Source organism: Bemisia tabaci, chromosome 5 (genome assembly GCF_918797505.1).
Source record: "Bemisia tabaci chromosome 5, PGI_BMITA_v3".
In the NCBI taxonomy this organism is placed as follows: domain Eukaryota; kingdom Metazoa; phylum Arthropoda; class Insecta; order Hemiptera; family Aleyrodidae; genus Bemisia; species Bemisia tabaci.
Genome location: NC_092797.1, coordinates 37,567,723 through 38,110,165, shown reverse-complemented (window position 1 = coordinate 38,110,165; position 542,443 = coordinate 37,567,723). Strand labels below are relative to the sequence as shown.

Genomic DNA, 542,443 nt, shown 5'->3' with positions numbered 1-542,443 from the left:
ACGGACCTGCCAAGGCGGAGAGAGAGAAAAAGAGGAAGAGGGAACGGCCGGAGGGAGGCGGGGGGTGGCTAATTTATGTTCGCCAAGTGTGTGTCTGAACTGGTGGGGCCATCCTTTCACACCGCCAATGATAATTCACTCTGATTTATGAACCGGGTTCGCATTAGAATTAATGCCCGCGCGACAGCTAAATCCCTCTCGACCCAAATAAACAACAAGAGTACAAGACTTTAACATCTACTTATGCCAACTGCTCCTAATGAGACGTACTCATGTCACATGATTTATTTGCATGCATTATATATAAAAATAACCAGATTGAAAACATTTTACGGCCGACTCGGGCGGCTCACGGCCCGTCTCCCGGGCCTCGTTCTCTCCGATTCCGTCTCGCGTTAAATTCGCCTCCTCTACATTTATGCTCACTTCCGATCCCCGACACCAACTTAACCGGGACCGTTCCCGCTAATTGTTTTGCCCACCGGAAATCTGCTTCGGATCACTGAATCCCCCCCGCCTCCGAGAATTTGGCACCGGTGAACGGTGCCTTCCCACAGTGAACAAGTTAATTTCGGGACTCAACACTTAACCCCTCGGTGATGAATGATGTGTAACGTGTTGAGACCGGGATTCGGAGAAAAAACGAGTCAGGAAACCGCTCAACGCGACGTTCTCTGATCGGCGGGCTGATTGTTGACATTGATGGACGAAGCTATAGACGAAGAAGTCAAAACGGTGAAATAAGTACATAGACTTCTGGATGACCAAAAAACCAAGATAAGTGCTGATATGAATCTGGGTCTCCCCTCTTCCAGAGGATCATATAAAGCTCTATTAAAATTGTGATCCATTCATAACATAGTAATAACACCTGCAAGTGCAGGTAAAGAAACTAATAATAAGAATACAGTTCCTATTGGTTTCCTACCGTTCCTGGTTCCTACAGCTTCCTATTCGTGAAAGCTGGCGCGGTTGCAATGGACAAAGCGGTAGGTAATAGACTGACTATACGGCAACTCACGAGTGACCCTACAGTTAGTACATCCATAACCCCCCTTAAGTCTACAAGAACCACCCATCTCAACCAAGAGGATCGCACTTTACTCCCTATGTCTCCTTTGTCTATCGCTGTGTCCATCAATGATTTCAACAATCCGTCAACAGAGCTGATTCTCGCAGATTAGCGACGGCGGATTTTGATCATTAAAATGTACGTGAAACAATCGTTTGTTTCTGACCTAGGTCGCAGGATCTCTTCGATGTCGTAAGGTGCGAAGTGCAACTCATTCCGGAAACGGACCTATGTGAGGGCATTTCCGGTTAATTTTGACATCTTGACCTTGAGATATTGCCATTAATATTGATAGAGCACTTTTCAGGAGAGAGTATGGACACTGCGTCTCATAGAGACCCCAAGGATGAATAAAGAGAGAGTAACAGGAAGCGAGTGAGAGGGTATTGGTGCCAATCTTTAACATTTATCACCTGCTGCAACTGTCACTAACGAGAGTACTTAGTAGTACTCTTAGAGTACAGGCTCAAGTTGAAGGACTTTTTTCACTTATAATGCACACAAATTGGTTTGGGGGCTGTTGGATCCACCATGGATGGGTATTTACTCGTAATTTTTTTTTTTTTTTTTTTTGTGCTTTTGTTGTTTTTCAATAGCCTGTTATCGAGGCGTAACATCCGGCAAAAAACCGTAAATTTGTCAAAAATCTGATCGAAAAAACGATCGAAGTTTGCGATGCTGAAAAACCAAGGGTGGACTTATCTTCCAAGCGCAGTAACTGCGGTGGATCGGGATAAAAATCAGTGCCTGGTGGAAAAAGAGAGTGTCGTCGTATTAGAACTTTAACGCAGATTGAAGATAACCGTCTCTGTCTCTTAACAGTGGTGCCAATTCTACCATGGAGAAATATTCGGTGAACTAGCACACTGAGACTTTTCAATGTATGCTCTCTCGTTTGAAGCAATGATAAAACTCTCAAAGAAAAATCTATGGTGAAATTGAGCAAGTTCAAATTCATTATAAAAAAGAAATGTGCAAGAGCAAATTATACCGAGACCCTCTTTGTGAGAGTTGCCTTCGCTCTGATCCATTTAAATTCAGAAACGGGAAGTTCCTAAAGCTTTACGTGGGTTCACGTGTGCATGATGACCCCAGCGTCAATTTTGAAGTCATCTCAACATTCTTCCCTCCGAAGGTTGAAACTTACTTTCATCGATCATTTTTTAACAGGCGTTGTGTTGAGAACTGAATCACGCGTGACGCGTGATCACTCTATCATTTAAACATTTTCAATTTACCAGTTTGATGAAAACTTGCTCCTCGATTGTTGAATCGTTATCGAATGACCTTGATCGATATATAGTATTGTTAAGATAGGGATTTATCGATCAGAAGCATTCGATAACGATTCAACAATCGACCCGCTGATCTACAAAAAATTGACTTTCGATCGTCACGCTCGAAATCAGTTTCAATGAAAAAAAAAAACCCGAGCACTACTTCGGTCCATTTAACACCAAAAAGCATGATATTCTACATTTTTATGTATCTGCAATGAATATTCTGAAAGATTTCTGCTCACATTCCAAAAAGAGTATGAATGCAAGAGGGAGCCAATATTTCTGACTCATCCATTAAGACATATATCTGCATGGGGAAATAATGGTACATACATCATTTCTAAAATAGGCCAGAAGTAGTGAGTCTACGTTGCAAAATGTAATCCAATTTATCTGCAGAACAAACCAATATTATTTTCCATAATTTTTGCTGTGGTTGGTCGATACTCTTCACGCAAGTCTCCAAAATTCCTCATTTTAATGATCGCCGGTTGAGAGAAATATTGAAAACTTCTAGCTCAATGTGGTTAACAAACTGGTGTAGTGGCTACGTAATTTTAAATATATATCTTCGTTAAATTGTACCGCTGTTAAAAATCGCAAAACCATTATTTTTTTTCTCGGTGAGACCATAAAAATACCAAATATCGAATGTCGTATAGTCGCTAGACCAGTCTGTTGCATCTTTATGGGTAAAGTGCAAAACCACTTATCTCCATTTCCAACATTGCAGACTTCGTGTTATACTTCATTTCTTTCTTTATAAAACTAGTGAACGAATTTTTTTTAGCATTTCCTCATTTTTCACTGGAAAAAAACACATTTGATCTAGAGTCCAGACTCTTAAAAACATCAACAAGAAAAAATACTCTTGATTCAATCAGATTTAAGCTGAAATCAAGAACCGAACCTCTTAATTTGAGCGGATTTCCTTTTGATTTAAGCTTAAATCTGCTTGAATCAAGAGTCCTTTTTCTTGTCAATGTTTTCAAGAGTCTGGACTCTAGATCCAATGTGTGTTTTTTTTCCAGTGTTCCTTCTGATATTAGCATAAAATTCTGTCTAAATCTCAAGCTGTAAATTTGGCTTGTCTCTCTGCAAAAAATGAAATTGGAGGGGGCATTTTGAAACCTCGCGATGGAAACACGTATGGTTTCGCACTTTGGTCATCAATATTGCAAGTTTCACTGCTATCTACCAATAGAGATAACTTCTCCGCTTTCCGCGGTCCGGGTTTCTTTACTTATTTTAAACGGTTCGGTGTGGCAAGAGTGCGCCACCCAAGCTGTCGCTAAATACGGCCGGCGGTGGCCTTTTAACCTGTCCTAAACAAACACAATTACTGCGTTTACCCAAGTAATCACTGTTGAGAGTAACAGAATTATAAATACTTGTAGACATGTTCGCCCGTCGTCGAGGGGGAAAAAAGCAGGTGAGAAGGGTACAAACTGTGCCGAGGAAAAAAAGGGAGTTCGGATGAAATCCTCCTGGCACATACGAGGAGGACAAAGGATGCATTTAGGGAATACCACGATGCCAGTTCTCCCCGTTATTCCCGCGCCCTTTTGGTGAGATTACAGGCGTTTCTCGCGCGTGTTGGCAAACGGGCAAAGGGGACAGAGGTGAGGGAGGGGGGGAGAGAAAACTCGTCGAGTCATACAAGTGCTCGGCATGAATTTTAATGATTTTCGGAGATACGCCGTGTTGACTTTGGCCTTTGAATAGGTTTCCACCGTCCGTAAAAGCCGGTGCTTGGAAACTGTTTGCAGGCCTTGATGAACCTCTTCTAGCGAAACCCTTCTCCCCCTCTCCTTCATTTTGTAATTAGTTTTCTAACTAGGAGTCGCAAAAAATTGGTTTTTATTCCTCTTTTTTTAACATGGTCAACTCTGTTTCTGAGCTGGATCTATCCTGCGTCACTGTGGAAGAGATACAAGTAGGTAGATCATTTCGTCATGAACTCTCTCGCAAAAGCTCGGAGTAGATAAATTCAACAACATTACCATGAACATTACTCCTTCTAAGCTTCAAGCTCAAAGATCTTCCATCCCATTCGGAATTTTATTGTTCATTATAGTTTAAATGAAATCTAAAACTTTTATACTGTGGATTGAAAAATTTGACATTAGAGGAATAATTCTGGTCGAAGAGAGTTCAATTGCCCAATGGCCTTTTAAGAGACAGGTGTATGTGGCGTTCGAGTGTCGCAGAGCAGCGGAGAACAGAGTAGAGGCAACTTCTCTTCATATTCTCTGGTCACGAATTGGATACTTTTGGAGGACAGCTTACTTTTTTGAGATTATTGATAGTCAAATTTAACTACCGTGTATTATCGTGTATTAAAATGCATTAAATGTAAATTTTTATCAAGAAATGATATGTAGGTATGAAATCGCGCTGCTAAAACTTACGAAAATATCACATGACAAAATTAGTAAAAAAAAAGTTAAAAAGGACAACAGAATTCTTTAGAATTTTCAATTATGATGAGCCATGATTTGCCAACAAAGTAAGGGTTTTAAAATCAAACGTTTGAATAAAGAGGAGAACTAGAAACCACGTAAATGAGTGCATAAGTCTCATTTATGGTCTTAAAATCCTGAAAATCCGTCCAATATTGTGGATTTTCACTGCCGAAAGTAAGGGATTTTTTTTGTTTTTGTTTTTGTTTTTTGTTTTTTGTTTTTTTTTTGAAATATTCATTTTTTCTCTTATTACCTATTCTCTTATTATCTGGTTCACAGCGTTTTCTCAGCGCGTACTCTTTTAGTTCCATTTGAATTTACAACACCGTAAGTATTGCTATGAGGTCGTATTAAATGCGCTACTGAATCACGCAATCCTTAACAACTTGAAAATATAACCAACAATATTTACAAAATGATGACAAATCTGTCAAGAAAAAATTACTCCGAGATACGTTCAATTACAGTTGAACAGCTCAGAATTTTTGTAGAAGAACATATTTGAAAATTTCTGAATAGGCGACATGGCGAGCAATCTTGACAAGATCACCTGCCCAGAATGGTAGTTCTGTGCACACTCTAAAGATGGTGATGGCCGGCACATTTTGAAAGTGGCTTATGTAAATGGGAATAGTAGGAATTTCAGACCTGTGGTGTTATCTATCATTCGAAAAGATGGGCAAAAATTAAGGTTTTGGAATTCAGCAAAAAATTGAGACGACATCCTCCTCGTTTGATAGAAAGACACCGCTACGTAGAAATGATTAAGATTTGCGTATTTTGAGTTCTTCTGCACGGATTAAAACGAGAAGGCGTAAAAATTGACTCGACGAAAGTGGATTCAAGCCAAATAGGAAAGAGACATCTTAAACAGTCACCGCCACAGTTTCGGCATTACTTCTAAAGGCACGCTTCAGACGGACATAATTAATAGTGACAAATAATTCAAAGAATTTACTTAGGAGGATAAAGTTACATTGAATATTGACAAGAATTTTGCAACGCTGCTTAAATTCTACCCGGACCCTAAAATTTTCAGTACATTTTTTATTCCGTTTTTCCTCGCATGAAAAATCGATTTCAAACAGATGCCGATCAACTCCGGCTGGAAAAAATATCACCCTTTTTTGTATATTTTCAATCTGCACATTTAAATGGAACTTTGGCTTAACCCTTATACTTCAAAAACTGTGAAAGTTCATCGGTGAACTTTCCTTTTTTGAACTTGACAGCATCGTTCAAGTATTTAGTTGCTTTGAGCAGAATTATAATGCGTTAGTTGAATGAATCATCTAAAAGTATGGCGAGACATCTCAGGCCAATAGTCGAAACAGGCGGCATTGTGCCTAAAGTTTAGGCAAATAATCCACTACACTGTCATAGTTTGGAATACTGCACGGAAAAAACTATATACGGCTGAGCATTAACTGTTTAGATCAAATGGAGCCAGCTAGTATGGCAATAGCGCTGAGCCCTAAAACTTTAGGGTCCAGCCCTACAGACTGTAGGTCTCAACAACACTGCCATATCAGCTGGCTCCAATTTATCTAAAAAGTTAGTACTCCTGCCCTATATCGTTTTTTTTCCGTGTGGTTCTTCCTGATTCTTAGACAGGAAAGTCTTCAATTATGTCGGAAGATTATAATGTAAAATTATGTTCAATTTCTTCATTATAGGTTCCAGAGTTTTTGACTCTGCGTGAACATTTGTCTCAAAATTGCTTGAAATGGAATACGTCATGGAATTTGTTGTTGTGGAATCATTTGTTGAAATGAACATGATTTTTTATTGTAAATATAATTAATTCCATATCATACAGCTATCAATGAAACAGCATTATATCCACCGTTTCCATAAAAACTTATGCAGGTGCTTGAACTCCGCCATATTTTGCCGTCAGAGAAGATGCAAGTCGATACAATACACATTTTCCGAATAGGCAACTGTTGCAGCACAGTAGGTGGTTTTTTGTCTACCTCTTGAAATGAAGGCGAAAAGTGCGCACATTTTTCACATTTTACTTCATTTATTTTAAGTTGCACGTCATAAAACGTCACCGATGATGGCGAGGGATGTAAGTGTAGATTGAAGTAAGTGTGTCACACATGATGAAAAGTCAACTACATGTGTGGTCACTACACACAGAGAGAAAACACAGCATGGAAGTTTGGTGAATACGGAACACAAAACAGCACAAAATAACCCAAGCTCTCGGTTGACTCTGGGGTTTCCCAGTCTCTTCGTCGTTTTCTGCGCTAACTCAACCGCAATCTGTCCCAGAATCAACAAACAATTTGGGTTGGTTTGTGTCTCACTTCCCTTATTACCCAAAAGTAACCAAAGAGCACAAATATTTTTATCAGTGTATGATTCAATTTTCTTACACAGCTCCTAGAAGTCCCGCTCCTGAAATATTTCCTTCGGAGGGATGCAAAAAGCATTTTACAGACGACAACGACGACGCGAATCAATGTCTAGTCGTCAAAGTCCATCTCACGAGGAGAAAAACAATTTTGCGAGGAGAAAAATGAAAGGCTCAAACAAATTAGAACGGAACTTATTTAATTTCAAGTCGGGGAGAAAAACACACCTAACACACGCGGACATGTCACACATCACTGACTGGTGTGCCGATGTGATTCCATTAATAATCTCTAGTCATAAATGCATATCATTTATCATCTCTATCATTGCGCTCCGTCGCATAAACAGTGTTCATTAATCTGCGTCATTCAAAATCTTGAATAGTGACGAGTGAGAAGGCGGCGGCAGGGGGATATAAATGTCGAGTACTGCGCAAAAAACACGGCTCTCCGTATATCTATCATTGATACCTATATTAATTTTTCGGTGGAATTTTTCATTAGATAAATTAGAATAAAAAAGCGGGAAGATATATCCCACCGGCAAAAAAGAGATTAGAGTGGAAGGGACGGCGAGCAATGTCGAGCGGACGGGGCTGTCGGGAGGGCGGGCAAGAGTGGAGAGATAATAATTACAATGCCGTGATACTGACGCGCGGTGTCAGCAAGAATTAATGACCGCTGAAACCAGGATATATTAATTTGACGCCAGTACATGTTTTTTGAATGGATCATACGCTCTAATCAACATGTGCTAGCTACCTGCTCGGTCCTCCGACCAGGCGCAGTGGCAAGGGTTGTCAACTTTTGACGTATCCTGACGGATCATGATATGAGGCCGACCCCGGCCGGACCTCCCCGTCACCCCCCCCCCCCCGCTTCTCCCAGACCCCACTCGTCACTTCAACGCAACGCGCTATACTGCCGTGCTAAGGAAGAACGCCGTATGGACATTCAAGAGTTGCCAAATTTCCTCTGAAGAAATGTTTATTTGTGGGGAAAGTTTTGAATAGTTTTCCCTGAAATTTCCAGAATATTTACGCCTTATTTTGAACAAAATTATCTGAGAAATTTGAAGACAGTTATTCACAAACTTTCCTGAAAATTAGTGATTTGTCACAGGAAGTTTGGCAACGCCCGAAGGCTCATACGATGTTCTTCTTTAACACGGTAGTATACAAGGACAAGGCTACCTATCAGTGTAGATTGCAACAACACAGTCCAACTCGGTGGAGGCATGGCCGTGCTCCCGAAAGTCCGTGCTCTGCACGTCTGCCACAGTCTTTGATAAGACCTTCCGTGGCTATCAGACGGCCGCTGACCTTGCGGGAATATAATTTGATACTCAATGTGTCAATAGTACGAAGATTGTTTAAGGAGTACGGTCCAACTCGGGGTGCACGACGCAGTTGCCAGTTGCCTTGGCCCTTGAGGGCGCCTCGCCGCCAGCCGGCCTTACTTACTTACTTACTTACTTACTTACAAGGACAAGGAAGAATCGTTGTCTTTAGTCTTCACGACGCTTTTAATGGGTTCCTGTCCTGCCTTCTTTTCTAGTTTACTGACGATGTCACTTTCGTGACGACAAATTGTCCGGTTTCGATGTTCAGTAACAATATTACGGTCACGCTGAGGATGTTTCAGAATGTTTGATACGGAAATGTTTACTGAAAAAAGTTCACCAGAAAAATTTGTAATATGGAGGAGAAAACCTCGGTAATTCGAACTGAATAGTTCAGTTGACACTTATTCACTTAATATGCAGATCTGAATTTCAGGTCGATAAACTGAGAGTTCATTACATAGATTGAAAAACTTTCGCTCTTATATGAAACATGTTCCATTTCCGTATGGCTCGAGGTGTTTCAAGTTCTGTGAACTGAAGCGGTCCGTTTACTCTACTAAAAGTCCAATCCTCTGAACTGTAAAACGCCTACTGAACAATCCAGTTCGTATAGTTGAAGTTTTTTCTTCGTATTGTTTTATCGTAATATTTCATACTTCGAGGAGCCCTTTTAGAGTATTTTTAATATTTAGGGTCTTATCTTCTTTGCCCTGTGGTCTACTACCTTCAGCTGTGTTGCTCACGTAACTCTTAAAGCACCACTAAAACAAAAGAGAAACGGAGCCAACACAACATGGGAATAGAGCAAGGGAAAAGGACGCGCAATGATGACGGCGCAGAGATACAACTATTCGTACTTGATGGATGTCCGTGTTGCATCTGCAGAATTGAAGGCGCGATGGCGCGAGACGTGAACTCGCAATGCGCCGCTCTATGCTGCCAATAACCTGTCGCGAAGATTAGGCATAAAAATTAAGAAATGAGGCCCGAATACATCTCTTCTATCTTTAACTGTGTCACGATACTTGATTATATTTCTTTTTTTCGATTTGATGCCCGATTCTCTTTTCAAAATGTATTTGTAGACCTAAAACTCGAAGACTTAAAGCATGCAGACCTTAAACTCGTATGTACCGGCATCATGGATCCCCTCGAAAAGATATTCCGGTCGATTTGACCCGGATTGGGGATTTCTGGGGTTTCTGGGGTTTAGGTGCCAAATTGGGGTTGCCAAATTTCCTCAGAGGAGATGATTATTTGTCGGGAAAGTTGTGAATAATTTTCCCTAAAATTTCCAGAATATTTAGGTCATATTCTAAACAAAATTATCTGAGAAATTTGGAGAGAAATATTCACAAACTTTCCTGAAAATTAGTGATTTGTCACAGGAAGTTTGGCAACGCCTGAAGGCTCATACGGCGTTCTTCCTTATATACGGTAGTACACACGAATACGGATTGAATTACGGATTGACTGGGGTTTCTGGGGTTTAAATCTGGTTATCATAGAAGTTCAGCAGCTTCTTCTCCTTGATATTTTCGGCTTTTGAGCAGGGTCGACGGGAGAGGCGTTTCACGATGCCTTTGTTTTGTTCGCGTGCATGTAGTATGAAAAGTGGAGAGTTCGGTTAAATTTCATTTCTCCGGTCAGCCGCAAAGGATGAAGGCCGGCGCGGTTGGCGAAACAATGCAATTTTAAAAACGGTGACCCCATTGCAGGTTCATGACGAGGGGCGGAGAGAAAAGGCCGTGCGAGGATCGTTATCTAAACTGCTAATAGACGCTCCATAGGTGTAAGCTTTCCAGCGTTGCCAGAAACAGATTTATACGAAGATATTTGTCAGTGTTCTGCCAAGGATCTAAAAGTTTGGTTAATTCGTAAAAATTTGATCATTATATCATTTGGACGTACCACTGTCAAACGGATTTGAGGGCATTAAGACATGAGCCCTGAGACCTATAAGAATATATGGACTACATTTTGCAATGCGGAAATACAATTTCGGGCTCAGTTTAGAAAAAACGCATGTACCATTAGCTTCCCCATGCACATAAGTTTCTTTACAGATGAGCTAGGAAGTGTAGTTCCAGATTGCAAAATGAGGTCCATAAGCATAACAGGGCTCTCGTCACCATGCTCATAGTTCCATTTGACATAAATACGTCCATTTGGGAAAATTATTTGATGTTATAAGAAGAACTGGATGGTATGTTTTTGGTACGAAAAGATTAGTAACTTAAATCAATGATCACAATACAAAACAAAATATTTTAATGAAAATTTTATGTCCTTTTTTACCTGTTCAAGAAACCATCTAAAAAAATTTCATGCGGCTGATCTTCGTCCACTAAGAAATATTCTCCAAAAATTTCGCACCTAAATTTCACGGAGAAAGGTAAATAACCTATTAAAGGAAATTTGAGACCACCATATTGGAGACACGAGGTTTTGTGCATTTACCATACATGTGCGTCAGTATTTTATTTCTAGTCGAGTCCCTCCTTATTGAGGTTTAATTTGACTCTGTCAGCCCACGTCAAAAATGAATTTCAAACAGGATGAGTCCGCCAAAATAAACTGAAGATTATGAAAAGAGGGACAAAAGTTCCAAAAATCACCATCAAGAATCTCTTTTTTATTTCAAAGAAAAATGTTTTAAATAAGAGATTTTTTCAATAAATCAAAAATGAAGATTTTTATAACTCACAGAGATGTAGCTTTGTCATTTAAGACACGTTTAAATCTCTTTAAATCAAAGCAAATAATTTAAATCAAAGCTATTTTTTGTACTTGAAAAATGTGTTTTAACCTTTTTTCAGTGTGTCCACTTCTTGTCCAGGTCGCGTCGCCCCAGAGGTGCAAGGAACGGGGCAATCTGGCTATGTGGGTTCGAGGGAAGGGTGCTAAAAGGAATTAAGGGAAGAGAGAGCCGAGTTAGCCGCTGTATTCTTGATGTTAGTTTATACGAGTAATTAAGTTCAAAATGAAATTCTAACATATTTAACGCTAATGGAAGGGGTCTGTGAAGCCTATTAAAAGTAAACTTGTAATTTACATAGAATAGCTAGGCACGGAGGATACTGCCTCCATGGTCCGTGATGTGAGCGCTCAACCATTAGTTGCTATGACTGAAGTCATTCACTCAGCGACCCCGGCTCCCGCGAGGGCCATGAGCCTGGATGGAAGTGATGTACCCACTACCCGAACGGAACGCATGTTCCAGAAAAGGATCATCTCGCTTCACTTTTTATTATCATTCTCCTTCACTCCTCCGAAACCGTCCGGTCCTTTGCGCTATCCGTATGTCTAAACAAATTCAATCCACTCTTATCGGAACGATCACGATCACCTCGGGACCCTCAGATGTAGGATTAGACACGCGGCCTCCTCGTGACAGTTTTTCATGGAGAGAGGTTTTGCCTCGTGGCTGAAATTAAATCTCACGGTGTCGTAAACCTTAAAATCGGAACTTCAATTATTTAGCACACGGAGATTAAAGGTCGATACAGATTGACGACCGCATTTTTTTTTTATTCAGATGAGTTGGACAGTTTTTCGGTCACAGGAACTGGAAATTGGTTCGGTTTATACCTAAATTTGGTTTCTAATACCTGAAACTTATCGGTAAAGAATTAAACACCGAACATTTTTGGTTTTCGATATAAACCTACGCTGTATCTCGTATCTCTGCAATCGAATTTTCTTAATGTATGTTAAAAATCTGATTTGGAGTCAAAAATTGTGCTTCAGTTTTCGAAACGCCTTCTTTTTGTTGGGTATGCAATTTACGCTCCGATAAGTTAAAATAGTAGCTCGTCCCAAATAGGTCATCCGCTATTCTTCAGCGGTAAAAACTTTCTCTCACTCTTGAGAAAGCTGTGTCAACATTTTAAGCGATGATAATCATTATTAATGATGTTATAAGCCTTTGAAATGAATCGTTCTTAAAGCTAGTAACATGGTTGAAAACTTCATCTGTATTTTTCTCAATTTCACGATTTATCGTTTTCTAACCAATATGTTCTCTTGAGGAATCAGCTCCTGGAATTTCTCCGTGCTCTTTATGCCAAATGATACGCAACTAACTTCTCAATCTGTGCTGCAGTTCAATCATTTGAATGAACGTTACAGTATTTTCAACGAAACCATAGATTTCACATCCAAAATATTTTCGAAAATTCGTTGCCCCTCTGCGTAAGGGCGTAACTCGATTTCTGCATGAGCCCCAGAAAGCATGGATTTATATGGAAAACAGGGCTCACGAAAAAGTCGAGATATGCGTTTCCGTCAGAGAAGCGACGAATTTTGACAATATTCAAGGAAAATTGTTCTTACCTTCGTGCATCAAACCCCCTTTCTCTTTGGACTACATACATATCAACGGTGTGAGTCGGCAATCACATAACTCGGTTTGCGACGTCGCAGACTTCCTGTCTTACTTTATTTTTTAAACGGAAAACTACTCAACGACGATTCTATACAACTGCCGTGATATTTCTTCTCTGTGCGGAGAAAATTCTGCAAAAACTTCGCAAGAAATGATGTCAATTTGTTTTGCTTTACAAAAACAACAAAGGGATGGAGATTTTCAGACATCCCAAACGAGATGGGTGATTGCCGACTTACACCGTCGATATCGAACTTACATGCATGGAAAAATACACAAGTTGATCGGAACGAGGCAAGTGTGAATCATAATAATTATCGCCGATGGAACATACGGATGCACTGATGAGAAAGTAAGCATGAGAAGTGAGAATTTAAAATAATGATGTGCGACTCAAAGGCTCTTTCCACGTGTAGAGTCATCCGTTGGAAAGGGTGTTCCTGCTTTCGCTCGTCGATGAAGAGCATTTTTTATTAAATGCGACTCGTAATTAGAGTTTAAAGGACGGTTCTTCTGACAGGAGGCGGGTGGAAAGCGCTTTCAACTCGCAAAGAGGAATAATTCAATTATTGACAAGCCACTTCAGATCTGTCGAGACAAAGTCAGTAAAAAGCTCAGAGGAACATGTGCTCCTACTACCTCTTTCTGCGCGCTGCTTGCAAAGCAACATTGACTCATACGGTTTCACATTTCTTACCGATCCCCCCCCCTCCTCCCACGAAGTTGCCAATTTTCGAAAAAAAACTGAGGTATTTATAAAAAAAAGACAGAGAATGTTATAACTTCGGTTGTTTAGATAGTGATATTAGTATCTAACGTTAATTTTTATTTTTAATTAATTTAATGTAGCAGCAGTCTCAGATAGTTAACTTTCCATGTGCCAAAAATTAAAAAATAAAGTAAAATAACTATCATGTGACAGTCAGAAATAAGAATATTCGTGTACATTGAAAATGATTGAAATTAATGTATATGAAAAAAAAAACATACACGTAAAAAAATGAAAAAAGTAGCAATGGCTGAAACTAAATCAATGCATGCTCAAATAATAGCTTTCTATACCTGAAGTAAAAAAAATGGATCTCTAACAGAACTTCTATCAACTACCCTTCTTTCTCCTTCTTATTTAAACGCCGATTGAAAAATTTCTACGAATCAATATTTAATCGTCATGTCGCATGACAGCGACACTGTGCAAGTGTAAGACAGTAAATATTTCAAAAAAATCCATCATCCAAAAATAATTGTTCAGACTTTTGTAGGTTCCCATAGCCGAACTTTTCCCCGCCTTTTAAATTATTTTAAAAACCAACTTTTCCACACCCGAGCACCCTCTTACCACGCGGGGTCTCTGTTGTCTCCACTTTTTACGCTGCATTATATTCAGCTCATGTATTATTACATCACTGCGGAATCCCTCCTTCGGAGTTAAATTGGCGATGAGTGCTTTTTTAACTCCATGATTGATTTAGACGTTTTTATTCAGAGGGGGAGGTGTATGTGCTGACAACGAACTGAATGCAGACTTTTCTTCAAGGAACGACCATCAGTATATAAAAAGAGGAAGTTTCAATTTAGGCAGTCTAAGCCCCCCCCTCCCGCCTCCTCTACTAAAAAAGAATTCTCATTTCCTTCCGTGAGCACGTGATCAAAAACCGAAAACCCACAACCCTACAGCGCTATCAGTCTCTTGCAGCAATATATTTTGAGATGAATCAGCTAAAAAATTTCCCCCTTTATTATTGTACATTTAAATCGTTCCCTACACAATCATAACTTCATATTACCATGCTGTGGGCTTTGATTTATTTATCATTTCCATTTTTTTATTTCCTTTAGTTTATTATTTAAATATCAATTTATTATCTCCCTGTCGACTTACTCTTTTGCAATAGGTTTTGTGTCCCCTCGATCTTTTTACTCACATATTTGTAAACCATCTTTTTGTTAGTGATAAATATGAGAGTCAAACCCCGCAAAGCTCAAATTTGTAATAATAATGTTTTCGGAGAAAAGACTCAGATAACGTAACCAAAAAGATTTGAAAAAATTGCTAAAAAGTAGAATGTTGTGGTGTTTGATTTTTAGGCTTCCTGAATTATTACATCCCCAGTTTTTTCTTGTTTGAGTTGCAATTTATCTGACTTGTTTCCCTTTTTATTTTATTTTTTTTCATTCTGTAAATTAATCGTGAGTCCATAAACAGTACAAAAAAAAAGTTACAAAAAATTCGATGGTTGACACTCCATAAAAACTGGATTTATTTACTAACAGTCATAAACAAACTTTATGAGGAATAATGGATGAATCATGATTTCAATTCGATTTAAGATTTTTTATGATGAGAAAAAAACTGAAGAAAAAACTCATGTTAGTTTTTAATACACCGAAAATATTACGGACTCTCCTTCCGAGGAAGATTGACTTCAATGACAGACTACGAATTATGGGTAGGATTTATGGTTGGTTCCGAGAAATATAGGATTTCACAAGCGCAAGTTTGAGACAAACGACATCATGTCAGGAGCTTTAGATGAAATCACCTGATACTGGATTATTGACACCTGGGCCCTTTATTTCAACGACGTTAGCCCGAGCTCTGCTACTTGCAGATGTTTAAAGTTTTTTTGGTGGATTGCCAAGAAGGAGGAAACATCAGTTGAGCGGGAAAAAAATCGTCGCTTGCCTGATAAAGGAGCGTAACTGCACATTGAGATGAGCCCGGAAAAGCATTGCAATTTATGGAAGACAGGGTTCATCGCAGAGTATAGTTACGCTCTTATATCAGGTAGGCGATGAAATGAGCAAAGACAGAGTTAGTCGAGGACGATTTCGGCGTTTATCGCCGTCGCCCAGTGCCCGATTTCGAGCACGAATTCGGAGACGCATCTGATCAATTTGGCAATTGAACAATATTTATGCGTGTTTATGTTTTCTGTTGGCGCTTATTTACTGCGCTGACACGTAGCTGAAAGCGATACTTGGCCGACACATGCATTGTTGTCTACACATTGAGCCTCGCTTGAAGAATGAGTCTAATTAACAGCGGAATTAATGTTCTCCATGTTGAGAAGACCCACATGAGTGATAAATCTTAGAAATAATTACCGAAGCAGGCTCTGAAGTGAGAGTCACCGTGGCTCAGAGATGGCAGGCCAAAGCTGTATCAAGAAGGTTACTATCGAATCAGTTGCCAATTTGCAGCGTGAAAATTGCTCACTTGCCTTCTCTGTTTGAAACTATTCAGTACTGATGGGAAAATTTTGATAGCCGACAAATCAAATTATGATTTAGGGCACACACTGCGGAAAAAAACACATTGGATCTAGAGTCCAGACTCTTGAAAACATTGACAAGAAAAAGGACTCTTGATTCAAGCAGATTTTTGCTTAGATCAAAAGGAAATCCGCTCAAATGAAGAGACTTGGTTCTTGATTCAAGCTAAAATCTGATTGAATCAAGAGTATTTTTTCTTGTCGATGTTTTTAAGAGTCTGGACTCTAGATCCAATGTGTTTTTTTTTTTTTTTTTTTTTCCAGTGCACAATTCATACGGAGCGCTACGCCCTTTAAATAGGTTTTACTTCATCACTGTCCGGTGAAAAAAAGTAACCAATATTTTGTGTTAATAGGAAGTAAAACACAAAGTAACTTAAATGTGCGGTAAATACAAATATTTTTTGTCAGTTTTTAATGTGCTAACCAATGGGTCAACTGATATTGATGCATACAGGTTGATGTGACTTTTGTGCAATCTATTCTTTCCCCAGCTCTAGCGCCTTGCAAGTTGCAACCTCTGAGTGACATGAAATAGGAGAAGAGTAAATTAGTTCAGCTGCGCATTTTTTTCTTTCCCATGTGTCTCAAAGTAACCAACGGTTTTGGTCGATTTATCTAAAAATGTGGTCGACCAAATGAGTCTTTTTGGTTGTTATGGCCAAAGAAAAGTAAATCAAAAGTAACACAAAAAACCATAAACACTAAAACTTATAACTGTGCATTGATCCAATGCTGCATGCACGCAATGCTTCTGGTGTCTCTTCCATATTCCTTTGTGGCAGGAAAACTCGATTTTTACTGGTCTTGGTATTGGTATTAGTAACCATATTTATTTATAAACTTTGCAGTTTATTTAAAACTCAATCAAATTCATGCGTTGCATGTACAAACTCTTCAATGATGGTTTTAAGTAGGTTTAATGATGTTGCAAAATTTATAAATTTGGATATGTTAAGCTGCTCTGATTTCCTTGCAGTGAGTACTGTTATCTCTTATGTGTAGCGCAGCAGTCATTTCTTCATATTTGTGAGGCATCGTGAGACTTCACTGTAAAGGGACGCTTCATCTGATTCAGTCATCAATTCAATATTCACCACGAAGATACCAATCGCATTGGGGATTTTTATTAACTCATCACTCAAATCACGTGTTTCAAGCACAAATTATCCAGTGCAAACAAATCATTGATTAGTGAGCAGTATTCTGAGGATGTGTACCTTTGGATAAGGCTGAATTGGCTTTCGGCTTGATACTTTCATTTTAACTCAGTCTTAGAGTCTTATTAAAAACAATTTCTCTATTCTAATCAAAGTTTTAAAAAATGCGCATAAAAAGCATTTAAAGCATAAAAATGCGTACAAATGAATAGTTCGAATTTTAAAGATCTCTCCTTCAAATTTTGAATCAAATGAACAGAAGTTTAAATGGTCTCACTATAACTTAACGGTGACAAAATCCTTAATCTGTAATGTTTTTGTGATCATAGTGTCTAACTTACGTGGTTAGGTGTACAAGCAATTTCACAGTCCGTTGAAATCACAGCGAGTGAATATTTTCATGCAGTTCAAGTTGAACTCTCTCCAAAGTCCAACCTAACTGATTTGTGAAGATGTGTTACGCCCGACTGTTTTTTCTCCATTTAAATCCAATGCTTACATCGATTATGTGAGGCCTCACCACAATCGATAGTTATACATTTATTTAAATAGAGGTAAGTTATTAATATCAACTTTACGGAGTTCACAACTCAATGCTAAAGTACTGTAGTAGCAGCTTTAAGTCACATACAAGAAAATGAGCATCCAAAATATCCAAGATTTTACTGAAACGTGGTTAAACGCTACCGTTTGAAAGTTGAGTTGCGATTCCATGGTATCAAAGGACGAAATCTGCTACTGAGTTACGTGCACACATGCATTGTCTGCGTCTTTTAGAAGCAATAATGATTGTCATCTACAAATATACATACGAAAGGAACTGATCCATAACGTTTAATGCCTGTAATACTGAGTAGTGCGACAGTGTATTTGTCAAAATGTATTGAAATTTCGTATTGAGAATCAGGAAAATACAGGTTGCTCGTCAACTCAAACGGTATCTTCTTTACACATCGAGTAAATGAGTCAAAACCGTTCTCCTGATTATTCCGCTATAAATTTTCAATAAATCTTCACAAATTTGATACCATCCTACTCAGTATTAATACTGCTACACTTGTTGGATCAATTCCTTACATAAATTCGTAGGTCATGATAAATATCGCGTCTCAGAGACAGAGATTTTGTACCAGCGTAATTTTGAGGAGGATATCGTCCCCAGATCACTTAAATTCGGCTTCAGAGCCGTATTAAATGGACGTATTTCTGTCAAACGGAACTATGTGTATTAAGATATGAGCCCTAAGACCCACAAGAATACATGCATAACAGGGCTCACGTGATAATGCACATAGTTCCGTTTGACAGAAATACGTCCAAATGTATTTTTTGGCGTTTATAGATCTGTCCAACGTTCTTTCTGGCAACGCGGGATTGCATGTTGACTGGTGACTGGTGAGTCTGTTGACTGTGGGCCGCGCGGAATGGTGGCACATTAAGGAGTGAAAAGGCCTGACGCAATAAATTAGGGGCTCTCAACGAGCGAGCCAGTGAGCCGCTCGCAATGACCAAATTCAGCCGCATGACATTCGCACAATCTCTGCCAAATTTCGCCGCAAAAACCGTTTGCAAGATCTTTTGAAAATTAATTTTCCCTTTGATTAGGTTCACACAGTTAACTTCTACCACATCAAAATGTCAAGAGACTGACCTTAGCGGAATTACCGTTATACTAAGTGCCGAGCGGAGAAGGGGAATAAACGGTACGTATTTCAAAGACTAACTAGTATCTGCTATCGCGAATGATTGCTATAATTGTCCCTAGATCTTTCCTCCAAATGTATCTATGCTATGGTTGTGACACTGTTAGTAAATCTTGTCATCTGTAGTGCCCCTTCAATTCCGCAGGATAGGCATCAGCATACCAAAAAGCACAAATAGCAGATTCGAATAATGGACCATCATCCCACTCTCTGACTAAACCAATACATGAAATGTCATATCAGTCTATTTATAGTTAATTTCGATGCTGAAAGCGGAATTTTCCGGAGCGCAAATTTGGTTTTAGTGGTAATTGACTGCATCATCAACCGAGCAATTTAGATTTACCGACTTTGACTGAAAATCTCCATTACAGGAGGATGAAATTTGAAGGGGCCTCATTACAGCCTAATGTAGACTTTTTTGACTCAGCTTTTTCGCCGCTGTTATTATGTGCATCTTGTTTGTACTCTATTTTCCTCATTTTCCTATCCCGTTCTTTCCTCTTTTAATTTCTTGCTCTACGTGTCCTTCTCTTTCCTCTTCTCCTCACCTCTTTTCCATTTTACTTTTTATTTTATTTTTCCTCTACATCCTTTACTTCCTTCTTCTCTCTTTTTTCTACCACTTCTTTCCCTTCTCTTTCTTTCCTACTTTTTCTTATTCCTCCTCTTTCTCCTCTTCTTCTACTAATTTTTCTTCCTACTCCATCTTTTCATTCTCTTCCCGTGTTTCTTCTTTCTTTCCTTCCTCGCCTCCTTCCTCCCCTTTCTTTTCTCCTCTTTTTCTTCTTCGTTTTTTCTGTTACTGTTTCCCACCTACTCCAATTCCATTTTTTCTCCCTTAGTTTCTTCTTTCTTATCTTCATCTTCCCTTCCTCCTCTTCCTCCTCCTCCTATTCTTCCAATTTATCTTTCCTCCTCCTTCCTCCCCTTCTTTTTCTCCTCTTTTTCTTCTTTTCTGGGTTTTTTTACTCTTTTCTTCCTACTCCATCTTCCCTCCTCTTTCCATGTTGTTTCTAATTCTTCTTTTTTTCCTCCTCCTCCTTTTATTTCTTCCACTTTCTCTTTATTTCTTCCTCTTTCTTTTCCCCTTTTTTTCCTTTTTCCTTCTTCTTCTTTTTCTTTGACCTTTCTACTCCATCTTCCCCCTCTCTTCTCAAGTGTCTTCTTTTTCTTCTCCTCCACCGCTTACTTCCTTTACTTTCTCTTTCCTCCTCCCTTTTCCCCTTTTTTCTCCTCCTACTTCTTCCTCTCTCTCTTCTCTCCTCCTTAATCTTCCTGTTTCCTTTTCCTCTCGTCATTCCTGTTCTCTATTCAATTTCCGAATTCTCATTCGATTTTCTGAAGCGTCCTCATCTGAGATAATACACTCGAGATCCTAAGGACCCGAATCTGTGAGGCGACTTGGAGGATGAAGGCGGCAACATGGGGTATGCGGCGTGGTCACGCGGTGCGGATGCCGAGCCTCGGCTGGCTCTTTTCAAAAGGAAACAAACCGCCGAATCCTGGCAAAATGTGAATTTATCATCGGCCGAGCAATAAATTTCAATAAAGCCCATTGCGGTATCAATCCCGTGCCCATCTCCGAGCCGACTCCACCCCGCGCTCTCCCGTCACCCGCTGACGGATTGCTAATTAGTCCCACCCCCCCCCCCCCCCGCCACGACTCCCCTCGACAGAGTCCCCAAAAAAATTGCCCCCCAACTCCGACTCGTGGCCGCCCAATTTTCCATGCGTCATCGCGGTATGACAAATATTTTTCAAAAAGGATCCAAATCTATCGAAGAGTGCTCACGAAAAAATTACATTACTGCGTTTGAAATTGTTGGATGAGCTGAGACTAAAGTATTTTGACACTTTTTCTCTGATGTAGAAAATTGAGAGTTTGCGCGGTAAAATTTTATTGCTGCTTATGAAATTGCCTCATGAACTGGGTTCACAATGTCTTTAAAATTTTTCTATGATTTGGGGAATGGAGAATTCGTCGCTTGGCTGACATAAGGGCGCGACTACACATTGAGATGAGCCCGGAAAAGCATTGAATTGTGTAGAGGACAAGGTCATTGCAGAGTGCACTTACACCCTTATATCAGCCAAGCGACGAATTATTGCACAAGAAGATTTTAATATATATTACGTATGAAATTGCTTAATGAACTAAGTTTACAGTATTTCTATAAAAAAAAATAAGAATTTAATTTGAGGAAAGGCTACAAAAGGGGGCAAATCAAAAGGAAAACCCGGATCCTCAAGATCCTTTTTCAAATATGTTTGTCAGATTGCGATGACGCATGGAAAATTGGGCGGACATGAATCGGTGTTGGAGGGAAAATTTTTGAGACTCGGTCAAGCGGAGTATTTCCAAAATTGGACTGCATTTACAGGGCCAGATTAAGGGGGTGGCCACATGGGCCGCGGCCCATGGCGGCAAATCTAGGGGGCGGCAAATTTTGCAATTTTTTTAAATGCGGTATAAAAAAATCGGATTTAGAAAAAAAAAATTACAAATGAGAAAAGGCTACAAAATCTTTCTTTTCCTGAGAGTATAGTAATTTCTAATTTTATCGTCCTTCAGTGATACAAGAGACAGCACCTTTAATTAGTCGAGTTAAGAGAGAAACCAAACACACATTTTGGCCTGGAACGGCGCAACTTAGGGAGAAATGATGACGAGGACTTGAGATGAAAAGGAAAAGCCCTCGGTGCGGCAATCGGCATGTAACACATTAGCGCCTACAAGACTGCACGAATACCTCACGCATTGCATCAAACCCAGTGCGATTATTATGGTCAGCGCGAAACTGATAGCGCCTACAAGAATACATGAATACTTCACGCATTGCGCCAAACACAGTGCGGTCAGCGTGAAACGCATAGCGCCTACAAGACTGCGAGAATACTTCACGCATTACGCCAAACACGGTGCGGTCGGCGGGGCGCGACGGCGGAAGTTAAAATCATTAAACCAAATTGTGTGTTTGTTCTTTCATAATTTTTTCGTTCATTTCTTATGAATGGAAGGCCTTTTCCATTAGAGAAAGGTTTACGAAACTTGAATTTCGCGCAAAGTTCCGTGACCTTTTGCTAGTTGTGTTGACAGGGCTTTCCCAAAAAATGTGTTCAACACGAGTAAACGCGTCCCCTCCCCCGCTGGCACGTTCACTTGATGGTTTTTATTGATGTTTCAAAACGAATGAGAAGGGGACGGCAAAATACAGGCTGCCCATGGGCGGCAAGTAGGAAAATCCGGCCACGTGCATTTAGCGATTAGAAACTACAATGTTTGGCTCATCCGTGAAAACACTGTTTCCGATTATTCTCTGATATGGGGAATTGAGAATATGGTTTCAATGCAAATAAACTTACTTGCTAACAGCATCATTGATTTTAACTAATCAAGTGTGTGTTTCTTGTCCGGGCGAAGTGAGAGTAACAAAACTTTTGAGCGTAACTATTCGTGTTCTTGAGCCGCTTATATTGCCATCGCGGTTATTGAAGGCAAACCCTACAGAATGAAAGACAGGCACTTACGCGAGGAACCAACGTGTATTCCTTACTGGGACGAAGTAGAGTGGAACATGGCGATTTCTAAGAGTTCAACGAATATACACGGAGCTCATGAGAAAACTATTCTGGCTCTGGTGTTGGTCATATTGCTGTCCGCCGGAATTGAAGGCGAGGCAGATACATAAGAGATCCGGTTTGGCTGTAGCTTCTGTCTCTTTGATAGAATGTGTACATACATGTTTTGAGGTAAACTATTCAAGCAAAAACGCAGGCCGAATCACCTATCCAGAAAAATGGTGGAACAATGCACACAGATGGTAACTAGATTATGCAATTCCGTCCTCTACTTCATGTCATATCAGCTACAACAAAAACACGATTTACGTGCTTCAAAATTGGTTCAAGAAGAATCGACCTGCATATTCGTGCATCCAATGTCTACTTTCATTGAAAGCCGAGAAAAATTTCATGAACAATTCACAGTTTTAATATCTATTTATCTTGAAAAAATTTTGGGAAATATGTATCGTCTTTTTGGTGCACTGGCCTGATATGACGTGGAGGTCTATCGCGTGCAATTAAGTATTACCGTTCACAAAACACGCGCCTCTGATTTTCGAGATGGGCTACTTCACCTGATTTTCTGGTTGAATGTTATCGCAGGAACATCTTTGCAAATTTTTTATCAAGGATGTGGAACCGGATCTCCTACTTATTTTTTCCCCTTCAATTCCGGCGGACAGCAATATAATCAGCACCAGAGCCCGAATAGTTATCTCATCAGCGCCGTCCATATTTTTTTCTGTTCTTCAGTGCATGGAATGTCAAATGGTGCCTATTGGCACCAAGGCTGGAAAAACAGTTGCTCCTATTCCAACTTTGAAGATTTCTTCTTATTATTACCTTTACTCAAGGAACGATCGTCTATGCGCGTGCAATTTTCTTTCTCCTCGCGTGTAAATCGCTAGTTACAGATGAGATCGAATCAACTTTAACTTTACTTTTGAGTCAAATTTGAGTCAAATTCAAACTTCCTCCATCAATATTTTCGTCAATATCTCAAGGTCACACAGTGGCTATATACGAGAAATTAACTAATGTGACGTCATTATATATTAACTGATGCTCTGAGATATTGACGAAAATATTGAAATTTTGACTGAGGCTTCCATTATGAATATGACGTCTGTTCACATCATTTTTTAATGACGCGTTTTTCTTACAGCTTACCTTTGACTCTGTCCATTAGTCGGTGACGCACTCGTACAATATGCATTAAAGTTAATGGTTTAAAACGATACCTGAATTATACGTCTCCTACACACAGCCTCCTTGATGGGTCCGGTGAGTAACGCATTCAGAATTCGCTCCGTGATCACATTTAAGTTCATTCTGATGGATTGACGTAGAACCACTCTGGTTTTGCTATAAATGAGGCTTTTTTACACAAAAAGAATAGATAAATAATTATGTTTTTCCTGGAAAAATTGCACGTATCAAAGTAAAATCCAGAGTGAGTACATCTAAAAATGTCTGATCATTGAAATATTTATGGCAACTTTCACCAGAAAGATGGTGAATTCTATTATAAAAAATGGCCCAAAACTGAATATGTAACAAGGTCGAAGAATGATGCTGGGTCCACACCATTTTAAGGGGAGATCAAAGCCGCGAGAAATTCCAAAAATTACAATAAGAGTAAAAAAAATTTAGCTCTAATGAGTACCTGTACATAACTGAGGGGGAGAGTGTTCAGCTCAGGCAGTTTGCATTGGAATATTAAGTTGAGGTTCCGCTGAGAGATTTGCTCCAAAGCAAGCAAGCAAATTCTCACACACTTAAATGTCGATTTAAGTCACAAATCCCTGATAACCTCTCTGAATACTGCAAAGTTGGAACCGCGTAGAAGAGTTTTTGTGATAAAAATCTGTCGAAATAAAAACGACAGGCAGATACTGATGCCTCAAAAAAAAATAAATAAATAATAAAAAGCTTTGGAAGATTCAAATTCATACTCGCAAAATTCTTTCATGTTGGCATTTGATGTCAAGACTGACACGATCGAATGATTTATGTCGGACGTAACATGACGTGACATGAATCAAATTTTTTTTAGCCCTCGAAACAGGATAGCGATGCTGCCCTGTTACATTTAAATCCGTTTTGTTCAGACCTAGTTCAGGTGTACCTTCTCAAAAATTTAGCGAGAAATTTGTCCGCAGAGGTAGAGAGGTGCCATTGCTTTATCGTGAGTCTTGTGATTACGTCACATATTAGAGTCCATCAGATTCGTATCTCAACTTTTTTCCTTCCTAGTAACACCAAAACAGATTTGAGTCTCTAAAAACTAAATGCAAAAATATAGTGTTGAAAAAAATGCCCTTAAATCTAAACCGAGTCATAGTCAATCACTCTTGGCTTTCACAGCCGTCTAGCTCAGGATTGAAGCTATCTCTTTTGCACTCATTTAAGTCCGTAAACCATACTGCCGTGCTAAGGAAAAACGCCGCATGAGCCTTCAGACGTTGCCAAATTTTCAGAGAAATTTGCGAATATTTACATAATTCGATTTTGGGATTTTTTTTTGGTAAATTGATTTAAAAGTTCTGAAAATTTCAAGGGAAAATATTAATAACTTCCTTCAAAAATAATTACTTTCTGGGAGGAAATTTGGCAACTCTCGAATGTACATACGGCGTTCTTCTATAGCGCGGCAGCATTAGCGTAGCTATTCAGGTTTTAGCCAGTGCTAGACAGCTTTCAATGTTAGATTCTAGTTTAATACATTCCACAGATAAGCTCCGCCAATCTATCGCCAATCGCCAATTTAAAATTATAGTAAATCGCCAATTTTAAATTATAGTAGTGCGAGGAGTATGCTTGATTTTTTTTTTTTTTTTTTTTTTTTTTTTTTTTTTTTTTTTTTTGCTAAAGCCTTGACAGTCATTCGAAACATTTTTTCTGATTCCACAGCTCACATTGAAGTATCATTGACAAAATATCCTATGCTATGCAGTTTAGTACACACATTTTGCGAACGAATTCACAGTTTCTCTCTCTCTTTTTCTCCCTTTAGTGGCTTATTTTTTTATTTTTTTCTATACTTAACACTGTTGATGACAACGATTTTAATAAAAGTTATGTGCAGATTCAATGTTCACATTTCGAATTTCAAGGTTTCAATGGATTCAATGTTTTTACTCATAAGACAAACACGGAGGTCAAGAAAAATTGAGGTGTATGAAGGACTCGACTATTAAATGGTGCTATGGTTTTTTTGCAGAAGCCCCCAGTAATTAATTTTTGAGTTGAATGTTGACTGCTTGATTATGGTGCATCTTTACAACACTGAAAAAAAAAATTCGGCTTGTTTTTGCCAAGAAAACGGTATAAATATTTCCAAAAGTTCCAGGTCGTATTTGATCCCGGTTTTTACGTCATACAATATGCTCAAACTTGGTTTAAAATGCCTCTTTCCTTACTCGTGGTATATTTGGTTTCGATTTTTCCCCAGATTAACCCCAACACATTACTATTCCACTATCCTGTCACTGATAGTATCCTTTGTCATTGCTTGAGTGTATACTTCCAAATCTAGATACGACTGTGCGTTTTTATTCCAGTCCCATCCTTCTATACCGATTTTCGCAAATAATGTGCGCACGATCATCCGCACTTACAGCCACGTGTCGTCAGAATTTCAATGAACCTTTCATGAAAATCAAAGAGATATTCACATTTACAATCGTAATCAAAGTATGACGTGGCCTTTTGACGATAGACAGAACCTGTTGATGAGCCCCCGAAAGGAATTGACTAGTCACAGAGCCAAACTTACAGGTAATATTGATTATTTATGAATCAGACGTGCTGATCAAGAATAATTACCCCAAAAAGTCTGATTAGATCCAGAAAACGGCCTCAGATAGTCACAACGACGCTTATCGCAACTTACAAGGCCTGTAAGGAGGTCATGAGGAGTGAGCTGATGCACCTCGGCAACGTATCCTTAGTCTCATTTTGATTTTAGCATTTTCCCCCTATTTTTCCCCTCTTTTTGCGGGGTTTCATCAGGCTAAAAATCGCGCATGACGATCGACTGACGTTAGCGACACGGAAGATAGGCAGGCACGAGGAAGACAGGCGAGCACTCCGGCACCAAGTGCGGGCTTCCATTCCGTCGAAAACTGGGGATCCGGGAGATAAAAATAATTCGAAACAGGGAATATTGATGTTGACAACTATTGTCAAACAGGATGTAATGGGTGTGAGTGACGTTTCGAGAAAAAAGTATCGAGTTGACAAGTTGGCAGAACGGATATGATTAGTGACTCTGCAGTCTGCACAGCTACCGACCTATCATCTGTCATTACGTCATTTTTCGTGAGTGCCAACGTCCCTCCGCGTAACATGGAAACGCTCCTAATACCTCGTTAGCGCGCCCCGCGCGCTCGGCGCGAGATGCAAGCTTATCTTGACGTAAACGGAGCACTTGTTTCGCTTTAATACTATGTTCAATCCTCCGAGGGAACATTTTTCCACTCCCGGCCGAGTTTTTATGTAGCCGTGAAAGGGACCATTTTAATATCACCCGATCCGAAAAAGGATTTCACTCTGAATGGAAAAACTTTTACTCTTATTGCTCCCCGCTTTAATTCCTCATGTCATTTATCTTAGTTACATTCCTCATTTGCATTGAGCCCCAAGAGCAGCACGCTTCTTTCATATTTGAGATGCTGAATTCTATAATAGCCCTATACTATAATGAGTGAATTAAAACCATCGCGCTGCTATAATAAATAAGCAGGAAGACGACGAATCAAGGATAGCCTTCGAACGCAAAGAATTTGAAACAGACTTTGCAAATGGTTCAGTTGCGCTGGTCACAGAATCAAGTTTGATGCTTAGTTCTTGTATCTCAGCTAAAAATTACAAGATCCATCCAAACAGCAGCTTTCTACGTTCAATATTTACAGAGATATCGCGCTTTGTAAAACTCGGTTCATGACGTCATCAAACAAGGAAGTGACACAATTGGTTTCTTTCAACTTGATTTCATCAATCAGTGTTACACAAATCTGTACTGGTTATTCAACGTTAAACTCAAATGAAAGCAAGGTGGAAGAAACCAAAGGTGTCACTACCGCGGTGGATGACGTCACGAACCGCATTTTTCAAGGTGCGGTATCTCGGTTGATACTGAACGTAGAAAGTTGTTGCTCGGATATAGATCTTATTACTTTCAGATAAACTACAGGAATCAAGCATCAAAATACTATCCTCCGACCAGTGCAACTGACCCATTGCGCGGTTAGGAGTGAACCTCTACTTATTTTGATTTGTTGGCTGTTTTACCGTGGAAAAACCTATCCATTTAACAAGGTGGAGAAATGCGGGTGCTGGGTCCACACCATTTCGCGGGGAAAACAAAGCCAAGAAGTTCATAAAATTATAATTAGAGTCAAAAATACATTTTTTTAACTCCGAAGAGTATCAGCACAGAACTGAGGGGTCAGAGAAAGGACTTCTTTGGGGACATCTTGGCTTTGTTTTCCCCGCAAAATGGTGTAGACCCAGCACCATTTCTCCACCTCGTTACATACAGTTCGTACCACTTCTTGGTTTCTCTCATCTATCCATTTATTTGCATCACCCATATGCAACAGATCCATTTTGATATTTTCGGCACTAAAACCCCCTTTTTCCTCCAGACGGCCATACATTTGATGTTTCTTCGGTGTAATGATCGAGTGGAAATGACTAAGAACAGGGGCCATGAACTCATATCTGGGAGAGAGATCACATCACCGAGGACCAATATCGAGGCAAAATATGAGTCGGGGCCGGGGCCGGCAAATAAATCGATTTCGGAGCGTAACGCTAAAACGCTCTATTGTTCCTGGGAGCGATGGCGACAATGACTGACATCGCACCGCAGGAGGTGATTTCAAAGCAGCCAAGGAATGGAAAAGGGTGTAAAGGGCACCTATTTAAACGTAAGTGCTTCGGAAAAACCGAGGATCGAACGCGAACGCGAACGCCGGCTTTTATCTTTCAGCTCCTCGGAAAACTTAGCTGGCTCGGCACTTGAGCATTTTCTCCTCTGCTCCGCACAATGGAGCGGGTCGATTGGAGAAGTCGGACAAAATTTGGAAACTTTAAACGCTTATAACTCCGTTCATACAAAACAATAAAAACACACTAAAATACAAAATACAAATGGGTATACAAGGCTGGAGGTAACATAAAACAAACCAGGACGTTTCGGCCCATTCTCAACTGGAACATCAGAAGCTAAAAAAAATGTAAAAATTCAAAAGAGAAAATGAGCATGCATTTAATTTTTACATTTTTTTAGATTCTGTTCTAGTTGAGAATGGGCTTGTCATTGGCCCGAAACGTCCTGGTTTGTTTTATGTCTCCTCTAGCCTTGTATACCTACCCATTTGTTTTTTTGTATTTTAGTGTGTTTTTATTGTTGTCGGCATTCGGGCTATTGTGTCTCTCTCTCTTTCATATAAAACTTTGGATATTTTAAAGTGCCTCCGTTGGTTTTCTCGTGAGATATTCTGTTAGAAACACCCCTTAAAATTCGAAATGAGATGAATAAAACGTCAAAATTTGCAGTTTTAGTTGAAAATTTCATGTCCGAGCATTTTGATTGATTCGACCAATGTGCGCCGCCCGGGATCGGGAATGTGTCGGCAACCTCCCCCGGCGGGCGCGCTTTCTCCATTTTTCATTTTCTCGCTCTCAAAGGAGCCCTTTCATGTGGAAAATGGAGATGGAAATGGGTGTTTCTGAAAAATGAATTTATAATTAGAAATAAAGGAGTGACAGAATAAGATGTGTCGCACGGAGCACCTCAAAGGATTCGGAGCGATCGTGATTGCTGAGAAAATTGCGTGTTTGCTATTGAAAGCGGGTCTTAACGTGAGCTGCGAAATAAAAAATTAAATTGACTTCGCAGACCGACTTGTCGTTGGTGTTGTCGCCGCGGCCCGTTGCCGACGATCCGGACGAAACCCTCGAAATTTCATACGATTTCTCCTCGGATCGTGATGGTGTCACAACCGTGTCGCGGGGTCCCTGTCATTCCCTGTACTCTAATCTCGTGAGTGACGACTGCATTACGGGCTTCGACATCATGAGCTCCCGCCCTGATCCCTGATTTGCTTTTGAAAATGTCCCTTTGTCTAAACTCCGAGCATATCCCTCCTTGCTCCTTTTTCTTTTTGAATCTGACAGAAATCGATACGCATGACCTATTTCTGATAGATTTTTGAAAATTTTGAGTCGAGAAACCGGATGTTGAAGCAGTATGACATTTTCACCCATACTGAAAAATAAGAAACATCAGAAGCATGATTAATATGCCTGATTCGATTTCATATTCCTTCAATCTTATAATTTCATATTCTGAACAATAACATTCAACTCTCGGATCACCATTGCATAGATCATCGTTTTTACTATAAAAGTGGTGAGGAAATTTTGTGTTTAATTTTTGACTGGGTACGTTGAACTTCCAGCAAGATTTAAAGTTGAACTTCTTTTTATCGGGCTGCATTATGTTGATGAAAGTACCTTTCTTCCGATCACTTTTTATCCGGTTTTCAGACGATAGCTATTTCGATGTCAATCATCATCATCAGGTCACTTCGACTTCGATTTGGTAAACACTAACAGTCACATCTCATATTGTTAAAATTTACTAAAATTTACTATAAAACACTTTTAAAATACTCGCGGGTGCACCCGTCGCGAACGCGTTCTTATCACCCAGCAAGATGTTCTCCGAATAATACAGATATTTTAAATTTAGCAAATGCCCAATGATCCTATACTTTATTTCAAATTTTGTGTATACATTTTCTTGGTCATGGCAACACTATATACAGAAAAAAACCATGAAATTAGAAAAGAGAGAAAAAAATCGTATGCGCAAGCGAAGACAATCGTCGGTCGTTCTTTGGTTAAAGGTAATTATAACAAGAAATCTGCAACGTTGGAATCGGAGCAACTGTTTTTCCAGCCCTGGTGCCGATGGGCACCATTTGACATTCCATGTACTGAAGAACAGAAAAAAATATGGACGGCGCTGATGAGATAACTATTCGGGCTCTGGTGTTGATTATATTGCTGTCCGCCGCAATTGAAGGGTAAAAAGTAAGTAGGAGATCCGGTTCAACTTCCTTGATAAAAAATATGCGAAGATGTTCCTGAGATAATCATTCAAAGAAAAAAGCTGGTGAAATAGCCCACCTTAAAAATCAGAGGCGCATTTTTCGTGAACGATAACACTTGATTTTACGAGATAGACCTCTACGTCATATCAGGCCAGTGCAACAAAAAGACGATATACATTCCCCGAAATTCTTTTTCAAGATAAATACACTGAAAAAAATGGTACGCTGTTTTAGCACCTAGAATGTCAAAAAAGTGTCTGATGATCCTAGGACGCACCCTGATTGCCCACGCAGTTGAATTTGCATTCATAGAATGTAAAGTGAACTGCGAGGGCAGTAAAAGCAGCATCTTGGGATCACCAGACAAATTTTTGGCATCCTATGTGCCAAAACAGCATATTATTTTTTTCATGGTTTATGTAGGGGCATAGGACATGCCCATTTTCTAGAAGTTACTCTTTGCGTTCATTCTACCGTTTTCTAAGTGTTTTTCACCCAGTGAACTCCTTTTTTAGAAGTTTCCTTTATGTTCATTCGCCCAGTGAGGCAACAATGCGCTATAAGCTTATATAAGATAAGCTTATATAAGATCTGGTTACGTGACTAGTTGCGTAACCACTATGCCTCGTTGCATAACACATTGACGGTTATGCAACCACTCCTATAAAAAACCCATGCGGTCAGTCAGACAAGCGCCAGTCTTTCCTCTTCACTCCTCTCGGCACGCTGGTGAAAGCTGTCATCTCCTGGTACGCTGGTCAAAGCTACCACTTTCCCTTCACTTTCTTGGTACGCTGGTTAAAGCTACCACTTTGTCTTCACTCTCTTGGTACGCTGGTTAAAGCTACCCACTTTGTCTCCATCTCTTGGTACGCTGGTCAAAGCTACCACTTTCTCTTCACTCTCTTGGTACGCTGGTTAAAGCTACCACTTTGTCTCCATCTCTTGGTACGCTGGTTAAAGCTACCACTTTCTCGTCACCCTCTCGGTACGCTGGTCAAAGCTGCCACCTCTCTGAACTGACCACAAGTATATTCTTTTATTTCCAGATGTCACTTTCATTTCCTTTTTGAGCACGGCCCGGTCAAGGCTGCACAGGGACCTGTTTTCTTTGCTTGATACATTCACAAACTTCATTGTTCACGTCTTTATTGTCCTGAAGATATTTTAAGTTATACGCCGGTCAAGGCTATTTATGCGTTTTATGTTACCGTTATATTTATTTTCCATGGGCGCTCGCTGATGAAATCCGCATCCGACTGTCATTGACGTCATCGTGGTTCTGAGAGCGCCCATCCATTTTTCCTGGTTAGACCCTGGTCCTCCGAAACTATAAGATACGCGACATGGTCCTCCGAGCCGGATCACCTTAGTTATCAGAGCCAGAATCTTGTAGGCTCTTACATAGCTACAAACCGTTATGCAGCGACGGTAATACAGTTCCCTCATTTTGACTTATCTACGATTCCACAATGGCGACTCTTGAAGCGGCTAAAGTCCAACAAGAAAAGCTATTCGATAGGTTACAACGACTCTATGACTTTACAAAGGATATAAGGGAAATCAAGCCGAAGACTTTCTGGTCCGAGCTGGAAAAATAGAAGAACATTCTGCAGATTTTGAGAATTATGCGTTGAAGTGCTGGGAACACTCGTTAGCCCAGGCCTCTACAGAAGCAGAGAAGAAGTTGTGCACCGATTCCTACAAGGAGAAGTGCAGGGCTTATGAAGAACTCTATCACGCCGTTGCATATATGGTACAAAAATGCAAGAAACTCGTCAAGACAGCAGAATCCGCGGAATCTGTTCGACATAACACTGAAGTCAAACTCCCCAAGATAGAATTGAAGACCTTCGATGGAACGCGCACCCAGTGGCCTGTGTTTTATGAAAACTTCAAGACACTAATACACGACAATAAGTTATTATCTTCGACTCAGAAGCTACAATACTTAAGTTCTTCGCTGAAAGGCAACGCCGAGAGCTACGTCAAGAATGTTCAGATCACAGAGGCCAATTATCCTATTGTATGGAAAGCATTGATAGACCACTATCAAGACGACCGAGCTTTAGGCTCAAGTCTGCTGGAAACGGTGCTCAGTCACCCTCCAATGCAAACAACAACAGCAACGACACTTACGAATTTAGTGCACACCCCTCTACGACGCAGTTGAAGCACTCAACGCCCTGAAATTCGAAAATTTGGACGACTTCATACTACTCAACATCGCCTTAAAAAAGTTACCTAACTATTTAAGGAAACTCTTCGAGAATCAACTCAAGGGAACAACTATTCCCACTTTCAAAATGCTGATGGATTTCCTTCGCAAACAAGCGAAGATAGCAGAAATCACTCAGACTCCAAGTCCTCAACCACATCAAACTAACAAGGAAGAGAAGACAAAAACTCAACCTACAAAATCCAAGGTTTACCTCAACCACACAAACCAAAAAAAATCAGAATGCCCTGTTTGTAAAGGACCACATTCTATCTACAAATGTGACACATTCAAGAGTCTCACTACCGCCGCAAGGGCAGAACAGGTTAAGGAGCTAAACAGATGCACACGTTGCCTGGGAGGCCACTCCAATGAATGCAAAAGCAAATTCAGTTGTAAGGAATGTAACATGAAGAATCATCACACTCTCCTCCACGTAAGCAAAACAGAGAAGATTAAACAGCCCACGTCTCAAAATTCGAGCAATATGGTAGCAAATTTGCTCGCACCTACAGCGAAAAATCATAGAACCTTACTGGGCACTGCAATAGTTGCCATTAAAGACTCTGATGGCGAATATCAACATATCCGCGCCATTTTGGATTCCGGGGCTATGTCATCATTCATAACAAAAGACTGCGCTCAGCGCCTCCGTTTGCCTGTTCTGACCGATCGCGCCAGCATAACGGGCCTGGCTGATAAACCAGTCAAATCTCTAGGAGCGGTAGAGTGCTTAATAAAACCCCGTCAGCGGGATAATCCAAAATTGCTTGTAAGAACCATTATAATTCCAGTCATCACAGACGGTCTACCCCTCAGTCAAAATATCGTCGGAAGTTAGAAACTTTTGGAGCACGCTAGACTTGGCAGACCCCGACTTTGATACGGTCAACGCCAAAGTTGACATGTTACTTGGCTCTGAAGTTTACTGCAGTATTTTATCCGACAAGAGAAGGATAACCAACAAACTAGGACACGGACTTCAAACCATCTTTGGTTGGGTGTTGATGGGAAAGGTCCCCACCATCAAATCTCCTAAAAATCAAGCAACGTTTATTTGTACTGAGGATCTACTCCTGAAGGAAATTCTAATAAAGTTTTGGCAGACTGAAGAACCCTGCCATAAGCCAGCCATAAGTCCCGAGGATGAAATCTGTGAAAACATGTTTCAAGCGCTCCACTACCGTGAGCCTTCTGGGCAATATGTGGTTCCAATTCTCTTAAAAACTGATAACCCTGTGCTAACAGGCTCGTATGAACTAGCAAAACGGCAATTAATTGCTATTCAGGCACGATTACGAAAATCACCTGCTGTTCAGATCAAATATTCAGAATTTATGGAGGAATATGCAAATCTAGGTCATATGCTACCATCTACAAGTCACGGTCTGGCCGCGTACTATATTCCACATCACTCAGTTATTAAAGAGTCTAGCCTAACTACAAAATTAAGGGTAGTATTTAACGCGTCAATGCCGACGCCTTCAGGCCTTAGCCTGAACCAAGTATTATATACCGGCCCGAAATTGCAAGCCGACATTGTACAGTTGATTATCCGCTTTCGGACGTATAGAATTGCTTTCAAGACAGATCTGTGCAAAATGTTCCGACAAATTCTTATCCGCCCTCAGGATCGAAAGTACCAACACATATTATGGGAGTCGAAAAACGGTGATCCCGTTGTAGACTACGAATTGCAGACGGTAACGTACGGCACCGCTTCTGCCCCATACTTAGCGAATAGAGTTTTGAAACAACTCATTATTGATGAAGGACATGACTTTCCAGACGATGTCCGTCGTGTTATCAATGAAGAAACTTACATCGACGACTCCTTATCGGGAGCAGACTCTATTGATGACGCCATCAAACTCAGAGATGGAATCTACCAAGCGCTTCATCGGGGCCATTTCGCCCCACGACAATGGGCCAGCAGTCATCAAGAGGTACTCGAAGGCTTGCCCACGGATGATATTGCTTTATCCTCCGATTCCGTGAACTTTGATCGGTTCCTTGAAAATTCACTTGGCGTATTGGGCCTGAGATGGGTACCCGTAACGGACTCCTTCTCTTACAATAAAATTGAATTCAAGTCAAAGTTCACAAAAAGAGCAATTTTATCCGACATTGCTCGGGTTTTTGACCCATTGGGTTGGGCAACCCCTTCCATAATCCTTGGAAAATTGATAATACAAGTCCTATGGAATCTAGGTATTGGCTGGGACGATCCAGTACCAACGGATATTGCAGATACTTGGAGCTGTTTGATCAGCCAGATTCACTTGTTAAATGATCTTACAATTCCAAGATTAATCACTAACCCTGACGCAAAAAGCATCACTCTAATTGGGTTCGCCGACGCATCACAAAAGGCCTATGCAGCAGCCATCTACGTAAGAGTGCCTGTAAACGAAGGGTTTGATTCGAACGTGCTAATGGCCAAATCAAAGGTAGGCCCCACTAAGCCTCACAGTATTCCAAGAATGGAACTATGCGGAGCCGAACTTCTTGCCAAAATTATACCCGTGGCAGTGACTTCTTTGGAGCCAACCCCTTATAAGATCGAGAAAATTGTTGCGCTCACGGATTCAACAACGGTACTCTCCTGGTTGACCACCCCTGCTTTCAGACTTAAAACATACGTGGCAAATCGCGTGGTGAACATTACAGACGCAATTCATACTGAATCGTGGTTCCACGTCTCATCCGCCGACAACGCTGCCGATATTCCTTCCAGAGGAATATTACCACAAAACTTGGTAAATAACACAATGTGGTGGAAAGGCCCAGCTTGGTTGACAAAACCACAGCAGGAGTGGCCTATTTCCAACATCACGGCGGTACGTAAATTGGATGTCCCAGAACTTAAGCCTGAGGTCAAAATTCTTGTAAGTACGGAAAAACTTCCAAACTTGTACGACACAATTAACAAAGTGTCCTCTTTAACCAGGCTCCAGAGAATAATTGCTTGGGCTCTTCGCTTCCCTACTAATGCCAGAAGCAAGGAAAAAGTTTCTGGACCCTTATCCGCTGAAGAACTGAAACAATCGCTACTAATCATCATTAAAGAGGTTCAAAGGCAACATTTCAGTGAGGAATTAGAGTTAATCAAAAAAAATAAGCACGTTCCGAAATTAGCGTCTCTAAACCCCTTTATCGACACCCGATGTGTCCTCAGGGTGGGGGGTAGGCTAACGCATTCTGACCTGCCTTATGAAGCAAAACACCCTTGCATTTTACCTAAATGCCATTTTACGGAAATCATTGTGCGTCATTTTCACGCCTTACATTTGCACGCAGGACCAAAATTACTACAGAGTATAATTTCTCAAGAATTCTGGATTATTGCTGCCAGAAATGTTATTCGTTCGCAGCTCCATAAATGTGTAAAATGCTTTCGAAACAAACCGCACAATTGTATTCCTATTATGGGAAATTTGCCCAAATCACGGGTTGTCCCAGCACGATGCTTTCTAAAGGTTAGCACAGACTTTGGCGGACCTTTTCACCTGAAAGAAAGCAAACGGCGCAACTCACGTGCGTATAAAGCGTACATTTGCCTATTCATCTGCATGAGCACTAAGGCAGTGCACATAGAACCCGTGACTGACTTAACCGCAGAGGGATTTATCGCGGCGCTGGACCGTTTTACCTCCCGCAGAGGGTTGTGCCGAGAAATCTATTCCGACAATGCCACTAATTACATAGGTGCTGAGAATCATTTTTCAGACCTTTACAAGTGTCTAACCGAAGGCGACGAAACTGAAAAACTCAAATCTCGTTTAGCCGATAGACAAATAACATGGCATCACAGCCCTCCATCCGGTCCTCACTTTAATGGACTAAGCGAGGCCGGAATTAAATCGGTCAAATTTCATCTACATCGAGTCATGGGCGACGAAAAATTAACAATGGACAGCTTTTCTACGCTCCTATGCAAAATAGAGGCAGTCCTAAACTCACGGCCGCTGTGCCCCATCACAGCAGATGTAGAGGAACTTACGGCGCTGACTCCTGCTCATTTCAGAATTGGAGCACCATTACTCAGCCTCCCCGAATATAACTGGGAAGATACTCCTAGCAATAGACTTTCAAAATGGCAACACATCCAAAAGATGTCCCAACAACTGTGGCAGAGATGGTCAAAGGAGTATTTATCAACATTGCAAACCCGACAACGCTGGACACAGGAATCACCGCCGCTTCAAGTCAATGATGTAGTTGTTGTAGCTGAAGACAACATGCCTCCTCTGCAATGGAGCCTCGCGCGGGTTACCGAGCTTCATCCCGGCGCTGATAAGGTGCCGCGCGTCGCGACGATTCGCGTGCGTGATAAGCTCCTGAAAAGACCCGTGGCCAAGCTTTGTCGGCTACCAACTGACTAAGTTCGTTAGCGGATTCAGTACCTCCCAGACTGCAGCGGGCTTCACGTGTCGGGCTCACTAAAATTTACCTGCAGTCGCTAGTAAACTATCGAAAGTTATTAAAGTTTAAGTTCATTTTCACTCGTTTGTTTGTCGTTTTGTGTCTCACTCAAATCCTTACGGTCAGTATATCCTTAACCCCCCTCCCCCTCTGATATCCGACTTACTGTCCCTTTGCTCACAATGGAGCTAGAATCGAACGCGGTCGCTAAATTGTTCAAGCCGTTCAGCGGCTTGGGTCAAGCCGCTTAACTATTCGATTCCGCTGTTTTACACTTATAAGTTACGTGCTTTCTTCAAAAATGCACACTGATTGTGCATTTTGGTGGGGGGTATGTAGGGGCATAGGACATGCCCATTTTCTAGAAGTTACTCTTTGCGTTCATTCTACCGTTTTCTAAGTGTTTTTCACCCAGTGAACTCCTTTTTTAGAAGTTTCCTTTATGTTCATTCGCCCAGTGAGGCAACAATGCGCTATAAGCTTATATAAGATAAGCTTATATAAGATCTGGTTACGTGACTAGTTGCGTAACCACTATGCCTCGTTGCATAACACATTGACGGTTATGCAACCACTCCTATAAAAACCCATGCGGTCAGTCAGACAAGCGCCAGTCTTCCTCTTCACTCCTCTCGGCACGCTGGTGAAAGCTGTCATCTCCTGGTACGCTGGTCAAAGCTACCACTTTCCCTTCACTTTCTTGGTACGCTGGTTAAAGCTACCACTTTGTCTTCACTCTCTTGGTACGCTGGTTAAAGCTACCACTTTGTCTCCATCTCTTGGTACGCTGGTCAAAGCTACCACTTTCTCTTCACTCTCTTGGTACGCTGGTTAAAGCTACCACTTTGTCTCCATCTCTTGGTACGCTGGTTAAAGCTACCACTTTCTCGTCACCCTCTCGGTACGCTGGTCAAAGCTGCCACCTCTCTGAACTGACCACAAGTATATTCTTTTATTTCCAGATGTCACTTTCATTTCCTTTTTGAGCACGCCGGTCAAGGCTGCACAGGGACCTGTTTTCTTTGCTTGATACATTCACAAACTTCATTGTTCACGTCTTTATTGTCCTGAAGATATTTTAAGTTATACGCCGGTCAAGGCTATTTATGCGTTTTATGTTACCGTTATATTTATTTTCCATGGGCGCTCGCTGATGAAATCCGCATCCGACTGTCATTGACGTCATCGTGGTTCTGAGAGCGCCCATCCATTTTCCTGGTTAGACCCTGGTCCTCCGAAACTATAAGATACGCGACAGTTTATATGTAATGTGCGTGAATCTAAAATGTACTTGAAATTTCTCTCGGCCCTGAATGAAAGTAGACATTGGACGCACAGATATGCAGGTCGATTCATCTTGAACCAATTTTGGAGCACGTAAATCGTGTTTTTGTTGTCGCTGATATAACATGAAGTAAAGGTCGGACTTGCGAAATATAGTTACCGTTTGTGTGCATTGCTCCTCCAAATGTTGGATAGATAATTTGGTCAGTATTATCGCTTGAATAATTATTTCACAACATCTATGTATAAATGTATAAATTCTATCAAAGAGGTAGGAACTGCCAAACCAGATCTCTCACGTATCTGTTTCGCCTTCAATTTCGGCGGACAGCAATATGATCAACACCAGAGCTCGAATAGTTATCTCATGAGCGCCGTACATATTTGTTGAAGTTTTAGAAGAAGACATGTCCCATGGTGTATATTGGTAGCAGGGCTGGGGGAAAAACATTTTTTCAGTTTCCAGCGTTGTAGATATCCGTTATAATTTGATTTTTCACGTAAAAAAGGAAGAAAATGAAGATGGCGTGGAAGAAAAAGAAGAACATGAAAAAAATGAATAGAAATTAAAAGGTTAATAACTCCTTAGTGTTTCCTAATCCTATTTTTTCTCTACTTCCTCTTATTTTTCTTCCTCCACTTATTCTTACCCTGGTAAAAATTGGCAGTAGAATCTGTGTTCCAAAATACCATAGATCTACAGCCGGCTGTAAGATTTCCAATAGATTCTATAGCCGAACACAATTTCTCATAGCTTTTCATAGCCGATGGCGACTAAGCAACAGCCTGGCGATAAAGTGTATGCTAAACGTTACTAATTACGGATGCTAGGACTTAGTGAGTTACGACTACCACTCTCTTTTTGGGCCGTAGTATCTTGATTTATTTTGAGAGGAAAGCTCCGTACTTTTGAAGGATGCCGATGCCTGCCATTCCTAATATGTTGGAGCGCCTGTGCAATACCTCCGGTGTGAAATAGTTGCCTCAAACGCCGCGGTACGCTGCGGCGCGGCGCGGCGGGCGGTCAGCCAGCGCGAAACGCGCATTGGCGCCTACAAACCTAACAGGGATACTTCAAGCATTGCGCGATGCGTGAAGTATCCCTGTTGGGTTTGTAGGCGCCAGTGCGCCGCCGCTCCGCTTTGTGTTAGGCTCTAATATTTAATCTCGTGGAGTCAGCGTTTTTCAACTCATGACTTTGAAATGTTTGCACACTCTATATAGATTATTCTCATTTTAATTGATGAAAGAAAATATGTAGTAAAGGAAAATATAATTTGCGTTTTGTAGATATTAAGGTGATTCCGTACAAACTTGAGGATTTACAAAGCACACGAATTTCTACACAATTTCCTATAGCCTTTTATAGCCGATGGCGGAAAAGCAACAGCCAGGTGATAAAGCGTAAAGCCCGGCGATAGGAACTATAGCCCGGCTGTATAATTTTTTTTTCGCTTCGTGTAGCCCGGCCGAATGATTTTTTCCACTTTCTACAGCCAGCTTTATGATTTTCTATCGCCTTATGCAGTCGGCTATAAGAACTCCTATGGCATTTTTAAACGCAGCTCCTATCGCCAATTTTTACCAGGGTACCCTATTTTCTCTCTACTTCCTCTTATTTTTCTTCTTCCACTTATTCCTATTCTATTTTCTCTCTACTTCCCCCTATTTTCCTTCCTCCACTTATTCTTATCATATTTTCTCTCTACTTCCTCTTATTTTTCCTCCTCCACTTATTCTTATCCTATTTTCTCTTTTCTTCCTCTTGTTTTTCCTCCTCCACTTATTTTTATCCTATTTTCTCTCCACTTCCTCTTATTTTTCTTCCTCCACATATTCTTCTTCAAATTCGTTGTCGTCTTTCTCATTCCCGTCTTCGTCATTCCCGTCTTGTTCATCCCCTTTTTCTGATTCGAAAGCCGAAGACTCAGATTCAAGAGCCCCGAGTCTATCAGACATGGAATAACCACAGAAGCCATTATGGGTAAGAGTGGCATCCCCGCTCGCCTAATAACCCGGCGGCGTCCCGAGGGCTCGAGAGTGGGCAACCCGCTGCGGCTGTCACCTGCCTGCTAGAGGGCGCCACCCGCTCGCCTTCCTCCTCGCCGCGGAGTGCGGCTGACGCTATAATAGCCCAAGATGAAAAGGCGTCCTAGGTGGAGTGAACTCATCTGAATGACATGTTTAATTTCGTCACCGGTCCATCGATGCTAATGACGGATATAAGTTCTTTGTAGCGTCGCGGGTCGCGGGTCTCGGAATTAATGAGAGCCGTGATGAATGACACGATAGTTAGTCGCCAGCTCAGAACAGGTTCTAAGCTGTCAGCACGCCATCGCCCCTCCAGCGACAATAACAACCCCACTTCAAGTTTGAGACATACCCTCCGTATGACCCTATACTCCCCAGGGCTCACACGAGATCGGGGTTACGTCTTTCAAGTCGGCGGAGCATCCCTCACAAACGGAAATATAGGATAATACAACAATTTTTTCCCCTTAGCCTCCTCCTCGTCTTGCGGCCCACCCCCCTCCCCGTTTTTTCGATGTGTATGTGTGCGTGTGTTTTTAACTGTCACTGCCTCGAACAAAACACACGAGAGAGCGAGCGATATTTTGACAGGTGATTTATCATAACTTTTAGAAGTCATCGCCGTAAGATGGCAGGGCTGTCGGGTCCTCGTCATTTGTCATCCCGACGACGCGCGCGCCACGCCAGCCCCCCCCCCCCCCCTTCCACCCCCGCGGCCCCGGCGGCGCAGTCGAGGCGGGAGCGCGAACTTAGCGCCAACGCAAAGCTCGTCTCGCGTTGCCACTTCGATGCGCGGGAAAAAATGATGCTTGATTTTCTCGGGTTGTCGCTTTCGGACGAGGGAAGTTGGTCATGGTTTAATTGGTTTGGGGTTTTCAGACGTGTGGGATAGCTGAGGACTCCTGTCGTTGATGTCAGTCGGGAACGCATCAGGAATCGGAGAACGAAACAGCAGGAAAAGGAGGAGAGGAGGAGGAAGAAAATGAAGGAGGAGGAGAAGAGTCGAAGAACGATGAGGATGGACAAGGAGCAGAAGTAGTTAAAGGGGAAAAGGATGGAAGAAAAGGACAGGAAGTTAGAGAAAAAGAAGGGAAATATGGATGAAGATAAATTTTTTTGTTCCTCTTCTTCTTCCTCTCCCTCTGCTCGTTGTTTCCGTATTATTTTTCCTCCTGACCCTCCTCATCTTCTTCATCTCCATTTTTTTCTTCCTCATTTTCTCTCTTTTTCCTCTTTTTCCTTTTTTCCCTCTTTTCCCTATTTTCCCTCTTTTTCCTCTTTTTCCGCTTCTTCTCTTCCACCTCTACGCCTTCTATCTCTTCTTTTCCTCCTTTTTCTTCTTATTTTGCTCCTTCCTCCAATTCTCGATGCTTTCTCAATCATCTTGCGATAGAAGGCCTGCGATCTGAGTCTGTCATCAAACTAGGGTTAGGAGCCAATTCATGAAGGAGGGCACACCTGGAGGTACTTGGTACCTAGCATATATAGGACAAAAATTACTTAGAAGAGGTTGATATGGGTGAGCAGAAGAGGCAGAAAAGCAAAAATCTGAAAAATCATGGTCATCAATACGGACGATCCTGTAGTCATCGTGCTTTCAACTCGGTATTAAACTGAGTATTTTCCGAGGATCGAGAATCACTCATTCGTGAACAATTTTCTTTCCAAGAGATATACAAATACATACTCTACTTAAAGCAAAACTATTGGAATTGAAATAAAAGAGCAGGCATTATTTTACGGATACGCTGTTGCAAACATATTTAGACTGGACTATGAAAGGAGGCGTCATGCTACACTTTTTTCCGAAGAGGGTTTTATCCATAAAAACGCACGTCCATACTGACGCACACAAGGACAAGGATAATGATGTATGGAAAATGTAAGTCACCAGGAGCTTAAGAAAGAATGCTCAATATCTTCAACTTCCTGAAGAAATCTTTGTGACGGCACATTCTAGCAATGTACTCATTTCCCAATGATGAACCGCTATTTCCGGCTCACCCATAAAATGTCCTATCTTCATAAGAACAATTTTGATACATCTTTGTATGTTGTCTCTAAAATGAACCGGAAAAGGTGTTTTCTTAGATCAAAGTGGTGTAGTTGAATTGTCAAACAGGAGATAGCAGACAGGCCAGGGCGTCGTTCTGTCACTTGAAACACGCATTGGCGCCTACAAACCTAAGTGGATACTTCAAGCATTGTGCAATGCGTGAAGTATCCACTTAGGTTTGTAGGCGCCGGTGAGCCTCTCACGCCGGAAGCACGCCGCTCCGACTTTTCAGCAGTAATTCTTGCAAGTTGGCGATGCCGTTTTTCTATCATTCAAACATATGTAATAAAATCTATTCTAGATTCGGCTTTAGATTAGATTCTAGATTATCTTCATCTAGAATGATCTGGATATTTACTATCTTTCCTGTTTTTCCAACCTCCTTGCTTTATAATTTTTATTTAAGTTTAAAGAAAAAAAGAAGCTGAAGAATTTGAAAACAATAACTAACTTTATTGGCGATAAACATTTTCAGATATGGTTAAAATTTAAGTATAAAAATATAAGTAATGAAATACAAACTCAGTATAAGAAGATTTAAAACTTTAAGGATAATAGACATCCATTTAATTTCGTCCGGTTGAAGATGGATAGCATGCAGGTTCGGGGACAGCTCCCATTGGCGGATCCAGCAAATTGGCAACACTGTTCTTCTCCATTTAAACCTATGTTAAATAATCGATTCTTGGAGGGGCCAGGTGCCCCTCCAAGAATCGATTATTTAACATAGGATTAAATGGAGGAAATCCATTGTTGCCGAATTGCTGGATCCGCCCCTGACAGCTCCTAATCTTGTAAATTGAAATCTATGGTTTTAATATCACTAAGACGGATCACCACCTGGTATTATGAATACAGTAAGTCATAATTCTCCTGGACGTGGTAGGAGAGACTACCCTAACAAAACATTTTTACATTCTAAAATGAAAATGGGAAAATACAATCGAATCGATAAGAGTCTGTTTATAAACGGGAAATCTGATTATCATTTCAGAATTACTTTACTGGCAAGAGAATATATAATTGTGGACGATTAAATTCTTACATAGTAAAATAAGTAAGATTAAGCATGTCCACCCCCCAAAAAACTCGAATCTATACGTGCTGCACTTTCTTTTTTGCCTTTCCTTCATCCATTTTCTCCTGTGCTTAAAATTGTATTAAGGTCTGCGTCATAAAGCAATATCGGCCTCTATCTCTCAGTTAACAATGACAACTTATGATATCAATAAGAAACGCCAATATAAGCATGCACTTTCAAAGTTAGTTCACGAGGTCAATATTACCCTAGGACATAAAGGTATATGATAATAACTGTATGAGCGAAGCATATCTGAAGCGCTTTTTTCTTAAATATTTAGTAGTGAATCGTTGATGTGTTCACAATACACATTTGAGATAATGACAGTTCTCACCTCTTACACTAATTTTTACTATAATGCACGAATCGGAGAGACTAGGAATTATATTCTGTTTTTTTAGGAATTATAAAAATATAAAATTCGTAGGATTTACTTTTGGGGAAAAAACCCACACTTCATACTTTTCAACAGCCATAGCAATTGACTACTTATGCGAAAACACTTAAACATATTTATAAATGTGACTTTCAAAGTAGGAAATAACTAAATTTAATATACTAATCGTTCAGAGCATTCACTTGTTAATGCCCTCTTACAAACAAGATACGTAATGACTAGAATCTTCCGTGGTTTGCAGAAAAATATGCAGGGATTTTCGGTGATACTTCCTGTGATTCGTCTGACGGATTAAGAAAATCCTTTTGAAAATTCTAGGAGCTTTGGACTGTGAGGAACTGATTATTATTTCAATCTATAAGAATTTACAAATACATGCTTTCACTGACTTAAACATTTAGGCTCTTTTTGTTTAGCAAACTTAAATTATCTTTGAATATGGATGAAAGGAAAAACAAAAGCGCCTTGCGGACGACTCGGGAATGTATTATTTTCAATATTTTACAAATTATATATTTAGTGTTATGGAAGTTTTGTGCGTTCATAGATTTATTTGATTTCAACCAGCCACCAATATTTAAACTTGAGTGGGAGCTTTTATAAAGTGCAAAAATTAGGATAGTAAGTCTCAAAACTCAGTGAATATGTAAAGTGCAAGATATACGTGTATAGTTTGAATAACGAACGGTGCATTCTCAGATAATGATTCTTAGGAAGAGAACGGAAAAACCGAGTGAAAAAGAAACAAAACAGATGGCTAGATACATAAACTTTGATACAATTCGACTTATTAGCAATGCCACGATGAAAAGGGACAGGGGCGTGCTCAATTTAAAAGGTGTTTTTTTTTATTTAAAACATTCAGACATTATTTGACTCGGTTATCACACTGCCTAAAAACCCACAGCGTGGCAATCGAATAATGTTTGAAGTTTTTACAAGTGTAGAAGTTCTATTGATTTCATTAGATTAAAGTTCATCTTGAAAATGTTTCTATGATCTGTGCATCAAATATTTCTCAGAACTTCGAAAAATCAGCTGAAGGATTTTCCTTGTTTTTCTTTTCAAAATATTTTACGCCAAGAAACATTCAGATGTAAACAACATAAATACATTTGTTTTCACAGTTTCGAGCTATGTTTTAATCCATGTAAACAACTGTAGTTTGAATATGTCTAAAATACCACTTTTTACTTGATTTTTAAGTTTAGCGTTATAAATGAATAGCTAAGTTGTATTACCATGTCCCTAAAGGACTTCAGACTCTCAATCGGATTTATCCGGTGATTTTTTTGAAAATTTCGAATTTTGATACTTCGAATGAGGGTTGTTTCAGAATATATCATTGGTGAGAGACTTAATGTCAAAACTCAAAATTTAGTCCTAAAATGCTTTCTTTTTGAATGCGCGAGATCCCATGAGATCCAATTGCTAAAATTACATTCCTCGAAATCCAGAAGATGTCACGGGCATGTTCATTCTTTGGACCTAACATTCATCTTCGTATGACATCTTTATAAATATAATGTTATGATTTATGTGAACCGTCAAACTTTTCAGTCTTAATCAACAACCAAGTAGTGTAAGTATACAAAAAATTAACCAATTGACTTAGATTACTCTCGTTACTATCAATACTCTCAATGAAATGCTATTTTGCGAATTCCAATCGGAGGGTTAGAACCCTTATAAAACTTTTTAGGCTTACAATAACGATAAATATAAATTAAACTTAGCAACATTAATAATAGTAGATCATGAAATTGAGTGGTTCTTTTAACAAATCTGAATCATAACAAAAACAATAAGCCATTAATTGACAAGTACAAATAATTGCAAATTTGGAAAAACTTAACAAAATTACATAGTCCAGTAACAGTTTTAGGAACTTCAACAACTAGGAAGTCCTCTTGGCACGAAGTGACTAAATTTTTAATTTAAGGAGATCTTGAGCTAAGGAATGCGGGGTCTACGGAGGCCACTTTTGCTGTCAAAAAAGCATGCATGCAGAACAGTAGCGCTTGGAGAGCAGAGCACTCGAATTCCTGCAAAAAATGAAAAAAAAAATTAAATAAATAAAATAAAAGCGTTTGCCTGTATTCATGTAAATGAGAAAATTCCTTCCCATGAAGGTGCGCAATGTCAAACATTGACAAATAAGAGTTTGTATGATTCATAACGCTTTAAGCATGCAGGCAAATGAAATGCTTTGATGATAAGAGCTTTTGAAACACTCTGATTTGACATTACGGCAGGTGTATGTCAACCTGGACACCGTTTTAAGTAAAAGAACCTACATTTTTGGCTCATTTTGAGCGACGTACTTACAACTGGTATTCCTGCATTGGTGGGTGTTTTTATGTGTGACGCAAATATATTTGGCTCCTGTTTGACACTCGCTGTTCAACTACCCCAGCAGATCATAAAAAGTCAACATGAAGGGCCTAATTCCCATTGGCAAAAATTACTGCAAATTGAAAAGCATTATCGACATAAGACGATCAAAAGTGTCATTTTATGCAAACAAAGAAACTGAAAATCTAAAAAAACTAGGGGAGGACGAGAGCATGGTGAAAGAAAGGAATAAATCAATATCAACTCACTGGTGCGATTTATTACGTATCACGTTGTCACTCACAAAGATACATTTCTGTAGAGCCGAGGGGTTGTAATAGAGCCATGACTAGTACCGTAGATTGTGACTAAAAGTAGCTTGTTATGGCCACAATACACGATTTAAGAATAATAACGCTATGTGAAATTTTCTAAGCTACAGTTAGACAGCAATCACAAGGGGTTACTACTAGTGCCACCTATGATACCAGCTCTTGAAACTTTTCTTTACCTTGTACCTTACGTTTCCATCTGTTCTCTGTGATCCTTCCGAAATATATTTTTCTGCGTGATTTTATCGTTTTATTTGAGCCTTAAAACTAAACCTACTTAATCGAACTTGCAAGTATCAGTTCTGAATTCTTTATATCCATTATTCCTACAATTTTACCGTTATTTTATAGTCCAGGCGCCTGGTAAGTCTACCTGGAATTTTGGGTACACAGCGATTTTTTTGGCCTACTTTATGTTTTTTGGGTCGCTGAATCCGAATCTGAAGTTTCCGCACGCGTATCTGGTGAGCATTTTCCGCTATTTTGAAAAAATGGCCTAAAAAGGCCTTTTTTTGCTGTTTTTTTGATATAGCGGCTACGGATGAGGAAAAGTCCCGGATTTAGCTAATGTTTTGAATAGCTGACATAATTTGGAAGAAAATGGTGTATACATATGTTAGGTTTGCTTAAAAATTGAGGAAGATACAGCATCGTGAACATCGCGCCTATTCACGTTTTCGCGGCGCACCCGTCAACGCGCGATCCGGCTCGCCGCGGTCAGCCAAGTTCCGAAGCGTTCTAAAGTTCCGAAATCCGAGGTTCCTCAATTTTTGAGCAAACCTAGCATATTCATATACCATTTTCTTCCAAATTTTGTCAGCTATTCAAAACATTAGCTAAATCCGGGACTTTTCCTCATCCGTAGCCGCTATATCAAAAAAACCGCAAAAAAAGGCCTTTTTAGGCCATTTTTTCAAAATAGCAGAAAATGCTCACCAGATACGCGTGCGGAAACTTCAGATTCGGATTCAGCGACCCAAAAAACATAAAGTAAGCCAAAAAAATCGCTGTGTACCCAAAATTCCAGGTAGCCTCATTTTTAGCTACCAGGCGCCTGGACTATTACAGATTAATGCCGAAAAGCAGACGAGAAGTACAGTTGTATGACGTTCCAATAAGAATACTAACGTTATCCCAGAAGGATCCAAATCAAAGTAAAGGAGCTCATTCATGAATTATTTTAACATCGATACTTCCTCGTTCCCATTCATATCAATTCGTCGCTTGGCTGACATAAGGGCGTGACTACACATTGAGATGAGCTCGGAAAAGAATTGAGTTGTTTGTAAGACAAGGATCATAGCAGAGTGTAGTTACCTACCGCCTGATGTCAGGAGACGGACGAATTCACCCATGAGCATCAGTTCTTTCCTTGCCGAATAATGTATGGATTTTATATTTAATGCTTAATATTATTCTGTGCATTGACGGATGTTTCAATATTAACGGAGGAAAAGTGGAAGAAATCAAAGGGCGCTTCTTTTGATTTAGGTGCTGGGATTTTCCTTTTTCAAAGCATGACAAAGATAACTTCTCGCCAAGATTGGGTTGTGTCCCTATAAATAGCACTTCTAATATTTTACCTATCTGCTCTATAAAAAAAAATGTTCTCTTTCCTTTCTCTTGTTACCATCGATCCATGTTATCATTTTACTGATTGCTCAATTTCAATCGGTATTAGAAGGTGTAGCTTAGGGGAAATATCTTCTTGGTTAGCAAAATACAAAAAATTAAAGCAAATTAAAAAGACTAGAAAGGTTTGGTTCTGTGGTCACTGAACTGATTTACACTGAAAAAAAAAATGTGCTTGGCTGAAGCATGCTGATTCTTGAATTTGCCGCCAAGAATTTTTTTATCTTAATTTTTTCTTGATACAAGAATGCTGAAATGCTTGCTGAATTTTTTTGATACAAGAAAAATGATGCTTGGGTTAAGCAAAAAAGTATTTTATATCAAGCAGCATAAAATACTTCTTGGCGGCAAATTTAAGGTTCTTCCTTTTTTCAGTGTATTTTTTAGAGAAGGGAAGGTCAGTTATCGTGTACGTGTAAAATATATTTAATTGAGCTTTCTTTATTGGTTATTTAGCAACTGTAAAAATACGTATAAAAGGAATAAAAACGTAAAAATTTTAACCTGGAGTGGTTAAACAGCCACATTTATTATTCCTCTTTTAAGTCTATCCTAATATTATCATCAACTTTTCTAACAGAATTCAGTGTGATTTTAAACAAGCGCTAAATCCAATAGCTAAAGTTTTGCGATGGACAATCTTCGTTGCTGGAACGGACCAACCCGTTAAATCAAAACGCTTACCTTTGTTTCGATAGCCCTGGTATCGTTGTCTTGAAAATGAAGCTTGAGTCGACTTTTGCCATCGTCGGAGGAGCCCCTCAGTTGAGAGAACTTATACTGCCAGGCGTATGCTCGGGCTTGCGTGTCATACAACGCGAATCCCATGTTCCAGTCCAGGGTTAGCCCCGCTGGCTTGATCCCCGAATTACTGTTCAATGTAACGTTGAATGTTTTACTCTGAAACACCAAAATTGATTCCTGTAAGAAGGAACTGAGCAAAAACAGGCTGAAAAGGGCCGTCTCTAGCTATCAAATCAATCTAGTCATATCAAGCGTATCAAGTCGTATCGACCGTGTCAGTCGGCAATCACATAACTCTTTAATTGCACTGTGTGCTTTTTAGATTTTGGACAATTGTCTGAAAGGATCCCTCCAGACCTCCCGCAACTCAACCGGGAAGGGGTATCTCTAGAGCCAGAGACATGAGACCCTCCCTTACCTTCTTGGCAACGGGTGGAAACTTTTTTTTTTTGTGAGTTTTGTGGCTTCTATTCCTTTATTCAGAAGTGAAACTTTTACTTTCGGGAATTTAAAACCTCCTAATGGACCATTATGAGGGAGCAACAGTCAGCATGCCTTTTAGGTAGATGAAGAGCTTCGGGTGACGTAATGAGCCGAATAAATTTGCCAAATTTCAGTATGTATGCGTGTGAGTTTTTACACATTCATCCAGTAGCTAGAACAACAGTTGAATCTTGAAGTCTCCATAGTAAAATCTTCCACCACTGCCAAGATACCAGAGGAGAGTCTCTTGTCTCTGTCTATAGAGCCCCCCATTTTTCCCTACTCTTTTTTATTCCTCGCGCCACCCCTGCCGGTGTATTTCACCTTCAGTTACATATGTCATCACTAAATTGGTTGGAGCTTCACTTAGGATTTAATTCGACTAACCCCTAATTTCATGACGGCCGCACACACAGAACAATGCCAGGCACTTTCGATTCGGAGCAAGTCTTGGCGGGTCTCGACGGAGAAATACCTCGACTCTTGACCACTCGTCTGGAGCAAGAAGCAGTGCTGTCTCTCGTCCACGTTTTCCGACTCCTTGATGATCCTCAACATGGATTGATACACCTTCAGCACCGTGTCACACGACAGCCAGTCTCCGATGTTCAGCTGTGGGAAGATTGATCATTCATTAGGCATCATTTGTCATGGAGAGTTAGTTACACTTACACGTGCCGCACACGGAGAAAAAAACTTCGGGCATGGGACCCAAAGTTTAGGTCATATGGATCTCTGAAGTTTTCGGATTGAGCTTCTGAACACTTAAAAGGTCTAGCTGCCGAAGTTCAGGTTAGACATCTGAAACTTTAGTTCTTACATCTGAAGTACTTCGGTTCTTACATCTAAAGTACTTCAGATGTGAGAACCGAAGTTTTTCGGATGTGAAAACCGAAGTACTTCAGATGTGTGATCCAAACCTCGACAGCTAGACCTTACGTGTTCAGATGCTCAATCTGAAAACTTCAGAGATCCTTATGACCTAAACTTCGGGTCCCACGCACGAGGTTTTTTTCTCCGTGTAGAGCCCTGTTTTAACTCAGCAGACTGATTTTTGAAATCGATAGACAAAACTGTACTCAAAGATGACGTAAATAGTATGGAGCGATCCTATCAGTTGAAACGGGTGGTTCTTACAGACTAAAGGGGGAAATGATGGACTATCTGTCGGGTCTCTTGTCGGTTGCCGTTCGTTAGTCTATTACTTACCTCCTTTGTCCATGCAAACCACCCGCTTCCACCAATAGGATCCCACCATATCTGTTCTGTCTTTTTTATCTATCGCTTTCTCTACCAATTTCAATAATCAGCCAGCTGGACGAGATTAGCGCTCAGGGGCTCGGGTTGCTGGCGGATATAAGGGCCTGCACATTGCGGGTTCTGTACTTCGTAAATTGAAAGCGGTTCACGTTTCCAAGAAAACAAAGTGTTCCAAATACTCCCTTTTTGGAGCCCAGAACCCCATGACCCCTTAAATCCTAGCTTCAGGACCTGGTCAATGCTCCGCCAAAATTCAAGACTTCAAGGACCCCCAAAGATTTGATCGGGCTACTATTGAGAAAAGGAGAATAATTGAAAACTGGTAGACAAAGAGAAAATGAAGGAATATATCCTATTGATTGAAACGGATGATTTCTATAGACTAAGGCAGAAAATGATGGACTAACTAAAAAGTCTCTTTGTAGTATGCAGTATGATAGTTTATCACTATTTTCCTTTGTTCCTTGCAACCACCCACTTTCACCAAGAAGATCGCTCAATTTTCCCTGGGTCTCCTTTGTCTACCGCTTTGTCTACCAGTTTCAGAAATGAATACAAATACAAGAATGGGAATGAGAGAGTAGACTACAATGAAAAATGTTCAAAACAAGTATTCGATTTATCGCCACTTTTAAATCATACGCTAACTGACATCACAGCAAACATCCCTATTGGTATGTATCGCGATAAAATCAACGCAATAAGTTTGTAGATTAAAAAAATGATGTGCTCAAACAATAAGTATTTATGTCTGTTTCACGGAAGCATTATCCGAATTCCAAGTTAGAAAGCTCTAAAACCACTCTTCAGCCATTTTTGCAGATGTCATATTTAAATTATTTCTCACTTCGATTGCTTGAAATCATTTTTGCACTTTCAGTTCCTCCGAAGGTTTGGATCGCTGTTTGCGTCTAAAAACATTATCCAAGTTAAAGAATGACATCTATGACTGGAAATTCGCAGCATCGCAAATGAGAATAAGATTTTCAGTAGTTGCATCATCGTAGTGGAACTTACAGGTGGAGTATCAAACAACAAGACGTCAGTTCCCTTCAATGTAAGGAAGCGGGGTCGATAATTTTGCCAAGGCTGATTGTTGTTCAGAGTGCCCTCGTTGACCCAACCCATGTACTCGATTCTTTCCGAGGCAGGAAAATTTCGATTGTACAACTTCATCTGCAGACAGAAAAACAATGTGTGTAATTAATGAACAGAGAGAAAAAGGGAATATGCTTAACTTAAACTATCTTGGGTGACAATAGATTTTCTATGATTGGCTGTGCTTATTCAGGTGAACTAATAGTGCGAGAGGAAGCAAACATCGAGATTTATCGAATATATTTTGCTAAAATACTGGTTTAAGTTTAATCTTTGAAAACGGACCCATCACGCAAGCATCAGATTTCACCTATTTGCTCCTCACGAAGCTCGATTATGAAACCTAAATCAAAACTGAACGTACCCAAACGTGAAGATTAACCGTTTGATTTGTGTACGCGAATGCAATATTTTGCGTTCGTTAACTTACAGCTTTGTCTAAAGAAATAAATTCTTAGGGTGGATTCAGGATTTGGCTGAGATAATCGTGCCTTTTGGCATGGTGAATACATTTATTTCTCAAAAATTAAACATGAAACCAGTGTTCAGCAAAATTTGCACGATATATCTCGATGTTTGAGTACACCTGCTATAAAATTACAATACTTGACAATACTCGGATGTGTTTTGCATCGAAGATTGTTCAAACATGTTTTTTTTTTGTTTTTTTTTTTTTGTTTTTTTTTTTTTATCATTACAATTACTTGTTTCACAAGCGGAATGAAGTATCCAAGTCATTCACGCTGGCGTCCTACTTAATTCGTTACGCTACTCGTAGCGCCTTCAAAATGATTCGATGCAACACATCTTACTGAACCGTTGCTTGTCCATTTTTTGAAGGCGCTTTAAATGTTCGATGAATTCTTCATCGGTACCGAGCCGGAGTTTACATACTGCGTCCGAAAAGTGCGAAATACAAGAAAACTAAAATCCAACACTAATTCAGCCACATGTTTTCTTGAACTGGAACTGCAGACCCAGAAACACGTACCACTACTTTATCACTTGATAGGTGCGGGAAGGTAAGTAACTATCGATGTTAGTGATCATTGATTTGTGTTTTGATTTTGTGTGGACATTGAAGGCTTTTTTTGGTTTATGTCGGCTCTTTTCCTGTACGAAGTCTTTTACCAAGCGTTACTTGATGGAGAACGCAATTTAGTGCCTCGATTCCTAATTCACTAAATTACTTGAAAAATCAATTGCAAACAAAATGCTATTCCAGATACAAATTTGAGGTATCAAAAATTACCGTGAGCGAAACGAAAAACTATTAGATACAAAAGAGTTAGTATTAAAAAAATCAATAAAACTGACGAGTTTACTTGGCATTAACAAATCATTCTTCAGTTACCATCGGTAAAAATTATGCGGTAAAATAAACGAGTCTAGTTTTCCTCATCGGTTGGTAACGAAACGAAGCGCCTCGCATGCGTACTGTCCTCTATATTTATGATCATTTAATTTTGACAAGATTTTATGTTTTTCCTAAGGAAATACGTGTATTTCTCATTAAAATTTGGGCTACGTTAGTACACAAATGCGTGATTATAATATGTTAGGTTGGTGTGCTGGTAAACACGTCCTCTCAACTTAAACGCATGACAATCTCTTTAGACAGACGACGACACGCATTAAATACAAGACAAATTATACGACCTCCAAGTATTCCTTGGGGCGATGCCTACACGGATTCAGTCAGAAATTTCTCATCGCGGCGTGGGAGCTGCGACTGTGATATAAATGTAAAGTGCATTAACATAAATACGTATGAAAAAAGGACTTGCACTGAAAAGGGTGGAATATACGCACTGCGCAATACCCAGAATACGTAGCGCTCCCTATCGCCAAAACGGTGAACTTGTCCTCTAAAGTGAGTAAAAGTCCCTCCAGTAGAGAGTGTCAGCAGCGCCATTGATAACTCGCAAGGGTTGAAATAGGGGTCATGAAGATTTCATCAAACCTAACAACCATTTTTCTATTTATCAAGATACATTTGTTTTTAATTAAAATCAAGCGCGGAAATTCATCAACCTAAAACTGAGCAGCCGCATTCATTGCTTATGAGATTCCATACAATGATGGCAGAATTAGGGAACATAACGGACAAATGAGGAGCATGGAGGACAAGGCGCATAAGTCCAGTTTTTGAAAAAATTGAGATATCAATGATTTCAAGAGCAATGATTTCAAGATTCAATGCATATTCTGTGAAAAAGTCTCCCAAATTCCAATTTTTAAGCATTAAAAAGTCAGTTTGAACTTTCTTTCCGCCATTCGGATATATGTAATTTCAAAATTTCTAACACGTATTTCTCGAAATAGCAAAAACTGCACTTCAAGATTTGATTACTTGATGATCGACGTGGTAGTTTATTTGTAAATATCGTCACCTTAGGTTCGTCTTTAATTTGGCCTTATTTATCAACAAGTCCACCGAAGAACGAGAATTTAGTCAAGAATAAAATACTCATCTCTCTTCATACTTTGAATGAATCGAAGCAGGATTTATGAACCTTTTAAAGTTATCGTCTACCTGTTATATGTTCACCCCAAATTTATCAAGGATAGACATCAAACCTGAGTACACTAAGAAACGAGAAAAGTTATACGCTCAGAAAGTACATGCGAAATCATCTTATAATGTGCTTTTCGCAATAATTGTGAGTATTTTATGAAGGTATCAAAACCAATCGATATCATACTGCAAATCCAGGAAAGTGAGTTTTAAATTAGTAAAAATAGATTGTATATTTTTATCGATCGAAAATGACGAGAGAAGTGGTTCATTTTCTGATAATTTCCTGCCGCTCTTCTTGTAAACTGGTGAATGGGATTACTTTCAAATGGTATCAGTTGGCTCTAAATTTAAAACCTCCTCCCCCTTCTTCTCGGAATTCCTATGCAGAGTCGCACCAAATATACCGTTCCCTGAATCCAGCTATGCCTTTAATTCTTTCGCCCACAAGCAGCATCGAGCGCAATAAGTCTATTTCAGAATTTCTTCTAATAGAAATAATATCAAAATCCGAGAAATCGTTATATTCTACCTCCCCACAAAAGATAGGAGTAACGTTTCATGCGATAATGCGCTCGGAACATGGGCGCACGGAGGCGGGTCCAGGGGAGGCCTGCCCCCCTCCCCCTAGAAATGAAAATAGTATTAGCTAGCCACTCCCCTCCAGAAATTCTGAATGGTAGGAAAAAACGTTCGTCGAGGAAGATATATCTCTTTTAATGTAGAGTCTTGAATGAAAACACCGTGTTCATTCAGTTAGTATGCTCTAAAATTTTCATAATGGAAGCCTCAGAATGCAACCAAATAGAGTTAAAATTCCAGATAAGTTAAATACAAATATTCGAAAGTATTTTGTGCTGAAAGTTTAAAAAAAAATCGTAATTTTTCTGCAAAAATTGATCGAAAATCTGCGTCGTGGAAGCCTCAAAATGCGTCCAAATTGATTTAAAATTTCAACAATTTTACGGGGGAGGCCGTCGGATCCACCAGAGTCCCTGGTGGTGGGGTGGGGAGGCCAGCCCCCCTCCCCAAAAAATTAATACCTGGACAAGATATGAGTGATTAATAATTTATATTTCTTGATTAGCAAAAGCACGAGTGACGTCACACTCATGTATAACTTCCATTTCATCTATATCAAAAATGCTTGCTAGTATCTGATTAAGGAGTTGGTTCTCGAACTTCTTGTTGTGTAATTTTTTATTGCGTAAAATTTTGAAGAGACAAGAAGTGATGTTTTGTTTCTAGTTCAGAACTTGTCTTGTGTGGCCCATTGTAGAACCCTCAAAACACGGTCGGCAGACGAAGGAGGCAAAGCTGAAATAAATTGTAATTGGCTGATGTAATATGTGTACTATATGGGAGTGGAGGTGTTTGAACCCTACAACTTAGACAGAACGCTAAAGAAAGTTATTTCCATATAACTTTCAAAAAACTGTTCTCAAAGCACTAGAACCCACTCCGTGGCATCTTTCGTCTCCGTTGGTTGGATTACGGTGTGTTTCACTGCCATACACTCACCGTGAGAGCTCCTCATTTGAGTCAAAGTTTCGCCTCGAACTCGTGCTTTCTTTTGTTGCGAAACTTTTTTAAGACGCCGGGTACGAGCAGAAGATTGCCACGCTCTATCAAAATTACCCTGATTTCACATTTACATGACGCTGATAAATAATCCTAGGGCTAAAGCTTGAACAATCTTTCAAACGGCGGTGCTTTAGTACCAACTCGGCAGCCGGCTTTCCACTTCCGAAGTTTCTGCATCCTCGGCTCAGGATCTCGCCTCGACATGCTGCGTAAACTAATAGCAAAGTGAATCACTAATTTTGAACTTTAAGAGCTTTCGCCCGCATATCATAACGAGTTACGCGAAACTACAAAAAAGTGGAATGTGAAATACGTTCGAGGGATGCCTTCACGATACCTGACATTAATTTTCCCTCATAGAATCTACAAGAGATCCGTGTATTGCGTCAGTTTTTGAGCTCTCTCTATAATTTTCATATAGACTTTCCTTTTGATGTGCTGGCTTTTAAACCAATTCCATAAATGACTAGATCTAATAAAAATTAGCCTAACTTCACGATAATTTGAGTATCTTCCTCTAAAGTGTTGGTTTTTTTTAATACAAACCTAAGCTACGTTTTAACTGGAAATTTGGTGAATTTTTCTCCTATAATTTGAGAAAAGTTCACAAAACGATGGTTAAGGGACAATGCCGCTTATCTGCATACTAACGATTTTACAGAACAAAGAAAAAACGTTTGTCATTTGTTTGTTTAATTTGTGTTTACCCCTATTGCCCCTAGTTTTTAGATAAGGAGCTATTTCTGGTTCATTTTAGAAACAACATATCGACGGTGAAACTACCAAACCACGTATCTCGGTTTGCGACGTCGCAGACTTCCTGTCATACTTTATTTTTTAAATGAAAAACTACTTAACATCCAGTCTTGAAAATTTCTGTGATTTTTCCTCTTTGTGCGGAGAAAATTCCGTGAAAATTTCAAGGAATGATAAAGATTTGGTCTACTTCAAAAAAATAAAATGTGAGCGTAGATTTTTAAACACCGCAAACGAGATACGTGGTTTGGTAGTTTCACCGTCGATATATGCTGTTGATATCCCTATGTAGAAAAATGCTTTTATGGAAGAGCGAGAGATAGTAAGTGTCTCCTTACTGCAAAATATTATCTAACTGTAATTAGGTCAATTCTGGTGAAATTCGTCCAAATCTAGATGAAACGTGTGCTTTTACAGTTTCTTGATTTTTCACCTGCGAGAATCAGGAAACCGGGGGAACTTTAAAATACAATATACCTGCAAATTCATAAGAGCGGCGATGTTATCTAAAATATGTTTGAGCCATTGCGAGAAGACAGCTGCCTCGTCACAGTGAACGATACCGGTGCTGACTCCATTGAGGCCTCTGACTTCGAAAGCGTTCGGCCTCAGTTTGTCTGTGCCAAATATGTAACGTGTCACGTATGCCATCATCAGCGGAACTACAAACAAATAAATCGAATGTACTTGGACTTAAAAATACAATTTTGAATTACACGTCAATTTCTATAAGCAGGTGCTTTTTTTTAATTCGGAAGAAACTAACAATGGCAGCCTAAGATCAGGAATAAACGAAGGTTGAAAACTGAGAAGAATACTCGGATGTAAAAAAAAAAATCGGATTTTTTCAAGCTTGGTGGACATATTTAAAAAAAATTATATACACGCGGCCTCCTGTCCTTGTTGGTCAAAATGTAAAGAGAAATTTTAAAAATTCCTCATCATACTGAAACATTTATTCTTCACATTCCAGTTGTGAATAATGTACCCTGTCACGTCAGAGTACCTATCCACGTTCGTGCTGGTTCCTCTCCTGCATTTGATTTTCTCTGATTTCACCAGTGCCAGACTTTTGAACATTCGAAATACAATCTTGTTCTTATTAGCAAGCTTTGATGATCATTTATATACTTTCAGGTTAGGTTTAATCGAGTAAAAAAAGAAACCTTAAAGCTGGCTGCTGGCTGCGGTTGTCATTCCTACTAAGAAAATACTGCTCGTTTTGAAACGCGCCGATCGAAAAAAAACTATTAAAGAAGAGGACACAAAACAAGTTTTAGCTCAGGATCCTAGCATTCTACGCTGTGTCCTAATCTCCCAATGTCAAGCAATATCAGTCAGCTCTTACGCGTTGATGCGCCTTCATTTGTATTTGATACTGTGCAACACCTCGGAGCCGCAATAGTTGCACGAAGCGCCGTGGCCGATTTCTGCTAGTTTTGATAGTTGCTCAAAAGTGTCTGGCATGAGTATGTGTAATACTGATATGAGCATATTTATGCTAAAAGGAACTATGTGCGTAGGGATTGCGTGTGACATAGTTCCTTTTAGCATAATTACGTCCATGTATATAGTTTCGGCTGGTGCTTATGGGAGCATACGCACGACTAACCAATAACCATAATGTACCACTGGACAAGGTAGGTATAAAGTGAAGCATTCTGATACATCCTAAATAAAATTTCAAGTAAAATACGATTTGCGCAGCGAAAATTACTGAAATTAACACCTAACAAAGATATATCATGTTTCTTGATGCGTGAATTCAAACCACCCGCTCATGAAAACTCAATGGTCTACGTGAGTCAAATGGCGCACTAAACGTTACCATGACAGTCTTTGCGATGTAAAAATATGGCAACCTCAATCTTGACGCTTTGGCTCAGAAATATACAGAGTTTTGTATAATCTGAACTGTACAGGGTGGGAAATGAAAAGTGTTCGATTAAGAAGCCTTTCGAAACCTTTGTGCATGGTACGCGATTCGACTCACGTAGAGTATTGAGTTTCTAGTGACCGGGCAATTCAAATTTCCCGCGACCAATGTAAAGTAAAAACATTGATATCTTAGTTAGGAGTTGATTGACAGTAATTTTTGATGCAAGAATCTCGTTCTACGTGAAAGTTTTGTCAATAGTCATGTATCAGAATGCTTCGATTCCTACCTTGTCTGGTGGTCCATTTATTGACAACTGCTCTTAAACAGAGAACTTATTTAACACCCTGTACTCCCTGTGAATAAATATCTGCTTATACGCTGTAACTATCAGTGTGCGGTGGTTTTGGATTCGTGTAAGCCTCTTAGAGACTGCAATGGGTAACCATTAATGCTGCATTCTCTGGCGTGTTGCGCAGCGTTGTTGTGTGCAACTAATTGCACCGTTAAGTAGGCTAACATCAAGCTGTTGCCTTTATTGTTCAAATATGCGCCGAAAATAATGTCATCATACCGGGTTATTCGAATATCGCGCCAATTTACTACGCTACCGTGCTAAGGAAAAACGCCGTATGAGCTTTCAGGCGTTGCCAAACTTCCGTTGACAAATCACGATTTTTTTTTATGTATTTTTAAATATTTTTCTTCCGATTTTTTAGAGAATTTAGCTCGTAATTCTAGCTAATTGGTCCGAAAATTTCAAGGAAAAATATTAATTATTTTCTTCAAGAATGAATATCTTCTGAGAGTAAAGGCAGCATTCGAATGCTCTTACGGCTTTTTTCCTTGGCACGGCAGTAGAGGTGTTTGGATCTTTAAGGTAATTTCCGATCATGAAAATCATTACCCCTCAAAACAATGAACTTAAGTTCTTTCTCAGAAGTCGGCTGTTTTTGCCTTTGATTCCGGGTAGTGTTGAATATAACGGTTTTGGCGAAATTCAGCCTGAATTTATTCCATGCTACCTCATTTTAGTTTCATTTTATTCAATTTTATTAAATTTAATGTAGCAACAAACTGCTTGTGAACTTCTGAATGATATTCTTTAACTTTTAAAAAAATGAATACCAAAATTCAAACCATAATAGTATTAAGTTTGAATGAGACCAAAGTGTTGATCGAAACGTTTTCTTGTTCACCATGTTAAGGTAAAATCTATGTAAATATACCTAACATCCTCTTGCACATTGTTTCATTTTATGAAAGCCTGGCCTGAGTCGCAATCACTGCTTATATCTGAAAAAGCGGCTAATACCTCAACTTTTGTTTTTATCATTGTGAGTACCCGAAAACCGAAAAACCTTGTTATCAAGTTTTCTATAAATAAAATACATAGAATACGAGAGTAAATTGGCGAACGTGCAATGCAATTAGATTTATTCTGATGAAGCCCCATGTTTAATATTGAGGATTATATTTTTCCCATAATAATAAGTTGCCTGGAAGGTTCATAGAATCAAGGGACACAGTAAGGACATTCGGCTAAAATACAATGAAATAAAGGCTTATCAGAACTCGAGAGGAGACAAGTAAAACCATTGATATAACAATCATGACATGCGTTAAAGCGTTTCTAATTATAGTTGATTCGGCGTTAAACGGGAGTTTGAATTGGGCGAACAATCAAACACCCGTAAAAGTATTTAATAACGCACAAACTTCCATCGAAGTCTCCGATCCCACGCTGAAGGGACTCGGAATTGAGAAAACTTTCACAATAAAATAAACTTTTCGGAGGGGCGGCAAAGAAATATTGTGCTTCAAGCACACGTTGAAGGATAATGATTACTCATTTGAACAAAATTACATCCTACTTCTTTCGGAGGGAATGGGAGTTTCTTTTTGGGAAAGCTTGTGAGCCAAAATCGTTTAACGACTTCCGTTTGTTTCACAGAGCAGATGTTTTAACTTGTAGCCTGCATACGTATCCACACGTACATATTGTATTGAAAAAATGAATAAGATTAAAATATCTATTCAAATACTCTAATGACATTTAATATTCATCTTTCATTTCTCTGATTTCCATATACATAATTTCATCAAGAGATCTGAAAAATAAGGATTAACATTTAATATGAATTGCTCTGAAACGAGTATCAATACCTGGGTATCTAACAAGGTAGAGAAATTGTGCTAGGCCCACACCATTTCGCGGGGAAAACAAAACCAAAAAATTTTCCAATCAGAGTCAAAATTTTCAAAACACTCTCCTCCCCTCAGTCTTGTACTGGTACTCATTAGTGCAGAAAAATTGTTGACTCTAATTGGACATTTCTTTTTAATTCATTGGCTTTGTTTTCCCCGCCAAATGGTGTGGGTCCAGCGCCATATCTCCACCTTGTTACGTACAGTTCGGGCCATTTTTTAGTGTTTTATTTCCTCGTTACCTGTGTATCTAAAAACTTAATTGCTATGAATTAAAATACCTTACGAACGAACTCATCTTGAAATCATGTCAAGGACTTTTCTTGAGAGAAATCTTTTCTAAATTTATGGGCTCCGAGATTCGAATAAAACTCTTACCGTACCTCTGCTCATGAATAAATGTTGTTCGAGATCATGCTTGTAATTTCGTATTCAGGGAAATTGAAGGCGTTTCTAGTCTGTTTGGCATATCCCGTGCAAGAGTATCATTGGGGTGTGGGTGTGAGCTCTTGCAGTATCTCAGTCCAGTATTTAAGTGGACATCGACAATAAACTGTGTTTATACTCCTCATACTAAGTGGCTTGTAAGAATTTAAAGAATGTTCTAGGTTTTAATTGCTCCCTAGTTTTATCTTCAATGTGATTAAATTATTTACCTGTAATGTAGTCAATCCACTTTACAACAGTCTTCACAGAATCTAAAGAATTACAGTACCCTGTTTTTTCATCGTAACTCCAGTCACCTCCATTTAATGTGTTCTCTAGGCCGTTTTCTTCGTCACTGCCTGAAAAGTAAAAACTCATTAAGTCAATGCTCAATTTTTAGCTTTAAATATAGCAATAGGCATGACTTACCTAGTGCGTATCTAAAAAATAGAAGAAAGTGCTTTCTTCCCTATTCAGTGTTTTTTTGTGATAGATTCCATCTGCCTGGCATATTAATATAAATAATTAAGTGTTGCTGCTACATTCGCCCACATGTGTTCAAAAAATTGGCAAGATTTTTTGATAGAGAACTATAATCTCTGACTCCTTTTAGAAACAAATTATGTGCCCTTACTTTCCGTAGTTGCAAAATGTAGTCCAAATGTTTATTTTTCACTTCTTGGCAATGTGAACTTCTGGAATCTGAAATGAATACATAATATAAGGGGCTTGGAAGACGAGGCGGATAAGTGAAGTTTTTGAAAAAATTGAGATGATATCAAATAAAACTAGTCTTAACGCAAATTATGTGAAAAATTCGCTCCTAAATTCCAATTTATAAGCATCAAAAATTCAGATTGAACATTTTTCCCATCAGAAGGATCCATGCAATTTCGAAACTTCAAACACGTATTTCTCGAAATAGCAAAAACTGCACTCATGCGCCTTGTCCTCCAAGCCCCTCATGTGTTTTTGTACCACATAGGGGTATTAAAAATATTTCGCTCGACCGATATTCCATCTTAAATAGGATACTTAGCAGATATTATAGCATTTGTTTTCAAAACAAGCACTTTTATCGACGCAGCGTTAAAATAAAACACGTCGAAAATCCAGTTATAATAATTAAAAACTCATAAACTTACTCGTCTTTTGCAAAAATGGTGTTGCCGCTCGATAATGTTTCACTGTGAGCATGACTAAGTCCCCAGCATTGCGAAGAATGTTAACAGCCTCATCGTGATAACAATGAGTTATGAGCTCTCCATTGACTGTGAGCAACATGGAAGAGGCAAACAACGAAAATGAAATTTCATTAAATTAAGTCGGATATAATCGCAATCCAATTAATTTCCCCGTCATTGTGTTGATCATTTGAACGTATCTCTGCCAAACGGAACCATGTGCATTAAGATAAAAGCCCTGAGACCCAGAAGGATACATGCTGAACTGGGCTCACGTCATAATGCACATAGTTCCGTTTGACAGAAATACGTCCATTTATGCGCGAGTTGGTAATATAGGTCGTAGTTGCGAGATCTTCATCCTCATTTTCTCTTAAACTTCATGGGTATTTCGTGGATAACAAATGTGAATGATGGGAAATCAGAAAAATGGTTTGGATCACTACGAAACAAATACACGGAAAAAATAGGATAGTCGTCATGGCCAGTGTATCTTATTTTTTCTGTCTAAAAACTTGATAGAAGCATTGTGTTTTATTTTTTTAAAAAGAAATGGAAGATACACAGGAAATGTGTCATTCAATAATTTTTCCAGTTTCACTAAGCGCTTCCAAATTTCCCCCACATTTTTCCTGTGCAGTTTTGTTGTTGGGCAAAATGTTTCTGCGGATCTGGATGTTTCCTTGGAACTTTTAAAACCACCTAATGCAACACACTTACACCAAAAAAAAGAAGAAGAAGAAGAAGAAGAAGGGGAAAAGAAGACCACATGCAAGCAAAATTCGCTCATGCTATTTTCCTTTATTTTTTGTTTTTCATTGTGTATTTGCTGGGAGAGTTGGCATTCTTTTCGATGATAATTTCATTCGATCATTGCTATGGACAACAGTGCGAGTGGTTATACAATTTGCATAGCTTTCTTTCGTTATTAAAAAATGTCAAGTTCTGAGAACAGTAAGAATGTAGATAGATATCAGAAATAAGTTCCACGGAGAGACTCAAAACAAGTTGCACGCGATTGCTTAGTTTTTTGTGTAACTTCTGATGTTATCGTGATACGAATGCATTTGTTAACCCAGTTTCGTTTAAAATTAGTAAAGCGACTTTTTCCCGACAAGAAAGTTCTGTTCAATATTTAAAGGATAAACCCTCACAAGATTATCAAAAGTATGAGAGGAATAGTTTATTTCATGGACCCTCTGATACCAAGGATGCGTGTTTTTACATGGAGTCATAGAAAAAATTGCACTTTGTCGATATTTTTCAAGTTTAATACGATTGAAGTCGATATAATGCAAAAAACGATTTTCAATATGAAAATGTATTCTTTTTCATTAGATTTGTCTCATCTATTTGAAAACATTAAAATCTGAATGGGCATCACAACAATTCGTCGCCTTCCTGACATAAGGGAGTAACTACAGTCTGCAATGAGCCGTGTCGTCCATGAAATTCAATGCTTCTCCCGGCTCATCTCAATGTGGAGTTACGCCCTTTTGTCAGCCGGGCGACAAATTGAAGCGCTAGGTGCAGAAAGGCCATTTCTTCCTCGCTCTGTCTCGGTTATAGGACATTGCGTCAACGATTTTTTGTCCGTGCACCTGTTTTTTCCAGCAATTTACGTCCATTCGTTTTTTCGGCACGGGAGTTTTGGTCCACGTGCCAGTTGAGACCCAAAGTTAATTGGCCCACATGTAAATACAAACAACAATTGCTCACGACGTTTTTGGATGGAAATGTATAATGTCTTGGAAGAATGAGGGTTTGCTTGTTTATTTGTTTTGTCTGTTTGGTCCAACGGAAAATAATTTATAGTTGAGAGTTTTGGTATAAATGGAGGAGCAACAATTCCATGAGACAAAATTCACTAAAACTCTCTACACCTCTATGGTGTAACAGGACTTAATTATCTTTCAAGAAATTTCCACCTTATTATACCTGAACCGGATAAACCTCTATATTTGCCTCAGCTAAAGGCTCTTAGATTTTTCCTGTGTACGATAAGTATCTTGATTTATTTTGCGAGGAAAGATCTGTACTTTTAAAGGATGCCTGTCATTCTTAATACGTTCAATTTCGTATAATACTGTGCAACACCTCTGTTGTGAAATAGTTGCTTCAGGCGCCACCGCACGGCGGGCGGGCGGTCAGCGCGAAACATTGGCGCCTACAAACCTAAGTGGATACTTCAAGCATTGTGCAATGCGTGAAGTATTCACTTAGGTTTGTAAGCGCCAGTGAGCCTCTCGCGCTGGCAGCACGCCGCTCCGCTCTGTTAGGCTTTAATATTTAACCTCGCATAGTCAGCGTTTCTTAACTCATGATTTTGAAATGTTTGCACACTCTGCATTGATTATTCTCATTTAAATTGATGGTAAAAATGTGTATCAATTCATCAAAGGAGAATAATAATATAACGTGTGTTTTTTAAATATTGGTGGTTCCGTGTCAAATTTAATGATTTCCAAAACGCTTTAATTTTTTCTTTTACATTTTTTGCTTTTATTGTGCTGCAGCGAGGTGTACCCGCAGCCAAACGCTCAAAATTTGACGTATTTGACTCTGAAAGATCGATGAACAAATGGGTTAAAACTAAAGATTGCGTGCGTCTTGGTTTTTTTCCCTCTTTTATTCATTTTTGCAGTTTCTGTCGGCACAACTGCGGCTCATTGAGATTAATGTCGCTGCGAAAAGGTTTTACAAATATTTGCCACATTTTAAAAATATAAATGTTTTCAAAATGAAGTAATAATTTTGTAAAGAAAAAATTAAAAAAATAAAAAAAGTACCTATACATGTATAAGGTATATTGTACATCGAATATTTCAAGGATAGAAATAAAACCAAATATTCACCAATGACATTTTAAAAAGATAATTCAAAAGGAGAAAGTAATAACGTTTCATTTCGAAAATGAGCAACTATAACAACACCTTCTTCTCTCTCAATTTCTCATTTCCATATTGTCAATATAATTTTACATACGGATTAAAATATAACGCTTGAACCAAGTTACTGTTGCTCATTTTACGTGTGGGCGTAAACTACTGGACAAAAAAGGTGTGCGGACAAAAAATCGTTGACAAAAATGTCCTGAAACCCCAGTCTCAGAATCTCCACTGACGTTTCGTCCGCCATAATTAAAACAAATACATGGAATTCGTTTAAACGTACACGAATTCCAAGACTTGAAGCCACCAAAATACGAGTGATACATAAGGGAAAAAAGGAGGTGTTTGCATCTTGAGGGTTGTTTACCCCATGGGGGTAGGTACGTAGGTCGGTACAACATGGCGTCGATATTCCAGCAAAATCCGAAACTCGAAGCATAAAAAACGGACCATAACGTACGATTTTTTTGCTTAAATCAACTCATGACATAATTTCAAACACTTCATATCGAATAACTTTTTTCTCTAAACTACACCGTTTCTATGAAAATCGATGATAGAATTCGTCCGTACCGACCCACGCCCAAAAAAAAAAATCCAAGATGCCCGAAATGCAAACATCTCTTTTTTTCTCTATGCGAGTGACAATTTTCTCGAAGCTTCAGTGTGCCTCGCTTAAAATGTTCATCAAACAATTTCTCGTAGAATCCACGGCTTTGCTGCCAATCATTCCCTTTCAGAGCCGCGGCAATATGAGGGCTGAAACTCAGCCATGGCTGACGGAGGCCTGAGCGAAGGTTGGAGGATGAGAGGATATTAAACATTGAATACCTTTGATAACAGCGTCTCCGACGAAAAGTTCTCCCGTTTGATCGGCGGCTTGACCCTTAAATATCCTGGATATCATTATCGGGAGGTTGTGCTCGGCGCCTCCTTTGATGCTCAAGCCTAGGCCGCCCACTTTCTGTCTCCGGAGTGGCACAATTCGAGCCTGTTGACGAAGCAGATATTACTTAAGAGCCGTGGAAAATTGCCTTTGCCTAGCACTCAATCATACACACTAAAAATGATCCTTGGAGTCATACGTATCACAGTTGGTAAAACAGAATCTGTGGGACGATTCTTAAAAGTCTACACCGAAAAATAAAGGGTGCTAATTTGACATTCTGGACCTTGAAAAGTATGCGACAACTGACAAAACGCTGAATTACTCTCTACAGCGCACTAAAAAAAAACACATTGGATCTAGAGTCCAGACTCTTGAAAACATTGACAAGAAAAAATACTCTTGATTCAATCGGATATCCGCTTCAAATCAAGAGGCTTGGTTCTTGATTTAAGCTAGATTCTGATTGAATCAAGAGTACTGAGACTAAGAGTCTGGACTCTAGATCAAATGTGTTTTTTTCTAGTGTAGCTCGGTGTTTTAATCTATAATCATGTTGTATACAGCTTAGCCAGCAAAATTTGGCAATAAAATGTATTTACTTATTTATATTACCCTTTTCCATTCGTGCGCTTACTAATTCGATTGGAATACGTGACTGTTAATTCTATCATGAATGATCGCTCGCTGTTTTGAGCTGAAAACCTGGAGTAAATCAATAACTCCACCCTCGCTCCACGCGTCGCCATTTATGAAGATTGATATTCCTCGGGGTTATGAAAAGCTTTTAACTTTTTAAAACATGCATAGCTTTTTTGTGAAAGTGGCTCTCCTTTGACATCACTTTTCTTCTCATGGCTCCTGAGAGGCGAGCTTCACTTAACATAATGCATGCTAACAAAGTACGTGGAAGCCAGGTAAACAAATCGCTTCTTAGATTTTAAATTCTTGCACGGGCGGCGCCCTCCGCCTTAATTCTTACGAGCGCCGCACGATGGAACAAGCCGATTAGAGGAGGTCGGAAAAAATGTGAAAACTTAAAAACTTAAAAAAGACTCCGTCAAAACAAAATTTTGATGCTTTAAGATGGACTTTCAGCTGTTGTACAATGCATTCTGAGCACGATCGATGTATTTCAAATTTTAATTTTTAGGTAAATTAGTTTGGGAAAATCGAAATTTCAGTCTGTGGAAAAATTATTGAGGAATGCTCGTGAGGAGAATCATCTTCAATATTAATATAAAATCTAAAGTACTGTTAAAAAAAAATACCATCGATATCGATACATCGAAATCAGTTGCAAAATGTAAACAGTGCTTCTGACTTTCTTTTAAGATTTTGGAGGATGATTTTCGGCATGAAAATTTCTTAATGATGAATCTATGGGCTGAAATTTCGATTTTCTTAAAACAATCCACCAAAAAAGTTAAAATTTGAAAAAAATCGATCGTACCTAGTATGACTTGCGCAAAAGTTCAAGATCCACCTTAAAAGTGATTACATTGGTTCGCTCGTAAGATTTTCTTTTGCGCCCCTTAAAATAAAAAATTTGACGTAACAAACATCAAAATTCAGCGTTTTATTAAAAGAATTCATGTCCAACCTCCACGGAAAAAACAACTTAGCGCTGAGGCCTAATATTTTAGGTAAAAAAGCGCCCACCAAAAGCAGTAGTGCTGAGCCCTAAATCTTCAGGGTTCAGTGGGGCTTAGCCTTGCTGCCTTCAGGTGGCGCTATTTTACTCAAAAAGTTAGGGCTCAGCGGTGAGTTGTTTTTTCCGTATCTCCTTTTGACTCGCTGTGCGCCGCGAATGCCTACCCCAGCGCTCGCACAAAAGCTCCTAATAGACGAATAAATAAAATGCACGTTGCACGCGGTGCAGGGGGTCGCAGCCGTCGACTTCCTAGGAAAGGGAAAAACTTAACTTATATAAATCGTCCCTCGGTAGACAAAAGGGCGTAACTTCTCCTTCAGGATACATTAAATCGCTCATACTATTCCACACTTTCCCAGGCTCGCCTCAATGTGCAGTTACGCCCTTTTACGAGCCGAGTGAGGAAATGGGAGCGCGGAGCCCTGGCTGGTGTCTTGCGAACGCACGAAGCTCCGAAACCGCAACGGCGAGGAAACGCAAAGAGGATTTGCTGCTTGAAACAGGAATAAAGTATTTAAAATTGAGAGTCTCCGGGGCAAAAAACCGGAGAAAGGGGCGAGAGGGGGGAGGGGTCTTAAGCGGATTAATTACCCGTGAATCGGTTGGAGACGCTTTTTGATTCACGTTGCGATTTACCGGAACTAGCTCCTCTTTCTGCAGCTTCAAACACTCGGTCGACAGTTGGAGCCTCATGGGAACGGGTTTGCTCTTCCCGTCGCTTACTTTCACCATGCCGCTCCGGACCTGGAAGAGGAGAATTCAGTTAGGTTCTTTCAATTCCATGTTGCATTTATTTAACTTGGTGTTCCTATTCCATGTCCGACAAAAGTTCCGGGATCCGGAACTTTTTTGTTCCGGTTTCTCCCTCTCCATGATCGTCGAAAGTTCCGGGATTCTTTTTATATTTTTCCAAAAATTACGAGAAAGTACCGGAAAATTCAAAAGATCCGGAACATTTCGAAATTACAAAAGTTCCGGGAAATACTCAGGAAAATCTTAAAAGTTCCGAAATTTGGCACTACAAATACTTTTTTCCCTCGATTTGAATATTAATATTTTCGATTATAGGTGAGACAGCCTAGAATATCTGGAATTGATTGTTTGACACATATGTATGAATGGAAGGAATTAATGTCACAAAATTGCGAAAATTGCTCTATTTGATAAGTAAAGGAAGACGAAAGAAAAGAAGAGGGGCGAACATTACCTTAAGTGACGCAAAAATTGGAGCAATTGCCGAATTTTTAAAAAATATTATATATTTCGTAAAAATGTTGTTGAGACATTCAATTTTTTACGCAATGAAGGGCTCCAGCTAGGATTGATGTAATTTTTCACAAAGAATCACAGAGCTTCGTGACGAGGTTTGCAGGGCGAAGAGGGCTAAACTCTACACAGCGTGACTTTATCCATGAAAGGCAATTCGCCCCAGATCTTCGATCTGATCCACGAGCCAAAATTGGCCACTTGACCTCGCAATGGAAACCAGCCCTGATGCCCAATCTCATAAAGCTTTCAGCGTTTCAGCCGACGAGCTGGGCATGGAAGGCCCCCCACCGCTAGGTCCATGAATATTTGAGGATGTTGCATCTGATTGAGGGATGCTCTTCTTTTGCATAGACAATACGTCTCACACCTCAGAACTCCACCCGAAACCTCACTCTATTCATCTTGAACATAGACCAATTGTCGTGATTTTCTCCGCAGCGTTTCCTGTCATTCATTAGACCCACCCCCCTTTTTCCATCCTGATTCATGCGACCCGCAATGCACAAACAGTGCCCTTTCAAAATGCAGCATACAATCCGCAATATACTAAAACTATTTCACATCACCATCTCAACATCCGACCCCCAATCATTTTTCCCCGTTTATGCCCCTATATTTCACGTGATTTTATTTTGTTTTCACAACCTTTTTTTTAGTAAAACAAATTTTGCACTTAATCGTAAGATCTGGCAGAAATAAAGATCTTGAATGACCCTTTGCACATTTACGATTTTTTTACCTTTTTTTATTTTCTGTTATGGGGCTTACAGAAATTAACTGTACTGATCTCCGTACTATCGACTTTTTGCAGGTAGTAATCTTAAGATATACCCGCTGTCTTAAATTTTTTAGAAATAATCACGGGTTTTTTTTTATATTTCTGGCCGCGAAGTGGCCCTCTGATACCATAAAGCAATTGCCAGGATTTGGGCTGCGTTGCATGGTTGAAAAAAAAGCCCTCGGCATAGAGAAATAGCTTCGCAGTCAATATAATCGCGTATTATAATTTAGTTTATAATATAATTCAGTATAACCGCGTCAAACACAGTAAGGCCGGCGCGAGGCTAGCGCGCACAGCGCGGAACACACTGTGGCGCCTTACAAGACCGAAGGATACTTCATGCATTGCGCGTACAGCGCAGCGCATAGTAGCGCCTTACAAGTCTGCAGAATACTTCATGCATTGCGCGTATACCACGGTGTGCTCTCAAGTCGTTGAAAAGTCTTATTTTTTGGTGTGGAGCCTGCCTCGGTGTACACCATTTCCGAACAGTGCACACCGCAAGCTTGCAGTCCTAGAATCACAGGATTGTAGAGATTTCGCATTCCTGTTTGTTTTCCAGTATAAATATAATTTACAAGTGGAAATGTTTCAAGTTGGATGCTGTTACATCCTATCGTCCGTAAAAAAACCGTACTTAGCTAAGTTCTAGGGAGAGGAAGTGGTCACCTTTTTGCATCACAAATGTGGTAAAACTTCCGGAAAGGTATTCTCGCACACAAAATCACATTCACACAAAAATGAACTCTGGCAATCTTACCTAACTTCGGCAATTTTTGCAAAATGACCTAAGTATACCTATGGCTAATATCGAAAAATTATGGGGGGAGGGGGCATAAGGGTATCCACCGCACCACCGCGATGGGCTGGTTTGTTAGCGATTTTCCGAGCCCCCTCGAGGAGCCAGTCCGTCTCTGCTCGGCTAACTCGCATATACAGTTTTAATGTTTTCCGTCGAGATGATATAAGAACAAACCTCGGCTTAGGTGTCTAAAATATTTGCTCACCTCACTAAGATTTAAATTTTCTTAGTAAATACCTTTATTATTATTTTCCGCACAGCGATTCCTGTGACTGAAAACTCCAGTCACCCGTACTAAAAACCTCTGATGTGATCGATTTTAAATGAAGTTCAGTCTGTATGTCACCGAAGTTCCTTCCTTTCCACCCCTCCCCCCTCTCACTGACATTTTACATGTTGAGCCTCCTGTACAAATTCAAATGTCTCCTGTCACAATTAAATAATCCTGTTTCCTCTCACTTTCTTGATAACAAACACATACATTTCCTGTGTGCGGAATACAAATTATTCGATTTAAATACAAGACAACCTCCGGGGTAGCTAATCTAATAATCTAACTTCTTGACTGCCTGACGAGCGATAAATCCCCGTTTTCGAGGGAACGGCTGGCGTCCATCACGGTCTGAAATTCAAACTGGATACACCTCTTGTCGCATTGTGTATCGCGAGCAAGCTTAATCCCTCCTCGGAGGAGCGGGCTTTGAATTTAGACTGGCGCAGGGACGGGAGCTCGCTAAGTGGTTAATTGGATTATGGGTTCATTATCGGCGGGATGCTTTCCCATGAATGGGATACTCCGTTATTACGTTAGACGTCAGTTGCCGGTGCGTTTAATGCTTTCGCAGCGTCCCGCGTCCCCGCCGGCGCCTCGGGGATCCGGGCCAACGTCAGGCGCCGTCACGTCCCCGTGCCACCCTCCGAAGTGGCACCCATCGGCACCGACGTCGCGTCTCTGACGTAAGGGCGTATCTCGATTTTTACATGAGCCGCAGAAAGCATGGATTCATATGTAAAATAGGGATCACGTAGAAATTGAGATATGACGTTAGGTCAGAGGTGACGGCCTCTACGCATAGAAAATCTAGGGTTGCGGATCCAGGGTTCGCCGCAAGCAAGGACATTGACGCCGCACTGGAAAAAAAACACATTGTATCTAGAGTCCAGACTCTTAAAAACATCGACAAGAAAAAATACTCTTGATTCTATCGGATTTTTGCTTAAATTAAGAACCAAGCCTCTTGATTTGAGCGGATTTCCTTTTGATTTAAGCTTAAATCTGATTGAATCAAGAGCATTTTTTCTTGTCAATGTTTTCAAGAGTCTAGACACGAGATCCGATGTGTTTTTTTTCCAGTGAGGGTTCGCCGCAAGCAAGGACACTGACGCCGCACTGGGAAAAAAAACACATTGAATCTAGAGTCCAGACTCTTAAAAACATCGACAAGAAAAAATACTCATGATTCTATCGGATTTTTGCTTAAATTAAGAACCAAGCCTCTTAATTTGAGCGGATTTTCTTTTGATTTAAGCTTAAATCTGATTGAATCAAGAGTATTTTTTCTTGTCAATGTTTTCAAGAGTCTAGACTCTAGATCCGATGTGTTTTTTTTCCAGTGAGGGTTCGCTTCGCTGCAAGCAAGGACATTGACGCCGAGCCGTTGCCAGCAGGGTAGGACATTTTGACGGTGAATGTGCAAAAATGCGTACGACCTCAGTTGCGTGTTTCGAAATCTACGATCCTATTTTTTTTCTTTTTTTTTTTTTTTTTTTTTTTTTTTTTTTTTTTTACAGAAGACCGAACCAATGTTATTGCTTGAAATATTCACAGAAGATTTAAGTATCAAGTGGAAGAGAAAAATCACCGGGTCATCAAGAGTTTTCAAGAAATAACGTTTGTTAGCTTTCGATGTAGAAAAGGAAGTAATACGGGAATTTTGCATTGCCACAAACCAAGATACGCATTTCTGCAGATTCATCATCGGTATGGAAACTGTCGTCGTTCCCCAAACGCAGAAAAAACTTTGATTCATGAGGAACGCTTTTATGAAACAGTTTTATAAAAATCCTAGTCAGATGACCAAATTTTTAAGTCAAGAGAACCAAAACGTAGTTCAAGTGACCGAGATTTTGTCAATTTATTTAAAATTCAATCCGGGAGCGATTCTTTCTAAAAAAAAATTCTGAGGGAAGCAAACCATATCTCGAACCCTCTTTCTTGATATTTCCAAATAGCCCCTTTAAGAAGCTGTCTTGGGCTTGCCACTGCCCGTGATGAAACTGTCCTAGCATTGTGGGAAGCTACAAGCTATTTAGGTACAGGAAACTCACCTTTGAGTTATTATCCACGTCCTCCTGGATGGGAGCGCCCGTGCCTTTTAAATTGATCCGCATGGCGCTGAGCACAGAAAAACAAGAGTTAGACAGATAGCATGGTCATCTCAGAGACTAAATTTTACAAGAATAGAGAATGCTTTCATCGACGAGAATGCTAAAAGTCAAAATCATCGTGTGGATTCAGTTTTGTTGAAGCAACCCTACCAGGATTTCCATGATTGAATTCTGCTGCTTGCTGGAGAAAGAGAGGAAAATGATCCTGCAAATTCTACAACATTAAATTCGTGCGGAGTGTAATTTCAATGAACTATTTGGCACTACATTTTGCAATTAGGAACTGTAATATCTGGCTCATCCGTAAAAACACGTATGTGCATAAGAAACAGATAGCACATACGTTGTTTTCTAACTGAGCCAGAAATAGTTCCTAAATGCCAAATTGTGTCCATTTATCGTCCTATAAGCTCAGTAATTCGTTGCACCAAAATATCTAATTTTGGATATCTTTTCAGGCGGAGCACTTAAACATGACCTACATTGTGCAACAAGGAACTATGACTTCAGACTCACTTTGGAAACAACGTTTGTATCGTGTGTTTCTTTGTGCAGATAGATTCTCTTATGGATGAGCCAGAGATGTTAGTTCCGTATTGCAAAGCGTAGTCCAATTATAAAAAATGTGTACTAAATATTATATAAATATAAATATACTTATATAATATTATGTAGGTATAAATATAGTTAGTTAGTTAGTTAGTTAGTTAATATATTATAAGACATTCAGCGTCACAGGCTATTAACGTTTTTACAGAGAATTTTGAAAATGGGTATATATACCTTATATAATATTTATTATAATGATACATAAAATATATCAGAGCCCTTTTTTGTCGATAACGAGTCTTTGCGTACTTTATATGCGCTTATAGTCATAATACAAGCATTTTATTGAAATGGCATATTATGCCAGGCGTGTGCTATTATGACAGCGTTTATTCGAATACGAGCCCAATGGCGCCATGCCTATAACAAGATTTATCTGAATCTAGCTGCATGGCTCGCGCGCAGACACTTGAAATCTCTTTCAAAAAAAGTGCCATTGAGTATTTGTTGATGTTTGTCAAGTTGTATGCACTTCTGAGTGAAGATCGAGTGCGTCAAACGGAGATGAAGTGGCAGATTCGATCGATGCTACAGAAAAATACAATGAAAACTAGGACTTTACTCCTACGCAACATATATACCGACGGCAGAACATTGACGCACAGAGCGGCAATCCTTGATGTTATTGTCATGTAACAGAGCAAAATTGCACACCTTTCAAACGACTTTGACAAAAAAATAAAACACTTAAAATTACCGTACCACGGTGACTGCGACAACTGACGTGAGATCTAAGTTGTTGGCTGTAAGTTCTCGAAAATTCGATTTCATTCGATTTGCAGGTTTTTTGCAAATTTGACCGACTCCAGTATCATTTCTTATCTATTCAAGTAGCGATGAGATCTTATATTTTTAATCCTAGGCTCTAGAAACATTAAATACTCGAGTCGCAATTAATCACAATTGCGTATATTCAAGGATCGTATCTCCGTGGCTAATTCTCATTTAAATGAACAAAATTTGAATTAAATCGTTTTTAACATCGATGGTTTTCCATTCAAAAATAACGAGGATTTTAAGTTTTTGAGATAAACGTTGATAAAATTATCGGTTGCAGCAGTGCATAGCAAATTATTGTAAAAACCTCGTCCATCCCATTACATGATGATGAAGAGAAATTTAAACTGGTTGTCCTTGCATCATTGATGATAACAAGGTGGAGGAAATCTTGGGTCGCAACTGTGGCCAACGTGATGATAAGCAGCAGAAAAACAATTTTTTTAATGAATGTAAAATGGAACAAGTGCCTGAAGATGCGTCCATTTTTCTCGACTTTCTTTTACGCCTTATGGCGAACTGCCAAATTTTTAGGCAGAATAGCCGGATTTCAGATGTTTGATCCTCATGACCAAGGCACATTCATGTTTCACACAAAATGCACGAACAGTGTACTAATACACTTCTTTTGATATTTTAAGGGAAAAGGATTAAGGTTGTGCCCTTCTCTCACTGCGAGACACAAATGCAATCTAATAAATAACAAAATACAAAAGGTAAGGTGTAATAAGAGCAACTTTCTGAGGACGCGGCTTCCTTATTTTAAATGCGGATACAGGTTCTCTTAGTGCAAAAAGTTGGCCTCCGGGACATTTTCGGAAGGTTTAACTCTCTTAAGTACATTTTAAAGCTACTTTTATGCAAAAATTTGACATGTGCAAAGTTGAAATGCTACCTCATCAACAATCCTCGAAAAATATCTCATACATTTTCCTTTTTCCTGAAGCATTAGCAAAACTATTTATTATCGAGGAACTTCAGGAAATTCTTAATTAGAAAGTCTTGACCAAGGAACCGGCTTTAGGGTAAATTAATGTTATGCAGATTGTCACTGATTCAAAACCTAAAAGAAGCCAGGCCTATCCTCGCTTCTCAAGAGCCGCGCCCATGGGATGCCATTCATTATTTAGGTAAGTGTTTTCACAGTTTTTCACTCACACAATGTGCTGCAATCCCTAAGTGTAATACTTACAATGAGTATCTACTTTGAGATTGAGCAACTTTAAAGACAAACATACGCCCTCCTCTTGATGAAAATTTTTTATCTCCTCTGATAGAAGGAGTGACAATCACTATTTGTAGTTTTCCGCAGAATGGATATTCCTAACTGCCATAAATAAAAAACCTGATGATCTCTCAGGTGCTTGTAAAATGTTCATCTATCGTTTCCAAATAACCTTAAAATTATTGAACAACAATATAAAATAATCATGATGATGATTATAATGATGATGAGGATGACATAAGCGGATCCAAGGGGAGGGGGGAGTAAGGGGCGCCGCCCCCCCCCCTAACTGCCCAAAAAGAAAGGAAAGATATAGAAGGAAAGAAAGAGGGAGCTGAGGAGTGAAAAGGGAAAACGCTCAAATGTGGTAATTATTCATGACAAAATTGACTCGAACCGCTTATTAGATGCTTTGAAATTCGAAAAAATTTTGGTATTAATCCCCCAGATCCACCTTCCGCTCCTTACGTTTAAAGTGTTTGGGACCGCCTATGGATGATGATCCCTGCACTGGAAAAAAAAACACATTGGATCTAGAGTCCAGACTCTTGAAACATCGACAAGAAAAAATACTCTTGATTCAATCAGATCTAAGCTTAAATCAAGAACCAAGCCTCTTAATTTGAGCGGATCTCCTTTTGATTTAAGCTTAAATTTGCTTGAATCAAGAGTCCTTTTTCTTGTCAATGTTTTCAGGAGTCTGGACTCTAGATCCAATGTGTTTTTTTTCCAGTGTAGTCTTCCATTCCCACTCGTTCTTTTGTCATTTAAAGCAATTTCAACAAATCAAACTTACTGACAAAAGTAAGCACACTACCCCTATCGGTGAAAGCCGATGACCTATCTAGTCTACTTAATTTTATTGGGAGCCTCACAAAAATATTTTACTCAGAGCCACGTTGATGCCTTCCATCCCCCGGGAATGGACCCAACGTTGCCACTAATGGTTCAATAAACCTCAATATTTGATAAAATTCTATGGTCAGGTTTGATGATTTTAAGACCATGCTTAAACCCTGAGTCACAAAATCACTCTTCACCCCATTCCTCGAAAAATTTCATTCTACTCGGATCAGGTTGATCGGATAATAGAAGCAGCAATCAACGTCGGTCAGCTCGCATTTCGTCGCTCCTCTGACATAAGGGCGTATCTCGATTTCAACATGAGCTCCGGAAAGCATACAGTTAAACGGAATTCAGGGCTCACGTTGAAATAGAGATACGCCCTTACGTCAAAGGAACGACGATTTACAGTATAATCTTTTTCATAGTTGATTGAAAGCTTTGCGGGTATTCATTGCTGAATCTTTTTCTCATTAGAGGTCTCTAAAAAGGAGATTGTGAATGTCAGCTGATTTATTTTGATCTACTTCCTTGCAGATGATAAAACTAAAATAAAATGATATTGTATTTTTACAATTTTTGGATGGAGAAAAGTATTTAAGGAGACTTTACAAACTTTTAAAGAACTAAGGGTAACATGAATGCAATATTTAGGATCTGACAAGATGTTGACTTATAAAATCATCGTAATGGCAGAGGTTTGGAGGCATATCGTTAGACCTTTTCTCTCTTTTTCCCCTGTCATTGCATCACTTTATTGGACGACGTGACGTGCAAATACTAGCTGCAACAGCTAAAGCACTTGCTTTAAACAAACATATTACAAAGTGTGAATCACAAATGCTACTCATCTTAAAAATGACTTATTGATGAGAAGAGTTGGAAAACATACACTTTACAACAACAATACACAACACAATACACTTTATGCAACTTTAGAAATCTATGATTTTCATTTAATTTTTAGAAGGAAAAACAAATGTCCGTCATTGACGACTTACTCACTCTTGTTTATTAACGAAAACACTACATTCAGGTGAGAAATTTGCCACTGGAACTGCCAAGAATTATAAATAACTTTCCACATGACATTGAATGTAACCAATTCTTTCATATGACCAAGCAACACACATTACAACCTTACAGAAGAACAACAATTATGTAATTGTAAAATACCTTAAATGAGCTTGTGTAATGTGTAAGGCATCATTCTCTCTTCGGGAAATTTTCTATGCCGATTTCATAAAGAGAAGCTAAATAAAAATTTGCTTTCAGTATCACCGGATAAAAAGTTTAATCGCACCATAGAACTTGCAGTCGAATCTGTTATACTCTGACAAGTGTCGTGTAGGTTGAACTCTCAACTGTCACTGAATAATGTATTTTGAACTCGAAAATGAGAATGTTGGGAGTGAAGTCTCATCAACGAATATAAACCTAATTAAATTTTCATAAGCATCACCGTCAATGTCAAACTTCAGCGTCACCGATCCTTGAAATAAATGAGCAGTTCACATAACAAGCATTTTCTTTCTTGTTTCATTATAGGCGGATCAAAACACCTACAATGGGGGGAGGCGTAAGGGAGGCCCGAGGGCCTTTCCCAGAAAATGTTCGAATTTTTAAAGTGTCTAATATGCAGTTTGAGTCAATTTCGTCATGAATAATTACCAAATGTAAAGTAATTACGGGGTATTGCCCTCTCCTTCGCTATGTTCCCCTTATTTCTTCCTTTTCTTTTTTTCTTCCTTTTTTTCGTGCAAACGGGGGGGGGGGGCGTGGGCCCCCCTGGATCTGCCTATGCGTTTCATGCAATACATTTCAAAAATCTGAATTCAAATTTTCAGATTGGAACAGGTTTAGGTGTCCACGGTTTTGATCATGCCAAAAATGGGTGTACAAAAGAGGCCAATATAAAGGGGAGATAATTTCGACTGAGGAAACAAACTCTGGACCTACAAACATACACACGCATGTTAAATTCACAAAAACCATGAATTTTTCCTAGTCCTCTTGTATACAGACACAAGAACACACTGTAGGATTGTTTATGACGCAAATTGATGGCTAAAGTAAAAAATGCGTATCCTGATTGCAACGTTTTAAAATCTCCGATTATTTCCTATGTTTTTTCATTGAAACTAACCAAAATATAATCTAAAATCCTTCCTGCAAATGCTCTAACGAGTGAAAAAATTCACAGTAAATTTCAGGAGGAATCGAGGGCTACTTTTATTTTTTTAAAAAACCAAACATAAACAAAAATCTGCAACGTGGCGATCCAAGATACGCGTTTTTTTTTTCTTTTTTTTCACTTTCGCCATTGAAATGTCAAAACTCGTTATTTATTTGCGCGACACTCGAAACGCTGATGAAATTAGCATGAAAAAGTCAAGACGAGCTGTGGAGAGGAAGAAAGAGCGTAAGTGGTGCGTAAATAGAAACAAGTACCTGGTTCCGGGAAACTAATGAAAACACTCGGCTGGCACTCGACTTAACCCGAGAGTCACTCCTCAGATCCTCGATGCTCGGCGCCTACGGGTGATTTTAATCGTCACGTGTAGCCTCCGCAAAAGTCGGATTTTGAAATTGTAGCACACCTTTTTCAAATACATACTGTGCATAGCGATAGCGACAACACCCCCGGTATAATGCGAATTGGCGTGGATCCTGGTCTATGTAACACTGGCGAATTTTTGAACTCGCGGAGGGAACTGATCTGGAGGGATGAAGCGCGGTGTGTCGGTGGCAAGGAGGCGTTTGCGAGTCTGTTTTCGGTGGAGATCGCCCCACGTCGAGACGGCACGGGGACTTGTGAGCCTCGCCGCGATCGATAGCCTACCCGCCGCACCGCACCGCCAGCCCGTCCCGTTCTCCGCCTTCGCCCTCGGTGCTTCCGCAGGAAATCAACAGATGGCGGCACTTCCGTCTCGAGCGCGCCAACTTTAAAAATTGATGCCGGCTCCGACCCTGGTTAGACTCGTTGATGGGGGATGTTGAATTTTTAACTCTGGTCTGACCGACTCGGTTTTTTCTTTTTATTTATTTTTTTTTTTTTTTACCTAACGCACACTGGAAAAAAGACATTGGATCTAGAGTCCAGACTCTTGAAAACAATGACAAGAAAAAATACTCTTGATTCAATCGGATTTTTACTTGAATCAGAAGGAAATCCGCTTAATTTAAGAGACTGGGTTCTTGATTTAAGCAAAAATCCGATTAAATCAAGAGTATTTTTTCTTGTCATTGTTTTCAAGAGTCTGGACTCTAGATCCAAGCGGTTTTTTTTCCAGTGCATTAAAAATTAGGAGAAAATAGGAGGAAGAGGAAGAAGAATATGAGAGAGAGGAGGAATTAAAAAGAAGGAGGGGAAGTAATTCTGAGGAAGGAAAAGGAGAAAGATCGAGGAAGAAAAAGACGAGTGGAAAAACAAATTTTCTTCTCCCAGATCTTCTTTTTCTTCTCTCTCGTCCTTTTCATATTTCCTCATTCGGATTCTTCTATCCATTCATTTAATTCATTTACATCTTATTTTCCTTCTCTTTCTTCCTCTGTTTCTGCTTCTGCTTTCTCTATTTCTTCGATTCATTCCTGAACTTATTCCTCATCTGCATAACCAACACTTAATTGAGAGGAGCGAACAAACGACGAAAAAAAAGAAGAAAAAGTAAGACAGCCAGATACGAACGAGAGATAAAAACGAAAAAAAGGGAAAGAGAGAGATTTAATTTTATAGTGTCACCGAGGGTGTGGCTCCCATTTCCCGATTTCAGTTAAATAAAAAGCGACCAGTATTGCGCTCTTGCAGTGTCAGGAATTTGAGATTCAAGTCTTGATTCCTGTGTAAAATTTTGTGAAAAATATTTTCTCTGAAAAAAACTCCAAAACTCAAGAATAACTCTCAAAGTTGAGACCGTAATAAGGGGGATATCTGTAGCTATCCTGAGAGTCCATCTGTACATCAAGTCAACCTCGCCATGCAAATGAGAGGGAGAAAATACTATAACAGGGTTGCCACTTTGTTTGGGGACTTCTAAACTGAAAACCTGGCAACCCTGCTAATGTATTTGCCCCCTATCATTTGCATGGAGAGTTTGACTTGATGGCCCCTCAGATCAGCTTGGGCTATTCTCTCCATCCCTGGTAAAAATTGGCAGTAGAATCTGTGTTACCAAATACCATAGACCTACAGCTGGCTGTAAGATTTCCAATAGCTTCTATAGCCGGCAACACAATTTCTTACAGCCTTTTATAGCCGATGGCGAGTAAGCAACAGCCTGGCGATATAGTGTATGCTAAACGTTAGTAATTACGGATGCCAGGACTTAGTGCATTTTTTGACTACCGCTCTCTTTTTGGGCCGTAGTATTTGATTTATTTTGCGAGTAAAGCTCCGTACTTTTGAAGGATGCCTGCCATTCCTAATATGTTGGAGCGCTTCAATTTCGTATGATACTGTACAATACCTCTGGTGTGAAATAGTTGCTACAAGCGCCGTGGTACGCGGCGGGCGGGCAGCCAGCGCAAAACGCGCACTGGCGCCTACAAACCTAACAGGGATACTTCACGCATTGCGTAACGCGTGAAGTATCCCTGTTAGGTTTGTAGGCGCCAGTGCGCCGCCGCTCTGCTTTGTGTTAGGCTCTTGGTAGTATTTAATCTCGTGGAGTCAGCGTTTTTCAACTCATAACTTTGAAATGTTTGCACACTCTGTATGGATTATTCTCATTTTAGTTGATGAAAAAAAAATATGTAGTAAAGGAAAATATAATGTGCGTTTTGTAAATATTTAGGTGATCCCGTACAAACTTAAGGATTTACAAAGCACACGAATTTCTACATAATTTCTTATAGCCTTTTATAGCCGATGGCGAAAAAGCAACAGCCAGGCGATAAAGTGTATAAAGCCCAGCAATGGGAACTATAGCCCGGCTGTATAATTTTGTATCGCTTCGTGTAGCCCGGCCGTATGATTTTTTTCCACTTTCTACAGCCAGCTATATGATTTTCTATCACCTTCTTCAGTCGGCTATGAGAACTCCTATGGTATTTTGAAACGCAGCTCCTATCGCCAATTTTTACCAGGGATTATAGGCCTCAACTTTGACAACTTTTTTTGAGTTTTGGAGTTCGTTTCAGAAAAAAACCATAGTCGCACCATCGTGTTCCTTGCGAAATTTCACGGGGAAAAAATACTTAAATCGCAAACTTCCCACACATACAAGAGCTCTATTTTCGCAATACCTGGTAGTTTTTATCAAATTTTGAATTTCCTCACTTCAAATGACCAAAAGAGTTCGTCAGAAACCTAGGCACTTATACATATGCTCAACAACAATAAAATTTTCTGGAATAAGCCCAGCTCTACGGTCACCGATAAAACAGGATGCTTACTTGCGGCAAGATCGTTGCAGAACGGGGTTAAGAGCCTGTTAGCTTTGGCTGCTTGGTTATAAGATTACCGGTTCATGTATGCAGAGAGGCTCCTGTTTAGGCTGCAACTTATGCTCTTGAGTATTGACCGCACTACCGCCCTCCAAGAGAACAATACTCGCGGTAGGAACTGGAGAAAAACGGAGATTAGAGCAGCGCACTGCTACACTAATGAAAAACGGCGTATGAACGCTCGATTGTTGCAAAATTTCCACTCATGAAATACTTTTCTGGAAAATTAGGAAATTTTTTTTAGATTATTTTGGACAACTTTTCTCGCAATAGAATGGAGTTTTTTTCTCCACTTATGGATGCATATAAATGCACATAATTAAGAAAGGTGAATCAGCCCGAAATTCATGATTAACGCATGAAAAAATAAGCCTCGAATCCGCTACCTGGCGCCAGAGGCGGATCCAGCAATTTGGCAACACCAGATTTCCTCCATTTAAACCTACGCTAAACAATCGATTTTTGTCGGAGCACCTAACCTCTCCAAGTGTCGATACATTTCCATAGGTTTAAATGGAGAAAATACGATGTTGCCAAGTTGCTGGATCCGCCAATGCCTGGCGCAAAATCTGCGTGGTTTGTAACACGCATTTCTGGAGTTACCGCGATCGCGGATACTTTCACCTAATTTCTTGATAATAAAGCGTGTCGAAACAGTTATACAAGCTTGTTTTTATATCTGTTTACGACAGGTTTTCCCACATCTCCTTCCTTGTGCAAATTTGTTTGGTGATGACGAAAAAAAGGTACCCGCGAAAATTTCAACGAATTTGTGGACAGAGACTGTCTGACTAGTATACAGGAGTTGATACCACTATTCGATCATATGGGCGCTTGTGATGCATACATTAAACATTGTAGGGAAACTGACATGCCGTTAAAAACGACACTTTCGGTTTGGTAGAATACTATTTTTTTAGTGTTTTCCAAGTGAGCACGCTATTTCAAAACGACACCACCACTCGACCCTTATTGAGAGCCCTTGTTTTCCACACTAAAAATTGAAGGAAAACTGGCATGACTTTAAAACAACACTTTCAGGTTGGTAAAAAGCTTTTTTTAGTGTGTCCCGAGTATGCGTGTCGTCCAATAGTGTTGTCACTGTTCGATCACACGGGAGCCTGTGTTGCTTAGGCAAAAAGTTGCAGGCAAACTGATTCACAGACTTTTCGAACGTGCAAATCTTGATTTTTGTGCATAATCACTCTAAATAGTCCATACATTTGTCTGTATGTCTTGCATACAATAGTCCCGTTAAATCTAACTCTTACGTGAAAATATCGACGAAAACTCTTTATGCACTCACTCCAAAAATGTTCAATTAGAGGAAGTTAGGCAATATTTGAAGGTTTATGAGGCGTTATCCCTCAGCACAGTATGGTGGTCCAGAGGCGAGGCATAAATGGTTGATTATCGATATTTCCTCATTTGAAGCTATAGTAAAGAATCGATTATTAAGGTGTTCGTTGCAAACACTTTGTTTCTCGATCCTTTTTCATGGGCTTTAATGGCAAATCGATCGTTATATCGCAAAGCACGCCACGCCACTGCAGGGCACAGATCGCCTGATATAGTTCGGTCTTGATCTTGAGCAGTGGCGTGGCGTGAATGGCGATGTATCGATTGTTATGCCATTTAAACCTATGGTAAAGAATCGATTATTAAGGTGTTCGCTGCGAACACCCTGTTTATCGATCCTTTTCCATAGGTTTGAATGGTATAACAATCGATATATCTCAAAGCACGCCACACCACTGATCTTGAGGGCTCTAGAGAGTGGAACCCGAGAGCTATTATCGTCGCTCCTCTTGTCGTTAAGACGCAACCTTAATCTCAGATGGGTTCTCTCGTACATACAACTCTATGCTTTTTGAAACTCCCGCGGTAATGAGGATAAGTTCTTACGTCTTAAGACTCAAATCTCTGAGTCTCCTATGAAAATTGGCTTGCTTGACACCGTATCTATGAATAAAAATTTTCATCAGCAGTCAATAGGCTGCTACACCAGTTTCATCCGAATAGTTTATCTGATGTAATCCTGCGCTGCCCTCGTGAAGAAAAGCACAGTGCTTGGATGCTGCGATGGCAAGGAAGAACAGTTAAATGTTGCAAAATATCTTCGTGTAAAAGATTTATTTTTGAAAAAACATCGTGATATTTCTCCTTGGAATTTTCACATACACCACATCATAAAATATCAATTGAAGAAAATAAAAATAAAAAAAAAACCATTGTATTCCAGACCTCTTGGCGCGCGCTAAGTGGGTGTATGAGATAGGCCCGCTTCTTCTGGATAGCCAAGCTAAGCAAAGACAATTCTTTTAAGTTGGCAACACTGTGTCTCCTCAATTTTAATGTATGTTAAACAACCGATTCTAGGCGTGACAGCCTGTCTCACCTGGAATCAATTTATAAAATGTATTTGAATAGAGCATTACCAGTGTTACCAACTTGTGGAAATCGCCTCAGAAAAACGACGTTGTTTTTGTGGATCAACACTATTTTTGCCTATAGTAATAATCGATGAGGTACTTGGTCAGGGGTTTTTTTTTTTATTTTACAATATGCTAATAATGCCAATTTTAGAGCAAATTGTGAAACATTTTGTCACATCAGGTTTTATTTGTTAATATTTCGCTCAACAAACCATCATAATGAAAAGATGCATCAGTATAAAACTGCGGGGTGGATGATGTGATGGTGGCCTGAGTGTGGTCAACCACTCGTTTTTCAGGAGCTCTAAACTTTAAGAAAGCTCAGAGTCACCTGAGTCTTCCTAAGCCCTTCTATTAGACATCCAACAGTGATCTTTGATTGCCACTCTCGAAATTTCAATTATATTTTGTGCTTAAAATTTCATTTAAATTCGCAAGTATATAGCTCTGACAATATATATTGTAAACTTCCATTTACAAGAATCAAGTGAGAATCAACGATAAAGATCAAAGAAGGATGGAATGCTGTCCTGCCAATGCACCAGTGTAAAGAGCCCGGAATGCATAAAATGCATTCTGAGCAATGTCCGTTTTCCACGAAATATTTTCATCCGTCTCTCCGTTTTTTTGTTTTTTCCCCCTTTATGTTTTTTATTTTCATGCATTGTTGTCAATGTCTAACCCTTAAATGTCCAAGACTTTTTTATACGGAAAATTCTAAGAAGGGTAAAATTGATCCGTATTTATAAATGAATTCATAAAGTTTTTAAAGTATTATCTATGTTATTTCTATATTTTAGAAGATAAGAATGACAATCATTTAGTTTTTCACCTTATTGGTAATATTCTGGTGCTCTCTCATCTTCTCCTCCTCATTCACCTTATGCAACTCCATCAGAGGAGATTTATCGCGTCAATTTGACCTGGCTTGGGAATCTTAGGGATAGTCATAAAAGAAGAGGTCCCTGACACAACACAACTCTCGCCAAAATACCAATACCAATTTTTTGACGTGCGCCCTTTAAGGCGCTTGAGAGACCTCTGAACATGTTTTTAATTTTTTTTTCTCTCTCTCTCTTTCTTAAATGGTTATCGATTTGGGCACATCGTAGTATATTTTGAGCAAACTTAACCTTAACCTTTCTCAAATGTCAGAAGTAGCATACATTTTGACGGCGTTGAGATACAACTATTCGTGCCTGGTGGATATCCGTCTTGCATCTGCAAAATTGAAGGCGCGACAGCGCATGGCGTAAAGTCGCAATGATTCACTTTATGCTGCCTATGGGGTGTCGAGAGATTCGGGAGAGAAGTTAAAAAACTGGTCCCGATTACGTTTTTCCTATCTTATGGGCTGGGCTCCTCACGTAGCCCTTGGAGCACCGCCACAAATAAAACAAACGGACCTAGCACAACATGGAAAAATAATAAGGGAGAAGCGACGTGCGTTAATGACGGCGCAAAAATACAACTATTCGTGCCTGATGGATGTCCGTGTTGCGTCTGCAAAATTGAAGGCGCGATGAAGCGAGGCGTGAACTCGTAATGCTCCGCGCTATGATGCCAATGAAGTGTCGCTCAGCTTCATCAGAAAAGTTAAAAAATTAGGTCCAAATACGTACCTCCTGACTTCGGGAGCGTTCACACTCAATGTTCTTTTTCTTTTAATTTGATATCTAATTCTTTGTTTTGGATGCATATTTGGACGTATATCTACGTAAAGCTCGTATGTACCGGCACCAGAAAGCCCCTGGAAGAGGAATTGGGTCAATTTGACCCGACCTGGGCATCTAAGAGTTAAAGGCTGTCTAAACTCTTGTCAGTGTTAGATACTTGACTATATGTAGCAATATAATATGTAATATACAAATTGGGATAAAAAAATATACAATTATAAAATAAATTATCTCCGTTAAAAATACAAATACATTGACTTTGGATCAGAAAAAGCATAGAAGGTCGAAAATAGGCGATTTAAATAGCAGAGCCGCTAGATAATTGGTCGATTAAAAATCAACTACTCGATGCAACGTTCTGTATTAGTTTTATTAGTCGTTATATAGTCCTAGTTATATAATAGAGAGGCGCTATTTCTCTGTCTTTCAATTTTATAATGATGAAATTTTTCATGTAATTTCCTTTAACTAAAGCCACTCTAGAACACGCTGAGCACTCTAAGAACAATAAACAAGCGTAATGCGAATGATGGAAGTTAATATATTTAATGTTCTAAATACAACGTATCTCAATTGCACCAACTCAAAATTTCCAATTATATTTCAATTTAAAATGACACAACTAAAATATACCCAAAAAGTGAATTCTTACAAAAAACAGAGGAAAATCCTCGAAAACTTTTCTTACATTAGTTTAGTTAATTAATTTCCTCAGTAAAAATTGTTTTGGTCAGTTGCTTTAAAACGAAAGGAGATTTGCAACGTTTCAATCGGAGGTACGCATTTTTCAACTTGAATCATGGATGCACTATTCTACCGTGCGAAGGAAGAACGCCGTATGAGCCTTTAGATGTTGCCAAATGTCCTTCAATAAAGGATGAGTTTTCAAGAAAGTTTGTGAATATTTTTCTTCGTATTTTCTAGAGAATTTTATTTCTTATAAGATTCTAAAATGCTTGAAAATTTCAAGAGAAAATATTCATGACTCTCCTTAAAAATTAAAATTTTAAGGGCAAAAATTTCGCAACTCTCGATAGTTCATACGGCATTTTCGGAGTATTGAAGATGAAAATCAATATGTTTGCTACTACTTCACTTCAGCCACAAAATATGCCCAGTGCGTGAGAAAACCGACTTTATTAAATAAATTGAAAATAATTATTGCTTTCAATTCGGCAAGTACGCAAAGCTAAATTTACGCTACTGAAATTTAGGCCAGCATGAAATGTTGACGAAGAAAATATCAGTGGAAAATCGCTCCGAATTCCCACTCGGAGGCCGGGAAAGCTCAGAGCCGGAGCCCTCAGCCCTCACTCCGCGAATTGAAATATTCAGCGCGTGAAAATCTACTCATTACATCACCTCACAGCTTCACTCGCAGCTTTTTTACGAGCTCTGTCTCGCGAGGTCTTGTTCCTGCTCTCCGAGAAAAGTCTGGAAGCTGAGTTGTATTGTCCCTAACGACTCTTTTATAACGCCAGCATTTGAGCTCGTAAAGCAAATCTGAAAAAGTAGGACAAATTTGTTTTCCTCTACCTCACGTTGAATATTAGAATAATCAAAACTGCCGGAAGTACTGTTTGCGTTTTCTTAATACACTATTGCTCCATTTTTTTTCCTTCTTCTTCTACCTCTTGTTCTTGTTCTTTTCCCTCTTATAACTTTTTCAGTTATTCAGAGAGTGCACGGTAAAAAGTTTTTTTTTTTTTTTTTTTTTTTTTTTTTTAATGTATATAAATGGACAAATAACCTATAGAATTTAGACATAGCACTAGCTTAAAAGTAATTTTGTATACGGTCTCTGCAGTATTCCAAATATATATCTTAAACAAGGTAGTAAAATAAAGCATGCAGGGTCCTCGCTAATTTGCGGGGAAAACAAGACCGAAAAATTTAAAAATTCCAATCAGAGTCAAAAATGTTGAGCTCTAAATGAGTACCTACCAGAACAAGAATGAAGTGGGCGAGTCTTGTACTGGTACTCATTAGAACTCAACGTTTTATACTGTAATTGAAATTTTTTAACATTTTGGCCTTGTTCTCCCCGCAAAATAGTGTGGACCCAGCACTGTTTTACCTCCTTGTTGTGTTTGAGCCACGTTTTTTGGTGGTTAATTTCTCTTATTTAACTTAAATATACACAACAACTATGTACGAAGAGAGAAAGTTACACAAAACTACAAAAAAATATTTTAAAAAAAAAACCAACAAACTTTAGATTCTTGTATAAAGTTTTGGCTTTTACCTTGTACAGGTCTGTTCAGTATTTATAGTTTCATTTTGCACAACTATAAATATTAAAATGAGGGAGTTATGTGAACCAATAAACGATGTGTAATTCTACGGGTAGATATCATTCTCTCGAAGTTCGTCTTCGATCCCAGCGCACAGGCAACAAATCTATGGAGAAGCGCCAATAAACCGAATAAATAGTTTGTTTAGAAACTTATAATTTGTTTCGGTCGATCAGCATTGATTCAACCGATAGACGATGTTATGAGCCCACTGCAGGTCGATACAGTCCATTCGAAGTTAGTGTTTCAGTTTTGCCGTATTAGCAAAAACCTGGCGGGAGGTATGAACCGTTCCCGGTATCTAGCTCCGCGAATTGAGATATTGCATGTGTGAGGGATTTGCCATTTGACCATTGATTCTCATGTAAAAGTTCGCGAGAAGCACGATGGTGCCACTGGTTTTCTCTGAAATCATCTCCTAAGCTCAAAAAAAGCTCTCAAGTTGAGGCCATAATGGAGGGGATATCCCACCCTACCCTGAGAGTCCACCTCTACATCAAAACAAACTCTCCATGCAAAGATAGGGAGCAAATACATTGACAGGGCTGCCACTTTATTTGGGGACTCTAAAACTGAAAACACGGCAACCTTGTCAATGTATTTGCTCCCTATCTTTGCATGGAGAGTTCGCCTTGATGTAGAGGTGGACTCTCAGGGTAGGGTGGGATATCCCCTCCATTTTAGCCTCGCTTTGAGAGCTTTTTTTGAGCTTGGGAGATGATTTCAGAGAAAACCAGTGGCACCATCGTGTTTCTCGCGAACTTTTACATAAGAATCAATGGTCAAATCGCAAATCCCACACACACATGCAACATCTCCATTTGGACAGAGCAAATTGATAATGAGTAAATCTATTAGTAAAAATTGCCCATTTGAAGTTTTCCTTCAATCTGCCACATAGGCATCAAATGATACAAGAAACAACTTAATCGGCCCGAAACACTGACGAGGAAACAACTTCAATCGGGAATCGGGACTAAGGCCGCAAATATTAAAAAGAACACATATAATAAAATAAAAAGCCCGGGATGTTTCGCAGGGATCACACCCGCATTTTCAACCGCCGGCAAAAATAAAGAAAATTAGAAAGAAGGCCACTATGAGCCTCACCGCTGTTATTGTGAGACTCCTGTTATTTTCATTTTATTTTATGTGTTCTTTTTATTCTTTGCGGCCTTAGTCCCAATTTAAGTTGTTTCTTTGTAGGCATCAAATATTCCTCGAAAGACGTATAGTTGTCTGGTTGGAAAACCCGCATTGATATTGATTTAACCTATTGATACATTTGTCAATTTGAAGTTCGCCTTCAGTTTCGACGCATATGCAACAATCACATCAATAAACACGAAAAACACATGTTCACTCTGTTTAAGGGGTAAGACAAAGGTTTCGAGGAAAACGAATTTTATGTTTAAACTTTATACGCTTCCTCCGACTCATTAATTTTAAACTGGAGCTAGATATTGAAATTGCAGAGAAAAAACGTCTGGCAAAGTTCACTGTGAAACAAGTTACATCAAAGGTCAACCATATCTCAAAAATCTTCCTCCCTTCAAAATTGATCGCTAGCCTTCTTCATTCGCTGAAGGCTTCAACTTTATTATTTTTCAGTTCCATTTATTAAAATATGAATTAAAATAATGAGGGGGGGGGGGTAGTAATATGTGAATTTGAGGAGGAGGGACTTACAAGTCACTGCTGATTCCCCTGTGAGACCCAAAGGGTTCCATCAATCCACATCCGCATCAGAGAATTCTCAGCAAGATACCTGTTCCAAATAATAACGGCTGAAATCTTATTCAAATCAAAATCTGCCCTAAAAAAATGGTATAAAATGCACTTGACTTCCACAACCATCTTGCATCTCGAAGGGACCACATCTCGTATTAATTTATTTTATTTTATTTTATTTCATTTTATTTTATTTTATTTTATTTTATTTTATTTTATTTTATTTTATTTTATTTTATTTTATTTTATTTTATTTTATTTTATTTTATTTTATTTTATTTATTTTATTTTATTTTATTTTATTTTATTTTATTTTATTTTATTTATTTTATTTTATTTTATTTTATTTTATTTTATTTTATTTTATTTTATTTTATTTTATTTTATTTTATTTTATTTTATTTTATTTTATTTTATTTTATTTATTTTATTTTATTTTATTTTATTTTATTTTATTTTTTTTGTCGTCAATTTTTAGGAGGAATTTTTAGGATTGGGCCGGGGTGGCTACCGCCACCTAGAATATCGGCCACGACATGAATGAAAACAAGCCGGTCATTTTGAGTTCACGAATGACGTTTCCAATGCTCATGCTGGGCATTGGATGTTCTCCCAGTAAAGTGTGAAGTCTCCAAATACGTACTTCACTTCAAATTATTTTTTTTAAATTATAAGGGTTCGAAAAAATGAATGATCATTTAGGTATTCCTTTGTAACCACCACAGTCCTTTTCTTTGATTATTGTCCCAGTTTGATTTTTGTTGCCATCTTGAAGTTTTGTGACGTCAGGCGGGTACCACTTTTGCCAGGCGACTACCGAATCTGTAGCGCGCATTTCAAATCTTCGCCTGCTCTCAACAAGATTAGAACAAGATGAGGACGAGAAGCATTGTTTGATAAGTGAGATGACGATGAGATATAAATTAGATATAAATGATCCGTCACATTCCTTCCTAGAAATGTGCCTGTTCCAGCTGAATTTAGTTTTTTATTTCTGAATGATGAAAGAATCTCAAAGGATCGAAATATGACTAATTACTAGCTCTGTAGCTTGCAAGATAACGCCCTTACCTGAGTTATGAATTTTTCCAGTATCGTTGAAATATAAGTAGAGTACCTAGTAGCGGCACCCAGTGTCACAGTATGTCATACCTATTTGATGTACCTAGGTAATTCTCATCCAAATAAGAGAAGAATAAATATTTACCTTCATTAACACCAAGTAGACGAAAGTTCCACTGTGAACTTAGTTGGCCAATAAAAATGCAAACAATGAAGCAATTATTTTTATTTCCTGACTCCAAATGGTAAGAATTATGGTAAGAACTCTAAGGCATAGTAAAAACTGTATTTATCATTCCTCAATAAATACAAGGTTGACTGTTTGCATGGAAATGATAGTACATTAGTTGGCGGCTTATCTATTATTCTAAACTTTAGATTAAGTTGATGAAGGTAGCAGGTTGTTGTCAGCAAGAGCTGTTGATATGAGTATGTAGTTTAGAATGGTCAATTTTTAATTCTGCCAGAGGAGCATCATTAGTATTTAATACAAAACTCTCAGGGGTCTCTGGATACTATGCCACCTCTTATCAAGAATGTTTATGCTAATTTTGTTGCTATGTGGTGATGGGAGAGATAATTTCAAGATTATTTTGGTAAAAGTCGGACAAATATGAGGATGCCAAGTTTATAAGAAAATCTCACAAACCAAAGTGAACATTGTTTCATGCCTCTGCAATTTTCAGCTTCGGGCTAGGTTCTCGCAAGAAGGTCAGCACAACGCGCTGATCAAACTTTTGTGGAATTTCTTGTTAATTTTAGAATGTGTGCCAAAGTCACAGTAAGTATTCCACAAAAATTGCAAATCTGACAAATCTAGAAAAATAACAAGTACCTCTCAGCCTCCGCGCAATTCGCACCCCTGCTAATAAATGTTGGAGAATAGAGAACATTTTACCCTCAAAACATTACTCGCACTGATTTTAAACTAATATGTAATTACTAGGGGGCTACGCCCCCTGGCCGCTACGCGGCCCAACCCCCTGAAGGCGCTCCGCGCCATCAATGGGCCGCTTCGCGGCCCTATTTTTACCCTCCTATCGGTGTTAGTTTTATTTTTCCCCTAAAAAATTACGATATAAGGTATACTTTACTTTTAGAATGAAATAATTTTTGGTTTTGATGAATAAAGAAACAAAATTATTTTTTTGAAGTCTAAAGGACGCGTTTTGGAATGACTACTTGATGAAATATTGCAGTAAAACAACGAACATTGATAATCAGGTAATAATTAAGAGTTTCGGGAGACGGGGATCGAACCCACACCATGTTCAAGGTGGACGCTTCCGACGTCTTTGACGACTCGGCCACCGCTCTACCTGAGGCAGACGGGGCGAATCTTGTGTAGATAAGTGTAGAGCTGATGCGCAGGCTACACAGCTACTGCGCAACCTCCTCGACCACTGCGCATCCTCCCGCGCATAGCGGTAGCAGTCTCGGAGCATTCTGAAAATTCACTCACTTTTATAACGTGATTGTAAAAAAACCTGGGTCCTATTTCCAAAATCTGAATAGAGCGGGCTCATCTAGGGCCAATTACCCGTCGATTACCGCAAAAAACTTAGAAATCGGCCCGGTAGAACGCTCAAACGAACTATGACAAAAAATATAAATTTACATTGTTTAAATGGGAGAATTCGCAACTTTACCACTTAATATAAAAAAACCTAGGCCATATTTTGAAAATCTGAAAAGAGTTGGCTTATCTAGAGACAATTGCCCGTCGATAGCCGCAAAAATCATAAAAATCGGCCCGGTAGAACGCTGGAACTAAGCGTTACCAGTTTCGCAAAATTAGGAGGCTTGAGAGCTTATAGTATAGATATGTATACGATGGTGGATCTGAGCTGTACTTACTTACCAAACTTTGTTGAGCGAAGTTGTTACTTAGGGGAAATTCATTAACTGCTGCCAAGGATTCACAAACTCTGACCTTGATAAATATTTCCGACATAGGTATACTTGAGATACAGTCAGATGTTTGGAATTCTGGACATTCAGTTATTGTTCACATACAAAAGAAATTGACTAACAAATACAACCGTTTTATATTTACATAACTGCTCAACAGAACATACCGACAGTTGTGATTAGTTTCTCGACAGCACTCTGATAGCGGTAGGATAGCTAAAGGATCCCTACCCTGCGGCAAAAATGGAGTTGATTGAAATCTTGATTCACATGGTGCTAATGCTGTCAAGACTCAAGACAAAATTACACTCCACGCACAGTCAAAGAGTATTTTGATAAGTAAGATTATCCATTAAGGAAGTTGCACAAATCACAAATCAAACCGAAGGACACCGACAAACCAAGGAGCCAGCCATAGCCAGCTCAGAAACTCGGCAATTCAGTTTCTCTCACTGCAAAAGGTGGAACCATCCAAAGTACCATCAATGTTAAGTTGAAGGGGTGAATTACTTATTTAAAGAGTGCTAAGTCATTTTGGGACTTTTTCGAAGAGATTTAAAGGAAAAAATTGGAAAATGCTCAACTATAAAATGAACGTAAACAATCCGCCATTATATCAAAGCTGACGCACAAATGAAACAAGCGCTAAACACAAGGGTAAAAAGTACATACGTAAATTGATTTTGTTTTATAAGGAAAATGGTGAAAAAGTTAGGAAATTCATATTGGAAATTGAAGCTTTAAGATATAAAGAACTTCAGATAATTAATACAGTTTATTTAGAAACGGAGTTAAAGAAGGCAAAGTTAAGGAAACCTAGAAGGAACAGGGTATTTTGTAGGAAAGGGTTGGTATGTCTAGAATTGAATCGACGTATCGACGTATCGAACAGCGACTATCGATAGTCTCGAAAAACCCCTGTAAAATACGCACTAATACGATAAGCGGTTACATCAGATCTTATGGGAGCGCACTCACACATACAAAAAATCGCTCTTTCAAGCGATTTTTTACAAGAGAACAGAGGAAAATCTCACTAGCGATCGAGATTTTACGAAATTTTACATTGATTAAACGGCCCAGGGTGAAAGGAAAGTTCTCTCCAGTTGATCACTGGGAGAACAATACGGTAGGATAGAGCGATGCAACAAGGGGTCGCGTTTTGTTGTGCTACCGCTCTCTTTCGTCAGACGAAGGAACTGTAACTTTACTGTTCAGTCGCAAGAGAGAGGCACTGTGTTATTCGCTGGTAATCAAGAGAAGGGCGCTAAACTATGCAAGTTTCTTCTCGTTACAACTTTTTGCAGATTATTACCTATTTTTTCGAGTAACTTTAAAGGGATAGTATAACTACTAGAGGATCCACTTTAGTCATAGCCATCAAGTCAGAGTTCTCAAAGTTTGCCGATTTGACGTGAAATGCGTCAGAGTGAAATTTTGATCATCATCCAGCGCTTGATTATCCACCCATGGTATTTGACGACATTATATGGACTACACTTTGTAATTAGGAACTAGCAACAAATACCTGGTAACAATACCTGGCTCAGCTCAGAGGCAACTTATGTTCCATTGGTTTTCCTATGCACGTATAAGTAATAAGTATATTTAAGGAAGGACCAGGAATTGTAGTTCCTAATTGTAAAATGTAGTCCATATGTCGAATATACACTGGTAAAAAAAACCTCTTGGTTCAAGAGTGCAGTTTCTTGTCGCCGGATTTATGAGTCTGGACTCTTGTTTCAATGCAAAATCCGCTTGAGTTAATGCAAAATCTGCTTGAAACAAGAGTTCAAGACTCTTAAATCCGGCGACAAGAAACTGCACTCTTAAGTCAATGCACCGCGGCATTGGTCCAAGAGGTTTTTTTTACCAGTGTACTGCCACTTCCATCGACGCTCGTGCCTTTCTTTAAAAAATGTTGGACCAAAGCTTTGGCATTTCGACAAATCTTTGGAGGGATCAAAGACTCTTCCAAAAAGGATCGAGATTTTCTTCATTTTTTTGGGATCTTGAGCAGGAGTTTGAGCAAAAGAAGATACGCAGTTCTCGAGTATTTGAATTTTGAAAGCGGACCGAATGTTGGATGGCGGGAAGGTTGAATACGAAAAAAAAAAGTGCAAAGTAACTTACCGACTTGGTTTCTGAGCCGCTCACACATCTCGTATGCACGTAGGTGCACATGGCAACAAAAAATAACTTTAAAAAGCGGAAAATGGCTTCCTTGGAATTGGTGAATGAAAAAATGTTTACCTTTCCGATTTGATTTTCCAGTTTTGGCCAAACAACGAAGATGACAAAAAATTGGAGAACAATAATTTGCACAATTGAATTGCACAACTTAAGAAATTGTCTTAGAAATATGCCTGGCAATTGTCAAAGCAATTCGCCGACTAAAGAATGCCTGACAATCCGCAAGACGATTGAAAATTTCCTAAGATTGCTTATTGCTTGCAACATTTATAATTCATTGCAAAACTGACTGCGCTTGGAAACCTTAAGTGTGAGGTGTTTTTATATGAAACATTCAGAGTAAAATAAGTTTCAACGATCTTTGGAAATTTTCAAAACAGTAATGATAATATTCATACTTATGATTTTGAGCATGTTTCCTTAAAATATCTGAAAGAATCAAACTAATTTTAGTATAGAGTCCACCTACGCATATTCAATACAAATAAAATTAGATCTTGTTTGTTTAATGCTACTATGCTGAAACCATTAATTGATAGTAAAACTGAAAATATACACTTCTTGATTAAGACGTTCAGAAATTTTTTTCTTTTCCATATCAATGTTTAAAGAGAATTTTGTAGAATATTTTTTAGAGAATTTGTTTTAAAAAGCAGAGGAAAATGGGAAAATGCAACAAAATTTCATCCAAAATGAAGCCACTAGAATTCAGTTTGTTTATCTGGGATGCAATTCTTCCCAATCTTGCACTGTTATGGAGGTGTGCACTGTGTGCATCAATGGTTTCCTTTCTTCATTTTAAATTGTTCTTTTCTTCAAAAAAGTATTTAAGGGATACAAATAATTTATAGCAACAAATTCACAAGCAAAAACTTTCTTGAGAGTTACTCAAGGATAGTATCCAAATATTTAACTTCTTTATTAATTCATGTTGATTCTGCAGAATTATCTTAAATATGAGTAACAAAATGAATTTTTAAATATCAAAAGCATCAGTCAAATTGTTGAAGGATCAATGAAATCAGAAGAAACATGTTTATCATAAAATAAGTTTTTAATTTGTTAAAACGACAAACAATGAAAAAATAAATTATAATTCATCAAAAATAAATAAACTATACTGAATGTACATAGAGGAAAACAAAAATTACAATTTAAAGACGTGACAGAGAAAATTAGGCACTGCCTGGTCTTAATTGTTCGAAAGTGGCTGTTTGTGGTAGACTCTCCGGAAACACCAGGATCAATATAACTACTTATATTTTTTGACTCCTTGGAACAACAGAAAAAATAAGTAATGTCTGGTGAGTAAATTACATTTTAAAAAATTCAGATCCATCGCAAGCGCTATTTATTTAATGTCTTGAGAATCTACCGTATTAAATTTATAGGAATGTGAATTTTCGGCACAGGTACTCAGCAGTTTATCTTTTAACACGAAAAAATGGAATGATTGAGCAAACATTTGTAACATTTTTGTAACACATCACAAAATTTATTCAAGCATGATATATATTTTTAACGTTATACTTTGGAACAGAGATGCACAATGGTAACTTCATTAAAACGATTAATTCAATTTGTGAGAATCATTGAAATTTATCGTATGAGACTGACTTCCAGCAAGAAACAAAGAATTTTCCCGATTCTTCAATAATATCAGCTCTTCACTACCAATTTAGGGTCTAGAGTTTCGAGATCACAACAAGATTAAATTAAATTTTGGAGGAAATAATTTCTGGATTCCTTAGCTATTTTTACGTGTGTCTCAGAATTCCCGATTTTATTTCTTCATCTGTGACTGTAATTGATAAGTACTTTCAGAGCAAGGATCGCTCCCTTTGCTTTCAGCAAGAATTTTGTAATACATGACGTCGTGATATGCACTCTTTTTACATGTTTTTATTGTGCTAAACTTTATTTTTCAACCGACTAATTGGTTGTTTCACCTATGGTTAAATTTAAGGACACACATTTTATTGGTTGTTTCAAATGATCTAACCTACCTATTTCTGTACATATATACAATACAGTTACAATGTTATTTTCTCGAGAACTCAAGATATTTTGTACACAATTTATTAATTCTAATGACTACCAAAGCACTCAAAATATTTTTGACTTAGTTCAAAGTTTTCTGATTTAGATTCATCTATTCGGGATTTCGCAATAAATTACACTTTTTGCGCATTAATGATGAAAGATTAGGTTAGCCTAAATTTCTGGACGAGGAATCTAGTATGCAACTTCAGCACCCCACGGTCTATACGGCTTCATTTGCGCACTCTGGGAGTGACTATAGTTCGACTGAGGCGTCGGTGGTAGGTTATGGTGGTAGTGGGGGTTCATGGAGGGGTTCTGATGGTGGTAACTATGGTGGTAGTTCCCGGCTGACGTCACCGTCGTCAAAGGCGTCAGCGTGGTGGGCGCCGATGAGTGGGGGTCAGACTTGACCATGGGGGGCGACGACTCACAGGACGTATTGGAGTTTGCGGAATTGTTAAAGGAGGAACTATTCATTGAGGAATTGGCTAGGGATGATCCGGACGAGTCAAGACTAGAGTTGTGGGTGTTGTGATGGTGGGGGATGGCGGAAGGGGGTAGGAGTTGGTGGGTGACGGGGGACATGGGTGTGGGGGTGGCGTAGAGGTTGCCCGGCGTGGGGGTCGCCGGGGGGTTGCCGGGGTACCAGCCCGTGGGCTGCTTGGTGGCGAGCTCGCGCTGAGCGGCGAAGCACTGGAGGTGGGACATGAGTCGGAGCCGTAGGGGATCCTGGATGTCGAGCCCTTCGACGGTGACTAGGTATCGGGCCACTTCGGCGGCGCACTCCCGGAAACCGATGTTGTGGTAGTCCATGGCGTAGCTGTTCTTCTTCGATGGGTCGTAGGCTAGGGCGTCCATACCTATAACAAAGAAAGAGACGCAATTTAGTATGGAATATTCGTTCTACTGCGTGGAATTAAGATTTGGTCAGAGACTCAAAGAGAAGAAGAATGACATGAAAGAACCATTATTAAAAGACGCATTGAGTGATCGGAACTCATTAAGTGCCCTCTCTGCAAAGAGTAAATGTCTCGTTTTCCTCGAGAATTATGCGGCCGAAAGTTCGTTCAGGTCTTTGATAATGAGAACAAATATACAAACATAAATAGACTAAGGAGAAGGAAAGTTGCAATTATTTCTATTGCCTTCTTTTTGAAGTTTGGAGTAATCAGATACCGTACGCAAACGACGCAAATAACTTAAAGCTTATTCCTTTGTAAGGATAACTATTCCTACACGTAGGATATTTTGTAGCATACCTTAAAAAATGAAGGCGCAGAGCTATCATTAGCCTTCTCGCTATTTTACCGGTTTTGTTGAGTCCTAAAAGTAGTATTTCGCAAATTTCTCACTATTTTTGTCAGAAAATGACACTGCCGATGATCTTACTGTAGAAGTTTCAAAAATGGTTTACTGAGATAACGTAGATACAAAACCAAAAGTCTTATCGAAAATGTATGTAAAAATATGTGTTGTAAATAATACATTTTTTTTTTTTTAAAGATTAATCCACGATAGATACATAGTTACAAACTGTCAGACCAAATTGTTCAACTCTAGTTTATTTCTTCTTTCTCTCTTTAGAAATCATACCAATTACCAAAAAGAATCCACAATATAAAGTCTATCAATAATTTATTGAACTCGACTCGAAGCGCGTGAAAATCGTCCATACTCGGTACAATCTTCGAAGCATTCATAAACCTCCCTTAATCGTAATTTAAACCATAGGGGATCCCCCTATCCAAGATCCGCTCGAGAAAAACACCATGAATACAACTCTCATATTAAATATGATCGCCAGTGTGGGAGCCCTTGTCTCTGCATGAATATATTGTCTCTGACATTCATGGAGCGGTGCGGTCTAGGGACACGGAGTGACCACTTTAATAATTAGCAAAAAAAATTAATTGAACCCCAGCATGCCGAGCTACGTGTAATCGTGGGAGTGGGGCGGGGACGGCAGGTGGGGGGAGGGGGAAAGGGCTGAAAAGACGGCATGTGAACCAACGCGATGGGCACCTGGCAACTTGTTGCTGCTGAATGGTCGCGCCGCGCCGCGCTTCGCGGCTGCACCTCGCGGGGAGGAAGATCCTCGCTCGGTCTGGTTCACTGGTTTCCCACGGGTGCTCCCCCCCCCCCCCCCCCCGCGGGTGGGCATCGCATCTTCGCGCCACAATCTAATGTACTTTGTCGGAATACAGTGAGCGCGGAGTTGTCTATGAGATGATGGAGCCAACAATAAAAATAATACTATTGGGCCCGCTACTCCTTTCATTCATCTATTTTCACCTCCGCGCCGCGCGTCGCTCTGTCTTCCTCGCTCGTTCGTTCGGACAGTCGGACCATCCGGATCCTTCCTCTGCACTCGGCAATCCGGCCCTCCCACCCCCTCACCCGCCTCGAAGCAGGGCGATGCGCGAACCCATTGCTCCGTGGTGTGTGTACTGGCGATAATCTTGGATAGACTTCGAATCTAATGGAGAAAAACCTAAAAGATGTTTCTTTAGAGTGGAGACACGCGCAAAGCCTGAATAATGGCTGAATTTTCCTAAATTTCCTGAAAAAGCAGATCTTATGATTTTTGTTTCTACGTTTGCATAAAGGAACTGAAATTTTGAAAGTTTGGATCTCCAAATGAACTTTTGAACTCCAGAGCTTTAAAACTTAGATTGACGTTAAAGCAACATAATTCTTATCCTGTCTGTTTGTGTCGCAATGTCAGCTGTAAATCCTGACACTTTCTCATAAATTTTTCCCTCTATTTTTTTCTTATTTTATGCATATTTTTCACTCTTTTCAATAAAGGACAAGTTTTCATCAGAGCTCATTTTTCTTAGATTCTTTTTAATATCATTAATTAATGTATTCGTCTTTTTTATTTATCGATTTACTATCACTTCAATGCTTGTGTTCAAAGTATGTGTCCATAGGGAAAGTGCAAAACACGGTTTAAGCATGAAAATTGGGCTTGAAGAAGTTATCTTTGACACTGCAGAAAAGATACAAGTACCCGTGCTGTACTTTTATTTTTTTTGTTTTTTTTTGAGGCATTACTTGATTTAGTAGCTCATAAATGAATTATAAAATTTTTCAGAAATTGGCCTCTTCATCAAAGTTTAAACGTAATTCAATAGAGTGAACTGCGATTTGTTGCAAAAACTCCTCATCTTAAGTCAATGTTCACCTTATGATAAACAATTATAGGTGGAAAAAAAACAGTGCAGGGAAAATAAAAATTAAAATCCCCGGCAATATTTTGTCAGAATATGACCACGATTCAAGGCAGCGAGGGCGTGTGCGTGGAGGGGGGTGGGAGAGTAATAGACACGCCGTGGCGCTGCGGCGAAGTCGTTATCCATCGGACACGAAACCGATGGATGCAGCGGCGGACAAGATGATTGTTGAGATCCGAACATCTAGCATGTCTAAAAATCCTAAGTGCTACAACTTGAGGAGATATCTTAATAACAGCTTCTGTTTTTTCCACGGCCGAGGCGGACCCACCGCGTTGATAAGCCCGGGCGGAGCGCGGGTCAGGATTGCATGAGAAATTTTTCACTTTTCCTCGGCCACCGGTCTTTGCGCACCCGGGATCGTTTCGACGATGCACCCGTTCTCGGGAGTCTTGAACGGCTCGTAATCAATACCTTTCGGATGGGAGGGCTCGGTGCTTAGAACTCATGATGTTGTGTGCCAAATGATCCTCTTGAGTTGAGGATTTCAGTAATAACACAGCGGACGACTGCACTGCCGTGCTGAAGAAAAACGCCATATAAACATTCGAGAGTTTACAAATTTCCTCTGATATATGTAAAATGTTGGTTTTTGAGAAGAGTTAAGGATATTTTTCCTATACATTTTCAGATACTGTGGATTAAACTGCGAATGGAATTCTGTGAAAATTGGGAGAAAAATATCCACTGGTTTTCCGAAAAATTCGTATATTATTGAAGAAAATTTGGCAACGGCTGGAGGCTCATGCGGTGTTTTTCCCTAGTGCGGCAGTGCAGCAGTTCATGATGTAAAACATGCCTCTCATAGAGTTATTTTTTCATTGCATATGTGCAATTAGAGGTGTTGAAAAGATCTCAGTTCTGTTATCTTCAACTGAAATGCTCATATTTTGTTACTGGGAAGTAGTTTCCGCGGAAAACTACAGGAAACCTCTCGAATTTTTGAAATTCAGCGGAAATTTAAGGCGTAACATTTTGACGAAAAAACATGAATCGTGATGCTTAAATTCGCACCTTGCCTAAAGGTGCATTGGACATCTGTAACAGGTAGCGCGCGCAATAGGTTTGGAGACTTAAACGCAAGGTAAAGAAAGTAAGCGAAATTTTGTAGCTAGTAAAAGATAACTTCCAGATTTGGGCTCATTGACCGTATGGTTTTACGTTGAGGGAGTCCTATTAATTTTCATTGATCCTTCAGTAAATCAGTCCACTTCCGTTCTAAGAGAAATAAGAACATACAACATTCTATACTCATTTTCATCAATGCCTTGCACTAATTTAAGTAGCTTGTTTTTGCAATCTCCGTGAGAATAAAGGCTGCAGCTAAAAGACGAAGTATGGAAGAGAATTCAAAAAAGTTATAAAAAAATTCAAACTTCGATAAAAATTGCAAAGCCATACCCGCTCGCAATTTCGCAAGGTGACAACACCGATTTTTTTTTCCAGTTACATCCATTAAAAACATCGATTTTTAGTGAGGTAAGCTGTCTCCCCGAGAATCGATTTTTTTCATATACATTTAAATGGAGGAAAATCAGTAATCCAACTTTAAAGAATCGTCACCAGCCGTACCCTGCTAAGATCACTCATTTTTAAAAAAAAAAAAAAAAACCCCAAAGTAGAATCAATGAAATGATCTCCTTTATAATGAGGATGAACATGACATGACAGTCCACTCTTTGGGTCTAACCCCGCGAATCGGCGTGCGTGTGTGTCGGACGCAGCGGAGCGTGTGAGTGTAAGTGAAATGCTACCACAACCGTGAGAGAGGTGACCAACGGGAAATGCTCGGGGGTGAAAAAAACGGAGGCGCATTTGTCACGTCGATGGGAAATCAGGAAGGGCGCGTAAAATGCGGGGATTAGGGGGGCATTTTTTCAGGCAGTGAGGCGACGCGCGGCGGCGGCGGCGAGGGGCAGACACCTGTTGGTACGTTGAAAGTGAAGATTAGTAGGTGACGGGGTGTCCCGGACTCCCGGTCTCAGGTCCCGGTGTCCCGAGTCCCGGTGGGGATGGCGGAAGAGCCGCTCACAAGTGTATGAACCGCGGCGAGCTTGCCCTGTTGCCGAAAGGGGCGAGAGTCAATTAACCCTTGCATGACGGGCTTGGGTTTTTTAGACCGGCAGCTTATTGTAATTCAATAAACTCGAGTAGTTGGATCGTGCAAACGGGGGAAGTTTTGAAAAAGGAACATTGGTATATCGATGGAGAAACTCCAAAACCGTGTATTTTCATGGCGGCGTTTCAAAATGTCGACTTCTATTTTATTTTTTCGAGGAGAAACAAGCCAACTTTACAGCTTGAAATCTATGCCGAATATTTCAAGAAAAATCATGGCGATCTCTAGGGAAGTTATGTAGACCAGTTTTTTGAAGAAAATATGAAGAATGATAGGAAGTCTGCAGCGTCACAAAGCAAATACGTAGTTTCATACTTTATTCATCTGCAATACGTGCTTGTAATAGCTTAGGACTCGTACTTTGTGATAGGCACGTAGGGGCACGATAGGAATTGGAAAAAAAGAAGGGGATGAAGAAGAAGAAGAAGAAGAAGAAGAAGAAGAAGAAGAAGAGGAGGAGGGGGGAGGAGGAGGATGAAAAGGAAGAAGTTAAGAATGAGGAGAAAGAGGACGAGGAAGAAGAGGAATAAGATGACTAAAGAAAACGATAAAAAAGAGGAGGAAGAGGATACAGAAAAAGCAGTAGACAAACAAACTCCTCTTATTCTTTCCTTCCTCTTCTTCTTCTTCCTCACCTTATTTTCCTCCCTTTTCCTCTTCATCTACTTATTCTCCTTCTTCCTCTTCAACTTTTTCGAAATTAAAAGAGTGGGTTCCGACCCATTTTCTATATTTGCTTGCATGTGTAAAACTCACCATTTCAAAGCTTGAAAAGTCGTTTAAACTACCCGCGCACTCAGGGTAAAAATTCGAATCAAAGTTTTGATGAAGTTATCAATTTACCTCATAATGGAGGAACATTAAAAGATAGCAGTATGCTGTCCAACTCGGCAACCATTCCAGTCGGTTAGGTTGTGACTTCCCACAGACCCCACTGACCCAGCGACCATCCGACATCCTGGCTTCCGGCCTCCATGTCCTGACTCCTGCCTCTGCCTACCACCGAAACCTCCCCTACACTGCAACCCACGACTACCATCATCAGCCGCTAGCCCATTAATCCTTGTTCTTCCTCCAAGTGTCCGAGCGCATCGCCCGTCACCCTCCATGATATCCTAATCACCTTTCAACCTCTTCACCCGAATTTGACTCTGCTATGGTTTCTTCAGCTAAAAGAAGCGGAGGTAGCATACAAATCGCAGAAAAGGGAACTTATAGTCGAAAAGTTCAAAATTTGTATTATTGGCACACTGCGTGGAGGATAAGGAAATCTAGAAATTTTGGCACAGATTTGACTCTCACAGCTCAAAAGTTGAAGGAGATATGACGTCCTGGAAATTTCAAGACAGAATTCGATTGTAAATAAACGTGGTTTCAGTCTTTACGTATGTTATATCCTTGCACACGTTGAAAGTGGGGGTCATCAGTGCATCACTCATTGATAAAGGTTTTTACAACATATTTCACGATCATCGATGAGTGATGCACCTATGATCCCCACTTTCAGCACAACACTTGCAACGTTTGCAAAGGGCATTAAGGAAAGTTTCATTCCAGAAGATGAGGTCCCTTTTCAACGCCAGGCATAAGTCCTAACAGATAACTATTTCTGCACGAAGGATAATTCTGGCCTACTTCGAAAACTGAAGGCGGAATAGTGCTGTGCATGACCTTTTGCCTTCGTTTCTATTTGGGTTCCTCTGGATTTTCCACCAAAAACGCTACCGAAAATTTTATTAGATGAGGAAAGTGTGCTTTGACTTGAATTCAAGGACCTGTGTTTTCCAGTAGCAAAACGAGGTGTCCCACTATGATGGGGCACAAGTGCGGGCGGCAGTGGCGTGGCGTGAATTGCGATGTATCGATTGTTATGCCATTTAAACCTATGGTAAAGAATCGATTATTAAGGTGTTCGCTGCGAACACCCTGTCTATCGATCTTTTTCCATAGGTTTAAATGGCATAACAATCGATACATCGCAAAGCACGCCACGCCACTGGCGGGCGGCTATCAGGGGCCGCGGCAGAACCAATCAGAATGACTATCGAGAATGCAAGAGTTTTTTACCGGACTGCACTGGGCGCAAGATTCCGCGTTCGGGTCACGATGACCATCCGATGGGAATTGGGCAGCGGACGGAGATGATCCGGCTCCGGCATGACTCAGGTGATCTCGCTTCACGACCACCGCCGCCAGATTATAATATGAGGATCGTACTTGGACCACATTTTGCAATAAGGAACCACTATTTCTTGCTCATTTTAGAAACAGCATATATGCCATTGGTTTCCCTATGCAGAAAGGTGATTTTATAGAGGAGCTAGAGATAGTGGTTCCTCATTGCAAAATGCAATCCACTTACAAGTGTGTCGATTCGAAAATGCCGAGCCCGGGCAAAAAGAGTGTAAAAATCGGGGGAAAATTTATGAAAGTCTGAAAGTATGAAAGATATTTAAGACTTTTTTTAATATTTTAACAACCACCGATAATATTACGTTGATTGAGATCTTCACTTCGAAAAATCCGCAATTCTGAAGATAAGGGTTAAAAGTCGGAAGAAACTGATTAAAGTCAATGATTCGAGCATTTTTTTTTACCGAAAGTTAATCGGTATCGGTAAGAATAAGGTAACATCAAAAAACGACAAAAAATCGTAGTTTTAGTGGATCATTGTACACGGCACACAAAGTCGAATTGTTTAGCATGTATTTCTGAAACTACTGTCTGCACCACGCGTACCCAGAGAGGGATGACAGTGATTCTTACGCGTTAGTAAGGACTTCTAATTATATTTTGCTTGTGTGTCTCACACCCATCACCGATTTTTCCTTTGCTTTTAAGGTGATTTTCCGCAGACCATTAAGATGCAATACAATAATAGGAGATCAAAGGCTAAGAACAGTCAGCCATCCAAAAGACCGCTAAAATTGTTCTTCGCCTTTGCTTTCGACCCATCACGACTAAAGTATACCTTTACAGCGAAAATAAGGACAATGGAGGATCTATTTTAAAGCTATTTTTTAAGCTAGCTCAGCTATCTTTGGCTTCATGGAACCCCTATGATGCAACAAATGAACGCAATTGCATCCAGAAGATTTCAGATGATAGAAAATGAAGATTTAATTGCTTGCATCGTATTTAACTTCACTCAAAGCACAAATTTGGGCTTATTCTCCAAGTTTTGAAAGCAACTTTGTGCATGACATTCGATCAAATCGTTTCAACCAAGTCTCATAGAGACGCCGTCATTTTTTTTGCTTTTATGGGTCTTCATGGGATCTGGAATCCATACTCTCTCTATGAAAATACACTGAAAAAAAATTCTCGGCGTTTTTACCTAGGTCCGTTGGCACCTTTACCATCTCACTTTTTTTACCAATTATTGGTAATTTTACCAAGACAGACTGGTAAGCTTACTTAAAAACCGGTATTTTTACTGCTTTTTTAAGGTAAGAATACCCTTTTATTGGTAATCAATTCCCAGTAACTTTGCCGTTTTATCTCGGTAATTCTACCACAGTCGATAAAAAATATTGGCGTTTTTACCAAGGTCCAGTAAAATTACCGAGAAAGTTCAATAATTTTACCGAGATTTCTCGGTAAAATTACTAATTCCATAAATGGTAATTTTACCAAGAAAAAACTGGGATCAAATAGAACTCTGAATTCTTGGTAATTTTACCCTTTTCTTAGTAAATACGCCGAGATTTTTTTTCAGTGTACTTTATCCAAAATGTGACTTTATTTTCTGTTAAATCTTGCATCCATGATTCTTGGTGATCGATGCCGGGCGGCAGCTCACCGACCATCGGTCAGCGCGCGCACCAAGCTCCAGCACCTACCGCTCCAGAGCGGCACCGCATCGAATCGCCCCCCAAAAGGGGCGGGGGAGGGGGGCTGATGTACCTCCAATCAGTCCGCTACAAACGCGTGCACTATCGTACTGCAGGAGCAATATTGTGCTCGCATTTTCATGCCTCCCCTCCCCCCACTCTCCTGTCGGGATTCTCAGTACTGCTCATTGCCGCACACGAGAGCGGAATTGGTTGAAAGCGAGACATTAATATCTGTGAAAAAACTGATTTTCATCCTAAATTACCAAAAGTTTCAATTTCCAATGCTTTACCTACGCTAATAAATCGACCGAATGATCAATTTCTTATTATTAACATAATTTCTAACCCTGGTCTAACGGTATCAGGTCTTACAAAAAATCGAGTATGTCATATAAGGGCGCATTAGACATCAGAAGAACGACAAAGAGAAGAGAAAGAAGGAAATAAAGAAGATGAGTAAGAAGAAAATTAAAATGAAGAAGAGAAAGAAGAAAAATTAAAGGAAGAGGAAGAAAAGAAGGCAACAGAAAAAAGACAAGACAAGGAATAAAAGGATAACAGAAAACGAAGAAGAGAAAAAAGGAGAGGAAAAAGGAGAGGAAAGGAGAAAAGAAGAAGTAAAGAAGGAAGAAAGAAGAAGAAGAGAAAAAAGAATATGGAGAGGAAGAAAAAGAGACGAGATTTTGAGTAAAAAAAGACCCGAATCATAAGACCAGGGTTAAAAATCAGCGGAGGTAGTTGAAGGTGGCCACTGGTCAGTTTCTTTTATCCATTTAATTAAGCGATGTAGAGTATCATAGGTCAAGGTTGACTTAAGTACATTGTGTTCTGCACTTCGAGTTATTTCGGAATAAGATAAATTCATTGACTGGTGTCACTCAGTGAATTGACTGGTCCATCGCATAAAATTGGTCGGTAAAATCGTCGAGGAGAAGGAGATTTTGGTTCTGTCGAGTAAAAATAATCTCAAAGTAAAACATATGATCAGTGAACAGCGGAACAATGGATTCAACCACCATTCTAGTTACCACTCTCACAAAGCAAGATTCAACGGTCTATTCGATTTTTTAAAAATATCAAAAATGTATAATTTTGAACATCCGTCTTGAATAAAACTGTCGCTAAGATTTTAATATCTGATCCAGAGAACTTGACACTTGAGACCACTGAGTGTAACTTATTCCCTATTTACCACGGGCCCCCATACATCTGATTGTATTTAGGCAGTGGGCTCGACTCCTGTTGCTCAACGCATTCCATTACCATGGCGAATGTGTCTCCGTTGGTCACCGCGCAGCAATGATGACCGACGAAAACACTTACGCGAGGAGCAGCAATCGACCAACAGAAATCCAACTGTATTCGGAAAAACATCTTGGAAAGGAACACAAGTTTGCCTATTTATTAGCTGTTAGCAGGAATTTTCAGTAATTGTGATACACCATGGATACATATAGTTGGCCAAAATTCGAAAACACGTATCTCCATTACATTGTTGCAAAATGTCCGCTCCCATTATATTTTCTCGAAGAGAAACACGTCGATTTTAAAGCTTGAATTTTTTACAGAATATTCTACTGATCCGAAGGAAAAGTCAATGAATCTTTTAAGAAATTACGACGACCAGTTTTTCAAAGTAAAAATAAAATATGATAGGAAGTCTACAACGTTGCAAACGGAGACACTTGTTTTCGCACTTAGGCCATAGATATATACTCATACATATTGACGGTAAAAGTAACAAACCACTTATATCGATTTGCGATTATTCAAATCTCCTGTTACGTTTCTTTTAATTAAAAAAGACCTGATCAGCGTTCTGATACAAAATTTGGTTCGATTTTTTCCGAGTTTTTCGGCAGTTTGCTCAACAAATTTCACGCAAAAGGATTGAGCAGTATTCTTGTGTAAAAATAAGATCAAATAAAATGTTCAAACACCGCATAGTCAAAATCCCTGGATTTGGTAGAATCATGTCACCTCACAATGTTAAGTTCAAAGCTATGGCAGTGAATCTATGACCAAAACCTAAAAGCACATACTAGATGTGACATGACGCGCATGTTCGATTGAGTCGGTTTCTTGCATAAGTGCGTAAGTCCATTGGAACGTTTCAAAATTGATACGGATGACTCATTATACAAGTACACCGAAAAAATATCCGAAAAAACATCGATCGTGAATAAATAACACGCCGTTTTGCCCACAAATAGTTAGTCGTCTGTCTTCAAAATTGAGCAGTTTTTGGTAATTTGAGACGTTGCGAGGCTTACTCTCACTACCCATCTCACCTTTTCCAACTCATGATGATAATTTTCCCTCGGTGGACTTTAACACAAAGATAAACGTTCTCAAGTTCTATTTAATTTTGCATATCTTGAAGAAGAAAGACGCAGAGAGAAATCCTTATAGGAACAATTTACAGTCATCAACAATTCTGTTTTGTGCGTCGAGCAGGCAGAATGTATACTCCAAACTTCACTTAAAATTAGGATGATGTATCATAGAAAGAGCTCTCACCTTTAGCATGGATCATTTTCAAATGGTCAACTGTCATTTGAAGTATTTCAGCTTTCTCCAGCTTGGCTGAACCTTGTTTTTCATAGGCTGAAGGCACCAGTCTCCTGAGTTCTGTGAGGCTTGAATTAATCCTATCTCGCCGTCTTTTTTCGATGATTCCTCTTCTTTTTTTCCTACTCAACATTTGACAACTATCGGCATCTCCGGGTGAGGAACAACTGTAAAAACAAGACAAAAGTTTTGTTAAACATAGTAAAATAAAAACTTAGCAAGATTTATCACAACATATTAAAGTAAAGCCTTTAAAGCGTTGAATGGCTTAATTTCCTTGAAAAGCGGGGCATATGTTTGAGCAAAAGTAAGAAAAAAGCTCAAACATATTAGGACGTAGAAATGCAAAAGTACATTGACTCATAGTTTCACTTGTATTTTACAGTGTTCAACTTATTAACCGATTATCATACACGTGAGTATAACAATGAGAGGTACTCAAATAAAAACTCAGAGGAAGTCGGGCGGAGGGGATGCGGGTGTTACTCTGAGGGCCAGGTGCGGTTTGACTTCGTTCCCACGTTCGGTATTTTAGGCGGGAAAGTTCAACTTTTAAACGTTTCACGTGTTTTCAGGTCGGACCAGACTGTTAAGAACTACCTCCTACCGTCTCGGTTATTGATGATGTTCAATTTACGTTTTTTGATTGTAAAAATAGCAACGCGCATCCAATTAAGTTGTTTCGATATAGTTGCAATTTGAGAAAGGATTATGAGGAAGCAAAAACATAAACAAAATCTCCAGACATTCTCAACAACCTGTACTTTCTGGACTGAACTTTACACCTTGTTTTTGTTTCCTTTATCAATTCACTGATATCAAAAATTATTTTGATGATTAACTTTATCGTTTGATTAACAATACAAGCAACCTATCTCTTATTGTTTGTGTTGACATGAGATTGATTCTTTGAATAAGAACACTTTAGCACTCGTTTCTGATTATTTAATTTCTGTAAGATGTTCTCAGCACAAACTGAAATAAGGAACGGAAAAATGAGATTGAAATTCTTTTAAAGAAGATGTTTTTAAAGTAAATATTAGTGGCGTAAACAATTTCAAACAGTAAAATAAATTCACCGACTAGAATAGGTACACGTTTGTGTACGGAAAACGGAGCCTGAAATAGTAGTTCATACTTTCAAAATATGGTCCCTATGCGATGGAGTCAGACATAAGGATCCTAGAGGTGGAAATATACATTTTTCAGAGCGGCAGAAACACTGGTTGCAAGTAAAATGAATCCGACTTCTGTCAGTGGTTTTCAATTTTATTAATAATTTGAGGAACGTGGGCTCAAATACATATACATTTGTAATGTTTTAGGGGTTTATTATGAATTTTGTCAAAAGCTTGCCACGGTGTTGACAAACATTAATCTTGTTTTTTCAATATTCACTATTCCCTAAGTTTGATGTGCTCTCAAAGGGTGTTTTTTGAAATTTTTGAGCATTTTTGCACCAATATTATGAGAAATCAACCACTCTGAGCTGTTCAAAAGTTATCACATGTTATTTTTCCTCCACCTTCAGAACTCTTTCCTCTGACGTTATCACGCACACTCACTGGAAAAAAACACATTAGATCTAGAGTCCAGACTCTTAAAAACATCGACAAGAAAAAGTACTCTTAATTCAATCAGAATCTAGCTTAAATCAAGAACCAAGCCTCTTAATTTAAGCGGATTTCGTTTTGACTCAAGCAAGAATCCGATTGAATCAAGAGTATTTTTTCTTGTCAATGTTTTCAAGAGTCTGGGCTCTAGATCCAATGTGTTTTTCTCCAGTGCTTACAACACTATCACAGCTTAATTTCAAGAAAAATTCGACTTACTGGTCTTTGGAATCTTCAGAAAAAGCATCATCACAGTCGTCGCTCTCAGAAATTGACCTCTTCATCGAGTGTGTACTCCTGGGTTGCGGGATGTTGGAGGCAGGGCCCCAGTGAGGGTAACTCCAATGAAAAGCGTTTTGCTCGGGATTCATGATTAAATCTGGGAACTCTGGTTCCCTCCTTGGAACTACTTTCCACAAAGCCACGATTCTTTTACACTAGAAACACACTTATCCACTTAAAACATCCATTTAGAACACACGTTAATTCAAAAGTTCGATCAGAAATGTTATCATGAATCACTTCATTCGCAAGGAAAAATCACTTGACGAAATTTACACCATCAATACACTGACAAACTCAAGTTTGTCGGTACGATTTATCGCAAATCGTAGGTATTGATAAGAATGTCACTTGCACTAATTAGATCCAATGGGTTTGATTACTCTTCTCAGCGAGACTTAAGGGTTGTTAACCGACTTAACAAAATGTCCACCACCTTTGTAAGTAAATCAACACTATGTGGGAAATCGGCGAAAATAAACAGAGTGATATAAAATTGGTAAAAATTCAAGTCGCACAGATAAGGTCCAATGGTTGTAAACACCAACGGTCAAATATTAAGGGTTATTATCAACTTAGAGAATGTTCACCACCGCGAGGGTTGAAAAATTAGCACTAAGTGTAGAATCTTAAAAATCGACAAAATGCGATTTTATCGCGGTCAAAGCTGTCGGTGATCCAATTAGAGGCGAAGACGCGTGGACGGGCGCGGGGGTGTGAAGATATTCGCGCGGACACTTGTTTGATAAGAGACGTCGGTGGCGTCGGCGTAGGCGGAAGACGTCGGTGCTGCGGACGGCGCGTCGGATCGTGCGGGCCGCGTGGACGAGCGAAGGAAAATGAAGAGAAACGTGTCGGTCGCGTTTCGGTGCGTGCCGCTCCGCCCGGCGCGGGGAGGGCGCGGGGTCGATGGGAGGAGCCAGCCACGCTCCCAACGTGGGAAAGTCTCCCGGTTCCGAGAGGGTGCCTCTGTGAGAAACTTTAACTGCTCAGTCCGAGGGGTAAACATGAATGAAAACCAATTCGCCAGCCCCTGCCCCGCGCATCGATTGTCTCGATGAACTTCATCGATTCACCCCTATCTTGGCAATGATATCTATCGATCGAGTTCGATTCGACAATCGATATACGCTCACCTCTTGAGCTACGCCGCTCGGGGACGGCAACCCCCTTGGCTCCGGCTCTTGGCTACGGCTCTTGACTTGCCTTTGCTCTTGCTCTTTAGCCCTACCGTCGCCGTCACCGATCTGCGCCTTTGGCCCTTTGAGTAATTATCTCGATACTCGCGGCTCCGGGCTCGTCTTATCTTTGATCGGACCGCAAAAAAATTGCTCACTCCTCTCGCATGCAATCGGTGCAATCGCATGCAGTGCCGGTTTCGATACGGATGCAGCATCGCGAAATGAAAAAAGAAGTCGCTTTGTTGATGTCGTTCATGAGTTAAGGGTTGTCATTGCGTACTGTTAAAAATTTTGGGGTGGAATCCAGGGTGCATCTCACGCTGAAAACCAGGATTGCACTAGGAAAATGAAAAATATAAAAGAAATTTCACAATATGGTTAAAAATGTGAAATATATTTTCAGGGGCTGGATAGTGGATATGCGACACGCGATAAAAATCACAAAAAAGCAAAAATCATATATCTTTCATGAAATTTTGCATTTAGTTTCAAAAAATATTTTTCAATGTCTTTCATATTTTTCTGGCTCTCTTTACTCTACTATCTTTCGTTTTTGCCTACCTCTTATTCTTCCTTCTCATTCTTTTTGCTTCATTTTTTCTCCTATTCCCTCTGCTCGCTGAAATCCAAAAGCAACTGAAAGTATGGGGGCGAAGGCCCAGTCGAGGCATCTATATTCAAATTACCCTTAGAGTAACTGCGGTCATAATAAAAAAAATCACAAGGGGTAAAAAGTACTGATAGAAGTGTAAACTGCAGAATGCAGTGATGGAGAAATTGCACGACCAAACTGTATTGCTTCATCTGAGAGTGCTTACTGAGCTGGTTCCACAGTATTTTTCCAAAAATAAAAAACGTCTGATAAGGGAAATCGTAGAAAGACAGATTTAAAAGTGAGAAAATCATCGATTTGGGACGTCATCAGGCGGCAATTCTCATTTCAACACACGTATATAAGCAGATTCGGTCCATTTCTCATTTTACCTCCTCTATTAATTGTTCAATTGAGAAACCAAGGATATTCTCGTCCTCAGTTCTCCTTGTAATTTCATCTCAGACATGAGATTCGCCAAATCTCAGACACCTGCCAATTATCCATTGAGAACACTATGGAAAAAAAACAAATTGAATCTAGAGTCCAGACTCTTAAAAACGTCGACAAGAAAAAATACTCTTGATTCAATCAGATTTTTGCTCGAATCAAAAGGAAATCCGCTCAAATTAAGAGGCTTGGTTCTTGATTTAAGCTTAAATCCGATTGAATCAAGAGTATTTTTTCTTGTCAATGTTTTCAAGGGTCTGGACTCTAGATCCAATGTGTTTTTTTTTCCAGTGCACCCTTACGTGAAGGAGCGACGATTTAACCAAACTTTCTCTCTTGATGCACGATTAAGTTGTTTATTCCACCCCACATTTTTTCCCGGAACGGATAACGGAACGAAAAGCCTCCATCGGACTTCCGCATCCCCGGAACTAGGATGTGCGTGGAGCGGATGACCCAGTGGGAAGCTGCGCGGCGCACTTGTTGCGGTCGGACGTCGGCCACACGAGGCGGCCGCCCGGGCGGCGCTCGCCGCGCGAGGCGACACACGCCGCCAGCACGACACCACTCATCAGGTTGTTGCCCGATGGAGATCGGCCGTCGCGCCGTCCCGGCCGTTTTCCGGTGCGGGCCTCCTCGATTTTTCGGCTCCATCTGGAAACCCGGGCCGTGGGCGCACGTCCGGCTGTAATTCAGCGTCGTCCGCGTTTTCATTTAGCCAATCGGCCGGCGTCGCGACGGCGACGCTGCGTACGCTCGGAATTCCGATGTCGATCGGCCTTGAACGACCTTGAACCGCGGGGTTGGACTCGCATAGTCCGCGGTCATTGGCCCCTGTTTTACTGACCTAATCGCTGAGACTGGGTCAGCTTTTCTTTTTGTGACCGTCAAAGATAATATAAACACTGGGGAAAAAAACACATTGGATCTGGAGTCCAGACTCTTAAAAACATCGACAAGAAAAAGTACTCTTGATTCAATCAGATTTAAGCTTAAATCAAGAACCCAGCCTCTTAATTTGAGCGGATTTTCTTTTGATTTAAGCTTAAATCTGATTGAATCAAGAGTATTTTTTCTTGTCACTGTTTTCAAGAGTCTGGACTCTAGATCCAATGTGGTTTTTTTTCCAGTGCTCGTTTTTCACCAATGAGCGACGGGTAAGTCTGTTTCAACTGAATTTACCAGTTCATTCACATGAGATAAATCGAATTTTTGAGACTCGATTTCAATTTCAATTTTTTTTTTTTTTTTTTTTTTTTTTTTCCAGTGAATCTTGGAGACCCTACACTGATTTTTTGTCTATGGTGTTTAAGTAATGTTCGGAAGACGGCGGAACGATTCCTCCGCAGATGACTTACTGAGCAAAGTAGCTTCGTGGCTACTTCATTCTTGGGATATTTATAGTATCAATTTTCCATGAGTCCAGCCAAAAAAAAAACAAAAAAAAAAAAAAAAAAAAAAAAAAAAAAAACAGAACATAAACTCATATCAATCAATAAACAATGACGCATGAAACACGAGAAATTACGACTGAAAAAAAACTCGCATGATTTTATGGTCAAAGAGCCAGACCATTTTTAGTAACTAACTCGTGACACGATGGACAAGGAAGCAATGTAGGGTCTCAAGTTTTGACAACTTAAATTGGACTACATTTTGCAATTTGGAACTATAAATTCTAGCCCGGTTTAAAAACAACGTATGTGCCAATAGTTTCCCTATGCACATAAGTGTTTTTCCACAAGAGCCAGAATTTATAGTTCCAAATTGCAAAATGCAGTCCAATTGACGGCCTTACACGCACTGATAATACGTTTGCCAAACCGTGCGTTGACCAAACCGTTCGAAGCTCAATTTAAAGAATATACTAGAGAATATTGTCTGATGACAGCTGTTTTCAATTTAAGTTGAGAGAAATTATTCTCCTGAACTTTTTCTTCCAAAAACTAAAAGTTTGGTTTCCATTAACAGTCGCAAACATTAAAATTGAGGAAGGCACTTATTTAATATGAGAAAACAAATTGACTTTCAAGAAGATAATTCTCGAAAAACTCCAGATTACACACTATGCTTATACGCAAATAAAGATTTGATGAAAGAATGATATTTATATCACAAGTTTTTGTCGGGCAAATCAGACTGATTGGTGCAGTAATTGGAACAAATGTCAGTCAGACTAATTTAATTAGTTCCCTTTGTTCTGAAGCAAGGGGGAGAACATTCGATCGCAAACTGGACACGGGACTTTTAATGCAAATTGGGTTTTTTTGGAGACTTGAACGCTGAGATAGAAAAGAAGGCCTCATTGAAAGGCGCACTGGAGTGATCTTTGTTTTGTACTTTTTGGATTCCTGAGGTCTAAACTCTACAATCTGTTCCTTTATATTTAAAAAAAATAGGGGGAGGGGGGGGTATAATAATTCTTACCCATACCGCAATGGCACCGAAGTTCCGGCCCTTAAAATACGATTTTTAGCAAAGCTCATTTTTACAGTAGTTATCCCCAAACCTTGGGCATGATGTGTTGCATGCAGTTGGATGAAAATTTGCGCTAATTCACATGTTTTCAAGGATACTTTTATGAAATAATCAGATTTTGGCTAAAAGTTGTACAAATGCATGTTTTACACCCTTAAAATCACGTTTTCCAGGTAGTCCAAGCACCCTGAATCAGGCTAATGCATAGCAAAGAAAAAATTGCGAGCTAGCAAATTTTTGTTTTTTTACGTTCAGTTGGGTCTTTAGATGTCCCTCCTCCTCTTCTAAAAAAAATCCGCAAGATTTGAAGGTGAGCTCTCCAATTTGGGGGCAAGGGGCCAACAATGGCCCCCAAAATAGATTTTTGCACAATATTTTAAACATCAAGCGGAATAGTGCATGATATCAAGACATCAATTTTTTCCTGAAAATTTTTCCTAAAAGAGTCGAACTTATGTTTCAGCATTAAAATCCCCCCCTCCCGGTTCTTCCTCAAAACAGGAATCTCCATATAAAAATTATACTGAATTGTCCCTTCACAGCGGTTTTTCGCGAGTAACTCGAGCGCAGTAAGATTCATTTAAAAAAAAGTGTGGTAACATTTTTCCTTGATAAATTTTTAATTGAGATGGTGTTTACAGTTTTTTTTTTTTTTTTTTTTTTTTTTCGTGGGAAACTTTGGAGCCCCTAAAAAACGGCCGCAAGCATGTGGTTTGCTAATACAGCTTGACCGGGCAGCACTTATTTATGGTGTTATTCTCGGTTTCCAACCCCTAAATTGAACTCCTCATGACCAATAATATCCAAAAATAACGTTAAATTGCACGAAAATAAACACAGCATGGCAAACATCGACAGTGGCGTAACGGACTTCCGCAGGGCCCCCCTGCAAAATTTTTTCTAGGCCCCCCCCCCCCCATGTCGATAAAATTCCAAAATCATCCCCCCTCCCGCCCCTCTACTTCCCTCACCCCTTCCCGTTTTTTGGCCCGAGAAATTTCAAATCACGGACTTGGACTTGGAATGCCTCTCCCCTCACTGTCCCGATCCCGTACCCGATTAAATGGGGCCCCTAAAGGATCAAGGATCTAAAGGGTGGCGGGGGCCCAGCCCAGGCCCAAGGATCCACAAAAGGGCCCATGCAGGCCCAAGCATCGAAGGGCCTCCAAGGGCCTTCTGGGCCCTTTAGATTCATGGGTCACCCAAAGCCCGAAATACCTACGAAAAGTGACAAAAAAGAGAAAAATTTAGTAATCACTGAGTGGACATTGGAAGGCAGGGGCCCTTCAGCAAAAAAAAAGTTAGGAACAGTCCAAAAGAAGTATGAAAAACCTGAGCTAACAATAAAAATCAGCGGAAGAAGCCCCATCTCGGTAAGTAAAGGCCTAAAGTTTGAAACCAAAGCTAAGCATCAAAGAGACAGAGAAAAAAAAAATTTCGGCGGTCGGAGGCCCGGAGGGCCCCCCAGGCGCTTGGGCCCCCCTGCATAGCAGGGTCTGCGGGGGCGCCCGTTACGCCACTGAACATCGAGAGGCTGAACGTTCACTTATTCTGCGCTTTTTAGTCGTCCGCGCCTGCTGAACTTGAAACTGCGCTCTTGGCCCTAATATTTGGGACAAAATTACCCTATTTAATGCACTGAGAAGGTAATTACTCTAAATATTAAATGAGGGGCTTGGAAGACAAGGCGCATTTGAGCAGTTTTATTTATTTATTTATTTATTTTTAAAAAATGAGATATTAATGATTCTCACTCAAACTAGTCTCAATGCATACTCTGTGAAAAATTTGCTCCCAAATTCCAATTTAAAGCATCAAATATTCAGATTAAACTTTCCTCCCGCTTTGGGGATCCATGTAATTTCAAAACTTCAAACACGTATTTCTCGAAATATCAAAAACTGCACTTAGGCACCTTGTCCTCAAAGCCCCTCAAATAAATATTAAAATAAAACTTCAAACCTTTTTTTCTAGGATCAATTTTGCGGTAACGTAGTTCCTTTCTGTTAAACTTGGTGTGTATGTTAGCAATATACTTACCTCAACTATTCCACGAATGTCTTTTTTTTAAAACTGTCAATGTATGAATGTTTCTTTCCTTTGAATGCGTCCAGGGTTAAGGAGAATCCACCTTTGATATTGATAGTAGGTTCAGTTAAAGAGGCTCAATGTAGCTGATAGTTGGATTCCACTTTGAAATGAAGAATTACTATTTGTGGCTCATCAAAAAAATCGTTCACTTGCAACTAACTTAACGCATTTCATTTTTTTTTAAAAATCATACAAAAGCCATAAATATAGCAAATCCTAGTAAACTGCAAAACGCGATCCAGTTGAGACGCCTATTTCTGTAACGTCTAGAACAAGAATATCGTAACTATATCGAAAAATTTTCTTATTATTCACGAAATTTTCTATTGAAAAAACTAACGAACATCTGTCCTTTTCGTTCGCAGAATGATCAGATCATTTCATACCACCGAGAGCTGACACTGGAAAAAATGAAAAATGATGGTGATTAGGTGCTCTAGGAATTGTGCGGAGAAAACGTTCAAAATTAATCTGTATAGTAAAGTCACAGCATTCTCGCTTCAAACGACAAATTCCTCGTATATTTAAACAACTGCAGCCGCGCGCGAGAAGCTAAAAATACAAATGACACCAAGTGTTTCGACTGAAAACACCACAGCTTCCTTCAGTTAGATATCTGGCTGAAAGTTAAGCATCAGGTTGGTTTCATCGATGTTCGGTTGCGGTGTTTTGTGTTGATATGTCATCAATTTTATTTCATGACAACATTCATTTCGTTTTGGAAAGGTACGCGACCGAGTACTACATTTTTAATTTGTTATATTTTTAGTGTTTTTTTATTCAACTGAAGAGGGACGCGGGCCGATCATTGAAAGTTAAAAATAGCCCGATAAGACATCGAAATGCGATGTATTGCATGTTTAAGATATGTCTTGTCTTGTCATGCTGACATACTTTCAATAATGGACCCTCTGCGATGTTTCCAACCGAAACGTCTTGGTGTCATTTGTGTTTTTAGCCTTGTTACCCACACTGGTAAAAAAAAACCTCTTGGTTCAAGAGTGCAGTTTCTTGTCGCCGGATTTAAGAGTCTGGACTCTTGTTTCAATGCAAAATCCGCTTGAATCAATGCAAAATTCGCTTGAAACAAGAGTTCAAGACTCTTAAATCCGGCGACAAGAAACTGCACTCTTAAGTCGATGCACCGCGGCATTGGTCCAAGAGGTTTTTTTTACCAGTGGCACTGCTGCAATTATTTACATGTACATCTTCTCACGGGCTGCGGAGCATCCAACATTTCTCAAGATTTACAGAACCGTCTCCAAAAAAACCCGAGGCTATTTGAAATTTCGGACACCTCACTCCATTCATAGACCACACGACGAGGAATAAGAAGGTAGGAGATGACGGGCGGTCTAGGGAGTCGCGTGGCCGGACAATCGCTCCCGAGTCGGAGTCGGCGGCGAAAAGGGCCCGGATTACGGAAGAATGAGAAAGCGTGGCGTCTGGAGGAGCCGTAAAATACCGAAAAACGGGAGCGGATCCCAACCGAGGTCGGCGCGTTCCCGCAACAGGTCACAAAAGACCTAGGTCAAGACGGCAGGTAGCGCGGCGCCACGCGCACCGTCGAGCCGAAGGAAGCGGGGTGCGTCTTCCCCGAAAGCGGGAGACATCGACACGCGAATCGCCATCGCGGGGTCGCGGGGTCTCGCGAGGGTAAGTGCCGGAGCGCGAAGGGCGGACTGTGTGAGACGCTTCCGCGGCCGATTCCCACGAACCGCGCTACGGAGGGGTGCTCTCTACCCTTCCCCGCGGTGGTGGCGTCCCTCCTACGATTATGCTATTATTTTACCTACGCCGCTTTTTCGGGCAGCTTTCCGCCTTTGTCGAGCACGGAGGTGTTTTCATTCGTGGGTCCTGTCTTCTCCGGGGCCCCGGTTAATTTCGCTAATCTTCCGATGTCGCTCTTCTTCGGCGCGGCCGTGTCGTCCCGTGCCATGTTGCCGTTTTTCAGCATGCCCTAATTTTTCGACAAAATGACTAATTTAAGTACAAATTTTCAATTTTAAATGTTTTACTTTATACATTTAACGTACCTTTTAATCTCAGGTCTAATATTCCTTTTCTAGATTACACAAAAATATAAATACTCTTATTTTTCTTTTGACTTCTATTTAACTTATTTTTTACTACATTTCAAGGGAGCAACATTTCTAGTCGCAAATTGTACTTTTACCTGAAAACCATCGGGCATATTCAACTGAAATTTTCAAGAACTTCCTCTAAATTGACGCGAAAAGCAATCAAATTTTGTCCAAAATTGCAGAAGGATATTTTTGGGGACAATTGAATTCTTCAAGTCAATTCTGCGACTCAGCATAGAATTACGTTCCTTTGTTTAGGAATTGACGATATCATAGTTCTTTTTCATTATTCATTGATTTTTACTTATATATCCTCCTCCATGGCACGCACAAATGTTAGACATTTTTGCTACAGAATGTAAGCTTTAATAAGTACCAGCGAGATTATCATGTATTAGTTTTGGACATTGATCATGAAATCCTTATTAAACACTTGCCTCTCAAAGTATTGAAAACGCTTCTATTTTATTTTGTTTTAAATGCAACATGATTCCACGTTAATTTTTACTCGAATCCGGAAATCCGTTTTCAACCTACACCAGACAAGCATTCTGATTTAAGGGCTCATTTTGTGTGATTTTTAATTAAACACTGCAAAAACTTGAACCTTAGAATCGTTGGTTATGTGAGTGTCCAATTTTCACATGAAAAAGAGGGAGGACAAAATTTACTTGAAAAATGGCTACATTGTTGTGTCGTCGCGTCGCGTTGTACCACCCTGCCTCAGCTCAACTCTTTCGGGGGTTTTGCTCTATACCACGCTGGGCATATTTACCTTGCTTTGGTCACGGGTCTAGGTTTTCAATTCACTCTCTTCTTCCTTCAAACCTGTGTGTTAGAAAGGACCAGAATAGGGGTCAAAGTTGCTGCGCAGACCCATCCTCTTTTCCTTTACAACCCGGTGTGCGTAAATAAGCAATGAAAAGGTGAGTGAGACGGGAAGAAAGGGGGTGAGGGAGAGGAAAATGTAGATCCCATGCACCACTCCCCGTTCGCGTAGCAGAATTCACCCCACGTTTAAATAAAAATGATACCTTTACTTCCATAGTCGAGAGTAAATTGAAACTGTTGTTATTTTTCCTTCTATTTGTGTGTGTCCTTGCGTGACATTGCATTAATGCGCGCAAAATTTGCTCTCTACGAAATGTCCAAAGAATAGCGTGCTATTAATTTATCATAATCAAGACACTTTCCAGTTTTTTGGGCCATTTCTGTGTTGTGAACAGATGTCCAATTATAGACTTATTGACCAAAAATTTGTAAGACCTATTTGCTTAAAGCCACCAATTAGATATTTCGGGTTATAAATGGAAAAGTATGTCATGAAGTTGAATGGTTCCAGCATAATTGAAGCATAAAATAGTCCAGTCGTTACTGAATAAATAAGTATCCAAAAAATATGGTAGATAATCAAACCCAGGATTTTTGAAGATTCTTTTAAATACCACCAATTATGAGTGTTATAATTAGATATTTTACAATACATAATTTACTGACAGAACTGAAATGGTGTACAAATAATATGATCATTTTTTAATTGTGATAACAATTCTGTTCTGTACCTAATAATCATATCAGTGATTACTGATTTCTGGGTGTACACTGGAAAAAAGTCTCTTGGATCCAGAGTGTGGACCCTTAAAAAATGTAACAAGAAAAATACTATTGATTCAATCTGATTCCTACTTGAATCAAAAGGACATCCGCCTAAATCAAGAGGCTCAAGGAAAAATCGGATTGAATCAAGAGTATTTTTTCTTGTCGATGTAATTTCGAGCTGGACTCTAGATCCAAGCGGCTTTTTTTTATTGTGTCATTTGTAGGTGACACTTTTTTATTTTTCTTTTCTCTTCGTTTTTTGAAGAAATCCTGCGTGAACTCTTAATACAGAATCACACCCTCGCAAAATTTGCGTGGTTTTGACCCCAACATCGCCATTTAAAGTTTCCATTTTTAATGCCCCTAATGACCTCGCCGTGCTCGATCAAGTGAGAGAACTCTTTTTCAAGAGGCCGTTGAAAAACCGCATCATTAGTCCTACATTCTGAAAAGAAACGCGGAGAAAGCGACGTGTGCATAGGGAGGCAGACGCACAAATTAGCGACAAATCGTATGCAAATCGTGGCGACCACCGAACAGCCGCCACTATGTTTCGCTGCACCCGTAACGTGTTGGCACTTTGCTGGCCACGCGCGGCGTAAACAATACCCGGGTCGCCCGTTGCAAAGGCAGCCGCAACTTGGGCCTCATTAACAATCCCCTCGCTAGACCGTTGACGTTGGGCGCTCGTTTTCCTGCAAAACCCGGCCTTTCGGATGCTCCCTCCTCGGTATTAACCCTTTTATCCGCGAGATCAAGTGCCAAACTTTTCTCGCGCAGATGTAGGCGAACCGAGTAGGTATTGAATCTACCCTCTAGGCGGTGCAGCTTTTTTAGCTTGGTCAATATTGGAAGTGGCATCCACCAGAGGCGCCAATGGTTGTCAAATAAATCGTCAGAATCATCGTTGTATCTGAAATAAATAGAGCACCCATATCCATTCCATTCCCTCCGAGAAGTCCAAGTCCAAATAAGACCTCCAAAAAATGCGTCCACTGGAAAAAAAAACACATTGGATCTAGACTCTTAAAAACATCGACAATAAAAAATACTCTTGATTCAATCAGATGTAAGCTTAAATCAAGAACCAAGTCTCTTAATTTGAGCGGATTTCATTTTGATTTAAGCCTAAATCTGATTGAATCAAGAGTCCTTTTTCTTGTCAATGTTTTCAAAAGTCTGGACTCTAGATCTAATGTGTTTTTTTTTCCAGTGTGGATAATAAGTCCATAAAAAACAAAAGTTTCACCATATTCAGTTTCCATGCAGGCTAAATCGTACCGCCCTCAAGACTATTTATTTGTAAAACATGCACTACAAATATAACGAGGCAGTAAAATAGTGCCAGGGTCTACACTATTATGAAGGGGAAACAAGGCCAAAAAAGTTCAAAAATGTAAATTATAGAGTCAAAAATTTTGAGCTCTAATTGAAACTTTTAAACTTGTTTGGCATTGTTCCGACCAGTAATAGTGTGGATTCGGCCAGCACTACTTTACAACCTTTTTACATACAGATCGGGCCACGTTTCTTGGTTTTTTTTTTTTTTTTTTTTTTTTTTTTTTTCTTCCATCAGGTAAGTTCGTGAGAATTTGATATTACCTCATAGTAAACTACTTTCAAAATTAGTTTCACTTCCTCCCTTCTTGATACTTGAAAAGAAAACCGAATTTGTTGTCTGAAAATCTACGAGTATCATTCTGTAAACTCAACACAGTAAGCACCATTCGTACCAGCTTCAGATGAATACAGTACTAATTCGAAAAACGTACAAAAAGAATTATATCATAAATTTCAAATTCATCATGGCTCGTGAGCATATTTTGTAAATTACAATTCCATATCCACAGTCACCGGGGCGCTGTCTTATACTTCAGTAATTATCTCAGCTCAGAAAAAATTATTCTTACTTTTTAATTCGCGGATAAGTGCAATATTTATTATTCCTCTCGCAATCTAGAGTAGATCGCACGTATTGCCGTAGTCTTTAAAGTGGCGTGAATCATAAAATAAGTCTTGGTCATAAACGAAAAAAATAGAACCTCTCGTAGAGTGCGTCATGATTCGCGGCACCGCATTTTTCGCCTTCACTTTTTCGAGCGCGCAACATGCCTACACCGAAACACGATTAGTTGCCTACCAGGAGATTTGACAAGTTCCGGAGGGAATGACCTGAGAGAGCTTGAGATAGTTTCTTTCAGAACTTGATTCGTCTGCAACGTACCTATGTCACGGCATTAGATCGTAACTGAGTATCATCTTACAAGGAAACAATTTCACACGGAAAGTTCCACATGCACTGGAAAAAAAAAAACTCATTGTATCTAGAGTCCAGACTTTTAAAAACATCGACAAGAAAGAATACTCTTGATTCAATCAGATTTAAGCTTAAATCAAGAACCAAACCTCTTAATTTGAGCGAATTTCCTTTTGATTTAAGCTTAAATCTGATTGAATCAAGAATATTTTTTCTTGTCGATGTTTTCAAGAGTCTAGACTCTAGATACAATGTGTTTCTTCTCCACTGTGGGTTAAACGTAATTGGTACTAATGGCAAGACTGTGAATTTTAATACTCTTAGAAGCGTTCACTCGTGCAAACCCTGTCTCTGTCATTTCAAATTCAATTGTGATATTACAACGTTTATTTTTTGCGAGAAAATTCGAAAAAAAGAAAAAAACTTAATGACCCCAAAATGCTCGCATTCGGTAGTTAATCTTAAACTCAAACGTGACAGTGTCACTGGAGAGAATAGCCCTCGATTTTAAAAGAGACTCAATTTCGACATTTTAGTCGTTACAGTCGTAACAGTCGTTTAGTCGCACATACAGTCGTGTATCACATCAGTATGGTTTTCTTAATTTCATTGATGATAGGCTTGCGGTTCGTGAGTCTACTCACATCTGGTGAACTCCGGACTTCGCTGGCTAAAGAATAAAATTTAATTTGAAGCAATGTTTAAACCAAAAAAAAATTAACCGATAAATGATGGATGAGTAAGCGGCGATGAAGCACAGATGATTTTCGTGAAAGACTAGATCAGGCACTTTCGACGGCGAAGTCTCACCAATCGCCAATCTGATCAATCATCAGATGGGATCGATGAGCGATTGCCGAAAGGGTGCATCCAAATTCCGAATTGTCGTTACCACACGCTGTTCAGTATCGGTCCTACTACTCTCTTTTACATTTTAAATTACATCCTGTTCGAGTATATTGTTACCGGGTGATCGACACTCAATCTCTCCTGATTAATTCATGTGTTGACTCAAAGGAGCCATATCGAAAGACGGAAATTAAGATAGTAGATTCCACATTATTATTTTTCGATTTTTTTTTCACGGTGTACGATGCCGAATTTAATTTTTATTCGGATTCAAAGAGTAAGTTCACATCTTTTGAATTCAAATTAAAATGAGTCTGTAGATACAACCAAATATGTGTACTCTATGAGTGTAAAATCACATGAAAATCACGTTGAGCATGCAAAAAAGTCTGAGATTCATTCTTTAGCGCGCAATTTGCTTAGTTTGTAACATGCTTTTAGTGTATTTTCCGAAAGAAATACACTATTTTCAAATTTCCCGCGTCTCTCCGGGCCAGCCTGACTGTTGGCATATATGGGAGACTGCCCGCAGCCGCAATGAATTTGAACAAGCCCGTTACAAATTACGTAGATTGCGTGCTAAAGAGTGGATTTCAGACTTTTTGGATGTGTTCAACGTGATTTTCGATAGAATTTATCCTTCGAAAATGTACTTAGTCGGCTGTATCTCTTGAGTGCAACAGACCTATTGCAAGATTTACATACTTTGTTCATAAGATTTAAATGACTTTATTACGGGGTTAAGCTACTTTAAGGTTTAAGTCACTTCATATTAAACCGATCATCATTCCTTTGTTTGAATTTGACATTTCTTGGCGTTTTTACTGCCAAAGTGTACTTCTTTTAAGCAATATCATGAACCCCTCGATCATATTTTTTTAGCACCCGGTTCTTCCTCCATCAGATTGCTACGAATCAGGAAAGATGAAATTAAAAAACTTAAAATCATTCCACTGTATCATAATATTTCCGGTGCACAACATAAACACGGGCTGCTCTATTGGTCAACTAATTCGAAACGGTTTCCAATAAGGGTCAGTCACTATCCCGAATTCCCTGTCCCGCGGGGAATTGGCCAAACGTGCGCGGATGAGGTCGTAAATACAAAACAGGATTAATCTAATCCACTCTACAAAACGCCCGACTTTTGAGGGACCAAACGTTTTTGACCATGGTTCGGAAAGAAATCCAAAGATTAAGCTGTCAAAGCGTCATTGCCTGCTTATTCACAAAATTCAGCTTTTCTCGCTGTATCAATTTAAATATTTTAGATTTCATTGTGTAGCGATCAAATAATGTTTTTTTCCTTTAATTTTTTAAGCAACGTAAGCTATTTAATGAAAGCACCTCTATTGAATATTTTATTGATAATTTAAAACATTCTCAAACCTACAATCATTATATTGGTTATACTAAAGTGAAAGTAAGCGTTTCAAAATATCGTATTTAATTTATTAAAATTTATTGAGGCAGGCTGACCGAGGCTACAGAGAAAATTGCCAAAATATCTCAACAAAAACTTATTATGAATATTGTTTAGAGTGGTAAAATTTATTTTAAAAAAATTCGAGAAAAATGACTGGCTAGTTTTCTTGAAAGACAAATCATTAACGAAAATTTTCAAAATTGAAATAAAAGATGAAATATGCATTTTTCAACCTCAGTCATCGATCCCTTTTCAGCTCAGGATAAAACGTGTTTGATTTTGGGAGAATTTTTTTTGAATCTGCCATCGAGAAGATTTTCTTTTAAATCAAGCATATGTAATTAATTGAATTAAGGAGGCGAGGTTTCTTTTTGATACAGGCATATTTTTTTCTAGCATCAAGAGGGCATCTTCCTGGCGCCAAATTCAAGAATATTTCTGCTTCGATCAAGTCACATTTTCCCACTGAAAATTGAATAAAATTTTCTGATTTTCCGATCGGCAACACAGGTCTGGAAACACACCGACCACCGCAATTTTGAGAGGATCCAATTGAATTCACAAAACTTGTCACTTGACTCGAATAAATCCCCCAAGCAATGACCCGGAACACGTTTTAAAGAGTCCCTCCTTCGCCATTTGTTTAAAGTCAATAGTGGACCAATGGTCAGTTGATTGAGATGATTGTATAATTGTTTATACAAGAGATTGGGGTTCATTGCGTCACTCCTCCCATCCGAGTGGACACAAGTGAAGTGGCCACCCCTCACCCCTCGCGCAAGGCCGCGGTCTGCCATCTGCTCGCCTAATTCGCAATTTGCAGATAATAAACTTATCCGCGGCCAACACAGGTCACCCAAGTGTCACAATTCTATCGGTCAGTCGATGATTTAAATCGGATATTGTTACGGCAATATTTCGCCCGAACCGCCTTTTTGATTAATGGTGGATTTCGTTTCATAAATTTTCCTCATTGTTCGGGCTTCCCCCACCCCTATCATGGATATTTCACTTTTACGGAAAATAAATTATTTTAATTCATGTTCTGCAGAGTTCAGGACTCACCCCCTCCGTCAGTGCACATTACAGTCGTGTAAACGACTCAACTCTAGACGCAATTTAGGTTCGGAAACCTTGATCTAATTTTAGGAGGAGTTGGAGATAACTTTTTCTTTTGCGTCCGAGCGAATTCAAGATCTGGGAGATTGTGACACTTAAATCAAAAATCAAACCTCGTGTTTGTTCACATGCAGCTTAAACTTGGACGACGTGGTTTTTTCTCTCAAGTGATACGCGGGGTTTCCAGATTTCTTCAAAAACCCGGAATTACACTTGAGGATTGCAAAAGGAATTTAAGATGAATCTGTATAAATGCGTTAATTCAATTGACGATAGTATTTGTGTAGGAGTCAATAAATTAATTTTGAAATGTTTACATTGATAAGACCATACTCATGAAGCTCATTCATGAACTTGTCTGCGTGATACTGGAACAATTTTTCAAGGGTCTGAAAGATATGTAAATTGACATTCCTCCAGTTTTACATACCTTCTATATTTTTCAGTGATGCCACTAACTTCAAAATTCTGCGTCTTTAAAACGTTGAAAAAAATAGTTCAAGCAATGTAAAAGCTTTAATTTTTGGAAGTACAACACAATTTGTCATTCTTACAAACTTAAAAAAAATAAATGTCGATCAAGTTATTTAGATAAAGAGTACACGAAGGATTAATCTCGTACATGTGTCAGTCACATCAAGTCTTTTTTGCAACTTGACACCAAATGCTGAGAAATTCAGTAATATTCATCAAACACACAAAAGGTATGTTCCCAAAATTTGATTATCTAAATGGGCATTTAAAAGAGGTGACAGCCCATGAGTGCAAATTTCCGAAATCGATAGCTCAAAAGCGCAAATGAGTATCGATGGGTCAGAAATGAGTTTCGATACATCGAACGTAGCGCAAATTAAAGAAGCTGAATTTAAAGTAGAAATGAAAAGAACGTCGGAATTAGTTTTCAATGATGAATTACCATAAGTGCAAATCGCCCCGTTCGCGCTTTCGGGCTATCGATTTCGGAAATTTAAGTTTGTGGGCTGTACCGTTGGAAAAAAAATGTCTAATTTGATTTGTAGCCTCAGTCATACATTAACATCTTGTCAAATTATTTTTCAAAATCCCTTTCATCCCCTAAATTCTGCCTATAGAGCTTCCTAGAACGGGGACAGGAGGTATTTTTCCCCGTTAGATGTAAAAAGAAAAATTACTTATTGTTTATCTCATTACTTTCTCCTTCCGGTCACCATCCGGTTTGAGCAATGCCGATTCGACAAACATAGTCAAATCATATTTACGGTCCCATATATTGATTACATTACTGAGTCAAGCTCTTGATTAGAAATTGGAGAAATTAAATGGAGAGTCAACATGTGCGCATGAGACACGAAGAGTTGCGGTTTGGTGTGTGTTTAACGCGACCGCCACTTCAGCGCGCGCTGACTGATGGCCCGTGACCGACCAATCACCATCCATCACGGCAGGTTGGGCGCCACCGGAAGTGCTCTCCCCACCGCTCATTGTTTCGCTCCATCTCCTCGCCTTTTCATCATTTCCGCAATTCGTTAGCATAAAAACTGATTTCTATATCCGTGTGGTTGGATGTATTAAAGTTCGTTGTCACAATAAGGCAAAGTTACGCTATATCAAAGTTGGTAGGCCTGCGAAGAAGCATCAAAATAATTGAAAACAAGGACAAAATTTCAAACCAAGGCGTCATTGAACTATAACTAAGATATCAAAATCTCAAGCCAAAAGGTTATTGAAATGTATTAAAACTAGGAGTCTACGTCCACTGACCGCTTCGCACCTCTTGTGTGCAGGTTTTCAATAGCACTTAGATTATGGGGTGTTCTCATCGTGTTTATAAAATGATATAAATACTTCAAAAAAGATAGGAAACAAACGAAATAAAAAGTACCTAGGATTTAAATAAAGTATATTTATAAAACGAACGAATGACAACATTAGTGCCAGTTGGATAAACGGGGTGAAGGACTGGCCAGGCGTTATGCGTCACACATAACTCTTATGATTTTATAGATACCAAAATTTTTGGGTGTTTTTTACGCTAAGCGATACATAATTAAACTCTTTGAGCCGCGGTACAGTCAACTTATCCCCATCTCCTCTCCTTTAAGTACACTTTTCCCTTCTGCGTCGAATAGTTATGCAGCTAAAAGATAATGCATTGATTTTCCCAATATTTTCAGGTGGAGGGAGGGAGCGGCCCAGAGTGTGAACATCGTTGTTTGATTCTCATTGAATTGGAAAAAAAATAACTTTGCACAAAAAAGCGTCTAATTAAAAAACGGGGTTGTTTGGTCCTCTCAGCACTGATCCATGGCCATGGTTAAACAGCTTGTGAATTTACATTAAAAACACATCTCGTGCAGAGACTTCAATTATAAAGGTTAATCCATCTTTTAAAACTTGACGGATTATGTAACGAACTAAGATGCTCGCCTGCTTTGAGATACGTGCACTTTACGTTAAAAAAAATTGTACAGTGCTTTGAAAAGGAGGTTAATGATTGCTCTATGGAAGATAAAAAAGATAGAAACCTGTAGCAAAAACGTGTGCGTGCCTCTACGATATAGAGACGAGGGACTTCAACGCACGCAAGTTTGTCACCTAGTTGCTTCATTTTCCGTGCGAATCCTGAGGCCTAACCTCTTTTCTTTTTTGACTTCAATCGAAAAAAAAGAGCGTCTAAGTTTATCTTGTCCTCTTATCAAACAATCGCAAATATTTACTTAGCTTGAAAGCTCTAGACAAGTCTGGAAGCCTGGCGGCCACTTATTCTTAAGATATTGCCCTAAAATAAGCAGTAAGCTTACCTTGTTTCAAACCTTTGAAAGATAATCTATCTTATTGCAAGCATGCAGTGACATGTGGGTATTTTTATAGACTTGGTCTACGTTGCATGAATTCTTCCGTTAAAGCTTGATTTTAATTGTTTCCTTTGTGTTAGTGGGGCCGTCAATGACTTCTCACCTTGTTCTCACCTTGGGACTTTAATCACAATCAATATGTGTCCCTCATCTACAAAAAATGCACGCTCGCTGGTGCTAAAGGAAATCGCTCACAAAATTATACGGCACAAGAGCGAAAATTAAGGCCGAGTTTACAGAACTGAAAAATTGCACTTCCGAATTTGCGTTTCCAATATTTCAAAAATCATTCCGATAAAGTCAATGAAAGTTCCAAAATGAAAGTACAACTTTGAATTGAAGGTAGATTTCATTCATGCCGGAGTATTTCCCACTTAATAAAAAAAAAAAAAAAAAAAAAAAAAAAGTGAGAGAGGGAGATTTGTGTTTATGAACAAAATTTTCAAAATTAACTTTGCAGAAAATTAACATCTGAAATTCCACTTTGAGTCCATACTTTGCACACATGGACTTTATTTGGCAATTAGGAATTACGATTTTTGGCTCATCCATAAAAAAAAACGTATGTACACAGGAAAACTAATGGTTCAAACGTTGTTTCTGAACTGAGCTAGAAATTGTGATTCCAAATTACAAAATGTAGTCCACATGAGTCATCGGACTTCCTATAATCTGAGTTAAAATTTGTTTTTCATACAATCACACAAGAAGTCTTAAATAGCTTTTTTAAGTCATCGGAGACCTCGAATACATTTGGTAATGATGTGAATTTACGAACTTTCTTGACTCACAATTAGCGTGCTATGTTAGAAGCATTCAACGGAGCAATCAAGGGTCGTATTATTCGCCGTTTTTTAAACATAAAAGCCTCCCTAGCCACTGTGATTCCTTTGGCTTAAGAAAGCCTTAAAGTTTGAGGAACGACTATGAATAGGGCCCTAGGCCTAAAGTAACGTTCACAGACGTAGGTAGGAGAATCCAAAGATCTCGAACCCAAAAAGGACCACGCCTAAACCATGCCCTCCAGTGGCGTGGCGTGAATTGCGATATATCGATTGTTATGCCATTTAAACCTATGGTAAAGAATCCATTACTAAGGTGTTCGCTGCGAACACCCTGTTTATCGATCCTTTTCCATAGGTTTATATGGCATAACAATCGATATATCGCAATTCACGCCACGCCACTGATGCCCTCCTGCTCACTCATACTTGTCAAAGTGGAACCCTATTTGAAACTTTCAAAGGCACAAGTTAGATTTTCAGAGTCACCACATCAATTTCAGCATTTTAAGTGAATTCCTCCCTTTTGGTTCCATGCTGCATCAATAAAACTGACAAACTAAGCTGCTCCAAAAAAGTCAACCTTGCCTTGTTTCCTGAAAAACGGGTTATGGACATAAATTTTTACGAGAAGCCCGAGACAATGGTAACAGGAGGAAAAAAGGAGGAAAAACGGAAGACAAGGCTAAAATACAACGATAAAATACCCGAGACGCTCCGACTCAAAACAGAGTCATTTACAGTTGCAAATAAATTAAAAATTAAAAAATATCGATGAGAAAACCTGAGACCAACGTGTTGGTGGCCGAGATCCGAGAAAAACCGTTTTTCTCGGATCTTAGCCAACATGTAGATCTCAGATGTCTTCATCGATATTTTTTTAATTTTTAATTTAATTGCCGATTAAAAACGGCGTGTTACCATCAATTGTTTCGTGACATCCAGTGCATTCTCACAATCAGTTTTTAAGAGGCTGTAGTCATATCATTTTTGTCCCAAAGTTAAGGGTAATAACTTTCTCTCTTGACACACGCTGCATGTTAAAAGTCACGTCCGGGTTTTCGCAAGTGTACTTGCAACTGTCCTTCGGAGAGCCGGCTGGATTAAGACTTTTTTAGGCTGTTAAGTTCATTCCCCCTTCCCCTTCATCCAAGTTTTCGTATCACAATTCAATTCAGGAGAGGTCCACGTGATGTCCATTTATGACCCCTGGTGTTACATGGCGCAAACTTCAATTACCACTAAAAATTTGAGGTATGCCGTGTCGCAACTCATGTCCAAGCTTTTCACTAATAAAAGGAAAATCTCATTCACGGTGAGTATGTTGAACAAGGAAAGTTCCAGAGCTTTTGCAGAAATATGCACGCGTGTGTAACATGTTCGAACCGAGGCAATCAACAAACACCATAATCTTAAGCAAATATTTTTGGAGCAGGAAAATTCTTTAAAAAAAATGATTATTGAGGGCTCAAAGTTTGTGGAGAACCTAATTCCTCCCACATTCAATCTAATAAATAGCATACATTTCTCTTCGTAAAAGCTGTAAAAAATATCAATTAATTTTCTGAGAAAATTTGAAGCTCCTTTTTTATTTTTGGCCCTATAAATCTAGGGCTAATACATTTTCGGGGAAAGCTTTGATTTGGCCATATAGTGTCAGTAAAATGATTCTTCTTGACCTACAAAAACATAATTTTACGAACAGTGTTTCTGATTCAGCTCTTTGGCTGGATCAAGAACAAGCACAAGGACAAACTTCTCGACAAGGAGGAAGAACTATAGATAGACGAACTTGCTGACAAAAGTAAGCTTAAATGTATTTTTGGTCTATTGACGCTAACAAACTGGTTGGTGTTTTTAACTTCGTACTATCATGTAACAAAACTGTGGTAAGAGAGCGAGGTATAAAAGATATAAAAACAAAGGGGACCTATCCCTAGGGACCACAAGCCACCTGAAAAAGCTTTTGGGACTGATGCTAGTATATTAAAGCAACTTTTGCAATCAGAATTTCTCAGAGGTTTCGATTTTTTGCAGTTTCTTATGTGAAATTTTTAAGAACTGGAATCCTTAGATCGTGAGTTTAGAATTGTGATTCAATATTGCGGTTCAGACACCAGTCGAAGAAAAAGACGGCTTTAAAACTGCCACTCCCTTGTCATCTTCATCTCCAGTGTCTTCGGAACTCCGAGATATTTAAAAAAAAGAGAATAAGAGGAAGCAGACATGAGTTAAAAATAACAAGACAATACTCCCTCAAAAACTTGAATGTATCAATTAAAGACGAACATTTATTAATCTTTGGTTTTTTCAAAAACCTCTCATCGCATAAAAGTCGCCGGTTAGATTCCTGCTGCTAGAGACAAGTTGGTGTTTTATTAGGTCGACGAAACTTGCGGACCTCTTGGTGAAGTATGCAACTTTATGAGAAGCGAGAGTTTGACATGAGGCAGTTGAAGGATCTTGCTGAGAGTCTAATGAAGTCATCAATATGAAACAATGTATCGGTGAAATGATCGGAAGATCATGATGAACACGTGATCAGCGGCTGATTACTTGGTTCTTGATAATCAGAATTGTCATCGAGTGCTTGCAACCTTGAACAAGGATAAAGAACTTTTTGTTTAAAAAATTGACAAATTACAAGGCGTAAATAAAACAGCGAGTGATTCGTCTAAAATTTAACGAATCGTGTGGTGAAGCTGGCATTCATACCTACTTTGCTGCAGAGAGAAAGTCCAATTGAACTATTAATTATTCTGTCAATCAACTTTGTTAATAATACATATTTTATCAAAAAGGTTAAAACCTCTACTACATTAAACATCTATTTTTAATATGAGTAATTTCATAAGTACGCCGTCCAGATATAGTAGATGCATATAATTTTATGAAATGTATTAAATTCTTAGAACTGACTTGGGAGGCCATAAAACACCTGCAAAATTTGGGGGGAAAAAATCATAAGTCGTATACTTATGGATATTTTTTGCGAATTGAATGTCGTGGACCAAAGTCGAGAAACGTGTATATTGTATCTCTGTCACGACATTTAAGAAACTCTCATCCTTTTTTAATACTAAAAGAAAACCAACCAAAATATCATTTTGAAATTTTGTGGAAATATTTTCGAATATGTGCAAAAAGTTGACAGTTATTTGATGAAAAACAGTTGGGTACTTTTATTTTAAGAAATAAAACATGAGCAGAGATGTGAAATGTGGCAATAGGAGATACGCTTTTTCTACTGTATCCGTCGATATTTAAACCGTCCATTCTATGACATTCTCACATCAATTGTAAGCCTCCTTTGCTTCTTGCCCCAAGACGAGATATGAGATTTCGTGGATGGTACAGTTAAATGGAATTCTTGTCATACGGAGAAAACGTCGTTTAAAGTTTAAAAACTGTATCGAAGTTTCAGACACAAATCAAATGCAAAGTCAAAATTTCAGGCAGAAAATAGAGCTTAAGTGGTGAAGTAAATCCTAAGACGAGATTCACTTTTAATAATTAATACCGCAAAAAAAATCCATACAATTCTTTCACGTCGTACCCTTCGATTTAAGTTCGGCCTTTACTTTGATCCCAAATTTTCCGGTTCGATGTAGGTTCTTCTGTTCATTCAATCTGTCAAGTAAGATGCATCCTGATATAATTACTGTTAAAAAAAGGGTCAATTTATAACCCTTTCCCCACTATTTTTCTCTCTCGCCATGCTCCTGAGGTTGATTTCTATTGTCTTTTCCTACACCCTTCGTTTATTTCATCTTTTCTCATTCAGCGATCAATTATTCAGAAATGGAATGCGGACAATTTGTTTTGCTTCTTTAATGGCTCGTGAATTTGAATGTTTCGTTTGAACAAAGCGAAAATTAAAAAATAGTGTATTTTCTTCGGAAATTACACTCAAAATGCTGGCATGATTTTGCTCGTTTTCACTTAAAATTTGCTGCATACGTATCAAATTTTTGGAGCTCTTTAAGTTTCGGGTAATTTTTTTCACGTCGTAAAAATAATATTTGCTTATTCCTTTCTTTAAAAAAAAAATAGGAAGTCGTGTTTCAAATTAAAACATCCAAGTGGAAAAATGACCCAATCGAGATGTGTGATTGTTTTACTGTTGTGCCGTCGATGCAAGAACAAGTGCCTCTTACACGAGTCCAAATAAAACTACAAACCACTTAAGCGGACACAAGGAGAATAGGCTGAATACTGTAACCAGGTTATAAAATTGCAACATTCGGAAGTAAAATTTAGATTATAATTTATATTTTGAGAATACTGACTTAAGTTTTAAGAGTAATGCAAGCAAAATGTGCGAGGAGAATTCGAACTCTTATTCGGGAGTCAACACTAATTTTACAGCCTAAATCAGTCATTATACGACTCATTTATGTCCTCATTCATAAATCTATTTGACAATTTTGTATGTTTGCATAGGAATCATATCATCAGACAACTCATTTGAATATTTAATCCGGTTAGTCACGAGATTAGGTATCTAAAGTAACGTAGGAGGCGTTAACCTTTAAACGACCCTTCAAGTATGAAAGCAAGCAAAAACGTGCTTACACAGCTGTCAGAATTTTCCGTGAAAGCTGCTTATTTTCTGAACTTTCATTCGTATATTCTTCTTTTAACAAGACTATGTAACATTACAAGCCGTCGGTAATTTGACCAGTGGTCGGGTTTGAATCGTGTATCCTCACATTGAATTTTAGGCAGTTTCCCAATATTGCACTTTCACTTTGAAATTTAGGCGTTAGGTGCAAAAAGGGCATTCCTTGGTTGCGGTTTTTCAGAATCTACACTGCTGATTCATATTTTAGAGAGAAAATTATTGGGCGAATTTTCTGAAATTTTTAGCTTTCAGCGCTGTAAAATCATGAGGAACATTTGTTTAAAATGTTAACGAATTCCATACATTTGCTTTAACTATAGTGAATGAAATTTTAACGGAGATCCTGCGACACTGCAATCAAGAAATGCCGTTTTTGCACCCGGCGCTTAAATTGAGCCACGAGCCATAAGGAACAAATTTTGTGTTAAATTTTACAATACTGCGGTCGCCCGACTTACAATTCACGTGAAACTTCTCATCATACTCTTAAATTTTCTAATGATTCAGATTAAACTCTTGTGTCTGTCCGTCTAGAACTATTTACATTGTAAAATTAGATCCAACCTCTGCGTCAAAAAACCTGCAGTTTTTTCTGCTGATAATGGAGCCTCAAAAAGCATTCGATTGGTTCAAAGTTCGTCATCATTCGTCCTATTTAGTACTGCGCTGAAAAAAATTGACTTCACAGATTAATCCACATTCCACATATACTTCAATTCCACTTGTGAAGAGGCTTTGAAAGCATCTTCTTCTGCTGATGCCCATCAACGAAAAACGATATCAAACGATCCGTAGCATCCTTTCGAAGAAAGTAAGTTGAATGACGTCATGTACAATCATTAGCAGCAATGATTCCTTTAGCCGGTAGTAAAATTCAAACATCGTGAGAAATGTTTTTCAGTGAAAATGATGCTCTGAAGGAACCCTCCAGCTTCGAAAGCATCATAACAGAAAATTCCATATTTGCGGGTTCAGAAACTGGAGCAGTTCAGTAATTTAATATTCATGGGCCGTAACTCCTAAAGTCTATTTCTTGTGATTGCCCAGCTTTCAAACCCGGGATAATTTTAACGTATGTTTTTTTATTACTACTAAATATCGATCAATGAGACCTTAAGTTACCTCTTTACTTTTCTAATGTGCCAGGTACGCAACATCCTTCAACATTGTGCGCTGAATTGACACTCTAATAATATAGCAATTTACAAAATTAACAGCGTGGCTCGGTACCTATACATAGTGTAGTTTAGCTCAGCGTTTCTCAGTAAAGTGTCGCCTAGTGTTTCTAGGTATGGTAAATACTTCCTCATCATAAAATAGACTCATAATTTATAGAAGCTCTTCATGTCCACATTCAGAGAAAGTCCACACTAATGTGGACATTTTTTATTCCTGAAGTGTGAAATCTATGCGCATGATGTCTGGTTAGGAAGCACAGTTCAACAAAAATATCATGCTACTTTACAATTCAAATTCTATGAGATGTTATCATTAAAGCAAGAAACAGTAGAAATATCAAGAAAAAGGTATCAAATCTTCTCTTGAGTCACTCAAGCAGGTGCTAATTCAAATCACGTTCTTATAAATTGAAAGATGTACTAATTTATCCATCATTTTTTTTTAAATCTCACAGTAAGCATCAGACTAGTTTCTGTGTTTGCTACGCTCACCAAACAGGGTTCAATTAATCAAAAATATCAGACTAAAAACAAAAAGTACTCGCACTATATTGTTGACAAGTCTAAAATAAACTATATGAATGACAATATCAGGAGCTCCTGGATAAAGTGAAATTTAGCTCAGATCTTGCAATCACCGGTGCACGTGCAAAACAAGTCACATTTGAGGGAGTCGAACCCGATACCATCTCAACAACTTGCCTGCACATTTTTTTAGTGCTTAAGTTGTCATTACTTATCTAAAATCATCCTTAACAGAGAGACAATTCAGAGACCTGTCAATAAAATTGTTTGCACAGTGCTATTTTGGCAGCAATATAATCCACCCACATTGTAAGCCAGCTTATCCGAGAACCAGAATTATCCATTGACTTTTTGATGAAAAAATGAGATAGGCAAGTGATGGACGGGAAACCTCTAGAGAGAAAGAAAGTCCTTTAGATAGAGTGCATGAAACTTGCAAATGCACGTGGCAAATTTTAAAATTGGGGAGATTGATACATGAAGATGATTAAAGACATTTTTGAAAAATACAGGTGCTTATTCACTATGTAGATATTATACACACACGCATTAGATTCTGGGACTCCTGCTCATAGACTCATGACCCACAGCATGCAGTCCTCGGTATACCTAATTCAACCAGACTTTTTCACCCACAGCATTTATACTCTCATGCACAGGAGAACTTGATTTCTAGCTCCAATTTCTAGTTATTCAGACGTGTCCGCGAGAGCAATGCTCAATTCTAACTTTTGTGACTTTTCTAAATGTCAACATCAAAATGTTTTTCGGTGGGGTAAAAGTCCGAGTAAAAGCTATTGGACTTTTCGCTTCGGTGGTTACGGAAAACACAAAGATAACAACGTAAGTCACTCGTCGCAACAACATGCCAAACCAAGATGCGTGCTACAACTATATTAACTCCTGAGTGGCAAATTGCATCCATCAAGTTGAAGGCAAACTTGATTTCGAACTCCAGTTTTCAGTTATGCAGGCATGACCACGAGAGCGGTGCTCAATTCTTACTTGTGCGACTTGCAATTTGATGAAAACTCTTGTAGGTAGACACATGTTGTTCTTGTAAGATGACACATGGAAACACGTTGAAAGAGTTGTGAGTGAATATCCGTGGGTTAACAAGTATTGGGTGAAAACATGTGGGTGAATTGTCCCTCAGGCGGAAAGACTGTGGGTGAGTAGTCCTGGCACAATTCATTATATGGATATTTTACCAAATCTCCAAAAGGGGAGTTTAAGGAGATTTTCCTAATCCTAAAATGGGGTCGGGGAAAAGTATCAAAAAGTGGAGCCGTCTTAAGAGTCTTTGAAAATTTTCTACCAAAAAATCACATGAAATGGGATTTCAGAGTTGGGAGGACAGTAAAGCGCTTGCGATTGTTCAGTAAAATCTCTCTCATTATTAGGAAGGGATCAATAATGAGAGCTACTCCCATCTCTTAATTCCGTTCATGTACCCACACTGGAAAAGTAGTGAATGTCACCGACATGAGTGCATGGCAAGCACGTAATTGTAATTATTTTAAGTGAGAAACATACATCCCTGAGAAAAATTGGCGATAGGAGCTGCGTTTCAAAATACCATAGGAGTTCTCATAGCCGACTAAAGAAGGCTATTGAAAATCATATCGCTGGCTGTAGAAAGCGGAGCAAATCATATAGCCGGGCTATACGAAGCTATAAAAAAGTATACAGTCAGGCTTTAGTTCCTACCGCCAATCTTTACACTTTATCGCCATTGGCTATGAAAGGCTATGAGAAATTGTGTAGAAATTCGTGTGCTTTGGAAATCATTAAGTTTGATACGGAAACACCTTAATATTTGCAAAACACACATTATATTTTCCTTTAAAACATATTTTTTTTTTTTCATCAATTAAAATGAGAATAGTCCATACAGAGTGTGCTAAAATTTGAAAATCATGAGTCGAAAAAGACTCCGCGATATTAAATATTAGAGCCTAACACAAAGCGGAGCGGCGACGCACTGGCGCCTACAAACCTTGCGCAATGCGTGAAGTATCCCTTTTAGGTTTGTAGGCGCCAATGGGCGTTTCGCACTCTCTGCCCGCCCGCCGCGCCGCAGCGTGCCACGGCGTCTGAGGCAACTATTTCACACCAGAGGTATTGCACAGTATCATAAGAAATTGAAGGCGCTCCAACATATTAAGAATGACAGGCATCCTTCAAAAGTACGGAGCTTTCCTCGCAAAATAAATCAAGATACTAAGGCACAAAAAGAGAGCGGTAGTCCAAAAACTAACTAAGTCCTGGTATCCGTAATTAGTAACGTTTAGTATAAACTTTATCGTCTGGCTGTTGCTTAATCGCCATCGGCTATAAAAGGATATAAGAAATTGTGCAGACGGCTACAGAAGCTATTGGAAATCTTACAGCCGGCTTTAGGTCTATGGTATTTTGGAACACAGATTCTACTGCCAATTTTTACCAGGGATGAGAGGATTGAATATTCAAGAAAATCGTTGCAATTTTCGTAAAATTGATCTATTGAGTGCGTCAATTAAATTTTTTCGCAACCTGGTGAGATTGCAACCCATAGTAGCTTCAATTTTTGGACTTATTTCGATACTTGACTCAAACAATAATGACACAGTTTAATTGATCCAGTATAGATTGAATTTGCATAACATCATGCCTGCATGTTTTATATATTGATGTGATAGATTAATTTCTTAACAAGGACGATTTCCTTTCACCATCCAGCCTAGATGTCAAACAAGTCTGTTTTGTAGATTTTGATTCGTGCCTGAATATATTTATCACTAGGAATCAACAATCTTTAAAAGAAAAAAGAAAAATAAGGTTTAAAGGATTCATCAGGATCATTTTTTTTTGCACTATCACTGGACCTACGCCCTTATTGTTGAACTAAAATGGATCAACAAGTTAATTTTTCATTATTTGAGCTCGATGAATATAAATAACTTTTCAGGAAAACTGGCGTTTTGCTTGTGATTTCAAAAATCAACCGTAGTCAGAAACAGTGGCTGTCAGGGACGGATTAAGGGCGGCCACATGGGCCGCGGCCCAAGGCGGCAAATCTAGGGGGCGGCAAATTTTGCAATTTTTTTAAATGTAGGTTTTAAAAAAAATTCGATTTAGAAAAAAAAATTACAAACGAGAAAAGGCTACAAAATCTCTCATTTCCTGAGAGTATAGGTAGTAATTTCTAATTTTGTCGTCTTTCAGTGATACAAGAGACAGCACCTTTAATTAGTCGAGTTAAGAGAGAAACCAAACACACAATTTGGCCTGGAACGGCGCGACTTAGGGAGAAATAATGACGAGGACTTGAGATGAAATAGAGAAGCCCTCAGCGCGGCAGTCGGCATGTAACACATATTAGCGCCTACAAGACTACACGAATACTTCACGCATTGCATCAAACACAGTGCGGTTATTGTGGTCAGCGTGAAACGCATAGCGCCTACAAGACTGCACGAATACTTCACGCATTGGGCCAAACACAGTGCAGTCAGCGTGAAACGCATAGCGCCTTCAAGACTGCGTGAATACTTCACGTATTGCGCCAAACACGGTGCGGTCGGCGCGGCGCGGCGGCGAAAGTTAAAATCATTAAATCAAATTTTGTGTTTGTTCTTTCATAATTTTTTCGTTCATTTCTTATGAATGGAAGGCCTTGTCCATTAGAGATAGGATTACGGAACTTGACTTTCGCGCAAAGTTCCGTGACCTTTTGCTAGTATAGTGTTAACAGGGCTTTCCCAAAAAATGTGTTCAACACGAGTAAACGCGTCTTTTGCACCCCTCCCCCGCTGGCATGTTCACTTGTTGGTTTTTATTGATGTTTCAAAACTAATGAGAAGGGGCGGCAAAATATAGGCGGCCCATGGGCGGCAAGTAGGAAAATCCGGCCCTGGTGCTGTGGCATTGAGCAGACTCCATCCGTCAATTTACATGAGGAGACTCATTCTTATTTTAACAGATACTTCAGATGCGACATACTATCGCACGAACACACCCCGAAATTTCTTTCAGAGATGAGATTTTTGCTTTCTCGTTTTTTCAAGTAGCCAGCAAGTTTTGAAGCTATTTTAAAACTTCCTTACGATATATCAAAAATTCTTGCGTTTGATTTACTCATTTTCTTATGAAACAGCTTCGCTTGCGTAAATTCAATCTGGTTCTCATCCTTTGTTTCTATAATTTTTATACGAATTAAAGTGTCAAGTGCCGTTGTGATGAGTTCACCATCTAAAAATAGTTAGAATAGAGGTTCTTGTAGAACTTTTTTACGCACAAATTTTGCTCACAAAGTAGAAAAAGAAAAAGAAAACATAAAACATTAACTCGGTACCTCAGATAAGGCATACCGTATCAGTGTCATTTTAGCTGAAGGATCCTCTGAAGCCTCTCAGGCCAATTTCAATATCTTGCACAATGTAACGACGATTTCAAATTAGGTAAACTTCGACATGGTGCTCAATTTTTTTTTCTTTTTTTCACCATTTTCTGTGTTTCTCCTTTTATATTAATTTAGACAATTATTTCAATTGAATTGTTACGTCACTTTCAAGATGAATTAAAAAGAGAGAGAGTGAGAAGAAAAAGAATGAGAAGGAGAGATTGACTGCGAAACACCTTTATCTCCACGTAAATATTTATGTGACGCCAGTCTGATGGCGTTACCTTAAGCCATGGATTTGATCGAGAGGTGAATTACATAATTTACCTACTGTGTATGTAGACACCTAGTACATACGCCGTTATATATTTGATAAGTGGTTTCTCGAGTTTATTCACCACTTGAGCATTTTTCTCGTTCATAGATTTAAGCGGTGTCGCACTTCTAATCACCATGCGGCATAGATAGATATTCGATGTTGCTTTTTTCTTTTTTCTTTGTGACAGCGGTGTTTCGACGCAAAAATCATCACCCTGCGTGTGATCTTAATATACTCTCTGTCATCGGCCACTCCGAAATAACAGTGTCAGGTGCCGAGAGATAAACTAGAACGCGTCGTGTTGTCAAACATAAGTCAATTTCAATGTTCCGCGAACAAACTGGAATAAGGTCAAGATTTGCAGATCTACAAGTAACATTGATCATATCCCATATCATCGGATATAATTTCAGCGTCGCTTCGTGAAGTTTTTTGAGCCTTGAGAGATCTAATGTATATGTTCGGAGCATTTAAGAGGGCATAAGAGCTATCAAAATGATGCAACTTGATCCTTGAAATGAATCAGGGTTAATTTTTCTGCAGTCACTAATTTTTTGGGCATTTATTCACCCCTGGAATTGCATTTTATCTCCATCGAGAACCGCATTGCCCAAATATAGAGGCATAAGAATACCATATCATATCGTCGTTTCATCACGGAAGAACGCGACTCAATTTCTATGTTGCGAAACCCCTCGCAACTTGCACATTAACCAAAAGAATCTCAGGAATTCTATTTGAACACCTCACTGATTATCCCCCAAATTGCATGCAAAAATTAGACAAATCTTGTATGAAAATTGCACAGGTACATCTTAGTAAGGTAAATTAATTGTTTGAGTCATTTTGGCAACCTCAGAATAGAGTTACGTTCTTTCGTCAGGAAGACGCCTTAATATGGACCGAGCTCGAGAGAATGAAACCAAGTTACATCTATATTATTTTCGATAAAATATCAATTAAAAACCAATAAGTTATTTATTTAGTGATATTTTAAAAAAGTCTGAGATTTTAATGCATTTTCAAAAAACAAATCGGCTAATACAGTTAACAAAAATCAAAATGTCAAACGAAAAGCTGAAACATCGCAAGCGAGTTCGGCAACTTTCAAAGTAATGCAAATGCCCTTGGCCACGTAGAATGCTTCATTTTTATTTGTTAGGGTGTTTACAAAAATGAGATGAAGACCTGGAAGTATTGTGTGCTTAATACTTCATATGGTTTCGCTTCCGTTGTAATGCAAGTAGAGGCGATAAGTTCCTTTTGATGACGGGACATAGAATACGTTGACAAGCACTGACAAGTGAGTCATCTTGGCGGCGTCATGACTGATGGCTTCATTGATCTGCGCTTTATCGTGCGGAAAAGACCTCAAAGATGAGCCACACGCAAACAAGAGGATTAAATAAAAAGCGGCTCGTGCCTGGATTACTTATCTGTGCACAGTGGCTTTTGACAAAACTGAAAAATTCCCGCCATGGAAAATGCAGAAAAATTTCCGTCCTATGAATGGGATTACAAGCCTTAACGAATTAGTCCAACAACTTTTGAGCCCGTGCTTTATCTTCTACAGCTTTGCGTATAAAATATTCCATAGGGATTCTGGAGCGATCGGTAAACACGCAGGTAAGTGGAACTTTCTTCCGTGTAAGACTACAACTTATTTACACAACTGTTTTTGAAAAAACTGAAAAATTCCCGAGGTGGAGAATGCAGAAAAATTTCCGTCCTATGAATGGCCTCAATGAATAAGTCCAATAACTTTTGAGCCCATGCTTTATCTGCTACAGCTTTGCATATAAAATATTCCATAGGGATTCTGAGTGATCGGTAAACACCAAGTAAGAGAGGAACTTTCTTCCTTGTGAAACAACAACTTTTTTACACAACTGTTTTTGAAAAAAACTGAAAAATGCTCGTGATGGAGAATGTAGAAAAATTTCCGACCCGCGAATGGGGTAAGTAGCCATGATGAATCAATCCAACAGCATTTGAGTCCGTATTTAATCTCCTTATGCTTCTCAATTAAAATATACCACAGGGAATGTGATAATTCGACAAATATACGGGTTTGAAGGAAAAGTTCTTATTTTTAACAAATAAAGTAAATAACAATTTAAGCGTGTCCATTATGATTTGCCCTTCAGGATTTTCCCCAAATTTAAAGAATAATTATTACTAATTCCCTCATGATAAAAAAAAGAGGAGGACTTAACACTTATAACTTTTCAAAAAGATCTGGTATTAATAATTATGACAGCTTCTATTGAATAGCAGCTATGAATGATAGTCTTGCAGCATTTGATTTCATGTATTTTATTTTTCCAAAATTCATGTCTGTGAAGTTAGCACCCCGACTTTTAAAATTTCAAAATTTCTCTTTTGCTCATCATTGCTCATCATTTGCTCACCTCGAAAATCGCTTTCATTTTTTTTGCTCAGGCATGTACCCCCCAAAAATCGAACTTGAACTTTCAGAGAGGTCATTGACCCTAGCACCCCCACTTTGTCCGTTTGACCTGAAAATGGTCTCAAACGACGCAGAATCATTTGCTCACCTTTGCTCAGCCCTTAGTTTTCGTTGCTCACCCCTCCATCCCCCCCAAAATGAAAGGCGGCATTTTGGAGGACATCAAAGGCAGCACCCCCACTTTGTCCGATTGAGCTGAAATTGGTGTCAAACGACGCAGGATCATTTGCTCACCTTTGCTCAGGCCTTAGTTTTCGTTCCTGGCCTCCCCCTTCCCCCTCAAAATGAAAGGCGGCATTTTGGGGGACATCAAAGGCAGCACCCCCACTTTGTCCGATTGAGCTGAAATTGGTGTCAAACGACGCAGGATCATTTGCTCACCTTTGCTCAGGCCTTAGTTTTCGTTGCTCACCCCTCCATCCCCCTCAAAATGAAAGGCGGCATTTTGGGGGACATCAAAGGCAGCACCCCCACTTTGTCCGATTGAGCTGAAATTGGTGTCAAACGACGCAGGATCATTTGCTCACCTTTGCTCAGGCCTTAGTTTTCGTTGCTCACCCCCCACTTCCCCTCCGAATCGAATGGCGGCATTTTGGCGCACATCAAAGGTAGCGCCCCGACTATGTTTAACCGCCATTCGTTTTCGGGAGGAGGTAGGATTCGGGCAACGGGAACGAAGGCCTGAGCAAAGGTGAGCAAATGATCCTGCGTCGTTTGACACCAATTTCAGCTCAATCGGACAAAGTGGGGGTGCTGCCTTTGATGTCCCCCAAAATGCCGCCTTTCATTTTGGGGGGGATGGAGGGGTGAGCAACGAAAACTAAGGCCTGAGCAAAGGTGAGCAAATGATCCTGCGTCGTTTGACACCAATTTCAGCGCAATCGGACAAAGTGGGGGTGCTGCCTTTGATGTCCCCCAAAATGCCGCCTTTCATTTTGAGGGGGAAGGGGGAGGTCAGGAACGAAAACTAAGGCCTGAGCAAAGGTGAGCAAATGATCCTGCGTCGTTTGACACGAATTTCAGCTCAATCGGACAAAGTGGGGGTGCAAGGGTCAATGACCTCTCTGAAAGTTCAAGTTCGATTTTTGGGGGGTACATGCCTGAGCAAAAAAAATGAAAGCGATTTTCGAGGTGAGCAAATGGTGAGCAGTGATGAGCAAAAGAGAAAATTTGAAATTTTAAAAGTCGGGGTGCTAACTTCACGGACATCAAAATTCTTGTACGAAATATTCCATACCTAAATATTTCTTTCAAACAACAAATACTGAATACAACGGGAAGAACAATGCACTACTCCCTGGTACTATCAATTCAATGACAATTTTAGTATAAAATAATGATGATCCTCAAGACTCCCTTTACATTGAATAAAATTACAGTATAGGTGTAAGAGACTCGTTTTATTGAGATGACTGTATTCTGCGACTGGGAACCACTGACGTCGCAATATGTTGCTAATATTGTGCAATTTCTACGTTTACGATAAATTGACTTATATTGGATCAATAAATGGAAAGTGCAGGGAAAACTGTTTATAAGGAAGTAGGAGTTGTTTAATTTTTAGAGGAGGATACGAGAATAGGAAAAATTGTAATATCTGAGTCGCTTCGCCATGGTATGTGGTTCTTTATTGCAAATGCTGTCCAAACAGTCTTAATTAGGTGTTATGATGTGCGATGGAAAAAATGATGTCACTTTACAACAACCACGAAGGGTTATTCTGCATTATTTAGCATGAAGAATACCCGAAAATTAATTAAATTGAATATTTACTAACAATGCAGGTCTTGAGGACGAAAAATGGGAATAATTTCGGGGGAAAATGCTATTAAATTATACATGCCGAACACAGCATTACACTTTACTTCGAAACAACTCAGTTTAAACGCGCATAATTAATTTCATCAATTATGCATATTATGACTGAAAACTTCATTCTGCTGAACGATTTGATTTTCCACTATAATGCGCATTTTGGCTGATTGCCCAACACCTAATTTTCTATCTGATTGTATATCCCATTTTCCGTCGGCGAAACGTCATCCTGGCAATTCGGGAACGCGTCCGCCACACGTCGCGACGCTGACCAGCAGACTGTGCGCCTTCATCTCTGTGTATATGCAATCGCGGCATCCGTAATGCACAATTAGTTGTGTTCAGCTATTGTCGTTGAGAGGCCCACCTTATATTGTTCCAGTCCTTTGGCAGTGAAGAAAATTCATTCCGAGCATAAATAATATCGAATGCGTAGCAATGTTGATACACAATATTGCATGCCTCTCATGGGAAAAATTTACACCAGGTATTAAACGCCATGGAGCAGAGGTTCTTCCTCTAATGAATAATATTGGCTTGTCATTGATGCTTGAAAAAAACAAATTATATACTCGAAACTGTGCAACTACCTCGCACACCTTTGTTATAAAAGCTGAGATTCTATATTTTGTTATGGTCCACTTACTGGACCTCTGGACTGTGACATTTTCTACTATGAACACCCTCTCGTTCCTCTCCTCTTGAAATCAAATTCAGCATTTCATTTCTTTGCACACGATGTTAAAGATCGTGCTACCATCATAGGTTTGATTTCAGCACCATGTTCCTACTTGAAGAAGGAGATACGTACAAATAAAGGAAAATTTGTGTTTTTATAATTGTATATTTATTCATTTTTTATAAACACGGAAGAAGAAAAAATCAAATACTTCTGTTGAAAACAGAAACGACTCATCCTTGTCAATATGCTCACAACTGTGGCACATATAGCAAACCTACGTAATACGTACAGAGTTTGGGCGTAATTTTGATTTTGTCGTAAACAAATGACGTTAGGGGAATTGAAGGATACTCTGTTTTTGCAGTTTTCCTGCAAAAGTATGATCTATATTTGGATCGAGTGGAGCGCCGATTTTGGAGAATACTTTTAAGAGCCGGCCTTAACCCCTTTCCAAAGTCAAAGAGTGTGCAAAAAGTATGATTGATTGAGTGCGTAAAAGCCATAAGTCAATCACCCTGAGTGCTATTACACAATACACGTAAGTATGATGTGTGATTCTTTTGACGCACATGCATCACGAAGTAATCCAAAGAACCATTAAGGCTCTGCATGCCCATCTCCGCAATCAAAATTCACGTGTTTTGACACTCTTTTTACGGGTTTTCAATAAAAATCAAAAAGAAAAATTCGCTCCGGTTACGTAATTCGTCTTAAAATCACTTTATCAGTCTAGACTTCAGGACATTCACAAAGATAAACTCGTAATCTGAAGTCGTTGAACTATCGTACGATATAATTTTGTAATTTATATATTATTTTTTTTACATCAAAAACTCTCCAAATTGAATATACCATTATAATACGCCTGAGGAAAAATTGATCCTGGAAAGGCAGAAAACTCATCGCACACTAAACCGTCCTTTAAAGTTAAATATGACTTAATGCCATGAACATTAATTTGAGGCCTCACTTTACTATCCTCAGTTACATTTTTCTTACGTGTATTAATCATATGAAATAATATTTATAACCATTATTAACATGAATCTGAAACAAATTATTTTCTCACGTTCTTCATAGTAGACCGCCTTCTCAGAGACAAGCAGCTAACTGAGAATAAAAGGTTTTGTCAAAGCGTTCGTTCGCAAGGAGGAAGTTTTTTCGCATAATTATTGTACCTACTTTTGCACTTACTACTAACTAATTTAGTTATTGATGTAGAAATCAGTGATTTTGGTGGCCTTCAAACTCTTGAACGAAAATCTACGGACTCTTTTCATTTTCGATCTCTTTCTTTTTAAATGTGTGTTATCATGGCCTTTGAATTTCTTATCCAACCTTATTTTCCTGTCGAAACGGATGCTGCTATAGAACTGAATAAAATTGAAGAATTCCATCAAAGAATATCAGCAAGGAGACGTTAAACTTTAACATTGGAACTCAACTTATTTTACCAAATACCTAAAAATTGAATAAATATTTTTGCGACATACTTGATCAAATTTTTACCTAAAAACACCCATCATTGAAGTAAAATTTTCAAAAAGTACCCTCAATCTTCTCCTATTCATATCATCATAATAATAATTTATTAATCACGAATATTATATTTCAACAATAAAGTCTTAATTTTGTACAATGCAAACCTTCCTTGATGATATTACAAAAGATACTCCTGAAGTATCGAAACGCTCTTCGCATTATTGAGCATGATTTTCGCTGCAAAATACACGAGTCGCTTGATATCCAGTTCCTCTCATGATCCGAAAAGTAAGCCAGAGCATCAGTCAGAGATCTGATATCGGTTTTTAACCAGGGATTAACAGACGATGTGATTGAAAAGCAGAGGGTGAGCCGGCGAAAGATACAAAAATTAAAATAAAGCCAGCTAATTAATTTATCCACGACGAGGGTCACAGAGGAGGAGAGAGGGGAGGGGGTGGTACTAGATGGGAAACGTATTAACGAAATGGTTAGAAACGAGCGCGCAGCGGAATAAATTGAATTAGCGGAGCTCGTCTTGTATTCAAATAGCCGCGTGGATAGTGTATTTGTACAAAAATAAATTTGTTTGAAGCAGTTTTGGGTTAATGCCGAAATATAAGAATATTTCATTCGGCGAGCCAAGGGGCACGTGCGACAGTGTGAGAACGCGTGCCGAGCCGCGGTTCCCACATGCGGGGCCTCGCGCCACCCCCATGCAACCCACCCCTGCACCCCTACACCCTCGCCCACCCTCCGCGGATTAGGATCCTGGAGGAATAATCCCCGGCTACCAGCTTGTCCCTTCGAGTGCCAATTCGTGGGAATTGACTCGCCGAGAGTAAACTCTCCGCTCCTCAATTACTCATCCGGGGGGTAGGTTTCGGGCCCGATGCTCGGCGCTGATTGGTCGAGCCGCTTTCATTCAGAGCTCCGCTGGGCGTGCTCGTAGTATTTCGACCTCGATTCACTCTCGCGGTTCATTCATCGACCGAGTCCCACGATCGCGCCACTCTGTTCGTCACCCCCGCGGCCGAGTTCTGGATCACGCGTGTGTAGCGATTTCTTTTTTGTTTATCTTTTTCTCGAAGAGGGCCTTTCGTTCATAGCCTCCTTCCACCGGACCGGTTTCAAGAGCACCCGACCTGATAAAACTTTTACTCACTTATCCGACACTTGAGCGAGCTTTATCTCTCCGTCGGCTTGAAAGTTCTCGCGCCTCGTTCAGCTCGCCAGTTGCTCTCTGAAAGCTCGCCTGAACGGTCGACTTTGAGGAATTAATGTGTGACAGTATCTGTGCTTACGATTCGTGAAACCATTTGCGCTTTTGGACCTATTCTATAGCTGCTTCTTCGCTCGCTCAAAGGAGGAAACATGAAAGTTACTCAGAAGAAACAATCGCCGTTTTGCAAGCTCATCTGCTCTGCTAAACAATGTGTTAAGGTAAGATTCGCAACATTATTCCATTTATAAATACCTAACTTTCAGCTTTCATACTGCGTTCAAAAACTAGCTTGAACTTTTTTAACGTCAAGTTTCCATGTTAACTTCATGTTTCCTAAAAACCGAGAACAATATAATCTCTAATTATCTCAACACCAAAGTTTGTGAGCAAAAGCTGTCATTCATACAATTTGATTTGAAAATTCTCCAATTTGAAACGACACGCCCTGAAAATTCTAATCCCCGGTAAAAGCGCAAAAGTGTATGTTTCTCTCTCAAAAAACAACGTATAATTTATAAGAGAATAAACAAATTAGAAGGTTTCATTGTTGAGATTAATCAATTGTGTTTACATCTAAAAGCGCATATCATCATTAGTGGACTGGTGATGTGTAGCATATCAGTCTCCTTCGATTTGTCTTTAAAGTACCCTCAATAACTGAGGAGAAAAGACAGCTCTTGCTTTGCAGCCATTCATGTTGGGGGGGGGGGGGGTGTGTGTCTTGTGGTACTACTGCTTCCAGTGATTTTATTCGAATCAAAAGCTAATTAGCACTCAACAGGTGCACGGGCATACAGTCAGTTTACCTCATAAAAACTAAAATATTCTCCAAAATTGCGCATCTAAAAGAAAGTGGCTTCTTTCGGAAGTAGGACTAAAGTTTAGTCATATGACTAAAAAACTTATTAACATAATTTCATCGTTATAGCTTTTTGCGACGTCATCTTCCCTAGAAGACCGATCATTTGGGAGTAATTAAATAATAACAAGAGAATCATCTACACACGTCGATCTCGTATGGAAAATCTTTATAATTAAGAATTATTTTATCAAGAATTATTCGATAACGCACAGGTATTATGCGGGCCGGTATTCAGTACAATGAAATTACTTTGTTGATTTTCATTTTTCTTTTAAGATTCTCAATATTAAGAAAACTTCGGTGGTTAATCTTGTAAAGTTCTTAAAATGTGAGCTTTTGGAAAGTGAACCATTCGGATATTGGTTTCAAGTTGAGATGGAATCAAACGGAAATAACTTCATTTTGACATGGGCCCTGTAATGCATGTTATCTCGTGGGCCTTAGCGGGCTGATTATTGAAATCTATAGACAAAGCTCTAGACAAAGAAAATTAAGGGAGAACGGGACGATCATCCTATCGGTGGAAGCGGGTGGTTGCCTTTGGTTTTTAACAAAGGATGCAAGTAAAAGACTAACTGCCGGCAACCTACGACTTACCCTTAACGACTTACGACTTACTGACCCTTAAGTCAGTCCACTATTTTCCTCTTAGTCTGTAACAACCACCCTTTTCAACCAATTGTATCGCTCCATTTTCCCTTTGTCCTTTTTGTTTATCGATTTGTCTATCAATTTTAATAATCATCCCGCAGAGCCCAGGTATCACAATACATTTAGTTCTTTTTGATTTAGAGATCCCAGTTTTAGTTTTTTAGGGAATTGGCGCGCAAAACATCAGCTTCTTTCTTCATCGCCGATCAATATGTAATAAGTATTTAAGTTTACCTCTGTCATACCTCATGTTTTATTCAGACCTCTATCCGAGAAAAGTTTTGCCGGTAGACGAGTCTCGTGAACTTTAGCTGTATCCTACCGATGCTTCAAACCTCATTGTAACGTTTATAAATACTGCAGTAGTAAACCAACGTCTCATCTCGGTCATTATTAAGGGCGAATCCTCAATCACAGAAATTGCTCCAAAATTGATTATCAAAAATCAACTGAGACGACATGTAAATGGACGCAGAACATTGACTAGAACTTCAAACATAAAAGCGTGATTTTCTCAGACATACGAGTCCTCAACTGACTGTCTTTCGTCATGACCGCGGATGTTGTAGGCGAACACTTTGAAGGGGTCCATCAACTTAAGCCCGCCCAGTAGGCGGGAAAAACGAAACTTGAGCTTGAAGGGCCAAAGCTCCTCCCTTGCCATTCCTCCCCTCGCGAAAAATATTGGCAAATACATTGCACAATACTGAGAGTGAGTCATTGGAAAATTTCAAAGGGTGAGCTCAGCTTATGGAGGCTGTTCCCATTGTCTAAAATGTTTCGTCATCGTAAGCGTTCAAAAAAGATTATTAAAAAAGTTCGTAGCCTACTTTCCCTACAGTTCTCTTCTAGATGGTTCACTTAGAAATTTGTGAGAATTTTTGTTTTGTGAGGCCAGATTTTTTTATTCTGCCGGGTTTCGGCGGGTGCTAACCTTCATATGAGCCCGATTGTTTAAAATTCTTAAAATATGGCCCGGAAAGCGGCCATTTGAGGGCGCAAAGCGTCTTCTGGGGGTTCTTTCTCGTAAATATGTGTTAGCAAGAAGATTCCAAGTAAACTCTGAATGCCGAAGGACATGAAGAAACGAAATTATGTACCTACAAGTTTAGGGACAACTGCAAAAATCTCTGTCTTTAAACATGAGAGAACTCGTCGCTTGGTTGTTTTTCTTCAAATTCATGTAAACCCAATCAAAAGTTTTAATGGGTACTGCCTTTGCAAAATCCAAAAACAACATTTATGTAAAAAGTAGATACCTACTTTTTAAAGTCTAAAAGTCTTTAAAGTTTTAAGTACTTTTTAAGTTAAAGTCTGAAAAAAGTTTTCAAACCACAAAACTCAATCATTGCTTCGTTATCTAACAATTGGCGCGCGGGAGTTTTTAATTTTTTCCTTTAAACTTTCTTGAGCCTTTTTTCAAATGTTAGGTAAACATCTACGATTTTTTATCCTACCTCTCATGACACAGAATAAAAGGAATGTCAGTCGTTATTAAATTCCTGGTTATATATTATTCTCAGGAAATGTAGTGACCAGTACTAGATTTCATTTGGAGATCATACATGTAACCAGGAATCTAATAATCACAGCATTCTTTTTTCCGTGTATACCAATTACATATAATTAGAGCGTACAAACAGTGTTACTTTTCGAGGGTGTCTCCAAACCACAAAACTCATTTTATTCAATTTTTTTCCTGCGAGTTATTGATGAGAGCCTTCAATTGTTATATAACTGATAGATTTTTAACTAATTGTTTTGAAGAGTAATTAAATGAAAATAAGCACTACATCGATAAATAAGAATCATCTCAAATTTTGTTTAATAATCCACGCGTCTTAGGTGTAATTCGGCTGCATTACGGGTAGCATAAGACAGATTCCAACTTTGAAAAATGTAAAATATTGAGCATTTTCACAAGTTAAAAAGTATATAGAGGAAATATCAATTCTAAATTAATTGGGATTCATACACTCAATTTGGTTGTTGAATGCCGCTTTAAATAGATAAAAAATAAAAAAAAGTTGAATAGGTCTTTTAAGTCACCATCCGTCGTCGCCTTAAAAAAAATGACAAAAAATGGTTTCACAAAAACAGGATGAATGAATTCTGGACGATTGGTTTTGTTTTCAATACCTTCAGCGGAATCAAAAATAGGGAAGCAAAGATAAAAAGCTTTAGTGCGAACTATAAACCCGAGATTGTTTCTTGCTCTCCTCTTTGCGCCTCTGAACGGCCTCTCAAAAGTGTTTCGTTTATCTATTTTTTTTTTTTTTTCATTTTTGAAAGTAAAAGCTTGGCCTACTGTAGAAATGCCGTCTGTGAATTTCCTTTATTTTCTTCAGTTTCCTCTTTTATTCAATTCACAATACGTTTTTCCACATCTCTTAAAAATCTTTGTAAAATCAATCCATGATGCAATAGATATCTACATCAATTTTACATGATGGATTTTTTCTAAAAAAACAAAATGAAGTAAACGCTGGCTCAGAAAAATTGACTAAGAACTCGCATAAATCGTGAGCTACGTTGATTATTGAGTTAAATTTAGTCATAATATAAAGATACCTCTGTCACGTGACTAATATGTATTCTAGTATAAAGAAAGACAAATCCCTTTTCTTAATTTTTACAGTTACATGTAAACCAAAGCCTCTACAGAACTTAAGAAGTGGAGGAAATACCATTAAACAATTTTTTATAACAGCTTTCTGCAAATTTTATTCCTCATAAATTTTATAATCGGTAAAAAAGTATAAATAATGAAAAGAATCACATTTCCGTCCTAATCATAAGTTGCGAACTTTCGATTTCCAAAACTTCCGCGATGTTTCTTTCATTTTTTTAAATCTTTTGTATTGATTTTTAATAATAACAAAAGAAACCTACTGTAGACTTTAGTACTGGTAATATTCGATTTCGAGCAAAAATTGATGACAACTATGAGAAAAATTTGAAATGCGTTGACTTATGTGATTGCTTTTGGAATTGATGATTTAAGCCTAATTCACATGGTTCAATTTTCCATCCGAAGTTTTCTCCAACTCTATTGAATTGACAAATTTTCCGATTTGAATTTAAAAATATTCATCGAATAAAGTTGGAATAAATGTTGAATGGAAAGTTGAGCCCTATCAATGGGTCAGTTGCGCCGGTCATATAATCATGCTTTGATGTTTACATCTCGTGGATCAGCTAAAAATAATAAGATCCGTCTATACGGTAACTCTCTACGTTTAACATTAACCGAGATATCGCACCTTGAAAAATTCGCTTAATGTCGTCATCCACCACGGTGGTGTCACCCTTGGTGTCTTCCACCCTGATTTCATTTGTCAGGGAAATACATATTTTCACTGCGGTTACTCAAAGTGAAACTCGGATGAGAGCAAGTTGGAAGAATCCAAGAATGTCACTACCGCGATGGGGTTAATATCAAATGTAGAAAGTTGCTGTCTCGGCAGATCTGCTTTTTAGCTGATCTACAAGAATCAAGCATCCAAACACAATTTCGTGACCAGCGCAACTGACCCGTTTAGACGAAATTCGTTGAGCTTCAGATTTAATACGCGGCGCTGCACGGTGGGATGCAACACGGTCGGCGACTCGGCGGGCGCGACGCAACGCGTCAAGTGCACTGCTCCGAGTGGGCGCCTTCAACTGGAGCGATAGGCAACATCCCTTACCGCACTTTCCTCTCTTTCGCTTCGTGCAGAATAATGTATTCAACAACCTTACTTGTTTGAATTTACCATAAATTATGCCTTAGCAACTATTCAGTATCCCCTGCGATGGCTCATCTTGTAGAGGAAAAGTCAATGGGATGAATCCTTGAAAATTTCTCAAATGATTTTTCATGTTAAAGTAAAAAAGTCAGGAGGTAAACGCATTGAAAAAATCCATTTTTTTCAGGAGAGAATAAAGATAGGGGGAAATTGATGAGGAAGATTTTAAAAATTGATAAGCATTTTCTGTGGCTTTTAATTCTTCGCGTCTTCCGATTTTCCGCGGCCTCCGATCATCCGCGATTATTTATGGTTTGTAATTTTCGGTTTCATTTGAGACTTTCCATAATCCACCTTTTCCGATTCTCCACGGTTTTCGATCATCCGTAACTTTGAATCATTATTCTTGATTTTCGAATTTCCACGATTCCCGATTATCCGCGGTTTTAATTATCCGCGATTTTCGATTATTCGCGATTTTCGATGATCCGCGGTTTATAATTATCCGCGATTCTCGATAATCAGTGATTTTCGATTATCCGCGGTTGTCGACTATCTACGGTTTTAGATAATCCGCGATTTTCGAGTTCCTCACAGTTTTCAACTACATACGCGGCTGCCTATTTCGCGCTCTACCTTCAGACTCACAGACCGCAAATGACCGAGACACTACATTCTGCTCAAGCTGCCCCCTTCTTTTTCTGTATAAGAGTGTAACTGCTGTTTTTCTTCTGTATAAGCGTGTACTGACTCCTTGGACTTATGTTTCTGTTTTGTTTACTATGTTACAGGCTATCAAGATGTTCGCAAAGCGGAGGCGCGTGGAAAGCGTGCGCGAGGAGGAGGTCGGCGACCACGTTCGTCGGATCGTCCAGAGTCTGTCTTTGGCCTCCGTCTACTCCAGCGACCGGCGACTCAGCTCGGCCACGACGGACACGTGGCTCGAGGAGATGGTCGACAACTTCGTCAACGAGAAGCTCGAACTCATGATCACGTAGCTCCCGGGAAGGCACTCCACCCGGCTCAATGACCAGGCCCGGCCCACCGCGCCAAAGTAAACAAACCGCCACGCCACTTGTCGAGTTTTCAACCACCACCGCTGCCGCCATTGTCTCCCGCCGGCGTGATTATGATATGCAAATGAGCTGAGGACCCCCACCACTCCCGTCTGTTTGCTCAAACTAAGCGCCGCCAGGAAAAAAACCTCTTCACGCCCGCGAAATTTACACTCGGAACCAATATTTTTGACTCGATGCAGAAACAACACATGTACTGGTGGTTAGTCTATGCAGGTAGGTGCTTCTATGCATAGGCTAGAAATCGTGGTACATTTTTCCAAAATCTCTTCACACTCGGAACCAATATTTTTGACATAATGCAGAAACAACACATGTGCTAGCGGTTAGCCTATGCAGATAGTTGATTCTATGCATAGGCTAGAAATCGTGGTACATTTTTCCAAAATCTCTTCACACTCGGAACCAATATTTTTGACTCGATGCAGAAACAACACATGTGGTAGCGGTTAGTCTATGCAGATAGGTGCTTCTATGCATAGGCCAGAAATCGTGGTACCTTTTTCCATTGAAAATGCTTGCGACAAACGGTGCGCGGCGTCGCTCTACAGATCGGCATCCCAGATGGCGCTTCCGACGATATTGGATGCTCCCCTTGAAAAATTATGCGAAAAACCTGAGGTTCTATTTTTTCTCAGTATAATATCGGGAAATTTTCGTTAGGTTCCAGTCTCCAATCGCGATGAATTCGATGACGCAATGAAGCAACCTGCAAGTGTCCCGCACAACTGGATTTTCCAAACCCAACATGAAATTTTCAGATGATTGAAAATGCTTTGACCCCTCGGTGGTATCGCATCACTTTGTGAAATCATCACCCGTTTTCAGTAAAGTAACTACCTTACATTGAATGTGAATTAAAGAAGGAGTGATAAATTTAAGGCATTACTTACGTTGAAATCTTTGAGATAAAGCAGTTTTGATTTTGTATAAAAATGGAAGCTCTCGACATTCTTTTTTCAATTTTTTTTTCTTTCTCTCTCTTTTTTTGCGCCGATCGTGATGTATCTAAACCATTCTGTTCGATAAAAACGGCATTGAGACCTCGCCGCTTTACTTTTAAGATCTTCAAGAGGTTGTAGTTCTCAAGAGGATGTGTAGCAGTAAAATATAGGCATGCGGAAAGCAACGTGACACTCGCTATCTTGCCATGCACTTTTAGAAAGAAAAAAAAATCATTTCGTTTCAGACAAAAAAAAGTAAAGTATAAAGTAAGGTAAAGTAAAGTTGGGCTTTGTACAATGCGATCATGCTCGAAAAGATATTCGGTACCAGGAGCCATCTATCACTAAATCTACTTCAGTTTGGACAGGTTTTGAAGCCTCTTACAATGTTAGTTGCATCACGATGGTGCGTGGTAGGATAAAAGAGATAAGAGCTACCCTTCAGATTTTAAGTTTGATTGCTCGAGGAGAAACTGTTGATTTAGAGAAATTGTTTTTAGTCAACTCAAAGTAACAAAATAAAAATTATTAAAATGTATTGAGAATTTAAGCACAAAAAAGTATCCTTACTCATGTAATTTTTTTTTTTTTTTTTTTTTTTTTTTTTTTTTTTTTTTTTTTTTTTTTTTTAATGACACAAATTTTTCATATTACTTCTATATACACTTAACGTGCTGAATCATAACTGTATTTTATTATGGGTAAAATTTAGATTGTTCAAGGGGATATTTTCGGGAAATTATGTTTCCAAAAAAGTTAAATGAAAAGGAAGGACTTTTTTAAATAATTTTTATCAGGGGACAGTTTTTCATATGTACATAGTGCAAATAATATTTTTATGCAAACTCTATCTTCTTACGGAGTGACACTTTTGGACATTACATTTTACACTAATATAAATGTTTGCTTTAACCCATCAATAGAAAAATGTTAAAAGGAAATACGTTTACAGGTTTTCTTTTTTTTATTTCTGCGGCTGAAAAGCAGATAAATATTTATTTGTGAAAATATGTCCAACTGACTTTGAATCGACACATCGAAGCTCTCTTCTGAGAGAGCTCCGCTACTCATTCATTGCTCCTGTGAGTTGAAGAGTCAGTGATCTGATTATCTGTTATCACCTATGTTTAATTTTCAACTTTCACGTCGATAGTTTGGCTAAAAGAACAAGAAACTGCAACTTGGCAACAGTTACGGAAAAAAAACAACCTCATTCTTAAAACATCTACCAGAGTAAAATGGAATATTTGTGGTATTAAAACTTCCACTTGAAACCAGTGAAAATATGAAACCACCTTACCTAGTGACGGATTCCTTCGAAGTTATCTACGTTGCAGGTGCTCATTCTTGCAGTCAGCTATCAATATATTGAAGCAGTTTGTAACGTGAAAGGATGATCTGATTAGTTATTACGTAAAAGGCGAACAACAAGCCATTCTTTGTGATTTCATCGGCTATGGTCACATAGCCCGTCAATATAAAACGGAAATGACATTACAGCCAGTCCATTAATACTTAGGAAGCCGCTAAATGTTGACGGAAATGGACTGGTCGTGAAGTCATTTCCGGTTTATATATACGATCATATTGATCCATGTAACCACTGCTATTGCTTTAAAAATGTTCAAACTTATTTGCATAATTTAAAAACAAAAATTAGGTAAATTTAAAAAACTGGAGGATTAATATCATTACGATTATTAAAAATTTCATCTTTGCGGCCTTTTTTCGGTTGACTCAAATTGAAGAAAACACCATTAAAGCCTCTCTAGTCTAATTTGAGTCAACTAAGTGAATCTCAACAACTATTCCATAGAAATAAATTGTAATACAAGATACAAATACGTATGAATGTTAACGAAAAAACGAGCCTTTCAACAGTAGAATATGATCACCACATTTTCATGGCCATTTCTGTCTCTTGTATGTCTGAGTATAACTAAGCCATTAGTTACGACACCTTTACTCCCATGACTATTTTTTGTTAGAAATTAATTTACGTAGAAGAGCCACACACATTTTATTCGTGTTCTTTCTATGAACAGTTTGAAAATTGACTAATGTTATCACCTTTAGAACGAAACACCTTAAATAAATCTAAATGAATACTATTCGATTTTTCTTTCAAACATGTGCGCCCTCTATAGACAATAACATTTCAAGTTCTATCTATGCCCTACGAGCATATTTGTCTTCCTTTCTTACATTTTTGACCGTATCTTCAGGCCAAAAAATTCTATATACAACAAAATTGATTTATTTTATGTTTCCAAGTACCCTATGTCATGCAAAAGAACTGTTAAAGTACATGAGTACACTTATCAAAATTTGAAATGTATTCTTTACTTGTTGTGAATAAATTTTTGGATCAGGAACCGTCATTTTTATTGTTATTATTTTTTTATACATTTAAATGTCCAGAATATTCCCGATCGATTTTTATGAGCTTAAATTTGTCAACTGAGTAATTTTCAAGTCCAAGATATATAAGCACAACAAATGGTCGTAAAAACTTGTAAAATAGACTAAAAAATGTGACATCGTACAGTATTTTTTACGATAAAACTACACGTGAGATCCATTTTCCTACCATAAGTTTTTCTATGCCTGTCATTCTCGAATGTGTAACAAAATTCTTAAAATGTAATTTTTTACGAGTGTCTTACGACTTGTTTGACGCACTTACAACTTTAAAAATTTCAAAAAAAAACTCGTTTCACAGTTGAAACTTTATGCGAGTTACTACTTCTGAGTGGGAGTGGGCGGGGAATGAATATCTTCTTACGCCACCTGGAGTTATTTTTTGAACAGAGTAGAATTTTTCGCAAGAAATATTCTAAAGAAGATCCTCTTGATTCGAATCAATCATTTTTCAGCATATGCTTTTCTACTTTATGAGTGCCAAGGGGCAGCGTTACCAAAAGGAGGACAAAATATCAAGGCACTTTCTTCTAAGAGTTTGGAAAACTCGATGAACATGAAGAAAGATTAATTTATTTCAAATGCTCAATGAAATATGAAGCCCAACTAAAATGTTTGTTTCACTGGACGTAAAGAGGTTGTTCCATCTACCATTGAAACTGGGCCCCGAATGAAATCTCCTCATCTTTTCAGGTATCAAAGGGCATGGTCAGGGACACCCAAAAATGGTTGAATTTTTTCCAAATTCCCCCCTGGGGAGGGGGGGCGGGGGGTTATATGAAAAACGGTTTTTTGGCTATAACTTTTGAACGGTTTGAGATATCGATTTGAACTTTTTTTTAAATGAAAGGTCGTTTAAAGAGCTTTCTTTTGGTATATTATGTTTAATAGTTAGGTCAAGTTTTGACCAATTTATGACCTGTCAAAAGTTTTCCATGAGTCCAAAAATCAGATTTCTGTAGTTTAGAGCAGCGACGATCGCATGCAGATGAACAGAAAACTGTTCAACTTATAGCCCTCTCTCTGACGGTTAAAATGAGCCCAAGATCATCTTGGGGAAACGATTTGTCTCCGAGTTATGCTTCTTCAAAGTTGGCGCGGCGGGGTCCGCTTCCGCGGGGCAGCGCTCCGGAGTACGATAGTTCACTCCCACCCCCCTCCCGTCATGCCACGCGACGCAAACCGAGGAAGACTACCTTTAATGATCATTTGAACAGATAAATGCACACAATATACGCTATTATGGTGTACAAGTATTATTAAAACTATATTGAAAACGCTCTATAAAACGAGAAGCAATATACCTGGATCCGGCAATTTGTTTGACGACTATCGCATAGTGTCCGCGATACATAATTTATATTTTCAACGCCTGCAAAGTGATGGTGACGACGCAAAAATTGCCATTCAAATGCTCCAAAAATTAAATGAGCCGAATATTGTGCAACAAATTGTTGAGGACGAGAAATGGCTCCGAAAAAAAGTAGTTTTTGAAAACCTGACGACAGATCATTTTGAACAATTAGAACAGTGGAGGAGCGAAGATCTTGACACCCTCTCGGGAAGTTATCAAATTGGACTTGCAGCAAGTCATATTGCAGACCATTTTGCTGATGGAAAATATTGCTTTCAAGTGACGAAGGATAACTTTTTGCCAGATTTTCAAAAATATGATATTTCCGTAAATTCGCCTCTTTTTCTTCGATCGCGGATCCTATCGAGGCATAAATCAAAAAAAGAATATCATATATTTATATTAATCGACACCAGTCAAAAATCCAGCGAGGCCATTAAAGCAAGTTACTGCACATGTAAGAACGGTGCGCGTACCATCAATCCTTGTGCTCGTATTTGTTTTACGGGCGCTATCACAAAAAACCAGCGCCTTCAGCCTTTTTGAACGAGTGCTTCCCTCTCAGAAAAGTCGATTTTGGCTTTTCAGACGACGAAGATGAGGATGAAAATGCGGATCACACTGCCGATGATCCTATGGATTGCGGTGATGATAAATTCGGTGAGATTCCACTCTTCTATTTAGTATATTAATATAATTTTAATAATACTTGTACACCATAATAGCGTATATTGTGTGCATTTATCTGTTCAAATGATCATTAAAGGTAGTCTTCCTCGGTTTGCGTCGCGTGGCATGACGGGAGGGGGGTGGGAGTGAACTATCGTACTCCGGAGCGCTGCCCCGCGGAAGCGGACCCCGCCGCGCCAACTTTGAAGAAGCATAACTCGGAGACAAATCGTTTCCCCAAGATGATCTTGGGCTCATTTTAACCGTCAGAGAGAGGGCTATAAGTTGAACAGTTTTCTGTTCATCTGCATGCGATCGTCGCTGCTCTAAACTACAGAAATCTGATTTTTGGACTCATGGAAAACTTTTGACAGGTCATAAATTGGTCAAAACTTGACCTAACTATTAAACATAATATACCAAAAGAAAGCTCTTTAAACGACCTTTCATTTAAAAAAAAGTTCAAATCGATATCTCAAACCGTTCAAAAGTTATAGCCAAAAAACCGTTTTTCATATAACCCCCCGCCCCCCCTCCCCAGGGGGGAATTTGGAAAAAATTCAACCATTTTTGGGTGTCCCTGACCATGCCCTTTGATACCTGAAAAGATGAGGAGATTTCATTCGGGGCCCAGTTTCAATGGTAGATGGAACAACCTCTTTCATTATTAGTTAATTTTCACAAATGAAAAAAACAATAAGTGGGTAATGGTGGTGGGTCCACACCATTTCGCGGGAAAAACAAAGCCAAGAAGTTCCAAAAGTTATAATTATCGTCAAATGTTTTTTATTTTTTTTTCTTTCTCCATTTACTCCTTTTATCCATTTGACTCATTAGAGATAAAAGTTTATTTTTGACTCTAATTATAAGTTTTGGAACTTCTTAGCTTTGTTTTCCCCGCGAAATGGTGTGGGCTCGGCACCATTTCTCCACCTTGTTAATTTCTACTGAAGGTAGATACGCATAAAATGCCACCGAGAATAATGAACAAAGCCAGTTCAGATGCGCCTAATCTGGCGACGAGCGTGCTTTAAAAGGACGTTAAATTCAACAGAAAGGTATACCTATTGAACGCATTTAAACCAAAAGGAACCATACCCATCCTAGAATGAACTCTGAGATCCATACAAGAGCACATACGTAATAGGGCTCATGTCAAAATGGGTGTAGTTGCTTATGATTTAAATACGTCAAATTTTTTTACATTACACTGGGAAAAAGTGCCTGCATTTAAACAGAAATATTCTTGAATTTGCCAACAAGACAAAACTCTCCTAATAAATTAAGAAAAATTGTCAATATAAGCTCGATTTCACACTGACTTGGCCGCTTTAACACGTTAACATCATTTAAGGGGTCAATTTTTAGGCTCTCCTTTTTTCACTCCTTGGATTGCTAGAAATATACCAGTGGCTGCTCAAGCAACAAAGCGAATCAGCTCCCATCACTCAAATTTTATGACATTTTCAAGACAAAAAAAAACGCAGAAAAAAGGGATGTATGTCATAAAAGTCAAATAAATGACCCTCACAGTAAAACTGGCATTGTTCAATAAATAAAAAAGATGTCAAGTATAAAATATCAATGGGCAGTTTTTAATTCTCACTTTTTCCAATGATTTTAAAAACCGTCGCTCAAAATTTCAAACCATACATTTTCGGTTACACTTCAAATACCCTCGAGGGAGTAATCCTGCGTGATTCAATTTTATCGCCATCCTAAACAACCAGCTCCGCGAAACCATTTTTATAACAATTAAATTTTTCATTTTCGGTCTGAAGACCAGGGCCGGATTTACCTACTTTCCGCCCATGGGCCGCCTGTATTTTGCCGCCCCCTGCTCATTCGTATTGAAACATCAATGAAAACCATCAAGTGAACGTGTCAGCGGGGGAGGGGTGCATAAGACGCGTTTACTCGTGTTGAACACATTTTTTGGGGATGCCCTGTCAACACTACTAGCAAAAGTTAAGTTTTGTAAACCTATTTCGACGGTGAAACTACCAAACCACGTATCTCGTTTGCGGTGTTTAAAAATCTACGCTCGCATTTTATTTTTTTGAAGTAGACCAAATCAATATCATTCCTTGAAATTTTCACAGAATATTCTCCGCACGAAGAGGAAAAATCACAGAAATTTTCAAGACTGGACGTTAAGTAGTTTTTCATTTAAAAAATAAAGAATGACAGGAAGTCTGCGACGTCGCAAACCGAGATACGTGGTTTGATAGTTTCACCGTCGATTTCTGTGTGGACAAGGCCTTCCATTCATAAGAAATGAACAAAAACGTTATGAAAGAACAAACATGAATGTGGTTTAATGATTTTAACTTCCGCCGCGCCGCGCAGACCGCACCGGGTTTGGCGCAATGCGTGAAGTATTCACGCAGTCTTGTAGGCGCCATGCGTTTCGCGCTGACCGCACTGTGTTCGGCGCGATGCGTGAAGTATTCATTGCTTCTTGTAGGCGCTATCCGTTTCACACTGACCGCAATGACCGCACTGTGTTTGATGCAATGCGTGAAGTATTCGTGCAGTCTTGTAGGCGCTAATATGTGTTACATGCCGATTGCCACGCCGAGAGCTTCTCCTTTTCATCTCAAGTCCTCGTCATCATTTCTCCCTGAGTCGCGCCGTTCCAGGCCAAATTGCGTGTTTGGTTTCTCTCTTAATTCGACTAATTAAAGGTGCTGTTCTCTTGTATCACTGAAAGACGACAAATTTAAAAATTACTACACTCTCGGGAAATGAGAGATTTTGTCGCCTTTTCTCCTTTGTAATTTTTTTTTTCTAAATCCGATATTTTTTTATACCTACATTTAAAAAAATTGCAAAATTTGCCGCCCTCTAGATTTGCCGCCATGGGCCGCGGCCCATGTGGCCACCCCCTTAATCCGGCCCTGCTAAAGACCATCCAACTCGGGTCGCCTGGCTAGGAATCGAACCCAGAACCTCCTGAACATAAAGCTGGCGCTACAACCACTCAACCACTACATGGCTAGACTTATAATCACTTCTTTACCACTATTGCTACTATAACTGGCACCATTAATACTGTTATTAATGTTTGAAATGAATAGTCTCCATAGCCGAAAACAGCGCCGGCGAACTTGATCTGTGGTTTTCTCAAATTCGCAAAATATCGTCCTCCAAGTTTGGAATTCTCTCAAAGGGTAGACTTTTAGAGTGTTTGGGCATTCTTTGTAAATGATGCAGAATTGACCGCATAAAGCTGTGATATAATTATCTTATTTTATTTTTCCTCCTTTTTAAGCACCCATCGCGGTCGGACTGATTTCACCACATGTGGAAAATTTACTACAAAGCCAAAAGCCAGAAATCAAATAAATTATAAAGAACTTCATGTATATCTAACTAAGATAAGAGAATTAAATAGTCAATGATTTAAGTATGAGTCCGATAGCGTTAGCTTAGCCGACATATTTTAGGAAAATTTTAAAAATATGAAATTTGTACCTACAAAAATACGATATTTTAAAATATGTTGCTCGTTTGGAAGGTAAAAGTATGGCAATTTGAGTGCCCCTTCTGGAATTGATAACCAACTCTCCACAATTAAACTAGGCAGACTTGCTGAGGCATCTTACATCCATTTTCGTGCATAGATCGAAGGGTTTTGGACCAAAAACGTTATTACAAAAAAAAATGTAATCCAAGACGTTCAATACAGTCCTTAATCGTTTTACTGATACTTCCGAATCATATTTGTGGACATCTATTGTTAAATAATTTTCCTCGTTATCAACACTTGAATGTACTTTTTAGTGACTACCGATGAGATTAATTTGAGGACTCTGGGCCCCTCAGAAAACCACCTGAAAATGAGTCTAAGGACTGGATAGCAATGCAACCACTCATAATTTATTTTATCAATACGGATTGGCTGACCGGTTACATCCAGAAGTTCCCACCGCACCGTTCAAGTGCAAGTGCACAAAAAATCCAAATCCGATTAAATCCGATTAATCCAATCCGATTTAATTAATATAAATGCAACTTTTTTCAGTGGTCCAAAAAAGTAGAATTATTGCCGGATCCTATTATTGATACAAAGAGGTGACCATTTTCTTCTCGATTTGTGCGTAACAATCACTTTTGCGGATGCATCCCCTACTGTCAGTGAAGTACTATTCGGAAAATTGACAATGTCGTAATAAAAATCAGTAATAGTTTTCTTCATCGGAACAATAGGCAACGCTGTAATCAAAAGAAGATTCAAGAGAAACAATCAAAGCTTCAGTTAGTGTCGCATGCGACGGACACTGATACTAGTCGAATTTCATCATGACGCCTGGATGCAACTATTCGGGCTCTATGGATGTCCATGTTGCATACGAGCGAAAATGAAGGCGTTTTGACTGTCCAGGTACTCACCATCTCACCTCGGCCCGCGGCGCGGCTCCAACGGGGACTTTCCCTTGAGGATCCACATTTGGACGTCATTTAGCAATTAGGAATTACCATTTGTGGCTCATTAGGAGCCAGAAATTGTAGTTCCAAATTACAAAATGCAGTCCATTAAATGTTTCCGAATTTTGTCCGACTCCTCTCATTGACTCGCTCCATTATTTGCCGTTAGCGAGCCATTTAGTATCTGAAGTCAAAACGCCTTCACTTTCGTGTGTATGCAACACGTGCAGTTGCATGTAGGCGTTACAATGAAAATCGAATAGTATCCGTTGAGCGCGAGAACGCGACACTAACTGAAGCTTTGATTATTTTCTCTTACATCTTAACTTAATTATAGCGCGCGGTTATCATTTGTGCCGATGAAGAGAACCATAATGATTTTTATCGTGACGTTGTCAGTTTCTCAAGAAATGATTTTTTTTAAATATGTTACAACGTTGCCGGCCCTTGAAGTCGTGAACAGTTAGGCGTTTGAGCATACGTAACGTTTCCTTTAGCGTATTTTAATAAGTCGTCCTGCTTTGATTGGATTTTTTTCCCGTGGGAAAACTAATTTTGGCATTTAAGTGCGAAATTTTTAAAGAGCAGTCCTAATGAAGGGCACGGAATTTAGAACAAAAACGATGACCATATTTTTTTCTTTCGAAAAAATGGGGAGCGACAGGAAATTTGTAACATCACAAGCCAAAATACGCATGTTTTCCTCGGTGCGATGGTGAGACTAGTAAAAATATATTAGAAAAAATCATATTATGTCCTGCTATTTCTCGTCATAAAATAAGGGCTGCGTCTAGTACGATGATAAAACTACATACGTCAGACACACGGTGAAAATTTGACTGACATTAGATTGCGAAAAAAGATACGAAACAAGCATGATAAATGTTACTTTATTGGTAAATCTTTTACTCTACAGCGGCATTGCAGCCACTCTCTCCTTGCACTTCAGGACCTTTTTCATGGTTTAATCTTCATCCAGTTTTATTTGAACCGTTTTGAAGAGTCGTTCCGGTTGAAACTGGCCAAAATATCAAGGGTCTTGAAAATATTGGAGTGCACAGACATGTGGACGAACATGTGCATTTAAGAAAGAGAACACAAAAATATTCCCTCAGATATAAAATGAAGGGCTCATAATCTTAGCAACTTGCAATTTTACTACCTATGCAATCTTGCGAGTACGAGAGCACATACACGCAAATAGCTTCAGTCGACATGGGTAGTATCAAGATCTTCCGTGATTGTTCGCTGCACCACCACACAATTGGACTATATTTATGCAAAAAGGAACTATGTCGTACGCAAAACCTATGCATATAGTTCCTTTAAGCATAAATACGTCCAATTTGATTACATCTTGAGCAAAAATTGTAGGGTTTGACCGATCGAAAGTTATATCCAAGTTTCCAAAACAATTTACAGCTAAGAGTCCGAGTAGTATAAAGGTAGCGCGACATTTTAGATATTCTTAACAAGATATTAGAGTTTTGTCACGTGATTGTCAAGTCTGGATGTCACGTTCTTACTACTTATCCTCTGCACAAAAGAGATACAGAGCCTAGAAAGTTCTGTTGATCGAAGTTTTAGAAATAGTGTGTAAAAATTCAGGACTGGGGCGCCTTCAAATCGAGTGATACTTCCAGCTTTGCCGGAAAGTTAGTTTAGTTGCGTGACCTAACTTGACCCAACCTGACTCTTGTTTCGAGCGGTTCCCGAGCCTTGTGACAGATCAGATTGATAAAACTCGGGCATATTTACTTATTACAGCACCGATTATATTTCTTCTAACGTTCTGGAGTTAATTTGTATGTGTTATTTTTCACAAGGAGACTCAGCATATTGTCTCTCTTGAAGTTCTCCGTGAACGTTTATCACTTTGTAGGTTCGGTAGGTACGTAATGCTATCTCGGTTTCTGTTCGATCGATTTTGGTGATACTCGATATCAGCAAGTATATTTAGATGGGATGCTCAAATGTTTAGTCAATGTTTCAAAATTCCAAAATCCCAGACGGCGGAAGTAGCCTATGATGCTATATTGTCTTTTCCAAAAGAATAATATCTTTCCAATCAAGCTATGTATATATTTTCTGTTCATTTTCAAAATCAATGTATCTAAATGCTAAATGTAGCTAATAAAGACCCTCATTTGGGCGAGCTCTTCAACACTGATGTGTTAAGAGTGCTTGTTTTTCAAAATGATTCCTGATTTGAGCACATCATAGCATATTTTGAGCATGCATAACTGTAACTTCTCTCAAAGTTCAAAAATAAATAGCACCTGAACACGCGTTGATAACAGTGCAGAGATACAACTAATCGTTATTGATGGATGTCCGCGTTGCATCTGCAAAATTGAAGGCGCATCGGCACGCGGCGTGAACTCGCAACGCTCTCCTCTAAGATGCCAATGAGGTGTCGCTCAGATTCGGGAATAAAAATAGGGAAATGAGGCTGGATTACGTCTCTCCTGTCTTTGGCTGTGTCGTTGACACTCGGTTTTTCCTTTTTTTTCAATTTGATGTCCGATTCTTTTTTAGAGTGTATTTGTAGACCTATATGTATAAGGTTCGTATATGCACCGGCCCGACAAATCCCCCCAAAAAAGTGGTTGGCTAGTTATACAATTTGACCCGGCTTGTCCGATTCCTTTTTTACGATGTATTCGTAGACCTATATTCTAGAGCTCGCACGTACAACTCGCGGGTTTTTAGTAAACCTCTGCTCAATTTGACCCCGCTTGGGCATCTAAGGGTTGCCATAACAGTTGATGCTTAAAAAGATCAGTAAGAATACCTACAAAGATTTGAAGAGAAAAAATGTGTTGATTATTGCCTGAAGAATTCTTCATTGGGAGGTAGATATTTAACTGAATGTTACTAACTTGAAAAAAAGTTAGATAAATTGAATTTCTCAAAAAATTCAATTGAATAGGTACATAGATTTCCTAATGCTTTTCCTCATTTTTTCTACCAATTTTCTACTTATCTGTCTCTTGTTTTTCAGGTGCTATCTTTAAAAACAATTGAATCACAAAGCTGATGTGTGTCAGGCCATATTTCCTCACAATCGTTGACATGTTCCAACCTGGAGGGGTATGACTAAAAGTTTTCAGTAAATGATAGGAAGATTTAAGGAAGTGATCAAAGCTTATGAGATAAAAAAAATACTAAAGTTTACTCATCATTATTATTGTGAGAGCACTTCAGGTGCCTGACAGCCATTAGATGCTTTGGAGCCAAATAGATACATGTTATATACTACTACTACTACTACTACAAAATATAAATGAAAAAAATTCAAACTTTTAAACAAATTAAAAAAATTAGTTTATTATATAAAGTCGTGTCACAAATCTTTTTATGACTAGATACAGAACGTTTAAATCTCTCACTCATGCAAAGCAAAAATGTTTGGAAAAGCAGTTCATTTCTTGAGTTCAGATTCTGCCTTCAACAACACATTAAACTTTTAAAAGTGACAATTCATGATCTGAAATAGTACAACATCAAATTACAAATATTTTTTGAAAAAAAAAACTGTATCTTGAAAATTTGAGACTTATGATGCCTACATGCGCAGGTTGGTTGAAGAATTAAAAAATCATATTACAAGGAATGTGAAACAGCGTAGATGAGGAAAGCATATGCATTCCTCTGATATCTAATTAGCGGTCATCGAATAAAAAATTACACAATACTGTAAGCTTCACCTGGTGCACTTGGTATTTGAAGGATCATCAATATTCAAAAGGATGTATGTAAGTTTAAATCTGTGCAAGGCTTAATGTTAAGTAAGAAACATTAAGCTACAATCAGTGGATATTATTTGCATTAAAAGGCAGCGAAAAGTCAGTGAAATATCCTGAAAAGAACACAAAATCGAAGCAAACTGACATTATCCAACAGTGCACATAACCGCTACTTGGAGTTATTCACATTTCTTTAGATAAACGTGACTTGACCCAGATGGTTGAAACTAACATATTCATCAAAGATAGATCCCTTAATTTTCACTTTTAACATTCATCTTACACAGAATTAACAAAGGAACAGGGCCTCTGATAAAGATTATCCTTGTAACTATCCAGTTTTCTGCCCAAAATAAAACCTGAGGCAATCTGTTAAGTGGAACATTATTACAGTTGCCCAATGAAATGTGTCAAAATGGAAGAATACTAGAACTATTATGAAAATCTTTTCATAATTCAGGATAAAAAAAATTCAATATTAGCTCAATTGAAACAAACATAACTCATGGAAACAATAATACACAAGCAAAGAAAATTACTACAAATGATATTAAAAAAAACTAAAAAAAAATCATGAGAGATTTAAAAAAAAAATAACAATAATAATAGGTAACAACAGTAGAAAAATGCTGATAAGTCTGATCCTTTAGCAAAACATTTCAAAGCTATGCAGAAGTTTTCGAGATCGGTACCAAATAAAGTAATAAGAAAAAAGAAAAACATTATGGGGGAGAGGGGAGGAGAGGTCCTGCCAAGAATATTTGGATACATAGTACTGTAGAGGAGGGGATACGTCAATTTTTTAAGTAAAAATTAGTCTTCAAGAAACCTTCCCAAAAAGTATGGGAAAAATTGGTGAATGGAAATTAAAAAATATCTTTAATTGATTCGTTCCCAAAACTTGATCCTATTTCAGAGGTCTCCAAGAAACAGCACCTTCCAGATATACTCAACAAAAGTTTTGTACTGCGAAAAGGAAACTTGAGCCTGAGAAATACCGGGAAAGATTTTTAATCTAAATATATAGATATTACCGAATAAGACAATGCTGCAGAAAAAATTAAAGGAACAGTCGCCTTCTGAGCATGAAACAAACGATCAGATAAAGACACCAAGGGGAGAGGTCTTTAAGGGGAAATGGATCTATGGGGCTGCAGCTAAAGGTGTTAAATTTGCTATTATTTAAAGGCAAAAATAATAATATTTAAAAAGAACCATCAATCACAGGATGAAATAACTTTCCTGAAAAAATGGACAGGACTTTCAACTGGAATGGTGAATTTGGCAAGATCTGCGGGTAGGAATTCACTGAATTGGCTCTGCACTTGATATACTATCAGTACATTTGTGACTAAGAAAATCTAAATTTACTTAAATCTCTCTCTGGAAAATATAGCCGATTCCTTTTTCACTGCAAGACTCCTACGCGTGTAGGTGCTTTGAGACTTGAATCAGAACCAGTCCGAACTGCTTATTTAAGTCTTGAATCACAGAATAACACTCATAAAAATTATCCGTAAAGAAAGAGAAAAAATTTTCTGAAAGACTGGAGTTAAGGACGCCATTTTTAAATGAATGAAGCCATGTCTGCACATTTGAAAATGTCAAACATTTATGATTTGTTTTCAATCGAGGCATTGCCTCAGTTGAAATATGAAATGAACTTGAATAATCTATAGTAAATGTCAGATTGTGGCCATGCAAAATTGTATTCAATTCGTGTAATTTACTATATGGTAAAGAATAATATACTTTGTATTTAAGGTGCTTCTTTGCTTTCTCTGACTCAGCCTTCATTATGATGCTCTCTAATAAATATGGAACTTCAGCTTTTTCAATGGAGCCAAGTTCGTACAAATGAAAATCTTTTGTTTTGACATACCTGCAACAAATAAACAAAATTATCAAAAAAACCTTATAAATTTCAAAGTTGAATGAGTTGAAGGTAGAAGCATTCGCAAGAGTAGGTAGGCCAAGATGCGCTAAGGCACACCCAAAAATTTTGAGCTCCATTCAAAATGGACCTGTCACAGATGCAAATTCATTTCAGAGAAACTAACATGTTTTATTTTTCCTCAGATCACTATTTCTCTGGACCAAAATTGTATGGTTTTGAACTTCAATAAATACACTTTCATTTACATCAAATATGTTTCGTATGTTATGTTGTCATTTATAGTTTTAAAAAATAATAAGAAAATTTAAAGGAAAAAAATGAATATAAACAATTAGAAAATTCCTTATGAAAAATGAATAAAGTGGTCAATAATCTGAGCAAAGTGTTTCCTTAAAAAAATGATCTTTGTTCGGGATTTTAAAGACTAAGATGAAATGTGTTCAAAACTTGCAGAGAAGGCCTCAGGGACTTCATTCACTACCGCAATGAGGTGAGGGGTGGTACTCATTAGAGCTCCTGGGCAAACTCAGGACTTTTCCGAGCAGACACACCCACAAAAAATGCTTTGCCCACACTTACGGTTGCGAGTGAGTGAAGGAGGCAAAATTGAAGAAGTAAGATTCTTTCCCCCTCATTATACAAAGAAAAAAAGAAGGCAAAAAATGAAGCTTGAAATACGATAAAAAAGACAGACGTCAATTTTAACAAAGTTGCAAGAGTTTACTCTTCCAAGTTAGGTTTTAGATAGCAACTAAGTATGAAACTGTGTACATACTGCAAACCAAGAGATGCTAAAAACATTTCAAGTACACGACTTTATCACTGATCAATGGTATGATGGTAATAATCACGAAGCATTCACAAGAACCTCTCAATTAGTTCCTTAACTCTTGATTTTCGACGACTAGGTGCTTCGAAAACGTATTTGTGGCAGGAAGATTAAATTGATAAAATGATGGATGCGAAACTATTACAGAGGCCTCAATTGCTTTTCTCAGAGTTTCATAGGGACCGTTGGACCACACTTCGCAATTGAGAGCTACTGTTTCCAGCAAATTTTAAGAACAGCTTTTGAGCCATTTGTTCCCTTCAATAGAAAGGTGTTTTTATGGATAAGCCCGAAAAAATACTTCATAATTGCAGACTATAGCTCAGATAATTCAAATTTTAATGATTTCCGAGATAAAACCAGAGTCCATAGGGGTGGACCTTTAAACTTTACGAACCTTTATGGGAAAAGGATCCACAATCCTCAAGGGTAAATTTTCAAAGGAACCATTTTTGTTTTAGACATTAAAGAAAAACCTTTCATCTTTACTTCTTTTTATTGACAGTGCTGCTTTAAAACCAATGCAAAGTACCTAAAAAGAACTAAGAAAGTTGAAGCAAAACAGCTTTTACAATTACATGTGTGTATTCCTATTCAGTAAGATTGTTTTCTTTTTGTCGTCTGATGGCTTACTGAAATTGATCAAATTTGAAAGTTTTTCAGCTGCCTAGATCCCTTATTTTTGAAAGGTTATTTGCCTCAGCTTTTTCAAAGAATATTTTTAGTAGGGTACTCGAGTTGTGGAAACAAAAATAGGATACATAATTGATAAGTAAAAATAATATCTAACTAATAGCCCCCTCCTGCCTAATAACATTTTTTATTTTTTATCGCAATCCAAGATTTTGCCTCAATTTCTCTATTCTCCGGGTGACAGGTGCTTCTCTCGTAAAATATGTCTCAAGTGGTGCTTAAATAGAGGATTTTGAGACAAAACACAAACGATCAAAGTTCAACTGCGCTTTCAAAGACGAAAGTGACAGCAACAAAGAGGTCATGCACAATTATCATGCAACCTGTTACATCATCTTACATCATAGTCACTTTAAGCTTCCTCTTCCACCCACACAACTATGCATAAGGATGAGAATGTCTCTTGTCTCTCTTCTCTCTTCTCTTCGACAGAGTCAACTCTCTAATACGATGAATCCTTCGCGAAAGAGTAGGGATTCTCAGAAACGAGAGGATCTTTCGTGGATGCGCCAGATGGTAAAAATCCAGGGTTTATCGGAACTCTCTTTGGTACTCTGGAGGATATGCTGTGAACGCGTTTAAAATAAATGAGAGTGGAAACGTCAATGTTTACAGCAGTAAAATTTTAAATTTAAGAAATATGACGTTTTTCATAAGTATTTTCCATGAATTTTTGGCGGAAGGAGCTCTGGTGGAATCGCTAGTAGTGGCAGTTGGGTGACGCAGAGGGCAAGGAAGCGCCATAGAAGCAGCGAGTTATTTAGTTAATTTTCATCAATAAATCAGGCTGATTTAGCACTCAAATTTGCGGATGTGCCATGGCATAGCCGGGCCTAATCTTGGAAACGAATATCACAATGAACGTTGCACCAAACCAAATTATGAGTGCCATAATTATAACATTGAAAAAGTAGATGCTGAGCCTCAGGGAAAGTATAATTTTAAAAAAAAATGCTGAGTTTCTGTAAAAAGCTTTTAAAAATTAGGATAATCTGTTAAGATCAAAAGAAAGTAAGGTCTCGATGAAATTCTGTGATACTAAACCGGCGATAGGACCGTTTTAAGCAGAAGGGAACCAAGCCAAATCAACTATTGACAAATTTGATGGGACAGTTTTATTTTCTATATGAAAACGGTTGTGTGGACTTTCTTGCAAAGTTCAGTAAATTTTCTGCAGAGTAAGAAGTAAACTCCTAAAAAATTTTAATAGAATCCGCAGCAACGTTCTCTTGTAAAAAATTAAATTACCCAGTTAAATTTGGCAATATCTGATGTGGCTGGGTTCCCTTCTGTTAAATGCTGTCTGATTGATTTCATTTGAAAAACGTCTAAAGTTACACTTAGAAATATTGACCCTTATTCCTAAAGCTCGATCAATTACATAATTTTTGCAAATGAAACATTTTTTACTGCATCATATTATGCAAAAAGTGTGAAAAAGCTTACAATTAGCCAGAGCTTACGTCGCCATTTAATTTGTTGCATAGCATGAACAGCTAACTTGATCCTAATCCCTTTAATCTTTTTTACGATTATCTTACTATTACTACATCACAGATAACCTCTTTAAAAAGTGTTCCAGCCTCAGTAAAAATTTTCTTCTTGAAGAAGCTGGTATATTCTGGAGCGTAGGTTGAATGACGACAATTTATCTCAATTTATGTTTATTCGGTTGCATAATCTTGTTTTGATTACCATCTTGAGTAAAAACAACAAAGGAGCAGCTACTGCGCAATATTTTGTTTACTCCACTATTGAGAGGCAGGCTGCATTCTCTCAGAAAAACACATCTGCCACAGCCAGATTCCATAATCCATCTTACTTTTTTTTCTTTTTTTTCTCTATTATGAATTTTCTTTGTTATGTAGGCAACTATCAACCATGCATGTTTCGTTTACTAAATTCAAGAGGGTACTTCAGTGATTTCCTTTATCTATACTTCCGTTTAGAATAAAAAGATGAGAAACATCATGTGATTAGATCACAAGACGAACGTTAAAGGGTAAAGTAAAGTCAAACTGCTTGGAGCCTAGAGCCCAGGACTGTGAATACTTTCACAGTGGAAATTTGTTGGACCGTTTTCATGAGACTCTCCTTGGAATAGCAAAGTCTGTGGGATCCCTGAAAAAACATCAGACACTAAAACCAAAAATTAACCTCCTTTTATTAATAATCAATTGTCATGGTCTGACTTTTTTCAGTATCATGGTTACTTCTAACTGAGAAACAGAGCTTGAAAGAAAGATAATAAAGTGTAAAGAAAATCCATTCATAGCTTGATTGACAAGGTAAATCTGACAATTAAGCAAAATAGACAACATGCATTTCCTACTGCTTTTTGATCATGAATGCAATTGAAAAATTATTTAATCCTCTGAGAATTGCATGCATATAAAAATTGGGAGTCACTAAAATTGCAATATGGATTCAATGTATATAAATCATAAAGCGGAGCTGAAATTTTGGGGATGAACTCCATACATCACACATGCTTTCAAAAACTTAAGCAAAATATTATTTCAATCCACAGAATCAGAAAATATTGATTCAGTATTGATCTAAATGAAAATAAGGGGAAAGTCAGCTCTAAAATGCTACAAGAATGCACTTAAAAGTGGAAAAAGGGGGATGAAATAGACTCAGCATCATTATGCGTTTGATACATTCGAATACTGCAATTCTTAATTGATCACTTTTGAATTAAAAACATCACACATTTGAAATCAATACAACTTGTACGAACCTTAGCTTGCTGTTCTCCAACTGATGGATCTTCTTTGAGCTTTCAATTTGAAGAAACGATACTGGCAATGAGTAAATATGACTGGTGACAAGATGAATGTGAGTGAGTCTTGGCTTTGATTTCACTTCCTTTGACAGATGATCTAGCAGAGGATAAATGCCTCCCTGATGAACGAACCCATAAAAGAGAATGAAGCATGCGTTGAAGAGGAACCATGACGCTCGGAACATCTGTCTGATATTCTTCTTCTCTTTGATATTTTTGAAACGCCGTAAGCGTCCACTTCCATCAGAGACGTATACGTTTCTCCTTTCTTGAATACAGAAAGAATACAAAAATACTATAGGAACTGTAACTGGAAGCAGAAACCTCGGTTCTTGGTGCGGAAAAATTGAGAGCAAGCCTACTGGAACCAAAATTGAAGCCAGCATCAAACCATAAACATTGTCTGTCCGGGGTAGATGGTGCCACTTCCTTGTCAAGATACTGCAACAAAAATCAAACTGCTTGATTACACTCCCTCAAAAAATGGTTAAAACAATAAATAATACCTTTAAAATAGTGCAAATTCTTAGGATGAAGTCTTACATCATTATTCTAAGACAGAGATGGCGGATTTAGAAATTATCATTATGGATTTCATTCCTGGATTTGATGTCAATTACCTTGAATTTATTGGAAGATGACAAGAATGCATGTTTGTTACCGCACTATTGAAACTCAACAATTTTATGAGATTTGACAGCAATAATATGGCTATAATTAGACATGAGATGTGCAACACAAAATCCGTTCATTCTTTGGTACAATTGAAAGACTGTTAAATATTTGAAACTATGGTCCAGCTTTAAAAATCATGAAAGAGTTGCTTCTGGCGAGATGGATTCTTTGATTTTCTTCAAAGGACATTCATTGTAAGAAAATGAAAAAAGAAGAAAAAAAAGGAGGGTAAAATTAAATTATACTAACGGATTCTTCAAACCTCAGCTCAGATTTAAGCTATAGTTTCTCTTTAGGGTGAGAAAGTGCTAGGGTAGACAATATTTTTTGCATCAAAAACTCAACTCTCACAAAAAGATTAAATTGCAAGCGAACTATAGTAATGGAAGAGACATTGAGCTATGCACAATGAATTGGCATGGCTTACCAAAAATTTTTAATTGTTTTCCTCTTAAAAACAGGTATGGCACTAATCTAAAGCTGATGCGACACTTTCTTTTTCTTTTTTTTCTTTCTTAAAGAAATAGTTTCACTCAAAATAATACCTTTTAAATATGTTGAGGAGAGAGAACAGAGTTGTTGCGCCCAAAATTCCATATAGAAGAGGAACATTGACAAGCAGATGAGTGAATCGGGGATGCAGTCCATGATTTGATAAATTGGATGAGTCTATGTTATACAGGATAAAATTAAATGGTGTCACGACAAACTGCCGCAACATGAGTCCATTTTTGACGAAGTCTAAGGTGTTCAACGTACCATAATAGATAGAATCAACAAAAATAAAAATTAATAAGGCTGGTAAACTTGAGATCACTAGTAAAAAGAGCCGCAAGTGGAAATGAGAAAATCCGAGTGAGTTAAGGCCTCTTTGAAGCCAGAAGAATATTGGTGGAAAAGCAAAACCAATGAATGTTGGACGGTTGAAAACTCCTATTACAGTGATAGTTGCAATAGTAAAGCAATGGGACAGTGAGTGAGAGGGCAGCCTTTTCCTACGACGACTGAGCTCTACTCTCAGTCTAATGTCTTTGGCAGTTGAATATTGCTTGTCAATTTCTTCTTGCTCTTTCAAAACCTGGAAAATAAAATAATACTTTCATAAAGAAAATGAAAAAACTAAAAATAATCAATTACTACAAAGCAAAAATCAGAGAATTTTTGGATATTAGCTAAATTCAGAAAGAAAAGGCGATTGAAGTAATACAGATTTTACAAACTCAAAAGGAAGCATTAGTAGACTTTCTTTTTCCTTGGGTAGGTAAATGAGGATCTCTAATATACAGAGGCATGGTATTAATTTTTAATGATGAATCTGAAACTAATGAGGGTTGACAAAAAATCAGTGCTAAAGGATTAAGATCTAAGATTTCAGCAAAAAAAAAACTGTAAACGTTTATGTAGAACTTTGTTACACATCTGAAAAACCAACTCATATGCACCTCATTCATACATATACTTGACACAGATCAAATGGAACAACGTTTTCAACATCTTTCTGTATTTCATTTTTCATTTTTCAGGAATTTTCAACATTTCACTGATGTCAATTATAGACACTTATATCTTCCCAAGAATTAGATTTCCAAATATCCTGTTGCGTAAATCATGCTTAACATGCAGTTTAGGAGAAATAACATGAATGGAGGATTTTAATTTGTACCTTGTCTAGTGACCCATTGTTGCTTGTGGGGTCCATTTTAAGAATTTCATTCGGATCACCAAAAACCTCTTAATTTTAGGAGGGAAAGCAAAAATACTTCTCTAGGAGTTATTAAATTCAAAGTACAGCTGTTGATTTTAAAGGATATCGACGGTGAAAGTCGGCAATCACATAACTCGGTTTGCGACGTCGCAGACTTCCTGTCATACTTTATTTTTAAACGGAGAACTACTCGACGGTAATTCTTTAAAACTGCCGTGATTTTTCTTCTATGTGCGAGGAAAATTCTGCAAAAATTTCAAGGAATCATGTCCATTTGTTCTCCTTTAAAGAAATAACATAGTTGCGGAGATTTTCAGACACCGCAAACGAGTTATGTGATTGCCGACTTGCACCGTCGATATTTACCTTGTTAGAGCAGATGATACAGTCAGAGACTACATACAGCATCAAAGACACAAGCGCCAATTCAAAAGCATTAGTAAATGTTCTTGTGGCATAGATAATTATAACATAGGAGCTAGCAAAGGCTAATAACCGAGTGCGATATTCCTCATCTTCAAGAAGGCATATCCTGGAAAAAATAAATGAATAAATATTATTTGGACTTATGATCGTGAAAGATGTCCGGCAAACGGCAGAAGTAAAGGATTTTTGCGATAAAATCACTTCAAAGGAAATAAAGATGTTATTTCTTTTCACTTTTTCACGATGAAACTTACTGAGGTACAGTTACCCTTTTTCCAGCTAAAGTATACACAAAAGACGTCACCATGAAAGCCTCATGAGAACCTCCAATAATAACAAGGACAAAAAATCATAGGAACATGTTTCACAAATGAGGCGTCTAGGATTAAAAACTGACTAAAAATTTGGCAATCATTTTAATTTATTTTAAAGAAAGCGGGTGAGTTTCCGTTTGCCTCAAGAATTTTCTACATGTTAGCAAGAAAATTATGACCGTATTTTACACAAAAAGTCTTATTGATATCTCCTCTTTAAAAATTATAACATCTGCCAAAATGTCATGATGGAGATCGCAGCTTTTGATCATCAGCAATTCAAATAAATAGATCTCGAGGGAGTTTCAGTTCATAAAACCAATTTTTAGCTTTGACTTAATTATTTTGAGGGTTTCCTTTTCTCGTGTGAATATAAAGAGGACTTCATATACCTACATAAAACAATATTTGGTTTTATCTCTGCTCCTCAAGAAATGAGACTAGAAATACATGCTCCTCACCTGTACAAAGAATAGTCATTAATAAATGATATTAGGCAGCAAACTAGACGTGGCAAAACAAGCAGTGTGTACGTGGAAATCGGTCTGATTAAATCTAGATTTTGGAGCAACTGCCAAAACCAGATCGGAGTGCCAACCACAAGATATGGGAGAACTACATTTCTGACAGGAAACGTTGAGTTGAATTCCCATGGAATCTGAGCTTCAATGCTGAGAATATCTCCTGAAAGAATAAAGGTAAGAGGATTAAATTTATTCCGGCTGACAAACTAAAAAGGATATGCTAACAGCATGCGCAACAAGATATATATCAGCTTCTTCAGAACATTAAGCATAGGGTAGAAATTTTAGGCATTCATATGCAAAAATAAATTCATCCATTGATTCCACCAAAGTCTAACGATCCTAAATGTTTGGTATCAGGTAGTCCTATTTCCAACCAGTCCCAAGCAGTTTATTTGGACAACATTCCTTTAATCAATTAACCCATTTGCCTCATATGACAAGTATACTTTTCAGCACGTGCCTAGGAGTTAACTTGCGCCATCTGTTGGCATTGCTACGCTTGAGACGCCATCTGTTGGAAAACAGAAAAAACATGACCAAAACAATCGCGTAGCAACGCTGACAGATGGCGTGTAATAACTCGTCAACTAAGCTATGTCCCAGGCGCGCGCTGACAAGTATACTCGTCAAATGAGGCGAATGGGTTGGTAAAATTCAAAGAAGGTTGGATCTATGTGATTCTAGATAAAGTTGGACCGATAATAATGTCATGTGATAACATTACTTTATCAATTTTTAATGTCTAAGTACAAGATGACATCGTCATTGGAGCATTTTTCATAGCTTTCCTCTTTAGAAAATGTTACTGAGGTTAATCTCAGAGGAAAGATTTTATTCTAAATCTCATACCTTTCAATCCAAAGTATGCTAAGTGCTAACTTGACAGAAAGTTGAGCGTGGTGACAGATTGATCTTTCAGTCAAAGTGCCTTTCAAGTATCCTCAAACCCTTGATTGAATGAGAACAGTAGAAAAGGTATGAAAGATGTTAATGAAAGATGAAACTTATTTCTTCATTCTCAACACCATAATATACGAAAGTTACCTGCAACCACTTCGGTAGTCTGAAAAAATTCATCAGGGTGGATGTAGCCTTTTTGCGGGATGAAAGTCAGTAGAATCCTGAAAAAAGCGAGAAACCAGTAAAGAGTCAAGCTCCTACTTTCACGAAAAAATACAGTCAGTTTTTGCGGAGGCTTGTGCTCTGAATCTGTAACGCATGACTTGCTACCTGAAAGACATATTGATTCATTATCTTTCTTCAGGGTTGAAACCATTTTTTGAAGAGATGATAGTTTCAGCAAAAATCGCCCATATTAATAGCTGGTGAGACTTTAAAAAATAGTAGTCGTTTCTCCGACAAGTGACTAGTAAACTCATTCACAGCTAATCGAAAACTTTTGGGCGGTAGTGTGGACTTCATTTTTACAGTAATGAAAAACGGTAAAAGACTGGAGATTTCACTTGATCCGTCACAAAATCCTAAAGCAGAAAAAACGTAAAAGAACTTGAAATTCACAGTCACAATCTACACTGATAACAGTGCAGCACATACATTATCATGCATAACCTAAAAAGTGAAGTACTAGGTAAACAAAAACAAAACTAGCCGCGCATGCGCCTCAGGCGAAGTAGCGCGAAAATTTAAATTTGCGCTTGCACCACGACAGGTGCGATGCCGCAATGAGAATTTCGAGTTGAGGTACTGTATTAGAGGATTGGCGAGGTAAAAGTTCAATAAATTAGCATTCATGTACCTTCAGCAAATATCACAAAATGAAAACTGTTCTAAAAAAAAAAATAATAATAAAAATGGAAAAAAAGGAGACAAAAGATTGCCTGATGGGAAAAATAAATGGGAAGCGTGAAATTTCATGAGACTTGTCACGGGAAAGTATTAATATGATAAACCCGTTTCTTTCTTTTTTTCTTTCCTTCTATAATGTTTTTTTTCCGTGCATTTATTTATTGATTTTTTACCATAATTTTGATACTGTCTGTGCAGTAATTGCAGTATAGAGATAACATAATTTTTCTCTCGTCAGTTCTCTTTTGAAAAATTGACTAAAAGTTCTACAATACAAGACTTTCACATCTCAATTGCTACTGCCGAGAAACTGAAAATTTCTACGAATTTTTCTCTCTCATTCAAAACTATTCATAGGAAATTTCCGGGAGTTATTGTTTCTAGTAAAAGTTTGAGTTGAGACAGACGTTGCAGAGGAGAACCATACATGACCAATTTCTAGCCACTAATAAACCCTACTTATCGTTTAGAAATAAATTAAAGAATGTTGAAGTTAACACCTCAGAAAGCCCTCCTCTAAAATAGGTGACTGACTCACGGCCTCGGCCTGCGCAGCGGTGGAGTGAAAAACAAAGAGTAGGCATGCTACGTAGGCGCACTTGATACGCACCAAAAGCCCCCACTTTCAGGTTGCTTTTTTTTCGTTTCCCCTCAAAATAAACTTTTTATTTTTTTTTTCGGACAAAGTGTTTATCGACGGTGTAAGTCGGCAATCACTTAACTCGGTTTGCGACGTCGCGTCGCAGACTTCCTGTCATACTTTATTTTTTAAACGAAAAACTATACTCATCAGCAACTCTTCAAAACTGCCATTATTTTCTTTCTCTCTGCAAAGAAAATTCTGCATAAACTTCAAGGAATAATGTCAATTAGTTCTCCTTTAAAAAAATAACACAGAGGCGGAGATTTTCAAACACCGCAAACGAGATATGTGATTGCGGACTTACACCGTCGTTATGCCCTGTTCCTCATAGGGTTACAGTCAAGTCGGGCATTTACAGTTAAGTTTCAGCTTGGCTCGCCTCCCTTAGTTTTCCTAATATTGTGCGCCGAAAAATGCCTCAAAATGCGTTCAACGGATCCGTTGAACGCATTTTGAGGCAATTTTAGCTCCGCGGAGCTAAAAATGTCAACATTTTCTCTGAGGAGAACCCTGCAAATCCCTCTCCATCCTCCGCGGCTGATATCGCTCTTGAAAGTTCACGTAATTTTTCCATTAAAGTTTCAACAAGTCTCCGAAATTTCATGAAAAGCAGCTGGAAATTTCAAATTATTAAAATTTCACGTGAAATTTCATCCTTTGAAGTTTCAAATTCTTATTGTTCATGAAATTTTCCGTCTCAACCAGGGACAGTTCACCACTAGATAACCTTCCTCGAGGAGGTGCACATGAAGTAGAACCACACCACTAACCAGGGCCGGATTAAGGGTGTGGCCACATAGGCCGCGGCTTATGGCGGGAAATTTAGGGGGTACTCTGCACCTCATCATCTGCCTCTCATCATATCTTCAAATTACTGCAAGTTTAAGTTTAAGTTAGCAATTAACTTTCAAATGAGGGGCCTTGAAGACAAGGCGCATAAGTGTATATTTTTAGAAATTCGAGACTAGAGATTAGAGCCCAGCTGCGTGCCATTGCTCGTTATGCTTGTAGATGTTTCAAAAGGTCAGATACAAGAAAACGACTAGACCTCACTAAAAGTGCAGTAGATAAAAACAGGAAGAGATTAGATAAGAGGCGAAAGAGAAACATAAATCCGCACCATTTTGTGTTTTTTCGTGTTGAAAAAGTAGGGATGAAAATAAAAATAAAATCGTGTGCTTAGAAGGCTGTCTGTGGTCAAAATTGAGTTGTGCGTGTTTTTTGGTAGTTGAAGGTAAGGTCCATCGGAATACCAAGCGATTATGTTTTGAATTCATTTGACGCGGAAAAAACAGCGAATGGGATAAGTGCATTTTTCGTTTAGAAGGGATGCGGGATAAGTGTGACCGCGACCCACCGTCACTTTAAGCCCAACTGCTATCCTCCATTTAGCTCAACATAGCTGAAAATTTCATTAGACGTTCATAAAGGCATAAGATAAACACTTGAAAATGTTGAAGGTATTCGAAGCACTTTGTAGGTCTGAGTAAAATGCAGAACTTTAAACTCTTTTTTTTCGAAAGAATAAAAACTGCACTTAGGCGCCATATATTCCAAGCCCCTCAAATCTATTCGTTCTTACCAATTTTTGAGCCCGAGACCAGAAGACCTCTTGGTCAATAGTCAATTTGAAACATAGAACACGTCGCTCGAGCCAATCGCAATGAGAATTGTTTTAATTTTTCAAGGTCACACTTTCCCTTGCTTGAAAAAAGCCTGCGGTTTTTTCCCCAAATTGAAGGAGGCTGCCTCACCATCCGCGACTCCAGCTGTTGGAGTCGCGGATCAATAAATTTAAGACTGGATGTAGATCAAAGTGAATATGTAGGTTTAACTGAAACGTGACCATTCAGTGTGCCTATTTTGGGACCCCGATTTACGAGAAGTGCAATTCTAGAGTGTGGACGGACTGACACGTTATTGGACTTGATTAAGGCCCTCGGCTACTCGTTGGATAACCGTATTTCTTTGACTTTAATTTAGATATCCGGAGTTAGAAACTCTCGCATGGTTGACAAATGGTGCTTTAATTTTTTCCCATTTTTTGGATTAGGCGAAGTCCTCAAGCTGGATATATCGAAGTAATTTATGAAGTAGGATTGGAGGAGGGGAAAAGGAATCAAAGTAATGTAAGTAAGTGGAGAAAAATATTAACTGGCAGGTACTAGGAACAACGGTGCATTCAAACTTCACAGCCGAACGGTAAAATATACTAATCATTAAGATGGAACTGTTTTTCCTCATAGACATCTAAAAATTCAAGTGGTTTAACAATCTTCAATTGAATTAAGTAGATGTATGGATGGAATTAATTTTAGTTAGTCCATCATGTGTAACAAATTAAAAAAAAAAAACCAAATACAAAAAAAACAGTTTAACAAATTAAAATGAGATTAAGTAAAAAAAAAAAATTAAATGAAATAAAAACAAACTCGGAGAAGCAGATATTTTACTGCGTGTCGAGTACAAGATCAGTCAAGTCCGTCCATCAGTTTCAGGATTTTATCCGGAGTCCTCACCTTTGAAGTTCTGAAATACGGAGACTGTTGTGACGCACTCAAACGCCTTCAAATATTGTTGCTGCAGTACGCTCTACGGAGCTATCAATAATATTCAAAATTAATAATCCATTCTTATAATTTACTGAAAAAGTTATCATTTGAAAATGTTAGATAGGTCTAAAACTGTACTCTGCTTGAAAGAAGCAAAACTCTTTAAAAGGTGAACTTATATGCTAACGTTTAAAACTTGTAATTTTATTCTGAATTAAAGGAATGAGTTTTTCTCAGGGTGGTTTTGAATTTGACATAGAGACCCCGCATATTGTAGGCACCGTGTGATCGTGTGACCATATTGCTAATTTCTATTTCACTCGGCACCCATGCTTTTTCTTGCCGACCATCTCAAAGGCTCATCTTAAGTTTCAGTAACACGTTGCCTTCCACGCCGATCTCTAACGCGGATTTTGATCGCCATGAAATTCGTGTTCTCAAAATCATTGAGCGACGTCTCTCACGCCTTTCTTTTTACACTTGGCACTTTCACCCAGTGAACTTTGTAATTTCGCCAGTACTTTTAAGCCCCAATTTTCATGTTTTATCGTAAAAGACTCATTGAATAGTGTGCTATTTTAATTTTTATTGAATCGATGTATGTGTTTTATCATTCATGTTTATTTAGAACACTCACATAGACATTACCACCCTTTAGTGACACAGCTCAGCGATGACTTAGAAATCGTGTGAATTATTTGTACGTCCGTCCGCAATTCTTCATTATTGAATTTTGTATTATTTTCTCGCGACTGCGTTGTTTTCTGAATCGAATGACATTCAAAAAATCATATTTTACCACCACTTTTCACTATATAAAAATCACTTAAAGAAGTATTGCTTGTCCTTGTCAACAAAATTTTGATTTTCATCAACTACAGTGTTGCATTGAGCAGTGCGACACTCAAAATCAGGTGTAGTGGTAAAAAATCATTTACATTATATTGTGTCCCCCTCTTTCAACATATCGACGATGAAACTACCAAACCACGTATCTCGTTTGCGGTGTTTAAAAATCTACGCTCACATTTTATTTTTTTGAAGTAGACCAAATCAATATCATTCCTTGAAATTTTCACAGAATTTTCTCCGCACGAAAAGGAAAAATCACAGAAATTTTCAAGACTGGACGTTAAGTAGTTTTTCATTTAAAAAATAAAGTATGACAGGAAGTCTGCGACGTCGCAAACCGAGATACGTGGTTTGGTAGTTTCACCGTCGATATGTGGCATGAACATAGAGTATAGCGTGGCATATTTTTAAAGATTCAATTATAGTAATAGCTAGATGTGGTCATGTAATGAACTACAAGTCCCTCATTTCCATTTTTCATTTCAAACCTTTATACTTAATATGTTCTAATTTTTTTCCATCTAATTTGTAAGTAAATCATTATATCTGCTGTGAAATTCTACAGCTAAGAATCAATTTCAAAAATTGTCATTATAATGAATTATCTATCGAGCTGAGTGAGATAGAAAATATTTTTATCGGGTAATACTCGTATTGACTCCAAATAAAGGTGAAATTTTTAGGGAGAAGCTCTGAAAGCAACGCCAAACAATGAGTGGGGTGAAATATTTGGATTGGTTTGACTGGTGCGTGTTCGGAGGGATGCTGCTACTGTCCTCGGCGATCGGGGTATATTTCGCCTTTTTCAGCAAGAAGAAACAAGACACAACCTCAGAATATTTGATGGGTGGGAGAACGATGCCAATTTTCCCAATCTCAATGTCTCTCATTGCCAGGTACACACCCTGCTTTTCTTTTTCAATATTGCGTAAAAGTGGCAACGCAAGATCAAAAGTCCTGAACATCCTTGAAAGCAAGAGCAAAGCCCTTGCACTCTTAAATGAAAATATTGAATTTTTGAAATATTATAAAATTAAATAACAATTTTCCCATAAAATTGTATCTTTGGACCTAGTTTAGTAGAAACGCTTCAAGTCGCGCATTTTAGAAGAAAAAGAGTTGGGAGTATCTTCACCTAGTTATAAGCTTTCTCTTGCAAAAATTTAAAGTCGAGAAAAAAAATTTAAACGTAAAACTAGACGTCAAACTTTACCTACGTCTCTCACATTGAGTTTTGTAGAGAGATAAAACTTTAAATCCCTTTTTGTCGGTTCAAACCGGTTCTTTTGTCGGTTGTTTTGCGACTTAGCACGTTAGTGTTAAACTCGGCCCTAGTAGGTGAGTGCCGATTTTCAACTAACAATAAAATGAATTCTAGTATTAAAAATAGGTACAATTTGAAAAACAAAAAATAATTGGAATCTGTTTCAATTTTATTATAAGAGATTCCAATCAGAGAGGCCCCTTCAAATAGCAAATAGGCAATACACATAACACTCCAAAGTCATAGCAACGATATTACCTTGTAGTCGCAATTCATTGCGACCTTTACTGCTTGGCATGGCTAGATGTAGTTAGGGCACACAAAAGAAACAAGGGAAAACACGTAAAAAAGCCCACAAACAGTAAATCTAATTTCTTGTGACTTTACAAAGTCAGTAAACGACAATAGTATTAGTGTTTTTGATTCATGGTTAGTTAATTTTAGTGTGCACGGAGAAAAGCAGATATTGAACTTCGGTCCGAGTTCGAACGCCGATCTTCCTTGGTTCAAGTAATCGGCCTCTGTGACTGAAAACTTCAGTTACTTATCGGGAAAGTTCAGTGTCCAACTTGAGCCGGCGTTAAGTATCTGTCATACTGAACTTTTTTTCTCAGTGTGTATTTGATTTAACTTGCAGTTATATTTCGGGAATCACGCTACTTGGCACACCGGCTGAGATCTACGTCTATGGGTCTCAAGCATACATGGGCGTTATTTCGGACATCCTCACAAATATCACAATCGTTATAGTTTACCTTCCAGTGTTCTTCAAGCTTCAAGTCACCTCTTCGTATGAGGTATGAATAAAAGTCAATTTTATATTTTATTTTCTTCCTCATTAAATGAAACATGGAGATATGTACATGAAAAATCCTTTTTAAGGAAAGAAAATGACATTGATAAATTGTTCATTTCCCTGTGCCTAAAAAAAAACGGAGCGAAGCAGCAAACATCGAAGCACTGAGCCGGGCACTATCTACACCTATTCTAAGAAAAAACAATGAGTTATCATTTTAGTGGTATTCCAAATAAACTCTTGATGAATGGAAGTCATAACCAAGAATGGTATTTGTACCACTACGTTTGTGACATCATCAACTAATGGTAAAAATACCACCATTGTTGGTTAAGACTGCAATTAATTTTTGTTCACGTGGAACACGTCTGAAATGGTAATTTTAGATAGTGTGAAAATACAGGAATAAAAATATACACATTTCTTTTGAAAAATGCACCAAGCAAAATCCATGAAATACAATCTTAAGAACACTATTTTGAGATCAATTGGGATGTTCCACCTGTAATCTACCATATTTCTGGAAATTTTGAGGTACATGTTATTGAAAAAAAGATCGTTAGTTGCAGTATATCTAAAACTTTTTTAAGATATATTTCTATTAATATATAAGTAATTACCATATCAATGCCGGAAATGCTGAAAAATGAGTGAGTCAATTTGTTGCTTAAGGGAGTACGCCCACTGAAACATTTCAAAATTGCCTTTTAGCGGTTTTTTTTTTTTTTTTTTGTATCTATTGAAACTGAGCAATTTTTTTAGAATAAAAAAGAGCAGCGTATCCTCATTACAATCAATCAAATTCTGTATAATTTTTAGATTGATTTTCTTATTTTTCACTGGAATTCTATCCTCTGTAAGCATATAACTCTTTTTATATCTACTGATTCATGATGTTTCCATTCAGTATTTGAATAGGAGATTCGGGCCTGCTGTTCGACTTTTTGGAACCTGCCTCTTCTTGATAAAAATGGTGAGCACATTCAAATCACCTTCCATTCCATAAATCACACGACAGCCATTTTTAACGTTTTCTTTGGTTTAAAATTTAATTAATTTTGGTCGAAGACAAAAAATTTTTTTTTTCATTTCTGAGAAAAAAATCCTTTAAAATTATTTTGCCAACAAAACCAACAAAAAAACCAAGAAAACCAATAAAATTTTGAATTTCGCACACATTTTTTACCGATTATAATTTAAGATAGTGCGCATTTTTATGTCTCATTCCCAGAATAAATTTTGTCTGCCACAGACTTTGACGAGGTGTTTATTGATTGTGAGAGAGAAAGCAAAAATATTATTACTGCATTTGAAATTTTACCTCGTGCATGCTTTCAGATGCTGTACATTCCGATTGTGGTCTATGTTCCCGCGTTGGCGTTCAGTCAAGGTAAGAAAAAAAGGTAATTATTTGATTTTAATCTAATGACGATTCGATCGGTATTCCAATACACGAATGCACTCAAATAGACTTCTAATAAGAAGCATATTTGAGAAGTTGTAGGAGAAAACTTCTTGAATTTTTATTTTTCAAGCCAGCATGAACATGAACCACCAGTATTATGAAGCCGCAAGCAACTGATTTTCTGGAAGTTTTTGCAGGTTCATGCTCATGTAATCTTCCCTCGGTGGCGAGGCGTGAATGATCGATTGTCGATATTACCCCCATTTGAAGCGTGGTAAAAAATCGATTATTATGGTGTTCGCTGCGAACACCCTGTCTATCGATCCTTTTTCATAGGTTTAAATGGTAGATCAATCGATTTATCGCAAAGCACGCCACGCCACTGTCTTCCTTGATTGTTGAAATGCGCATCCTTCGATTCCAGCTAAACTGATGTTACTGGATTGTGAGTAAGTGTCTACAAATGGTTCCACTAAACCTTCATTCAGTGATTCTTCAAATCAAATCGAAAAAATGGAGATGTTGCATATATGAGGAATTTGCGATTTGACTGTTGAATCACATGTAAAAATTCGCGAGAAACACGATGGTGCCACTGGTTCTCTCTGAAATCATCTCCCAAGTTGAGGCCAAAATGGAGGAGATATCCCACCCTGCCCTGAGAGTCCACCTCTACATCAAAACAAACTCTCCATGCAAAGATAAGGAGCAAATACATTGACAGGGTTGCCACTTTATATGGGGACTCCAAAACTGAAAACACGGCATCTCTGCTAATGTATTTGCTCTCAATCTTTTGCATGGAGAGTTTGTTTTGATGTAGGGGTGGACTCTCAGGGTAGGGTGGGATATCGCCTCCATTTTGGCCTCAACTTGAGAGCTTTTTTGAGCTTGGGAGATGATTTCAGAGAAAACCAGTGGTACCATCGTGTTTCTCGCGAACTTTTACATTCGAATCGATGGTCAAATCGCAAATCCATCCCACATGCAACATTTCCATTGGATCGCTTTTCGATTAGTAAAATTCCGTGTGGCCTTACTTCATTTGCCATCGATATCCTCTCGTCAAATCCTCCAACTCCTGATAAGCGAACGTCATGGGCTCAGAGGCTCAACCCACGCACGAGTCACGGCCCCAAGGGCCTCGCGCTAACGACAACGCCTTGCTCATGCAACTATTACTGCTCCATGGTTGTGTATGTTGCATACTCTACAATTGAAGGCGCTTTGGCTATCCTCAGGGTAGATACGCGTCGTACTACACCTGCACTGCCACGCAAAGTCGGAATCATACGCCACATTCATTTTAAGAAAAATGCGACTGAAAATGACGCGGAATGGCGATTTTTTGAGAGGAATACGTGGAGTAAGGTGTGAGTTAACATAACCTAATGTAATTTTTAAGATTTAAGTTTGAAGGTATACATTTAATATTCAACGCTGTCTGCATACACTTGACGACATGGAGGGGGGGGGGATAGCAAATCTTTTAAAAAAGTCCATTAGGGGCCATAAGTGCAAAACTCGAGGAAAAATCTACATATTTATTTGCTTATTAGTTAAATGTGTGTCTTCTTGTGATGTCTATCTTGACATTGGCAGAATTATTTTAGCCGATTAGGCTGGTAATTAATCGAACTGTTTTTTTTTTTTTTTTTTTTATTTTCAGTAACTGGCATTAATCTCCATCTTATTTCACCGATCGTTTGCTCCGTCTGCATTTTCTACACAAGTTTGGTAAGATTAATATTATTATCCTCACTATTTTTCGACATACTTTTACCAGACGATCGGTTCATCTGAAATCTCATTGTTTAGATGCTTAAAAAAATGCATCAATATTTAGACAATACGAAATGAACATAGTTTATGAAACAGGAATTCCTCAGTTTCGTAGTCGATGCCATAGTAAAAAATAAAAATTTCAAGCTGAAATCAAAGATAGTAGAAGCACCAGGAATAAAAGTGAATAAGAAAGAGAAGACACGTCCATGCCAACTAATAGCGACAGAAGTATGGTACAATCATTTACGATCACCCTACCTAGGATTTTAACTTGGCACAACATCTAAAGTGGTGATAGTTGCTTATCCGCTAAAATAATAAGAAAATTAATTTTTCCTATCAAATGCATGAATCAAAGATCAAGCTCCACTGAGTCTGCAGCCGAAAAGTTAACTTTTAGTAGTCAGACAGCAGAACCGCATGAGCTCGTTATGGATTAGCGCTTCTGATAGAATCATAAGTATTTGAAATCCTAGACATCAGTGGCGTGGCGTGCTTTGCGATATATCGATCAATCTGCCATTAAAACTTATGGGAAGAAATCGATAAACAGAGTGCTTGCAACGAACACCTTAATAATCGATTCTTTACCATAGCTTCAAATGGGGAAATATCAATAATCGATCATTTAAGCCTCGCCACTGCTACACGTCTAATAAAAAGTCACTCTATCTCCAAGAATGTGAAACAAATGATAATTTTGAGACAATTGCTATTGTTTATTTGCAGGGTGGATTGAAGGCGGTGGTTTGGGCAGATACTTTGCAGATGTTCCTCATGATGGGAGGGATCGTCGTAGTCTTGATCATTGGTATCGTCAAAGTGGGTGGATTAGGAATAGTTTACGACAGAGCAGTCGAAACTTCACGCGCTGAATTTTTCAAGTAAGACTCTGAACTAATGCTAATCAGTGGTAATTGCTTTTGCCAGCAAAATTAGTGCTTTTCCAGCATCTGAAATGTTAATGTAATTAAAATTTTGATGGAAAAGAACCCTTAAGGGAGTTATGTGTATCATATCTGTGCCCCGGAGTCAAAACGTACCTAACTCCATTTTAGTAATTTCGATATATCAGGGAAAACCCGCTCGTCGGCCCCAGGGCCGGATTAAGGAGGTGGCTACATGGGCCGCGGCTCATGGCGGCAAATTTAGGGGGCGGCAAATTTTGCAATTTTTTTAAATGCGGGTATAAAAAAATATCGGATTTAGACAAAAAAATTACAAACGAGAAAAGGCGACAAAATCTCTCATTTCCTGAGAGAATAGTAATTCCTAATTTTGTCGTCTTTCGGTGATACAAGGGACAGCACCTTTAATTAGTCGAGTTAAGAGAGAAACCAAACACGCAATTACGCCTGGAACGGCACGGCGCAGAGACCAATGATGACGAGGACTTGAGATGAAGAGGAGAAGCCCCCGACGCGGCGATCGGCATGTAACACATATTAGCGCCTACAAGACTGCACGAATACTTCATGCATTGCATCAAACACAGTGCGGTCATTGCGGTCAGCGTGAAACGGATAGCGCCTACAAGAATGCATAAATACTTCACACATTGCGCCAAACACAGTGCGAGAAGCGTGAAACGCATGACGCTGACAAGACTGCGTGAATACTTCACGCATTGCGCTAAACACGATGCGGTCTGCGCGGCGCGGCGCAGCGGTGGAAGTTAAAATCATTAAACCACATTCATGTTTGTTCTTTCATATTTTTTTCGTTCATTAATGGAAGGCCTTATCCACACAGAGACAGGTTTACGAAACTTAATTTTTGCTAGTAGTGTTGACAGGGCATTCCCAAAACATGTGTTCAACACGAATAAACGCGGTTTATGCGCATCCCTCCCCCGCTGGCACGTTCACTTGATGGTTTTTATTGATGTTTCAATACGAATGAGAAGAGGGTGGCAAAATACAGGCGGCCCATGGGCGGCAAGTAGGTAAATCCGGCCCTGGTCGGCCCCATTGATTCCAATGTAAATCGGAACGGAGTCGCTATTGGATATCTTCGGAACGCCACTAAGGCGCTTTTTTTTTAAAAATGTGAGTAAGGTACCTTCTGGCTCTACGATACTGATATGTAGTTACGATCAGATATGTCATACGATTTGTGGCACTGATCAAGGAATTAACAGCTCAGTCTAACTCATTTAGTTTTGATGAATAATGTACACATTTCACTAATCTCTCGCTTTGTTGAGCACGAATAAATAGATCGAGTAGTAGTTTTTACTTCTCGACAATCTCTTCCAAAAGAATTTCTTATGGAGTCTTCGCAGACTTAAATTACTTCGATTTAGACTGGATTTTACAATTTGGAACTACAATAACTGGTTCAGTTAAGAAACGACGTACATAACATTGCTTTCCCTATGCACACGAGTGTTTTAATGGATGGGCTAGACATTTTAGTTCCTAATTACAAAATGCAGTCCATTTAGTCCATGATGTTTACCTCACGTTATAGTTAGATTTAATTCACCCCCCTGCAAAAATTACTGTTACCCCCCTCTCAAATTAGCGTTTTGGGATGCATTTATGGATAAAAAGTTGCCACCTCATATCGGTTTTTCATCTTGAGATTTTCGAAAAATCAGCGCGCACCAGAGATTTGAGCGTTACGTAACACAAGCCTCGTAGATTCCCTTCCCTCTGTAATGCACTCACAACGCATGCTCAGACAGCTACTTCTCCCTTAGAGTGTAAAGTGGTTCATAAATGGTCTCTCATAGCAGCTAGGCATCTTGTTTATCAAAATCTGATCAATTTTTTTCTTTCCAGCACAGATTTAGACCCAACAGTTCGACACACATTGTGGAACATGTTACTCGGGAACTATGTTTATCACGTGGCCACAATGGCTGTCAATCAATGTATGGTTCAACGCTGTCTCTCTGTCTCCTCAATTCGCCACGCTAAATGGTAATTATCATAAAATGAGCGGTAACTTTCAAATTATTTGGTTTAAAAAACAAAATTGTATAATTTCGGCACCCTGAAATTTTGAAACTCTCAACGACTTGAAAAATAATTCTGAGTGTATGTAGTTGGCATTGTACACCGAAAATTTAGAAGAAGCCAAAGATCATTCTTCGTTTATCAATACTCGTTCACCCAAGAATTTAAGGCTTACAAGTTACAACATCTACAAATTTTGCCTGGTAGTGAAACATGTTGAAAATGACTTGACAGCACTGATACTGGCTGTTCACTCTATTTTATTCTTTGTTATATGTCATGAAAAAAATAGAAATTGAAGTAGTGATAATCCAATGTCAAATTTCTCTCCGGCAGTTGTACCTCTGCGGCTTTTTTGCAATAAGGAGCTTCAGCGATGACAAAGATCGCATCAACCTGCAGCACTAACGGTACTTAACAATATTATAAAAACGGACCTAGTGCAATAGAAATGCATTAGGTCGTATCAAGTTTGGAAAGCAAAAAAGAAATTTAGGTAAAGTTTTGAACCTCCGTAAGACTCGATGAACGACCATTTTCATTTTTCCCGTTCAAATTAATTCTCTTGATTTTGAATTTTCGACAGGAGAAAAAAGATGCATTAACTTTTAAACTACCTACTCTCAACTCACTTCTTGCCCACACTACGACTTGGTTCCCATCTACTCGGTTCAAATTAAATACTGTTTTTTCACTCTGATTTCGTTTCAAGTGAATCGAATGGTCCACAAGCTTTGCTTCTTTGACCAGGAGGATGAAGGGTGTTGGTTAAGTGGATACCTTATCTTGATGTCATTTCATTTTTCAGGGCAATGTTCATCCTGACAGCGGGCATTTTTTGTATCGTGACACTCTGCACTCTCACCGGATTCGTCATGCACGCGTATTTCTTTGATTGTGATCCAATAAAGTCCAAGGTGAGTCTTATTTTAGAATTACATCGGTTATGACAGTTTATGTCGCATCATAAAAATAAACCAGAGAAAATTGAAGAAAATCTGGATATTTGTCTCCAAATATTAAGTTTAAGTAGCCCTTCGTACAAAGTCTCTGCTCAGTGAAAAGCTTGAAAATTGAAAAAGCTACTCAGAGCCAGTTTAACCGGTTTTAAACAATTAAGATTTGAATCGGCTGTTCGAACTTTCAGTGATTCGAAATCTTATTGCCTAGCGCTCTAAAATGTTGAGTCATATTTTTTTAAAGTAGACACCCTCAATGCGATAGTCAAATGAAACGTAACACAACGTATCCAACATTTATTAGATTAATCGAATAAAATATGCAAGATATCGTATACATAATTAAAAAAAAAAAAAAAAAAATTATAAAATTAGAAATGCACTGAAGGATCATACAGATTCGTGGGTCGTACCCCACCGTGGTCGAAAATCAGATTATAACATGACAAAATATATAGAAAAATGCTTAATTAAAATTGCATAATTGCGCCTCGCATTAGAATTGGACAGAATATAAAACACGGTGAAAGAAAATCGTATCATACAAAACAGTTGTTGCAGTTATTCCTCCTTTTATTACCACTCATCATATTTAACCACTGATAAACTCCGGGTCAAAAATATCTTCAAGTACCTATTTTTTTGTGAGTTTTATGATTTTTTGTACATGAACTTGTGAAACAAAATTGTGTATTGTTCATTTAATTACTCTTGATTTGTTTAAGTCAATCTTTTAATGAGCAAGTAGACGTACATAATGCGAGTATACATTACACACAATCCACCCCAAACTCATCAAAAGAAAATAAAAACTGAGCTGGGACGGTAAATAAATATGACCATATATATAAATTTCTCATTTTATTTGTGTAATTTTATAGAAAATCAGTAAAGCTGACCAGCTGTTGCCGTATTTTGTCATGGAGACCTCAACGATAATGCCAGGACTGCCGGGAATATTCTTATCTGGAGTTTTTAGTGCAGCTTTAAGGTGAGTTGATTAAACCGGTTGACTGAACGGTTTAGAAAGAGAAAGTGTTGAGTATGAGTACGGTTACGCTTTTTCCAATTTAACAACAAGTTTTACATTCAAAAAGACGGCCTTACAATGGGTAACCCTTTATCTTCAATTTTATCCGAATTATTTATGAGTGACCTAGAGATGAACGTAAAGGAAAGTAGCTCGTTATTCAAACATTGGTCTCGAAAAGTTGACGACATATTCGCCGTTATAGACAGAGATAAAGTAGACGAGTGCTTACAATTACTGAATTCAATAGAAGATACCGTCAATTTCACAGTGGAAATAGAAAAAGAGGGGACTCTCCCATTTTTAGATTTGAAAGTAATCAGGGTAAATAATAGGCTTGAATTCGATATATATCGAAAACCCACACATGTTGACGTATACATCAATGAAAAAGCGTATAACCCACGTGAGCACAAATTAGCCGCATTTAGAAGTTTAATACAAAGAATGATCAAAGTCCCCTTGACACCAGAAAGACTGAATAGGGAAAGGACAAGAATTATTGAAATAGGGCAAAAAAATGGGTTTGAGGCATCAGAAATCAATAGGATAATTAACACAGCAAAATACAAACAACGAATCAGGAATATTACCACCCTTCAAAAGGATTGTGAAGAAAGAAAATGGGTTTCAGTAAACTATCATCCTGCAATCTATTCAGACCTGAAAAAAGTTTTTAAAAATTATGGTCTATGCGTAGCTCCCAAAAATAAATACAACCTTAGAAATATTGGAATGAGGAATTTAAAAGATGAGACACCCGTTTTAAAAAAATCGGGAATTTATAAAATAAATTGTTCTGGATGCGAGAAAGTGTACATCGGACAAACGAAAAGAGATATCGAAACAAGAGCTAAAGAGCACGCTAGGAACATAAAAAACGAAGAAACAACAAAATCAGCAGTGGCAAAGCATTTTTGGGAGGCAAAACACAGCATAGAATTAAAACCTGAATTACTCAAATCAGTCACCAAAGTCAGTCAACTAAACACAGCAGAGAAGTTATATATTTTTAAACACCGCGCGAACGTTTTAAATGAGGATTTGGACGGACTAGACAACATCCTGTTCCGAGCATTGGAGTCCAAAGTTCAGCCACATGCGTGCAATGCGACCACGAATTCCGAATCAGTCAACAACCACTGAAGATGGGAGATGGATGAAAGCTCCCGAAACTAGTCTGGTGGCAATTAGATACGTAAGCGAATTGAGTTTTTAAGTTGATTTTAGCCTTAGTTGATTTAATCGGTTCGCTGTTTTTTAGTTTCGTTCATTGTTTTAATGAGTACGGTTGTTCACAGTTAACCCTTGGATGCTCAAACTGGGTCAAATTGACCCGAGGCTTGCTAAAAGCACGTAAACCACGAGTTGCATGGGACCGGTACACACGCGAGCCTAAGATATAGGTCTACAAAAATATATCGTCGAAGAAAATAATCAGGCATCAAAATGAAAATAATAAAATCGAGTATCACCATAGGAAGAGATAGGGGAGATGCATTCAGGCCTCGTTTTTCAATTTCTCTCTCGAATTAGAGCGACACCTTATTGGCACTTGACACTTGGTAGCATACAGCGGGGAGTTTCGAGTGTACGCCTCGCGCCATCGCGCCTTCAATCTTGCAGATGCAATACGGACATCCATCAAGCACGAATAGTTGTATCTCCACGCCGTCATCAACGCGCGTCCTTTCTCCTGTTCTATTTCCATACCGATGGTAATACTCCACAACTCATGTTGACTGTTTGCGACGTTGCAGACTCCTTGACATACTTGATTTTTTAAATGGTAAAATACTCAAGAAAAACTTCCGTGACATTTCGATTTCTTGATATTTCTCGGGTCAGCTTGAACGGACTTAGGACTTTTCGAATAAAAAGATTATTAGGCATCTAAGGGATAATGTCCCCAAACAAATGAAGAAAGAGGGAAGAAACTTGCAAACAATCCACAGGCTGGACCAAGTCAACCCTCTTTCACAATGAAAATTTTTTAAAGAATCGGCTGTTGGCCTGGGAACTTAAACGCACGGTGAGGAAAGTAAGCAAACCTGCTTTAAAGAATACAGCAAAGTGCCGCTCAACTTAAAGGATAATTTTGACTACAACAATCAAACTGAACAATATGTTGAAACATTTCTTGATGAGAAAATTTATAATAGCATTTTTTTGAAAAATACTTTTTAATTTGAAATTGAATTGGTCCCGAAAATGCTCTAGTTGCTGGTGGGAGGTAAACAAGAATTTTGCACGTTACGTGACCACGGGTTGGGGCCAGTGACCTTAGATGTATGTAGGTTCTGGTAATCTGAGGGGGTGTAAAGGGGGCGGCGGTACATGACGACACGTCTGTCGTAAACAGGGTGATCCAATAGTCCCTTCCACCCCCTCTAACTTTTTACCTAAGTGTGATAAAGATTTGAAACTTGGAGGACGTTTCAATTTCAAAGAGAGCTACTTTTTGCCCCCCACCCCCTCTAAAATGTTCAAGATTGGCATCCTTTAAAGAGGTGAGGAACGGACCAAAACTTTTTTCAACTGGAAAAAACCTTCTTATGATACCTCGTCCGAAAGAACATAAACTTGAGAACGCACCCCAAGTTTCAAATCTCCGTTTCGATCAGGAAAAATTGGACGTATTACTGCCAAACGGAACTATGTGCATTATGACGTGAGCCCTGTTATGCATGCATTCTTATAGATCTCAGGGCTCATGTCTTAATGCACATAGTTCCGTTTGGCAGAAATACGTTCAATTTAGAGGGGGGGGGGGGGTGAAGGGACTTTCGGTAACCCTGAGCACGTGTATAAGATATTTTCTTTAGGCAGCTCTTTTATATTGTACGTTCCTTGTGCAGATGTATTTTTAGATTAATCTATTTTATGTATCTTAATTCATCTTTTGTCATATTTATTTCATGGACTCGATGTGACAACAGCACAATGTCTACAGGATTGAACAGTATGACAGGAGTAATATTCGAGGACATGATTGAACCGTGGACGGGGGGCCTATCTGAGCGAGCCACGGGTCGCGTCCTCAAATTAGTCGTTGTCCTCATCGGAATCCTGTGCGTCTCTATGGTCTTCGTCGTTGAGCAACTGGGAACTCTTTTCCAAATGACCAAAAGTCTCCTCGGAATCACGAATGGACCCCTTCTGGGTCTCTTCACTCTCGGAATGTTCTTCCCATCCGCAAACGCTTTTGTAAGTTACCTCCTATCAAGATCATTATGTGTTTTTACCTTTTTCAAATTCCAAACCACAAAGAGCGAACTCCTACGAAGCAAACTCAACTTATACATATCACTCAAGTGTTTTAATGTTATGAATGGACCTCTTCTGGGTCTCTTTACTCTCGGAATGTTCTTCCCATCCGCGAACGCTTTTGTAAGTTACCTTCCATCCAGATCATTACGTATTTTATACCTTTTTCAAATTCCAAACCACAGAGAGCGAGCTTCCACGAAGTGAATTTCTCAACTTATCCATGTCATTCGAGTGGTTTAGGGAGAAAATAGGCCTAGGAGTGAAATGCTTTCAGATTTCAGAGTGAAATCCCCGCCAAAAGTATGAGAGGTCAATAATGGGGGCAAAACCGCCCAAGAATCCTGTAAGAGGCAGGCATGCGCATACTTACTTAGGGTGGCATAAAACGTTAGAAATAAATAAAAAATTTGAAATTTCAGCGAAATATTTCATGAAATTTCACTAGGCTGTCAAATATTTCATATTTTTCAGGGGCTAGAGTATGCAACCCGCACTCAAACACACAAAAATACAGGAAAGTCACAATTTTTACATTTTGCAAAATATTTAAAGGAACCGGTATTTTTTAATATCTTTCATACATTTCTAAAATTTCACGTAATATTTCATGTAAAATTTCAAGATTTTATTTTCCATGAAATGTTGTCACCCTGCGCATGCTATAGATGTTCCAATGTTCCATGCTATGCTTGACTTCAAAAATATTAGACTTTAGATTACCACGATTCCATAAGGATAAAAAAAGGAGAACTTTTTTTAAAAAAACGTATGAAACATGATGACTTTTACAAATTACTTTATTTAATTCAACAAAATGGCCTCAACTGGATTTCTTATTTTCAAGGGTGCTCTGGTAGGTGGAATTACGGCGCTATGTACCATGGGTTGGATCTCACTTGGCGCTCAGTCGGTCATTTCCAAAGGTCTCATCAAGTTTCCAACAAAATCTGTGAACGTATCAGGTTGCAAGGAGCCTCTCGATCATCTGTTTACGCCCACAGCTCCTTCAATTTTGACGCTTGAGTAAGTATGCGGAATTAAAAGTAGCCAAAGTTTGTAAACTCGATGGGACATCTGAATGTTATAACAAAATTTTACTACGTTGCGGTATCCATTCGCCTTCTTATTGTAATAATTTTGGAACTTTCGATGATGGACTAAGTCTGAGCCTGAGCCCATGATGACTGAGCCAATCAGAAAATGGTTTCTCCATTTATGACCATAATCGTCTTATAACGGTACTTACATTGAGCGCCAAATATTTATTACGATATCCCTTTTTTTTACTGAACTCGTCTCCTAAAGATTAGGTAAAATCAATGGAATTTCTCATTTTCATACAGAGGTAAGTATACTTTCCGAACCATTCTGATGAAAAACAAAGAAAATAAATGAGGGATTAAATGGACCGCGTTAAACAGAAAGGAACCAAGCCACATCAGCCATTGCCAAATTTAATAGGGCAATTTAATTTTTTACATGAAAACGGTTCTGCGGATTTTCGTGCAAATTGCAGTGAAAATTCTTCATAGTTTGAAGCAAATTCCCTAGAAATTTCAAAGAAATCCGCACAAACGTTCTCTCGTAAAAAATCGTATTGCCCGTCTAAATTTAGCAATAGCTGATGTGGCTTGGTTCCTTTCTGTTAAACTCGGTCCAAATGCGCTGGAATTATTGTCAAGTGCGCATTATGGGACACAATCGAGTTCTGTGCAGAAACGAAACTAGGTAAATCCAACTGGGCATGCAATGGCTATTATATAAGAAGAATCCAGGTCCTCTCCTCCTGGTAATATTAGTGTCTTGAGCATTTGTGACGCTATTGTATAATCGATATATATCCAGGAAATTTTTGTTCAAAGAGCGATAAAGTTGCGTTTTTTTATATTTTCAGAAGCAACCTTGAGGTGGCAATGGAGCCATTGTACATGTTTAGGATTTCTTACATGTGGTACGGTTTGATAGGACTATTCATAACTATCAGCGTGGGTCTACTCGTCAGTAACTTGAGACCTGATTCGAAGAAAGTTGACAGGGATCTACTGTCACCTGTTATCTACAGGTTCCTCGCTGAAGACAAGTCTAGCTCTGGGATACAGAGCGTCATTAGTCCGGTAAGTTTGAAGTTGGTAGAAATGAAGTCCTGATGAGATATCATATATGTTAGCAGTTGAACTCTATGTGAACTTGAAATTATCTTCAAACAGTGATCATCAATGCAAACTTTTTGTTTGCATTTGAAAGAGTGCAAAAGAGATAGACGGCTATCATTATGACCTACAGGGCCCTTGGTTCCCTAAGTGTTGGTATTTTGAGGGAGATCTGGGGTAGTATCCAAAAAATGTAGGTGGAACTTGAATTCTTTCACTGTGCAATTATTCCGAGCAGAATCTGCTCAATAATTTTGGCAAATCAATGCTTCAGGGTGCCACAATACTCTAGTTTCTATACTCCTAGTTTTTGAAACATTGTTAAGGAAGAAATCCTGATTTTAATATTTAGATGTGATAGTTCCGAAAAAGTTTAAAACTTTATCCCATGCAAATTGTAATGTTTGACAATTATCGTGACTTCAATGAGTGTTGATCGATTCAAGATTAGAATCATATAATACTCGGATAGAAATGAGTTTAAAAATTCATACCTCATCATATCATACGCTGGTGTATATTAATTCACGATGTGAGGGGTACTCATATTAAAAGTATTCACACATATATGACAAAAAATCCTCAATACAATGGCCTTCCGACCAATCGTAAATTTTGCGATGAAATGGATGCCCCCCCCCCCCCCCCTAGCCATTGCGCTATTAAACTAACCTTGAAAATTTCTTACACTAGTGTTATCCTCTCCGAAATGTCAAGTTCTAAGGTAAAAATTGTGATTAAAATAACTTTATTTGTTTTACAGGAGGGCGTCGAACTGATAGCCGTCGATTCAAAATTGAAAAAAGGTGGCGAAAAATGCAGTTGATGGAGCATTTATGTAATCATTTCTCGACGATCTCACACAACTTAATGAAACGCAGTCAGAATAGTGTAAAATAAGAATGAACAATAAACTGAAATAACGAATACTCTGTAGTTTGAAATTGTTTTGTAATACACGTTCTTACATTATTACCTCATCATTCATTCTGATGTCTACTTCATGGCATTATTAGTCGGTTTGCTTACGAACAGAGCCACGATAAGGTGAGGTTGGGTAACTGGGCGGTGGGGTAACTGGGCAGTACCCTCTGTATTTCTACCAGATTAGTGCAAAAATTGTTTTCACTGTTGGCATACCTTCATTATGACGTAAACCATCTAGAACATGTAAACATAACTTCAAAAAAAAATTTTATGGTGAATGGTGAAGTGCCGAAAATTGGACAGCTTTTTTTTCAAAACAACGCCGGAGGTGGTCCCGAAAAGAGCCTCATATCTCACTCCCAGCAAGTATTTTATTCAACTTTGACAATTCTTCTTCATGTATGATGTATTTGTGTAATGCAAAGTAATTACAACGTAATTGGATGAAAATACTGGCTGCAAAGGGTTGATGCCCAGTTACCTTGAAAATTTTCCCTTTTTGGGGTAACTGGGCACCCATCCCAAGGTAACTGGGCAGGTGGCAGTGGTGGCACCTGCCCAGTTACCCATTGCAAGGTTGCTGTGCTTCGGTGTTTGTTTACTTCTGAAAATGTCAAAACTAATTGACTATTGTGGACTTTTAAGTGCCAAAGACCAATAATCAGGGTTCCCAGCACACTAAACTTCTAACTTAAGTCAATTATAGCATAACTTAAGCATTACTTAATTACATTTTTGCCGCTAACTGTTACGACATCACTTTTAACGACTTAAACATGGTTATATAAATTCAAATGAAATTCTCTGAAACCCTCATGAGAAGGACATTCTTTTCTGGCCAATGAGAATTACAAATAATGCCCCCCTTAAAAATTAAGGGAACTTTTTGGCGCCTGACTGTATCCCAGATCAGCCTTGCGGCTTAATTTTTTTTCATTTTTTAAAAATGTATCATGCTTAATTTCACTAAAAGTGGCCAAACAGTGTCCTGGTATACAATATACTTTATAAGTAGTAATACAGAAAGTTCTAAGCATTTATCTACAAGGAAACAATTTTTTTTTTTTACCGTTATTCAATTCTCAGATTTGAGGGTTTTTTTGCCGCTAACTGTTACGACATCATTCTTAACCACTTAAACATGTTTATATACATTCAAATGACATTTTCTTAAACCTTCATGAGCAGGACATTACCTTCTGGCCAATGAGAATTAAAAATAATGCCCCCCTCAAAAATTAAGGGGGGGTAGTCCAGTTACCCCACGACGTTGGGTAACTGGGTGAAAAAAACGGGAAATTTTTGAAAATTTGTGGGAAAAAATTGAAAGATGAAATTCGACTTTTGACTCTTCCTATATTTAGACAAGGTGTTGTACTTACTAAAAAAAAAATTTAAAAGTAGCCTCCACTGTCAATATAATGATGGGAAAAAAATCATGAAGTTGAAATTTTGACATTTTTCTCCGAACTCCTGCCCAATTACCCAACCTCACCTTAGATGGGGACAATATTTGTGTTCCTTTTATATGGACTACATTTTGCAATTTGGAACTATAAATTCTAACCCGGTTTAAAAACAACGTATGTTTCATTAGTTTCCCTTTGCTCATAAGTGTTTTTCTGGAAGAGCCAGAATTTATAATGGTTCCAAATTGCAAAATGCAGTCCATATGTAACTAGTGCTCCTCAGTACGTTTGTTGCCTATACGGCCCATTTGAAGGCGAACTTCAAATGGACAGTGGCTGTCAAAAGGTCTATACTTTTTCTGTTCATTCAAAATTGATCCATTAGAGTAGAAACACCGATGGTTTTTGCAAAACTTTCTCCACTGGAAAGTTTGAAAAATGCACATATCGACGGTGAAAGTCGGCAATCACATAACTCGGTTTGCGACGTCGCAGACTTCCTGTCATACTTTATTTTTTAAACGGAAAACTACTCAACGGTAATTCTTTAAAACTGCCGTGATTTTTCTTCTATGTGCGAGGAAAATTCTGCAAAAACTTCAAGGAATCATGTTCATTTATTCTCCTTTAAAAAAATAACATAGTTGCGGATATTTTCAGACACCGCAAACGAGTTATGTGATTGCCGACTTGCACCGTCGATATGCAGTTCGCTTTGGTAGAAGTGCGTCCAATATCAATGTAAAATGGCTCGAAAATAACGTTGAACACACTGGCAAACACTAAAACTCACTCTTATACTCACTAAACACCTTCCTCTTTTGCTTTTTTTTCATGAAAGAGCATACTGTCGTAGTATACTTTTGAAGCAGTGAAGAAACTTTAAACATTCAACTTAATGGGAGAATGAGTGATTTTAGAATTTCCAAATGTGCTCGACGTTATTTTTAACATCTCTATTAATGTGTGATTCACTTGTGGTGTGGTGCAGGTTTGCACCAAAAACTTCGCAAAAGTCGCGGGAATACCTACGCTTGAAATGACGGAATTTTTAGGGGGGGGGGGGCTGCAATGGAGGTGAGTTACACGTAGGGGACATGCAAAGGGGGAGGGACGGGTACGCAAAATCATCAGGCAGATTTATCGGCGTCTCTCCGCGGCGTTAGGACGCCGCAGACAGACGCGCCTAAGGTACCGTACCTTCAAAAGTCGAGAAAAATGGATGACGTAATTTATAAACGATCCTAAACAGGACTCGGGATTTTTCATTATTGTTCGTCTTAAGGAAGCGTAGCTGAAGTTGTGACCGAAAAAATATATTTAAAAAAATTGCAGGAAAGGAAAAAAAATTAAAGCACGAAAGAAAAAAACCATTGGGGGCCATCCATAAATTACGTAAGTCACTTTTTCCCATTTTTAGACCCCCCCCCCCCCCGCGAGGCACTGTAAGGCATCCCTTACCCCCGCTCTAAAAATTACGTAACGCTCAACTGACCCCCCCCCCCCCTTCTTTTTTCAATTATTATAGATCTATGCATTACTTTTTCTTTTAGAAAAACAATAACATTTTTAGGTCAAAATTTGTATTAGTAAAACTGAATTTTTGAAGTAAGTTCATAGGAAGTATTCATGATACAATTAGTTTCATAAACAAAAATACATGGCGCAAAATTGAAGATTTTTTTTTTGTCTTTGGAATAGTTAAAAATATTATGTTGACAAACGGATGAAGTCACTACTCATCATCCCACGGAGTGGAGAGGTGGGAATCAAGAGCAATGACAAGGAGTATGGTCCGATTGGCCAGCAATCGGTGATGTGCTGATTTCCTCTATTCCGTCTTGAATTTTATTATCAACCTGACGAAAATGGATTTTTGCATTTTCTTGAAATAAAGGCTGGAAAGCTTACGTAAGGATCAACCCCCCCCCCCTCGTAAGGCATCGCAAGGCTGTTGGAGACCCCCCCTCCCGTAAGAGCCTTTCGTTTTTTAGGCGGCCCCCTACTGCGTGATGAATTTTGTAACACCCCGTTATTTCTCCTGCATATTTTAATTAAAACGCATGCTATCCAAAATCTAAGCTCAGATTCGGATTCCTCGTTAAAAATTGATGGGAAATGATATATCATACATTACCGTAACATGGAGGTAAGTAACTAAACATAGGCAGGTATCTTATCAGTCCAACATGGGTATGTGGGTGCGGTCAGAAAGAGGAAGAAGGAATGTGTCTTCTTTCGGAAATTCTTCTGGGAAACCAACGAAACCTAAGCGCCAGGCGCCACATTCCGATCAGCTGACTGCGTTGAGATAAAAGGGTTGAGGGTATGAGCTGTGCCAGATGTCATAAATAATTTAATTTGATTTCAAGGGCTGAACTTTGGCTATGCAGCAGTGAGTCATGATTCGAGGATTCGATTCGACTGTTGCTGCGCTCACTGTAGGATTCATGCGCCAATTTGTAGCGGATGTTTCAAATTTTTAATTCCTTACCGTACACAATGAAATAATTTGCCTTTAAAACATATTTCTTAGTTTAAAAATAGATTTTAAAACTCAAATATTCATTATTTGTACAATTAAATGAATAAAATAAATCTATCAAATGATTAAAAATGCACTATTTTTTTACAAGGAGCGCGTAGGTAACTTTGTCCCTGGTCATGTGCCATCATACTGGCATCTGATTGGTTCAATAGACAGCGGCCGTGTCTCGTCACCAACTTTACTTTACCCTACCCATTCCGCATTTCGCGCTCTGTGTTTCGCGTGAGGTTGTGTCCTGGCTGCTAGGTCACACAACTCATGATTAATTATTATTTAGACTAATTTTTTTAAAAAAACATAAAAATACAAAAAAAAATTCAAAATATAATTAAAATAACAAAAAAATAGTGCGTGTAAGTTCGTTTAAGGGGAGTGAATATTCCAAGTTCGTGCGTGTGTTTCCGTTGTGCAACGTGGTCGGGGCATCCATTTTCCTTATATCGGAAGTGAAAATAGGCTTCTGATTCTCACCTATTGCCCTTTTCTTCTTTTAATCTTTAACGCCACTCACAAAAAAGCAAGATGAATTCCGGTCCTGGAGGTCCTAACTACCCGATGGCGTCGCTTTACGTCGGCGACCTTCATCAAGATGTCACAGAGGCCATGCTCTTTGAAAAATTCTCCACTGCAGGACCTGTCCTGTCAATTCGAGTCTGCAGAGACATGATCACCCGCCGATCCTTGGGTTATGCCTACGTCAACTTCCAGCAACCTGCTGATGGTATGCATTTATTTTATTCGGGTTCAAACACCATGCTGACGAGATGAATCTTGCCAACTCATCTCGTTTCCTATTGATTGCTGCGCCCGTTTTCTCCAGCTGTCAGTGCTGTTTATAAAGCACCATGTATTGTCCCTTAAACTACATTCCATTCGTATCTCCATCAGTCATTTTGTTAAGGCCTAAAGGAGTCTCATCCTTGTTTTGTTCTTTTTTAACTGGGGCCATGGGCGGTGAAGGAGAGAGACTTTACCAGGGCGTGCAACTTACCATGTGACGATGCCTCCATACATTTCCCCATGGCATGATCGAAAGCAAATTAACGCCCATTCAGAGAATAGGTTTTTCCTTGTTCTCTTGTGTGCTACTTTTATCAAGGCCCCGTCAAAATTTCATGTGATACCATTGCCTACGAGAATGGAGAGGCCGTAACTTTGTTTCTGTGACGTCCTGCTAGTAGATGTAACTCGGCCACGGTTTGACGTGCGTTCTTATGGGCGATGTGTGTTTCTCTCGTGCTGATATCTTCTCGAGGGTTGTACTGATGCTAAAATGTATAAAAACCTCTTCGGAAGAGGATGAAATTTCACTTTAGAAAACTACCTAACCGATAAGTGACACTGTCTAATCATCAAGGAAATGTAAGTGTACTACTGAAAATCCGTACTCCACTCAGATTCAAACTAAACGCTCGCGCAACTTCGGTGAATTGCGGGCCGTTCGTGCAACTTCAGCCGATTGTGGGCCACTCTGATTGGTCCATGCAGCGACTGCCTCACTCATCAATGCACCGATGACCCGGAGATGCTTGTTGTTTTCTGTTAATATCTACTAGATTGACATCACAAAACTGACTAGTTACAGCCCCTTCATTCTCGTAGGCAACGGTGATACCTAACATGGCTCTTAGCCCATGGTCAGATTATGTCACAATCGTAAGAATTTCATATCATCAAAACACACCATTAGTACAAGCACACCATTTACTGATTTACTGAAGTAAATAGGGGTCAACCTTTTTTTTTTTTTTTTTTTTTTTTTTTTTTTTTTTTTTTTTGGACATGAACCTGCCATCTCTCCTATTAGTAAGTATGTATAAAACTCCGATTCGCGGAGATGGTTAGGTGTGGCAGAATTCCATATTTTTTCTATCGCCCAAGTTGCAAAGTGGCCCCTCTTGGTGACTAAGGTGGATGGCTTTATATGCATCTACGAACATGTAAAATCAAGTTGCTGAAAATCACATCTGTACATGTAGAGAAATCTGTCTGGGAAAGTTAGTGGAGCAATTTTTCTAGGTCTAAGAGGATTTTCTAATGATTTTGTGAAAATAGTAGAAAGAATTGATAGCAAACTCAATACTCAGAGTGCTGTTTTTCATCCATGGGTTTGCAATGGATCTGGTTTATCTCAGTTATCAGCGTTTTCCAAACATTGCCTCAAGAGGTTAGGATCTTTTGCAACTCACCATGAAAGAGCTATCCTGAAGTACCTCTGGAATGTATAGAATGGGCTTGACTGCGCAGAAAAGTAAAGCTGTTCATAATCTTCTGTGGTTTGGATTTAAAAGTCCTAATTAGTCTGAGGTTACAGAGTCCCAGAGGCTCAAAATTCTGACAAGAGGGAGATCATGAAAAAATGTGAATCCTTCCATTCTATCAATCCAACTATTTACCATCTAGTAACTTCAATTAAATTTGTAGTCTGCCTTCAAGATAATCTTATTAATCCCATACTGTTAAACTGATCGCCAACTCGGCGAGACAGATATCTTTGGTTTCGATTAACTTTTTACAGTTCCTGATTTTGCGGATTTTTAAACCAAGTGGCAAGTTGTAATTTTCCCTCTTTTTCTTTCATCACAGCTGAACGAGCTCTTGACACAATGAACTTTGATGCCTTGAAAGGACGCCCTATTCGTATCATGTGGTCCCAACGTGATCCCTCTTTGAGGAAATCTGGTGTTGGAAACGTCTTCATTAAGAACCTTGACAAAAGTATTGACAACAAAGCCATGTATGACACATTCTCTGCCTTCGGTAACATTCTCAGTTGTAAGGTAAATATTTCCATCCTTTTTACACACCCCCTTTCTGTGTCAGATTTTTGTGCGAAAGTTTGACAAGTCATGCCTTGGTATCGTTTGATGAATTTTAGTTCTTGCGGAAGAAAAATTTTTCCATTTTTAATACAGTTAATTTTTAAGAACTGATCAAGAACATCTAACCAAGATGTAAAGAAATTAAGCAATAAGTTCTTGTGCTGAGGTGTTGTCAGGACTTTAAGCGAGTGAAGAAAGGCTCAATTCAGCCTTAGCCACTACATTGTAAGGTATCAGACCCCTTTAACTCTGATTGCGTTGAGTATACAATGATGTTTTTGCCTTAGGACACCTATGAACAGTTCATGATATTAACTTTTTGTCCCTGAGTATACTTATACGATCGTTACTTAGTAGGTATTCAACTACTCAATTATCTCTGCTTTCTTTCAAAAGTATTCAATGATTTTACCTATGTTCTTGTAAAGTTTGAATTAGAATTTAATTCTATCTAGTAGGAAAACAACTTCATTCCATTTTAGTTTCATCATTACTAACACCAAAACATCCTTTTGAATAGCCTTTGACACTGAGCATGTCTACTGTGATGTCTACACCTTAGTTCCATGAATGGTCAATGATTTAGAAACTTGGACCTGAGTATACATGCCTGAAGATACTCTTGAAGATTAACATCACAGTTCTAGTAGACCCTGCAATAATTTGCAAAAACCTTGATGTTTTGTGTCAGGGCATGTCTCATTGCTCCTCTTAATCCACCAACAGTCAACACTCCGAGTACTTACACTTGCTTAGAGATTTTCTATTCCTTGAATCTCAATCCTTGGTTTGTCTTGTATACTATGATGCACTTGCCTTAGGACACCTATGATTGTTCCGTGATATTCATCTATATCCTGAGTATACAAGCCTAGCAATTTTCTCATCATTCAATCACTTGTCATTTATCTGTTAACTATATGATGATGCTTGGCCTTGGAACAAGTCTAAATTTCTGAAGTATCCATTCACAATCTGAAAGCACTAGCTCAGCAATGCTTTCATCCTTGAATCTCAATCATAAGTTTGTCTCGTATACTATGATGCACTTGCCTTAGGACACCTATGATTGTTCCGTGATATTCATCTATATCCTGAGTATACGAGCCTAGCAATTTTCTCATCATTCAATCACTTGTCATTTAGTTAACTATATTATGATGCTTGGCCTTGGAACAAGTCTAAATTTCCAAAGTATCCATTCACAATCTGAAAGCACTAGCTCAGCAATGTTTTCATCCTTGAATCTCAATCCTTCATCTGTCTTGAATACTATGATGCTCTTTCCCGAATCTATGATTGCTCCATGATATTCACCCCCATCCTGAGTATTCGAGCCCTGCACTTTTCTCATCATCCCATTATAGTCCCCAATTGGTTAAATCTACCATGATGTATTGCCGTAGGATACCTTTAATTGATTTGTGACGTTAAACATTGTCTTGAGTGCACTGGCCCATTCAGGTCATTCAGTCATAATCCTTTATCTGCTAGTATACCATGATGTTTTTGCCTTAGGACACCTATGATTAATCCATGATATTAATCTTTATCTTATATTAAATCTGAGTATACTAGCTATTTTACTGACATCCGGAAGACTCCAACACTCGAAGGTATACCATGATGTTTTTGCCTTAGGACACCTATGATTGATCTATGATATTAATCTTTCTCCTGAGTGTACCAACCCATCAAGTCCTCAGATTCATCCGAGTTTTATTTTTTTCCTCTCTTACATCCCGTGTCTTCTAGTTGAAGAGAGGATTAGATCACTCCTGCTTAATGTTCGTTTTTTTTGATCAAAAAGCAGCAATAAAAGCTACTTTTGACGCTTATCTTTTTTGTTCTTTTTTCTAGGTTGCTCAAGATGACACTGGCGCTTCCAAAGGATATGGTTTTGTGCACTTTGAAACAGAAGAAGCAGCGAACAAGTCCATTGACAAAGTCAACGGCATGTTGTTGAACGGCAAAAAGGTGATTTTTCATTCGTACTTTTTGTGCCACTTAGCTCTTCAAAATCGGAAAATATAAATACCAGAATATACAAATAAATATCGGACATATGCCTGTGTGACACCATGATAAACAAGCGTCACCCTGATTTCCCCTCAATCAGGGAAAGCTGAGAAGTAAGACAGAAGGAAATTGTTTATTTTATTAAAAGAAGCATCCAAAATGAGTTCATTAAAATGATGATACAGAATTTATCCCTTCCCCTTTTGTATTTAAGTCTTCACCACCTTCTTGATAAGAGTAGCGTTTATACGTTGGTGACCAATCTTTAAGGCCATTTTTCTTTAAAAAAAAAAATAAAAAAAAACCCATCTCACAGTCACATAAAAAAACAATAACTTTTTTGCACATAGTTCACCATCAAATTAGTGATGGTTACGGTGAAACTTAAGTTCTTCAAATTTTCACTTAATTGGCAGGTACCTCAGAAACGTTGCATTTTAAAACATCAGGTACATGAAGAAACTTTGCATGTAAAAGTCAGAAAAAATAAAATTAAATTTCATTTAGATACATACAGTTTCTTCTTTTCTCAACTAAATTTATTTATTTTAAAATTTTTGTCCTCCAGGTATTTGTAGGCAGATTCATTCCTCACAAGGAACGTGAGAAGGAACTTGGCGAGAAGGCTAAACTCTTTACCAACGTATATGTCAAAAACTTCCCAGAAGATTTCACAGATGAGTTGTTGAAACAAATGTTTGAAAAGTACGGAAAAATAACAAGCCACAAAGTAAGTACTATTGCAAAACTGAATTTCACAAAACAGTCCATTTTTTTTACCATACAAAACTTGCAGGGGATAGATGTTGAACATAAATGAATATTCATGGACTCATTACAATTGGCACCTCTGTCATCAGCCACTCAAATTCTCATCATGAAATTCACTCTCTTTACTCCTAGATCACTGTCTGATCCAGATAATAGGACTTTTTCATCAGAGATTAGATGCAAACATTTTTCCTTGGATATTATGAGGGGTTTAGCATTGTCTGAAAGAATTCAATTCAGTGATACAACCAGAATGTAGATGGATTACCCTAAACTTTGAATCAAAATTTGATTTACTATGTTCCTCCAAGGCAAAGTAATGAAAATATTTGTTTTGTATTAATTAATTAATTAATATTTGTTTTCATAATTGATCACAAGATCTTCCAAATTTTTGAAATTTAAAGTTTTAGGTTGATAGGAATTCTACATTGTCAAATGCAGCCGAACAAAATCCAGTTTTTATTAGACACAGTTTTCAGCTATGATTTCATACCTAAGGTTTTTGATAGCTCAAATGCGGTGAAAAATACTCTCTTGGCTTGTTTGGTGTCATTGCTCTCTAAAATGTTTAGCTTCAGCTTTAGTTCTGCATATTCTAATCCCTAGAAATTTGAATCAGTCGATTGCATCTAATATTCGATTTGACTCCTCAGGTCATGTTCAAAGATGACGGCAAATCTCGTGGATTTGGTTTTGTTGCCTTTGATGAGCCTGGTGCTGCTGAACGAGCAGTCAAAGAGTTGAATGGCAAAGAAATGTTCGAAAATGGCAAGGTAAGCTAGCATTTACTCTCCAGCTTCTTATTGTTTTTCATTCGTTTGAGGTAATGTTTGATGTTATAAATCAGTTATATCGCTAACTTAGTATATTAGTATGATTGTAATCCACACAAACTAATCTCTAATCAGATATTAGCCATAGTTAAGGCCAGATCTGCCCCTTACCCGGTTTTTTTGTAGAAAGATGAAAAATTGCCTTGACTTGACTTTTAAATTATTTACTTACTCATTAGAGGAGTCCATGAACACAGTGGTCGATGTGACGAGCATTGTCATAATTTCTGCAGTCCTTTTGATGATTTATTTTGCTCCTGACTCCTCAAATGTGAATAAATGTAAAGCATAGCAAAAGGTGCCGTCAAACTGTTTCCCGCCATTGCTGCACTGCATGAGATACAACCCCTGACAGCGCTCGTATATGCACTGTCCTTTACAAAATAACAGTTTTCTGAAGTAACTAAAGTTTACATTAAACTTTTACTCTTGTGTGTAACAGTATCTGAAGGATCTGAAACCAATCATATCTTAATTTCAGTAAAGAACTGCTTGCAATAATTTTCCTGAAAGGAGACGAACTGTGTCTCCGATTAAAAAAAATAGTGCAAAGAATTCTCATAATCGAATCTACATCTTACATAGAGTTTAACCTCATAAAGTTGCAACTAGTCGAAAATTTATGGTGTTCCATCTCATTTCAACTTCATAGAGGATGAAGAAAAGAAAACTAACGAAGTATCTTTGTCAAGGAAGAATTTTCAGACTCTCCCTCATCAGGAAATATTCTCTAGTCTAATTAATCTTTCTCATTTTTTTTACTTCTTCCTCTTTCCGTAGCCATTATATGTAGGCCGTGCTCAGAAGAAAGCAGAGCGTCAACAGGAATTGAAACGCAAATTTGAACAACTCAAGATCGAACGATTGAGCAGGTACCAAGGAGTCAACTTATACGTCAAGAACCTTGATGACACCATTGATGATGAACGCTTGCGCAAAGAATTCAATATGTTTGGAACCATTACTAGCGCCAAGGTAGATTTCCTTTTATATTATCTCCTAACCAAGAGTCATTTCAAATTTTTCTTTTAGAGCTCAGCTTTCTCTCATTACAGTAAAATCATACAGCCACAATATCAGAAAGAAGTCATTTAATTGATAATTTTTCATAATCTTTGATGATGATGTTCCTTTCAAAGCAGGAAATTTCAGCCCAAAATTATTTGAATTGGAGGTTCAGCCACTTTCTTGCTAATAACAATGAATAATTCTGCACTGCAAAAGACAGGAAGATTAGATCATGTAAAAATATGATCGGAAAACCTTCATGCTCAGAAAATTTTCTTGACTGTTCATCCAAAATTTTCCATTTCGATTTTGGATGCCAATTGATAAATTCTAAGTTCTTCACATGAAGTTGAAAAAGTGGGCTGTTCAAAATTCTTCGGAAAGATAAAATGCATGTAAAATTGAAAGCGAAAAGTTTTTTCCCCTCATTATTCATAGTGAAGTGTTCTGACTTTTTCCTCATGGTGTTAATTTGCAGGTTATGATGGAAGAAGGCCGAAGCAAAGGATTTGGATTTGTCTGTTTCTCATCACCTGAAGAAGCAACCAAAGCCGTCACTGACATGAACGGAAGAATTGTTGGCACCAAACCTCTATATGTTGCTTTAGCCCAAAGAAAAGAAGATCGCAAAGCCCATCTTGCCTCACAGTACATGCAACGTATTGCTAACATGAGAATGCAACAAATTGGTCCGCTCTTCCAACCAAGCAGCAATGGTTACTTCGTACCCACCATGCAGCAGCCTCCTCGCTTCTACGGCCCAACCCAGATGACGCAGATTAGACCTCAGCCACGTTGGTCGGCACAGCCACAAGTTCGCCCCAATGCTCAATCTTCGCCAGGTTAGTCATAAAACACTATAAATGTAGCTCGAACTGGAAGTAACTCAATGATAAATTAGTGCAGGGTTCACACTATCCTGCAGGGAAAACCGGGCCGAAAAGTTATCATTGTCTAATTATTTTTTGGGGTTTTCCTGACACTAATATGTATCAATATAATCTCTCCTGTCAATACTTAGAAATAACAGATTTTATTTCAGTGCAACTTTGAGCTCAGGATATTTAAATCATTAACTTACAATTAAACTTTGAGAAGGATGAAAAGGCGTAAGAAAGAAAAAAAACTGGCCAAAACCAATAGTTCTCAATAATTCAAATATGTTTTGATGTTTTGTCAATCACCCAGAGACATATTTACAGGCAATGGTTCTTAAGTTTTCACCAGAGATGTAGACTCAAGTTCTCAGCCTCGACATTTTCAAGTTTGTCTTCCCATTGTAAAGACCTCCAATTTTCCAGGTTGATTTTCAGTCAAAGTTAGCTTTTTAGTGAAATATGAGAGATATGTATTTTCTGATCATTACATGTCCATTGCAAAGTAATTTTCAAGTAATGAACTCAATATTTCCAGAAAATGTGAGTTCCTCTGATTTGTTTAATGAATCTAACCTAAAGCACTAACAACGCCTTTATTTTTCTCTCTCAGGTTTTGCAAACATGCAAGCTCCATTCCGATCAGCAGCAGCTCGGCCAGCCACCGCTCAACCAGCCGCAATCCGTAATCCAATGGCAGCCCGACCGATCACAGGTCAGCAGACCACCATGGTCACTGCTCGTACTGGACCACCACCTGTCTCAGTGTCCGCCCAGGCTCGCACATCAGGATACAAATACACCTCAAACGTGCGCAATCCATCACAGCAAATGCCAGTTCAACAACAACAAGTGCAACAGGTAAATTCTTCATCATTATTCATCAAAATTTTACCAGGCCAAGGACGCGGTCTTCAAAACCGGTTGAAACTTGAAAAGGGGGTTCTCATTGGCTTCAAGTTATATGCTCAGTTACGTTTGGTGGCATTTACCATGAGAAAGAATCAGGACATCTAAATCTCCTATAAACGTGTATAAATTGCAAAATACTGCTGGTTTTTCCATGAGCAAGATTGAATACGTGGCCATATTCATATTTCCACTACCTCATTTTGTATGCTTATTGTCTGCATGATTTCAAAGGCAAGTTTGGAAAGCCGGATGTCACGAAAAAACGGATGGGCAGTTGAAGTGTGGAAAATAAATATGTAGTATTGAGGTCAGATTGTCCTTCCTATCGAGATTTCTTTTTTTCATACCTCATCTCAATTTGATTATTTTGATTATCAATACTGCCTGTCGCACATGCAGTAATTTCATTTTGTTAATTAAAGAGCGCATATCAGCTCTGAATTAGAGTGTTTGAATACTTAATTTTTACATGATTGATAAGACTTTCTGAAAATGTTCGTAATCCTTGTACATGTCTATAAATATTTATTTGTTTCTTTGATAAACTAACGATTATCTAATCAACTTTCATCTTTATTTTACAGGCTGTCCTCATCCAAGGTCAAGAGCCGCTCACATCATCCATGTTGGCGTCTGCCAATGATTCTGACCAGAAACAAATGTTGGGTGAAAGGTTGTTCCCTCTTATTCAGGTAGGAGCGATTTGTTACTTATTATACTCCTCTACCATCACTTTTCACATTTTATTAGCACAAGTTCAGATGTCAGCCAGAACACTGCAGAGTTTATGAATATCTAGTCCAACATCACCAAAATGAAGTTTGAATAATTGCTAGCAGAGTATCTAGCGAGTGGGAAAATCAGAGAGAATATACGCCTTGCTGAGAAAGTTGCAAACTCATGTGCAAGAACCAGAGCCTTTGCAAAACTAAGCGGCGCTGTAGTACAAAGCAATGCACCTCCTTATTCCTCACCCAGTTGGTAGCAAATTTTTCCTGTGGAAATTTCCTGACCTATACTTCGCTTTGAACAAGGTTTATTTTTGAGCTTCTTATGATTTGGAAGAAGAGATCAGGGAGCTGAAAAAGTGAAGAAAAAAGGAATTTTGCAACAAGAGAGTCGAAAAAAAATGTTTGCATCCGGGATTGTCTCTTAGAGATAGATTTTGTTTCAGTATTTGAAAAACTTCTCGGGAGATTTCCAAGTTGTTTTCCTCTCAGAAATTCCTCTATTCTCTCTCGCTTATATTGAAACCAAATCTCTCTCTATAGCTTCTGTACCACGTCACTTGAAAAATGCCTCAAAGCTGTCACAAAATTTGACTGAAACCACCAAAAATTTTTCAATACCATTTATTTATCACTTTGGAAGTGCAAATGATGACCCATGAGTATTTGATTTTTCAAAAAATATGTTTTTCCGCTTTGTTTCCACAGCGCATGTATCCTGAATTGGCTGGTAAGATCACTGGTATGTTGTTGGAAATTGAGAATGCTGAATTACTTCACATGTTGGTGGACAATGAATCTCTCAAATCCAAGGTAAGTTATCTTCAGGATGTCCTGTCATTTTTTCTTTCTCGTATTGAGTCGCATTGATTAGAAAAATGATTACTTTAATAAGTGTTCTCAAAATGAAGATGTGCAAAACAAGTATGCAACAAATTTCGCACTTTTTGAAAAATGAGTAGTCTCTGTCACAGCACTGGAGACGTACAAAAATATTTAATCTCTGGCCAGAACAAATTATGATCTGTAATAAATAATTCGAATTATTCTCTTCCTTTGCTAAGTAAGGAAATTTCCTACTAGTATAAAACTGGTGTCAGTGTTTAACACTTAGGCAAAAGTTTACCCCAAGAACTCAAATAGATTTCCTATGACAGATTGTTTCGCTGTCCTCAATCTCATTCTTGAGCACCTTCGGTGCAGTATGTACCTCAACTTGGAGATAAATTTTGTGTTTCCCAAGATGCCCTTTTATTTTTAACGTTTTATCCTGTACGAGGAGTGTGCGCCCTGTAAGGATGCAGGACGCAATTGTACAATGTTGAAAAGAACTGATTCCGTCGTACCACTTTCTTAACCTTTTCATCCACCTGGTACGTAGAAATTTGCGATTGTCTATATGGAGTCTTATGAAGATTTAAAGAAATTACTCAGGATCTCAACTAATCCTGAATGGTCTGAAATACTCACATTCGTTTTTACGAAGGGTTAAGCTCAATTCAATTGCCATTAATAATTTTTTTTCTCCACTATCAGCGTGTAAAACTAATTTATAATTTTTTTAATTATAGGTTGAAGAGGCAGTGGCTGTATTGCAAGCCCATCAAGCCAAGCAAGCAGCTCAAGTTAAGAAGGAGTAAGGTGGATTTTAACGTCAAACGAGCTCCTGAGCAACTCTTTCTCATCAGTTTACTGCTAGCTTGAGTTTGAAGAAAAAAAAATATAATGAAAAAGTAAGGAAAAAAATAGTAAAACAAAAACAAAATCCAAAAAAAGAGAAAAAAAAAATATTGAAGAAAGATTAATGATTGTCTTTGATAGGATTTATGCTTGAATATTCCTCCCTAACATCCAACGAAGGAGCTGTCAGTATATTCTTCAAATGCAGTTGTGGAAGGATGAAGTTTTATTATAATTATATTTTAATTATAGATTAACTTCGAGCAAATGTCCTTTCCATTGCTGTATCTTGAATTACTTAGCAGAGATTTTTTTTTTCTTTTTTTGTACTTAGGCATAATGAATACAATTAAACACAAAAAAAAAACTGATGAAAAAGTTTTAAAAAAAAATTTAAAAAATTATAAAGTAAGAAAAAAACAGAAAAATTTAAAATGAAAAAAAAAGGAAAAATGGACAAAAGATGAAGAAAAAAAAGAAACTTTATTTTTCCCCCTCTTACGAAGTTTACTCTGGGTTTTCCCCTCTATTTTCAGTTTCTTCTTACATCATAGCTTTGGTGTCACGATTATTCCTCCATTAGATTTTTCCCATAGTATTTTTATTGAAATATTCATTTTCTTCCTTTTTGCCTTTTCCAAAGTCTACGACTAATTCCGTTTTTTCTGTCACACTCCGTTATACGCTGTCCTATTTTTGTATCAGTTGATAGTGTCTAAAATTTCTAATCTATAAGATCTGCTCAGACCATTAAAATGAAATGGGAAAAAACCAGTAAACTAACAACGTGAAACTTTTTTTTAAAAAAAGTAAAACAAAAAACATCTCCTGAACCCAGGGAGATTTTGGGGATTCCAAAAATAAAAATTAAAAAAGAAAAAAAAATAGCAAATTTGTATAAGAAAAAAAAATGTCAAAACAGTAGGATGATGTGCATCTTTTTTTACCCTTTTAGTCTAAAGCTCCATGAATTTTAATTTGATTTTAGAAGAAGGAACCGTCTTTGTTACAAATTCCTGCATATCGAGTCTCAGCTTAACATTTTTTTTTCTTTTAAGTTTTGAAGTTAAAAGAAAAACATGAAGGGACTTATTATTTGTTTTTGAGAAGTCAAGTACCTATTTAAATTCTTATTTTTGGGGTATTCTAAACCCATCTTTCCTGCTCACCAAACCCTGTTTCCTTTTTGTTGCATTCGAAGACCTCAGAAATTTTGTACTTTGCTTAAGTTATTCTTTCGCTGTCTTCGTACCTGTCTGAATTCCATGAAAAGATTACTCTCAGTTCATTTATTTACGTGAGCATTTCGTATTATTCCTCTTTATTGTTTAATCACTTATTGATTTTTTTTTTCAAATTTGTCTTTTGTATTTTTAAACAGTTTTGTTTCTTATATAATGTTAATCCTTCTCTTAAATTTAATGCTGTTTCACAAGGAATAAAATCATTTGAGCATTAATATTTTCAGACTTGTTTCTAGCTACCAACACTATCCACAAAATAGTTTTTGTACAGTAGAAAAATCACTGCTGGTTTTGAGAGTTGACAATGACTAGTTCTGCATTTAAAGAATTGAGTAATACAGGAAGTCTGCAACCTTTTAAAACTGAGAAACGTGCTTTGGGAGTTTATCGTTTGATATGCCTTCTCTACTTATGAGAAGAAGCAAATACAACATATTGAGATCAATTTTTTATTCACAGGTAAAAATTTCTAGAAACAGTGGTTTTTTCAAAAAAGAAGAAAAAATTACAAAAAGTAAAAAATTAAAAACATCTAAAATACTCCATTCAAGTAGGAGGCACATGGTACATCACTAAGTTCCTTAAAATTATAAGTTGCCAATGTGTAAGCGAAAGATTGATAGCCAAGAAATTTCTCAAACAAAACTACTTAAAAGTGAACATGACAATTTTTAGAAATCATGATGTCTCACAGCACTAATAAAGAAAACAACTAAGTTAATAAAAAAAATTTTGTAAGATGATTGATCTTTCATAACACTTTTTCATGATTAAAACACTGAACAGAAGTAAGGCTGCTGGTTAAGTTAAACAAAAATGGTGCTAATATATCATGATACATGAGATGGGGCACTACTGGTACCATATTACATACAGGTCAGAAAAAGAGATGGAAAGAATTGCCCCCTTGACTGTCATTTAGGTATCATTTGAAGTAAGAAATGAATTGTTCGAATGAACTCGAAACATGGGGGTTAATTAATTGCAAGGAGGATATACATAGGTGGTTCCACTTCATTCACTTTGGACATGGCATCAGGTACATTCAAATAGCTCAGTGAAGCCCTTAATATTTGCGCATCACACTTCTCTAAAATGGGGGTTAAAATAGAAATCGTCCGGACCACCATTGTTTGTCCATTACGACTTAAGTGTAATTTTTGGGTCACAGACAGGACTCAACACGCCCTATTTAGAGATTTTTACATTTTTAAAGGCACAATTACAAAAATGCAACCTGAGTTACTAAATCAAAAAAAGGTACCCTAGTTAATTGTGAGTCCAAATACTTCTAAACTGAAAAACAGCCTTGAAGAGAAACATGGACTGAGCATTTGGACTTCTGTCTCACGCACTTCATTCTTGCATTCAATTAGGTATCTATGATGAATGACAGAATACCATTACATTTTCATTGCTCAAGTAGTAATATTGAACACCTATGTAGAACCTAATTATCTTCACAAGTTTCTGAGTTGAAGAGCTTAAAAATTTATTCCAAAGGTCAATGACTTGAAAGACTTTGGAAGAGGACTTAAAAACTCAGTGAATCACTGAAGTTGAAACAGTTAAAAAAAGATGCAACAGGAACCACAGCCTTAATTGTTTCAGAACATAAAATCTAACTATTTTTTTTGTCAAAATTTTCTCCGTTTGGTATTTCTAAGCTGAACACAAACATTCATCATCGCCCAGCTATTTTCCATGCAAGAAAACAGTGGTAATACAGAGATTTCAAAAATTTGATCAGCACATCAACCACAACATTGTTTTGAGCAGTACTCAACTTTTCTTTCAAGGGCCTTTCATCAAATACGCAACACGGAAGACCAGGTTTTTTGACTTCCCACAACGTAACTCAAGTCTACACACTGAAACATTACGAAATTTACACTTTAACCCCCCTTCCCTCTAATTGGCTTTTTGTGATGAATTCTGCATGAAAAATTGTCTCCTTGCATCCATTCTTTATTTAAAATTTCTGAAAAATTTAATGCACCCCTATCCTACTGTAATGCAAGATATGATAGGAAGAAGAGACAGAGAGAGGCCTTGGAAGTTCCTTTACTTGCTATAAAAGAGACAGATGAGTTTTCATAAAAATAAGTGAAGATACTTAAAAACTCTTTGTTCTGGTGTAAAATCATAATTGATGACCAAACGGTCAACAAAATCTTGCTGATTACTTAAAATCTATATTACATGAGGTTGAATGTGCTTACATGCTCAGAAAAATAGGGAATGAGATAATTAAAATTATGGTAGTGGGTACATAAAATCGCTGCGACTCTCAGCTACACTGAATGAATTTAAAAATATTCCAGTGATCAAAGAAAAAAGAGGTTCAACTTAGAGGGCTTAGAAGTTCCTTTACTTGCTATTTTTTTGGAAATAATTAGTAGCACTAACTTTAGGGATTCTTGACGAGTCATTCAAGCGTGGTAATCGAGTTGTTGGTTGTTTTTTTGGAAGGTCCGCAAAAAACTTGGGTTTTGGTATCCCACCAATACGAGATTTGTTTGAATTGGCAGAGCTATTAAAAGAAGCATCAGAGAGTGGGAGAGACGAATCACTGCTGTAAAAGGCAACAGACTTTTCCAAATCTTCTGATTTACGAGTGCTGTTAGGCAAATTTTCTTGATTGGGATGTGTGTTGGTTACGACTTTGGGGAAAAATTTAGGAATAGAGGCTGACGGTATTTTTGAGCGCACTGAAGTGTTGTTCCGCTCTGAAGAGAGTGTGTTACTTTTAGAAAGACCAAAAGTTTTTACAGTGTTGCTGCTACTAAAAGAGGCTTCAGAAAGAGGCAAAGATGAGTCACTACTGTAAGCAGCAACGGAGATCTCCAAATCCTCAGATTTGAGAGAGCAATTGGGTAAATTTTCTCGATAGGATGGCGTAATGTTCACATTTCTAGGGAAAAACCTGGGAATAGATGCTGCTGGTATCTTTGAGTGCACAGTAGAATTGTTGCGCTCAGAGGAAAGCGTGTCATTTTTAGCAAATCTGTGAGGCTTGAAAGTATTGCTGTTGCTGCTTGACTTTGGTGAGATGATCTTTGGTGTTTTGACTCTCACTGGTCCAGAGGATAAGTTAAGGGAGTGAGGTCCTGAGAAAAATTTTTTCTTTGGTTCTGAAACCACTTTTTCACAGGTTCCATTTTCTTCCACGATAGACTCAGAGAAAGATGGTGTCGACATGTGCACACTAGAGGGAGACAAGCGATCGAATTTCGGGTTGAAAGGACTAGTTTTTCCGAATGCTTGTTTGAGTTTGGAGTTTGAATACTTGATTGATGGAGGTGTTTTAAAAAACTTTTCTTTCTTTCCTGAAGTTGAGATGCTTTTTTGTGGTGTCTTTTCGCCACATGGTAAGCACTGGTTGAGCCCAGTCTTAGTATCAACAATAGATGGAATCTGAGTTCCAAGGTTTCTTAATACCTTGGGACTCGTAGAAGCTTTCGGGGAAGTTATATGGTTGGAAAAGTTATTTGTATTTTGCTGTTCTACAGATGCTTCTGGCACTGATATATTGACAATACTCTTCTTCTGAGGCAGTTTTAGTCCAAATCTAGGTAAATTGCTTCCTGCTAACTTCCTGCTAGGTACTTCAGAAGTTCTTTTCAATTTAGATAAAGTTGGAAGCTGGGTCTGATTGACAGACATGACAGAATCATCAAAAACAGAGAAATTTGGTGGAGATACATCTGATAAATCTGCCTCAGTAAATTGTGAAATATTAAATGGTTTCAAAGGAGAATCAGTTGCTTGAAATTTTAGAGAAGCAGGCGAATCTGATCCAGAGCTCATTTTCAAATCGCGACTTTTGGCAACTTTGGATAGACCATTCTCATTCAAAAGTTTTTCTTCTGCAGAGCAAGGAACACATTGACTATCTTCGGACTTAAATTTCTGTGGAGCAGTTCCCCCGCCTAAAATTAGCTCTTTCTTAGGACTGAGGCGATTCGCTTTATCAGAGCTATCTGACAAGTTGCAATCTGAAGTTATATTCTGAACACCATTCATTTGAGAGACCTTGTTGCCAGTTGTCAAAGATGCAGAGGAAGTAGACATTTTATCAATTTTTGATTCTATGATAGGAGTTGGAAGCACACCTTTCACTGGGACCAGTGAGTTTTTTGAGATAGAATCAATATCTTGAAGAATGTTCTCAGGTGAATTTTTCTCGGATGGTTGAAGGTTCAACTTTTCAGTGATACTCAACAATGGAGAGACAGAGGATTGTATGTGACTTCCAATTACATCAGGAATATTAATACTCCTGGCGTCATAACGTTTTGGATCGACTTTTTCAAAACTTTCTGACGCAACCTCTAGAGCAGGGGAGTCTGACTCATCAATAAAAGAGGATGCCACTGACGCAAAAGAAGAATCAAAATCATTACGAGACTGAGACGCCAACGATGGAGTCGTGTAAGTTGAGGAGCAGTTTTCTTTTATGGGAGACGAGATCGGTGTCGTACTGGAGGAGTTGAAGGTGCTCTCTTTATTATGCTGAGAGGTACCATTACCTGAAATATTGACTAATTTTTGTGGTGTAGAGGCAAAACAGGTCTCTTCCTCTGGCTGCGGATCACCGTGATTGGTGATGGTGTGACCATTGGATTGAGGGTGGTTCCTTTGTGTAGTCAAAAAAGTTGATTCATGCGACACTGGAGAGACACGATCATCTTCAAGCCTTTTTGGTAAAGAATACGATGTTCCATTATTTATGTCTGCATCGGTCTCTGAAATTCAGAAAGAACACGATTACTAAGAAGCAAGGAATGAATGCCCCCTTCAAAATGTTACATCATGGCACAATTAGAAATCAATACGAAGTGCTTAAGGAGGAGCAATGCGGCACCTTAAACGTCGCAATCAATGTAACATGGTCAAGCAGAGTTTTAACTGTCATTTTACAAAATAAGCAGCTAGACTACTAAAATTAGTAGCATTAGTTATAGCAAAACTAAATTCGCTCAAGTCATCAACCTTGGGCCTCCTTCCTTGCGATATTAGTTACAGATAACTACATATCGACGGTGCAAGTCGGCAATCACATAACTTGTTTGCGGTGTCTGAAAATCTCCGCAACTATGTTATTTTTTTAAAGGAGAACAAATGGACATTATTCCTTGAAGTTTTTGCAGAATTTTCCTCGCACATAGAAGAAAACTCACGGAAGTTTTAAAGAATTACCGTTGAGTAGATTTCCGTTTAAAAAATAAAGTATGACAGGAAGTCTGCGACGTCGCAAACCGAGTTATGTGATTGCCGACTTTCACCATCGATATGCATTTCAGAAATGAACTGTGGACATAATGTAACTCAGAAAACAAAGTTTCAAATTTAAATAATAAGAAAGAGCATTTAATAATAATCCTTTGAAAGGTAAAAAACATAATATGAAGCTAAAACGAACAGGCATAGTTTTTGAAGTTAGGTACTAAATGGATATTGTATGATTGCAATATTGCAGTTTACCCATAAGAATACCTTGTAAAGGCAGTTATACAAATTTTTAAGTCACTCTTGCACATCTCATTGATGTTGTCACAATCAAATATTTTAGACTTTTAGAATAAAGAGATTTTCCGATGAGATTATTTCTTTTTTGTATTATCGAGATTGTCTAATTAAAGAGATTCAAACCCAGGAGCATGCATTGTGATTGGTTTCGGAGTGATATGTGACTTTTATGTTGAATTCAATAATATTTTCTTTCAGTCATCGACAATGATAAACATTATACTGTGCTTTTTAACTTGTGATGTAATTTATTTTGAGACAAAGGTAAGAGTTGAAAAACAAAACTACACATTTACAACCAAATCTAGAATGATTTGAAATGTCTAGTTACTTTTCACTTCTGCAGACCGTCGGCGATTCAATTCTTCTAGCTCTTTCTTGAAAGTAAGTTTAATTTCTTTCATAGTCACTGGCCCCCAGAATACATCCTCCTCATCACTATCCATTTGACTAGCTGTTGCCATATCAATTTTTGGTGTTGTTAATCTGAAAAAGACGGGCACAATAAAGAGGTAAAAACACAGATTACCAAAATTTTGGTATAGGACCAATAGGACAAACAGTAAGCTTCCTGCACTTGTAAACCCTCACTAGGCACAGGTTGATTTAATCCAGCATTTACAATTGCCTGCGCACATGTCGAAAACAAGCACACGCCACTTATGCAAAGTATACGGAGGCTTGTGGGTGCGGAAACAAGCTGCAGAACTGTTCGAAAGTGAGCTAAATCGTCGCAGTGCACAATGAAACAAAAACCACAAACCTCGTATGCGAATGATTTTCCAGTAAGTGACATTAGCGCAGATGCAATAGATCTTATTTCAGGGTAACACCGTGCAAGAAGCACACATGTTGAGTTCTAAGTTTCTGTTAGTACATCACCATCACCAACACTTTTAATTATACTTTATGACGTATGACGTGTTGCATGAACCAACAGGCCTTTTAAAGAGAACGATAAAAGTAAAACGGTCGGATATTTAAAAAAGATTGGGTGCTACACTGAGAATTGAATGTGAAGGATGGTGGACTCATAGATTTTTGACTACTTGTTGATCTAATCTTGGGTGTAGGCTATGATAAGAAACAAATACTTACCGGTTCCAAGAACAGGCTGTGCCTTCAATCAGTTTAAAAGTGAGATAAAACTGATAACGGCGAAATAATAGAACGAAAGTTTGTACAAACTGAAAGGAAAAAGCTTTGTTATCAACGATTGAATCAAAATTTCAAAAACAAATAAACGACTCCGATCAGAATTTGAAATCGACCAATGAGAGGAGTTGATGAGACTCGGGTCTCAACAGTTAGCATGCGCATAGATCGTATTCGATACATCAAACGGCTGAGATTGTATCGATATCGATTGGTTCAAAACATAAACATAAAGGGACTCTAAACATAGCCTCAAAAGTAAATTCAGAAATCTGAGAGAACGGGTCTTTTGTAACAGATTTTTTATTCTTTTGCGTACCAAATGCCAATTTTAAGTGAAATTGTTAGGAATTTTCTCATTTTCAGCTTTTCCAACTTAAATCCTTACAGTTTGGTTTGAGGTTATGTGCTATTGTTTTGAACCAAACGCATAGAGTACATAGAGTCGTAATGTAATTGGGAGAGCTGGCGCCACTTTTAAGCATTTTCCATGTCCCGAATTCCGAGACTCCTGTGTGACGCCGGGTCACTTTTTCGATACATAATCGATTGTTTGCGATACACGGGTACCCGGCCATTCGATGACAACAACAACAACAACAACAAAGGAGATAGGAATCACCATGTATTCCACACCGCCATTTTGGATCGAAAATGTATCGAAAAAGTGACCCGAACTCGGCGCACACCGGGCTCGGAACTCGTCGAGCAGAACATGGCGCCAGCTCTCCCAATCATATTACGGCTCTATGTACTCTATGACCAAACGATACATCGAACCGTTAAGCGCGGTTCTTTTAAAATGTCGCACCGGAAATGACCGAGCGCACCTTTTCAACTTTCACCAGATCCAATGTAACTTACAAGTTTGCCAACCTTAAGGTAGGGATGTCGATACTCAGGGAAGTATCGATACTCGGTATCGATACTGGTATCGCCTCTAAGCATCGATACCGGTATCGAGCATCGAGCTGAAGTATCGATACTTATGAGGTATCGATACCATCGATACTATTTCTGAATTATGCCGTGATTCTGAGTGTGCGTAAGTATGTCTGTCGGCCGTTAAATTCCGCCAGATTTACGCCTCTCTCGAAAAAGCCCTGTTCGCGTCCTTAGTCAACTATTTTGAGCCTTTAACTACACTTATCGAACTGAGCTTTTAACATTTTTATTGAAGTATAATCATTTTGAGAAACTTGATTACTCCGTCGTTTGTCACAGTGCATCATGAAGGTGAAATAGTGGGGAGAGAATTTTTTAAAAAAGAAAAAGAGGCCTTCTTCATGGCCAAATCAGATTAAGTATCGATACCGTCGATACTGGGGTCTTGGCATCGATACTGCATGGTATCGATATCGTGGAGTATCGATGCCGAGTATCGTTAAGTATCGATCGAAAGTATCGATACTTTGCAAGTATCGGATAAGTATCGACATCCCTACCTTAAGGTATAGATGAGCCGCAGTGAATCTTTCTATCGAGTCGCCATTTTGATCCATGTTCACAAGCTAAAATGAAATTGCAGATCTTTCAAAAACTCGCGACTTTTTTGCGCTTTTTTTCTTCAAAACAGAGCGGAGCATATCATTCTGTGATGGTTTTTTTGCCGAGTGCAACAACTTTTTTTCAGCAACTTTGTCATGTCTTAATAACAAAATTGAACATACTCGTCGGTCATTATCGGTCCCCTCTTCCATATTTCCCCAACTTTACTCGGAATTTTAAATTTGAACGTCTCCCATATTTTACAAAATCGATTATTTTGAAAAGTGAAAAAGACAAAAAACAAATAGACAGAGATAAGAAGAGAGAGAAATGAGGTAGTAAGAAAAGACTGGACACTCACTAAGCCCATATACCTTTTTCAGTCCGGAGTGTACAGGCAAAAAAGAAAAAAACCGATTGCTCCCATATAATTCGTCGCTCCTCTGACGTAAGGGCGTTAACGTATCTCCGATTCTTCATGAGCCCCAGAGAGCATATAGTAATGCGGAGCACAGGTCTCACGTGGAAATAGAGGTACGCCCTTACGTCGGAGGAGCGACAAATTGTCTCTGTATCCTAGTGGCAAATACTGTTGAAAACCCCTTTTCAAAATCTCTTAAAAAATGTGCTGTATTTTCCTGAGTAAATACACTGAAGAAAACTAAAAATTTACGTGAGGTATTTTAGTAAGCACTGGAAAAAAAACACTTTGGATCTAGAGTCCAGACTCTTAAAAACATCGACAAGAAAAAATACTCTTGATTCAATCAGATTTAAGCTTAAATCAAGAACCAAGCCTCTTAATTTGAGCGGATTTCCTTTTGATTTAAGCTTAAATCTGGTTGAATCAAGCGTCTTTTTTCTTGTCAATGTTTTCAAGAGTCTGGACTCTAGATCCAAATGTGTTTTTCTTCCAGTGAAGAAAAGAGTTAAAAAAACTACCTCATTTTTCTAAGGATAAGCACAACTATCTTGAACAGTTTAAGCGTTAAAAAAGCACAGATCTCGTAAGAATTTTCGAATCCTATTCATCCTTAAATATTTCGTATCATAAATTTTACCGAAACAAAGTAGAAAAAAGGGTTTCTTTTGACTCAGCTTCTCCAAGACGTATATCTCATATTCAACAGTTGTTTCATTTTCGTCGCTACTCGGGATAGTCATTGTGTTATGTGGATTTCATTTTGCAAAAAGGAACTACTAGCATTGCAATGTTGCTAAGATTGTGCAACTTCTTTTGTCTTGGAGGAAAACCCCGATTATCCATTGATAGTTTCTATTTTACTCGCTAAAAACTGTAAATTTAAGACAAAAATTACCACCTAAATTTCATAGTTTTTCACGATTTCCGCAATTTTATGGCAAAAGATGAAGTTGCACAATCTTAGCATCATTGCAATGCTAGTGGTCCCTTTTTGCAAAATGCAATCCATGTATGTTTCTCGTCAAATTCATTTTTTTCTCCTTATTTTCCTCTTTTTTTTTTCCTTTTCATCGGAGTAAGGCTATGACTTCAGCGTGCAGGACCGTAACACCAATCGCTTAGGTTTCTGTGGGCAGAGGAAAAACCATAGCGCCTGCATTATTCTTAAACGCAACACGGGCATCTATTGAACACGAATAGTTGCATTCCTCAGGCGCGATGAGCACTGAGTTGTTGTTGCGCTCAATAACTAGACACAATACTATACCATAGAGCTGAAGAATGAAGACCTGTTCTGGTTATGTCCGTTGCTAATAGAATGCAATTAACTATATAGTCTGATGTGTCATTTCGGGTAGGGAAGGGTGTCCATACTGCGGATCAATAAATTGGTAGTCTCAATGTCATGCATTGTTTATTCAATTATATTTTTCCGAAGTTTCTCGGTACGTACATAATAGCACCATAATCGGGGCTGATAACATCTAAATAATACAAGAGAAATTAAAAAATTCAACAAATAGGTAATAAACATCAATAACAAGAAGTCTTACAGAGTAGAGAAGGAACATTTCTGTAGGTAAAGAAACTGAAGTTAGATGAGCTATGCGATTCGAATAATGAAAACCAAAGCAGAGGAATTAATTGAATCTAATCGATATATCGATTATAGCTGTCGTAATATAGCTGCCTCATCATATTTCTGTTCGTTTCAATCGAAGTAAACGCCTTCTGTACTAACAAAATGTAAAATGATTGAACATTGCTAAAAGTTAACATGCAGATAGCGGCATTTGAAGACCGTAAGGGACCGATCGCCCCATACCCTATACATACCAAGATTGACCTCTTTCAGGGAAACTTTTGGTGAAGTTAAATCAATTTTAGAGAATTTTTGGCGATGTGTAGCCCTCCTCTGACGCAAGATTTGCATTTCCGGACAGCCTTCACCCCCCCCCTCCCCCTCCCAATACATTTTGGGAGAAACGAAGCCTCTGTTAACATCTTTTTCATCGGTTTGACTATATCTCGCTGGCTAAAATGGGAAAACACTTCATTTGGATTTTTTTGTTCGGTTCTTTATTTTCGTTGGCTTTCGTTTGAAAAAAAGAAACATGATCGTGAATTTTTAAAAGTTGGAATGGAGGTTTCGATTTATTTCGACTTCCGACATGAGACGAATCGCACTCTGTAACTCATCGTTTCGCAAGTGGTACATACGACAACGTATAGGTACCCATATTTATTTGTTTATAATATAGTCAGTTTTTATTTGAGGTTTAACGATAAACGCCATCTCGAGTCAGAATTGCAGCCATGCGGTCATGCCACTGGATAGCATTTCCAAGAAACTTGGTATCAACTTTCCATCAAAATTGCAGATTAACAAATTTTTCAAACTCGCATCAAAATACCACTTGAAGCTTCCTGCAATCTTGCCCACATACAACCGAATATCAACCTTAGAGCAAGTTCATACATCAACATTGCAGCAAAACTTGATAGGCAACCTTAGTAAAATTATGGAATCAAGCAGTAAGCTCTCTGCAATATTTGATGAGATTGATTAGAAAATTTTGAAATTTTACCGGAGGCTTGTTCGAACGCTTGCAGCAAGCTTGCGGATTCGCCATAAAAATTGTGGAACAACAACCTTGCGGTGGGCTTGCGGCAAGGTTGCTGCATCATTATACATAATCTTGCACAAGCTAATATCAATCTTGCCGCAAGCTTGTATACTATGTTAGAAGCATTTAGGTGATATCTCATAAAAACTAATTTTACAAATCCGCGGAAAAGTTCCAATGCGAGTACACTTTGTGCGACTGTCATGAATGACTTCCATACTGTTCCTCCGATATTCTTTCCAAGTGACTGCATCGGCTTAAGGCAGCAGCTAGATCCTTCTGTAATTGACTGATGCGCTCGTCTTTCCTCGCAACCGTCTCTAAGACCCTGAAATTTCAAAATAATTTTCTCAAATATTGGCTATTTTTACCAAACTTTACTCAAGAATTCAAGAAAGGAAGCGTATTTTAAGGCCACGCATAATGTTTGTCAGTAAATTTTTCCAATGGTTTGTGTTACCTTATTGTGTATTAAATGTTCAGAATACTATAGAATTCTAAATATCTTAAATGAGCATCCAAGTAACACAAGTTGCAACAGACTGTCATTCCGTGGTTAAATTATCGCGACTGTATCGGAGTGCTGCGTGTTTCTTATCTACTAAATGAAGGGGCTCTTCCTGATGAAATTTATCACAATAAAATTGTAATATGTACGCACGGAAATCTACCCCTGAGCACGTTATTAACAAGTATTCTTCACACAGGTCAAACTAAGGTTACATATAATACTAATGAGGACTTTATTCTCTTTGAAAAAAAAAAAATAAGAATATTTACCTGTTGCAAACCTGTGTTGATTCCCATTCTTTCTCGCCCTTGAGAGCAGCAATTTCAGCCTCGTGGTTGAGTCGCATTTGCACCAGCTCTTTTTTCAGCTTAGATATGTGGTTTGAAAGCTCGTTCGAAGCTGAATTACGCACTTCAACCTGGTCCTTTGATAGACGATCGCAAAGCTGAAACGAAACGAAAATGCAATGTCATCTATTGAGTAACTTCTACGTAAATACACATAGTTCCTCAAGAGCTACTTGAAAATGAGAAAAGGAGTATCAAAAAATTATCGAGAAATTGAACTAGGAAAACTCCAAACAATTGCCGAAAAACTTATTTTATTGGGGGAGGGAAGGGGGTTATCTAGGGAGTAGGGACTAGATACACCACCACGTTACGCTACTATACAGTCTGTATCTTTGAGAGGTAATACTTATCCCAATCACTGATTGCATTATCGCGTAAACTGATCATAATGTGCAGGAGCATAACTAATGAATATCTGCGTCTTTGTGAGGAATTTCAGGTATAAGTAAATCAATACTTATTGAAAATTGGGGGAACGGATATCGCTCATTGTCATAGTGGATTAGAGCGAAATTAGCGTTGTGATCTCACTCTTACACACTGTCGATGATCGACGACCGAGCTCCTACGAGTTATCGAACGATCTCTTTAAAAAATTCGGCCATTATTGCTTCTAAAAACACTGTTTACTTCGCAAACCTAGTGGCGGATCTCGTCCCTCGATCATTACAGACAGGGACGGACTGGCCGGGGTGGCGATGGGGCGATCGCCCCACTTTCATCGGCCAAAAGGGGTCCCGGAGGGGCCCCTTTTGGCCGATTTGAAGGGCCGTATTTCGCCGTTTCGAAGAAGCGCCCGAGGGCTTTTTCGGTTCGTCCGCCCTCGGTTCGAGGGCCCCGAGACTCCTGAGAGGACAGGACACTTTATTGCCGATTCGGAGAGCACCCTGAAGAAGCTTTTTTATGCCGTATCTAAGGGCGTTGCATTTTGAGAGCCCTTTTTTCTGATTCGAATAAGTCCAAAGGGGTCTTTTTTGTCATTTCAGAAGAGCCCTGAAGGACTCATTTATTGCCGATTCGAAGAAGACTCGATGGAGCCTTTTTTGCCGCTTCTAAGAACCTTAAAAGAGCCCCTTTATCTGATTCGAAGGAGTCCTTTTTTGCCGTTTCCAAGGGACCATTTATTGCCGATTTGAAGAGGCCTTGATGCGGTTTTATACCGCCTCTAAGGACCTTCAAGGCACCGGGCTCTTTATCGCCGATTCGACAAAAGGGTCTTTTTTGCCGGGGGCCCTTTGGTACTGATTCAGAGAGGCCTCGAGGGCGCATTTCTATGCAATTTTGAACTTTGGAGGCCCCTAGTAGGGAACCTTTCCTACCTTCCTCAAGGGATTTCGTAGGGGCCTTCGGCGATTTTTCCCCCCTTTAGCGAAATCCATAATGGGGGCTGTCCATATAATACGTAACGCAGTTTTTTCCGATTTTTTTACCCCCATCCCCCCTCCGTAACGCATCGTGACGCAAGCTCGAACCATCCCCCCCCCTCAAAAAAAAAAAAAAATAAATACGTAACACAAGCCTCGCCCCTCCCCCCTATTTTGGTCAGTTTTTTAAATTAACAAGGAAAAAAAAGGTCTTGCGGCAAAAAAGAGTTACGTAACGTTGGGCTTGACCCCCCCTCCTCCCCCTTAATACGTTACGTATTGTATGGGCAGCCCCAATGACTTTTTTCTAATTCAAAAATTCCCGCGACATAAGGCCTCTTTTGACACATTTAAGACGCGCGTGCGAGTCGATTCCTTCAAATACCATAGGGCTACTTCACTCACTCACAAGGCTCGAGGCTTGTCTGGATCGCGAATGCCGCCGGCGCCACACAGTTGTCATTAGTGTATGGCTCGATATTACAAGACCGGTAAAGCGTGAAGAACCAATGGGAAAGTGAACAATCCGAGCTTCAAGACTTTTTCGTAAAACTGTGTTTCTATTTCCAGTTTAATTAACACAATAATTTTCAAAGTGTCAGATTTTTGTCAATTTTTTGTTTGTATTTTTATTTTCATTCTTATTTTTATTTCGATGGCTAAATTCTGAAAACACGTATCTCGGAATCCGCATCATTTACTCATGAACCCTGAGACTCATAAGGATACACGCAAAACATGAGCATCCTTATGAGTCTCAGGTTTCATGATGCGGATTCCGAGTTACGTGTTTTCAGAATTTAACCATCGATTTATTCATTCATTACGCGTCATTTAACTAGTAAACGGCACTGATTTTTCTATGAGCAGAGCAAAGAAAGGATCCAATAAAACGTTCGAAAAAAATTAAGACAGTTGTCAATTTTGGCGGCTAAAAAGTACATTTAAAAAAAACAAACGAACAAAAAAATCCGAACTGTGTTTTTCAGAATGTGTTCTTTTTAGACTGTCACTATTACTATTCTACTTGATTCTATGTATCTTCTGTATACTAATTTAGCTTTGGCACAATTTTTCGTTGGAAGAGGAAAATAAAAGTTGAATTCCAAGTATACAACGGATTCTCATTTTTTCATCCAGTTTAAGAAAATATACTAAGTTTTGCATTTCTGGTCTCTTTTTGGATAATGTTTCAAAAATAATATTAAAGAATAGGGTCTAAAATAGCGTAAAATGCATTCTAAAAGCGCCTAATTTTCAAAATTTTCCGGGGGAGGGCCCCCGGACCCCCCTTCTACTGGGGGGCCCCCCAGACCCCCCTACTACTGGGGAGCCCCCCAGACCCCCCTAGGGGCCCGCCCCATACTTAATTTAGGGCCAGTCCTCCCCTGATTACAGATTCACTTGAACAGAACAGACCTCTTTGAGCATATTGTTTTCCGATTCGACTCTAGAGAGTTGAGATTTGAGTTGGGAAAGTTGCTCCTCTTTATCACGAGTCTCATTCCGGGTCTCGGTGAGTTTTTTCCGCAAAGTATCGGTCGTTTGCTCGTGTTCTTCGCTCTCTCTTTCGAGTTGCTCCTTCAAACGTCTGAAACAGGAAAAAATAGGTTAACGAAACAAAATTATCTAAAATCTAACCCTTCCCCACCCCCTCCCATTGAAATGTTACAAATTTGGACGGTGAGCGAAAGTAGGAATGGATCACTAGCCGAGGTAAGAATTAAAGCATCATGAAGCTTATTTCCTCATTGAAAGTTCATGAGCAACTTGAACAGTTGAACCAGTGGCGTGGCGTGAATTGCGATATATCGATTGTTATGCCATTTAAACCTATGGTAAAGAATCGATTATTGAGGTGTTCGCTGCAAACACCCTGTTTATCGATCCTTTTCCATAGGTTTAAATGGCATAACAATCGATATATCGCAATTCACGCCACGCCACTGAGTTGAACATATCAGAAATTTCCGATTGCAGGATAGGACGACGATGGAATGAAACTCATCACTCATTATAATCAGAAATATACGAGAGATAAAAAAAGATTCAAGCTGGAATGTCTTTTGCGATGGTTTTGTTCCAACAAGATACCAGAACGACGAAATCTCTAAATTCAATGGACAAGGCAACTATATCAGCTCCTATGATTGTTTGCTGCCTATCGGGCCTTTTTGAAGGCGCTTTGAATTTCATTCGGATGAATGAGATAGGTAAACACGAGTTTTTTCATACCCACCTCAGCAATGACCCTCACCTCTCTCCTGCTTTCCCTCTCTCTCTCCCTCTTTCTCCTTCTCCTGCTTCTTCTTCTTCTACCCCTACTACTCCTCCTCAGTTTCTCTTACATATCTCCCAAAATTATGCTGAGCTAATATTAAAAAAACAATATGAAATAAAATATTTCCAACTTACTTTAATTTGTTTTCGATGGCTTGTTCTTTTTCGCTGGTTTCCCGCTCAAGTTTTTCGATCACTGATTCTATATGCCGGTCTCTTTCTCTCTTGCATTGCTCTCTCATTAGTTTCTCTTTTTCATTTAATTTAGCTAATTCAACCTCTCGCCACCTTTCTTTCTCTTCATCCGCAGCAGCCTTTATCCTCTTAATTTCGCACTAAAAAATTAACAAAAAATTGGTGCCACAAAAAAAAGGAACAACATCACGGGAAAATTCAAGGAATTGTCTCTTTCCGTCGCAATTAAACGTTTAATTTTTGCAAACGAAATTGAATACCTACGATGTTCAACTTCAACATGTTAAGTTGGAATAATATATTTTTAGGACAAGGAAAATGTCTTAACAGCTATGGGGTAAAGGTTGCTCAATTATCCTCCAGAGAAAATGAAGAAAATTGAAAATGAAAAAAATTTTAAATCGCTTTCTAAATGGGCAACTGATACAGAAATTCACAGCAAAGAAGAATTTCAGAATTCAATTTGAAAGAATTATACCGAGGTGAAACTCCCAAACTAAGTCTCTCGGTTTGCAACGTTGCAAACTGCCTGCTATACTTCATCTTTCAAATGGAAAATTACTTCTTCTTCAAAATTTCTTCTTTTTTTCATGCTGATAAAATTATGCGAAAACTTGATGAAATGGTGACGATTTTTTCTCCATCATGAAAATAAAGCGAGCTCGGAGATTTTAAAACTTAGCGAAGGAGATTTTAGGTTTCACCGTCGAAATCATGTTTATTTCTGTTCGTCTTTTTTATGGAAGTGCTTCAAGGGCTACGTGAGTGACACACTCGAAGATAGTGTTTAACTTTTCTCCCGAACCCAAGCGACACCTCAATGCCAGCATAGAGCGGAGCTTTACGATCTCACGCCTCGACGCCATCGCGCCTTCAATTTTTCAGATGCAACACAGACATCCATCAAGCACGAATAGTTGCATCTTTGCGCCTTCGTAAACATGCGTCTTTTCCTTTGCTATGTTTCCATATTGTGTTTGTTCCGTTTGTCTTTTTTTTTCCAGTAGTGCTTCAAGGGTTATGTGAGCATTGAGCAAGTGTTTTTTAACTTTTCTCTTGAAGCTAAAAGACATCTCACTGGCAACATCGATCGGAGTATTGCGAATTCTCGCCTCACGCCATCGCTCCTTCAATTTTGCAAAAGGCAATAAAGATATCCATCAGGAACGGATAGTTGTACCTCGGTCATCTACGCACGCTGAGGTGTCTCTTTTTTTGAAATTTGAGAAAATTTGTAGTTAAGTTTGCCCAAACTGTGCTATAATGTGTCAAAATAAAAAATAATTTTGAAAAAAAAATAAATAAATAAATAAATAAATAAAGATCTCTCGAGCGCCGCGGAGGGCTCATGTCTAAAATTTGGTATTTTTGGCGAGAGTTATGTCGTGTGAGGGAAATTTGTTGATAATCACCCTCAGGAATCCTTTTCGACTTTTTTTTCTGAGAGAGTTACATATGTCAGATGAGAGGAGAAGCTTCAGTATGTTACCAAAATGGTGAAAAGTTAAAAAAGGAATATCTAACCTTCAAAAACGTAGAAATAGCATTGAAAAAACTTCAAAATCTATCAAAATTGATGTATAAAATAACGGGTAAATTTGACCCCAACTTAGGACTTTACGTATAAAAAAAGTATTGAACATTTAAGGGTTAGTGTCACCAAACAAATGAAGAAAGAGGGAAGAAAACACACAATTTTTATCGTGTTTAAAAAAAAAAAAAAAAAAAAAAAAAAAAAAAAAAAAAAAAAAAAGTCGAGACTTGTGTAGCCCCCTGACGGTGTTCGTAGGATGAAACCAGCAAACAGTCTATAGGTTAGGCTGAACCCACCCTCTTTCACAATGGTAATTATTTTAAGAATCGGCTGCTGGACTGGGAACTCAAACGCGAGGTAAAGAAAGCAAGCAAACCTGCAAGAAAGAATACAGCGAGGTGTCGCTGTTATCTTCGCATCATGTCTTTAAGTTTTTAGGGAATATTTTAAACAACGTCTAAATCGATGGCCAAAGTTCGAAACCACGTATCTCCGTCTGCGACGCTGCAGATTTCCTGTCATACTTCATTGTTGCTCTGGGAAGGTGTAATTTCTTGGATTCTTTCTTAATTTTTCGTCTCTCTAAGCAGAATATTCTGTAAAAATTCATAGCTATGAAGATGACTTATTTCTCTTCAAAAAAATAAAATAGGAGCAGGAATTTTGAAATACCTTAATGGAGGGACGTGATTCCGCACTTTGGCCGTTGAGATGTTATTAGATCGATGTCTAAATTTCAGGATTATGAATGAAAAACATCGATCTCGTGTTTCCAGAAATTAGTTTTACTTCCATCTTTTCTGCGGGTTATAACTTTTCGGGATCGGCACTCTGATTTTGTTGCCTCTTACCTTATAATTTGCTTCGATAGCCGCTAGTTTTTCCGTGGCGAGTTTTTCTTTTTCAGTCCATGATTTCTCGAGCTCCTTCTCCCTTTGCGCGAACCTTCTTTCAAGTTCCCTTTCCCTCTCTAGGAGCATGGAGTCTTTTTCTCTTTCCATCGATTCTCGCTCAGCGTGCAAATCCGCGATCAACTTTTTCCGCTGATCTTGATATCTTCTCTCCAGTTCTTGCAGCTCATTCTCCAGCCTGCAACACCCGAAAAACAGAAATTTCGTTTTAAAAAACTAGAAACGATTATACTATTAGCAGACTTTTTAGCAATTAGCTCATTCATTTTACGTTCTAGCATTTTAATATACTACTCTACTACTACTCTACTATTCATCGTTTCCCTATACGAAAGAACGTAACTACATTTCGGTGTTGCCAAATTGGATAAATTACGTTCCTTTGTGCAGGGAACGACGTATTATCATAATGTTCTGATGATATTTTTAAGGGCAGATGCAATCTTGCTCAATATTTTTCTGAAGATATTCCAGAAATATTGAACTATATTATTTGGGAGAGAAAGATCTCGGAAAAACTTTCATTTTCATGCTAATTCATTTAGTATTAAAGTGTAAATAGAAAGTCTCGGCCAGTTTTGATTTCGTAGCCAAAAAATGACATTATAGCCCCTGCGGATAAGCTTAAAGAGTCATTCTCACCGAAAAAAATTGCAGATTTCGGACGGATTGAAGCAGCATTTTCCTGGGGCAAAAAACGTCGCATTCGACATGGAGATTGATTAAATCCAACAATTTTTTTTTTTTTTTTTGCAGTTTTCAATTGTTTCGTTGCAAATGACCGTTTAGACTTATGCGCAGGGCTGTCGTCGTTTTTTTTCTTTTTTCTTCTTTTTTTTTGTAAAAATGTCAAAATCTGCCAAGATTTATTCCTTAAGCGATGTGATACATCTAGGGGCGTCATTTCGATAGAAGGGCAGCGTTTGGATGTCAGGCCCATGGAAACCGCTCGGAATGACGGGGAGGAAAGGCGTGAAAATTCCGATGATTTCGGCCGAGTACGCGACCGCCGCTACTAACCACTCCACTAAAAGGCAAACAAAAAAAAACAAAAAAGAGAAAAACCTCCGTATTTTTTCCCGGCCCTGCAAAAACCTAAAATGGCGCCCCTGGATACATCACTTACGCCAGTGAACATGCGATATATCGGCACGCCCAAAAGCCAAGACGAATCACCTCAATATGTGCTGAGCGGCTAATAATTGGATCACATTTTGAAAGAAGGAACCACTATCTCTGGCTCTTCCATAAAAGCACCTTTCTACATAAGGAAACCAGTGGCATACATGTTATTTTTAAAATAAGCCAGAAATAGTAGTTCCTTTTTACTAGATGCGATCCAATTCATAAAACGGAACGATAAGTATGCAGTGCCTTACTTATTCCTAGCGGCTTCTTTCTCCAACGTCAGCGCGTTCTCCTTTTCAGTCTCCATCTTCTCTCTAAGAGCGTTCATCCTCCGATTGCACATCTCCTCTTGCTGCTCGAGCTGCTTCTGGTAGATCTTCTTCATCTCGGCCAGCTCCTCTTGATGCTGATTGGCCATCCTATTCAACTCCGGCTCGAGGCTCTTCACGGTTATATCCTTGATCCTCTGCGTCTTCGCGTCGATCCACTTATCCTTCCTCAGCTTCTCCGCCGCCAGATGCCGCTCCTCCTGCTTCTTCATCTCCACTTTGTACTTCCCCTCGAGGTTCTTCAACGTCACGTCGTATTGCTTCTCCATCTCGCCGATGATCTTCGTGCACTGGTTCGTCAGAGTCAGCTTCTCCTTCAAGAGCTGGTCGATGAACTTCTGGTGCCGCTTGATGGCCGCCTCGCTCTCCTCCTTCTGCTTCTTCAGCGACTGCTGCATGTCCTTCAGCCTCTTCGCCGAAGTCTCGAGGGTGACCTCCATGTCCTCGACCTGCAGCGACAACGTCATCACTTTCTGCGCCAGCTCCGCGTTACTCAGACTAATCAAGTCGTTCATTCGGGTCGGTCGCGGCTTGGTCCCCGCTTTCGGCGTCGAGTGGTCGACGGCCCCCTTGTCGAAAGTCTTCCCGTCGATCTCGTCTAACAGAGTCCAAATGTCGGAGGAACTTGATTTTTTGCTGGTGGTCGCGTTGTCGCCTCCACCATACTTGGAGGTCTCCTTTTCGTCCTCTTCTATGGCTTTTATCACATCCATCAGCTCCATGTACGGCAGACTTTTTTTGACGTCGTCTTGGCGTTTTAAAGAACCAACTCTAAAGTTGGAAGAACTAGATTGGTCTCGAGTTTTATCTTTCAGCTCCTCAGATTCGATTCTGGTCGGGGTCCACGTGTTGAAATCGGACACGCCGGAGGTCGCAGGTTTCTGCCGCGGACCATCCCCTTCAAATCGATGAGTAGGCAATTCGGAAGACATGCATACGTGGTGACTCTCCTCAGCCGAGTCGAACTTTTTCAAGGGGTCTATCTGCCGGTTGACAGAATAGAATATTTCGTTGCTATAATGGCCATCGATCACAAATTTTGTCACTTCCTCTATCTTCTCATTCGAAAGAATGTTTTGTATATTTGTACCAAGTTTGACTGAGTCGTTTGGGAAGGATGAGGATCTACTCTCTGGATTTTTATCACGATCGTCTGTTTCAAACCTCACCTTATGCTCCGGCTCAAAGGAAGCGCCGTTTTCTCTGAGTTCCTTGCTGGTGGTCCTGATCGGTCCTCCGTTTATCACAACCGTCGATAAAGTTTGAACTTTGGTGCTGTATTGGATAGGGTAAACGGTGGGGATATATTTATCCTCCGCACATTTACTTTCCGGAATTTTCCGTTCGGCTTCCCGTAAAGCTGCACTTCTAGCTTCTAAAACCCGATCTTGCTTGACTTGCGTCGTTCGAAAACTGGCCGATCGTTCCATTTGATCACTCTCCGTTTTTCCAGTCAAATCGAGCTCATTTTGGGTGCAATTTGGGACGGGCGAATCTGTTTTACTGTTGCTGGGTTGGGAGTACACATCGGACGACGTTTTACCCGTCGAATACCCGCTGCTCGACATCACCTTATCGGTTCCGCAAGAGCTGACATTCGAGCTTTGGCACGCGTCTTTGTCGAACTTATCCGCGACCTCGGGGAAGCTATCGAACCTCTTCGAGTTCGCCGCGTTGAACAAAAACGACGACGTCGAAGAAAAATGATTCTTCGGCGATTTATCCTCTTGACCGTTCCCAGTTTGAGGTCGAGATGAAGTGTTCTCCGTTTTACTCGCTTGCGGCGGCGAGTAGAAACCAATCTTATGCAGCGTGCCGTCGATCAACTCCGATACACTTTCATAATTCATCTTGTTCGGATACTTCGCCGCGACGGGGTTGAGGGGGCTGTAACTTCCGTAGCTTTCCCCGGACTGTTTCGCGTTATTGTTACTATCGTTTTTGCTCAGGGATGTATAAGGACTGCGCAGTCCGTTCTTCTGATTTTCAACGGGCTGGTTTTGTCGATCCTGAGTTCGGTTCTCCAAACCATTGTGATAACTTTCGGATTCTCGTATACTACTTATGGTCCTAGATTCTTGGCGGGAGGTACAGGATCTCTTGGCGATGTCGTGTTCTTGCGGGATGCGTTCTTTGGAGCTCTTGGGGCGGGGCGGCTCATCGTCCCGAAGAAGTTCCTCGTCGTCGATGTCGTTGAGGACGTTGACGACGGATTCGGTGTTGGAGTAGTTTCGGAGCTCGAACTTGCTGGCGTGGTAGACGGTGCCGTTGGAGTCGGTCGTGGTTTCTTTCCGTTCGAGGATCATGGAGGCCTTGTCGGTGCGGGAGCTCGGGAACCAGCGCTGGAACTTGAGAGCGACGATGTCGTCGAGGTTCTCCTCGTCGGAGATGTTGACGACGTCCATGGTGGGGTCCGGGCGGAGGCCGCGGTTGGGGTCGGTAGCCGTGTGGAGGCCCCGGTTGGAGAAGGAGGGGTTGTTGCGGGTGTCGCCGCCACCACTTGGGCCTGCCCCCCCGCACGGCTTCCGGCGATTGTAGGCCGACACCAGGTCGCTGTCGGAATCGCTTGAGAGGTGGTTCGAACCGGAGTACAGCCCGAAATCTGGAAAAGTGTTAAGTCACGTATTAAAGCTCCACTGAGACCATTGGCGGATCCAGAAAATTGGCAACATTGTCTTTTCTCCATTTAAACCTATGGAAATACATCGATTCTTGGAGAAGACAGGTGCTTAAAAAAGAATCGATTATTTAGCATAGGTTTAAATGGAGATAATGCAGGGTTGCCGAATTGCTGGATCCGCCTCTGACTGAGACATTGCATATCTGACTAATAATAAAGTTGATGACTTTAAATACGAGGGGAGACTGGAGTAGCCTATCAGGACTCTAGGACATATCTCGGTGGGTCCTGCGCCCTCAGGAGCAGAACCCCCAGAAAGCTCCCTCCGTGACGTCTTTCAAGCGTCTCTGAGGACCGTCTCGAAGAGCCGCCTCTGCTCAAGAATCAGGCACCACTATTTGGACCGCGTTAAGCAGAAAGGAACCAGGCCACATCAGCTGTTGCAAAATATAATTGGGGAATTTAATTGTTTAAATAGAAACGGTTGGGCAAATTTTTGAGCACATTTCAGTGAATTTTCTGCTTAGTGCGAAGGAAATTTCTTAAAATTTTCCAAGGAATCTGCACAAACGCTCTTATGTAAAAAATTAAATTGCTCAATTAAAGGAAATAGGTGATGGGCTTGGTTTCTTTCTGCTAAACGCGGTCCATTCTTGACTCATCTAAAAAGTGACATAATAGTAGCCATTAGATTTCCCTTGCAACTAGGTGCACTTATGTTCGTTGAATGGATGAACTGGATGTAGTGTAATTTTATGACAAAATTCAGTCTAAATGATGATAAAAAGAAAGAGAACAGATCTCTTTTCTCTCATTCAGCTCCTCCTTGGACAGTTCCTCCTTATTCTAAACGTGTGAAACACTATCAGGCGCAATAATACCACTATTCAAGCTCGAGGGAACTCGTGTTGCCTACACTACTTGATGAAGGCTAATCGATCGCCGCTTAGGAGTAGAACTCTTGGATGGATTCAGCTTGATGCATTTTTCGATGTCTTGTTGGGAAACGTTAATATATTTTTCTACCCACTTCAATCCCCTCCTCCCCCCCCTTCCCTTTCTCCGATTAGCGGTAACGACACTGTGTTTTCAGATGATGCTTTATGCACAGAGCGGATGTAGGTATGATTCATGTTTCTCAGCGCTCTTAACTTGTGCTTGTCTCTCCACTCTAACGGCTACCTAAACACAACCAAAAAAGTAAAAGAAACCATCAAAACGCTTACTACCATGCTCCCGTGCTGCGGAAAAACATCGTTTGAACCTTTAAGCGTCGCCAAATTTCCTTTGATAAGAAACGAATTTATTAGGAAATTTTTTTATGTTTTCCTTCCTTTTTTTCAGACAATTTTGTTTGCAATTTACTCTAAAATAGCTGAAAGTTTCAAGAACAAAAAAAAAGTGTATGACTTTTTTCCAATGTATATTTTTTATAGAGGGTAATTTCGGTAACATTCGAATGTTCATACGGCGTTTTTTCAAAGCACAGCACAATGCTAAACTTGGCGCTTGTGACTTTCCACCCAACCATGGCGCCTGTGACTCGCCTTTCCTAGCCTTGTTTTTTTTTTTTTTTTTTTTTTTTTTTTTTTTTTTTTTTTTTTTTTTTTTTTTTTTTTAAGCGCATCATACATATAATTCGACAAAAAACTAGAATTTTTGTTCGTTAAAATATCTGAGAATTGCAAAACGACCAATGACTGAATTCCAGCAAAATGGCGCTTGCGATACTTTTCCGGCGGATGACAATATATCAATGGTAAAACTGCAGAACTGTGTATCTCGGTTTACGGTGTTGCAGACTTCCTGTTATACTTCATTTTCTACAGGGTAAACTACTGAACGTCATTTTTTCAAAATTTCAGTGATTTTTTCTTTTCTCATAAAAAATATTCTGTGAAGACTTCAAGCTATGATATTGGCTCGATTTCCTTTTAAAAAGTAAAATAGGAGCGGGAATTTCAAAACACCGCAGCCCAGGGGCGGATCCAGCAATTTGGCAACAACGGATCCCATCCATTTAAATCTATGTTAAATAATCGTTTCTTGTCGAAGCACCTGGCCCCTCCAAGAATCGATACATTTCCATAGGTTTAAATGGAAAAAAACAGTGTTGCCAATTTGCTGGATCCGCCAATGCCGCAGCCGAGATACGCATTTTTGCAGTTTCACCGTCGATATCCTAAAAAGTTCCTGCGCTCATACTTGAAACTTGAAAAGTTGGAGCAGTCAAAGCTGCGCGTCATGACACTTGACAGGGCGGTGCTCACCGTGCTCGTCGAGACATGCGACACTTTGACGAAAGTTGGCGGCCAGTTTGCTGTTACGCCCAATCCCAATAGTTGAGGCCTCCGCGGATTGGGGTCGACTCCAGTTCACAAGTTTCCGCATCGTGTTTTGCTGTGGGCAAAAAATTGATGAGAGTTCAAAATCTCACGTCTTGTCAGAAATTTCGTGGTAAAAACCAGGGATAAAGAAAGCCCCATCATTAGTATCTTTACAACGGTGCCGTGAAAACTTTTACCTTTCAGACTCTGACTTGTAACCATGGGCGGAACTAAGGGTGGGTGGGGGAAGGGGTGAGCTCCCTCCCCCAGAAATCCACTGGATCCCTCCCAACAGATTTGAGAGATTCTTATAAGTAAAACAAATGTACTGTGTTTAACAGAAAGGAACCAAGCCACATCAGCTTTTGCCAACTTTAGCTGAGCAATTCAATTTTTTCCAAGAAAACGTTTGTGCGGATTTTCGTCGAACATTTTAAGGAATTTGCTTCGCACTAGGCAGAAGATTTCCTAAAATCTGCAACAAAAATCCGCTCAACCGTTCTCATGTAAAAAAATTGATTGCCCAATTACATTTGGCAATAGCTGATGTGGCTTTGTTCCTTTCTGCATGACGCGGTCCGAATGTGACATCTCTCAAGTTTTCAAAGTCTCAAGTTTGGTACTTGCTACAACATTTGGTTTCCATGTTGGCACTACAATGACGACTACATCCAAACTCTCAACCCACCTCGGGAGCCCTGGTAAAAATTGGCGATAAGAGCTGCGTTTCAAAATACCATAGGAATTCTTATAGCCGGCTAAAGAAGGCTACAGAAAATCATATAGCTGGCTGTGGAATGCGGAGAAAATCATACGGCCGGGCTATACGAAGCGATAAAAATTAAGCAGCCGGGCTATAGTTCCTATCGCCGGGCTTTACACTTTATCGTTTGGCTGTTGTTTTTTCGCCATCGATTATAAAAGGCTATAAGAAATTGTGTAGAAATTCGTGTGCTTTGGAAATCATTAAGTTTGATACGGAACCACCTTAATATTTACAAAACACACATTATATTTTCCTTTAATACACATTTTTTTTTCATCAATTAAAATGAGAATAATCCATACAGGATGTGCAAACATTTCAAAATCATGAGTTGAATAACGCTGACTCCGCCAGATTAAATATTAGAGCCTAACACAAAGCGGAGCGGCGACGCACTGGCGCCTACAAACCTAACAGGGATACTTCACGCATTGCGCAACGCGTGAAGTATCCCTGTTAGGTTTGTAGGCGCCAATGCGTGTTTCGCGCTGGCTGCCCGCCTGCCACGGCGCTTGAAGCAACTATTTCGCATCAGAGGTATTGCACAGTATCATACGAAACTGAAGGCGCTCTATTATATTAGCAATGGCAGGCATCCATCAAAAGTACGGAGCTTTCCTCGCAAAATAAACCAAGATACTACGGCCCAAAAAGAGAGCAGTGTTCCAAAAACTTACTAAGTCCTAGCATCCGTAATTAGTAACGTTTAGCATACACTTTATCGCCTGGCTGTTGCTTAATCGCCATCGGCTACACAAGGCTATAAGAAATTGTGTAGCCGGCTATAGAAGCTATTGGAAATCTTACAGCCGGCTGTGGGTCTATGGTATTTTGGAACACAGATTCTACTGCCGATTTTTACCGAGGAGGTAGGGTGAAAAGTGGATGGATGCAAACATTTTCAAAAATTTATCAAGCAACTGAGTCTAGTTCTGAAATTCAGCAAAGCGTTTTTCTCATTTGTTTGCAACCCAATTGATTTGGTTGAAAAAGCCGACCAAATCCACTTGCGGACACTTGCCTTTAGACTTCGATTACCATTTCCTGTCAGGGAATGTTACTTTTGCGATGGCACTATTGTTTTGGTCGGGGTTTCATTTTTATCGGAATTGTAATAATGACCATCCTAAAAATAACAATGTGACTCAAACTAGAGATTTCGGTCGGGTCTAAAATTAATTATGAGTGTTGCGAAAGAGCCACGGTTCCATTTTTCCAATCACTTTTACTCGAGAAGCACGAGAACTCGGAAAACCAGGACCGAAGGTATAAAAAAACCTACGTATTTTAAAGCTCATGGGACGGAGTGGAATCGTCAAAAATCGTGTTGAGCTCGTTCTAGAAAGCACTCTCATTTCGAATGACGTATAGAACAAGCCTGGTGACTGCACAGCGAAACAGTGGCGTGGCGTGAATTGCGATTTATCGATTGATATGTAATTTAAACCTATGGTAAAGAATCGATTATTAAGGTGTTCGCTACGAACAGCCTGTTTATCGATCCTTTTCCATGGGTTTAAATGCCAGATCATTCAATATATCGCAAAGCACGCCACGCCACTGCAGCGAAAATGGCTTTTCTGAACTATTTCAATCCACTTTGCGTGCCGCTTGCAAATTCACGCAGCAGCTTAAATTTTTGCGAACGATGAACCAGATATAGTATCTCTCAGAAACTTCGCATTTATCACTAAACACGTCTGCGCATCGCGTGATGTCACCCAGTTTTGCGTGTAATCAAGCAATGGCTATCAGGGCTGAGACTTCGTTTTTTCGCATCAGCTGATTTTACTCTATCTATCTATGGGAGACGGCTCCTTTCAATGAGAGCTTACTTACAAATCTTCCCTCAAAAGCAACTTCTTTACTTTTCAGTTTTGAGCAATTCGCAAAATATTACCACTGACTATTAGTTTAAAAATTCAGGTTTAAAGGCTCATTTAAAAGAAGATAGAAAAATCTTGTCACTTAAAAAAAATTCAAGAACAATAAAAAAACATGTTCCGAATGCGAGCTCTCAATTATCTTTTCGTGCATATCTATGGCTAAAGTGCGAATTAACCCACGTATCTCCATTGCGATATTTAAAAATTTTAAATTTTATAAATGTTTTTAAATTGTTTAAATTTTTCCAAATTTCAAATTTTTTTTCATTTTTTTTAAGAGGTAAGCCAAATTTATGGTTTGAAATTTACATAAAATATTGTGCTAAGATGGAGGGAAATCAAGGAAGTTTTCAGGAAATTACGTTGACTAGTTTGCCGACGAAAAACAAAGCATGACAGGAAGTCTGCAACGTCATAGATGGACATACGAGGTTTCGCACTTTGGCCGTCGTTCAAGAGTCAGGAGCCAGAACCTAGACCGATAAATAACTGCTCGTAGTGAAATCGTCACCTTCCGGCCAAAGTATCACAAGCGCCATGCGAGGTTTCAAAATTTCCGCCGCGATTTTATTTTTTTACAGATAAATTTTTGGTTGAATCTATTTGAAAATTTCACTGAATTTTATCGGCAGTGCAAAGAAAATTCCGTGAAATTTTAGGACAGCTTCGTTGAACGATTTCTCTGTAAAAAAATAAAATGACGGTGGAAATTTTAAAACGTCGCATGGCGCTTGTGATACTTTGACCGGAAGGTGACGAAATGAAGATTCCAAGTCCTCCCATGCATGGGAAAGAAAAGAGTCTTATTAAAAGTTAATGACGCGGCATCTCAGTTTTGCTCCTAGTTCTGGAAAAATTCCCCGCTGCACTATTAGCAATTCTTTATGAGGTTTACCAAATTAAAGAGAAGTTAACTTGCTTGGTTGAGAGGCTCAAGACATTTGGGATGAAATTGCCCCCCCCCCCCCCCAAAGATCAATGGAAAATTTCTGCGACGGCATGGCAACGTGAACCGGAGACATTTAAGGTAAAACTAGGTGCAAGTCACCGCGATCACTCAAAACGCCTTCATTTAATTGGGTATGCAATTTCGTCTCCGGGAAGTTCAAACAGTTGCTCGAGGCAAAAGCGAGTTTCCGAGGCAAGGAGCGACGCCTAATATAACTGTTATACTGCTACGATCTAAGCCTCAAATCATTGGATCAGCTCGAATTTTCTTTATCTCGTCAGATGTATCAATTTGAACCCTTCAGAGAGTCAAAAAAGTTGCTCGAAGTCAGTGATCGAATTTCATCGGACAGAGTATGCGACAAATGAACCTGAAAATAAGGGGTGTCGACCAAATAAGATGCCTAAAAAACTGGTGCGGCTTTGACTTCTTTGCATCCCTGCTTCTGAAGTTTGTTTATGGCTCGACAAAAAATGAAAAGTATCTCGGTAAAATCAGGCTCGCCGGTCAAAAAAAAAACCCCGGCAATTTTGGAAAGAAGTTAGAACACTGCTTTGTGAATAAATCTTGAATTTGCCATCTTCCACTTGCCTCAGATGTGGGCAAAAAATTGCATATTCTCTTGAGAGAGATCATCATCGGGATCATCTATGTCCTGTCAGTTGATATTAAATGAGAAATTCGTAAAAAAAAAAAAAAAAAAAAAAAAAAAAAAAAAAAAAAAAAAGTTCTTGTAGTACCAAGTACTTTCCTAACCATTCCAAAATAAATTAAGTTCATAGAATAAGTATCTACTCAAGAACAGTACCATTTACGCTCACTGTAGGATTGAGCATTCTGTGCAATGCAACATAACAAATACAGAATGTTCTGGCTACTTACAGCAAACGTGCGATTTCATACAAATATCAAACATATTCAGGAGTTGTGTGTGCCTTACGTAAGGCCATTTTCAAAAGCCAATTTGACTCTCATCGATTTGGAGAAATTTGAATTTACGTTGTTTTTAATGTTAACTACAGACATATTGTCAACCTCTGTTGTACGAGTCAGTTTTAGAAGTTTTCGATGTTTATTATCAACGTCTTCTGAGTGACGCGGAAATACGTGATGGACGTTTAATCTTTGTCCTGTTTAATGGTCTATTTGAGGCCGCATGCTTACCACAGAATGACGATTTTAAACCAGTGGCGTGGCGTGAATTGCGATATATCGATTTTCTGCCATTTAAACCTGTGGTAAAGAATCGATTATTAAGGTGTTTGCTACGAACACTCTGTCTATCGATCCTTTTCCATAGGTTTAAAGGATAGATCTATCGATACATCGCAAAGCACGCCACGCCACTGTTTTAAACGATTTGAAAAGCTGACTAAATTCAGTAAATTTAAATGCTGGCTGGCGGTTTGCGAGTACCTGATAATATCCGAGATGAGGTGTGGCTGAGACAGGACGCTTGAGATTATTCAACGAGCTTCGAGATGAATACCTGCTCAAAGCATGATTACTTCGCGGTCTTTCTTGTAAATTGATCTGTAGGTAGAGAGAGTATGAAATATACGTAAATTTGATCATCGGAACAAAAAAACGAAAAAAAAAGAGGAAAAAAATAATGAAAAAAACAGAAAATAGAAAAAATGAAATAAATTTTCTTAAAAAAAAATTAAATACACTTGGACCGCGTTAAACAGAAAGGAACCAAGCCACATCAGCTATTGCCAAATTGAATCGGGCAATTTAATTTTTTACATGAGAACTGCTGTTGTGCGGATTTTTGTGCGAATTTCTATGAATTTTCTCCATAATACAAAGCAAATTCCTTAACATTTTCAAAGGAATCCGCACAAACGTTCTCTCGTAAAAAATCAAATTCCCCTGTTAAATTTGGCAATAGCTGATGTGGCTTGGTTCCTTTCTGTTTAACGCGGTCCACTTACACATTGTTATGAACGGCACCAATTATTTTACAGAATAGAGTGACGATAACTGAGGCCATAAAATGCGTATCTCAAATTCCAACATTGGAAATATCAGCTCATGTTTGATTTTTTTTAATTAAAAAAGAATTCAATGGGTGTCTAGGTTTCAAATACGGCCCACAGTTTAAAAAAATTGGCGGCAAAGATTTGACTAAACTCAAAAATAATTAATTTTGTCAGGTTTCAGCTGTGAATCGTAATCTACGCGGACTTCTCAAATAGCGCAAAGTTGCAACGAATTGCAATTACATAGTGTAATTATTGCTGTTGTATCGGAGTGTCGTGTATGTTGTCTATTTCCCAACTCGAAGGGGCTCCGCTCATTGAAATTTATTGCAATAAAAGAAAAATTAGTTAAAATTTGTTTTGCATTGCAATATGCCCACTTTCTGACACTTGGAAGTCGATTTGGTGATTTTTCAAAATTTGAAATTTACCGATCAAATGATGTAAAAATGTTACAATTTCGTGGTGAAAAGAATTGTCATTTTATTGTATTGAATTGCAAAATTATTCCAATATTTTCGTTGTAATGTGCTACTTAGGTGATCGGAGCACTCTTTAAAAGCTATGTAATCAACACCTTTTAGAGTGAAAACTTTCTTGTGACACAAAAAGATCAATGTGGAAATATAGATTCATTATTTACAGGCAAAAATAAAAAGTCTTCCTTTAGTTCCTCTTGTTTTAAAACTCCCTCCCAACCTATTCACTTTTAAATTGATTAATCTTCGTAGGTGAAAAAATTTGAGCTACTCTCGATCTATATGCACGATTAATTTTCCTACATCCCATTCGCATGAAAAAATCTAGGTATTTCTAAAGTAATTTTGAATTTGAGGCTGGCAAGTCCATCTGATGAGAGATTCTTTACTTTTAACAAACTCATCAATTTCGTACAAAAAAAGTATAAAAAAGTTTCGAGAGCATGAATCCTAACCTTCATACTTTTTAGGGCATAGGTAAATAAAAGACAACGAAAGTACGTAGATACCTGAGATCCTGTCAACTTAAGCTCAAGCGGTGCGTCTCGGGTCTTGTCTACGGATCTCCTAGCTTTATCCACTTTGGCCATCCTGCACTTTGCAATAATGTTCGAACTTCTTCCACCCCAACTCACATTTTCGGAGGAAAAATTCAAAGGCTATGAAGGATGCAAAAATGTATTGATGCGACACATGTTCATGACGCCACTCTTTGTTTTTGATGCGGCTTGTTTTGAAATTGGCATTCTTAGAAACGGGGGTGGTTGCTATGCGTATCCATCTCAAACACGTGCCCGCCGCACAGCGGACCGAGTCAATAGGAGAGGTCGGACAAAATCTGGGAACATGACTTGATGCAAATAGTGTAAAAAATAAAAGTAAGTCATTTATAATCGGTTTTGGAAAAAATGTCAATTTGCATCAAGTCATGTGTACATAGTGCCGATAAAATTTTAAAAAAATAATGCGTTGTTACAACATAGTGAAAATCTGGAAACTTCAAACGCTTGTAACTCCGTTTATACAAAACTTTGACTTTAAGGGCGGTTCCAATGGTTTTCTTTTGAAATTTTCTTCTACGATCACCCCTTGAAATTTAAAATATGACGAAATAAACATTAAAATTTGCAATTTTAGTCAAGAATTTCAAGTCCGACCTCTCTCATTGACTCGATCCAGTGTGCGGCGCAGCGTAAGCGCCCAGTGCCGCCACCTACCTGCGTGTCAAGTCGGATCCTCTTTGCAAAGCGCTGTCGGTTCTTTTCCCGGATGATATTGTTTCGGCGGGGCAAGTTGGCGGCAATTACGAGGATATTTTATTGTCTCATGCACTCTCGAGTCGTATTGTCCCGATAAAATGGTGTAGGTAACGATTCAATCCACGAGCTCCACCTTGGAGATGTGTCGAAGCTATTTTTTTCATCAGTTTATTTCGGAATTTCCATCATGATTCCTTGCAATTTTTCATTCATACAAGATACGGCCCGTCCCTAAATTACGTGACGCTCTAGGGTGAGAGGAGGGGGGGTGTCGAGGAAAGCTTTACGCCATTCTGACTTTACGTGTTACAGGATAGGGATCTACGTCACAAAAGCGTTACAGGGGGGGGGGGGAGATAAAAAATGCCGGAAAAGTGCGTTACGTGTTTTGGGGATGGCTTCATATATGAAGCCATCCCCGTATACTTTCAAGCATATTATACGGAAGTAGCCCCTCTTTTAGAGATGTACTTGGCCCTCTCCAAAACAATCGAGGGAGTTTGCTGAATATGTGCGTGGCAAGTTATTAAAGTCGGAAAATGCATGTCTCTCTAGTAACGACGTTGCAAATTTCCGCGCATGTTTCATTTAAGTCATTTTTAAAAGGATAAATAATCAAAAAAAATGTTCAATATATTTTCTGGGAATTTTATGCACTCATCTATAAATATACGTAGAAAATTTATAGGAGATGTAATGGATGTGTATCGATGATGGATAGATTTCTTTCTAAATAATGGAACGCTAGCGGAGATTTTTAGACGATTCGGTGCGGAGGTCGCGTTACGAGGGCGTCATAATCAATGAAATGTCGTTCAGATTCGGGAGAAAAGTTAAAAAATAAAGCCTGATTACGTCACTCCTATCTTCGGCTGTGTTGCTCATGTAGCCTTTGAAGCACCGCTGTAAAAAAAAAAAAAACGGACCCAACTCAAAATGGAGATGGAGCAAGGGAAAGGCCGCGCGTTTTGACGGCGCAGAGATACAGCTATTCGTGCTTGATGGATGCCCGTGTTGCGTCTGCAAAATTGAAGGCGCGATAGCGCGAGACATGAACTCGCAACGCGTTGCTCTCTGTGCTGCTAATTAATTTTGCTCGGATTAAGGAGAAAAGTTAAAAAACAAAGCCTGAATACGTCTCCCATATCTTGGCTAGGTTGACACTCATTTTCCCCCTTTTTTTCAATTTGATGTCTGACTCTTTTTTTGAGATGTATATTCGTAAACCTACAACTAAAGCTCGTGTATGTGCCGGCACCATCGCTCCCCCAGAACAGAAAGTCGGGTTAATTTGACCCGACTTGAGATTTCATGGGGTCGCGTTGTCTAAAAAAGAATTCCCTGACACTCATTTTTTGATTTTGATGATTGATTCTTCTTTTGCAATGTATTTGTATAGCTAAAGCTCGTATGTATCAGCCTCATACAACCCGTTCACGTGTTTTTGGCAAGCCTCGCGCCTTGGGTCGAGTTGACCCAACTTCATATTATACAGCATGACAACGTTGAATGTCACCAAACACGTACGACACTTTCCGACGTGAGAAGTAGGTTTCATATCACCTGTTTTTTTTTCATAAATCAGCCAAGGAACATTACCCTTGTAATTTTTATTGATTTCCCCTCATCAGAAATAGAATTTTCTGTGAAAATATCAAATAATAGCATTCAATCATTTCTCATTAAAATTAAAAAATAACATCGGAGATTTTGAAACGCCGTGACAAATCGAGGTATGTATTTTGCGACTTACAGCATTCATAGAAGTATAATCATCTATGTGCATGAAGTATTCCTCACAGCTGGTAGCGTGCACCTAGACGGAAGCCTCAGGCAGCCTGCATTTACTTAGGAATTCGAGCAGGAAAGTTGAAAAAAAAAAAAAAAAAAACATCAAAGGTGATAATTGAAGTGATAATGAAAGTGGTAAATTGTGCAAATTCAATCATGCGATCGGCGTGTCGGTGTTACTATGTTGGTCTGTTCACACATGGTGCAATCCTCAATAATGAAATTCCGCGTTTTGTCTAATCTCCTACTTACGATTCAAATGGGCCGACGATTTTGCAATTGACTGATGTATGATCTCGATAGTAGAAGTCGAAATTTCCAGTCGCAACATTTCAAAATCTTGGATTATATTCAATTGTCCTTTAAAAAAAAAAAAAAAAACTAAACAAGTCGTTATCTTTAAATTTTCTGTAAATATATTTAGAAAAATGAAGAAAATTCTAATAATAATTCGAGAAAAACAATTAGTTGTTCCTCCTTTAAAGAAATGAACATCAAATTTGCAACGTTTCAACTGAGGCTACATAACGCATTTTCTGCATTCCAACTATCGCAGACGATTTTTATTTTAAAAAAATTAATACGTGAATTTTATTACTTATAAAAAAGGTTGAGTATATAGTATTTCTTCCTTTTTGGAACGGTCAAGGAGAAATCGATGACTAGCCAACTTTATTCACTTTCATATTTATTTAAAAGGAAGACAACTCGTTAGGAGTAGGCTGTTCCGTAAGAAGTTACACAGGTACTGCCCTTTTATTCCCCAATAGGGTAGAAGAAAGCAGATCAGGGAATATCCTCACATCCCAGTAATAATCCTACATTCCCAGTAATTACATATTAGACAAGACCCAATTGTGCTCCGTAACTTAAAATTTAAGTCTTGAGACATAGCATTTTGAAGGTGACGTGACAAGTTGACTCCTCCAGGATTTTTAGTATTTTTTTTTTTTTTTTTTTTTTTTACGAGAGAAAGAAAAAAGTTTAAGAATTAAATGGTTTTTCTCTAATTGATGCACGGATTATAAGGACACGAAATGAATGTTCTGGACGTATTGCCAAGGCGCAAAAAGCAACTATTACCACTCCGAAGCCGCTTAAATTGCTTCCTCTTTTTTTGAAGGCGAACTATGGTTGGGAAGCGAGCAATCGAATAGGGCGCTTGCACACGTCAGGGATTTGTACTTTAAGCCCGGTAACCTGTGAATAATTTCAGGATAAACAAGATAATGCCACTGGTTTCTTTGCAAAAAAAACTATAAAGCCTAAAGAGGCGAAGAATGAACCTCCAGGTTCACTAGGAGGCCGCGCTTGTGCCCTTCCTTGTCCAGGGGCGGACTGGCCATGGGGGCGGGGAGGCGATCGCCTCCTAACAATTTGCCGCGGAGGCCCCGAAGGGGCCCCCGCGGCGAATTTTTTTCGAGTCATCGTTTTTTTCCCGTAATGTTGTAATTTTCCTATCCTTCTCAGTTACTAAAAGGCCCCGAAATCCTTGAAAATTTGTCTCTAAGAGACATGAAAGGTCGCCTAAAGCTTATGTGATGAAGGGACCCCCGAAGAATCCTGAGAATAGGATATTTTGAAGTTCAAGCACTATGGAATCCAACTCCAATAATGCTTAAAATTGCGTTTAAAAAGTGTGAAATTTTCAAAATTTTTCGGGGGAGGGCCCCCGGACCTTCTTAGAGGGGCCCCCGAACGACAGGAGGGGCCCCCACATTTAGGTCGCCTCCTAACTTTTCGACTACCAGTCCGCCCCTGTCCTTGTCCCCTCCTCTCCCTACCATCCTGACCGGAAGGTCGCAAAAAGTTGCGCTATATCACGAAATTCTCCCAGTATTGCTTTTTCAGACACACATGCTTGCGGATTCGCTCATCGCCTAAATGTTTTCTTTTCTTTAATTTACTATGTATCAGGATAAACTTCATCCCTTGCAAAGAGTGAAGACCTGCCTCTCCCCCACCCCCTTCGTCATTCATGATTCCCATTTTTCCGGAGTATTCCACATCTACTATGTTGCAACGTTTCTGTTGAACGTATGCAAGCGTTCCATGTTTTGAATTTAATCCAAAACATTGCGGTGGTAGTTTGACAACATTGCACAAGCTTCAGAACAGAGATCGAAGGATCAAAGGGCAACAGTGCTGCCGTTTCCCGGAATTAATTCCGAATTTCGGAACTTTTGAAGTTTCTCGGAATTTTTCCCGGAATCTTTGTAATTCTCGGAATATCCCGGAATTTTTGCGTTTTTTCGGATTTTACCCGGAATTTTTGCCTTTTTTCGGATTTTTCCCGAAATTTTTGCCTTTTTTCGGATTTTTCCCGGAATTTAGGCCATTTTTGTAGGAATTTTTAATATTTTCATCGGAGGTATTGAGATTAATCTGGACATTTTCTCGCAATGATCATTCTGGAAATGGGGATTCTGTTTTCTAGAATTTTCTCGAGTGTCGTATCCATCTTCCCGCGGTTTTCTACCAAACCTATAACCTCAAGAAAGAAAATCAAAATATGAAAATAATGAAATGAACTGAACAACTGTTCACATCATGTTTTGGTGCTTGTTACTAAGTAGTTTTTTTAAGTAAATAGTTAACTATCAGTGATTTCTTGTCTATTTTTGTCCAAGCCGTACTTATTTTTCTCCTTGTCCTTTTTCTATATTTGTTTGTTATTTTCAAGTAAGAAAATAAATTATTAGAAAATTAAAGCCAATTTATGCATTAAAACCAAAAAATTCCTTTCCTAAACGGAAGTGTCAGTCGAGCTTCTATACAACACACTACACATGCATTGCAATGACTCTGAAGAAAACAAGTTCAAAGCTAAAAATTTCAAAAGTTGATGTAGCATAAATGAAAAAAAAAAAAGTGCTCTGAAAATTTATTAAGCAGCAAATATTTTTCTGCTGGGAAAACCTATATGTTCCTAAAAAAGAAAAGCTTCAAGTAAATGGGCTGATCCATTTAAATGTGTTATTTTTACATCTCTAATGTTTAGGTAATCTTCAATTTATATAAAAATAAAATAAGCAGAGTTTTCATTCCGGGGAGATGGTCAATTATATGTCAATTAATTAATTATTAATTACAATTAATTCCCATTCCTTAATGCGGGCTTTTCAAACGATTTAACTGTTTTATAGGACAGCCGCCCCTTAAAATCACTGTCAGGGCGTCATAATTACGTCCAAACCAGTTGAGAACTGTTTATTTAATATTCATGACGCCCTGACAGTGATTTTAAGGGGCGGCCGTCTTATAAAACGGGTAAACCATTTGAAAATCCCGCGTCAGGAATCGGAATTAATTCCTGGCCGATCTCGGAACTTTTTCCCGGAATATTTGAAAATAATCGGAATAAAATAGTTCCGAATCACGGAATCTTGGGCTGAGCGAGAACGGCAGCACTGAAGGGCAAATTTAGCAATGGTGGAGTTTGTAATCAGCCGTGTGTTGTAGAAATATAATCGAAGCGTAATGCTAGTAGTGGCCTTGTCTTGTGTGTCATTCTAATATTTCATTAATAATATCTATTTCCTTCCGATCAAAATGTTGTACTTAGTGAAGTGATTTTTTCGAGTGATAAAGTATAATGAATTCGTTGGTCTTGACGGGAAGGCTATTATCTCGTGCCTTGTGGAATGGAATCTCTAGTTATTCATCTGTAGCTGATCCCAACGTCAGTCGTAAGCGTGAGCCATGCATGTTATCAGCAGTTTGCGGATTTCCTAAAGATTTTGCTAAATCCGTTTCCTTAAGAGGAAAATTTGGTGACGACGCCTGGTTCACAGCGAAAAGTAGGACGGCCGATGTCCTAGGTAAGTTTCTTCCATCGGACCCACCCATGATTTGTTTTGATTCTCACCTCTCCTCTTATAAGTTTTACTCCCTAAATATCATTTAGCTCCCTAGCCACTTTAAATTTACTCTTAAGAAGTCACACTAAGTAAGAGCCAAAACATTTTCCTGCGACCCAAACCCGTTTCAACATCATACGCATGCTTCGACAAAGGCCTTTTACATTATTGGAGGTCAACTTCAATTATCTAAGTGTCATATCATTTTAAAAGCTTTATCCAATATCACTATAACAGGAAAGTTTAATTCTTTTACTTCGCCAGGCGCAAGGAGTTGTCATCAATCTCAACTGGTATCCATTCACTGGGACCTAACCTAACTTATGTCAAGGCGTCAATGCCATGGAGAATATTCAAGTATTCCCAGCAAATTTTCCATCTGTTTATGATTTTGAGCTATGTTTTTTCTTTGGGGGACAATTAGAGTATTGTTTCCAGCTTCCTGTTGTCAGTTAGCTGTTTCCCTGACTTCATCAAAAACTGACCCAAGTGACCTGCGGCGAAGAGACTGTTCCCATGTCACCCAAGTACAAACCTTTTACTCTTAAAACATTTTTCCATACAATATTTAGGCAAAAATGAACCTACAATGGATGTCGTCTTTCACTTTTTCTTATTTGTAGTAACTAAGCTGTTCTAATAGAATTCAAATTCTAATGCCTTGTTCAGGAGATCCAGACCTCTTGCGCTCAATTGTCTTGCTTATGGTTCATCAATGTCCAGCTTTGGGTCATCATATTACTGAATTTAATTCATAGCTGATTAAGTGAAAGGTGTGATCTAAAGTCTTGCAGTCAAGCTTATCTCTGTTTATTCAGTTTACTTATTCAATTTTCTTCTTTTTTTTTGTGATTTTTAGGAGTAGCAGACGGTGTTGGTGGGTGGCAAGAGTATGGTATAGATCCCGGTGAATTTTCGTTAGTTTTAATGAAAACTTGTGAACGTCTAGTTACGTGCGGCAGAGTTACTAATCTTGAACCTTGTAGTCTACTAGCAAGAAGTTATTATGAACTTCTTGAAAATAAACAGTCTATAGTGGGTGAGTTTGTTTGAATATTTCTCTGTTCCTTGTTTTATTACACCTAAATTATGAATTAAAAATTTTTAAAGCTCTTGGTCTCTGCAGAAGACCTGCACAACTTGCTTGAGCTCCTGATGCATCTAAACTAAATGCAAAGTTTGATTTTGGCTGCATTTAGTAATTGTACAGTCTACCTTACGTCGTATGTCTTGTAGAGCTCATGAGGAAATTTCATAATCGCCATAATTTGCCTCTAAGGCTACCAAAGTAACTTTTGGATTTGAGGTATCATTGACATGTAATCATCCTCTACATCCAGAAATAATTTTACAGGAAAAAATCGCTTTTGTACCTTTTCAAAATTACGAAGTAGCCCCATTTCTTGGAAGCAACTCAAGTATATGTCTTTAGGTCCATGTGTCACTAAAAACTGCTACATACTTACATGATGTGCCCCTCATTTGAAATAAAGGGGAAATTCTAGAATACCGCCTGCTCGTAGTAGTGTATCATCTTTCTGAGTAGTATCTTGTGTGCCCTTTAAGCAGGAGCAAAAATTCTCTTAAATGTTCTCTGCCCAGTCTCAAAGAACTAATGCCTCTTAAAATTTTTTCGGAAATTTTTCACCACTTCATCCCTCTATTTGATTTAATTTTGCTTTTACAGGTAGCAGCACAGCGTGTATTGTTGTTTTAAATAAAGAAACATGTACAGTTCAGACTGCAAATATTGGTGATAGTGGGTTTGTTGTCGTAAGGGCAGGCAAAGTAGTTCACAAGTCAGAGGAACAACAACATTATTTCAATACTCCTTTCCAGCTATCATTACCACCTCCCTCTCATGCAGAATCTGTCATCAGGGACAGGTAGGTTCATATCATTATTTTTTAGCTCATTTTCCAATAATGTTCTCCTTGTTTGTTACATTCAGTTAACTCATCATTCAGTAAAGTTCAGTAGCTTTGGACCCCCTAAAATAGATCTAAAACTCATCTATTTATATTAAAGCAGGAAACAGCTAAAACTTGTGCCACGTCGAAGAGAAGCTGTCCGAAATTTTTATCACATCTAAATCAGACTGTTCTAGGCTTAAGTGCAATTCAAATTAAGCACCATACATACCTTGGCTTTGTGTTGATTCTCAGTGCAAAAAAATTCCATTTTAGTTGAAGTAGGGTAATTTAGGTTGAAGGTGAAATGTACGCTGCCAAGCGAAAGGAGCTGTGCACAGGTTTCATTTAATGCTTATAATTTTATATTACAGTAAAAGGGAAGCTTTATTTGTCACTAATTTTTTATAGAAAGAGAAAAAAATATTTAACAAAACCTTCTTCTTCTTCCTTATGTACCAACTATTATAAATGACTATCAGGATCATTTCTGCCAAATTTTATCTAGTACATCCTGTGTGAACAATTTTTAATCCAAAGAGTGTAATTTTAAAGTAACCATCTCTCAGATTGAACAGATTTTGCTTCTATTTTAATTATCTTTCTGGCCTCATATATTGTTTCATTGATAAAACATTAATCCTCAAAAAATTAATTGCTGACTAAAAAGTTGAAAACACCCATCTGAATGCGTTGCAAATTTACAAAGATCACTCCTTCTGAGAGGACTTTACAATTACAGTTACTGCTTTTATTCTCAATTCAATAGATTTATTAACTGTCCTGAATCTTTAGCAAAAACCCAATGAGAATCAGAGCTAATCTCTAGTACCACAAATTGCGCCCCAGAAGAGGTTTTTTTTTAATTCAAAAGACTTAGCCCTCAAGCACCAGCACCTTTTTTTCTTCTTCCTATTTTTATACGTTTAATAAAACATACAATATTGTTATAGCGTATCATGGCATTCCTTAATATGATTGAGAGATTATCAATCAGTTGTTCTTGCTTTGAACTATTTCCTTCTTATCACTTCTGTCCTTGTTTCTTTTTTCCTCTGTAGGCCTGAGTCAGCTGACACTAGTAACTTTGCTGTCGAAGATGGAGATGTAATACTACTAGCAACTGATGGTGTTTTTGATAATGTTCCGGATTCCTTGCTAATTAGTGAATTATGTCGAGTTCAAGGGGAGCGTGATCTTGTCAAGATTCAAACAGTTGCCAATACAATAGCTCTAATGGCTAGGAAGCTTGCTTTTGATCAAAGGTTCATGTCACCGTTTGCCAAATCAGCTAGAGAAAATGGTATCTACACTGTTGGTGAGTACTAGTATATTTTTGCTCTAATTATCATTTATCAGAATGAGATATTTTTTTTCTTATACCGCTGGTTCCGTGAGACCTCTGACAAGCAGTGTTTGAAAACGTTTTCACACTCCAATCCATGTATCGATAATTAGCAACAAAGCCATGACAAATATAAACTATTCAATGTTTACGTACAAAGATTGCTTGCGAAAACACATTAGGGTATTATTAATTTTTAATTTTTTTTTTGGGAGCAGGGAAGGAGGGAGGAATGGAAGTTTACATGGATTCAGTTAATGTTCCCTCACCACGGGTTCTGTTTTTAACGTTTTGTAACGATAGAATTTTTTAATGTACAAAGCGTTTGGCAGTCTGTAATGACTTAGATAGACAAGAGAATCCACATTTACTGATTGGTTGAAGCCTAACTGAGGACATGGCCTACCTATCATCTTGGCTGTCGGCCTCTAAGTAGTTGGTCAGATTTTAGTTTAATAGACTTTTTGGTTTTTTCATGAAATTTTGCATTAGATGACTGTTTGATACGCTGCAGAGATGTTAAGCCAATGACCCATCATCAATATCGGTTGAACTTTCTTGGATCAGTTCTTTTGCTTTGCAATTTGCCAAGTGAGGCAGGAGGTTTGACTGCAACAGAGGTTCATTTCTATCTTTTGTGAACTTACTTATTTAATTGCTTCTATTCATTCCAATCAATTTAACAAGTATGTCTTTGTGTTTCAGGTGGTAAACCAGACGACATCACAGTGCTACTAGCCACTGTTGCCCTTTGAACCTCAATTACAACGTTGCATTTAGTGAATCTGTATACTTTTAAGTGAAATTTTTGTGCTAGTTTTCAGTAGTTTAGTTTTATTTTACGTCAAGTTCTGTATATTGTACATATTGTTTTCTCGTGTAAATATTTTTAGATCGTGTACAGGGTGTTTTTATCTTTTACCGACTACTTTAATTAAGCATATTTCATGCAGACTATTTACTTTGCGATTATGAAAGACCAGAAAGAAAAGAGAATCTTATCTGGCTTATAGAATTACATCTTCTGGTTTTCTTTTCTTCTTTTGAGACAGGTAGTTAACAAATTTCAAATAGTTCAAACTGCTCTAAAAATCAGCTTTCTGTGCAGTATCCGATTATCATCCGCAGTTTACTATGAATTTCATTTGTAAAAGAAAATATAAATATCTAATCCAGGAAAGAAATGAAATATTGGCTACAAGCAACTTCTACCTCATTGAAATAGTTTGTTTGATGGAGAGTTTTGCTTTTGAAGATGAAATGAAGAGAATTTTAATTTGTTACCTCTTGTCAGGGCTACTTTCAAATTTCATAATAATTTTGTTATTGATTTAAATTTTATGTTTGATAAATCAGAAAGATCACTCAAGTGCAATAACTTTCGCTCTGAAATGGAGTAAGTTCTGAAAACACAGAAAATTATTTATCTCTCTTAAGCAATGCTCTTTTTTATTACACTCATGTTTCTCATGTTAATATGTAGAATCAAAACTGTTGCTTGTCCAGTCCTGAACATTTCCTTCACTTTACTTTTATTCCTCCTTGAAACTTCGGTAGAAGAAATACCAAAAAGATTAAATGCTCATAAGAGCAATCTCCCTTCAATCCTTCACTTTTAAAGATGTTCATCACACCTCAATGGTCTTTCTCACAAATGCAGTCGTTGGAAACATTTATTTCTGTTCTGTAATTTGAATAAGGAAAACGTCTCCCTATTCCAGTAATGTAAAATCTAAGTGCTTAACTGGAAACTCTCAGACAATGTGACAAATTCAACGGAAACTTTGACGAAAAAATTGAAGACAAGTTAGAAAAAATTGTATTTTGAACTGTTGAAAAATTTTGTCTAGTCCTTTAAGAGGTGTCTTCATTTCATAAAAGTCATCAAAATTTTTTTAAAAAGAAGTCCCTCGTTCATGTTTGTACAGCTTTAACTTGAATCAGCCAATGTTCTCTTTTTAAAGTGCAAAAGTGGCTCTCATGTTTTATTCTTTCATAAGAAATCAAGCAACACCATACCCTGAAACTTTGTATGAAATTTCTCAGATTATGGGGAAGACTCTTACCGAATTTCAAGGTAGAGGCCTTGTTAGTTTTTTTAGAATAAAATGAAACATGAAAGGAAACTGCAATTTTGAAATGCAGTCAAACTGGTTTGAGTTAATTCTGTCAACTTTAACCAGTCTATTTTCTAGTCTTTAGAGAAAGTACCCACTTGCTTGATTTTCTACACTGATTTGATAAGGAGTGTATTGTAACACTTCTCTCAGCTCAATTTAGTTTACTGAAGTAGTTTCTTACACATCATAATTTTTTTTGCTGTAATACTTTACCGTGTAAGCAATCACCCCCTTCTTCTTACATGATATTTATAATCAACCGCCTCCCCTCCCTATCTCTGAGCATAGCTATATAAGTAGTCATACAAATTAATTTTATAAGACAATTAAAAATTATTCTGGATTTGAATTCATTGTTGACTAAGTTAAGAACGTCCATTCAATTCATAAGTTTCCCAGTGAGTTAATTCTCTCTCTTTTTAATCAGTTTTGGATTCTTTTAAGCATACTGTTCCTTTTCTTGAAGAGTATTCTGTTTGTAGATCAGTCTGAGCCTCAAATGAAGTATTTAATATCACTTTAATCAATAAAAAATGATTAAATCTGATGGTTGTACGAAATTAAACTTTTTCCAGTTCGATATCGGAAGCTGGTCTTTTTAGAAGTTGAGAAGTAGAATCGTTGCAAATCACGGATCAATTAAATAACATTTATAATTTCCCTGCCTGATTTCATTAAAGTTGTAAAACCTATTTGAAATCTTTAAAGGAAGTCGTTTTCTCCTGTTCACTTGTGGAGATTTGTGCTGCAACTGTACTGTAATTCTGTGTATTGAGCGAAACCTCCAGTTTAGATTACTTTCTCTTTCTTTCTAACGATTTGAAAATTCTGTCCTCTTAAGCCATGTTGTAATTTTTATTTGTTCAGAATCCAGGAAGTGGTGTTTTGCTGTGATGTTTAGTCCAGGATTTGGTACTGGTCCAAGTTTTGGAGCTTAGTAAGTTCTTGATTTTGCCAAGCCAATTTTCAAGAACTATAAAAAGTATGTTCAAACTGTGAACTATTAATGTTTAAATCATGGTCTACCTACGTTTTTAAGTCGAAATGATGTTAATATATCTTAAATTTAAATCTGTATAGTAAGGATTTATTGTAATTTGATTAATTAAACTATTTATTGTTTTCTTTTTTAAATTATTTTCTCTTCTTTCCTCCTTAGTATGATGAAGTGATGTCTGAGTCCCAAATTAAGTATATATGTAGTTTAATATTTTATTTTGATCTTTTGTGATATAAAATTGTTTTTCAGCATCACAAAATTGGTAAATACTGTATAGATGCGGGAAAAACGGTTTTTTTTTTTTCTATGAGTATTTTTTCTTTTGTAAATGGGGATATTTTATTAGTCATCACTGTATGATCCTGTAAAATGCGCTGCAATTCAAGTACACATCTGAAAGAGAAATTTCTAAGAAGAAATATGAATCACAAAGTAGAATTTACCAAATGCTTACAAGCAAGACTCATTGTTAGTAAGAAGTAATTAACTGCAATCTGTTGTATCTGTTCATACTGCGAAATGAAGGAACTTTAAAAAGCTGCTAGATCCAGGATAATAATGCTAGACTCGCAGAGAACCAATATGTAGCAAGGATTCTTGAAATGAGAATGAAGCATTTTCCCAAACTGTCAACTTGCATTATGAAAAAAAATCTAGAATCACAATTTCATGAATGACTTAAAGGTATTCTGACACCTCAGCAGTATTTTTCCCTCAAAAATATTGCTTTGGCAGGGGCAGGCAAGAATTTCTGAAGGAAGCTGTTGTCTCTCACGCTGAAACTATTGGAAAATTTCTGACTTCCCTTCGTAGAGCTGATGGGATTTTTTTGGCAAAAACTTCTTTACGCAAATCTTTTTTTTCTTTTCTGACTGAAAAACTGACTGTTCAAACGAATTTTAACCTTAGAAATGTAATTCTCTTTTTTTTTTTTTAAATTACGTAAAACAAGTTCTCTTCCCATGTTAAACTTTGGTGAGATAGCATCAATTTAAACTTCCCTCTTCTCAGCTCTTATCCTCCATCTCTCACTTGTGAGAGCGACGCTAGCGCTGTTACCGAGACCCCTCAGAATCTTTCTTCTCTCTTCAGCACGTGCTTTTTGCTATCGTCTGTCTCTTATTATCACATGAAACTTATGGTATCGCCCCTCGCCTGCGCAACGCAGCTGCGCGACCACTTTTGTTCCCACCTCTCAGTACGTTTTATCACTCTTTGAACGCGAGATCCTACATCGTCATCCTTCCGAACTTCCAACTTTCTCATTCGGTTCCGACATGTCGCCCTGAACGGGCGGCTGCCCGCTCAGCCATCCCATTTCATGATCATAACATCAACACAACCTATAAAAAATTCCAATTCTTATCAAAATCCCGCATTTCAAAGTTGACTTCCTTATCACTACTCTTTTTTTTATCAGCAATCGCTGTTTCACTGCAAGAAAATGCATTTCTCCTTTTTGTGCTGTGCTTTCCTAGTTTTGTGTCAATTTAACCATTCAGTGCAAAGCTGATAGTGTGCCTTCCCAGTCACTGGACATGCCCTCTTCGCTCTCACATCATTCCCATCGACATTAAGTGAGATTTTTGCTCTGTCATCGCATCATGATCGCATACTCAAGTATTATTTAGATTTTTTTTCCCATTTCATCCATTATCATGTCAACCGAGAACAAAGAACTTGTTCTATTGATCTCCAAAATAACGGGTCCAACAAATCCGAAGTTCAGCAAATACCTACCACATATTCTCAGGAGATTGAAAAATAATGACAGTGAAATCGATATTCTGTTGAAGCATCAAGATTTCTTTGAGATCCTCAAAGCTGCTCTGACCAAACCAGGCTGTGACACAACCATTCTCTTCTTATCTATACTGGACATCTGCTGCTGCAAAAGCTCATTTTGCAGTGAGGTAATGGCCTTTTCTTCATGTTACCTGATTATTATTATGTACTTATATTTAATGGTCATTCATGGATCCAAGTGAAATAACATTCAACTGCTGAGAATTTTTAATAGTTGGAAATATGCATCCTCCAGGACGCACCCTATTCGCATTGTCATGAAGCTTCGAAACTGTTACCCTGTCAAAGAATTGTTCACATGGCGAAATGGAACATTCATGTCTAAGACTGCAAATAGTAATACCAAAACATTTTATAGATTGGCTAACTTTTTAGTATTATTTCCCTCATTTCTGTATAATCAGATAATTTCTATTTTTACAATTGTGAGGCTGCTCTTTTAATTTTACTCTCAATTGTAGCCATATTATAGCGATTTAAACTTTTGTGAATTGTAAAGCACCATGACAGCACTGATACTACGGATGACCATACCAATTCTTGAATCTCATCTGTAAATAAAATCCGTATTACTGAAAGCAACAGCAGCATTGAAGGATTTGATTGCTTGAGGGTACGGCTAATCTATAATTAAGTGACAGTCAAGTAAGTTCAATCGGATCCTGCAAGTACCAGACTAGAAATAAAAGATGTCATTTGGTAATTTACCCACAATTCCACCTACGATGGAATTTCAGTAAAATCTCTCGCTCACCTGAATAACATCAGCAATTTTAATTGTCTCTAATTTGAATGTCACTTCTTTGTTTTCAGTTGTCAGGACATAATATTGTGCATCATTTAACTTTTATTTTACAAAATTTGAACGATCGCAAGCTTCTAAGTTACACATGCAAAGTGATTGGAAAGCTAGCGAAATCCAACACTCCGGATTTAGTAGGGGAGTTGAACAAGTCCAAAGCCTTATTATTCGTCACAAAGGTTTTAAATGATACCCGAAACGGCTGGAAAGATACACAAACCACAGCACTCTATGCTTTGGGGTAAGTGATTTTTTTCCTCTTCCAAGATTTCATCTAGTAGTTGAAACTAAGATCAGCATCTTCATTTTACATTTATTCTTAACACTTAAACAAATTGATTGATTGAGAAGGCAAAGAAATGTTGAGACAAAATGAAAGTAGTCGATATGACTAGTTGGTTTCATGAAAATTGAGAAGTGGATGTAAGTATTAAATCTTACTTTCAATAAATATTTTTTGTTTGAGAGAGCCACTTCAACGATCTCTCATTATACTCCCTCCAATATTTTACTTTTTATTTTTTTTACTTTCTTAGATTGTAGAATTTACCAAAAAAATTTGCTTACTCATCAAAGTAGATAAGAACAAAAAGCTTCAAAGCTACTTGCTTCAAACTATCTGTATGCCAGCTGTCAATTCTGTCTTTCGCACCCTTCTTATCAGTCTATCATTTGGTTTGAAGTAAAAAGATTGTTCCTTTTTTCCAGGTGGCTGTGGAATGTGTGTTTTATGGCAGACATTGTTAGGTCAAATTCAATCAAATACGTCATGACTCTTTTGCTGTCGGAGAATACATCAGTTTACAAACCTTGTTTGATCGCATTGAGTAGGCTAAAGTTGAATCAGAAACCTGCATCAATTAAATGTGCTTTGCAGGTAAGTCAATGCCTTGATTGAAATGTTTTTTTCTCTCCGAGAGGATGGTCACAATCAGGGAGACCCTGGAAATACCTAGTTTTGAAAAATGGGAAGACGATAAAGGGGAGAGGGTCTTAAGGAAGACTGACGCTTGTCAGTGTAAAAATCCTGGCATCTTGTCAAAGAAAGGCAGAAAAGAGACAGAGTTATGTGTTGCAGAGCATCAGAGAGTACTGTGACTCGTATTTATGGTAAAAAAAGAGGAGGGGAAAAAAATGGACTTTTATAAAAGGACAGTGAAGAACTTTCTGCGGTTATTCTTGAACTGAGTGAAAAAGTGTATTGGAGCCCCTGACAAGCATGTAAAGTGTCGGTCAAAGTTTTTAATGTACAATATTTGCAGGGATGTCAGGATCAAGAATGCTTTTTCATCATTATTTCTACAAAGCAAGATTCATGCATAAGCTAGAGTTGGACTTTTATACCTTAAAAAGTAGTTCTATACTCACTGCAAATCAGAGATCTTTTGAAAAATGATTATCGGATACTTTCTAGTTCTTAAATGTATTGAAGATCAATTCAACTGCATTTGGTATAAGACTATTTTGAGTTCAGTTTGCTCATTGAAAGAAATGATTGGTATTTAGGACTGCTTACTACTTATTTTGTGAAAGGACTCCTTTTATGCATGTGCCTTTAATTTCGTTTTTGAACATGTACCTAAAAGTGTTGTCTAAATTTTCCGCCATTTGATGTCTCTCCACTTTTTTACAGGTTAGTGAAAATAAAGGTTTTGCAAAAATTATATCACTGCTCCCAAAGTATCCAGATCTTGTTGGAACCGTCCTTTCAACTTTAATGGGAACTCGTGCATGTGAAGTCTACAAGCCTCTCAGTGAAAATAAAATGCTCTACACAGTCTTCGACCAGCTGAAAACACAACCAAATAATTGTAAGTATTCCCTTTCAGGCTCCTGCACAAGGTTTCTCTGAAAGTCTCTTTACTGTGAAGTAATTTTAAGTGTATGTGGTTCGATTTAAAACTAATGTGAGGTACCTAGGTATTTATGAAGAATCCAATCGTTTTCTAAAGTGAGAATATCCAATTTGGATAAGATTGATTTTGAAATTGAGTTCAAAAGATGACTCTAGCTATTTTTCCATGTTATTAGATTGAGAAGAGTCAAATAATGGACGAACAGATACGGTAAAAATATAAGCACATTAATACTGCATCAAAATTGTATGCAGAGTATGTATAGTGAATAAATTGGACTTTTTCAAATTCGACTCGTGAATGAGTACATGGGCGTTTTTTTGTTTGTTAATTCAAACCTCCTGCTTTCTGAAACACTCATTATTGCATCAAGTTTGAAGAAATAACATTTCATCCCTAACAACTAAAATCTCTTATCATCTGTTTCAGTTATCCTGCTCCGTACCTTTTGTTTAGCGTGTCTAGATAGCTCCTTACAAGTCAGTCTAAGGATATCCAACTCTCTTCCATTTTTTCTCTCTCTTTTTAAACAGTTCTCATATAAATCTAAAGAAATGGATTTATTAGTCAGTACTCTTGAAAAATTTGAAAAGAATACTGATTGTTTAAGGGTAAGTCTGTTATTATTTAGTTTTTATCTTCGTATTTTTTTTGGCTAACCAAGTTGTTCTTCATTTTATGTTCTTTTTAATATTGGGAAGAAGTTATTTTGTAAATGTAAGGGTGTCCAATAAGGATTGTCAGAAATGTAGAAAAAACAGCGTTAAAGAAAATTGAATCTGTAGTTTATTAATGTGGTCAATTTCAACTTTTTTACCTTTAGCTCAGTCAGCGTGGTCCAGAACATTTTTTCCAACGATTTTGCCACTTCTCAAACACTTGCTCAAAACTACTGTAAGAAAGTTATTGAAGGTCTAAAGTACCTCCAATGTGATTATCGGCCTGAGGATGTAGATCAAAGTCATTAGGAGTAAAACTTAGGCCAACAGATGGCCATTTCAACATATTTCATGGGGGGTGCACGTACGTACTGTGACCCAAGATCAGTACTGGAGAATGGTAGTCAGCAGTCGCTGAACCCACCGAGCACAAACATCAGTAGGGTTCAGTTGATCATGTAATTTTGTATAATCATCACTGAATCGTTCTTATTCCAATAAAAAGAAATCGGTTTTCTAGGTTTTACTGTGGGTTGAAGAAAATGACAGTGAAATAGTAGGATAAACTGTAAAATTGCAAGTTAGACATGAACCCTAACTCAACCTTTCTTTGTAAAGTAGAGTGTATTTTTCCAAAAGAAAAAGAAACTAATGCAAATTGCATCTCATTATCTACCTTGTTCAAAAAAATGTAATTTGTAGGTTTCCTATTTGACAATGCTACTACATGAACCGGAATCATTTTCTTGTCTGAAAATTTATCATGAAGATCCGATATAAAAAACAGTACATGCTGCGTTGAAAATCATCTTGTTGGTGGACGGGGAATAGAAACTGAAACTGAAGAATACAGTAAGACCTCGAATTATCGGATCGCGATTTGACGGATTCCGCGATTTCATGGATCGGTTGTCCGGTCCCTTCAGCAGGACTCTCCAGCGTGATTTAACGGATTCGGCCTCCGGTCCCGTGAAATCCGATAAATTGAGGTCTTACTGTAACTAAATAAGGATGAAAGTGAACCAGCTTACATTACTTTTTTATTCGCATGATTTCAGGAGATGGCTGAACATGGTCTCGTGGACATTTTGGCTTCCATTTTACACGACATTGTACAAAATGAAAAGTTGGATGATATAGCCCATGAAAAAACGTATCAGCCCCCTTCATGTTGCACACGATATTTGTCACTGGATCACTCTTTCTCAAAAAGCGGAGAATGCTCAGGATATGACGCAGATAATTCATGGCACTCTGTAAGTACCTTGATATTTTTCTGTCATCATTTTTCAAGGTTTATTCAAAGAATGTTTTGTTTGCTATTTGAATTACTAAGAGCCAAATATCAGTTGGAAGGCATCATCGAAATTATAATAGCTTGCTGTATAAGAAAGTGCTCTGATTCTTTGTTTTTTTTACTCAGTATGTGTGTATTTTATGCTCCATAGCCGATAGATTAGATGCGCAAGATACAGCTCAATTTTTCCGACTCTTAAATTCTGATTTTATGTTCAAGAGCAAGTAACTGCCAACAGTGAATTTGTACTATCAGTTCTTCATCAGTTCAGACTCTCTTTCGAAAAATGTTTTATGCTTGACCAAACAATGAACTCTCTCAATCAGGAAAAAGCAGGAACTCTCACTGTAAGCGTCTTTGTTGCTGTCTCCAAACTCTATGCTGAAGCGTCCCATGGTGGGAAAACTAAGACATTTTTGCATCAAATTCTCTAAAGTTTTGGATGTGCTTATCCCTTAAATTTTTAAGAGAAAGTTTTCGATCTTTTTGAGCGCTCTTCTGCAATCAAGTTCCATGGATTTATGTTCCTTGCTCTCCTTCTATCTCAGATTGTTATCTTGATTTCTTGGATCTTGTACATCATTGTCACCTTACTTTTTCTCACAGATAAACTCCATCCTAATAGTATTATTGGCTGTCACCCGTCTTGAGAATTTGAGTCAGAAAATCATTGTTGCTTTGACCTCAGAAGAAGTGTGGAACTCAGTTTTGAACTGCATTTGTTTTGTACCAGACACAATTAGCAAAAACGCTATCAACATATTGTCTTCATTGGGAAGGTAAGATGTCTCATGATTGTTGATGTTGTCAATATATTTGTGATATTGTTGGTGTTTAATAGGAAAATAATCACAGCCCTGCCTATTGACTCTGAAAGTTATGAAAATTGAAATTTTATCTTTTGTTGACAACGCTCTAAAATGGGCCCTTTGATCTAAATTTCTCTCCTTGTTGCGGAGTATCCAACTACTAAAATCTCAAATATAAAGCTTTAGATGAGCTCAAAAATTTATTAATTTCTAACAGCATCATCCTAAACTCTTATGGGAATTTAATTAAACAACTACTTTTTTCAACATACCTACCTAAAATTATCATGTCTACTTTTTTCATTTTCTTTCAGTTCTCCCAAACATTTTATGAGCATTTATAGAAATAAATTGGTCTTGAAGATCGAGAGAACACTCTTACGTGCAGCACATGATGATTGCTATCATTGTGCTTACTTGTACCTTGCCGGAAAGTATATTCTTCAGAAAATGTCAAAAGCTGCTGAATGTGGAATGGTGTATGGAGAGTTAATACATATACTTGCTCAAGATGAGCCCCAAGCCAAAAGAGAATTGGCTATTAGTGTAGCATTAGTCATCAGGTAATGAAAACATCTTAATTTCCTCCTTATTTTTCTTCCAGCTAATATACTTCAAAAATATGGTTCCCAAACCACTGTATTGTCTGCAATAGTATTCATAAAATTTTAGTGAAAATATGGAAAAGTGACAACTGACAAAAAGTTAAAGTAGAAAGGGGAAAATGGCAAAGATCTCTCTTTTGTTTGAACAGAATCAGATATTGTATTTTTACATTCTAAAATTCAGCCAAAAATTGAGAAAAAAATGGAGCCCCTTCCTCTGATGGAACACACTTGGAAAGTACTATTGCTGCCATTTTTTTAATTTATTTATTATTTTTCGGCATCTTTTATTGAGGGATTGTCATTGTTACTGCAGGAATAAAATACATGAATCAAGGAACATTACTTAAATATGATTACACGGAATAATTTATTATTGGTAGACAAGCATTACATCCTTAAAAATATTATATGATTTCAAAGTTAGGCTAAAGCTTTGTCAGAATTACATGTAGCAGGTATACCATGGACAACTTCCAGTTCATTGTGAATCGAAAAGAAAGAGTAGCTGACTTCTTGATTATCACTCTACCAACAAAGGCATCGACAGGGTCAGTTTTTTTTCTTTTTCTTTTTTTTTTGGGGGGGGGGGGGGTGTGAGAACAGAAGTTTTTGAGCACTGTTGATGCTTAAGGGGTAGAGAGAGGTTTCCAAAAATTAACATTGAAACCTGAAATTCCAACATGAAAAAAAGAAAAAATACTGAGCTCAAGTGTATTTGGGGCAAGACTGAAATTTTTGCCTCTCACTTAATATCTGAGTTTTGTGAGATGTGTGAGCCAGTAACTATTGCTATTGTTATGAAATTATAACTTTAAAAAAAGAAAATCGTAAAATGTTAAGGCTTCAAAAATAAAATGAACAGTAGATATTGCTCTATTTATAATGCGCTATAAGATTAAGGAATAAAGTACAAGTTTTCCCTCTTTCAATCAAGGAAACATGAAAAGTCAGAGATTTTTTCTCTTGAAGATGTTAAACATCATCAAACAGTATCAAGTAATTTTTATTTTTATCAATCATAATTAAATTAATTCTTCCCATTTTTCCTTTCAGGAATGGGCGTTCATTGTTAAGTTACTTATCTCATCACAAATGTTTGGATTACATCATCGAGGCTCTGGATGATCCTGTTCTGTATGAGGATGCAATAGTCAGCATATCTTTCATGTGTAAGATTCTTGGTTTAAATGAAAACGTAAATTTAAAATTAAACACTCATCCGCTTTTCGACTCGGAGAAAGAATGTTTTTCTAGTGAAACGAAAGACACTGTCATCAGGCATTCCTACAATGTAAATATTCTCAAGAGTGAAACGTTGATCCAACTTGAAGAAACCAAAAGTTCTGTTGATATGCAAATCAAGGAAGAATCTAATGACGCTAGTTCCTCTTTGTTGTCTTGTTCCAAAAAGTGCGTTACTCCTGTAAGTTATATTTCTGAAAACCCAAGTGTATTTAAATTCAACGACGGCAAGCGAGTCTCAGCCGATAAAAACCTTCTTATCAGCCGGTCTCCGATGTTTGAAGGAATGTTTCGCGAGTCCAACTTCAAAGAATCTCTGGATGAGGAGATTTTGTTGCAGAGTATCTCATCTCAGTGTTTTGAGCACCTAGTCAAATTACTGAAGCAATTTTGCGTTCACAATGTACCGAAAGACATCAACATCTTACTGGAGCTTATCATTGTTTCTGATAGGTATTTAATCAGCGATATGACTGAAAAATTATTGCTATATTTAATGCATGCGATCACGTTTGAGAATTCTGGCATTGCCTACAACTGGGCAATAGAACATGCTTTAATGATTTTCAATAACAGTGCAATTAGTGATTTTATTATTGTTTTTCTTTTGACAACAAATCAAACTTTTCAACATACATTTGAGAAATTTGTTGATTTTGAAAGACACAAAAAGGCTTTCCAGTACATGTTGAGCAGTCAGCAGCGTGTCCATTTCTTGTCAGATATCAAAGATATGATCTTTCAGGTACTCGAAAAATTAGTTGCAAAGCAATCTAGGTATTCTTTCTGACCCTGGGTACTTGAGTCACCATTTTCTAAAAATTAACTTCTCTCAGCGCTCCGTAAAGAATCTCTTTGTCCACAAATTTTCAAGGATCCGATAAATTTTCCTAGTCACATGTTATGTTTACCCAAAAATTTGCAGCAAAACGTAAGCTTTACGTAAACCAAAAAACAAGTAAATAATGCAAAATGATTACGGATCATCAAAAAGTCAAACACACTCAATTAGAATGTCAAACAAAAGTTACACCAAAAAGTAATTACGTGTCCATGAGAGTGAGGTGTTGAATTTTGAGTGGTCCTCATGCACCTAAAACAGTTTTTTAAAACAAATGATCGGAGAAACTGACTAATTTTTGTTTTTGCCAGTCAAAAAAGTATAAGTTGGAGATCTTACTCACCTGAAATCATTGATATAATGTGGAGAGTCCTTTTTCGTTAAAAAAGGAAAACATAATTGAAATGTTTTTGCAGTTTTTCATATCTTTCCGGTTCAAATATTGGAAAGTAATAATTCAAAGGATTTCTTGTCTGCAATCGACTGATTTGCTTAATTATTCCGTGTGTATGTTCTTTCCAATAATGAGTCCAATGTTTTAATTGGTAGTAATTTTAATTTGTTTTATTTTAATGTGATGAATCGCAATTGATGTTTGCATTTTCTAGTCGACAATTTCTTTATGTCCATTATTATTTTAAACATTTTACATCATAAAAAAATAATTTCAGAAATTCTCCAGGTCAATAATTTTAGAAGCCTTTTCTTTTTTTGAAAAGCCCAGTTTTATTATGACAGTATCTCCTTTTTGTATTTATTTTACAAGCATTTTGTGTTAATTTTTGTACATTTAGAGTTTTCAAGGATTATGAAGACAAATGTTTACAGAAAGAAGTCCCACTACGCACTGCATGACTCACAGAATAGGTCAGGCAATTTCTATGCAATTAGAACACACAGTGATAACAAAGCAAGAACGTTCAGAAAACATAACCTTGTGTTGCAATCGCAACCTGATACACAGCGGCCAATTCTTCTTGTGATGTTACAAAATCCGTGGGGCCTTTTTTTTCTTTTTGAAACGGGATTGCATTATTTGCGACTTTGAAAGTCCTGTTCTTAAATATAATTTGATTTGAATTTGAATTGATGAAACACAGAAAAATGCAGGCATTCTTATTTTTTAGGAACTTTTCAAACATTAATTTTAAAAACATTTGCCAGAGCTCCACTGATTCAGCAGGCTGTACTCGATCTGACCTTGTCGTCAAACTCTAATGAGAAAGTAAAGGCCAGGAAACACTAAGAGAAAGAAAAAAATGTAAGGAATTTATGTGATAATTTTCACTTGTATTTGCCGTTAAGCATTGAAACAGAAAGGAGCGATTTAATTAAAGGAAAAGAGTCAGGAACAGTTCTAGGGTTAAACCAGCCGCACATTTTCCTGGTCAAAAATTTAGGGTCAATAGAAAATATTTTGAATGTGACAATAGGCGTTTTCGTTCATCTCTTAGATTGAGTTATATGGAGGCACAAAACTTTGATCCTCTTTCTCTGGGTTCAATATTGATGCGAGTTTGGTTTCTCTTTTTTTCTTCTTCTTTTTGGTTAATTTTTTTTATGCTTCTTAATTTATTATGCCATTGCTGGGTCTTATGCTCCGTTACAGAATGCTTTAATTTTTGCGTTTTTTCAAAGAATTTTATTTGTTCAACAATGAGCATATCCTCTTGAGTAGTTAGTGCCAAAAACATCTCTTGATTTTTACAAACCAAACTCGGTAATCAATTTTTATGCTATGTTCATTTCAAGATCATAAAGTTACAACTTTTTGTTCCCCCTTAATGATTGTTTTTCCTATGCACTGGCCAAAATGTTAACAGGCCAACTATTCCACCCCCTGAATGATGAAAAAATTATGCATTTTATCATGATTCTCTCATTTCATGATCAGTTCACCCCATGAAGAATTTGTGCGTAAATAAGAGCGTAATTTGTGCTTACCTACTTTTGTGAAATGCTGAGAATGCTTTTCCATGCTAGATCATGTTTAATGACTGATCTCTGAGGATAAACATTTAAGACGCTTCTTGAAGATCCTTTGACTCAAACTTTCATCAAAAGTTTATGAAGCACAGGAATTCAAATACAGTAAGACCTCGATTTATCGGATTTCACAGGACTAGAGGCCGAATCCGTTAAATAGCGGAATCCGTTGTATCGCGGTAGTCGGTTCTGCTGAAGGGACCGAAGGATCGATCCGTTAAATCTCAGAATTTGTTAAATAGCGATCCGATAATTCGAGGTCTTACTGTAGACATGACAGGACAGACATTCTCAGGTCAGTTTCAAGGTAATTTTTAAACTCCGACTGCAATCTACTGCAATAAGAATAACCAACAATGTTTAACTAAGGTTAGGAAGCTTGACGTAACTTTTTCATTCCTTCATCTATGTCTGTTAATCACTGCCATGGCATTTTAATTCTGTTCTTGTGTCTAGTAAGGTTACAAGTAGGTTGGTCCAAAAAATTTTTATCAACATAATGTTTTCCATAACCCTGGACGAATCTTTTGAGACTTAATGGACCCATCAACAATTCTCTCCCTGATTTGCAGAAAAGAAGACTGTTTTCCGGAAAATAAAAAAATAAAATAAAAATTTAGTTGTTTAAGTAATTAAACAGACTGTTCTACTAATACATGTATTGTGTAGTCATGCTATTATAAAAAATGAAACTAATTTCCTCTTTTTTGTGATCGAAGACCTAAGCATTATAAAGAGTAACTGCACTCGTATTATAAACTTGTGCGAGTATACTTATAGGCAATGTAGAAGAAGTCCCTGTCCTTTTTTTAATTTTAATTTTTTTAAATTTGTATATTACTGTAATTAGTAAACCTCCTGTAATTAGCAAAAAAGATTGTTAAAAGCTTGTAAAAATAAATTGTTACAAACCAAAACTGAATTTTTTAGTAGCAGGTCCCCACCCCTGATCTGTTCAAAATATTCTCTGGCAGTTTCTCCCTATTTAATTCAGGAACAAAGGTTTTTTTTAGTTTCATCAATCTTTTTCGAGAACTGAATGGGAAAGTTTTTGGTTAAAATATAATATGTTAATATCCTCGACCGGATTTTTTTCCCGAGAATTGTTTTGCAGGATTGGTGGTGGTTTACTTTATCCATGACACTCGTGGTGTCAAGATTTTGACAACCTCAGCCAGCATCTGTAAACTGATTCTCTCATCCCATTGTAAAGAACCAAAGTATGCTTCCTTTTAAGAATGAACCAAATGAATGCATTAGAACAAAACAAAAATAGGTATGGAATTTCATGATAATTAAAGCATGCCTATAGTACTAGAGGTGCTATAGCCACATATTAAACTCTTTCAGGAGGTTTGTTGCATTCTGTTGGTGTCATTTTATAGCCTTCTATTTATGAAATTCTCAGGTTACCAGAAGAAGCTTCAAAAGCGGGGGTATGTTTCATTGTAAGACTAGACGATTGTATTGCTTTCCCATGTTTTTTTATTTATGACTGTTGATTTGAGATTGGAGAATTGACTCATGAAAAAACTGCAGATGTCCATTTTTCCAATTTTGATTTCATCAGGGTTTATGATAATTTCCAAGGTAAGAGATACAGCCATGAAAAGTATTGTCAACAGGAAGAATTTAAAGCATGAGGAATGGACAACAGCAGTTTTCGCACAAGCCAATTCAATTATGAAATTAAATGAAATAATGGAAAGGAGAGCCTTTTCTCATTAATTTCTTTAAAGAATTCTACTGGAGAAAATTGAATTCTTGAATCTTGAAAAAACAAAAGCCAAGATGGGAGGGTGGATTAATGTCTATTATCTAGAGAGTAACTAATTATTTTTTATTAAAAATTACTATCACAGCATTTAACTTACTAGGAATAAGTACAATCAACTCAGAAAATCCATTGAAAAATAGGACAAGACAGAAATGGTAGGAAGATACCACAACAAAAGGGATAGGCTGCTTAAGTGCTTACCTCTGTAGAATACAATTAAATGCATTTTCAGGCAAATTACAGGCAAATTAAAAATATCAAATGAACGCATTCGTGCTAAAAGGAACTATTACTCGTTATTAAGGGTTTTTATTTATTTATTTATTTAAGTATTTATTTTTTTTATTTGAACATCAGACATGGGTAAGGTATAGTTTGGTTCATTACTTACTGAGATGAAAAGGAGAAGCCCGCGGCGCGGCGGTCGGCATGTAACACATATCAGCGCCTACGAGACTGCATGAATACTTCACGCATTGCGCCAGACACAGCAGCAGTCGGCGTGAAACGCATAGCGCCTACAAGACTGCATGAATACTTCACGCATGGCGTCAAACACAGTGCGGTCAGCGTGAAACGCATAGCGCCTACAAGACTAAAGGAAGACTTCACGCGGTTAGCGCGGCGCGGCGCGGCGGCGGAATAACCATCTATGGCATATAGGTAGCGTTACCAATTTGTAATAACAACATATTTTCGGGGTTTTTAAAAATTGAATTTTTCCCCTGTGGCATGATTTTGCAAAATTTCATTAGTTTTTTCTTTCTTTGTAAAATTGATTCCCACAACTTTAAATTTTGAAAAAAAAAAATTGGTACTCTAATTTTTTTTTGCAATTAAGCTACAAAATAGATTAGTGTCCCCTTGAATCTGAGATCCAAAATTAATACATGCCATAGAGGGTTAAAATTATTAAACCGCATTTATGTTTTTTCTTTCATCATTTTTTCGTTCATTTCCTGTACTTAAATGGAAGTTCCGTGAACTTTTGTTCGTAGTGTTGACAGGGGCTTTAGCAAAAAAATGTGTTCAACACGAGTAAACGCGTCTTATGCATTCCTCCCCCTCCGGCACGTTCACTTGAGAGCTTTTATTGAAAAACCTCGAGTCAGCATTTGCTAAAATTTGCATCATGGAAGCTTCAAAATGCGGCCAAACAGAGCGGAAATTTCAAAAATTTTCCTGACCTGTTGAATCAAACAATTTGAAAGTATTTTGAGCCGAAAACTAAAGAACAGCAATATTTTTCCGAAGAAATACTTAGACGGAAAATCTGCGACACGGCAGCCTCAAAATGTGTCTAGATCTTCATGGAGTTAAAATCTAAACAAAAAAGTTGCTGTAAGAGGCCCCCCCGGACCCCGCTTTCGCCGGGGGGTATTCCTTCCTTACTTCCCCCCTCCCCCGACCTCCCGGTAGTAGGGAGGCCAGAGCAAAATAACTCAGCTATGCCAATGGGTTAGGCCAGCTTTTTCGATCTAATACCACAGTTTGCGCCGGTTTTAATCATTTAGAAATCAATTTTCTTAATAACTCTGAAGTTTTGAAGCTTTCACGGTAATTAAATCCATTTAATACATACCATTCGAAGCGTTTTCTTTCCCCCTGTTCGTTCCTTCTCATTGTTGGTGTGTTGGTCAACCTGGAAGGTGTGTTGTTTACGTGTTACGTCATGTGAGAGGAGAAAAATATTAGGAAATCGTGTTTATGTAACGAAACAAGTCGGTTTATTGTGTTTGCCCGAAGCTTTTTCAATTATTACACCCGCATTAGTTCACATACGTTCAGATAGTCGTTGCATTTGGTTTGAGAACTTCTTAAAGCTACCAGCGGCACTTTTACGTCAGTTTCTCGCGACTATTTCTTCTTATCAGTCCCAAGTCAACTCATCTCCTGTTGCTCACTTACTTATTCTACTCCAAACTGAAAATGGTAGCCGGAAGAGCGCTTCATTTCGTGTTCAAAGTGGCAGATCGGACATTGACTGCCAAATTTTACCGGGAAATTCTTGGAATGAAGGTACTCCACTTTCTAAAATATTCTCGCACCATGCTCACCTACTTGTAGATCCCTTGCTGGTTTAGAGACGATGGGCTTTTGTACAGTTTCCGGACCGTATTTAAAATCTCTCTCATAAAACATAACACCTCCTTCCTCTATATAATATTCCTCTCAAGTAGTCTCATGAATGATTTGCACTTCATGCAGACCAGGCATCAAAAGCACCAAAAAGTTTATCCTTCATGGCGTTACAAGACTGCTCTCAAGAGAACATAGGTAGCTGTCAAAAGAGCAGCAAGTTTGCTAATTGCCAATTTTCTGAAGCTAGTCAGACCTAGTCGATCCCATAAAGAACTATTATGCCTCTCTCTGTCCTCTACATGGACATATGAAGTCAATATCCGTTTTCCCCGACCAGAGGAAGCAATGAAATGTAGCTTATGTTCAATACATGCCTGCACGGAGGCCGTCAAGGTAAATTCGAAGGATCAATTCAGAAAAATTAAGAAAATTAATTATTTGTGGCATTACATAATTATCCCTGAACAAATCAAGTACATACATAATCTGTTCTGAAGAATAAATTGTTTTTAAGTCCGTTCATTCTCCGGAGCCTGAATCATTCTCGATATTTTTGGCAGGTCTGTTTGTCTCTCAACCAGGTTTTATTTCATATTTTCATTATCTTTATTCTTCTTCAAGGAATGCATTTATTAAATTTCCTTCAACTTTTTTCTTTCAGATCCTCAGACACGAAGAATTCAAGGAGGGTTGTGAAGCTGCTTGCAATGGGTAATGCTTTGATGAAATCTCTCCTCCTTTATACATGATAAAAGCCAAGTCATGCACAGTATTTAACTGACTTGCAATAATGAGGAACCAAGTGCATCGACATAACTGCAGGGTATCATGGCTAAAATAGTTGTGTTACATAATTTCAGTTTGGAAACAAAGGAACCTGCTGAAAATTGATACATATAATCTAAAATCTTAAGAAAAAATGAACCTTAACATGATGCCATTCGTAAGCAAAAAATAAGGTCCAGTAAATTTTCTTTTAATGTTTACCCCGAGACAAATTTAACTAAAATTGACCTCTCAGTATTCAAGGTTTTTAGCTTTTCATTCTTGTAAAAAATAAAATGTGTTTAGAGACTTTCAACTTCTAACAAAAAATAAGTATATTTCCAGGTATCTTCAATAGATGTCCTGACCTCTCAATAATACATTTTTCTTTTCCCTTTTTTTATTTTTTTCTTGGAGATGGTGAATAATAATGTTTGCTGTTCATTTGCAGCCCTTACGATGGACGTTGGAGTAAAACCATGGTAGGCTATGGTTCAGAGGACAATCACTTTGTGGTGGAGCTGACTTACAATTACAATGTGCCAAGCTATGACCTTGGCAATGATTACTTAGGAATCACAGTCCGATCGAAACAAGCGATAGAAAATGCCAAGAAAAACGGGTGGCCCCTGAAGGAAGAGAATGGGGTGAAAGTAGTGGAAGCCCCTGGTGGATACAAGTTTTTCTTGCTGAATGAAGAACAACCAACCAACAAAGGTATTAAAAAGAAATATTTCTTTCTTATTTCTTCACCTTCCAGCCCAAGTATCAGAAGCGCCTTGCGATGTTTTAAAATTTCCTATTTTTTTACAGAGAAATTTTTCAACGAAGCTGTAATTTCACTGAATTTTCTCTATGCTGCCGATAAAATTCAGTGAAATTTTCAAACAGATTCAACCAACAATTTCCCTATATAAACATTAAATAGCAGCAAAAATTTTGAAATGTCACTTGTCATACTTTAGCCGGGAGGTGACGCTATGTGCGATTCTGTAAACTCCACCTATTAAAATCTTGCCTGACTCTTGTAATGTTTGCAACAATATGGCTACCTTTTTAGCCAAAAACAATCAAGCTTTTCTCCAGATTTTTTCCGTGATTTTTCTCCATTATTTCAAAAGTTTCTGTCAAAATTTCAAGAAATGTCATGCATTGGTTGATCTTAATTATCAAAACAGAAATAAAAGATTGAAAGATTCCATGTCATGTTTAGAGGAGAAAAGCTGTTACTGATAATTACTGCTCATTAGTTCAATGATTTGCCTCAGCGCTGTATTTCTCCCTCTTTTACTGTTAACCTACTTCACAAGCTTCAAAGTAAATTGATTCCATTCTCCTTGAAGCTTCATGAATCAAGCTGTTCATTCTTTTTTCTCTTAATAGTCATCTGCAGGGTGACCATTGACACTGCATCATTTTTTGGCATTATAGTTTAACTGGCTAAATTTGTCAGAGAAATCAGATGAAATGAAAATCCAAATAGTATTGTTTGTTTGGCCTTGGTCTTTATTGTCTGTAGGTTCCAAATCTTTATGAAGTTCCTCTGTTTAGAGTCAATGATGCATTTATAATCTCAACTACCGTTTTATCAGAAATTTATCAGAATATCATGTCAGCATCTAATCTAAGATGCGATACCCCTCCTTTATTTTCTGACGTTCCATGGGTACTCTCTTTGTCATCATCAATTATTTTTGTTTCAGACCCAGTTGAAAAAGTTACATTGGCAAGTACTGACCTTAAGAAATCCATCGAATATTGGAATAAAACATTGGGATTGAAGCTGTACGAAAATGACTCGAGTCATGCTATAGTTGGATTCGCTGATGATCAAGCAAAATTGGAATTGAAAGCTATCGGTAAAGTTCTCTCCAATTTATTCATAAGATACGGTTTCGCAGTTAATATGCCACGTGGCCCATTATATTAACTGAGTATTTACTTAAGAGATTACAATTGGTATTGTGAACATGAAAAGCAAAGTTGGTGATTTTAATGGAACTCTAGACTAGGCATGATTTAAAGCACCGGGTGACATGTTTCAAAATTTTAAGCAGAAAATGAAACAAGAAACAGGAAATTCAGGAATCAACTCCTTAGCAAGGTACTGACATGCACACTAACACTGATTGACTAAAACTCAAATTATAGAAATGACATCATTAGTATCTTTTGTAAGAGTTGATTTCCGAATGCTCTTGCATGTGAATAAATTTCTACGTAAAATTCTGAGGAGACAACATGAACAGAGTGTTGTAGTTTGTATTTTGTTTAGTGCTTCATTATCTAAGAGGTGTGGGTGCTGATCCTCAATAATGGTTGGTTACTGTCAACTTTAAAGTATTCGTTTCCAGGGAATATCATGTTTATGTATCATGATCTGAGGAAAAAATCATTTTGCTTAATTTTCTTGGTTGGGAGTGGAGCGGGTTGTCGAGGTATTTACACTCCAAAGTGTCTCTGAATTGAATGGCATTCACTATGAAATTTTTTTTTTATAGGAATATAAATTTGTGGAATTAATGTAATAGGATGTCAGAGCATTTAAATTTCTAGCAATTTTTAAGCAGATGCTGATTGGAAAAAAGAGGAAAAACAATTTTTATGTCCTTCAGTGAAGAATAATCTAAAAAACATGCACTGTCACAAAATTGATTTAAGACAGCACCTGTAACTGTAGAGGTTTCTCTTAAAACGTTTCTTTTCAATTTCTTACACTTAAGTTTCAAATTTTAAATTCATGGATCAAGCAGGTTGCTTGACACAAGGCAATAATCATCCAGAAAAAAAGGACACTCCGTGCTTGCTGCTTAAATTGTAGAGTATTTTAGATAAATAAATTATTGAATCAAATTCTTATGTCATTGACGAATTCCATTCCAATTTTAGGTGAGCCCATCAACCACGCTACAGCATATGGAAGAATAGCGTTTTCTGTGCCGGTGAAGGAACTGCAAGATATTGATAAGATCATTAAGAGCACTAACAACAAAATTTTAACCCCTCTGGTGACTTTGCCCACTCCTGGAAAAGCTGATGTGACTGTCATCATTCTAGCAGATCCTGTAAGTTATTGATAATTCTTCATTACTGTGGTTTTAAGATAACTTGTGGCAGCAAAACTTAAGAAGATTTTTGTAAAAATTCAACTGAGAAATGCTGCTTAACCTGTTTTTAGCAAAGCATTTAAAGAAGGGTATTTACTATTCTCTCTGTCCAAATAAATCTAAGTGTCTATTTTAAATCTCCCTCTCAATCGTATGATCATGTCAAGGAGCTCTTTAGATAAGAGTCATTCTTGAACTCAAGTGAACAAGTCTACTTTTATCCTTGTTGTGCGGCAAATCACTTCAAGTGATGTACCTATTGAAATCATAGCAGAAACTGTTCAATCGTCAATTTTTTAAATTAATTTTCCTAAAATTACTGAGTTGAAAACAAGGCATAAATAACTAAGTGCACACAAATAACCCAGCTCTCTAAAAGTCAATCCTCTGTGATTTCAATATTCCATTCAGTATCAATGACCCATTGTAGCCGAATTCCCTTGTTGCATCATTTGAATGTCTAAAATGAACTGAGTTTGTAGTAAAGCGTACTTCATTCTTTACTAAGTTCAATATCTTCTTATTGCTATCTCATTTTCGCTTGTGGTCCCGTAATTGCGTGAAGGAGAAGCTTCTGCACTCCTCCTATAACTCTTAATGCGAAGAGAGCAAAAATGTCTCTTTCACACCTGATTTTCTCTTTTAAGGACTTTGTCTCCTCACGTTTTTCCCTATTAACAAAATTTCTCCTCTTCAATATTTTGCAGGATGGTCATGAGATTTGTTTTGTTGGAGATGAAAGCTACCGAGAACTTTCAAAGTTTGATCCTGAAGGAGAGAAATTGCTGGACAGATACATTAAGAAAGATGAGGAACGCAAAGCTAACTAAGTACCATTCATCTAACTTTTTTCACTCCATTTCAACGATATATGTACATCAAATTCAAGTTTAGCCTGTCTTTTCTAAAATTCTCACTTAACCGGCTGAATTGCCTTTGAATAACTGTTGATGCATGTATTCTTCTATTTTTACTCGAGCACTTTGTGATAATTGTAATTAAGGTAAGTATTTTGTATTTTTTTAACAAGGTCAATCGTATTATTGTTTTCAAAACCTTGCCTTTTTCTAAGATAAATTATCATTTCCTATAAGGCTGTATGATCAAAATTGACCCTTTTTTTAAAGTTCACACAAACAGGTATTACACAGCGTGAGCACAGAGAACAGTATTCTTTTAGTAAATTTGTCGATTATTTTCATGATGAATCTGCACAAATTGAAGTTTTATTATGCAGTAGCAACAGAAAAAAAGAAGACCTGATGAACTTTCTATATCCAATCAAATATACACCTTCTTTCTCTCTGCTTGGGTTTCTACGAAGGCTTAAGGTGGAGGTAAAAAAAAATCTCGTGTAAGTACCTGTTAAGTTTGAAGATAATTTTATCTCCTGTGCAATCAAGAATCGTTTATGTTATTTCTTTATTTTAAAAAAAAGAATAATAATAAAATACAGTGTGAATCCGCTGAAGTAGTGTTTTTCTTCTCTTTCTCAATTTGTATGTAGAGTAGTCGAGACCAGATGCTAGTTATGACATCTCCTTTAGAGATGCTAAGAATTTGAGATGTCAAAGAACAATCAAGGTGTAATCCTTGCCTGATTAAAAGCTTGTGTGACAATTTTTGCCAGATTCAAGCGTATTTTTCAACATCTTAAGAGGGCTAAGTAATTAAAACACTTGCCGAAAGTTTAGTACATTTTTATTTTTACAGCAATAAATCTATGATAAAAATTTTTACAACAATTAATAAACACTTATATTCACAAAACTTAAAATAAAGCAGTAAAAAATTAAAGGGGGTAAAAAAACAACAGTTTCTATTTTTCCTCCCATTTATGTTTGAAAAAAAAAGAAAAAAAAAGAAATTTTACAATAATGACTTTTGGCAACCAACCCTTTTCGGTATCTTCAAGCAATATTTTAGGAAATGACAGACATATGCTATCAGAACATGACTGGAAACTGTTATTCAATTTGTAATGCAACATCAGATTTGCTTAACAGAGACTTGTAGAATTTTTGAGCAAATACAAATGAAACCTGTCTATAAGATTCTTAAGCTTGACTTTTCGTGCAATTATTAAAATGTGTCATCGCCTTATAAGGCTCCTAAATATATTGTGGAGAATTTTGAAAATGTCCTTTCACACAATGATCGACAAAAGAAGTAAACGTTGCTGATATAATAGGAAATTACATTTTGAGTCGGGTTACTCTCAATTTTCATAAGCAAAATCGTGAAAACTTAGGAAAGGGGAAAAAAGTCATGGGTCAAAAATTATGAGTAAGATGCGTCCTTCTTGAGGACTTAGATTTTCAAAAACATGGGAGGTGATAAAATCAGATTAACTAAGGTAAGATGGTATATTTAAGCGTGCCAAAGTCAAAATTTTTTTATGAGGTTTTAAATAGTCTCAAATTTTCAGTTCTTGAATCAAAATTATAACCTTGTCCGTCAGTATTGCTTTATCTTCTGCCAGCCAGGGTAGAAAGCGTAACTGTGCTGCAATGTTGCTAGGGTTGCTTGACATTTTATCCACTTCAAAATAAGATAGATACACGCTACGCATTTTGTCTCGAAAGTCAAAAGGCGTTTAACTTAATTCTGAATAAATTTTGAAGTTGCGGAAAATTGCACAATCCTTGCAAGATTGAAATATACATGCAGCGTTCTTACTTAGTATGGTAGATTTCTAGGTTGATAATTCACTGAATTTTTTAATTTGCAGTTTAAGAAAAAAACACAAGAAAACAGATACTCATAGCCTTAAATTAGAGCTTAATCTACAATAGTCTACTTCATAGTACTGATTATGAAATAAATAAATTATTGATGGTTTAAAAATTAAAAACAATGCTATTCTACAAATATTACAAAATTTCTAAATGAGAGAAAATAAAATTAGTTAAAAGGTAAAGGATGACTAGATGCAAATGGCAAAGGGTCATGTCTTCTTGAACATGACGACAAATTAACAAAACATAATTAGACCTTTAAAACGATAAACAGTAAAAGATAGAGAGCAAAAAACTAACAAATACTTCATTACATTCCTGATGATTTTTTATGAGGTAAACACAGTGAATTTGAACGAGTAAAAATTACATTAAATTTCTTGAAGTGGCTGGAATTATGTTTGATATTGGTTTTTATCTTTTGTTTTTTTTTGCTGTTTTTCTCTCTCTCTTTAAAGTAACTGACGTGCATTATAAAGTAGAAGAAACGTTACAAAAACTGGAACAGTCAAACTTGTAAAAAAATAAATGCATACTTTAAAATTTAAAGAGCTTCAAAAATACATTTGAATGATCTACTCGGAGAATTCTTGCTCAAAAACGATCAGAACAAGAAAGAATAGTTTTTCTAATATCCAGTTAGTTTTTTTTCATATCTTTTGAAAATGATGGAAACAAATCTTCCTTACATTTATGGCAAGTTTATCGTTGGTAAATGATAGGAAATATCAAGTAGCATGGAACAGAACTAGCTTGGTCAATAAAAATTTCATACACTATAAAATGGATTTAGAATCCAGCTGATAATTATTTTGATATGAATTTTATCATGTACCATCATTAATCTACAAAGAACAGTTCTCTTTTTCCTAAACGGTCTACATACTTAGTAATTTACAAGGAAAATTCATGAAAAAAAAATGTCGGACAGTCAGAAAAAAGGAGCTCATTTTGCTAACAATATATGAAAATTAAAAATAAAACAAAAACAGAATTGCTGGATTCAGTGAATTTATTTTATACAAGTCAATAGTAGGAACTGTTGATTCTATAATAATTAAGTCATAAAATTTTAGTTGCGTTACAGAAATTTGTCGTCCAGGTCATCAAAGTGACTGAAACGTGAGAAAATCATGTCAAACTTGTTAGCTGCTCTTAAAATTTAGAAGAGACTGCAGCAAGAAATGTTGGATGGCTGGTAAGTAGTTTCACTAATTTTTGGTCCCCTTGAGAATATTCCTCAACTTTTTAGAACTGTGTCAACTCCATCGGGTGGCATTGACCGAGAGGCCGAGGGGAAGGTTATTTTGTTATCATTGATGCTCTAATTATTTTCTCATTTCTCACTTACAAAGGCCAAATTGAATTATGGAGTGTAAAATTAGCCTCCATTATTAAAAAATCTAGCATAGATGGTAACTTAATAGCTAATGCAACTTTTTTTTTAATAATATCCATTGAATAGCATGGAGGAAACAATACACTCATTAAGAATGAACCTATTTATGATGAAAAGGTCTTTCCCATGAAGATGATATCCACATAACATTACAAAAAGAATAAAAAATTAATGAGATCAGCGAAAAAAATTAAGATCCACAGGTAATACGCGATTTGACTTAAATAACTTACACTGACAAAGTATCCAGAGAAATTAGGTGGTATGGTATCATAGTAACTTCAAGACATAGATACATTAAAAAATAGTAACAATCAAAGTAAAGTAGTAAATAAAATACAGACAGATATTTTAAAAAGTCAAATTACACTTGAGTCGATTAAAATTGATACGTAAGGTTGATCAAGGATTGATCGTTACAAAGTCTTGTGAAAAACAAGAAGCACCGATGAGACAGAACAAAATGGAAATTTTCATGGGTGAAGTTAAGCATTTGACTCTTTTAAATTATCAAAATATTCCATGATCTGTTGATAGTCCATACCAAGATTTAGATCTTCTAATCCTATTAAGTCATCTTTATTTTTGTCTGATGCGGTGTCATTTAAGGAAAACATGGGATTTCCGACGATAGTTGCTCTTTTCACCTCTGATGGTGGACTAGAATATTCTACAAACTTTGCAGCTGCAACACTTGACTCTGTTTCAGCTGCTATTGTATCTTGTTTTTCACTGCTGTTTTGTTTCTTTACGTTTTTTAATTGATCTATATGGCGAGGATGACATGATTCATTTATGTTTCGATGTCGATGATGATGGTGATGATGATGATGATGAGATTTGTGCGATTTTTCTTTCGGTTGTTCAGTGACTGAGTCCACAGTTCGATGCTTCGAACTTCGAGTGTTTCGATGTGGAGGAACAGGAGGCCTGTATTCACAATCTTCTACTGAACCCTCAAGTGGAAGTGGGGGCAAAGGCGGTAAACTGTCAAACAAAAAAAAATGTTTGATTATTGACATGAAACAAAAGTACCTTCATTATTTCAGACAAATTGGGCATTGCCCAGTGAACATAGAATCTTTGCAAATACAGCGTGCACTTGTAAGAGCATAGGTGCAAATTTCTATTGTCGCTGAAACTAACAAAGATAGATGAAATCGGCAAAAAATTTCTCACTTCTTGTACTGCCAGCTCTCTGAAAAGTCCTCGTTTGTAGTGTATTTTCATACACTATTTTTAAATTTGGACCCTTGATATCATTTAAAAAGCTTCAGTTACATCAGCTGAAGAAAATCATTTTTGGCTCCCTAATGCTCTCGGAAATGAATCAACATTTACGAGAGAATATTACGTATTTTGATGAAAAAAAGGAAGTCATAGGATGAACTTACATTTTAGAGGAGGTTTGATGCTTCTTGTTTTTCTTGCAGTAGGTTTTTGAGTCAATTTGAAGAGGAGGAGCGATGTTTTGTTGCGAGGGAAGCTCTACATGATTTGGATTATCAAAACAGGTGCCCAGCTGCAAGTCAACATCTGGATTGGGCGCAGCGGCATATGTTGGATTGGAAGTGATCCTAATTTGCTTGTTGATATTGGATTTCAGTCTATTGGCACTGGCTGGAATCAACAGGCCAGACGCTCTTTCGAGGGTTGCACGCCCCAGCCAAACCCAGTCATGAACGTTCGTTGTGGGTTCCTCATGGTCCCTCTTCATGTTCATCAACCCATTGCCAGAAGTATGGTTGTTTCCCAAGACTGGTATTGTTTCCGGCAGGTGGTCAGGCATATCATTAGGGTGAGGCTTAAATTTAGAGGCGTAAACAACGCAGGAAACAACAAAAACTACGATGGCAAAGCAGAATGCAGCCAGTAAGACGTACATTCCAATTTCAAGTGGGGACAGGTGAACGTTTCCATGTCTGCGTGGATTCATGAAAGAGTTGTGGTGCTGCCTTGCTTGAACAGTAGGTTCGTGGTTGTTCTCATCCTTCAATGGTAAACCTGAAACAGCCCAAAAAAATGAAAAATGAGCAACATGAAATAATGATTACCTTTTTGCTTATTACTTTGTACTTCAAACAATTGTTGGCTTTTAATTAGCCAGATTTTGATAAGCTTTTTCTCCCCTAGAGGATGATACTTTTAACTTTCTAATGAGCTTCATGGTTTTTTGACAAACCTTTATAGAAAGTGACTATACTATGACTGCAAAAATTCCTTGCCACCGACTCATGGTCTCTAATATAATGAAAGTAAAAGTATTTCTGTCTAAGTTAATTTTTTCAGAAAACCTTAGATGTTTCGCATATTACTCCTGGTTAAATGCTAGAGAGGAGGAAAATGTAAAAAACTAAACTATTAATTATTGTGATTGCTATTCAAATACCAGAGAGCACTGATCATATTTTCAACAGTAGTCCCTCTCTTTCTACTCAAAATAATTTCAAAAAGAATGCTTCAATCTGATTCATGATTCAGGAGAAATTTAAAAGAAAGAGGTAAACATACTGCTCATTACTCACCGATCAAAATGTCATTAAGATCTTCCTTGTGCAGTTTTCTCTCTTTGACGCTGCTTAAAGAGCCACCATCATTTTGAACGAATTCAGGACGATCATTTGGGACGAAATCAACTTGAACAGATGCAGTGGCTGTTGCCAGGGGCGTACTCCTCTGTAACTGACAAACCTCTGCAGGTAGCAAAATGGTTTTGAGCAGCTGACCGCTTCCTGGTCCAACAGCAATGACTCGCGGATGAGAGGAAGTCACAAGAGGAGCAAAAGCAACAACCTCAGGTCGAAGACTTTCAACTTGCAAAGAAAAATCCGATAGAGAAATGTCTTGGAGAGGAGTTCGCATCCCATCACTAAACTCCAGATCAATATCTAGTAGTCCCTCCTGAAAAATTCAATGCAAAATATAAAGAAATTAGAGAGGATAATAGGCACCTGTAAACTGTTATAAATTAAGGAGTATCTATTTCGTTTTTCAATGAAAAAAAGAGTAGATTTTGCTCATCAAAGAACGAATTTTGAATGATAATGAAAGTCCTATCAGGACCTGAGAATAGTTAGGAGGAAAAGAGTGGTCAGATCAGCCCAAAACATTTCCTTTTACCAATTCCCAACCTCTCACTTTAAACTCACTTTTTGTTGGTTATGAAAATTCGGCATTTACTGGCCAAATTATGTAAAAATATTGCCATTCCATGGTAAAAAATTTTCAATTTTATGGCAATAAATCACGATTTCATTCCTAATACCAGGGGTTCCGTGCTGCCTGCAGCTACAGCTAGGGAGAAGAGGGCCCACGCTGGACCTGGTTTTTGAAGTAATTCAATGAAACCACAGTGCAATAAAAAGAGGATTTTGTTCTTCATCTCCTCTACAGATACCTACGTTTGATCGAATCTGAAATTAAGTCCGCTGGCATAAATTTACCTGATATTGAGCTGTTAGCTTCCTGGTCACAGACGTCTGAGCGATGAAGCCATTGTCTATGCTGGTATCAGGAGTAATGGATAACTGCAAGCCTGAGACAACATGAACTCGCATTCGAGTGAGACTGACTTTGTCACTTGTTACACTGATATCAGTTGAACCTAAAACTCTTCCTGTGATCGGTGACATCACCTACAAAAAAAAATAGAATGTACCATGAATATACAAATCTTTATTACTTAAAATAAAAAATGCTAGCAGAGCAATCAGGTAGGTAATGGTACCTATAGACTCTTTTAAGTTCTTGCCTTTTGTGGTTACAAAATGTGTAAAGAGGTTGAATCTGCATCCAGTTAAAGAATAAATGTGAAGTTTTTACCCTCGCATTTAACTTCATTCAAAAGTAGATACGAGACATTTTGACAATTTAAATAAAAAAAAAAAAAAAAAAAATTCGGACCATATTTTTAATATTTTTGGATAATACATACTGAATAAACTTTTTTTTGTTCATTCAAGAATGACAAGACTGCAGATATTGTTTGATAACATTTTGAACAAACTTAAAAAAGCAAAATAAAAATAAAATGAGAGACATTTTGAATAAAATACCTAAATTTCCTTATTTTGCAGAGATATTCTTACTCCACTTTTCCAAAACTAATATTTTCTTTAATAATATGTTAAAGCAGCTCGGTAAAAAAAACTGTCAAGAGAATTCCGGAGCTAATTACCTGGACTTTGGTTCTACCCACACTTCTTCCTTGTACAATTTTTCCTTGCAGGGTAGCTATTCTGGGATCTGATACTCTTAAAGATGGAATGACTAAATCAGTCACAGTAAGCCATGTTTGCCGTGATACAAAATAACTGACCCTCCCAGAATTATGGTCGGTTGCAAGAAATCTTGCGTAAACCTGAGAAATAAAAAACAAGAAGATGAATATGGTGTAGGGAAAATGAAGAGCATATCCTACTCACAAAATGAACATGATTGTAGAATTTTATTCTATATCCTACCACTGAAAAAAAAGAGGGAAATTATAAAGAAAAAACCTGGGGAAAAATCCGAAAAATGTTGGATGCTTGTTTAATTTTTTTGTTGTAAAAGTAATTTAGTTGAAAGTTTTTGATTTCTTGGAGCAGTCATTTGCAAAAGTTGCTCAAAACTAGTATGAGGGGTGGAGATACCAAGACATGCAAATTAATTATTCGATACATTAAGTATTGAAAGTAAAAAAAATTAAAAAAACATAAAATGGGGAAATTTTGCACTTAGGGTGTTTCTTTTTGCAATATAATTTTCATGGGTTCATTTTTGGTCTATAAAAATTAATTGCTTCATACACTCAAAAACCTTTCTGTCTCATTCTCAATACATTCAGAGCCAAGCATAATTTCATAATGATGGTGGAAAAGGTAAATGCAGGCATACTCCATTACCTCTACTGGACTTTGCTGGAACCGCAACCTACAGGGGCTGTTTGATTTTTCTGAGTCGATGGAGTTGCCGATATCTTCTGTTACCACAGTGTTGACATTTACTCCACCGATTGACGCCACATTGGTCCAACCACTGTGCTTTTTACTCTTGGCACTTGTCTCATCTGAAGACCGCTTCGATTTCATTGAACTGCAAATATTAAAAGGAGGAAACATGAATTCAAGAGCGTATTAAAACAATGAAAGACTGAAATAATTATGATTCCCCCCTCCTCCCATGGTTTCGGTAATTCCTGCTTAAAAATTGGCCATTAAAAAGTGTAAAATTAACTGAATTTACAGTTAGTTTATGGTTCCTCCTTACGGATACAGTTTTAGTTGTAGGCACGTAAGTAGATAACTGATCATTAGAGGCATACCTACGTAAAAAAAATCAGGGAAAAAATGCTCGGATAGTTTGCCGCAAATGATGCAACAATTCGACCTCTGAGGTCACGCACTCATGTGCTGTTTCCGAATATACCTCTTAGGAAGAAAAAGGCGCCAGAAAGATCGCCTTCTTGTTGAAAAAGTAACACCTAAAGGATGATTTTCTATCAAAAGAGGTTTCTGTTGCCCCCATATCGATGCCTTTACATCTTCGTCCCTATTTTCCTGCCCCTCTCTCCCCTCTTTCATCTCATTTCCTCCTCGTTTTCTTCCTCTTCTGTATCCTCCTACCTCGTTTTCCTCTTTTTCATTTTCTCCAATTTCCTTTTTTTCTTCCTTCCTCTCTCTCCCCTTTCTCAATCCTTTTGGCGCCTGGTTCCGTCTCTTCATAAACTTTCGCAAAGGCGCGGCATAGGATTTCCGATTTAAACGCGAAAGACGGATGCGTAGACATTTAAAACATAAGAACAATAAAAATAAATTTGTAAATTGAATGAAAGAGAACTTCATTTTTACCTTGTAGGATTGGACTCTGAAGGAACTTTCCAGCCTTTAATTTGGCTGAGTTTGAAATCGGCAACATTCAGATCGAGAGGAAACTCGGGCATCCATACGACGAATTTTGCTACCCCGATGTACGTGTCATACTTGACCAAAACCGACGCATTTGAAGATCCTCTCACCTCGGTTCCATCCACGTAGACTGAGCTGCAAGAGGACGATACCTGGAAATTCAAACAGAGGGGTTTAGATTGACCTTAAAATATGGGACTTATAAAATTGAAGCATAAAAAGCTACAAGCCCACATCAATGAATACGCACCCTAACCGAGTTTCTCAACAGTTTAAAAAAAAAATACAAAACCGAGAAGAAGGGATGGAATCTCCATGAATTTAAAGCATTGTTGTCAAAGCACCTGCTCATTTTACAAGTTTTGATGTCGACAAAATTATTGATCAAATGCATCAATTGGGAGCTGTTAGACAGAGGTGCAAGATGTTTTTTTAGCTAGCTGTTCAAACATGCTGCTTGAGTGGAATACCGAAGTATTAAGGTAATATATTTGGTTAAACATGTTGTGATACACGAGCACGAACACGGGTTGATCAGATGGACGAAAAAAGCTCGTAAATTGGAATAAAAAGTGTAACTACCGACAAAATGGGGTCGTTTCTCAAATGATCGAACCTCCCGGAAAGATACTCTCATTTTTATTTATTTCCCTTCTAGGTATATTATACATTTTTATGTCCGAAAGCGCGGGCAAATGTCAAAATCGGAGCCCCCATTTATGTATAGGTACGTCTGTTGCATCAAAAAATGAGGTTCCCTCACGGTGGAATGAATATTTTTTATCATCCAAAGCATGGCTGTTCGAAACTACTTACTTCTAGGGGGAAATACTTAACTTCCCCCTTTTTTAACATCGGGTATAATTTAACTGAGTGCGATTCTAGAAATACCGTCGAAGAGACGATCAATTACATTTCCAACGAGGAGGGGGAAGAATTAGGGAAGAAGTAATTTCGGGGAACGTACCACATTAAAAAACCACCATTAACTTCCAGCAGGAACATGTCAGGGGTGCAAAAATCAGCAATAGGTCGATGCTGTGACACAACTGAATCGAGTTTCATAGGCAGCTTTCTCCCAAATGTTTTGAACTTCAATAACTCAAGATACCTTGGACTCTCACACATAGAACTTTAGAGGAGTTCATATTGGTTTTTCTCTTTTTTTCATTCTTTCTTCTGGATGTGGAGAATAAAAGGTATAGGGACTTGAGAAGTTTGATTTTCATAGGACAAGAGTTGCTAAAATGCACTTTCTACGTGACGTGTCAAAAAAAACAAAATCCTAACATGTTAAGGCCACTTCGAAACTGATCAAGTTTCATTGTTTCACGTTTAGTAACTAAATTAAGAAACTAAGAAAAAAGAGTTCGATTAAATTCTTTTACTTGCAAACACTTCATTATCATTCCCTCCTTGAAAGTAAAACCGTCGATGGACGCTCAAACCGAGACTCGTCGTTTTCCAACCACTGTATTATGGAAGTCCTTCAATCAACGCTATCGGCAATCTTACCTACGCGAGAGTGCATTGTTTTGTATTTACCAGTTGCGCTGATCATATTTTCATTCATCTAACTCTAACACGTGTACAACCTTCAAAGAGGGTTTAGGTACCGTTGTACCTTAGTCTTGCTTGATTCAGTTAATGTAATTTACTAAAAAAAAAAAAAAAAAAAAAAAAAAAAAAAAAAAAAAAAAAAAACCGATCCAGTCAGAAAAAGTGACAGATAGTTACAAGAGAAAAACCTTATTGCATTCAGTGGGTATGAATAGAGCTTTCGTATTCTCGCTCCGTCGGGGTTTATTTCTCCGGGAGCACGCATGTTCTGCTCTTTCAGCGGCGCAAGATTAATTTCGGATAATCCCTCTGAAACTCGCCTGGAGGCGGCACGCTACGCCACGGTGCATAAAAGACGGCGTAAAAAAGGAGGAAAGGATACTTGAGAGACAGGACCGAGGGAAAGAGGGAATCTCGAAAAGGAATGAGCGCCGAATAATGAATGCTTTAAAATCATTAATTCAGGATGAAATTGGAGTTCTGCGCCCAATTCTATGCTCCCGCTCCCCCGCTCGCCCCGCACAAAAATAAACGAGAATTATTTGTCATTTTTATGCACCGAGGCGTTTACGAAAACGGACGGGGCGGAACGGGGGAGGGAGGAATAACAACTTTTTTCCTGGAAACCGGGATGGAGGAGTTTTTCAGCGTGTTCATTGCTTTCTGCCTCGAACTTCTTCATAAATTTGTGAGAATGCTTTATGCGTCGAGCAAAGGCGCTCGTCTTGAGATACTGCGAGGATCTCTCAGAGGTGCTATCTGCTAGGATCCTCGAGGCATCCTCCTGTCTTATTCTTCGTCGAGAACAATCTTGCGGCGAAATGACAAACTGCCACGAGATCCGGACGAGAGGTGAAATGGATCCAAGAGAAAATGAATACCTAGGAACATTCTGAGAGGGAAGAGAAATATATGTTCCTACGAACCGAACTGTTTTCCTGGGGAATCGTTTGAAATCAAAAAGAAGGACGCAGATTGGATTGTCGTCAAGCGTGACAGCGGTTTACAGCAGAAGGGTCGTGACAACATGTTTACCTTTTCGACATAACACGAAAAACTGCCCACTGGTCTCATTACTTTCCGTGTACTTCGCAAATTTTTGCGAAGATTAACCGACTGAAAAATCGTCATCTTGCAGGCAAATACTACTTTACGAATCAATGAACGCGCGGGGAATTGCGTACTTTTCAGGCTTTATTACAAAACACCCTTGGTATGAAGGAAAAAGTTCCGGACCTTCTTGCGGGATTTCCGCACTTTTTTACTAATTCCGGACCGACCTTAAAAAATCAGTACTATTTCCGGACTTGCCAGCAATTCTGTTCTAGTAGACACCCTGGTTTAGGGCCCGTTTTTCTAGTTTCATCACCTATATTATATTTGTACTTCGTCAGTTCTACCGGGAGGTTCACGCAACTACCTCCTCCAATACCAGCGGGCCGATTATTGAAATTGATAGACACAGCTACAGACAAAGAAGACACGAGGCGTATATAACGATCCAATTGGTTGAAATGTGTGGTTCTTACAGACTAAGGGGTTAAATGATGGACTAACTATCGGGTCTCTCGTGGGTTGCCGTTAGTTAGTGTATTACCTACGTCCTTTGTCCACTGCAACCACCCGCTTCCACCAATATGATCCCTCCATAACCATTTTGTCTTCTTTGTCTATCAATTTCAATAATCAGGCCACTGCGCGATGGGATGAAGCCTTCCGAGCTGATAAATCCGCCCTCCAAGAGACGAGCGGAGCGACGAGAATCCCTGAGCAGATAGAGTCGTCGAGTCAGGAGTTACGATAGATAAAAGCGGGTGTCCCGTCAAAGGACACCGACGACGCGGGGAGGCGAGACACGTCTGAGGATATTAAAAGTTCGGACAAGTTGGCAAAAGCTGGGTTAATTAAACTCAACAAGCACAAAAACTCCTCCATGAGTAAGTCTGGGGCTGGACCAGTCCGGCCGAGCCCCGCAATCCCGCATGTCTCCTTCAAGCCACGCTCCCACAGACGGCGCGCGATAAGGAGTTACGCGCCAAGTCAACTGCACGTGCACGATAATGCCGCATAGGGTAACTTTGTGGAGGGAGCCCCGAAAATAAGAGTGCAAAACCACATATCTCCGTTTGCGACGTTGCAAACTTCCGGTCATAATTTATTTTTTCTTTGGAAAACAGTCAACTTCATGAATATATAGATATGATTTATTTTTCTCGTTTCATTCTTACCTTGAAAGTAGCTTAATACATCGAAGAAATTTCAAGCTGTATAGTTGACTTCTTTCTCTTCGAAAAAATGAAATAGGAGAGAGATTTTGAAATACTGCAAAATAGATACGTGGTTCCAAACTTTAGCCATCGGGTTTTACGAATACCCTTAAAAAACACAACAAATGGAGACGACTTTGGGTGGGAGGGGGTTGTGGCCAACCTTCAAAAAATATCATCTTCTGGACTTTTTGCCAACCTTGCCATAGTAAAGACCTGGGTTGAAAATATATTTTCCAAAGTAATGCAAGATATCGATTTTAAAACTGAGCAGACACGTGGAAGTATGTAAAGTGAATAAAATTGACCTTGAAACAAACAAATAAAACCGATCACTTAGAATGATCTGCGAGGGACGTCTGCCGTTTTTTGGCGTTCCTGAGAGCCCGATAAGGCCTACTTTGGCTACGCCAATCAGGATTGAATCCTCCAGTAGCCATAATTAGTCGCTTTTGAGTTGCTTCAGTGCCACCGGACTGGATATGATGAGCTTTACCCGACGGATGGCGACGCGAATTGCCTTTTGAACGGCATTAAGCTTTAGCAAACTGACCTGGCCCAGCAAATTGCGTCGCGAGCCGCCTGTGGAAGCACGGCTCTAGAAATACCGGCGTGCCCGACTAAATACTGAGAGAGACAAATCTCTGAACCCTGTCGCCCGCGAAACGTCACCCATCGCTCCACGTTGAGGAGCTCAAGAAAAGGGACCAAGGAAAAGAGAAAGAAAGACGGAGAGGGGGAGCCAAAGTCACGAACTTAATTCCTCTACGTCGCCACCCCAGCCGCCCCTACGATAAAAAATACAGCGGGTGCAGTGCTGCCGTCTTAAGGAAAAACGCCCTATGGACGCACGAGGGCGGTCAAGTCTCTTCCGATAAAAACCGAATTTTCCTTTGATCGGGAGGTATTGGACTCTATTTTGCTCTGGATCGGTTTAAAAACAACGAATGTATCATGTGTCTCCCTGCTTTCATCAGCAAATAACTGGCAGACCATCAGCCAATTTGTACAAACAGTGTTAACAAAGAAAAAGGTGTTAAGGGCTCGTCCGTCGCAGTCGTCATCCCAATATACCGAAGAAATGCCTCAAGGCGATACCGGTGACATAATCTTAATCTTAAGTATAATTATAATTTTATATGATTAATCATCTCATGTATATTACTCTCATTTTAACTTTGATATCACTTCTCTTTCTGTTTTTTGCTCTTTCTTTCTATTAGATTGTACCACTTAGGCCTTCGTGCCAATATCTGTCAATGTTGGTTTCAACTTGTATGCTCTTTAATAAAATATTATGTCAAAAAAAAAAAAATCATTTGTCTCCCTGTGCACAAATTGGTTTTCACGGCTGAGCCAGACATTTTAGTTCCTGATTGAAAACTGAAGCAACTTCATCACTGTTTTGATCAACATGAATCGATCCGGGATATAGGTAAAACACGTACCCATCGACTCCGATTCGATCGACTGACCCGTGAATCGATCAAATTTTTGCTGGTCATCTAATTGGTGCGGATTGAGTCGCTGCCAATCGGTTTCGGTTATTATTTTTGAGTTAATCAAAACGGTCCCCCCCCCCTTTTTTTTTGAAATTTTCACAGAATATTCGTCATTTTTGCGAACAGGAACATAACTCTATTCCGATGTTGCAAAATTTACTTAAACAATTCACTTTTTCACAAAAATATTATTGTAAAATTTCTGTCCAAAATTTTGCGTTTCATCCGGGAAAAACCGGTTTTTACAGTCAGAAACACCTAACAGTTTTCTGGCAAAAATACAATTAGCGACAGAACAATTATCAACTTTGGAATGCAGGTGCGTTGTTCCGCCTGAAGGACAACGTACCCTTCACATGGTAATCTGATTTTTCCAAACATTCCGAAAAAGAAAATTTGTACATTTCCTTGAAAACACAGAAATTTGGCAACATTCGAATGCTTGTACGGCGTTTTTCCTGAGCGTGGCGGAGCGACGGTGGCCGCGCGTCGGCAAACAGAGCCGCGTCGCCATGACAACGGGGGCATTCGGACGAAAATCTTCCGCCCGCTATATCACTGCCCCCGTCGATATGTGTAAGTACACATATTATTTTCCGACTTTATTCGAATCAAATCCAGCCAATCTCGCGGCGTGAAAACTCATCCGCGGCGAGGACAAGCCCGGAATCCCAAGCTGGAGCGCGGTTATCGCCGCGAAGTCCTCCTGGTGGTGTCGCACCGATTTGAAGGGGCTTCCATTACGATCCCTAGGAAACTTAGGCTCCTGTTTTTAAACTCGAAATAAAACGAGGAAAATGATACTGTGATGTCAAATAGCTGATTGGTTACTGGTTGGTTTTCCTGAAAATCTTGATGATAAATGGATTGCATTTTTCAATTGGGAACTACTATCTCTGGCTCAGTTCAAAAACCACGTGCGTGACATTAGTTTCCCTCTGCACATAAGTGTTTTATGGGTGATCCAGAAATGATGGTAAGTGCCTCATTGCAAAATGTAGTCCAAATGTATTGCCATCTCTTTTGCAAAATGAATCAGGTGAAAAAATTTGGGAACCAACCTGCGTTCATGGAACGCTATAATCGGAGCATCTTTTGATCACAGGAGCTACATGTAACATGATTAAACCATGAGAAACCATGAAACACATAGCTGGATCTAGGGGGCGGCCCATGGCGGCAAATTTTGCAATTTTTTTAAAAGTAGGTATAAAAAAAATCGGATTCAGAAAAAAAAAATACAAACGAGAAAAGACGACTAAAGCTCTCATTTCCTAGGAGTATAGTAATTTCTAATTTTGTCGTCTTTCGGTGATACAAGAGACGACACCTTTAATTAGTCGAGTTTAAAGAGAAACCAAACACGCAATTTGGCTTGGAACGGCGCAGCGCAGAGAGCAATGATGACGAGAACTTGAGATGAAAAGGATAAGCCCTCGGCGCGGCGATCGGCATGCAATACAATATTAGCGCCTACAAGAATGCATGAATACTTCACGCATTGCGTCAAACACAGTGCGGTCAGCAGCGGTCGGCGCGAGACGCATAGCGCCTACAAGTCTGCATGAATACTTCACGCATTGCGTCGAACACAGTGCGGTCTGCGCGGCGCGGCGGCGGAAGTTAAAATTATTAAACCACATTTACGTTTGTTCTTTCATAATTTTTTCGTTTAATACGGAAGGCGTTGTCCAAATAGAAATAAGTTTACGAAACTTGACTTTCGCGCGAAGTCCCGTGAGCTTTTGCTGGCAGTGTTGACAGGGCTTTCGCAAAAAATTTGTCCAACGCGAGTAAGCGCATCTTATGCATCCCTCCCCCTCCGGCACGTTCACTTGATGGTTTTTATTGATGTTTCTAAACGAATGAGTAGGGGGCGGCAAAATACAGGCGGCCCATGGGCGGAAAGTAGGTAAATCCGGCCCCGATGAGACACTTAAATCGAATCCTATATGCATAAATCATTTTGATTTAAATAATGTGTGAAAAGTTCATTGTAGCATTAATACGTCCAATACATATGTAATATTTCGGTATGGGCAAAGTTCCCAAACTTCGCATTTAGGATCGTAAGGTAAAATGCATTTTTCCAATGATTACGCTCCAGTATCAGTGATGGGCGGAAGAGTTTTCAAAGAAATTCGATTGGTAGCAGAACGTTGTGCTTTTCAGCTTTTTCTCGATGCACATACACATTATTTTGAAATTGAAAGCGACTAAGAGTGGCTAAAATAATAAATTTAAGTGAAACCAGAGTTGTAAAAAAGTATTTCAACTTTTGGACACGACTTAAGTTTTGAAATTTGCATTGTGTGGTTTAAAATATGGCTGATTTCGTAACTGATTGCGACACATAGATTGAGACACTGACAGTAGATGATCAGGGGTGAAGGTTGTGTGAAAGTAAATTTTCCGGATGATTTATTTTTTTTTTCTTGCATATTACTACTATTAAAGCAATTAAATCCCCCACATTACTATAATATTGAGAATTCATCCTAGCCAACAGAAAAGTTGAATAATTTCGATCATCGATAGTGTCCGGGTCAAAAAATTGCGGAACCTACCTTTATGGGGGACTCATCAAATCATAACTGGATTTTCACCTTCTTTGTGAATACGTCAAGAACGGTGAATGGGTTGACAAGATTATTTGCGAGGTTTAGCTCGACAAAAAGCAGGGGTGGTGAGGCTGGAGACGAATACTGCCGTGCTAGGAAAAACGCCGTATAAAAATTCGAAAGTTGCCAAATTTCTTCCTACAAAATGTTCATTTCTGAGGAAAGTTATGAATATTTTTCCTCGAAATTTGCAGACTTTTCAGTTGAAATTACGGACGATATCCTGTGAAAAATCGCACGAGAGATATTAACACATTTTCCTGAAAATGCGTGATTTTTTTTAAAAGAAAATTTGGCAACGCCTGATGGCTCATAGGGCGTTCTTACTCAGCACGGCAGAATAAACCGAGCTGACAGCCCTCGTTCCCTCGGTTATTTTATAATTCGGTGAAGTCTCGGGGTGGATTCTTACGGGGTGGCGTTAAAGCGACACTGCTGAGGTAGAAGATTCGATTAGAGAGTAATTATGAAGGAAGCTTCATTAACCTTACCTTGAGAACGCTTTCGTCATCAGAATGACAGGTTGACTGGAGCGTCACGTCGGCAACTTTGCCCGCTTGGCTCACCGTGAAAACTTTCATCGCCTGGGAGACTTGTCGCCCCGTCAGGACGGCCGTGTTCACCACATTCCAGTTCTGAAACAGCAGAATTTCCCTCTCGTTAGCGAATCAGTTAAAAATCGAAGATAAGTATCGGAATCAGATTCGAATCACAAATGGACCGCATTTAGCAAAACGGAACCAAGAGCATTGCAATGTTGCTAAGATTCTGCAACTTCATCCGTTGCAATAGTACTGAAACCATGAAAAAATATGAAATTTACATGGTAATTATTGTCTTAAAGTTATAGTTTATGAGGTGTAAAACAGAAATTGTTAACAAATGATCAGGTTTTTCTTTCAAGACGAAATAAGTAGCAGAATTTTAGCAACATTGCAATGCTCTTGATTCCTTTTTGCAAAATGCAATCCAAATCATTCATTCACAAAATCTCGAATAAGAAAAATCGTGATTCATCATTGTTCATCCCAAAGGCATGACTGAATCGATGACAAGTCATTTAAAAACGGTTAATCCTTAAAAAGTTGATCTTAGGCGGTTGTTAAGCGTGCATTAATGTTTTCCTTACGGCTGAATAAAAAATACGAGGAGCTGTCAATCGCTAAAATACACTAGAAAAAAAACACATTGGATCTAGAGTCCAGACTCTTAAAAAACGACAAGAAAAAGTACTCTTGATTCAATCAGAATCTAGCTTAAATCAAGAACCGAGCCTCTTAATTTAAGCGGGTTTCGTTTTTGATTGAAGCAAAAATCCGATTGAATCAAGAGTATTTTTTCTAGCCAATGTTTTTAAGAGTCTGGACTCTAGATCCAATGTGTTTTTTTTTTTTTTTTTCCAGTGCGGTTAGGAAAAATCGTGATTCATCATAATTTATCCCAAGGACATGGCTGAATCTATGACAAGTCATTTAAAAACGGTTAATCCTTGAAAAGTTGATCTTTGGTGGTTGTTAAGCGTGTGATAATTTTTTCCTTACGGTTGAATAAAAAATACGAAGAGCTGCCAATCGCTAAAATATTCAACTGATAATGGATGAAAGAAAGAGCAGTTAACATTTACAGGTGACCATCTGTAAATACTGTCACGGACCATCCTTTTTCCTTCGGAATATTTAATTCTTTTTGTGAAATTGACAACTCACGAGCCCTCAATGTGATATTCAGGGTTGAGCCAATTTTTTCCTTACGGCTGAATAAAAAATACGAAGAGCTGTCAATCGCTAAAATATTCAACTAATAATGGATGAAAGAAAGAGCAGTTAACATTTACAGGTGACCGTCTGTAAATACTGTTACGGGCCATCTTTTTTTCTTCGGAATCGTTTATTCTTTTTGTAAAATTGACAACTCAGGAGCCCTCAATGTGATATTTAGGGTTGAGCCAAGGTAGTCTCTTCATTTGCATCTAAATCAGATCATGTATGTAAAAGAAACGGCTTACGCGTCACAGGCAGGGCGCAACCCCCTCTTGAGGGGATGATGATGGCGGGGGCGAAGAAATGAAGGGGGAGTAACGGGGAACAAAGAGCAAGGAGCAGAAGTTAGGCTTAGAGGTGAGCGTTGAGGAGAGGTCCTTGGAGGTAAAAGTAAGAGGAGAAATGATTTGTTTTGTGGACGTTCGCCGCGCCCGCCACCGTACCGCAAACCCCTGTTCGTAACCTTTGTGTAGAGGGTCGCTTTGCAAAATCTACCCTTTTGAAGTTTGCACCCTACATTCGGATAAAATACACGATCAAGGGGTATTTTTCACAATGGTGTATAGTAAAACGGGGTATTGGAAAGAAAAAAAAAAAATTAACCTCTTGCAATTGTATTTCAACGCATTTCGACCAAGTTGTTCAGTCAGGGACTGATTTTTATTTTCATCCTTTTTCGTTGCAACGCGTGCGAGCAGCCACCGTGACCGCCGCGTCGGCCAGCGCACTCCTTCCCTCCGCGCTCGACCGGCAAAAGGCTAGTACCGCGCTAATCCGCTAGATGGCGCGCGGGTCTTGTAAGCCATGCCGTCCTTTTTGATCCCGCCTTTCCAGGAAAAGGCTCGGGAAGGTTTTATTTTTACTTTTGTATCCTAAGGAGGATACCATACAGTTACTTTTAGTTCACTCAGATTTTCATTTTGTTTCGTAAGAAGTTCAGGTTTTAGTTTATTGTTTGATCTCGCGAATATCGAGCCGAAACAGCTCCAAGTAGGGTCCCCCGTGTGGCCGTCTAATCCTCGCCTACGTTTGCCGATCTTCTCCCACTGATATTCCAGTGGTGTTTCGGGTTTTCTTCGCTTCTCTTTCGCCATCTCACTGGTATCCAGTGGACGTTTAGATTTCCTACTGGAGTCCAGTAGTGTTTCTAATAGGTTTCTTGCTATCTTTTTTTTATTTTCGTTTGATAGGTTCCTGCTGGCATTCCAGCAGTGTGCCCTACTGGTATTCCAGTAGCGATTCAGATCCGCGTCTTAGTATTAAGTTTCTACAAAGCTCTTCAAGCTTTAAGGTAAATTGTAACGTAGTAAAGCTCTTCAAGCTAGATTTCTAAATTTCATCAGTGTTTTTCTCGGCAAATTTGTAACTCTTGATCTTTTCTTCTTTTTCAATAGCGTAAGTATCAATTTCTCCATGTTCATCTAAATTAGTTTAAATCTTCCGTTCATGAGTTTCTTTTTCGTTTACGTTTAAGATTCAAAATTCTCGCGTTTCCTTTTTTTCAAACCCAGACTCGCTCTGAAGCCGGCTCCGCGCAGCCTGGTATTCCAAATCGTCTCGTAAGACTCAATTAGGGAATCCAGACTTGTTCTGTAGCCGGCCCCGCGCGGCCTGGTAGCCTTTCGTACAATAAAACATACAGTCCACTTTCCAAAATTTACTCATTTCTTTCTCTCATTTATTTTTCTAATTTTATTTTGGGCCTCTGCCCAAACATTTGGTCCTGCTCGGCCCGGATCCGCTGATCCATTATCTTTGAAGTGTTTGAAATTTTAAATGAATATATTGGTGATCTGAGGGACCTCGGAACATTTGATAGTCCGACTTGGATCCTCTGATCTATCATATTTGTAATTTTTGCAGTTTTTCTTTGGTGTTTGTATTTGTTATTTGTTTGAATCTAAGGCAAAAGGTCTCTCCTGTCTTTGTTTGAATATTCTGATTATCAAAGAAGCAGCATGGCATCCGATGATAGTAATGCCTCCCAGGTAAAAGCAAAGAAAGTCACTGACTTAGAGATCGAGTTGATCTGTCTAAAAAATAAGCGGAAAATCTACGGTCGGCAATTAGAGGCTTGTTATGAAGTTGCCGAGCGCTGCCTGGCAGTGAAAAAATTGTCGCCTGAATTCATTTGCCGGCAGGAAGATTCAAGACAATCTCTAAAGAACCTTCAAGAAACGGTCATGTCCTGCTACGAAATAGAGTTACGGTTAAACCCAGAGGCAAGTTTTGATCAAAGCAGCGAGTTGATAGAGCATTTCACCGATGTGTATTTCAAAATTGCGGAGATTAAGAAAAGGCTGACTGATGCACTGGAGTCCACCGGTACAGCTGATAACTCTAATCCGCTGATGAACAACACTACCATCATTTCAAGCAATGCGCCGACACTGCCTCGAATTACATTGAAAACTTTCGACGGCACAATAAGCGCATGGCCGGAATATCGCGCGAATTTTGAGTCTCTGATCCATCACCATGAGTCCCTGACTCCGAGTGCCAAGCTGAACTATTTGAGGACCACTCTGTCTGGCCCTGCTTTAGCACTCGTAAAGGAGTTACCCATTACGGACGTGAATTATCCAATAGCGTGGGATGCTCTTATTGGGATGTACGAGAATAAGCGCATGATTGGTTCAAGCTTGCTGAACAAACTCCTAAGTTTTTCCGCCATTCAAAAAGAAAACAAGGATGATCTATCGAACTTCATGTCGACTTTTGGTGAGTGCGTTTCAGCGATTAAAACTCAGGAAATTGCTGACCTCGGGGACTTTATGACTCTACACATAGCTTTGAAATGCCTTCCTAAATCTCTTGTAAAAACTTTTGAGAGAAGGCAAACTAGAGAGACCATGCCCACGACCAAGGATCTATTGAAATTTGTCCAGAGACAAATTGAAATTTTAGACTTGACGGCGAGTGCACCCATGAGCAGTTCTTCGAGTGAAAGTTCCAAGAAGTATAGTCATGACTCCAGTCCAAAGAGATCTTTCACAGCCACTGCGCACTCACCTACCGAGAAAACTAGATCTCGGTGTCTATGTGATTGTGATCATTTTCTTTATAAATGTCCAAAGTTTATTGAAGCCAGCGTCGACGAACGCAGGGATTTTGTCGAGAAAAATCATTTGTGCACCATCTGTCTTCGCAGTGGAAATCATCAAGACCGATGTGATTCTGGTCTAACTTGCAGAGTGTGCAATGACGGACACAATACTTTGCTTCACTGTGACATGCCCAAAGAGGCCGACCCTCAGCTCTCCGACCGTAAGGAACGAGTCAAGCGCAAGAACTCCTCGAGCTCTGAATCTCAAGCGGAGCAAGAGACTGCAGACTCTTCAGGTGATGAATCTAAGAGAGTGCATCAAGCTCTCAAGTCCAATCCCACCGAGACAGTATTACTAGGTACTGCGGTCGTTCGAGTCAAGGGTGCCGACGGACGCTTCCATAAGGTCCGGGCTATGATTGACAGTGCCTCGATGACGACAATCATTCGAGATGACTGTGCCCGACGGCTAGGTTTACCCAGGGACGCTACCTCTGAGCGAATCATTGGATTAGCTGACCAATCGATCCCTGGCGTAAGTGCCTCTACTGTTTGTATTATTAAACCCAAAAAGTCTGGGAAACCAATATTCAGGAGTAATGCTGTAATTATGGAGAAAATTACCACGCAAATGCCGACCACGAGTGTGCCCGAGCCCGTTAGCTCCAAGTATAGGCACCTACAACTTGCGGATCCTCGATTCTTTGAGCCTCAGGATGTTCAACTCCTGATCGGTGCGGATATTTTCCCGTACATCTTCACTGGAAAACGTGAGACCACAACCCCAAATGAACCGGTTGCTCTGAGCAGCGTCTTTGGTTGGGTCATTGTGGGTCCATGTTCAAAAGGATCTGCAGCTCTTCCGAAATCTGAGTCCTTGTCAAAAAGATCACACCTGGTCGTCATCGAGCGACCCCAAGGTTCTAATTGCGAGGCTACCCCTCAAATGTCCTCAACCAATAAGGGGCCCCCAGATGAACAGGTGTCTGCGAAACCTGCATGTAAGAGACGACGCAAGCGCTCTCCTGCGAAAGGCGTGATGTCAATCAGACCACCCTCAAATAACCCCTTAAGAAGGAAGTCGACATCTCGCATTCTGAAATCTCTTGAGGCCTTACAACCCTCCAAAAGAGTTTTGGGTGTCAGTCTTGACTCTTTTACGAGGCCTTACAACCCTCAAGCAATTCTTTTTAGTTGCTCTTTACTTACTACAATACTCTTAACTTCATGAACCATATTAACCATGTTCTTAATCGAAGCTTCTTTAATTTCTTCCCTTTGTACCCCCTCCGACTTAAGGAAGTTTTTTGGTTTAGAAACCGGGTGGTTTCAACGGGGCGGGTATGTTCAGTCAGGGACTGATTTTTATTTTCATCCTTTTTCGTTGCAACGCGTGCGAGCAGCCACCGTGACCGCCGCGTCGGCCAGCGCACTCCTTCCCTCCGCGCTCGACCGGCAAAAGGCTAGTACCGCGCTAATCCGCTAGATGGCGCGCGGGTCTTGTAAGCCATGCCGTCCTTTTTGATCCCGCCTTTCCAGGAAAAGGCTCGGGAAGGTTTTATTTTTACTTTTGTATCCTAAGGAGGATACCATACAGTTACTTTTAGTTCACTCAGATTTTCATTTTGTTTCGTTAAGAAGTTCAGGTTTTAGTTTATTGTTTGATCTCGCGAATATCGAGCCGAAACAGCTCCAAGTAGGGTCCCCCGTGTGGCCGTCTAATCCTCGCCTACGTTTGCCGATCTTCTCCCACTGGTATTCCAGTGGTGTTTCGGGTTTTCTTCGCTTCTCTTTCGCCATCTCACTGGTATCCAGTGACGTTTAGATTTCCTACTGGAGTCCAGTAGTGTTTCTTATAGGTTTCTTGCTATCTTTTTTTTTATTTTCGTTTGATAGGTTCCTGCTGGCATTCCAGCAGTGTGCCCTACTGGTATTCCAGTAGCGATTCAGATCCGCGTCTTAGTATTAAGTTTCTACAAAGCTCTTCAAGCTTTAGGTAAATTGTAACGTAGTAAAGCTCTTCAAGCTAGATTTCTAAATTTCATCAGTGTTTTTCTCGGCAAATTTGTAACTCTTGATCTTTTCTTCTTTTTCAATAGCGTAAGTATCAATTTCTCCATGTTCATCTAAATTAGTTTAAATCTTCCGTTCATGAGTTTCTTTTTCGTTTACGTTTAAGATTCAAAATTCTCGCGTTTCCTTTTTTTCAAACCCAGACTCGCTCTGAAGCCGGCTCCGCGCAGCCTGGTATTCCAAATCGTCTCGTAAGACTCAATTAGGGAATCCAGACTTGTTCTGTAGCCGGCCCCGCGCGGCCTGGTAGCCTTTCGTACAATAAAACATACAGTCCACTTTCCAAAATTTACTCATTTCTTTCTCTCATTTATTTTTCTAATTTTATTTTGGGCCTCTGCCCAAACACAAGTAGAAAGGGTCAGTTGCCTTGGTCACAGTATCGTGTTTTGATACTCGACTCTTATAAATCACCTAAAAATGATAGGATCTGTCCAAACAGTAACTCTCAACGTTCTATAGTTGTATTTTATTCGGAGCCAACACTCGCAACATGTTGTGAAAACAAGCAACAATCGCATTTTGTTCGAAGTTGTTTTGTGTGGTGGGGGCGCGGCTTCTTTTCGCGCGCAAAACTTGAGAACCACTGAAGCAACATTGTTGTACAACAAATGCAACGTGCTCAGAGCAAGTCAATTTTATGTTTGTTGCCAAAGTCAACGGTGTATCCTAACCTAAAAGTCGAATTTGCTCTCTCACTGGTTGTTCAGAATCGCGTAAAATAAACATGAAAAAAAAACAGAGCAATTCGTTGTTTCGAACAAAACACGACTAATATTAACCGAGATATCACGCTTTGAACAATTCGGTTTATGACGTTATCCACCGCGGTAGCGACAGGTGACACCCTTGGTTTCTTCCACCTCCCCTTCACCTGAGTTTCACGTTGAGTAACCAAGAAACCAAGACTGTCACAACTGCTGACCGAATTATTCAAAGCGCGATATCTTGATTACTACTGAACGTAGAAAACTGCTGCTAGGACAGTTCTTATTATTTTTAAGCAATCTACAAAAATTGAGCACACTGGAAAAAAACACATTGGATATAGAGTCCAGACTCTTGAAAACATTGACAAGAACAAATACTCTTGATTCAATCAGATTTAAGCTTAAATCAAGAACCAAGCCTCTGAATTTAAGCGGATTTCGTTCTAATTCAAGCAAAATACCGATTGAATCAAGAGTATTTGTTCTTGTCAATGTTTTCAAGAGTCTGGACTCTAGATCCAATGCGTTTTTTTTCCCAATGTATGCTGTCGTGCTATTTGTTTTTTTTTTGTGTTTTTTTTTCCAGTGTACTAAAACACGATTTTCTCATCAGCGCAACTGACCCAATCTACAGTTTTTGCAGGTAGTTTTCTCAAAATAAGAGAAAACGACCTAAGAGGTTTTTACACGAGCAGATTTAGTTGCTTTTACCACTTATTTTCTTTCAGACAAGATAAGAAGGACCCCAACAGAATTTCCGGAGGAGTGAATGGATCGAAGAGAGGGTCTTAGTTTTCCGGACGGTTCTACTCGCGAGTTCTGACAGGGCAATTAGTCGGCTTGTCCTTGAGAGCATTTCGACGAGGGAAAGAATACGGAGGAGCGGGCCCCTGTTTTTTGAGCCGTCCCTCGCGTCAGACCCCGACAGGGCTCGTGATGGTGCGGTTGCCGACCCCGCGGATCCCTCGAGGAAAAATCGAAAGCGATTAAAAGATAAACGGAGCGTCCGAGGGATCCCTAACGAGCACCGTCGGGCCCCGACTCTGATTTCCACGGGCCAAACTCGTAAAATTCAATTATGTGCCCGCGTTGCATGACTTCAAGATCAAGAACCGCGGTCATTTCCTTGCTTCTCGGTCGAAAGGATGTATCGTTCCCACTCACATCGGGTCTGTGTTCATTTTCCGCTCGCGGAGTCATCAAAATCCTTCAATTAACACTATAGGCAATTTCACCTACGCAGGAGTGCACTGGAAAAAAAAAAACACATTGGATCTGGAGTCCAGACTCTTGAAAACATTAACAAGAAAAAGGACTCTTGATTCAAGCAGATTTAAGCTTAAATCAAAAGGAAATCCGCTCAAATTAAGAGGCTTGGTTCTTGAGTTAAGCTAGATTCTGATTAAATCAAGAGTAATTTTTCTTGTCGATGTTTATAAGAGTCTGGACTCTCCAATGTGTTTTTTTTCCAGCGTTGCCACATTTAACAGTGGAAACTGCGTAAGCTGATGTTTCCAATATTGCATGTAATATATAAAAAAATTGCAAACTTAGGCTTAGAATTACAAAAATGTCGAAGTTTCTTCTTCATCCTGTAAAATCGTCCGTTTGCGTTGTTACTCCAGCGATATTTAACTATCAATACGAAAGAAAAAAATCGAAAGGACTTACATGCGGGAATAAATACAAGTATTTCCGGCGAAAGGGTCCTAAGGAAGTGAGTGTTTCAAGAAAAGGCGCTTAGCGATCGAGTCTCGAGCTTTATTTAAGTACAGAGCTTCCGGACTCGCTGCCCTTTTTTAAGACCAACTGAAAACACCGCGATAGCGCTTCAGATTTGTCCACGTGCTTGCTACCCCTCGGCTAACGTTTTCCTCCACTCGCTTAACAGAGTCTTTTCTTACACTGATCAAAATTTATGGTCGACCGTAATGATCCGGCGACGGAAAAGCAAACTTCCCCTTACGATACATTTTGCCCGAGCTCGGGCTCTGAGAATTTTGGTTGCGAAGTGTGGACCGATCAAGAAATGCTGTTGCGTTTGTCGGCCCTTTCAAAATCAAATCTATTGGCACTTCATTTCATTTCTACTCATTGTTCATGAAAGCCTCTAAGACGCAAAATTAGGAACGTTCAAGACTTAGTTAGGGGCTCTAAATAGTAAAATCCGGGAGTTTCAACGTGCTCTCAAGACTTTCGGAAAATTTTTCAAGTACTTTCAAAGATGTGCAAACGGCATTTAACGGCATCTAAACATGTTTTAGAAATAGAAGTTCTCTCTTGTTGTACCTTTATATTCTCTCGCCAATAAATAAAGAAGCAAACGTATGACATAAGGGCAGAGCTCGCATTGCTACTTGACGCATTTGTGAAGAACAAGAGCAACGCAAAGTAGCAGAGAGTAGTGGTAGTGTCACTATAACTTTTCGATTAACATTCAAAATTCACGCCGAAAGAGCGACGCCAAGAATGGCACAATTTGGGCCAGAAGGGATTTTTCTGAAACCGGGCCCAAACGATACCTTATGATACCCTAAAACTCTGGTAAAAATTTTAGCTTGAGTATACGCACCGTTTTTGAGAAATGGGGGGGCAAAGTTGCCAAATCGCCATCATTCTGGACAGCATTTTTACAGCAAAAAGACGCGAAAAATGGACGAAAAAGTTACACTATTGATGGGTTCGGGCTGTAAATGTTCTTATTGAGCCCCCGTGCATGTAACTGTGTTCAGTTTCAAAAATTTTGGACGTACAATGGTCCAAAATGGGGAGAAATCGTGGACAGATAAGGATTCTTTGTCAAACTTTTTAAAAATGGAAGTAAAATTGTTGGTCTCCTGCAGAGATCATGTGAAACAATGTTCTTATCGGTCTTCAATGCATTCAATTGAGTTCAGTTTATCAAATTTTCATCGCACAATGGTCAAAAATGGGAAATCAGTGGACAAATTAAGATCTTCTGCCTAACTTTTTAAAAATGATGTACGACTATTGGTCCCCTGCAGAGATCATGGGGAACAATGTTCTTATCAATGCATTCAATTGGGTTCAGTTTATCAAATTTTCATCGCACAATGGTCCAAAATGGGAAATCAGTGGACAAATTAAGATCTTCTGTTGAAATCTAACCTAACCTAACCTAACCTAACCTAACCTTTCCTAAATCCTTAGAAAGGATTTATTTTAAAGTATTATTCTAACTACAATTATTCTCTGACAACTAACTAGGACAAAAACCACCCAGTTAGCCGATTTTAAGGATCCAAAAGCTAAGTTCCTCCTGAATTACCGTTTCCAGACCTCATTTGTTCAGTTCAAAACAGTGAACATGGATAGCTTTTATTGGCTACTAACTTATTTTGAATTTACACCTTTCGAATCTAGTGAAAAACCTCATAGTTTCATGTTATTTTTCAAAATTTCAACAGAAGATCTTAATTTGTCCACTGATTTCCCATTTTGGACCATTGTGCGATGAAAATTTGATAAACTGAACCCAATTGAATGCATTGATAAGAACATTGTTCCCCATGATCTCTGCAGGGGACCAATAGTCGTACATCATTTTTAAAAAGTTAGGCAGAAGATCTTAATTTGTCCACCGATTTCCCATTTTTGACCATTGTGCGATGAAAATTTGATAAACTGAACTCAATTGAATGCATTGAAGACCGATAAGAACATTGTTTCACATGATCTCTGCAGGAGACCAACAATTTTACTTCCTTTTTTAAAAAGTTTGACAAAGAATCCTTATCTGTCCACGATTTCTCCCCATTTTGGACCATTGTACGTCCAAAATTTTGAAACTGAACACAGTTACATGCACGGGGGCTCAATAAGAACATTTACAGCCCGAACCCATCAATAGTGTAACTTTTTCGTCCATTTTTCCCGTCTTTTTGCTGTAAAAATGCTGTCCAGAATGATGGCGATTTGGCAACTTTGCCCCCCATTTCTCAAAAACGGTGCGTATACTCAAGCTAAAATTTTTACCAGAGTTTTAGGGTATCATAAGGTATCGTTTGGGCCCGGTTTCAGAAAAATCCCTTCTGGCCCAAATTGTGCCAAAAAACGGTCGTTTTTGGCGTCGCTCTTTGGTCCTCTACACAAAGATCACACTGTCCTCGTACATTCACCTTAGATCTATACGAAGTAAAAACGTAATATCCGGTAAAAAACTTCATCGTGGATTTTCCGCAATAAATCACGATATAACACGAGAAAATGCCTCATGAATTTCATCTCATACGTCATAAAGTATGAAACAATACGTCCTAGTTGCATTTAGCTCACTTCCTTAAAACCTCTACTTGAAGACTTTTATGTAAATACTTTGAAGAATATCTAACAGAGGTTTTTTAAAACATGATTTTCAACAGTTGTTTTAAGAGTTTTTTAACTTACTTCATGACGAAGTCATCATTACAAAGTAAGCGGTATATCAGATATTTAAAAAATGAAAAAAAAGAACTGCACTATGGCCAAGTTAGGAATACGTCACGAAAATGTGACAAACAAACGTTAGAAGCGGGTAAATTGAATTCTCGAAGAGACTAGGTAGGTATTGTGAAACAAAAAGCCTTTATTCGAATTGTGTCTCATTCCTACTGCACTGCACGCTCCTCTTCGACGCAAGTTTAGGGTCGGCTGCTGCTAGCATCCTTAAAAATTACTCAGTTTGGTTCCTCGTTTTTTTCTTCTTTTTTCTTTTTTCAGAGGCTCGGAATTTTTAATTTTAGACATTAATTAAAGCAATACAATTAAGGCGTACTGACGATTACACTTGAACCGCGATGAATTTTGTTCCTGGAATAAAGAATTGTAATTCAGTTTTTCTTTGCGCACAGCGAGAACTCAAGTGGCGCTTGGATACGCCATATCAATGAAAAAAAAAAGCCTTGTGTTGCTCAGCCGTGAAGGTATGCAAACCGTGTTACAAAGGCTCCTCGGCTAGGTGATGGTGTAATTACCTTAACAGGGCTCACAAGAGGTCTTAAAAGAAAATGCCTCGTTTAAATGTCAAAGGGAAAACTTTTCTCGGACGTTTCGAATTAGTACGCTCTCCGCGTTGCCGTAGCGAAAATCCAACTCTTCCATCTACCGCAGAGGAAAACGACGGCAGCACTCTCATGATAATACTGCGGTGTCAATTTTGAAACACCTTGCGAATGTACTTTTATCAACTAAATTCACAAACTTCGTCTCACATGATAAATAAAGAGTAGAAGTGCAAAACCTAGCCAGCGTCATCCAGTGTACTTGAAATTTTGCAACTGTCATTCTCATTTATCGCACTGAAAAAAAAAGTAGCTTGGATCAAGCATGATAATTCCTGAATTTGCCGCCAAGAATTTTCTTTATCTTGCTTTAAGCTGAGTTTTTCTTGATTCAAGAAAAAATGCTTGAGTTAAGCAAAAAATTAGCTTATATTAACCAGCAAAATTCTTGATTTAAGAAGAAATACTTCTTGGCGGCAAATTTAAGATTCTTTTTTTTTTCCAGTGCGGCGATCTAGTGTTGCCTAAGAATGAATGTTTTTTATAGCCATAAAACCAAAATGTAGATACAATTTCCTGATGAAAGTCTCATTACGTGAAGGGATTTAGGTTTCCGAACATAATGTGAAACACCATTTACAATCTCACTAACACCAGATTTGAATATTTTCTTATCAAACGCTGACGAACAAGATATAGTGCCAAAAAATGATTAACAGGAAAAGTGATTTAAATCCATGTAGAGTGCGGACAACTTCGAGTAAGGTTACAAAAAGCCTGCGGAAGTAAAAGATCAAAGTTCGGTATGAGCAGAAAAAAGTCCATTTTGCGACAAGACTGGAAAGAGTAAAACTCCTTCAATTAGTGAGCCATGTTGATACGGAATTTCGGATGCAACTATTCCAGCTCTGTGGACGTTAATATTGCATACGCAATATATTGAAGGCGGACTAGCTTTCCACAGAGGACGCGGGCAATACGGGCATCATGCAATGCAACTGCCGCAACGCAAGAGGTGACTGCTGTGTCAAATCGTGACGTTATTTCATTTAAGACGCAGAAGTTTTTCAAACACCGAAATCCCGTCGTAAAATTATCACTTTACTTAGAAATTTTAACCGGTGCAACTATTGTCACTAACATGCGTTAAATAAGACAGCTTATGAAGGTGCAGCCAAGGTAGCCACCGAGGCGCGTTCTGAAAAATACCTACTTTCGTGGAAGCGTAAGTTTTTTAATTTAAAGTCTTCGAGTCAGAATCTTTTCTTTCTATAAAGAGCAAAGAACCATCATAAACCAGCGCATACGATCTGAATAACCTACAATTTTATCGCCTCAAGTTTAAGCTACATAATTTCCGTCCAGTTTTTTTCAGTCAAATATTTACGTGTGGTGGTTATAATGTAGTAATATTTTATTGCCAGAAAATTACTGCTCTTTTTTAATTCACTTTTTTTAAATTATTTTATATAGTTTTTTAATACATTCATACTATGAGCTTTGACTCGAGGCTCTCTTCATTTCAAGTTACAAATCTCAATATTACCTCGTACCTTTTCCCTCTTGCCGCCATCAACGTGCATTGCGTTATAACTACACTACAACGCACTAATGAATGTTCACCTCTTTCACTTATAAAGTCAATTGTTCATTTCCATGTTTTTCAACGCCTAATTATTATCGACGATCTACAGCAACGCTTCTTTGTCACAGTTAAAGTTTAACTAAGTTTTGGAGGACATGGATTCTATCGACATAGTAATTGAGCGAAAAATAAAAGCGTGAAGCGATCAACAGCTACTTGATCCACACCGACTCAATCGACAAAATTCGACTGATTCATGTAGGTAATGTTGTCGAACGACTTACGGATTTTGTCGATCGATTCACGTTTTTATTTTCCGATTGATTCATGTCGGTCGAATTGACAACGGTTTTCTAAATAATTATCGATCGAGTCAGTGTCGATCGGTCCATGTCGATCGAATCCATATCCTCCTTTTTTCTTCTTCTTCTTCGATCTCCTTCTGAATTTATTATTATTGAATATCTCTATCGACAGTATCTGCAAAATCTCGATTCCCAGACACCTAAATGCGAAGGCGGCACGATGAAGATATTCTGGGATAACCATAGGCTTCGGCGGAAATTCTGCTAATTCCCCCTCGGAGTTCCCGGGGGGGGGGGGGGGCTGAGGGGGCTGGGGGTGGGTGGTGGCGGGCGGCACGTCTCGTTCGCGGACTCCTGCAGGTAAAGGATGCCAGACGTTGATTAAGTTAGCTCATTTCATAATTTACACTCAGTCAGGAATGCAATGCTCCTCTCTTGTTTATTGAATTATTCATTCATTAATGTTCGGATACGGCCGCGACCCATTCGCAATGCGCTTTATGCCTTTGCTTTCTCTTAGCATCACTCCGTCCCCCTCGCTCAATACTCGCTCATCCTTGCACTTAACCCGCCCTTGTTGTGCCACCCCCATCCTCACCTGCCGTGCGTATTTTCCACCAAACTTGAACTGCAAAACAAGATGGCATGGCTCCCTTTAGAAAATAATCTGCAAAAATGGACTACCGAACTAGTTACGACTTAACCCTCAATGGCATGGGCTACTTTTTGGATCTCAAATTCTGGGATACACTGATCTATTTTATAGCTTGCGTAAACAACATATATTATCAAATTTTTACTCGAAGTTTAAAATTTTTGGAAATAAGTTATTCAAAAAAAGGAAAAATTAACGAAAATTTGCAAAATCATGTGGCAGAGGAAAGATTCAATTTTTAAAAACCTCAAAAATATGATATTACGAATTCGTGACGCAATGCCACAGAGGGTGAATCATTCTGAAGTACGTTTCCTCTTCTACATTTTGCGTACACCAACGAAAATTACGCCACAGTTCCCTGAGTTTTTAAGAAAGATGAACAGGGTGTCTAGTTTTTTTTCATTTTGGAAAATCCTGATTTTTCCTGATTTTTTGACTGCTAAATCCTGATTTCATATTTTTTCCAAATCCTGATTTTTTTCGGAAGGCGACTACACAAAAATAGCTCGATAAAAAATCCGATCGGACGGCCGACTTGTCTCGAATCCTGATTATACGACCGATTTTTCCTAAAATCCTGATGAAAACGAGATTAAATCCTGATTGACCTCAAATCCTGATAGAATCGGAAAAGTCCTGATGCTAGACAACCTGTTCATTTAAATTTACAAGTTCGGAAAGTTTTCACTTTTTATTTTATTTATGTGATTCGTCGCTAATAAGGAGCCATGCATCAGTTTTCGACTGGCGTTGAACACTATAGTAACACCGGAAATCTAAATTTTACCATTTTGGACGGAACCGGGTGGAAAGAATTGGGGCTGCATTTCGCTACACGATGAGGCGTTGCGTTGGCCGCTCTCCAAACGTAACGGGGTGCGCCACTGATATGATGGGAGGGTTGAAGAGAGAGGAGGGGAGAGGGTGGGAGCAGCCGCTCATTTTGCGCCCGCGCCAGGGCGTATGATTTTTTTATCTTTGACTGCAGTTTTATTCGATGCAAAATGCACCGCGTTTTGATTTACGCCCAGGGATCCCGGCTGCTTGGCTCGGCGACTTGAATATCTCATGAGATGTCGGCCAACGTCCACCTGCAAAAGGGCCGGTCCCGTTTCATCACCGCAGGGACTCCGTGATACCCTGCAATGATCGCCAACCCTCGCATACGTTACCCGTGTTTTTAATTCCCCTCAACTTCCATATGCGTCATATCGCGTATGAAATATTCCGCTTGGTATCGTCCCTCGCTTAGTAAGGATCAATGCTGTGAACAAGTGTTCGAAACTCACCTTTAAGTTTTAGGAGCCATGTGGCGCATCAAGCCCGATTTTTAGGCGCAATTGAAGATTTTTAAGGGGCCAAATAAACATTATGCCTATATATTACGGCGCATTTAGTGAAAAGTTAGACGCACGATGTTTTCGTAACAGAACTAGTAAGTAGCTGTTACATGGGGAAGATAAAAGCACAAATGCTGAAATCGTCAAGAATAGACAAAGCTTTCACTTGTGGTGCTGAAAATTTCGAATAATCACATAATATGAAAATTCAGATTTTTAGGGGCAATTTTTAGGAGCCAAGTTGGCGCAGAGGCCTCATTTTGTAGGCGCCATGGCCGATTGTTTAGGCGTATTTGGCGTGTTGGCGCCTGTGAGTTTCGAACCCTGGCTGTGAATGCGGGAAGGGAAATCGCATCGAAACCTCAAGGAAGGGTTTCCTTTACCCGGGTGTCTAGTTTTTTTCATTTTGTGAAATCCTGATTTTTGACTGCGAAATCCTGATTTCATAATTTTTCCAAATCCTCATCAAATCCTGATTTTTTGCAGAGAAACGTGACTTCAATAGCTCGGATGAAAAAATTCCGTTTGGACCGCTGAAGTCTCTCAAATCCTGATTTTACGGCCGATTTTTCCTGAAATCCTGATTGACCTGAAATCCTGATGCTAGACACTCTGCTTACTTTCTACTCGTCATGGAGCAATGTTTTACAAATATACGATATCACGAACTTGAATTTTTACTTTCTCGCTACCTTAGGGTAGAGGAAGTATTGTCATCCTCCAAAAGGAAGGGGGAAAAAAGTTGAAATTTCATCATTTCTAGCCGTTTTTTTCTTTTTCCCCCGATACGCAGACTTTATGATACAATGTTATGTTTCCTCTGATAAAATGAACGCATCCAAATCAAAATGAACTATATCCATTGTGACACAAGCCCTGCCATTGATATATATTCTTACGGATCTCGGAGCTCATATGAGAATGGATATAGTTCTTTTTAATTTAAATACGTTCAAAAAATCATAACAAAATAAATCATTTTGAGAATTGCCCGATGAAATGAAAGCACGATGCAATTGAAGGAAGAGTGACGATTTGTAAATCCAGAGGTTGACAACAAAATTGCGTGAAAATACGTTTCCTAATCATCCACGAAAGAAGGAAAGGAAAGAAAGAAAGATTTCTTCCACGAAAAGAAAGAAAGTCTGATGTAAGCGCCTAGAATCCCCCTTTCCTTTCAGAGCCGCGTCCAAAATATAAAGGCAATTGAAAACCAAACGACTAAACATTTCCTATTTTCCGAGCTTGGACTCCAGAGCGTCGGTCACAACTCGCGTTATTAAAAACATTTTTGACAGCACGAGACTACGTCAGTCCAAATTTCTTACTTCCTGACATTTTATATTTCAGCCTCCATCTTGAGGCTAGACGGGGTGGGGAAGGGGCTACAGGGGCGGTTGCGGCGTCATGCTTTCATTCCAGTCTCTAATCCCCCACGAACAGTTCAGTTCCTCCTATGTACTAGCCCGACCAAGTGGATGAGGATTACTGCCATGCTGATGGAAAACGCTGTATGAGCCTTCAGGCAATGCCAAATTTCCTTTGACAAATCACCAATTTTCAAGAAAATTTGTGAATATTTTTCTTCCCATTTCTCAGGTAATTTTGCTTACAATTTGATCTAAAAAGTCAGAAAATGTCATGGCAAAATATGGACAATCGGACGCATTTCTGTCAAACGGAACTACGTGCATTATGGCGTGAGCCCTGTTATGCATGTATTCTTATGGGTCTCAGGGCTTATGTCTTAATGCACACAGTTCCGTTGGTAGAAATACGTCCAATTTTCCTTAAAAATAAACATTTTATCGGTGAAAATTTGGCAACTCTCGAATTTTCATACGGTGTTTTTCCATAGCACGGCAGATTACTTCCCTTTTTGCGACTGTGGCATGAGACCCATGCCTCATGTCGGCGTCCCTCTAACGTAAGGTCGTACCTCGAGTCCCACGTGAGTCCTGTTTCCCATATAACTCAATGCTTTTCAGGGCTCACGTGAAAATAGAGATATGCTCTTACAGGGGCGTGGCGTGGATTGCGATGTATCGACTGTTATGCCATTTAAACCTATGGTAAAGAATCGATTGTTACGGTGTTCGCTGCGAACACCCTGTTTATCGATTCTTTCCCATAGGTTTAAATGGCATAACAATCGATATATCGCAAAGCGCGCCACACCACTGGGGACAACGATGTGTTCCCGCTGGTTTCTCCCCGAAAGTGTTAAAAAAAAAAAGCGTCCGTCAAAAGAACACGGTCGAGCACCTCTGCGACCCCGGAGCGAGCGTGAAGCCGCTTAGCGCCTTCCTGGCCACGGATCCGAGAAGGTGGCTCCGACGAGCTATTTTTCATTCACAACCCGGGACTGCCTGTTAGCCCGCGCCGATGATTTATCAAACTATCGTATTGGGATTTTCGGTCATTTATTAGTCTGGACACGGTAGCCCTCTCTCTCTCCGCTTTCCGCGCTGTCCGTTCTCCGTCCTCTTCTCCCGCGTGTCCGCCTTTGTCTTGCACCTATCCTGCCGTGCTAAGGAAGAACGCCGTAGGAACATTCCAGAGTTGCCAAAGTTCATTCGATAAAATGTCTAGTTTGGAGTTAAGATATGAATATTTTTCTTTGAAATTTTCAGGAACTTTAGGTGAAATTGCAAACAAGATTATTTGCAAAATTGGAAGAAAAATGGTCAAAAATTTACCAGGAAATTCGCGTGTTATCAAAGGAAATTTGGCAACGTCTGAAGGTTCATACGGCATTCTTCCTTAGCACGGCAGTATCCTACCATGATAGCGAGGACAACAGTAAGCGCATGCAAGGATGAACCTCGAGACACATAAAAGCATGTGCTGATCATGGCTCATACAGAAATCCACTTACTGCTCAGTGGCGTGGCGTGAATTGCGATATATCGATTGTTATGCCATTTAAACCTATGGTAAAGACTCGATTATTAAGGTATTCGCTGCGAACACCCTGATAATCGATCTTTTTTGGTAGGTTTAAATGGCATAACAATCGATATATCGCAAAGCAAGCCACGCCACTGTTACTGCTCTCTTCGCTATCACGGCAGTATTGGCAGAAACCGCGTACCTACACGGGGCTTAGTGTTGGGGTTGCGGGGTTTTGGCTTGGCGGGGCAGTGCTTCTCGTTCTCATAAAAATCGGCTCCGCTGCCGCCTCTAGATGCGCCGTCATCTCGGAGATAAGGAAACGCATTCGGGAACTGAATAAATCGATTTGGAGAGTGTTGCGCCTGATTTATGACCCGAGTAAATGTAGTTTTTTCCCTGACTCTTTCGGGTTCCCTTTGATTCCCCGCGATCTGCGATGCACGCGGGGCGGGCTTGCCGTTTGTCAGGTGGAATTCAATTCATTTAAATCGGTCAGGTGCGTGTGCTAAGAAATCTTATTTTACTCCAATTAATTCTTATTTTTATGTATTTGACACTTACAGATTAGTTAGAAATAATGAGATTGGCGAAACAAGGTGAAAAGAGTGTCAACAAGGCTGATGATAACATCAAAAATTTATAATTTGAACCTTTGTTGAAATGGTGGGCATAGTGTCAACACAACTTACTATTTCTCTTGAAGGTAACTTCCAACTTGTATATTTTTTCCATTTTTCTATTGTTATTTTTCATGTGTCGTTCATGAAGACAAAAATGCGTACCAGCGTAGGAGTGTTTCAAAATACCCGATTCTGTTTTAATTTATTTAGAGAAAAATAAGCAAAATATGTCCTTAACCCTTCTTTCAATATTTTTTAACAAATGACGATAACCCACAGTAAATTTCAACAGAACCCGTTGGTTTAGTTTTCTTTAAAAACATAAAGCATAAGCGGAGATTTGTAAGTATCGCAATGGGAGACAATTCGACTTTAAGTAAAGTTTGACACGTGTAACGGATCACTATGCCTCTCGGCAAAATTCGACGAATCTAAGTAAAAACGGCAACGACTATTGAGGGTGTGCGCCAGAGTTAAGCTCTGCACTCCTATAGATAAACTATGCCGCCCTCTCAACTTGACTGTTTGTATCTGTCACGTTTTGGGATAAAATTTCAGCGTGTGCGCTAGAAAACTACACCGGTCGGTGGATCAAAGTTCGAACGTCAAATTTACAGCGGCTTTAGCCGTGAGCTATCGGATCCTGTTTTAAAGTCACGGGCGCTTTAAAGATCTGTGTAAAAAACATTTTTCGTTCCTCTAATCATGGAGAGGCCGGATGGTTATCTTTAGGTAGTTTAATCTTAGTAAACTTTGCTTGTCTCAAGTCGGCGCCGTTCGCTGCCTCTACTGAGGACAACGGCTAAGAATAAACATTTCCCCCGGTTTTTTAAATTTTTATTTAAAGTGGCCAACCGCATGAGGTCGCTAGATTTTATCAAGATATGCTTCATACGCATCCTAACCGAAATGGAAGGAAAGAAAGAAGAAAAGAAAAAAAGAAGAAGAAAAAAAAACGAATAAATTATCACTAGATAATTTTTCATCGTCGCAATGATAAAAAAAAACGAATAGAGTTGGGAAAACAGGAGAGAAAGAGAAGTTTTGAGATTCATAAAATGGACTTTTACTACTTGTGAATAAGGGCGAGAATTACACGGTCGTGTGAAAAAAAATGTCGTGTAAACATACAAACATTCCTCACTGGGGAAAAAAAAACACATTGGATCTAGGGTCCAGACTTCTTAAAAACATGGACAAGAAAAAGTACTCTTGATTCAATCAGAATATAGCTTAAATCAAGAACCAAGCCTCTTAATTTAAGCGGATTTGGTTTTGATTCAAACAAAAATCCGATTGAATCAAGAGTATTTTTTCTTGTCAATGTTTTCAAGAGCCTGGACTCTAGATCCAATGTGTTTTTTTTTTTTTCCAGTGCTATAATAAAACATTTGGGTAGGGGCCCCCAGCACGGCATTGCACTGCATATATTTTAGGAAGTCAAATTAGATATGAATACTGATCACATATCTCAAATCGTTCAAGTAGACATAGAATCGTTAAAAGAATCCGATTTTGTTTTCCACACAGAATTCAATTTCTTGAAATTGTGGATTCGGTAGTAAAACATGATTTAACCCGATCGCAAAAGCTCGCAGAACTTATACTTGTATTTTTCACAACATTGAAATTGGGAAAGTCGGAAACTAATAAAAGTCGATGGATGAGAGGGATACTATTCTGAGCCCCGACTAAAACTTTCCTGTGAGGAATAAAAGATAACCGCTAAGCCGTAAACCAAAATATTTGTCGTAAGCCTTATCAGTTGACGCTTTTTCTATTTGCCATTTAACGTCCAGGGTCGTTTCTATGTTTCCTTATTCTTTCGAAAAAGCTGGAAGAATGCTGATAAATGTTTTCATCGATTTTATTCATCTTTTCCAGTCGTAGAGATACTTGTAGTTAAAAATGTACTTGATTACCTCTCGTGAGTTTCAGATCGTTGTTGGAAAGTCGAAAGATCGTCACAATTTGCGAGGTCAAAAATTTCTTTTTATACTTATTTTCTATTCCCCAGAAAAATCTATTTACATTACTTTTTGAGGCCTTATCCTTCAGCGACTTTTTGTTCCATTCTTTTAAAATCGTTCTCTTAACAGTTATTGTGATAATGCGTGCAAGTTTATTTTTAATGAAAAAAGATACCTATGCGTGGGAATTCGAGCATGTCGTGATCAAAATAAACGTTTTTGACTCAAGATCGATATATCTGTTCAAGTCAGGTTCCTTACACAGAGAATTATTGAAGAAACCGTATCAGCTCTGAAATTCGTTAACACACAAATCACTGATACCCGAAATTTTTGCACGGCAGTCTGATTAGAACGAACGATTATGTGAACAACGAGTTTAACACGCAAAAACTGGATATAATTCAAACCTCGGATGGTTCTAATCATGAATTGCAAACTACTCGTTTGATACTGACACTTCTAAAACTCGTCTTTCGTGGATTTTTTCTACAGTAGCTTGAATTCTCACCACTTTATTCGAGTAAAAAACGAGATTTCTTATCGGCGCAAGGAGACATCCAACTTGTGCAAGTCTAAAAATGTGATGAACGCGATACACTGTCATAAAATCATGGTGTATGATATGTTTGTGCAGCGACGTTCATGTCGCGGGAGGCAGTGCGCACTATTTATTTATGACCATTTATCAACTTGAATATTCGTTGTCACACGACTACTAATGAACGGCACTATTTTTATACAAAATCGGTATGCCCTTTGGGCAAGGACTCGCAATGATGATCGACTACGCTTTTGCTAGCGTTCAAATGAGAATAAATAATGTGCATGCATTTCGGGAATACTAATGCATATGCCTCCCTCTCGGTGGGAAAAATGTTTAAGCTCTAAAAGTTACAGGGAAAAATATCGGATTTTCCAAATAAATACTAACATAAATGAGGAACGATCCGTATATTTCGAAGGTTTATGCGCTGAAAATGAATGCATAAAACATATTACATTTTGCCGCTAATTTTGAAATTCACAAAATTTCATCTCTGAAGGCTACAATTTTCCAAAATTATCAGCCTGACTATCATAAAAACTTTCAAGACGAGGGTAAATTGCGCAAAAGAAAAGAGCACTTATCTTTGGCGAAATTCTCTAACATTCACCGAATTTCCCTTAATGTTGAGCGAAGCTTTTCCTAATATTCTAGATTTTCTAGCTTTATGAGTACCTGAGAAACGCCCTTTTTAAACGATTATTGTTACATTTGGGTCAAAGAAATAGTCTTTAAAATAGAGAAATTATAATTGAATATTTTTCATACCATCAGAAATTTAATGGTTGAATATGAACTTTTTACCATTTTTACGCGTTATGCATGAAAATGAGATGAATAAACATACCCTAAAATGCTCCAGTTCTTACCCAGGCTAATGACAACTAGCTATCGTCACAGACTAAACCGTATTATCAAGTGATTAAGGTCATGTGCTTTAATTGGTGCTAATCATCGAATAAGCCAATCACAGTCTTTGATGGGATGTGACCTCGTCCATTTAGCGGCTAGATTTGACGGGGTGACATTAGCTCATTGTGCTTACATACCTATACGGTACATGATGAGGACTCTGCTATTGTTCCCTGAGCAGCGCATTAGGAACCCATATGCAGCGTATTCGATACATCAAACATGCGTTCTATCGCTGACATTGTATCGATATCGATTGACACAACTTGTGAAAATAGCCTCTAATCGAATAATCTGTGGGAACGGGTTTTCGTGCACTGGAAAAAAAAACACAGTGGATCTAGAGCCCAGACTCTTGAAAACATTGACAAGAAAAATACTCTTGATTCTATCAGATTTTTGCTTAAATCAGGAGGAAATCCGCTCAAATTAAGAGGCTTGGTTCTTGATTTAAGTAAAAATCCGATTGAATCAAGAGTATTTTTTCTTGTCGATGTTTTAAGAGTCTGGAATCTAGATCCAATGTGTTTTTGTTTTCCAGTGTGATCGATTTTTGATTCTCATGAGTATTAAATCGCTATAAAAAGTGAACTTGTTGGGAATTTCCTCTTGTTTAGCTTCCCTTACTTTAGTCTTGAATTTATTTTGAGATTATGTTCTGTTGTTTTGAACCAAACGATACATCGAACCACTGACGAATGCGACCCATTACACATCGGACCAAGGGCGAGGCGTGAATGATCGATTATCGACATTTCCCCCTTAGAAGGTATGGTAGCGAATCGATCATCAAGATGTTCGTTGCGGACACCTTGTTCATCGATCCTTTTCCATGGCTTTAAACCGCAGATCAATCGATACATCGCAAAGCACGCCACGCCACTACATCGTACCGAAACCGAGCACCGACCCCACGGTAGAGTACCTGTATAGCGAGAGTATAGACAGATGTGAAACTCCGAAAATTCATCAGGCCTTCACCGATGCCTCCGCGAGTAAAGTTAGGGCCCAGAAATGCAGCCAACCTATGAATTTCAAATGTCCAGAGCGATTTACAAATACAATTGTTACGAACCGTCCTTTATAAAGCATGTGATTGGCTTACTTTTTGCTCAATTTTACTTATTTTTGCGAAAGAACGCTCATTTATGTACATTCTTGGCCATCTTGGTTAGAATTGAAATCTGTAGGCTGGCAGTGAAATTTCGTGTGTTAGAAGTTGCTCAGAAGGGTGGCTGCACTTTTGGGCCCTAAGCTCTCCATCAAGCGATCTGTCCATACTCTCGCTATAGAGGTGCTCTACCCCAAGGTGGAAAATTAGCGGGCTGAGATTTGACAATAGCGGACGGTCGGGTGTTGGTTGGCGGGCGACATTGGACTAATTTAATGTGTATCCTCTTGAAATTAATTGCAGGACGGAGGAGCGACAGCGCCAGTGGTGGTGAGCCGTTAAAATTCGGGGAGGGTTATTCCGGGGGCTCCGCAGGGCACCGGGGGCGGGTTGGCTGTAAGAAACACATTTTCATTGACGCCCGAGCCCCGGCTTGACTAAACCCCGTAACTACACTTTAGAATGAGCTCTAGAAAGCATTGAGTTAAATGGGAGACAGGGTTCATCGCGAAATTTAGTTACGTTCTTGTGTCGAGAGGGCGACGAATTGGAGTCGGAGTTGGAGAGGCGGCTGACAAAAAGACGTAACTAACTTAAGGATGAGCTCGGGAAAGCATTGGGTTGAACGAGCGACATGGCTCATCGCGAAATGTAGTTAGGTTCTTGTGTCGAGAGGGCGGCGAATTGGAGTCTGAGTTGGAGAGGCAGCGGGGAATCATTAGTGCACGAGAATCGAATCTGTAGTGTCTTAAACTTGATTAAAAGTTTTATCTATTCAGCTCCTCTCTCTCCGCGTTCTCTCGCTCTCTCTTTGGCCCCTCTTCGTCGCTACCGAGGCTGGGGCGCTTGATTTATTTCGATGATGATTTATGTTTACAAGTTATGTTTATAGTTGCCTCTGCTCCTGCCGCTCATTAAACGAAATAACGCTATCCGAGTATTGTCTTGAGCCGTCAAACGTGTGGAGGTTTTACGATATTGCGCGCATGGAAAAATTCGAATCTGCATCTCGATTGTAATACTTGATTCAAAATGTTCGTTCTTCCTAAAGGAGGGAAAGAAGCGTGAAAAAAAGGAAAATATTTTGCGATGCAAGAAATATTTAGGGAATAGTTTAGTTGCCTCGGCTTCTTCCGTTCATTAAACGAAATAACGCTATCTAAGTATTGTCTTGAGCCGTCAAACGCGTGGAGTTTTTACGATATTGCGCGCATGGAAAAATTCGAATCGATGGTGAACTTAGTGCATCTCGATTGTAATACTTGATTCAAAATGTTCTTTCTTCCTAAAGGAGGGAAAGAAGCGTGGAAAAAAGTAAAATATTTTGCGATGCAAGAAATATTTAGGGAATAGTTTAGTTGCCTCGGCTCCTGCCGCTCATTAAACGAAATAACGCTATCTGATTGTGAGTAAAAAGTAAAATATTTTGAAATGCAAGGAATATTTAGGGGATACTTTTAAAACAGTAGCAGTGCGAAATGGACCAATTTTCGTTGAGGCACGAGTAAAAATAATTTTAAACAAGTGGATTAACAAATTCCTTCAAGCTTATTCCATCGCTTAAGTTATGCTATATTATGTTCAGTTCTACGTCGTTTTGGGTATCAGCCGAAGACTTTAGACCCAAATCTCAGTTATCTGTGGTCCGAAGTATTGATTAAATTGATCGTGAGATTCATACAAAAAGACCGGTTTTTTGTCTCTGTGCGCCTTCCTTCGTTTGACCGTAACAAAAAATTCGCCTCATGCACTGATGGCTGCACGGAGAAACAAACTTCGTGCATGGGACCCGAAGTTGAGGTCTTATGGATCTCTAAAGTTTTCGGATCACGCATCCGAAAACTTGAGGTTCAGCTGCCGAAGTTCGGGTCAGGCATCTGAAGTACTTGCTGCTTGCTGAAGTACTTGTATGTACCGAAGGGTTCGGGTCACACATCTGAATAACTCGAGTGCATACAAAAGTACTCAGGTGTCTTACCCGAACTTCACAGCTGGACTTCTAGTTTTCGGGTGCGTATTCCGAAAACTTAAGAGATCCATATGACCTCAACTTCGGAACCCACGCACGAGGTTTCTTTCTCCGTGTGATCAGTTTAAAGTTAGCTATAGATCAAGCGGCATAGGGCATCATGAAAAAGAAGTTGAACATGATGAAAAAATCATTGCACACCTTTGTACTCGTATATAATTACCAACCAAGAAAAGGCGGCTTTCCCTAGTTCATTACTATTTTGTGGCCGATGAAGTATCGATCCATATAAGTGGCCGGAGTCGTTTGAAATAATTTAAACAATGACACGCACACTAAGTGCGGGCAGCGAAGTCTGCACGCAATACTTTTCATAAAATCACTTCTTTTCCCTTGGAGAGAAATAGAGGTTGGATCATGGTATGGAGTTCCCATGGAAAATGTTAAGAAATACAATTTAACTTGGGAACGGAGCGGAAAGAAGACGGTGGAAAGAGAGTGGTCAAGAGGATGATCGGTTTTGGAATGGAGGGTGGTGTTCTGAGCGGGTCCCGGCTAAACACGCGATCGGGCGAATATTGTTACAAGCGGTCGTTCGCCGCGCTTACCCATTGTCGTCATTCGCCATCAGCCATTCGCGACCGCAGTCATTCACCGTAACTTTCCGGTCCGCCAGCCGGACTGCGACTTCCCTTGGATATTTCGGATCATCGAATTGCGAATTAATTCGCAGCTTCGTCGTTCGATTCCCGCATTGATTGTCTTCTTAGTGGTCGGTGAAGCTTCCATAAAATGAACTTTGAATGTGTTGCCAAAGGACTGGCACAAAAGGGTTGCAACACGAGGGTGTAATAAAGGACAGTGGCGTGGCGTGCTTGGCGATTGATCGATTGATCTGCCATTTGAACCTATGGAAAAGGATTGATAAACAGGGTCTTTGCAACGAGCATCTTAATAATCGATTCTTTACCAAAGCTTCAAATGCGAAAATATCGTTAATCGATCAGTCACGCCTCGCCACTGATAAGGGAAACTTGCTGGACTACACTGCCGTGCTAAGGAAGAACGTCGTATGAGCCATCAGTCGTTGCCAAATTTCCTCCAAAAAACTAGGAAATTTCAGGGAAATTTGTGAATATTTCTCCTCCGATTTTTCGGAAAATTAAGTTGGAATTTGTATCTAAAAATTCTGAAAATTTCAAGGAAAAATATTCATAACTTTCTTCAAAAATAGATATTTTTTAGAGGAAATTTCGCAATATTTGAATGCTCATTACTCATACTGCGTTTCCCCTTAGTACGGCAGTGCAGGGCAGGACAGGGTGAAAAAAGTACTATACACATTTTGTCATCAAACGTTCATACGAAATACATTAAAAACTCGTGCGCCGATAGCAAAATTTGTGATACTTGCAATAGTTTGAACTCCAATGTAGCGCAAATTGCATATTTTTCGAGATGAAGGAAAACAGAGCCTCTCAGATTATTTGCTGTCAAAGCGGCATTCTGGACATCCCGTAAAAAAATATTTCGTTCGAGTGAAAGGAACTCGAGGATTCAACGACTGACAAACACTGGCGGGGCTAACAATCCGTTCACAGATTCGCAATTTAAAAAATGCGTTTGTGATTCATATTTCACGGCCGTGAGCCGGGAATCATTCACGATTCCTTTGAATAAATTAAAAGTATGACCTACATCCGGCGCTTTGTGGGGCACGAACGTTGGTTCGGAATTTCCATCCGAGTTCTTTTTTTCGTCGTGCTAAGCAGAAAAATCGGGAACCTCAGCAACCGTGCTCAGGAACAACACCGTATGAGCAACTGAATGTTGTCAGATTTCTATCGTAAAAAAGTCATTTTTAAGAAAATTTATGAATATTTTTTGTAGAATTTTTGTGGACGGTGTTTTGAATATTGTACGTTTAATTCTCTGAAAAAATAATTCATAAAGTTTCTGGGAAATTCATATTTTATCAGAGAAAATTTAGCAACGTATTGATATTCATAAGACGTTTTTCCTCGGTGTAGCAGAATGAAATCGACAACTCAGGAAAACTCACCATTTCCCCCTCTTTGACTCCTATTTTGTCGCCCTACAGAAAAACACCGTAAGAACCATTGGATGTTGTCAGCTTTTTCCACAAATATCACAAATTTTCTGGAAACCACAATATGTATTCGCTCTACATTTTGAGATTTTATTCACAAATTCCACGATTTCATTTTTTTGAAGGAAAAATATTCACAATTTTTTCCTCAGAAATGCATATTTTATTAGGAGAAATTTAATGACACCCTAAAGCTCTCCAAAGCAACGGCATTCGTTCTAAAATTTGAGGTGATTTTCTTCACCAATTAAACGATTTCATTTTGAAAATTTCAAGGAAAAATTTTCACAATTCTTCCCCTCAAAAATGCATATTTTATCGGGAGAAATTTGACAACATCCAAAAGCTCATACGGTGTTTTTCCTCGGGACGGCAGTGTTCCGGTGTGGTTCGCGTAATTCATTAGAGCGACGTGTGCGAGGGGAGGGCGAAGGGGGTTGGGGGTGGGGTGGGGGGGCGCGGTAGGGGGTCGTGTCGAGCAGCGCAATTACCGAGGGTTTTTACCCCCAATTACGAATCTGAGCTCGGTGAGCTTCCGTTGATTCCGCTTGATGATTGCTTTTCCGCCGACGTAATTGACGTAAATACCGTTGCATTCTTTCTGCCTCCCCGTAACCTCCACCCGCTCGACATGGCCCATCTGCTCCGCGAAATCTTACATTACGAATACCGACAGCCCCTCGAGGATCGCGCTTAGCAGTGCAATGTTAGGGATTCCTGTCCCTGCATTTTCAGGACGGAAAGTAAACGATGGCAACGATTGTTGAAATTAGCTGAATACTTCTCAAATGTGTTGAACGATCTGTTACTGACGTTTACACGTATAATTTGAGAAACAGAATTAGCAGAAAATGATCCAAACGAGAAGAATGAAACCTCGCGAGTCAAGCGAGGTGAGCGGACAATTTGCCGGGAATAATTCTATTTTTCGAGATTTTCGGGAATTTCTTGCCTTCGGCCCTCTCCACCATGAAATATTTCTAGCTGCGCTGGTAACCTCGGTTACACAAATCAATAAGTCCAGCAGACGCTTTTCGATTTAGAGGATCAATGCAACATCTGATAAAACGCCGTCATTACATTAAAACTGGACAATTTTCCCGAAAAAATCCATTTTTTGAGATTTGTTGAAGATTTGTGCCTTCGGCCCCTCCCCCATGCAATAGTTCTGACTGCGTTGGTAACCTCGGTTATACAAGTCAATGAGTTCAGCAGACGCATTTCTGTTTAAAGAATCCATGATACGACTAACAGATGACATCATTGATACCAGATGATACCATTTCATAATTACTCGTGGGAATGTTGCTCTACATGAACGCTAAAAAGTCCACAAACCTGGCTCAAACTTCAAAACGAAGTTTGTAATATTAAAAATTCCTCCTATGGGTTTTGTTGTGATTAATTTCAAATTAAAGTGTAGTCCAAGGATTTATCGACCCCCACGGTGGAGTGGGGGGGGGGGGGGGCAGTAATTTCATGCTGGAATTAGTGACAATGAAAGTCGCACAAATGGCTGCATAACATCTGGTTATCAGGGACGAGAATGCAGTTGCGGAAAGTCGGGAATTTCGCGAGTTTCGAAAATGAACGGGAGTCTCTGGAAAAAGGGTGGGGGCATCAGACAGGACAAGGGTGGGGGGGGGGGGCAGAAGACGCGGAGAATAAAGCAAACAAGCCGACAAAAGTGGCGAGTGGGTTATTAATTCTGTGGGTTCATGGTTCCACGCTGTTATTCTACACTAATAAGGGAGGGGTACACGGGCCCCGCCGCCGCCGCGGCTGCTGTACGGTGCGAGACAAAGGGCGCCTAAAAGTTTCCAATTAACTTCGTTTGCGCCCACCACGGTTTCGCCGTCCTGGAACTTGGCAGCTTTGACTAACTTTTAGTTTCCCACATTAACGTGCAGTTACACTTTTTGCGCAGCACCTGATGGCGCCGCGTCGCGGTTTCAATTTCTCCACGCGGAGCATCCTCTTCATGCGGGTATTCTGCATAAATCAAGGGGCTTTCCAATCCCCCACCCCCCCCCCCCCTCAAAAAAAAACACGGTCAGAGAACGTAAGGATAATATTTTTTTTTCAAAAATTAATAATAATTAAGAAAAAAAAAATATTATTGAAGATATCTCTAGGTTCCAGCACAGAGGCACTTATTTCAAATATGACCTTTTCACGCGGTGTTTTAATAGGTCACTAAACTATGAACGAATTTTGACTTGCGAATACACTTGTCTGAAGGTTAATGACGCGTAGAACACGATGCGCACATTGAAAACGCGAAAAATTAACTCAATAACTGAGAAATACGCAGTTCAAATCGCGCAACTTATCCGCAAATTTAAAACGCCCCGGTTTCGCGCCGAACCGAATGATGTCATTCGGCACCGATCAGAGGCGAGCACGGGTTTCTACGACTTCCGTCAAATGTCTATCTACTCTTCGTATGTGAGAACAAAACTAGTGTCGAACTTATATCTTTAGAATTAAAGAATCGAATCTCATTTATGTTATGTTTAGTGGACAAGCAATAATTTCACTAAGAAAGACGTTTTATTTTAACACACGTCAGTGGAAAATGAGAGAAGATTGCGATTTGACTACCGCAGTACATCACCACCGTTCGTTTCCCGCCATTCGGATGCGTTTGAAATGTCTTGCAGTTTTTTGAGTTTTCAGGAGCGGTTATCTCCGCGATTTCGGCTCCATAAAAATGCGAAAAACTCATCACATTATCTACTCATCTGGTACTTTCAGAATATTTAATAAAATAAACAAGGTTTAGTGACCCAAAACCAACTTTTGAGGCAGTCAACCGGCGTTAGCTGCTTGAAAAAACTCTAGAGGTATCGTTATGGTTCGCGGTTCCTGCCTTGGAATTAGTTTTTCGATTCCTTATCTGTTGAACGGGTTTCATATTTATCTTAAAGCAGTCATCACGCCAAATTAGTGAATTTCTATATCATATTCAATTCATCGTACAATTTAAAAAAAACGGTGTGCCCAAGTCCTGACGTTAAGTTTTTTCGAGACCAAGCTTCAAGAAATGTGTAAAATTCGATTAGAATACAACCGCACTTATTCCATCAGAGCCCCGAAACAAATTTCGATTACAACGATATCAGTGTGTTCAAATGTGCGTGATCATTGCTTGGAGCGCTAGAAAAAATCGATTCGTAAGACGAAGGAGGGGGAAAAAAGAAAACGATAGGGAGAAAACCGCACAATCAACTCTTACAAAAACTAGTTTCGATTCCCACTCGGAAATAAAAGTTTCAGCGAAGGAGAGGATAAATATTGAAAAGAAACTTGGAGAGGCTTCGCTGAGGAAAGTACTAAAGAGCGTATGTGAGGAGGGAGGCGGAACAGTTTATGATTATTAGTCTTAACTTTTCCGACCTTTTTTCAACCCCATTTTTTGCGATAAAAAATGTCTTTCTCTAAGTAGGTTCGCCCTACATTAATAAAATGCATATAAATATGAATAAAAAATGAAGGCGGTTTCGATTCGGGGGAAGAAAGTAAAGTTCCTCAAGAAACGAAGATACTTCGAGCATGGCCCAAAAAAATACGTACAAGGGTCTCGAGTAATTCGATGTCAAGAAAAATCGTGATTTTTACTCTCTTTGATAAGAATATTCTTTAAAAATTTCAGGCCACGATGTTAGTTCGATCTCTTTTTACAAAATAAAAAAGGAGTGGAGATTTTGAAACACTGCAACCGCGGTACGCATTTTTGTAGTTCATAAACGTAGATGTATTCAGTCAGTTAAGGTTGAAACTTGATTTTTATCTATTTGATTTCAAAGCAAATACTAATTAGAGAGGCAGATTACAAAAGACATTTTAATTCACTCAAAAGGCTACTGTAAGCAGCCGCTGTACATCAATTGAAAACCCTTGCTGAATTTTTTATCAATTTTTGTAAAAACAGAAAATTAAACTAATTACTAAGTAAAATAATCTTCGAGGAATTGAATACATTAGTTCATTGACAAACGAGTATCAAAAAATGAGCTCGAAAATGATGCAGAAGAAAAATTAGCTTGAACAAATCCTAAAAACTATTCTAACATCAGGGCTTCCTTTTGTAAATGGGTAACGCTTGGTTTTAAGCCTCCGTAATTTAGTATAATTAGTTTCAGCGTTTCAGCGTTTCAGCGTTTCAGCTTTTCATGGAGGGTACGAGGATGACAGAAGCTACAAAAAGCCAACAAGGCCGCAGAAAACGGGATGCGCATAATTTAAATGGAGCTTAATTCTGGTGGATTAGTTGACACAAAGCAGTCGTAAAAAGTTTACAGTCTTCCCTTCACTTCAAATTAAAAGGCATTGCATCGTCATAACAGTTTTCTCCCGAGGAAAGGAGACGGAGGAAAGGAAAATCACTGCGCATGTGACTTGTGCTTCACTTATTTTGAGTGACCACTTTTCTTTTTCATCTTTTGGCTTCTCTCTTGCGCTGGAGAATTCTCCGTGATGCAGAATAAGACACTGCGGTCCATAGAGACCTAATGCTCAGAGTGGTCTTGTGTATCCAGAAAAACGTAATGATAAACGTGACTTATTGTTAGTGTATACTGAAAACTGCATTAATAATAAAACAGGGTGACCCAAAATTTTGAACTATTTGGTAATATCTTTTATAAGTGACTAAGTTTATTGGAAATGATATTAATAGGAAAAAAAGTGGAAAACAGGAAGTGTAACTTGGGAAAATGTGATCAAATTAATTCAAGGGCTGAAACAGTGTAATCTTCCAATGTTAGGTGAATGAGTGCAAAAATGCATTTAAAAGCTTTAACATGTTTCGTTAATATGATTATATATATTTTTGTAGCCCTCTTGAAGGACTTTATCATTTTAATTTTGTTCAGAAAACTTGTAAAAGAAAATTAAGAGACGGAAAAACGCATGTAGCCTGTGACACGGTCACGAGAGAAACATTGATGGAAAAATAGCAACTACACGAGGTGAAATTACTGATCTCATTTAAAGAGATTATTTTCGATAGCCCAGGATCTTTTTGAGGTCAAAAGGAGTGGTGCGGGATGAAAAAAAAACATGGTGTATTTAGGTGTTTAAACACCTGCCATCATAATTTACTCTTCCGCATTTCTACATTATTAAATATGTTTTACTAAATTTTCCTTCGGAGTCGTCAAACCCGTCAATAATACAATACACAGGTGGCGGCGGAGATATTAGGAAAATGCGTTTGTTATTTCGCTCTCTACTCAGGAAACTTCAGAATTCTCAAGGTGGAATGTTCCGGTGAATGCTTGTCAAAGATGAAAGCATTGAAAGGGGAGCTTTCAAAAGTTCCCCGTTTCCTCAGAATATGTATTCAATGCAGCAACGTACTTCACCTTCATCACCAGAGAGCGATTTTAATTCTAAGTGTTCGATTTAGGAGAATTGGTCGATAAGTCCCAGACGGAGGAGAGGTTTTCTTGATTTCCTATCCTTTATTCGCACTCGTAATTTATTGCCTCTCATACCATCTAATTTACACACTTACGGCACTTACATACCTCAATTTTTCATGTTTTTTTTTTTCATTTTGAGTTTAATTTCAATCAGAGCTTTGACGATTTCAATGGTCTGGGAACCCTTTTCATTTAGTATGAGTAGTAATGTTTTTAAAAAGCGTTATGTATAACAGAAGTAGCTTTCGGCTTCGTGTGGAGTTGTGAAACTCGATCGAATAAGCGGTATTAAATTGTCTCTGAAGTGCAAGGGACTTTAAGTATTCAAGTTATATAGATCTCTAGCGTGTAAAGGTTATGCATTCGAAAACTGAGGATCCCGCTGCTAAAGTTCAGGTTACACATCTGAAGTGCTTCGATACTTCGGTTGAGACTTCCATGGAGTCAAGCGAAGGACCGAAGCACTTCAGATAAGTAACTCAAACTTCGGCAGGTGGACCTCAAGTTTTCAAATGAACTATCCTTAGGATCTGAACGTCAGGTTCCGTACATGCACGACGTTTTTCGAAGTTTTGATTACATTTTTTAAAGCAAGAAGTTAAAAATTGTGCGAATTTGTAACGCAGATTGTATATTTAGGAGTAAATTTCGGACATTCCCGATTGGAACATCATGATTCTTGAGTTTCCTTACGAAACGTCACTTCTTCTTGATTCAGCAAAAGTCTGCAAGAGACGCATCAGTGTGGTGGCAATACACTGCAGAGTTATTTGGACATATTTTCGCCAAATGGAACTAAAGACGAGTGGAAAGGATGGGGTGTGCTACAGAAAGCTGCATACACTGGAAGAAAAAACGCATTGGATCTAGAGTCCAGACTCTTAAAAACATCGGCAAGAAAAAATACTCTTGATTCAATCAAATTTAAGCTTAGATCAAGAGTTAGCCTCTTAGTTTGAGCGGATTTCCTTTTGATTTAAGCTTAAATCTGATTGAATCAAGAGTGTTTTTTCTTGTCAATGTTTTCAAGAGTCTGGACTCTAGATCCAATGTGTTTTTTTCCAGTGCAGTCAAGAATAGCGTCCGGAGAGTCGAGAATATTTTTGATGGTTTTTTGCCAGCAACCCCCTTTTCAATCCCGACCAACCCGAAGCGGACGAGAATCGTTGATACCGCAGCTTGGGAGAGCGCGTGGGATGATTGCAGTGAGTACGCAGAGACAGGGAGACGCCGTCGCTCCAGACGGGTGGGCGGGGGGAGTGTAATGCGGGGCGGCGCGGGGGGGGGGGGGGGGGGGGGCGAAGAGCAAGCCCGGCCGCGCCGAATATGAAAATCAATGAGCTCCAGGCTCGCCATATTTGATGGAAAAACTCGCAAATTTGCATCGTGGTTACGGCGGATTGTAATTTTTTATCCGCATCTCGGGGGCTGAGCTCTAGTCGCGACCCCCGTCGTTAGCGCGGCGTCCCACTTTCATTCCGTTTTTCTGGAAATTACGGGGGGATTCTTCGTTGATTCCGATGAATGAGTTCCCCCACCCCCTCCTCGCTTTGGTGTAAATCCCTCTTCCGAACGGAGCGGCAGTTGAAATCATCGCTGAGGCGCGGCGATGAAAAAATGCGCATGCAGTTACGAAACTTACGTCATCCTCTGATCCTTGACGCCTACTACTGTTTTCGCCCTTGATTGCCGTGAAATCACCCTTATTTGGCCAACTCAAGTCCGTTAGACTTGCGAGCTGATTGTTGAAGTTGGCAGACAAAGCAAAGAGAAAATGAATCCATTCAATTGGTTAAAAAGATAGGATAACCATCGGGTCCTTTCCGGTTGCCGTTAGTTAGTCTAGTACTTACCTCCTTTGTCCATTGCAACCACCTACTTTCCTATTACTATCCCACTGTTGTTTCTTTGTCAATAACTTTGTCAATAAATTTCAATCATCAGCTCGCCAAGGCTTGTTTTACTTGTATGGAATAACGGATTAGAATCATGCCTACATGGGGTTTTTGGGGGGAAGGAGAAAACAAAGAAAGAAAAAAAACCATGTCCAAATTAATAGCTCCGGGTTTTTAACATCGTTAGATGTAAGATTTGAGGAATCAGTAAATGAAAAAGAGGAATATGAAGCATGAAGCATATTTGGGAGAGGAAGAAGAAGATGGACGATGGCATGTAAAGAAAGAAGAAAAAGGTAGATGAGGAGGAAAAAAAGTAGGAAAAAAAGTACGTTCCTAATTTTACTTCACCTTATTCCTCCTCTTTTTCCTGCATCCTCTTTGTCTTTATCTTTTTCTTCTCCTTTTTCTCTATCTCCCTCTCCTTCTCTCGATCTCAGTGCGTCCTTATGTTCGTATCTCTGTATCTCTCTGCCAAAGTTCCCGGGAAACTAGCTTCTGGCCGGGAATTCCTAGGGGCCTTCCCACACCCGGGAACAGAAAGTATCCAGGATCCCACCTAGATCCCTACTCTTGGGAGGTGCTTAGCGTCCTTAATCCGAGCTTTTCCCTCCGACAGGGGGTAGGTTGACTTACGACGGCGCAGTGGTGGATGCCCGAGAGGACCCACGGGGCGGTGGCGCACAGTGGTTCGAGTCAACCAGGTAGATCGGACATGAAATTTTTGACTAAGACTGCAAATTTTTACGTTTATTTCGTCACATTTTAAATTTCAATGGGTGCTTCTTGAAGAAAATTTCACGAGAAAACCAATGGAACCACTTTCAGAACCTCAAAGTTTTGTGTAGACAGAGTTATAAGCGTTTAAAGTTTTCGAATTTTGTCCGACCTCACCTATTGACTCAATCCACTGTGTGGCGTCAGGGAGGAAAGCGGAGCGGAGCAGGAAGGCGTGATTCCGAATAATAAAATAACAGGTTCGTTGAGGAATGATGTCTCCTCGTAATTGAATTCGCAATGTTCTCCCCGGATTAAATGACTTCCTTTATTTATTCGCCCTAATAATCTCACCGGTGGCGACGCCGCCGCCGCCATCCCCTCGCCCCTCGCGTCTCTCCGAAGGGGCGCCGGAAGGTCAGGTTTACATTTCCCTCTTTAAACCTCTTTAATATTCCCTCCTAATTCCATGTTTTGACTTTCAACCAGACCTTCGTCTGCCCTATTTTTTTCTCATTTCTATTTTTACAAGATCTCACGAATGAGTGCTCAAGGTGGCTTCACGGTAAATGGACTACATTTTGCAATTTGGATCTATGGGTTATAGCCCGGTTTAAAGACAGCGTATGTGCCATTAGTTTTCCTATGCACATAAGTGTTTTTCCAGAAGAGCCAAAATTTATAGTTCCAAATTGCAAAATGCAGTCCAAATGGCCAACAGGGTGTCTACAAGTCCGGCATTACCAGGAAGTCCGGAAACAATACTGTTCTTTTGAGGGCGGTCCGGAAGTACTGAAACAGTGCGGAAATTCCGCAAGAAGGTCCGGAATTTTTTTCATTTCCTTGTCATTTTTGTCGCAATTCGAGCGGGAAATTCATATTTTGAAATTTTTGGAATTGCGTCATATGGAGGTACTGAAAAAGTAGTGAATATTTCTGTTGAGGAGGCACTGCATTTCTTGGGAATGTGCTGAAAAAGTACTGATTTTCGGCCACCAGCCTATTTTCTTTGACACCCACCCTTGCAAAACGGAACCGGAGACAGGTGAGAAAGAGGGCGTGTGCTCGTTGGTCGAGGGCCGTAAGAATGAATGGGAATTACACAGCGCCAGTGACGTCAATGTCGACAAAACCGCCCTACTCGGTAGTCTAACTCATGAGCTCTGCCTACAAGGCTCTTGTCACATGTTCATGGCTCATGAGAACCGCGTTCAGTTGGCACATAGTTCTGTTTGACAGAATGTCAAATCCCGCTTTTCCATTTCGCCGAAGGGAATCACGCCCACTTTACCATTATTCCTTACTCTGGAAAAAAAACACATTGGATCTAGAGTCCAGACTCTTGAAAACATTGACAAGAAAAAGGACTCTTGATTCAACCAGATTTAATCAAAAGGAAATCCGCTCAAATTAAGAGGCTTGGTTCTTGATTTCAGCTTAAATCTGATTGAATCAAGAGTATTTTTTCTTGTCGATGTTTTTAAGAGTCTGAGATCCAAAGCGTTTTTTTTTCCAGTGTAAAGTACAATATTTTTAGAATATTTTCAATTATTATAGAAATATTTTCGGTTTTTTGCTAGGAGAACGGCAAAATTAATAAGGACCACCGGACCGGACTAACGAAGTTGTCTATCGTGTAACTTGATAAAACCTCGCAGAATTCGGCGAAGCGCGAATGGATCGAGTCCACGATTTTCACAGATTCACGGAAAAAAATAGGTTGTCTCTAACAGCTAATGCGGTATGGTTGAAAAGTAAAAAGCCGTGAGAACCAACCAAAAATAGTTGGATTCACCAGCCACGTTGACCGATGTGACCAAGCACGAATCCAATTTACCTATACGCCTAAATTAAATCCGACTGTTGCATCTTTTAGTGGTGCAACCAGCAATGTATGTTATCATACCCTCACAAGTAGGCCAAGCCAGCAAGAATCTTACGGCGGATGTCGCTGTGGCTGAGATGGACGGATTAACCATCTTGACAAAGCTGAACTGGCCATCACAAAAGCGACCCAACCATCAGGTACAGTCAGCGCGGTGAGAGTTCCCGCCTGGCTGAGCTGCGGTCCGCCATTTTTCCTTTGTCACTCAGTTACAAGTTCATCACGTTGTTGTTTGGAGTCTGTGCGCTTGGCTTTATTTATCTATATTAATCCATGTGAATTTACGCGTAATTTGCCCGAATTAGTGTTCGAATCGTTTCTACAGCTACCGTCTTGTCTTTAAATCTATCTGTTTTAAACTTTCCACGTATATTTTCCGAGATTTCCTAGTTACCTGTATTGACCACTTTTTGGAGGTTATAAGAGTGCTGCGATGAATCTAGCTAAGAAAATGTGTGAATTCTGAAAACTTGAAGGGCGTCTCGCGAAATTGTTCCGTTGTTTAGTGAGTGTCGGTTCTGTATAAAGTCATTGCGAAAGCGGGAAGATACGGAAGTCCCTTGAAAATGATAGACCAGTGATTATTGAATACTTCGTTCGTATATCTATTTGTGTTAAGATTTTAGAGAATCAAAATACTCTGATGCAGAGTAAAATTTTCCTGGGATATTTGTTGAATATAAGCTTTAATCAAAATTTGACAGTTTCTGTCCCACCGTGAACTGTGGCAATTGGTACAGCGTGTAGTTTATTTTTGTAGGTATATTTTGAACTATCTATCTACTTATTATGAAATTAAACTTTTTGTGAAACTGATTTAGTCTGTAAATGATACTTTGACGGTAAAAACAAGTTTCGTTTTGGTATCATTTACTTGAAATCGGTGAAACAATTATCAGCTATTTCTCGTCAAATTTGCTTCAACTGCTAGTAATTGTATGTGTACTGGAATTTTTAATCAAAAAGTAAGTAAAATATCTACTACTTTTATATCAAATTTGTTTCTGCTAATTTGAGTTAATATTTAAAAATATATATGTTGAGTGGATGTTAGAATCCATAAAGTTCGTCGAGCATCTGGAATTCGGGAAGCTTGAAATTACCATACTAGGCAGTTGGAAACGCCACACTAGCATGGTGTCAGCCGTATCATGTAATTTACAATACTGGTATACTGGTAACTAACTAAACTGCAGCTTCATTGGAAAAAAAAGCAAGAAGACAGCATGGTTAATAATAAAGAAACACTGGTAAATCCGATCATATTTTTTTTGTAGCGTGTATAGTAGAAATAAAAAGCAGTATAATGAAGAAAAAACCAGGCTGTGTGATTTAAAGAAATGAAACAAATGATCACAAATACAAATCTAGATTCAAATTCCCAGTTATCAAACTCAAGCAGATCGACGTTGACGGTTAAATATAGATTTTTTGTGCTCCTTCATCATCGGTCGTCATAGCTCAATCGTTTAGGGTGTTAGGTTAGGATTAGGTAGGTCCAGGTTCAATCCCAAGTAATAGGTTGAAAAAATTCTATCGTAATAAAATAAGTTGAGTAAAATAACAAAATTCATATTTTTCATTTTTACAATTTAGCGTTCTCAGATATTCATTTTATGGAGCTCCTGGCCCCTATTTTCCATTAAAAGCCCCCGAAAAATTGTAGCAATGACCGCTGTCCATTTTGGCAAAACTAAGCGGGCATGGTAGCCCTCAAAATGGGTCACTTTGACATAATTGCTGAGCGCTGCGGCCGAGCGCTCGGGTTGATCTAACCATCTTCGCAGGGTTGACCCAGCCGCGCGGCATGAAGGCAGCGTCACTACCTGCTGGTTGTCGATCTAGCCAACAATTGGTTGGCGCGGTTTTCAGCTTTCGAAGATGGTCGATTCGACCATCTTCATGGCTGCACGAGACAACCTTTTTTTTCCGTGTTCCTTTCTCAGCTTTTAACGCTTCAACCTTTCTTGGCTGTGATATAAAATGTCTCGGGTGCACTGATAAAGGCATCTCTGAAGTTGACGCTACATGTTTCACGTGTCGATGCAGCTTAATGAAGTGAGCGCGAAAAAAGAGGAAAGAAAATAAAAGCTGTGTTTGCCGGGCGGTAATATTCTTTTACGGTACACACGCTGAAAAGAACGGAATTCTCGCAACTTTGATAGAGATGCCAGAGAAAATCGTTCGGAAATTCCTTCTAGTTCTTTAAAGCGCTCGTTCTGACAGTTTTCATCACTGTATCGACGGCTCGCTGACGTAAATAGTGCCTCCATTGCAACGTTCGAAAATCTCCATTTTGTTTTTATTTTTTAAAAGAAAACCAACTAAAATATTTTCTTGCATGTTTAAGTAAATATTTTAAATGAGAGAAGAAAAATTGGCGAAAAATTTCAAGAAAAACCTGGGGCTAATTCTATTTGACAAAAAATGAGATGAGCGAATGCCTGTAGCGGCTGCATCCATCGGTATTTTACGGTAGGAAATACATCAAAAATCGGTGTAATATCAAGTCACAAAGGGTGTAAAGGAGGGCAATCTTTCTTTCTTTCGTTCGGAAAAATCTCGATCATGTTATACCTAGTGTGCAGTTTAAACTAGGATGATGAAATTGAAAAATAAGCAAATCAAGTAAAATCTCGGAGAATCGCTAACCAAAAATAAAGCACATTCTCTCTCATCTTAAGACATCGTTAAACTAAAGTCGGTTTACGCTCCATGCAACAGTAAGGCTAATTTTGGACCAGTCAACTCAGTGTTGGTGTTGTATACGCTTGCGCTAACTAATGCACCTAACTCTAAACTAACTGCAGTTGGAGGTTAGTGGTAAATTGAGTATTCCGTACATACACTAATTGATATGAAGCACCAAAAAAATTGTTGTTATTTACGACGGTGAACCTGATTTCAGTTCAACTAACTCAGTGGTAATGTTACATCATGAACTGATCGATTTAAGTAAATCCTAAACTTACACTAACTCTGCCTGGTTAGAGGTTGGTGGTGCGGTAAGTATCATACTACAGCATGCGTGCACATGCGCAAACTAGGGTCAGCGCCAGCACTTCAGCAGTACGAATTTCCTGTTTCCAGTGCACAAGTACTTCGGCACGGGTGTCAAAAAGGACAGAGGTTTTAAAATATTTGGCGACGAAACGTTATTTTACGAACAGAGGCTTTACACATGCGTCAGTGCATTCTGAAGATGACGGATATACAAGCATTCGTGTATTGCAATTGCACCACGTACTAACGAACCAAATAATGACAATAATTCAACCAGGTACACGGCTCATCTATTTTAATTTGCAACTTCCCTGAAAGATCAAAGAATTCCTCCCCAATTTGCATATTACTGGAAAGAATCAATAAAAATTCCGACCTTTGACAAAGTCCCGTTACCATCAATAATGCTGATATCCCTCTGTGTATCAATTTTTCCCTCTCCTTTCGTGCACAAAACAAAACTGACAGAGTTGATTCTCACTGATTCGGAGCACGGCAAGAAGATTAACTTATTTTTAGGGAATTTATCAGAGGAATATTCGAGTAAAACTGGGAGGCCAATTTATTCAATTATACAGTGCACACTGGTGTTTCTATTAATATTCACCGGATTGAACCCGGCAAACAGGGATACGCCTTCGATCACCTCGAGTTAATTACTTTTCAAACAGATTTCCATTTTGCTTCCCGTCCTCCGCCTGCAGAGGCACGTCATTGTTGCCAACCTCACAGCAGAGAAGAGGGAGTAGAAGTCGCGAAATTCACGGTAAAGTCACTCGAGGGATTTTCTCGCCCGATCCAAAAATAGATTCAGGACTGCCAGAAAATTTAGAAAATTAAATGCCTTGACATTTTCCGTGATTTGTGACACATTAGCGTGATATTCCCTGATAATTGAGGATATGCGCCGTATGGCGAAAAAGACATACTTTTAAACAGTTTACAAGTAAAATTTATTGTGCTAAATGTCAAATCTATTCTAGTAAGCGAATACAGGTAAATTGACAATTGTTCCCTTACTTTTCCGATATTTTCTCCGGATTTTTAAGTTCCCTGACATTTCCTGTTTTTTCCTGAATTTGGCAACCCTGAATATTGTCAGTCTATACTTTAACTTCTGATTCTGTAACTCTTTTACTGACTCCCTCCATGAACAGTACTCGAAGTTTCAGGAGATTGAAATTACCGCACTTAAGGAAAAAATTCTTGGTCTGGGGCTGCTCAAATGGTTCCTCCGCATCTAAACCTAGAGGGAGAAAAGGTTGCCTCAAAAGGGGAAAGTATGAGCCCCTATACTTGTTTATAACAATTGTTAAAAGAAAGATCCGTTTTCGAGCCTCATGGAAAAATCATGACCGAATCTCCACCAATCTCTAGCAACCGAAAAATTACGCTTTCTCATTCGCCTATTATATCTCCCGTTTAAGGAAAACTTTGAACTTTCCTAAACTTTTAAACTTTCTCCTCTTAAACTTTCATGAAACAAAAAAAATGATCTCATTATTACACTGAGCTGATCATCTATGTGGTTAAAATTTCGCAACACGGACATCCATGAGGCATGAACAGCTGCATCCTATTGAGGAAGCTCTGGATGCCCGGCATCGAGTCCCCACAGGCCGAAGAGGTAGTTCCTGTAAAACGCCTTCAATCTTTTCGACGCAACACGGACATTCATAGAGAACGAATAGTTGCATCCAGGAGTTTACATGCAAGGACGCCACGCTGTCTACTTCTTGTTTTGCGGGAAACTCACTGTAAAATAATTGTTCTAAACTTGTTTTCGTCAGAGAGTTGGACGTAAAGGTCCTACATAATTTCTTCTCCTTTATAATGCAAGGGCTATCCTATGACACAAATGTCTGGGAATAACTTCAATGGCGCGGCGAACTCTAATTGTGCTAAGCACATATTCATCCGAATTATTTCCATTTGTCTTTAAAGCCAGGAAACTTTGGTACAGCATGCTTTAAATTTGTATGACTGGACAAATTTAAAGAAACAAGCGACGGTTTGACAATGTCAAATGCGGTTAAGCCGATTGCTGTTAGAGATAGATAGAATACTTTATTTTTTATCCTGGGGAGGATTTAACAAAGGGGGTTAGGTTGGGAGATCATTTACAAACATGAGATTACTTCATTATGCTACACTTATCTCTAGGATATGCTGGGCTTACAATTATGTACATGAAATAGCAGCGTTCATGATAGGCAAACTTTGTTTTTTGATTCAGTTATTCATTTATTATGAACGATCTTATACTCAGAATTGTCGCAAAATAATTATAAATATCTGTAAGCTGTTGCTCGTTTGAGTCTTTACTAAGAATTAGGTTTATGTCTTTGTTAAGGTAGCTGTGTAAGTAATATTTTCGAGTGTTATGGTAAATGGGGCAGACAAAGAATAAGTGGTGCGCATCTTCAGGTTGTTGAGTATTACAAATTGTGCAAATTTCGTTAGGGTTAATTCTATGGTTCATCTGATTGATAGTGATGTTAAGGGAGTTAACATTTCTCGCTCGTAGTTGGCTGAATAGTCTTTTTTTCGCAAAACTCACTTTACGATATAAATAATTATGGTTGGCATCAATATTCTCAGTGTTAATTAGGTTGTAATGGGGGACAAACTTTGTTTCATTTAACTTTTCTTTGTCTTTTTCCATGGTAAGTTCTGATATTTTTCTCTGAACTTCATTTACCATTTTCCTGATCGCAGCTGGTTCTGTGGTTTCTCTAAGAAATAGATATTCTTGGTCAATTTTATGTAACATGGCTTTTAATTGAGAGAACCAGTTGTATTTAATTATATTGTACCTACTTTCATCTAGTTCTTTGAGTCGGGCCAAGCATATTTTAGGGTACCTGGACTCGTGCATATTTTGTACTCTGTGGTACCAATTCAGCGTAGATTTCAATACCTTTGTTTCTATATTATCTTTGCCGGTTTCTTGTCTTATGACATAGTGGGGTGTGCATCTTTGCCATCGAAAAACGGATTTGAAAAATCTGCTTTGAGCAGACTCAAGCATATCACAATACCTGAGAGCCCAAATTTCTGCCGCATATAGTAGAGTTGCTAGTGTGACCGAGTCCCATAATTTTAATACGGATTTGAAAGAGTTATTTTTCGCTTTTTGTAGTATTTGTATCACGGAACTTCCGGCTATAGCTGTGCGGGATATTGCGTCATCAGCTTGCATTGCAAATAGTCCGCTGCTTGTAAATTTGACACCTAAGTACACGTAGTGTTTTACAACTTCAATTTCTTCGCCTCCATATTTGAAGCGTGGGAGTTTACCTGGTTTTCTGCCATAGTGACAGGGTAGTATTTTTGTTTTAGAGACGTTTACTATGAGGTCATTTTCTAAACAGTATTTTTCTAGGTAATTTAATTTTCTTTGGGCGTCGATTGGGGACTCGGCCAAAATAACTAGGTCGTCTGCATAGGCAAGGAGTAATATATCAGTACTTATCGTTACATTTATACCACGTACATGCTTCCTAAGCACTGTTTCGATGTCGCTAATAAAAAGAATGAAAGCTAAGGCGCTAAAGGGGTCACCTTGTAAAACTCCCTTGCTGACTTTAACAGGTTTGCTTAGCATGCCATTTACGTCTACCATAACATTGGCGATTTTGTACAGATTTTGCACTATTTTTATTAAGTTCGCAGTTACTCCTAAATTATAAAGTTTTATCCACAATTTCTGGTGGTTAACCGAATCAAATGCTTTTTTGAAATCTACAAAAATCAAGTAGGCTTTTTGTTTTTTCAGTTTCTGAAACTGGATGATGGAATTTAACACAAAAATGTTGTCATTGCAGCCTCTCTTCTCTCTAAAGCCAGCCTGGTTTTCAGGTAGCAAATTATTAATTTCAATGAATTTAGTGACTCTTTTAGTGACTAAATAGGTGAGAATTTTGGCTAATGAGTTGATAAGTGCAATACCTCTATAATTGTCGGGGTCGTTTGGGTCACCTTTTTTGTATAACATGGATAATTTAATTTCACCCCACTTTTTTGGGATTTCTCCTTTTTCCATTACATTGTTTAGTATTCGCAGGAGAGCGGATTTCCCTTTTCCATTCAAGTTTTTATAAAATTCATAAGGAATGCTGTCTGTTCCCGGGGTTTTGTTATTTTTTAAGCTATCCAATACAGAGTTTAATTCTTTAGTTTCAATTTTCCTATCCAGAACTGGGTGTCTAGCATCTTGAAAGACAGTATCTGCTTCAGGGATGGTTTCATAAAAATTTTCCAAGTATTTTTCCCAGGTTTGGGTATCTACGGAACTCTTTTGTGTTTTGTTGCACCTTAGTTTTTTAATGGTTTTCCAGAACTCGGAGGGGTTCTTGGTATTAGCCACTGCGTTTTGGATTTCATTTGCGTTGGCCTTCTTTTTCCTTTTTATTAAGCTCGAGTACATTTCTTTTTCAAAAAGGAGATTTTTGCAGCTGTTTTTTGAGAATTTTTCTCTCCTAGCCTGTCTAGCTGCTTTTTTAACTTTACGTTTTTGAATTCTGCATTCTTGGTCAAACCAGTTATTTCTGTGCATATTGGAACTTATTTTTCTTTTTACAGTGTGGCTAAGACCTGTTTCACTGGCAGATTTTTTTATGGCTGTAAGCAGAGTATTGTAATCATCTATTTCACGGTTTTCTTTTTCCTCTGTCTCTGCCAGTGAGCTGGCGAGTCGTGAGTTAAAGTTTTTAGAAAGGTCATTATTCCATTTAAATATTGTGACTTCTTTTCCCGATACGGGGCTTTTTCTACCATTATTATCTGCAAGTGAAACTAGGTTTGACATCAATGTTAGGCTGCATGGGAAATGATCTGATACAGGGAAGTTAGGAATCACTTTAAAGTCATTTATAAATTCTGCAGATTTTACACTAATCCACGCCAGGTCAATAATACTTTTTCCTGGGTTACCTACAAATGTATACTGAGCAGGGGAATCTGAGATCGTTCTACCATTCATCAACAGCATGTTTGCTGATTCCATAGTTGCTGTAATTAGCTTTCCTCGCTTATTTATTTTTCCATCTGTTGTCTCTCTATTCACAGTTAATTTAGTTCCAGCAAGAAGTTCCTCATCAGTATAATTTAACTGATTTAGGTTACCTACCCAGGCATTGAAATCTCCAAGGGCAATGATGTGAGAGTCTGGGGATCGTTCCATTATATCGTTCATAGTTGCTTCTAATAGTTCGACACTCACATAACTGTCCCGGGATGAATTTATATAAATTGCACCAATTATAAGATTACTAAATTGACCTTGTAACTCAACAAATATCCACATGTCTGATATGTCTAGGGTATGGATCTGTTTCATTTTTGATAAAAGAGAATTTTTTATCATAATTGCAATGCCGCCTGATGCTCTTCCTCTTGACTTTTCTTTAATTGCATTGCTGAATATTATTTTAAAATTATGAAAGGTTTGATTTTTTACCTCTTGTGTGAGCCATGTTTCATTTAGAGTGATTACATCGTGACTTAGGATTATTTGTAGATCTTCATTAGGGAGGTTGGTCAGGTTTGACCATCCTTTGCAATTCCAATGAAGTATTTTCAGGCTGCCAGGGGTTTCGTTGTTGTCAGACTTGCTTGCTTGAGTTATCCTCTGATTCGTTGGGGCGGTGTGCATTACTCTGCTTCTCGGTGATGAAGGCACTGTCGGAGGAGGGTGTAGCAGGTAGGGAGTCTGCTCTGGGGCGAAAAAAGTTGTCCAGGTTGCATCGGATGTGGTTGGCTTTTGACTTGGTAGCTGTTTTAGGGGGCTTTTTTTCTTCTCGTTTTCGCTTCCTCATGGATTCTCCGTTCTCTGGTACATGGTTGTCATCTTGGTGTTCCTCCGTGGGTATGGCCGGGACGTGATCACCGTATTTCTTTTTTAGGTCATCAAAGGGTTTAAGTTCACCATTGATAATTAGCTTGCCGCTTTTCCATTGACATTTAGCGCCTTTACTTATTTCTAATTTTCGCACATCATCTAGGTATTTGCGCTTCTGTCTTTCTTCGGGAGATAGGTCATCTGACAAGAATAAGTCAGAGCCTTTCAACTTAGGGCCACTTTCCAAAATTTGCCATTTCTTTAGGTTAGTTGTTAGCGAAAGTAGGATAGGCCGGGGATTTTTGTGCGGCTTGCCCAGGCGGCGCACCCAGTTAATGTCTGAGTTGTTTATTACGATTTTTAGATTTTCTGTAAATGCAATCTTGATTTTGTTCACCAAGGTATCTCTGTCTTCTCTGGTATTTTCTGGGATACCATATATGACTACATTATTTAAGCGGTTCATTGCACTCACGATTTCCTTTTGTTTTTCCAGGGCAATTTTCAGGTTTTCATTCTCAGATTTCAGGTCTTGATATTGTTTGTCTTGCTGTTCGCGAATCTCAGTGATCGCATTTTTTAACACACTAGTTTGTTGTTCTATTTCAGTTTTAAGATCGTTTCTGAGGTCAATTCGCATTTGCTCGAAAAATTTTGCTAATTCGTTCTTATCCATTTCGGACTGATTGATAATGTTTACAAACACGCTCGGTGACTAGATCGATAGGTCGATAGGTCGGCTAGAATACTAGTGTCCTGATTTCTAGAATGTTCGGTGATAATCGTGATAACAATCAGCTGTGATCAGATAACCTTGATCTTGACGGCTCGTGTCGCGTCGCGCTTCGGCTTCTTCCGAGACGACTCGGATCCTGATATCGATTGCTGTTTAAAGCGTCCAAATCATCATATTACAGGGAAATCAATTGCTACGGAAGTTCTGGGAGCCCAAAATAATTGATTAATCCTATTATAAACCCTTTTTGTCTGCGCTACCGACCCAGAAAAAAATTCGAGGAAACGTTCAATATAAAACCGATCGATGGTTCCGAAACCAAATAAAACTCAATAGAAACTGCAAAAAGACCACGCATGACGTACGAATACGTTCTTTCGCGGAAAAAATCTAATCAAAACGAGCAGCTTTAACCGGCATTTTCCGTTCCGATTAAATATTCCAAACTGCGTCCGGAAAATCCACAATCTATTTCGGGTAAAATCGCAGAACTTTTTTCCCCCTTAAAAGACTAAACGAACGTATTCATGCTAAAAGGAACTATGTGCATAGGATTTGCGTGGATCATAGTTCTTTTCAGCATAAATACGTCCAAATAACGAAACGCATGTAAAAAAGCTCTCTGCGTTGATGTTGTCGGGAGTGCGCTGGACCGCAATGAGTACGTCAGCCCTATCGCTCGTCATCGGGCATTGTTGCCAGATTATGCTGAGAAATCAGCGCTAGTTTCAATTGAAACCCACGCAAAACATCTCAATTTAATGGCACGACCTGGCAACCTTGTCATCGGGAAATCCGGGGACGGCTGAAACAGCAGCGATGCAGCACGTCACGCCTCTGTCCCCTGTTTTCCGGTGCTTTTTCCGATGTTTCAAACGCACGCTTCGCGGCGTTGTCGCCGGATTGTGCTGAAATATCAGAGCTTTTCTCCGTTTAAAACCGTGTGAGATAGTCAAGTTTTACCGTACAATCTGGCGACGATGGTTTGCGGTGGCCGCGTTGACGCACTCACACCGCCGACGACGATGAAAATATCGTTACTGTCGCATCGCTGCGGCTCCACTCCTGGACTTCATCAACTGACTCGCGTGGAAAAACGCTTCTCACACCCGCACTTTTTCGCGGTTTATGCGGTCGCAAAAATAGTGAAAGATCCGTATTTACCAGACGTGATTAAGTTGGTTCAATATAAAAGAAGATAGTAAAAATAACTTCTCTTTTACTTGTGTAGGTGAGATATTCGAAAAGAGGATTAATGTGCAGATAGTACATAAAGTAGAATTGGACTTCATTTTGCAATTAGGAACTACAATTTCTGGCTCGGTTTAAAAACAACGTATGTAATATTAGTTGCCCTATGCACATAGGAGTTTTTACGGATGAGCCATAATTGTAGTTCCGAATTGCAAAATGTAGTCCAATTTGAATAGTCTTGGGTCCGCACTATTTTACGGGGAAAACAAGGACAAAACGTTTTTAAAACTTTAGAGCTCTAGTGAGCACCAGTACAAGGACTAAGGTGTGGGGCTATTTTTCCGCCTTGTTAGATACAATTCGAGCCACGTTTCTGGGTGTTTTTCTCTTGTAGAATTTAAATAAGTATTCCTACAAAGTAAAACAGTATAATGCGCTTACACGATTGAAAAATATTAATAATTTAAGGCTTCGTTGGTCTATGATAGATATGCATCTCGCAAGGTTTATCAAAATCAAAGTTCCGAGTTCCTTATTACTCTTCTCATCAATCAATGAGTAAACTAAATGGAAATAATACCTCATCACAGCCAAGTTTTCTTCTTTGAAAAAAAAAAAGAATAAGAAAACTAAGAATGACACATTTCAAAACATAGAGAAACTTTGGGTCAATAATAAACGATTTTCACGAATATTGTGACTGTATAGGCATACATTCTTTAAAAAAAGCTATTCTCGATAATTATACACAAATTTAGCTGGGTCGATATTGTAGGAGCAGAGTCTCTACTGTCCGCATATTACTTAAATATAAAAATAAAAGCAACTACTGATCATTTTTTGTTTTACTCGGCGAAATAAAGTCAATAGTTAGCATGTTGACGGCGTAAAAACACACAAATACTTCATTGTATGGCAGTCAGAGGCAACTAGTTTTTCGGAGCTTCAACTGCGCTCGCTTCGAGACGCCTCGAAAACAGGCTCGGCTGAACATCTTCCCACGGAGCCTTTCTCGAAAGATAATACGGCTGGAACTGATGTCTGAGGAACAGACAAGTAATTTTCCCCGAGCCGAAATCCCAGTTGAGCCGGTCGACGTCAAAACCGAGCATGCCGCTCAACTCATGAGCCCTAGCTCGCACGCATCCTTGCGAGACTCGCGGCTCACGAGCTAACGGCCTCGTTAGGTTCGACCGACTCGGTTATTCGCAGCGAACTTCTGGCTGCACCGACGAGACGCGAATAAGATGTCACTCCGCCTTCAACCCCCCCCCCCCCTCCCCGCCCCGAAAGAGGATCAGAGGCGTGACGGCAAAAATCCGTCACGTGAGTGAGGCTCATTGCATAAACTCGGGGCGTTGCTCGGGACGGAAGGAGGCGTAGGGGGGGGGGGGGGGGGGGGGGGAAACAGGTGAAAGTTTCGAATCGATAAACGGAGCATGGGCGCGAAAGGACTGAACAAAGTACAATCGAACAAAGTTTTGAAACGAGGAGGGGAGATCTGGGCTCGGGGGCCCGCACCTCCCCCGGTTGCCGTCGCTTCGGTTCCTTGATGAGAAGAGTTGGGAATGTGTCAATATGAAATTCATCTCGCGATAACTCACCGTGCTCCGACCCGGCCTCCTGTTCGCGTTGACGAGATTTCAAGTTAAAATGGATCCGGAGTAACAGAAAGGAGCCAACTTTTTTGACGAACAAGAGGTGGGCTTGTACGTTGCACTGACAATGAGAGAACTTAATGATGATTATCATCGAAGGTGTGACATTCCGTATGAGATTTTAATTCAGATCTGTGTTCACCAATTATTGGTATGAATATCGATTTGTGCTCGATGATTTTTGCATCAAATTTGACTATTCTGATCGGGCCCGCCGGCCTTCTGTTCACGTTGACGAGATCTCAAGTTAAAATGGATCCGGAGTAACAGAAAGGAACCAACTTTTTTGACGAACAAGAGGTGTGCTTATCCGTTGCACTGAGAAAACTTAATAATAATGATCGTCAAAGTTGTGACACTCCGAATGAGTTCTTAATGCAGATCTGTTTTCAACAATTATTAGTGTGAAAATCGATTTGTACTCGATGATTTTTGCATTAAATTTGACTATTCTGATCAAAAATACGCAAGAAAAAACAAGCTGCAGTTTGTTTGATGATATTACCTTTCTCCCGATCACTTGTTATCAGATTTAAAAAGAAGCATTTAACATTGCACTAGCAGTTAACATTTGTTGTCAGATTTGTTATCTGATAACAAGTGATCGGGAGAAAGGTAATATCATCAAACAAAATGCAGCCCGATAAAAAGAAGTTCGACTTTAAATTAAGCTGCAGTTTGTTAAAATTAGAGGAGTAATAATACGGAACATTTTCCTAAGAGATAAAAAAAAGAAATCTCACGACTAGCAGAGCCCTTGTATTCCAAATTATTTGGTTCCCTTTCACTAAACTCGATCAAATTTTCATGCGTATGAAAACGGGGGAACACAGCTCTATCTTGGAATAATGGTTACCCATCATTCGAGAAAGTGTGAACGAGACAGAAATGAAACAAACATTTGTATCCATAAGTTATCTTCGGGTAATATATTCGACACAACAAAATCCAAAGTTTGTGTTGATTTTGGGACGACGAAGCACAAAGCACGACGGAACAACTGATAAAATCCAGATTCACCTGAGTCCTTATCAATAGACCTATTCGATAACGGTTCAATGTATCGTTTGCTTCAAAACAATAGAACATAACCTCAAACCAAACTGTAAAGGATTTAAGTTGGAAAAGCTGAAAATGAGAAATTTCCTGACAATTTCACTTTGCATTGGCATTTGGTACTCAAGAGAATAAAAAATCTGTTACAGAAGACCCGTTCTCTCAGATTTCTGAATTTACTTATGAGGCTATGTTTCTGTTTTGAACCAATCGATATCGATACAATCTCACCCGTTTGATGTATCGAATACGATCTATTATTGTTCTTAGCATTGACATCAACTTCATTATCACTTAATCTAAGTTGCGTTTTTCCTGCGAGTTTGGTGTATTGGTGAAATAGGGAGTGGAGGAAAATAGTGAACAGAGAAAAGGCGTTTACCTTGGATATTGGCAACACGGACTGGTTGTCGTCCTTTTGAATTTCAAATCGGCTGGAGATTTTCTTCTTGGAATCCTCGGAGGGATTCCGGTGTCCGGGACCAGATGATTCAGCGTGAATGTATCGCACGCTCCAGACGATTTTCCCTTCCTCCCAGACCCCCGACTCCTCTTGCGCCACCTCCACCAAAACTGTCGCCACCTCCTCCAGACTGAAACACGTACAACACAGTTAAATCAAGGAATCAGTCAAGAAAAAAACTTTATTTCTATTGTAACGATGCCTCTTTCCATCAAATGTCACTGTAGGAAAAGTTGGTGTCCTCCACCAACCTAAGCTCTCAGACAATGTCGAGGAAAAATTGGATTGCATTTTGCAAAAAGGAACCAGAAGAATTGCGATGATGCTAAGATTGTGCATTTTCATCCTTCGCAATAAAATTACTGAAACCATGAAAAAATGGGAAATTTATATTGTAATTTTGTCTTAAATTTACAGTTTTTAGCGGGTAAAATAGAGACTGTTGATGGATGATCAAGTTTTTCTTCCAAGACAAAAGAAGTTGCACAATCTTAGCAACGCTGCAATGCTCCTGGTTCCTTTTGGCAAAATGCAATCCAATTGTCCTACTATTTCAGGTTTGAATTGAAACTCCAAATTGAAAACCAAATTGAAATTTTTCCTTGATTTTTTCCGCGAACTAATCTCATTTACTTCACCATTAATGATTGAAGCGCTGAGAAAGAACGTATCAATTTTAAGATGAGCCTTGGGCTACGTCATAGTACTTTTGTTCTAGGGCTCATCTCAAAATAGATCTTTCTTTTCAAAAATAAAATCGATCTACTTAGAGGCAGCTCGCCTTTTTTTTTTAATATTTTCCCCGAACAGTTCCAAATTTCTAATTTTACACTCAGTAGGAATACAGAAATATAGGGGGTGGTAACATACTAGCTATAAATATTTTCGACGAGTCATTCAGAACGAACGCATTCAAGTTTATTTATCGATCCGCATAAATGACGAAATCAGGCCCTTTCGCAAAAAAAATTTATTTCTGGGAAAACTATGCACGCACTACAAACAATTTGGAAATGAGCACTGAACGAAGGTGTAAAGATAAACAGCTTAAATTCAGAGTGCGGGTAGAAGCAGAGACGTAAAGTGTAAAGTTACTCCCCTCCCTAAAGAAAATCAAATAAACAAAAAACCCTTCAGGGCAAAATTTCCGATTCAACGGCAAACAGCTAACGATTTACGCTGAAATTACGATAGAGCCACCGTGGTTAGCTTGTATTTTCCCACGCTCCCATAGCTTTGAAGAAACACCGCCATGTTACGTAAGTCCGCCGAACCAACATTGCCTTCCGGGAAAGCACAAGCACACAGTTGTATTTCTGCGCCTAGGGTGTAGTATAAAAAGTTTTGCTCAAGTGCAAATTGCTCCTTTGTTGAAGTGGTCGTAAGTTTACAGTCATCGCCTGGTACCTACTTACACACTTACGCCCTGATAAAATATAGTCATGGCATTCATAAATAAGGACTCATAAATATAAAACTGAAGTTTACTGCGTTCTCACGTTCCAGTTTCGCCGTGCTAAGGAAGAATGCCGTATGAACCTTCAAGCGTTGCCACATTTCATCTGATACAACTCAAATATCCTAGTGAATTTATGAATATTTTCCATTCGATTTTTCGTGTAATTATTTTAGCAATTTTACCTAGAGTTCCGAAAATTTCCAGGAAAAACATTCATTGCTTTCCTCAAGAATCATCATTTTACCGGAGGAAATTCAGCAACTCTCGGTTGTTCACACGGCGTTCTTCATCAGCACAGCAGGGTTGTTCGACTACCTCGCTTCGGCGTTCCATAGATTCGAAAGTTGCTCATAAGTTACTCCGGAAGAAGACAATATGGAAAAACGCATTAGAATATGGAAAACCCGAAGTTCCCGGTCCTTCTTTATTCCGACTCGAGGGGCGATAAGTAACGCTGAACTGGCGCACCTATTTTCGAAGTTACGCGCCCCGCTTTGAAATGAAGGCGCGAGGTGTAACTTTATAAAAATACCCTTTTCACAGCTGGGACAGCCCGTCGCGTAATATTTACGTTTCAAAGAACTTCCGAACTTACGGATATTTCATGGGGCGCAGGGGAGGTTCTGCGGGAACTGTGGAGGGAGAGGGGACACAGGCACGCTGCCATAAGAGAGAAACGTCGTATGAGCTTTCGGACATTGCCAAATTTCCTTCGATTGGATGCAAGATTTCTGAGGACTTTTTTTAATGTTTTTCCCCGATTTTCCAGAGAATTTCATCTGCGAATTGATCTAGAGTATTCTAAGATTTCAAGAAATCATATTTACAACTTTCTACAAAAATGAATAATGTATTAGAAGGTGTTTTGCTGGTATTACCAAAAAAGACCTGTGAGGTCAAAATATGAAGTTTTGAGAAATGGACCAAGGATTGTTCAAGGGGTGAATTTTGTTTGATAAATTATTGGTTCTTCTTGCGATAAACATCCCAAAGATTTATCGTCCTAGTGATACAAATTCGACAAATTTTATCTTTAACTTTTAATCATGAGAAAAAAGTGTTGAGGGTTATCCCCTAAAATTGTGCTACTACCCCAATTTGTAGGATGATATAGAATTTTCAAATTACTTGTGGTAGTACTACGTATAGTACCGCAACATATGGTTTCAGGACATTTTGTCAACGATTTTTTGCCCGCGCACCTTTTTTGCCCAGTAGTTTACGCCCACACGTAAAATAAGCAACAGTGACTTTGTCCAAGCGTTATATTTTAGTCGGTATGTAAAATTATATTGAAAATATGGAAATAAAAAATTGATAGAGAAGGAGGTTTTGCTATGGTTGCTCATTTTCTAAAAGAAATGTTATTACTTTCTCCTTTTGAATCATCTTTTTAAACTGTCATAGGTGAATATTTGGTTTTATTTCTATCCTTAAAATATTGGATGTACAATATATTTTATACATGTATGTGTACTTTTTTTTATATTTTAAATTTTTTCTTTACGAAATTATTACTTCATTTTGAAAACATGTATATTTTTAAAACGTGACAAATATTTGTAAAACCTTTTCCAAGCGACATTAATCTCAATGAGCCGCAGTTGTGCCGACAGAAACTGCAAAAATGAATAAAAGAGGAAAAAACAAGAATCACGTAATCTTTAGTTTTAACCCATTTGTACGTCGATCATTTAGAGTCAAATACGTCAAATTTTGAGCGATTGGTTGCGCGTACACCTCGCTGCAGCACAATAAAAGCACAATATGTAAAAGAAAAATTAAAGTGCTTTGGAAATCATTAAATTTGACACGAAATCACCAATATTTAAAAAACACACATTATATTATCATTCTTCTTTGATAAATTGATACATATTTTTCCCCATCAATTTAAATGAGCATAATCAATGCAGGGATTGCAAACATTTCAAAATCATGAGTTAAAAAACGCTGACTATGCGAGTATAAATAATAAAGCCTAACAGAGCGAAGCGGCGCGGCGTGCTGCCAGCGCGAGAGGCTTACTGGCGCCTACAAACCTAAGTGGATACTTCACGCACTGCACAATGCTTGAAGTATCCACTTAGGTTTGTAGGCGCCAATCGCGCTGGCCGCCCGCCCGCCGCCGTGCGGCGGCGCCTGAAGCATCTATTTCACAACAGAGGTGTTGCACAGTGTTTTACGAAATTGAACGTATCAAGAATGACAGGCATCCTTTTAAAATACAAATCTTTCCTCGCAAAATAAATCAAGATACTTAGCGTACACAGGAAAAATCTAAGAGCCTTCAGCTGAGGCAAATATAGAGGTTTATCCGGTTTAGGTATATAACAAGGTGGGAATTTCTTGAAAGATAATTAAGTCCTGTTACACCAAAGAGGTGTAGAGAGTTTTAGTGAATTTTGTCTCATGGAATTGACGCTCCCCCATTTTTAATATATTATTCTCCGTTGGACCGAACAGACAAAACAAAAGAAACAAGCAAATCCTCATTCTTCCAAGACATTATACATTTTCATCCAAAAACGTCGTGAGCAATAATTGTCGCTTGTATTTACACGTGGGCCAATTAACTTTGGGTCTCAACTGGCACGTGGACCAAAACTCCCGTGCCGAAAAAAACGCGTGGACGTAAATTACTGGAAAAAACACGTGCGCGGACAGAAAATCGTTGACGAAATGTCCTTAAACCCAACATTTGGGTTAGTCACCTAATTTATCGGGCTACTGTAACAACTAATTGGGGTACTAATACAACTATATATACCACAAATCATCCAACAACCTCGTGCTCGTTTTCCCGGGAAAAGTTAAGCTAGACAGCTGTATGCGCATTCTTCTGCATGCTTGTTTTCTTACGTTTCCAACACAAAAAGAAAACGAACACATAGACGTCGTCGGCAGAAAAGGGTAGCTGGATACATTTTGCACCAAACAGTGGTAAGTCTAGCTCTTGATCAGGGTAATAGGATAGCTCACGGCTGTTTTGTCAGAAATGACGTTCATTTTTGCCCACTTGCTGCTCTCCGTCAACTGCCGTATTCTTCAAATAAGGTGAATTTTGCGATTTAAAGAGAATCAATCGGTTATTTAAATTAGAGCCGTGGCATTTTCACGAAAACGTATTTACGGAAAGATGGCGGATTTGGTGACATTCGAAAGTTCATACGGCGTCGGCAAATCTGCCGTGCTAAGGAAGAACGCCGGGTGAAAATTCGAGAGTTGCAAAATTTCCCCGGATAAAACATGTATTTTTGACGTAATTTATGCATATTTTTCCTCGAAATTTTCAGATATTTCAGATTAAATTGCGAACAAAATAGTCTGAAAAATTCGAAAAAAAATATTCACAATTTCCCCCGATAAATTCGCATTTTATCAGAGGGAATTTGGCAACGCCTGAAGGCTCATACGGCGTTCTTCGTCAACGCGGTAGAAATCGCGAGGGGATTTTTCAACTGGTAAGACGCGTTGCCGGGGCAACGGCTGAGTTTTCGCTCGGAGCTCGTACCCTTTGAATTTTGTTTACTCACCCCGCAGTACCTATCCATCAATCACTACTCAAAGGAGGTATATAAACAGTCGGAATACGACGTGCGTCTCGGAACGCGCACAACTACCGCCGCGCTGTAGGACGAGAAAAGGAAAAAAATAGGCAATAAGGAACGCAGTTGGACAGATCGATAACGTTTAACGGTGTCGTGTCTCGTGCTAACATATCGTGAAATTGACTGCCAAATGTCAGAGCGTTCCTGTTCCCCTTTTTGAGCCGGACGATTCAATGAACTCAGACGGTTTGATACTGAATTTTTTTTTTTTTGAGCCTGAAAGGAAGGCCCAGTTGCGCCCCCGCGGCACACAGTGTATCGAGTCAATAGGGGAGGTAGGACAAAATTTGGAACCTTTAAAAGCTTAAAACTCCACTCATACAAAATGTTGAGGTTTTAACAGCCATGGGTTTCCCGGTGCAATTTTCTAGCATAAGCAACCCTTGAACTTTAAAATGTGACAAAATAAACATCAAAATTCGCGGTTATTGTCAAAAATTTCATGTCCGACCTCTCTAATTAACCAGATCCACTCCATTGTCGCCCTCCTCCTCTTTGATCATCAAAGATTTGCAAGTGCTATACAGAGTCCCTATCAAGCTCCTAGGTTCTGAGGATGTCCATGGAGCTCCGTGTCAGGATTGTCGGCTGTACTCTTAGTAACTATTGCATCACGCCCAGGTGGGAGTAGAGCTGATAACTTTCTTAGTGCTCTAATTGACCGAAAATGTTCCAACAGGTTTGATGTTATTTAGCCCATTCGGTTTTGGAAGAATTATGTTCGAGTCTGCTTGACTTTCATTGGCAATGTTCTGCAACCGTATCCTGAAAAATCAGTTATCCAAGTCAGTCGATAAACGTTGTGTAATGGCTATGATGTACATACCTGGAGGTGAGTTCTTCTCTAAGGGAGTCAACGTCCCTTCGAAGGGCCGTCAGGGTGGCCAAAGTATTTTTCGGGCTTAGCTCCACTGAGACAGTCCACTGGTTTGGAGAACTGCTCTCCCCACTCAAAATCCTCATCCCACTTTTCACTCGCGCCCTGGAATCAAGGAAAAGAAAAGACAACAAATTAATTTCAATAAACCGTGAACTTGTCTTAAGTATGATTTATTTTTACTATATGGAGAAGTACTATCGAAAATGTTTCAAGAAGCACGAAGAAATAAGCAAATCACTGTTTTATGGGATAGGTAAAGTAAGGAAGAAATTTTTCTTTAAAAAAAGAGCACTGGGAAAAAAAAAAAACACTTTCGATCTAGTGAGCTGTCGAGGTTATTCTTGTTTAAACCGACATTTAGGATGGGTATTCCTGGTGACGCACAGAGAAAACGGATTGTTCGTGGTTACTATATTCCTGGGTATATATTTAATGAGCACCTAGTTCATGGGTGCTACACCCGGTACTTTCAGCCCCCTGGTCTGGAATGGACGGTATAACTGTATAGCCCGTAACACCACGTGGCCCGTTTTACAGCCGGATATTTTTTTCGGTGTAGATTTCCTGGGGAACACATAGCCAGGAATCTAGTAGCCACCGACATTCTTTTTACATTCGTGCCCTGCGTTACTATAAGGATTCTTTAATGTAAGAGGTATCGATTCATTACATCGTCGAATCGAATTCTCTTCCACCGCGGGAAATAATTCAAAGGTATCCTGCACAATCGATTTCTTTGTTGGACGTTAGACGCACTGGAAAAAAATCACATCGGATTTAGAGTCCAGACTCTTAAAAACATCGACAAGAAAAAATACTCTTGATTCAATCAGATATAAGCTTAAATCAAGAACCAAGCCTCTTAATTTGAGCGGATTTCCTTTTGATTTAAGCTTAAATCTGATTGAATCAAGAGTCCTTTTTCTTGTCAATGTTTTCAAGAGTCTGGACTCTGGATCCAATGTGTTTTTTTTCCAGTGCGTGAATGTATATCAGTCTTGCTGAAACATCCGTTCATGATCATGACAACGCGCAAAATTTGGACCTCCTCACGTCGCACAGTGAATCGAGTCAATTAGAAAGGTTGAAAATGAAATTTTTGACTACCACTGCAAATTTTGATGTTCATTTCGTCACATTGTAAATTTTTAGGAATGCTCCTAGTAAGAAAATTTTACGAGGAAACTAATGGAACCACTTTTAGAACCTCAAAATTTCGTATAAATGGAGTTATAAGCGTTAAAGTTTCCAAATGTCATCCGACCTCTCCTATTGGCTCGATCCACTGTGCGACGGTGCAGCCTAATGGCTTAGCCCCACCTCCTCTCATCCCATAATATTATTTTATTTTTCATTTTTTTTAAACGCATCCACGGTTACGAGCGGGCCGCATTTTTAGATTCATTAAAATAATATATTTCCAGGTGCCGTGGGACCCACAGCGGCGGAAAAAATGACTAGAATCCTTCCCGTCCTTGTTGAAAAATGCAGATTTCCCCGGGCTCGAAAAGTTAGCGAACCATGGCGCGAGAGGGAGACAGTGTGAAGAAAAAAGGGTTGGCAATCACTGTCCTAACGAGGAGGGCTGAAAACTGTGGCAGAAAGATGAAAGATGAGAGCGGACTCCTAGTTAAAATAAAATCCGCGTCGATAGAATGGAGGACCCGGAGGGGGCTGAAAAGGTGAATGGGAAATTGATTTTCGAGGGGGGCTCCAGCGCCAGGTCATCCATCAAACGCGTGTCAACAGGAAATACCCGCTCCCGCTCCAATTATGCATTCACCGAGCATAATTACACTCTCCGTTTTCTCAAAAGAGGATTTTTTTTTCTCCGAGGAAGTTGAGAGCCTCTTCAACATAATTTGAGCGCAATATGATGCCCTATAAACTTGGCTTCCCTTTAAAGAGGTCCTTTCCTGGAGAGAGGAAGGCTGCATTGTGACGAGCAAAGAAAATTGCCCTTTCTCCTGCGGATTTCGGGTTGCAAGATGCTCCGCTCCAAGAACGTTGAAATGACGCGAGCATTCGACGAATCGACCAGAAGTTGGATTTGACCATATTGGTAGGAGGAGAAAAGAGGGAATTTTTGATTATTGCCTGCAAACTTTAGTTTCCCCATTTTTCTGCTTTTCCATCTCGTTTCTGTCTCTTTTCTTACTTTCTGTAATAGACGCTTTTTCTGGTAACAGGGTGTTGAGTTTTTTTTTTTTTTTTTTTTTTTTTTTTTTTTTTTTTTTTTTTTTTCATTTTGGGAAATCCTGATTTTTCCTGATTTTTGATAGCTAAATCCTGATTTCATTATTTTTCCAAATCCTGATCAAATCCTAATTTTTGCGGGAAAAAATTATAATTTCTGCAAATGCGTCTACGAAAGCATAAAAAAATCCGATCGGACGGCCGTATTTTCTCAAATTCTCATTTAACGACAGATTTTTCTTCAAATCCTGATGTAATCGGAATTAAATCTTGATACTAGAAACTCTGGGACCCTAGGTGGCGCCGCCATAATGATTCTTTATTGTATCGAATTAGATCCCAACAATAACAATGAAAAAACCTCTTTCAATGTTACTAAGGATAAGGAGAATAAATCGATATATATAAATCGCATTTCTGTGATGTGGCACTATATAATAGCTTCTTTTCCCACTTAAGATCCGCTGATAAACTGACCCAACTCGTAATGTCATCATCTCATCCTGATTTTGCTAAGTTGTTTTTAAGGGATTTTGTGAGAAGGCTGAAAGAGTGTTTTTAAATGAGAGAGGGACAGGGAAAATATGCTTTTAATTCTCTTGCTCATTGTAAAAGGGGATGAAAAAGTTGAAAGCTTCGACAACTGGTACGTTGCACTTCTCATTAAGGGATTGAAGTATCGAGAGGGAAAAAAGATGGATGGATTAAATGAATCCGTTGACGTTAAGACCTGGGGAGAGCACTTTCTGATGAGTTTTGAGTTCCATTAAAACGCATAAATTCTACGTCTCGTCAAATGATGAACTTGTTCTGTTTTGACATCCACCGATTCAAATCCTCATGAAGTTGGAGTCTTGGAGCTAAGCTAGATACACCAGCGCAGACGCAACAACTCAAGCGTCAGGGATGTGCTCGGAGGTATAAACGAAAAATGAAGGCGGTTCATCTGCTGACAAAATTCGTCTGAACTACCCTGATTTTGATGAATGTGGAATTGTGGCATCTCAATTTTCACAGTGTCAATATATTTTCTTCTGAATTTCATCGATTCCTTCATGCATGCAATATTTACAAATCTATTAGACTTTAATACCGAGGCCACATGCAGCAGGTGCACTGGAAATAAATGTCTCTCGGATGCAGAGTCCAGACTGTTAAAAATTTGACAAGAAAAAGTACTCTACAATCAATGGTATTTGTGCTTGAATCAAGAGCGAAGCTTCTTAATTGCAGCAGACTTCCTTCAGATTCAAACAAAAATCCGATTGAATCGAGAGTGATTTTTCTTGTCTATTTTAGAAGCCTGGACTCTAGATCCAAGAGACTTTTTCTTCCCGTGTGATATCAATTGACCAATTACACTGGAAAAAAAAACACATTGGATCTAGAGTCCAAACTCTTAAAAACATCGACAAGAAAAAGTACTCTTGATTCAATCGGAATCTATCATAAATCAAGAACCAAGCCTCTTAATTAAAGCGGATTTCGTTTTGATTCAAGCACAAATCCGATCGAATCAAGAGTATTTTTTCTTGTCAATGTTTTCAAGAGTCTGGACTCTGGATCCAATGTGTTTTTTTTCCAGCGTAGTTAATAACTTACAGTATTCGATGCACTCAGAGTATAAATTGTGTACATTCTTGCTTGTTTTCACAAACATAACGACAGTTATTAAAACAGGGGGGAAAAAAGCAATCTGTACTCACCTCAAGATGAACCCGGTAACAGTAGAGTCGTGCTTGAGCTGGAGGAAGATGGGGATGTGTATCCTCGAGAGAGGGTAGATCGGGGAATGCGGCAGCAGAATGGACAGCAGATCATCGGATCGCAATTCGCGGTAGGCGGAGCGAGCCTGGACCAAGGGCACGGACGCCAGCGGGGTCACCGGTTGAATCTGCACGCGCGGGATACAGTCCTCGGAATTAGAGCCACGGGGCTCCAGAACCGAATACGCGACTTGGACGCTCCTCAGGGGACTCTTGTGGGCCCTGGCGTCGGCATCAGGCGGCGTAAGCGGGGGCCACCAGGAGGCAGGGATCGTGACCTGGGCCAGGCAGTAGCCCTCGTCGCTATCCGGGCTGCAGGCCGCGGTCAAGGGCGCGTAGTCGCCGTGGCTCACGTGGAGGATGACGCAGACCCTCTGGTGTCGGGCGCGGAGTTTCCGGCTGAGGGGGTCGACGCCGGTGTGGAAGACGACCGGAGTACCGGGGAGTCCCGCGGGACGTCCGGGCGGACGACGTGGGCGGACATGTCGAGGTGGTGCCCGGCGGAGATCTCCAGCTCCTGGAGGGACGAGGAGGACGACGCGTTGAACGGGATCGGGTCGGGGACGATGAAGCGGGTCGGGACGGACTGCTTGGTGGAGAAGGGGCCGTAGGAGGCGCGGACGGCCGCCGGCTCGGAGGACGGTAGGACCGTGAAGCGGTCCAGGCTCAGGACGCTCGAGCCCTCGGCGGACGGGCCCCCCGGCGCCCCGCCCGCCCCCGCTGCTAGCTCGGACACAACCGAGAAGTGCCCTTTCGTCGCGTGCTTCACGAAGAATCCGCCATCTTTGTTCTCCAGGTGAACGTCTACCGTCCCTGCTACGCCTGAAACAGAAATCAAAGGAGCCGTGTGTTATCACTTGAATTCAAGATTTGGGACAGATGATACATGTCTATGGGCCTTGTCTCCACGAGATGTTCCATGGGATTTGTCCAAGGGAAAAATCTCACTTGCGAAGTTGGAAAAAATATTGAGGTAGTCAATAGTATAATCACAGTGCCAACTAAGAGTCCTTGTGGAGTCGCAGTAACGACTTCAAAAGAAGAAGAAGAAGTTTTGTTGCGTTATTAAAAGGAAAAATCCAGAAGTTTCATTCCTGCGATTCCAACTTGGGAAAAATCCCGTGAAACGTTCAGTGGAGACAAGGCGTTAAAGGAAAATATTGTAAATCAATGTCATCAGCGAACCCAAGTGCAAATGCGCAAAAAGTTTCCATCAATGCAAATGCGTGTACGTCACTTGAAAAAATGAGAGGGTTGGTTGAAACATTTATTTACAAGTGCTTTGACAGTACATAGGTGCAACAAGAGTAGATGCATGTATAACTGCAAGTGTGTTGCGAACTTGCTGTGAAGACGCGTCTTTTTTGTGAAATTGCCGTGGAAACGGCGTAACTTTTGTACATCCGTGGAAATTCTTAGTTAAAAGAGGACAATAGTGTATTTTTTTCCAAAAATTAAGTACAAAAAACGGGTAAAAAGATCATAACTTAAACAATTTTGGAAAAGAGGGTTCTTGAAATGAAGAGGGCTAATATGAAAAATAGGAAGCTATAAGAACTTCCTGCCTTTACTTCTATTAGTAGAAGTTTATTTCCAGTCTTGAAGTATTTAAAAGTGGCTGTGATAAAAGCTTGTAACTTTAAAGTACCTTCAATTCCTAAAAAGTTCCCTTCGTAACTTCGAATTTTTAACAAGACAATGGTGGGAGTTTTGGGAATCAAATTTCAACAAGAACGGGCGAGTTATTCTCTTCAATGACTTGTGCTTTGATGGTTGCATAATGTATGATGGGCGAAAGATAAATAACAAAGGATGAAAATTCGTGCCGCATGTCTCATTTTCTAACATACCCCGCCCCATCTAACATAACATAACAATATGACATTCCCACCTCCGGAGCGTTACGTAATTTATATGCGACCCCTACAAAGTTTCAGCTTATGACATTGCTTAAATAAATGAAAAGTTGATCTACATCGGTTTGTAAAAATATACACGTAACACGATACTCATTCGCACCTCCTGCGGGGACAAACTTTTGAAAAATGACACGAAAGGGCGCTAAATTCGAGCTGAAAACGGGGAACGAAAAGGGGGAGTGAAATAAAGTTGCGAAAACGGTGCGAGCGAAAGCAGAGCAGGTTAACAAGCGACATTTCCCATTAATCAATTTACCGGGCCGGGTGAATGACGGGACGGCGGGGGCGGTGAGGAGACCCTCCCCCCCCCCCCCGCCGCACGATTTTGAAAAACATCGATTTGACTTCGATTTAATTGGTTCAAAGAGGCTTACACAAAAGCAACGTGGAGAGGCGGGAGGGGGGGAGGTAGTTTGCAGGCGCACAAAATGTTATCCAACGCCCCTGCTCCGTGCGCCGATTCTACCGGTTATTCTATTAAATAATCCGCAACCTGACCAATTACTCGACTGCAAATGGACGTATTTATGCTAAAAGGAACTATGATACACGCAAACCCTATGCACATAGTTCCTTATAGCATAAATACGTCCGGATAATACTCGGTACTCTTCTGACCCTTCGGTGATGGTTTGATAACGACCCCTCGGAACCGACCTATCGCAGGGCTTAAGTACTTTCAAAGTTCCCGATTACCTGAGTTTTCTCTGGGTTTGCCAGGGAGGAGAAAGAACCGAATTCAGCAAAAAAATTATGAGGTATGAGCATGAGGTAATTATGCATTATTGCGGTCAGAACTTTTTTCTCACCATTCTTACTGTAAACTGCCAAAATTTCATGTATTATTTGGTGTGTTTCGCGAAGTTTTCCGCAAATTTCATGCTTGTAATTTTTCCCCATTGAATTACCTGGGTTTTCTTCTTTTCTCTGGTTACCCAATGCCCGGTTCCTAAGAACCTTGTAACGTCTTTTCACCGAGAGAAAAAAAACAAAAAAAACAAAAAAAAAAAAAAAACTTTGAATTTGACCACGCACAAAAAAAGGGACCATGGACCAGATCAGTACAAGGAGGAAAAATTTGCCATGTAGCGACTCTGATTGTGAACTAAATAAAAAAACTCAGATTTTGAGATTTTTTAAATTTACGAAGCAGACAAAAATTCCCCAATCTTTGGAATCAACGTCTCGCCGCTACACATAAAATAAGAGACATATCTAGCATTCATTTTAAAATTTATTTAACTATTCTCAATTTTTTTTAATTTTAAAAGAGAGATGGTAATTTATTGAATATGTCTCTGAAAATTTTACAAACAATGAAAACCTGAAATTCACGGAGAAATCGTGCATTAGAAGAGCACACAGGTCTTACATACATAAAGACAATAATTCCATTTATTTAACTGGAATTTTATAAAATTGGATATTCTGAGTTTCCAGGCCACCTTGCAGTTCGTGCCGGATGAAAAAACTTTTGCGGCGTCGATCAGTCCAGACTTTTCAACTCAAAAGTTTTCAGCCTTACGAAACTGAAACTAGTTGAAGGGTGAACTGCATTCGCTAGACATACCGAGCTCGGAACGTGAAAGCATGACACACTAAAGACTACCTGCACAGTAATGCAGGCGTGTTCTTTGCTGTGCACCCCACAATTTTTCACGTATAATTGACAGTTTCCTCCGAAAATTGCTTGCTGCGATATTCTTTGCGCCACCAAGAAACGGGTGAAAACCGGCACATACAAAAGAGAGTCTCGACGTATTGAAAATGTTAGCTTTGCAATCAAATAGAGGTTTTCATCGCAGTCGCAGTTCTTTGTACCGGCTGTAATAGATGAAGAGCAGTGGCGTGGCATGCTTCGATATATATCGATATTTCCCCATTTGAAACTATGGTAAAGAATCGATTATTAAGGTGTACGTTGCGACCACCCTGTTAATCGATCCTCTTTCATAGGTTTAAATGGCAAATCAATCTATATATCGCAAAACACGACACGCCACTGACAGGGAGACGTCTTTCACACCCAGGATCATGATACGCGCACGACTTACTCTGAGGTGAAAATAGGGGGCCAAAAATGTTTTACCAGACGAGGAATATATATTAGGTCGGTTTCTCTTTGAAAATATTTACTTTCTAAATCCTCCTGGGTTTCCTTTTTTTCAGAGGCTCATACAAAGGTCAGGTTTGTACTTAAGGGTTGAGAAAAATCGACAGCGTGAATTTTTCTTTCAGAAAAAAGAAAAGAATAAATTGGTGCGTGATTGATCGGCTATGTCTTATCGCATCGTGCCTTTGTCAGGTGGAACAGACGACATACTGTCGGAAACTTAAGAGGTGCCTTCAGCTTATCGAGAGTTCCAACCGACATATAGGTATAGGCACGACAACGCAGCGACAAGACATAGCCGACCAATCACGCTCCGCCTTTTGACCTGTGTCATCTATGTCCACCCGACAAACACAAAATTTCAACGAGCAGGCTGCTGGTAAGGCGAGGCCAAAAAAGTCGAGCACCACCGCAAACTGCACAATTACAAAGGTCAACGAGCAAATAAAACAGTGGCGCGTTACGTTAAAGTTAAACCCTGCGGCTCAGCAACGTCATGTTCCAAGTTCGGCTTGGTAATTTGATTGAGTTCCCATTTTCCCCTCTTTTTCGGTCATGTCAAGCGGCTGTCTGATTAATGACTCAAGCCCCGATGACATCACATCCATTAGCCAAAAGCTGTGCGGATGTCGCATCAAGCTCCAAGCTTTTCAACCCATGACAATGAAAGCTTCATACACTTTTTTACCATGCGTTCAATTATTTATTACAGGACCCAATGGACAGGATGCATGACTTGATTAATTTACAATATTTTACGTGTACGTACATGGTAAAAACATTAACTTCACTGTTGAAAATACTAACAGTCTCCTCTCCTATTAAAGATGAAATTGAGTCAAAGCCTGCATTTCAATACATAAGATCTTAATTGACTCCATATAACTCAAATTAACTCTGAAATGAGGATGATTCTCCTGATTTGTCCTATTATCCTGAGGATGGTTGAATATTTTATGCTGTTTTTGTTGATTTGACGAGTCCTTTCTTCTTAGTGATTTTTCGACTTTTAGATTTTTAATATTTAAATAGTTTACTGTACTCGATACTAGACGGCCTGACAAACACGGCTATGCCCCAATCGTTCGAAGAAGATGATGAAGAAGAAGAAGAACTCTGAAATGACTGATTGACTCAAAATTACTTTAATTACTCATCCCTTTGGGTCTCATTTGACTCTCCTAAGTCTCCAGGGCCAGACGTCTTCACATTAAGTTTAGTAGTGCTTGAGACCCGGTAGCAAATTGACTCTGCTCTTAATTTCAAGTTCCAATTTGCGTCGCCAGAGCGCTGCACTGACACCGTTAAATAACTTATAAGCGAGCTCTAATGTTCTATTTTATGCTGCAAAAAGGAAGATAACTCCGTTTGCGATTTTTGACGGTGTGAAAAATAAACATACGAAAATTTTACAAGGGCTCAGGGCTGAAGCACTATAAAAATTGTGAAATCTCCAGGTCTCAGGAGGTTAGTGAAGAATAATTGATTCAACTCATCCCCAAGGCAGGGTAACAAGCAAAATTTCATGTTATCATTCCCTGACTTCGAATGAAATTCCATGACTTCTAAACACCACCCGCGCGATTTATAGCTAGCCCGCCGCGGACCCGTTTTTTGCGTGGAACCCGGCTCCACAATAAATTCCCCGACTTCTCCCTGATTTTTCCTGTCGAGTTGCATTCCTTGACTTTTCCCGGTCACTAACCACCCTGCCAAGATAACATATTCTTACTTTACTGGACACAAGAAGGGACTTAAAGATTACGGGATGTTGAAAATGAGACAAAACAAGGGGGCAGTCGGTGGGCAGTGGGTCGGGAATCGGGAAGATTAAGGGGTGGACTTGGGGGAAGGGGAGAGGGGGTGCGAGAATTAAGTGCCGGAGCCGAAATTGATGCAGACGCCACCGAGAGAGTAGGCTCGAGCGAGGGATAATTTATGCAATGCCCCATTTCTTACGACTAGGCCATGGATCGCAGCAAACTGTGTCACACGGAAGGGGCCTTATGGTTGTAATGGAAATATTCGCATTGCAGTACTGGCCCTCGATACTGTCGAGTTACCGAGGAGTCTAGTAACGTCTTATCAGAGGTACAAATTGGACTTCGTTTTGCAATTAAGAACTACATTATCTGCTGCTTTTTACAAACAACGTAAATCTCATTGACTTCCTTCAGCAGATGGGTGCTTTTATAATTGAGCGAGAAATGGTACCTTCTAATTGCAAAAGGTCTAGTTGTTGTAGGCCTCCACAATTTTCTGCAACGCACTGGGTTTTCGCAAACAGGTCAATACAACGCGCCGATCAAAACTTTGTTAAATTTTTGTGTGTATGCTAATGTCGCATTACTCCACGAGAGTTGAAAATCTGGAAACCTATGGAAAAAAGCTTTCAGTTTCTACAACTTTCAAAGTATTTCCATTAGCTTGTCACAGCGTGGTCAAGCGTCCGAAAAAAATTTGCACCCGTAACCCTAATTTTCGAAATTCAACTTTGAAAATAGAAAAATAAAAACTGCTTGTGAAAATCGAGAGTTATGAGAAAGCAGTAAGTTGGCAAAAAATTACGTTATCTCAAACCAAACAGAACAGCGGTGTAAACACACATCATTCCGCGGGAGAGCCATATTTTCTATTATCTCAAGTGAGGAGGTACAATTTTCTACCTATGTTCAAGCGCGAAATGTATTTCTTATGGTATACAAAATGTAACCATGCAAGTATGCAGAGTATACCTGGTTACCTGATACTGATATCGATTACCTGCCATGAAAGGAAAATAGCCTTTATAAAGGAAACTATAAATTCGTCAATTTTTAATCATACGAACTATCATTACAGATATTTAGAATGATTATCGACAATTTTATGATACATGGAAGACTCGTTCAATACAAAATTTCCGCCAGACGCAACTAGCTCCATTTTCTCAAAACATCATTTTTCCAGTTACTGCTCTTATCAGTAACAGCAGAATAGATCGATGGACAAGAAAAGAACTAAGTCGAATAGGTACAGACAAGATAAATTTCAAGTTAAAAGATCTCGCTCAATACATAGAACTTATAGAAAAAGTTCAAAATTGACGTAGGTCGAATCGGGCATTTTTCCGACTTCTTGATAGACTAATGTTCTCGGTGACGACGAACACAACACAATACGTCTAAAGATCGCAGCTCCGATATTTCCCTCTGATGTGGGGAGCTCTTTTCCACTCGAAAAGATATTAGAGCATTAACATCACATCATAACCTCATTCATGTGCTCCAACTCTTGTTCCGCGGATCTCGCGCTGGAGTGGTTGTAAGCAATGCGCACAGTGGGGAAAACGACCAATCTAGCCGCTCAAAAGTCGTAATTTCAAGTGTTTGGTAGAAAGCTACCAGAGGTTGCATTTCATTCTCAGATATCCACTGACACCAAATCAGTGATTAAATTCACCAGAATCTTGTTTGTTATCAAAAAATTGATGATGAACCGTGAGCGTTTAAACAGGTAAGACTGGAAGCCCAGATGGAAGACGCACCAAATGCGTTCCGTACTGATGGTGTTCACGCAACAGGTTATGCAATTGATGATTTTCCAGCATGGCAGAGCCCCTGAGAAGTAAATCAAATCATTTGTTTTATTTCCTCATCATTTTTTCTTATATTTTCTATTTCTTTAACACCTGCTCTGAAAAATCTGTGTTTTTAAACTTCAGAGGATTGGAATGTATCAAATACCGGCGAATACCAATATCAGACTTGTACTAGGTGACGCAGAATTTCATGTAGTTTCATAATCTGTAGAGATATCTTGCGGTTTTTTGCGGTTCAGAGAGATAAACGAAGATTAATGGCCCGGCGTCGAGGCGTTTTTGATGCACTAGGCGCGGCGCACATTGGTTCCAGAGCCAGATCTAGGCGGCATTAATTAGAGTATCACCTTTGTTGGCATGCAATACATGTTTTTATAAGTTTTCTGGGTCGCTGATCACGAATCTGAAGTCAGTTGTACTCCATCGTTAACTAAAACATGGTAAATTTGCGAAAAATAGCAAATTCACGCTCAAATACCGGAATAATTATTTGACAATTTGGCTTGGAGCTTGAGGTATAATACATGTGACTAATTTAATGATTAATCATCCAAAACGACCAACGATTTTACTATTCTTCATTTTTGGATGGTTATTTGAGAAGGGAGGAAGGGGGGGTTGCCACGTTGAATAACTGAACGAAGTATACCTGCATGCAATTAACACGATCTGTTTTCGGAATATCTACTTCCATAATTTTGAGGTATAAGAAATGGCAGGATGAAAATAAAGTAAAAAGCGTCCTAATAATACTATTGGACAGGGAGAAAAGGCATTGAACGTGTCGGACACTGGTCCGTTGTTTTTTTAAATTAAAGAGGTTGTAATGTATTTTTTTTTTTTTTTTTTTTTTTTTTTTTTTTTCTTTTCTTTTTTTGAAGTACCTACGAATAATCAAGAAGAGCAAGAGTCAGTTTTCGTCCGAAATTCAAGAAATATATTCAAATTCAAAATTAATGTATATTAAAATGTACAACAACTAAATCTCTTATAATTTGATGAATAATTAACATCATGAACACATTTAGCAATCAAAATAAGAGTCACAAAAAATTACATTGAAAGAAAAATTTCACTGGCTACGAGAGGTGGTGAATATTCTTGCGGGTAATTATCACATTTTATAGATTCAGACAATGGTATGCCAAAAAAAGTAGGTAAAAGTCGCAGCTTTTGTGATTTAGTCGCAGCTTTGTTGCATTTATATTTTTTTCTTTTATTCCTTTCCATTGTTATAATTATTGTTTAAGTTATTCTTAAATTATTCTTATTTGTTGTTTATTGTTATTTGTTGTTTATAAAATTATTTAGTTATAATGCTATAATTTCTATCTTTTCTTTCTTTTTTCTCCATTAATTTTTCGATTCTTCTTTATTTCTTTTTTCCTCTTCTTTTCTCATGCTGTTTCAGTGTTTGATTTCATTGTCTTTTCACAATTCAAAAAGTATCTTAGTACCTATTAAAAAAACGCCTGTATCGATGAAAATAAATGTTATTGTCTTGTAAACTGAATAGATCTACTAATTTTTAATTTCACATTTTTACTGTACGTAACATTCAATTTTTCAGTGTACAATGCCATTAAGAAGTGATGTTATAATTGATTAGATTGTTTTGAAAGAAGTGTAACGCAACGCGTAATTAAGAAAATTCACGTAAAGTGAACCAAAAGTAGGTGTAAAAAGATGGTCCACCAAGCTCTTTGGATTGGGCCATTGTGCGGTGAAAATATAGCCCAAGGGGGGTTGAAAAAATATTTTCTTGCCTCAATTTGGGTCCCCCTATCCTTTGGCTACATTTTTAACGCAAGAAACACGAATAAAAATCAAGAGCGTTGACACAGGGACTTTTGAGCGGCTAGATTGGCGTTTTTCCCCACTGTGATGCGCTACCCGATTCTCCGAGTGTGATTTACAACCAGACGACTTCCGAACTGAGTCGCCAAATTTGGCACCATATTTCAAACAGTTTATTATCATCCCCATTCCAGACCTGCGGCGCGGCGTCGACGAAAAACGCCATATGAACATTCAAACGTTGCCAAATCCCTCCCAATATGTGTATGTATGAGCCGCTTTTACGGCGCGCTAGGGCGCTCTGCGACGCCTATTCTCCACAGGAATCTGTCATGGTAGAGATCCTCCGGAAGATGGCATCTCTCCATCTCTTCATGGATGCCCTCTACCCACCATTTGGCTGGACGCCCTCTCCGTCGCCTACCTGGGGGGACCCACTCCAACACCTTCTTCGGCAACCTGGTATCAGCCATTCTCTGCACATGCCCATACCATACCAATTGCTTGGTCATGATATCGTGCACAATCGTCCCCTCAACGCCCATTATCTCTCGGACACGTTCATTCCTGACACGTTCTCTCCTCGAGATTCCAGCCGATCTTCGCCAGAAATCCATCTCGGTCGCCTTGAGCATTTCTTGGGTCCGCTTCTTCAACTGCCACACTTCACTGCCATAGGTGATAATAGGCTTGACAACCGAGTTATAAATCCTCTTCTTGTTGTCTTTGGAAATCCTTTGGTCCCAAAGGATCCCATTAAGCATGGCGATGGCTTTCCTTCCTAGAAGATTACGGTCCCGAATGGCCTGATCCAGCTTCCCATCCGAAGTCAGGTTCACCCCCAGGTACTTGTATTGTTCGCAACTTTCTATATGTTGACCATCCTCCAGGACTATGCTTTGCTGAGCACCTCCGACTGACATCTTTTTTGTCTTACGGACACTAACCTCGAGGCCCCATTTACGGTACTCCTCCACCAACTTCCGGGTCATATACTCCGCGTCATCGTGATCTTGACTTATGACTACCTGGTCGTCAGCAAAGCATAGCGTGAACAGTGTTTCTTGGTCATTTAGAGGGACGCCCATGCCGGCACACTTTCTTTTCCATTCCTTCAGAACGTGCTCTAGATATATCTTAAACAGCGTCGGTGACAGACAACATCCCTGCTTAAGCCCCTTGGTGACAAAAAAACCGTCTGAAAGCCTTCCTTGGCACTTAATTCTAGCAAAAGCCCCCCGATAAAACTGCTTGACTGCCCCAATAAGTCCTTTACTAAAACCAGTTTCTTCTAGGACTTCCCAGAGTTTCACAAGAGGAATACTATCATAAGCCTTTTCAATATCCAAAAACACTAAATGAAGCTCCTGGCCAACAATTCTCTTCTTTTCGGTTAACTGGGTAACACAGAACAGATGATCAGCGGTAGACCGACCAGCCCTAAAACCTGCTTGCTCCTCCGCCTCGAACGGGGTCCACTCCTCTTCGATCTTCGCTTTCAACACTTTTCCATAAATTTTACTTATCGTTCCTGTCACCGCTAACCCTCTGTAGTTCCCACAGTCATCCTTCCTTCCTTTTTTATGCGACGCTGTTATCCAGGCCTCTTTCCATTCTTTCGGGATGTCATCACCGTCAATGCACTTCTGCAGCAAATCCCTGAGATGGTTAACTAACTTGCCAGTCCCACATTTAATTAACTCGGCTGGAATGTTCCCTGGCCCAGGAGCTCTTCCATTCATCAATTCCCTGATTGCTTTGACCACCTCCTCAACTCGAATTTCCATTGAGTGATCCTCGACTATATTTTCAGCATTCCCCGTTTGAAACTCTGGTCGTCCTTCCGTCAATAATTTATTAAAATGTTCGTCAAGCTGTGAGATTGTTATCGGAGATATAATGTCCCGTTTCATGTCCCTTCTTAGGCCTTTGATCAGCTTCCAGCTCTCAGCACTCTTCCTTCCCCCCAGGTATGTGTCAATCCTTGAGCAGTTGGTCTCCCAAGACTCGTTTTTCTTCCTGGTGATTAAAAGACGAACCCTCGCCTGGGCTTTCCTATACGCGCCGCGGGTGTCTGCAGTCCTAGAAGCCAGATAGTCATGGTACTTCCTACGCTTTTCTTCAATTACCTCCTCTACCTCTTTGTCCCACCAGTAGGGTTTCTGTACATCCTTGCTCTCATTACACATACCCAGGGCTTCCTTCGCAGCTGAATGTATGCAACTTTTGATGAACTGGTACAACTCTTCCGCAGTATCGAAAGTTTCTACTCCCAGTTTCTCATCCAGCCGCTTCCTGTAGAGCGCTTTCACGCTTTCATGCTGTAAGCTATCGATGTTGTAGTGCACTTGTTCGATCTTCGTTCCTTGTGGCTGGCACTTCTGATGTTGCAAGGTATTCCTCTGCAGCCCATACTTAACCGGAAATGCGATCTCCGCCTTGAGAAAATGGTGATCACTACCACAGGAGAACCCCCGGCAAACTCTTACTTGTTGAACCTTCATGGTACTCGTTTGCCTGGTGACCGCGTAGTCGATGATTGACTTCAGCCCCCGAGTTTGCTGAACCCACGTGTACTTATGGATATCTCGATGTTGGTAGAATCCGTTCAGTATTTTCAACTCGTTTTGTTCACACATATCAATGATGCGTGCACCGTTGTCATTCATCGCCTCTTCACCGAAAGGTCCAACAACTTTAGAACCATTCCTTCGTCCGGTTCTACCATTCAAATCTCCCATGATAATGACCTCCCTTGTCCTTCCAACCCTCAGAACCTCGTCGTTGAGTTGCTCAAAGAACTGATCCTTTAGATTGACGGGAGCATCATCATTTACACCATATACTCCTAACAGGGCCACCTTGTGACCATGCAGTGTAAGATGCATTCTGATAATTCGCTGGTCTACTGCTTCCCAAGTAGTTATAGACGGACGCAAACTTTTCCGGATAAGTATGGCGACTCCCTGCTGTGCGCGTTGATCTTTACTGACACCACTATAGAACAGATCATAACATCCTAAGTTTTCTGATCCTGTGCCTTTCTTTTTCGTTTCTGTTAACACGGCGACATCTACATTATACTTTTTTACCTCCGATACAACCTCTGTCAATTTATTAGAAATGCCCTGTACATTCCATGTCCCAAAAACCATTGTCCTTTTCCGTAGTTTGTGTCGCAAAATCCGTTTTTTTTCCATTATCACCGAGGCTATCTTTATTAGGCTTTTTAACATTAAGTTTTTTCCGGGTATCGGGGAGTTAGCCCGATGCCCCAACCCCCAACCTGGAGGACCAGGGTTTGATTTTGGAGTACCGTCTCCTAGACAGGCTGCTTTCACCACAGCTATGAGCCCTGTCTGCCCCTCTGATGAGTGGTTCATACGCCATGAAGCCGGTGACCATCTCCACCCCCCTTTAAGGCAGGGGCTACCAGCTGGGGTCCGCAGGCTTGCTAAACCTGTGACAGTACTGAGTAAAGTCCCCCATACGGTACCCTCCCAATAACATTTTTATTTTTGAGAAGCGACCAAAATATGTTCCCTCGAAATTTTCAAATTCTGTGGATAAAATTGCGAATAAAATTCTTGAAAAAATCGAAGGAAGATTCGCAAATTTTTTTTTAAAAAAAAACTGATTTTCTAAATAAAAGGAAATCTGGCAGCGTCTGGAGGTTCATACGGTGTTTTTCCTTAGCACTGCAGGGATGGAGACGGCCCTTGGATCCGAACGGTGACATCGTTTTCGGAGTTTATTGCTCCCCACCAAATAGGAAGCAGAAAACGCCGCTCTCAAACTGCCATAAATGTAAAATATGTCTCCGGCGAAAATGGATTGCGCTTTCCTCCGCAATATGAAGACGTAAAAATCGGCAGAAGTACCTAAATCGTTCACCGTGTCAGCGATGATAATTCAAGTTTCTGGAATAATTGTTATGGTAAATCTTATGCTCGGCTCCTCATATTATCCGGTTATTTACGTCTTCCACCTCCACTTAAATTGTCTGGAAAATGTAAGACTCCAGTCAAGAACACTTTGAATATCAGCAAAAGATGATCAAAGGAAAAGGAAGTTTGAAAGCGAGGAATATATGAGCTTTCAATCATATGAACACCCTGTAGTGGGATTAATAAAAGTCAAAATAAGGGCAACAAGAAGTAATGAGAGCATTAAAAAGTCCCAAAGAATCGCTCAAGGTACCCTTTGGGATTTTCACATGATTTTACACTCATATCGATGTGAGACTCTCAAACCAAGTATAAGTCAACGGTTTCTGGACATTTTGTCAACGATTTTTTGCCCGCGCACCTTTTTTGCCCAGTAGTTTACGCCCACACGTAAAATAAGCAACAGTGACTTTGTCCAAGCGTTATATTTCAGTCGGTTTTTAAAATTATATTGAAAATATAGAAATGAGAAATTGATAGAGGAGGAGGTTTTGCTATGGTTGCTCATTTTCTAAAAGAAATGTTATTACTTTCTCCTTTTGAATCATCTTTTTAAACTGTCATAGGTGAATATTTGGTTTTATTTCTATCCTTAAAATATTCGATGTACAATATATTTTATATATGTATGTGTACTTTTTTTATTTTTTAAATTTTTTCTTTACGAAATTATTACTTCATTTTGAAAACATTTATATTTTTAAAACGTGACAAATATTTCTAAAACCTTTTCCAAGCGACATTAATCTGAATGAGCCGCAGTTGTGCGGAGAGAAACTGCAAAAATGAATAAAAGAGGGGGGAAAACCAAGAAGCACGCAATCTTTAGTTTTAACCCATTTGTAAGTAGATCTTTTAGAGTCAAATACGTCAAATTTTGAGCGGTTGGTTGCGCGTACAACTCGCTGCAGATGTAAAAGAAAAAATTAAAGTGTTTTGGAAATCATAAAATTTGACACGGAACCACCAATATTTAAAAAACACACATTATATTATTATTCTTCTTTGATACATTACATATTTCTTCCCCATCAATTTAAATGAGAATAATCAATGCAGAGTGTGCAACCATTTCAAAATCATGAGTTAAAAAACGCTGACTATTCGAGTAGAAATAATAAAGCCTAACAGAGCGAAGCGGCGCGGCGCACTATGGTCCACAGACCCTATTTAACGGAACTTTAGTCAAATTTTGAGGGTTGAAAAAATTAAAGTTTGGCACTACAGTTTTATAATACATACTCTCATGGATCGTCACCTAAGTTTTCATCGACTAATAATGATTTATAAGATTGTGACGGACCCTAACAACAGAGCGCGCGACAGGTCTTCATTAGCTGATTGTGAGCCGCATTCGGTGGTGTGTTACAGGGTGTTTATTTTACCGAGTTACGCCTCATCTATGTAAATTTTTGGGCAACATGGATCCACCTGATGGCAAGTGACTTCCTTTTCACCCCGTTTCATTAATTTTGAACCGAAATTTGTACGCTTTTGAACGCTCCAAACATACGCCAAAAAATGCTAGAAATCAGTGAAATTCGTAATTTTTAGGAAGCTCTAACTTTTTTTTAATTCTAGTTAATGCTTTGCGGATTGAAAAATCTTGTTCAACATATCCTTAAGTTTAAAATGATGCCAATTTAAATTGCGCCTTTTTGCGCCTAACGGTCGAAATCAATTTTTTTCGGAGTGCACCTCCGTACATCAAAATGTGGAATATTCCATGCATTTTTGGCGTTTTTGCGACTGTTCAATTTTTCTAGGTACAAAATAAAAGTATTCCGATATATTTTGATCTACTGAGTCCGAAAATGACCTTTGTTTTTTCTTATCACCTCTCACTTTTCCGAAAAAGCGACTTTTTCCCGGAAAAATGAGCAAATTTGGCGTATTTTTGTCATAATTGCAATTCATGTTGATAAATTATACTGGACCCGTGGTAAAGCGATTCTGTCCTGTATATTAAGCTGTTAAATCTGAATATGACATAGGTTTTGGTTTATCACCCTCCAGTTCTCCGATAATGCCGATTTTTCCGCGCCTTTTGAGTAAAACCTTTCCCGGACTCTTGTGTTAAAAATACGGTTTAAAATTGATTTCTATGTTGGATATATCGATTATTATGTATTTTGACTTGCTAAACCCGAATATGACCTTAGATTTTTCCTATCACCACTCTTTATCCTGGAAAATTCAATTTTCCTCGGAGAACGAGGTTTTTTGGTATTTTTGCGACGATTTTCCGTATTCTGAGGAAAACGGGAGGTTGTAAGAGGCAAGTTGAGGTTGAACTCCGGTTGAATGTTTCTTAAGACGTCAGAGCAGACCTAAAGAGGAACTTGGAAAATCGCTACAACTCCATGGAATAGGAAAATTGGCGCAAAAATACCGAAAAAGCTCGTTCTCCGAGGAAAATTGAATTTTCCGGGATAATGAGGGGTGATAGGAAAAATCTAATGTCATATTTGGGTTTAGCAAGTCAAAATACATAATAATCGATATATCCAACATAGAAATCAATTTTAAACCGTATTTTTAACACAAGAGTCCGGGAAAGGTTTTACTCAAAAGGCGCGGAAAAATCGGCATTATCGGAGAACTGGAGGGTGATAAACCAAAACCTATGTCATATTCAGATTTAGCAGCTTAATATACAGGACAGAATCGCTTTACCACGGGTCCAGTATAATTTATCAACATGAATTGCAATTATGACAAAAATACGCCAAATTTGCTCATTTTTCCGGGAAAAAGTCGCTTTTTCGGAAAAGTGAGAGGTGATAAGATAAAACAAAGGTCATTTTCGGACTCAGTAGATCAAAATAGTACTATTTGGTGCCTGGAAAAAATTTTACCTACATGTTGCAGAGGTCAACGGTCGCAAAAACACCAAAAATGTCCATTTTTCCGGGTAAAATCGGCTTTTCCGGAAAATCTAAGGGCGATGGACCAAGACGGAGGTCATATTCGGATTTACCGCCTAAAAATACGTGAGAAATATCTGATCTCGACCGAGAGACGCTTTTGTTATTATTGGCGCGTATACGTAGTATACCGCCTTTGCGATCGTTTCGAACCCTGCTCGATACAATAACCGAGTCCCTTAGTTCCTTACCGAAAAGTGACTACCGCGAACTTCTGAGATTTTCCAAAGCGTGTAAAAAGTTTATTTATCCATCAATAATTATGATTTAAAGTTGTTTCTCATTCTGGGGCTCATTAGTTTATGTGCAGTGAATACCAAGAGTCTACGTTACTTGGTTTTTTCAAAAAAAGCCTAAGAATGCGACGCGCTGATTTAAAATATGCATATATAAGCAGAATCAAGCGAATTGATTCGAGGATGGCTGAGCAGGTCGGCACTCTCGAAATGAGAATTTAACTCCTCCGTTTTGTTCAAAACGTTGCTTTGACAGATCTGTAACCTCGGTTATACTTTCCAAAAGTTGGTACCCGTGCTCTGATAGTGCAATCTGTGTAAGTGCAATCTGTGATGAGCCTCGAGACTCATTAGACCATTAGCTAAACGTGGCTCATACAGGAATCCACTTACCCCTCTCTTTCCCACGCTCCTGCTCACTGCGTCGGCGTCTCGACGAACAATAGCTAATGACGGTTGCCAAGCGATGCCGGGATCCTCAGCCCCTCGCACAATTACTTACGCTTCATTAACCATTTCACCGTCACGCTAGGATTCGTCCAATTTTCAAAAAAAATTGTTTCGCGAGTTTTTAGCAATTTTTTCCTTACTCTCCGTTTAAAACACGAATTAAAAGAGGTCTCATTCATAAAAATCGGCCAAATAGAAGAGAAGTTACAGTATTCGAAATCCGAAGAAATCAACAAAACTTCTCCAAACAAAAAATAAAATGAAGGGGGAAAAAAAGAAATGTATAAATTACAATTTAATATGATTGACCTCAGAATGTGACAAGCAATTCAATTATAAAAAGGAGAAAAAATTGAGTGAAATTACAAAAAATTAGCCTCTTGCAAGGGGCTTCCTTGTATGAGTTTTGACCTGAAGACAAGTAAATCCCGTTATATTATTAAAAAGAAATTGACTCCATAGTTTAATGCCTTAGTTTCTTGAATACGATTATTTTAAGCACTCGAAAATTTATACCAGCAATTTTACCCATGGGGTGATTTCCTGAGAGCTGATAATATCACGAATTTCTCATAGAGCCCTTCAAAAATGGCTTGCTTTTTGGGCAGCCGATTCGGCCATCAAACCGGGGTTTAAATGGAAGCTGATAATAACACAAAGCTCTGAGAAAAATTTTGAGATGAGTATAGGAACGGTTTGTAAATTACGAGGAGAGGCCTTGCCTTTTTTGAAATCTCTGTAAATGAAAACTAAAGGGGTTGATATGCGCGAGTTACTGACGCGCCTTTTCAACACATTGTGTTGGAGTTCACTGCTTGTTTTTTCTTCTTCTTCTTCTTCTTTTTTTTTTTTTTAGAAAATATGCGTCTTATTTTCTTTTATTCCTTCTTGACAAGATACGCTTAAATCTAGACGGAAGATTGCAACGCAAAATAATTTCAAATTTGAGACTCGTTGAGGAGAAAAGTCTCCTGGATACAGAGTCCAGATTCCTAAAAAAACTTGACAAGAAAAAACGCAATCGGATTTTTGATTGAATGAAGAGAAAATCCGCTTGAATTAAGAGGCTTGGCTCTCGATTCAAGCAAAAATCCGATTGAATCAAGAAAATTTTTGAGAGTATTGACTCTGGATCCAAGAGACTTTTTTTCCAGTGCTCTTTAGTTGGATAGAAAATGGAGAGCACTCTTTCAACTGCCATCAACTCTCCTATCCAAACGTCGCGTCGGTCGTTTCAACCACTCCGATTTTCTTGATATCCCAATCTCTCAACCCTCAACGCAATTTATTCAGTGACAAACTTCATAAAACTGAGCAAATGATGGTTATGCCCTACGGGAAAACCTTCACCTCCAGTTCGATGTCTGCGTGCAATTGTACACATACGGAGTCAAGGAGCCAGTGACGGGCTATTCACTCGAAGCGGACAAAATTGGAACGCAACACAAATATTTGGATTCAATATTTACTCTTTTTCGCCGGGACGAACCATTTCCCATGCAGCTTTCCCATTCTTCCTCCCATACCTACAATTCCGAAAAAGTTATCTTCCGTGACCTACATGAGTTTATTTTTACACTTGACAGTTTGCTCTGATGCGAAAGTATATTATGGCGATGCCCCGGGAATCAACAGTGGTACAGTCGCATGCCAAAAGCAAGTGGTTTGCAGAAGAAAATACGCATCCAAAAAAATATTCAATTGGACCATAAGTGCCATCTGTGGGATATTTCTGTGGTACTCATTTATCAATAATCTAGTTCAATTTTTTATCATAACGACTGAAATTACTTTCAATTTATTTTTTTTAAAACTTAAAACTACTTAAAATTTATTTTTTCTTTAAAATATACTCCAATTGTTTTAAAAATGATCCATCGACAGAAAATATGAATTTTAGCAGTTCGACGGCGAAACTCCCGATTCACGAGCTCGTCTGCAATGTTTAAAAATCTCCGCTCCCGTTATATATTTTAAAAAGAGAACAATAATCAACTTCAATTTTTGAAGTTTTCTCAGAATTTACCTTGCACAGAAAAGAAGGATCACGCAAGTTCTTTTAGAATCAATTACCAGTGGCGTGGCGTGAATGATCGATTATCGATAATTCCCCATTTGAAGCTATGGTGAAGAATCGATTGTTAAGGTGTTCGCTGCGAACACCCAGTTTATCGATACTTTTCCATACTCTCTGTATCCAGGAGACTTTTCTCCTCAACGAGTCTCAAATTTGAAATTATTTTGCGTTGCAATCTTCCGTCTAGATTTAAGCGTATCTTGTCAAGAAGGAATAAAAGAAAATAAGACGCATATTTTCTAAAAAAAAAAAAAAGAAGAAGAAGAAGAAGAAAAAACAAGCAGTGAACTCCAACACAATGTGTTGAAAAGGCGCGTCAGTAACTCGCGCATATCAACCCCTTTAGTTTTCATTTACAGAGATTTCAAAAAAGGCAAGGCCTCTCCTCGTAATTTACAAACCGTTCCTATACTCATCTCAAAATTTTTCTCAGAGCTTTGTGTTATTATCAGCTTCCATTTAAACCCCGGTTTGATGGCCGAATCGGCTGCCCAAAAAGCAAGCCATTTTTGAAGGGCTCTATGAGAAATTCGTGATATTATCAGCTCTCAGGAAATCACCCCATGGGTAAAATTGCTGGTATAAATTTTCGAGTGCTTAAAATAATCGTATTCAAGAAACTAAGGCATTAAACTATGGAGTCAATTTCTTTTTAATAATATAACGGGATTTACTTGTCTTCAGGTCAAAACTCATACAAGGAAGCCCCTTGCAAGAGGCTAATTTTTTGTAATTTCACTCAATTTTTTCTCCTTTTTATAATTGAATTGCTTGTCACATTCTGAGGTCAATCATATTAAATTGTAATTTATACATTTCTTTTTTTCCCCCTTCATTTTATTTTTTGTTTGGAGAAGTTTTGTTGATTTCTTCGGATTTCGAATACTGTAACTTCTCTTCTATTTGGCCGATTTTTATGAATGAGACCTCTTTTAATTCGTGTTTAAACGGAGAGTAAGGAAAAAATTGCTAAAAACTCGCGAAACAATTTTTTTTGAAAATTGGACGAATCCTAGCGTGACGGTGAAATGGTTAATGAAGCGTAAGTAATTGTGCGAGGGGCTGAGGATCCCGGCATCGCTTGGCAACCGTCATTAGCTATTGTTCGTCGAGACGCCGACGCAGTGAGCAGGAGCGTGGGAAAGAGAGGGGTAAGTGGATTCCTGTATGAGCCACGTTTAGCTAATGGTCTAATGAGTCTCGAGGCTCATCACAGATTGCACTTACACAGATTGCACTATCAGAGCACGGGTACCAACTTTTGGAAAGTATAACCGAGGTTACAGATCTGTCAAAGCAACGTTTTGAACAAAACGGAGGAGTTAAATTCTCATTTCGAGAGTGCCGACCTGCTCAGCCATCCTCGAATCAATTCGCTTGATTCTGCTTATATATGCATATTTTAAATCAGCGCGTCGCATTCTTAGGCTTTTTTTGAAAAAACCAAGTAACGTAGACTCTTGGTATTCACTGCACATAAACTAATGAGCCCCAGAATGAGAAACAACTTTAAATCATAATTATTGATGGATAAATAAACTTTTTACACGCTTTGGAAAATCTCAGAAGTTCGCGGTAGTCACTTTTCGGTAAGGAACTAAGGGACTCGGTTATTGTATCGAGCAGGGTTCGAAACGATCGCAAAGGCGGTATACTACGTATACGCGCCAAAAATGCCTAAAAAATTCTTAGAACGTTCTCCGTACGCGGCAATTCACTGCCTATCTCCTCCCATGCTTAGTTCAGAATGTCTGATATGCTTTAATTAATATACTCTCTATTAGACCCGTCTACAAGAAAATTGATCTCCATGAGCCTCAGTCCAATTTTTAGAAATTTTTTTTTTAATGGGTTGGAAGCTCGACCTTGAAAAGACGAAAACACTCTCTCATCAGTCAGGAGTCATTTTGCAAGCGGTTCAGGGGTGGAATTTGTAGCGACAGAGGGTGTAACGGAGCATTATGATGCGTTATTATGTGCCCTTAACTTGGAACATCAGAATTATTACTTGCCTTTTCTCTATACCTACTACATTTTTGGAGTTGCGCACTTAAGACCGTCTCAACTCTGATTTCATTTGACAATGTGGAGTGGTTTTTGTCCTAAAATGTTGGTAAAACGCTTCTCTATGCGTGCGTATCAATAACTATATTTTGCAACTTTTTGTGGGCCTATATCTAAGGAAAGTCACGTTTACTAATATATTTTCTGATTTTCTGAATTCGTAATTCTTAAGTTGAAGATACTTCGGTTTTTAAAAAAAAAAAAAAGGTCATGAGATTTGCGATTCGTCGAGATCTCACCCTTGTAAAGGCGTGTTATTCAAGTATTGTTCATTAATTTTAATTGAGTCAAGCAAAGGCGTTGTTAAATCGAGGAAAAACGCAAATGAGATAACTGTTTCTGCGTCATTTGATGCAGAGAGCACCCAACAATTGACCCTCGAGAGAATTTCAAATTTAAGAAAAGAAGCAAAAATAAAGTTTGCAAGCGCTGTTGCCATCCTCAGCCGTTTTCGAAACTCACAGGCGCCAACGCGCCACTGCGCGTAACAAATCAGCCATGGCGCCTAAAAAATGAAGGCTCTGCGCCAACGTGGCCCCTAAAAATTGCCCCCTAAAAATCTGGATTTCCACAGGAAGTCGCATAAAGAAAGAAAGACAAATGTATTTAAATTGAAGAAACTCAGAATTTTCAGCACTACAAGTGAAAGCTTATCGCTTCTTCTATTCTTCACGATTTCATTCTTAGTGCGCATTTGTCTTCCCCAAGTAGCAGCTACTTACTAGTTCTGTTACAAAAACATCTTGCGTCTAGCTTTTCACTAAATGCGCCGTAATATATAGGCAAAAAGTCAATTTGTCCTCGAAAAAATCTTCAATGGCGCCTAAAAATCGGGCTGAATGCGCCACATGGCGCCTAAAAATCAGGCTGGATGCGCCCAATGGCTCCTAAAACTCAAAGGTGAGTTTCGAACACTGATCCTCAGGTAGAATTAATGTCAAATGCTTGAACTTCAAGTCATTCAACATGCAATTTAAAGCTTGAAATTATAACCTAAAATGCTTTCGAGAGTATTGGAAAGAACGTATGGTAACAACGAGGCCTAAAAATGAATGATGTGATCCCACATCTGTGTTTTCGGTTTGCAATTTAACCTAACTACACCACAATTTGTAATGGAAAGTGCAAAATGGCAACGCCGAGACTGCAGTACGAATACTCGGGTGAAAAATGGTCACGGCAGCTTTTGTCTGCAAAAACCCCGTTTTCAAAACAAAAACACAATTAGCCGAGGGAGAAGCATTATAGGAGCAACTATCTTAATTACCACTACTTACAAAATCCTCGGGACGATGCAAAATCCGACTCAAGACTCTCGAGGAACATCTTGGAGGATGACAAAGAGATGAGAGGAAGCGAGGATTTGTTAAAAAGCTGACAAAGATGCGGGGAGCCGGCAAGGAGCAGATGAGCGCGGGGGAGGGGGGAAGCTAAACAAACGGGTCAGAGAAGCAATAAAAGCTGGAATATTAAAGTAAAATGCTTACAAACCCTTTACATTTCCCCTGCCCCGCGACGAACACTCGAAAGCGTCTTCAGGAACCGCTCTTCACGCAAACCCGGAAAGAGCGGCTTTTGGAACAGCTCGCGAAAAAACCTCAGACAGACCGATGTTCTTTCAACACAGGACTCGAGAAAGTTGCCACATATCGTCGCTTGGCTGACATAAGGGCGTAACTACACATTTAGATGAGCCCGGAAAAGCATTGAAACGTATGGAAGACAGGGCTCATTGCATAGTGCAGTTACGGCCTTGTGTCAGGTAAGCGACGATATGCTGGTCTGACTTTTGAGTTCAAAATTCAAGAGGGGAAAAAGAAGTAAATAGAGAGAAAGAGACGATAAATTTGGAATAGCTTTTCACATTATTTTTTTAAAAAAAATGTATAAACTTTGCTTGTTAATTTTACGTGGCCTAATTTGGTTCGCTAAAAGCTACAAGAAGTGAAAATTTTGAGTATTTTAAAAAATAACGCGAAAAGTTATATTGTTCTTGTAACTGGTTTGCCAAACGCTATTCCAAATTATGTAAATTTCGACAAACAGTGAAAGAACAACATAATTTTTCGCGTTGTTTTTTAAAAAAACGTACCACTTCCACTTGTATCTATTATCCAGCCTACTTTGGCTTGATAAAAGATACAAGTGAGATTGATGAGGGTTTTAAAAAGTGACGCGAAAAGTTATATTGTACTTTCACTATTTTTCAAAATGTATATAATTTGGAAAAGCGTTCGGCAAACCAGTCATTTCTACATGATTTCAATTGATCACAGGGCTCGGGAACCGATCGCAACGGAGTCAGGTTGGGTTAAGTTAGGTCACGCAACTAAACTAACTCGACGGCTAAGCGGGAAGTATCACTCGAATGGAAGGCGCCCCAATCCTACATTTGTACACACTATTTCCACAACTTCAACCAATGGGACTTCCTAGGCTCTTTATCTCGCAGTACACTATAGGCAGCCATGCAGCAAAAAAAAACCGCACATGGATAATTAGATGTTGCCAAATTTCTTCCGATAAAATACAGATTTTCCGAGAAATGTGTGCAATTTAAAATTCAAGTCAAAATTGGACGGGCCGGCAAATTTTGCTCAGAATGGAGTGCCACCGATCATTACTTCCTGCCGCACGAAAAATTGTTGCCAAGATTTTCATTTTATAACTAAGCAAAGTAACGATTTTAAGACTGATGACTCCCGACACTTCAATGATAATTGGTTCGGGAATTTGATCGTATATTGAGACCTACATTCTACTATTCTAAAACTATGTGACAGGTTAAAATCAAAAAGCGCCTTCTATCGGCTAAGCACTTAAAAACGGACGAAACAAACTCAGACGCATGTCCTCTTGTATGCGTCTTAATAATGTCAACGTCAATGATAATTTACTCGTGCAGTTACTTTCCTGATGAGACGATGTTAGCGACCTTTGGGCTCTTGCATTAGAATCGTTAGAAATGTCGTAATCGGCCTGACTCATTCGACTTTATACCTGGACAATAAGGTCTGAATCGAGAATTTTGCAATAAATAGTGGGAGGAACTTTAACTTTTAAGTGAGGGGGGGGGGGGTCGGAGAAAGCGGAGGAGGTCGAACCGCGAAGCAGCGGGGACAATTAACCCTAGAAAGTGGAGTTTGTGTAACTGCCTGAGAGCTTACTTATTTATGAAGGTTAAGATGGTAGAGTCGAGTGGGTGGCGGAGGGGAGGGGGTGGGATGGGGTAGGAGCTTAGGGCGGAAGTTGAGTTGTCAAGTTGGACTTAAATAGCCATCCCTTCACCCTGGTCTGACAGACTCAGATCGTTGCACTCCGAGCATATTTCAGACAAAAAGGCACTGGAAATTGGAAGAGAGAGAAGAACAAGGAATGAAAAAAGAAGCCGAGTTGTAATGTAGAATGAACTGTAAAGAAGAATGATGAGATAAAGAAAAAGATAAAGAAGAGGAGGAGAAAAGAGAAGAATTGTAGGAATAATGTTATCTTCTTCATTTTTTCTTCATCTTCTCCTTTCTCTTTATTTTATCCTGATTTTTCTCTTATTTCCATTCTCATCGTTCTCTTTAATTCTTTCGAGTGCTTTGGGAGGATAGGGGTCCATGGCGACTCGGTGTCGCGGAGCGCCTGAGTGTTGTACAGCAGGGCGATTATTGAAACTGATCGACAAAGCGATAGACAAAGAAGACATAGGGAGTATGGAGCGATCTTATTGGTTGACATGGTTGGTTCTTATAGACTGAGGAAGAAAATGATGGACTAATTGTCAGGTCTTTAGTGGGTTACCGTTAGTTAGTCCATTACCTACCTCCTATGTCCATTGCCACCACCTGCTTCCACCAATAGGATCCCTCCAAATCCTTTTTCTCGTCTTTGTCTGTAGCTTTGTCTATCAATTTCAATAATCGGCCCGCAGGCGGCTCTTGTGTCAGTATGGTTTATTTGGTTTTGAGTTCAGGTGTGTATGGTTGGTTGGTTATGATATGTACGTGGGTATTTTGATGGTAAATACATTAATTTGAAAGTGCCTTTTCAGAACCAAGTCATTGAACACCATCAAAGAGGAAAGTCGCTACAGAGAAGGAGTAATAATAACTCAAAAAGGGGGCGGGTCCATTCTCCACGTGCATGTGGAGAATTGCGTTTCTTGTGACCGGGCAATTCAAAATCCCCGCAACCAATGTAAAATAAAAACGTGAATATCTTAGTTAGAGGTTGATTTCAGTATTTTTCAATGCAAGAATCGTGTTTAAGTGAAATTCTAATAACGAAACCTGTACAGGATGTCTACTAAAACAGGCTGCATGGTCAAAAATAAGTACTTTTACAGTCCTTTTTCAGTACATTCTCAAGAATTTCAGTACTTCCCCAAACAGAAAAATTTCGTACTTTTTCAGTACCTCCATTTGGTGAAATTCAAAAAATTTCAAAAGTTTTAAATTGCGACAAAAATGACGAAAAATTAAAAAAAATCCGGACCTTTTTGCGGAATTTCCGCACTTTATCAGTACCTCCGGACCGCCCTTAAAAAATCAGAACTATTTCCGGACTTGTAGACACCCTGCTGTATCAGAATTGTTCAATTCGTACCTTGTCTAGCGGTCCATTACAAGAAACCTAAATGCACAAGTTGGTCAGACTAGGGTTAAATTATTCAACCTAGTCCTCTCCATTCCCTTCTTTTTCATTCCCGCTTAATCCGGCGTCTACGATGATGAGAGACGAATGCGCCTCGAGCGGATGGGAACCTTTCTCGAGGCTCGCACGGGGTGCAGTCGAGCTAAAATTTCCGAGCTCCGGAGGGATGAATGTAACCGGTCCCGGGCACTCGCTCTATTCAAACACGGAATGAAGATGGCACTCGGAAAAATTCAAGCGCACGGTTAAACTTCAAGGAGCTGCCTCGAGAGATTATTCCCGCCTCTCTTGTTTCGCGAAAAGCGCAATCTATCTCGCTCCGGTTTTTACTTTTTTATTCGTTCCGCACGACTGTCTCCTCTGTGTGGGATGAGAGTCAAATTCAGCGAAACGACGAAACCGAGCTGACAATATCTTTTGAGGACTAATTTCAAACTGGGTTCTGAGTGGATTGATGCGATGTTTGACTCTTGCGCAGGGATCTCTTCTTGGAAGTCATTAGTGTTATTGTGAATGCAGTGAAAGAACAATTAACAAGGTGTCTAGTTTCTTTTCATTTTAGGAAATCCTGATTTTTCCTGATTTTTGACTGACAAATCCTGATTTCATAATTTTTCCAAATCCTGCTCTGGAAAAAAACCGCATTGGATCTAGAATCCAGACTCTTAAAAACATCTACAAGAGAAAATACTCTTAATTCAATCAGATTTAAGCTTAAATCAAGAACCAAGCCTCTTAATTTGAGCAGATTTCCTTTTGATTTAAGCTTAAATCTGCTTGAATCAAGAGTCCTTTTTCTTGTCAATGTTTTCAAGAGTTTGGACTCTAGATCCAATGTGTTTATTTTCCAGTGTGATCGAATCCTGATTTTTTGCGGAGAAAAATTCGGAGAAAAATTGGCGAATGTAGTAACTTCATAAAAATAGCTCGATAGAAAAATCCGATCGGACGGCCGACTTTTCTCAAATCCTGATTTTACGATCGATTTTTCCTCAAATCCTGATTGACCTCAAATGCTGATAATATCGGGAAAATCCTGATGCTTGACACCCTGTTAAATCAAGTACAGAACATTTAAATTAATTTGGAGAATAAAGTAGAGACCATTATACAAAAAGTGATGGTGGATATTAATGATATTGAAAGTGTCCATTTCCTAAGAGAGGCAACAGCGCCGCTAAACTTCATTTTTTTTTTTTTTTTTTAAATTTGTGATTTATTGTTATCTAACTTTGAAATACTCTCAAAGAGTCAATTTTTTAAATGTTTTTATGTTCTTTGCGCCAAATGGTGCAGAATTAACTCTTAAAAGGAACTAAGATAAACTAAAGGTTATAAGATAATCTCATTTTCTTTATTTGTTCTTCGTATCGAGGACTTTTTTTGCCAGTCTCACAAAAGTAATCACAATTTAATTTCACTGGATTTCACGCGGAGTGATACTATTTTTAACTTTTTTTGGAGAAACACAGAAGCCACTCTCCTCGAAATTCGTTCACGATCAAAGCGAATGCATTTGCAAGAAGCGATTACAGAATATATGAATTTATGCGGAAAAAGCAGAAAACACCTCCTAATGTAATCCTTAAAATTGATTTATTCGTGTTTGCTCTGCGAGAGAACTAATCCGATTTCGCGGAATGAAGACCTATACATCGTAACTTATTAATTTTGCAGTACCCCATAAAATGAAAATTACTTAAGGCTTAATGACACCTTACATGCATTTATAGTAATTAAAATGCGGAGTAGTCACTAAATTTAAAGGAAAACATGCAAACATGTGTTGATTAATACAGATAATCAATACGGCTGCTGCGCGGCATTGGGAACATGGCAAGTTTTAGCAGTAGCAACTAAACGAGCATCTGAGTAAGGCGTGAAGTATCGAAAAAGTTGAAGGCGTTTTAAGCGGGAGAAGTTACAGTTCATTGCCAATCTCACACGCAAGGCGAGAGCAGCTGTTCGGCTGTTCTCTCAGCTCGAAGTTACTCTTCCACACTGATGATAGCTGGATGAACCTCGCGTTGCTCCTTCATCAAATCGACGAGGCATTGTGAATGTATTCATTACTTTACCAACAATAAAAATTTAATGCCGGAGAACAGAACTCCTTTATCACTTCTACCTAGTAACGGAATATCGCTTTATTCACGCATCCTCTGATTTCCTCATAGGGTTTTTCGTTTTTCCGTGAATTCAAAATTTCCTGGGTTTTCTTAGTCTTTATTTAATCCATACCAGTGGCATATGGGCAATTACTCAAAAAAGTATTACTCATAAAGGGAACTGTATGCACTTACTTAAAAGAGGCTCATAAAACTACCTGAAATTTTCGGTCTTCCCCAAATTTTCCCTAAAATATTAAACAACTTTTTCACGAATCTCTGATCATGAATTTTTATTTTTCTCTTTTTTGCTTCTTCTCCTATTAAAAAGGACCCACAGAATGTCTACGAAAACAGACTGACCAGAAATCAGTACTTCTTCAGTACATTCCCAAGAAATCCAGTACCTCCCCTACAGGAAAATTCAGTACTTTTTCAGTACCTTCAATTGACGAAATTCGAAAAATTTCAATTCCTCGCTCAAATTACGAAAAAAATGACAAAATATGGAAAAAATTCCAGACCTTCTTACGGACTATTTCCGCACTTTTTTTTTCAGTACTTCCGGACAGCCTTTAAAAAATCAGTACTATTTCCGGACTTGCAGACATCCTGACCCACTACTTTTTGAACACCCTGTTTAACATTCAACTACGATAATGAAGCTTTTTTTTACTCTTCTCCTAAAAAAACCCCCCGGTCCTACACGTTATCGAACAACAAACACTGTGGGTCGTTTCATTGATGGAAATGGGTGGCGAAAGTACAATGGGGACGGGGGTACGAGCGAATCTGAAAAAAAAATGGGCAAAGGCGTGATATCGAGCTCGAGCAAAAGGCCACGGTGTGAAATAAACGAGAGTGATGGAGCACACATACGCGAACACCACGCACACAGACACACAAAAACGGACGGTAGATAGGTACGTGGCGACGAGATAACGGCTCGCGCACAGTGGATCGAGTCAATCGGAGAGGTCGGATATGAAATGTTTGACTGAAAACTGCAAATCTTGACGTTCATTTCGTCACATTTCAAATTTCGAGGGGTGCTTCAAGCAGACAATGGAGATGTTGCATGTGTGAGGAATTTTCGATTTGACTGTTGATTCTTATGTAAAAGTTCGCGAGAAACACGATGGTGCCACTGGTTTTCTCTGAAATCAACTCCCAAGCTCAAAAAAAGCTCTCAAGTTGAGGCAAAATGGAGGGATATCCCACGCTATCCTGAGAGTCCACCTCTACATCAAGACAAACTCTCCATGCAAAGATAGGGAGCAAATACATTGACAGGGCTGCCACTTTATTTGGGAACTCTAAAACTGAAAACACGGCAACCCTGCTAATGTATTTGCTCCCTATCTTTGCATGGAGAGTTCGTCTTGATGTAGAGGTGGACTCTCAGGATAGCGTGGGATATCCCCTCCGTTTTGGCCTCAACTTGAGAGCTTTTTTAAGCTTGGGAGTTGATTTCAGAGAAAACCAGTGGCACCATCGTGTTTCTCGCGAAATTTTGCATGAGAATCAACAGTCAAATCGCAAATTCCTCACACATGCAACATTTCCATTTCACGAGGAGACCAATGGGCCTGTTGCAAACTTTTGCTAGAGCAAAAATAAGAGTTGTTTTTTGTAGATAATGCCTCAAAAATCACGATGAGCGCATCGGCAAAGTCTGAAATGCACTCATAACTTCACAATCTGCGTAAGAAATTTGCGTTTTTTTAAGCTTCCCGCTTCAAAAACGATACTACGGCGTAGGTGAACATTTTGTTAGAGGAGTCGCTCCATCGTCGGCGATATTCATCATGGCCGACGCTTGCACGCAGTTCCGCGCGTAATTCAAGGAGAGTTCAAGGTCAATCCATTCGGGCGTGGAAAATATGAACGTTAACACACCGATTGTTATCTGGTCTAATCCAGTTCAGGTGTTACCTCGTCCCATCAAACGTGTTTTGGCGGATTGGCGTCGGCTATGATGATTATTGCCGACGATGGAACGACTCCTCTTACAAAATGTTCACCTGTGCCGTAGTATCGTTTTTAAAGCGGGAAGCTCAAAAAACCGCAAATTTCCTACGCAGATTGTGAAGTTATGAGTGCATTTCAGAGTTTGCCGATGCGCTCATCGTGATTTTTGAGGCATTATCTATAAGAAACAACTCTTAGTTTTGCTCTAGCAAAAGTTTGCAACAGGCCCATTGAACCACTTTTAGAACCTCAAAGTATTGTATAAACGGAGTTATAAGCGTTGTAAGTTTCCAAATTTTGTCCGACCTGTGCTGTCGACTGGATCCACTGTGCGGTGGTGTGCGGCGAAGACGACAATCGGGGCACGGAGTAAACGAGCGTGAGTAATTCGGAATATGATTTAATATCAGCCGGTGTCGAGGCAACCCCCGTGTGATCAAAACAATAAGGTTATAATTTCCAAAGGATCCGCGCTTTTCACAATAACTCGCATCAGGGCACATGACTCGTGACGCTGCTCTGGCCTTTGTCAAAAGTCTAAATTTAATATTGTTGCCATGGAAACGGGGAACGGCTCTCGTGGACCGCGGCGGTGGTGCGGGGCTTCGAGCACACTTATCGCGCGAGCCTCGCGTAACCGCGACCGCCGACCGCGGAACGGATAGACGGATTGGCGACGACCCGGTGCGCTGACTCCGGATTCCGGATCTCGCTCGACTTCCTCCGGAATTTTGCGCCGGCCACCGCTGTCCTTCCTCCCCCAAGAGCCGAACGAGCATCAACTGAGAACTTCCTGCGGAACATGTTGTTCGCATATCGTCGTTTCTCTCACGGAATAACGTAACTTCAATTCAAAGTTGCTTTACATTAGATTACTCAAATTTTTGAAGGAAATCGAGTTCGAAAATTTGGGAGTTACTCCTTCCTTTGGCGCCACTTAGGCTTCATCCAATACCTGACATATCGCACAGTGGATCAAGACAATGGGAGAGGTCGGACATTTGGAAACTTTTAACGCTTGTAACTCCATTTATACAAAATTTTGAGGATCTGTAAGTGGTTCTATTGGTTTCCTCGTGAAATTTAAAACCCCCTTTAAAAGCCCCCCAAGATTTAAAATCTGACAGAATTGACATCAAAATTTGCAGTTTCAATCAAAAATTCCATGTCCGACCCCCCTAATTGACTCGATCCACTGTGTGTCGCATCGATAATTTCAACAGAGACATTTCGTTGAAAATGTATGTTTACCCCCAAAACACTGCTAACACGGACCGTCAGGATGGCCAAAAAAATTTGAGAATGTAATGGAAAGCAGCAAGCATCCAAAAACTTTACCCCTGACTTTAGAATGCATGCATTCCTTAAAACATTTTCGATTCAGAGGTGAGATTATACGAATGGACCACTAGACAAGGTACGAATTTCAGCATTCTGATACATGTTTCTTAACCAGAATTTCACGTAAAACACGATTCGCACAACGAAAATTACTGAAACCAACTCCTAACGAAGATATTAACGTTTTTATCTCACATTGGTTACGAGGAATTTGAACTGCCCGCTGACACGAAACTCAAAGCTCGACGTGAGTCAAATCGCGCACTGCAACGGTTTCAGCAAGCTTCTCAATCGAGCACTGTTCATTTCCCACTATGCGTTGTTCAAACTGTAATCAATTTGCTGTGGCTGAGCCAAAGCGTCAAGATTGAGGTTGCCAGATTTTTACATCGTAGAGACTGTCATGATAACGTTTAGCGCGCGATGTGAATCACGTAGAGCATTGAGTTTTCATGAGCGGGAGGTTTGAATTCACGCATTGGGAATCATTAAATATCTTTGTAAGGAGTTGATTTCGGTAATTTTTGTTGTGCGCATCGTGTTTTACGTGAAATTTTGGTGAAGAAACATGTATCAGAATGCTGAAATTCGTACCTTGTCTAGTGGTCCATTACGACTATACTAAAACAGGCTCGGAACGCTTTCGTAGACATCTAGCCAGTAGTCCGCTCGACATCCACGAACCGGATAAGACGCTATACGAGGTATCGACACACATTTTTTTGCGACGTAATGGCATTAGATTCCGCTGGAAGACAGTTTCCCTTTGTTCCGCGAGCGCTTTCCGCGGCAGAAGCATTAATTACGGCAGGAGACGTTCGTTAACTTTGACAAATGAGCCTTAATGGTATCAGCGGCGTAAGAGCTCAAGTCACGGTATCGAGAACAATAGATGCATTGTCTCTTGCAGCTTGCACTTAGACGAACGAGGAGCAAGAAATTCTAATTAGAATTCTAAATTAAGCGCCTCCACAAATTTGATTGAAGAAATGCAAACACGAACCTTGGCGAACTCCCGGGCTGATAAGGACATTCACTAGCTCACTGCTGAGTCCTTGGAGATTTAAACTTAACAAAAAAAAAAGAACTACAAAGGAACTCCGTCTGGAGACGGAATGAGCTGTTCAGAATGATCTTTGGAAACCATGATGGGGAAAAATACTGAAGTTAGTAGTACCAAATTCAAACATTCGCAGGGGAAACTAAGCTAGGTCATGGGTAGGTGGCACTTAAAATGAAAGTAGAAAGTGGAATTGCCATGCAGATGACCTGTGTTGGTGTTTAGATTGGCGAAGGTGGTGATTAAGTGTCGCAGAGCGTTCACACGCGCTGTAAAACAGACTCAAGTCTGTAAAATTACCGAATTGGTAGTGTTTCATGTGAACTCTTGATTAATAGTACGCATAGATAAGAATAGTGACATTTTTAGGATTAAGTGGTAATTTTACTGACAAGGGAGAGAAAATTACCAACATATTACGGCTACTAGAGACTCACACTACCAATAATTCAGAGTTATTTGAAATAACACTAATTCGTTTATTTTAAAAATGGTCTTTCCTCAGTGTCTAAAACCCTTCGAGTTCTTCGGTTTGTATATTTGAGATTTAATTTTTTATTTTCATTTTTTCCCATTTGCTGTTACTTTTGGAATTATTTTAATCCTCTCAGATCGAGAATTTCGATATTGAGGCTGTTTGTTGCAAAAGGTTGAAACGAATTGGCTCACTTTTTCTCAACACAGACAATGCGAGAAAAGCGGAAATGTCGAAACAACGCAACCGTTGTACACGTTGCTCTGATTCCACAACCAGTGCATATTCAATAATCAAGCAGTGTATATCGATGAAATTCTATATGCAATAAGGTCAAATCAAGAGGACATAAGTGCAGAGCACGGATACATTCTTCAGCGACAGCGAGTGGTAATTTCACGAGAGTAGCCGATGGCAAAAAATGCACAGTCGTGGAAAAATGCCTCCGTGACTATATTATAAAGCATAGAGATAAGCTGCGTCGACTTTTGACGGTGCGAGATAACACGGATAGGTACGTGCAAAAAAAATGGATCTAGTATTTTAAAAAAAAAACAATTCCATACAATTGCTCCACGGACCATTAGTTCAAGGCGGGAAGAAACCTATAGGTTACCTATGATCATTCACGCCTATATTTACGAGGCGAATGCTGGAAGGGCGAGACAAGGAAGGGGTGGGGTTAATGAGGGGCTCCATGTCCGCAATTAATGGTTGCAAGCCGCGATTACGGCGCCCCCGGGAGTGGGGGGGGGACCGGGGGGGGGGAGGTGACGCGATGCATTTAGCCGGAAATGCGGCAGACGCGTCTGTGGACTCATCGGAAGCGACGGGAGCAGGATACAGTTAGCATGTTTGCGTTGGGCGAAATAATTTTCGGATCCAATGTTGTTTCAAACAATGATGTGATTATTGGCGTTGCCAATTACAGCCTCCGCTGCGATGATGGCATGCGCACCAATCGGACGTACGTCTGCCGAACAGTAATATGTGCAGTGTGACGTGAGCCCTGTTATGCATACATACGTATGGGTCTCAGGGCTCATGTCTCAGTGCACATAGCTCTGTCTGGCAGAATACGTCCAATTGAACACTGGTTGGGCATCGAGTCCGGTGCTGATTCTGGCGAGTTGGTAAAAGTGGGCTTCGCCCATTTGAATGCATGTGGACAATCGATCGTTAATAATGGAGGTGGTTTGAGAAAAAACAGTATTGCCAACTGACGCTAGTATTGCTGTTGGTGTAGCTGGTAGTGTAATGCTTGAGAGATGAAGAATTGAAGAGGTGAGAAATGGAGCAAAAGTTAGAGATTTAAGAGGAGAGAAATGATACCTCAGTCTTGATTCCTATACGAGAGTTGCATTGCAGGTAGAGTTTCCAGATGGTTATTCCCGGTAATGAGGGCTCTCCCGAAATACGTTCATGTTTCACATTAGAAATATTTGGATTTTTCGACCCCCTCCCCTTTTGCCCTCGTAACGTTGTATGACGTAGGTCTCTATCTTTTAACGCGTACAAACAACTCCCCGAGCATTACGAATAATATGAGCGTCCCCGACTCACCCAATTCGTTGTCTCCCGTACAAAGGAAAGCATCTCTAATAATTCAGGGGTTGCAAAGTTGACTCAAACGACTCAATTCTTTTTAACGAAAATACCCCTGCGCAATTTCCCCCAAAAATGTTCCCATTTTCTGAATGAGCTCAGAAGAACAATCAATGACATTTTCAATTGGACCGAGTTAACAGAAAGGAACCAAGCCACATCGGGATTGGACGTAGAAAAAGAGGTTTAAATTTTTGCTCCTGCATAAGACTCAATGAAAAAGATGAACTTCAAGTTCAATTTCTGCAAAATTTGCCCCAACGAAAACTTTAAATTTATGGCAATAAATAGTAGAGATGTAGCTGAGTTCAAAACCACTAATAACTCAATTTTTTCCAAAATGTGGGTTGGTTCCTTTCTGCTTAACTTAGTCCAATTAGAAATACCCGAGATTCTCCTGGTAAAAATGCGATTTTCGAAGGGACATTCGGCAACATTGAGTTGTAGTTACGTCCTTTCAAAACGACGAATAGATGTATTGGATCCCATCCGGCCGGGGGTGACCAACTTATGCGGGAGGACCGGGATGAAGGAAAAATGAAATTGGAAAAGCGCGGAGTTGCGCAGCGATTAGGAAGGAGTGACTTATTGGGAAAACTCCCCGGCTCCAGGCTCGGGCCGTGGCGCTTAGCCGCGATAAACTAAGCTTTAGTTATAAAATGCAGAAACGCAGGGCGCGGAAACGGCGAGCGACTCGAATAAATTCGCCGCGAGTGAAATTACGCTGGCTCTGCCCTCTACGGGCCGACGCAAAGCACACGAGTTCCGTTCCTCTCCCTCAGCGCGGCGCGGCGCACGGTGGATCGAGTCAATCGGAGCGGTTGCACATGAAATTTTTGACTGAAACTACAAGTTTTGAGGTTTAACTCGTCACATTTAAAACTTTAAGGGGTGCCGATGGGAAAAAAACTCACGAGGAAACCAATGGAACCACTTATAAAACCTCAAAATTTTATTTGAACGAAGTTATGGGCTTTTAAGGTTTCCCAGAGTACCAGTATACGGGTAGGAATTGCCATCTCTGTGCCGTGTGCCACTCTCTGATTGGTTTATTAATTTTGGGTTATCATGGAGCTCCAAGTTTTCCCAACAAACAAACCTGGCATACGTAGTATCGGCTGAGAAGGAATGATAATCACACTCGAGGCTTAATTTTCGGCAAACATTTGCATCAAAGTTCGATCCGAGCTCAATTCAGAAGTTAAACATAAAAAAATTATTATCACACCCAAAATAACGTCTAGAACTGTGTAGAACTTTGTCGTCATCTGGTTTGTTTACATCCAGCCAACTTTTGGGCGCAACGATAGTCGCCCAATCAGAGAGCGGCACGCTTTTTCTGTAAAAGGATAGAGATGGCAATACTCCTCCGTATACAGTTACTCTTGAGCTATAAGCTTTAAAAGTTTCCAAGTTTGGTCCAACACCTCCAATGGAGATGTTGCATGTGTGAGGAATTTGCGATTTGACTACTGATTCTTATGTAAAAGTTCGCGAGAAATACGATGGTGCCACTGGTTTTCTCTGAAATCGACTCCCAAGCTCAAAAAAAGCTCTCGAGTTGAGACCCAAAATGGAGGGGATATCCCACGCTATCCACGTCTACATCAAGACAAACTCTCCATGCAAAGATAGGGAGCAAATACATTAGCAGTGATGCAGTCCTCAGTTTTAGAGTCCCCAAATAAAGTGGCAGCCCTGTCAATGTATTTGCTCCCTATCTTTCCATGGAGAGTTTGCTATGTAGAGGTGGACTCTCAGGATAGTGTGGGATATCCCCTCCATTTTGGCCTCAACTTGAGAGCTTTTCTGAGCTTGGGAGTTGATTTCAGAGGAAACCAGTGGCACCATCGTGTTTCTCGCGAACTTTTGCATAAGAATCACCAGTCAAATCGCAAATTCCTCACACTTGCAACATCTCCATTGACTCGATCCACTGTGCGGCGCGGCGTCAAACCTACCCGCTCCGGAACACACCACACACCGAAAACGCCACAATTTTCTCGCTCCATCGTATCCGAGCTCCCAAACAAACCGGGGAGATACCCCCGAGCGTTGTTTTCCTATTCCCCGGCTGCTTTCACTCCGCGATGTTGATTCGTATTTTCAGAGAATTCGCTTTCCCGTACATCACAGAAGAGGGGCCAGAGGGCTGATTGTTGAAATTGATAGACAAAGCGATAGACAAAGAAAACATAGAGAACCTGGAGCGATCCTATCATAGGCGTATTCAGACACTTCGTACGCTGGGGGGCGTAGGGGGGGGGGGGCGGCTCCCCGGCTCCCCAGAAATTTTTCGAAATTTCAAAGCATGTAACATGCGGTTTGAGTCAATTTTGTCATGATTAATTGGCAAAAATTAAATTTTCCCCGGTTAAAACATGACTTTTTGTAGGAAGGTATGAGTATTTCTTAAATTTTCAGATAATTTAGATTACAAACATACATATCGTCTCTCCTCTGACGTAAGGGCGTATCTCGAGTTCGACATTAGCCCTGGAGAGCATGGAGTTATATGGACAACAGGGTTCACGTGGAAGTCGAGATACGCTCTTACGTCGGAGGGACGACGATATAAGTCGCTTTACCAGCACTCCCCCGCGCTTTACGACTCTCGATAATTTAGATTAACTTGCGAAAATAACTGTCGGAAAAGCTTGAAGAAAAATGATCAACATATTCCCAGTAAATTCGTTTTTTACCGAAAGAAATAATTCAGGATGTCTAGGGGTTTATTTTCGTTTTGGAGAATCCTGATTTTTCCTAATTTTATGATTTTTCCAAATCCTGATCTTTTGCGGAGAAAAATTAGGCGAATGTAACTTCACGAAAATAGCTCGATAAAAAAATCTGATCGGACGGCCAACTTTTCACAAATCCTGATTTTACGACCGATTTTTCCTCAAAGCCTGATGAAATCGAGATTAAATCCTGGTGGACCTCAAATCCTGATAGAATCGGAAAAATCCTGATGCTGGACACCTTGAATATGGCAACCTCTGAAGGCTCATGCTGTGATCTTCCTCAGCACGGAAGCATTGTCCCTGATGCAGCGATGCAGCGGTGGGCAAGAATCTGGGATCACTGTCTCGACACATGTGGTTCGTGTTAGCAACGAGGAATAATTTCGCTGATCAAAGCAAGGTTTAAAGTTGCTTCTCATCGAATGCCCCGAAGGGGGCGAGAGGGCTGCAACCTGACGGTTTTGAATGAGATCGCGAGAAGGAGCATGCGATGCAAACGGACAGAGAGATGCAGGAAATTAGAGGTGAAAAAAAAGAACGCGACTTAATTGCACCAGGAAGATCGTATCATTTTCTTCTTTCCCCGGTATTTTTCTCCTTCTCATTCTGCAGGCGATTAGTTTTACTCTCGAACGGCAAAATTTGTGCAAGCGATGCACTCGCCTGCGCCGTGGGCTTTTAGCACGTAATTGCAACTTGAGCCCTCGATAAAGAAACATAATCGCTCTTTTTCGAAAAACTGCTGCGCAAGCTCCATCTTCTCTCTTCATTTCCTTTCAGATTCCATGCCTGGGGGCAGCCAAACGAATTTTCATTTCATTATGCATGCACAAGTTCTCACAAAAAACAGATAGCTACGCATTATGCGCGTAATGATTCAAGATCACTCGAGAGTGCAAAAACACCATTTTCTAAACGTATTAAGCGATCAAAGAAGTGGTGTTCAAATGGAAAAATAAAAGGATAACGATAAATCTGCAGCCGGGAACATTTTGTTGTTTACCGTGTAACAAAGAAGGAAAAAATAAATTCAGAACTGGTTTGGAAATGATTCACGGAGACTTTTTTCTCTCTTTAAGGTGGGTCTATACCGGGAGTGAGGAAAATATTGGTTTCTCTGATTGTGAAAGTGTTCAGTGAAAACGGACACATTTTTCATCCGTTCATTTCCAAAAAATCTCGTTTGTAAAACCTACATTAAGGCTGGAAGCATCAAAATTCCGAACTTGCCCGAATCGAATGTAATATTTTGCGTTCGAGTATATTCGGCTTGATTCTAGGCCTTAAAGAATGGATTTTTAGGTAAAAACATCTAAAATGTGCTTCAACGCCTGCAAAAAGTTCCAAAACGTCGGCCGTTTTTCTCAATACGGCAATTTTGCCTCCTGTCCAAATTTCCGATTCGTCTTGTGGAGAAATACTGAATTTCATGGCCAAATGTGCTGTTTGTGCGTAAAAATACGTCTAAAAAACAAAATTCCAAAATTCTGAAACTATCTCGTACGCCAACAAGTAGAAAAAACACAAAATAAACACTTCAAATTTTCCGAACGAACCAAAAGTAGCCTCAAATCTGCCGCAATCCGTGGAACGGATTGCGAAATGACTAACAAATTGACAGTCTAGAAATGAAGTACATATTTCAGAACCTATTGCCCGTAATGAGATAAAGATCAGGTTGTAGAAAGATAATTATTACAACCATTTTATATAATGACATAGAATTTTTCTTGAATACAGCTGTTGAAAATGCTCATTTGGATCTAAGGCCAATGCGGAATTGATTGAGAGGAAACTTTGAAAATTGTTGGGAGTCCGATTTGATGAACAATGACTCACATCAACATCATCGACTACTTCCGCACTCCACCTTCCTATCGGAGAAGGGATGAGCGAGGTAAGTAGTTATTAAGGCTATGAGACGAATTGGGTTGGAGCTTAATGGGTTAAAACGGCGTGAAGATGGATTCGGCACTTGTGTGTTCCGCCATGAGACACATAATTTCGCCGCAATCCGAACGTTGCGGCCACCTGGGTTGCCATATCCGTCTCCGCAGGTATTGATTATGAGTGTGAAGGGCAAACAAAATCGTATGAATTATTGAGGGGAAAAGAGATGAACTTAATTCAGGGATGGAATTGGTTGTATCAGATAAACAAATTTTTGGAGACATTACAATATCGAATTTGAGTATTAAAGTCAATTCAAATTGATCTGCTCGTTAAAGCATAATAGATATTCTTTGATACTGAATCCCATGGATTCACTGAATCTTACTGTGCCGTTAGCATTTTACTGAAATTGGGTCCTCACATGTTAGTGATGAAGAATAAATGTGAAGGATTGATAAAAAATTCACGCAAATACGGGTAGCCGGCTGTGGTATTTCTGACAGTGTAATAAAAAACTATTTGTTTCAAATACCAAACTTTTCCTTCTCATATTTTTAAAAGTTGAAATTCCAAAAATTCTGTATTTTGAGACATGCTTAAAATGTTAAGATCAGTGTCTCTCCGGGAGCTAAAAATTGTTAAAATTACTATTGTGTGTGCAAATTTTTACTGAGAAGTTTTTCTTGCAGGAGCAATGAATTATTTAGTCTGAAATTAGGAAAAGAATCAGAATTTCAAACTAATTTAGAATATTTGACTGTTTGCCTAGGCATTCGACAAAATGCCTGATTTTCCTATTCGCCCGCGAAATCGACAATGGAAAAATCGGGGTACGCGGAAAATGTATCCCACCTCGGGTGATCAGGCACCGCGGCGCTGAGCGTATCCGTGATGAGAGAGGGGCGAGGGAGGAAGTCTGAGCCTGGACGACGGCCAACTAATTATTAGCTCTCAGAAATCATTTCGCTCCTGATCGATCGTTGAATCATAAAACCGCCGAACGGGTGATAAATAATCATAGGTTGCACATTTCGGTTTCGCCGGCTGCTCTGCTTTTGCCCAAATATATGGGTTCTTCGTCGCGGCTAAACGATGTCCCGAGATTAAACCGCACCCGGCGCCCTCCCCAGTTTCGCGAGGCGACCAAGATTTAAACTCGCATCGCCGGCGTGGGAAATTTCAACTTGACCGTCGTGTAATTGCTCCAATTAGTGTCGACGATCCGTACCTCGAGCAAGGATTTGACGATTTAATGGACACAATTTAATGGCTCTCTCTTATTTTCTTATTTTAATTTAATGAGATGATGCTCCGACGCATTCTGTGACGTTCGGACGAAAAACTAAAGTTCACAACATCCCCTTTATGAGTCCAAACCCTTGCATGCTGGTAAAAATGGTAAAATTCTATCCTCGTTTAGGAGATAAAATACAGTCAACTTTGAATCTGTCGAAGGCAATTAGTCAAATCAGGCATTCATCAAATGCCTAGGCCGACAATCAAATTTTGACAGTTTACGGAATTCTGCGAATTGATGGCGAGGAGTTCACGGATTTCTAATATTTTGGGAGAAATAACTCTTCAAATCCGCGAACTCTCCATGCTCATAATAGACCGTATTCGATACGGTTCGATGTACGTTGTCAAAACAGAAGAAATAACCAACCAAACTAAAAGGATTCAAGTGGAAACGCTGAAATGAGAAATTCCTAAGAATTTACATTACATTGGCATTTGTACTCAAAGAATAAAAAATCTGTTCAAAGACCCGTTCCTCAATTTCTGAATTACTTTGAGGCTTGTTTAGGTTTTGAACACCATCGTATCAATACGATCCACCCGTTTGATGTATCAAATACGATCTATTTTTCTCTCAAAAGAGCAGAAAAAACGACTAATTCGTGACTGGAAACACTCATGTAATTACACTTGGTGCACCTTGCGAGAATCGAATTAATAATACCTAATTACATCTCTAAGTTATCGTGACAACCAGCAAAAACAAAATCGTTATTTCCTGCTTCAAGTACCATATCTTTTGTTTCAATCTAAATTTAGATAAAGAACAATTAAGGGGAAATATCTGTCTAATTTGCTAACTTGCCGCATAAAATGGTAAAATGATCCAGTATTTTGAAGCATAGAAAAACCGATTAGAAGGCAATTTTCGAATTTCAACTTACGGTCGAGAAATACGAGAAGCACCAGAAACGAGATAGTTCCAATGAATGCCATCAGACACCCGCAGATGATGAAAAAGACTGCTTACCTGTAACAAAGAAGAAAATTACAATTATAGAACAAATCAAACGATTTCTGTGAATGAGGTTTTAGCAATTTCATCGTATACGGAAGAATCATATTTTCTCACGCCTTGTCGCTCAGAGATCAGGATGAGCGCAATATGGCGATATGTAAATTTCATCCTTACCTCCCTATCTGCAATGAAATTTTCTTCTTCTTCTTCTCTTTTCTTTTTCTGACTTTCCGCTCAGAAAATGCATTACGGCAAAATTTTGCAAATCAGACAAGTGCGCCACTAGTCAACAATTCCGCGCCGAGTCCATTATGGTGACCGTAATAATTCAATTTAATATTGAAAAATTACATTTATGAAGTAGTGAGAAAAGTCGGTTAAGCAATACGGATTTAGAATTCGATCTTCCCACCAACCAGTACTGCACGACCATTTAAATAAAAGAGGATAAAACTTTTAAAACTTTAAACTTTAAAAAAATAATTCCTCTCCTCCTTTTGATATACACATATTCTTGCGCTCCCTTTCCCACCGCACTTCCAGATTTGCCACAAAATTTAGAAAATTAAATTCTCTGACATTTCCCTGACACATTTCGGTGTAATTCCCCGACAATTGAAAAAATTCGCGATTTATAAAAAGACACAGTTAGAAATAGTTTTCAGGCAAAATTTGTTGTTCGAAACGTCAAACCCACCCGAGAAAGCAAATGAAGGTGATTAGACGATTTTTTCCTGACATTTCCCGGTTTTCTCGGTATTCCCAGACTGTGGCAACCCTGACTTCTCGTGATTTGAAGGGTTTAAATAAAAACACCTACGTAGCGATTATGAACGGATAGGTGCGTGACTCTGGGAAAATAAGGGTTACGCTTATTTTGATAAGAAACGTACTGAGACGAAATCGCAAACACTATACGGTGAACTACGCATCTCCAACGCTACGGCGCGCGGCAACCAGCCGAGTGCAGTGAACTTGTCAACGAGGACGAAAGCTCCAAATCGGCACAGTGACCGGTACAAACCGCATTTTTGCGATCGTTGCGGCCAGTTCTTAGCTTCGGGGAAAAGCGCGAGATGAGAAGTCCTCTCCGACTTTCCTCGTTGCTGTTCCTGTTGACCGTTCACGTTTTCGTATGCGCGATTCAATATGGAAGTATTGACATGCTATATACTGCTGTGCTGAGGAAAAACGCCGTATGAGCCTTCAGACGTTGCCAAGTTGCCTTCGATAAAAACCGAATTTACTGGAAAAATTGGGCATATTTTCCCCTAAAATTTTCAGATAATTTTGTAGGCAATTCATTCTAAAGTATCTGAAAATTTCAAAGAAAGAAGTGCACGAATGCCGTCAAAAAGACATGTTTTATCAAGGGGACTTTGGCAACTCTTGAATGTTCATTCGATGTTCTTCCTCCGCACGGTAGAATACGAAATGGAATGGATTTAGTAGAGAAGAATAGAATTAAAATACGTAAAATTGCAAAAAAATGAGTTTTAAGTTTTCCTCCGGTACAGCACAATGCTCAATACAAAAATTAAAGACAAGTGGTTTTTGACATATTATTTTATCAGCTCGTGGGGATTCCTTTCAAGTCCCGAAGTCGGATACTAAAGCCTGTTTAACGGTTTCATTTTTTCAAAAATCTTCATCTAATTTTTTTAAAATTAAGATGTGACTTGTCCTTTCTCCGCTACAAAAAATACAAATGTTATAAGTTTGATAATTTCGACGACTTTCTTTGATGTTATGATTACTTCGAAATTGTGAATTGATGAGGTTACACATAGACATGCGCCGTGCCAAAAAGCTAAAGTCTGTATACGGTGAGAAAAAATAACCGAGATTTTGTGTTGATATGGAACAGAAAAGTAACACAAGAAAATACAGATATTACTACTAGTGTAGGGTTGCGGATTAGGAAAAACACTAAGAAGTGACCCGAACTATATAACAAGGTGGGGGAATGGTGCTGGGTCCACACCAGTTCGCGGAGAAAACAAAGCCAAGAAGTTCCAAAAATTATGATCAGTGAGTACCAGTCAGAGGCGGATCAAGCAATTTGGCAACACTGGATTTCCTCCATTTAAATCTATGATAAGTAATCTATTCTTGTCGGAGCACCTAGTCCCTCCAAGAATCGATACATTTCCATGGGTTTAAATGGAGAAAAGGCAATGTTGCCAATTTGCTGGATCCGCCAATGATACCAGTGCTAAACTGTAGGGTTGCGGTAAGGTCAGGTTTCGGTAACCAAAAATTGTGTTGAGGAACTAAATCTGTTTGGCTGACCCAACCAAAAGGAAACTAACCCAACGGAATCACGAACACGGAAATTTCTAACTGTATAGATCCACCTGCCAGTCTTTCAAACTGGGCTTACGACATGCCTCGAGGGACACGGGGTGAGCCGTCGAAGGGCGCCCTAGCACTACTGTTTCTCTTGGGGTGGGAGGCTGAGGCCGAGAGCAACGGCGACCGGATAAAACAACTCAAACTTGACACAATACAAGCTCCTCGAATGAATGGCATAGCCCGGCCAGGGCATGGCGCACCACCGCCGAGTGTTTACTCGAGGACAATATGCTGTCACCACCATCGTACGCGTGCATACGGAAGGCGAGCACTCTTTCCTCCTCCAACTTGACTTCCACACACTCTTCAAGCATCACGTCGTTGCCGTATATAAAAGCTGTTGAAATTACTTTGGGGAAGCTTCATTATGTGCGACTTAAAATGAAAATAATTCAGTAAGTATGTGACAAAAAAACGCTTTTGATAAGTCTGAATTGGACGCATTTCTGTCAAACGGAACTATGTGCATATAACGTGAGCCCTGTTATGCAAATATTCCTGTGGGTCTCAGGGCTCATGTCTCGATGCACATAGTTCCGTTTGACGGAAATACGTCCAATTGGACTAGGTATTTATGCGAAAAGGAATTACGTGCATGGGGTTTACGGGTACCATGGTTCTTTCCCAGAATAAGTGCGCGAAAGATGGTAAAAAAAAGTCCTCTAAGAATGAAGAAGAGGTCAAAATCACCAATCAGCATATTTACCTCCACAAAAAATTCCGCTACTTCACTTCATACACTGGTGCGTTGAATTAGATACGCCTTCATTTGAAATAATATGCAATAGGGGCCACACAGGAGTTAAAATATTTGTATCATGTCGGTTCCTCTCTTCGGTCTCGAGTTAGGCTGAAGAATTTTGACACCTCCTCCGAAAAGGCGGTCGGCGAGAGGGGGGGGGGGGATATTTCTTGATTTACGAAACCGTGGATATCCTTGTAAACTACTTTATTCTACAAGAGTAGTGATAATATGCCAACTCTCTGTTTATTTTATTTTTGCCTATTGGTGATTATTATTTGAAATTTCTGGTTGATAATTATTTCGATGAAAATAATGCCCACGTCTTTATTACTGAAGGAACAAAATGCGACTGAGGATTTTAAAACATAATACAAAAGCCTTTCAATGATCAAAATCAATCGATAAGGAATCATGGAAAAAATCAAGAATCAACCCGCTGATTGCGAAACCCATCCAAGCGAGAAAAACTCGAACTAGCAATGCGACTGGCTCACAAGAAGCAAGTCCCATTCGGCCCTTCTACCACCCCTTATTACCCTTGAAAGCTGTCCCTCCCTCTTCCTCAAATCGGCAAAATTACAGCACAAAAGGGTGGCCTATCTTTCGATATTTTGTCATCGTTCTTGACTTTTTATTGCGGCACTTTTTTTGCTCTTCCACCGGGGCGGCTGCAGAGGGTGGAAATGCGATTGAGGGGAGGTAAGGACTGTTCTTGAACGATATTACGCGTTGTTACTCATCGCTAGCCCCTCCATCCTAAGAAAAACCACCGTATGAACAAACGAATGTTGCCTAATTTCGACGTATAAAACATTCATTTTTACGAAAAGTAACGGTTACTCTCCCATGAAATTTTTAAGTTTGAAAAATCAAAATGCGAGTTCTTCACTCTACAAAATTCAAAGGGAAATACCTGCAAGTTCTGTGAGAAATTCGCGTTTGATTCGAAAAATTTGGCAACGTCTGATTGTTTATACGGCGTTTTTCCTTTGGACGGCAACATGGCGGCTGTATCCTTCATCGATTCGGCGCCGACACTTAATATCGGCCGTAAAAAATTAGTTTCCCGGATTGGCTTTTTCAGTCTGGGGAGTTTCTGAATATCAATGTTTATGGCGGAGAGACTTGAGGGAAAGAAAAAGAAGACGCCTGAATTTCAGAGACATTGCCAAAATTCCTGAGAAAAAGATGAATTTCTTGGAAATCTCAAAAATGTTTTTCTCTTAATTTTTGGGAGTACTCTACTCGCCATTCTATAAGATATATCTAAAAAGTTAAAGAGAATATTCATATTTCGCTCCTTCCTTATTCTGAACGACTCGAGTTTTTTTCTTACAACCATGTCTTTTTACGAGTATATAATTTGAGAAACTAAACAACAGGAGCTATCTGAACGACTCGAGTTTTTTTCTTACAACTATGTCTTTTTACGAGTATAATTTGAGAAACTAAACAACAAGGGCTACATGATAAGATTTGGAGAAAGAAAGAAAAAAAAAAAAATACGCGGGCAATAACTATGAATTTCTGCAAAATGTTCGGGAAGCATGAGAAATGGGCATGATATGAAGAGGACGGAGTAGAAGAAGAAGAAGAAGAAGGAGAAAAAGTTAGGAAGAGGGAGAAGGAGCAGAATACGACGAAGGAAAAAAAGAAGAAGTGGATTGGAAAGAGAATTAAAAAGAAGAGGAGGAGGTTGAGGAAGAAGAAGAAACACGATTATTTCGACACTTCATTTTCTCATTTTTCTTCTTTGTCTTCTTGCTCCTATTTTTCTTTTGTGTCGACTATTCTTCCTATCTCCACTCTTCTTCATCTTCTCCTTTTCCTCCCTGTTCTTCCTTTTCTTCATCCTTTTTATCCTCTCTCTGTTTCATTTCTTCCTCTCATTCTCTCGATTTCGAATGCGTACACAAGTAGGCAAACCATCTGCGCCTGACCGACTAGGGTGAGAATTAAATCTTCAATCGGAGGAAATCTGGCAACATTCGAACGTTCATAATGCGTTTTTCCTTAAGACGGCAGCATATGCGGCGAAAGCAGAGAAGGCACGAGAACTCAGCGTACGGATTTACGAGACGCCGGCACGCAAAAACCCAATATATCAACTCTCCGCCGTATGTTATTGCTCCATTTCGGACGTACGGCTCCTGCTTATTAGGAGATTGGATTTCAATGGATTGGGCCCACTTTGAAATGATAGGATCGCACCGGGGAATCCTTCAGAGGCATTTAACAGACTACTCGGTTTCTGTCGGAATAATGAGCGGAAAAGGCAGTTCAACCTAGTAGGTAAGACTCAGAACGTTGAGAGATACAACAGGTTGTGCGTTGTTGTCTCGATTCAATTTTTTTTTACAATAGTTGACTAGAGAACAGGGCAAGAATGGACCACTAGACAAGATACGAATTTCAGCATTCTGATACATGGGTATTCACCAAAATTTCACTTAAGACACGATGCGCACAACAAAAATTACCGAAATCAACTCCTTCTGAAGATATTTAATGATTCTTGGTGCGTGAATTGAAACCACCCGCTCATAAAAACTCAATGCTCTACGTGATTCACATCGCGCGCTAAACGCTATCATGAACGTCTCTGCGATAAAAAAATCTGGCAACCTCAATCTTGACGCTTTGGCTCAGCTATAGCAAATTGCTTATAGTTTGAACAATACATGGTGGGAAATGAACATTGCTCGATTGAGAAGCTTGCTGAAACCGTTGTAGTGCGCGATTTGACTCACGTAGAGCTTTGAGTTTCTTGTGAGCGGGCAGTTCAAATTCCTCGTAACCAATGTGAACTAAAAATGTTAATATCTCCGTTAGAAGTTGGTTTCAGTAATTTTCATTGCGCGAATCGTGTTCTACGTGAAATTCCGGTTAAAAAACATGTATCAGAATGCTTAAATTCGTACCTTGTCTAGTGGTCCATTAAAGCACCACTTCATCAAAACTATACAAGCATAACACGTCAAATCGACGGTGAAACTATCAAACCACGCATTTCGTTTAGCGGTGTTAAAAAATCTTTTCGCGGAAATTCGTGTAAAATGGATGAAGTTTAGTTCCCCTCGTTAAGATAACGTGCACGTCAGATTGAACGTGAACAAGATCGGTCCTCCGTCGAAAATCATTAAATGGGATGAAATAGGAGTTCCGGTTTCGGGAGAATTTTATAATGGACCACTAGACAAGGTACGAATTTAAGCAATCTGATACATGTTTCCTAACCAGAATTTCACGTAAAACACGATTCACACAACGAAAATTACTGAAATAAACTTCTAACGAAGATATTAACGTTTTTATTTCATATTGGTTACGAGGAATTTGAACTGCCCGCTCACAAGAAACTCAAAGCTCTACGTGAGTCAAATAGTACACTCCAACGGTTTCAGCAAGCATCTCAATCGAGCAATGCTCATTTCCCACCATGTGTTGTTCAAACTATAAGCAACTTGCTATAGCTGAGCCAAAGCGTCACGATTGAGGTTGCCATATTTTTATATCGCAGAGACTGTCATGATGACGTTTAGTGCGCGATGTGAATCATGCAGAGCATTCAGTTTCCATGAGCGGATGGTTTGAATTCACGCATTAAGAATCATTAAATATCTTCGTAAGGTATTGGTTTCGGTAATTTTCGTTGTGCGCGTCATGTTTTACGTGCAATTTTGGTTGAGAAACAAGTATCAGAATGCTGAAATTCGTACCTCGCCAAGTGATCCATTGTTCGGGACTCCGTCGAACTGATACGCGCAACAGTATTGACGGACTGGATTCGGGATTCCTCCTGCCAATGGCCTTTCAATTCATATCCGCCTTCATACGTTTTCCGTTATGCCTGGACCGCATGCTATCCCCCCCTCCCCCACCATCTGCAGCAACTGCTCCAACCCTTTTAATGCATCTCTCCTCTAGCTCCGGTCCAAACAACATTTTTTTTCATTTCAGTCACGTGATGAGCGTACACTCTCGGCTGCGGGATGAGGTCGCGTAAAGCTCGCGACATTCTTCGGCCTTCAGCGAACATGCCCTGCGCAGCGGAGTATGAGAGGGGAGGGGGTCCACGGCCTTGTCGTGTGTAATGCTCATCCTAAAACGTCGACTTGCATTCGATAATGGTGCGAGTTACGTTTAAAGACTTTCCTGAAGGTCAGTGTATGTCCCATTGTCCCATGAACATGAACAAATCTGCGGGCTGATTATTGAAATTGGTAGACAAAGCTATAGGCAAAGAGCACTGGAAAAAAAAAAAAAAAAAACACATTGGATATAGAGTCCATGCAGACTCTTGAAAACATTGACGAGAAAAAATACTCTTGATTTAATCGGATTTTTGCTTAAATCAAAAGGAAATCAGCTTAAATTAAGAGGCTTGGTTCTTGATTTAAGCAAAAATTCGATTGAATCAAGAGTATTTTTTCTTGCCGATGTTTTCAAGAGTCTGGACTCTAGATCCAATGTGTGTTTTTTTTACAGTGAGGACAAAAAGGGCATGGAGGGATCCTGTAGGTGGAAGCTGGTGGTTGCGATGAACAAAGGAGGTAGGTAATAGACTAACTACTGATAACCCACGAGAGACCCTATATTTAGTGAATAATTTAACTATTTCTTTCAAATAGAACTATGTGCAGGTGAGAAGTATGGGGTGTGCTCTAGAAAGCTGCATAAGAAGCAATGTAAAAGTGGGCGTGATTCGTTTTGAAGAATTGGAAAAGCGGGATTTTACATTCCGTTAAACGGAACTAAGCGCCAACTGAATGCGGGACTCATGAGCCTTGGGCATGGGACGAGAGCGTTGTGGACAGGGCTCATGAGTTAAAGCGCCTCGACGACGATCTCCGACGTCACTGGCGCTTTTTTATTCTCATTCAATCTTACGGCCAGAGAACTAACGAGCACACCTCATATTTCTCACCTGCACATAGGTCTATTTGGTAGAAATACGTCCAATTCTCCCCCTTTGTCTACCGAAACCACCCGTTTTAACCAATAGGATCGCTCCTTGCTACATACATCTTCTTTGTCTATAGGTTTGCCGATACATTTCAATAATCAGCCCGCTGGTCGTGTTAACGCGCGAAAAAGGCAATTACGTCAAAATTTTTAAACTCCGACCTCTTCAGAATTCGACAAATTCGCTTTAAATGAGCTGAATGATTCCGATCCGACAACGGAAGGCGTCTTATTTGCAAAGAAATGAGAGCTGTTAGCAAGTAACACTGACGTGATAGAAAAGCTGCAGCCATTAAATTTTAGAATTTGAGTTTCTTTCAATAGTCTATACCTGCCAATTACTGGGAAAAAAACCACATTGGATCTAGAGTCCAGACTCTTAAAAACATGAACAAGAAAAAGTACTCTTGATTCAATCAGAATCTAGCTTATATCAAGAACCAAGCCTCTTAATTTAAGCGGATTTCGTTTTGATTTAAGCAAAAATCCGATTAAATCAAGAGTATTTTTTCTTGTCAATGTTTTCAGATTTGGGAATCGAGGATAAAAAATCAGTGGAACGAATCTCAACGGCCGACCTGACCGTTTCGCAACTGTAAACTTTCCACTAGGAGAGAGAATTCGAAGTCTCCTCAATCCCCTCGCGCATTCAGGGAGTTTTAAGGGCTCCCATAAATGCAGAGCAAAGCGATCGGGTCAAGTAAATTAACGGAGTACGGGTCACATGAGTGAATAATTGATGCGAGAGCCCGAAGAAATATTAGCCGAGAAGAGGTCATTCTCGTTGATCGGGACGTGGTTAGCTTTGCTCCATCACGACGACGCGACATCGCTCCTCTGACAAAAAGACGTAACTCTACTTCCGCTTGAGCCCCGAACGCAAGGGAATCATACGGGCGAGAGGGCTCACTTTAAAATGTACTTACGTTCTTACGCCAGTAGAGCGACTACGAGTGCTCCCATCGATCGATCTCCCGAGTTTCCTTTCCTCTGATACGCTTGAGCTTCGCTGATGCCTCGGGCGATTGCCATTCGCTCACGATGGAGCACTCAAAAAGGGATGTAGCTTTTCCTCTCCGATCGTATTTTTGGTGGACTCGCGGTCGGTTTAATCGTTATTTATTTTTGTCGCTTGTTTAATGTAACGACGGAACACATCTTCTTTTAAACCTAGTTTCTTTCTGTTGTTTGGGGACTTATTGGAAATTTTCGAATGGTAAGAGAAAAGATTCGAAAGGCAGATTCACGAGGAGAGGCTAAAAAAAGATTTTTGATTGGGTTTCTCCTGGGAGGACACACAGGGGACGCACAGTGAAAGGGTGGCGATACCGCGTAGAACGAGAAATTATAGGGAATGTAAGCTCCCTGACGGAGGACTCAGGGCGGATTGGCGTCGCAATGCGCTGGTAAAAGTGACTCGTAAATATCTATGTAAAAGGACAGCTAATCCGAGAAGTTTTATTTCATATACTTGATAATAATAGAGCACTAGACGAGGTAAGTGAAACATTAAACGCGACACAGAATTCCATCATGTGACCTCACAATTCGACGTATTTTTGCTAAAAGAAACTGAGTTGCACAGAAACCTTATACATAGTTCCTTTTAGCACTGGTACGTCCAATTTCACAATAAGTGTCGTGGAAACACTGGAAATCTTCAAATTCAACTAGGATGGGATAGAGTGGGAAGTAATGTGAAGAATGAGGGACATGGGCTAAAAAATTAGATTGTAACGTTTGATTTTCACCTGAAAATTCATTTATGTGTTCATTAATTGGATTGCATTTAGCAAAAAGGAACCAGCGTTATTACAGCGTTGTTGAAATGTTGCTTTTTCATAAATATCTAAAAATCTCCCAAAATAGCAGGTACTTTTTGCTTCCCACCAAAAAATTGTTGCCTGATTTTAAAAACAATGTGATCACGCTGGATCCTTTTTGCTAAATGCGATCCAATTAAGATGTGTGTTTTATTTTTGTGTTGTCTCTGAAGAGAAGGTGATTGACAGGTAGAAAAAACTACCCAACAGCACCAATCGTAGAATATTAATAAAACTATCTACTGCACTACGAGCATCATTTCCTCGAAATCAATCTTAGCAATCTGGGTGATTTGGCTTGGTGGATTCCGCCGCCTCTGTTTGACTTGCAAAGTAAACTCTACGCGAAGTTGAAATCACTCTTCAACAATTTCTCCGGTGGGATGCGATGCGCCTCGGTCGGGTGTTTACCCGCGCCATCCATCGAACTCGCCCTTTGCTCACCCGAGGACTGAGTTGACAGATGAGTTTTTTGCAATCCCCCTCAGGAAGAGCACAGTGTATCGATTTAAAAATCTTCCTTATAATTTTGACGGCACAAAATAACGCAAATATCGTCACCTGCCGGTCAAAGTATCACAAGCGCAATGCGACGTTTAAAAATTTCTACCGCAGTTTTATTTTTTTACAGAGAAATGCTTCAATAAAGCTGTCCGAAAATTTCACTGAATTTTCTTCGTTCTGCCGATAAAATTCAGTGAACTTTTCTGTCAGCTTCGTTGAACAATTTCCCTGTAGAAAAATAAAATGGCGGCGGAAATTTCGAAACGTGCATGGCGCTCGTGATACTTTGTTCGGAATTTGACGATAAAATGATGAATATTAAAATATTAACAAATGGAAAACGGGGAGAAACATAAGATATAGTCCATAAGACGAACCGTCATCGTCTTCTGAACGAAGGAACGTAGGAGTAGGTATAATAGATGCAGAACTGACTCAACTCAACTCACACGGATTTGTGTTGGTCCAAAGTTTTACGAATTTTCAAGTGTAATTAGAGGTAAAATTGATGACATTTTTAGTGAGAAATGCCCAACAGTTTGCTTGTAACGATACAATTTGCAAGTTAAATTTATGAGACGTCATTATATAGTTACGTTATTTCGTCCGTTAAATGACATCGTTGCATCTTATGGACCGTTGTACATCCTCGTGCGTTAATATTTCAATTTTCGTAATTATGTAGGACGTTATCAAGTCAAAACTTAAGTCAATTTTCTCTGAAAACCCTTTCCTCGATGGTACTGTACTTTTTCTCAGCACTCAGCTGGGCAGAATATCCCTTTGTTATTGAAATGAGCAGTATCCTTTCGTTGAAGCCGCAGGTTGAAGGAACAGTGCTCAGCTTCGAAGAGATGGAATAATTTTCAGTTCAACTTAGCTCCGCACAGTTTTCCAGAATCCCAATTTCGCACTGCACTCACGTTTTTGCACACCCCTACAGTGCGCTATCTAAAACTACTTTCTTTGATGTTGAACACGCTCACTGAGCGTTGAATTTTCTTGGATTGTTCTCAGTGTTGAATACGATTACACTGTTAAAACTATCGAAATTAGGAGCTACAATTCCTAGTCTATCTGGATAACCTTTTACCTTCACATAGAAAATATAGCTACATACATTGTTTCGAGCGTTGAGTTTCTCCTGAAATGTTCTCAGTGTTGAATTCGATTACACTGTTAAAAATATCGGAATTGCGTACTACAATTCCTAGCTCATTTGGAAAATCGTTTATTTTCATTGAGAAACAAAAGTTTCTTACATATGTCCGGCTCATCTTCATAGGAATGAGCCAGACATATTATTTTTTCATTGCAAATGTAATCCGAATAACCCAGATGACATGAATGCAGAAAGAATCTGCTCCAAAATTTCTAAAGAAATTTTCTCCAGAAAAAAGAGTTGACTTCGCTCTGAATTCAGATCAAACAACGCAGCTATGAACACTGAAGAAAGAAAAAACAGTGGAGAATTTGCACGAATATTTTTGACAGTAAACAACGATCTTTTCAGCGATACACCTACCCTACCCGTTCATTGATTACATCTGAGATAAATTTGTCACTCATATCATATTGGAGTCCTACTCCTACAAGCTATTATACGCTACAGTTGATTCAAACCCCTCTGAGTTTCAGAGTAAAATACAACATTTCCCAGTTCGATTCATTATCATATTTTAAACTTATTCCTCATTCCTCAATGAAAAGCAGCTGTCCGAGCCTTTACTCACACCGCCAGAAAACGAATGGGAGTCGAGTTAGAAATTTTTCCTTGAAGACAAATTCTTGCCCATGATACCCACCGCAATTCCAAAGTAAGTCATTTCAATTTGCGTCAGCTACTCGCCTCTCGCGCAGCGGTAGGCACATTATGAATTCTGAATGGTTTTCATTTCATTTCCAGCATTTTTCTCTCTCTTTTTTTTGGAGAGCACAGAGAGACCGAATGCGAGACAGGTGAAAAAAAGAGAGAAAAAAGGAAAAAAGCCAAGTCGGTAGCGCGTAAATACAGAGAATCGCCTCCCTCGCCCTTCCGCCTGCCACCCGCGCATAAATTCCACTGCCGCGGACCCTAGAGACCGATTCAAGTTGCCAGTGTACCTACAGCCTTGCCGTATCTACCCGGCTCCCCTGATTAAAAACATCGATTTAATAACCATTTAAAACACCATTAACAATTCAATCGCCACGAAACACAGGTATTTAAAATCCCCTGTCGCCGCGATACAAAACGAGACACTCAGAAATTTTAATAGCCTGGGGATTTTCGAGTCTTTCCGTTGGCAATCTTGCGCATCCGTCATTTGAAGGCGGCGCGCGTGTTCGGAATCCCTGAATTTTTTACGACACAACGAGATAAACAACTCGCGTCGGGCTGTTTAAGTGTATTTATTTAAGCAAATGAAAACGCCGTGCCGGGTATGCAACCCTTCTCACCGTTTCGCCCATTAAATTTATGACACTTACTTAGATTACGTCCGAAAATAAAGTGTGTCTGTGCGGCGTGCTAGACGCGTTTTCCCGCCGCCGAGTGAGAAGGCAAACACGAAAGGGCTCCTCGCGTCAAGTCTCCGGGCGCACAGTGGATCGGGTCAATTGGAGAGGTCGGACATGAAATTTTTGACTAAAACTGCAAATTTTGATGTTCATTTCGTCATCAGGGTTGCTACAGAATTTAGAAAATGTAATTCCCTGACATTTCCTTTGTTTCCCTGACACATTTGGGTGTTTTCTGACAATTGAAGATGTGACGGATGGTTAAGAAGGCATAATTGAAAATAATTTTCAGCCAGAATTTATTGTTCAAAATCTCAAACCCATTCTAAAAATCAAATGAAGGTGATTTAACAAATTTTTCCTGACATTTTCGTCATTTTCCCTGACATTTCCCGGTTTTCCCTGACTGTGGGAACCCTGCGTCACACTTTAAATTTTAAAAAGTGCGCCAAGAAGACAATTTTACCGGGAATCCAATTAAACCACTTTTGGAACCTTAAGAGTTTTGGATAAACGGAGTTACAAGCGTTTAAAGTTTCCAAATTTTGTCCGACCGCTCCTACTGACTCGATCCACTGTGAGGCGGGTGGGCGCTTTTGAGTTTCGAGTCCTCGAGCGGAACTGGAAAAAAGGAAAATTTCGAACAAAGCCCTCGTCGCGGCTCTTTGCAAGCTGAGCAACATTTGCATCATATTTTATCTGCAGGGGAGCCACTAACACAAAAATTCCGAGAACATAAAGTGCTAAGACAGACGTATTTTTTACCGCGCTGCCTAGGGGAAACTACGAGTAACGCGCAGCTTTGCATTAAGCGGGCTTTATTCTCGGGTGCTTTAAAGCTCACTGTCAGAGAGAGATCATCCAATTAGAGAAGCGTAGGTTTTTTTATATTTTTCAATCGTTTGTGGGTTAGTGGCTCAGCAGGCTCCCGGTGGCTATATTACTGTTCCATTACCGTATTTCAATCGAGTTAAGTAGGAGAGAACCAAGCTTTCCTGGGAAAATAAGGGTCTACTCTTCATAGAATTTCTTCTGCATTTCTCAGTAAGAAAATATTTCGCTTTAAAATTGTATACTTTCATTAAACGCCAGGACCTTTATTTATTTCTGATAAAGAATGTCTTTGCTGCCAAAATAATTATTTGTTTTCTAAATTTTTAAGTAACTTAATTTCTCAAACCCTACGCCATTTTTGTCGGGACGTATTAAACTTGTTGTTAATGGCAAAGATCACAAGATCTATTCAGATTCTATTTAGATCTATTCATGATCTAAATTGATCACAAGCTGTGCAAAATTTGGAAAATGTTACGCAAAAAGGAACTGCTATTCGTAGCTCATTTTAAGAAAAAGTTTTTCTTCACAGATAGGAGCTTTTATAGAGGAGCCATAGATGATAAATTCATAATGCGTAATGCAGTCAATTTTTACCTTCCTAACTCTCTGTTTTTAAATGCTTCTCTCCTTTTTAAAAGAGGGAGCGTACTCACGAATTTTTGAATAAAAAATAGGTAAAAGGAAGCTTTATGGCGATTTTGAAAGTTATTCTGTCTTAATAACCGACAACTTTACAGCATTTGGGAACGAAAGAAATCATTGAAATGGTGGAAATACTGTACATTTCTAGATTCGAATATTCATAATGAGGGATATTAAGACAATTTCCCGTGTTTGTCAGTTCATACGTTTCACGTGTCCGGAGTGGAATTTTGATATTCATTCTTATCCTGTCAAGTGGTCCATAGGACAACTCCTCCTCAAAATCCATTCTCAAGGCGCCGAAAATTAAGATACATGCGCGCTAGAAGTTCAGCCTTTGAAGGGCGTGATAGGGCACTAATGGCGAAAGGGCGAAAGGGGCTCCCGGCGGGAGCTCGGGTTCATGCCTCGATTTTCCAGTTATTAATAATTAATTAAAGTTTCGTTGTCTCCCAACTGCAGTTTGGCCGGCGTAAAATACCAACTCGGGTACAATTAATAGCGGAGGAACGAGGAGAATTCGGATTGGCCGACCGCCAAATTCCTCCTATTCATTCCCAGCACCTCCGCGCTACCCGTCTCCATCTCTCATGATCCCCTTTTTCTTCGTCCGCCACCGCCGCAAAGTGGATCGAGTCAGTAAGAGAGGTCGGACACGAGACAGGATGTCTACTAAAACAGGTTGGTCAAAAATAAGTGCTTTTACAGTACTCTTCCAGTTCATTCCCAAGAAATTCAGTACCTCTTCTGGCAGAAAAATTCCGTACTTTTACATACCTCCTCTGGCAGAAAAATTCCGTACTTTTACAGTACCTCGAGAAATTCGAAAAATTTCAAAAATTTAAAATTGCGCCAAAAATGACAGAAAATTAAAACAATTCCGGACCTTTTTGCGGAATTTCCGCCCCTTTTCAGAACTTCCGGATCGCCCTTAAAAAACCAGTACTATTTCCGGACTTGTAGACACCCTGACACGAGATTTTTTACTGAAACTGCGAATTTTGACGTTTACTTCGTCACTTTTTGAATTTCAAGGGTTGCTTCTGGAAGAAAATTTCACGAGGAAACCGATGGAATCACTTTTAGAACCTCAAAGTTTAGTATAAACAAAGTTATTGGCGTTTAAAGTTTCCAAATTTTGTCCGACCTCTTCCACTGCCTGGTTCTACTGTGCGCCAACTCGATACTTCTCCTTTTGTCTTCGCTTCTGACAAGCCACGCTACCGTCCTATGGCAAAACGTCGTAAAAGCAATCGACTTCAGCCAAATTCGTCGCCCCTCTGACGTAAGGGCGTATCTCGATTATCGCATGAGCCGCAGAAGGCATGGATCTATATGTATAACAGGGCTCACCTAGGAATTGAGGTACGCCCTTACGTCAGAGGAGCGACGAATTGCCTATCATTAATCGATTAATTTTTAGACGATTTTAAATACTTGGACGCATTTATCCCACACTGAAAAAAAAGTAGCTTGAATCAAGCATGATAATTCTTGAATTTGCCGCCAAGAATTTTCTTTATCGTGCTTTAAGCTGACTTTTTCTTGATTCAAGAAAAATAATGCTTGGGTTAAGCAAAAAAGTACCTAGCTTATATTAACCAGCAAAATTCTTGATTTAAGAAGAAATACTTCTTGGCGGCAAATTTAAGATTCTTTTTTTTTCCAGTGCATTTAAGTCCATCTAGACTGAAAATATTTGAGAAAGAAGCTATCGGTCAAAGGGATGGATCACTTGACTTTTCGTCCTCCGCTTCTCTCTATCCACCTTAAGTTTAATCCTTCCTCAAATAGGTTCTTTATCTTAAACCATTTAATGTAGAAGGGCTCATTACGCATAAATGCGTTCACATTTTTGAACTTGTCTTCAAATTAAATATTTTTCTGCGGCAATTAGACAACATTCAACTGATTTCACGGTATTCAACGTCAGGACGCAGTGTCAGTTTCAGAATTATTCCGAGTTTAGGAATCAATTCAGGGCTAATTTCCTCCTAAAAAGATACCATAAATGATGGACGAAGGGGCGAGAAAATGCCTCAGTCTGCAGGGAGCAGAAATAGGGTTTTCCACAAAGTTCTAATGCAGACAGGCTTGTTTTGCGTAATGCTGTGGGTAGGAATTACATTACGCGAAAAAAACCTATCCGCAGGAGAGTCGAATATCCAACTTTCTTTGTAGGCGAGTCATAAGTGGTTTTTAATTGTTATGGCCAGCATGATTTTCCCTCCACTGTCCAATATCGTATTCATCCCTATATGAGGACTTATCTATAACAATAGCGGATGTGAAAAATTACCTTTTCGAAACACATCAAAAAACTGTTTTAGCATCGAGAAAATTTTGGAGATGTGATCTTCGTGATCTGTACATTATGCCAGAGCCAAACATATTAAATTTGTGTGTGAACAAAGCAGCTTTTCAAGCGTGTTTCGAAAAGGTAATTTTTCACATTTGCTATTGTTACAGATAAGTCCTCATATACATGGGGAATAATTATTACAATTTGCAGAAAAATTAAACTTAATGCGAGAAAAAATCCCGACGAAAAATAGGCCCAGTTTTCCAAGAAATCCGCATTTCGCCAAAAGAAATTAGGCTCCGTCCGCAGATCCATACGGTGTTTCTTGTTAGCACGGCAGCACGATCGAATGGAATCTCGCGCGGGATGCCGCGTAGCCGACTTTGAGCTTATTCTAACGGATCGATTTAATCGAAAAATCGGAAATCGATTCATTTCCGTGTTCGAGGTTGGCGGAATCGAACGGTATCCATCGAGTCGACCCTTGGAATCGCTTGGAGTCCGTTCGAAATTGCGATGATCGCATGCCTCTTCACGGAACTTTGCTCCCGAGCGAAAAATGTTGTTTTTACCATTTCGGTCGATTCTTTTTCGGAGCTTACTCCGCTCTCTTAGAGGTTCACGAACGCGAATGATCTAGATACTGCGCGATCGAATGCGCTCGGCAGAAAGAGGTCTGTGCAAAAACGGCAAAATCCGCCCACCCTCAGATTTCAACCAAACTTCGGATTTTGATAGGCCTATATGCCAATAGTAATCCCTGAAAATTTCAGCCCCCAAAAATAATTACAAGAGGGGGGGCGGGGGGTCAAAGTTGGAAAATCGTGCAAAATTCAAACTGCTATATCTCGGCAACGGTTACAGCTTTTTGAATGCGGTTTAGACCAAAAAACGCAGAATTGTATGTAGTTTCTATTTTATGTATCGTTTGTTACAAAATTTCAACGCAACGTTGCCATTTTTGCAATTTTTTCAATTCTTATCAAATTTTGACCCCTTAAATTTGGCAACATTGTAAATAGCAAAAAACGTCATCTCGCGATTTTGACCAAAATAAGATATGTTGTTCTCAATGCAATTCCCTACAAAACAGCACAAGTCGCATACTGGGGAAACGATTGGTTCGCAAGTTACAGCTTCTCAAAGTTGCGCACCTCGAGGTTGTTGCGCGCTGCGCATGGTATTAGCGCGCCTTGCCTCGAACTACAGCGACTTATTCACGGTTTAAAAACGCTTAGACGCTTTCATATGTTCTATTCTACTGTATTTTTCATTAGAAAACGAGAAAAGGTCCACGGGTACCAAAAGAAGGGGGGGGGGAGCCGTAAATGATAGCCTTTTTTTACGCTTTTCGCAATATTTTTAACTCAAACGAGCGGAATTAGGGCTCCTTGCACCCCCCCCCCCTTTTTAACTCACGCGTTCTCTTTTCTCAGTTTTCTAAGGCAAAAATGATGTATAATTAAATGCAACATCTGAAAATAGAAAGGTGTACCCGCTTGGCGACCGAACCCAGCACCAAAAATAACAAATACACAACCAAAAATTGATGGTAATTGTTCCATGACGAAACGAAATAACATAACTATGTTTATAGTTTGGCTTACCCAAACATCTTACTCGTCATCTTCTTCCTCATCAGTTTCTACAGATGATGGTTTTCCTAGAGGGAAACATCTATTCAGAAAATCCGATGGGCCTTTAAAATTCTGTTGATATCTGCCGTATCCAAGATACCAAATGATAGCGATGATATGAGCGCATGTACCAATAGTGCGAGCACCGTTTTTGCACGTACAGTAGTTACCGATAATCGATTCTGACGAACGTTTTTTTAAATCAATTAAAATAAATATAGAATAAACTTTATTCGATTTATGGCGAGACAGCAGTTTACACTTCAAAAATTGTGATTTTTTCACTGTAAATCCGTAATTAGAAAAACTAGGCATGTAAGAGTCTTTGCACACTTGAAATTCATATTTTCCCGAGTATAAATGATCCCCGATGTAAGAGCGTGCTAATGAAAGCTGATAAGTTCCACAGAATGGTTTAAAGTCACTGCTTTCCCAGATCGGAAAATCTTGAAGATGGGCCTCTGATAATTTCTCGAAGTTCTTGTACTTCCTCACCAATGATTCACATTCGACGACCTTTTGGAGAATATTTTCTTTTTCCAAATTCGCTAACATGCAAGTAGCCACAGAAGAATCATCTTCGTCGCTGTAAAGCCTTTGGAAAAAATTATTGTGGATAGCTGCTGCGATTCGAACATCCGTGTATAGATATGGATATGATTGAGAGGGAATCACCGAACGCAAGTACTTAAACCGCTTTAAACTACTATTTACAACCTCTACAACCCACCGCTGCTTTGTACAAACTCGACTCTGGTTAGCTTCTAAAGTAGTGAGCTGAGAATTATCCCTTTTTAGGCAAGGGATCGTTACTTTGAATCCTAGTGCTTCAAGGTCATCTTTTACTCGCTCAAAACCACGATCTAAAATAAAGATATCACCTGGCTTGAAGAGTTTCTTAAAAAAGTCAGTCTTTATAATGTTTTTCAAAATATCTGCATCGGAGACATTTCCTGCATACAATTCATCAGGACCTAGTACTTCAAGAATCAACCCATTTGTTGTTGTCACTATCATGGGTTTTACATAATTTCTCTTTTTTTGGCCCCCGAAAGTCTGACGCTGAAACCTAAAGTTTAAACTTTTATGTAAAAACAAATAAGTACCGTCCCAAATAGTGATTAAAGTGTCATCTCCTTCCTTCACACAATTTAAAACACGAGATATATTAGATTGTTCGGCTCGAATTTGTTCGCGCAAAAAATTCCCTAAGTACACCGGTACAAAACTATCGTTTAAATGTTGCCTGCATTCAGTAATTTTACGGCTAACTGTGCTTCGTGATATGTTTAAAATTGTTGCTATTTGCTCTTGAGTAATTCCAGCGTACAAGTACATCAAATAAGCACCCAAAACACAGTCATCTTTTTCAGGTATATACTCGAGTAGAGTCTCGAACTGCAATTTATTTAGGCCGGTCCATACCTGAATGTCATGGTCGGAAAGTTTTAAAAAAAACCCTGTCGCACTATCACTTGACTTTCCGGAGGATGAATTGTGGTATTTGCACGTTATTGACAATAACTCCTCAATTTCACCTGCACTAAAAGAAGAAGACTCAGAGCATTTATCAATGAAACCGGATAGAAATAAAGGATCCAAAACACCGTTTGTGAAATGATGAGCACAACACCGACTGCCCTCTCGTATAATGAACTTATACTCAAAAAAAATTGCACTTCTCAGCTGTTTGTTCAAAAAAATTAAATTACCTTAATCTAATGAATCTGAGCAATCAAAAATACATTTACGGTGAGTTTTAACGGAGGGAGACTTAAAGCCAATTGTCACTTTTTCAGGGGGTTTTTCCGCGACTTCCGACGATTTCCTGAGAAATTCCGCACTACATTTTAAACAAAACCACTGTCCACTTCGGCAAACTTTGTCTTTACGACTTTTTTTCTCTAACGAGACTTTACACTCAACGCATGTTTGTACATTACCACTCATCGTAAAAGAAAAATGACAGGATTTAAGAAAATAACCCGGCTCGATCGAAAGATAGAGGTCAACTAATTGATCAGTTTAAACAGGTGTTATTACAATTTGCAATGTGCATGTTATCATCGGTGTTGTGCTAATCTATCTTCACGATTGATTAAAATAATACCCATAGATCAGATAAGGATTCGCAATCTCCTAACTCCGCGGTCCATCAATGATCGCGCGCCCTATGCAGTGTAAGGTAGCCAATCCTACCAAATCGTTCAGTGTTCACAGAAAAATACAATACTGCGATATTGTCGAAAATCGATGAATCGATATAGTTTAAAAATTTTAAAAATACTTCAGAAATAGCTCCTGAAGAAAATAAGAATTTCAAGTGTGTCCATTCATGCAAATTCTACTGTTTGTGCAGGGTTCGGTCGCCAAGCGGGTACACCTTTCTATTTTCAGATGTTGCATTTAATTATACATCATTTTTGCCTTAGAAAACTGAGAAAAGAGAACGCGTGAGTTAAAAAGGGGGGGGGTGCAAGGAGCCCTAATTCCGCTCGTTTGAGTTAAAAATATTGCGAAAAGCGTAAAAAAAGGCTATCATTTACGGCTCCCTCCCCCCTTCTTTTGGTACCCGTGGACCTTTTCTCGTTTTCTAATGAAAAATACAGTAGAATAGAACATATGAAAGCGTCTAAGCGTTTTTAAACCGTGAATAAGTCGCTGTAGTTCGAGGCAAGGCGCGCTAATACCATGCGCAGCGCGCAACAACCTCGAGGTGCGCAACTTTGAGAAGCTGTAACTTGCGAACCAATCGTTTCCCCAGTATGCGACTTGTGCTGTTTTGTAGGGAATTGCATTGAGAACAACATATCTTATTTTGGTCAAAATCGCGAGATGACGTTTTTTGCTATTTACAATGTTGCCAAATTTAAGGGGTCAAAATTTAATAAGAATTGAAAAAATTGCAAAAATGGCAACGTTGCGTTGAAATTTTGTAACAAACGATACATGAAATAGAAACTACATACAATTCTGCGTTTTTTGGTCCAAACCGCATTCAAAAAGCTGTAACCGTTGCCGAAATATAGCAGTTTGAATTTTGCACGATTTTCCAACTTTGACCCCCCGCCCCCCCTCTTGTAATTATTTTTGGGGGCTGAAATTTTCAGGGATTACTATTGGCATATAGGCCTATCAAAATCCGAAGTTTGGTTGAAATCTGAGGGTGGGCGGATTTTGCCGTTTTTGCACAGACCTCTTTCGGAGGAACGGAATAACCGTAAATCGTTTCCGACGTCATGACTAAACAGCTAGTCTGCAGGTAAAGGCATGTTAACCGTACAACCAAAGCCGGATTTAGAGCGAGAGAAACAAGTGCATCTGCACTGGACTGCAAATTTATAAGGGCGGCAAACTTTCGATTTCCCCCCGGTTTTTTCTATAATTCATTAGGACTACGTGTACGGTGTCTTCACCGAGAAGACGACAAATTTCATAGTTTTACATGCATTCTATGTTATATGATAATATCATATAACTCAGCGCGACGACCCCGTATTCCAAATCTATGATGTTATATCGCCAAGATAAGACTTGAATGTTTCATGCTCCCAAAGAATGTTACAATTTATGTTATCGATCGCCTCGTAACGCTAAGTTGCCTTCTGTTTTCATGAAAGTTTACATAATATTTGGGCGATCCGCCACAGATTTTTAGCTTTTTCTTGGCACTACGACAGAACACTATAAAAATGGACTAAAAAGGGTATCGGATTGAAATTACTTTCGTCGCAGAATGACAGAGCAATAAAGTGCTTCCTTGTCAGTCAAACGTACACAATAATGGGGCACTGGAAAATTGCAGGAATCCCATTCTCCGTAACATCAAGAATAAACTAATGCTTCAATTCATATAGTTGCCTTCTAGACAAATAGAATATTTATGGTGGATTAGAATGGTCAGGTCAGGTTAGATCAAACACGGGACTTTCGATCTGACGTTCTCAAACCTGCGAAATTGGAGAAGTCACAGAGAGGAAGAAGATTATTCCGCTAAAGTGGTTCATTTAGGAATTACGAAGACTCAGGTTAAAGCTCTGTCGTACTATTTTCGGAAGTGGAGCAACTGCTAATTACCGAAACTAACAATGAGTATAAATCAAGCGAGCAGCCGCGAAATCACGAGTAAGCTGTATAACAATGTTCCGCGAGCAAAAACAGAACGCAATTCGTCACGTTGTCCCACTTACATAAATACAGTTCGAAGTGAAGTGGTCGCAGAATATAGAACGACCAGTTTTCAACTAGTTTTGACTGGAAAATGATGGGATGAAGAAATACCTATCTCATGTCAGCGAACAATACTAACCGGGAAACAGGGAGCCTGAAGGTTTTCTAAATATTGATATACATTCAGAGGCAGATGAATGCGTGTTTAAATTGCGCGCGCACTATTTTTTTGAAGGGTGATTGAGAATTTACGCGAAAAATTACTCTATCTGAGAGTGCTGAATGAACTGCGTTCGCAGTATTTATCATAATTTTTGACTCGTATGAGAAATCGATTATTAGGAAAATTGATTTTAAAGTGAGAAAATATGCCCCCTTGTGACGTCATTAGGCGGCATTTCCTTTTTAAACACAAGTACTTCGGCGGGGGCCATTTGGTATTCTCTCCTAATAATTGCTCATTTAAGAAACTAAGGATGTTCTCATGCTCAATTTTTTCAGTAATTTCTTCTCTAACATGAATTTCGCAAAATTTCTGTCAGCTACAAATGATACATTGCTGCGATTATGTAACTTGTGGCAGTTAACATTCAAGGAGTAAGTGGTGGTAAATGATCTGTGGCGTAAAATTTTTGGTAAAAAAAACGCCCTTCTTTGGCCATTTATACGTAAAATTTTTGGTAAAAAAAACGCCCTTCTTTGGCCATTTATACAAGCTTGCCACAGAATTTGGAAAATTAAGTTCCCTGACATTTCCCTGATTTCCCTCACACATTTCAGTGTATTTCCCTGACAATTGAACAAATGTAAAATTGTTAACAAGACATAGCTGTTAAAAATAGTTTTCAGGCAAAATTTGTCGTTCCAAACATCAAACCCACCCGAGAAAGAAAATAAAGGTAACTTGACGATTTTTCCTAGACATTTTCGTCATTATCCCTGACATTTTCAGGTTTCCCCTGACTTTAAAGACTCCCTGACATTTCCCATTATTCCCTGACAGTGGCAACCCTGTAACTTGGAAGTGACCTGTATTGCAGGTTAATCTAATTGTAAATAATGTTAACAGAAACACCTGCTGGATGTGATCCGTAAGCAAAAGAACCAGAGACCACTAAAGAAGGAAGAGAACACTCGAGAATTTTGACATGAATTAACAGTGTGAGTCGGATAAATTCCGGGTTCCTTTGTTAAAGATTTGAAAAATCCGAGAAATCCAACGACCCTGTGCGCTGCTCTGAGGTTGGATAAAAACCATTTGTGAGGAGTTCATTTGTCCATTGAAATGCGTGACAACCACACTCGTGGGGGTTGCATTCAAGGCCCAACAAGATAAAGCATTATCAGGAATGCAATTCGGGAGCTCCACCGAAAAGCAACAGGGTGGTTTTTTCTTCTCACCTACGGTCAGTTCATTTTAACATTTCCTGTTTCGTGTCCCTTTCAGACGGTCCACGAGGTTATTCTTTCTGACCCAATTCGTTGTCTCCCTCACAAAAGAACGTAACTCCAATTTAATGTTGCCAAATTGGACCGAGTTTAACAGAAAGGAACCAAGAAACATCAGTTATTGCCTAGCTTAACTGGGCAATTGAATTTCTTACGAGAGAACGTTTGTTCGGATTTCTTTGACAATTTTAAGGAATTTGCTTCGTGCCATGGAGAATTTTCACTGAAATTTGCACGAAAATCCGCAAAACCATTTTCATGTAAAAAATTAAATCGCCCAAATAGATTTGGCAATAGCTGATGTGGCTTGGTTCCTTCCTGTTTAACGCGTTCCAATTATCCCTTGCAAACTGAATGTTAACTAGGAGAACCTTGGGCATTTCTAACTGAAAATTACACTAATTTTTCCTCAGATTTCATGCAAAAATCTGAAAAATGTTGGAAAAAATGTTCAGGTGAATTTTTGTGAAATTGATTAATTTTTTGGGTCAATTTAGTAACCTTGGAATGAAGTTAGGTTCATTCGTCCGGGAGACAACGAATTGTAAAAACGTCAACCTGCAGTACTGCCGGGCTAAAGAAAAACGCCGTATGAGCATTCAGACGTTGCCAAGTTTCCTCCAATAAAAACCTGATTTACTGGGAATACTGCGAATATTATTTTCCAAAATTTTCAGACAATTTTGTGCACAATTTAATCTAAAATATCTGAAAATTTCAAGAAAAAGTATGCATGGATGTTGTCAAAAATACATGTTTTATTGAAGTAAATTTGGCAACTCTTGAAAGTTCAAACGGCGTTCTTCCTTAGCACGGCAGAGCAGAAGTAGACTAAAGGTCAGCATCGTCGCTGTACGACTACAATGAAGACATCACAACGGAGGAACCAGCCAAAACTTGGCCCCCTACTGATAAGTTTTGAACTAGTTGTTTCAATGGGCTATTGTGACCCCTGAATCTATGGTTTTCGCTTTTCCTTTTGTTAGCCTTTTCCCCTCCATGAATCTGCGATTGTACTGGGAATCAATAAGTTCGGTGATCGAAGCGATTAAGAGAATGCGAATAGCACAAATACAAGCTAATTAATTGATTAGGTAGCCCGCGATTGTGACTCCGGAGTGTTGTTTGTGGATGTTTTACTTCACGCTGATCCATCAGTTGGCAAAGGCATTGTTCGAGTCAAAAGAGCATGCGCTCGCCCAGCGTGTGCCTTGGACAAAGAGGGGACGACCTTTGATGAAGTTACCGCAGGGATGAATCTGCTGTTTGCATTTGAGATCATTTCAACTCGAGTACCGACAAATCAAGGTTTTCGGAACTGATCGGAAAAAAACGAAACGACTTATTTCGCTTAATAAGAACCGAAAAAATAATATTTGTCGAAAATAATTTAAATTATGTCGTGAATGCATACGGTCATGAGAGTGTTTTTTGTGTCACAGCACAACACTCAAAATATTTTGACTCTGTGTACTTCTGTCGTGTGTGATGTTATATCATGATTTGCAACACGTCGCACATCATTTAATGCTTGCAACTGCGTTTTAGTATTTTTCATTTCAAAGAGTTGACTTATCATTCAAGAGGGAGGTTAACCGCAAGTTTAGTGGTGAGAAATGTAATATAAAATAAATAGTATAAATGCTACTTTGCAATGCTTACACGCACTGGAAAAAAAACACATTGTATCTAGAGTCCAGACTCTTAAAAACATTGCAAGAAAAAATACTCTTGATTCAATCGGATTTTTGCTTAAATCAAGAACCAAGCCTCTTAATTTGAGCGGATTTCCTTTTGATTTAAGCAAAAATCTGATTGAGTCAAGAGTATTTTTTCTTGTCAATGTTTTCAAGAGTCTGGACTCTAGATACAATGTGTTTTTTCCCCCAAAGCGTGGTTTTTTAAGCACGCTGTGTGAATCTCTTGACATCTTTTTTATGTGTATTAACTTTTTTCTTGGAGAATAAGCCATTTTTTTTCGAAATCCTGAGAAAATTAAGTACGTAGAAGCTGACCAACACAAAACCTGGCAACGGTCAATTCATGCAAAGACTAGGGGATAAGGAAGGAGCTCGTTGTATGCTCTACGGGTGGTATGCTCTCCCTTGTCATGTCCTCATTATGTTGCGGCGGCGCTGCAATTGAACATTTTCACATCGATGCCAAATTACGTCGCTTTTTTGAGAATAACTTTACTTTTTTTGAATTGGTCGATGTAATCGGGCAATTATGAAATCTGGCACGCCTGCGGCAGTCACCTCCCTCAAAACTTGAAATCGGGAATCACTTACTTGAATAACCGAAATTGGACAAAAGAGGCCTATTCAATCCTACGACGAAGGGATCCGTTTTTAGAATCTCGGGGTAATTTGATGGCATTGCTCTTTCTCTCAGTTCATTACCTCACTTTGTTCTTGATAATTAAATAAGTGGAAGACAACGCAAGAATTACGCTTGTTGAGGGAAAGTCTTATTCATTTTTAAGGGGGCTCGGTTTTTTTTCAATGCTGATGGACTGTTCGGAGTCTGACAAAAAAAGTTACTGTCAGTCATTTTAAGATCTGATCTTCCGAGAGAGGAATCCGCTAAATTGGAAATTTCGCAAGACAGAGCAATGTGAAAATGTTCCGTTTAAAGAGGAAGTCTGGACGCAATTGACAAAATTGAAAAGTTTTCAAGGTTTTACGATGTAATTTACGATAAGGATAAGGGATCCGTTAAACTGGCAGGGACCGAACTTGTTGGCTGTCGAGCAAGGAACGTAGGCCATGAACGACCATTACTGAATATGAGTGGGCTAATAATTACATGAAGTGTTTAAAATTCATAATAAAAGCGCAAAAACTGTGGTCTAAACTTGAACAATCATAAAAAAAAGCAGGACAAAAGGTAAATAACTGCCTGCCGAGCAGTGTCTTAGCAAAATATCATGAGGAAATGGTGAGGGTAATGCTGCCGTGCCAAGAAAGAACGCTAGTCAAAAGCCTTGGAGATACGACATTTTAAAGCTTTCAAAACTACGTTTTCTGTTATACGCCTGTTGGGAAAAAATGTTGTGTTGGTTGGATTTAATAAAGGAATGGTCAATTTGACCCTTTTGCTTCATTTTGCAATTAAGAACCACTATTTATTCCTTAGTCCTAAATCACCTATCCTATCTTCATACGTAAACAAATGGCACATGGTAAGTTGTTTCAAAAATGAATCATTAATAGTAATTCCTTACTGAACAATGTCGTCCATTTGCAAGAGTTATTGGATTTCTTGAGTGTTCTCGTCTGTGACGCAAAAGAGACAACTTCCGTGACAGAATCAGGCCTCCCTAATAAATCTTGGACCCAAGAGGCCCCCACTGAAAAGCCCCCTCTTACGAAAACAATCAGCGCCTCTCGACAAACGAAGTCAGTTCCTTGGCTCTGAAATGTTTTCAAACTGAAGAGGAGCGATCATAACACAATAAATCTTGGGTGCCGAGCTGTCTGCGTCTGCCAGGATCTTAGTGGTCACTGGTCAGGGCGGGCAGAAAAACCGCAGACTGAGAGTGTGACGACGGGCGCACTCCAGATTATATCCTCGGATGGAACGCGCGACCTCCGGGCAGTTGCCACGCGCACCCGAAAAGTCGCTAATTTTTAGCGCACTTCAGTGAGACAGCCGGGAAAGACAGGATTCGTCAAAGGGACTGGAGTGGCGCGTGCATGGGTCGTTGGGTTGAAATGCAACTCTACCTCCGTCTTTTGGTGGTACATAAATGAACTGACATGTTCGCAACTGACTATGTTTTTAAGAAATTTGAGTTATCCGTTTGAACCGCAGAAGTTCAGTTTCGACCCGACTCGACGAAGAACATTCGACTAGGAATTTTCGCCTCCAAGGGTAAAATAATCTTGTATTTTCCGTTGATGGTACATAAGTTTTTAAAAAAAGGGTGTTCTAAGAGAGAATTGTTGAGAAAATAAGAATACTGAGGAATAGGTAAAGGCAGAGACAGGAGGAGAAGGAGGAAAAAAGGAGGAAAAGAGAGGAAAACGCAAAAAAAGAGGGACAGAAGGAAAAAGTAGGCCACCTAAAGAAGGAAAAAGAACGGCGAGGCGCGAGGGACAGGTAATGAGAAAAAGAAAACTATAAAAAAGCTAAAAAATACCAGCTGAGGAGAAAACATAGCCCAAGTTACTAATAAGATTTCTTTGCGGATTCCTGATGTTTTAAATGAAATTTCCTGATTTTTTTGAGCAAATGAATTAAAACTCGTCTGATTTCACAAAACGACACGTACTTTTATGACTTGATCAAATGTCTCACTTTTGCAGATGCTAAACTGAGTGCAGTTGAAAGTTCTTAACGCACTTGGAATTTTCGGGTGCACGACCGATTTTCCCAATATTATCCTGATTTTTTCAGGTGTCATCAAATTCCCTAATATTTTCCTGATTTTTCCATATGACATCAAATTTTCTCATATTTTCAGATTTTCCAATTTTTACTGACGGTAGACACCATCCACAAAGACAAACGAACGAAGACACCGCAGCAAAAAGAAAAGAAAAAACACTTTGCTGAATTAGGAATATTAGCCCTCATTCTCCATCGCGAGCCTACGCGGCGTCTACGTCGCGTCGCAGGGACGACAAGGAAATTCCAACGGGTGGTCCCGTCCCGACGCGGAAGCAGGGCCCAGGGCCGCGGGACCGAGCCCGAGACGGAACGACAACAGATGGCCCCGAAAATGACGGGGATGTGACACAGAGAAGACTCATCTTTAATATCACTCGGCGAAACCCCCCGTGCCGTGTCACAGGGGAGTAATTGATGAAGCTACTCCGCGTATAGACTCCAACCCCTCGCCCTCGTCCTGCCCCTGAGCCGCGCATTACATCATCTTCGGCCAGTCGCCCTCGGCCCTGCCGCCCTCCCTTCGGAAATCCTGCGCGTGTCCCTTCTCCGAGCCCGGCGCACTTGTCGCGCCGCCTAAGAAACCCATTGTCATGCCCTTGCATGTTAATGTTGCTACCCGTTTCCATTAAGCCGAGACGAAAATCCAATCGGAAAAACGCGAGGGTAGTCGCATCGACTCCGGACATCGCCGCAACGCCGTGGCAGGGAGGGGCGGAGGGAAGTGCAGGGATATTCCAGGATGCACTTTGCGCCGTCGCCAGATCAAGAGGGGAATTGGACTTTAAAAACACAAAGACAATTTTTGGTAAAACCACACTCACTTTCGTAAAAAATCGTTTTTAAAATAACGGGACGCGTTTCGGGTCCTTAGCTCCCATCATCAGTCGCGACTCTCTCGTGATGGGAGCGAATAAGGTCCCGAAACGCGTCCCGTTATTTTAAAAACAATTTCTTACGCAAGTGAGTGTGGTTTTACCAAAAATTGTCTTTGTGTTTTTAAGGAAATTTAACTTGTGTAGGCCCCTAACGGTATTCAAAGTGAGAAATTGGACTACCTACATTTTGCGATGAGGAACTACTATTTCTGGCTCATTGAAGAGACGACGTAAGTGGCATCAGTTTCCCTATCAAAATAAGGGTTTTTACTAATGTGCTAGGAATTATACTGCCGTGCTAAGGAAAAATGCCGTATGAACCTCTAGGCATTGCCAAATTTCCTCTGATAAAATACAAATTTATTGGGACAATTTTTCTTTCAATTTTTTAGACTATTTCGATCGCAATTCAATCTGAAATATCTGAGAATTTGAAGGAAAAATGTAGATAAATTTCGTCAAATATACATGTTTTATCCGGGGAAATTCGGCAACTCTCAAATGTTCATACGGCGTTCTTCCGTAGCACGGCGGTATAGTTTCCCATTGCATGAATGTAGTCCAATTCATGGAATCGCGATTGGACTACATTTGCGAGGAGCACTGAAAACAAAACTCCGGCCGTGGAAGCCGTACGTACGGGCTATGTACGTACGTACGACATATCATCCGCATTTCAGGCTCAGAGGCCAAAAGTTCCAGGCGTACTAACCGGAACTTTCGGCTTCTGAGCCTGGAACGGACGGTATGTCTTTAAGGCCCGGGTCTTTTTTTTGAGTGTGCTACTGTTTCTGGGTCATCGCCATAAAGTTCCTAACTGTGCGAAAAATCTTATGACCCATCCGAAGTTCTTAGCCAAATACAGTCAAAGGACTATACATTTTGAAAAATGGAACTGCTACTTCCATTGTAATGTGGTACTTTTCATGCAGTTCTTACGTGCACCAGATTTTGCGTTCGATTTCTGCCTGCATTGAAGCTATGTCAGTAACTTTGGCGGCACTATCAATAACTGCATCAATATTCGAATGGATATGACAGCGATGCAAGTGTTCCAGCTCATTCATCACTGATCTGTTGGTGAAATCTCGTAATTTTATCGTCCGGGAAATAGAGCGCACCAATCAGACATTACCATTCCTACGATGACTAAACGGCTATCGAAACTGGCATAACTCATTCTCACATGAGCGTTATGACTGCATTGTGAATATTATTTGGGACGGCCTGACTTAACTTAATTGAAACCCACACTAAAAAAACACACTAAGGCAGTGTACAAATCGGGTCACCAATAGGTTGAACAGGAGCAGCCGAAGACAATGTAACTTGACTTTTATTTTAAATCGTCAAATTCTGTAACGTTGAAATTCCTGAGAACAGTTGCATTTTTGGAAAAAATCATTTCATTTGAAGGGGGTATCATAAAAGAAAACCTCTGCTGGCAGTTTCCCCCTAAAATGTTACCTACGTTTAATTTTCAATGAAAAATGACGCAAATGTTTTTCTAAATTGATAGAATATCATTCCTCCAACAATCTAACCTCTATACGTAAATATTTGGACATAGTCCAGGCGCCTGGTAGCTAAAAATGAGGCTACCTGGAATTTTGGGTACACAGCGATTTTTTTGGCTTACTTTATGTTTTTTGGGTCGCTGAATCCGAATCTGAAGTTTCCGCACGCGTATCTGGTGAGCATTTTCCGCTATTTTGAAAAAATGGCCTAAAAAGGCCTTTTTTTGCGGTTTTTTTTATATAGCGGCTACGGATGAGGAAAAGTCCCGGATTTAGCTAATGTTTTGAATAGCTGACATAATTTGGAAGAAAATGGTGTATACATATGTTAGGTTTGCTTAAAAATTGAGGAAGATACAGCATCGTGAACATCGCGCCCATTCACGTTTTCGCGGCGCACCCGTCAACGCGCGATCCGGCTCGCCGCGGTCAGCCAAGTTCCGAAGCGTTCCAAAGTTCCGAAATCCGAGGTTCCTCAATTTTTGAGCAAACCTAGCATATTTATATACCATTTTCTTCCAAATTATGTCAGCTATTCAAAACATTAGCTAAATCCGGGACTTTTCCTCATCCGTAGCCGCTATATCAAAAAAACCGCAAAAAAAAGGCCTTTTTAGGCCATTTTTTCAAAATAGCGGAAAATGCTCACCAGATACGCGTGCGGAAACTTCAGATTCGGGTTCAGCGACCCAAAAAACATAAAGTAGGCCAAAAAAATCGCTGTGTACCCAAAATTCCAGGTAGACTTACCAGGCGCCTGGACTAACATAGATTTATCGACGATCGATTCCAATGCTAGCACTTTAGAATAATTCATAGAATTCAACAAGCTCTACGAAATTTTTCATTGAAATTCGCCCGAGATCACAAATGCACTCTCGTTTTTATTTCTTCCGTTGACTTCATTGACATATTCTTCACAGAGAGATTGTAGAGTAAAACTGGCGGCACGGACGGGACAAGAGGCGAAGCGAGGGTATCAAGGGTTCGCACTCAACACTTCACGCGTGGATTATCGATCTCAATTGATTATAATCTCCCATGCAGTGTCATTTTTCATTCGGGCGCTTTGCTTTGTTAATCTCGAGTGTATGCCGCTTTTTATTGACTTCGGTCGTTTTGTTTACATTATACAAGTCTGCCCGTGGGCACGGAGGCTTGCGATGGGATGGATCAGACAACAGACCCCGGACCCCCACCCTGATCCGGGCCGCATAACGCAAAAATTATCGTCTTCATTCATGGGATGATAGCGCGATTTTGGGGCAGCTCGTTGGACAATGGATATCCATTAATGTAATAACCGAGATCCGATATTATACGCCCCAAACAACACGATATGAAAGTTTCAATCGATCGAAAATTCAGCACGTTATGGAGGGGAACTACGGAGGACGAATGGATACAAAGGATGATGTAAGAGAATCGTGAAGTAATACGAACTGACCGCGATAATTTTTTGCGGAACTGAGTTTATGAAAAGTTGATGGATAATCATAACATTCCCTTCGTTTAAAATTATTGCCTTTCAAACAAATCACGTGGGGATATCGGTAATTAAAATATTTATTGGTGCACAGTTTTAAATATGAACGAGTGTATATATGTGTAATGTTAAGTGTTTTTCGAATGGTCGTGACTAGTTTTGCACTAAAAGCCATATCTCTTTGAGTGACAATTGTGCTCGAATGAGCATTTACCGTCTGTATTTAGATTTTTAGTTTTAAAATAAACTCTAACGCACGATAACTAAGAATTACCAACCTTCTGACTGAATAAAGTTTTGCTCTGTATTTTTTAAAAAAAAAAAAAATAAACGAAAAATTCTCACTAGAAAGACGACATACTACATGGGTACATATACATAAATATGTATACATGCGATTATTTGCGCATTGACAGCAATAAAAATACTGTTCGTTATGTAGATATTCCGAGTGAAATTGCGTTAAAAAAAGGCCAAAATATCCTTCGCTAAGACTTTCGCGCACACACATGCATTAAATCTTAAATATTTTAATTTCTACTCACGATCTAATGCCATTACTTGTTATATCATTGAAATCTTGGAAAATTAATTACCTGTAACAGAAGAAAAAATGACAACATGTAGTATGAAGTTAACAGATATGAAAAACACAATCAAATGAGAAAATCTTTGTAAAATGACTTTTTCTTTGCTTACTGAACGACTGGCCATCTTGAACATTGAATCAAGGAATCCCACAGAATTTAGGAAATGAAATTCCCTGACATATCCCTGATTTTCCTGACACATTTGAGTGAAATTCCCTGACAAATGAAATATGCAATACAGCAAAAAACACATAATTTGAAATAGTTTTAGGGCAAATTTTGTTCCTCAAACGTCAAATCCATTCTAAAAAGCTAATAAATTCATTTTCAAGTAATTCATTTTTCCCTGACAGTTTCGTCATTTTCCCTGACTTTTTAAAAGTCCTTGATAATTCCCGGTTTTCCTAATTCTCCCGGTATTCTGACTGTGGCAACCCTGTTGGATAGTCTTCACTAAATTCCAAAACATTAAGATCATAATTTCATGAAATGTTTACCGCTTGAAGCCATAAAAATCCCGTGGCAAAACGATTTTCCGACAATACAACCCAAACCCAAAATCTCGCCAGATATTAAGGGGATTCGGTTTGGGCCCCGATCGGAGCTCGAGGCGTTAATGCAGCTTCGGTGTGACTCATTCGCTCATGAAATGCAAATTCGAGACAATTCGACTCCTCCTCGAAATGAGGCGGCAGCATGAGCCATGAGCGCAAAGGCACCGAGACCCGTAAGCTACCCCATCGCGACCGATCGCACCCCTTGCCTCTGGGTCTGACGACTCGGACCCACCCACCCTCGAGCCCACCCTTCCCGCGTCAGGGGTGGGCGGGACACAAGCTCGCTTATTAACTAGGCTTCTCTTCTAATTACAAAAAGAGTGTGTCTTGACTTCACAGAGGAATTAGAGGCGTGGAGTTGGACCTGGGAAACATAGGGGATGCTTTTTGAAGTTGATGGTGTCTCGGTGTGTGCGCCGAGAGACGCTCAAGTCTGCACTGAAAAAATAGTACTGTTGTACCGTGTTTTGTATCACTCGTTCCACAGTTCCACACTGTTAATTCTTTCTGATAGCTGAATCCTCGATTCATGCGACTTCCTTTGCAGAGAGTCCGTAGAGTCCCTTCATAGAGAAGTTGCAAAAAAAGCGGCTTCTAGATGTCACAAACGGGAATAAATATTACACAAATGAGACGTTTTTTGTAATCTTTGATCAACCCATTCCCGAATTCCTGACTCCGTTCCTTCTCTCATGCCATTTGTTCCAAGCCGTGCCCCCAATTTCCCGATCCATTCCAGTTTATAATCTTTGCAATTGGTAAAAATGCAATCTTTATTCCCGTTTAGGTCACTGTGAAAGCCTAAAATACAAGAACCAATCAGAAATGCATTCGCATTGTCTTACTTTCAGTATAAAGGGACTCTACATGAAACCGAGCTCTGAGCTCTTTACTCTGTAGTTCGATTATTTTATGCCACAGAACTATATTTATGGTTCGGTTTGTTTTAAAAGTTCGGTTGGGCGAACCGAAGAGCGGTGAAATGGATCAAAAGGTGCGGCTTGAGACAAGTGATGCAAGCAGTTAAGGACACTAGATTACGGTTTATGTAGGGACCGAAAATTTGGAGTCGTGTTTGTATACGTTCGCACGGATTTGTGTAACTTTCGGTCAATAATCCTGCAAACACATAGAAAAGGGTAAACAACCGTTAATATGAATTTTTTGAAAAAAACTAGTTACCTAATGGAGGAATGAAGTGTACGCGATTATCAAAATCTGAGATCGCTGCCTTACGTAAAATTTACGAAAGTCGGCGAGGAATGCAGGATAAAAAGTTTCATTCAAACAAAAGATTTGAAAGAAGAAGAACGAAGACGTTTCATACTTTCATTAACGCGATATAGCAAACATCATTACGGAGAAATAATCTAAATCCACAAAATGGGTGAAATAATCTACACAGAAAATGGAACAAGACGATCGTTGTCTTCGGCATAACACAGTGCCTATTCGGATAGCCCATCCATAACTTCCTACGTAATAAAACATGAACACTTTGTAGGAGAATTAACAAAACTGAAATGATCGAAGTCAAATTTTGAAAGGAGGCGGTAGACAGACTGCTCGCAGTATACATCGTCATAAAAAATAACGCAATGCGTAAAATACTGCACTAGACATAAATTGGGTCCTTCGTTCTTGGTATTTTTCCTCCCAATCGTATCTTCCCCGCGTTCTAACTAATAACAAATTCCTGATAAAATCTAAAAGTTACCCGGTAGAATTAAACTAAGAATGTGGAAAAAACTCTCTCGTTACGAACGTTTTCTCTCAGGTAAATACGTGGACGGTGATAACGCACCCAGGTAGTTATTTCGCATCATATTTCATTCATAAAGTCATTAAGTTCAAATAAGAGGGAGCTTCTCTTATTAAGCCTGCTTTTGCTTCTCCTCATTACCCCGCATTCATCTTTGGGTGCGGATGCTCAGCTTTGTAAATGTCAAACGAACAAAAAATCCCCCTATATTGCCCTTTAAAAGTTAGGAGATTTATGCATTTATGAATCAAACATTGAATGGAAACAGTTCAGAGCTATGAGCTAATTATCATTATTACTTACTCGTTTTAAGAAGCATTCACTTTCCAGAGCAAAAGAAAAGCCCATTAAAACGAGGTTGGTATTAAAATATTTTATGCAGCTGTTTTGCACTTTTCCTCTACACAAGCCTAGTCGTATTTTAAAATGAGATTTTGTTTTGACATGAACATACTTTTATGAATGGATACTGATTGACCTTGTCGGGCATGTGGGGTGCCTTTTATTTAAGAGTATTTTTTTCTCAGTCAGAACAAACTCGCTGAGTACAAAATAGTTCCAATTCTCGGGGGAACTCGTTTCTCAGAGTCTTGAATGCCTACTCATTGACGAAAGCTCATCGGGGTCGGTATTTATTCACAGCTATAAAGAATTTTACTGGCATATTGCTACGGCGAAGAGAACGCAACTTTTCAATGTATTTTCTTTTAACTTTTTCCTTTGGAAAATACTCTGGTGAAAGTAGAGAGCTTTTACTTACGATGAGATACCTAACATTTTTACAGGAGGAATATTTAATTTATTGATAGGGATATGGATTCCAGCGAAAGAACGAGTTTCTTATGGAGAATGGTAAAATTAATAAAATGGCCCAATCTGTTCAATCGTCGAAATCGATAACAATATTTGAGGCTAACGATAAGTTACGGATTGAATATTAATAGAGTGAAAGTTTTAAATCGATTTAAAAAGTTCTTTCAAGAAGCGACAAAACGTCGTCAGTCTTCGGAGGAACGTGCAAAATACTAAAGTTCCACGATAGTTATGTTCTCCTGAATTTTTCACAGGATATTCCCTGCAAAAAAAAACGATCATGCCAGTTCCATATTGAGATAATATTGTTATCAATATGGTCTGTCAGAAATAGTTGGTGAGTGAGACATACTAGCATGTGAACCTGTGGTATCAAACTTGGAGCAAACTTTGTCTCAAAGATTGTTCCAAGTTTGTCACTGTTGGTCAACTAGACTGATTTGATATCATCTTGGTGTCAGGATACCATGTAAGCGTCAACATGGTGGTTCCATTTACCAACGTGTTCAGTTTGAACGGGGTTCATACTAACGGCCGCTCTTGTCCATGTGTTGAACGGGATTAAAATGTGTCAAAGAAAGAGTTTCGGGTGGCAACATATTTTTCTTGACCGAGTGTAGAACAATCGTTTTAGATCTAGAATAAGGTATGCTGACTTTTTCAAACGGTGAACGACAGATGAACTGGGTACCACTGCCAATTTAAAATGGAGATTGGTCACGCGATCATGCATGCAATTTCCTCTCTTATTCACGTTAAATGTGCTTTTATTTTCTCGACTGGATACTCAGCCATCTCTTCCACGACCGCATTTGCTGACAGAAAAGGCAAAGAATCATATAAACTTTCATTCGAAATTGCAAGTATTGTTCATTCAATAAGATAAGAAGATGCTTTAGGTAACTTCGGAAACGCAAAGGTGCTTGAATCTATTTACAAGACGCAATTTTACTTCGGTCAATTATGGTTCTATCTGCAAACAGAAAATTTAGAACTGACTTCCAATTTATCGTAATTGGGGGGGGGGGGGCGTCCTACATATCATCAGAAATCTTTACACAAAATTTAAGGTATTGCAGATATTACAAATTGTTCGGCAAAACGCTTTTCGAGATTTTCTCAAATTGCACTTCCAGAGTTTTTTTCGAAGTTGTTTCGGTCAAACATTGTATACAAATACCGTTCCGTACTCTAAAGAGTGATCGGAGACTTTTGAAAAAAGTTCCTAAATTCAAAAAATTATCAATTGATCGTTGCACCATCACATTATCCTCAAAAGGACATAGTATAGAACCACCTTAAATCTCAACCCTCACATTTCCTTGCACCTAGTTTTCTCCTAACCTCAAAACCAATATTCGGATATTCGGATATTCTATTTAGAGGGCATTGGCACAATCACATCACACCGGTGAAAATCAAGCAATTTTCCGACATCATCACATATTCCGGCTTTCCTCCGGGATTCCAACAAAGCACCTCCTCCTGGATCCAATAAAAGGGTACGCGAGCCCATTCAAACAGAGCCGACGAGCACAAAGAGAGGCAACCGTCGACCGGTTGATTCGGGCTTTTCGAAAAGCCTCAGAGTAAACAGAAAGTCCGCTTAGTCCGCCGATCGAGGTAGTTTTCTCGAGGGCTTATCCCAACGCCGCACAATGGATCCAATCACCGAAAGAGCTCGGACAAAATTTCGAAACTTTAAACGCCTATAAGTCTGTTTTCACAAACTTAGAGGTTTTAAGAATGGTTCCACTAGTTTCCTCGTGAAATTTTCTCAGAGAACAGGGTGTCTACTAAAATAGGCTGGCCGAAAATCAGCACTTTTTCAGTACATTCCCAGAAAATTAAGTACCTCCACGGCAGCAAAATTCAGTACTTTTTCAGTACCTCCATTTGACGAAATTCCAAAAATTCCAAACATTTATATTTCTCGCTCGAATTGCGACAAAAATTGCAAAAATTCCGGAACTTTTAGCGGAGTTTCCGCACTTAGTCAGTCCTTCCGGACTACCCTTAAAATACCTGCACTATTTCTGGAAATTTCGGACTAGTAGACACCCTGTAGAAGCACCCCGAAAATTTGCGGTTTTGGTAAAAAATTCAATGTTCGACCTTCCTGATTGACTCGATCCACTGTGCGCCGCTCGCACCGAAGAGAGCTTTCATTGATCCACCGATTCAAGTATATTCCAGTTTATAAAATAACAGCGAAAAGTTAATAACGCGATGGGGATGCGCGCGCCCGCAGTGGACACATCCCCACTTGTCCGACATAAGAGCACTGCCGTGCTAAGGCAGAACGCCGTATGAACATTCATGAGTTGACAAGTTTCCTTCGTTAAAATGTTTATTTTTGAGGCAGGTTATGAATATTTTTCCTTGAAATTTTCAGGAACTTTATGGGTAAAATTGCGATCTAAATTATATGAAAACTTAGAAGGAAAATATTCATAAGTTTACCAGGAAATTTATGTTTTATCGAAGAAAATTTGGCAACGCCTGAGGTTTCATACGGCGTTTTTCCTTAGCACGGAAGAGTATGCCTCAATTTCCACGTGAGCCCTGCTTTACATATAAATCCATGCTCTCTGGGGCTCATACGGAAATTGAGATACGCCCCTACGTTAGCAGAGCGACGACATCAATGTCTTGGAACGACATCTGCCGTCGCAATTTCGAACCACGGACCACTGCTTCGATCTTCTTGGACGTGATGCTCGATTGTCGATTTTGCAACTTTTTGAGAGAAGGGAACCCAAGCACACGTTCAGATGCGCTGACTCCGCGTCATTTTAAGATTTGATTTTCACCTCCTAGTTCGGCGGTTTGAAACCGAGAGCTGCGAGCTGAAGGGGCCATTAAAGGGTCGAATTTTTGTGAGAGGTCTAAATTCGGCTTTTTTAACTCCCTGTCCTGCCAATCTCGTAAACGACAAAATGAAAATCTCTCCGGCCTATGGTACGCGCTTAAAATGTTTGGTTTTCATGCTGGCAGCTTTGATGAAATACTTCCCCGAGAAATGGATGGATGCTAACATTCACTACAAGTCATCAAACCGTAGATTTTAGTTCTTCGACATCTGAGAAGTATTTCAAAAATCCCGATTTTCCGATGAGATTACCTGAAGGTTAGGTTTGGTGCAACAAAGCAACTAAACTAACTTCGAGACAAAGCGTGGAGTATCATTTGAAAATGAAGGCGCTTCGAGCCGAAATTGTGCCCCTGTGAAAATCTCGAGTCTTCATAGGGAAACTGAGAACGGACACGTTGTTTCTAAAACGAGCAAGAAAGTGGGTTTTTTTTGGCAGAATGAAGTCCAATGAGCTGCATACTATAACGTGGCACGGAATATCACGAGAAGTAGAGGACGCTTCATCGTATTGTGTAGTATTCTTTCAATGAAACATGAGTGATTATGAGCCTTTGGTATAAGTTTATTTACTTCTTTCTTTCTACAGTAGCTGGAAATCATAGGATATCCATGGAAAACATGAATCCGAAATACAGGGTTGCCACAGAATATAGAAAATGAAATTCCCTGATATTTCCCTGATTTCCCTGACACATTTTGGTGGAATTCCCAGACAATTGAAGATGTGACGGTTGGTTAAGAAGGCACAATTGAAAATATTTTTCAGGCAAAATTTCTTGTTCGAAACCTCAAACCCATTCTAGAAAGCAAATGAAGGTGATATAACGAATTTTCTCTGACATTTTCGTCATTTTTCCTGTCATTTTCCGGTTTTCCCTGACTTTTTAAAATTCCCTGACATTTCCCGGTTTTCCCTGACTGTGGTAAACCTGAAAGTAGAATTCAAAATATATCATTGGGATTAGCTCTGGAAAATCCTGCTTTCCCTTATATTTTCGGGTAGATTCTCAATATTTCCTTCACTTCTTCCCTTCTACACATCGCAGCAGTGAACTCCGATTATATCGACATCTCTAAAAATGGCAACGGCGCTCGCGCTTTCGGGGGCGTGTCCGGCGGCGCTTTCCGGTTTCCGCCCGACTCGGTGACATCACGAAAGCCCCAAGTTCTTGTCCGACGCTCGCGGCCGCCGGCCGCAGCGCAAATTAAACCACCCACGATCGGCGAGTCGATGGCTCGATACACTGATCCCCGCCTGTTGCTCCGAGCTTATTGTCGGTCTCGGTCCTCGGTCTGCCCGGGAACAATTGTTTTTATTAGATTAGCACTCCACTTTTCAGAACGTTCTTTCCCGTTGTCTCTCGACCCGTCACTGTCAATGCACTCGCGGCGATGTCTTTCGAAAGCGAAGCCGCCCCCGCTCTACACGATGTAATTAAAATGGATCTGTGGCGAGGTTTCATTGCGGAGCATTCTGATAGGAGAGCATAAGCTCCTTTTACAAGAAAAAATAATGGCTACACTAGAAACAATTTTGGAGTGAAATTCAGTGCCGGAGTTTATGTATTGCGTCCAAAAACACCGAAGCGAAATCGATTTTTCATACGGAGTGACTATTCAAGGTGTCTACTAGAACAGGCTGGTCAAAAATAAGTACTTTTGCAGTACTTTTTCAGTGCATTCTCGAGAAATTCAGTACCTCCTCCAACAGAAAAATTCCTTACTTTTTCAGTGCCTCTATTTGACGAAATTAGAAAAATTTCAAAAATTTGAAATCGCACAAAAAAAAAACAAAAATTACAACAAATTTAACAAAATTTCGGACCTTTTAGCGGCATTTCCGCACTTTTTCAGTACTTCCGGACTGCCCTTAAAAATCTGAACTTTTTTGCGGACTTGGAGAAACCCTGGACTTACACTATTACTATTAAACTTTTGCTTCACTCGATTTGACGCAACGACGCAAAAAGCTTGGAGGGGAGATAAGACGCAAATCTTTGAACTGAAAGAACGCGTAATAGAGGGGATGATTTTTGGCCACTATCAAAAATTAAGGCGGACTTGTAATAAACATAAGAATATAAAACAACAAACAGGGGAAACATGGAGAAAAACATGTTTTTAGCCTTGTTTCCACAGTTCTTTGTTTTACACTCTACTTGTTCCGTTTTGCACTGCTTTCGTTGCTTTGTTTTCAACTTGTAATAAACTTAACATCCAATCATGCCCCCTTGCTGTTTATTCTACTTCCACAATGGGGATTTATCATTTTAAAACGACTGAGACATCATAATTCAGTAAAAAAAAAGATGAATTTATGCAATGGACCACTAGATAAGGTACGAATTTCAGCATTCTGATACATGTTTCTTAACCAAAATTGTACGTAAAACACGATGCAGACAACGAAAATTACCGAAATCAACTCCTTACGAAGATATTTAATGATTCTTAATGCGTGAATTCAAACCACCCGCTCATGAAAACTCAATGCTCTACGCGATTCACATCGCGCGCTAAACGTTATCATGACAGTCTCTGCGATATAAAAATCTGGCAACCTCGATCTTGACGCTTTGGCTCAGTTATAGCAAATTGCTAATAGTTTGAACAACACATGATGGAAAATGAACATTGCTCGATTGAGAAGCTTGCTGAAACCGTTGTAGTGGGCGATTTGACTCACGTAGAGTTTTGAGTTTCTTGTGAGCGGGCAGTTCAAATTCCTCGTGACCAATGTGAAATAAAAACGTTGATATCTTCGTTGGGAGTTGGTTTCCGTAATTTTCGTTGTGTGAATCGTTTTCTACGTGAAATTCTGGTAAAGAAACATGTATCGGATTGCTTAAATTCGAACCTTGTCTAGTGGTCCATTCACAGGCATGACCCTGGATGCCCTTCATTTCAGCACAATTTAAAAAAAAAAAAAAACTTTCAAACGTGTTTTTAGCGCACGTAGCTTTCACCGAGAACCCGGGGAGTCTCCGCGATCGCGACTAGAATCTGGTGAACTGACCGGTAGATTACCTAAAAAAACGGAGGATATTTATGAAGCGGAGGAACTGTAGCTGAAACGAGGCTGAAACACACGGAAAAAAACGAGTTTAGGGTTGGGACCTACATGTTAGTGCTGGGCACTAACGAGGGTTAGATCAAATGGAGCCAGCAAGTCAGAGGAGTGCTGGGCACTAAACAGCTCGAGGCTGGGTCACTAAGGAAGAAGTAGTGTCAAGCCCTAAAGTGACTTTGGAGCGAGCGTAAAATATGAAACGTCTCCGCCTGGGATCGAACTCGGGTTGCGCCGGTGGAAGTCCAGCGCGTTACCACCAGGCTATCGTGACTCCGACGTCTCGTGGGTGAATTAACACCTGTTAAGTGCAACTACGTCTCGCGGCATCTGATTAGCACTACTCATGTTTAGTGCCCACCTGTACTGCCTTCCGGTGTTGAGCTGTACAGCGCTTAGACGCCAGCCCTCAACTACTCCCCACTAAACGGCCAGTAGTGCTCAACACTAGTCTTGTTTTTTCCGTGCACCCCACGGAGTCGCGGAATCCTTCAGGAGCGGCTCGTACCGTTACGGGCATTCTGCCGTGCTAAGGAAGAACGCCGTAAAAACATTCGAACGTTGTCAAATTTCCCTTGATAAAACATATACTTTTAACGACATTCGTGCACATTTTCCTTTGAAATTTTCAGATATTTCAGATTAAATTGCGTACAAAATTGTCTGAAAATTTGGGGGGGGAGGGGGAAGAATATTCACAATTTTCCAAGTAAAGTCGGTTTTTATCGAACACAGTGTCTACTTTGACAGGCTGGCCAAAAATCAGTACTTAACAGTACGTTTCCAGTACATTTTCAAGAAATTCAGTACTTCCTAAACAGGAAAATTCAGTACTTAATGAGTACCTCCACTTGACGAAAGTCGACAAATTTGAATTTCTCGCACAAATTGCGACAATAATGATAAAAATTCCGGACCTTTTTGCGGAATTCCCGCACTTTTTCAGTACTTCCGGACCGTCCTTAAAATATCAGCACTGTTTCCGGACTTACCGGAAATTACGGACTCGCAGACACCCTGTCGAAGGAAACTTGGCAACGTCTGAAGGCTAATACGGCGTTCTTCCTTAGCACGGCAGCATTAATCCCGGACCCTGAGTCGGTGCTTTTCGCGTGCTCTGCCTCTTGAGTTCGCGCGGAAGGGAATCCTGAGGCGACCCATTCCGCTCAGCTGGAGTAATAAATCTACCGACGTACACAGCTCTCCGGCTTGTTCCTGGTTCACTGGATGTTAGGGACTAAAAATTAGTTGGTCTTCGCCGTGTTCACACCGGTGCCTGCTAAGTACTTTTCCCCGTTCCGCGACTGGGGTTCTGACAAACGGATCGTCCGGCGAGATGAAAAAGTATGCTTCCCTCTCTTGGCAAGTTCTGAGATGGGTACAAAAATTGCTCAGCACTTATTAAATTATTTTCTTCAACCTTGATCCGGAAATCTCTGATCTCAGGAAAAACAGAGGAAATCTGAACATTATTACCGCGCATACTAGGGAGATAAAACATTTTTGGGGGGCTCGTCTAATTAAAAAACATAATGAGAATGAAGCGGCCTGCATAAAGGGGAGATGCCCATCTGTTTTAGAACAACTAGAGGTCTGAAACTCTGAAAACTGTAGTAATTGATGTTCCTGGTATATGGAGCGTTCATCGTCTCCCAAATAAGGGTACACAAATTGAAAATAGAAGGGAGCATTTGCGAAGGGTTACAAAATCGATTAAGAGTTAATGTTTTTACTAGAATGGACCTGTGTATTATGTGTCCAAAATTCCACGACTTGTATGCTTGTCACCGAGAGAAAAATCATTGAATTCCCTCGTGAAAGGGTCGTATACATAAAAAATTTTGTGCTTAATCATGCAAATTTCTGAAGGAAATTTCGCAGGGTTAAAATTCGGTTGATTCTTTCTCCTGTAAACCGACAGGGTAGTATGCTTTCTTATCCTCGCGTTAGATTAGGCTCGATATTGAAATTGCTAGACAAAGCTACGGACAAGGAAGACAAAGGACAAATGGACCGATCCTATACGTTAAAACGGGTGGTTTAAAAAGCATAGAGAGGAAAATAATGAACAAAAAATAGGGTTTCTCGCGGGTTGCCTCCAATTAGTCTATACTACTTTCTTTCTTTGTCCATCGCAACCGCCAACTTCCGCCAATAAGATCCCTCCATTTTACCTTTGTGTTCTTTGTCTATAGCTTTGTATATAAATTTCAATCATCAGTCCACTGGTAGCTCCCTGTAGCATTTCCGTCACTACTTTTATGCATTCCCTCATGGTGCTGAAACTTTGAAGATTCTGCAGTTTGGGATAATGCAAATGGGTGAAGGGAGGGGGGATACAATGCGTTTGGATTCCGACCCTCCCCTCTGATGGACAAGGAGCTCCAGGAGCAGGCTGCACATCGATGAGTGCATGCATCATTCCGATGTTTTTCCGGCAAATAAAAAGGATGCTGATTGCTTTCATGCAGTGGCGTGGCGTGCTTTGCGATACATCGATTGATCTGCCATTCAAACCTATGGAAAAGATCGATAAACAAGGCGTTCGCAACGAACACTTTAAAAATCGATTCTTTACCATAGCGTCAAATGGGGAAATATCGATAATCGATCGTTCAAGCCACGCTACTGCTTTCATGAGTCATCAATGAAGTCGGTAATTGTGCACCATTGTGTGAGTAATAGTGTGTTTTCTGCCTCTGTTCCTCGTAAATGTTTTCGGTTGGCTACAATACGGTGACCCGTTGCGTCGCGGGACCGTCGCCGCGCCGTTGTACCATAAATTAACGTTGCCGAACTTACGGACTTTTCCTCCCGTATAAAAACGGGGCGAGTGAGGAAGACAAGACCGACACACTGCACGAGAGGCTTTCTATCTTTTCCGAAAATCTTTTTATCTTTCCAAAAATGTACTTCGTGCGGCAACTTTAATCGGGAAAATTACCAAAAATGTACTTTGTGCGGAAAAGATGTTCTGCTGCACGAGAAAAATGGTTATTTGAAACGGTAAAAACGACACGGAAAAAACGAGTTTAGGGTTGGGACCTACATGTTAGTGCTGGGCACTAACGAGGGTTAGGTCAAATGGAGCCAACAAGTCAGAGGAGTGCTGGGCACTAAACAGCTCGAGGCTGGGTCACTAAGGAAGAAGTAGTGTCAAGCCCTAAAGTGACTTTGGAGCGAGCGTAAAATATGAAACGTCTCCGCCTGGGATCGAACTCGGGTTGTGCCGGTGGAAGACCAGCGCGTTACCACCAGGCTATCGTCACTCCGACGTCTCGTGGGTGAATTTACACCTGTTAAGCGCAACTACGTCTCGCGGCATCTGATTAGCACTACTCATGTTCAGTGCCCACCTGCACTGCCTTCCGGTGTTGAGCTGTACAGCGCTTAGACGCCAGCCCTCAACTACTCCCCACTAAACGGCCAGTAGTGCTCAACACTAGTCTTGTTTTTTCCGTGGACTCTCGAATACTTCTCGCAAAATGATATTACGTCAGAATTAGCTGAAATTTCTTTTGAATAAACTGAGAACCTTTTGTAAAAATCCCTGCGTTTCATTTCTGTCATATTTCTTTCCACATAGAATTAGAATCAAAATATAACATCAAATCCTCATCTAAACCCGGGAGGCTCCGTAAGTTACAACCTTGGAAGGGAATCCATGAGCTCCAAATTCACCGTGGCGCCGTAAAGGCCAAAATTGGTTCCGCTTCACATTCATTGGTTCGTGCAATCACGAGCAGAGGTATCAGAGTATCCAGAGGTATTTTCTTGGTTCTTTGGAAAGAGAACTGTAAGCACGGCCGGGTTAAAAAGAGGAGATTTGACCATTTTCCCCCGGAATTTTCGTAATTTTTCATGACAATTCCCGGTTTGTTTTCACTGATTTTCAAAGTTCGCTGACATTTACTGGTTTCCCTTAAGCAACCCTGTAAAAACCTTCGCTTCCAGCCTAAATTTCAAAAGATCGCCTGGCAATTTGCTCAATCCGATATTCATCAGTCATCATCTGGCGAATTTCATATGCTCAACAAATTGCTCGAACGCTCATCAATCGTCATCGGGCGAATAGTAGCGTCGACCTCTGATCTTAACTTTTGCCACTCGATTGCATTACTAAGATCGTTAGTGCGAAGTCCTTGAAATATATTAGGGTGTTAACTAAAACAGGTTGACCAAAAATCAGTACTTTCAAAGTGCTTCCTTAGTATACATTCCCGAGAAATTCAGGACATCCTCAACGGAAAAATTCAGTTCTTTTCTAGTACCTCCAATTGAAAAAATGCGGAAAATTTCAAAAAAATAATTTTCTCGCTCGAATTTCGACAAAAATGAAAAATTCCGGACCTTCTTGCGGCTTTTCCGCACTTTATCAGTAATGCCACACCGCCGCGCCGTTAAAAAATCAGTAATATTCCTGGACTTTCCGGAAATTCCGGACTTGTAAACACCCTGTATATTGTCTCCGCATATGATCGAACTTTTCTTTCAGTAAATAGTTACAAAATAAGGGAAATCTGAAAATTTCCCGAGAATACTTGGCAACCGAGTGGAACCCTACCACAATCCAGGATCCTCGTCCGATGCCCCTGGGACCCTCTTTCCTCTTTACGCGGCGGCGCGCGGCGTATGTGTGCCCCCTTCCCCCTCGCCTGCTCGTGGCGTAATGAATAGCAGCAACAAATGTCGTTTATCGGAGTGCAATTTAACGAGCGAGCACCTTTTTGTGTTTCTCCGCGCTGCACCACACGATTTGTTGCGAAACTCACCCCTGGTTTGTGTGAAACGATAATAGGTTGAAAAGTCCTTTTCCTTGTTGCTTTATTGCGGTGCGGTGTCTGATCTGTGCTCGTGTCCCCGTGTACGAGCGGATTTCGAGGGTAATCTTGTTGAATTTGTTCGACACTCGCAACAAACCGTGAAGAGTCGAACTAACATGTTTGCCAACTTCACGTCTTTTCGCGAATTGTAAGGCAATGGACCACTAGACAAGGTACGAATTGGACCGCGTTAAACAGAAAGGAACCAAGCCACATCAGCGATTGCCAAATTTAATCGGCTAATTTAATTGTTTTCATGAAAACAGTTGTGCGGATTTTCCTGCAAATTTCAGTGAATTTTCTTTATAGTACGGAGAAAATTTCGTAACATTTTCAAAGGGATCCTCACTAACGTTTTCTCGTAAAAAATTAAATTGCCCAGTTAAAATTGGCAATAGCTGATGTGGCTTGGTTCCTTTCTGTTGAACGCGGTCCAATTTAAGCATTGTAATACATGTTTATTATCCAGAATTTCACGTAGAACACGATTCGCGCGACGAAAATTACTGAAATAAACTTCTAACGAAGATATTAACGTTTTACATTCACATTGGTCTCGAGGAATTTGAACTGCCCGCTCACGAAAAACTCGAAGCTCTACGTGAGTCAAATCGTGCACTACAACGATTTCAGCAAGCTTCTCAATCGAGCAATGTTCATTTCCCACTATGTGTTGTTCAAACTATAAGCAATTTGCTATCGCTGAGCCAAAGCGTCAAGATTGAGGTTGCTAGATTCGTATATCGTAGAGACTGTCATGATAACGTTTAGCGCGCGATGTGAATCACGTAGAGCATTGAGTTTTCATGAGCGGGTGGTTTGAATTCACACATCAAGAATCATTAAATATCTTCGTAAGGAGTTAATTTCGGTAATTTTCGTTGTAGGCATCGTGTTTAACGTGAAATTTTGGTTGAGAAACATGCATCAGAATGCTGAAATTGGTACCTTATCTAGTGGTCCATTGCTACCCGGGAGTTTTCGGTGCAGTCTCTCGGTGACTTACCCTGCGGGGATCGCTTTTAGTCCGAGAGCCCGATGTTTTGTGACGAACTCGTAACGCAAGTTTTGACCGCTAAAATCGGAAGCTTCGCATGCACTGACACTGAAAATGATCATTGGCCACGTTGTAGTGAGTGGTAACACATGTGGCAGACAGCCATTTTCCGTGTCAGCTTAGATTTAAGTGGCCAAAACTTTTGTCCCAAGTTTGTCACAAAATGTCGCACACTGGATTGAGCCAATGAGAGCAGTCGTACAAAATCTGGACACTTTGAAAGCTTCTATTTTCGAAAAGATGAAACAAAGAAATATCAGAGTGGTTTCATTGGTTTTTTTCTGTAATTATCATCAAGAAACACCCCTTGAAATTGAATTTGTGACGAAATAAACATCAAAAGTTTAGCGACAAATTTCATGCCCGACTTCTTAAATTCGCTCGTTCTACTGTGTGTCGTCGACAAGAATATGCAAGGAGTACTGAAGTTCGTGGATCCTCAACAGTTCGTCAAGGACTGTTAGGATTGTTGTTTTTTTCAGTTTGTGTTTCGGGGAAGGAGCGCACAAATGAGTAAGTAAAATTACAAAAAGAAAACTCTTCCAATTTTCCTTAGCGTTTTCTTGCTTGAATGGCCGATTAAATAGTGACGGTATCGTTGCGATCGTGAAAATCCCAAGTTGAAAGTTCGTTCTATTCTCGTTCTATAGAAGAAAAAAGTTACTTTCTTTCGTCCTTCGAATCAATGTAATAAAAAATTTGGGGGTTTGGAAAGTTTCTTGGTAGTTATCGAAAATTCGCCTCCACAATTTAAAAAAAGATACAGGATGTCTACTAAAAAAGGCTGGCCAAAAATCAGTGCTTTTTCAGTACATTACCAAGAAATTCGGTACCTCCTCAGCGGGAAAATTCAGTACTTTTTCAGTACCTCCAATTCATGACGAAATTCGAAAAATTTCAAAAATTTGAATTTATCGCTCAAATTTCGACAAATTGAAAAAAATCCGGACCTTCTCCCGGAATTTCCACACTTTTTCAGTGCTTCCGGACCGCCCTTAAAAAATCAGTAGTATTTCCGGACTTGTAGACACTCTGAGATAAACCTTTAAAAAAATCCCGATCGAGTTGCAGAAGTACGGCTCCAGATAAAGATATCTAGGTATCTTGCCTCAGGTAAACTGCATTTCAAAAGAGCTGTTCGCCAGCGCAGACGCACAATTAGGAGAGTGTTTTTGCGCTCTAGGCATTGTTGTTGGAGCACGAACTGATCCTCATATCTAAACGGCAATCAGTGGCGTTTAGGCCTGTCCGAGACTGCAACGCAACGCATTTTCAGTCATTCTACTCGGATTTTCACGCCTGATTTACACCATCGTTCCGAAAGAAGAACACAACCTATAGAGAGAGATCGACAGGGCTTTGAGGCAATAATTTCACCGGGCGCGCGCCGTGGAAAGCTCGCCATTATCCATGTTGCCGCATGGTGACATTTTTTGGATAGCATTAGGACGTTTTGAGATTACAGATGAAACGCGAAAAATTTTAAATTAGTAGAGCTAAGAATGAGTGAAAAACCACGCACACACATGCTTTTTGTTTACTTGTATCTTATTGAATTATTTTTTATTCCCAAGTATTTTAAGGGCATTAAATGCTTGAATTCTGTCCATACCTAATTTTTAGTAGTTTTTGGCAAAAGCAAAGAAATGCCTCCAGCAATTTAACAAAACTTTACAAATTTTACTTGACGAATGGATGAAAACAAAAGGGGCTTATTCACGTTGAAATGTTGCGAAGTTTCACTTGCAAAACTACTCCTCTATTCTTTAAAAGGTGCGCGCTTAATGTTGAAAATTTGAAATAATGTTCGTTAAATCACAACGAAGTTTGTTTAAAACTAAAACCGTAACATTTCTTGAGTACCTAAGTAAATGAATAAATCGTAATGTAAAACTTTACAAATTTGTGATACAATCGGCCACCTTTAGTTATCACTCCTTTATGAGAGAGATAACTGTAGAAGAGCATACAAAGAAACCAATACTATACCTATACTTTGACATTTCACATTTTTTGAACGAATACTATCAATGGTAGATAGACTTTCGTTCTTCCATGAAGAATGTGGAGAATACGAGATTTAAAACGGGCATTAAATTCATGGACAACAGATTTCTATAATTTTATGATGTTAATGCTGGCAATCATCTTAATTATTAAAATTTAAAGTGCAATCTTTTGTTCTTTTTTTTCTAATAAGACATTTCTTCTCAAACGATTCTGAAACGTATTCGCACAAGTTGTTTCTGAATGGGATCATGCCCATTTTCAGACGAGCCTTGAGGTGCATTAAAGTACTAGTATTTTAGGGCTCATCTCAGAATGGGCATGTTGACTTTCGGAAACAATTCGTTCATTTAATATTTGGCCAAAACCTCATCTCTAGTCAAAATAATCGCGCGGGTTTATGAGTTTTGTCTGATTCATGGGAGACTGCATTAAATTAACCCCTTCCTATTCATTGGTGGAAAGAACGACAACACTGATTCAGTATCACAATCGGGAACGTGTTCAACGCCTCACCGCACCGCACTGGGATGAATGCATTGGATGCGAGTACGGGCCCAAATTCTAAATTAATACCCTTTACACACGAGCTAAGCCCTCGCTTTAATCCCGCAATTATCGGAAATTTCTGCATCGTCTCACCGGGAACACGACCATTTAAATTTCAGCCGTAATTTCAGCTTGGCTCCATTCGTTTATCATTACTCCCCTTCCCTCCTACAAACTTTCTGTGACTGTTTCAAATCCTAGCAAGAGAAAAATCCTGTAAACTGAATTTATTAGGAGGCTCAGGGAACAAAGTATCAAATACAAGAATGCCGGCAAGGCCAATCATTCATGTTCCCAGAAGTGTGGGGGGAGCCATAGCCGATTTTAACGATCCTGTTTTTGAGTTGAATTCATGAGCCTAAAAAATGTTCAACATGTTAGGTTTTCACGATGAATTTAGTTTTAAAACAGATGCCAATTGATGTACCCGAGAGCTGGTGGAGTAAGTCGTGACCGAATTTAAGTTTTTTTTTTTTTACATTTTGCTCTGATTAGAAGGTTGCGTTGAACATTTGAAAAAGTTTAATTTTGGATATTTTAGTTTTGCGCATGGAATAATCTAAAAGAAAATTATTGCTTTGAAACACACTCCAATTTTCGGGAGTTTTTGTGTTTTTAAAAGAACATGAAGCCCTCTAAATTTCCAGCAAGAATCTCATTTCCGGATTTCTTGGGCATGGGGGACAAACATCAACTGATCCAGCTAAGCCTCCACCGAGATTCCTAGAAAAACTCGTGGGATTTCGAGGGTTCATACCAGGCAGATAAATTGGGCGCGCGTTTGTGTTGAGGAGGCGATTGGATTCTCGTATCGAGCCCCAAGGCGAGTTCTGTGATTGGACTCAAATGCAATATTGCTAAGTTTATTTCCTTTCCTGAATAATTTCATAACAGCCAAATCGAAGGCTACAAACGAAAAATACGAAAATCCGATTGCAGCGTTGGAAATTTCCGCTCATGTTCGTTTCTTAAGGAAAATCGAGTTTCATTGTGAATTTTACTCACTCATCCAAAAACATCAACGGAAAATTCCGAGGAGATACATTGATTCGTTTTCCTTTAAAAAATCGATGTCATCGGAAATTTTTTAAACGTCGCAATGAAGCTATACATTTTTCAATTTTAGCTATCGGTAGTACCGTAATGGAGATACGGTGAAAGGGTATATACTAGCATTAAGCAGAGGTGAAGCTCACCGATTTACGAGATATTATTCTTGTTCATTGTGGGATTGAAGCACATTGATGAAAGAAACTTTGACCATTTTCAAAATATGCTTACTGCACTGTTGATTCGCGAATGTTTCGTAAAGAGAAAAAGGAATAGTTTGTAGATTAAGAGAACCACGTATCAGTACGCTGCCGTGCTAAGGAAGAACGCCGTATGAGCCTTTAGACGTTGCCAAGTTTCTTTCGATAAAAACTGAACATACTAGGTGAATTGTGAAAAAATTTTCCCCAAAATTTCCGGACAATTTTGTACGCAATCCAATATAAAACATCTGAATATTTTAAAAAAAATGTGCATGAATGTCGTCAAGAATACATGTTTTATCAAGGGAAATTTGGCAACTGTTGTTGTCGAATGTTCATGCGACCTTCTTCCTTGGCACAACAGTGCGGGGGTTAAAAATTTAGAAGGGTAAAAGGACAGGAATACGAAATTGAGTTCAAAGGAACCATGGAACATGGAAGGACAGACCAATTTTGAGAAACATACAAGTTTGCATTAATATTTTGATTTTATAACACATGCGAACTCACAGTTGGACTACCACGGAGAGAAATGAATGATGCTGACGACAGTGATTCCGCTCCGTTCAACAATGTTACATTGTCACCCACAGGCCCAACATTGCCCACGTCGTACCGCACAATGTCAGCATTGTAATTTCGAAGGTGCGTGTTAAGTTGTGGAGGTAACTTTGTAGCATTGTTGAATGCATGGCCCCGCTGTGGTGAAGCGCACCGTGCGCTTGCTGCGTGGCCCACAATGCGGCATTTTTGTGTTTTTCGCTCTCTGTGGCTGTATCCCGGGAGAATGAGTGGCGGAACATGCAAAAGAGCCATTTAAAATGATTACTCGCGAGAACAACTACCAAAATCGTAAAAAATTAAATATACGAAACATGCGGATGCTTTCCTTTGGCATTTTGTTGATGGAAATTTTCCTGCCTTAACCGGGGATCGAACCTGCGACCTACCTATCACTAGCCTAACCCTTTACCGACTGAGCAACGAAGGAACCTGTTTCGGTAGGATAAAAAACCTGTGTATAGCGTCTGTTTGAACGGATCGTTAAGTTGAACGCAATTTTTGGACAGTTTTCACCGACAGCATTTTACTATCGTACATATTTATTTCTATTTGTGGTTTTAATGTTTCTATTCTATTATTATTTAATTTTAAAATTAATTATATTATTTTATTTTTTGTTTTATTTCATTATTTTATTTATTTCGATTGTTTAATTGTAATTCTCTTGTTTTTTTTTATTTTTTGTCTTTTTCATTCTTTTATTTATTTTTTTAAAAGTTTAATTTATTATTTTATTTTGCTGTTATATTTATTTGTTTATTTTGTCATCAGCTTATCTTTCAGTTTATTTTTGTTTTGTTTTATTTTTTGAATTTTTTTTTACCTTACTAAATAATTTTCCTTTCTTTTATTAGGTCTATGACACATTTGCAAGCCCAACCAGGGCAATTGACAATATGGGACTTAAATTCCTACCTTCACTCAACTTCTAAGAAAACATTTCATCCCCCATGACAAAATGAGTGCTTACACTGATAGCAGAGCAAAATTTCTGCGAGACATATGGAGGGACAAAAAATCCAACCCTTGGGTTTTCTTTTTAGCTTATCTCTCTCTCCCTCTTTCTACCCCGCCTTATGAAAGCTGACAATTTTATAAGAGGTACACCATAAATAACTTGGCATACTGACTGCAGTACTTATAAAAAATTGTATACGCTGTGTGAATTCCACTCTTTGATGTGAATTTCATTAAACTCTTTAATTTGACTGTCATGATGTTCAGTTAACAAGAGGTAATATAGAAATGATCACATCGCATGTAGGAAATTCAGTGTTGTTATGTCAGAGAAACAAACATCACTTTGCTGCGGTATGAATATCTTACATCATTGCAATCACACTCCTTAAAAAGTGAATTCGATCAAAAGCATCGTGCGCGGCAACAGAGCTGGCATTGTTGAAATGAAGATAGCGCGGGACATTCAAACTGTGCGTGAGAATAACAATGCCACATTGTGACGATCGGCATTTCTCCTGTTGATGCAACGTTCTTTTTGTCAACAAATTGGACATTGTAATAATGACTTTTGGCTGTGTGTCTCTCATATTGCAGCCTTACTGCGATAACAGCTTTTTTATTTACACGCATCATAAGCCGTACAACCATGTTTGACATTGTCATCCTCATCAATCATTTTTCTCCGTGCATTTTGCAATTTGGAACTATAAATTCTAGCCCGGTTTAAAAACAACGTATGTGCCATTAGTTTCCCTATGCAAATAAGTGTTTTTCTAGAAGAGCCAGAGTTCATAGTTCCAAATTGCAAAATGCAGTCCAGTTGGACTTCATTTTGCAATAAGGAACGACTATTTCTCGTTCATTTTAGAAACGACGAATGAGCCAGTAGTTTCTCTAAGCAGAAAGGTGCTTTCCGGGATGAGTCACCAATTGTGGTTCCTTATAGCAAAATGAAGTTTAGTTAGGAAACGAACACTTGGCAACTTAAGGTTTCTTTCGGTTCACGGTCCCATCAGAGCCGATTATCCAACCCGCGAAAGTGCCGGACTCCTTACATGCGCTATTGCCACGACACAAAATGAAACATACAGCGTCCTCGATTTACCAAGCGATTTGCCGGGATAGATATAAAAGAGCGGATATTTGACAACCTGGCGCCAACACTTGCATGCACCTTGTTGTCTAGAGATACTCCAGATATCGGACACTGATGCTAAACCTTGTTCTGCCCCAATCCCCCTTCCTATCCTCCTGCGCTCCAGGTGACGGCGGTATTTACATTCCCAGAGATTCTTTCGGAGTGTGTCAGTGGGATCGCTGGATCGCGGAATCCCGTAACCCTTTCGCACGGGGACTTCTGCCGCGCTGGGGAAGAACGCCGTATGAGCTTTCAGAAGTTGCCAAATTTCCTTCCATGAAAACCAAATTCACTGGAAAAATTGTGCGTATTAGTTCCCAAAATTTTCAGACAATTTTGCACCCAATTTATTTTAAAATATCTGAAAATATCAAGGAAAAATATGCATGAATATCGTCAAAAATACGTGTTTTATCAAGAGAAATTTGGCAACTCTCGAATGTCCATACGGCGTTCTTCCTTAGCACAGCATACTTGTTATGCTTCATTTTTCGATCTGCTGGGCGAGAACAAAATCCGATCTTAACTTATTCTCGCTCAAACAACGCGGATTCCATGATATTTCTCCAAATTTTCCTTAATGTCCAAAAAAATCCCAAATAATTCTTGTTGTTTTCCGTTTTCCAGGTCGGCAGACATTCTGTTAGAGACCCAATTCCTACATTTAACATATGAGTTACATCAGAAAGAAGAAAAAATACAAATAACTCCAAGGAGTGCGAAAATACATTCGAGCCAAAAAAATGTTAAGATTTCTTTCTGATTGATAAATGTGATTTATCTCAACTAAATGGCAATCTTTTATGCTAGAATGATAAAATGGACCCGAAGGTATCAATGCTGTGTGTGTCAACTACCACTAAAAGCGATTTGCCTTCAACTTTCAGAGGCAGACAAAACGCGTTCTAGGGTGTTTCAGAATTAGTGAAAACATTCTTTCATAATGGATGTTAGCGAGAGTTCCCAGTCAACCGGTCAATACATCGGTTCGCCTTCATTTGACGATATCGGCAAATCACGCTCCTATAGGTCTAAATAGTGGTGTCAACGTTTTCCTGTACTTGTATAAAGGCATTTTTTAAAGCAGAATCTATGCCCTGCACTTAAAGAGAGTATTCCGTATAAAAATAAGCGTTAAAAAAAAAAAAAAAAAAAAAAAAAAAAAAAAAAAAAATCAGGTGTCAGAGTGAAAAATTATAATGAGTAAATTCGCCGTCCATTATTAAATTATTGAAAGTCATCTGTTAGACTGGCGACTGGCTACACTATGGCCTGCAAATCGTCAAGATGAATGTCGCCTTTCACTTTCAACAAGAGACTTGCGAGTTTCAGTGTACACAAAAGAACAGCGCAAGGCACTGATGAAAACTTGACAGAGAACTAAACTAGCGATGTGTCGTGTCACAATAATATAAAACTCATCTTATAGTAAGGCAAGATAACAATAAAAGCGTCACTTTGCACGAGACATCAGGAAGTTCAGCTCTCTCGCAGGCTGATATGTATTTACTGCTGCTCTTCCTACGACAGAGACAATTTTTATGTGCTTACTTCTCTCTTACTACGCTCGTTCTCCGCAAATAGATACGATTTTGCCATTTTTATGGGATCAATCAATACTTTCGACTTAGATGAGTGGGGTGTTAAGGAAAACTTCCATCTCAAAAGGGTCGTTTATGTCTTTTATTACAGTAGGTAGCACTGCAAGTCGGACTGAAGTCTTTAAAAAGTACAATATCACACTCTTGATATAAATTGTATGTAAGACAAGAAAGGAAAAAAACATCGTTTAAAACTTCGACAACCTTGCATTCATTTTCGTTTTTTCCGCGAGCGAAAGTGCTCTGAATTCTCGGACTCCGTCATGCGGACCATTGATGTTTACTTATCGCTCTCTTTTATGCGTTGATTTTGGGTATTTTCAGCAAGTTTAAAGTGAACTACAAACAATTTTTATAGGAATAAGGCATATTCTGTTGTGTTTGGAGTCTTGTTCTGTTCGATGCTTGTTTTTAAAAATATCGCGTAACTCCTTTATCCGTCAAATGTAACGCAGCATGGCAAATTAAGCATGATTGTGGAAACTCAACTCATTCAGACAGCAAGAAACTGATTTGGGGTCAAAAAAGTCGATTTCTAGTTTTCAAAGCTAGACATTTTCTAAAATTACCTATCAAGGACGTTACAGTAATATTTCGAGCTATAATTTGCATTTTTACTAAAATGAGGTTTAGAATAGCAAATCGATTCAAGAAAAAATCGTCTTAACCACGCCATTTAGAATTACAGTAATATAACAGCATAAAAGAGCCAAAATAGGACGAAAAAGGCAGGATATTTGGACGTATTTCTGCCAAACGAAACTTTGAACTTTAAGACATGAGCCCTGAGACCCATAAGAATACATGCATAACAGGGCTCACGTCATAATGCACATAGTTCCGTTTGGCAGAAATACGTCTGTTTTTCATGTCCCACTACGTCCCATCAACAAAAGTGGCTGAACTCCTGCGGGCAATTATTCGTGCTCCCAAGCCGCTCATATTGCCGTCACATTTATTGAAGGCGAAATTAACTGAATGAGAGACACACAGTGAGGTCAGTAATCGACGTGTGTGTACCTCGAAATTTGCACTACCCCCACAGGATCATTTCCCAGGATTTTATGGAGTTTTTGGGTGTACCTTGAGCGCAATGATGTAGAATTAACACTCTTCAGCTGTAATATGGTCATCCCCTTGTGTTCTTTTGGCCTTACGGCAAATTTTACCCTTTTGCAACACAAAATAATACACAAACTGATTGCGGAGGACGAACATGTCGTAAGGCAGATGAAAACCCGAATACAGGAGGAAAAAGTTCATATGAGCACAGATTTCTCTCAAAGAGATACGCTGTTTGGTGTAACACTCGTAAAGCGGCTACGCTGCATTAAAGATTGGTCCAATAAGGCCGAAACCCGTCTGCAGTTGCCTCCCTGAATGGTCGTTACTAGTGTTGCACCAAATAGCGTATCTCTTGGAGGGAAAATTGTGCTCATAAGAGCTTTTTCCCTCCGTATTCAGATTTTTAACTTTAAGCTGATTTCTTAACGAACCTTGGCTAAAACATTCCAAAATACTGAGAAAATAAAAAATGCTTGCACTGGAAAAAAAAACACATTGGATCTAGAGTCCAGACTCTTAAAAACATCGACAAGAAAAAATACTCCTGATTCAATCGGATTTAAACTCAAATCAAGAACCAAGCCTCCTAATTTGAGCGGATTTCCTTTTGATTTAAGCTTGAATGTGCTTGAATCAAGAGTCCTTTTTCTTGCCAATGTTTTCAAGAGTCTGGACTCTAGATCCAATGTGTTTTTTTTTCCAGTGTGGTCTTCATAGGTTACTCTTCCTGATGGTGAAGCAGCACGAATGTACCGCCCTCCGCGAAAGTTGAAAGGAACAGAGGCGGCTCGAATTTCTACTCCCGTCGCCACGCCGGTGTCAACAACGCTCAAGAGGAAGAGGGCAGTAGCACTCTGCCCTCCTACGCAATAACCGCTCAACTGCGACGGGGATCCTACGTGTGCATGCGCGGTATTTGCTCAGGACGGTGGTGTTCACGTGAAATATATAACGCGGCGGATTACAAACGCACGAAGGGGCGACTTTGCTAACCGTTCCGGCGGTCGCTCTTGCTACCGCTCGCTGTCTTACGCAAGGGACTCCATTTAAAAGTATGATCAACATTATACAGGGTGTTCAACAACCTTCTCTCGATTCCGGTGAAATGATATTCGTGGTTATCGCACACCTGTTACTTTTAAGTGCGCTGTTCGCGCGTTATCGCTCTACAGTCGAAATCGAGTCGGGCGAAAGGACCTTTGAGGTGGAGACAAAACAATGAAATGGCTCTTCCACAGTTTAGATGGACTGACTTTGTATCACTTGGTACAAATATCATTCAAAAATACAAAACATTGACACTTAGAGAGGAACACAAATTAAATTTGTCAAATCTGCAGCCTGATTGTTGAAATTTTGTGTTTGTCAGGCCGACATAGATAACATGTGTTAAAAGGCGGAAGGTGATTGGTCGGCTATGTCTTATCGCTGCTTTGTCGTGCCTATGTCGGGTTGAACTAACGACAAGCTAGGCTTCTCTTAAGTTTCCGACAGTATGTCGTCCATTCTACCCGACAAAGCACGACATAGCAACGATAAGACATAGCCGGCCAATCACACTCCGCCTTTTAACCTATGTCATCTGTGTTGACCTGACTAACACAAAATTTCAACAATCAGGCTGCTGTTACCAACTCCAGAAACCATTAATTTCAAAAGTGTAAAACTTCATTGACGGCGCATCGGCTTAGTGTCAATGATTAAATGTCAATAAATGTGAATGCTGAGAAATTTAAGGGGATTTCATGAGGTTTTTTGAAGCTTTGTTCCTATATGAGCAAATACTGACTCCTTCAAATCATTTTCCCCCTCAGCTTAAGATATTGGCTGAAATGAAGCCCCCAGAGAAACCATCAATTGGACTACATTTTGCAATTTGGAACTATAAATTCTGGATCTTCTGGAAAAACACTTGTGTGCGCAGGGAAACCATGGCACATACGTTGTTTTTAAACCGGGCTAGAATTTATAGTTCCAAATTGCAAAATGTAGTCCAATTCTGGGTTTTATTAATTTTTTCATAGTTCTCTCTCCTTTTATATGTACGTCGTACATCAGGAGAAGGATGAAGTTGCGCGGTTATTATACCTGATTTGTAATTTTTATCGCAGGAGGTTTTGAATGGCGAAAAGTCAGGGCGGTAAAATAATTTCTCGTTTCCATCTTTAAATCGGAACAAAAAATAATACCCTAGCCTTAAAATAACTGATATTGTCAAATTATGTACCAATCCATACAACAGCGGTGTCCGACAAGTAAAAGCGGCTTTGATCTTACGAGCACTCTGTATACAAAGTGGAAAAGACGGAGCGCGACGCGACGCGACGAAGCATTTTTTGAGACGAAGCATTTGCGACACTTTACTCACGGACCCTTTCCTCCCTTGACTCGATTTTGTACGAGAAGCCGGGGTTATTTATTCGAAAATTATGCAGAGCTCCTCCTTTTTTTAAAAAAAGAAGATAAAGCCCCTTAATCTCATTTTAAGCATGGTACATGAGTAACACGCCACCGCGGCCGAAGACACGTACTCGTGGGTATGTAAGTTGAGTAAGATCGGAAATTCGAAAATGATGCGGCGCACAGTGGATCGAGTCAATTAGAGAGGTCGGACATGAAATTTTTCACTAAAACTGCAAATTTTGATGTTTATTTCGTCACTTTTTAAACTTTAAGGGGTGTTTCCAGAGGGAAATTTCATGAGGAACCCAATGGAACCACTTTTGGAACATCAAAATCTTGTATGCAAGGAGTTATGAGCGTTTAAAGTTTCCAAATTTTGTCCGACGTCTCCTACTGACTCGATCCACTGTGCGGCGGGAAGGGACGATGAGCCCGCGTCGAAATTATTCTTTAACGATGTGTACTCAGAGACGGGGCTAAGATCACCGCGGCACGCTTCAGCACTTCATGCGGGATTAAAAGGAGGAGAAGAGACATTCATTTCTCCGAGCGAACCGGATGCCTGGTGCCGTTCCCAGACTACGATGTGCTACTAGAGAGATACCCCTGGAGTAGAGACAAGGTAAATTATGTTATCCGTGGACCACTAGGTAGGGTAATAAGTTATGCACTAGAGATTTTTTCTTCTTCTTCTTCTTTTTTATTTTATTTTATTTTTGTTTGTTTTGTTTTGAGAGAGAGAGAGAGGATTTGGAATGAAAAAAAAAAAATATTTCGTTGTTTCACTTTATCGGAAACATAATATTGGTTCGTAGTAAACCAAATTGTTACTTTTATAAGTGTGTAAGGAAAATGACAGAAAAAGACTTTTGGAAATTTTTTTTTTTCTTTACTTCTACTACAAATATCACGAAAGGGCTAATCCTGCGCTTCCACTTACAACCCTGCTCCATTTGTCCCTACTATGTACCAGCACCAGCCCGAGAAAACCCTTGTTTGAGACCATCAAACTCGGGTCGTTTAACCGGGAATCTAACCCGAGCGGGACCTCCTGGCAGTATAGCCAGCGCTACAACCACTACACCACTCAGGAGGCCGATTTTTGATGGAAAACTTTACTTCTGCGAAGAATTCCTATGAAGCTCTATTTCTCAGTGTAGCTCTTTCTCAGGTTTAATTTTTTTTATAGACTTTGAAGAGAAGAGGAGGAAGAAAAAACCTCCCATTCTATACGGTTACCGATTTCTGTATTGAATCCGACGTTTTTTTCCAACAAGGTTCTGCTTCGATTTCTCTGAATTTTGCGGATTTTTGTTTTTGTTTAGAATGATTCTATAGGCTCATACGCGGGGTAGGGTGGGACTTATTTTTTTAAATCGACAAAACCAAATGTTGCACGGTCTTAAATGGTTCTATGTGATAAGAAAACACGGTAGCCAAGAGGATTTTGAGAAAAAAAATGTTTAACCCGGCGCGCACAGAGCCTAAACATTGAGATTTTTCCGGTTTTTTTGGCATTTTCGCCGTATATTTGTTATATTTTTGCCAGCAACACAGATTCGACGCTAGATGTCCAAAAATTGGTACAAACCTAGCGCATACCTTGCAGATTAAGGGAAAATTTTTGTTTTTCTCCTAGGTCACTCTCAGGTCGCTTGGTAATGCCGAAACTCTCCGCTCGGCAGCTCTAAAAATCGAAATTTCGCCGTTTTTTAACGTATAATGAACTTTTTGAGCAACCTATAATGGTAGTAAAAATCTGAAAATTTGTGGAAAGCAGGTCCATACCATCAGTATGGAAGGGCAAATGTCAGAAAACTCCTACGTCTTTTACTTTCTGCCAAGCTATGCCCATAATGGTGGAAAACTTGTCAAAAATAGCTCAATTTTGACCGTTTTTTCGCGTTCGAAAATTTATTGGACACCCTGTAATGACAATGAAGGTCCGAAAATTTGTGGAAAGTAAGTTCATACCATCTGTATGAAATAAAAAATTTTACTTGGTTCATACGTCTCATATTCTTCGTCCTGCGATACCCGAAATGGCAGCGAAAACGTCAAAAATACCTCAAATTGGCCGTTTTTTGATAATTTTTTGGAACACCTTGTAGTGGCAGTGGAGGTCCGAGAATTTGTGCAAAGTAAGTTCATACCCTCCGCAAGGGATGAAAAAATCTACTTGGTTCCTATGTCTTACATTCCTCGTTGTGCGGTGCCCGCAATCACTTCGAAAACGTCAAAAATACCTCAATTCGGCCGTTTCTTCAATGGCGAAATTTATTAGACACCCTGTAATGACACTGGAAGTTCGAAAATTGGGGAGAAGCAAGTCCATACCACCAGTATAAAAGGGCAAATTTCAAAAGGTCCATAGATGTTTGATTCTTGGTCGCACGGTGTCTTCAGATACACAAAAATCGTGAAAAATACCTCCATTTTGACCGGTCTTTCGCTATTAAAACTTAATAGACACCCTGTAACGGCAACAGAGGTCGAAAAATTTGCTGAAAGTAAGATCATTCCCTCTTCATGAAATGAAAAATTCTACATCGTTCCTATGATATGCATTCCTCGTTGTGCGGTGCCCGCAATCGCATCAACGTAAACGTTGTTTATACATCTGAAAGGAACGGCAATTTTTCAAAGACCCATTCATTTATAATTGTCGTCGCTAGACGCCCTGAAGTGAGGCGAAATTTTCTAAAATACCTAAATTTATCCATTCCTTTCTTTCAACACAAGCTTCTTACATAGTTTCGGACCTCCGCTGTCAGTACAGGGTGTCTGCAAAAATAATTCGGGAAAAAAAATTGACCGCATTCAGGTATATTTGACGTTTCCGATGCGATTGCGGGCACCGCACAACGAGGAATGCATATCATAGGAACGATGTAGAATTTTTCATTTCATGAAGAGGGAATGATCTTACTTTCAGCAAATTTTTCGACCTCTGTTGCCGTTACAGGGTGTCTATTAAGTTTTAATAGCGAAAGACCGGTCAAAATGGAGGTATTTTTCACGATTTTTGTGTATCTGAAGACACCGTGCGACCAAGAATCAAACATCTATGGACCTTTTGAAATTTGCCCTTTTATACTGGTGGTATGGACTTGCTTCTCCCCAATTTTCGAACTTCCAGTGTCATTACAGGGTGTCTAATAAATTTCGCCATTGAAGAAACGGCCGAATTGTCAATTGAGGTATTTTTGACGTTTTCGAAGTGATTGCGGGCACCGCACAACGAGGAATGTAAGACATAGGAACCAAGTAGATTTTTTCATCCCTTGCGGAGGGTATGAACTTACTTTGCACAAATTCTCGGACCTCCACTGCCACTACAAGGTGTTCCAAAAAATTATCAAAAAGCGGCCAATTTGAGGTATTTTTGACGTTTTCGCTGCCATTTCGGGTATCGCAGGACGAAGAATATAGAGACGTATGAACCAAGTAAAATTTTTTATTTCATACAGATGGTATGAACTTACTTTCCACAAATTTTCGGACCTTCATTGTCATTACAGGGTGTCCAATAAATTTTCGAACGCGAAAAAACGGTCAAAATTGAGCTATTTTTGACAAGTTTTCCACCATTATGGGCATAGCTTGGCAGAAAGTAAAAGACGTAGGAGTTTTCTGACATTTGCCCTTCCATACTGATGGTATGGACCTGCTTTCCACAAATTTTCAGATTTTTACTACCATTATAGGTTGCTCAAAAAGTTCATTATACGTTAAAAAACGGCGAAATTTCGATTTTTAGAGCTGCCGAGCGGAGAGTTTCGGCATTACCAAGCGACCTGAGAGTGACCTAGGAGAAAAACAAAAATTTTCCCTTAATCTGCAAGGTATGCGCTAGGTTTGTACCAATTTTTGGACATCTAGCGTCGAATCTGTGTTGCTGGCAAAAATATAACAAATATACGGCGAAAATGCCAAAAAAAACCGGAAAAATCTCAATGTTTAGGCTCTGTGCGCGCCGGGTTAAACATTTTTTTTTTCTCAAAATCCTCTTGGCTACCGTGTTTTCTTATCACATAGAACCATTTAAGACCGTGCAACATTTGGTTTTGTCGATTTAAAAAAATAAGTCCCACCCTAACGCGGGGGCTATCGTCCCCTTTTTTTGGCTAGTTCAAAATCTGCAGAGATTTTTGGCATAATCGATTTGATATGTCACTTGCTGTGGCATTTTGACCACATCAGAAACCTTGACGAATCGCCTTATGCACCCTGCGTCACCTGGGAAGTCTTAATACCCAACCAAAAAAACCAATAAAAAATACTTAAGGATCAAGTATATATACAAGAGGTCTGCCCTCAGAACTACCCTCTAGAAATCCTCTGGGAGCAGCCGGCAGCCCCCTATTCTTCGCAGACGTCCCAACTTTAATTTCATTCCTAAAGTTAAAACCTCGTCAAATAAAAACAAGGCCAGCAAGACTGCCGAGCTACAGAACGCCGAATGAGCCTCCAGACGTTGCTGAGTTTCCTTCGATAAAAACTGAATTTACTGGAAAAATTCTGAATAATTTCTCCAAAAATTTTCGGACACTTTTGTACGCAATTCGATCTAAAACATCAGAAAATTTCGAAGAAAAATGTGCATGAATGCCGTCAAAAATACATGTTTCATCAAGGGAAATTCGGCAAATCTCGAATGTTCATACGGCGTTCTTCCTCAGCATGGCAGAAGAGTAGCCGACCGTCCTGAAATTATTGAGAACGTGCTACTCCTCTAGATCGTCCGGGGACTGGGGAGTTATCGATGGGGGCTAGATAAGGAGGTTACGTGGAGCCTTAAAGGATTACCGCGGCGGGCGGCGCGTTGAGTTAAATCACCGGCTCGGCGGTCCGCAGCGGTGTCGGTGTTGAGTGCGGAGGCGAAGACGAGGATCCGAGTCCCTTGTCCGGTCCGGTGCCCCGGCTCCTCCGGTGGATGGAAGCTGCGCTTCAAGGCCGACCACCCGATTCCCGATTCCGTCGACAGCGATGAGTCGGCTCACCACCGACACCGACCAACCGCCGCACAATGGAAACTTTAAAACCTTAATACTATGCCAATATACATAATCTTGAGGTTTACAATGTGATTCTAGTAGTTTTATTGTGAAGTTCCCTTCCAGAAGCACCCCTAAAGAGTTAAAATGTGAATAATGGAGATGTTGCATGTGCGAGGGATTTGCGATTTGACCGTTGCTTCTTATGTAAAAGTTCGCGAGAAACACGATGGCGCCACTGGTTTTCTCTGAAATCATATCCCAAGCTCAAAAAAGCTCTCAAAGTGAGGCTAAAATGGAGGGGATATCCCACCCTACCCTAAGAGTCCACCTCTACATCAAAACAAACTCTCCATGCAAAGATAGGGAGCAAATACAGTAGCAGGGTTGCCACTTTATTTGGGGACTCCAAAACTGAAAACACGGCATCGCTGCTAATGTATTTGCTCCCTATCTTTGCATGGAGAGTTCGTATTGATGCAGAGGTGGACTCTCAGGGTAGAATGGGATATCCCCTCCATTTTAGCCTCACTTTGAGAGCTTTTTTTGAGCTTGGGAGATGATTTCAGAGAAAACCAGTGGCACCATCGTGTTTCTCGCGAACTTTCACATAGGAATCACTGGTCAAATCGCAAATTCCTCACACATGCAACATCTCCATTAAAAATCGCGATTTGTAGTTCTAGACATAAGTCTGATGTCGGACCTCTCTTAAAGGTTCGTTCTACTGTGCGCCGCCGCACCTCCTTCGCCTGACCCACCAAGGGGACGCCCAGATGCATCTTCCTCTTCACTCACAGCGTCACCGAGACAAAATTCCTTCCGATGTCTTAGATGCGTCGTCAAAGTATATCTTCAGCACTTTTGGGAACGATTCAATGTTCGATGGATCGATCAGTAATCTCTGGATTTCAGGGCATTTATAACAAATTCTGAGAATCACATCTCATTGTAATATGCCAGATAGTCGGGCCCAAAATTTGACCAAAAAACACCTCCAACTACTCCGAAACTACTTCCCAGGTGAAAATCGCAAATTTTTGGATTTCAATTTGTGATAATCACAGAAGACAAACTTTTGAAACTATGGCGAAATGCTCATTCGTCAAATGTCGTGCACAAAAACCTGACGCGCTACATCGTAATGTGATGCTCGGAAATGTTTATAAAAATCCGAAAATACATATAAATTCATCGATCCGTGAACCAGCATCGCCACGGCTCTCATTTTAGACCTAGGTTGCTCTTTGTGACGCGGAAATGTACATACTGCCACCACATTAGGACGTTTTTCTTCCAAACGGAACTATGTGCATTATGACGTGAACCCTGTTATGCATATATTCTTATGGGTCTGGGGGCTCATGTCTTATTAGTGCACATAATTCCGTTAGCAGAAATACGACCATTTTGCAATTAATTTATTAATTTGAGAAAGCATCTTTTCCAGATTTTCCGCCGTCAGCTTTCGAGATTACTCGCAGCAGCAACGGAGGGGATACATATTCAACAGCATTGTACGGTTGTCAGTGAGAAAGGTTTCAATACAACGAAAGAAGTACTCACGTTGAGCAAATATTATTTTCCACAATGCACAGAGGGTAAAATATGGATTGCGATGGGTGGAACACGCTGGACATTCAAAGAACGGCGGTTGAGGGCAGACTTGGTGAAATTTACCTGAAACAAACAAGAAAAGGCACGGATTTAATTATACTGAAAGCTTGAAACGAAACTAACGAAAAACACAAGGAAACGTTATGATGAAAATTCCGTGAATCGAATGAAACAGCGAGCCATGTGAATTTCGGATTCTGACCTGCGTGCATGTATACACGGGCATTGTAAAGCATTGAAACAAGACTCCGGAGCATTGGGATTCCGAAATGAATAGACGCATAAATTGGACGTATTTCTGCCAAACGGAACTATGTGCATTATGGTGTGAGCCCTGATAAGCATGTATTCTTATGGGTCTCAGGGCTCATGTCTTAATGCACATAGTTCCGTTAGGAAGAAATACGTCCAATTAAATGTTTAGAAATGACCGTACGCAAGCATTCCCAAACATGAGAATGGTGGAGAGTCAGAAGTAATATCGACATCATAAGATCCACATTATAACACTTTATGGCCGCCCTACAACTTGACAAGAACACAAAAGGAAAACGAAACTACACAGAATAACCCATAGAGTCCTAGGATGATTCCAAGTTGATACAGATCACGGATAATGTAAATAAATTCTACTACCCCAATCTCGTTTGTAATGAGGTGTGGTGTGAGTTGGACCTGGATGGAATACCTTAGTTCGAAAATGACCCAACTCAGGATTTTGCCAATAACGTTCGTTTCTTGGCATGAAAACACTCTTTTTCTGACTGTCACGCGATTTTTATAGCACTGGAAAAAAAACACATTGGATTTGGAGTCCAGACTCTTAAAAACATCGACAAGAAAAAATACTCTTGATTCAATCAGATTTAAGCTTAAATCAAGAACCAAGCCTCTTAATTTGAGCGGATTTCCTTTGGATTTAAGCTTAAATCTGATTGAATCAAGAGTCCTTTTTCTTGTCAATTTTTTCAAGAGTCTGGACTCTAGATCCAATGTGTTTTTTTTTTTTTTTTTTTTTTTTTTTTTTTTTTTTTTTTTTTTTCCCCAGCGAGTCACTTGAAACATTTCATTTTTCCGAGATGGGTCGTTTCTGAACTGTGAAATTCAATTGGTTTCCAGTCCTCCTCTGTTAGTAGTATTCCAGTCAGTAAGTCGAAAATGACTGCAGTGAGAGAAAATCGCCCGCAACTACGCTCATAATTCCGAAACTGTCATTTGAGAGTATTCGCGGGATAATTCAAAAAGTCTCTAATTCGGAGTAATTCCTGAGATTTTATTGCGGGGATAATTAATAATAAAGCATCGAAACGGGAGGATAGCTGGGGAGGGGGAGGAGGGTGAGTCGGGAAAAGTTTGAAATAATTGCTACAAAAACTTCCCGCTTCGCGGTCGAGCGGTGCTTTCGCGCCAGCTTCTTCTTCCTCTCCGAATCTTTTTTCATTCGACGTCGCGAAGACAATTTGAAGAAGCTATAAATTACTGCTCAGCCTCCAAAGTAGTTTTGAATGCGACATTTATACGGTATAAAAATTGAGGCACAGTTCCGCGGAAAAGCTGTACACAACTGTGCAGTCATTGAACTGAGGTTGCTCTCACTATGAAGGCTATTTCATTCTACTAAGTATTGGGAGCAAAAGCTTTACGATGCGGTGGAAAATATTGCAGTTAATCTTCTTAGGAGCCCACCGAGGCTCAGCACTGAGAAAAAACTATGGTTTATAAACCTATTAGAGGTAAATATGGAACACCTATAATAGTAGTACCTCTACATATAATAATAGCACATATACCTTAGTTATGGTACGGGGTACCTTAATTAGGTACAGAGACCTTAGTATGGTTCACAGACCGAGAATCATTAGTTTATTTACGACTATTATAGGTGTTCCATATTTACCTCTAATAGGTTTATAAACCATAGTTTTTTCTCAGTGAGGACAATGCATGTCCTTTCATTGAACTGGAGGACACATAATAAGGTAAGTAACAACATACGAGGGGCGTTCGTAAAGTAAGTATATATCTTTATTTTCTCCGGAACTAATGAAGATAAATTAAAACGGTAAAAAGTGTTTTAACCGTCATACTCTCAGCTTTTCAAAAAGCCTTCGTTTTTTAAATTTGGTCCACCCGTTCGCGAGTGACGTCATTTTTCCCGCGCCCATCTCTCGTCACCGCGTGTCCAAAATATTCGAACGCGGCGGAGTTCCTCAGACGAGTGAGTACGCATGTTTTCACCGTAAAAAAGGTTGTAACACAATTAATTGGATAAATATGTGAAACTTTCAGGCTTTGAATTGTCTTACCTTGCTTTTCGACATGATCTCCACCCAGTTGAACACATTTCTGATTATGTGTTAGCAGTTTGTGGATTCAATCTTCAAAAAATTGCGCATATCCTGTCGTTGGAACCATTTTTTTACAGCTTCTTGCAACTCTGCGTCGGTGGAGAACTTTCGGCTACCCAAGCTCTTCTTTAACGCAGGAAAAAGATGAAAATCGCATGGAGCAAGGTCCGGTGAGTACGATGGATGAGGAAAAAGGTCCCATTTGAATGAGGCGAACAAGTCTCTAGTCACATGAGCCACATGAGGCCTAGCGTTGTCTTGAAGGAACAAAACTTGACGAGACAAAAGATCGGGCCGTTTTCGCTTGATCGCTGAATTAAGTTTTTTCAAAACTTCACAATATCTTGCGGCATCGATCGTTTTTCCTCTTCCTAAGAAATCGATCAGCAATATTCCTTGAGCGACCCAAAATCCCGGAGCCAAAACATGTACTCGTCTGAGGAGCTCCGCCGCGCTCGAATATTTTGGACACGCGGTGACGAGAGATGGGCGCGGGAAAAATGACGTCACTCGCGAACGGGTGGACCAAATTTAAAAAACGAAGGCTTTTTGAAAAGCTGAGAGTATGACGGTTAAAACACTTTTTACCGTTTTAATTTATCTTCATTAGTTCCGGAGAAAATAAAGATATATACTTACTTTAAGAACGCCCCTCGTAAGTCGGCGTGACTAGACAGCGCCTTCACAGCGAACAAGAGAGCATTTAGTAAGTTAGTTCCTCATCTTAATTTCACCATTTATTTTTAATATCTCATATTTTTTTTTAGTTCGAGTTATAGTACCTGTTATTAATGTTTTAAGAGATCGTATTAGATGACGGGCTTTCTATCGCTACAAGTATATCGGTATCAGTTGTTTCGTTATGTAAACATACACTGGAAAAAAAGAATCTTAAATTTGCCGCCAAGAAGTATTTCTTCTTAAATCAAGAATTTTGCTGGTTAATATAAGCTACTTTTTTTGCTAAACCCAAACACTATTTTTCTTAAATCAAGAAAAAGTCAGCTTAAAGCAAGATGAAGAAAATTCTTGGCGGCAAATTCAAGAATTATCATGCTTGATCCAAGCTACTTTTTTTTCAGTGTAGCCTTTAAAGTCCATTGAGTGATTTGCGGTAACAGGTTTTTGCGATCGATTTTTGATTCTTTGAATACTATACATAGCAGTGAAATTTAAAATATTAAGGTATTTCCTTTTTGTACTTTTTTTCAGCATTTTCAACCTAAATCCTAAAATTTTAGTTTGAAATCATGTTGTAGTATTTAGAACCAATGGATACATTGTACCAGTATCGAATACGGTCTATTCATGGCTGATTGACATGGGGGATTACCCGCGATGTACAAGCCTTGAAGATGGGCATTAAATGGGCATAAATGCACATCTGAGAAACTATTTTTACTTTCTCGCTCCCCTAGGGTAGAGGAAGTATTGTCATCCTGCAAGGGAAAAAGAAAAAAAAATTGAAATTTCATCATTTCTAGACGTTGTAAGGCCCCAGGAGTCAAAATAACCATACTTGAAAAAATGTGTGTCCGTCCGTCAGGCGTCCCCCAAATCTGTCTACAGCGGTGTCTCGGAATCTATCTGTCCGATTTCATTCAAAATTTGCACAGAACACCATATCTATGGTTTCCTTGTTTCCATCATAGAGTCAAAATTGTGATTACCGAGAATGAACATAGGACTCGTGTTTTGAAACGAATAACTCCGGAGGAAAAAGCTCTATCAAGAGCACAATCATATCAGATGCAAACATGGGGGAAAAGAGTTAAAAGCGTAGATTATGTGAAACCGAATAGATTTCTCGTCGATCTGATGCGAGATTAAACTTAGTCTCAAAAGGGGCACCCGACCCAAAGTCCGCACAGAATAAACCCCGCCACACAGCTACGATTCCGTTTCCAACTCATACATTATTCCCGCGAGAAAATTGTTTTCTTTCGACCACAGCACAGCAAGCGCCTCGACTGCGAGACGGATAAAGCGCAAAGAGAAGGACCGTTAAAAGATCTGAAACGTTTGTGTTGGTTTGACAATCCTCGAGCCAGCGCAGCGGGGTCTCGCGCGCATTGACATCAAAGATTTTCGGCGAAATTCGCTTCAGCGCCCGCTATATTGGGCGCGATCCCTGTATTTTGCCGAGCTGAGTAAAAACGCTCTATAAACATTCGAATGTAGCCAAATTTCTTCTTTGAAAACATCCATTCGCAACAACATCATGTAAGAGAGAATAAGAGATTGAATAATATGTACAGGAGTCATTAGTAAAAGAGACGGGATAAAATAATATATACTGTAATTATTGGTATGAGAGAAGAAGAGATAGAATAATATAGTTGATATATTTAAGTGATGTACTAATAAAACAGCACTTAAATGTAGAAATTGATAAACGTAAAGAAAATGTTTCACAATCATGAGTAAGAGAGAACAAGAGATGGAATAATATCAGGGTGTGTACTAAAACAAACTGGTCAAAAATAAGTACTTTCACAGCACTTTTTCAGTACATTTTCGAAAAATTCAGTACCTCTTCCAAAAGAGAAATTCCGTACTTTTTCACTACCTCCATTTGACGGAATTAGAAAAATTTCTAAAATTTTAAATTGCGACAAAAATGACAAAAAATTAGAAAAATTCCGGCCCTTTTTGCGGAATTTCCGCACTTTTTCAGTATTTCCGGACCGCCCTTAAAAATCAGTGCTATTTCCGGACTTGTAGACACCCTGATAATATATGGACTGCATTTTGCAATTTGGACCTATAATTCCGGCCCGGTTTAAAAACAACGTATGTGCCATTACCTTCCCTATGCACATAAAGGTTTTTTCAGATGAGCCAGAATTTATAGGTCCAAATTGCAAAATGCAGTCCATATAGTAATCATTAGTAAGAGAGAAGAAGAGTTAGAATCCATTATTGAAGAAGGTGATGCATATTATTCCTTAAAATTTTCGGAATTTTAGGATCGAATTACGGACGAAATCCTCTGAATAATCGGAGAGGAAATATTCACAACTTTTCCTGTAAATTCGTGATTTGATGAAGGAAATGTGGCAACACCCTACGGCTCATACGGTGTTTTTCCTTAGCGCGGCGGTATTCACGAGGTCCATTTGGACGCACGCAAAAGCGAGCGTAATAGACATGCTCCCTTGTTTATTTGACCATAAATTGGTGGCATGTTTTCAACTTTTACGCTCTCACATCCTCATTGTCTTGTTACGCTTTTTCATGGATGGCTCCCGCTGCGTTCCGAAGGACCCACGTCCACAAATAAAAAGACCGAGCGGGTCCGTTTGAATCGCCGAGCGCCCAATTTATTGGCTCGCAAATTTCTTAACGCCACCGAGAGCGCCTTGTCAACCGCTTTATTGCGCGCAACTCGAGCCACAAATTGGGGCTGGGACCGCAATCTTCGCCCGCTGAAATTTAAATTTGGTTTGAAAAGAGGAAAACTATAATCGAGCTCGGACTCAAATTTCGGAGGAGGCGCCCTTTCCGTTCTGAAACTTGTTCCTTACGTGTTTCTCCCACCATGTGAGATGTGTCGCTTCATATCGTTGGTTATCTTGAGGTCGTTGTGTGAAAAGACGCTCTCATATCGTTATATTTTGAACGAAAAAACGTACCTCTATTACATATTTTGTGAAATTGACTCAATAATCCGATTCCTTACAAGCACATGGATGGTATAATAATTGGACCGCGTTTAACAGAAAGGAACCAAGTTACATCAGCTATTGCCAATTTTAGCCGGACAATTTAATTTTTTAAGAGAAAACGTTTGTGCGGATCCCTTTGAAAATGTTAAAAATTTGCTTTGTACTATGGAGAAAATTTACTGAAATTTGCACGAAAATCCGCACAACTGTTTTCATGTAAAAAGTTAAATTAGCCGATTAAATTTGGCAATAGCTGATGTGGCTTGGTTCCTTTCCGTTTATCGCGGTCCAATTTCTATACAAAATTTGGCTGGTTTTTTGCTTGAATCAGAGGGAAAACTAAAGAAATTCGCATTTAGTTACCGGGGAGCGTAAATAAATATGACACGAAATAAATTGAACAATTTTTATCTTTTCGTGATAACTAAAATTAAAAATTATCGACTTCTAAATTTCTGATTTCTAAAATTAAAATTAAGTAATTATTAATATCGTAATTTTGACTGAAAGGTGAAATTTTAGATTTTTACCTTGGAAGTTGAAAATGGACGGTGATAACAAACATAATTATGCCTCTGTCAAGAAATAAAATACATACTTTAAAGAAAAAAGGTTCCACTAGAGCGCATCAGAGGGAATCTTTTCCAGCATGTAAGCCTGTTCTCAGGAAAAGTATATCCCGTGAAAAATGAATGGGATCCGTACATGGATCACATTTAGCAATAAGGAACCACTAGACCTGGCTCATTTTAGAAACAACTTATATGCCGTCGGTTTCCCTAAAAAGAAAGGTGCTTCTACAGGAGAGCCAAAGATAGTGGTTCCCTATTGCAAAATGTAATCCATATGATCCAGCCTCAATGAACGGACTCTCTTTCAAGGGACGAATTAGGATCCGATCAGTGTTGAGGCATGGACGAGAGTGAACCCTAATTAGTTTTTATCAGGGATGGATCTCCTTTTTTGCACGAAGAGAACCCTTTAGCGCCTTTTTTCAAAAATACATTCAGAGAAGCTTCTTTCGATTAAAAATGGAATGCCGACACTATTACTACTTCAAAAAGGTTCTGCTAGACATGTTTCGCTTATAAAACACACGATTTCTTTGAGAGGATGCTAAAAAGGGATGCTCATAGTTCTCCAGCAGCGTGCCATCAAGAAAACCTGAAGTGGGTGTCCGCCTCTTCATTAGTTCCTTTACACGTCACAAACTTCACCCGCAGCTCTTTCCAGCTTCCTCGCTTTCCCACGCACTCCTCACCCTCTTCCTCTCTCTCGTCAATCATACCTTACTACGTCAAAAGTAAATGAAAAAATTAAACACTAAGAAGTGGCCCGAACTGTATATAACACGGTGGAGAAATGGTGCTGGGTCCACACCATTTCGCGGGGAAACAAAAGCCAAGAAAATACCAAAAATTAAAATTAGAGTCAAAATTAAATTTTTTGAACTCTGATGCGCACCAGTACGAAACTGAGGGGGGAGGGGGGGGGACAACTGCAAACTGCCTGAGCTGAACACTAATTTTACTCTAATTTTAATTTTTGGTATTTTCTTGGCTTTGTTTCCCCGCGAAATGGTGTGGACCCAGCACCATTTCTCCACCTCGTCAAAAGTAAAACGGCCACGTCTATGGTCTATATTCGATCTTCGATATTCTCTATGATCGCGCGCGGCCAAACTTGATAACAACAGAGAAGTTAAAATCGGTTCTTAGAGTAATTTTATAAAATTTGAGGCACAAAATTTGAGTGAGCAAACGATGACAACCCGTTGCCAGAGGGAGCAAAGGGTGCCGAAGGCGCGAAGAAGCCGGCAGCGGTAAAAATAACCGTGTTTCGTCAGCGAGTGTGCGCCTCCTTCGACCTTGCCTCCGCTGGGAGATTTATCGGCTCGGCAAATTGATTTGTTTACCCGAGCACCAGCCAGGATCTTCGAGACCCAATAAAATTCCGGCGCTAGGGCGACTATCTCTGCCTCGGCCTTTTGGTCTCGATCGTTATTCATATTAGTGCAGCAGCAAGCCCTTTATCCTCCTCCTTAAAATGATAGGGAGCCAGTCATGTATTGCAGTCTGCTCCTTCAACTATCTGTTCATCGAGTGATGTATGGATCCATGATGTATGACCGTCCTCCCGTTAAACATTTCAATTTCACAATGTAACCGCGTCTATATGCGTCTTGCTGTTGAAATCAAGGAGACGATAAGCTTGTTAGCTTGCCTCTCTTAGCTTGAAATTGTGAAACTAGTAGCTCACGCATTATCAGAAGCTCATAGATCGGCGACTAGAAAAGTACTCTCTAAAATTACTCGCTTTACAAATATGCGCCAGCTCTTCTTTTTCCAGGCCCCAGCACGTTGCTTGAAACTAGATCTATTGAGTTAACACCGTATTGATATTACTAATAGGTTTAAAATCGGCTTAACAAAAGCTCATACAGCTATATAATTCAGGGCCGGATTTTCCTACTTGCCGCCCATGGGCCGCCTGTATTTTGGCGCCCCCTTCTCATTCGTTTTCAAACATCACTAAAAACCATCAAGTGAACGTGCCAGCGGGGGAGGGGTGCATAAGGCGCGTTTACTCGTGTTGAACACATTTTTTGGGTAAGCCCTGTCAACACTACTAGCAAAAGGTCACGGAACTTCGCGCGAAAGTCAAGTTCCGTAAACTAAGTTCTATGTGGACAACGCCTTCCATTTATAAGTATTAAGCGAAAAAAGATGAAAGAACAAACGTAAATGTGGTTTAATAATTTTAACTTCCGCCACCGCGCCGACCGCACCGTGTTTGGCGCAATGCGTGAAGTATTCACGCAGTCTTGTAGGCGCTATGCGTTTCACGCTGACCGCACTGTGTTTGACGCAATGCGTGAAGTATTCGTGCATTCTTATGGGCGCTATCCGTTTCACGCTGACCACAATAACCGCAGTGTGTTTGATGCAATGCGTGAAGTATTCTTGCAGTCTTGTAGGCGCTAATATGTGTTACATGCCGATTGCCGCGCTGAAGGCGTCTCCTTTTCATCTCAAGTCCTCCCCATCAAAGTCGCGCCGCGCCGTTCCAGGCCAAATTGTGTGTTTGGTTTCTCTCTCATCTCGGCTAATTAAAGGTGCTGTCTCTTGTATCACTGAAAGACGACAAAATTAGAAATTACCATACTCTCAGGAAATGAGAGATTTTGTAGCCTTTTCTGTTTGTAATTTTTTTCCTAAATCCAATTTTTTTATACCTATACATTTAAAAAAAATTGCAAAATTTGCCGCCCCCTAGATTTGCCGCCATGGGCCGCGGCCGCGGCCCATGTGGCCACACCCTTAATCCGGCCCTGATATAGTTAAGTGTTCTTCGAACTATTCGCGCTCCGCGGTAGGTATGTTGCCTATGCAGCAACACTGAAGGCGATGTACATGATATACAACACTATCAAACAGTTCACCGCGTCGTTTATAGCTCAACCAAAGCACATGGAGCGATATTATTTAATAAGCAACTATTCGCACTCCCAGGCACGTTTGTTGCCAATATGACGAAATTGAGGTCGATCTCAGGTGGACAATATCACAAGTTTACGCATGCAGATAATGTTCTTATCCAAAAGTATAGTTCCAACACATGAGTGACATTTCCACTCGTAAAAGCTGAATAAATATTTCAAGGGTGCATTATGAAGTTAGTTGAACAGACATTTCCTCCCTCAACAGTTATTAGACTGCAATTTTTCTCTTCTTTCTTCTTTTCTATACAGGGTTATCCAAAAGTCACTGACCACCCCTGTAACTTTTTTCCAAATTGAGATAGAAGTTTGAAACTTTGGGAATGTTCCTCGGTCTAAAGTAGCAACTTTTTGGTCCCCCCAAAATTTTGGGGGGCGGCTCCCCCTAAGGGGGGCGGGGGCTAACTTTTTTTTTTCAAATAGCAACCCCCCCTTTGTGATACCTCATTCGAAAGATAATAAAAAAAGAAAATTTTTGGCGCAAACCGCAGGTCAAAATGTTGATTTTGACAAAATGGCGGCCGGTCAAAGTTCAACATTTTGACCTGCGGTTTGCGCCAAAAATTTTCTTTTTTTATTATCTTTCGAATGAGGTATCACAAAGGGGGGGTTGCTATTTGAAAAAAGAAAGTTAGCCCCCGCCCCCCTTAGGGGGAGCCGCCCCCCAAAATTTTGGGGGGACCAAAAAGTTGCTACTTTAGACCGAGGAACATTCCCAAAGTTTCAAACTTCTATCTCAATTTGGAAAAAAGGTTACAGGGGTGGTCAGTGACTTTTGGATAACCCTGTATACAACTGTGCTAAATCTGAGCGGTTAGCAAACTCGGAGGTGATGAAGTCGAGACACGGGTCGAAAAATCAGAGATTACAGCGGAGCGGGATTTCGAGGGAAATCCGTGAGGGGTGGTGGATTCCGCGCCCGGGTGCATCTAATGAGAGGAAGCGGAAACACTCAACAATTTATCGACTTCGCTTGGAGATGCGCAGAGTTACTCGGTTGTCGACTCGGTTAGAAAAACAGTCCAACATTCAGCGGTCCAATATCGAATCCGGAAACATACCACACTACCTGACATCCGTCGGTGCGGCGGTGGCGCCCAACTTTTAATGGCCCCGCTGCATCCGCGCTTGCACCTCGTCGCTAACCGACACGCTACTAATGAACAGTAACCGGACCCCTTGAATTTACGGTACTTTGAAAGGAGCTCCCGAGGGATGTTCGGAGGTTTGGCCGACACAACGGGTGGATTTGCTTCTCCGTTCAAGTGAGACCTTTTATCGATTGAAGTATGGCTCGCGGAAAGAAGACTTGTCTTGTTTAATCTACCATTTATTCGAAAATCACAGGGGTGCAGAATGTTCACGATCTGGCGAGATATATCTCGCGGGTGAACGGTGCACGGAGAAACAAACTCCATGCGTGGGACCCGAAGTTTAGGTCATACGGATCTTTGAAGTTTTCGGATTGAGCATCTGAACACTTTATGTCCAGCTGCTGAGGTTTGGATCACACATCTGAAACTTCAGTTCTTACACCTGAAGTACTTCTGTTTTCACATCCGAAAAACTTCGGTTCTCACATCTGAAGTACTTCAGATGTAAGAACTGAAGTTTCAGATGTGTGATCCAAACCTCGACAGCTAGACCTAAAGTGTTCAGATGCTCAATCCGAAAACTTCAGAGATCCATATGACCTAAACTTCGGGTCCCATGCACGAGGTTTTTTTCTCCGTGTGTATACTGCAAAACACGGTGTACACTCCGGCGACAGCCACGCTGATTTTTTTTAAAATTACTTCGACAGCGTAGATTTTTTGTCAGATTTACTTCAATCGCACTCATTTTTCTTAAAATTACTTCGATCACCCCTAACTTTTGGCGAATTTACTTCAACCGCGCTGAGTTTTTGTCAACATTACTTCGACTGTGCTGTGTAATAGTAGTGCGTAGGGAAAATTAGCGGTTTGCTGGTGAAAACATATACACTGATGAACTCTCTGCACCCCTGGAAAATCAATCTGAGATTGAGCCCTCCTGTATTTTAAAAGCTTACAAAATTGCGTGATATCTTTTAAAATACGTTGCAAATTAAACAAACACACATGCTACTTATTACTTATTTCTACTGTTTCAAAATGGCATTCATAGATTTTGCGGCAACGAACACCCGTGTGGATAGGTGTCGCGTCCAGTGACAGCGCGATAGGGCGACCCCATAAAGTTCTAAGCATTTGTTTTATTTATCTCATGGTGACATTTTACTGTGAACACAACCAATAATGGCGTTCGATGGGCACCTCCTCAATATTTTCCTGAGAAGAACCTATCAAGCAAGAGGGAACCCCCCCCCCCCCCCATAATTTCAGCCCTAGCGTCAGCACTCGTCACATCAAGGTCCCCTTCATTCATTTCATTTGAGCCATCTATGCATCATTGAAGAGTGCGGTTGGCTACAACGTGTAGCAAACACACTATAATCATTCTTTGCACACTTCGAACTTGAACGTTTAATAGCGCGAGCCGTAAAGGTTGCGTCACATTTCACGTTCGGCAGTATTTCGGACTGGACAAGAGCCCGACGAAAGGGAAAGGTTTTAATTTAATCACGATGAGCGGCTGCTGGACAAAAGCGTGCTTCACAGCATCACGCCAGCAGCATCGCCAGCGCGTGGTGGCCCCGCTAGGGCAGGTCAGAGTCAGCCGAGGTCCGAGGTGTGGGCAGTTCTGCCGTGCCAGGGAAAAAACGCCGTATGAACCTTCAGGCGTTGCCAAATTTACTTCGATAAAATGTTTATTTTTGAGAAAAGTTATGAATATTTTCCCTTGAAATTTTCAGAATCTTCAGGTGAAATTGTGAACAAAGTTATCTGAAAACTTTGGGAGAAAATATTCATAAATTTACCAGAAAATTTGCGTGTTATGAAAGGAAATTTGGCAATGCCTGAAGGTTCATACGGCGTTTTTCCTTGGCATGGCAGAGTTCCTCCGTCGCCGTCGAGGATAAAGGAAGCGTTATTTAATTGAAACATTGACCGGTTTGATAAGAGGCGAGAGACCGAGATGAGAGGAGAGGCGAGGAGAGAGAAGAAAGATGGGTCCACGTAATTAATTGGTCCTCCTCCGAAGTCAAGACCTCTGTCTGGGAGCCTTTTGGTGACGCCAATTCGTTGAAAAAATGTACGATTTATAAAAAGTCTCAACAAGAGCTGTAGTAAGTTTTTATCACTGCAGTCAAGTCTAGTACACAATTGTTGACGCTTCAGGTCAATCGGTGCTCATAAATCACAAGACTCGATCCAACCGCATTATTTCATTTACTCTATAGAGGTAATAAAAATCAATGGTTCGAATACAGCCTTAACTTCGAAAAAGTCGACCCAGAAGTTGATGTGAGCGAGCGTCAAATAAAGAATGGAAAAACTTGGGGGGGGGGGGGGCACCTTCGGTATTGCCAAGATTATGGATGACTGTACTTCTGCGCATTAAAAACAAAAATATATTAACTTACTAGAATTTTCATTGGGAAACTCTCTAAATTTCAATCTTATTCTCGTGGCAAGGATCGTTATCCTGAGTCCACCAAATTAATTAACAGGAATATTGTACATTTTAAGTTAGGTATCGGGAAAGAAAAATCAATAAGCCTCTCAGACTCCGTCATGGATTCAAGGGACTAACTTATAATTTAATATGTCTGATGCGACAGAAAGTGCAGTAAATTTAACAAGTCTAAAAAATATTACTAAAACTCTTCAAGAATGAGAGAAACATGTGAAAAATCTTGGCAGCAACAGATTTTGATTCCCCGCCCTTCAGAAGGCGATGCACTAGGTACCCGATTTTGATACGGATAAAGATCACCGTTTTGAAGGAAGACTAAACGTTATTTTCAGGAGCATCCGCTTCTAATTAATTGTATCGGATTAGGTAAACTTCGAAGACAAATTAACGGTTTTTCATTTACCTTCACGAACAACTTCCCTCGACAAGATCTGGCGACAAAGCTGACGGCCCACCCAAGATCCCGCGGATCACGGCGCGCCTGGTGTGAAGCGTAAATAGGTTTTGTTGCCACTTCTTCTTGAAAATTGAGAAAATAGGATGAGTTTGTTGCACTCAAGAGCATACAGATGAATTAAAGGACGTTTAAGTTAAAACCGCCCAAAATTCCAGATGAGCAAGTTAAAGAAGTCTGTAGTTCATTCCACATCACACCTAGGCGGATCCAGAAAAGTCAAACGGGAGGGGGAAGGGGGGGGGGGGTCCCAGAGACTTTCCCCAGAAAATTTTCGAAATTTTAAAGTACTTAATATGCAGTTTGAGTCAACTTCCAATAATCATCAAATCTGACCACAGTTGCCATTAATTATTCACCTTAAACAGTGGATTCCAGACGGTTATGGCGCGCTATTCGTGATTTTTGAGCGGCTTTACTTTCAAAGAACCTACATTCATTTACCTGTAACTCTATGAGCAACATTCTTATTTTCCTGATCAAGGAGAGGTTGTAAAAAAGAGATCCCGAGACAAGAGGCAACACAGCATTTGGGAGGAGAAAAATCTTCCATGGACCCTATCACCCGAGATTACGATCAATTCCATCAATCCTTAACGTAGGGTCTCGCCATGTCTCATGATCCTGAATCAAAATCTAAAAGCCTGCGGGATGAATGAGATGCAGCTGTACCAGCGTTTTAGGGCTCGGGTCTGGGTGATTAACTCGCCAGTTAACAACCCGTCGCGTGGTTTGCCAAGTTTTTCTCGCCGTTTTCGCGAGTTTACAAGAGAGAAACAAATAAATGCGAATAAATTTGGATGAAACGGGTGGCACAGTAACGCGATAAATTCTCGGCTTCGGAGTAATCCCTGATAGGAAACGGCAGACAAAATTCCTCGACAGTGAGCAATGCGCAAAGATTATCGATTGAAAAATTCGAATACTCTACGGATGCAGTCTCGCGCGACACCAATATTACAAGTGACGTACTCCACTACTCCAATCATTCCGAATCCTTAAATTTTTGGGTCTCGTCCGATTTACATCATGTGATTTACCCGGCTTATTTCGATTAATATTAGGATATCAACGGCGAATAATTTTCTGGATGGACCTGTAGTCTCTTACGAGGTAAAACAACTTGCGTTCATAAATGACACTGAAGTGCTTACACCGAGTAGCCGAGGTTCTAGGTAATCGGGACCTTTCAGGTCGAGTTTCTGAATTTTTTGTTAGGCGTATACTAAAGCTCGAAAGACTACTGTTTCTTTGGTAAAAATACCGGAACTTTTAGTTTTCTGAACCCAATTCTTTAGTTCTTAGGGTGAACGACCGAAAACTACGGAGTTGCATGTGAACTGGCGTTCACTCCATGTTATGGAGGTGTTTTGTTCAGTGTTGAATGTTCAACTAAAATTGAAAAAAAAGTAGAAAAAAAAGTAATATTAATATTTGTGCAGACGAGTATAAAAATCAATATTGATAGCTTTTTTCCGACCAAAATTATCAGAAAATAGTCTTATTTGGAAAAACAAAGCAACTTTAAGTAAATATTCAAGTATTGTGTGAATATTGTGTGATATTCAAAGTACCATTTTTTTCAGTCTGGCCAAAAAAGGTCGAACAACTCAGAAAACTCTTCGAAACTTCATTGCATTAATAAAACACATTAGATATCCATTGCAGTAGATATTTAACAGCAAGAAGAGGCTGATTAGTAATCAGAGCGGAACACATTTTCTGCGTATAAAACTCCGCTGCCGGGGTCGAAACATTGAAAAAAAATCGAAGCGCTAAAAGTGTCCGCAAACAATAAAAAACAGCTTAGAAAAAATAAACATTTTCTTTTTATTAGTTGCACTCGGCTCCTTCCGCCACCGAAAAACTTTGCATCTGCATCTCGGTCGCTACTGGTTTTTATCAAGGATTCCGGGAACTCGCTCCGTTTTTATGACGCGCCAGCTCGGCGAAGTTTGCAAATTGAAGCAAATTACGAAGTTCTGCTCCAACTTCGCCTCGTCTCGCTTGAGCAGAGGAACGGGGACTATCTAGCACAACAACGAACACGGCTGTTCTGTCGTGCTAAGATAAAACGCCCTATGAACATTCCACAGTTACCGAATTTCCTTCGATGAAGTATTAACTTTCAAAGGAGAAATAAGAATATTCCACTTGGAAATTTTCAGATACCTGCTTCAGATTAAATTGCGAAGAAAAAAAAGACGGGGCCTTTCAAGACCCAATAAGTCAAATTACTCAATTACATTCATTCATACGTGTTAAATTTCACTTCATAATTTTGATATCATCCATGATTTAATCAAATTAGAGTTGTCAGAAAATTTAAAAAATGAAATTCCCTGACAATTGCTGCTATGCCAAGTGCTTAAAGAGACATGTTTTGAAATGGTTTTCAGGCAAAATTTGTTGTTGGAAGCGTCAAACCTACTCCTGAAAGGAAATAATAATGACAGGACAGTTTTTCCCTGACATTTTTGTCATATTCTCAGACGTTTTCAGGTTTTCCCTGGTTTTTTTCAAATTCCCTGACTTTTCTCAGCTTGCGTCAGTGTCTAGATTTGGGTCTCCTCGTATTTTGTTGAAGAATATCTAAAAGTAGCCAATTTTTGGTACGTTTGGTATCTTTTTTTGTGAGTCAGGTACCCATTTGAGCTCGGGGTACTGTATTGAATTGCGGGTAAACTCTCAAGAATTTGAAGTTAAATTTTAACAAACTTCCCTGAAAATTCGTAAATTCCTAAAGGAAATTTGGCTACGTCTCAGAGCTCATAGGGCGTTCTTCCCAGGGACGATAGCTAGCAGTGGCGTGGCGTGCTTTGCGATAGATCGATCGATTACGCCACTCAAACCTATGGAAAAGGATCGATTAACAGGGTGTTCGCAGCGAACACCTTAATAATCGATTCTTTACCATAGGTTCAAATGGCGATAACATCGATATATCGCTCATTCACGCCACGCCCGGACGATGATCCTATGACCGGAAAACTGCGGAGAATACACGAGGATATTTTGAATAACTGTCGCCCCTTTCCGTTGTCAACCCTCTCCACCCCCCCCCCCTTTCGTTCGCCCTAGAAATGGGGTTTTAATTAAGAGAGCGATATAGCTTGCTCGTCAATTTATTAGAATCGAATCGCCTTCATTCCGCAAATGAAAATCCCATTTCCAAATGACATTTCATTAAAGAAAGAGAAACTTAGCGTCGGCTTTCACTCACTTACTTCCTCTGTCGTTTCTTCCTGCTGTCTTCTTCGATCATTTCTATTTAATCATCCTCTCCAAAAAATTATACCATTTGATGTCTCGTCCCTCTTTGTCTGCCGCGCTAAGGAAAAGCGTCGTATGAGCTTCCGAATGTTGCCAAATTTCCTATCGGAAAGTTTTAAGTTTGCAAGAAAGATATGAATGAATATTATTCTTGAAATTCTCCGCCAATTAGATCAAATTACGAACATAATTCGCCAAAAAATTGGAGGAAAATATAGACGTATTTCTCCGAAAATTCAAGATTTATTTAAGAAATTTGGCACTAAAGGCTTGTACGGGGTTCTTCTTCAGCATAGAAATTTTCAGTTCTCATTCTTTATGAATGCTGCTGCTTCCTAACTGACGCGACAATATGTAAATGCAACAACGTTTGGGTCTCATGCAAGAGACGTTAGAACGTTAGGACGTCATGACGTTATTTATAAATCGTAGTTTTCCAGACGACAGAACGAAACCCAATTTGAATGTTGAAAAATTTCAACTTGCATCAAGAATTTTGATTGAAAATATCACTGATTTTTCGTTCAGTAGTCGCAAAATTTGGTGAAAATTTCGTTAGAAATTGAACCGTCATAGCCTTGTAAAACATTGAATTGTTCGAGTCAATGTTGCGATGCCACTAAAGAAAAGCTTCTGAGTTTGGGAAAGGACGACATGTTTTTCTTTGGGGGAAAAAAATATATCAAGATGTTTAAAGAAAAACTGAAATTTAGTATGAAAATATCTCAAACAGGTGCATCAAGAAGGTATACTACGTCGTTGCTTTACGAACAAATAAAAAATTGGAATAATTACTACATATACGCAAAACCTTTTGGTTTCGCATGGACTTGGTTACTAAGTAAGTAGTAAGCAGAAGTAGTAGTAGTTGTAATTTCCGGCGTTCAGGAGCCAAAATATGTAGAGATAAATAGAACAGCAGTATTGGAGGAAAAGTTGGAAAAATTCGCATAGGTCTGTTCGAAAGATCAGCAGAAAGCAAGATGGAATAATAAGCACCTGAATTCCGTCTCCAATATGAATAAAAAATTGTTTACTTTTTTCGGAATTCGTAATGTTTTTCCTTAACGAGAGGAACCACGCGGCCGCACAAAGACTAAAACAATTGAAAAAAATTACAGGCTCCAAGGTAGAGTAGAGCACCGTGAATGAAGTGGAGAAGCGATAGACCTTTTGGGGATTGAAATTTTTCATAAATATGAGGGAGGGCCATAGCTTTCAAGAATATTATTATTCTTTTATTTATAAAACTAGAATTGGTTTTCTGAATAGGATACGATGAAAAAAACTATCGAACGATAAATTAGACACGCATGAATTTATTAAGAACCGGGCCGAAGAATGAGAAGGGAGTTTGTTATTTTTGAGAGGCAAAAAAAAGCCACCATGCAGGTAACTAATAATTTAAGTGTAGTGAAAAAAGGAGCCGATGCTTCAGATCATGCCCAGGCGAGTGCCTACTCCGAGAACCAGCGAACAAAAGACGATAAGTGGAGGGATGGACGCTGCCGCCGCAACATTATCCTGCCTCAGAATTTTAACAAATAATCCCAAACATGCTATTAAAACCGCGACGGATGAAATAATAAAGGCTACTCAGAGCAGTAATAACGCGCATCGAAAAAGGGTTGCGATTGAAAGAGGGAAGCGATGGAATGTTGCGCTGTTGACGTGCACAGCATTAATATATTAAATAACTTGGTAAACTAGGAGAGCAAAAGTTTGGCCAAATGGATATAGACTGGAAAATTCTCAAACGACATATCTCGGTTTGAGCCGTTGTAGATTTCCTGTCATACTTTGTTTTGTCCGAAAAGGAACATATTCAACATCTTTCAACTTGAGAGATTCTTCCTCTTTGTGCACTGGAAAAAAAAAAAAAAAAAAAAAAAAAAAAAAAAAAAAACATTGGATCTAGAGTCCAGACTCTTAAAAACATCAGACTCTCAAACAGTACTCTTGATTCGATCAGAATCTAGCTTAAATCAAGAACCAAGCCAGTAAATTAAAGAGGATTTCGTTTTGATTCAAGCAAAAAACCGATTGAATCAAGAGTATTTTTTCTTATCGATGTTTCCGAGAGTCTGGACTATAGATCCAATGTGTTTTTTTTTTTCTAGTGCATAGCTTTTTCTCAGTGTTGAGCAGGGGTCCTACCAGTTTATTCTGAATGAATAAAGAAATAAAGCAATTTCTTACGCTGTATATTTTGCAACTGTGGTAAGCCATTATAAGGAACGCGCCTCTTAGAAGCCATCGACGCGTGAGAAATCCGCGAGCGAGGAAAAACATCGAGCCAGGCGCAAGGGATTTGTGAGATGAACGCAGTACACGGCGAAATCATTTACTTAGTGAAAGGGCGATCATTGGAGAAGTGAAGCAACGAGGGGCATGCAGAGGAGAAGGGGGGAGGGGGGTTGTCGATCGGCCTAATCTAAATTCGCGACAGGTTTGCCGTGAACAAAGAGGTCCATAATAACATTGGATCGGATCTCGCACAATACCCACTCTATGATTCATGCACATAGGTTTGCTTCATGGACAGGGGCTACAAGGTAATTCAGAATTGGAGCTGGCGAGTGGTGGGAAAAGTAATGAGTCAATACAGCAGCGATGAAATTGCCCGATTTCTCTTGAAAAAAATCGTGCGTCTTTAAAGTTAATGTCCCTAATTATGTGACGAGCTAAGTGTGTGAGCTCCTACATAGGTAAATAGTTCAGACATGTTGACGATGTACTAATACGAGGATAAAAAGTAATAAAATAAACGTAGGGTCTTCTCCGTGCGGAGGAATGCAGTTGTCAAATGGCGTAATTACTCTCGTAAGTGTTGGTGGCATGCAGTATAAGTTATTCCTCTGGACCCATTAATTTATTTAGACGCATTTAAGTTAATTAATTTCTGGATAGGTAACACCGAGTACATGCAGTTTTCATTCGTTTATTGCCAAGCAAGGACAAAATTGCATGGATTCCGAAGCTTACAATTAGCACTTAAGTACATAGCACACTATACGAAATGACTGTGTCAATCGACTTGAGATCAAATTTACATTGCTGCTGAGATTTTCAAAACGCATGAATGTAGGTACCAGTGGACTGGAAAAAAAAACAAATTGGACAAAAACGACATACTACATAAGTATATACATAAATATGTAGAATGCGATTATTTGCGCATTGACAGCAATAAAAATACTGTTCGTTTTGTAGATATTACGAGAGAAATCGAGTTAAAAAAGGCCAAAATATCCTTCACTAAGAATTTCGCGCACACACATGCATCAAAGCTTAAATATTTTATCTTCTACTCACGATCTAATGCCATTACTTGTTATATCATTGAAATCGTGGACAAATTAATTACCTGTAACAGAAGAAAAAATGACAACATGTAGTATGAATTTAACAGATATGAAAAACACAATCAAATGAGAAAATCTTTGTTGAATGACTTTTCCTTTGTTTTCTGAACGACTGGCCATATTGAACCTTGAATCAAGGAATCCCACAAAATTTAGGAAATGAAATTCCCTGACATATCTCTGATTTCCCTGACACATTTGAGTAAAATTCCCTGAGAAATGAAATATGCAATAGAGCAAAAAAAACATAATTTGAAATAGTTTTAAGGCAAAGTTTGTTCCTCAAACGTCAAATCCATTCTAAAAAGCTGATGAAGGTAAATTTATTTTCCCCAAACAGTTTCGTCATTTTCCCTGACTTTTTACAATTCCTTGACATTTTCTGGTTTTCCGGTTCTCCCGGTATTCTCTAACTGCGGCAACCCTTTTCAATCGCACTGGAAAAAAAAAAAAAAAAAACATTTGATCTAGAGTCCAGACTCTTAAAAACATCGACAAGAAAAAGTACTCTTGATTCAATCAGAATCTAACTTAAATCAAGAACCAAGCCTCTTACTTTAAGAGGATTTCGTTTTGATTCGAGCAAAAATCCGATTGAATCAAGAGTATTTTTTCTTGTCAATGTTTTCAAAAGTCTGGACTCTAGATCCAATGTGTTTTTTTTTTGTTTTTTTTTCCAGTGTGCAGGCACACATACAATTCGACGATCTAAAAATTCTTTTTTGGAGTAAGAAATATCGACGGTGTAAGTCCGCAACCAAGTATCTCGGTTTGCGACGAGGTAGATTTCCTGACATACTTCATTTTTTAAGTGGAGCACTACTCAATGGAAATCACTAAAACCTGCCGTGGTTAAAGAAAACTCTGTGAAAACTTCAAGGAATGATGTCACAATGTTCTCATTTAAACAAATAAAATAAGAGCGGAGATGTTCAATCGCCGCGACCGAGTGGTTGCAGACTTACACCGTCGATGTGTGATACATTCATGAAACTCTGACTGTTGACCATTACAGGAAGACTTCCATTGACTCAGCCTGTATTTGACGGTCTTTTTTTTTTTTTTTTTTTTTTTTTCGTTAACTCTATAAGACGTCTTTTTACCTATTAGTAATGTGAGTTGATCAAGCTTGTGGGACTGTTAGTTCCAAAGAGTCCTGTGTCCATAAAAGAGGTTTGTCACAAAAACGCAAAAAGCTATTTTGAGTAAATTGAGTACTGTACACTTTGCTGCGACCTACATTTTCATAACTGCTAATTAAAAAGGATTTCGGCTGTCTTGGCACATAATTAAATTATTTTCCGATTCTCCTCTATTGGCTGATCAAGAATCCACTCCTAACTCAATTTCAACGAAAATGGTCATTGTATACACTTTGAAACTAGTAGCCTCATTTATTCTTAGACTCATACGAAATCTTCGAGATCAGCAATATATATGCAAAATGGAACATTTTTTATTTACTTTTAAACGTTTAAAATTAGGACTTTTCCAATAAACCTGAGTGGCACCACCGCATGCTCATGGAAACTGGAGAGGTTCTTTTAGCAGAAAAAAATGAAGAAAGTTGTAGGAGGCGGACCATGAGAAACCGAACACCGAAGTGGTAGAGATAATAATTTGAGTTAGCATCAAAACAAGAACCCTCGTAATGCCCTTCAGGTGATTCGATGGACGCCATATTTTGTGTCAGAACGGCATGCGATGTATCGCATCAATTGGTTCCATTTTTTCAGCTACTCGTCATTTTTCTCGAATTTTGAGATCGCAATTCTGTTGTCAGGAGTCTAAAGCACTCACTTACCAATTTTAACAAAGAAATTAAACGTAATAGGCGTGGTTTTTTCAGAGTGAAAACATCGCATTCGATACTGATATCGAGACTGCACTCGAATGCAATATTTTCTCTTTTAATAAACCACCCTTTAATACATTGAATTTCTTTGTTAAAATTGCTAAGTGAGTACTTTAGTCTCCTGACAACAGAATTGCGATCTCAAAATTGGAGAAAAATGACGAGTAGCTGAAAAAATGGAACCAATGGGTGCGATATATCGCGTGCCGTTCTGACACAAAATATGGCGTTCATCGAATCACCTTAAGCAGGCCTAGGAAGATTTGTCTCTCGACGAAAATGCCCGAAAACATTCTCCAGAAATGCGCAAGATCCCACGGAGGAGCATGCTGGAAACGCAGATGACGGATCGCGACAAAGCCACAAAATGGGAAGGGAGAACCCGTGCAAGGGTAAGGGAGTGCACGAGGGGTGGTGAATGTGTGCGCTCCACGCGGAAGTCACCCGGTCATTATTCAAGGCGGTGTGTTTTGATACCGAGTGGTTTTGTGTTTCCTGAGCTATGCTCCTTGTGTGTTGTGTCGCACATGTAAACGCCAGGATTTAGGGATGTCTGGTCACCGTCTGCGGTTATGCCTTTCTCCGAGGCATATTGTAGTCCCTCATACGCTCCCCTTCGAGGGATTAAAATCCGTCGAGTGGTCAACGGCGCGGACATGGACAACAGATCTGGACATACACAACACACTCGAGTGTATTTTCACGGTCAGCTTTCAAAAAATGTTGTTAATCCTCGCTAGAATCCCTTTATACTGAGAGTCAAGACAACACCCCCTCATGGAGTCACAAACGGGAATAAAGATTACACAAATTGAACGTTTTTCGTAATCTTTGATCGGCCCATTCTCAAATTCCTTTCTCCGTTCCTTCTCTCGGTCCGTTTGTTCCTTGCCGAACCCGTAATAATTCCCTCGTCCATTCCAGTTTATAATCTTTGCGATCGGTGAAAATGTAATCTTGATTCCCGTTCGTGAGACTGCGAAGGCCTAAAATACGGGAACCAATCAGAAATGGATTCACATTGTCTTGACTCTCAGTATAAAGGGACTCTAGTTTTAACTCAATGGCCAACTTGCGAAACCGCGCGAGTCGCGACGTTGCAAACTTCCTGTCATGCTTGATTCTTTCTAGAGGAAAGTAGCCAACGCACTTCCTTGAAAACTTCCTTGATTTTTCTTCTCCATCAGCAGGATGTTCTGAGTAAATTTCAAGCTGTAAAATTGGCTTGCTTCTCTTTGAAAAAATTTTCTGGAAACACTGCAATGGAGTTATGTGTTTTTTTTTTACTCTGAACATCAAATTGCATCACGATTGGAGTATCTCCTGGCAACTTTTTGAACTCAGTCGAAAATCGGAGGCTTTGTTCCTTCTTAACTAAAATATGAATCGGGATGTTGGAGTTTTTATAAAATATGAATGTTTGCAGTAAAACAGACTTTAGGACACCAAATCTCTCGGAGCTACTATTACCAGAGCACAGAAAAGTGTGTTGCAAGTAGAGGGGGCAAAAACAACGCCCAAAAATGTGAGGTTTGTGTAAAATACTCGACTCGAGATTTGTGTAAAATATGAATGTTTGCAGTAAAACAGACTTTAGGCCACCAACTCTCTCGGAGCTACTATTACCAGAGCACAGAAAAGTGTGTTGTAAGTAGAGAGGACAAAAACACAGCCGAAAAATGTGAAAACAAACGTGCCACAACGTTTTAAAGTTTTAAAAAATGAGTAAATAATAGGTAGAGAAATGTTTACCTATATATTCAAGATCCTCAATAATAAAATAAATTACAAGGCGCGGCGGTTCAACGGCAGTATTTGGCATACGGCTACGAATAATTCAAATCAACATCCAAAAAGTCTGAAAAAATCAAGTTTCCTCTCTTTGTTGGTACCGTTGATACGTTGTAGAATGTAGACAGATACTGTACTGTACAGTATACTCGAGATACACAGCTTTCGAAAGCCCGGAGATTGCTGCTATAATTCACTCGGACCACCCTCCCGACCGAGGAGTCTACGCGCGAAACAAGATAGTTGACGATAAATTAAAGCTCCAAACCGACGATCCCTTTGAAAGTAGGTAACCGAGCTCGGTCAAAAGACAGATGGGAAAGCCCTTCGAGATACCTGCGTAAATATAATAGAGTATAATGGAAAGGACCGCGGAAGTTGACCGAATTTCAAGGGATGAAGGAGCAGTCCCACAGAGTAAAACCGCATAACCTCAAACCAAAATCCTACAGAGATACGCGGTTTCTACTGAGGAGCACCGCGATGAATTGGATGAAGGAGCTGGTCCCACAGCGTAACAAACGCATAACTTCAAACTAGAATCCTACAGACATACGCGGTTTTTACCGAGAAGCGTCGCGATGAATTACCCTCCTCCTTTCCGCGAGGGTACTACCGAAAGGAATCCCCGGAGAGAGCTTAAAACAAGAGCAGTTTACGTGGAGGAGCACAAGTTAATCTATTAGATGAAGATAAAGCTCGAAGAAAAGCGAGTCTATAATAAAATCCCGAGAAAACCGGGGGGGGGGAGGGAGGAGGAGGCGACGTCGGTGCACGGTTCGAGTGTAAGGTAAGATGAGTTTTATCGATCTGTTAAGTTGGCAAAAGGTAGCCTCTCGCGGGTGAAACGCCCGGCCGAACTGGAGCAGCCACGGCGGGCAGCAGCGTGACAAAGTGGCGGCGGCACTGAAAGCTCGCGGGGTCATGGCAGCCAACCGAAAATAATACATCAAATCCTTTAAACGGATCGTGTTCCCGTGCCAGCGGCTCCGAAACGGCTCCGAGACAATTTTCGCAGTGTTCCCCTTTCCGAAAGAACATAACGCGGGCTAAGCACTTAGAAAAAGATAAGGCTTATAAACCAATTAGTGGTTCATATGGAATACCAATAATGGTAGTAAAGGCGACATATAATAATATCACATATCGACGGTGAAACTACCAAACCACGTATCTCGTTTGCGGTGTTTAAAAATCTACGCTCACATTTTATTTTTTTGAAGTAGACCAAATCAATATCATTCTTTGAAATTTTCACGGAATTTTCTCCGCACAAAGAGGAAAAATCACAGAAATTTTCAAGACTGGATGTTAAGTAGTTTTTCATTTAAAAAATGAAGTATGACAGGAAGTCTGCGACGTCGCAAACCGAGATACGTGGTTTGGTAGTTTCACCGTCGATATGAGCCACAAATTGGTTTATAAAGCCATGGATTTTTCTCATTGAGTCGTAATGTAAGCGGAAGAGGTGGCGCCATGTTCTGCTCGACGAGTTCCGAGCCCGGTATGCGGGTCACTTTTTCGATACATATTCGATCCAAATTTGCGGTAACGGGTACGTAGTAATTCCATGGCCGGGTTCCCGTGTATCGCAAACAATCGATTATGGATCGAAAAGGAGACCCGGCGCCGCAAAGGAGTCTCGGAATTCGGGACCTGGAAATTGCTTAAAAGTGGCGCCAGCTTTCCCACTTACATTACGACTCTATGTAGGTATTCTATGATTGAGGCTTGGTGTTCCATATCATCCCAACTAATTCGGTTCGTCAAATTGAATTTTCAGTTTGTAAATATTTTTTATCCGCACGCAGATATCGAAAAATTTTTGACAGGAATTGTATAATCCGATTTACAAAGAAGGTAAAAAGATATGGACAGAAAAGTGGTCTGATACGCGAAGGTTTCAACTTTCAGTTTTTAACCGATCTTCACAAATATATTTTTTAAGCACTAAAAATCTGAGACGCGCCATCAGCAAAGCACGGTCATGTTCAGAGAAACAAATCTTGCCGCCAGGGCCTTGACCCCGATATCTAAAATTCCACCGCATTTAACACCTGGCAGACAGGCACGTTTCCAGAAAATCGGTCGGAAAATTTGAATTTCAAAGCGATTTTCCATTATTTTTAGGCCGCGATGTTGTATTCATTTTCAGATTGAGGAAAATTGGGATGGAGCTCGAATCATAGAACCTGATTCATTCATAGAAATGACCGACGAGCCAAAAAAAACCGCCTGGAATACGTTAACGTGTATTGTTCGAAACAAAGTTCTTTAGAAGGGAGAAAATGATCTTTGGAGGAACCATTGATAAATGGCTCCTCCATTTTACAGTACACGTATAGGAAGAGTGCTGACACGTCGGTAATTTTGAGATGGTCATGGAGCTTGCAGGGTCTAAAAGGGCACCCAACCAATGAATTCAAAGTATCCAGATGATTTATGATCGATACGACCCATCGCCCATGGTTTGCAAAGCACGTATTTGACTAAGTTTTTGCATACACTTATACTAATTTTTGTGGAAGAAAGCTAAATTAGAAACATTCTTGGTCATCTTGTTTTCATATTGGAATCTGGAGAGCGGTATCATTTTTCGTGTTGAAAGGTCGGCCGTCTTTTTGGTCCCTAAGGGCTTCGTATTTTGACAAGTCCGCACTCTTCTTATACAGGTACTCTAGTCCATTTCAGGTTAATTGAGCTCGTGGGAACCAGAAATATAACTGGAATTGCGTCCAGGTGATGCAAAATGGCAGAAGGCTAGGTTTTTTAAGTTTTTTTTTGCCATAACTTTATTGTGACTCCTTTATTTGGACTCTTCCACTCGGTTTCGAGACCAATTTTGTCCACTGAACACGGGAGAGAATCTTTTCAACCGGACCTCTACTTCACGACAAGGTTGACAATAAGTGCAGCAGGTGATAAACTTCAAAACAAACACCGCCCACCTAATGCCATTGCTATTTTTTTTTGGATCCTAGAGATCTTTATGGGACCCAATTTCCATCCTCGCTTTGTAAAGGTACACTAATGGTACTTCTTCCATTCTTGCGGCTGTTATCTGCGGAACTGCGCCGGCTAGAACGCCCATTAGTTTTTAAAGCTGGGAGTTGGCGGGATTTCACCTGCGGAGCTGCGGCGATTAATTTCGTCGATGATTGGTCGGCATTGTTTTCGGGCAGCACCGTAACAACTCATTGTCGGTTACGACGACGTATTGGCGACGTTGATGGCGCGTCATCGATAATCCGGGCTTTCATCCGAGCTCGATTCAAGTCGCTCTTTCCGGTTCTTTCATCGATCCATCAATGACGATCCAACGGTTTTTGGGTCAAAGGCCGCCCCGGGAAATCTCGCGACTTCGGGGAGCGTTCTCCTCTGAGTTCAATCTGGAGCATTCTTTGCTCTGATTTTCGGGCGAGCAGCGTGCGGTTTTAGAGTGAAATCAAAAAGACATGCCGGGAATGATGGGCACGGAAAAAAAGTAAATGTTGATTTAACATTTATATTGTTAAAAACATGTCCGACAAGTTTCAAATGCTGATTTTACATTTGGAGAAATGCTAACTTAACTATGCCCACTGTAAAACAAACAAATTCAAATGTTTTCTCAGCATTTTTGTATTGTAAAATCAGCATTTGAAACCTGACGGGCTTTTTTTAACAATTTAAATGCTAGATCAGCATTTAATTTTTTCCGTGGGGGTCTTTTCAGACCACCCGAAAAAAAGAGAGACGGTGAGAGAAGGATACAAGGACAGGGTATCTAGTTTTTTTTTTAATTTTGGGAAATCCATATGAAATCCTGATTGTTCCTGATTTTTGGCTGCTAAATCCTGATTTAATAATTTTTCCAAATCCTGAATTTCGGCGGGGAAAAATTAATGTAATGTAACTTCACAAAAATAGTTCGATAAAAAAATTCGATCGGACGGCCGACTTTTCTCAAATCCTGATTTTACGCGATTTTTCCTCAAATCCTGATGAAATCGGGATCGAATCTTGATTGATCTCAAAGCCTGATAGAATGAGGAAAATCCTGATGCTAGACACCCTGAAGGGTACGCGAGGTGGCAAAGTGCCGTGCTGCGCAATGAAGAAGATCAAGGATTACAAACAAGATATCAGGAACTACGATGAAACAGGATACAAATCGACTTGCTCCTAAGTTGAAAAGTTGCCTACCTATGTTTAATGAAGGCGAGCATGATAACGAGCTATCTTCCTATGAAATGGACGCTGAAACTACTTAGTCATTACACAAATCGAAAAAATTACTTTTCGGTGCATTCGTCTTCGAAATGCACACACAAAAATCACGCGCGCGACAACAATTTTAAAAATCAACCTCTCAACGAAAAATCAACGTTCTTCATACCCTCTGATTAAAATTTTTTAAAGCAGAGGAAAATACATGTAAAATGCATGTTCCTTAAGATGCACGTTTACTCTCTGTTTGTGCACAATGAGTGAGTTTGCTTTGAATCTACAAGACAGGAGTACTAACGAGAGGTGTACTCGCATATAGATTAAAAGTTCATTTGACGATTAGATATGTTTTAAATACTCAACTTCAGTCACACACTATTTAACATTTAAAATTGAAATTGCAATCTATCAAAAAAGTACGGTTCGACTTGCGTTCAACCTCCCGTTCCTGTCACTCCTGAGTCCTGAGAGATTGAGATAGATGATTTCCGAAAGGAAAACTAAGCAGTAATTCCTAGGTTTGAAAGCTATCGTAAATACAGTTACATTCATAATGCTCATGAAATTTTCATTATAAGTTTTACGTAATCACGAATTAATTCAGGCTTAGTCCGCTGCCCTATAATACCATAGTTTTGGTCTGGTAAGCATAGACTTTCATGGACGTTCCAAAATAATGCAATGTAGCCTCAATAAAGAAGCATTAAGAATCCGTGATTACACGGATGGAAGAATTAGCGATTGCATCTGATTTCTAGCACCATTCGCTCTCTAAGAATATTAAGTAGCCCATTTATCAGGTGTATGATATCTCCTTCTTAATCCGAGCATAGGAGCTGGACACCTGGTTCGCGAGTCATGACTTCTGACACATTCAGGGGGAAGGGGGGTCGATTCCGGAACATCCTTGATACAGATGGTATATTTTGATGGGGCATCCAAGTAAAAACTTTTTTATAACTCTTATACTCTGATTCGGACGCCATATTTTGTGTCAGAACGGCATGCGATATATCGCGTCGATTGGTTCCATTTTTTCAGCTAATCGTCCTTTTTCTCGAATTTTGAGATCGCAATTCTGTTGTCAAGAGACTAAAGCACTCACTTACCAATTTTAACAAAGAAATTCAACGTAATAAAGGCGTGGTTTCTTTTAGAGGGAAAACATCGCATTCGATACTGATATCGAAACTGCACTCGACTGCGAGGTTTTCGCTCTAAAAAAACCACGCCTTTATTACGTTGAATTTCTTTGTTAAAATTGGTAAGTAAGTGCTTTATTCTCCTGACAACAGAATTGCGATCTCAAAATTGGAGAAAAATGACGAAAGGCTGAGAAAATGGAACCAATTGACGCGATATATTGCATGCCGTTCTGACACAAAATATGGCGTCCATCGAATCACCTCAAGACTGTATTTTGAGTTATAATGAATAAAGTCTCTTTTTCCGAGGGGACTTACTACGAAAACGAAACGTACGAAAAACGTCGTCGCACGTCGACGTACGTCGTATTATAAAATACGAGAAGAGCAAATAATTTCTAGAGGGACTCGATTCATGCCTTCCAGAAATGGAGGAGAGGTGACGCTGATCTTGGCTCGCATTGCGGACTACACAGAACTATTTGACGGCACGACTAACACGCTTAATTCCATTTCGCACCCAACTGCAGCAGAATTTGGCGCTGAAACTTGACAGTGCCTGTTTTTAACACAACAGATATTTGAATCATTCACCTTTCCTATTCATTTGTTTCGAGCCCCATTCCATTTATCAGTGTAACTCTTTACGTTCCTCTTCCCATTAATTATTCTTTCTAAAAATATGCCGCCAATTTAAAGTAAAACATTTTAAAAAAGGAACATCGAAATGGGGCTTACAATAAGATTGTGCAATTTCATCTTTTGCTGTAAAACTACTGGAATAATGCGAACATATGAAAATTATATCGTAATTTTTTACTTAAATTAACAATTTTTATGGTATGATATAGAAACTGTTTATAAATGATCAAATTTTTCTTCCAAGACAAATGAAATTGTACAATCTATATTGCAATGCTCTTGGTTCCTTTTTGCCAAATGCAACCTATTTGTCGCTTTAGGGTGCAACATACTCGGTTTGCGTCTAAACCTTACACTATAACAGGTGCGTGCCGCAAAAAAATTGGGCAACACCAATTGGACTGCATTGTACAATTTGGAGCTATAAATTCTAGCCCGGTTGAAAAACAAAGAATGTGTTATTAGTCTCCCTATGCACATAAGTGTTTTTTCAGATTAGCCAGATTTTATGGTTCCTAATTGCAAAATGCAGTCCAATTAACCCATTCGTTTTGTGTCTCCGATGCATACTAGTTTTTTCGTGAGTATCTTCTTAATCTCAAACAAAGATGACAGGGGGCTATAACAGAGGTGATTGACCTAAGATTTAAAGGCACTTCATGAAAATTAACGCATTTGACTACTTCTCTCTCATACTTCCGACATTTCTCGACGATTCCAACACAGTGGTGCATCACGTAAAGTGCAATTTCACGCACCATCAGCCGCACAAAGTTGTGCGGAAAAACCTGCGAGGAACCGAAGGAACCGGGGCCCGGGATGATGGGGAGTTTGGGGTTGGGGTCCGGACAGGTTGATGTTGGCCGAGTCCAGGAGCGGGCGGCGCTGAGGGGCAATTAGCCTTCCATTTACGCGCTTAGCCCCCAGATGAGCACCGGGAGACAACATAAACGCGGTGAAACGCGACCGGTTTCCCGGGCCGGAGTCGACGCCGACGTCGCCCCGGCTCATTTATTATTATTTAACAGCCTCATCCAAGACTTCGTCGTCCGCCGATTCGGATTCGGTCCGTTCGAGCCAGTGGTGCCGATCGAAATTTCCGGAGGGAATTTTTTACGAAAGAAGCACCGAAAGACCCGTCCATAGCCCGCGGAACGTTATACAACTTTGTCCGGACTTCAGGGTTAGAGTCCCTATATACCCAGAGTTACGACAACTCACTTTTAATTGGGCTGAAAAAAGCCTAAAAAAAAAAATTCAATTCTGATTGGTTCTCGCTCATGGAGTCACAAACGAGTACACCAAGATGACGGTGACTCGAATGTAAACAAAAATAATGAAAATATTACCTAAGTGTGGTTTATCAAGAGTAAATTGTTATTTCCATCGGTCAAAAATGAAAATAGATTAAGCAATTATTCACAAACCAATCTCCTTTTCTTTTTAATTGATCAATTTTGTTGATGTTGTTTTTGGATGACAGACATCGCAGGATTCCTTATCCTTATCCCTCAATATCGTTCGTTTGGGTGCACTCGTTTGTGCCTCCATGGCCAGCCAAGGCCGGCTGCCAGTCAGCTGATAATCGAGTTGTCTTAACTCTGGGTATAAAGGGACTCTATTCAGGGTGTCCCAAGGTTCAGTAATCAGGTTAGGGGCATGTTCGATAGGTCGGAATGATACTTCTTTCGTCTGTACACAGTTTTCCAAAAGTGCCCAGGGTTAAGAGATCCATCGGGCAGCTTTGTAAAATAAAATGTTATAAAACTCCTACAGTGGACTCCGTACGTCGTGAAACGCAGAGAAAGGGTAAAATTTGAATTTTTAGAATTGCGAAAGATACCATGAGTCATATTCTGAAATCTCTAAAATAATTTCACAGATAATTTTTGCGGACTTCATACGCAGCCCCTGCAAAGTAACTGAAATTTCTTGAAAAATAAGATTTCTTCCTTCGATAGAATGTAATTCACCATAAATTTAATTTTGGGTGGGATTTCAGGTCGCATATCTACGCTAGTCGAGGCTTGGCACCACCAAATTCCTAAAAAATCACCTTACTTTCCTGAATTTTTGAAACGACTATAAACTTAAACTCCTAAAGAATAAATCATCTCCGTAATTTTTAACGCTAAAGTTTGACTACGAACAGCAGTCCGTAGATTCAGTAGATGAAAAAGCGCAGTGCGAACTACGCAAACTGTCAGTTTAGGAGTGGATTTTGGACATTTCTAACTTGCAAAACGATGCTCTCGTGCGAATTCACGTGCAAAAAACTACTAGGTTGACTATATCTCTAGTGAAGGACACAGATTTAATACCGAAGTCCACTAAATATCTTAATTTTCCTAGGACACCCGCAGATAATCCGCATTTCTCAAGAAACCGCAAGCTATTCCGCAAACCTTCACACACCAGCTTTGTATTGAATGTTCCGCAATTTGACAATTTGGCAGCATTGTCTCTCCACTTACGGTACGTATCGAATCGATATATCGATGGGTACCTTGTTGAGTCTACCTCAGCCACCTCCGCACTAATTTTAGTAATGCACATTTCATGCAAATGCACTCGTCTCGCTTCTACCGCCGTTAAAACGGTCATTTACGCGTCTCTCGGAAGGATGGTGGGCCGGGTAGGGGAATGGGGGTGGACCTCTGAAGGGGTTGACGATGGGAAGCCACGGAAGGGGGGTAAGAAGGGATCTTTCGATGATTCTCCCGTAACAAGAGGACAAATCACAACTTATGGGTATTTCAGTTTTACTCATCTTGCGGAGACAACATTATGTTTTAATGGTTTAAAATGGTCACTTAAAATGATGAGTCAACTTTGCTGTGTTGCTATATCGCACAAAAAAGTAGTGGTAATAAAAGAAAGGGGTCGGAAATTGAAAAAACTCGACTGTACCTTAGGAGGGGGCGAAAAAATTCTTTTTTGCATCGAGCTCTTTCCCTCCATAAAACATTAATTTTTGAGCTATGGATATTTTTCCTGGAAACTTCCACATACTTTCAAAGAAATTGCGGGTGAAATTCCTGAAGAATTGGATGAAAAATAACTGTTTCCTTGAAAGTTCATATTTTACCGAGGAAAATTTTGTGACGCATGAAAGCGTTAACGGCGTTCTTAGTTTTCTTTTTACATATTCTACATTCATAGTCTATATTAGCACGACAGATCAGATGTTGCTAAATTAAGCTACTTCTTAACTCCAATTGTGCTTCACTCAATTGATGCGTAGTTCATTGTTTGAAAATTGATGCGTATTTTATTGCTTAATAATAGCAATTCTTGCCATAAAAATAAGACCAAAAAAGACAAATTTCTAGATGCGAATTTAATAAAGCGAGAACATCTTGGTACGCCAAAGTGGACAATTCTACGTGCAATCTTGGCAACTCCAACACCTGGCGGCGCTGACCGGGTTTTAAATTTCTACTCTTCATTTGGAGATCCTCCAGAGGGGTGAAGTAATTAAAACATTCAGCTGAAACGAGGTAAAAAATTCAGGCTGCCTAAAATAGGCAAAGCGAGTTCCTCTGAACAAGGTACCAAGCTTGGAGCTACCAACGGTCCTAAAATGCTGCGTCTCCCGTCTGTTCTGTTTATTCGTTAATGAGGGTATCCCTGGAGGCAAATAATCGCGTAGCAAGAATTCTGTTGTGAATATATTTAAGTTTTGAGTTCACTGGAATCGGGTATGAAGTTTCAACTTGAAATCTTCACCATCAAGTGGGCGAGATTGTGTTACGGAGTTCTTATACTGCACCACGAAAGAACAGCCTGAAATTTCATGAAAGTAAGGAATTTAAGTCATGATAAGGATATCATACCTATCTACCTAATCATCACATGAGATGAAAATAATGGTAGCTCCAAAATGATGGGTCCCTCTTAAAAAATCTTAGAACCTATGGAATTAAAACTTCGAACTTTTCTAAGGAAATTTTGACTTTTTCCCTTTGAATTGTTTCATGGAACCTTACTCATAATAAAATCAAGCGATCCTAAGAATTTCAATATAAATTAATTTTAATTATTAATCGGACGACATTTTTTTTTTAAAAAATAACTCCTATCCCCGACTCATTTTAGAAAAAACCTTTGTGTCATTAGTTTCCCGAAGTTGATGAGAGGCATTTACAACCAAAACCGGCAACCGCCAGTTCTCTGTCTAGAAATTGTAAGATCATTATAATTTTAGTATTGAAAGGACGAGAAAACCTCAATGTTCATTTTTTCTTGTGAATTTTCTGTTATCAAGCGAGAAACTTTGGAGAAAGATTAAAAATAGCTAGAAGTTCTGGTTGCTCCTCGGAGAAAATTAATATGATTGCTCAATTTCTAGACAGAGCAATGGATATTGCTGGTTTTGGTTCTAGACGCCTCATAATTAAGTGCTGTTATGGATGAGCAATTAAAGGTAGTTCCCCATCGCAAAACGTTTTGTCTCATTGATATATCATGACCATGAAGGTAGCAACATTCTTTGGGTCATATGACGTTTTTCGTTAGCAAGGCGGTGCTGTTTTTATGGTTTCCCTACCCATTTCCAGCGTCAATCAAATGCATGTTTTCCTACAATCCACACGTGTAAATTTGATTGCTGTCTGGGCGGTTGAAAAGGGTATCAAAAGCCACCTACCTCGGTGCACCGAACCACTGCTCTGCCGTGCTAAGGTAGAACGCCGTATAAATATTCGAAAGTTGCCAAATGTCCTTCAGTAAAATGTTTATTTTTGAAGAAAGATATGTATATTTTTCCTTGGAACTTTCAGAAACTTTAGGTGAAATTGTAAACCATATTATTTGAAAAATTGGAAGAAAAATATTCATAAGTCTAGGAGGAAATTTGTGTTTTATAAATGGAAATTTGGCAACGCCTGAAGGTTCATACGGCGTTTTTCCTTAGCACGGCAGTACTTGCTGCGTCATTTTCGGACCATAAACGTCATAAAACCGAACCGAGAGACGCGCGTGTCTGGTCCGTGTGGTCCGGAGCAGATCCCGAACCACACACGGAGGATACCTCGTGGCGTAAACGTTCGAAAGTTGATCTCCCGACGAGCGAGCGCGATGAATGCACTTTTGTTCTAAATTGGTCCTGCATGGAGTGCACTTTACAACTACAATGCATCCCGCGGGGCCATTAAAGCGCGGGCACTTGTAGCGGTGGGCCCCGTGGCCGGGCCCGGCGCCCCAACAAGGGCCCAGGGGCCACTTGAGACCCGCGTCAAGAGACTCAGTTTGCCACTTGGACGCACGCGCATCGAGAGCGGGGCGGGAGCGGTGGCATGTCGGGAAGCTCATCGATGATGAAAATGGAGAAAGCACGTATCTCCCATCGCGCGATCGTGAGCTTCTTGCATGCTTCGTTTTCAAGCGAACAGTATTCAGAAGTATCCCTGGATGAATAGGAGGATTTATTCCTCTCTAAATGGAGGATTTTTGGGAAAAGCACGTACCTCCCATCGCGACCTTCTTGCATGCTTCGTTTTTAAACGGTAACTATATTCAGGGGTATCCAAGGAAATAAGGGAAGATTATTCTTCTCTACATGGGGGATTTTTGAGGAGCTTTTTCAGCTTAGGAGTTGGCTTTTTACAACTTGAGCAAATGAAATAGGCATGAAAATATTTAAGCATCCTGATAGAGATACGTCCTTTTCGGATTTCATCGTTGCTGCATGGGTGCACCTTATGTTGGAGCACATTTCGACTGACACTAATATAAAGCCGCAGGTGATGAGAAATTAGTGAGTTTGAACAAAACTTGCTATAAAGTTTACTATAAGAATTCCAAAGAATTGGCCGCAAAATTTAAAAAAAAAGCTCTGCAACTTAATTATGAGCTTTTTACATGCCATGAGAGCACGAGACTCTAAGTTATTTTTCTAAACAATCGATTGCAACACCGAAAGGAGGCATGCAGTTTTAAAAGAGAGATTTCGTCAACAAAACATGTTCATCTCTCTCATTAAGTCCAGAATGTTTTTGGAATGTGCGTATATGAAGGCTGGGGAACGAATACGAAAATGACGAAAAGGCAGTATAGAGAGCAGTGGCCCTCCATCCCCCTGCATTTTAGGATTTACGACGCTTAGAACTATATGGGTCGATTTTTGTCGATTGTAGAGACGGATTATTTTGAGTTTAACCACCTCTCCCTTTAAAGAGTATACGTTACCTCTTTTCAAAAACTATCGTCTCTTCCCTTAAGATTTGTCCGACACCCCTGAATTTCATTTATTTAATTTTTTTTTTTAACTGACGCTCAAATGAAATTGAGTTTGACACGAGATAAAAAGGATATTAAGACTGACAGACAACTTTCCTAGCAGGGATGAGAACGTAGGGACCACTGCTCCGGGTACGGACTGACAATGAAGGAGAGAGACAGCGGTGGAAATGCTGGTGGCCGCGAGCCACACTTGAAGCGGCGCGACACCAGGTAAACACGGACTCGAGATTTTTAAAGTCAACACCCCCCCCCCCCCAACTTCCTGTAGCTTCCTGAATGTACTTGGCAAGTCATGGATCCCGGTTGACGGTTTTCAGTTACTGCTACCTTTCGCCTCTAACTAACGACGGCGAGTAAAGACCAGATGTTGCCGCTCTAAAACCATGGCTGGTGAACTTTAGCCTCCTTAATCTTAATAGAGTGGCTGAAAAGACATTCGGCGCATTAGACTTCCTGCATTGGGGGCACTATAGAGCGATCGATCCCAGGATGGAAATCATGGGGAAAAAAATCACTTGAATAATTTGGAGGAAATCGGGAGAGTTATAGAGTTCGCACAATTCGTTGACTATTACCTTTTTGCAAATTACTGTAAGGGTCACTGCGGAAGAACGATGAACAAAAGTTTTCGGCTACCAAAAAAGGTAATCTGCGGATTGTCCCGGTGTGAAACCACTGGACTGCAGGAACAATGTTGGTATCGGTAAAAAGAAAACGTTTTTCCTGCACTGAGAAAAAACTATGGTTTATAAACCTATTAGAGGTAAATATGGAACACCTATAATAGTCGTAAATAAACTAATGATTCTCGGTCTGTGAACCATACTAAGGTCTCTGTACCTAATTAAGGTACAGAGACCATAACTAAGGTATATGTGCTATTATTATATGTAGAGGTACTACTATTAGTGGTGTTCCATATTTACCACTAATAGGTTTATAAGCCATAGTTTTTTCTCAGTGTGCATGAGGTTTTTTGCAAATGCAAGATTCAAGTAAGTGGCAAAAACCCTCCTGGCAGAGGGCGCAACTCCCAAAATTTTGGAGGAAATCGTAGTGTTTTTCTCAATTTTGAAGGTGGTTATGGACCAATATGCACGGAAAATCACTACACCCGTGATAAGTGTTGAATTCACGTTTAACCTACAAGATTGAAATCTTATGTATTAAAAGGGAATTTTGAAAGGTTTAAAGGGGGAAGTTAAGGGTACCAAGTTTTTTTTACCCTGAAATTCCTCCTTAACTAGAGATTTTGATATTTCGGAGGCCATAATTGAAATCGGAGCCATAAAATATGTAATTTTTCATGAGTTTTGATTCAAAACCTTCGCCAAAATTTCTTTTTAAAACAAATGAATTTTGAGAAAAATGGGGGGCGACGGGTGGAGGTCTGGCTAGAAATCTGAGAATAAAAAAAGTATTATTTGAAATATAGCAAACGCTCCTGCAATCTGGCGGTTTAGCCCCGAGACACCCTGTATACACCCGCTTCGTTCATCGATAACCGAGTCATAAAATCGCGGTTCATCGTACATCCGCGATTTGAAAACCACACTCCGTGACGTCACAGAGAGCTCGAATTCCGATCGTGAGATAAAATCGGATCTGAATTCGGATGCGAAAGGGCACGGGATGCCGGCGCGGCGGACTCGGCGGGTCCAGCGTCCACTGCTGGCTCGCGCTGGGGGTTATCGGCCAGTGGGCACTGGGCATGAGGCCATAAATGGCACGGTTCCCCGTTCCCCGTTGCTGGCCACCGCAGCATGCGCCATGCCATACCATGCCGCCGCCGCGCGCTGATGGCACTCGACATGCCATTCCACCGGGCTACGGGAACAACGCCGTATGCATACCCCGACGTTGCCAAATTCCCGCCGATCCAACGCTTATTTTCGACGGACGCGAGGAGTATTTGGATCGAGTTCAACATAGACGCACCGCAAGTCGCCTTTCGGGGTAAAAGATGAGTTTCAAAGGCTTAGAATTCACCTATACTTAAATTCCAAAAAAATTAATTCATACACACTCTCTAAACTTTGTACTTAGGGTAAAATGTTATAGAGGGAGTAAACTTCAGACCTCTCTATCCCTCAGTTTAACCTTGCGACTCAATGCGTTCCTGCTAAACTCTATGTATTCCCTTTAAAATTATAAAATACACACTGGGAAAAAAAAACACATTGGATCTAGAGTCTAGACTCTAAAAAACATCGACAAGAAAAAGTACACTTGATTTAATCAGAATCTAGCTTAAATCAAGAACCAAGCCTCATAATTTAAGCGGATTTCGTTTTGATTCAAGCAAAAATCCGATTGAATCATGAGTATTTTTTCTTGTCAATGTTTTCAAGAGTCTGGACTCTAGATCCAATGTGTTTTTTTTCCAGTGCATTAGATTAGAGTCTCTCTTGATACTGGTGTTTTACTGAAGAATAGCTGAAGAGTAGCTCCCTTTTCGAAATCGAGTTTCCTTCAAGATTGGGCTAGTCTTACTAAATTAACCTATTGATTCACCAAAACTCATCTCATTTTTAAACAAAGCGGGTTATGAAAAATTAGTGAAAGCACAAGTCCGCTCAACGTCCGCTCAGAAAAAAATAGCTGCGGCTGTAAGTCTACATTAAGCTGAGCAGACTGCTATCTTGGGTAAAATGGACCTTTAAATTTGTTTGTAGTACGATCAAAACGGAACCAGAGAGCATGCAAAATACAATAAGGACTGCTGTCTTGCTTAACATCAAAGAGAAAAAAAGGTCATTTTTACTAAGTCGAAAATAAAATTCGTACATTTTTAGGTATACAATTTCTAAGAGTCTATTGGATCAACAATTCTACGAAGGGAATTCTTCTCGACAAACTTCACTTTCACACGCTAAAAGAAGCAAACAAATGAAATTTGACAACGCCCAAATAAAGATACGGCGTTTTTCCCTCGTACGGTAGCGTACCGTCAAATGGTTGCCGTCGAATCGCTGCGTCGCGCCGCGCCGCCAATGTCTCATGCCGCAGCCGGCTCGCTGGGTAATATTAATGCGCCCACATTGACCCGTCACTCGGTGTAATATAACACGGGTACCGTTGTTGTATTAGTGAGGTTATTAAACATTCCAAGTCTGAGTGACAAAGCTTGTGCTTTTTAAGGGAAGTGTTGGTGCACGGCCATTTATAGCGAGGCCAACACCGATCCAAGAAAGTGCCATTCAGTGCAACTGTTGACTCAGACCTGCAGCAAGGGGTTTAAAAAGTACGCAATGGCGTGGGGCACCATCCCTGGAGGTGCTGAAAGTATTCACGCTTCATCCATTCCTCACCGGGAGGACGAATCTATCGTACTTCTATCGAAAACGTCCACGTCTCTGCTCAAAACAGTGATACATTCTCATGTTTCCTCTCCAGCTTTCAATTGCATTTATTGGATGTTTGGAAAGTAGAGGAAAGAACCCACTCGCGAATTCACAGATGCCCAAGTTCGCGAGAATGGAAACATTGGAATGGTAACTAAATTGTAAAGGACAAAAGGGCAGCGCCTCATACGTGACTCTTATAATTTTAGTCTTGGTGCTAAATATTAGTCCCGTTCGATTTTTCAAAATTTTACTCCGCTAACAATAAGACTTGCACATTAACCAATTTTCCGTCCGGACGAATATAAAGCTTTGAACGGCCGGAAAAGCGCGGGAAAACGTGATTTTTGGCAGTTTTCCGGCTTAATCGGAAAATGCCCGAGGCTATTTTGTTGGTGAACTACATCAAATTCGGATTCAGCGACAAATCGTCGCTCCTCTGACGTAAGGGCGTATCTAGATTTTTGCATGAGCCTTAGAAAGCATAGAGTTAAACGGAGCACAGGGGTCACGTAGAAATCAAGTTACGCCCTTACGTCAGAGGAGCGACGAAATAAAACATAGGTATCAACTTAAACTTCTTCTGACCTCTTTCTTGCACTCGTAACCCCTGTTTGAGATGGTACTGAACTATAAGGGTTACATACTGCAATAAGAAGCCACCATCTCTCACTGAGAAAAAACTATGGTTTATAAACCTATTAGAGGTAAATATGGAACACCTATAATAGTCGTAAATAAACTAATGATTCTCGGTCTGTGAACCATACTAAGGTCTCTGTACCTAATTAAGGTACAGAGACCATAACTAAGGTATATGTGCTATTATTATATGTAGAGGTACTACTATTAGTGGTGTTCCATATTTACCACTAATAGGTTTATAAGCCATAGTTTTTTCTCAGTGTGGCTCCTTCTTAAAAGCACCTATCTGCGAAGGGAAACCGATGGCATAAGTGATGTTTCTAAATTAAGCCAGAAATAGTGGTTCCTTGTTTCAAAATGTGGTCCATATAATGAAGTGAGATATATGTGAATTGTATAAAAATGAAAGAAAGCGTAGAGGACGCCCTGTCAAATCGTGGATTGAGGGAATAAGGCAGGAAATGAGGAGATGCGATCTGCTGGAGGAGCTCTGGCAGATTCGCTATCAGTGGTGGTTGGGTGTCGCAGAGCGCACAGAAGCGCTGTAAGAGCGACTTGTGCGTTAGTTAGTATAAAAATGAAAGTAGCTTAATTATGTAGAGTCAAGATATTTTATTCGCGAGACCAACTCGCAATGACAATGTATTATTTTAAGGACCGCCCTCAACCTTATACGAAATCCCACTGGTTAAGTGAGACCCTCCGGGCACGGTTTATTTCTGCCCTGCAATCCTCTTGGGATCAGCTTGTCTCCTCGATCTAGCGCTTCTATTTGAAGGCGCCGCCAATTAGAAGAATTGCAAAAAATGAGTATCACAGCGCGCGGTGGGTTATTGGCCTGGCTAAGGACCACGGTCTCGCACTACACGTCGCGTGTCACCCAGAGGAGACTATTTTCGTGCCCACCTCGCGGGCATTCATCGGCCGCGGTTCCACAAGCACCGCGCGACACGAAGTCAACCGCGCGACTGGGTGCAATCAGACTACTTGAACAAACTGCCGTGCTATGGAAAAATGTCGTATAAACTTTCGGACGTTGCGAAAGGCCTCTTGATAGAGCAGGGTCTACTAAAATTTATTTTTGACTAGCCGCTGTGGCTCGCTTCGCTCGCCTCGCGTCTAGCCGGGGGCTCCGCCCCCTGGACCCCCGGTCACTCGCTTCGCGAGTGACTTACGGCTCGCAAGCGAGCCGTATTCCGTGCCGTAAATGCAAAAAGATGATAAAGTAATGTAATCCAATAAGAACTCTTCTGAATACATGAATACGAGAGGCATTCCTTCCTAAATTAGTTTACCTGTTTTCAGTTCCGTAATGATCTTCCTTGTAAATTTTCAAAAGAAAAACGAAATTACGCGAAATTGCCAAGAAGCATTATGGATAGTTTTCCTGTAAGGGATTTTTCTTCGGGGGGGGGGGGGGGGGCATTAACTGTGAGTTAAATAAGGCGAAGTCCCTCCGGAATATGACAATGTAAGCCCTGCGCACTTGGTATTGGCCAGGAGGAGTAGCTCACTGGCGTCCTCCAGGACTCCAGCCAACACCACGCCAAAGCTACAGACTTAAACAATCATACGTCGGGTGGCGCCAGTAGTAGAGAAATTTAGGACTTAAGAAAAGAGACAATTTCGAATGTTACATGAAAAAAAGCATCTCATGCATTTGGCCATCATATAAATGGATGTATTTTCAAATGAATTTCGCGCAAAAGTATGAACGAACGGGGTACAAAACGTATTACCTTATAAAAGAAGGATTTTCGGTTACTCGGCACTGACCGGCAAAATACATGTAAATTTGGAGTTACTCCTCCTAGTCGTTAGCTACTCACTCAAGGAACATTCTGCGTAAAAAATTCGAGTGAATTGTTTGAATGTGTAAATTATTAGACTCATTAATTAGTATACGCACTAAAAAGAGACAAACTTCATGCACAGGACGCAACAATCTCGCACATTTGCACCCAGAAAATATGAGTAGAAATTGTGTAGAACGTTTCTGGCGAAAACAGGTGTACAATAGCCTCGCACTGGGTTGGACACTAAAAAACCGAGGATATTCCGTAAAAAAAGAAAGGAAAGAAAGTATGAGTAGAAATTGCTAAATATCCATTACCGTAAAAGAACGTATCCGACGAAAGCAGATGAGCGATGGGCAACCTCTCAAAAAGTCGCGAGATTTCGAAATCTAATCAGTGTTGCTCTCGAGATGCAGGATGCAGCTAAGTTGGCAGCGTACACGAATAGACTGATTTTCGGAGCAACTCAGAGGAAGCAATTCAGTCCTGAAAACATTTTGTTTCCTGTTTTTTCCCACGGTTTTCCTTTGCTCTTCGATAAAGGTAGCTGATGTAGGGGTAACGGGAGGGACAAACATAATTCTGCATTGGTAAGGAAGAACACCGTATGAGTCTTCAGACGTTGCCAAATTTCCCCTGGAAAACCGCTAAATTTCAGGAAAATTTTTGAAAATTTTGGATACTTTTGTTTTTAATTTGATCTAAAACGTCTGAATATTTCATGGGGAAAATATTCATAATTTTCCTCAAAAATAAACATTTTATCAAAGAAAATTTGGCAACTCCCGAATGTTCATATGTCGTTCTTCCTTAGCACGGCAGAATTGCAAACACTACGCTTTAAAAAAGAGACCATTTTCGGTTTTCTTCAAAGTATTCGGACATAACTCCAATAAAAATACAATGAGAGGATTAGCGCGAGGTTTGGATGTCGCTCCCTGGTCGGAAAATCATGTTTTGACTCGTCTGCCGACAAAATCTCGTCAAAGCGTTCAAGAACAGCTGGGCCTGGACAGTCAGGAGACCAGGCGGCAGCAATAGATCTCAATTCGTCATCCTTTTTTCCCTTCCTGCTCGGCCTAGTGGAGCTCCAAAAAAATTGATGAAATTTCTCTCATCGGGTTCGATTTCAACTTTCTCAGTAAATTTACGCTCTGCTAAAAAAGTATATTACAATGAACTAAATTTCGTCGTGATATGTTGATAAGTAACGGAAATATCGTTCAGCAAGTTATAAATGCAGCAGTTGTGGTATCGATCTTAGTGTACCGTAGAATCATGTATTTTCATTAGTTTGACCACCATTCTGCTCAAAATTTCACCGCGAATCGAAAAATATACACTGTAAAAACAATTTCCGAATGATAGAAAAAATTGCATTTTTATTGTCTTTAAATTTTGAGGGTCAGATTTTGTTTGGCATATGAGACAATAGAGCTGCGATCCCGTAGCGAGCAGTCTCGGGCTCGAGGGTTGTTAGACAAAAGGACGGGAAAACCCATGTCATCGCACCGCTTCGACAGTTTTATGGAACCACGTATCTGGGGCGGCTTCCTTTTATTCAGACAGAGCAGTGCTGAGACTGAGTCCGAGTTTGACCTTCGGCGTTGGGTGAAGGCTGTGTAGTAGTAATATGGAGAGGGGTCTATTTGCATCTCTCAGCGGTTTACACAGATATGGCTGAAAAATTGGAAATTCTCATAGTTTTGCGAGCATCTAGGAGCTAGAAGCTTTCAATCGACCCAAAAATCGTAAAAATCGCCCCGGTAGATCTCTCAAAATAGGCGTTACAACAGGAACATAACCAATTCCCGGGAACTTAAGGCCGGAGGGGGGTGGATTTGGCTTTAAGAGCGTCTCAGGAAGAAGAGTCTGAAAAATTTGGAAGTCTGACAATTTTGCGAGCATCTAGAAGCTAGGAGCTTGCGGTCGACCCAAAAATCGTAAAAATCGCCCCGGTAGATCTCTCAAATTAGGCGTTACAACGGAAACATACCGCAACTCTCGGAAACTTAAGGTCGGAGGGGGGTGGATTTGGCTTTAAAAGCGTCTTAAGCGAAAGAGGCTGAAAAATTTGGAAGTCTGAAAATTTTGCGGACATCGGGACGTCAAGGGCTTTAACCAGAGTCAAGCATCGTCGAAATCGGTCCGGTAGAACTCCAGAAATAAGCGTTACAGTGAAACCCCCAACGATTTTATTTATATAGATTTTCCTGATTTTTCCTGCTACTTTAAAGAAATTTCCTGATTTTTTGCACGGATAAAGTGACATTCCTTTGATTTCACGAACCGACAAACGTTTGCTTTACTTGTGTATGTGGTAAACTACATGTAATTAAAAAACGCTTGCCGCACTCAGAATTTCCTGATCCGTGACCGATTTTCTTGATTTACTCAGATTTTTCCGGTTTTACTGACGGTAGACACCCTTTAAAATATAAAGATATCTTAGACGAAAGTGATAAATACAAAATTTTTACGGGTAATAGCGAATATTTTTTTTCGTTATCCCAGAAGTCTCCGTGGGACCAAGTATCCTTACTCTCTCCATTAGGTAACTTAAAGGGCAGGAAAGTGATGGACTACTTCAGAGTCTCTCGTGGGTTGCATTTTGTTAGTCTATTAATTGCCTCCTTTATCCAATACAATCACCCACTTCTATCAATAGAATCACTCTATTTTCCTCTTATCTTCTTCATTCATTGCTCTTCCTATCAGTTTCAATAATCTTACCGCATAGGTCGAGCATTTAACTTCCCTCCTTATGGGATGTCTACAGAAATGGGCTGGCCAAAAATCAGTACTTAACCAGCAAATTCCCAATAAATTCAGTAGATCCTCGACAGAAAAATTTAGTACTTTCTTGGTTCCTCCATTTGACGAAATCCTTAAAATTCCAAACATCTAAAATTCTCGCTCAAATTGCGACAAAAATGACAAAAATTCCGGACCTCCTTTCGGAATTTCCGCACTTTTTCAGAACTTCCCGGATGCCCTTTCAAAATCAATACTATTTCTAAAAATTCCGGACTTGTAGACATCCTCAACTTCGCGCAGGTGACTTCTCGTCGCGCGCGGAGCCGCCCGTGGAACCGCGGCTTCTACGGGTGCTCGGCATCCGTTTTTGGCGACGCGCCCGAAACTGCCACTCCACGGTGGCCCCCGCCCCTCGCCCCTTCGGCGGAGTAGCTTTGAATTCGGATGGTGGATACGCTCGATTCTGTATAAATCACACATTAACAGCACTATTAATAAGGAACCACCGCGTTGTGATCAAAGTTGTTTGCTTTTTTTTCCGCCGCCGCCGCCGCCGCCGCGCCGCGCCGCTCTCCGTTGCGTCGATCGGTTCGGTTCCGATGAGTGCTGCTCCAAGCCCCGAGTCCCGTCCGGACCTCGTGTTCCCACCCAATTTGCGCCGGGCTCCGACATGCGTTTAATCGCGCTCGAGTGGGTGCCAACACGCTCGTTCTCATTCCGGGAACAGAGAAAATTTTCCCCCGGGCTTGGAGTGGATATCTAGATCAAAATCGAGGGTTCGTTACGGAAAAAATAACGTTCGGTAGAACCGTGCACTGGAAAATAACACATGGGATCCAGAGTCCAGACTCTCAAAAACATCGACAAGAAAAAGTACTCTTACTTCAATCAGAATCTGGCTTAAATCAAGAACCAAGCCTCTTATTTTTAGCGGATTCCGTTTTGATTCAAGCAAAAATCTGATTGAATCATGAGTATTTTTTCTTGTCAATGTTTTCATGAGTCTGGACTCAGGACTCTACATCCAATGTGTTTTTTTTCCAGTGAACCGTGACGAGCATGACCTACCTGCGTTTCGACAATTTTGAGACATGAACATGGCATATCGACTACAGGGTGTCTAGTTTTTTTTTTCATTTTGGGGAATCCCGATTTTTCCTGATTTTTGACTGCTAAATCCTGATTTCATAATTTTGCCAAATCCTGATTTCTTGGGAAGAAAAATTAAAATTTCTGCATAAGCGTATGCGAAAGCATACAAAAATCCGATCGGACAGCTGATTTTACGACGGATTTTTCCTCAAATCCTGATTGACCTCAAATCCTGACAGAATCGGGAAAATCCTTATGCTAGACACCCTGATTATGTAGGTAGATTTATCCTAAAACTTTGCCTTTTGATCAGCAAACTAAGCATTTTATTTCACTGTTCAAAATCGAGGAGTGATGATTAGGTGCCAGGGTCTATATAGCGGTTGAGCTGTTGAAACGGTCACTACCTCTGTGGAAAGTTTTAAGACGTAATTTTAAAATTGGCTTTTGCGGTTCGGCTGAAATGCATGCATTTATATCCGTAACTAGCCGCTGTGGCTCGCTTCGCTCGCCTCGCGTCTAGCCGGGGGCTCCGCCCCCTGGACCCCCGGTCACTCGCTTCGCGAGTGACTTACGGCTCGCAAGCGAGCCGTATTCCGTGCCGTAAATGCAAAAAGATGATAAAGTAATGTAATCCAATAAGAACTCTTCTGAATACATGAATACGAGAGGCATTCCTTCCTAAATTAGTTTACCTGTTTTCAGTTCCGTAATGATCTTCCTTGTAAATTTTCAAAAGAAAAACGAAATTACGCGAAATTGCCAAGAAGCATTATGGATAGTTTTCCTGTAAGGGATTTTTCTTCGGGGGGGGGGGGGGGGCATTAACTGTGAGTTAAATAAGGCGAAGTCCCTCCGGAATATGACAATGTAAGCCCTGCGCACTTGGTATTGGCCAGGAGGAGTAGCTCACTGGCGTCCTCCAGGACTCCAGCCAACACCACGCCAAAGCTACAGACTTAAACAATCATACGTCGGGTGGCGCCAGTAGTAGAGAAATTTAGGACTTAAGAAAAGAGACAATTTCGAATGTTACATGAAAAAAAGCATCTCATGCATTTGGCCATCATATAAATGGATGTATTTTCAAATGAATTTCGCGCAAAAGTATGAACGAACGGGGTACAAAACGTATTACCTTATAAAAGAAGGATTTTCGGTTACTCGGCACTGACCGGCAAAATACATGTAAATTTGGAGTTACTCCTCCTAGTCGTTAGCTACTCACTCAAGGAACATTCTGCGTAAAAAATTCGAGTGAATTGTTTGAATGTGTAAATTATTAGACTCATTAATTAGTATACGCACTAAAAAGAGACAAACTTCATGCACAGGACGCAACAATCTCGCACATTTGCACCCAGAAAATATGAGTAGAAATTGTGTAGAACGTTTCTGGCGAAAACAGGTGTACAATAGCCTCGCACTGGGTTGGACACTAAAAAACCGAGGATATTCCGTAAAAAAAGAAAGGAAAGAAAGTATGAGTAGAAATTGCTAAATATCCATTCATCGACTGGCGCGGCCGCAAAAGAACGTATCTCGCGAATACAGAGGCAAAATAGTATCACTCAATATCGGACACTCACAAATCGGAACTGTTCCGTGAAAAAAGAAAGAAAAATTGAGCAGATATTGTTAAGTACCCATTGATCAACTAACATAACCGTAAAAGAACGTATCCGACGAAAGCAGATGAGCGATGGGCAACCTCTCAAAAAGTCGCGAGATTTCGAAATCTAATCAGTGTTGCTCTCGAGATGCAGGATGCAGCTAAGTTGGCAGCGTACACGAATAGACTGATTTTCGGAGCAACTCAGAGGAAGCAATTCAAAGGAAGCAATTCAGTCCTGAAAACATTTTGTTTCCTGTTTTTTCCCACGGTTTTCCTTTGCTCTTCGATAAAGGTAGCTGATGTAGGGGTAACGGGAGGGACAAACATAATTCTGCATTGGTAAGGAAGAACACCGTATGAGTCTTCAGACGTTGCCAAATTTCCCCTGGAAAACCACTAAATTTCAGGAAAATTTTTGAAAATTTTGGATACTTTTGTTTTTAATTTGATCTAAAACGTCTGAATATTTCATGGGGAAAATATTCATAATTTTCCTCAAAAATAAACATTTTATCAAAGAAAATTTGGCAACTCCCGAATGTTCATATGTCGTTCTTCCTTAGCACGGCAGAATTGCAAACACTACGCTTTAAAAAAGAGACCATTTTCGGTTTTCTTCAAAGTATTCGGACATAACTCCAATAAAAATACAATGAGAGGATTAGCGCGAGGTTTGGATGTCGCTCCCTGGTCGGAAAATCATGTTTTGACTCGTCTGCCGACAAAATCTCGTCAAAGCGTTCAAGAACAGCTGGGCCTGGACAGTCAGGAGACCAGGCGGCAGCAATAGATCTCAATTCGTCATCCTTTTTTCCCTTCCTGCTCGGCCTAGTGGAGCTCCAAAAAAATTGATGAAATTTCTCTCATCGGGTTCGATTTCAACTTTCTCAGTAAATTTACGCTCTGCTAAAAAAGTATATTACAATGAACTAAATTTCGTCGTGATATGTTGATAAGTAACGGAAATATCGTTCAGCAAGTTATAAATGCAGCAGTTGTGGTATCGATCTTAGTGTACCGTAGAATCATGTATTTTCATTAGTTTGACCACCATTCTGCTCAAAATTTCACCGCGAATCGAAAAATATACACTGTAAAAACAATTTCCGAATGATAGAAAAAATTGCATTTTTATTGTCTTTAAATTTTGAGGGTCAGATTTTGTTTGGCATATGAGACAATAGGGCTGCGATCCCGTAGCGAGCAGTCTCGGGCTCGAGGGTTGTTAGACAAAAGGACGGGAAAACCCATGTCATCGCACCGCTTCGACAGTTTTATGGAACCACGTATCTGGGGCGGCTTCCTTTTATTCAGACAGAGCAGTGCTGAGACTGAGTCCGAGTTTGACCTTCGGCGTTGGGTGAAGGCTGTGTAGTAGTAATATGGAGAGGGGTCTATTTGCATCTCTCAGCGGTTTACACAGATATGGCTGAAAAATTGGAAATTCTCATAGTTTTGCGAGCATCTAGGAGCTAGAAGCTTTCAATCGACCCAAAAATCGTAAAAATCGCCCCGGTAGATCTCTCAAAATAGGCGTTACAACAGGAACATAACCAATTCCCGGGAACTTAAGGCCGGAGGGGGGTGGATTTGGCTTTAAGAGCGTCTCAGGAAGAAGAGTCTGAAAAATTTGGAAGTCTGACAATTTTGCGAGCATCTAGAAGCTAGGAGCTTGCGGTCGACCCAAAAATCGTAAAAATCGCCCCGGTAGATCTCTCAAATTAGGCGTTACAACGGAAACATACCGCAACTCTCGGAAACTTAAGGTCGGAGGGGGGTGGATTTGGCTTTAAAAGCGTCTTAAGCGAAAGAGGCTGAAAAATTTGGAAGTCTGAAAATTTTGCGGACATCGGGACGTCAAGGGCTTTAACCAGAGTCAAGCATCGTCGAAATCGGTCCGGTAGAACTCCAGAAATAAGCGTTACAGTGAAACCCCCAACGATTTTATTTATATAGATGGGGAACCTTTTAACCTAAAGACAGACTTGGGTCGATAATTAGATGCAGCTCATAAATATACTCACAAACATCTCCTAACAGGCGAATACCCAACAGTAGAAGTCCAATTGTATTTACCTGTAACATAAAAAAGAGAAAACGGAGTTAATTACGGTAAAATGCCACATCGCAATCAGCCTGAAACCATAAGCTCGTAAAGGAGCAAACTTTACCTCTCACGGTAAAAACGAGAGTCACGCGATAGCAAATTCATTCACAACATCTACGTTGGGTAATGATGGTGACTTTTAGACTAATAGGAAAAAGATAATGAGATGAGAGACCTTCCGAAACTGCAGCGAGTGAGATTTCGCAGCAGCATAATAATTGGTTTTACAAATGAAGAGACAAATGAGCGTTACAACACGAAGAGGTTTAACTTACACTACAGGACTAACTAGCATTGGCCAATGGCATTCCATTGACGCGTTGACTCAGTAAAATTATTTTGGAAAAAAGAATACCCGATAAATGACATGATGATCGGATGAAAACATGTCTCCCTTGTTTAAATTCATTCCTGTCGTGATTGACACGGTAATGCTGAAAAGATAAATGCGTTACATCTAGGACTTGAAACAGACGTGAAGCTAACGCGGAACAAATCCGTATATCCACATGGGGTTTGAGCAATAGTTTCTAAAATAAAAAAAATATATGTCAGTGAATATAAAATGGGAGCTCAGGTATTAACATTTTTATCCTGTTCTGTCCTTGCCCTATTTTAAGAGCAACGATATATTCATAAAACTGAGCGTTACCCAAAAAATCATCGATAATCTTATTTTCTTTAATCTATGATATAGAATCATAAGAGTGTATAACTCATTGGGTGTAACGCGTGGGGCGCGAGGCGCTTTGGAGAGTTGGACCGCGAAGTGGCCAGGGAGCGTAGCCCCTTAGTTCCTAACTGAGAAGTTAAACAAACGGAATAACTGATGATCAGAAAAGGTAACTGCGTTTATAAGGGTCGCCTCTCTCGTTTTCTTAGACTTAAAGATGTTACGCCTAACCTGCACTTTAATTGAATTACTCAGTTAAACTCAAAACGACCCATCTCGGAAAAATAAAATTTTTCAAGAGACGACATTATGCGTGAAAGCCTCAAAACGAGTGTTTCTACGCAAGAAAATGAACATCTTAAAAAACATCCATTGGGTCGTTTTTGAAATTCGATCAGAGAGCATCAATTTTACTTTGTTTAGAATTCTGAGCCACCCCCTCTCCATTGACACGGATTGAGACTTCTTCAGATAGTGATGCACTTGAGGAAAAAAGTAATTATTGTCACAACTGAGATCTGTATACTTATCTCGTATCTAATAATGTTTTCGTGCGACTATTTTATCATGACCTGAAGGTGAAACAGTTGTTTTTTTTTCTCTCTTTTTTAAAATTTTGGGAGAAGTCCCCGGAATCGGCCCTTTCATGACACAATACATATTCCGAAGTTTAGGCGTCTGCGCGCCCAGGAACCGCAGTCCCTAGTAAACTAGCCACAGAATTTCGCAAAAATCTACCGCGAAGGTATAGAAAACGAACTAGCCCCCAACAGGAGGCGTTAAATCACGGAGATAGGACTCGAGCGCGCCGGGGAAAAGCGTTGAAAGTACGAGGAGGAGCGGAAGGGATGGTTTGTCGGAGCCCGGCTGGATACAAGCGTGCCGGCGCGAACTCCGGGAAGATTCAATCATTTTTTACGATCATCTTCGTCTCGGAACCAGCTAGACAAATGCAGTAAATGCAGATCCACGCTGGGTCTCAACTCCTCTCCTCGCACGTGATTCATCCTCCGCCTCGCTCCACGATGGATTCAAATTGCAGGACTCTCCTTGCGTTCCCGAGCTGATGAAAGCGGCCCACAGGGAAGCATCATGCTGCCGTGCTACGGAAAAACGCCGTATGAACCTTCAGACGTTGCCAAATTTCCTCTGGCAAATCACTAATTTTTAAGAAAATTTGTGAGTATTTGCCTGCCAATTCCTCAGATAATTTTGTTTGTCATTTGATTTACAATGTCTGAAAATTTCAAGAAAAAATATTCAAAGGTTTCCTCAAAAATGAACATTTTATCCAAGGAAATTTGGCAACTCTCGTAAGTTCATACGGCGTTCTTCCTTGGCACGGCAGTACGGGTCCCCCTCGCTATGAAAATTAGCTCGATCGCTTCCATCTGCCTTTCATTCATTTCAAGGATCGTAATGTAATGTTTACCGTGCTCTGATATCCTGTTCAAATCATCGAAGATCAAGAGGATGACTTTTCCCACCATTTTCGAATACTGGAAAAAAAGGCTCTCATTCCCAGTGCAAGACATGATTATTATCGCATACCCAGAGTCCAGACTGTTGAAAAATTGACAAGGAAAAACGCTCTTGATTGAATCGGATTTTTTCTTGAATCGAGAGCCAAAACTTGATTTAAGCTGCCACTGGTAAAAAAAACCTCTTGGACCAAGGCCGCAGTGCATTGACATTAAGAGTGCAGTTTCTTGTCGCCGGATTTAAGAGTCTCGAACTCTTGTTTCAAGCGGATTTTGTATTGATTCAATTCAAAATCCGCTTGAAACAAGAGTCCAGACTCTTGTTTCAAGCAACAATCCGGCGACAAGAAACTGCACTCTTGAACCAAGAGGTTTTTTTCACCAGTGTGATTTCCTCTTGATTCGAGCAAAAATGCGATTCAATCAAGAGTAAATTTTCTTGTCCAATTTTTTAAGGGTGCGACCTCAGTGCCATCCTGGCAAAGTATCACATCCCACCCCCTTTATTAAAGGAGACTATCAAGGGAGGCGTGTGCCCCTTACGCCCTACTTTTGATCCGCTTGAGGCACCCTCTCTCCTCCCCGTTCCCCCGAAAACAAGAAGGAAGAAAAAAGGCCTAGAGTAAGAGGAAGGAAGGACGTTCGTAATCGTTATTAAATCATGAAAAAATGGACTTGATACTGCATAGTAGATGCTTTAAAATTTCAAAATATTCTGAGGGAAGCCCCTCGGACCCCCCTTGCACCCCTTCCCCTCAATCCAAAGTATCGAGTTAGTAAAAATCCGTCTATATTGTAGCCTGTCATCTTTCGTAGAATTGTCTCTCTCTTTTTCTTCACGATACTTACAAGCAGGTCAAAGGTCGGCCGAAGCTCATCAAAACATCCATCGTAACCAATCCATTCCACGGCTCTTTTAGACTCTTTTGCAATTTACGACACGCATAAACGTCCATTAGAGGGCTAAAAATCGCTTCAGACAAACGAGTTTTGAACGCCTACACCAACTGCATACACGCAAATAAAACTATTAATCAAATCGATGGAGTCGGGTTTAAAGCGTTAAATCCGGTTTGCGGTCTCCGAGTGCGGGTGCGCCGCAAAACGAAGTCCGTTGCGGGGGCAGGAACCAAGAATAACGATACCGAATTACCGGCTGGATGCTCTCTCTCCTCGGTTATAAGCTCAGGGTTGAAATTGCTTTCTGTGGTTGACGCGAAGAATTCACACCCTCGCCATGAACTTGAGGCAAAAAAGAGGTATCGGACTACCAGAGGTGCGCCGCCACCTACAAAGCTGGTCATGTCGACCGCAAACACGGATTTTTAGTCTTGGAGTATCCACTTTCTTCCTTCGTTCATCTCGTGGTGACTTCTTCCAAGTTCGAATGATTCGAAATGTCTATGTCTATGTGTCTATAAAAATTGAGATGTTGCATGTGCGAGGAATTTGCGATTTGACTGTTGATTCTTATGTAAAAGTTCGCGAGAAACACGATGTGGCCACTAGTTTTCTCCGAAATAAACTCCCAAGCTCAAAAAAAAGCTCTCAAGTTGAGGCCAAAATGGAGGGGATATCCCACGCCATTCTGAGAGTCCGTCTCTACACCAAAACAAACTCTCTACGCAAAGATAGGGAGCAAATACATTGACAGGGCTGCCACTTTATTTGGGGACTCCAAAACTGAAAACACGGCAACCCTGCTAATGTTTTTATCCCCTATCTTTGCATACAGAGTTTGTCTTGATGTAGACGTGGACTCTCAGGGTGGGGTGGGATATCCCCTCCATTTTGGCCTCACTTCGAGAGCTTTTTATGAGCTTGGGAGATGATTTCAGAGAAAACCAATAGCACCATCGTGTTTCTCGCGAACTTTTACATAAGAATCAACAGTCAAATCGCAAATTCCTCACACATGCAACATCTCCATTGGTTGGGCTGTCACTGAGCGCCGGGTTTTCCAGCTTTAGATGATAACTTTTAGCTCTGCATGGAAGAAAAGCAAGGGGATTTTGGATTGTTGGAAGATACGGACATGTCCAGTTAGTCACGGTGGTACCCTGATTTAGGTCACTAACCCGTATATTGCACCATTAAGTGCCCAACTTGAGTTGCGGAGCTACCACATATTTAATTGGAAATGTCAATATCATGTGACAAATTGGGGTTGCGACATAATTTTAAGGAATAGCGTCAAACACTTTTTTCCCGTGTAAGTAAAGGCAACCTTGCTTATCTAAGTACCCGGCTATTTTGATGTTTAAAATTTGACTAATCCAAGGTGCACAGATGCTCCCTATGCACTTTCTCTGAGTTTCTCGTCAGAAAAAAAGAAAAAAACAAATTAAAGCCTTGAAGTTTTGTCTGGATGGTCCGTATTTTATTTTGTTACTTCTCCCTCAATCATTAAAATCCTGAGAATATCCACGGATGAAAGGACCAAAATTAGATAAAATTTGCTTAGAGATACTCCCGACGAAGATCGCCTTCATTCCATGGCATATGCAATTTGGGCCTCGACAGGTCGAAATAGTGGTATTCAGGAACTGTTGCGGCACGCAGTCATCACCGTACAATATAGCCGTGCTAAGGAAGAACGCCGTATGAACCTTCAGGCGTTGCCAAATTCCTAGGACAAAACACAACTTTCCCGGAAAACTTATGAATATTTTTCTGCCAATTTTTCAAATAATTTTGTTCGCAATTTCACTCGAAGTTCCACAGAATTTCAGGGGAGAAAATTCATAAATATCCTTAAAATAGACATTTTAGTGACGGACATTTGGCAAATCTAGAGTGTTCATACGGCGTTTTTCCTTGGCACGGCAAAATAATGCGGCTATTTGCGGCTGCTCATGAGTTTTCACTGCATGATGCAAATGGAAGAGCGTCGAAAACGGAATATTTCGGCAGATGAAGGATTATGACTTCATGCGTGCTAAATCATCTATTAATCAAATCAATGCTGCAAATTTCAGAGCGTTAAATTCAGTTCTTGCTGCAGAATGGGAATGTGCTCTCTGGCTTATGCAATCCTACGGATTCCTTAAATTCTCTTGGTTATCAGCGAATACGATAAATGGCTGTTTAATTTCACGGCGCGTCACATTATGTACGTGATCGAATGGTGTAACGTCCTGATAAATTACTCTATGAACGGCTGCCAATGACAACCATTTCTCTAAAAACTAGCAGAGAATTTATTTTGACGTATCGCCGCTTTATTGCACAACCACTGGATGGAAGCGTGCACATGCGTTTCAGACATTCCTGGCGTTCTTACATTCAAAATACACGTGAAACCGTTTTATCTCGGATATCATACAAGGTTTTACCCGATGAGACGTTTTATTTTTTACAAAAGATAAGGATATCTGTTTTTTTTAAAAAAAAAAAGTTAGTAACGGAAGTACATAAGTTAGCAGTTTTGCACTGAATCTCTATAGAGCGCATTTTTTAACTTTAATGTGAATTTTTTATCCCTACTGAGTTCGATTTCCCTGTAAATTGATACGAGCCCGGTACTATTCTAACATCGGACCCGAGCCAAAATTGAAATTTTTTTTTTCTTCTCTTAATTACTTGGACTACGTTATGCAGTTGGGAACTGCTATCTCCAATTCATTTAAAAGACGACATGTGCTTAATTAGTTTCCTCGTGCGGACAGATGTGTTTAAGGATGAGTTGGAGCTCGAAGTTCCTCATTGCAAAATGCAGTCAAAATGTAAATTGGGCCGAGTAATCGACCCACATTAAGTTGAAACTTTCAGAGGTGGATTAGTTTTAGCCAGTCGGCTCTTTTTTTTACCCATCCTGATGTAGTGATGTATACTGAATAAACAGAGCCGAACCGGCATTACCTAGTAGCCATTTCTTTCCTGGCAGATCAGCAAAAGAACACAGGAAATGTGTCATTCAATAATTTTTCTAGTTTTAAGCTCTTCGGAAATTTGTTCGAATTTTCTTGTGCAGTTCTGTTGTTAGGCAAAATGTTTCTACCGATCTGGGTGTTTCCTTGGAAATTTTAAAACCATGCACATAATGTGACAAACACACACACGAACAAAAATTAAGTTGAAAATGAGAAAAAGAGGTTTGAAGTTTTATTCCTGCATTGGGCTCAATGTAGTATATAAACTTTAACCCCTCTTTTCACAAACTAATTTCTATCTTTCAACCTTCAGTTTCTGGCAGGGAAAATTATACGGCTAGTAGAACTCAAAAACATTCTTAACTCATTTTTTCGACTTTCAGTTTCTGGCGGGAGAAATTATACGGCTAGTAGAACTCAAAAACATTCCTAACTCATTTTTTTCAAAAATATGGGTTGGTTCTTTTCTAATGAACTCAGTCTAATAGATAGTAATATTTTCTGAATAATACGAAAAAAAATATTCACAAGTTTCCTACTTCATCAAAGATAATTCGTCAGTATCCAAAGGTTCATACGCCGGTTTTCCTTCAAATTGGAGTATTATTTCTACATTTAACGTAGGGACAATAGGTATTTTACCCTGGAAAAAAAACACATAGGATCTAGAGTCCAGACTCTTAAAAACATCGACAAGAAAAAATACTCTTGATTCAATTAGATTTAAGCTTGAATCAAGAACCAAGCCTCTTAATTTGAGTAGATTTCCTTTTGATTTAAGCTTAAATCTGACTGAATCAAGAGTCCTTTTTCTTGTCAATGTTTTCAAGGGTCTGGTCTCTAGATCCAATGTGTTTTTTTTTACCAGTGTAACATTCTCAAGGCGTGAATTGGCAAAAATAATTTACGGACAATTCAAATTAAAAGCTAGGCATGCATAAGTACAATAAGGTTCCGATGATAATTGAGTTTTCATGTTCCCAAGCCGTTCCCGAGCGGCCGACGACGAATTAAACGTATTTACGCTGAAAGGAACTACTTGCTTAGGATTTGCGCGAGACATAGTTCCTTTCGGCATGAATACTTTCGATTGATGAAGAAAAGGATCAACGTCCGGGTCCCGGGCCCGGCGCGAAGGCTCCTCCACGTCGCACAGTGGATCGAGTCAACAGAGGAAGTCGGACATGAAATTTTTGACAAAAATTGTGAAATTTTACGTTTATCTCATCACAATTTTAACTTTAAGGGGTGCTAATGATGGAAAATTTCACTTGGAAACCAATGGAACCACATTCAGAATCTCAAAGTTTCGTAAAAACAGAGTTATAAGAGCTTTTAAAGTTTCCAAATTCTGTCCGACCTCCCCTATTGACTCGATCCACTGTGCGCCGGGACCGGCCCGCGGGGTAAATTGGCTACGGCGGGGGGGAGGGGGAGGGGGGAGCGGGATCCCCTGTTTTTGTATTCTCACAGGGTCACAGGTGCAAGGCTCTCGGGTCCGAGTCGGGGGCTCCCCTGCCTCCCTCGCATAATCAGCCGGAATGCTCTTTTATTGGAACGGAATCTACCTGGAATCTCGGTTACGACTCCGGCGCGGCGGGTTCGTTCCCTCTCGAATCTCGCCTCTCGCGGATATCCCACGCGCGTTGGGCCGCGATAGGTTTCGTCCTATCCGTGACAACTTATTGCATGAGGCCAGGGTGGGATGAAAATATAACCGGCCGTGGGAAAAAGGATCTCATGGTTCGCAGGCAAAGTTGCAATTTTTCGTGAAAAATTGGGAAAATGTTAAAAAATGTCTAAAATGTTAAAAAATGTGTATCAAAATCATGCTGTCTGGTTTTCTTGGCAAAGCTCATTCCCTGATTTTCCCCTGATTTTCAGGAGCTCATTCCCTGATGAGAAACCGAAGTTTTCTTGGGGAAAAGAATGTAATTTTCCAGAGTTTTAGATATGCATATCGATTTGAATTCATCTTACAGCCATTTTTTGGCGCACGTCAAATTAGACCGCCTTTGAAAACGAAATGATCCCTGGGTGGTTCGAGAGGAGATTCCCGGTTTCTGGAACAGATTCCCTGATTTTCCCGGTAAATTTTCCTTTCCTGATGAATCCCGGTTTTTAAAAAACTAGACACCATGATTAGATGCAAAATTAAATTAACGTTGCAAAACGCAGCCTCGCAAAATATGCATCGGATGTCCTACGCGTTGGACCGCGATAGGCATCATCCTATTCATGACAACTCATTGTATAAGGCGAGGGTGGGATGAAAATATAACTGGCCATGGGAAGAAGGATCTCACAGTTCGCGGGCAGGGTTGAAATTATTCGTGACAGATAGAGTCTTGAAATTGCACGTAAAATATTTCAAGAAAATATGAAAGATATTGAATTAATGTTGAAATGAAAATATGACCCTTAGTTAAAACGATGACGTAAAACTTTTGGAACTTGATGTCCGTTATCGTTTTTCTACGTAAATACACTACTAATTAGTCCATGCACGCTAGGCTTTCTGGACGGCATAATTTAATCAATCTCATAACAAACGAAAATCTCATGGGCAGGTATGTTTGATGACGCAAAATGCTGGTATACATTTGAGGAGCTTGAAAACGTAGTTACTGAGTGAAAACACAGAGCAGCGCTCAACAGTGGCCAAAAATAATGAATTAAGAGTTTCATGGAAGTTTCGCATACACAACTTAATTCCTCTAACAGAATTAAGCAAGGTTTAAAGAGAACGTAATCCTTCCAGAACGGTAACACGGCATAAATGAGGCACGAGTTTACTTCTCGGTAGAAATTAACTGCGCACACGAGGAGTGAAAGTTACCTACTTTACAGCCCAATTTTTTTAAAAAAAATTACAAGAGGCTGGTGCGTCTACGGAGGATACTTCAGATAATTTTATTTTTACACTCATAGGTACCCAGTTAAGGGAAATAAAAAACGAACAATGATTAGAAACTTAACACGGCTTCCTATGAATGGAGGCGTCCGTAATTATTGCCGTAGGTCATATCATAAGAACAAAAAATTGTAGGGGAGTATAAGGGTCCATTTACCATAGGGGTCAAATAATATTGAGAGGCTAGATATGAATGCTCAAAAAATTGCTAAAACTTTTCCAGCTACACCCATACTATGGAGAAAAAGGGAGAAAACTACCGACGAAACGAAAATAAATAGATTTCAAACAAAAGGCAAAAAACGCGTAACGGCGCGGTTGAAAACAATTTGCACCCGTAGTTTTTCATTCAAGAAGCGTCGAAACAAGTGTGTGTACCTAGAGTCCCTTTATACTGAGAGTCAAGACAACACCCCCTCATGGAGTCACAAACGGGAATAAAGATTACAGAAATTGAACGTTTTTCGTAATCTTTGATCGGCCCATTCTCAAAATCCTTTCTCCGTTCCTTCGCTCATTCCGTTTGTTCCTCGCCGAACCCGTGATTCCTCGGTTCATTCCAGATTATAATCTTTGCAATTGGTGAACATGTAATCTTTATTCCCGTTTGTGACACCGTGGAGGCCTAAAATACGGTAACCAATCAGAAATGGATTCACATTGTCTTGACTCTCAGTATAAAGGGACTCTATGTGTACCTAGAAACATATTTAAAAAGCAACTTTATCCTTGACTATCAACATCTACACAGAAGAATCAACTCGGTGTAGTTTTCCACTAACACGTCAGGATTACGAGCAAAATGGATTCCTCTCCTATAGAATTTGGTCGACGCAACAAATAACTTCGACTAGCGATTCCAGGACATTATCTACTTGTTTCAAAGCCCCGATTAATTTTATAGAACCACCTGTTTTTTTTCGAACGTCTCATTACTATATAAAGTTTTCAGCTCTGAGATAGAGATTCCTGTTCCCACTGATGAGCGCACCGCATTTCAAGATAGTTTTTTCCCTACGCTAACAGCCTATCGTTTCTCGATTACACCTCGTCAATCAGCCTCCTATATCGGAATCAGAGACTGCAGTGAGGGTTCCTGACGGATCGAATCTTCGGGCCTATTTTTTATGGCTCCGTAAGCGATCGCTATTTCTTTTCTGTTCTTTCTTCTCTCGGTGGGCTCCTATTCTCAGCATCTCAACGCAGTCAGGAGGTTCAATGATGAGTACGATGACATAGCAAGTTATTCTGGTGAGCATTTGCTATGATAGGCGCGTAACACCTTATGAGGGATTCGTTCGCCAGGATTAAAATTACACTCCGGGACTGTTTCTAATTTTCTAGACCAAGATTACTATCTCGGAGTGATCTATGCGAGCTTGGAAAATTCCTGGAATCTAATTTACCCGCCGCAAGAGCCAGAAAAAACTACTAAGGATATCCGTAGATGAATATTCAAGAATAGAGAATTTGCACGAAAACATTTTATTGCTGCATCTAAGTGCTTAATCAGTTGCGTTCGCAGTATTTTTCATGATTTTTTTTCCGATAAGAAAATTAAGGAAAAATATATTTTGAAGTGAGAAAATTTTCCGCCTCGTAACGTCGTCATCTGGCGGCATTACTCATTTAAACACGTGTATTTTAGAGATTAGGTAATTGGTAACATATTCTCTAATGATTGTGCATTTTTAGAAACCAAGGGTACTCTCATGCTCAGTTCACTCAGTTGTTTCTTCTTAAACGTGAAATTGACATAATTCCAGCGACCTGCAAATTCTCCTTTACGGATATTTTGAGAATAGTCTCGGCATATTGTGTTCTAGGGGGGAGAGGGGGGGGGGGAGTCACTTTGAGGTATGCGCGACGAATAAGAGCTTTAAAAAAAAATTGCAGTATACTCATATAACGTTCATTTGAAAATACATCTCTCATTGCTCAATTTTTTTAACTGCAGCCTACATGATGACAATTTCAGTAAATGCGAAGTAGGAATTTGGAGGGTTTGAAAAGATGGACTAACATTACGACTCCGTGAATTTCATGATAATTTCAAACTTTAACAGAAATTTTCTGTACAGCTCTTTGAAAAAACACTCCGCGGGATAGTTATCAATTTATTTTTTCTTTTCGATTTCCATTATGCGCGGAAAACGAAAAAAAAAATTTGCACGATTTGACAGATTTTCGAACCTGTGCCACAAAAAAAACTTGTTTCGAAATCAGATAACCTCTTGATACACTCAGTCATTGTGGCGTCGCGCCGTAGTGAATTGGCGTCTAACCTTGCGTACGTAAGTTCGAATTGATAGGGCACATCTCCACCTATTGAAACGTGATTTAATACTCGGACGAACCAGCCTCAAGGACTTGACCATGTTTTGACCACGTCACGCTGTTTAGTGAGCATTAGAAACTGATCACAAATGAGTTCAAAATCTCTAACGTGTACGGTTTCTTGATGATCATAGAGCCTAAAGGTCTTGGCAAAACAAGTGCTCCCATTTCCCGAAACTAGTTCGGAATTCCGGGACTTTTGAGATTTTCCTGAATTTTTCTCGAAATTCCCGAAAGGTTCCGGATCTTCGGCATTTTTCGGGACTTAAGAAAAAATCTAAAAGAATCCTGACTTTTGACGGTCATGGAATGGAAGAAATTGAAAGAAAAAAGTTCCAAATTCCGAAACTTTTGACTGCCATGGACAGTGTTCGGAACTCACAGGCGCCAACGCTCCAAATGCGCCTAAAAAATGAAGGCTCTGCGCCAACGTGGCTCCTGAAAATCTGAATTTTCATATTCGGTGATTATTCGAAATTTTCAGCACTACAAGTGAAAGCTTTGTCTATTTTTCCCGATTTCGTCCTTAGTGCTTTTGTCTTCCCCAAGTTACAGCTCCTTACTATTTCTGTTACGAAAACATCTTGCGTCTAACTTTTCATTAAATGCGCCGTAATATATAGGCAAAAAGTCAATTTGGCCCCTAAAAAATCTTCGATGGCGCCTAAAAATCGGGCTTGATGCGCCACATGGCTCCTCAAACTCAAAGGTGAGTTTCGAACACTGGCCATGGAATGGGAGCACTTGGGCAAAACTTCAGGTGAAACATTGGTAATCATAGTCTTTCACAGACCTCAGATACCTGTAGCCATGCTGAAAGAAGTTTTGCTGAAAATCGCACAAAAACCACGCTCGGCGCCTCAGGAATACCTAAAATCAACTCCTGAACGCAAAATTTGTGCGGCTCACATCGCGCCTTCTCAAATTTAAGTACCGCGTCGGTAGTCAATTTTTCCGAATTGCATCAATCAGGTTGGCTCAAAATGGGAGGGACGTAGTAAAACTGATCTAATTGAACGGACAATCTCGCAAAATGTTCCTCGCATGCTTGATACATTATTTAAATCGTTCTCAGGAGTTAATTTTCGAATTTTGTTTGGATTGCCTTGACAAATGCTCTCAAATGCTTGAATGAAGTTGTGCGCGAGAAAGATGTGCAACGGTTGATGAGAAGATTTTCTGTCTATAAGGATCCTTCGTTCAAAGTTAGGAAGAATACCTCACACTGGAAAAAAGAACACACTGGATCTAGAGTCCAGACTCTTTAAAGCATCGACAAGAAAAAATACTCTTGATTCAATCAGATTTAAGCTTAAATCAAGAACCAAGCCTCTTAATTTGAGCGGATTTCCTTTTGATTTAAGCTTAAATCTGATTGATTCAATAGTCCTTTTTCTTGTCAATGTTTTCAAAAGTCTGGACTCGAGATCCAATGTGTTTCGATTTCCAGTGTAAAGCTTGATTCCTTGTCAGTTAAGATCAGGGTTTCTTTCGGAAATCTTTTTGCTGGCGACTAATAAGGACCCATGCTTTTGAAAAAGCGCAAAGCAGACTACGCAATTTGTGAATTAAGGAGAGGATTAGGAATATTTCTGATGTGCGTAACGTGATTTTCGTACGGTTTTGCCAATTAAGTGTGCGCACAGTTGGCTGCATGCATCTCTTACGTGCGACAGACCCAGATTTCAGTGCATTCAATGGTATCGTGTTCCTACAGTATTTGGTATCGATGAATGAGGGACCTGGGTGAATTCAAATAAGGGTCAAATTCCAGGTTCTATTTCCTCCCAAAATTTTTTTCTGAATTTTTGGGCAAACCAAACTTTATTTTGACTATCATTAGGTGTAGACTTAGGAAATATAGCTCGTCGAGCTTAATAGTTGGGCTTAAACCCGAATTTCCACCGTCAAGTGTATCACTTCCCAAAATTTGCCGTAATTTTGCCTGATTTCCTAAATTTTCATCTCAGAGGTGACATATAATACTTTTAATTAAAAATTGAACACAATTGTCATAAAAGCATCGTCGAGCACTAAATTAAAGCATAATTGAAAACATGTAACCCTTTCATATCTTGCAGAACCAAAAAAATTAAGAAAAAATTCATCCGTCATGAAAGATATCTGGAGCTTATTCTGCTTGTCTTTTAGACAGTTCCGTCTGTTTATCAAAATGCGCACTGTTTTCGTTTCACACGAGAAGAAGCTTTTATTTCTTGGAATATTGCAATACAAAATGGATCAAAAACACCGAATTTTAAAACTTCGAGTGGGCGTGTACCCGCTGAAGTGGTGATAAAGCCAGGAAAAGTTTGAGGACTTACATTAATATAACAATTACACCGGTCAACTTTTTTTTTTTTTTTTTTTTTTTTTTTTTGATTTTTGATTTTCCGAAGATTTGCCAATGGTTTCAGAGTAGATTTTTGGCGCTGATTCTGAAGAACACCTCCATTTACCTGTATCGATGCGATTTATCCTGGGAAAGTTCGGAATTTTTCCGGAGAAATCGGAATTTTCCTTAAAAATCTAGCTTTTCCAGAAGAGTCAATTTTCCGGGAGAATCTGTGCACGATGGAAAAAACACAGGAATTTTTCGATTTCGTAGCCTAAGATACATAAGAAACCCTATTGCACCCCTATTAAAATTTCCTTTCTTTTCCTTATACCATGGTTTTCCGGTCCAGTTTCATTAAAATCAATTAATTAGTCACCGAGATAGTGTTTTAAGCCACGGCCACCATCTTAGATTTTCGAATCTCGGAAATTTGACTAAAATTCGAGTTCCCCACTCAAAAATACCCGCGGCGCATGGGTACCAAGTTTCGCGTAAATCGATTGATTAGGCTCTGAGATAGCATTTTAGGCCATGTCCGCCATCTTGGATTTTCGAATTTTAAAAATTTGACTAAAAATTAAGTTCCCCATTGAAAAGTACCCCCGGGTACCAAGTTTCACTTTAATCGACTGATTAGGTGCTGAGATAGCATTTTAGGCCACGTCCGCCATCTTGGATTTTCGAATTTTGAAAATTCGACTAAAAATTCGAGTTTCCCATTCAAAAATACCCCCGGGTACCAAGTTTTGCGTAAATCGATTGATTAGGCGCTGAGATAGCATTTTAGGCCACGTCCGCCATCTTGGATTTTCGAATTTTGAAAATTCGACTAAAAATTCGAGTTTCCCATTCAAAAATACCCCCGGGTACCAAGTTTTGCGTAAATCGATTGATTAGGCGCTGAGATAGCATTTTAGGCCATGTCCGCCATCTTGGATTTTCGAATTTTGAAAATTCGACTAAAAATTCGAGTTCCCCATTGAAAAATACCTCCGTGTACCAAGTTTCACTTAAATCGGTCGAAAAGAGCGCCTACAGGGCTTAAACAAACAAGTCTCAGTTGATTAGGCGCTGCGATAGCATTTTAGGTCATGTCCGCCATCTTGGATTTTCGAATTTTCAAAATTCGACTAAAAATTCGAGTTCCCCATTGAAAAATACCCCCGGTACCAAGTTTCACTTAAATCGGTAGAAAAGAGCGCCTACAGGGCTTAAACAAGCAAGTCTCAGTTGTAACAGTTTTCCACTCTGTCCCACTACATGGGACATGGGACAGGATGGAAACATATGGGACAGGATGGAACGGGACAGATGGAACGGGACAGGATGGAATAAGCTGTTTTTTAAGCTTATCTCTAACAGTAAAGACAATTTTGGTGTTTTTTTTCACGGAATATTTAGTAGCACGTCCTAGAGGATCGGAATAAGAGAAAATTTTCCCTAACGCACACTTCGAAAGTATTTTACGAGCTGATATTAGTGTGTGTGTGTATGCTTGACGCCCTGTTAGTTATCGTGTATAGCATTCTGTTTGGCATCATTAATGGCGTTAATCTTGCACAAAAATTTGCGAATTTCAGAATTTTTGCCATCTACGACGTGTGAACTATTCAATCAAAACAAAAAAAGTCGTTTTTGGAAAAACCTCAACGTTACGGCAATCATTTAGAGCTTATTACATCGTTGCCATGTCTCTCCTGACTGTTGCTGACTGTTGCTCGGGACAATGATTCTAGCGCGTGAAAAAGTTATTGATGGAGCAAAAAATAAATTGACATATTTTTTTTCTCAAATTCAAAAGCATTACCTATCATCTCCGATAAAGTTTTCTTAAATAATCACTCTAGTTATGCTGCAACATCGATTTAAAGTCAAGAACCAGGCACGGGGGACACGCAAATTTGGGACAAATGTAGGCAATTTGCACATTCAAAGTTCTCCTAAATTTTTATTTCAGTCCAAATAAAGTGGGAAATAGCATGTAATAGTCAACAATAGTGTGGAAAATGAGAAAAAAATTTGATCTGCCCATGTTTCTCAGATTATGACGATTAAAACAGCTCGGGACACCAAATTAGACGCTTATTTGAACTCACCCACCTAACTTCCATTAGAGACACTCAACTATCAATGTGGTAATGTTATGATGGGAACTTCGTTCGTCACGTTCTGTCGCATCCTCTGCTTTGAATCAGCATGAGCCCGATGACAAAACTGATCGAATATAGGATGATTTCGTCTGATGGCTGATGATCACTCACCCCCTTGCGTAAAATTACCCCCAAATAAATTCGTCTTCATGCGTTACAAGGCGACATTTACGGCAGGTATTCTACGCCGCTTGGTAAAAAGTTTATCACAATGGTTTCTAAACAAAAAAAGACTACCCTGAGCAACTATCCCTACTCAATGAATTAAAACTTCAAGGACTTGCAAAAGTTGCATGGGGTAAAAAAAAGGCCCGTAATTATTCGTCTTGGAAAAATCAAATTATTCGTATTCTCATAATGTCTAAAGGGGCCTTTGAGTGTGGGCATTTAGTAGTAATTAATATCTGACCCAAGACGCGAGGTTCAGAAAATCAATAATTGTAAAGTAAGTAAATATCCTAAGACCAATTTTTGCTCGGGATACTTCAAAACTTCCGGCTTTTCTGCGCTAAGCTATAATAATTCATCACCTTGTACAGATCCATTATTTGTGGATATTTAAGGTGATTCGATGGACGCCATATTTTGTGTCAGAACGGCATGCGATATATCGCATCAATTTGTTCCATATTTTCAGCTACTCGTCATTTTTCTCCTATTTTGAGATCGCACTTCTGTTGTCAGGAGTCTAAAGCACTCACTTACCAATTTTAACAAAGAAATTCAACTTAATAAAGGCGTGGTTTTTTCAGAGAGAAAACATCGCATTCGATACTGATATCGAAACTGCACTCGAATGCGATATTTTCTCTCTGAAAAAACCACGCCTTTATTACGTTGAATTTCTTTGTTAAAATTGGTAAGTGAGTGCTTTAGACTCCTGACAACAAAATTGCGATCTCAAAATAGGAGAAAAATGACGAGTAGCTGAAAATATGGAACCAATTGATGCGATATATCGCATGCCGTTCTGACACAAAATATGGCGTCCATCGAATCACCTTAATATCCAAAACCAGTGCTTTTTAACTAACAGGGTGCGCCTTAAGGCACAGGTTTCTGGCGAGCAGACAGGGCACTGTTTCAGATCAAACACTCTTCTTTCCTCGAGCGCAAAATGTTTACTCCTGACGCACTTTTACTCCTTTGCTCCGAAGAGCAATTTTTTCTCTAGATACTTCGAACTTGCTGCATTTCTGCGCTAAACGAATAATTCATCGCCTTACATCGTTTCCATTATTTGAATTAGTTCATTAAAAACAGTCAATTTTCATAAAGGTCATTGAAGTTAGCGTATCTGTTCCAGTTTGGAGCTTTATAGTGTCCTCAAGTACTTTTCAGCACCAAAAATCAACACTGGAAAAAAAAACACATTGGATCTAGAGTCCAGACTCTTACAAACATCGACAAGAAAAAATACTCTTGCTTCGATCGGATTTTTGCTTAAATTAAGAACCAAGCCTCTTAATTTGAGCGGATTTCCTTTTGATTTAAGCAAAAATCTGATTGAATAAAGAGTATTTTTTCTTCTCAATGTTTTCAAGAGTCTGGACTCTAGATCCAATGTGTGTGTGTTGTTTTTTTTTTTTTTTTTTTTTTTTTTTTTTTTTTTTTTTTTTTTTTTCGAGTGTATTCCTTAGACTAACTTCTTCACCTACTGAGCAGTTTGTTGTGCGTCTTGATTATATTCATACTATCGAGTTAGTGTGTTTTTCGTTCTCTTTGATTCATTTCTGGATATTTATGTAAAATCCAAAACCCAGTGCTCACCAATAACAGGGCGCGCCTTATGCCTTATGGCGCCGGTAACAGACGGGCAGACAGGCAGGCGCTTAGCTGTTTCAGTTCCGAAACTCCTCTTTTCTCGAGCGCAAAATGTTTACTCCTAACGATACAAGAATCCCGTCAAAAGAAACCCAGCTTTCGAAGTTGAATCGGTGCACCTGCGTCAAGAATTACACCGCATCTCGGCGACACCGTTGAACGACAAAACGTAGTTATACGCCTCCTCGAAGCGCACGTCCGTAACTACCAAGTATCGCATACCAAAAACGTTGGTTCTTTACCTGTAACTAGAATCGGCAGAAGGAACCAGATTTCCATGAGTCGACGAAAATCCTCTGAAAGTATCCAAAACTCGTCGACGCGGGTTACATATCACATGTCAACCCGGCCAGCACATGAAACCGTAACACTTCACCCCCGCAACAGACGACTTCGCACTCGGCGGACATTCGCATCAAACGACAACCATCTAGCGAAAGAGCAGACTGTCTCGAAAAAACCAGGAACACGACAATCGAACCCAAACAAAACACAGGAGAAAACACACTCGGCAGGCCCGAAAACGACGCGGCCTCCACGCGGAACGAGAGCTCGAGGAATACTGGAAGACTTCGGGACTCGAGAGACGGGACTCGGCGAGTGGATCCGAGGACCAGGGCGGAGGGAGGGCGGGGGGGGGGGGGGGGGCGCCAGAGCGCGCTCCGAGAAAAGAGAATTATTGACCCGCGGCCCGCGCAAAGCTCTCCTTTTCGGTCGCCCCGACTCCTACAACCATTCCCCCTTCTTTAAGACTTCTCTTTTCCATTCATCTTCTTTCTTTCCGAGGAGTGAAAAGAATTCGAGGAACAGGGAAGGACAGAGAGAAAATTACCGTGCTCCGATGAAATTCGTGCACGGGGACGTATGATGGTAAACTGAATACGATGTACAATGGGAAATGTTCGAGAAAATGTTATTGCTTCGGATGAAAGTGCTTGAAGAGATTGATTAGCTGAATGTTGCAAACAACTTTCTGATACGGGAGATGAGGGGAAAATTGGATTTTAAAATGAGAAAATTTACCGCCGTGTGGCATGTCATTACTCCTTATATAAAGGTTATTCAATAGAGTAACCATTTTATGAAAACTGAAAAATGTGCGAGAAAATGTTGGTGCTTCAAATGTAAACGCTTGACAAGAAGAATAGTGCAAGTTCCACAATTCTTTTTTGGTACGGGAATGGGTAAAAAATGGATTTCAAAGTTAGAAAAGTTACCCTGCCGTGTGCCGTACCGGCTTATGAAATTTCGATGGAAAAAAGTTAACCATGCGCTATCAATCTGAATGTATGGCATATCCAAAGAGAACTTAAAGTCCATGTAGTTCTGCCTTTTTTTCGGTGCTTTTTGGAACAATGAATTTTGAATTTTTCCTGCAAGGGTATTTTTTAGGCGCCGATAGAGATTCTCCTAATTTCGATTCGACAAATTGAAAAATGCGTCATTAATAATGGAGTCCTAGCGACAGATCGAAAAGAACGTAAAATCCGTGCTTTCATGCTCCTTTCTTATTTCCCTCGAGGGACCACTTGGAGCCTGGAATTCTTGGGTTTTACTGTAACACTGGAATTGAACTACCGGTACATATAATGCGATATTATCCTCTAAAATGGACCTACTCCTGTTAAATTGTTTTAAACTGATTTGCTACTTTTTGCATTTTCGTGTAAACTAAAGTCCCATCTCAATATCGAATTGGAATAACAGTTAACTGAAGACTTGGAAATAATCCATCTGGTAAATTCGTCGAACGGCTGACAAAAGAGCGTGACTATACATTGAGATGAGCCCGACTGCCCGGAAAGGATTGAATGGAGAAGTTGCATGTGTGAGGAATTTGCGATTTAACTATCGATTCTTACGTAAAAGGTATCGATAAACACGATGGTGCCACTGGTTTTCTCTGAAATCATCTCCCAAGCTCAAAAAAAGCTCTCAAGTTGAGGCCAAAATGGAGGGGATATCCCTCGCTATCCTGTGAGTCCACTTCTACATCAAGACAAACTCTCCATGCAAAGATAGGGAACAACAAATACATTGACAGGGCTGCCACATTCTTTGGGGACTCCAAAACTGAAAACACGGCATCACTGCTAATGTATTTGCTCTCTATCCTCGCATGGAGAGTTTGTTTTGATGTAGACGTGGACTCTCAGGGTAGGGTGGGATATTCCCTCCATTTTGGCCTCAACTTGAGAGCTTTTTATGAGCTTGGGAGTTGATTTCAGAGAAAACCAGTAGCACCATCGTGTTTCTCGCTAACTTTTACATAAGAATCAACGGTCAAATCGCAAATTCCTCACACATGCAACACCTCCATTGTATGGACGAAAGGGTCATTGGCAGTTTGACAAGTTGGTAACACTGGTTTTACTCCATTTTAATCCATTGGAAAGATCGACTTAAAAGGTAAGGCAAGCTTCCTTGCCAAGAATCGATTGTTTTGCATACATTTAAATGAAGGAAAAACAGTATTGCCAAATTTCAAGAATCGTCACTGGACAGGGAGGTTCATTGCAGAGTGTAGTACGCCCTTACGTTAGGAGCGACGTATTGTGTTACATGTCACTCAGACTCTGAGTTTTTAAGAAATATAAGAACTTTAATTTCGAGTCATGATTTCATGGTGGACTGTGGAGGTAAAAAGCGGCATGATGCGACAATATTTGTTTATTTGTACGTCTCGATGATAATTTAAAAAAAAAAAAAAAAAACCATCAGTCGAGAGTTTGATGAGTTTGTTTTAAAGTCCACAATATATTGTCGTGATGATAACGAGAGAAGATTTTAAACTCTAACCATTTGTGGATCCAGTTTTTCGTGCTAAAATTATTTCGTTTAAAATTTGATATGAAAAATTGTATAAATGAGTGAACAGAAATTGTCTCAATGTGGAATTTTAAAACAACGTACCTTATGAGAGGCCCGTGGCTTTCAATCCTGAAACAGAAAATGGAATAATCATCATTACTTCACTTAGCATTGAAATGGACAAAAATACTAATGATTGAAATCAGAAGACGCTAACAAAAATGACGCAGATCATTTGTCCATGTTATCAGCTTATTGAATTTTCAATATTTTTTCTAAGGATATTTATTCACCTAAGGAAAGTTTGAAATTTCTAGCCGAGAAAGATAAAATCGTGCTAAAAATAAAGACGTCGATGCAAACAATCGGAAAAAAACGAAAAACTCTTTGATCGTAATGCCTGAATCACAGCTGAAAATCTGGAGCTCAGTTTTTTCAATAAAAAATTTCAACTGTTTTTCCGATAAATATTTTCGCACCGATGGAAATTTTTGAAAGTTCAATCCGAGACAGTTAGAGCGCGCTAAAAATAATGGAGTCAGTGCGCAACTGGTGGGGAAACAACGAAAAATGCATGATCCCATGCCAGTTCCCCAGATGACCATCTCGAGTACCAACGAAGTTTTCATCGATTTTTCCAACGAAATATCTCCTCCATAGAAATTTTTGGAGGTTCGACCCTTTAGAGTTAAAAAAAACGCTATAAATAATGGCGCAAGGGATCGGAAAAAAATGTTAAAATTAAGCTCTCTCGCCTCAGATGACTCCCACCCACCGCACAGTGGATCGAGTTTATCAGAGAGGTCGGACGTGAAATTTTCGATCAAAACTGAAAATTTTGGTGTTTAATTCGTCACCATTTAAATTTTGAGGGGTGTTTCTGAACAAAAATGTAACGAGGAACCAATGGAACCACTTTTAGAATCTCAAAGTTTTGCATAAACGGAGTTATAAGCGTTTAAAGTTTCCGAATTTTGTCCGACCTCTCCTGTTAACTCGGTCCACTGCGCACCGCCAAGGATGGCCCTCGGTTCTCACGGTGACCATCCGATGTGCGGAATTTTTTGTTATTTTGGCCAAGGATATTTTCGCTTCTGCGGGAATCTTCGAAAGATCGATTGACAATGTGAAGAACACGCTATTAAAAATGGAGTCAATGCAACTGGGCGAAAAAGATTTCAAAATAAATGACCCATACCCGGATAACCATTTCGAGCGCAGACTTTTCAGTGAATATTCCGAGAAAATTTTTGAGGTCATCGAAATTTTAGGAAGTTCGGCGCGAGAAAGTTGAAAACACGCTAACAAATAATCGAGTTGATTCAAGTGGTCGGAAAACATCGAAAATGACCGGGGTATATAGCAATTTTAACAAAAAATTCCCGACATCCCTTTCTGATTTTCCTTACAAAACGGCCAAAAAACCAGAGAAATATAGAAAATTCCCTGCCAGACGGAAAAAATAATTCCATGATATTTCCCAGAAAAAAAGGAGAAATATCCCTAATTTTTCGACACGGTTGAACTGATAAGATGTGAGTGAGAATTTTTGTATGTTTTAGAATTATGATGTAAATAAATAGTAAACAGAGCAAAATATATGGTGCCTAAACTTATGCTCTGGTCTCATTTTTAAAATTTTAAAGCTATTAGCAGAAAATCTGAAAGAAATTTTGATATCGATTCCATTTTTCTGAAACTTGATTCGACATCAATTATCAAAAAAGAGAAAAAAACAGTGTTTTCAGATTTCTTGACACAAAAGTCGTTTGCAATAAAAAATTCCCTGACACGCTGACATTTTGCAGATTCCCTGACGTTTTCCTTGACTTCCCTAACACGTAAAAAAATTTCCTGATATTTCCCGATTTTCCTGGTCGCTAGACGTCCTCGCCCCATTTCAGGTGATCATCTTGAGCGCAAGGCCGGATTTTCCTACTAGCCGCCCCCTTCTCATTCCTTTTTAAAACATCCATAAAAACCATCAAGTGAATGTGCCAGAGGGGGAGGGGTGCATAAGACGCGTTTACCCATGTTGAACACATTTTTTGGGAAAGACCTGTAAACACTACTGGCAAAAGGTCACAGAACTTTGCGCGAAAGTCAAGTTTTGTAAACATATCTCTAATGGACAAGGCCTTCCATTCATAAGAAATGAACGAAAAAATTATGAAAGAACAAACACAAAATTTGGTTTAATGATTTTAACTCCCGCCGCCGCGCCGTGTTCGGCGCAATGCGTGAAGTATTCACGCAGTCTTGTAGGCGATATCCGTTTTACGCTGACCACAATAACCGCACTGTGTTAGATACAATGCGTGAAGTATTCGTGCAGTCTTGTAGGCGCTAATATGTGTTACATGCCGATTGCCGCGCCGAGGGCTTCTCCTTTTTATCTCAAGTCCTCGTCATCATTTCTCCCTAAGTCGCGCCGTTCCAGGCCAAATTAAGTGTTTGGTTTTTCTCTTAACTCGACTAATTAAAGGTGCTGTCTCTTGTATCACTGAAAGACGACAAAATTAGAAATTACTATACTCTCAGGAAATGAGAGATTTTGTAGCCTTTTTTTCGTTTGTAAGTTTTTTTTCTAAATACGATTTTTTTTTTAAACCTACATTTAAAAAAATTGCAAAATTTGCCGCCCCGTAGATTTGCCGCCATGGACCGCGGCCCATGTGACCACCCCTTTAATCCGGCCCTGCTCGAGC

The 542,443-nt window shown here is 39.3% G+C and overlaps 11 protein-coding genes and 1 long non-coding RNA gene across 22 annotated transcripts; 5 read left to right on the top strand and 7 right to left on the bottom strand.

Annotated features, from left to right (window-relative positions):
- Positions 1-43,192: 43,192 nt before the first annotated feature.
- On the bottom strand, positions 43,193-79,625 carry Syn2 (Syntrophin-like 2). 2 transcript variants are annotated; one of them, XR_011899908.1, is made up of 12 exons: positions 79,250-79,625; positions 73,285-73,351; positions 68,696-68,848; positions 66,396-66,555; positions 62,635-62,760; positions 61,720-61,848; positions 57,457-57,641; positions 52,041-52,199; positions 50,151-50,375; positions 49,221-49,436; positions 43,487-46,283; positions 43,193-43,444 (listed from the first exon to the last, which is right to left on the bottom strand). XR_011899908.1 is itself a non-coding variant. In XM_019056925.2 (11 exons), the coding sequence occupies exons 2-11, from the start codon at positions 73,345-73,347 to the stop codon at positions 46,176-46,178; spliced, it is 1,524 nt and encodes a 507-aa protein (XP_018912470.1). In that variant the 5' UTR covers positions 73,348-73,351; positions 79,250-79,625; the 3' UTR covers positions 43,193-46,175. The 2 variants fall into 2 exon arrangements, 1 of the variants encoding a protein (XP_018912470.1); XM_019056925.2 differs by having other exon boundaries at positions 43,193-46,283.
- A 16,955-nt stretch (positions 79,626-96,580) lies between these two features.
- Hey (Hairy/E(spl)-related with YRPW motif) lies at positions 96,581-112,617 on the bottom strand. Its single transcript, XM_019056720.2, has 3 exons — positions 111,183-112,617; positions 109,300-109,517; positions 96,581-98,448 (listed from the first exon to the last, which is right to left on the bottom strand). The coding sequence occupies exons 1-3, from the start codon at positions 111,332-111,334 to the stop codon at positions 97,781-97,783; spliced, it is 1,038 nt and encodes a 345-aa protein (XP_018912265.1). The 5' UTR covers positions 111,335-112,617; the 3' UTR covers positions 96,581-97,780.
- Positions 112,618-133,238: 20,621 nt separating this feature from the next.
- LOC140224719 (uncharacterized) lies at positions 133,239-135,379 on the bottom strand. Its single transcript, XR_011899973.1, has 2 exons — positions 135,277-135,379; positions 133,239-133,584 (listed from the first exon to the last, which is right to left on the bottom strand). It is a non-coding gene; the product is annotated as an uncharacterized lncRNA (long non-coding RNA).
- A 35,107-nt stretch (positions 135,380-170,486) lies between these two features.
- On the bottom strand, positions 170,487-181,123 carry PIG-Z (phosphatidylinositol glycan anchor biosynthesis class Z). Its single transcript, XM_019056941.2, has 6 exons — positions 180,475-181,123; positions 179,365-179,587; positions 178,530-178,695; positions 177,004-177,536; positions 175,739-176,224; positions 170,487-171,458 (listed from the first exon to the last, which is right to left on the bottom strand). Exons 1-6 carry the CDS (start codon positions 180,704-180,706, stop codon positions 170,999-171,001), a joined length of 2,100 nt encoding a protein of 699 aa, XP_018912486.2. The 5' UTR covers positions 180,707-181,123; the 3' UTR covers positions 170,487-170,998.
- Positions 181,124-182,971: 1,848 nt separating this feature from the next.
- LOC109040871 (solute carrier family 5 member brother of rumpel) lies at positions 182,972-201,834 on the top strand. 8 transcript variants are annotated; one of them, XM_019056968.2, is made up of 14 exons: positions 182,972-183,113; positions 185,967-186,179; positions 187,185-187,344; positions 188,251-188,316; positions 188,682-188,733; positions 190,418-190,485; positions 191,263-191,417; positions 193,320-193,460; positions 194,305-194,413; positions 195,337-195,446; positions 198,425-198,692; positions 199,600-199,778; positions 200,650-200,869; positions 201,669-201,834. In XM_019056968.2, the coding sequence occupies exons 2-14, from the start codon at positions 185,995-185,997 to the stop codon at positions 201,729-201,731; spliced, it is 1,776 nt and encodes a 591-aa protein (XP_018912513.2). In that variant the 5' UTR covers positions 182,972-183,113; positions 185,967-185,994; the 3' UTR covers positions 201,732-201,834. The 8 variants fall into 8 exon arrangements, with proteins under 8 accessions (XP_018912513.2, XP_072156771.1, XP_072156770.1 ...); XM_072300670.1 differs by lacking the exon at positions 182,972-183,113 and adding an exon at positions 184,802-185,029; XM_072300669.1 differs by lacking the exon at positions 182,972-183,113 and adding an exon at positions 184,802-185,029 and having other exon boundaries at positions 185,954-186,179.
- A 4,144-nt stretch (positions 201,835-205,978) lies between these two features.
- Positions 205,979-218,901, top strand: pAbp (poly(A) binding protein). Its single transcript, XM_019056822.2, has 11 exons — positions 205,979-206,510; positions 208,376-208,569; positions 210,472-210,588; positions 211,199-211,360; positions 212,058-212,177; positions 213,018-213,212; positions 213,724-214,087; positions 214,734-214,981; positions 215,617-215,724; positions 216,469-216,573; positions 217,332-218,901. Exons 1-11 carry the CDS (start codon positions 206,312-206,314, stop codon positions 217,398-217,400), a joined length of 1,881 nt encoding a protein of 626 aa, XP_018912367.1. The 5' UTR covers positions 205,979-206,311; the 3' UTR covers positions 217,401-218,901.
- LOC109040770 (uncharacterized) lies at positions 217,402-225,457 on the bottom strand. Of its 2 annotated transcripts, none has more exons than XM_019056821.2 (3): positions 225,315-225,457; positions 224,548-224,702; positions 217,402-223,432 (listed from the first exon to the last, which is right to left on the bottom strand). In XM_019056821.2, the coding sequence occupies exons 2-3, from the start codon at positions 224,678-224,680 to the stop codon at positions 221,055-221,057; spliced, it is 2,511 nt and encodes an 836-aa protein (XP_018912366.2). In that variant the 5' UTR covers positions 224,681-224,702; positions 225,315-225,457; the 3' UTR covers positions 217,402-221,054. The 2 variants fall into 2 exon arrangements, with proteins under 2 accessions (XP_018912366.2, XP_018912365.2); XM_019056820.2 differs by lacking the exon at positions 225,315-225,457 and adding an exon at positions 224,980-225,296.
- A 3,221-nt stretch (positions 225,458-228,678) lies between these two features.
- Positions 228,679-250,253, bottom strand: dila (centrosomal protein dilatory). Of its 2 annotated transcripts, XM_019056969.2 has the most exons (9): positions 250,034-250,253; positions 248,477-248,593; positions 243,403-243,532; positions 238,435-241,114; positions 236,996-237,233; positions 234,551-234,750; positions 233,555-233,726; positions 230,691-230,866; positions 228,679-230,238 (listed from the first exon to the last, which is right to left on the bottom strand). In XM_019056969.2, the coding sequence occupies exons 1-9, from the start codon at positions 250,112-250,114 to the stop codon at positions 230,112-230,114; spliced, it is 3,921 nt and encodes a 1,306-aa protein (XP_018912514.2). In that variant the 5' UTR covers positions 250,115-250,253; the 3' UTR covers positions 228,679-230,111. The 2 variants fall into 2 exon arrangements, 1 of the variants encoding a protein (XP_018912514.2); XR_002009884.2 differs by lacking the exons at positions 228,679-230,238; positions 234,551-234,750 and having other exon boundaries at positions 230,729-230,866.
- A 5,733-nt stretch (positions 250,254-255,986) lies between these two features.
- LOC109040833 (protein phosphatase PTC7 homolog) lies at positions 255,987-262,943 on the top strand. Its single transcript, XM_019056915.2, has 5 exons — positions 255,987-256,395; positions 257,294-257,473; positions 258,122-258,320; positions 259,406-259,662; positions 260,395-262,943. Exons 1-5 carry the CDS (start codon positions 256,170-256,172, stop codon positions 260,442-260,444), a joined length of 912 nt encoding a protein of 303 aa, XP_018912460.1. The 5' UTR covers positions 255,987-256,169; the 3' UTR covers positions 260,445-262,943.
- A 1,042-nt stretch (positions 262,944-263,985) lies between these two features.
- Positions 263,986-275,632, top strand: LOC109040745 (uncharacterized). The gene is made up of 9 exons (XM_019056777.2): positions 263,986-264,722; positions 265,429-265,658; positions 266,126-266,294; positions 267,051-267,228; positions 267,703-267,884; positions 268,991-269,188; positions 269,836-270,008; positions 270,353-270,601; positions 271,700-275,632. The coding sequence occupies exons 1-9, from the start codon at positions 264,468-264,470 to the stop codon at positions 272,676-272,678; spliced, it is 2,613 nt and encodes an 870-aa protein (XP_018912322.2). The 5' UTR covers positions 263,986-264,467; the 3' UTR covers positions 272,679-275,632.
- A 2,523-nt stretch (positions 275,633-278,155) lies between these two features.
- LOC109040744 (glyoxalase domain-containing protein 4) lies at positions 278,156-283,917 on the top strand. The gene is made up of 6 exons (XM_019056776.2): positions 278,156-278,511; positions 279,236-279,285; positions 279,791-280,056; positions 281,043-281,198; positions 282,229-282,404; positions 283,154-283,917. The coding sequence occupies exons 1-6, from the start codon at positions 278,422-278,424 to the stop codon at positions 283,274-283,276; spliced, it is 861 nt and encodes a 286-aa protein (XP_018912321.1). The 5' UTR covers positions 278,156-278,421; the 3' UTR covers positions 283,277-283,917.
- Positions 283,918-284,130: 213 nt separating this feature from the next.
- On the bottom strand, positions 284,131-537,503 carry dtn (transmembrane protein 132C dtn). Its single transcript, XM_019056775.2, is given in 13 exon segments — positions 284,131-287,570; positions 287,978-288,587; positions 289,109-289,484; positions 290,027-290,218; positions 290,761-290,943; positions 291,470-291,659; positions 292,415-292,623; positions 300,913-301,056; positions 352,830-353,040; positions 358,807-358,962; positions 362,763-363,252; positions 363,255-363,644; positions 537,167-537,503. Coding segments are annotated over 13 exon segments (3,690 nt in total). The 5' UTR covers positions 537,204-537,503; the 3' UTR covers positions 284,131-287,068.
- Positions 537,504-542,443: the final 4,940 nt, after the last annotated feature.

Excerpts from the sequence above, each read along its gene's own strand:
- PIG-Z (XM_019056941.2), bottom strand. The coding sequence starts at position 180,706 with ATGGTTTCAACCCTGAAGAAAGATAATGAATCAATATGTCTTTCAGGT. Across the intron at positions 176,225-177,003 it reads CTCCTCAACATATTTAAAAG|TATCTTGACAAGGAAGTGGC; the intron begins GTATTATTTTGA and ends TTTTTGTTGCAG. Across the intron at positions 171,459-175,738 it reads TTGGAGAACAGCAAGCTAAG|GTATGTCAAAACAAAAGATT; the intron begins GTTCGTACAAGT and ends TATTTGTTGCAG.
- LOC109040871 (XM_019056968.2), top strand. The coding sequence starts at position 185,995 with ATGAGTGGGGTGAAATATTTGGATTGGTTTGACTGGTGCGTGTTCGGA. Across the intron at positions 191,418-193,319 it reads TCACGCGCTGAATTTTTCAA|CACAGATTTAGACCCAACAG; the intron begins GTAAGACTCTGA and ends TTTTCTTTCCAG. Across the intron at positions 200,870-201,668 it reads TACAGAGCGTCATTAGTCCG|GAGGGCGTCGAACTGATAGC; the intron begins GTAAGTTTGAAG and ends TTTGTTTTACAG.
- Syn2 (XM_019056925.2), bottom strand. The coding sequence starts at position 73,347 with ATGCGGATCAATTTAAAAGGCACGGGCGCTCCCATCCAGGAGGACGTG. Across the intron at positions 68,849-73,284 it reads ACGTGGATAATAACTCAAAG|GTCCGGAGCGGCATGGTGAA; the intron begins GTGAGTTTCCTG and ends CTCCTCTTCCAG. Across the intron at positions 50,376-52,040 it reads TGTTGTTTGATACTCCACCT|CTGAACATCGGAGACTGGCT; the intron begins GTAAGTTCCACT and ends ATCTTCCCACAG.
- Hey (XM_019056720.2), bottom strand. The coding sequence starts at position 111,334 with ATGAATCCCGAGCAAAACGCTTTTCATTGGAGTTACCCTCACTGGGGC. Across the intron at positions 109,518-111,182 it reads TCTGAAGATTCCAAAGACCA|TTGTTCCTCACCCGGAGATG; the intron begins GTAAGTCGAATT and ends TTGTTTTTACAG. Across the intron at positions 98,449-109,299 it reads GAAAATGATCCATGCTAAAG|GTATGGACGCCCTAGCCTAC; the intron begins GTGAGAGCTCTT and ends TCTTTGTTATAG.
- LOC109040770 (XM_019056821.2), bottom strand. The coding sequence starts at position 224,680 with ATGGCAACAGCTAGTCAAATGGATAGTGATGAGGAGGATGTATTCTGG. Across the intron at positions 223,433-224,547 it reads ACGGTCTGCAGAAGTGAAAA|AGACCGATGCAGACATAAAT; the intron begins GTAACTAGACAT and ends TCTGAATTTCAG.
- LOC109040744 (XM_019056776.2), top strand. The coding sequence starts at position 278,422 with ATGGTAGCCGGAAGAGCGCTTCATTTCGTGTTCAAAGTGGCAGATCGG. Across the intron at positions 281,199-282,228 it reads ATTGGAATTGAAAGCTATCG|GTGAGCCCATCAACCACGCT; the intron begins GTAAAGTTCTCT and ends TTCCAATTTTAG. Across the intron at positions 282,405-283,153 it reads TCATCATTCTAGCAGATCCT|GATGGTCATGAGATTTGTTT; the intron begins GTAAGTTATTGA and ends AATATTTTGCAG.
- LOC109040745 (XM_019056777.2), top strand. The coding sequence starts at position 264,468 with ATGTCAACCGAGAACAAAGAACTTGTTCTATTGATCTCCAAAATAACG. Across the intron at positions 267,229-267,702 it reads GAAAACACAACCAAATAATT|TTATCCTGCTCCGTACCTTT; the intron begins GTAAGTATTCCC and ends CATCTGTTTCAG. Across the intron at positions 270,602-271,699 it reads AGTGTAGCATTAGTCATCAG|GAATGGGCGTTCATTGTTAA; the intron begins GTAATGAAAACA and ends TTTTCCTTTCAG.
- dila (XM_019056969.2), bottom strand. The coding sequence starts at position 250,114 with ATGGCCAAAGTGGATAAAGCTAGGAGATCCGTAGACAAGACCCGAGAC. Across the intron at positions 243,533-248,476 it reads CTCATCTCGGATATTATCAG|CAAAACACGATGCGGAAACT; the intron begins GTACTCGCAAAC and ends TTTTGCCCACAG. Across the intron at positions 241,115-243,402 it reads CGCATGTCTCGACGAGCACG|ATTTCGGGCTGTACTCCGGT; the intron begins GTGAGCACCGCC and ends ACACTTTTCCAG.
- LOC109040833 (XM_019056915.2), top strand. The coding sequence starts at position 256,170 with ATGAATTCGTTGGTCTTGACGGGAAGGCTATTATCTCGTGCCTTGTGG. Across the intron at positions 258,321-259,405 it reads GAATCTGTCATCAGGGACAG|GCCTGAGTCAGCTGACACTA; the intron begins GTAGGTTCATAT and ends TTTCCTCTGTAG. Across the intron at positions 259,663-260,394 it reads AAATGGTATCTACACTGTTG|GTGGTAAACCAGACGACATC; the intron begins GTGAGTACTAGT and ends TTTGTGTTTCAG.
- pAbp (XM_019056822.2), top strand. The coding sequence starts at position 206,312 with ATGAATTCCGGTCCTGGAGGTCCTAACTACCCGATGGCGTCGCTTTAC. Across the intron at positions 208,570-210,471 it reads GTAACATTCTCAGTTGTAAG|GTTGCTCAAGATGACACTGG; the intron begins GTAAATATTTCC and ends TCTTTTTTCTAG. Across the intron at positions 211,361-212,057 it reads GAAAAATAACAAGCCACAAA|GTCATGTTCAAAGATGACGG; the intron begins GTAAGTACTATT and ends TTGACTCCTCAG.